The sequence below is a fragment of the Leptopilina boulardi genome, unplaced genomic scaffold, assembly GCF_019393585.1.
Source record: "Leptopilina boulardi isolate dan_hultmark-lab unplaced genomic scaffold, ZJU_Lbou_2.1 LbouV2_273, whole genome shotgun sequence".
NCBI lineage: Eukaryota > Metazoa > Arthropoda > Insecta > Hymenoptera > Figitidae > Leptopilina > Leptopilina boulardi.
The window spans coordinates 4,044,244-4,553,424 of NW_026137833.1; the positions used below are offsets into that span (position 1 = coordinate 4,044,244).

At 25.0% G+C, this 509,181-nt stretch overlaps 36 protein-coding genes, 1 long non-coding RNA gene and 1 other non-coding gene across 63 annotated transcripts; 23 read left to right on the plus strand and 15 right to left on the minus strand.

Annotated features, from left to right (window-relative positions):
* Positions 1–2,738: 2,738 nt before the first annotated feature.
* LOC127281663 (uncharacterized) lies at positions 2,739–4,838 on the plus strand. Its single transcript, XM_051305501.1, has 3 exons — positions 2,739–2,863; positions 2,975–3,593; positions 4,477–4,838. Exons 2-3 carry the CDS (start codon positions 3,011–3,013, stop codon positions 4,479–4,481), a joined length of 588 nt encoding a protein of 195 aa, XP_051161458.1. The 5' UTR covers positions 2,739–2,863; positions 2,975–3,010; the 3' UTR covers positions 4,482–4,838.
* Positions 4,839–4,967: 129 nt separating this feature from the next.
* On the minus strand, positions 4,968–5,086 carry LOC127281698 (5S ribosomal RNA). Its single transcript, XR_007843074.1, has one exon. It is a non-coding gene; the product is annotated as a 5S ribosomal RNA (ribosomal RNA).
* Positions 5,087–6,218: 1,132 nt separating this feature from the next.
* On the minus strand, positions 6,219–12,719 carry LOC127281664 (eukaryotic translation initiation factor 1A, X-chromosomal). The gene is made up of 5 exons (XM_051305502.1): positions 12,558–12,719; positions 12,220–12,303; positions 10,377–10,613; positions 10,148–10,248; positions 6,219–8,173 (listed from the first exon to the last, which is right to left on the minus strand). Exons 1-5 carry the CDS (start codon positions 12,571–12,573, stop codon positions 8,168–8,170), a joined length of 444 nt encoding a protein of 147 aa, XP_051161459.1. The 5' UTR covers positions 12,574–12,719; the 3' UTR covers positions 6,219–8,167.
* A 516-nt stretch (positions 12,720–13,235) lies between these two features.
* On the plus strand, positions 13,236–27,245 carry LOC127281666 (cytosolic carboxypeptidase-like protein 5). Of its 3 annotated transcripts, none has more exons than XM_051305505.1 (11): positions 13,236–13,545; positions 13,673–13,788; positions 16,712–17,004; positions 17,189–17,527; positions 17,725–17,996; positions 19,266–19,326; positions 19,517–19,601; positions 19,697–19,991; positions 20,109–20,316; positions 21,338–21,499; positions 26,189–27,245. In XM_051305505.1, exons 1-11 carry the CDS (start codon positions 13,520–13,522, stop codon positions 27,041–27,043), a joined length of 2,712 nt encoding a protein of 903 aa, XP_051161462.1. In that variant the 5' UTR covers positions 13,236–13,519; the 3' UTR covers positions 27,044–27,245. The 3 variants fall into 3 exon arrangements, with proteins under 3 accessions (XP_051161462.1, XP_051161461.1, XP_051161460.1); XM_051305504.1 differs by having other exon boundaries at positions 13,237–13,545; positions 13,642–13,788; positions 19,266–19,419; positions 26,189–27,243; XM_051305503.1 differs by having other exon boundaries at positions 13,237–13,545; positions 19,266–19,419; positions 26,189–27,243.
* Positions 27,246–29,087: 1,842 nt separating this feature from the next.
* LOC127281681 (uncharacterized) lies at positions 29,088–36,553 on the minus strand. The gene is made up of 3 exons (XR_007843071.1): positions 36,359–36,553; positions 32,731–32,910; positions 29,088–29,506 (listed from the first exon to the last, which is right to left on the minus strand). It is a non-coding gene; the product is annotated as an uncharacterized LOC127281681 (long non-coding RNA).
* LOC127281680 (uncharacterized) lies at positions 30,054–39,425 on the plus strand. The gene is made up of 4 exons (XM_051305531.1): positions 30,054–30,285; positions 35,204–35,359; positions 35,985–36,131; positions 36,560–39,425. Exons 1-4 carry the CDS (start codon positions 30,228–30,230, stop codon positions 36,769–36,771), a joined length of 573 nt encoding a protein of 190 aa, XP_051161488.1. The 5' UTR covers positions 30,054–30,227; the 3' UTR covers positions 36,772–39,425.
* Positions 38,096–68,108, minus strand: LOC127281679 (coronin-2B-like). 4 transcript variants are annotated; one of them, XM_051305529.1, is made up of 10 exons: positions 67,634–67,781; positions 53,512–53,704; positions 48,289–48,486; positions 45,906–46,022; positions 45,131–45,445; positions 43,765–43,989; positions 42,744–42,953; positions 42,519–42,636; positions 41,930–42,150; positions 38,096–40,784 (listed from the first exon to the last, which is right to left on the minus strand). In XM_051305529.1, exons 2-10 carry the CDS (start codon positions 53,527–53,529, stop codon positions 40,593–40,595), a joined length of 1,614 nt encoding a protein of 537 aa, XP_051161486.1. In that variant the 5' UTR covers positions 53,530–53,704; positions 67,634–67,781; the 3' UTR covers positions 38,096–40,592. The 4 variants fall into 4 exon arrangements, with proteins under 4 accessions (XP_051161486.1, XP_051161484.1, XP_051161487.1 ...); XM_051305527.1 differs by lacking the exon at positions 67,634–67,781 and adding an exon at positions 55,922–56,230; XM_051305530.1 differs by lacking the exon at positions 53,512–53,704 and having other exon boundaries at positions 38,096–39,404; positions 67,634–68,108.
* A 212-nt stretch (positions 68,109–68,320) lies between these two features.
* Positions 68,321–71,178, plus strand: LOC127281682 (speckle-type POZ protein-like). Its single transcript, XM_051305532.1, has 2 exons — positions 68,321–68,486; positions 69,730–71,178. Exon 2 carries the CDS (start codon positions 69,734–69,736, stop codon positions 70,730–70,732), a length of 999 nt encoding a protein of 332 aa, XP_051161489.1. The 5' UTR covers positions 68,321–68,486; positions 69,730–69,733; the 3' UTR covers positions 70,733–71,178.
* A 2,122-nt stretch (positions 71,179–73,300) lies between these two features.
* LOC127281684 (speckle-type POZ protein-like) lies at positions 73,301–88,712 on the minus strand. Of its 3 annotated transcripts, XM_051305537.1 has the most exons (3): positions 88,583–88,694; positions 77,331–77,406; positions 73,304–74,592 (listed from the first exon to the last, which is right to left on the minus strand). In XM_051305537.1, the coding sequence occupies exon 3, from the start codon at positions 74,587–74,589 to the stop codon at positions 73,621–73,623; it is 969 nt and encodes a 322-aa protein (XP_051161494.1). In that variant the 5' UTR covers positions 74,590–74,592; positions 77,331–77,406; positions 88,583–88,694; the 3' UTR covers positions 73,304–73,620. The 3 variants fall into 3 exon arrangements, with proteins under 3 accessions (XP_051161495.1, XP_051161494.1, XP_051161492.1); XM_051305538.1 differs by lacking the exon at positions 77,331–77,406 and having other exon boundaries at positions 73,301–74,592; XM_051305535.1 differs by lacking the exons at positions 73,304–74,592; positions 77,331–77,406 and adding an exon at positions 86,685–88,113 and having other exon boundaries at positions 88,583–88,712.
* Positions 76,825–80,236, plus strand: LOC127281683 (speckle-type POZ protein B-like). 2 transcript variants are annotated; one of them, XM_051305534.1, is made up of 2 exons: positions 76,825–76,930; positions 79,208–80,236. In XM_051305534.1, the coding sequence occupies exon 2, from the start codon at positions 79,211–79,213 to the stop codon at positions 80,213–80,215; it is 1,005 nt and encodes a 334-aa protein (XP_051161491.1). In that variant the 5' UTR covers positions 76,825–76,930; positions 79,208–79,210; the 3' UTR covers positions 80,216–80,236. The 2 variants fall into 2 exon arrangements, with proteins under 2 accessions (XP_051161491.1, XP_051161490.1); XM_051305533.1 differs by lacking the exon at positions 76,825–76,930 and adding an exon at positions 78,268–78,684.
* Positions 81,178–84,791, plus strand: LOC127281685 (speckle-type POZ protein-like). The gene is made up of 2 exons (XM_051305539.1): positions 81,178–81,347; positions 83,279–84,791. The coding sequence occupies exon 2, from the start codon at positions 83,282–83,284 to the stop codon at positions 84,230–84,232; it is 951 nt and encodes a 316-aa protein (XP_051161496.1). The 5' UTR covers positions 81,178–81,347; positions 83,279–83,281; the 3' UTR covers positions 84,233–84,791.
* Positions 88,713–91,372: 2,660 nt separating the features above from the next.
* On the plus strand, positions 91,373–92,299 carry LOC127281508 (cytochrome c oxidase subunit NDUFA4-like). The gene is made up of 3 exons (XM_051305227.1): positions 91,373–91,556; positions 91,644–91,790; positions 91,921–92,299. The coding sequence occupies exons 1-3, from the start codon at positions 91,506–91,508 to the stop codon at positions 91,981–91,983; spliced, it is 261 nt and encodes an 86-aa protein (XP_051161184.1). The 5' UTR covers positions 91,373–91,505; the 3' UTR covers positions 91,984–92,299.
* Positions 92,300–92,433: 134 nt separating this feature from the next.
* LOC127281507 (phosphopantothenate--cysteine ligase) lies at positions 92,434–97,606 on the plus strand. The gene is made up of 6 exons (XM_051305226.1): positions 92,434–92,984; positions 94,172–94,302; positions 94,673–94,770; positions 95,710–95,924; positions 96,342–96,524; positions 96,593–97,606. The coding sequence occupies exons 1-6, from the start codon at positions 92,862–92,864 to the stop codon at positions 96,776–96,778; spliced, it is 936 nt and encodes a 311-aa protein (XP_051161183.1). The 5' UTR covers positions 92,434–92,861; the 3' UTR covers positions 96,779–97,606.
* A 52-nt stretch (positions 97,607–97,658) lies between these two features.
* Positions 97,659–105,446, minus strand: LOC127281506 (vacuolar protein sorting-associated protein 16 homolog). The gene is made up of 16 exons (XM_051305225.1): positions 105,260–105,446; positions 104,747–104,933; positions 103,546–103,674; positions 103,303–103,444; positions 102,879–103,000; positions 102,374–102,549; positions 101,734–102,106; positions 101,398–101,525; positions 101,033–101,177; positions 100,794–100,928; positions 100,404–100,565; positions 99,506–99,655; positions 98,933–99,180; positions 98,560–98,656; positions 98,167–98,270; positions 97,659–97,816 (listed from the first exon to the last, which is right to left on the minus strand). Exons 1-16 carry the CDS (start codon positions 105,313–105,315, stop codon positions 97,672–97,674), a joined length of 2,499 nt encoding a protein of 832 aa, XP_051161182.1. The 5' UTR covers positions 105,316–105,446; the 3' UTR covers positions 97,659–97,671.
* Positions 105,447–105,596: 150 nt separating this feature from the next.
* LOC127281509 (uncharacterized) lies at positions 105,597–111,175 on the plus strand. Of its 2 annotated transcripts, XM_051305229.1 has the most exons (6): positions 105,597–105,839; positions 108,340–108,553; positions 108,784–109,006; positions 109,514–110,180; positions 110,437–110,712; positions 110,819–111,175. In XM_051305229.1, the coding sequence occupies exons 2-6, from the start codon at positions 108,484–108,486 to the stop codon at positions 111,029–111,031; spliced, it is 1,449 nt and encodes a 482-aa protein (XP_051161186.1). In that variant the 5' UTR covers positions 105,597–105,839; positions 108,340–108,483; the 3' UTR covers positions 111,032–111,175. The 2 variants fall into 2 exon arrangements, with proteins under 2 accessions (XP_051161186.1, XP_051161187.1); XM_051305230.1 differs by lacking the exon at positions 108,340–108,553 and having other exon boundaries at positions 105,598–105,839; positions 110,819–111,064.
* LOC127281510 (uncharacterized) lies at positions 111,043–115,235 on the plus strand. Its single transcript, XM_051305231.1, has 5 exons — positions 111,043–111,157; positions 111,269–111,596; positions 113,355–113,712; positions 113,833–114,111; positions 114,384–115,235. Exons 2-4 carry the CDS (start codon positions 111,587–111,589, stop codon positions 113,852–113,854), a joined length of 390 nt encoding a protein of 129 aa, XP_051161188.1. The 5' UTR covers positions 111,043–111,157; positions 111,269–111,586; the 3' UTR covers positions 113,855–114,111; positions 114,384–115,235.
* An 899-nt stretch (positions 115,236–116,134) lies between these two features.
* On the minus strand, positions 116,135–124,491 carry LOC127281534 (leucine-rich repeat-containing protein 40-like). 2 transcript variants are annotated; one of them, XR_007843049.1, is made up of 11 exons: positions 124,189–124,491; positions 122,163–122,356; positions 121,836–122,039; positions 121,534–121,657; positions 120,608–120,777; positions 120,322–120,464; positions 119,921–120,121; positions 119,345–119,674; positions 119,019–119,204; positions 117,417–117,808; positions 116,135–116,926 (listed from the first exon to the last, which is right to left on the minus strand). XR_007843049.1 is itself a non-coding variant. In XM_051305257.1 (10 exons), exons 1-10 carry the CDS (start codon positions 124,337–124,339, stop codon positions 116,818–116,820), a joined length of 1,812 nt encoding a protein of 603 aa, XP_051161214.1. In that variant the 5' UTR covers positions 124,340–124,491; the 3' UTR covers positions 116,619–116,817. The 2 variants fall into 2 exon arrangements, 1 of the variants encoding a protein (XP_051161214.1); XM_051305257.1 differs by lacking the exon at positions 117,417–117,808 and having other exon boundaries at positions 116,619–116,926.
* Positions 124,492–124,565: 74 nt separating this feature from the next.
* On the plus strand, positions 124,566–128,847 carry LOC127281535 (cell cycle checkpoint protein RAD17). The gene is made up of 9 exons (XM_051305258.1): positions 124,566–124,732; positions 125,464–125,875; positions 126,251–126,407; positions 126,697–126,819; positions 127,062–127,240; positions 127,329–127,418; positions 127,715–127,905; positions 128,194–128,312; positions 128,625–128,847. Exons 1-9 carry the CDS (start codon positions 124,718–124,720, stop codon positions 128,755–128,757), a joined length of 1,419 nt encoding a protein of 472 aa, XP_051161215.1. The 5' UTR covers positions 124,566–124,717; the 3' UTR covers positions 128,758–128,847.
* A 296-nt stretch (positions 128,848–129,143) lies between these two features.
* LOC127281529 (glutathione synthetase-like) lies at positions 129,144–134,157 on the plus strand. Its single transcript, XM_051305252.1, has 11 exons — positions 129,144–129,684; positions 129,957–130,140; positions 130,415–130,490; positions 130,827–130,960; positions 131,163–131,205; positions 131,398–131,471; positions 131,644–131,808; positions 132,798–132,951; positions 133,128–133,235; positions 133,463–133,737; positions 133,958–134,157. The coding sequence occupies exons 1-11, from the start codon at positions 129,585–129,587 to the stop codon at positions 134,082–134,084; spliced, it is 1,440 nt and encodes a 479-aa protein (XP_051161209.1). The 5' UTR covers positions 129,144–129,584; the 3' UTR covers positions 134,085–134,157.
* A 139-nt stretch (positions 134,158–134,296) lies between these two features.
* LOC127281646 (uncharacterized) lies at positions 134,297–143,560 on the minus strand. The gene is made up of 24 exons (XM_051305462.1): positions 143,287–143,560; positions 143,007–143,116; positions 142,788–142,878; positions 142,486–142,671; positions 142,157–142,229; positions 141,901–142,027; positions 141,769–141,817; positions 141,445–141,560; positions 141,300–141,368; positions 141,046–141,223; positions 140,620–140,799; positions 140,183–140,349; positions 138,072–138,243; positions 137,520–137,626; positions 137,225–137,315; positions 136,899–137,084; positions 136,569–136,638; positions 136,340–136,466; positions 136,077–136,128; positions 135,882–135,997; positions 135,722–135,790; positions 135,428–135,605; positions 134,901–135,080; positions 134,297–134,804 (listed from the first exon to the last, which is right to left on the minus strand). The coding sequence occupies exons 1-24, from the start codon at positions 143,444–143,446 to the stop codon at positions 134,605–134,607; spliced, it is 3,054 nt and encodes a 1,017-aa protein (XP_051161419.1). The 5' UTR covers positions 143,447–143,560; the 3' UTR covers positions 134,297–134,604.
* A 383-nt stretch (positions 143,561–143,943) lies between these two features.
* Positions 143,944–150,773, minus strand: LOC127281647 (asparagine--tRNA ligase, cytoplasmic). The gene is made up of 9 exons (XM_051305463.1): positions 150,607–150,773; positions 149,298–149,725; positions 146,586–146,743; positions 146,322–146,465; positions 146,017–146,165; positions 145,701–145,829; positions 145,343–145,592; positions 144,821–145,084; positions 143,944–144,220 (listed from the first exon to the last, which is right to left on the minus strand). Exons 2-9 carry the CDS (start codon positions 149,713–149,715, stop codon positions 144,089–144,091), a joined length of 1,644 nt encoding a protein of 547 aa, XP_051161420.1. The 5' UTR covers positions 149,716–149,725; positions 150,607–150,773; the 3' UTR covers positions 143,944–144,088.
* A 455-nt stretch (positions 150,774–151,228) lies between these two features.
* Positions 151,229–158,872, plus strand: LOC127281652 (mitochondrial outer membrane protein SLC25A46-like). Its single transcript, XM_051305475.1, has 5 exons — positions 151,229–151,894; positions 155,681–155,963; positions 156,085–156,141; positions 156,524–156,800; positions 157,133–158,872. The coding sequence occupies exons 1-5, from the start codon at positions 151,717–151,719 to the stop codon at positions 157,538–157,540; spliced, it is 1,203 nt and encodes a 400-aa protein (XP_051161432.1). The 5' UTR covers positions 151,229–151,716; the 3' UTR covers positions 157,541–158,872.
* On the minus strand, positions 157,398–174,419 carry LOC127281649 (ATP-dependent Clp protease ATP-binding subunit clpX-like, mitochondrial). 8 transcript variants are annotated; one of them, XM_051305465.1, is made up of 9 exons: positions 174,269–174,415; positions 169,425–169,578; positions 167,792–167,975; positions 167,143–167,367; positions 166,912–167,060; positions 166,463–166,652; positions 163,545–164,461; positions 161,088–161,330; positions 158,844–160,429 (listed from the first exon to the last, which is right to left on the minus strand). In XM_051305465.1, exons 3-9 carry the CDS (start codon positions 167,859–167,861, stop codon positions 160,334–160,336), a joined length of 1,890 nt encoding a protein of 629 aa, XP_051161422.1. In that variant the 5' UTR covers positions 167,862–167,975; positions 169,425–169,578; positions 174,269–174,415; the 3' UTR covers positions 158,844–160,333. The 8 variants fall into 8 exon arrangements, with proteins under 8 accessions (XP_051161430.1, XP_051161422.1, XP_051161426.1 ...); XM_051305473.1 differs by lacking the exons at positions 158,844–160,429; positions 174,269–174,415 and adding an exon at positions 157,398–157,524 and having other exon boundaries at positions 169,425–169,868; XM_051305469.1 differs by lacking the exon at positions 169,425–169,578 and having other exon boundaries at positions 174,269–174,419.
* Positions 170,011–173,357, plus strand: LOC127281651 (DNA ligase 1-like). Its single transcript, XM_051305474.1, has 2 exons — positions 170,011–170,181; positions 171,665–173,357. Exons 1-2 carry the CDS (start codon positions 170,155–170,157, stop codon positions 173,315–173,317), a joined length of 1,680 nt encoding a protein of 559 aa, XP_051161431.1. The 5' UTR covers positions 170,011–170,154; the 3' UTR covers positions 173,318–173,357.
* A 2,364-nt stretch (positions 174,420–176,783) lies between the features above and the next one.
* LOC127281648 (elongation factor-like GTPase 1) lies at positions 176,784–392,359 on the minus strand. The gene is made up of 5 exons (XM_051305464.1): positions 389,457–392,359; positions 389,074–389,196; positions 388,082–388,230; positions 189,510–189,697; positions 176,784–177,211 (listed from the first exon to the last, which is right to left on the minus strand). Exons 1-5 carry the CDS (start codon positions 391,958–391,960, stop codon positions 177,023–177,025), a joined length of 3,153 nt encoding a protein of 1,050 aa, XP_051161421.1. The 5' UTR covers positions 391,961–392,359; the 3' UTR covers positions 176,784–177,022.
* On the plus strand, positions 200,168–230,127 carry LOC127281654 (protein giant-lens). 3 transcript variants are annotated; one of them, XM_051305482.1, is made up of 4 exons: positions 200,168–200,271; positions 227,757–227,977; positions 228,091–228,277; positions 228,607–230,127. In XM_051305482.1, exons 1-4 carry the CDS (start codon positions 200,179–200,181, stop codon positions 228,829–228,831), a joined length of 726 nt encoding a protein of 241 aa, XP_051161439.1. In that variant the 5' UTR covers positions 200,168–200,178; the 3' UTR covers positions 228,832–230,127. The 3 variants fall into 3 exon arrangements, with proteins under 3 accessions (XP_051161439.1, XP_051161435.1, XP_051161436.1); XM_051305478.1 differs by lacking the exon at positions 200,168–200,271 and adding an exon at positions 210,517–210,790; XM_051305479.1 differs by lacking the exon at positions 200,168–200,271 and adding an exon at positions 210,517–210,790 and having other exon boundaries at positions 228,091–228,262.
* LOC127281653 (uncharacterized) lies at positions 272,271–385,800 on the plus strand. 2 transcript variants are annotated; one of them, XM_051305476.1, is made up of 6 exons: positions 272,271–272,711; positions 291,685–292,099; positions 350,957–351,211; positions 375,053–375,203; positions 380,830–380,952; positions 384,688–385,799. In XM_051305476.1, the coding sequence occupies exons 2-6, from the start codon at positions 291,743–291,745 to the stop codon at positions 384,786–384,788; spliced, it is 987 nt and encodes a 328-aa protein (XP_051161433.1). In that variant the 5' UTR covers positions 272,271–272,711; positions 291,685–291,742; the 3' UTR covers positions 384,789–385,799. The 2 variants fall into 2 exon arrangements, with proteins under 2 accessions (XP_051161433.1, XP_051161434.1); XM_051305477.1 differs by lacking the exon at positions 272,271–272,711 and adding an exon at positions 272,752–272,881 and having other exon boundaries at positions 384,688–385,800.
* Positions 392,360–395,165: 2,806 nt separating the features above from the next.
* On the plus strand, positions 395,166–396,531 carry LOC127281496 (uncharacterized). Its single transcript, XM_051305215.1, has 3 exons — positions 395,166–395,309; positions 395,663–395,791; positions 396,232–396,531. The coding sequence occupies exons 1-3, from the start codon at positions 395,268–395,270 to the stop codon at positions 396,394–396,396; spliced, it is 336 nt and encodes a 111-aa protein (XP_051161172.1). The 5' UTR covers positions 395,166–395,267; the 3' UTR covers positions 396,397–396,531.
* Positions 396,532–403,789: 7,258 nt separating this feature from the next.
* Positions 403,790–438,945, plus strand: LOC127281526 (adipokinetic hormone/corazonin-related peptide receptor variant I-like). Its single transcript, XM_051305248.1, has 10 exons — positions 403,790–404,584; positions 410,323–410,545; positions 411,128–411,249; positions 411,337–411,442; positions 411,526–411,733; positions 413,936–414,122; positions 414,341–414,543; positions 415,561–415,653; positions 415,764–415,858; positions 438,580–438,945. Exons 1-10 carry the CDS (start codon positions 404,571–404,573, stop codon positions 438,658–438,660), a joined length of 1,332 nt encoding a protein of 443 aa, XP_051161205.1. The 5' UTR covers positions 403,790–404,570; the 3' UTR covers positions 438,661–438,945.
* On the minus strand, positions 420,027–430,501 carry LOC127281527 (very-long-chain 3-oxoacyl-CoA reductase). Of its 2 annotated transcripts, XM_051305250.1 has the most exons (4): positions 430,268–430,501; positions 426,926–427,310; positions 422,588–422,931; positions 420,027–420,485 (listed from the first exon to the last, which is right to left on the minus strand). In XM_051305250.1, the coding sequence occupies exons 2-4, from the start codon at positions 427,298–427,300 to the stop codon at positions 420,221–420,223; spliced, it is 984 nt and encodes a 327-aa protein (XP_051161207.1). In that variant the 5' UTR covers positions 427,301–427,310; positions 430,268–430,501; the 3' UTR covers positions 420,027–420,220. The 2 variants fall into 2 exon arrangements, with proteins under 2 accessions (XP_051161207.1, XP_051161206.1); XM_051305249.1 differs by lacking the exon at positions 430,268–430,501 and having other exon boundaries at positions 426,926–427,505.
* Positions 438,946–439,799: 854 nt separating the features above from the next.
* Positions 439,800–445,105, minus strand: LOC127281525 (glutamic acid-rich protein-like). Its single transcript, XM_051305247.1, has 4 exons — positions 444,847–445,105; positions 444,182–444,378; positions 443,826–444,023; positions 439,800–442,300 (listed from the first exon to the last, which is right to left on the minus strand). The coding sequence occupies exons 1-4, from the start codon at positions 445,027–445,029 to the stop codon at positions 440,653–440,655; spliced, it is 2,226 nt and encodes a 741-aa protein (XP_051161204.1). The 5' UTR covers positions 445,030–445,105; the 3' UTR covers positions 439,800–440,652.
* A 794-nt stretch (positions 445,106–445,899) lies between these two features.
* LOC127281676 (uncharacterized) lies at positions 445,900–462,970 on the plus strand. Of its 2 annotated transcripts, XM_051305518.1 has the most exons (6): positions 445,903–446,364; positions 447,527–447,675; positions 447,757–448,003; positions 452,234–453,255; positions 456,102–456,403; positions 458,746–462,970. In XM_051305518.1, the coding sequence occupies exons 1-6, from the start codon at positions 446,301–446,303 to the stop codon at positions 458,816–458,818; spliced, it is 1,857 nt and encodes a 618-aa protein (XP_051161475.1). In that variant the 5' UTR covers positions 445,903–446,300; the 3' UTR covers positions 458,819–462,970. The 2 variants fall into 2 exon arrangements, with proteins under 2 accessions (XP_051161477.1, XP_051161475.1); XM_051305520.1 differs by lacking the exon at positions 458,746–462,970 and having other exon boundaries at positions 445,900–446,364; positions 452,234–453,244; positions 456,102–456,254.
* Positions 462,971–465,858: 2,888 nt separating this feature from the next.
* Positions 465,859–474,902, plus strand: LOC127281677 (E3 ubiquitin-protein ligase Iruka). 4 transcript variants are annotated; one of them, XM_051305524.1, is made up of 8 exons: positions 465,859–466,036; positions 468,851–468,979; positions 469,922–470,088; positions 471,689–471,811; positions 472,565–472,725; positions 473,001–473,116; positions 473,551–473,648; positions 474,188–474,902. In XM_051305524.1, exons 1-8 carry the CDS (start codon positions 465,953–465,955, stop codon positions 474,273–474,275), a joined length of 966 nt encoding a protein of 321 aa, XP_051161481.1. In that variant the 5' UTR covers positions 465,859–465,952; the 3' UTR covers positions 474,276–474,902. The 4 variants fall into 4 exon arrangements, with proteins under 4 accessions (XP_051161481.1, XP_051161479.1, XP_051161480.1 ...); XM_051305522.1 differs by having other exon boundaries at positions 465,860–466,036; positions 469,922–470,112; XM_051305523.1 differs by having other exon boundaries at positions 465,860–466,036; positions 472,553–472,725.
* Positions 474,903–478,414: 3,512 nt separating this feature from the next.
* Positions 478,415–488,371, plus strand: LOC127281678 (probable WRKY transcription factor protein 1). Its single transcript, XM_051305525.1, has 4 exons — positions 478,415–478,601; positions 481,221–482,345; positions 482,505–484,463; positions 487,899–488,371. The coding sequence occupies exons 2-4, from the start codon at positions 481,350–481,352 to the stop codon at positions 487,983–487,985; spliced, it is 3,042 nt and encodes a 1,013-aa protein (XP_051161482.1). The 5' UTR covers positions 478,415–478,601; positions 481,221–481,349; the 3' UTR covers positions 487,986–488,371.
* Positions 488,372–491,750: 3,379 nt separating this feature from the next.
* Positions 491,751–497,994, plus strand: LOC127281545 (probable RNA 3'-terminal phosphate cyclase-like protein). Its single transcript, XM_051305270.1, has 7 exons — positions 491,751–491,970; positions 492,374–492,613; positions 495,522–495,688; positions 496,523–496,697; positions 497,029–497,179; positions 497,302–497,406; positions 497,748–497,994. Exons 1-7 carry the CDS (start codon positions 491,829–491,831, stop codon positions 497,902–497,904), a joined length of 1,137 nt encoding a protein of 378 aa, XP_051161227.1. The 5' UTR covers positions 491,751–491,828; the 3' UTR covers positions 497,905–497,994.
* A 404-nt stretch (positions 497,995–498,398) lies between these two features.
* LOC127281604 (tRNA-specific adenosine deaminase 1) lies at positions 498,399–500,004 on the minus strand. The gene is made up of 3 exons (XM_051305384.1): positions 499,319–500,004; positions 498,821–499,072; positions 498,399–498,709 (listed from the first exon to the last, which is right to left on the minus strand). Exons 1-3 carry the CDS (start codon positions 500,002–500,004, stop codon positions 498,427–498,429), a joined length of 1,221 nt encoding a protein of 406 aa, XP_051161341.1. The 3' UTR covers positions 498,399–498,426.
* Positions 500,005–500,015: 11 nt separating this feature from the next.
* On the minus strand, positions 500,016–504,248 carry LOC127281605 (uncharacterized). Its single transcript, XM_051305385.1, has 6 exons — positions 504,089–504,248; positions 503,664–503,741; positions 502,991–503,098; positions 501,500–501,786; positions 500,423–500,624; positions 500,016–500,253 (listed from the first exon to the last, which is right to left on the minus strand). The coding sequence occupies exons 1-6, from the start codon at positions 504,135–504,137 to the stop codon at positions 500,114–500,116; spliced, it is 864 nt and encodes a 287-aa protein (XP_051161342.1). The 5' UTR covers positions 504,138–504,248; the 3' UTR covers positions 500,016–500,113.
* Positions 504,249–504,396: 148 nt separating this feature from the next.
* Positions 504,397–507,347, plus strand: LOC127281606 (uncharacterized). Its single transcript, XM_051305387.1, has 2 exons — positions 504,397–504,769; positions 505,489–507,347. The coding sequence occupies exon 2, from the start codon at positions 505,514–505,516 to the stop codon at positions 507,005–507,007; it is 1,494 nt and encodes a 497-aa protein (XP_051161344.1). The 5' UTR covers positions 504,397–504,769; positions 505,489–505,513; the 3' UTR covers positions 507,008–507,347.
* The last annotated feature ends 1,834 nt before the right edge of the window (positions 507,348–509,181 follow it).

Consider the following 509,181-nt stretch of genomic DNA (forward strand, 5'->3'; position numbering starts at 1 on the left):
CTCGGTACCATCAAAGATATTACAAAAAATATTGTTATGTTACCCACTACAATCAAAATATGGTACTCCGTACAATCTGGATTATAACTGATAAAATTTAGATCGCTGTCCGTATATATATGTAAGATCAAATATGGTACCTGATACTATCTAGAAAGTACCCCATACCATCTATTTCCCTCCGTGTAGTTAATTAAATTATTTGTAACAGTAAGACCATTAATTATTTAATAACCTAATTAATTAAGATAATTTGTTGATTTGTTGATTTAAACAACAATTTTTATAAGACTTTATTAAATAATAATTATTAAAATCAATTTAAAAATGTATTTAATCATATTCATATTATGACTGAATTTATTTCAATTCAGGCATGCTGAATTTTTTCGGTGTTGAAAATTTATTTCATTTACAAAATTTTGTTTTTTAATTTTTTTTGTAAATTTTAACGATTTTAATTTTTCAATTCGGAAAAGTCATTTATCTTAAAATTAAGAAAAAAATCTTTTTAGTATCACATTTTTTAGACTAATTGGAATATTTAATTCTTTCTTTTTAGGTCTGAAAGAGCTTTCACTCTTCTTCAAAAATCCGATAAGAAAATTAAAAAATATTGATTAATAACAAAATGGCGGCCATTTTACTAAAAAAAAACTTTAAATTGAAATTACTCAAAAACCCACCATCTTTTTGGCTCAATTTTTTATGGTAAATTTTCTTCCATAAGAATATATCTTATGCCCGATGCTGGTTAAAGAGAAAAAAAAAATTTTATCGTTATAACTTTACAAAAAAATCTTTTTTAGCTAAATAAAAAAATACGTGTCGTCTAAAAATTATTAGAAAACAAAATTTCGTAAATGAAATAAATTTTCAGCACCGAAAAAATTCAGCCTGTCTGATTAGAAATGAATTCACCCGTGGAGAAGTTTCCCTAAGTTTCCTTATCGAAAACTAAAATTTGGTAAGTTTCTGATAGGGAAAAATGCAGAATTCTGGTTAGGTCCTGACGTTTTTGGTGACGCTTGTTTTTCTCAAAAATTAGTTTTAATGGTTAATAGTGAGAAGAATAACAAGAACCCTACGATTGCCCTTTGAGAACTTTCAATTTAACTTTTATTTAACTTTCAATTTTTGATTAATTATAATTTCAGGTTATATTACTATATTATTCTTTATAAAAAATATAATTAAACTGTAAAAAGAAAATTTGTAGTTTATATAATTCATTAGAAAATATAATGAATTTAAATTATTAAGAATGTGAAAATAATTTTAAATATGTATAGCAATCAATTCGAAGATATTAAAAAATAAAAATGTCTTATTTAATGGTAAAATCTCCTTGAACTTTGAGAAATTATTTTGTATGATGTTTTTGTAATACAAAAATTATTTTATTAAACGTTAATATATTACCATATATTAACTATTTAAAATATTTTAATCCCAAAAATACAATTTTTAAAAAAAATTATTAATATACTCTGGCACATGATAACAAAACCTTTTACTATTTTTGAGTTGTCAAAATCTGCGCAGAATATATTTATATGTGAAATTACAAAAACAAACCGAAGATGTTTTCCCGACAAAAATTGATTTTAATTAATCATATTATTCTATTTGCTGCTCTTTTTTTAAGGCCTACCCTTATAATATTATTTTTGTTCCTTAATAAATATATATGACAGTCATAATTTTATAAATAAAAAAGAGTATATATCAAAAAAACATTAAGGTGAGATTTTAAATATTTTCTTGACAAAAACAATAAAATATTTTGTTTATAATTTTCTCTTTTACAAATTATTGATCGAAAAATTAAGTAAAATAGTTTTTATGCAAAAATATGTAAACATTTAAATAGAAAAATATTTGTTCTTCTAAATCGTTGATTAGAAACGTTGTGAACCTCACTAAAGTAATTTATTAATTATTAGACTAACTATTTGATTTCAGCACATGCACAAAATAACAATATTCCTGGTAGTACAATATAAAAATCTTAATTGTAAGTTTCGTGTTAAAATGATACTGGTCCAAATTTTCTACTATTTATAATAAATAATATAACCTTAAATTATCATTCAATAAAAATGATAGTAAGTTGAAAGTAATCGAAAGACGGTCGTAGGGTTCTTGTAGGGTTCTTGCTATTGGGTACTATGAATCATTTTTATAAAAAATCAAGCGTCACAAGAAACCTCTGGGCCTAATCAGAAATCCGCATTTTTCCACATCAGAATCATACAAGTAATAGGGAAATATTACAAGGCCCTTACGATTTCCCTATTTAAGTTTCTCCTCGGGTCAGTCTTATGAGTTATTTTTATAACCCATTGTATTTCAAAAAATAGAACAACAATTTTAAGAAATTTTCAAGAAATTGTTGTTATTCTTTACAAAGAAAAGAAAAAAGCAAATTAAATATTTTAATTGCTTTATTCTATTTCAAAATATTGTTATTAAAATAATATTAACTTAGTCTTTTATTTAAATTAAGGTCATTATATAGTAATAATCTAAACAATTATTGTTTAGATTATATTAACATTCATTATAAATAATGTATAATTTAAAAAAAAAAATAATTTTTTTATGAAGAAATTATTAAATGAATGACGAATATGCATATTTTATATATATAAAAAAACAATTAACACAATGTCTGTTTACTGAGAATATAATGTCAAATGAAAAAATGCTTTCGACAAATCATTAAAATCTCATTTAAAAAATCTTTAACACCTTAGGTGTAAAGCAATATATGGTATATATAAACGGGCGATAAATTCAAAAAAAGTATACTTTGAACAAGTACCTTCAAAAGTATCTAATACATCAACTTAGAATCTTTGTAAGTATTACATTTTTATTTTATATAAATATATATCATTTTTCATAAACCGAAAATATTATTCTTTATAGACAAAAATTTCAACTAATATGTAATACAATTATTTAACAGGAAATCAAATTTCAAGAAAAATCTCTAAAATCAAAAATGAATCAACAAACTGTTGTTATTCCCTGCCCACCACCAAAGAAGCAAGTCAGCTGTCCTAAACCAGCTCCTTGCCCAGAACCACAAAAGCAAGTAAGCTGCCCAAAACCAGAACCACCAAAGCAAGTAATCTGCCCAAAACCAGAACCACAACAGCAAGTATCTTGCCCTAAACCAGAACCACCAAAGCAAGTAATCTGCCCAAAACCAGAACCACAACAGCAAGTATCTTGCCCTAAACCAGAACCACCAAAGCAAGTAATCTGCCCAAAACCAGAACCACAACAGCAAGTATCTTGCCCTAAACCAGAACCACCAAAGCAAGTAATCTGCCCAAAACCAGAACCACAACAGCAAGTATGTTGCCCTAAACCAGAACCACCAAAGCAAGTAATCTGCCCAAAACCAGAACCACAACAGCAAGTATCTTGCCCTAAACCAGAACCACCAAAGCAAGTAATCTGCCCAAAACCAGAACCACAACAGCAAGTATGTTGCCCTAAACCAGAACCACCAAAGCAACAAATCTGCTGCCCAGAACCACCGAAACAACAAGTCTGCTCTCCCAAACAAGCTTCTAAAGGTACATAATTTATACTTTTTTAAAGTGCTTTCATTATATACTTTATAACGTATCTACACTGAGAAAAATATGCTATTGAATCAATAGCATTTCTGCCAAAGGTATGAAAATTATTGATTCAAAAAAGCATATGCTATAGAATCTATAAAATATTTTACAAATTTTATAGCATATGCTTTTGAATCAATAATTTTTATACCATTGGCAGAAATGCTGTTAATTCAATAGCATATTTTTCTCAGTATAGTGGGTCAAAAACCATGTTCGATTTAAAAATATTTCAAGAACGTTTTATGTCCGCCAAATAATGTTCTGAAACATTTTAAGAACATGGATGTTCAAATATAGTATTCTAGAACATTTTTTGGCTGACATAAAACGTTTTAAATCGTTTTAAGAACGTTTTTGGAATGAAAATGGTTTTTTGCCCACTAGGTACTTTACTAGCAATATTAACCCATTAACGTCTTAAGTCGAAACGCATGTTTGAATTTTTATTTGACATAATTTTAGTACCTAGAATTTATTTTTAGCCGAATTTTTTATTTCTTCAAATTATTACGTTTGAGAAATTTCATTTCATCGAATTTCTATATTACAGAATTGTTGCTTGAACAAATTTTTTATTTTATTTTTTTTATTTCATCGAATTCGAATTTGACAGAATTATTATTTCTTATTTCTGTAACAAGGAAATTCGGTTAAATGGAATTTTTATTGAATAATAATTTGAAGAAATGAAAATTCGGCTAAAAGTAGTTTCTAGGTAATTAAATTCTGTCAAATGAAAATTCTTAAAAAAAAATTAATTTTAGAGCTTATTTATGGTTCTGAAAAGGTGTATTTTAAAATTTTCTAAAACATTTAAATTTTTTGTTTTCAGAATAAAAGAAGAAATAGTAGGCGCACGCGCACTGTACAAATAAAATTTCTCAAAATAAGAAACATTTAAAACTGTTTAAAAATTGCTGAAAACTTTCAATATAATTCGGACACAACTTTTTAAAAGATGTCGATTATTTATACAGCGCGAAAAAGAAACTTGTAACCATTCAAAAACAAAAAAAAAATGCGTGACAAATGAGACAATTTTCATTTATACAACAAACCAGAAATTCTTTTTGAATACAGAATAATTTAAAAGTGTTGAAATTTGAATATAAAATATATTGTACTACTTCTGTTTATACTTCAAAAATACTGTGTAATAATATTCAATAAAATAATTCTTGTCTTTTACGCTAATTTTAATGGAATTTATTATTTTATTTTCCTGACAAAATCGTATTTTTTAATGAGTCAATCCTAATCCTACGAACTAAATTTTGTAATATTTTAAATTATAAAAATTAAAAAAAAAAAAAAAAAAAAGGAAGCCAACACTACGCGGTATTCCCAAGCGGTCACCCATCCAAGTACTAACCGCGCTCAATTGTGCTTAACTTTGGTGATCGGACGAGAACCAGTGAATTCACAGTGAAATGAGCGTTGGCTGAGAATATAGGTTTTATAAATTGTCCAAATAGTTAGTCTCAGGCAAATTTATTTTAACATAACCTAAAAATGGCTTCCGCATTCCAATGTTATGTGGGGTTGGTAAAAAAAAAAGAAAAACAAAATAAACTCACGAACTATTACTAACCCCTACCCACTAAAACCCGTCAACCCTTCTTGGGAGCCCTTTATCCACCCTCGAAACTACCGGAAGACTTTTGCCTTCGAGGGTGGCGCTCTAACTCTGTCGCAAATGCGACTTCGTCCATTCCTGCAGATATCCTGCGTTATCAATTTTTAAACTATAAAACTATTGTCAAAGTCAAAGTAGAATTAACAGCACACCAGAAAAAGGATTTAAAAGAAGTTAACACATAAAAAACAAAATATAAAATAAATAATGTCAAAAAATAAAATTGTTAAAAAGACAGATGGACAAAATAATAACAATACTTAAAAAATATAAATAAGACAATAAATGGACAAAATAAATAATAAAAAATTAATAAATAATTCAATAATAATAATTCTCATCATAACAGAAATGATAAAGGTCTCGATGTGCCGCCAGTTTTCCTGGGACTGGATCATTAGCGATACCATGCTCTCCGGTGTATAGTCTATTTAATTTCTATTTGTTTATAATAATTGTTGCTATTTTAAATAAATTAAGGACCATAACAATCAAATATTTTTTGCTTACAAGCTTAATTATCGTGTATTACTCAAATGAAATTTTAGCAAAATCCATCAAATAGAACAGTAAAAAAAAATAATTTTCTAATTTCTTGCTTAAAAATGTTTTAAACAATAACTCTTGAAAAAATTAAAATTTTGCAAAACAATTTTTAGGACATATTTTTATTTGCAAAAACTACAAAATTATTAATATGACTCAAAGATTTTGTTATGAAAAAAAATTAGTCGCCCAGAATTCAGAAAGGTTACGAACTTGAAAGGGAATATTTTCCATTACATCACAATTTTGAAATAGTTAAAAAAAACTATCTCTATCTCAAAGTGCTAAAAACCAGAATATTTTAAAAACACAATGATCACTTTTTTTTCAAAATTGTAACAGAACAAAAAATTTTCGACTTTCATTAAATTATTTAACATACAACATAAGAATCGAATTTTCAATATAATTTTTATTTTCATTTTTAGTAAACTTGAATGTTTCAAAAAGATTTATTACAATGATTACAATTATAATTATTTTAATTATTATGCAACCCAAAAAAAAAAACTGCCGACTTTTTCCCGATTTCCTGTCGACAAAATTCGACCCCGAAAATATTGTGCAATTTCAACAATACTCACTAAATCTGAATTAGAAAAAATTTTCAGTTAAAAAAAATTTTTAATTTAAATTAGTGACAATGTTTTGGTATTTAAATTTTTTTTTTTTTTTGAATCAGTTAAAGTTTACTAATGAATTATTTATTTCACTAAATCATTAGTAAAATTTAACTAGTATAACAAAAAATCAATCACTAATTTAAATTAGTAATTCAAATTTAGAGAGTAGTTACAAAATAAAAAAATATCAAAATTAATATCAATTAAAGAGGATATTCATATTAAAAAAACAAAATTTCAATTTATTACATTGAAACTTTGATAAAAATATAACACACATATATGCAAATATTATAACATTCACATTGGATTGAAATTAAAAAGTGTATAACTTTTTTTTGCAGAAGAGCAACAAAAATAAATAACCTTTTTTCTCAACGAGATAATTAAATAATAATAAAAAAAAAATGTTTCATATCAATACGACAGTTAAACATTTCTTCAATGAAAGAGAATAAATAATTTATTAATCTCTTATACAGAATTTAATAACAAAAAAAGAAAAACACAAAAAACCATTTGATCGTTACTACTACATGTGAAAATAATTAATTAAAAAAAAAAAAAAAATGTGTTGTTAAAAAATTTTATTTCGTCTTTCGAAAACAAATACTGTCGTGAATATTATATTGTCAGCGATATTACATATTTCCGAGTTTTTAATAAGTTTTCATTCTTTTCAATTAATTTAAATTTAAAATATTTTTCTCTCGGAATTTTTAAAAGTGAAGCGCAAAATTAATTATTTCTTTTTTTTCCCCCTCATTTTATACTCTATATTATCATTCTGTATTGCCAAGAGTTTACAATTATCAACACAATTATTTACCTAAAATTGAGCTACTAAAAATTTCTTTCCAAAAACAGAAATAGAGAAACAAATCTACTTTTGGTTAATAACAAAAATTCTACACCTAATTTTACAAAAGTGTCACAATTGACTCAAATTCATAGTAGCCAATTTGAATTACTAAATCTATGGACACGCATTTAACGTGGCATTGAAAAAAAAAAAAATTATAAAATAAAAAAAACGGATTTATAGACATTTGTATACCTACAATATTTACTATACTATCAGCACAATAATGATTTCAGTTTAAATGCAATTTAAAAAAATAAAATAAAATAAAATTCCAATTGGGTGAAAATCGATGTTCATATTACAGAATTTATTTATTCATCTAAAGATTTATATGACACAAAATTCAAAATTTAATTTAGATGGAAAATTGAAAGGGGAGAAAGTTATGACAATAATGGAATGACAAGTAATTACAATTAGAATATTTAAATATATGAATTTATAAGACGAGATTAAAGAATTAGAAATTAATGAAGAAAAGGATCGAAATGAATCTTGTAAAAGTTCAACAAGTGTAGACTCTTTAAATGAGTCTTTAAATACGTTTAACTCTTAGAGACAATGGTGGCGTAGATTTTTCTATATATATTTTTTTTTTAACAATAATTTTATACAATTATAAATAAACTGAAATCAAATGCTACTTGTATGTGTGTGTGTGTGTGTTTTTTTTTTCTTTTAACGGAGAACACAATATGGACCGAGAAAAACGTGACGATTTATTTATAGATACAAGAAGATAAATAAGCGTTGAATGTAAAGGAATATACTTCAATCCCTCATTTGCACCAGCAAACGACAATAGTACTTTATCGACTTTTTAAATCCTATCAACTGTTGTGACTGTGGGTCATCAGATCTATAAAAAGAAAAATATTCTTAACAATTTCACATTAAATATAAAAAAAAACGCATGAATAAGTTCTAAAAATGAATTTTCTTACAGAAATTTATTCAGATAAATGAAAATTTTGTAAAATAAAAATTCGGAGTTTTAATTATTCCGTAAAATGTAAATTCGAACGAATAAAAAATTCGGCTAGAAAATTAATTATTTCTAATATTCTTTCTGTTAAATAAAAATTCTTTTAAATCACAATTTTGTTTCTAATGAAAATTCAAACAAATGATTCTGTAAACTTCAAACTCGATGATATAATATTTATGTAAAATAAAAATTCGTTTCAAGTTATTATTTTCTTTCAAAGATGTTACTATTTTTGAAAAATTATCGATTTTCTTTAAATTTACAAAAATTATTTTTTTTTTATTTATATATTTATTAACTGTAATTAAAAATAGCAAAATTTCCAGCAATGAGTTTTATTCAAGTTTAAATTTCAACTTTTAAAATATATAATTTTTTTTTTAAGTTCAAAATTTTTATCTAAATATGTTATGTCCTAGTATTAAATTAATAATAAATATGCAATGAACTATGAATATAGCGATCATCTTGTGTCAAGGGAAACAAGAGAAAAAAAAGACAATTTTTTTTTGCGTTTAAACAGCACAGCTGTTATTCCCGGAAACAAAAAAATAAGTGTTTCTTTTCACTTGTTTTTCTTGCCTCCAAGTGATATTTATAATTAATTCGTACAGACAACAGAGTGATAAATAAAAATTATTATCACATGAAAATTTTTAATATTGAATCGAATTTTACACAATAGAATTTTGATAAAACAAAATATATAAATATTTAACGAAATTCTTGTTAAATCATATTTTGTATTCATTTAAATTTTAATTTAACGGAATTTCGATTTATTATTTAAATTTCATTTAACCGAATTTTTATTTACCTCAAATTTAATTTTTACTAAAATTACATTATTTTAAACAAAAATTCCCAAAATTTTAATATTATTAATTCTTTATAAATGTTATTATCACATAATATTGATTATTTATTAATTATATTTATTAATATTAAATATTCATTATTAACTGTAATTATTAAATATTTATTATTAACTATTACTTTATTAAATTAATTACCAAATTAATTATTTATTGTATTACATAAATTATTTATTTACTTTCATTTATTAACGAAAAGAATTCTCAAGCAAATTTTCAAATTTGAATTTAGTAAAGCAGATTTCAAAAAATTGTACAGTTCCTTCTTTCTCAAAAATTTTTTTCAAGTCTAATTTATGGAAATTAATCTAATAAGATAAAAGCAAAACAATATTAAATTTAAATTTAAATTAAAGAATTTTCTATGATCAATTCGTTAAATATTGTTGAATCAAATATTGAAAAGAAATTTTGAGTTGTAGAATAAATTTCAAGTTTTTAATTTATATTTTTTAAAAATATGAAACTCATAAAGTAAATTTTCAAAAATTATTCAAAACTAAATTCTTCTCTTTTATATTTGAGTGTCAAAAAACTTCAAGAAGACATAAATAAATAAAATTTTAGAAATTCCAAAAATGGAGAATTTAAAGAAAAATTCAAAAAGAATTGAAAAAAAAACCATAGAATTTTAGAAAGTGAAAAGAAAATGGAAAATTTAAGAAAAGAAAAACATTGAATGAAAAATCGATGATTTTTAAAAAATCATAAAATAAAATGAAAATTTGTAAGAAAAATTTAGAATTTTGGCGCAGTTTTTCAAAAAACAGGTAATAAATTCCTGAAATAAAATGAGAATTTGCAAAAAAAAGAAAAAATAATTGAGAATTTTGGCCAAGTTTGTAAAATTATATAAATTTTAAAATTTTTCAAAAATGTCGATTAGTTAATATAAAAAAACCGATTTTTAAAAGAAATTAATAGTTAATAGTTAATAGAAAAAATAAAAAAAAAAAAAAAAAAAACTTACATTATCGGGATTCTCTTCATCATCGTCGCTAATTTCATCACCAAACTCAATATCTTCATCAAAGCCATCCTCCACGAAGGTGACTGTGTCGTTGATACGTACTGCAAAAAAAAAAAATTATTATATTCAATCCAAAGCAATTTATCAATTTTAATAATACAATCAATAAAAAAAAAAAATTGGGTTGAAGAAAGTGGAACAATTTCCAAAAAAAAAAAAGGAAACTTACCGGTTTCAGGGAATTCACCATATGTTTTAAGATTACGAGCTTCGTCTGCTGTATATTTTAGAATAACATCTGCTTTTGCATTTTGATAATCACGCAAACCAATCAAAATAATATCACCTTGATTGATCCACACCTTTTTTCGAAGTTTCCCCCGAATATGGCAGAGACGTTTTGTCCCGTCAAAGCACATTGCTTCAAGCCGACCATTACCTAACATTTTGGTTACTTGAGCATATTCTGAAATATTTTATATTTTAATTAGATGTGTTTTATTTTTTGTTTTTTTTTTAAACACACTCTCATTTAGACTATTATGACTCTTCTTTTTATTCAATATATTCGAACATTCAGAATAATTTTCCAACTCTTCACTTTCTCTCTTGAACGTACATACAAATTTTCAAAGAAATCAAAATGAAAATTGAAAAAAAAAAAATTTTCTAAATTTAAAAAACTTAGAAAAAATTCTTGAAACCGTTTTGTATCGAAAACAAAAAAACAAATAGACAAAATTAGCAATTAACAATTTTCTCCGATTTAAAATAAAAATTAATTTTCCATCTTATTTTATAAAATTAAAAAAAAATCCGCGAAAATAAGAATAAAATTAAAAAAAGATTTCAGATTAATTTTCTAACTTTTCTCACTTTCTCTTGAACGTACACACAAAATTTGGAGAAATCAAAACGAAAATTGAAAAACTTAGAAAAAATTCTTAAAACCGTTTTGTATCGAAAAAAATAAAATATACAAAATTGCCATCAACAATTTTCTCCGATTTAAAATAAAAATTAAATTTCCATATGGTTTAATGAAATAAAAAAATTTTCGCGAAAATAAGAATAAAATTAAGAAAAAATTTCACTAATAATAATAATTAAAAAAACCGTAAAATTCAGAATAATTTTCCAAATTTTTTCTTTCTCCTAAATGTACACACAAATTTTTGACAAATCAAAACGATAATTGAAAAAAAAACATTTCTAAATTGAAAATAAATTTAGAAAAAATTATTAAAACCATTTTGTATCGAAAAAAGAAAATCAACAATTTTCACCGAATTGAAATAAAAATTAATTTTCCATCTTATTTTATAAAATTAAAAAAAATCCGCGAAAATAAGAATAAAATTAAAAAAATAAGTTTAGAATACATAATTTTCCAACTTTTCTCTCTCTTTTGAATGTACACACAAATTTTTGAGAAATCAAAACGGAAATTGAAAAAAAAAAATTTCCAAATTTAAAAACTTAGAAAAAATTCTTAAAATCGTTTTTTATTGAAAAAAAAATAAAATAAACAAAATTGTAATTAACAATTTTCTTCGATTTAAAATAAAAATTAAATTTCCATCTTATTCTATGAAATAAAAAAACATCCGCAAAAATAAGAATAAGAAGGAAAAAAGTTCAATAATAATTAAAAAATCGTAAAGTCAATGATAAATCATTAAAACGAAAAAAATGACTCTTATTCGATTTTATCTGAATTTTCAGTCGTAAACGGATTAAACTTGAAAACATTTTAAATATATTTGTACCATTTTCATAATACTATAAATTTGTAAACAATGATAATACCGAAATAAATAAAAAAAAAAAAACCGAAACTCATTTTTCCATAATAATAAATTCATTAAATTTCATGAAATTAACCTCAATTTGCATTATTGACAAATACACAATTCTTTGGCATTGAAAAATAATTACCCATCAAATAATTTAAAAATATAAAAATATAAATTCACATTTTCACTTTTCAATATTCAAATCTCATTTCAAGAAAAAAAAAATTGCTTCGTCAATAAAATAAAATACAACAAAAATGAAAAAAAAACACTCACCTTGTCCGTCCTCCTTAAAGACCAATTCTCTCTTCTCAGTTTCATTCTCATTTTTACCTCTTCTCCTATTCTTACCTCCCTTTCCTAAAAGACAAAAAAAAAACACAAAAATCACAAGAATTTTTTTATAATAAATTTCCCCCCTATTATCACCGAGAAGGAAAAAAATAACACAAGAAACATCGCGTCATGAATTGAAAGTTTTTGACATTGACAGGTTAGTTTTTGGACTAACCACATTTTTCATAAATTTCAACTATTCACAAACAATTACAATTGATTTTTACTTTAGATATCATTTACAGCACACTAATAACACTCAAAATAGAAACACTTACCTTTATTCTTCGGCATAATGTGCAATAAACGATAAAACTCTCTCCTTAATGATGGAAATTCTTTCCACGAGATAAAACGAAAGAACTATACCAGCCTGAAAATGTTCGACCCGTTCCCCGAAACACACGAATGAGAAATACACCAAGACCTAAATAAACTATTTTTTAAAACACCAATAAAAATTAATTCTCTTTCAATCGAATATAATGGAAAAATCGAGAAAATATTTTTACTATAATTTTTAACTAAAAAAATTCTTAATAAAATGAAAATATTATCAAATGAATGGATATAATTAGTCATGAACTTGACTTTCGTTGTTTGTATTGATCGTCATGCGCAACGCACCGCGGGAAAATTCAAATTTTGCTTATTACGATTTTTTTGTTTTAAAAAAAGTAAATAATTTAATTTTAAATAAATTATTATTTATTTAAATTAATTATTATTTATTTAATAAATCAAAAATTAAAAAAAAAAATGTTAATAAATTTACAGGTAGATTGATAGTATTTTTAATGAAAAAAAAAAAATATATTTACACTAAAAAAAAAAAATAAATAAAATTTATTTGCCTTATTTAAATATTAGTCAATTATTAATTTTACAAAAAAAAATTTTAATTTAATAAAAAAATATTTGTGAACATAAATTTTTATTGACATTTTCAATGAGGTCAAGTAGCAGACGAAATGTCAGTGTTAGGACATGTTACAAAATGGACTCGTCCAAAATTAGACGTTTTATTGACAATGGAGTGAATTAAATTCTAAAAACAAAAAAAAAAAAATAGAAAAACATATAAAACCATAAGTTTTATTCCAATAATGTTAATTTGCAATTCACTGGATTTGCAAATATTGAGAAAAATTGAACAAAATTTTTCTTGTTCTGAAGGTTAAAAATTTCTTATATTCTATAGGTCATTAGCTTCCGTAAAAAGAATGTAAATAGAAATCATATGATCTGCCAAGGACTCTATTCAAGGTATCTAATTTTACGTTCGTGCTGATACAACTTGCTAGTTGTTAAAATTTACATTAATACACAATTATCTTTGTTCTTTAAAAAATATGTCATAAGAGGTCAACTTAATTATATTATATTGACCCAGAATGTCGGACATAACAGAAGGATTTATTAGTGGAGGTTTTGTGTTTTATAATAATTTTGACTCTGCAAATTTAGCGAGAGTCATACAAGTTGATATCAACGCAATAAATGACAATGGTAATTAATTTTTAACATTCATTTTTTTATCTTCTTTCTGTAGAAGTTTGAATTTTATTTGTTTCTATTACTATATATATTCATTTTATATATCTACAATAATTTTTTTTACAATAATAAATTAAAATACTATACGCGTATTTTTAATTTAAAAATTACTGTAAAAACTAAATATATATATAGGCCTCGGATTATAGGAATTTTTCGATTTTTTTTCCTTGAAAATACACGACTTTTTTTCGACTTATTATAATAAGATGCGATTTTTTTTTGACTTCTTTTTAACATTTCTTACAAAATTTTTTTAAAAAAATATGTATTTTTTTTAATATATACAATGAAGATCTTTATCAAATTTTTCTTTATTTTAATTATTTAACAAATTTTTCAATAAAATTCTTCTCTAAATTATTTTCAATAATTTAAATGAATTTCTTCATAAAATTCAATCATCTGAAACTATTTTTCAATTAAAAATTTTTAAAATGTCAATAATTATTAAATTTTTTTTTTTTTTAAAAAACAGCAAATATAATTTAAAAAAATTTCAATTCAAAAATTATACATGAAATTCAATAATTTTCAAAAATCTGAATTCTAAATCTTTGAAAATTCAATTGTTTTTTTAAAAAAAGTTAACTAAAATTATTTTCAATTATGTAAAATTTAATTATTGACTGAAAATTAACAAAATCTTTTGAAATTTAATTATTTCTAAAAATTTCAAAATCTTTCAAAATTCAATTATTTTTAATAATTTTTAATATTTCTTTAAAAATTAATTTATTTAAAATTGAATTGTTCTCAGAAAAAAAATAAAAAAAAAAAATACAGCAATTTAAATTTGTAGAAAATGTATTTCAAATTGAAAATCTTTTGCAAAAAATTAAAAAGAAACGGAAATTTTTTTTTTAATAGATTATTCATAGTCCACAATTAATTTGAAAAATTATTTTTGAATCAGATTTTTTAAATTTATTAATTCAAATCTTGAGTATTATTATTCGAAGTGAAAAATTCCTTTAAATATTTTTGATTTCACAATATTTCATGAATTGATCTTGGAATATTTTTTTCTAAATCTATTTTGAAATTGAAATTATATTATTTTTATCTATGGAAAATTTAAATTCAAAGATTTCTGAAATTTTTTTTTTAATAATAACAGGCCTTGGATTATACTACTGTTTCGACTTTTTCTGACTTTTTTTCAAAAATACGACTTTTTTCGACTTATTTTAATAAAATGAGATTTTTTTGACTTTTTGTCAATTTTTTTTTCACAAAATTTTTAAACGTAATACGTTTTTTTTAGTATAAAATGCAAATCTTCTTCGGATCTTCTTTATTTCAATTTTTTAGCAAATTTTTACCTAAAATTCTTCACTAAATTAATTATTTTTAATAATTTTAATGAAAATCTTCAGAAATTCAATAATCTGAAACTGTTTTTTAATTAAAATTTTTATGAAATTTAATAATTGTTTTAAATTTTAAAAATATTAGCAAATAAAATTTTTAATTCAAAATCACTTGAAATTTTTTATTATTTTCAAAAATTTTAATTATTTTTAATGATTTTTATAATATTCTTCGAAAATTCAATTATCTGAAAGTATTTTTCAATTAAAAAACTTTTGGAATTCAATTTTTTTTTATGTGATTTCTAATAAATTCTTCGTCAATAAAAATCACTAAAAATTTCTTGTATTATAATTATTATCTGAAATTTAACACAATCTTTTGAAATTCAATTATTTTCAAAAAATTTCAATTTAAAAGCTTCTAAATTTAATTAATTCTAAAATTTTCCATCTAAAAATTTTTTGATATATAATAATTTTAATTATAACTTTTCTGAAATTACATAATTGTTAATAATTTTTATAATATTCTTCGAATCAGTTGAAGTTCAATTAATTTCAAAAATCTAAATAATTGTAAATCTTTGAAAATTCAATTACTTTTAAAAAATTTTACCTAAAATTATTTAATAAATTATTTTTAGTTTTGTAAAATTTAATTTTTGTCTGAAAATTAACAAAATCTTTTCAAATTCAATTATTTCTAAAAATTTTAACTTTAACTCTTCCACCCTGAAATTGGCTTCGACGCTCAGCGCCGAAAATTGTTTTTTGCAGAATCAAAAATTTGAAATTACTTTTTTTTTTAATTAATCAATGCAAATAATACTTTGAAAAATACTTCTCAAAGCATTATGTGGATCCAAAACCTTTTTAAAAAATGTTTTGATATTTTTGGTCCCATGAAAAATAATTTCAGACGCTGAGCGTCGACGCCAACTTCATGAAGATCCAAAATTATTATTTAAAAAAAAATTTTTATTTAAAAATCTGTAAAACTTGATGAAGTATTGCCTGAAATTTTTTTGACCATCAAAACTAAAAACTATGACAAAATTTTTAATTCGAATAAATTGCTTAAATCAGACTTGAAAAAATTATAAAAATGGAAGTTTAATAATTTTGTTTAGAAATTTGTCCTACTTAAATAAAATTTTGAAAATTTATCTTACAATTAGTTCGATTCTGAAATATTCGAAATAAATTTTCTTGATAATATTTTTATAGAATTATTTTCATTACAGAATTAATAAAATGAATTTAATATCTAATAACATTATTAATTAGGTATTTAAAGTAAAATATTTATTAACTAATTAATTTTTTTTGTTAAAATAAAAAAATCGACTTTTTTTGTACCTTAAAGTCAATTCGAGGCCTGTAATAATCAATGGATACAAAAATAAACATTTTTTTGTTTAAATTTTGAAGAAAAATTTATTTGTAAATTTATTTGTACCTATATTTTATTTATTTATTTGTTTATATGAAATCGATATTTGTTTTTTCAAAAATTAGTAGTCGGGAGAATATTCTGAATTTAATTTGTCACATTGCAGAAGAAAATGAAAATGACACTAAATCCTGTAAAAATGATTTAGTCGAAGAAAATCTCGACTATGAATTTAATTTATGGACAAAACACGATTGTCATGGAACAGAATATGAAAATAGTAATAGAACATGGTTTTATTTTGGAGTTAAGGCTGCAAAACCGGGAGCATTTGTTCGACTTAATGTCATTAATCTCAATAAGCAGGTAAAAATGTTTAGCCAAGGCATGTGTCCCGTTTATAAAATTTTGCCAGGACATCCTCAATGGGAACGAATTCGAGATAAACCCATCTACGCGGTAAATATATACATTTATTTTTACTTTTTATTCTCTTTTTTTTAAAAAAAAAGGATTCTTTTCGTTTTCACAAAATTCCAATCTAAAAATAGATTGCATAATAAATAATTAGTAATAAATTATTATTAATTATATTAATACATTATTATTAAAAATAAAAATAAATAATAATTAATTATTGCAGTTGGACGAAAAAAGTAACGAATTTACTTTGTCATTTAATTATCGAACTCCAGATAATCCCAAAGCCATAACATATTTTGCGTTTACGTATCCATTCACGTATAATGATTTACAAACGCAATTGAAAAAAATTCAATCAAGATTGTCACGAAGGACTATTGTTTCTGTGGATGATATTTATTATCATAGAGAATGTGTCATTAAATCATTAGAGGGTCGAAGACTCGAATTATTAACTATAAGTTCGTATCAAAACATATCAATGGAGAGAGAGGACAGGCTGATGAATTTATTCCCAGAAAAGAATGAATTAAGACCATTCAAATTCAAAAATAAAAAGGTAAGTTTTACCTTAACTTTTTTTTCAGTGAATTTTGAATTCTTTTTTTAAGATTTAAGATAGCTTGTAAAATTATTAATTAAATTACAAAACAATGTAAAAATACCAAATTTATTGTTGAAATCGATTTTAGAAGATGAATAAATTGGAAAATTTGGAAATTTAATTAATTAATTTTTAAATTGAAATATATTTAGGTAATTTTTGTAAGTGCACGAGTTCATCCCGGTGAAACGCCTTCCAGTTTTGTTTTAAACGGTCTTTTAAATCTCCTATTAAATCGAGAAGATCCAATAGCAATAACTTTACGCCGACTTTACGTGTTCAAATTAATTCCAATGTTAAATCCCGATGGAGTGGCAAAAGGTCACTATCGAATGGACACAAAGGGTGTTAATTTAAACAGGGTATATTTAAATCCATCAGAAAACGATCATCCAACAATATTCGCTGCGAGAACGTTAATTAGGTTTGCAATTTTTTATTTTTTAAATATATCAATAAAATTTCAAAACAAATAAATAGAAAATAAAAATAAAATAGAAAATTACAAAATATAATTAAGTAAAAATTTCAGGGCTGAAATGATTTAAATCAAAGAGATAATTTTACATTTAAATCATAATTTTAAATCAAAGAGTCGTTTACATCAAAATTATTTAAATTAAAAAAAAAAAAAAATTCCTTTTTCATAAATTTTTTACATTCAATTTTATATATATTTCCAAGGTTCTTTTGTCTTCTACTTTGGCGAATATTCTATTGACATTATTTATTATTTAAAAATAAAAAAAAAATTTAAATATGATTTTTTGAAATATTTTTTTAAAATTTTTTTATACAAAAATAATTAAATTTCAAAAGATTTTGTTAAATTTTAAACAATAATTAAATTTTACAGAATTGAAAATAATTTTAATTATTTAATAATTGTTATTAATTATTAATAATTAGATTTTTTTTTAATTAATTATTAATCATTTTTAATTTAATAAAAATAATTTTCAAATAATTTTAAACAACTTTTATTAAAAAAGAATTGAATTTTCGAAGATTTACAATTCTGATTTTTTGAAAATAATTGAATTTCAAGTGATTTTTGATTTAAATTTTCAGTAATTTCTATTGCTGAAGAATTTATTAGAAATTACGGACAAAAATTAAATTCCAAAAGTTTTTTTATTGAAAAATGCGTTCAGATAATTGAATTTTCGAAGAATATTATAAAAATCATTAAAAATAATTGAATTTCAGAAGAGTTATAGTTAAAATTATTAAATTTTAGAAAGTTTTAGATGGAAAATTTTAGAAATAATTAAATTTTAATTTTTGATAATTGAATTTCAAGTGATTTCGAATTTGTGAATTTTTGCAAGTTTATTTTTATTTGTTAATTTTTAAAAAATTTTAATTCAAAAATAGTTTAATATATTTGAATTTGTGAAGAATTTTATTTAAATTATTGAAAATAAAATTAATTTAGAGAAGAATTTTAGTTAAAAATTGGTAAAATAATTGAAATCTGATTTAAATAAAAAAAAACCGATTGAAAAATTATTTCAGATAATTGAAAATTCGATTTAAATCAAATAGGTAAAGTAAATTTAAATTAAATAAAATCATATTTAAATAAAAAAACGGATTTTGTTTTTTTAAATCATTATTTTTATCAGCCCTGTAAAAATATATTATAAACTAGAAAAAATCAACCTCAATTTATCAAAATTTGAAAATTCAGATACTACCACAATTTCTACAAGCTGCCAGAAGAGACTGAAATCGAAATCGAAAATTCTCACGTAAGTTTGGAAGTGAATCGCGAAAGCAACATAATTATTCCAGAAAGTGTAACTAACGTAGTTAGAGATACAACTAATCATCTTCTTGAACAAGTAATTAATTCACTTAAATTTTGAATTTTTTTTTTTTTTAAATTTGATTTATTTTTTTCTTTACTCTAAATCATTAACAAACAAAAAATATTTACAGGTCACTTTAATGTCACTGGATGAAAAAAGTAAAAGTGATTTAACTTATGACAAATGCCATAAAGCTAAAGAAAACATTTTACGAGGTAAAATTATCAGAAAATTTACAAATTTTTCCATTATCATTATTTGCATTTTAATTTTATTATTAAAAAATTATTTTGAATATGAATTTTTGTAGAAAAATCTAAAGATCATTTAGAAGAAAGACGAAGACCAGAAACTGCAGACAATAAAAGATCATACAGATTAAGTGGAATAGTAAAACCGTCTAATGATTCCGAAGATTCTGGACTATTTCTTTATATTGATTTACATGGTCATGCATCGAAAAAAGGAATATTTATGTATGGAAATTATTTCGATGATTCTGATGAGTCAACAACATGTTTATTGCTACCAAAATTAATGTCACTAAATAATCCAAATTTTCATTTTACTTCATGTAATTTTGCCGAGAGAAATATGTATCTAATGTAAGTTTGAAATCACTTTGTGTAATAATTATTGGGCTTAAATATGTATATTTTAATTTGTCATTGATTAACAATAATGAAAATCAAATAATATACTGATTGTATGGAATTTTGCAGAGACAAAAGGGATGGTATGTCAAGAGAAGGATCGGGTCGAGTGGCGGTTTATAAATTAACAGGTTTGATTCGCAGTTACACACTTGAGTGTAATTACAATTCGGGTCGATTAATTAATGCTTTACCACCACGAGTGCGCGATACCATCAATAAAATTCAAACGCCAATTTATGTTCCTCCAAAATATACGCCAGCTGTTTATGAAGAAGTAAGAATTATTTAAATAATTTAGAAAAATTTTAGTGTTCAATTCTTTTTGTGAAATTAATTTTCAAAATTAAATTGATCAATTTTTTATAAGTTAGAGAATTTTTATAATTTTCTGCAAATTTTTGGTCAATTAAAATAATTATTTTGAAAATTTCTAAAATTTATTTTCTTTTTTAAATTTATCAAAAATTCACAATTTTTTTGTCGCAAATTCTCATTTTATTTTAGTCGAATTTCTTAAATTTTCGTGTTTTCTTTCAATTTCTACTTTTTAAGACTTTCTAGTTTTTTACATTTTTTATTTTCTTTTCATTTTTTTTTTTTTTTGAAAAAGAATTTTTTCCTATAAATGCTTATTTTTTTAGAATGCGTAAAATTTATTAAATACATTACTTTTAAAAACTTCGCAAAAATTTCCAATTTTTCGTATAAAAAATAAAAATTTTCTTTTTATTTTTAAAATTTTCTCTCAATTTTAGAATTTTCTTTCGATTTGTCTTTTCTTCAACATTGTATTTTCTCCAATTTTATCTTCACTTTCTAAAATTCTAGTGTTTTTTAAAAAAAATTCTTTTTCAATTTTTCCCAATTCTCTTTTTTGGAATGTTTATTTTTTTTTAAATTTCTAAAATTCTTTACCCATTTACTTTTAAAAATTACCGAAAAATTCTAAAATTTTTCCTACAAATTCTCATTTTATTTTGTAATTTTCTAAAATTCTCGATTTTTCTTTTCAAAAATTTTTTTTTCGTTTCTTTTATTTTCTTAAATTTTATCTTCACTTTCTAAAATTCTAGTAATTTTTTCAATTCTTTTTCAATTATTTCCATTAAATTCTCTATTTTTTGAAATTCCGAAAATTTTATTTATTTACTAATATAATAATAAATCATTCCTACATAAAAAGTATCAAAAAAAAAATTGTTCCACAAATAAATCGCAAACGACTTTAAATGAAATTAATATAATAAATTGATCCTTTAATAATAATTTTTTTTTTTTCTTAAATAATTTTTCAGGTGGGTGCAGCATTAGGACCCTCAATTTTAGATTTAACAGGCAGCAATCCAAATAGTCGTCTATCAAATAGCCAATATCATTCGCTGAGGGGTTTAAAGTCCTATTTAAAATTAACACACGCCAACAATTGTACCGCTCCATTGCACAAGCCACTTCATAAGGTAAATTTCAATAAAAATAATGAACATGACGTCATGAACGCGGACATTACACAGTGCGCTCTTTGTTGACTATGAAAACGCTTAAAATACTGCCTAATAAAAAAAAAAAAAAAAAAAAAATGCAATACGCTTTTTGCTTATATACACGAGTGAGAAACGCAAATGTGAAAACAAAAACAAAAAAGAAAAACATTTTTGTCATTTGCGTCTCATTCATAAATCTCTAAACATAATTAGAGATTACAACTAGTTAGATACTGGCAACTAGTTACGTAAATTTTAGTTACTTTTTACTATATTATAGTTAATTGAAAATTAACTAGTTCACTAAACGTACAAATCACAAATACGTTGATAGAAACAAAAAAAAAATGTGAGAGAGAGATTTCGTCTGACAATAATAAATAAAAAAAAAAAAAAAAAAAAATGCCTTCTCAACATGAATTGACGAAAATGGCAAAATTAATTCTGAATTCTGGTTATGTCCAGATTAGCATGATACTCAATTTTTTGCCTTACAAATTATTATAAAAGAATAATATAAATATTAATAATAATTTGTATAGATATTAAGGAAACTCATCGACAGTATTTCCAAGTGCAGTTTTCACTTTCATGTGCAATGTGCTTTTTTGCAAATTTTAAATTCGTTTTTTAATATATATATATATGTATAAAATTTGTATATACAGCTTTTTTTATTAACTCGCATTGACGAGCTGTTAATTGAATAATTAACTTTACAGTTAATAAGCTCTCAATCAATTAAAATGGATCTTTGAAAAAAAAATTTAATTATCAATCACACATTTATTCGTTTCATATGCATTGCTCACATGATAGGCTTCCAAATATTTTTGAAAATGACAGAAAAAAAAGAACTTTATAACGAAGTATTTTTTCTTTTTGTTATTCAAAAATAATTGTGTAAATAATTTTCCTTTTTTTTTTTTTTAAATGAAAGCTTCCAGAATAAGGGTACATTTTTTGTTTTTTATTCAAGACAACGTGAATTTATTTTTTAGAGTCAAATAGAATCGATGACAGTGAATCAAAATTTACAACAACAAAAAATTGTAAAATTTTTAACAAAATTTTATTAATCAATATTTTTTATAGAAAAGCAGAATTTTTATTTTGCAGGATTTTTAATAGAGAATGAATTTTTAAGTAACAAGATTTCGATAAAAATTAATTTCCACTTACTGTTAGTTAAATTGTTATTTATCAGAATTTTTATTTAGATAAATTTCCATAATAATTGATTTTTCATTTAGTTGAATTTTAATTTTTTTTTTAAATTTTCTTTAGCTGAATTTCTATTTGATTGAAGTTTTATTAAACATAATTTTTAATTAATAGAATTTTCATTTTACAGAATTTCCATAATAAAATCTTCCTTTATTTAATTTTTTATTTAGTTGATATTTTATTTAACTGTATTTTAAATGAAACAGAATTTGAATAAAAAAAATTCACTTAGTTGAAAATTTATTTAGCAGAATTTTCATGAAAATTAATTTTCTATTAGTTGTATTTTATTTTTTATTTTATTTAGCTGAATTTCAATAAAAATCACTTTTTTTAAATGAATTTGATTTTTTTGTTGAAATTTATTAATAAGAATTTTCATTTCTCTGAATTTCAATAAAAAAAAAGAATTTCCACTTAATTGAATTCCTAATTAATAAAATTTTCATTTTACAGAATTTCGTTTACAAAATTGCACTTAATTAAATTTTTATTTAGCAGAAATTTTAGTTAACTGGATTTTAAATTAACAGAATTTTCATGAAAAAATTTGACTTATAGTTGATACTATATTTAGCAGAATTTCAATAAAAATGAATTTTCTATTAGTTGAATTTTATTTTTTTTTTAATTTTATTTAACTGATTTTCCATAAAAAATGGATTTTTTTTATATGTATTTGATTTATTTTAATAATTTTATTTAGCAAAATTTTCATTTCTCTGAATTTCCATAAAAAAAATTTTCCACATAGTTGAATTTTTAATTAATAAAATTTTCATATAAAAATTTCAATTAGTTGAAGCTTTATTAAGTAAAATTTTCATAAAAATGAATTTTCTGTTAGTTAAATTTTATTTTGAAGAATTTCTATAAAACAAAAAATTTTTCTTTGTAGAATTTCAAATTTATAAAATTTCCTTAAATACAGTTTTCTTAGTTGAATTTTCATTAAGCCGAATTTCTATTTAATTTGATTTTAAATTAACAAAATTTTCATTTGGAAATTCATTTTTCTCCCAAAATTTCATTGAATTAAATTTTTATATTTGACAACATTTTTCTTTATCAGAATTTATTTCTCAAAATTTTCAATTTAATAGAATTACTTTTCATCAAATTTTTAAATTCAAATTTATTCCTTTAAAGATTTTGTTAAATAGAAATTTGCAGCTAAATTAAAATTCATTATTTATTTATTTATTTTATTTAAAAATTCGAATAAGTACAAAAATTCTGTTAATTAAAAATTCGATTAAAATCGAAACTTTCTGAAATAGAAATTCGGTTAAATTAAAAAATATTGATCAATTAATTTTTATAGCAATTACCCAATAAAATAATTCTGGGCGAATTTTGTCTTTTAAGAAAAAAAAAAAAATTTACTGGAAACTGACACTTTTATAATTCCAAAAAATTTCTAATGTATTTTTAATAAATGAAACTTTAAAAACTTTTTTATTTAAAGATAAGTCTGCCTTTTTCAAAAAGTCGTGATTTATATATATTTTTTTAATTTACCGATTATTAAGCTTAATATTAAACGTATTGTAGTTTAAAAATTCACCTAAGAAATGAAATTTTGTACACATTTATCAATTTCATCTTCACTCACGCATTTATTATTGTATGAATGTTTTAAAAAAATACTCTACAAGTTGAAAATTGATTTTTCTTTCTAGAAAAATAAATATAAATTATTTTAATTAGTTTTCTTTTTCTTTTTTTTCTTACAATTTCAAAGTTTTACCATATTTTTCAATTTAATTTTTATTTTTTTTTAATTTCACAAAACAATAATTTTTTGCTCTATAAAATAATAGAATAAAATTGAAAATTTCTTTATATTTTAATATTTATCGTATTCAATTTCCATTTATTTTGATTATTATTGAAAAAATTGACAATAAAAAGAAAAAATTTCAACAATTTTCAACGGTAGTTTATTTATTTTTTTTAATGTAAAATAAAAATATAATCAATTAGTTCATTTTATTTATAATTATAAATATAGAGTTAAATGGAACGTGTAAATAATGCCTTAAATCAATGTTGTTTAAATTATTCAAAAGTTCTGGAATTTTATTTTTCTTTTCTTTTTAAACTGAAAATCCTTAAAATATTTAAATGGTCCAGACTTTTAATTTAGACAGCATCAATTATTATAAATGAAAAATAAGAATCATCAACTCTATTTTAATTTGCAAAAAAAAAATGTACTAAATTAATCATGGTTGTGAAGAAAAATAATTGAAATTTGATAATGTGTCTAATAATGTCTTTCTCTAGCGAAAGGTACTTGGTAATTTAAGTGATCGATCAGTGAAATCATTGGATGAAGGTGATGCGATCAACTATAGGAATTGTCGTCGTGAAAATTGAAGTTTTATATAAATATATTTAAAAAAAAAGAAACAAAACTTTTAATATGGTTAGTAATGAAAAGAAATTTCTAAATAAATCCATTAATTTTCAACATTATTGTATAAAAAAAAAAATCATTGAATTTGGAAAGTTTAATTTTTTTCTGACAATACTATTTTATATGTATATAGGTTTATGTAAATTTTTTAATCAAATTATTATTAATTTATATAAGATATTAATCAATATATATATATATATATATATATTTATAATAATTGATAATAAATTTTGTGTCTGATAAAATTTGAAAAATTTATAACAAAAATTCCAATTTTACAACACAATGTACACATTCGGTTTATATCGTGTTAAATTGTTAATAAATCTCAATCCTTTTTCATATATAAATATATATTTATTTGCTTTGCTTTTATTTTCTTCCCGCTTGTCCCGTTTAACATTTCCTCGTAAACTTTTTCAATCTACAAAATATGATCCTTTCAAAATTCAATAAATTTTTTTTCTTTAATAAAATGAAAAATTTTTATTCTAACAAATCAAATATAAATATTTTTCAGATTTCTATTTTATTCAAAGTAAGTAGTTTTAATAATTTCTTTCTTAAATTTTTTTTTAATAATACACTTTAATCTCTCTCTCTCATGCAGAATTTTTCAGCTTTCTTTATTTTTTTTTTTTTTAAATAAAAATCTAGTGATCAATTTTTAAGGTACACGTTAATTAAATATTATCAAATGAGAAAATTACCAGCGACAGTCTCGGACAAAAGTTAACATTTGTAATAAAAAAACAATTTAATTTGTTTATTTAAATATTCATATTTTAATTTAAAAAAAACAAATTCAAAAATTTGTAAATAAGAAAATTAATTATTTATCTCATAGACGAAAATTGAAAAAAGAGAAACAAATACAAATTTATTTCTTTTTTTTGACCTTAAAATTTTTCAACGTTAACTTTTTTATCAGAGACTGTCACACATGGGGATTGAAACTATAAATATACCTTTAAAAAAAAAAGTTTACAAAAACTTATTAATTTGATCCACAGGAGAACAGTGGAATAAGTGGAGCAAGTGTCAGTACACAAGAAAATAATTCACAAGAGAAAATTGAAATGACAGTAGTAAAAAATTCAACTTCAATTGAAAATTCAACAAAAATTGAAATAAATCTAATAAAGAAACCATGTATCGTACGAAGAACCACATCACTATACACAGCGATAAAGAAAATAAAAACCAACAAAAAACCCCGACAAATTATAAATCGTAAATTAGTAAAACCACAAAATTCATCAAATCAAAAATCATCAATTCAAAATACATCATTAATAACAAAAATTCAAACTAAAAATCAATTGAGAATAAAAAAGAAATTTCAAAAAATTCCCGACTATCGTCAAACAACAATTGAATCAACAACGGCACAAAATTCATTTGATGATAAATGTACTCTCATTGTACAAACAAAAAAACGTCGGTCAATTATTAAAAATCATAATAATAAAATTATCAATAATCAAAAACAAAATAATATGAATATGGAAATAACAACAATTGTTAAACAAGGTTCAAAAAGATTAAAAGTCATTGGAGGACAAAAAATAATAAAAACACGTCCTGAAATTGGCGAATCACCAACGACGACAACAACATTAAATGAAAATAATTTTTCAGATGAAAAAAATAAAATTAAAGCCACATCGTCGCGTTCTATTTGTTTAAATAATAAACAAAAATCAAATGCAGTGGCTTATGTGAAAAATAAGAAACACGTTTTAAAAGTTGAACAAACAAATAAATTTAAAAAGTCTTCCAATAAAATGAAGATGAAAAATCGTAAGAAAAATGAATTGTGCGATTCAACTACTGTTAATCAAATTTCTAGTGATACTAGTAATTAATTTTTTTTTTTTTTTCTGGAAAATTTTCATTTTATGCAGTTCATCTGCGACAAAAAAAAAACTATATAAATGACAATTTTTTTCAGACAAATTTCTATTTGTTTTAGGAAAACTATTTAAAGGAATATTAAAAAAAAAATCAAAGAATAATTCATGTGACATTTTAATTAAAAGATTATTTTTGGCTTAAATATAATTTTTTTTTTCGAATTTCTATTTGAAAATTTAGGAAATATTAATAATTTATTAATTAGAAATAGGTATTAACATTTTGATACAAAAAATTATGAATATTCGAATTTTTACAGAAGTTGTAAAAAAAAATTTTTTCAAAAAAGAAGTAATTCTAAAATGCATTTTTCACTTTTTTCATGAGCAAATCAAAAACACAATTTCTACAAGTCAAATTTTTCTCGAATTTGTTTTTTTAATAAAAGAAGAAGAAACAATGAAAGTATCTAAAAAATATAAATTCACTGTAAAAAGTAATTATTCACTTTATATTATTGATTTTCGAAAAAATTTAAATAAAAAAGACAAAACAAAATGTTAACAAATTATTAAAAAAAATTTTTTAAATATTCAAAAAAACAAAAAATAAAAATAAATAAATAAACAAAAACCAAATAATTTTTAAAAGAAAATGTCACATGAAATGCCACAAAAATAAACGAAAATTTATTTTCCCCACAATTTTTTTTTTTTTTGTTTCCTTTTCGCAACCATGAGAATCAAAACCATTTTTAAATTTTGAAAAGATTTCAACACAATTCAAACAATTAAATAAACTGTTAATTTTTTTTTTGTTTCAATGTATTTTAGAAAAATTTATTATAGCAAAAAGCTTATAATATAAAATATCTGCGAATATAAATATTGCAGAGAAATGTTTAAAAATTATTTATTATTATGTTTCAAAGATATTTATTAATAAAAAAGAAATAAATGCGAATTATATGTTATTCATATTATTATTATTAATATATTTATATTAACGAAAGTGTCTTTCATTTTGAATTATATAATTATCGACATTGTTGAATAATATAAAAGTGATATTTGTAATAATTTACTATTATTTTGATAAAAATTTATAGTATATAATATATTTATTTATTGTGTTCATTATCAAAAATATTCTATTCTATGACTTGGTCATAATTATTATTAATATTATTATTATTATTATTATTAATTACTTTTATTATTAACATTAATATTATTATTATTCTTTCAAGAACTGATTTAAAATGTATTAACTTTTTTCTCCAATTATCTCCGTACAATGTATTAATTTTAGAATTTCTACAAAATTGTTTGTTAATTTTTAATCAATAAAAAGCTTTATTATTAATAATTTTAAAAACCCCTGCATTTTTAATTTCTTTTTATTTAAATCGAAAAAAAAATCAATTTTTTGTTGATTATTATTTTTTACTAAAACAATTTACTCAATCCAAAAATGTATTTATTTCCAGTTCTCAAGATTTTGATTTGATCTCTCGCGCGTATATTAAATTCACTTTGGATTGAGTAAATTTCATCATTGAAAAAGTAACGAAGAAAAAACATTTTCTGAGAATACGAAAAATTTAAATTTCATTTCACTATTTCTGTTTTTTTTTTTTTTTTTTTTTATATTTATCAAAATAATGTAATAAATCTAACATTTCTCGAGTCTAAATATTTTTTTTTAAATGTTTATTTATCTTCGAGACAAATATATTTTAAATAAATTATTAATTTAAAAATAAATAAAATACATTTTAAATTAATAATTTAAAATCAAAATCTTCTTTTAATTTGATTTGAATAAAAAATTTCTGTGTTTAGTATTTATTTTGTACTTAAACACACTAAAAAAAAAAAAAATTATTTTATTGAAATACCTACTTGATTACTTGACTATTATCAAATAAATATTTACTTGAAGAAAATAATTTTTATTTGAATTAAATAAATTGTATATGAACCAATAATTTTTGTGGTGGATACTATCAGCAGTCAGCGCTGTACTAACATGTTAAATCTTTAACCGGTCGGTAATATAGAAAGATATAAAAAAATTTTATTTCCAAATTTGACAAAAATAAATGTGGCATCGAGATTAAATCTAAAGTAATTGAATAACACAAAAATCTTGAAATAATGACTTATAGTTTTCGAATTGTCACGTCAAAAAATACAACTAAATTTTTTGTAATAAAATTTTTTCCCATAAATTAAAATATTTTACCTTGATAACAAATTTTCAGCTTCTGGGAGATTCTTTCAAACTAAATAGCACTCGGAGATCCCTACTTTCAAGTTAAATTTCCATTTAGAAAATGTGAAAAATAACCGTAAAAATAGACCGAGTTTTAAAAAGTTTGAATATGAAGAATTCGGTGTCCTTCAAGATATCCTTTTTTACTTTTGCCCTTAGCTTTGAAGTGACACCAAAAGCCATCGAGGATAGAATATCTGCAAAAAGCAAAAATTAAAATGTTAAAATTATAAATAATTAAAAATTAATGTTATTCTATTAATTTTATAATAATATTTATAATATTTTATAATATAAATTAAAATTAAATTATTTATTTACGTGCAAATGAGCTTTCAAAAAAGAAAATTTGCCCTTTGGTACCAAATAATTTAATATTAAATAATTAATTAAAATTAATCTAATTTCATTTAGATTAATAAAATTCTCAATAGTTCAGTATCTCGACACATTAAAACTATATTTTATATTGGTTCCAAAAAAAGATCCAAAAAGATGGAAATTTTTGCCCAAAAAAAAGCCATTTTGGTACCATCAAGAAAAATTAATAGAGATTTCAAAAATAAAAGTAAATCATAAAATAACGTTCTAAAAATACAAAAATCTAGTTAAAGGGAATAAGGATAAGTTTTACGACTTCATTTAAAAACAAAAATGATATTTCATTCTAATAATTGAATGAAATGCCACATAATATATCCCCCTCTACCAAAGAACCGCTATGAAATCACTTGGCATCGCCATCAGAGCCCGGTATATTCTCCAGTCGTTCTAAAACCACCGACTTGCACGTTTCCCTTTATATATATTGTACACATTGAAACCAGGTGAACAGGTGTTTGGTTTCAAAACTATTCAGGTGGCTTTTATTCCAATTAAAACGACGAGCGTTCTATAAAAATTTTATTCAAAAAAAAAATGAGCGCCGTCAAGAATTTTGCGCTTCTCGCGATATTGGGAATATTTTTTCAAACAGGTGAGTTTTTGTTTAAAAAAAAAAAAAAAATACTCGATAATTTTTATACTCGCGCTGACCATCATTCATGTTAGACTTGCAGTCAGAAAGTCATGACGAAGCGTCACCAGGGCGGGGCTATTAAATTGTATTTTCTTTTCGGTCAAATTCTTTTCAAAATAATTATATTAATTACTTTTTTTTTAAATGCATTTTTGAAAAATTGTATTTTGAAAATGATTTAATAGTTGAAAGTATTAAAAAGTTATTTTACCTATATCTTGAGAAATAGGTTTAAAAAAATTTTTCGGCATTTTTTTTCTTAATTCTAATAAAATAAATTACAAGGTTTATGTAAAGTAATAACAAAAAATTTGAAATAAAATTTTATTAATAATTTATTTCTTAATTTGTTTGTAATACGAGAATTATTATATAAGTTTAAAAGAATTTTAAATTCGTCAAATTAATTTTCTAAAATTTCCTTCTATTATTTAAATTATATATATAAAAAAAATAATATTATAAAATCAATTTTTTTTTAATAAAATTTTTTCCAATTAAATTATTTCATATGTGGTTTTTGTTTATGTTTTAAGAGACAAGAAAAACAGTCGGTAAATTCATTTTCGATCGTGTCTTTACGTGCGTCGAAGTCTAGTTGAAGGTTCGCTTTATTTGTTTTTATAAAAAAAGAAAATTTATAAAAATCAACAATTATATTCATTAATTAATTTTTTGGATTCTAATTTAAAATAATTAAATTTCTAATTTGGATTAAAAATTTTTTCACTATTCGAAAAATTGAAATTTTACTTTTTTTAATATTTAAATATATTGTTTACAAGTCACATTATTCTATAGATGGATTTTTATCTACCTTTATTTTCGTTTATATAAAAAATTTGCAACTCCCGGAAAAAATAAGTATAAAATTTAGAAAAATAAGTAAAAAAAAATAAAGACAACAGAAAATTATTTTTTAATAATTATTATTAATTTTTAAGATTTAATTTAAATAATTCTACTTTCCAATTTTGTTAATAAAAATTAATTTCATATTAAAAACATTAATACCGCTACGTGAAAAAATAATTAAATTTACTTTTGAAAAATTTATTTACGGGATTTTTGAAAAAATAGTTACATTTAAAAGTGATGCGAAAAAATATTACAGGAACTTACTTTTTTGTGAATTAAAATTATTCTGTCGATAATAAACAAATTTATAAATTTTTAATTTTTAATTTTACAGTAAAAAAATACAAATTTTAAATAACTTTATCATAAAAAAAAAAAATTAAGAACTAATGGTAAATCAAAATTAAGGCTTAAAAAAACTTTATTTTTGAAAAAAAAAATTCCTAACAAACGGATTGTTTTTTTTTTTTTTTTGTTTATAGAAAATATTGATCAGAAAAGCATTTTTCTTTCAAAGTCATCGGCAATCGTTTCAAACTGTAAAAATGTATAAAATAAATACAAATTGATTTTTTTTTGCTAGTGCCTCCGTTTTTTAAAAATAAAAATCGCAACGGGAAGAATAAAAATAACCTAAATAAAAATAAGGCAAAAAATTTCTTTTAATTATATCTCAGTATTATTATATTTGCTTGAAAGAAAGAAATTAATTAAATTACTTTTTTTTTATTTATGTATTATGTAATTTGCATTCATCCAATTTTTTAGAATAAAATTAAACATTTACATCTATTGACCATAAACTTTTAATAATCTATTAATTAAAATGTATTTCTAATATTGACCTCGACTCGAGGCGGAAATTAATAAAACGTCCCCCAATTACGAATTTAATTAGTGTCGGAAATTCTTGGATAATCTATATATATATATTTCGTTGATTCCAATTAAAGTTAAAGTTTAGTTAAAATAAAATACCATTAAAATTTGAGATAGAAATGTTTAAGATCAGAAAACAAAGAAAAACTTCTCATTTCCTTTCAGTGATCCTTTTCTCAATCTCAATTGAAATTTAATACTTTTCAAAGAAATCGTGTCTTTCTCGTTTTATGCGATGATTTTTTCCCTTTTTTTTGTAATTAAATTCTCTACCAATACAAAGAGATGAATTGAACATCAGTAATAGATGAAAAAAGAGAGATTACCAATTGATTTGTCATTAATAATCCCGATTGAGATTGAGAAAAAAAAGAGAACGAAGCCGAGATAAGATATTTCTTTGGAGAAAATTTATAATTAAGACATCTTTTTTTCAAATTTAATAAAAGTAATAATGATGAATTTCAAATTCTCTTTTTTTTGAATTCTTTATATATTCGGATTTAAATAAAATCAGGGCAAAATTAATTAAATCGATTAATAATTATTTCGATTCAATTATTTTTTAATATTAATTGATATAATTTTTTTATATCTAAAAATGTTTCCATTTTAAAACCATATTTTCTTACTCAACTAATTATAAAAATAATAAAAAGGACTTACCCCAATTTCCAAGTCAAAGTAATGGCATCTTTTTTTAATGACCAATTTATTTTATTCCTTTGGTAAAAAAAAAAAAAATTCTCGCATTATTTTAATTTTCTCCATCGTTAAAAATTTCTTTTCGTTACTTTTTTTTTCCTTTCTACATCATTACCTTTGAATTGAATATTTTATATCTACCTATTTATAAAAAAGAAAAGTATATTAATAAAAATCAAGAATTTTTATAAATGAAAAATACAAAATTTTATATCAAATTCCAATTTTCGAACAGAGAACAAAAATTCTAAAAATATAAAAATAAAACTTAAAATTGTTAGAATTAAAAAAATTTTTAAACAAATTTTAAAAATAGAGAATTTAAATTCTGCCTTCAAGAAAAATTTCATATTTCAAAAAATATAATTATTTACCGAAATTTTTTATTTTTGTAATTTAATACTAAAATTTAAAAATCAATTCATAATATTTTATTTTTCAAAACATAGACATTTTTGCCGAGAAAAAATTGACTTCAACAATTTTTTTTTTTAAATAAAATTTATTTTGGCTTCGGGTCTACTTTAAGGCATAAAAAAAGTCGTTTTATATTCCAAAAGAAGTTAAATAACTAATGTTATTAGATATTAAATTCATTTTATTAATTTTGTAATGAGAATAATTCTATAAAAATATTATCAAGAAAATTTATTTCCAATATTTCAGAATCGAACTAATTGTAAGACAAATTTTTAAAATTTTATAGGACAAATTTCTAAAAAAAAATTCTTAAAATTCCTATTTTATAATTTTTTTAACTTTAATTTAAGGAATTTATTAGAATTAAAAATTTTGTCATAGTTTTTTTTTTAGTTTTGATGGACAAAAAAAATTTCATGCAATAATTAATCAAGTTTTACTGATTTTTAAATAAAAATTTTTTTTTAAATAATAATTTTGGAAGAGTTAAAGTTGAAATTTTTAGAAATAATTGAATTTCAAAAGATTTTGTTAATTTTCAGATAAAAATTAAATTTTACACAACTAATAATAATTTATTAAATAATTTTAGATATAACATTTTTTAAAAATAATTGAATTTTCAAACATTTACAATTTTGATTTTTGAAATTAATTTTACTTTAAGTGATTTTTAATTTAAAATTTTTGATGATTTCACTAAAAAATTTATTAGAAATTGTAGACGAAAATACAATAATTTGAAAATTTTTTAATTGAAAAATTATTTCAGATAGTTGAATTTTCAAAGAATATTATAAAAATTATTGAATTTTTGGAGAGTTATAATTGAAATGATTAAATAAATAAATAAAATGATTTTATCACTCGGTTGATATTAAATAAAAAAACATGAAGATAACGACTCGGAGTGATCGTTATCTTCATGTTTTTTTATGAAATGATTAAATTTCAAAAAATTTTAGATGGAAAATTTTAGAAATAATTAAATTTCACAAGCTTTTAAAAATTGAAATTTTTGAAAATAATTGAATTTCAAAAGATTTGTGTTAAATTTCGGACAATAATTATAATAAAAGAAATTTTTAGTGATTTATATTTTAATAATTTATAGATTGAAAAAAATATTTCGTTCATTTGAACGTTCAGAACTTTTGGCTCATGAATTTTCGAAGAATATTAAAAAAATCATTAAAAATTATTGAAATTTTTTGTGAATAATTAAATTTCAAGTGATTTTGAATTAAAATTTTTTGGTAATTTTATTTTGCTAATTTTTTAAAAATTATAAACAATTCTTGAATTTTATAAAAATTTTAATTGAAAAATAGTTTAAGATATTTTTGAATTTGTAAAGAATTTCATTAAAATTATTAAAAATAAACGAAGCCTAAATTATATTTCTTGTATATTAATATAATATTATAATTTATTTATATATTTTATTAAAACTCAGACATTCTTCAAACTTGCAAATATATTTCAAACTTGAAGATTTGCATAATAAAATTAAATCTAAAGTTTTCGTTCGCGAAAATTTATACATATATATACAATATATAAATATAGTATTTGGGCCAACATTTTAATCAAATTATGAGGGATATATTTGTGAACATATATGTTGACATGGATGAGCAAAATTCATGAATAGACTCTCGATTATATTGAATTATCGTTTATCTGTTCATTCACAGCGAATTGCGCTTCATAAACCTATGCTTTCACTCAATCATCGAAATTCTGTTCAAGACTTAGAAATCTTGTCATTCAAAGTCGAAGACAAAAAAAAAGAAATTATTTCCTGATATTTGTGCAAACCAAATTTTTTCATAATAATAAAATATTAGGTTTTTTTATTGTCTCAACAAAAATTAATTAAAAAAAAAGATAAATAAAAATATCAATATCTATTGACTAAATAAAAATAGTTACAATAATTAAACTTTTAAAATAATTATAAGAAAAAAAATTTTCTTTTACAAAAAAAAAAAAAATGTCTTCCTTTTTATAGCATTCAGCATCAAATGTTTTAGGTGCGAAAGCACAAATAGTTCAAATCCATTTCAATGCAACGAATATTTACGAGATGACTTCGATTTGATACCAGAATCGTGTGATGATGTTTATGGTGCTCAATTTTGTGTTAAACGCGTTGGCCGTTTTGATGGTAAAAGAAAAAAAAAGAATTTTCTTTTTTTTAAGAGAAAAAAGATAAATGCTTCGCTCATTACAAAAAATTTCGTAATCATTTACTAACTTTCATTAACCTGGCTTTTGAATATATTTTAATTAATCCTCTAATTAAAAATTATTATAAAGTTGCATTCGCTTATAATTTTCACTGGTACTACATTTTAACAAAATTTGAAAATAACCATATATTTTTGCTTATTCGAGGAAAAGGAGGAGAAGGAAATTTAACAGAATTTTAGGTGAAGACGGACAGAAGGATTATTATTATTTTTTTTTTTTTTAATAAATCGCTTTTTGTAAAAGGAAAAAGGGAATTTACAAAAGGTAAATATTAAGTACTAAAAACAACACTTGCACTGATATTAAAATTTTCGAATATTAATCTAATTATTAATATTTGAATTTATTAATAATTCGTTTAATTATGGTATTTGGCAACGGAAAATTTACTAACACTCAATAAAAAAAAAGTTTGGTTAGAAACATTTTTTTATTCTACAAAACTTTCGATTTAATTTTCTCATTTTTACTAAAAAAAAAAAAAAAATACTAAAAACTGCATGTAGCATTAACTAACAAAATTTGAACTCTTTATGGAGGACTGGGAATCAATTGCTATCAATGTGCATCGGCAACTGAATGGGAATGTGGAGATGGACAATTGGTGATGGAAACATTTCAACCAAAAAGTTGCGATCACATCTTCGAGGCACAATATTGCATTAAATCCATTGGAACATATGGAGGTCTATATTCATAATCATTTATCACAAAAAAAAAGAAAAATCGGAACATGTCAATTTTTCTCGCAACCATGTGCGATTGCAAGTGTATTAGCCGCCATTTTGAAACCGGCAATATCAACAAAGGGGGAAAATCGAAAAAATATATATTTTCATACTATAATATTTGATACGATCCGATTTTTCGCAATGCATGAATTTTGAATGTAAAAAAAAAAAGTTTCACTTACCCGCATATCATCAGGCTTCGTATATTTTCACATGGCGACAAAATGCAGAACATAACCGCATTCTTGCTTTTTCAATTTTAAAACTCAAATTATCTACTTTAATTGTATGCACGCTTGTTTTATTGACAAAATCACAACTTAATAAAATAAAATATTTGAAATAAATATTGATATACTATAAATTCTTGTAACACATTGCAGGAGGTATCGGTACAAAGCGCGAATGCTCTTCACACAATCTTGGCAACTATTGTGACTACGTTCAACAACCTGGCGACAAATTAGAGTATCGAACATGTATTTACACATGTACAGGAGATGGTTGTAATCCGGCAACAAAATCATTACCAAATCAATTAATTATCGTTTCTTTAAGTATTTTTCTTATTTTCCCAACACTATTTCGAAGATAAAGGTGCCTGATAATTGTTAGTTAAAAAATGGGCATAATTGTTGGCCGACTAACGTAGTCAGGCGGGGGGAAGCGCGCGAAACAATTTGAATTCAAAATTCAAAGTGTAGAAAAAAAGTTTCTCCAACGAAATATTCTCACTTTTTTCTCTTCTTAAAATTGACAAATATTTCAAAAATTGATAATTAAATATAAAAACTAATTAAATAATAATGTAAATAATATATTATCTATCGTTTTTTTAAAAATATTTTTAAAATATTTTTATATTTATTTTTTTATTTTAATTAAAAAAATTAAAATTTTTATTTTCATTTTTGTTCACAAAAAAAAGTTGTTTAAATATTAATTTTGAAAATAAAAATTTATTTGTTTCTAAATTTTATTATAATTGAAATAAATTTTTATAAAATTTAAAATTAAAAAATTTTAATTAAAAATTTTTTACAAATAATTTAATTATTTAAATTGCATATTATCATAATTTTACGAGAATTATTTAAAAAAAAAATGAAAGTAATTTTTTAATGAGTGAAACTTTGTGCTAACCGAATTTTGAATTTTGCAATTCATTGAACAAAAAATTACTGTAAGAAGATATTTAGGGTAAATTTACATTTTAGAAAATGTAAATCTTAGAATTATAATATTTACAGAGAATGCAAAACAAAAGCATTGAAAAAAAAAAATAATTGTAATTGCATTAGAAAAAAATTTTTGAAACACAGTCAATGTAAATATAGAATATTTACATCAATGTTACCGCAATATAAAAATAATTTTTTTTTTTATTTAATATATAATGTAATAATTTAATACTCTAGCATTTGAAACAAATTGAAAGTTTCCAACAAATATTGAATCTCATAGAAAATAATTTTTTTTTTTTTAATTAATTTTTAAATAAATATTGAATATATTTTCAATATTCTTGGATAAGTTTATTGGTTTTAATATTTTTAATTATATTTTAAATATTTCCAATAATTTTCATTATTTTTAAATATTTATAAATTTGTCCAATTATTTTAATTATTTTTAAATATATTTATAAATTTATTCAATTATTTTGAATCTTTATAAATATATTATTAATATTTTCCAATAATAATTTAAAGTATTTGAAATATTTTTAAAAATATCAAAACAATTTTCATCGTTAAAAAATTGTTTAAAACGATTTAAACAATTTTTTTTTTAAATTTACATTATAGTTTTTTATATTTTTTTAATAACTAATTTTCCGTCCATTTGATAAATAAACATTCTGTTATCTTTATAATATTGTACAATATTTTTTGTATATTAAAAAGAAGATGAACTGATTTATTTTTTATATATCGTTTTATTATTTTCTAAATAAGTGTTAGCTTATAATTAATCACATACTTCATCAATACACACAAATATCGACCGCTTACAACATACATATAATAATAATAATAATAATTAATAATAATGTATATATAAATGTATAATGTTTAGAGATTAAAATTGTGTTTCATCATTGACAAACACATATCGCAAATAATATTGATAATTCGAAAAATACATTTTGTGCATAAATTCTGCGACACAAGTTTTCTTTGGCATTGTGTACATAAGGCATTAAAAAAAAAATCAACGCCTTCGAAAAATTCGTTTGCCAAACTTTTGTTTTTTTTATTCCTCGATTTTTTTTTTAAATCTAAAAGCCATCAGACAAAAAGCAGAAAAAAATTATATAAATAAATAAAAAGCAAAGAAAAATTACCAAAAAAAAAAGGAAATAAAAAAATTTAATGTACAAAAGAAAATAAATTAATGTAAAACATTTACAAATAATTGTGCGGCGATTTAATTAGAGCGTGCATTTTAATTTCGCAAATTTTAAATTTAAATAATTTTTCTAATACAATTCTAATATCTATATTATAGAATAAATCTACGCTGAATAAATACGTTTTTTTTTATGCTCATATTTCGAACTTCCTTGAGTATATTATATTTGCTTATTATTTTGTTTTAAAAAAATACTCTCGAAAAATGTTGAAGTGAACACAAAAATAAAATTATCTTTTGTAGAACAATTCACTGTTATTATTATTATTATTCATCTTCCTAGTTTCCTTATTTCGATTGAAATTGCGAACACAGATCATTTTTCGAATATTTATTTACTTCCAGTAAGAGAAAAATACGGGCAGTTTTACGAATTTTACCCCCAAAGGCACACGCTATTCATTTTACTAAATAAAGTGCAAATATTTTTTCTAAATGTGCCAAGCTATTTTAATTTTTTTTTTTTTTTTTTTTATATAAATTTCAAAACTGTATATAATTTCTTTTTTTTTTTTTTTCTTCAACAATTCAGGTATTTATCAGAGCTATAATCGATTTACGATTGTGTATGAAAAATATTCTTGTAAATACTGTGTAAAAAATTTGTTTATTTTTTTATTCGATTTAATCGTTACCTATATAGGCGAAAGTATAATATTATAATCCCTTTGTAAGATCAACAAATATTCATTGGTCCTAAAAATTCATTTACGTCTATTATCACTGTGCGATATGGGGATTAACGCTAATTATTTACGCGCGTCTCACAGCTTTTTGCACACTACACATTGATTGCACAATATCGATTGGTAACTGTCAAAAAAAAAAAATAAATAAATAAAAAACAGATTCAGCAACAAAAAAAATCGATAATAATTTCAATTCGGTAATTAAAAAAAAAAATTCAAAATATTTCACTCATAAATGAATTTTTTCTCAAAAAAAAAAAAAAAAAATTAAATATAACAAAAATATCAACGAATATTTAAAACTCTTATTAAATATTAATTTTTAAATTATTATTAATTATTTACTATATTAATATATAATTTTATATTTTTAAATCAATAAACTTAACTGTCGCAAAAATAAATTATTTATAAAGAATAAAACTCAAAATTCGGAAAAATAAATGAAATATTTTGAATTCTATTTTTTTTTTTTTTACCGGAATATTGTATATGTCAATAACAAATTGAACAACTACGGAAATAAACTACAAAAAAAAGCCTGTATAGCTTTGAAAAGAAAACAAAAGCCAAACACTAAAATTGTTAATGAACAATATTTTTATAAATATATATATATATATAATAATCGACTTGAAATCTCTCATTCAACATTTTGTCGTGAATTCCTAATTAAAGGGAATGAATAATAATATATAAATATTCGTATAACACAAGGAATGAATCACAGAAATCGTAGATTATAAAAAAAAAAAAAAAATAAAATCTCTTTTTATCTTCACAAAGTATGAAAGAAATTCTTTTTTTTCTAATCCACGATTTTTTAATTTTCAAAATTTCATTACACTGAAATTTTTAATCACTTTTATTTTTTTTTTTTTTTCAAATTATTCTCAATAATTTTTTTTTTTCCCCTAGAAAAAATTTCACTTTTTTCTTTCTTTTATTCATTAATAATTAATTTTTCCCGAAATATATAGCCATGAAAAAATTTATCAAAAAATCACCTTTTTTTTCCTTACGAATAGAAAAAGTGAATTTTATTCGAAAATTTCAAATTCCATTGAATCAGTACTATAGAAAATATAGTAATTTAAAAAAAAGGAATTTTTTAAATTGTTTTTTTCTCTCCCGTAAGCACCACAGTTCAATAGCGATGATTATTATAAATTTATGAGTGTGTGAAATTTCGATATTTCACACAAAAAGTTGACGAATACGCAGACACACACATACATACATACATACACGCGCGGTTTATATTTTTTGAGAAAAAAAAAACACAAAATGCTTTTATAAAATTTACTGGCTCTCAGTGAATTTGTAATTTTCGAATTTGATCTTCGAGTTCCTTAACGCGTAATTGACTGTTTGCTAGTTGACGACGAACAATTCTTAATTCGTCAGTTTGTCGAGCGAATGCTAATCGTAACTCGGCTTCGTTGTTTGGATCGTCGACAGCTTCCAATTTATTGTCATTCATTGCCGAGGTTTCAATATTGTTCTAATTATAAAAGAAATAAAAATTTATTAAATTAATAATCACTAATTATTAATATTATTAAATTAATTGTGGAGCAATTTTTCAAAAATATGATTTATTTTTAAATTACTACAGCGGGGAAAATTAAAAAAAGTACAACATTTCATAAATTATGAATTCATTTTTAAATACTAAAAGCAATATTTTATTGTTTTTTTTATTATTTTATTTTTTGTTCATTTTGAACATCCAGAACTTTAGACATAGAAATTATGTTTGCAAACAATTTTTTAAAATGTATTTATCAAATTTTGAAAAAATACTCCTCAATTAATAATCATTAACTAATTTCAAAAAAAAAAATTGTGTATATTAAATAGTAAACTTTAACGTTCGAGTAAATAAATTAATAATATGAAAATTATTATAAAAACAATTTTGTCGAATTTAAATTATAATCTTAAACAAAAATAGAGATTTTATAGAATTAAAAATTTATTTCTTAAAAATTCAATTTCGTTATTATTAACTTATTAGAAAGTTTCTACAAATTTTTTATTTGCAAAGCTATGAAAAATTTGATGAATAAATATTAAATTCCATGAAAATTTCACATATTGTATAAAACCATGGGCTTATTTTATTTTTATTAGAGAAATAAAATTTGTTTTCTATTTTAAATAAAACTCAAACGTTACACAAGTCAACTACAAAGAAATGAAAAATAGAAAAGAAAATAAATTTTATTTAATTTATTTTCTTCTTTTTTTTTTTAATAAAAAGATCGTGCAATTCCTACCTTACGAAGAAAATGTACAAATCCCCAATTTGAAATCGAGATGAAATGAAACATCTTGTTGACTTGGAGTTAATCGTGCAAATAGCGTTAGTGCAAAAATTTTCTAGATATTTATAATCTTGAAAAAATGAAGCTCAAATTTTTGAGGAAAAAAAAATTGTTAATAAAGTATATTAAAAAATCTTTTTTTTTTTTTTTGTGAAAAAAACCAATTGTCAAACATTTACGACAATTAAATATCATCGTGAAATTTGAATTCCAAGTGAGAAATAAAAAGTCAAGTGTTGATATTTTATTGAAATAGACAGGCATGCAACATAAAGCAGAAAACAATTAGTATAAGGGAAATTAATGATAATAATTTTACCTGAATATTGCCAAACTTCTGTTGTAACTGATGAAATTTTGTACTCTGATTGCTGGATGTTTTTTGACTTTTTTCAGACATATCAAGTAATTCAACGGATCTATAATCAGGCACAGTTTCAGTTGATAAAAAGGCAAATTTCTTCTTATTATTTAAATCAGTCGCAGGTGTCAATTGTGGTGGTTTATAAATACGTGGCTTGTGTGTTGTGATACTGCCACCTAAATAAATAAAAAGTAAACAATTAAAATTTTTCAAAATACTTCTTTTTATAGAATTAAATTTTCAAATTAATTTCTAAAACTTTTTTTTAGAGTCAATTCTAAAAAAAAATTATATTTCGAATAAGAAAATTGTCGATAAAAACAGAGATAAAATTTAAAAAATTTGTTTCTTATAAAAGATACAAATATTTTGATAAAAAAAAAAAATGTGTAATTTAAAATCAAAGTAAAAAATTTCGTTTTTGTAGAATTATATAAATACTATTTTCTTAGGTAAAAAAAAATGTATTTTCTTTAAGAATAATTTAGTTAAAATTAATTAATTATCAGAATTTAATATAAATAATAATTTTTATGATAATTACCAGTTTTCAAGGATATTAAAATTGGTGGATTGTTCATGCCACTGATCCAATCCTTGGCAGAAAGAGCCGGAGTTGTTCCAATTGTGTCTGGATACAAATCCTCTTGAAACTGATCACTCTGAAAATTATACACAAAATAAATATTAATATTTATTCTTTTTGGTTTTGAAAGAACTAAGAGATTTAAAAAAAAAAAAAAAATAACAATGAAGAGTTAATATTTACTTTTCTCGGCACAATCATAGAAATTGGTTCGCACATTCCGCGTGTCGCGTGAAGTTTAAAGAACCTAAAGACCTCACAGCTTGCAGTGCTGACGCCTCTTTTGGGCATAATTCCCAAACCCCTCTGAGGATTTCCAGAAATAAATTGACTCAAAAAATGTAACCAAGGAGCTTCGTTTACTACTTCGTAATATCGAATATTGCCATCTCCCTGAAAAAATATTTAAAAAATATAGAAAATTCTAATATAATGACGATAATTTAAAAATAATGCCTCTATTTTCATTAAATCAACAATGATGAATTAAATTATTAATATTTTCTAAATTTTATAAAAAATAAATATAGATACCTACAAAAATTCTCCATTAAATCAATTTTTATTAATTTAATTTTAAAAAAAAGTATAAAAATTTAAAATTGATTAAACTTTTGCTAAATTGAAATTTCATTAATATTAAGTTTCAATCGATTGAATTTGTATTTGATTAAAATTTTAATTTATAAATTTTATTTTGATCAATAAAAACTAGAATTGATTGAAAGTTTGATTACTTGAAATTTAAATTAAAAATACAATTTTTTGATTGATTAAACTGACGATTGATTAGAATTAAAATGAATTCAAATTTAGATCGATTTCAATTTTAATCAATTCGAGTAATTTAAATTTATTGAAATTTGACCTAAATAATTTTTTAATCGATGAATTTTGATAAATTCAAGCTTGGAACAATTGAATCATTTAGAGAAAATAAAAAAAAATTTGTGTTCTCTAATAATTAATATTAGTTCAGAAATGTTAGAAAATATTTTTGTTAAACTAGTAAATTATTATTTTTTTTTTAAATATTCCTTAGCTTAAATCAATACTTTTACATTGTAAATTTAATTATTTAACCTATGATACCTTCTAGAGTAAAAAATTGTTAAAGTAGATAATTTAAAAAAATGTTGAAAATTAATAATTAATAGAATTCTAAAAAAAAAATGGAAAATGTTTATAAAATTTGTTTACTCACTTTTCCAGCAAGGTAGACCATATTGGTGTCATTGTCATAAAAAGGAAATACAATTCCACTGGAGGAATCTATCGTTTCGCAAGTCAATGGATTTGATAAATCATGTTGGCTCCATACGGCATATTGTCTATCAGAATGTCTACTAAATCCTGTGGTTAATAATCGTCCAGAGCCGCCGAGAAATACCACTTTACTCGCTTTTGTACCAGCATGACAAATTCCTTCCTGTTAACATTTTTTTTTTTTTTAAAAACCTACATAAATATTCATCAAAATTCCATATTAAAAATGAATTTCCAGTGTATAAAATTTTTATAAAGACAAAATTTTAACTAAATTTCATGAAGTAAAATTTTCCAATTCGTCGATCTTTCTATTCACTCGAATTTAATTTAAATTTAATTTATTAGAATTAGAATTTTTAGTTCATAAAAAATTTTTCACAATTATTATTGCAATGAAATATTTCTTTAATCTAGAATTTATAATTCATCGAATTAAAAATTTTCGACTATTTTTTATTTAACACAATTTTTAATTAATATTATATTTTATTAACACAAATTTTAATTGAACATAATTCTGTATTTTAATTTAATATGAATTTTTATTTTAACTGACCTTTTAATCATTTGAATTTTTTGTATAGCTCAATTTTTTATTTAGAAAAATTGAATTTCCATAATAATTGTTCATAAATTTTTATTTATCATTCTTCAATAAATTTTATAAGAGAAAATTTATTAAATAAAAAGTCTATTTAATAAATATTCTTATATAAAAATTATGTCATATAAAAATAATACATTTAGTGTCAAATTTTGTTCATTAAAAATTTTATATAAAAATTACAAAAGAGATGGAAAATTTGGTACAATGAAAATTTTACCTATTATTCAAATTTTACTCTTATAAAAAATCAATTTACTCGCTCACATATAAAATTTCATTTAAATTGATTTAAATTAATTGAAGAAATAGAATAAAATGATTTAAATTAAATTTATTCTATCTTAGAATTATTTCAATTATCCTTAAATATTTCACTTTCACTTTTCGTCTTTTATTTAACTAAACTACTTATCATTTGGAAGCAATATGAAACACACGATTAAATATTAATACTTATTAATTGCAAATTATAGAAAAAAAAATGAAAAGTAAATAACAAAAATTAAGTTAAAAATGAAATTTAAAAAATTAAGCAAAATATTTTCAATTCTATAAAATAAAATAAATTTTTTTCTTACTTTTTCATATAAAAATAATAATAAAAATATAATAAATTTGAGAGGTGGAGGTGAAATGCCTTATGTGTAAATAAATAAATAATAATTTAATATAAATAAAATAAAATTGAACATACCGAGACAACAATTCCTGATCTTGGTTCAAAAACTCGAAGTTTTTTATCCTTACAAGTGGTGGCAAGTAAACTTCCATCTCTATTAAGTGACATACTGTAAATAACATCAGGATGTCTGTCGATTACACTGATAGCCTCTCCTCTGTTTATATCCCAAACAATGACAAGATGATCGAATCCCGCACTGAAGAGGACATTTTCTGCGACAGGGTGCCATTCTATATAAGCCACTCGTCTCTTATGACCCTGTAATTCAACTATCCAATCTGTCAAATTTCTCGACAGTCCACCGTCTGGAATATGCCATAATTTCACCTATAAAAAAAAAAAGAAAATTGCAATTCTCACATTCAGATCAATATAGATAAATTTTACAACAAAAAATATTATTATTTATAATTCAATTAGCAAAATAATAATAATAAAAAAAAAGAAAATCTCAGCAACTGAATAATAATTTTAAAAAAAGAACATATTATAAATTAATTCGAATAAATAAAATTACAAGTTAAATAAAATTTTATGCTATTATGTCACTATTAAATAGTCTAAAAAAAATATTTGCTAAATTTATTTAGAATTATTTTTAAATATATTTATCGGTACAAAAAAAGAACACTTGCTTTAAAACGAGAAATGCAAATCAAAACTACAAGTGTTGGAAATTAAGTGAAAAAAAAAATTCTAAGATTCTGTAACACGATCTTAAATCTTATGCGACTTGACATGTCTCATATGATTTACAAAGTATATTTATCAGATTAAAGTGTCTTACCGTGCAATCGTCGGAGCAAGAAGCAATAACGTTGTCGTTAAATGGATTCCACTTGATGTCGAGTACAGGGCCAGTATGTCCGGTTACTCTACTGACATTAAAATCCAAGCGACCAGTCTAGGAAAAAAAAAAAATTTTTTTTTCAAACATACACATTTATTTGTTGGTAAAAAACGTAAAATAAATTTACAATTTTTCAAATCAAGGAACTTATAAACTTGTTAATATGATCAATATTATAATTTAAAAAAAGAAAATTATTTCAATTAAAAAGGAAATACACTTATATAATAAATGGAAATTAATAAATATGATAAAAAATTAAAATAGCAAATGTAATAGTGAATATAATAATAATAATAATAAAATAATAAATAAAATAATAAATATAATAGTAAATGAAATAATGAACGATTCTAATATAATGACGACAATTTAAAAATAATGCCTTTATTGTAAATTATCTAATTATTATTATTAACGATTAATAAATTGAAATTCTCTAAACTGTATCGGTGAACGTAAAACAATATAAATATTTAATTCACTAAACATTAACTGACTTGATATAAAAAGCAGTGCCTCTTGGACCAGCAACATTTCTTTTATCGAAACAATTTCCGTTTTTACAAAGAAATAATTAAATTAATCTTTTATAGAAAGTTAACAAGAGAATATTATTTCTTCTAACTCTTAATCATCATTTAAAAAAATTATTCTCATATAAATTTCATTACAACAATAATCACACGAAATATTAATTTTTAACAATAAAAAAACAAATAAAATTTTTTTTTTCGAAAATAAATAGAAAAAAAGATATATTCAAAAAATGTTAATTTCTTTTTTTTTACTAATATAAAGAATCAAATTTCAAAAACAATAAATTTTTATACATTTAGTAAATTATACAGAATTCAAATTAAAATTATAGAAAAAAAGAATTTTTTATTTAAAAGAAACATAAAAAAAAAAAAATTTCTTCACACATTATATTAAATTATTCAAATTGGCACTTAAAAAAAAATTTAATTCACACTTAAAAGTGAATACTTGAAAATAAAATAATATTGAGAAACTTCTTTTTGTATATTATTTTAAGTGAGAAATTTTTTTTCCTAACATTAAAAATTTAGTAAGTGTTATTACGACAAAAAAAATAAAGATATCTAAGTTATAATAATATTTCTAAAAATAACATTGAAATAAAATAAGAATTGTTAATTTTCTCGAGGGCGTAAGACATAATCGCATTATAGTCACGGGATAGTGGCAATGAAAGTTGAATAAAAATGTAAATCCAAAGAGAGAGACTCAACCATATAGATCATGGAAAAGCTATAACAAGACTGAGATATTAACAACTCGAGCAATTAGCATCGAGAAATAGCAGTGAAAGTAGGATTTTATTTCTAATTCTAAAACAAGTTACGGCTCTCTTAAAGTCCTTTGGTAATTAATTGAATCGGTCAAATTATTATTATTATTTTCATAATCGATTCAAAAGATAAATATTACACGATTTTTTTTTCACCTCTCATTTTATTTAATAAAAACAACGAGATTTTTATTTTTAATTGATAGAAAAAGCAAATAAAAATCTCAAAGTGTAAAAGACGACTTTATTTTTTTTCTATATTCTATATTTATTTAATATTAATTTTATTGTTAATTTTATTTATATTTATTATTTATAATTAATTAAATATTATTTATTTTTTCTAGAAATTTAAAAATATTTCAAAAAAATTTTCAAATTTCGAAATTTTTTTACTTTTAAATTTAAACTAATAATTTTTAGGAAATATTCACACACGAGGAAAGAAAATGTTCATTTCCGCTATAAAATTTATTACATAGTTTCGAATTTCCTGCGTGGCTCTAATTTTATAAGGCTTTCTCATTTTATAAGTAGTTAGATAAAAAATATTTCCGATTTTTAAAAATACTGAAACAAATTTTTTTTAGAGCCCCTTTTACAAAAAAAATACAATTTTTTCTTTAAATTTTTTTTTTTCGATTTAATATGCATATTGATAAATAAACAAAATTAGATTTGAATTAAAACAAATAGATTTAACTATATATAAAGTAAATATTTCAGTAAAAATTATACTAAGTATTCCCGATTTTTTCATTTTGGAAAAAAATTAATTTTTTACAAAATAATTTGAAAATTGGCATTTTTTAATCATTTTTTCACTGTAGAAAATATTTTACTTTGAGAAATAAAACTGTTGAATGTAATATGAAGTATATAATTATTTTAATAAAAAAATTTTGCAAAATTAATCGCAATTTTTCGTTTATGGAAAAATTGAAATTTTTCATTTTCTATAAATTTTTAAATTATTATTATTATTATTTTTTTTTTTTCACTCACATTATCGAGGGGTAAAACAAGAAAAGCTCCACCTCCAGCAACTTCAGTGACGATTGCCAAAAATTTTGGATTAACGGCGCAAAATTGTGAGTCGTGAGCATTCTTGGTGATTTTAATGTTGTCATAACATTTTTCTCTTTTAGCTGGTGCGCCATAAACGTGGCGGAATTTACTGCTTCGTACACCACGGAACCATGACTGTAGACAAGCAAAACATTAATTAGTACAATGATGAGCAAAAATATTTCTCTCTAAACATTCAGTCAATGAACTATTATTATATTAACATCCTAATGGCAACGAAATGAAAATTCTTCATCTTTAGCAAGAAAACATTTTTTCAAATGATCAAACAAATTTCAAAAAAAAAAACCTTTTTCAACAATAAAATACAAAAAATCAATTTTTCTTTTCTCTGTCAAGAAAATTATTTTAATTTTTAAATTAGTTTTCAATAAATTTGATAAAATAATATTTTTTAAATAAATTAAAATTAAAATTATTAAAATAAAATTTTTAATAAAATATTTAATAATGAATAAACATAAATAATAATTACGATGGGAATTTATCTAAATAATTTGATAGTTGATAAAATAAAATTATATAAAGATATTCAAAGAAATGAAAAACTTGAGAAAATTTTAACAAATATTTAAAAAAGATTCAAATTAGTAACAGCTTTAAAAGTTGAACATTTTAATCAATGTCTACAAAAAAAAAATATATATATATATATATATATATTCCGAAAGCCTTATAAGTTGCCTATAAAGACTCGCTTGTATTTAAATATCTTTTTAGTAGAAAATGATGATCATACATATAGACAGGAAAAAAATCACTTTAATATATTGCGCCTTGTAAAAATGATAAATGAATAAAATATAAAGAAAGATATTCACAATAAATATTTTTAACTATACATATAAGAAAATACAAAATTATTGAAAATACATTAAATTATGCGGGTTATAGTTAAGAATTATGTCACGTTTTGATGACGTAGCTTCTTCAAAATTACGTCAGCGTTTAGCTGATTATTAAATTTTTAATTTAGAAATTTGTCATCAAAATTTGATCGTCGGGAATAGAAATTTTTTTTTTTTACAAATATTTATTTACGATTTTAAATATGGACTGAATAAAACGAAAAATAAAATTAAAATATGAAAAAATATAAATATTTAACTTTAATATAAATATTGAATTAATATTGTGAATTTTAAATTAGAAATTTAATTTTTATGTATAGGAAATTTCTTATTTATGTGATTCGCATGAAAATTTTAATCGTGAGAACAATTTGCGTTTTAAGATAAAATAAAACTCGTCAACATTCTACAATAAGAAAACTTGTTGGAATGAGTCATTTTATTTTTCTTTTTTTTTTATGTAATTACCACGTATAATTGATGATTCTAAGGAATTTTGTAATTAGATAAAAATGTTCAAGTAAATCTGATTTTTGTTTGTCAAAATAAAAATTGACTTTTTTTCAAAAATGACAATTTTGAAAAATTTAGAACTAGAGAAAGAAATAAAATTAATTTTTCTTTCAAGCTTTCTTTTAAATTTTTATTTATATATTAATTTATATTTAAAATTATATTTGAAAATTACAAAATTAATATTCAAGAAAAAAAATATGAATTTTTTTGAAAAAACAGAATGGTAAAAGTAATAAAAGTAATTTTTTATTCAAGCAAATTTCTTTTATTGAAAAATGTCAATCTCATAAATGAACAAATTTTAAAAAAATTAATTTTTTATTAATTTATGAAAATATTTAATTTATCATAGAGAAAAATATATAGATAAATTCAAAAAAAAAATTCTATTTTAATAAAATTGTAAATAAAATTGTAATAAATTGAAAATTAAATTAAATTTTGAAAATTATTAAGAATATTAAAAAACAAAATAAATATATATATATTAATTTAGTGTTAAAAGAATACATAAAGAACCAATTTACAGTACACAAAGTCCTTCAAGTAATAGAAAAATTTAAAAATCTTATATTTGTAAATATATTTTTAAAATAATTATATGTATATGTAAAAAATTTATGGCAACATTATTATTTTTGGAGCAAAGTAATTTTGCTTCAATGCATAAGAAGCATACTGTCAAGAATATATATATACATAAATGAGGAACATAAAATCAACATTTAGTGCTATATTTTACTGGGAACGAAAATAAACATTTCATTTCCTTTAAAGAATATGCTTTTAGTCTATATTGAAAAGTGAATTGTACTTATTGTTAGTTTATTTAATCAATCAAAAAAAATGGTTTTGTTCGTAAAAGTCTCATTTCAAAATATTTAAAAAATTTAAACTTTCTATTATATAAATTTAATGGTTATTATTACATTTGTCAAAACAAAATAATTTTATTTAATTAAAAATTGAAAATCGATTTTAAACTTTTTAAATTAAAATTACCCGTGTGGAAAAAGCCACGATCTTGCCCTCAAGAGTTCGGGGCCCCCGGCGGGGGCCCATGAGGGCTGATCCATATGGCGAATCCATGAGGGGCACCGTAGGGGCCCCGCATGGATCGCCCTCATGATCGATTAGCAAAATTTTCTAAGTCCAAAAATCAAATATTTTTTTATCACCAAAAAATTAATGTTTATAATGATTCACAACAATGAAAAACGCGTTTTTAATTAAAATATATTTTCACTTTTTTTGAAAATAACACTCACACTTATGGCGAATCCATGAGGGGCACCGTAGGGGCCCCGCATGGATCGCCCTCATGATCGATTAGCAAAATTTTCTAAGTCCAAAATTCAAATATTTTTTTATCACCAAAAAATTAATGTTTATAATGATTCAGAACCACGAAAAACGCGTTTTTAATAAAAATATATTTACACTTTTTTGAAAATAACACTCACACTTATGGCAAAATAGATGAGGGCCACCGTAGGGGCCCGCATGGATCGCCCTCATGATCGATTAGCAAAATTTTCTAAGTCCAAAAATCAAATATTTTTTTATCAACAAAAAATGAATGTTTCCAATGATTTAAAACAACGAAAAACGCGTTTTTAATAAAAATATATTTACACTTTTTTGAAAATTCGCCTGAGATGATTCATGATAATAATCATAAAGCATATAATTAATTATATTTTATAAATTGCATTTGATTGGAAAATATAATTTAATATCTTAACTTTAACTAAATGATGTTAAGCACTTTTCTTTGTTAGGTATTTTTCAAGTTTAAATAGCATCAAGAAGTTAGCATTCGTTTTGAAGTAGCGTGCGTAGCGTAGTTGGTAAAGCGTTAGACTCATAGTCCGTAGGTCGTAGGTTCGATTCCCCCCATGCGTTAGATTTATTTATTTCTCAGGTTTGCGTTTAATCATTAATTCTATGTATGAATTAATTGAAAAATGAAAATATCCGTTAATAGTATGCATAAATTACATATTTTTTAATTTTTTAATTAATTAATTTATTATTACTTTTAATTATATCCGACAGTTAATTAATTAGAACGTTAATTAATAAATTCAATTTGAGTAAGAATTTAATTTAAAATTGAATAATTATTAAATAAATATGTTATTTATTCATAACTTAAGCTTATTTATTATCAATTAACTTTTATTATTAATATTATTGATTAAAAAACATTATGGCAAACTTGAGGGCAAGATGAGGGCAAACGTGAGGGCCCATAAGGGCGCCCGTAGGGGCACCCTCATGGATCGCCCATGCGGGCGCCCTCATCGATGAGCATGTCGTTTCCATGAGGGGCCCCTATGGATCATCCATATGCGCCCCTCATGGCATGAGGGCGATCCATAAGGGCCCCCGCTGGGGGCCCACATCACTTTTCCACACGGGTTGAAAAAAAAATTATTTAATTCAAATAATTCAGTTACTTAACTACAATTAAATAAATTTTTAAATTTTAATCAAATAAATTGTATTCAAACCAATAATTTCCGTATTTACTATAAATATAATTTAAAATTAAATTTAAATTGTAATTGATTTCACCCAAATTCAAAAGATCCAGCTGTATAATTTTTAACAAAAAAATTATTTTAAATTAAAATTTGTTGTATAATAATATAATTTAAAATTAAATTTAAATTGTAATTTTTTTAATCACCATTTGGTAATTATAAAAAATAAATAAAAATATTTAATTGATTAAAATAATAATTATTTAATAATTTTTATATAAATAAATATTTTGGATTTTATTATTCATTATAATTATAAATATTTATTTGAAAATATTCAAGTCTAACCAATTAGTTTAAAAAACTGGATTTACATTAAAAAAAAATTTTTTTTTTGGTCCAAATTAATTTCTTTTGTAAAATGATAATAAAGTAAATTTCAAAATTAAAAAATCAGTTTCGATTTTTAATTACTTAAAATTTCAAAGAAAAAATGTTTTTAAAAAAGTATTTAAATTTTGCAAATTTTGTTTTTTTTTTAATTTAATAAAAAAATTTCATAATTTACTCTTTAATAAAGAGAAAAAGTTTTTCTTGGGACACAATTAGTGATATAGAAGTAGTTTTTAATTGCAAGTGAAATGACAAAGCATTTATATAAAGAAAATATAGACATAAGTGTATAGCTCTATTTATAAAACCATTTTATTCTTAGTAAATGCTTTATTTTTCACTATAATTAGGATCAGCAAATAGAGATTTGTATAAAAAAAAAAAATAATAATAAATCCATTATTCTAGGATAAAAAAATTTTATAAACAATTATTATTTTACAAAATAAAAAAGGTAAATAAAAATATCGTTAATAGTGAAATAAAAAAAAGTTTATATCAATTATTAAATTGATTCTAGTTTTTATATTTGCATAAATTACACGAATGACTTTTATTTTATTGTTGAAAATTAAATTATCCTCTCAAATATTTTAATTACTTTTAATTATTAAATTAATTTTAATTAATAATAAATAATTTCAAATATCTGAAATAGTTATAATTAGTTAAATTTTCTATTTTCTTTTTCTAAATATAGAAAAATTTAAAAATTCATTTTTTTAGAAACAAAAAATGAAAAAAATATTTATAGAAAAATGAAAAAAAAAATATATAATTCAATGTGATGTAAACATTTTTTTTTGCGATTCCAAACAAAGAAAGGATTTGACAAATTATTTATATAAATATAATATGCGTGTGAATTTAGGAAAATAAAAATGACTCACCTGTTTGTCGTTGGTCATGACTGACAATTGCCAGGATCAAAACACATACGTAGAATTCATGTGTAGAAGACAATGATTGAAGTAGAATATACTGACAAGCCAGTCCATGCAAAGAACAAAATTCAACTACTGAGAAATCTCTGTAGATAAACGGCTACAAAATCTTTTTTTTATTTTTTTTTTTCTCACTTTACTGCAAAAAAGAAACAGAAAACAACAATTCTAACTAAAAAGAAAACACATAAAATCATAGGGGAAAAAAACTATATAATAATTATATATAAAATCTAAATAGCATAAAAGCAAAATTATTATATTGTAAAATCGAAAATTTAACAAAACTTTTACAAAAAAAAAATAAATTTTAAAAAATTTATAAAAACAAAAAAATTTTGTTTATAAAAAAAAGTAGTTTGGTTTTTTTTCGATGTGGAGCTGATGAAAGTGAAGATTAAATTAATTGCTCGATGCAAAGTTATGATAATGTGAATTTTAAAAATTGCTACTCAATTAAGATTAAGAGAGCGAATGATAGATTAAGTGTATATATTTATATATAAGTACAAACATAGATGACTGATAATAAAATGAGAATTTTAGCAAGGTACTAATTAGAATTAACAAATTGTTATCAATTCTAATCCAGTTATTCATTCGAGTTGCTATTCCTATAACTGCATTCTGGAATGCATTAACTATTCAACATTATGCATGCGTATCTCAATTACCATATTTGCGTGATAGGAATAAACTTCAGTGTTGGCCGAAAAAAAAATAAATAAAATTTTAAAGATTTATTATTTATTATTTTTAATTTTATAATTACTATTTCTATTTTTTATTTATTTCTTCTCTCTATCTCTCTCTTTCTCTCAATTTTATTAATTTCAATTATTCAAAAAAGAAATAAATAAAAATTTTTTAAATAAAAAATTATTTCAAATTTTTTTCAGTAATAGAAAAAAAAATGATAGTAAATTTTTTTTCTTAACAAATTAACGGGACATTTGAATAAATTAATGAAATTGTTGACTAATTTAAATCAGAATTTTCAAGGGTTAAAAATTTACTATTTTATTTTTGGTGTTTTTTTTTATTTTTACTAAAAATTTTAGTGAAAAAAACGAAGTAAAAATTAGTAAATAGTTTCTTGTTTTGGTAAAATTTTACAAATTTAGTAATTTTTATATTAATGCTGTTTTAATGAGAAAAATTTAATAAAAATTTTTATTAATTATTTTTTTTTTGAGTAAAATTTTACTAATTCAGTAATTTTTATATTAATGCCGTTTTAATGAGAAAAAATTACAAAAAAGTAGTTAATATTTTCACTACATTGACAACATTCCAAATTTAGAGAGAAAAATAATTAAATTATTTTTGTTTTATATTCAAAAAAAATTTTTTTTTTCTATTCATTTTAAAAATTATACACACACACACGTTAAAATCACTGAAACACATCGTTTTAAAAAAAGTGAAAACGATTCGTAAGAGTGAAAACGAAAAGACTATCGTTTGTAAAAGAGATATATATTAATGGTCTTAAATTCAGTGATAAGGCTAAATTTAAACTTCCTTTATGAAAGAAAAATTGCGCTTCTTCTGTGCACAAGAGAGTAAAATAAAAAAAAAATTGAATAAAATTTTTTTTACTTTTTAATTAACAAAAAACAAATTAATAAAACTTTTTTTACTTAACAAAAAAAAAATTAATAAACAATTTTCCCCAATAACAATTATTCACCTAAAATATTACTGTACAAAATTTGATTATGAAAGAAAAAAAAAATTGCAAATTCCAAAATCATAATTTTCAGTTTCGGAGCAAGCAAATTCAATTTATTTCACTTTTCAGAATCCGTTTAATTTACAATTTAAAAAAATAATTTTATTCTACATTTACAAATAGAAAAAAATAATACTCTCATTAAAAAATAAAAAATTGAATTTTCAAGAAAAAATAAACATTTACTGGGAAAAATTAAAAAAGGCAAACAAACAATTTTGCAAAAAAAAAATTATAACTCAATTTTTACTAAATAAAAAATAAATAGTATAAAAATTAACTAAAATAAAATAATAAAAATAAAAATCTAGATAAGAGAAAATTCTATTTTATTGTCAAAGAATAAAATTGAAAAAAAAATAATAAAAATTATTATTATACACGCAAATAATTAAAAAAAAATAATAAACTAAAATTTTACCAAGTGATAAATTTCCATATATTTATTAGAAAATTAAAACTGATAACTTTATATGATAAAAAAAAACAGCAAAAATTGAAAAATAAAATAATGATCACAGAAGAAATTTTATAATAAAATACGAGAAAATTATCGATCAGAAAATCGAATCGATCCCCAATTATTATTACTATTATTATTTTTATTATTATTATTATTACCGTAAATATCACGAAATCATTTAGCGTGTCAAGGATCGTTGTTGGGGCAAAGTTTATGAGCACACATATATCACAGGGGCAACAGAACTTAAATTGATTTATTTTGACGAAATTGAATGGCACAGTGAACGAATTTTTAGGCGCACAATTTTTAATGTACTCTTTAATACACCGAATAAAGAAAAAGAGAAAAAATAAAAGATTAAAGAGTGAATTTTTTTTTTTTTTTTTTTCGTTGAAAAATTTGCAATGAAAAAGCGAGAATTTAAAATGTTAATGCACGACACGAGCTACTAGCACCGACTGAAAGCTGATTCTAAAGCCCCAAGGTGTATACATACGAACACGTGACTATAGTACATTGCAGCGTGGTACATTCTATATGTATTATATATATATATATATATTTGTATATCAATAGTTTATACTCTGGTCTCGACAAAAAATTATACAAAAGAAAAAAAATTATAGAGAAAAAAATTCAAAAATTTCCGTAATATTTTTTTTTGTAATTCTCATTTGAACGAATTTTCATTATACAAAATTGGTTTTTTGTTAATTTTCATTTAGTTCAAAATTTGACAGAATTATTGTTTTAAAAAATAAAAATTTTAATATTTTGAATTAAAATTAAAAAAATAAAAATTTCCATAATAAATCCGTATAAGTTTTGAAATAAATAAATAAATAAACAAAAAAAACGAATTATCGAAATTTAAATAACCGAATTTATGTGAAATTACTAGTTCCGAAATTTTATTTAACCGAATTTATAATTTTCTGGCAATTTTTTTTACTCCATTTCATTTGTTTTGAATTTTTTTTTTATGGGCAAATTTTTTATTATTCGAAATTTTATTTTAACCGAAATTTAATTAGTATACGAATTTTCATTTTGGGAACAATTTTTCCTATGCATTTTAGTTTATCCAAATTTGTATTTGTATTCGGAATTTAATTTTTTTCGAATTTTCACTTGTACAAAATTTCATTAATCTGAATTTTTAATTGACAAAATTTTGATGTATAGTCGAAATTTAATTTGTCTAAATTTTCAACCTCCTATAATTTTAATTGAAAATTTTTTATACCCAGAAATTTTATTTCTTCACAATTTTTGAAAATTAGAAAATTTTGAAAAAAATTTCTTTATGAAAGTTTAATTTTTTTTTGAATTTTCCATTTTATGTTGGAAATTTTTCTCAATTCAAAATTATTAATTAATTTATCCAAAATTTTATTTGGTTACAAAAATTTTATTTATACCCAACAAATTTCATTTGTGTTGGAAAAAATTTCTAACTTCACATTAATTTGTAATAGTTTTTATTTTTTGGAAATTGATATCAAAAATTTTATATATTTACAATTTTATTTATCAAAACAAAAATTTTATTTTTCCCAAAATTCGGTACAAAACGAATTTGGACAATTTTATTTTATTTTCCCAAAATTTCTTCATTTGTTTTAAAAATTTTATTAGTTCGAAATTTTATTTACCGAAAATTTCATTTGAAATTTTATTTCAAAATCTCAAACAACAGGAAGATAATTTAAATCAACTCTCAAAAAATTTCTCATGGAATATTAATTTCTCCATACATACACAAAGACTGAAAATTACATTGAAAAAATTTATAAGGAAAATCTACATTCCTATACACATCGTTCTAATGGTAAATAGTGACATTGCACCTGTGCTAATGTTAATGTCACAGTTAATGTGGAAATACGTGTGTCTTCCTCATCAGAATGATGAGTGTTTCGATAAAAAAGAAAAAAAAAACACAAAAAAAAAGAAAAAAAAAAGTTGAAAGTATATGAAGAAGAGAAAATACTAACGATTTTATAAGTACAACATCTATAAACAGAAGTAATTTAGAGCAGTGAAATGTCGAATCTGTCAACCGAGAGAAATTTGCTTCATTAATACTAAATGTCCAAAAGGTCAATAAAACTAGTTTCTTGCAAAAAAAAAAAAAAAAATCCAACTAGATAAAAAAAAATTGAAAAGCGGAATTTTCAACTTTCCATTTAGCGAAAATTTCGTTTTCCGTATTTTAATATAAAAAAAAATTTGTTGACCATATTTTGATTTTGTTAAATGGAAATATTGAGAAAAAATTTTTTTTTTCTAATTATTAATTTTGTTAAAAGAATTTTCAAAAAAATACTAAATGGAAATTCAACTAAATAAATAATTGACTAAATTGAAAATTTTGCTAAAAAAAAAAATTAAAAAAGAATTCGGTTAAAAAAAAATTTCTGTAAATTAGAAAACTAAATAATAAATATTCGATTAAATAAAAATTCTACTATCAGAAATTTCGCTAAATAAAAATTCCATTAAACGAAAATTAAGTAAAATTCAAAAAAAAGGATAACTTTCTATATATAAAAATGATATTCTAAACAATCATAAATTCTCCGTTAATGGAAATTCTATAAAAATTCTACAAACAAATTCAGTGACTGAAAAAAAATTCTTTTGAATACAATTCAATAAATTGAATTATCTAAATTCAAATTTCCTAATTGAAAATTTCACTAAATTACAAAAAAAAAATTCGGTAAAAAAAAATTTCCGTAAAATAGAAAATTTACTAAATAAATAAAATGAAAATTCTATAATCAAACATTTGGATAAATAAAAATTCTATTAAACGAAAATTAAAATAAAATATAAAAATTCTACTACAAATTCGGTTCGACAGAGAAAAAAAATTCTTTTGAATATAATTCAATTTACAGAAAAAAATGCATTAAAAATTCACTTAAAAAAAAAAAAAAAAAATTCGAGAAATTATAAAAAAAAAATTAATTTTGAAGCACAAAATAATAATAATAAAATGTTTTACGATAAAATAATTATATATCGTGGTCCAGGGGGATTAAAAAAAAAATGATTATACCCGTATGTATTTCTTTTCTATCGACGGAAGTCAAAACGGTAAAACTATAGTTTATAATCGTGTCATTAATGGGACATGCATGTTCTTAATCAGGCGTATGTATAATATATTGTATGAGATGGATGCAGCTCAGCACATATGCTATATACATGTACACAAAAGTGGACCTAATTACACGGTTTAATGATCGTATGTTGTCCCTCAGCGTACAGCAAGTGCAATATCGATTTGAATCTTCAAAGTGGGCACCCCCAACCTTTCCTTATACAATATATATATATATATATATATATATTGCTTAACTAAAAGAAAGAGGCGTGGGTGGTATTTTTAGAAATCCGCCCATCCGATCGAAGGACCTAGTTACTTCCATTATCGTTGATTGCACATATCGTACAGACCTTATCTCATATATTCAGTCACCGCTATCGATTCAAAAACCGTTAATAAAAATATAGAAAAAATTTGCTGGTTTGAATTTTACAAACGAATTAAATTCTACGATACAAATCAAATCGATCAAATATTATTCTATTTCAAGAGAAAAAAATAAAGGAATAAAAAAAATAACAAAAAATATTATAATAAACTAAATAAAATAATAATAAAATATTATTATTTTTAATATATAATTACAATTTTTATTTTATTATTTAACTATTTTTTTTATAATTTCAGGCCTCGGATCGACTTTAAGGGTAGGTCAAAGTCGATGCAATTTTTACATAGAGCTTCAGTGGGAAAATCGCATCGACTTTGACCTGTCCTTAAGGCACAAAAAATTTTACAACAAAATTTTAGTTTAAATAACTAACGTTATTAGATATTAAATTCATTTTATTAATTCTGTAATATGAGAATAATTCTACCTACCCGTGTGGAAAAGTGATGTGGGCCCCCAGCGGGGGCCCTTATGGATCGCCCTCATGCCATGAGGGCCGCATATGGATGATCCATAGGGGCCCCTCATGGAAACGACATGCTCATCGATGAGGGCGCCCGCATGGGCGATCCATGAGGGTGCCCCTACGGGCGCCCTTATGGGCCCTCACGTTTGCCCTCATCTTGCCCTCAAGTTTGCCATAATGTTTTTTAATCAATAATATTAATAATAAAAGTTAATTAATAATAAATAAGCTTAAGTTATGAATAAATAACGTATTTATTTAATAATTATTCAATTTTAAATTAAATTCTTACTCAAATTGAATTTATTAATTAACGTTCTAATTAATTAACTGTCGGATATAATTAAAAGTAATAATAAATTAATTAATTAAAAAATTAAAAAATATGTAATTTATGCATACTATTAACGGATATTTTCATTTTTCAATTAATTCATACATAGAATTAATGATTAAACGCAAACCTGAGAAATAAATAAATCTAACGCATGGGGGGAATCGAACCTACGACCTACGGACTATGAGTCTAACGCTTTACCAACTACGCTACGCACGCTACTTCAAAACGAATGCTAACTTCTTGATGCTATTTAAACTTCAAAAATACCTAACAAAGAAAAGTGCTTAACATCATTTAGTTAAAGTTAAGATATTAAATTATATTTTCCAATCAAATGCAATTTATAAAATATAATTAATTATATGCTTTATGATTATTATCATGAATCATCTCAGGTGAATTTTCAAAAAAAGTGTAAATATATTTTTATTAAAAACGCGTTTTTCGTTGTTCTGAATCATTGGAAACATTCATTTTTTGTTGACGAAAAAATATTTGATTTTTGGACTTAGAAAATTTTGCTAATCGATCATGAGGGCGATCCATGCGGGGCCCCTATGGTGCCCCTCATGGATTCGCCATAAGTGTGAGTGTTATTTTCAAAAAAAGTGAAAATATATTTTAATTAAAAACGCGTTTTTCATTGTTGTGAATCATTATAAACATTAATTTTTTGTTGACGAAAAAATATTTGAATTTTGGACTTAGAAAATTTTGCTAATCGATCATGAGGGCGATCCATGCGGGGCCCCTACGTTGCCCCTCATGGATTCGCCATAAGTGTGAGTGTTATTTTCAAAAAAGTGTAAATATATTTTTATTAAAAACGCGTTTTTCGTTGTTCTGAATCATTATAAACATTAATTTTTTGGTGATAAAAAAATATTTGATTTTTGGACTTAGAAAATTTTGCTAATCGATCATGAGGGCGATCCATGCGGGCCCCTACTGTGGCCCTCATCTATTTTGCCATAAGTGTGAGTGTTATTTTCAAAAAAGTGTAAATATATTTTTATTAAAAATGCGTTTTTCGTTGTTCTGAATCATTATAAACATTCATTTTTTGGTGATAAAAAAATATTTGATTTTTGGACTTAGAAAATTTTGCTAATCGATCATGAGGGCGATCCATGCGGGCCCCTACTGTGGCCCTCATCTATTTTGCCATAAGTGTGAGTGTTATTTTCAAAAAAGTGTAAATATATTTTTATTAAAAATGCGTTTTTCGTTGTTCTGAATCATTATAAACATTCATTTTTTGGTGATAAAAAAATATTTGATTTTTGGACTTAGAAAATTTTGCTAATCGATCATGAGGGCGATCCATGCGGGCCCCTACGGTGCCCCTCATGGATTCGCCATATGGATCAGCCCTCATGGGCCCCCGCCGGGGGCCCCGAACTCTTGAGGGCAAGATCGTGGCTTTTTCCACACGGGTATATATAAAAATATTATCAAGAAAATTTATTTCGAATATTTTAAATTCGAAGAATTGCAAAAGTTTTTGATTTGAAAAATGCTTTCAGATAATTGGAATTTTCGAAAAATATATTATGAAAATCATTAAAATTAATTGAAATTTTTGCAAATAATTTTAAATTTCAATTGATTTTGAATAAAAAATTTTTGGTATAATTTTATTTGCTAATTTTTTTTTTAAATTATAAACAATTATTAAATTTCATAAAAATTTTAATTGAAAAATAGTTTATGAGATAATTGAATTTGTGAAAAATTACATTAAAATTGTTAAAAATAATTAATTGAGTGAAAAATTTGTTAAATAATTGAAATAATGAAAATCTAAAAAAGATCTGCATTGTATACTAAAAAAAACGTATTTTGTTTAAACAATTTTTTTTTGTAATTGGAACAAAAAAAAATCGAAAAAGTTGCATTTTATTAAAATAAGACGAAAAAAGTCGCATTTTGGAAAAAAAGTCGAAAAAATCGTATAATCCGAGACCTGTAATTTAATTCTTCATTATACACTTTTTAAGTTTTACATTATTATTATTATTATTATTCCCCATCAATTTCAGCTTATTTTTATTATTTAATTTATTTATAAAATTTTTTTTATAATTATTTATATTTAAAAAAAATGTATAAAAAAATATTAAGAAAGACATGAATATTTTTTTCTGAAACTCACTAGTTTGAAAATTAAAAATGAATAAAATTTTTCAAAATAGAATATTTATTCAATCGAATTTTTTTTTTATAAAATAAAATCAAAATAATATAGAACCGAATCGAACACTGTTCGAATTTTCAGGAGAGAATTTTTGGTTGAAAAGAATTATTAAAAAAATTATAACATATATTATAATATAATTAAATTATATTGAATTTTTTATTAACACGAATTTCTACTCAATAAATTTGTTATTAACAAGAACTGTTTATTGTAAAAAAAAAAGAAAAAAAATTATTCAACTCGGAATAATAAGTTCAGATTTATGCTCATGTTTAAAAAAAAAACAGAATTCGGAATTTTAATTTTCGAAACGTGATTACCTAATTATTTTTTTATTATTTATAATATTATTTTATTTATTTAAATTATTCAAATTATTAATAATAGAATTTTCATTTTATATCTTTAAATAGATAATATTTATTTTACCGTACTTAAAAATGAACATTTTTTATTAACAAAAAGCAGTTATTTTTTGTTACAAAATAAAAAAAAATTTAATTCCTCTAATATTTTTAAGTAATATTATTTTTGTTATTAAATATTTTTAACGCTTTTATCATGTCTCAATTTATCCTTAATTTTTTTCTTAAAAATTCTTTTATTTTAAATAGATATTTAAATTAAATTTCTTTTTTTCAAAAAAAAAAAAAAAAAATTAAGCTGAACGAAAATAAAAAATAGTATCATTACTAAATTAATTTCATTTAATATATTTTAATCCATTATAAAATTTTAATAATTACACGTTTTATTGAAATTATTTAATTTATTTTAATGATAAATAATAAATTTTTGCTCACTTTTACCAAAAAATTGATATTTATTGGAATATCTTTGTAACTATTAAATTTTTGTCCCTCTGATTATAATTTGTTAATTTCAATGAATTTTTACATGGTTTGTGTCAATTTACTTCAATAAAACTTATCTAGTGAAAATTAATATTTTTTAAAAAAATGGAAAAAAAAAATTTGTTTTACTAATTTATAAAAAAAATATTTATTTATAATATATTCATTATTATAAAATAATATTCATGTATATAAAATTCATATTATAAAAGTATTATAATTTTACTTTTATAATAAAAAATTGTTTTTTTATTTTTTATTTCAGAGGTTATCAAATTAATTATTTATTTAAAAAATATAAATTATCATTTAAATTTACTACTTTATAATTTAAGACAAAAAAAATTAATATTCTGTTCTGTGAATTATTTTAAAAATAATTTTCCCAAACGGAAGAAAAAACAAATTAGGTTGCTAAAAGTAGCTCGAAAGGTCTTTCGATGCTTCCCATGAGTTTCTACTTTTTTTTTTTTTTTTTTTTTATCTATCTATTTATTATTTTTGTTTGTTTGCAAAACATAATTGAAGATGGAGGAGAACGAAACTCTGCAATTTAGAAAAAAAAGGAATGAAGGAAGTAGAAGGTGGATTATTACAGAGTTTATGATCCATGCGTATGCTTGAGTGAATGGAGTAATTTGAAATTCTATTTTCTTGAAATGTATAGTTTGCTCTGAGTGTTTCCTACATTGATTCTTTAATTCACAATATTATTATTCCTCTATATTACAACTTTTCTGTTGTAAACTAAATTTTTTTTTTTTTAGTTTAGTTTTACGACTGATAAATACACGAGAAACAGAAATTATATTGCATATATAATTGAAACTTTTTGAAGCGAACGAGAAAATGGAAAAAATTGATTATTTTTTTTTAAATTAAGTGATTTTAGAATTTGATTTTAGAATAAAAAATATGAATTTTTCCAAGAAGTTGAATAAAAAAAATTTGATAAACTGAAGATTAATCGGTGGGAATATCGAATTTCAAATCGGCAAACAAACAAGGAGTTGCATTCCACGAATTTTCGATTTGGATGCACCATTGACCTAGGATCAATGGCCGCATTGTCAAATAAACTTAGGTTGAATGTCGGCCAATTAATGTCGTAATTGTTTTTTTTACGTTCCTTTAATCACACAATAGAAAAATTCTTCGTGTAAATTAAAGTAATTATCCCAAAAAAAATTTCATTCACAAAAAGTTGTATTTTGAATAAATTTTTTAACCAGATAAAATTTAAATAATTAATTTTATTCAAAATTTATATTGTTTTTTTTTTTTTTTTTTTTTTTTGAAAATGAAGATTTAAATCTGGGATTTAAATTTTTTACATTTCAATGTATAAATAAATGAGATTGTAATTAATATAGGGAAATAAATATTTTTTTTATTTCCTCCCCACAAATGATATGGAGTAGGTGAAAATTTGATTAAAAGATTAATTAAAGATTGAGTTTAAAAGGCGCCAAAGTAAGAAATTACAATGGCATACTTATTCTTTTAACCGGGTTCTTCGCACTTTCGCGAATTCTGAGTTGTCATGCAATATTCGTTTTTCACAGGCTCGTAAGCACGTGATCAATTCTGTTTTACGAGAACTTTGTATAGTAACGAAATTAAATTTGAAACATAATGAGCATTATTTGTAAAAGAAAGATTTAATTTACGCTCTTTTTTAAAAAAAAAAGGATAAATTTTGAATTTAAATTAAAAAAATATTTGCAGGACTCGAATCGACTTTAAGGCACGAAAAAAGTCGTTTTAATCGATTTATATTCAAAAAAAAAAGTTGATTTTTTTTTATTTTAACAAAATTTAATTGGTTAATGAATAATTTACTTTATAAATAACTAATGTTAGATATTTCATTTTATTAATTTTGTAATGAAAATAATTCTATAAAAATATTATCAAGAAAATTTTATTTCAAATATTTTCAGAATCGAACTAATTGTAAGACAAAATTTTCAAAATTTTATTTAAGTAGGACAAATTTCTAAAAAAAAAATTCTTAAAATTCCATTTTTATAATCAGCCAAAAGTTCTGAACGTCCATATGAACAAAATATTTTTTTCACATTTATAAATTATATTTATTTATTTAATGATTATGTATTAAAAATTATAATGTCAATGTTAAATAAAACAGTAAATTAAACAAATATTAAATTAATAATTTCTTTTTAGATCTTTAAAACAAAATTTTTTTGTAATAAAATTCGTACTTAAAGAAGTTGCAAAAAAAATTTCGTTCATTAGAACATTCAAAATTTTTGGCTCATTTTTTATTTTTTCAAGACTAATTTAAGCAAATTAATTCGAAATTAAAAATTTTGTCCTAGTATTTAGTTTTGATGATAAAAAAAATTTCAAGCAATACTTAATCAAGTTTTACAGATTTTTAAATAAAAATTTGTTTTAAATAATAATTTTGGAACAATTAAAGTTGAAATTTTTAAAAATAATTGAATTTCAAAAGAATTTTGTTAATTTTCAGACAATATAATTAAATTTTACAGAACTAAAAATAATTTATCAAATAATTTTAGATAACATTTTTGTAAAAGTAATTGAATTTTCAATGCGATTTATAATTTTGATTTTTGAAATTAATTTTACTTCAAGTTATTTTTAATTACAAATTTTTTTGATGATATTACTAAAAAAATTTATTAGAAATTTGCAGACAAAAATACAATAATTTGAAAACTTTTTAAGCGAAAAAACGTATGAGCCAAAAGTTTTGAACGTTCAAGTGAACGAAATTTTTTTTTTTTTGCAATTTCTTTACGTACGAATTTTATTACAAAATATTGTTTTAAATATCTAAAAAAAATTTATTAATTTAATAATTTAATTTACTGTTTTATTTTACATTTGCCATCTTAATTTTTAATAATTTATAGGATATTGAAAAAAAAAAAATATTTCGTTCCATTTGAACGTTCAGAATTTTTTGCTAATAAAAATGGTTTCAGATAGTTGAATTTTCGAAGAATATTATAAAAATCATTAAAAATAATTTAATTTCAAGAGAATTATATAATTGAAATTATTAAATTTCAAAAAATTTTAGAAATAATTAAATTTAAGAAGTTTTTAAATTAAAATTTTTGGAAAAAATTGAATTTCAAAAGATTGTGTTTAAATTTCAGACAATAATTATTATAATAAGAGAAAGTTTTAGTGATTTTTGTTGATGAAGAATTTATTAGAAGTAACATAAAAAAATTGAATTCCAAAAGTTTTTAATTGAGAAATGCTTTCATAAAATTAAATTTTCGAAGAATATTATAAAAATCATGAAAAATAATTTAAATTTTTGCAAGTAATTAAAAATTTCAAGTGATTTTGAATGAATAATTTTTGGTAATTTTATTTGCTAATTTTTTTTTTTTAATTATAAACAATTTCATAAAAATTTTAATTGAAAAATAGTTTAAGATAATTGAATTTGTGAAGAATTTCATTAAAATTATTTATTTATTTATTTATTATTTTAATTTAATTGTAATTAATTTTAATTTTAATTTAATTTATTATTTATTTATTTATTTTAGTTAAAAATTTGTTAAATAATTGAAATAAACAAGGTCTAAAGAAGATCTGTATTGTATACTAAAAAAATGTATTTTGTTTAAAAATTTTCTTAAAAAATGTAAAAAAAAAAGTTTTAAAAAGTCGTATATTTTATTGAAATATGTCAAAAAAAAATTAATATTTTTGAAAAAAAGTCGGAAAAAGTCGAAAAAAAATAAAATAAAAAGGAAATTCACTGAAAAAAATGCAATAAATATTTTTCACTTTTTATTTTTAAATTAATTTAAAATTAAGTATTTTATAAATGTTTTTTAAATTATTTTGAAATAATTTTAAAATGTTTTTTCAAATGTTTTTTGAAAACAATTTTTTTAAATTCAAATTTCTTTTAAATTTCACTGTCATTCAAAATAAAATTCTAACCAACATATATTTATACTTCCAAAGGGCGTCTCTAAATAATTTTTATTATTAAGTACCCGCATTTGTTGGAACTTTTGTTACTAAAAGAAAAAAAAAAAGACTTTTCTTATACTATCAAGCTGATATTTTTAAAACACATTTAAATAAATTTTGAAATTTCATGGCAAATAAATGTTTCATGATAATTTCAAAGTGGAAAAAATACAATACACTCATTCTATTTTAAAAATACTAATAATAATTATTATAATTCCTATAAATTTTTTATAATAATAATTATGAATAAAAACGAAAACACAAATTACAAATTCTATTCTAGCTCTGGAAACTAATACATATTAATAATAGGAAAAAATATATATAAAAGCACGTGTGTAAATTCATACAATGTGAGAATTTACAAAAATTGGCTAAAATTTTTTAAAAAGCCTTTAAGCGATTAAAGAAAAGTGACATTTAAAAAAGTAGCTATATAAAAAAAACTAATTCTTTTTTTTTGCATTCTAATGTAAGAAATTCTTTTTTCACTTACTTTCTCGCTGGGCTTGTAACAAGCTCGGACATCAACCATGTTGCTCAACAAGTTGTGAGAATCATCTTTACCCTCGAGAGTAAATTTTTCACGAAACTCCCCCTTAATTTGAAGCATTTCCCAATCTCGAAGTGTGTGGCCCATAAATATTTTTTTAATATTTCAACTAATCCAGAGAATAAATTATTATTATTATCTTTTTCTTTCTCACACCTACAAATGTATAGAATTTTGGAGGCTTCTTCCAAAAAAAAAGAAAAGAAAAACAACGCCCGAAATTTTAGTTATATTGTAAAAAAAATTTAGGTTAGATAGATTACAAGTATTTGTTATTTCTTGATAATATTCTTTTACACTAGGATTATATTATTTATATATTATATTAAAAAAGCGCCAAAATACAACGAACCGGCACTTTCTTTGTTTGTAGTGTTAAAGAGATTTATCGATTTGTCAACACAATTTTGTTAAAATCACGGAAGTCATAAGCGTCATAGGTAATATACGGTAATGATCTTTGTAACAAGTATGGTTGGTAAGTTGGGGCTACGAGCAACAAGGGTTGGGTTGTGAATACAAATCTGCTTTTTAGGGCGTTTCTACAATATTTTTTATTATAAAACAGAGGTCATACCCCATTCGATCGTTACGCTACAAGTGGCAAATATTGTAAACAGCATTTTACACAAAACGTGAGCGATTAATCTTATTTTCCATTCCCATCTATTACAGATTTAAAAAGAAAACACACGTTGAATTCTTGATTTGATGGCCGCACTAATTTTCTCATTTCGCTTGTTATAAACAATATAATTTCAGAAGAAAATAATATAAGTATTTACAGTTAAAATAGGTAAGATATAATTTAATCCTATGTGTATTAAATAGATTAATTATAATTAACTAACATAATGTGCAAGTTGATCGCAGAATAACCATATATATTATTTATCTGCTTTTTTATATTATATTATAAATATATTATATAAATGGGGGATTATTACAAATTATAATTTTTTTTGCTGTAGAATATATGGGCAAATTCACGAAACTTTTAACTTTCAAGAAAAAAAATTTTCTTTTTTTTTAATTTGCCGGCATACATTGATGTCACTTTGTATACATGTTTAAGTACATTTTAACACTACAAATTCATATGCGTGATTCATTTTTAGCTCACGCCGTCAATGTTTAACTCTTTAAACTCTTTAATGTTAATAAATAACATATAAAATTGAAAAATTCAACTTTTTTTATTTTTGATATCGGAGTGGTTTTCAAAGTATTTTCGTCCTCTGAACATGATTCTGGCACTTAAATTTGCTTAGCACGTCAGAATTTTGAGAAAAGAGGGGGTAAAGACTCCAAAAAAAGTGTTTTCAACATATTCTTAACTTAATAAAATTTATTTCACTCTCAAAAATGTATAAGTTTAAATGAAATCACGATTTTTATTATCATCTTCAAATTGTTGCCACAGGAATACAATTAGAGGCACATTATTAAAGAAGGTCTTAAAATTTTTGTTTTTTCATCACCTTTTAAGAAATGCATTGAACTTTTATTTTTATCCAACGCCGTAATAGATATTTTCATAAGAAGACGTTCAATTGAATTTTTTTAAAAAGTGCTATCACTCAATCAAACCTTCGTATTTTTAGTTTTAGTGGTGGCACACTAATGGGATAGTGAAAATTTTTTTGACAAAATATGTCTGTTAGATATTTTCATAGTAGCTGAAGTGATATTTTATACACGCAGCAAAAATAAAAACGTTAAGAATATAAACTTTTTCAAGAAATTCAAATGAAATTTAAGCATTTTTTTTTCACTTTTTAACTTATAAAACTAATTGTCAAATAAATATTTTGTTCTAATACTGTACATAAATGTTCTTTTGTATATAATTTTTAATTTTATAATTTATTTTGTATATAATTTAATTTAATAAAAATGATACCCAAAGTTTTAATTAAAAATAATTCAGATTTTTAAGTGTTCGATTCGAGAATCATAAAAGTTAAAAGTTTCGTGAATTTGCCCATATATGTTTTTTAAATTTATTAATTATTTGATGTACATATTTTAATTTTTAGAAAAATGGATCCAAATGTACAAGATTTATTAAATTCTACAGACCTGTTAAACTTTAATTGGATAATTGAAAAATTCAATGAACATGAAGTATATTCGTCAAAATCATTTAATATAGCAGGCATTCCCAATGTAAAATGGTTTATTGAAATTTCACCACAATACGAACATCCAAATGAGAGGCATGAACCATTGCTACAATATAATGAAATTCGAATTTACAATAGGATTTCACATAATTATTTTCTTAAGAATCCAGTAAAAATAAAATTGGAATTAGGAAAATTTCCAAATACAAAAATAATTCTCATAACAACAAAAAATATTTCAGATTTTAAAAAAATAGTTCCATGTGATAATTTACAAAAATTAACGTACAAACACTTTTCTTCAGATCTATATATAAATCTCAGAGTGACACCACTACGTAGTGAACAAAAGATAAACAATATAGTTCCACCTTCGACTAATTACAATAATTTTAAGCCATTTTTAATGAGCGATCACTTAAGTGATGTTACATTTAAAATTGATAACAAAGAATTTCCTGCTCATAAAATAATGCTCGCTTCTGCGAGTCCAGTTTTCGAAAAAATGTTTTCTCATCAGATGAAGGAGAATATTACAAACACTGTTGAATTAAACGACACTGATCCAGACGCTTTCAAAGAAATGTTGAACTTCATTTACACTGGAAATGTTGATAATTTAGACAATGTGGCTTTTGGTCTTTATATATTGGCCAATAAATATGATATATCTAAATTGAAAATAATTTGTGAACAATATCTTGAAAAGTGTTTAGCCGTGTACAACGTAATTTCTATTTTCGAACTTTCCGATCGCTATAATTCATTACATTTAAAACAAAAATGCATTGAATATATCGATAAAAATTTCACAAAAGTCAAAGAAACTAAAGAGTTTAATGATCTGAATAAAGAATTATCAATGGAATTATTATGTGCCATAATCACAAAAGCTAAACTAACAGAAGTTTCGTAATTTTATTGATTTGTCATTCAACAGATTTTTTTATCGCCCTTTTGTTTGATTGAAAAAAAGTTTACTTTAAAATACACAAGAACAACATTTTAAATATATAGCCTTAGTTTTTAAAATAACGTAATTGATGAGTGTTTGATAAAAAAAAGAAATTTGAAATATTTTATAATATAGAAATATTGCTGTTAATTTTAAATAAACAAGAAGAACATCGAACTCAAATAATTATGTTAATTTGAAAACATGTTTAACAAAATTTGAATGTTTAATTTAACAATTTATGATTGAACTGCATTTATCATTAGTTGTATGTGTTTTTGTTCTTGTTTGCAAAAAAATGAAAAAGATTTATGTATTCATATTTTTCTTTTACAATTTCAAATTGTTAATAATAGAAAAATTATATATAAACGAATAAGCTGTGTAAATGTATTTTTAAAATATATTTTTCTACCATTGTATAATACTATTGTTTTTTTTAATTAGAATAAGAAATAACCAAAGTAAAACTCATTAAATTCAAATTTAATCATTTTCTATATTTTGTTTTAATAATACGAGGAGGAAAATCTCGATAAATCTATTTTCAAAAAAAATTGTTAAATTCAGATAAAACATATTAAAACCTTACTAAACCAACTGTCATTGTTGAATTTAACAAAAAAATGTTATTAACAAAGAAATTTTTAATTTAAAAAACATCGGAATTTAGCCGAGATTATTTATAAATTAAATTACATTTTTTGCTAGAAAAAATGACCAAAATTTAAAAATTCTCCAATTATATGATAGACTTTAATATTAAAAACTAAACGTTTTAAATCAAAAAAAAATTTATATAAATAATTTATTACAATTTTTCTTCTTTAAAATTAATTTAATTAACAAAATATGGAATTATCAATTTTTAAAAACTTACCCCTCATATTATTATTATCTTATAATTGTATTCTTCAAATATTATTATTAATTTTAATTGTTTATTTGTAAAAAAATAATTTAATTATTAAATCGTTCAATTCTGCTTTTAGTTATTAACAATTTATTTGTAAAAAGGTGGTGAAAAGTTATTTTTTTTATTAAAAATGATAAAAAATTAATAATAATAAATAACTCGAATATATATGTGTGAATAATATAAAAATAATTAAATAATATTATTAATAATATTATAATAATAATAATAATAATAATGCTATTTACACTGTTTTTTTGGCGCAGAATTAGATAATCTAAATAAAAAAAGAATTAACGATTTATCTTCATTTCTTCAAATATTATTAATTATTTAAATAATTTTTATTATTAATTATTAATTCAACACCCGTTTATCCAAAATAGTTCATATAGAGGGCTCGTTGGATGTTGATTTCGATAAGCATTAGAATGACATTTTTAAAATTATTCTAATTTTAGTTGTTCGTAAAATATTTCATTTTTTATTAACTTTTGTTAGTTAATTAATTAATATCTCGAAAACAAAAAATAATGCTATCTCAAAAATTTAACCATCGATTTATTATGACTTAAACAATATTCAGGATTTTTTTCGCGCTTCAAAATGAGGGAGAACATGTTTAAAAGTTATAAACAAATTTTATTTTTTTAACAAATTGTTTAAAAATTAATATTAAAAAAAAAAAAAAAATTTTTAGAACTTTTCAATGTCTACTTTTGGCGTAGAAATTATGAAAATATTATTTATTTACAATAAAGTAATTTAGTTTTTCTCAAAAAATGTAAGATGAATAAATAAAAATAAAAGCATAAACAATTTTATAATTTCTACATAAAGCATGTTTCGGAGAAAAAGGAATTTTAAATCAAATAATTGGATTGTTTAAATAGAACGAATTTTTTGTTTTCTCAACAATTTTATTGTTCAAGAGTGTCAAACAATTTCACGAGAAAAAAATACCTGACTTACTACCTGACTTGAAGAAAAAAATTAAAATTATTAAAAAATGAAAACCGTAATTTTCTATTACGGCGCGTTTGAATTAGTTTGTGTGCGTCAATTACGGTGACCAAAATTACATGAATTTTGAAGATACTTTGCTCGACGTAATTGAAGGCAATTGAAATCTTAATCTCTATTAATAATTTTATCAAAAAAAAAAAAAAAATTTTCAAAATAAAAGGAGAATTTGAAGGAAAAATTTAAAACACGAACAGTTTGAAGAAAATATTGAGGAAGAATAAAAAAAAACTTCAAAAAAGGAAAATAGAAAATTTTAAGGAAAAATCGCTTTAAAAATGAGAGTTTTTAATAATAAATAGATTTAAGGAGATATAAAAATTATTAAAAAAGAAGAAATTGACAAAAATCGAAAAAATTTTCATGTTCTGAAAAAATTATAATTTATTATAAAAAATCGAGATTTTTGTTGAGTTTGTGAGAATAAATAAATTTTGATAGTGAATTATCAAAAGATTTCAAAGTTCAATTAAAACACTGTAACATTCTCACTGAAGAAAAACACAATATTATATAAATGATAGAAAAATATATTTTACGTTCAAATTAAAAATACAATCGTTTATTGATAGCTTTCTTTTAACATTTCAAAAATATAAAAGAAAAAGATTACGGGCAATATAAATCTTTTTCATTTTTTACAAACAAGATAAAATTTGTTACAACTTTTGAACTCATTACAAACACAGTTCAATTTTCTTTCATATATATGTATATATTTAACATGTTTATAGCTAAATATAATTAAATATTTTAATTAAAAAACATTTTCAGTATTTACTTAACATCAGCATTCATTTCACAAAGAAATATTAAACATTTTTTTTATCATCATCAATATATTGAGTTTGATTTTCTCAAATTTTCAAATTCAGCAGTAATAATTTGAAATAAAAAAAAATTATGTTATTTAACCTTTTATGATACAGAATAATTCCATTAATAATTCTTTACTCAAATCTTTAAAATCTTGAGTTTCTTTCACATATTTAAAATTTTTGTCGATATAATCAATGCATTTTTTTTTTAAATTTAAAGAATTATAAAGATGGGCAAGTTCGAAAATTGAAATTACGTTGACAACGGCTAAACATTTTTCAAGATATTGTCCACAAATTATTTTCATAGTAGATATATCATATTTATTCGCCACTATGTAAAGACCAATGGCAATAATTTTTGAATTATTAACTTTTCCAATGTAAATGAAGTTTAACATTTCTTTGAAAACATCTGGATCAGTGTCGTTTACTTCAACAGTGTTTGTAATATTCTCCTTCATCTGATGAGAAAACATTTTTTCGAAAACTGGACTTGCAGAAATGAGCATTATTTTATGAGCAGGAAATTCCTTGTTACCAATTTTAAATATAACATCACTTAGTTGATCGCTCATTAAAAATGGCTCAAAATTATTATAATTGGTCGGAGAAACTGTGTCGATTGTCTTTTTTTTATTGTTGAGTGGCGTCACTCTGAGATTCACATACAAAGATCGCAAAATATCATCTAATAATTGAACTAATTCACAGGTTTGAATAATATTTTTAAACGTACAAATTAGACCATCTTCAATGATGCTAAATATTCTTCTTCTCCTAACGGTACCAAGAAAAATTTCTATCTTTACTGGTTTATTCTCACAATAATAATTTGAATTCTTCTTATTGCAAAGTTGAAAATAACTATATGTTTTTTCATCATCTCTTTTATTATTATGTTTTTGTGGAAGGAATTCAATAAACCATTCTGCATTGGGAATTCCATTTATAGAGAATAAATCGGAAGTATGATGTTCGTAAATTGAAAAATTGAAAATACTCCATTGAAAATTTGTAATACCTTCTAATTCTGAAATGTCTTTCATATTTTCATCCATTTTCTGAAAATTATAAATTTTTAATATATAAAATAGAAATGCTTAATATTTTTTATTTATTATATACTTAAATTAAAAATCTTTCTTTCCATTCTCTCAAAGTTTATAACATAAAGAAACGTGATATACTTTTAGTATGTTTATTAAATTAATAATTTAATTTAATTAATTTCTTAATTTATTTAATTAATCTGATTTAAAAAAAACGAGATTAAAAGTTAGATCGTTCCACAACGTTAAAATTATTGATAGGATATGAAAAGGAAGATTTAATTAAAATATTATAAGATTGGATTTTTTTGTTTTTCTGGAAAGAAGTTCAAAATCAGCGAAAATTCTCAAGAACCTCAACATTTTATGTCTATTTATATTCCAAAAAAAGTCGATTATTTTTATTTTAACAAAAATATTTTACAGATTATAAAAAAAAAATTTTTTTTTAAATAATAATACTTTTGGAAGGGTTAAAGTTGAAATTTTTAGAAATAATTGAAATTCAAAACATTTTGTTAATTTTCAGATAATAATTAAATTTTACTGAACTAAAAATAATTTATCAAATAATTTTAGATAACATTTTTTAAATGTAATTGAATTTTCAAAGATTTACAATTGAGATTTTTGAAATTAATTCAACTTCAAGTGATTTTTAATTAAATTTTTTTTGATGATTTCACTAAAAAAAATAATTAGAAATTGCGGACAAAAATAAAATAATTTAAAAACCATTTTTATTTGAAAAATGTTTTCAGATAGGGGAGAGTGGTTTTTTATCGAAAGTAAATCACTTATAAAACTTTTTGTGTTGATATATTCGTTTCGGCAAGTATTTTACATCTTTTTCAGCATTTATTTACGAGTAATTTTCATTAAAAGTAATTGTTAAATTATTAACAATAAGCTGAGAATTTTACATTTTGTAAAAAAATGCAGTACGGGGCAAAACCGGGTACCAAACGGTGGGGCAAAATTGGATATATTTAAATGTATTACACTATACATATTTAAATTTTATCTTAAAATAATCGACATGTATGTTTCGAAATCGATGTTTAACTTTCGATATATCATTTATTTACCATATCGATAAATAAACGATAAAAAATTAATAAAAATATGAAAAAATTCGTTTTAAAAGATTTTTAATTGCTGTTATTCATTTTTAATATAATATATTTAGATTAAATTTATTGAATATTAATTATTTTCTATAATGTGAGTGATATATAATAATAATTGAACAAAAAGTTAAAGAATATTCAATGATTTATATATTTTCTTGATAGTACCCGGTTTTGCCACACCATCGGGGCAAAACGGGGTACTTTGCATTTTTTTTTTTGAAAAAGCTGGTTTAAATTGATCAATAAAAATGTTTTTCATGCAATCGACCTTATTTTCTTATTCTCTAATGTTCAAGGAAGAACTTTCAACGACATTTGAACTAATTTATTTGATAGATTCTTTGTAAACCGAGAATTCCAAAAAGGTACCCCGTTTTGCCCCACTCTTCACTAGTTGAATTTTCAAAGAATATTATAAAAATAGTTAAAAATAATTGAATTTTCTTAGAGTTATAATTGAAATTATTAAATTTCAAAAAATTTTCGATGGAAAATTTTAGAAGCTTTTAAATTCAAATTTTTGAAAATAATTTAATTTAAATTGAAATTTTTGAGAATAATTGAATTTTAATTGATTTTTGACTGAAAATTTTGATAATAATAATTAATTTTGAATTGAAATTTTGGATAATTATTTAATTTTTTTTTTATTGATTTTGAATTGCAATTTTTGATAATAATTGAATTTTATTTGATTTTGAATTGATTTGTGATTTTGAATTAAAAAGTTTTGGTAATTTTATTTGATATTTTTTTTAAATTATAAACAATTGTTAAATTTCATAAAAATTTTAATTGAAAAATAATTTGCAATAATTGAATTTGTGATGAATTTCATAAAAATTATTTAAAAAATAATTAATTTAGTGAAGAATTTTAGTTAAAATTTTTTTAAATAATTGAAATAAAGAAAATATGAAGAATAACTGCATTTAATACTAAAAAAAAAAATGTATTTTATTAAAAAATTTGTTGAAAAAAATATTTAAAAAAGTCGCATTTTATTAAAATAAGTCGAAAAAATTTGTTTTTTTGAAAAAAAAATCGGAAATAGTCGAAAAAATCATATAATCCGAGGCCTGTTAAATGAATAAAATTTTGATATTTCACAGGTAATAATTTCTGTGCTTTTTTATCAATAAATTTTTACAACTGCCAAATTAATCTTTTTTCCATGAATTTAAATCATCTTTAAAATTAAAATTTCAACTTCCAAGGTATTTATATATATATATATATTTTTTTTTAATAATTGTTGACAATAAATTGGATATAACATTAAAAATGATTATTACGAATTATAAAAGATACTTTTCTAAAAATAGGCCGCAACAACTTTAGGTGAAATATATATAATATATATATATATATATATATATATATATATTTCACCTAAAGTTGTTGCTTTAATATAATAATATTAAATAATATAATAATATTAAATAATATAATAATATTAATTGCATGCTCCTTTAAAATGTATTAAGTAGGAATATAAAATATTCATTGTAGTTATTTATAATATTTTCGCTTACTATATAAATTAAATTATTATACGTTTAGACACGCGTCGCTTTATTAATGTAAATTAAATTACTACTTAAAATTATATCTTACCTATTTTGACTGCTGATGCTTTCTATTTTCTTTGGAATACCTTGTTGCAGGTAAATATGTATAATTCCTCTTCTTTCTTCAGTTGCAAGAAAATATCTTATATATTATTAATAAGACAAGATTATAAATTTCCTTAATTAATATTTGGTAAATTTATATCTTTGTAACAATAGCAGGGTTGGTAATAATTATAGGAGATACAACCTCAAGCGCAGGGTTGGGGTCTTTTAGGCTGCGTCTACAATAGATTAAAAAATGTGTAACCAGTGATGGGTACGTATAATACATGACGTATAATACGTGGTTTTCTACGTGTATAAAGGTGCTTTTCTACATCAAATTTCGATCAGATGAACATTATTTCTGAACTGTGAAAATGCGTGAAAAGTCATTTTCACGGCGGGTATTTTTGAATTGTTTTAAACAAAAAATGTTTTTTTAAGAAATATAATATTAAATAATTGTTTTAATATGTAAGAACACTTTAAAATAGTGATAGAAAGATGATTTGATTGAAAAATTTAGCAAATTTTGCTTTAAAACGTTTCCTGCTATAAGAAAGTATAAAATGACAACGTTTGTGAAATGGTTTGTACAGTGCTTCTTCCTTGTGAGTGTCTCTCAGAGTTTTGTTTATGTTATGTCGGTTCTTTTTAACTTGTAATAAATAATGAGTACTGAAAATAAATCGGTAAGTTGAAATGTTTATTAAGTAATTTTAAATTCAACTACTTGATTCGAAAATTAATTATAATTACTTATGAAAATCATAACACGCGTCACAACCCATCACTGTGTGTAACGATCGTGTAGTGTAATGGGATCAGAAATCACGCGAAACTGACCCACCCCTGAGCCTTCTTGTGAAGGCCTAAGCAGAATAGCTTCGCGAAAGACGTTCGCGAACGTGTAACATGAGTTAGAAAAGGACAGAGATATATTCGTATCCTTTTCTATCTCATGTATCTCGTTCGCGAACGACTTTCGCGAAACTATTGTGCGTTGGCCTTAACAACCATCTTAGTTTTTTATCTCTTTCTTTTGTATATGTCAGAGAAACACGGAATGAAAACATGGCCACCACAACAAGGCTCTCACCAGATGGCGTATCGCAGTATTTCAGATCCCAATACAAGATACACGACTTTACACTACACTACACGATCGTTACACATTTTTTAATCTATTGTAGACGCAGCCTAAGGTGCTTCAACAATATTTCTATAATATAGAGGTTATACCCTATTCGATCGTTACGCTTCAAGTAGCAAATATTACTAATTTCCTCATTTTTTTTTTGTTATAAACAAAAATTCCAAAAGAAAATAGTAAAGCATATTTGCAATTAAAATTGGTAAGATATAATTTAATCCTATCTATGTATATTAAATTGATTAAATTATTTATAATTATCTAACAAAAAGTGCAAGTTGATCGCGTAATAGGCAGTCTTCTTTAATTATTTATAATTATTATGATTATATCATATGTATATATCAAAAATACTTATTAAAAATCTACTTTTACAAATTTTCTATATAAATTTAATTGAATATAAATATAAATCAGATTATTTTTAACAATTATATCAGTGAAGAAATTTGTTACATTAATCTATATTATTTTAGTGCTTTTTTGTATTAAATTTTACAGCTATACAATTAATCCTTTCGTGCAACTCATCTTTTAAATTTAAATTTCATATAGTAAATGTAAATATATATAAAATCTATCAAATTTAATTAAATAATTGTCAAAAATGAATTGTAAGGATCATATAAATGATAATGACGAATTATAAATTTTGTTTTCGCTTTAGAATATATAGGTTTCTTTAATTTATTAATTATTTCATATAAATATATTTTAATTTTTAGAAAATGGATCCAAATGAACAAGATTTATTAAATTCTACAGACCTGTTAAACTTTAATTGGATAATTGAAAAATTCAATGAACATGAAGTATATTCGTCAAAATCATTTAATATAGCAGGCATTCCCAATGTAAAATGGTTTATTAAAATTTCACCACAATGCGGAGATCTAAATCACATTTATATACCAAATCACTATTCTGACCTAATAGAAAAAAGTGAAATTCGTGTTTTCAATAATATTTCACAAAATTATTTGTTTAAGAATCCAGTAGATATAAAACTTAAACTAGGAATTGATTCAAACACAAATATATTTATCAGGACCACAAAAGAGATTAAAGAATTAAAATTTGTTATTGGTTATAGTGAATTAATAGAATTATGCTCAAAAACCAACAATGGATTATTATTATTGCATGTAAATCTTAATATTCAAGAAGCAAAAATTAAAACTAAATCTACTACCTTGACTTCTTCAAGTTGTTGCAAAAATTTCAAACCTTTTTTCTTGAGCAATGTACTAAGCGATTTTGTATTTCAAATTGATGACAAAAAATTTCCTGTACATAAAGTAGTACTCGCTTCCGTAAGTCCAGTATTTGAAAAAATGTTTTCAGTTCAGATGAAGGAGAATATTACGAATATTTGTGAAATAAAAGATATTGATGCTGATATTTTCATTGAAATGTTAAACTACATTTATATGGATAAAATTACGAATTTAAAAACACTGGCCTTAGGTCTTTATGAATTATCGAATAAATATTACATATCTGAATTACGAATAATTTGTGAACAATATCTACAAGAGAATTTATCTGTGGAAAATGTAATTACTATTTTGGAACATGCTGAACTTTATGAATCCACAAATTTAAAGAAAGAATGCATTAAATATATTGATGAAAATTTTGAAAAAGTCAAAGAAACTGAAAATTTGCAAAAACTCGGAACAAAATTATTAGTCGAATTATGCAGTGCAATGAAATCTGCTAAAATTACATAAACTTTGAAATTTTGCTTGATTACTCAAAAAAGAAAATCTTTTTCTTTTATTATATTGTGTTTTTATTAGCAAAAAATTTCTATTCTTAAAAAATAAGAACAATTTTTTTTTTAATATTGTAAACGTTACGCAAAAATACGTTTTCCTATTATTATGTATATGTTTTTTTCAAAAAAAATGAAAAAATCTATTCCTTTGTAATGATATTGTATTTTTTATTCAAAAAATAAAATATGTAATAATTTCTTTAAGTTTTCTAATTTTTAGAGTAAAAATTTATTTTTTTATAATTTTAATTAATTTAGACTTAATTCTCTCAATTTCGTTGTGAATGAATAATAAATTTTATTTTCAACACAAATAACAGTATTATAAAACTGAAAAATAAATTTCTAAATTATTTTTATTGCCCGATTTAAAAAAAAAAAAAACAATAAGAAAAAAATCAGCATTTTTATATCGTGAAGCGCAAAATTAGTTATAAAAATTTTACTTATAACTAAAAAGTATTAAGAAACTTTTTTTTGGTAAATAAATCTTTCCTATATGGAAATTAAAAAGAAAAGTAGAAAATTAAAATTAAAATTTTGAGAGATAAATAAAATAATCGGAAAAAAATTGTAGATATTCAAAATAGAGAGAGAATAAAAATTTTATGATTATGGGTATAAAACAATTCAAAATAAATTAATAATGCAATATAATTTTCATAAGGGCTAGGTATACTAAATTTCACTATACATAAATGGCGCATTAATATTTTGTCTTCATCTGATATTTATTGAACATTTTTAAAAATATAATATCGATTTTTTTTATTATATAATACGATAATTCAATTAATTTTTTTAAAAAACTGTATATGTATTTTATTTTACCCAATATGCTATGAAAATTAATTTTTTTATAAAAAAAAAATAAATGTACGCATGCGCGTCTAAATTTGATATTTTCAGGTTATGTGTTATGTCTCAGGAAAAACTCAAAACCAAACCGCATAATAAATCAATAAATTGAACAAAGAAGTTGATTATATCGATTAATTTTCTTGTAGTAAATTATTTTTCTTAAAATCGCAAATACATATTATTATTAAATACAAAGAAAAATAACATATCAGCAATTAAAGACGGTAAGATATACATAAAAATGATCAAAAGTAATTAGTATTTTGTTTGAATTTTTTTTTTTTTTTGTTTTAAACAAGAAAAAAGACATTTTTTTGTGATCCCATATATTTCCATCTAAAAGAATCTTAAAGATCAAAACAATTTTCAAAATATTTATTATACTATTTCAAAAAAATTTTGACGTTTATACTTGGAAATTCTATCAAATTTTTTTTTTTTAATTTTGTTAATATTATAGTTTTTAGAAATTAATAAATGAAAAATGTTTCACTTCTTCCGATAGGGTAAGTCTACCAATTACGGTGCGTTCATAAAAAATAACTATTATTACTATTATATTTAATATAACTTTTAAAAAAAAAATTATTTTAATCTTTTTTTGATACAATTACTAATAAAGATGCAAATTTAAACAATTATTAATTTAATTATTTGAGATCAAATTTTTTCCCTCGCCGTAATTGAAACATTTTAAAGATTTCCATTGGCTTCAATTACGGCGGGCAAAGTATCTTCAAAATATACGTAATTTTGGTAATTTTTAGTTTCTCATATCTGTTTAAATAATCGATTTTTATAAAATTTAAATTTTTTTAAATATCTAAATAACATAACCTTTTAGTATAATAAGTCTTCAATTGACTTTATACAATAATAAAAATGTCGATTTTTTTATTTCAAAGGTACTTTGACTCGAATCGCGCCATAATTAGTACATTTACCCTATATACTTAACATTTTTTTATGTTTTAATTTTTAATTAATACGAAACTAAAGTACGCAACGTTTATGATAAACGATTTTTAAAGAAATAATTTTTTAAAATGAAAAATTCTATAATTTTTCGCCTAAAAAATATTTCTTGTAGTTTTCATTAATCAATAAAATATAAAAAAATATTTTTTTAGACAAAAAATTATAAAACTTTGTTAATTAATGCAATTTAATTGGTTTTTGTATCTATATAAAAATTATTATTTGAATTCTTTTTAATTCAAATATGATCAGTTGGGGTAAATGGGGACAAAATCGCTATTTTTCACAAATTACGTAAGTTTCTTCCTTTAAAAGGTAATATTTGCGGGTTTATTTTTTTTTAAGTTGTTATTTACGTTCCCAGGATTAATTTTATGCAGCAGAAAAAAGTTTAGATAAGCTTTAAACGCATGAAATTGACTGTCCCCATTTACCCAAAAATTTAGAAAATTTCATAAACTTCGGGGTAAATGGGGACAGCATAGTTTCTAAGAAAGTTTTAAGAAAAAAGTTTTCTTATGTATATTACTGTATTAAGGGATGAAAAAACTTGAAAAAAATTTGTAGTAGATGTATAATAGTTGAACCAATTGAAATTTTTTTATAAATTTATTTTTTATTTCAGTATTTTGTTTCGCATTTGAAAAAAAAAACAGTCTTAAAAATCATACCAAATTTTTTTCTTATTCCTTTTGACTCCCATAACAGAAATTCACTTGAATTTCTGTTATAGGAGTCATAGGGAATAAGAAAAAAATTTGGTATGATTTTTAAGTCTTTTTTCTTTGAAATGCTCGACAAAATACTGAAACTGTTTGACTTTGATTTTCAAGTTTTTATGCATTAAGCGATAACTTTTTTTTATCTTGCTGCCAATTGTCAAGATAAAAGCTTGGCAATACTCAAAACCTCATGTAGGTGATCTGAGGTTAAAATATTGACGTTGAACTTCATTTTAAAACTGTAAATTAAGCTCCTTATCCCCATTTACCCCAACTGACCCTATAACGTTTTGAAAAATATTTTTATATGGGTTAAGACAAAAAAATTTTTAATTCTGACTGAAAATCATTGAAAAAGAAAAGAAATTTTTTTTATATGATTAAATAAAATTTTAATAATTAATAAAATTAGTAATAATAAATTAATAATTGAAATTATTTATTAATTTTTACAGAAAATGGCAGAAAATGTTCAATACATACCAAAGAAAGAATTAATAAACATTAAATGGATAATTCAGCATTTCTCTTCTTTTAATAAACATGAATCGAGATCATTTAACATTGAAAGTATATCAAATATAAAATGGATTATGCAATTCTCTCTGTATCAAGCACAAAAGTTATGTTTGTTTAAACTTATCAATGATAAAAATGTGGGATATCGTTATAAATATCCATTAGAAATAAATCTTATGATTGGATTAGATAATAATTGTTTAACATTAAATAATGTAACAACAAAATATAGTTTAGGTGATTTTACAAAATCTTTTCAAATTTCCGAAATAATAGAATTAAGAGATTTAAATGATGATTTGCATGTACATTTAAGTGTTAATCTATTAACAAATCAAGAAAAATCCAACGACATGAATTCATCATATTCAACGAATATTAGTATAAATAATTTTAAACCATTCTTAATGAGCGATTATCTAAGTGATGTTGTATTTAAAATTAATAATAAAGAATTTCCTGCTCATAAAATAATGCTCGCTTCTGTGAGTTCTGTTTTTGAAAAAATGTTTTCTCACCAAATGAAAGAGAATATTACTAATGTTGTGGAAATAAATGACGTTGATCCAATTGTTTTTAACGAATTGTTAAGATACATTTATACTGGCAAAATAGAAAATATAAATAATATGGCATTTGGTCTTTATGAATTGGCTAATTATTATGATATTAATAAATTGCAATTAATTTGTGAACAATATTTACGAAATGGTTTATTTGTGGAAAATGTAATTTATATTTTGGAACTTGCCGATCGTTATAATTCTGTTGATTTAAAGAATAAATGCATTAAATATATTGATGGAAATTTTGAAAAAGTAAAAAAAACGGAACCATTTAGAAATTTAAAAAGAGAATTACTAATGGATTTTATTTGTTGTACAAGATAAAATGTTTTTTTTTGTATTTTTCATTGTCACTTAGAAAATCGTTTATATGACTTAATTATTTTTTTTATATTGAAAAAATATTTGCGTTAAACTATAAAAAAATTCTATTTCAATTATATTTTTATTAATATTGAAAATTTATGAATGTTGTATTAAAAAAAGGAAATTAATATTTTTTATATCTTGATACTATATGTAATTTTCAAAAATACAAAACAAGATTTTAAATTGAATGCATGTTTGTTTGAAACAAAAAAAAAAATACTGAAATTCTCTGTTTCAAAATATATATCGCATATTGTAAACGTTAAAAGTGTGAAAAAAAATTGAAACTTCATGTATGTTGTGTTAAAAATGTTTAAAAAGGAGAGAGTGAAAAATAAAAAGATAGATCTTTTTCTTTTTAAATTTGAATTGTAAAAAAGAAAATGATTTATAAATGTGATTTAAATATATATACAAAATATTTGTCTTTCATATTTTAAAAATGTTTATAATAGAAAAATTATATGATAAATAAGTTGTGTAAAAGTATATTTCTAAATTTGTAAAATATATTTTCTACATAATACTTTTGTTTTTTTTTAATCAAAATAACAAGAAATTGTAGTAAAATTCCTTTATTTCAGTATCTATTGTTGTTTTCCTTTTATATTATATTATCATCAATAATTTTAATTATTTACCTTTATTAAAAAATATAATAAAGAAAATTATTATTAAATTTTTTAATTATATACCCTGTTCTTGAAATTTTCTGTATCTGAAACATTTTAAAAATTTTAATTGGCTTCAATTACGGCAAGTACCTATCTTCAAAATACACGTAATTTTGGTCACCGTAATTGACGCACAAAAACTGATTCAAACGCGCCGTAATAGAAAATTACGGTATTAATTTTTTAATAATTTAAATTTTTTTCTTCGTGTAAGTCAGATATTTTTTTCTCGTGAAATTGTTTGACACTCTTTAATAATAAAATTGTTGAGAAAACAAAAAATTTGTTAGTTCTATTTAAATAATCCAATTATTAGATTTAACAAATTCCTTTTTCTCCGAAACATGCTTTATGTAGAAATTATAAAATTGTTTATGCTTTTATTTTTATTTATTCATCTTATATTTTTTGAGAAAAACTAAATTACTTTATTGTAAATAAATAATATTTTCATAATTTCTACGCCAAAAGTAGACATTGAAAAGTTCTAAAAAAATTTTTTTTTTTTTAAATATTAATTTTTAAACAATTTGTTAAAAAAATAAAATTTGTTTATAACTTTTAAACATGTTCTCCCTCATTTTGAAGCGCGAAAAAAATCCTGAATATTGTTTAAGTCATAATAAATCGATGGTTAAATTTTTGAGATAGCATTATTTTTTGTTTTCGAGATATTAATTAATTAACTAACAAAAGTTAATAAAAAATGAAATATTTTACGAACAACTAAAATTAGAATAATTTTAAAAATGCCATTCTAATGCTTATCGAAATCAACATCCAACGAGCCCTCTATATGAACTATTTTGGATAAACGGGTGTTGAATTAATAATTAATAATAAAAATTATTTAAATAATTAATAATATTTGAAGAAATGAAGATAAATCGTCAATTCTTTTTTTATTTAGAAGATTATCTAATTCCGCGCCAAAAAAAACAGTGTAAATAGCATTATTATTATTATTATTATTATATTATTAATAATATTATTTAATTATTTTTATATTATTCACACATATATATTCGAGTTATTTATTATTATTAATTTTTTATCATTTTTAATAAAAAAAATAATTTTTCACCACCTTTTTACAAATAAATTGTTAATAACTAAAAGCAGAATACATAATTGAACGATTTAATAATAAATTTATTTTTTTACAAATAAACAATTAAAATTAATAATAATGTTTGAAGAATATAATTATAAGATAATAATAATATGAGGGGTAAGTTTTTAAAAATTGATAATTCCATATTTTGTTAATTAAATTAATTTTAAAGAAGAAAAATTGTAATAAATTATTCATATAAAATTTTTTTTTTGAATTTAAAACGTTTAGTTTTTAATATTAAAGTCTATCATATAATTGGAGAATTTTTAAATTTTGGTCATTTTTTCTAGCAAAAAATGTAATTTAATTTATAAATAATCTCGGCTAAATTCCGATGTTTTTTAAATTAAAAATTTCTTTGTTAATAACATTTTTTTGTTAAATTCAACAATGACAGTTGGTTTAGTAAGGTTTTAATATGTTGCATCTGAATTTAACAATTTTTTTTTGAAAATAGATTTATCGAGATTTTCCTCCTCGTATTATTAAAACAAAATATAGAAAATGATTAAATTTGAATTTAATGAGTTTTACTTTGGTTATTTCTTATTCTAATTAAAAAAAAAAACAATAGTATTATACAATGGTAGAAAAATATATTTTAAAAATACATTTACACAGCTTATTCGTTTATATATAATTTTTCTATTATTAACAATTTGAAATTGTAAAAGAAAAATATGAATACATAAATCTTCTTCATTTTTTTGCAAACAAGAACAAAAACACATACAACTAATGATAAATGCAGTTCAATCATAAATTGTTAAATTAAACATTCAAATTTTGTTAAACATGTTTTCAAATTAACATAATTATTTGAGTTCGATGCTCTTCTTGTTTATTTAAAATTAACAGCAATATTTCTATATTATAAAATATTTCAAATTTCTTTTTTTTATCAAACACTCATCAATTACGTTATTTTAAAAACTAAGGCTTATATATTTAAAATGTTGTTCTTGTGTATTTTAAAGTAAACTTTTTTTTAATCAAACAAAAGGGCGATAAAAAAATCTGTTGAATGACAAATCAATAAAATTACGAAGCTTCTGTTAGTTTAGCTTTTGTGATTATGGCATCTAACAATTCCATTGTTAAATCTTTATTCAAATCTTTAAAATCTTTAGTTTCTTTAATCGTTGTGTAATTTTTGTCGACATATTCAATGCATTTTTTTTTTAAATGTAATGAATTATAGCGATCGGCAAGTTCGAAAATAGAAATTACGTTGTAAACAGCTAAACCATTTTCAAGATGTTGTTCACAAATTATTTTCAATTTAGATATATCATATATATTAGCTGATTCAAAAAGACCAAAAGCCACAGAATCTAAATTATCAACATTTCCAGTGTAAATGAAATTCAACATTTCTTTGAAAACATCTGGATCAGTGTCGTTTACTTCAACAGTGTTTGTAATATTCTCCTTCATTTGATAAAAAAACATTTTTTCAAAAACTGGACTCGCAGAAGCGAGCATTATTTTATGAGCAGGAAATTCCTTGTTATCAATTTTAAATTTAACATCACTTAGGTGATCGCTCATTAAGAATAATTTAAAATTATTATAATTGGTCGAAGAAGAAATTATGTTTTTTATCTTATTCAGAGGTGTCACTGTTAGATTTATATGAAGACAATTAACGTCAAGTAATTGAACTAATTCACAGGATTGAATGTTATTTTGAAAATTAGAAATCGGACCATATACAATAATGCTAAATATTCTTCTTTCCTTCCCAACGGTTCCAAGAGAAATTTCTATATTTACTGGTAGATTGTTATAATGAAAAAATGAATTCTTCTCATTGCGAAGTTCAAAAAGAACAAAATCATTTCCATCATCCCTAAATCTCTCAGTAGTGTATTGCGATTGGAATTCAATAAACCATTTTACATTGGGAATACCATTTATAGAGAATAAATCGGAAACATAATTTCCTTCAGGATCGTAATTTTTAATAATCCATTCAAAATTTGTAATGCCTTCTAATTTTGAAATGTCTTTCTTATTTTCATCCATTTTTTTCAAAAATTATCCTATATAAAATAAAATTATTGAATATGAACTAAAAATATAATACACAAAAAATAAGAAAATCATAATCTACGTGTAATTTGATATTATTAATAAAATAATCTTAAAAAAAAAACACCAAAATATAATAAAAGGATCTCTAAATAAAATTCTCTAATTAAAATATTATAATAGAGAAAAAAATGAGACAAAAGTTTTCAACGTTCAAATGGAATGAAATATTTTATTAATATTTATTAAGATAGCAAATGAAAAAATAAAACAGTAAATTAAATTATTAAATTAAATATAACTTCTTATTAGACATTAAAAACAATATTTTGTAATGCAATTTGTACTTAAAGAAGTTGCAAAAAAAATCGAACGTTAAAAACTTTTGGCTCATAGAAAAAAAGTTGTTCCCGGGAAAAAGTTATTATTGTTCTAAATTAGCGAAAATTCTCAAAACTTGAATTTGAAATAATATCTTACCTATTTTAACTATTGGATTCTTTCTATTTTGTTTATAATAATAGCTGAGAGAATTAATATAAACTACGCATACACACAAAATATTCTACTTTTGTTACTGAACATAACCTAAAAATCGAATCTATCTGCGCACGCGCACTTTTGGTTCAACAAATTAGGGTACATTTACAGCTCTGTCTATACGTTCCACTATTGATAACTATACAACCCTGCGGTAAAGCGCAATTTTTCCTCTCTGTAACTAGAGTTCTTAAATTCTCGAGAATTTATGTGGAGCATATGCTCTCGAGAATATGCTGAGCATTTAAACAATAACGGAGCATTCATTGAGAATTTTTGAGAACTTTGAGAATTTAAAGTTTAGTAACTACATTAACTATTTTTGTTAAATGTTTATTTTAAATTAATAACTATGTTAGTATAAAATTAATTTACAACCCCTTGTTTTAAAGTTTTACGTGTATTATGCTTTTAGGACATATTTATATGCTTCTGAAAGAAACAAAAAGATTTTTAATCTTTATCAGTTTTAAGATTAAAAAAATAATATTTTTAAATACTCAGTCTTTTTGGTTCTGGTTACAATTAATACTGTCCTTATTGTACGAAATATTTTTTTTTGTTATATATATTCTTTAATAACATTTATAAACTTAAAATAAACTTAAAAATATGCATATTTACTTCTTCATTTTAACTTTTTTAATTTAAATGATTACGGTATACCGCCGCAGAAAGAATGTACTGAAACGTTTTTTAATCCTGTTCAGTATCTACTGCGGGTTATCTTCCACTGAGATATTCGCATCTTCCAACTGTTTTACAAAAAACAGGCAGAATTTATCACTTATTTTGATTATATTACTGACAATATGTATAAATAAAAACGTATAGAGCGCAAAGTAGTATTTAAACTAAAGACATATAATATTATATGTAATAAGTGCTTGGAAACCCACCGTAATAGATTATTTTTACCATATTTACGTTACGGTATATTTTTTTGTTCTCATAAATTCTCAAGAAATGGACTGAGCACATTGAAGTCGAGAATATTCTCGTGCTCGGGAGAATTTCTCCGAGCACTTAAACCATTTAGAACCCTACCTACACTGCTCCATCTACAAAATCATATTCCTGATCATTCAGTTTTTTGTCAGCGAGATTGTAGACGGACTATTATATAGTTTCAGATTCCTGCCGGCAGTGATGGGTTGTGACGCGTCACACAAAGTTTTGTACGTATAATACGTTTTCGACGTAATATACGTATAAAATGTAGAAAACCACTGACATTTTGACGTCCATATATGATCCTCTGATTTTTGCCATAACCAATTTTTCTTATCATTCTACCCCTTGACAGTCCAGGGCCCATATGTGGCCAGAAGAAGCAAGTGGCCATATATGGCCACCGCAAAAAAATAATACTAAATTTAATTTGATTCGCCTGAAATTTGTTACTCGGTGGTTTTCGGGGTCGCTAAATTTGAATATGAGGTCGGTTTTTCAAAATTCAAAATGGCGGATCCAATATGGCGGACAAATTTTTAAAAAATCAATCTGATTTGCCTGAAATTTGTTACTTGAAGGTTTTTGGGGTCGCTGAATTCGAATTTGTGGTCAGTTTTTCAAAATTCAAAATGGCGGATCCAATATGGCGGACAAATATGGCAGACAATTTGAAAATTGATGTGTTTCCACCGAAAATCGTTTTTTAGAGATTTTTGGAGTCGCTGAATTTGAATTTGATGTTAGTTTTTCAAAATTCAGTAAGGAAAATCCAAAATGGCGACTAAAATTTTAGAAATAAATAAAAATCTGACGCTAGACTCCAAAAATGCAAGTAACAAATTTCAGGCAAATCGGATCAATTTTTTTAAAATTTGTCCGCCATATTGGATCCGCCATTTTGAATTTTAAAAAAACGACCCCAAAAACCCCCAAGTAACAAATTTCAGGCAAATCGGTTTGATTTTTTAAAAATTTGTCCGCCATATTGGATCCGCCATTTTGAATTTTGAAAAACTGACCTCAAATTCGAATTCAGCGACCACAAAAACCTTAAAGGCCTAAGCAGAATAGCTTCGCGAAAGACGTTCGCGAACGTGAAACATGAGTTAGAAAAGGACAGAGATATATTCGTATCCTTTTCTATCTCATGCATCTCGTTCGCGAACGACTTTTGCGAATCTATTGTGCGTTGGCCTTTAATATGATGAAGTCATATTTTTTTGGAAACTTTTTTTTCGGACCGTTTTAGGCTCACCAGCGATTTTTAACTGGACTGCGAAGGGGTTAAATTAAAGTCTTAAAATAAAATAGAAAAAAAGTTTTTATTTAAAAATTGTTTATTTTGGGAGATACCAAACGACTAGACTGACAATATAATACTTAGAATATAGGTTATGTTATTATGCACGTGGCCCGGTGTTCACTCTTATTTGTGAAACCAACTTAGAAATAAAACCGATATAAAAACATTTCAATAATTAAAAATTTTGTTTTACAATTGTTAAAATAATTAATAATTACCTAAATTTTGTTTATATTTTTAATTTCTCTTTCAATAGTGTAAAGTAATGAATGATGTATTTTAATGAAGAATTTAAAATTGCCGCTCTTAAATCACGTGATCAAATGTAATAAACATCGTGTAGAAAACTTAGCACGTAATATACGTAGTATTATACACGTAGAAAACCACCACGTATTATACGTCATGTATTATACGTACCCATCACTGAATTATCCTGCGTGTTACATCTCCTCGCACTATGAACACACCTTAATATTACATTCTATATCGTCTGCTAAATTGTTTTCTGCTAGAAAATTGAGAAGGGTTCATCACATTTTTCCTAGATATTTTCGTCAGTTCAATTTGTCATTTAGTAATAGAACAAAGAGAATTAGTGTCAAGATGACTTTAATGCAAGGATTGGATCTTAAATCAATAAAGAAACATCCATCGGTGAGAAATAACAAAAATTGTTCGTCATTCTTATCTTGTAGTATAAAAATAACGATTTCTTTCTTTTTTTTTTTTTTTGTTAATCAGCTGATACCACTTTATGCGGTCTTACTTGCTGGATGTGCAACTTCAGTCCTTTATTTAGCAAGATTGGGTCTCAAAAATCCTGATGTCTCATGGAATCTTAAATCAAAACCAGAACCTTGGAATGATTATAAAGATCGCCGTTATAAGGTATATGTAATTTCAAAATATAGACTTAAGAAAATGACATTTTTTTCTAATAAAAATTTTTATTCTTTTGCAAAAAATTTTTTCCCAAAAAAATACATAAATTTGCAATAAAATTTGAATTTTCTTACAGCTTTTAAATCCAATTGGAGATAAAGAGACACCCCCAAGAATGAAATCAATATTTGATTTTTAAATTGTATGAAAAACTAGACACAATTGAATTTAGTCAGGTACAAAGAGTGTAATTTATTTTATTTTATAATGCACAATCACAGAATTCTCTTTTTTGAAAAAAATAAATCTGAAATCAAATTTAAATTGAATTCGGATTTTTTTTTTTTTGAAAAATAAAAGATGAATCTCAATTTACAGTGTGCTATTAAAATTATTAAATATAGGTTTAAAGAAAAAAAAACAATAGTTACCTGAGTCTTAAGTGATTCTCGATCAGTATTGGCCATGCTAGTTAAAGTGTACATTATAATAAAATAAATTTTGAGAATCCTAAATTTTAGTCATTTTCTTTTATACTTTTACCATAATTCCTATTTAAAAAAAATAAATAAATTTTCTTTTATCAAAATCAAAATTTACAGTTATTGAATATTTAATTAACGTTTCGAAAGTTTAAGGTTAAGTTTGAATTTTATACATATAGTGCACGCAGTTACATAAGATCGTTTCATCATTTCACACGTTCAAGATTGGATTTTTTTTATTATTTCTAATTACGCTATAGATAACATGTTTTTTTTAATATAGAACACAATATGTGTTAGAGAATTTGTATTATCGTCAAAATACAATTAATCTATGTATTTAAATTTTTTTTTTTAAATCGTTTTCGGTCTTTAAATTAACCTAAAAACCAATAATACAATATATTTTCTAATAAATATTTTCGATGTTTTAGAAATATAGTAATTTTTTTTCAAAACAAATTTAGAAAATAATTTTTATTTCACATACAAAATAATTGATTATTTTTTTCGAATTTCGTTATCATATCTTGATTAAAAATTTTCGAATTTCTTTTTCCTGATAATAATTTTTGTGAATTAATTTCGAAATATGGCATCAAATTGGGAAGAATTTTATGCAAAAAATTCGCCACCTTTGGATTTAGTAAAAAGTGAAGAAGAAATGAAAAATTTTATTCAACAACACAAGGATCAAAAAGTTGCTCTAGTGACGGTAATGTTAATTTTAATTTTTTAATATTTAAAAGTAATTTCAGGTAATTTTTTTTTTTTTTTTTTTTTTAATATGTATCTAATTATATTCAATTTTTTTTTCAAATTTAATTAATTTGAACAATTTTATTTGTAAATAGTTTGGATAAAAATAATGTGTATTTTTGAAAAGTACTTTCTAAATTTATATTTAAAAAACAAGTTGTAAATTCAGATGTTCATTACATGAACATTTTGCTTCCTGTTTACGATCAGCAAAAAAATTTGCTTCCTCGTGGAAAAAGCATAAACATTGAAATAAACATACAAAAATAATATAATAATATAAACATTTGAATATACATTTGAGTTAAATTTAAAGAATTAATGTAAGTTAAAAAATCAAAAATTCATATTTTAGCCGAAATTTCTGAATATTAATGAAAAATAATATATAATTTATCATTATTTACAATTATATCGATTCGTTTCAATGCAAGGAACACAATTATTTTATATTTAAACTTGAATTTAAATAAATATAAAATTTTTCAGTTAAAATGTGAATTTTCTATTTTTTAACTTTCATTAATTTATTAAATTTACCTCAAATGTGAATTTTATATATACCAATCAATTCGTTTTCATGTAAGGAATACAATTAGTTCATCTATAAACTTAAATTTAAATAATCACAAAATTTTATAGCCAAAATGTGAATTTTTGATTTTTTAACTTTCATTAATTCTTTAAATTAAAATTAAAACTATACTTTATATATACCGATCGATTTGTCTCGACGTAAGGAATACGATTTTATTATATATAACCTTAAATTTTTATATTTAAAAATTTTTTTGATTAAAAAAAATTTTTTGGAAAAATCACGATAAAATTTGTTTTTTTGAGTATTTTTTAAAATCCTTTGGTCAGATTTGAGATATTAATATGATAAATGAGCCTACCAAATTTTATCTAAATCCATTAAAACCTGTTAAAGTTATCTTCTAAACAAAAAGGGATCCACAAACACACATACATACATCCGGACAATTGATCAGGATATCATATAACATGTTTCTATATAGAGAAAAATTTGTTTCCGCCACTTTGAAAATTTTTATAAACGAAAGGACTACAAAGCTTCCTCCATGAGGTAGCAAAAAGAAATAAGGAAAATTGTTGTTTTATTTATATTTTAATTAACAGAGTGGAGGAACGACAGCTCCCTTGGAGCACAATACAGTGCGTTTTGTTGATAATTTTAGCGCCGGAACAAGAGGATCAATTTCTGCGGAATATTTTTTAGAACATGGATATTCTGTTATTTTTTTGTACAGGTAATTTTTTCGTAAAAAAAATACCTTTTGGAATTATTGTGTGTATTTGTTTTTCTTTTTTTTTTATTTTATAATTATTTTTATTTCACATTATATTTTCAAGTACATTTAAATATCGTTACAAATATATTGGGGAAAAATATTAATTTTGATATTTAATGGAAAGAAAGATTTCAAATTATAAAAATGATAATAAATTAATTTAATATTAATATTGGAAAAAGGAATTTTAATTATAAAAATTAAAATTAATTAATTTTCTTTGATATGAAATTAGAAAAAAAACTTTAATTATAAAAATGAAAATTAATTAATTTTGATATTAATTGAAAAAAAAACTTATAACTATAAACAATACAATATGTTACAGACTTAAATCTCTGGAGCCTTATTCACGTCATTTTTCAAATCAATCATTTCTGGATATGCTTGATTTAGATATAGAGAATGATAAGCCAATAGTTAAAGGTGAAACATTTTTTATTTTAATTGGAATTCAATTTTTAAATAATACTTTCCTGATCTATTTTTAGAAAATTTTTTATAATTTATGAAAATCTTATTTTAAAAATTACATATATAAATAATTAAAAAGAAAATATTAAATTTCAATATTGATTAAATATCTTATTCAGATGTAATATTTTTATAATTTCATTATAATATTAAAATAATAATAATAATAATAATAATAATAATAATAATAAAAGGAAGACAAAATATTGTCTTTTGTAATTATTCATAATACATTGTCAACTTTACTGACATTAATTGATAACTTTTAATTATAATTTTCTGCAAAGTTTATAAATTTAAAAAAAAAATTTGTCTTTCCATATTTTTTTAATTCGAAATGCTGAAAATTATGTTTTCGATTTTTTTAACAATGGAAAATGAAAATAAACAATATTCTGTTTAATAAAGAAAATACAATTTAGTAAAAAAAACATCTTTTTCTCAATTTACTCAATGAGTATAATATTTAATTTAAAAATATTTTTAAAAAAAAGTTACCAATGAATTTGAATAAAAGTTTAATTTAATGCATCCTAATATTAATAGTATTAATTTTAATAATACATTTTTTATTTTAATGCATAAATTGAAAAAAAAATTAATTTATTTCAAATAATCTTGACTATTATCAAATAAATATTTATTTGTATCAAATAATATTATTCTTTGAGTTAATTAAATTATATTTTCTCCAAATACAGAAATTATTGGTTTAAATACAGTTTATTTAATTCAAATAAAATTCATGTTGTTCAAGTAAATATTTTTTTAATAATAGTCAAGTAACCAATTAGTTGAATCAAATTAATTTTTTTTTTCAGTGTATATGAAAAAGAAGTTTTTTGCTAAAAAAATATATATTAATTATTATTTTTTTTTTTTTTAATACAGTTTCTTCAGAATATACGGAAAAAGTATCAACAGTTTTATGTAAATACAAGGAAGTATTGAAACAAAAAAAATTACTTCAAATAAATTTCACAACTTTAGTCGATTATCTTTGGTTATTGCGATCTGCATGTCAGGCACTTGCACCATTAAAAGAAAAAGCAATTCTCTATTTAGCCGCCGCTGCCTCAGATTTTTACATTCCACCAAGTGAAATGGTAAATTATTACAAGTATTTCTTTCATTTTTTTTGAAAAGTGGAAAATTTTTTCACTTTTCTATATTCAAAATAGCAAATAAAAAATAAAAACTACAAGTTACACAGTTTTGCCAAATTTGAAGATTTATACAAATTATTGTTATAAAAATTTTTGTGTGCGATTTTACAAATTTTTCTATTAATCTACAAAATTAATTTTTCTATTCCTTGGCTTTATTATTTTAAATTAACATCGCTTTCGATAAATATATCTCTCTTTTTGAAATTATGTAATTTTTTATAAATATAAATATAATTTATTTAAACAAATAGAAATTAATCTAATTTCCCCCTCGATTTTTCAAAAATTTTAAAATTCCTAAATATTTAATTATATAATAAATTTAATATTTAAATTGTTAATAAATATTTACAGGCTGTGCACAAAATTCCGTCCAGTGGTCCACCAAAAATTGCATTGCAATTGGTACCAAAAATTTTGAAACCATTAGTTAATCTTTGGGTGCCTGATGCTTTTGTGATATCGTTTAAACTTGAAACTGATGAGAATCTACTCATTTCTAAAGCGAGAGATGCTCTTAATAATTATCAACATAAAGTAAGTATTAAATTCAAAAAACAAAAAGAAAAAAAAAAAATTGTCAATTTTTCCTCTTTTTTTTCCAGTACGTTGTGGCAAATATGCTTCAAACACGAAAAGAACGTGTTATAATTGTCAGCAAAGAGGACGATTATGAGATAATAATGAAAAAATCAGAAATTTCCCAAGGCATGGAAATTGAGGAGAAAATTATTGCTGATCTTGTTGAGAAACACGATAAATTTATTTTTAACGCTGAAAAATCTAGATAAAGATTTTTTTTAAAAACCATTATTATAATTAAATTATACAACAAATTATATTTTTTTAAAAAAAAATTTTTACTACTTCAGTATATTATACAAGAATTATCAAAAGAAACACTTTTAAGGCCATAAAATATTTTCGATGAAAATGTATACAATTTTTGTATTTTATCGAAAAGAAAAGTGTTTTTTTTTTTAGTTAGAAATAAATATATTAGGAAAATATTTTATATTTTGGTGGAGGGAAGTTATTATTTTGTTTTGCGGAACTGGTTTCTGTTAGAATATTTAAATTTTTATAAATAAATTAAAAAAATTTTTTATTATTAATGTATTTTAGTAGATTTTTATAAATATTATATACAAGCGAATCTCATATTAGGTTATGGTATTTATATATTTTGTTGAAATAAATATAAATTTATATTGTTTCAATTATTTCAATAAATCAAATTTAATGTTGTAAAATTTTCATTCTCATTTAAATCTATGATAATAAAACAAATATTTTTACATCAATTTTTAAATATTTTTTTTTTCTTGGTAAAAATACAATTAAAAAAAGTCCAAGAAGACATTACATATTACAGTAAAAATTACATATGTAATAAATTATAAAGTAAAAGTACTTAAAAAAAATTTTTACTTGTAAAAAAAAATAAAATTTTAAAAGTAGTAAATTTAATTGCACTTTGGTTTTCTTTTACTTATATAAAAGTGCTTGAAAACCGTTAGAAGATTTTTTTTTGTCATTTCATTTTTTTTTTTTTTTTCTATAAATGTATATATATAATATAATTGTGTACGTTAAATTAATTATGAGAATATTACATACGTACATTAATAAATTGAAGAAAATTGAAATTATGGAAAAAAAAACAGTTCTAAAATTTTTTTCTTCATTTATTTGCCGTTAAAGTGGCAATCATGCCATTTATTTTCTCGGCGATTCTTCGATCGGATGTTCCACAATAAGCCAAGACATAGGACAAAGCAGCGGTATCTTTTTGCTCAAAGGCAATTTGTGCTGCCTCCGATAACATACTGTAATATTATTTTTAAGTTTTAATTATATTCTAAAATTCCATTTTTTAATTCATTATTTAAAATCGATCATTTTTAATTCATTATTTTAAGGGAAGGTACCAGTGAAATTTTCCTTGTTTTAGAGTGTCAAAAAAAAAAAAAATTATTAATTTTTAGAAAAATATATTTTTGAGAATAAAAGATTTTTTTTTAGAAATTATTATTTCCTAAATTAAAAGATTTGAAAAAAATATACATAAATTTTAGAAATTAAAAGTTTTTAGGAAATTATATTTTAGAAATCAAGTATTTAGAAAATTTGGCTTGGAAAATATTTAATAATAATAATATTTATAATTAATACTCACTTTACTTTTGTTAAATATTTCACTTTCAAGTCATCTTTAACTCGAGGTAAATATTTTTTTGCCTCTATTTCGTTCTGGTATTTTAAGCATTCATCTATAAAAGGCTGAAAATAAAAAGAAAATTCTTATTCACCTTCTCAAAAGTAAGAAATATTTTTTTAATTTAATTTAATTGATACCAATATAAATAATTTCAAATTATTTTGTTAAAAATTTAACTTACATTTTGACTCTTTTTTTAAAACTATTATGTAGATACCTTATTTGTATTTAATTTTTTATATTATTTTTTAGAAAAAATTTTTATAAAATAAAAAAAAATTTACAAGAACTATTAATTATATTTGTTATTAAAAAAAAAGTTGACATAAATACATTAGTAGAAAAAATTACCTCATAACCAATTGGTGATTTTTTACTTTTTGAAAATTTCTCCAACTCAATCCAAATTCCTTTTTTGGCTAAACTCTGAATTCTTAACCACCAATATCTATAAAATAAAATATTTATTATAAACAATTTTTTTGTTTTCCATTTTTCTAATTAGATAAAATACGTTACTTTAATAATTTATTAGTTTAAAAATTATTTATTCATGCAAAGAGGTAGTGCATTTAAAGATTTAGTTATGATTTAATTAATATATTTAATAATTAATAAATTAATAATTGAACTCGAATTAAATTTATAATTTTTTAAATTGCTAAGAAATTTTTAATTAAATTAATATTAAACAAATTTATTGATGAATTTAACATTTAAATACCTTCGATCTGGAATTTTATACTCGGATCTTAATTTATCAGCGAGTTTAATTTCATTTTGAAGAAGTAAAATTTCAACAGTCTCATGAAGGGGTTTTCCAACAATTGATTCGTGTAAAGTTTCCTCTAATGAACGTTGATAACGTAAAAGTTTAATTTGTTCTTCCGTTAGCGTTGCATTTGTTTCATTGCGAGCTAATTTAAAATTCTCTTGAGCAGATTGTAACATTGCATCTCTCGAAGCAGTGTTCTGAATAAAAAAAAATACAATTATTATTACAATTTTTTCTTCAATTTTTCCTCAGTGAATTTTAATTACATCCATCTATTTCAATAAAACTTATTCGTTTCCCTTTTCCAAGCGGAAGCTTTTTAAAATCACTTTCTCTAAATCTTAAAAATTAATTAAATTTTTTATCTAATTAGTTTTATTTAGTTTTTCTCTTTGAAAATTTTTAGTAGAACTTACGCATAATTATGATTGTGAAAGAAATAAAAAATTCGTATTTTTTTTTTTTTGAAATCATTATTGAAAAGTAAAATATATTTTATATATATTTATAAAAAAAATGTACCTTTGGTCTATAACTCTCTTTAACGAACCAGAGAGCGTGTGAATGATAATCATCATACTGATTATAAATATCTCTTAAGGTTTCTCGATTGTGACTCTGACAATATTTTATATACAAAGCCATAGCAAGAGGACAATGCATAATAGACATCTGAAAATGTGAAATTTATAAATATTGATTTCGATAATAATTTAAAATACTTAAATTATTATATTATTATATTATAAAAACTAAAGTTTTAATTATTTATTAATTTATGTATAAATATTAAACTTACAGTAAATTTAAATATTCAAAACTATTTTTTAAAGATGGTTATTATTATTATTATCATTATTATTATTATTATTTTATTATTTATTTATAGTCCATACCTTTCAGTTTCGGACGAACTTCCGATTTACACATTTTCGTATTACATAACTAAACTAAATTTCACACAATTAAAATTAAAATTAAACCAAATTAGATTAAATTGAATTAAATTAAAGATGTTTATTTATATATATTGTATTAATTTAGGATATAAATATTAACATAAAATAATTATTAATAATATTTACACATAGTATTTTTAAATTAATCCATTATATCAATAGTATTATATTTTAATTCAATATAATATAATTGTAACAATAATACGAATTAAAGTATCATAAAATTATAAATCCTAAATAGAATTTAATTTTTGTTATATTTAAATTTTAATCAATTTAATTAATTAATATTATTAAATGTACACAAAAAAAGGAAACTAAAAAAAAATCGAAAATTATGAACTAGAAATAAATATGAAAAATAATATAAATCCTCAATAAGTAAATTATTAAAATAAAAAATTTTTCTTAATTAACGTTAAAATATTAAAATATTAAATTATTAAATTTTTTTAAAATACCTGAAAATCCCTCAAAGGCATGTGTTCTCTGAGATGAAGAATAACCGTATAAACTAAATCAGTATTTCCACTTTCCACGGCTTTATTAAGAGCAGCTTTTTCCTCGCCAAGTCGAAGTAATAATGGAACTTGAAGTTGAGCTCTTGGCTCATAATCTATTAACTGAGAAAAAAAATTTATTTATTACATTCAAAATTTTTGTGTTTTTTTTTCTTTCTTTCTTTTCTTTTTTTTTTTTTTTTGAAGAAATAAAATTGAAAATTTATACTATTTTTATTTTTAAGCTTGCTGAAAAGAAAATTGTAAAACTTTGTAAAAATACATATAATAGAGAAATAAAAAATAATCAAAAAAACAAATTAATTAACTGAAAATTTGTTGTCAACTTACTTTGATAGCTAATTGTTTTCTTCCACAGTCAGCTGCTCTTAATGCAATTTCACTATAGGAAACTCCTGGTGCATAACCTAATTTATCGGCTATTTCTTCTGCAATTTGTTCTTTATCTAGTTGAGTTTGTCTCACCTGATTTCAAAATAAAAAAAAAACAGATAATTAATAATTTAAATATTTTTTAAAGAGAGTAACATTTTTTTTTAATTATTTAATTAATATTGTGAAATTATTACCTTGTAACAAGCCCATTGAGCCAAAATTCGACTTTCTCCATCTACCTCCGACAAACGAAGATGTCGAGCAATTTGAATACTTAAATAATAATGTCTTCTTGCAACAAGTCTGTCCAATAATACCTGACTCGTCAATGCATTTAATCTGTGCTTGTTAAGACGAAATTTTTATTAAAAATTTCATATTTTGATTAAAACAAATTTTTTTAAAAATATATTTAAAGTATTTGAAAGAATTTTGAATATAAACAATAATAAAATAATAAATATTAGTATATGTAAATAATTATGTACAATTACATTAATTAAAAATGTAAAAAAAATAATTAAAGGCTATTAAAATGTTCAATAATTAAAAAGGATACTGTGTATACGTCAAGGGAATTCCAATATTAGGATGACGAACAGCATTTAAAATTCTCAAAACTCGACACATGTTCACATAATGCTCTGGATTTATAGTCTTACTAAATCCTTTTCCATATTTTGCAGCCTAATTGAAAGAAATTTTTTTAACTTATGTTCAATGATAAATAAAATTTAAAAAAAAAAACACTAAAATTATATTTCCTTTACACATTAAAAGAAAAATATTTCAAAATTATAAAATTTTTCTAACTATATTAAATATAATGAAATAAATAAATATATATGTTAAAAATGATAATAAAGAATAAATAAAAAAATAAAATTTAACTCACTCGCATAAGAAGTTTTTGTGTATCAAAATTAAATTCATGACTCGCTGCATCAACACAATCAATCACTGCTGCGTCAAGTTTCTCTTTAACTAAATCCATATAACTATCGGCTTTATGACTTTTTTTTTGAAATTGTTTTGATGCCTCTAATAAATATGATGCAGCGTCCGTTGAATTAATGCGAAATATTTTTTGCACAACATTGGGAACTTTTTGTATCATTTCATGTGAAAAACTTGAAATAATTCGTACGCCATCGATTTCCGTTACAAGATGAACGGGACCATCGTAATTAAAAATCATTGTTTCGCCTGATTTTCCAATAACCATTACAGTTGAATCCCAATTACAAACAACGGCTTCCGTTCCACACCTGGTGTAATTTTTTTGAAGAAGGAGAAAAATAAATTAATTTCTTTCTTCAATTTAAAAAAAAATTTATTATAAGAAAAATGATTATTTAAAAAATATATATATTTTTTTAGTGAACTTTTCCTTATCTTTTTTGAATAAATTATGAACAAAAATTTTGATTCAAAAGCAAAATTGAAAGATTTTTCTATCTCAGTGAATTTTGAAATTATATTTTGCTTTTTCGTGAAAGAAAAAAAAAATGATATAATAAATATAATAAACAAACCAAGCAATATCTGTTAATTGTTCCTTCATATTTGTTGCACACTCGCAATATTTGTCTTTGAAGTCAGATGAACCGAGATATAAATATCCCGTGTCGGAATATAATGCAATATGTCTATTATTACCGGAAGCAACAATTGCCACTATACTTGATATCTTATTGTTAAATAGTTTACTCTGAAAAATTAGAAAAGAAAATTTTCTTTAAATGCAAATTTTACAGACATTTATATAACTATATATTATTTTTTAATAATTTATATAATTATAATTTTCGTTTCATTTCATTTATTTATTAACGGGACATAAATAAATTAATAGAAGATTATTAAAAAAAAATTAAAACTAATATTTAATTAAGTAAATTAATAAAAAAAGTTAGATATAATAGTAATTACTATAAATAATTAGAAAATATTTGAAGAAAATTGAAATAAAAAAAAAATGCAATTAAAATTATAATATTATTATTAAATTTATAATCATAATTATATTATTATACATACAAAAGCTGTTGTAACGAAAGTTTGATTTTGATGAATCTCCTGAATTCCTTCTTGATTTGAAATAATAACTTGACTATCTCTATCCTTACGAATAATGCACCATTCGATTGGTCCTCCGAGTTCTTAAAAAATAAAAATAATTAAACAAAATTTAAGTGTTAAAAATAGAAGTTAAAATTGTAATTAATTTGTTTCCACATTTTTTATTTACTTTGTGAATCGTTAAATTATTCATTTCTTTATCAAAAATTTAAAAGCATAATTCATCAATTAATTATATTATTAATATTATATATTAATTTCATTTTAAATAATTAAATTAATAAATATTATTAATAATTATTAAATTAATTAATAAACAATATAGATAATTTAGAAAAAAATATATATATATATATATATATAATATTGACCATTAACTTACTGGGAATTTCTAACTGTCGAACTTTTGGTTCACTAACATTGTTCACCAAAAAAATACGACTTGTAGACGTTAAAATAGCAAGTCCAGTGCCATTGACGCTAACAAAAAATTTTGCATCAATAACTTTTGTCTGCTTCGCTTCCTGAGAATAAAAAAAAATATTATTTTCACAAATAAAATCGAGATATTAGGAATTATTATTATTATTATCATATAATTTTGTTATTAATTTTGAAAACTTACATTTCCCATGCTAAATGCATGTTGATAATTGCCAAACATATCGTAAATAAGAACCATTCCATCTTCCTGAATGCAAAGTAATTCTTCTTGATGTGACCAGCCTAAAGTTACTAATTGTCCACTCGTCCACTGGTTAAAAAAAAGTGCCATTAAAATATTCTTTAATTATTAGTACTCTGAATTTTTTTTAAACCTCTGTACAATTATGTCGTCCCTCTGATTGTATTTTGTTAATTTTAATAAATAAATTTCAAAAATTATAATTGAGGTATGATATTCACATAATATCGAAGTATTTTCGTAAATGTTTTATTTAGAAAAAATTATATTTCACAGTAAACTAAATTTTAGAAAATATTTAATAAAAAATTTTTTTTTTATTTTAATTTTCGAAGAATTTTGTTAAACTTGTTAAAAATAAATAAATTGGCGATTAATTTTAATAAAAATTTTTTTAAATTATTACATTTTAGAAAATTAGCAGTTAATTTTTTTTCACAGCAATAAAATTTCAAACGATTTTCCCTTGAAAATTTTAATAATAAAATAAATGAAAAACTTTATACAAATTTCTAAAAAAAAAAAAAAAAAAAATTTAATTTAGACTTTTGAAAATTATTTGATATTTCAAAAAGATGTAATTAAAGTTTTTAATATATATTAGGTAATTTTATTTTAATTTATTTGTAACAAACAGAAAAAGAAATTAAATAAGCCCTTTTGTACGCACAGTACTAATATAATAAATCATTAAAACTAAAAAATTCAGAAAAGAACAAAAACAATTTTAAAAAATAGAATAATACTTTCATTTTTTTTTATAAACATAAAAAAATTCTCTTGAAATTAAAATTATATAAAAATTTGTAACTAAAAATTATTCAAAAAGAAATGTTTTGATTTTTGAAACGTCAATAATTTCATTATAATTCAAAGTAAAATTTCTCAAATTAATCAATTGATACGTTTTTAAAAATTTTATTTATAATTTTAATTTCACAATAAAAAAAAATGTTTTTAATATTAAATTCTTTAAAACCTTTTTTTTTTTGCATTTTTTTGTTCAAATTAATAAAATTAAATTCTACTCAACCATTTTTTGAATAGAATATAAATATACATATTTCTTAATAAAAAAAAAATGAATCGTAAAATTGAAAAAAAACTTATGTTTAAAAAAGAAAGAAAAAATAAAAATTACTTGTAATTTTGCCATAATCCTTCCAGAGGATGAATAAAATAATATTATCGGTTTTCCGGTTCCTTGAACTTTAACAAATTTTTTCGGATTTCTTGTTATTGCTATGGACCCTCCATAAGGTGCTGCTACTACTAAATGATTGGCATTTGCCTCATTATAAAAAGACAATGGATAAAGTTCGAATTTCCTGTAAATTATGAGAAAAATTAAACGAAATTTTAAAAAAAAATTATTTATAAACAATATTTAAAATTTGATTAAATAAACTAGAAAAATTCCGTATAAAAATATCAAAAGAAATGTAAAAACTATTTTTTTTCCAATAGAATAAAAAGTACATTAAAAAATAATAATTATTTACCAAAATAATAAAATATTATATTATAATATAAAATAATATTTATATTAACAATAATTAGTAGTATTGAAATAAATTTATTATATATTAAAAAAAAAACATAATGATTGAAACGTCAAAGTGATTTTTCTCAATTTTCATTAAATATAAAATACCTGAAATATATATCACATCCCAGTGAGAACCAATCGGCTGTTAACATAACCGACATGATTAATAATTATATTAAATAAACTAATTTTACTTTATAAACATTTATTTTTACTTATTTGACATTTTCTATAAAGAACTGTCATTTTTTAGGTTATGTGTACAATTTTGACATTTTTGTTTTTCTTTCGTTTTGACGTTTGTCAACACTGCGTTTGGTAGCACTGCGCTAGAACCGCCAATATTTAAATAATTTTAATTTACACCACACTTTGGACTTCCCCTGTTTTTCTCTATGTTTGACCTTGACGAAAGATAGGCATGATCTAAACCTAAAGAAAGAGAGTCAGTCGCTACTAGTTTATTTTTGGACGTGGGCCAAGGAAAACGTGGGCATTGTTTTATTGTTGTGTTTTTAAATTGCTTTTCATTTATATATTTTTCTCTTTATCTTTTGAAAGTAATAATATAGTGATTACTGTTAAAATACATAAGTTATAAATTATTCCAACGTATCAACTTTGTTTTATTAGAAGAAAAATTAAAAAAAAATATATATATCCGATATGGCTGAAGGAAATCGAGGTTAACTTTTTAGATAATTTTACTAAATTATTTAAAGCTTATATTCGTAATTTTTAAGATTTTTAGGTTTTAAAAATTAAATAGATTATATATACAGGGTGTTCCAAAAGTATGGAAACTTGCAAATATTTGGAAAAGTACGCATTTTCGTGATACTTCTTTTTTCACTGTTGGGTCCCGGGACCAATTTTTTGGGTTCAAAAATGTAGATCTTATTTTTGTGAATTTTTTTGAATATTTTTCACGAAAATGCGTACATTTCAAGATATTTGCAAGTTTCCATTCTTTTGGAACACCCTGTACACTGTAAAAAAGGTTTTAATTTTACTATTAAAATAGTAGAATCACAAGATTCTGTAACAAATTTTGTTATACAGAATTATGTGATTTTACTGCACTCAGTTTGACAATATTAATGATTTTGAGGTTAGAAATACAAGATTTTAAATGTCGATTGTAAAATTCCAGTTCCAATGTAAATTTGCCCTACTGTATCATGGTTTTTTTCCTCGCATACACTGTATGTAATTTTATGGACGAGTGTAAAGTTACATTTTTTTGTTAATTTACATTTTGAAAATGTGAATATCATGAATTTTGTAAAATTTCTAAATAAAAAGTAAAAAAGCAATTTTTTCATTGTAAAATCACATATATTGATAGAAAAATACATCGACAATATTAAATTTTCTTTAAATTTAAAAATTTGTTTACTTTTGCATTTTTTTGCCTAATTTCGTTTACTAAACAACTATTTTAATAATCTGTTATAATTTTAAATTAATTTCGTTTCGTGTATGTCGTCTTGTTACGAAATTTTTCGACTTATTTCAGTAAAATGCGACTTTTTCGACTTGTTTTTATAAAATTTTTAAATTATTTAAATACTTTTAGTATACAGTATTCAAATCTATTTTATTTCAATTATATCTAACAAATTTTCAAATAAAATTAATTCATCATTTTCAATAATTTTAATAAAATTCTTCACAAATTCAATTATCTTAAATTGTTTTTCAATTAAAATTTTTATAAAATTTAATAATTGTTTAATAATTTTCAAAAAAGTAGCAAATGAAATTATCAAAAAAAAAATTTAATTTTAAATCACTTAAAATTTAATTATTTTGCAAAAATTTCAATTTTTCTTAATTATTTTTATAATATTCTTCAAAAATTCAATTATCCGAATGCATTTTTCAATTAAAAACTTTTGAAATTATGTATTGTATTTTTGTCTGCAATTTCTAATAAATTTCTCAGTGAAATCATCAAAAAAATTTTTAATTAAAATTCAGTTTTAGTTCAATTAATTTCAAAAATAAAAATTAAAAATTTTAAATCAATAAAAATTCAATTATATACTTACTTTTAAAAAATGTTATCTAAAATTATTTGATAAATTATTTTTAGTTCTGTAAAATTTAATTATTGTCTGAAAATTAACAAAATCCTCGACAAAATCTTTTGAAATTCAAAAATTATTAAAAATTTAAACTTTAAATCTTCCAAAAATTTGGTATGATTTTTAAGTCTGTTTTTTTTTAAATGCGAGACAAAATACTAAAATAAAAAATAAATAAAATAAAAAAATTTCAATTGGTTCAACTATTATACATCTAATACAAATTTTTTTCAAGTTTTTTCATCCCTTAATACAGTAATATACATAAGGAAACTGTTTTCTTAAAACTTTCTTAGAAACTATGCTGTCCCCATTTACACCAAATTTTATGAAATTTTCTAAATCTTGGGGTAAATGGGGACAGTCAATTTCATGCATTTAAAGCTTATCTAAATTTTTTTCTGTTGCATAAAATTAATCCTGGGAACGTAAATAACAACTTTAAAAAAAAATAAACCCGCAAATATTACCTTTTAAAGGAAGAAAATTACGTAATTTGTGAAAAATAGCGATTTTGTCCACATCTACTCCAACTGACCCTATTTAAAAAAAAAAAAAAAATTTTTATTTAAAAATGTGTAAAACTTGATTAAGTATTTTTTGAAATTTTTTTTGGACAATGAAAACTAAAAAGTATGACAAAATTTTTAATTCAAATAAATTGCTTAAATCAGATTTGAAAAAATTATAAAAATGGAAATTTAAGAATTTTTTTGAGAAATTTGTCATACTTAAATAAAAATTTTGAAAATTTGTCTTACAATTAGTTCAATTCTGAAATATTCGAAATAAATTTTCTTGATAATATTTTTATAGAATTATTCTCATTGGAAAAGTAATAAAATGAATTTAATATCAAATAACATTAAAAAATAATATTAAAGTCAAAATTGATCAGGAAATCCAACAATGATGGTGTAAAATTGATAAATCCTCTTATTGTAAGGATTATGGGAAATGGAAAACTAAAATAGGGAGGGAAGATTACTGGGAAATGAAAGAATTGAGTTATAAGGACAAAGAACAATGGGCTCGTATTAGATGTGATAATGTAGGGAGGGCAGGGAATAAGGATTTCAAAGACGTAAGTTGCAGACTCTGTGCGGGTATGTAACAGAAAACGTTGAACATATTTGAACGTGCAAAAAAGCTAAAGAAATAATTGATAAAAAATGGGTGAAAGAAGTGGATAAGTGGACCAATTCCGGAGGAAATCTCTTGCAGAAAATATGGACAACAATGTGTGATAGGCCGAACCTCGCTCTCTGCAGATACACAAGGGCTTTCGAGGAATTAACTCGAATTAAAAGTTAAAATTTTGTAAATTTAGTTTTAAATATTTATTAACCACAATTAAATTTTTTTTTTAAATTGAATTTTTCAAAAGATATGAAAAAAAAATGATTTGCTCCATTGTCACTCTACATTAAAAATAGAACTGCCATTTTATACAAAAAAAAAAATAACATTTATTATTTTCATTTATTTATTTTTGCCATTAAAATTAAAATAGAAATAAGTAATATATTTTTTTTTTAGAAACAAGGCTCCGTAAACTGCAATGTCCTTTTACGTGGAAAAATATAAGTGAAAATGATTTAAATTCAGTTAAACAAGATTTGCATCATGATGAAGCATTTGTACCACTAATGTCCTTAACTCGATATTTAATAATCAGTTATGCACAGTTTTTAAAACAGGATTATAAATTAGCTGACGAAAAAATTGAAGAAGCAAATAAACTGATTTCTCAGTTTAGCAAGTAACTATTATTCAAAAATTATTATTTTTAACAATATACAAAAAAAAAATTCTAATGAATTAATTCTTCATTAAAAAGATTCGTACATATGGTTTTCCATGTGAGATTTTCAATAAAAAAAATTTTTTTTAACTTGAACATTTTTTTACAAAATTTTTATGAAAAATAAGTAAATAGGGTATTTTTCATTTTTTTTTTTGATTTGATAAAAATTATGGAAGTTATAATTTTGAAAATTAAATTTCGTTAGAAGCATTAATTTTGAATTAATAATCATAAGAAATTTATATAATATATATAATTTCTTACTTTTTTTCTCTACGTGTAACACTTTGGAAAAATTGTAATTTTTATAGAAAATAAATTACGTCACTGATGAAAAAAAAAAAATAGAATTAATTACTATTTTTAATTTAACTTTTTGAAGAGAAAATTTAATTTAATTTATTTAATTGATTAAGATTTGATTAAGCAATTTTTCAAATTTAAAATTGTTTTTATTTTTAGTTCGGAAAAAGAAGTCGTTGAGCATATTTTAGAAGCAACAAAAGCTCATTATTTAATGATAAAAGAAAATACCGATGAAGTTGATGAGATATTAAAAAAAATCAACAATATTGATGATGAAAAATATTTAAGTACATTAAATGTATTTAAAGCAGCATTATGGACACATTGCAATGATTTTATAAATACAACAGAAATTGCCATTGAATTTGCTAAACTTTCATTGAAATACAATCCCGAATATGCAATATCACATTATTTTCTTGCTAAAAATTTGAGAACATTAAGAAGATTAAAATCATGTCACACTTCTCCTGACGATGAAGAGATGTTACATTTTGAAACAGCTTATAAACTTGATAAAAATCCTCAATATGGTCTTTTTCTTGGTCAAGCTTACAAAGAAAAAAGGATAGAATACCAAAAGAAAATGATGAAAGACGAAGAGATAATGATGAAAAAAAAAGCAAAAAATATTTTAACTGAAATTCACAAAATGAATATTAAATGTCCCTCTATTAATTTGCGCTTAGCTTTATATTTTGAGCAAAATTTTTTATTAAATGAGGCAAAAGAATGTTTAGATTATGTTGAATCAGTAACACCAGATGATTCAATGTTTCTTCATTATAAAGGACTTTATTTTATGAAAATGAAAAATTATGAGGTAAAATTTATATTTTATTTAATTTTCCATTAATTTTTAATTTAAACAGAGTTTGCATCTAAAAAATTATTGTCTTACATTTTTATATAATTGTAGGCCCTTGGATTGACTTTTGAAAGAAAGAAAAAAAAATTCATTTTTAGTCGATTTAAAATTACAAGAAAAGTACATTTTTTTATTTGCAATAAATAAATTGGTTTGAAATATTTTTTAAAAACTTTAGACAATAATTGATAATTAATTTCTTTAATAATAGGAGGCAGCTGAATATTTAAAAAAAACATATGATTTGAATAATTATGGTGCTGATATTGGATATGCACAATGTATGCGAATACTAAGGAAACGTTTTGATTTTGTTGAATATTTTTTAAAGATGATAGAGAAATATGAAAATATTGAAAAATGTAAACAAAAAGAAATGCATTTACATGTGGCTTTTACATATTTTAATATTAAAAGAGACATTCGTGAAGCAATTAAATATTTTTTACAAGCATTTGAAATTGAAACTTTTGAATTTAATATGGAAGTATGTAAAATTTTCAAGAAATATTTATTAAAATTATTTATTATCTTAAATGATATTATAAATAAAATAAATTAATTATTTTAATTTCTTGTTTTTTTTTTTGCAGAAATACTTTTATCCTTTGGAGGATGTTAAAGCGAATAATAAACATACATTTGGTATAAATGTCTATAAATTTCTTGAGGACAATATATTTCCAAAAATTACTGACTACATGAAAAATAATACAATAAAAATTCCTGAGGATGTCATTGCAGCAAATGAAAAATTGAAAAAAATATGTGAAGAATATCATCAACATAATAGACATAATTTATAATTTGAATATTTTTTTTTTTTTTTTTTGAAGAGAGTTTGTAACTTTTTTAACATTTTATAAATATATAATTAATTCTATTTTTTAATTGTACTTCACGTGCAAGACTTGAATTTTACAATAAAAAAAGTATGTACTAAAATTTAATCGCAATTCTATATAATTTTTTCTGAACGTATAATCGAAAAAAAATCAGAAAGGTCGTCTTCGTACTAAAAAAAAAGGTTTCCTTTGTTATAGAAGATTAAAAAGTTGCTGGAAATAAAAATAGAAATATGAGTAATACGTGAGCTGATAAAAGAACATAAAAATCTTTCGACAATTTAAAAATTGAAGACGAAGTTTTTTAAATTACTCAATAAAAGAGAAGTAAAGTATTTATTTAAAAAAAAAAATTATAGTTTCATGATAAATTTGAGAAGATAAGATATAATAAAATAAAAGATCATTAATTGTGAGCGAAAATATTGCTATTAGTAATTTAGAGAATCTCTCGACAATTTAAAAAGTGAAGACCTCTCGGTGAAGACGCAGTTCTCCAAAATATACATAATCAATATGAGCGGAAGTAAGTTTTTCATTTAAAACTAAAATCAAATTTATAGATATAAGAGTGATTTCACGTGAAATTATTTTTTCTTTTTTTTTTTTTTTTTAAGTGCCAAAACTTTTGAGTTATGAATTTTTAAAAATAATAATTGTAAATTTAATTTTGTTTGGTAAAAAAACTTATTTCTTGCATTAAAACTAATCGATTAATCTATTATAACGTTCATATTTTACTGAAATCTATAGATTAAATCATTTTTTTTTGAATTTTTGAAAAAAATCGTTTTTTGTATTTTAACTTTGGGCACGATTTTCATTATTATTTTTACACACCTTGAAATACTAAAAATATTTTGAAAAAACTTTTAGATTGGTCATCATGAATATGAGTCTTTTTGTTTAAATAATTTGTTCAAAAAAATTTTTTTCTCATTTTTCAAAATAAAATGCATTTTAGTTTATTTTCTATGAGAAAAATAAAAAAGATCCTAGTGGACAAAAAATTTTTTATTTCGAAAGCCCAAAGTTAAAAATAATTAATTTGTTTATAAAAAATCGTAATTCTTTTTTATCGTTAACATATTTTGACAAAATATGTCTACTAGTCCTGGAAGTCCTGGAAATGTCCTGGAATTTGAAAAAATGTCCTTGAAAGTCCTGGAATTTGAATTTTTGTCCTTGAATTTTTTATATTTTGCTTTTAAATTTTGCGAAAAATTTCTAATTTTGTCAATCAAGTTAAAAAAAAATTCATTAAATAAAGTAAAATGAAAATTTACTTAAGTAATTAATTAATTTTTTAATAATTTCTGAAAACAATAGTTCAACTAAAAATTTTTTTATTCCTTAAATTCATCCAATTTAATGTCCTGGAAAAATAAGAAATGAATGAAAAACTGAAACTTTTCTTCTCTTGTCAAAAATTAACTCTAGTTTCAAAAAACTTTTTTGAAAATCACTTTTTTCTGCAAAAAGAACCAAAAAAGAATATTTTATATATTTAAAGAATTTTCCTATCATTCAGATCATTATTATCGTCAAAAAGATGTTGATCGTCTTCAATGTCCCTTTAATTGGGATTTATCTGAATATGATATTAATAAAGTTACATGGAATTTAAAACAAAATGAAGAATTCCTTCCAGAAGTGAATTTTACTAGACTCCTAATGTCGGCTTATGTTGAAATATTAAAAAAAGAATATAGGTAATGAAGCAGATAAAAAACTCGAGGAAGCAGAAGCCGTAATAAAAGAAATAAAGAGGTTATTAATTATTATATATTTTTACTAAAATTATTATTGGCCATAAAAATTTATTTAGATCTTAAAAAAAATCAAATACTTTCTTTTTTTTAAATACAAAATACGCTATAAATTCATTTCACAAAAATATTTCCCTTTATATTAGTCAACAAAATTGTTAATTCTTTATAAACGAAAGATTTTCTATTGCATCAAAAATTTTAATTAAAATATAATTATCAATTTTTTTTTTTTTTTTTTTTAGTGATCGAAAACAAAAAGTGGCTCAACATATATTTTTGGGAACAAAAATTCATTTTTTGATAAGAAAAGAAAATTTCACAAAAATTGATGAGATTTTTAAAATCATCAATTGGATTGACGATGAAATTTACAAGAGCTCATTGAATGAATTTATTGCTTGTTTATGGACACAAACAAATTATTGTAAAAAAAACAGCAAATATTGCAATTAAATATGCTGAAATTGCCATAAAACATAATAAAAAAGCTGCAATTGCACATTACCTTTTAGGAAAAAATTTGCGTACTATTAGAAAATTAAATCCAAGATTTATTAAGCCGAGAAATGATGAATTAATGCATTTTAAAGAAGCTTATAAAATTGATGAAAATCCAAAATTTGCCGTTAATCTCGCTCAATGTTTGAAGGAAAGTAAAAATAATTCAGAAGCTATGATAATATTTGAGGAATTATATAAAAAAAATTGGAAAAGTGTCACAATACAATTAAGATTAGCTTTAGTTTTTATTAAAACTAATAAATTAGATAATGCAGAAAAATGTTTAGATTACGTTGAATCTGTAGCACCGGAAAAATCTATGTTTTTACACTATAAAGGATTGTATTTGATGAAAAAAAACAATATGAGGTATTTTTTTAAAAAAATAATTCAAAAACTTAATAATTAGTGAAAAAAAGTTAATAATAATGATTTATACATTAAATTTTTACAAAATAATTATTTAAACAAATTTTTATTTATATATAGGAAGCTTCGAAATACTTATTAAAAGCTACATCAGGAGAATTTAATTTTCCAGCGGAAATGAGTTACATAAAATGTATGAAAATATTTGACACAAAATTTGATTTTACATCACATTTACTTGAAATCAAAAAAAAATTTTCAGAAGCTGAAAATGAAAGAAAAACAGATATTTTACTTTATATTGGTTTTAGTTATTTTTACAATAATAAAAATTATCTGGAAGCTATGAAATATTTTTTATCAGCATTTAAAATCGAGGAAAATAAATTGTCACTAAAGGTAATGAGATATTTTATTGTATATTTTTGAAATTTTTTTGAAAATTAAATAATTTTGTTTTTTGTAATTTCTTAAATATTATATATTTGTTTACAAAAATTTGAATTTTTTGCTTCGAATTGAACCAAATTTTTTTCAATTTATTAAAATAATAATAATAATAATAATAATAATAATAATAATAATAATAATAATAATAATAATAATAATAATAATAGCTATAAAATGTAAATTTGATATTTAATGACTTTGCTTTCCTTTTATCGTTTTAGAATTTCTATTGTTTACTTGCTAAGACACCAACAACAGATGTGTATGATTTTGTAATAAAAGAATTATTACCAAAAATTAAAGTCAACTCGACGACAGGTACAAATAATCTTCCAACGAAAGAAATAATTGAAATGAAAGAAATGCTGAAAGAAATTTGTGAAGAATATCTCTAAATGTTTAAAAAAAACAACAATTAAGGAGCAATTTTTAAAAATAAATAATTAATTGCTGATTCGATTTAATAATATTCATAAATATTTTTTTTTTATAAATCTTCTATGGAAGATTGAAAAATAAAAATATATTATACAAATATTATTCAACAATTTTATTTTTTTTTTTTTATATATATTTTAGATGGATAAATGCATCAATTACGGTGCGTTTATAAAAAAACAACTATTATCACTATTATATTTAATATAAATGTTGCAAAATGATTTTAAAAAAATATTTTAATCTTTTTTTGATACAATCACTAATAAAGATGCACATTTAAAGAATTATTAATTTAATTATTTTTAGATAAAAATTTTTCCCTCGTCGTAATTGAAATATTTTTAAAATTTCCAATGGCTTCAATTCAAACGTAATTTTGGTCACCGTAATTGATACACCGAAACTGATACAAACGCGCCGTAATAGAAAATTACGTTATTAGTTTTAATTTCTCATATTTTTTTAAATAATCAATTTTTATAAAGTTAAAAATAATTTAATATCTAATTTAATTTAACATCTAAATAACATGTAATCTTATTTAGTTTAATAAGTCTTAAATTGACTTTATACAATAGAAATGTCGAATTTTCTATTTCAAAGATGTTTTAATCCTATATTCAAAGTTTCAAATAAAACATGATTTAATTTTAAAAAAAGCATTTATTATTTAATACTAATTAAAAAAGCATCATTTTAATAAATACTATTTATTCTCAATATTTTATTTTTCATACATATATATTATGCAAATCAAAGCGGATTCAAGTAAATTGTTTAAAAAATAACTCAAATAGAGCAATAAGTTCCAGAACATTCTTTATTAAAATGTTTTTAAATCGAAATAAAACTTTTTTCATTTTGCGATTAATTAAACTTAAAATTAATTTTTTCGATATATTTTTGAATTGGTTTTTTTTTAAATATTACAATAAGATCCTTTTATTATTGTCTAATTTTCATATTAATTAATCTACATGCATATTTTTTTTTTTTAATAATTTGAAAACTAATATTTCAAATTTATAATCACAAGTTTATGTATACACGCACAATAAAAATTATCAATTTACATTACAAAAAAAATGTACATAATGAACACAAATGTGCAACAATGTTAACACTTTTTTCTGACGTAGTGTAAACAATTAAATTTCAACAAAAATTTCAATATTTCAAATTTTCATATTTAAATATTTAAAAATGACAAACGACATTTAAAGCAAGTGAAAAAGAAAGCTGTAAATTATCGTTTCTGCAAAATTAGAAAAAATAATATATTTCTGGAGAATTTGTTAGATAATTAAATAAAATAAATAATAATATAAATAGTAACAACAACAAATAATAATAATAATAATTTTGATGTAAAACATTAATACATGTAGCATTAAGGAAATAAATTATCTATCTATCTATCTATCTATCTAATAATAATAATAATAAATAATAATAATAAGCAATAATTAAATAATCATAAATTCTACTTCTTAGATAAAATAAATAAAAACTAATAATAACAAAATAACAGAAAAATTTAATAATCTAAATTAATATTTGATATTGAAATATAATATAATTGAAAATAAAAATATAATACTATGTAATCATAAAATTAAAATTTCCAATTTTTTCTTTAATCAAAACAAAATATTTCTTTTTAAATTTCATTTGAGCATATGGTGGGAGTTTTTTTTTATAAAAATACTGTTTCACAATTTCTTTTGAAAAGAAATTCAAAAGAATTTGTTTTGAAAATCGATAGTAAATTTAGAATTAAGTAATTTAATTTTTATGTCCCATCAAAAAAAAAAAAAAAAGTTTTAAATGATCCACTTCTTGTAAATTGTATTTTAGAAACAATTTTTAAAGTTATAGAGAATTCCCTAACATTTTTAATTTTAACACTATATCAATTTTAATAGCATAAATATTTGATAGATATAAAATGAAAAATTGTAAAATATCAATACGAACAATAGTATTTTTCATTTTATATTTATTATTTACCAATAAGTGATAAATTATTACCTATATTAATATAATTAATACTTTTGGTAATTTACATAATACTTATTTATATTTTATTTTCTATTGATATTAAATTTTATATTCTTTTATATTTAAATATTATTTATAATATTTTTTATAAAGTAATTTATATTTTTGATGGGACGAAAAAAATTGAATTATTTATTTAAAAAATCACATTAATTACGTTCGTGGAATTTTGTCACGAAGATAAGAAAGTATATCTTCTGTTCCCTTAAGTAAAGTTGCTTGTCTCGGTTGTTTAAAACAATTTCCAGTAAGCGATAATGTTCTGAAATTTAAATATATATTTATTATTATTATTAGAAATTATTTTTCAATTATATTTTGACAAAAAAAAAAAAAATTTTCTGCCCCTGGAATAGTGAATTGAAAATTTCAACAAATTAAATTTAGAGCTTATTCACGAGTCTCTAAAATTTACAGTATTTTATTTAAATATAATAAATTATATTTCTGTATACAGGGATTTAAAAATAATATTTAAAAATTAAATTGAAAAGAACTATTTCAGAGGCAAAATTAATTTCGGAGAGTGCTATCAAATACAAAAATTAATTTTTTCACAATTAACTAAAAATTTTTATAACTTCAAAAAAAAGTATAGCGAAAGCAAAATTTAATTAAAATGACGAAAAATAAAAAATTATATTTAGGAAATAATTTGAAAAATAATTTTTAATTAAATTAATACCCTCTCATATATGATAATTAAAAAAAAAAAATTGAAATGTAGTGCAACAATTAAATTTCATTCTTACCTTATTTTTTTGTGTAATTATTGAATTATAAGATGATGATTATGATGATAATACGAAAATAAAATGGGAAATGTCGATGAAAAACGGCATCATAAATGTTCCAGTATAAATATTGAATTCTGAATATATTTTATGGGATATATCATGCGCACAAAATGCAATATACTTGGTAAAGCAAGTGGAAAAGTGAGCAATTTTATAATATGCAGTGTTTAATATATATGCACATTAAATACGTAACTCACTTATGTACATATACAAAAATGTATATATCTATTATACGAATATAAAAATATCTGCACGAAAAAAATTTCACTGATTCATGCAAATTTATACAGCTTTTCGTTTTGTTTTTTTTTTTTTTTCATATTATGAAATGAATAATACTATAGCTACAAAAAAAACAAAAATTTGTACAAAAAATTACGAAATAAATACATAAATTATTATACTTAAATAACATAAATTAAATTAATTAATTATTATAATTATAATTATTATAATAATAAATTAAAAATAAATTAAATTAAATAAAAAAAAAACATAAATCAATTCTAAAATTAATTAAAATTTAAATATAACAACAATTTATACAGGACATGATACAAATTTATTATTATTAAACAAATATGTATTTTAATAAAAAAAATTTAAATATTTTTAACATAAATTTAAATTCAATTTAGTATTTAAAAAATTCTATTATTTACAAATTTAATTAACTTCTTTTTGAATTAAATTAAAAAGAATTTTTTTTATAATAAATTAAATTAGAGATTTTTTTCATAAAAGTCTTATAACAATTAAAAAGCAATAATAATAATTATTTAATTAAAAATAATTCAATTTTAAATATTTGTATAACATTTTTTATTTTAGGCATTTTTATTTTTTTTTAAATGTTGTTTTATTTGTTAAATAAACAAATAACATTTAAATTTAAAAAAAAAAAAACTAAATTGGCAACATCAATTTTTTAACCAAATTTTTAATATTTTAGAAAAAATGATATAATTTTTTAAAAAATATTGTGTCTTTAATGTAAAAAAGAAATATTGATGATGTAAAATTTATAATATTTTTTAATTTATGGTAAAACTAAAATTTTATTAAATTACTTATTTGTTCAAAAGAAATAATTCCTGTCTCGATAATAATAATAATAATAATAATAATAATAATAATAATAATAATAATAAAAATTGAGGATGATTTTTTCAATTTTCATTTCTTGATTTTAACATTTTAATGAAATTATAATAAATAATTTCATTTAAATTATAAATTTTTGTTATTATTAATTAATTAATTATTAAATTTTATTTTCTTATTAAAAAGTAGTTAAAGAGTAATAAATACAAATAAAAGCAGAAGAAAATAATAGAAAAGAGAGAAAAAAGGACTCGTTTTGTATGAGAATATAAAATTTTTTTTGAAGGGAAAAAAGTTTTTTCTATAAAGAAAGAACCCACTTATTGTTTACTATTATTATTATTATTATTATTATTATTATTAATATTAAAATTATTAAACTAAAAGAACATTTAAAAATATAATATTGTAAGCAATAAAAAAAAAAATGTTTCTAATTTTCCAAAATACCTGAGATGTATTAAATTTCCCAATTCCGGTGGAACATGTCCAATATTATTATTAGAAAAATCAAGAATTGCGAGTCTTCGTAATTTACTTAATCCAATTACATCAATATTTTTAATTTGATTATCGTTTGCTGCAAGTATTTCCAAATGAGAAATTTCATAAATGCATTCGGGTATTTCTGTGAATCTTCGACAAAAATTAATTGTATTAATTTTACAATTCAACTAATTAATTTAATTAATTAAATTAATTATCTAATTCGACATTTTCTTTAAAAAAATTGTATTTAAATTTATTTAATAATATTTATATAGGTATATATTTACTTGTTAAATGATATATTTAATTCTCGTAAACGTTCAAGTTGTCCAATATTCATCGGCAAATTACACAAACGATTTCTATTTAAATCCAAAAATTGTAAATATTCAAGTACACCAATCCAATTTGGTATTTCAATTAATTGATTACATGATAATTTTAAATCGGTAACAGTTATTATTTGCGATAATGCATCTGATAATTCATGTAATCTATTTCGACTTAAATCGACACACGTTACTTCAGCTTCTTTTGCATCATTAAAAACAATATCGGGAATATTTGACAAATTCTTACCAATGAGACTCAGTAGTCTTGCATTTTTCATTGCATATCTAAAAGTTACATTAAAAAAAAAAAATATTAAGAAATCTAAACATTTTTCAAATCTCTGAAGAAATTATTATTTTTCATTAATTGAATAATATGTTTCGAAATATTCAAAATATTCTGTGTAATAATTATAAATTAAGAAAACAATATTAATTTTTTTGCAAAATCTTTTTTTTTTTAGAGAATTAATTTGGATTTATTTAAAATTTATATTTTAATTTAATAAAGGGGAAAAAAAATTGACATACTTGTCGGGAAAATTTTCATCCTCATAAAGTGGCGACGAACAATCTCGAATTTCAATATTACTTGCGTTTGTGCTTTGTCGTAAATGACGTAATATTCGAGGTGTGCCTAATTGGACAATGTCACGTCTAATATTTTCCAATTTATTTCCTTCCACAATGAAATTATGTAAATTTGGCATTATGCCGATACAATTTGGAATTCTAAAAATATTTACAGATTCTTTTATAAAATGAATTATTATTTAAAGGAATCTTTAATTAACTTTCATTTATACTTGAATTTATTTTATAAAAAAAAATACAACAAATTTAAATAAATAGTAAACATAAATAAATTTTGATAAATTATTATTATAAAAACAAAATAAGAAATAGTAAAAAATTAAAAAAAAATTACTCACGAAGATATATTATTGTGTGAAAGATCAAGTTGTTCCAAATTTATAAGCTGAATCATTTCTTCTGGAATTATTTCAATTTTATTGCCTCCGAGTAAAAGTGATTTTAATTGACCCATTCCTTCCAAACTCAAAATATCAATTTCCTGAACAAAAAATAGTTTTTTTTACTACATTTAAGAGATTATTAAATAAAATTTTAGCAAATATTAAAAATAAATAAAATATTTTACAAAATAGTTTCTTTTTCCCCTCTGAGGAAATTGATATTAAAAAAATAAAAACTCACCGGTATATTATTATTTGTGAGATGAAGTTCTCGTAATGAAGAACAACCATTAACATCAGGAAATATTTTTAAATTATTCGAACCAAATAATAGAGCCTCAACTTTTCTCAATTCACCAAGAGGCGGTAATGTTTCCAAATGATTGAAACTTGCATCCAATTTTTTTAACGCTGAATTAGAGTTCAAAAAAAAAAAATTACAATTTACATAAAAATTTTTACAGTGGAAATTCTTCAAAAAAAATTTTAAATAGCATACAAACATTTAAATAAAGAGCAAATAATTTGCAAAAAATAAAAAAAAATTTTAATTTAAAATATAGAAATACAGAAACTAATGTTTAAAAAATATGTTTTGTTGCGATAAATTAGAAAGAAATTTTTATCCACTTCAAGGCTGAAAAAGTTGAATCAATAAATATCAAGTCAATCGATAAATAATAATATAGAAAGAAATTTCTTTCTACAGGTTAATCCATTATATTTCACCTATAAAGACATTGGCCTACTTTTAGAAAAAAATTTATAATTCATAATAATTAATTTTCATATCCGTACAATTCATTTTTGACAATTAATAAAATTCTATATAACAAATTTTCAATTTACAGATTTTTTATTTCATCGAATTAAAATTTAACAGAATAATATTATTTGCTCGATTTTAAATTAAACCAAATAGTCATTTAAATGAATTTTTATTCTAAAAAAAAGAATATTAGAAAGAATTTTTTTCTAGTTGAATTTAAATTTAGCATTAAAATATTTATCGATGTTTTGTCCCAATAAATAAATATAATTATTTTAATAAATTTTGGCAAAATATAATGGATTGACCTCTACATTCTAAATAGAAAATTAATAGTGTGTGTGTGTTTATTTTTATTATAATACAAAGAAAAAGAGTTCCTGTTTTAAAAGACACACCTCGCATGTTCGTTATATCAGGTGGCAATTCAGTGAGCATATTGTGACTCAAGTCAAGAGAAACTAATCGCACCAAATAACCAGTTCCAATAGGTAATTCAGTTAGGTTGTTACTCGAAAGATTCTGAATAAATATGCAAATATTTTACCAAAAAAAAAATCATTTTACTCTTCAACTTTACTTAACTTTTTGTATAATTATTTATATCTATTTATCAATTATTAAATATATAATAATAAATTTCATTTAAAGACAAACTTATGGAAAAATTTAAATGAAACCAAAAAAAAAAAATACATACCAAACTCTCGAGCATAATTAAATCACCAATCGCAGAATTTAATTCCACGAGAATATTATTCTTTAAATCTAATTTTCGTAATTCAATGAGTTTGTAAAATTCTAATGGAAGAATTTTTATTTTATTAAAAGAAAGATTTAATCTCTTTAAATTGTTCAAATTTTCTATTTCAGACGGTAAAGTTTCTAATAAATTATCATGAAGCTGCAAAAAAAAGGAGAAAATTGAATAAAAAATTTTCTTTGAAAACTAAAATTGTTTTGAAAAAACTATATAATTATATATAATTTATTATTTAATGGTAAAAAAAATTAATTGCACACTTACGTCAAGAAGTGTGAGATCCAATAAATTTTTTATACGCGAATCAATTGAACAAAGACTATTGGAACTTAAATCTAAAATTCTAAATGGTTCCTGTTCCCACCAACAATCTTTTCTCTGTTCAAAATCAATTTCCGTGCGAAGATTATCTAATTCCTCTTTTGTTAGTTCATTAATAGTCCATAATTTTTCAGGTACTGAAAAAAAAAAAAAATTGGTAAAAATTGATAATATTCATGCAAAATATTATCATTCTTACAGGTCTCGGATTGACTTTAAGGCACAAAAAAAGACGTTTTATTCGATTTATATTAAAAAAAAGACGATTGTTTTTATTTTCGAATAATCGAATTAATTGTAATTGTAAGACAAATTTTCAAAATTTTATTTAAATAGGACAAATTTCTCAAAAAAAATTCTTAAAGTTCCATTTATATAATTTTTTCAAATCTGATTTAATGAATTTATTCGAATTAAAAATTTTGTCATTATAATTTTTAGTTTTGATGGACAAAAAAAATTTTAGGCAATACTTAATCAAGTTTTACAGATTTTTAAATAAAATTTTTTTTTTAAATAATAATAACTTTGGAAGAATTAAAGTTAAAATTTTTAATAATTGAATTTCAAAATTTTTTATTAATTTTTAAACAAAAATTTTAATTTTACAGAACTAAAAATAATTTATCAAATAATTTTAGATAAATTATTTTTTAAAAGTATAATATTGAATTTTCAAAGAGTTGATATTTTGATTTTTGAAATTAATTCAACTTCAAGTGATTTTTAATTTAAAATTTTTGATAATTTCTATTACTAAAAAATTTATTAGAAATTGCAAACAAAAATACAATAATTTGAAAACTTTTTAAGTGAAAAATGGTTTTTCAGATACATAGTTGAATTATTTTCGAAGAATATTATAAAAATCATTTAAAATAATTAAATTTCAGGAGAGTTATAATTGAAATTATTAAATTTCAAAAATTTTTAGAAATAATTAAATTTTAGAAGCCTTTAAATTGAACTTTTTGAAAATAATTGAATTTCAAAAAATTGTGTTAAATTTCAGACAATAATTATAAGAGAAATTTTTAGTAATTTCTGATGATGAAGAATTTATTAGAAATCACATAATAAAATTGAATTCCAAAAGTTTTTAATTGAAAAATGCTTTCAGATAATTGAATTTCAAGTGATTTTGAATTAAAAATTTTTGATAATTTTATTTGCTAATTTTTTTTTTAAATTATAAACAATTATTAAATTTCATAAAAAATTTTAATTGAAAAATAGTTTAAGATAATTGAATTTGTGAAGAATTTTATTAAAATTATTAATAATTTTAGTTAATTAATAATTAATTAAGTGAAGAATTTTAGTTAAAAATTTGTTAATTAATTGAAATAAAGAAGATCTGAAAAAGATTTGCATCCTATACCAAAAAAAAAAACATATTTTGTTTTAAATTTTTGTAAAAAAAATGTTAAAAAAAAGTAGAAAAAATCGCATTTTATTAAAATAAGTCGAAAAAAATTGGAAAAAAATCGAAAAAGTTGTATAATCCGAGTCCTGTTGTTATATTTTTATTTTTTCCGTCATTTTTTTATTGTTATCCTGTACAGTGTTAAAATAAATAAAATTTATTTTGTTCACAATCGTCAAATATTTATTGTTTAATTCAAGATACTTTATTTATTAAATATTGTAAAATATTGTAAAATATATCTTCAGTTGAAATAAAGATAATTTTTTATATTATATCTAAAAATAAATAGTAGATAAATATATATATATATATATATAAATAAAATTTAATATTGTAAAAAACATCGATACAAAAAAATAATATTTATAATAAAATATATTATTCTTTTGCAAAATAGAATGTTTTGTTTATAAACAGCGAATTTATAGGTTATGTTTCAGTTTTGTTTACATGTAATTCTTATATTTACACATATACAATAAATGAGAAGAAGAATGTAAATAATAATTTATAGGTTATGTAATTAAAAATTTTAATTACCTGTAGCTAGACCACGACCTGACATATCTAATTGACCAGATTTTCTTGTTGAAATTATTAATTCAAACGAGAGTTCATCATTGTCATCTGTTTTTGTACGCTGTTTAAAAACAGCATTATGATTTATTATTTTCTTTCTCGCTGATTTCATATTGAATAAAAATTACTCCTTTATTATTATTCACACGTCTCCTGTGCGTTTTTTCTATATATAAATTTGTTCAAATTAATTAACTATTACGTATTCCATTGACAAGGACAATGTTTTGATTATTGTTTCCGGATTTCCCCCCGTTCAATATTTACATTTCAGTAATCGTTTTTACCTGTAATATCGGTAATATATCGACATAAATCAAGTTTATAATTTTCACGATAGGTGACTACAGAGTAAAATTCTTATAGAAAAGTTGTCAAAATATCAGATACAAATAAACATTTTTCTTTTTTTCTTTAAAAATGAGTAGTTTATTTATCTTTTTTTTCTGTTAATTTATTTTATTTTTGAAACAAACGTTCTGTAAAAATAATGTCTCAACACAAGGTAAAGTTTAAAAACAAAATTCGAAAAATCTATAAATATATGTAAATGGAAAATTTTAATTTTCAAAGTATTTTTATTTTGCATGTTTTATCTATAAAAATAAATTGTTTTATCATGTAATTATTAAAATTTACATTTAGTACAAGTTATTTTTTTTAATACTGTCATTATTAAATTTATTATTGCTTTTGAATGTAAATATTTTTTTATAATCCGGCTTGCGAATTTGTAGGTTAGAATTGTCAAAATTCGTATAGTTAGTTAGAAATTTGAATAAAAAAAAATTAATTATATAAACAGCATTTTTTTTGCAAACAAAATATTTCTTAACTCTTAAAATATTTAAAAAAAATTATTTTTTAAAAAAATTTAAGAATATAAAAAATTAATAATAGTAAAAAAAGCCACTAAAAATTTTTATTTTATAGTTGTTTTTTGATATACTCAAATTCATAAAAATTTATTATTAATTGAAAGATAAATTCAAAATATTTATAAAGAAATTTTAATTTTTATCTTTCGTTTTTTTTTTTTTCTATAATTAAAATAAAAATTGAATTTAAAATTTAAATTAATTTAATGATAAATAAATTCTCGAACTTATTTATTATTTATTTTTCGATCTAGAAATGTTAAAAATGTATATATTTATATATCTTTTATTCTAATCACAAAAATTTATCATTTATTATAGAATTTTATTTTGTAAAAATGAATTATTTGATTTCTAGAAAAATACATGGGTATTGCCATCATTTGATTGTCCACCATCAAAAACACCAATTAAATTTAAACGTAATGCCTCAATGCCAATTAAATCACCCGATAGTCCACCAAAGAGAAGTTTTACAAGAAAATATTCCGATGAATTTTCAATTAAAAAAGAAAATATCAGTAGTCTTTCATTATTGATGACTGCGTGTTATCCAAAAATTGTTGCCGATTTAGCAATAAGTCGACAAAAACAACAAGAAATCTCAGCATGGATTGAAAGTAAAACATGCCGAGGAAAACCTTGTATATTAATTATTTCCGGTCCATCTGGTTGTGGAAAAACTGCAGCCATTCGTGTTATTGCCGAAGAATATGATTTTGAAATTACCGAATGGATTACTCCTTTAGATCAACTTATGGATGAAAATAGTAAGAATAATAATAATAATAATAAAAATATTTAAAAAATAATAATAATATTAAATTAAAGATAAAATAAAAAGAAATATTATTAAAAAATTAAAAAAAGTGGTCGAAATTGAAAAAAAAACTTCAAGAAAATTTGTTTTCTATTTTTTCTATTATAATTACAAAATTTTATTTTTATTTTCTCACTTTCTAAAAATCCGTAATGTTTAGAAAAAATTTAATTTTTGATTCATTAAAATCTGTTAAAAATTGATTGAAATATAAAGAAAAGAAAAAAAAAAAATTTTAGTATAAAAATTGAAAAGTATAATGTAATTTATTAATAAATTGTTGTTGCTTGTGTGATTTATGATTAAATTTGAATTGTTTCAACAGATAGAATAATGAGACAAGGTGACAAATTTGAAGAATTTTTAATACGAGCAACTAGATACAATTCAGTATTAAGTAATAATTCGAGACGTATGTTATTAGTCAAAGAATTGCCAAATGTATTCATCGATGATAAACAAGGATTCCATGCTGTTTTAGAGTAATTTTATTTAATTATTCATTTTTTATTTATTAAATTTACAATTTTTTATTTACTCTAATTAATTGAATTTGAAATATTTATTAATTTATTTATTTTTATTAATTAAATAATTTCCCCTTATTTTTAACAATTAAATTGTTTATATATTATAAAGTCCAAACAAATATATATTTTTTTTTATTTTTTAAACTGGAAACAAGAAACAAAATAATTAGAAATTAATGAAATTTATTTAATTCGATTAAAAATTTTTGAATTTCATTAGGAAATATTTTTTTCTCTTCAGAAATTACATCAGTTATGGAAGAGAACCGCTTGTTTTTATAAATACAGAAACTGGAAATTCGAGAATGATGCAAACTGTATTCGCAGCAAATGTTAGAGAACAATTTGGTATTGATGTAATTAAGTAAGTGTAAAAAAAAAAATTGAAAAAAATATTTTTAAAAAAACATAAAATAGCTTTAAGAGAAAATAATAATAAATTTAAATTTTTAAAGAAATAAAAATTATCGTAATAATTATAATTATAAAAATAATAATTTATTTAATATTTTTTTTTAAATTATAGAAATTAATCGTAATTTCTATTCGATAATTTCGATAAATTAATAAAAATTTGTTTTACTAAATTGAGAATTACTTTTTCAGTATAAATGCAACAACACAAGTGGCAATGAAAAAAACACTAGAACGAATATCGAAAATATTAAATAGTAAAGCGAGTCATTTTCTAAATGTTACACAAGATAAAATAAGTGAAACACTCGCTAATCAAATTGGTGATGTAAGAAGTGCAGTATTGAATCTTATTTTTGCCTCATTGAAAGGTAGGAAATTTTATAATGAAAAAAAAATAAAATAAAATAACTGAAAATCTAAGATTTAGACAAAAATTATTTGGCACAATTTTTTCAGTACCTGACAGTGTCAAGAAAAGTACATGCGAAGGACGAGAGGAAACTTTAACTCTTCTTCATGGTGTTGGAAGAGTTATAAATCCAAAAAGTAAGAATTTGCAAAATATATTTTTTAAAAAATTGTTTTTTTAATTCCAAAAAAGTGGTTGAAAACCTTTTTTTAAAATTATTTTTAAATCTAATAAAAAAAGTAATAGGAATAGTTATTAACTTTAATTTATAATTTTTTTTAAATATAAGCTAAGGTAAAATTAATTTTTAGAGATAGAAATTTAAAATATATTTAAATAAATAGAAATTGAGTTTTTATTCAATTTCAATAATTAGGTGAATAATAATTACTTTTTTTTGGACTTTGAATATTTTTTTTTTCTTTTTCTTAAGGAATTAATGAGGGAAAATCGTCAAAATTTGTCCATGATCCTGACGATACTGCGTCATTTTTTCAATCGCAAGCCGCAAATTTCGTTCATTTTCTTCATGAAAATTATTTAAATACATTGCGAGATATCGAACGAGCCGAATTAAGTTCCGATATTTTGAGTGCAGCCGATGTTCTAACATCTGAATGGCGGGTAAGCAAATTTAATTATTAGAAAAATAAAAAACTTAAATAATTAAAAAACAAAAAGAAAATAAGCGAGAAACTTTGTTAATTATTTAGTTAATTAATAATTTATGTAAATTTTACTTCATTTAAAAATACAGTTTTTAAAAAATTTAGTCTAAAATTAAAATTCTATTTTTATTATTTTCCTATCAGTTATTTTGTTTTTATTTTTAAAAATTAATTAACAAATTCGCGGCTATTTTCAACTTTATACATCGAAAAATAATAAATATTTTAAAAAAATTTTTTATAGGATTCAAATTTAAACAAAGTCTCATTATCATTTTGCGTGAGGGGATTAATGGTTGCCAATAATAATCCAGTGAGCGGTTGGAATCCAGTTAAAAAACCTCAAAGCGGTTTTTTGAAAACGTAAAATTATATTTAAAAATTATCTTTTAAAGAATATTTTCAGAAATCTTTTTGGAAAATCAGTAAAATTATTTTTTTCAATTAATTAAAAAAAAAGTGATTAAATTAATTGGACAATTTTTTAAAAAAATTAATTCAAAAAATCAGTTCGGAAATTAATTTAAAAAAAAAATAAAACATTTCTTTTATTAAAATTGTCTAATTAATATCGATCTAAATCGAAACAAAATTTTAAATTTATTAAAAAATCAGATTGGAAATTAATTGAACATTTTTTCTTTTATTTATTAATAATTAATAATTAATTTTCAGAGATAGAAATTTAGCTTCAGCTGAAATTTCCTGGTATAAAACAATAATTAAACCAAATTCAAAAAAGTCCAACGAAGGAGAAATTGATAATGCAGTTGTTGATGCAGAATCAATAATTGAAGATGTTGATTAGTCGTTTAGATTCTTTTTTTTTGTATTATATTATAATATTATATTTTTTTATATTTTCTGTAAAATAATAAATAAAGAAATCTAAAAAGTGTTTTTTTTTTAAAGAAAATAATTAAGAAATAATTATTATAAGTTGCGATTGAAAAAAAATATAAGAAAAATTTGACAATTAAATTATTTAAAAATGAATTAAAATTATTTAAAATTATTTGAAAATTATTTAAAATTATTTGAAAATTAATATCAAAAAATTGTTTCCGTCTTTATTTGGGTACAATTAATTTAGAATAATTTAATTTTAAATAAATTATTTTATAATAAATTATAAAATTAAATTTTTTGTATTTTACCGCCAATAACGTGTTTATATTAACAGTAGCTAACTTCACTTCAGTATGATAATGTTGACAAAGTTGTCAATATTTTTGTTTAAGTATTGTTTGGTTCTTTCTGGTAAAAAAAATTAATTTTATAAAATTTTTATCGTAATTTTAGTGTTTTTCTTTTTGTTTAGTCAATGATTAAACAAGTTTACGAAATACAATTTCTACCTTTTTTGAGGTTAGAAAAATTACCTGCCACATAAAGTCACGTGCGTGTAGAAGAGAATTGCAAGTTGGAGAATAATTTTTATTTTTTCTTATTTTAATTGTTCATCTTGTGACAGGAATAAATTAGTAGTAAAAATTGCTATTAAATCAGTTTTACATTACGAGGAAATAACGACAAGACTAATAATTCGTTAACAGTTATTATTATTCTGCAAAAATTTGTTTATTGATTGCGATATACAGTTTGTTATTTATTTTTTTTTAAATCTATATAATTATGTATAAAGCAAAATTAGAACCATGTTTAGAATTAAATCTATCGAGTCAAGAATTAGAAACTGTTACACAGAAGGCAAAAGATTGGGCAATTATGAATGGTAAGTTATTTTAATAATAAAAACAAAATATTATTTTATTATTAAAAAAATAGTTAAATTATTATTTAAAAAAAAAATAATTAAATTTTTTTTTTTTTTTTTTATTTATTTTACGGGTTTACAAAATAATCATTAAACTTAAATTTCTACATTAAATTAAGTTATAGAAAAAAGAAGTTTATATATTTATTTATGCAAATATAACGATATTTTGTTTGTTAATAAATTATTAAACATTATTGTCGAAACGAAAATCTTATTTCAATTTTCAGGTATTAGTATGAGATCGAAAGAATTTTTTAATTTAGATCAAGTGCAAATTGCACCATTTTTACTATTACCATCGACATTTCCAAAAAAAGAATTCGAAAAAGCAGCGGAAATTCAAATTATTATAAATGAATTAATGCACAATGTTGCACATGATCATCAATTTTTAATTGAGGTTTTGAAAAGGTAAAAAATTATTCAAATTTTACTTTCAAAATTATATATTTTTTTTTTGAAATATTCATCATAAATTTTCTAGTTTTTACTGGTATATCCTTGAAATTTTTTTAAACAATTTTTTTTCTGTACTTCTCGTTTTTTTCGTATAATAATTAACAATTAAGCGAAAGGAAATTATATAATTCACTTTGAATTTTTATGTTATTTTCCAAATGTTTGCTTAAAATAAATAATTATAATAATTGAAAAATTGTTTTTTTTTTTCATCTCGTTTTTTTAGTACAATCGAAGTCGATGATTTTACAAGGAAATTGTTTGAAATTTATGAAATAGTTCATGCTGAAGGTTTTAAGCAGGTGATCATTATTATTTATTATGATAAATATATAATTATTTATTTAAATATTTGTTTTTTGAAATTTTGAATTCTAATTTTTGCTTCGGAAAATTATCTTAATTTTTTTTTATAATTAAAAACCTCAAAATATTTTTTCATTACGGTCAGGGAAAAAATTTAAATTCTTTCTAAAAATAGAGAGAAAAACAAAATAAAATTTTTCTGGAAAATAAATTTATTTTATTTTTTATTGCTTTATGTATTAGATTAATTTTTCTTTTTTTTTTTTTGTTTTTTTAACAAAAAATTGGAATTTTAATGAGAGTAATTATCGAGTTATTTTAATATTTTACAGACAATTAGTCTCGGTTTGTTTAGATCAGATTACATGCTTCATAGCGATGGTGATAATAAAATTCAACAAGTAGAAATAAATACTGTAGCTTCAAGTTTCGCTGGTATGGCAAATGCAATCACTGAATTTCATAGGTAAATTCAACGATTTATTAAATTTCTTCTTTTTAGAAAAATTCTGGAAAAACATATTTAATTTTACATTTTTCTAAATAATTATTATTTTTAGTCTATGAAAAAAAATTGTCAACTCAGTATAAAATAATTACAAGAATTTTTTTTTCCCACCAAATGAAAATAAGTAAAAAAAAATTAATTTAAAATAATCATTTTACAGATATATTTTAAAAGATTTGGGACATTCCGATAAATTAAAAAATGTAAGTTCAGTTTTATTGAATGAAAAAATGTAATTGTTATTTATTCATTTAATTACATATTTTAATCCATGTTTAATCACATAAAATTTTATAACACCTAAATTTGTTTTTTTTGTAATTAAAAATTTAATTTAGTTTTTATTTTTAAATAAAAAATTTTGATTCTAAATAAATGTGCGTTATCAATTTTAGATTCCTGACAATAATTCGGTAACAGGATTTTGTACAGGTTTAGTGTGCGCTTGGTCCTTGTATGGAAATGAGGAGTAAGTTATTTTCTAAAATATATTTCGATAAAAAAATAATTATAATACTTTATTTCCTGACATCTAAATGCGAAGAGTTAAATAATAATAATAATAATAATAATATTATTAATAATTAATATTAATATTAAAAATAATAATAATAATAATAATAATGTGAAATTAATTTCAGAGCTAAAATATTGTTTGTCGTTGAAGACGTTACTTACAATATAAGTGATCAAAGATTTATTGAGTTTGGAGTGCAGCGTTTAAATCCAAAAATCAAAATTATCAGAAGAAATTTAACTGAATTAGTTAAACAAGCTAAATTGGGACCACAAAATGAATTAATTGTGTAAGTAAAAATAATTAATTAACATTAATTTGTCGGGAAATATACAAAATATTAAAATTCACTTCAATTTTACAAGAAATTTTTCGTCAAATTGAGAATTTTATTTATTAAATATAAGTTTTTATTTATTTTCTATTCATTCGAATTTTCATTTAGCAGAATTATTCTTCAATAGAATTTCTATTAAGCTAAATTTTTAAATAGAATAATTTTTAATTCACCGAATTTTCATTTGACTGAACCTTTATTTTAATAATAATCATTCAACCGAATTTTCTTCTAACCAACTTTTTATTTAGCTAAATTTTTATTTAACAGTTATTCTTATGTCAACAGTTAACAGTTATTCAACGATTTAAAAGAAAAGTATTTTTCTACGAAAATTGCTATAACTTTTTTTGTCTTGAAAATTTTTTCGAATACTAGGACTCGATTAACAATTTTTAAATGAAAAATTTGCAGGCAAAATTTTTTTTTATTATTTATCATTTTATTTTGATTTATTATTTTTTGGATGAAAAATATTTTTTTTTCTAATCGTCGATCACACAAACGTTGTGAACTTCAATTGATGTTAAATTTTACTAATTAAAAATTAGAATAAAAATAGTAATTAAATATTAAATTAAGTAAAATTAAAATTTGGCTAATTAGACTTTTTTACATTTAATAATTATGCTAAATGAAAATTCTGCTTAATGATAATTCGTTTAAATAAAAACGCAATTAAAAGAAAAGTTTTATTAAGTGGAAATTTGATTAACCAATGATTGTGTTAATAGAGAGTTTATTTTGGTATTAATTTTGATAAAAATGTAAAATGATAATAATTAGTAAATACTAATTATTAAATTAATATGGCTGAATAAAATTTTTCATGTAAAATTTAGCTTTTTAAAAAGATAATTTAGTTTCATTTGTCACACATTTTTCTGTAAATTTGAATTGAAAATATATTTAATGAGAAAATAAATTTTTAATTTTATCAGAGAGGACGCGATAATTTCTGTGGTATATTTTCGTTCAGGATATGGACTTGAGGCTTATCCTACGGAAAAAGAATGGGACGTGAGATTATTAATGGAACGTTCTCTTGCTATAAAATGTCCCTCGATACAATATCATTTAGTAGGCACTAAAAAAGTATGTTTTTTTTAACTAGTAAATATTTATATACTTTTTTTTATAAAATTTAGATAATTATAAAAATTTATAAAATAAAAATTATTAAATAATAAATCGTTTTTTTTTGTTGCAATTTCTCGTTTTCAGAGAGCCAAAAAAAAATTTTTATAAAAATTTCTTTTCAAAATAAATAGGTTCAACAGGTTCTATCGTTACCTGGAGTTGTAGAACGTTTTCTCACGGATTCTACTTCAGTCACTAAAGTTACTGATACTTTTACTGGTCTTTATTCTTTGGACTTTGTAAGTAAATTTATATTGTGTCTTTATGAATTTTTCTTATTTTCTTTATTTTTTCTTTTGGGATATTTTTTCAAAAAATTTTCAATTAAATTTGAAGATTAATTTAATTGTCCAGAAAAAAATTAATGTATTTGAAGAACGTAAATTTTGAAGAATTTCACTTCTTATAAATAATAAAAAATAGAGAATTTTATTTGGTAACAATAGAAATGTTTTTTTTTCTGAAGGACGAAAATGGTGAAAAGGCAGTAGCTAAGGGAATCAGTGAGCCTAGAAAATATGTATTAAAACCACAACGCGAGGGAGGTGGTAATAATTTTTACGATGATAATGTTAGAGAACAATTGGAAAAATTTAAAGATTCAAAAGAACGATCTGGATGGATTTTAATGGATCGAATTTTTCCACCACTTTTGAAAAATTATATAATTCGAGCTGGTAATGAAGAAAATAAACCACAAGATGTAATATGTGAACTGGGAATTTATGGCGTAATAATTGGGTATGTTTTTAAAAAAATGATTTTTAAATTTGATTTTATTCTTTAGCAATTAAAAATTTTGAATATATTTTTATAATATTACTTTCTTTTATCAAATTTGTTTATAGAAAATGATATTTAATTAATCAAATTTCATTCTTTTTAAATGTTAATTTAAAATTCTTTTTTTTCAAAATTACTTTTTTTTCTTATTAAGAAGGAAATATTTTAAATGTTTCAGAAATAAAAATGAAATAAAAATAAATGAACAAGTTGGACATCTTTTACGCACGAAATTATCATCTTCAAATGAAGGAGGAATTGTTGCTGGAGCTGGTGCAATTGACAGTCCCTATCTTGTAATTTAAGGTGAATTTGTTTTTTTTCCATTTTTTTTCATATATAATATATACTACAGTAATAAAAAAATTTATAGAACTATTTTTATAGAAATTAATATTTATAGTTTATAATCGTTAAATGATTTATTTTAAAATTTTTATTTTCTAAAACAAATATTTTTTTTTTTGAATTTAGAATTATTTTTGGTTTTAAAAAATATGAAACACTGTTAGAGGCAATAAAAATAAGGAAAGATTAAAAAATAATTTTATTTTTTCGGTCAATTTCTATAGCAATTTTATCTTTTTCTTTCTCTTCAAATTTTCTTTAAATTACAATATATAAATATATTTAAATTATTTTATACATATTGAACAATTTGTCTTCAAAAATATATGATTTGTTTAAAAAATAATTTCCAATCAGTTTTCAGTTAATTTTACAATTAATGTCATACTATTAATTTTACGATTAATTTTCAGTTAATTTTATAATTAATTTGACAATTACTTTTTTAATTAACATGTAATATTTTGAAAAATAATTTTAAATATAAATATTTGATGAAATACAATTTTTCAGTGTTCTATTTTCAATTCTTAGAGTAATTGTTTCAACAGGTTTCAACATGACATCGACTTTTAATTTAATATCGCCAATTGGTGTTACATTGTCCTTTATTAAAATATATTTTCGAAGAATTGTAGCTAAAAGCACTTTCATTGACATCATTGCATATTTGAAACCTGAAAAATAAATGAACCGATTATTTTAATCGTAATCGTAATTTAATTATCGCTTTATCAAATAAAAAAATAAAAAATTTTCTATATTTTTTTTACCTATGCAATTTCTTGGACCAGCACTGAATGGAATGTATGAGTATGAATGACGTTTTGCAACTTCTTCGGGTAGAAATCTGTCAGGATCAAATTTCAAAGGATTTGGCCAGTGTTCTTCATTGCGATGTACTTTTATTATTACAAGAACCACGGAACTTTCTTTTGGTAAAACGTAATCTCCTGTTAGAAAATTATTTCAATTTTATATATATATATATATATATATATATATTTTAAATTCTATTTAATATAAATTGGCTTATATTTTTTAAATTTTATAATTTTAGCATGAAAGTAAAATGATAATTAAATTTTGAATATACAATAATTTAAAAATAAAATTCAATTATGTGAGAAATTAAATTAAAATCATTTAAATTGAAATAATATAATTAAACAAAATTTAAATTAAAATAATTTATATTCAAAATAAAACTCAGAATTCTTTTTATAGTTTTTAAAGTTCTCGTAATTTTTAAAATTCTTGTAATTTTAATAAGTATTTGAAAAATATTTTCAACTCGAACCCATGTCAAGATCATCGGACAATTTTCGTAAAATAATTGGACCAACAGGAAACAAACGCATTGTTTCCTTAATAACACGTTCCAAATAATCCATTCTTTGTAAATGTTCATGTATAACTGGACAGTCTTCAGGATCGGAATCTCCATAGATTTCATAAAGTTCTTGATAGACTTTTTCCTAATTTATCAGATATTTTTTTTGTACAGTACAATTAGAATTTTTTTTGGGAAAAATATTGAGAAAAAAAAATTGAATTGCCTTATTTCAAAAATTATAAACAATAAATTTTTTACTTGTATTTCGGGATATGATGCCAACATTAGCATAACAAAAGAATTGACACTGGCTGTTGTGTCATTTCCCTAAAAAAAAAAAAAAAAATTAATATTTATTCTTATCATTAATTTGAAAATTCTTAAAAAATTTTTTTCCGTAAAATTAAAAAAAATTTACCGCAATCATCATAGTATCGACTTCTTCGCGTAATTCTTCGTCAGTGAATTTTTTTCCATTGTCAGATAATTCCATTAATAGATCCAAAAATGGTTTCCAGTGTGTTTTATTTAAATCTAACAATATATTTAGAATTAAAAATAAATTTTTTAATTTTTTTAATTTTTAAATAATTTTTTTTTAAATACTTCTCACCCTCTTTTGCAGCAAGAACATTTGCTTTTAATTCTTTTTTCTTGCGAATTACCTTTAAAATTACAAAAAAAAAAAATAAATAAATTACACGGACATTTTTTTATAGACAATCTTTTTGGATTTTCTTTCAGAATTTCTAAAAGTAGAAAAAAAAATCAAGTGTCATATATAAGTGACTTTTTGTTGTCGATTCTCCTTTTTCTCAGAAATTCTAAAAAAGAAAATTTCAAAAAGTGAAAAAAAAAATAGAAAATCACATTTACATCATTTGTGACACTGTGCAAATATTGAATAGATTCATTCATCTCTCGTGATAATTTTGTAAGTTTGAAAATAAATTCTGGATGAAGCCAAATTTTTGCCATTCGATGAAAAACCACTTGAAATACCCTAAATATTTTTAATAATCATTAAAAAAATATATAAATTGAGAATTAATTTTTAAGAATATTTAAAAAAAATGCATATATCTAAAAAAAAATTTAATAACACCTTTCAGCTGCTTTAACATATTTATTGTGTTTATCAGTTTCGGAAGTTGTGGAAATACCCATAGCACTTTCTAAAAACAAAAAAATGTTAAAAATTAATTTTTTTTTTAACATTTCGAAAAATTTGTTAATAAATTCAAGATTAATAAAAATTTTCTAATATAAATTTAAAATTAATAAAAAAAATTTGTTAATAAATTTAATATTAATTGTCAATAAATTCAATATTTAGTAAAAATTATAAAACTGAAACTTAATATATAAATAATAAACTATTCCAATGTGGAATTTGTATAAATTTTGAAAAAAAAAAATGATTGCATTTCCTTACCACAAATTGTATTCAATGTACAAACGGATATTGATTTGAATACATCAAATTCTTTGCCATTAACATGAGATTCTAAATTTTTCACTAATATTCTTGAATGTTTATCGAAAATTTCAACGAATGATTGTAAAATTTTTGGATTAAATGCTGGCATAATTAATCTTCGATGAATTCGCCATTTCGCGGCTAAAATTGTCAAATAATTATTTTTAGCGTTTTATTATTATTAAATTATATATCTAACTATTATTTCTCATTTTTAGCATTTATTATTAATTAAAAATTTTTTATAAATTATAAATTATATGAATAATAATGAAACATACCCGGTGATGTAAATAATCCAGTTCCTAACCATGGACGCATAAATCTATAAAGATCGTCTTTTTCAATAGCTTTTGGACTTAAAAAAACAGCCTTTTAAAAAATATATGAAAATATTAATTATTGATTTTTTTTATGTTTTATAATTTTTTTTTTAAACTCAAATAAATATTGCCGCAATTTTTTAATTTTTTTTTTGCAACAATATTTGATTTTTTTTCTCTAATTAATATTTTACTTATTTATTTATTTATTTTTTGTATATTTAAAAAGTTAAATTTTTTTTTTAACTCTCACTTTTAATTGTTCTGGTTCATAGACAGCAATATATAAACGATTTCCCAACCACACACGCAATGGAGATGGATATGCTTCATAAATATCTTTCAATTTATTGAGAATATCTAGAAATTTGCAAATTTAATTTAATTTTTAATTTTCACATGAGTGGAAAAGACATTTTTTTTTCCTCACAGTAAAAAATTTAAAAATATTTCATTAAAAAAATTTTTTAATTCTATGAAAAAAAAAACAAAAACCTCATTTTTAGAAAAAAATTTCCCTTCAGTAAAATATAAAAATAAAATAATGTCCACATATATATTTTTTCAAAAAATAATTTTGGAATATATTTTTTTTGTCAAATAATTTTTGAAATATTTTTTTTATTTATTAAAAAAATTGTTTTTTATATTTTTTCTTAAATTTATAATCGGTTGAATAAATTATGTATTAAACAATTTTCTAAACTTCAATAAAAAAAAATAATTTTGTTTATAAAATATTAAATTTGTTTTCCAAATAATAATAAAAATAAATTAATTAAAATTTTCAAATTAATAAACTAACCTTCGGCATTTCCAATAAATAAATGAGCACTTCCAATAATTGGTAGGGGTTTGGGACCGGAAAATAATGCTGCTTGTTTGTATAGTTTTCTATTTTTCACATATTGAATCACAAAACTTAATAAAATAAATACAATTGCAATTATTAGTATAAAACCCATTTTTTTATTAAGTTAATAAGTTATTAAATATTATTTTGCAAAAAAAAAAAAAAAAAAAAAAAAAATTAGTATTATCTACGATACTAATAAATAAAATATTTTTTTCATTTACAATATAAAAGAAAAATCTTTTTTCTAGGTGAAAATTTTAGTTTTAATTTAAATTTATTTTTTATGTTTTTAACTAATTAATTAAAATTAAAATTAATTATTGTTCTGTTTTGAATATAATTTTTATTTGTTATCTAATCGGAAGCAAAAAATCAACTGTTGAGTATGTGTGACACTATACGAATAAGAGTTGCACCTTTTGTTCCCCCTTAAAATGCAATCGTCATAGTGACATATTTTTTTTTTCTATATATGCAATGAACGATTTGTTAGAATCATTATAGGTAAATTTTTGTCAAAGAAGAAGAATATTTAAATTTATATTTAAAAAAAATTTATTTTTCTTTGAGACAATTTTTTCCAATTTCGTATTTAAAAAATAATGAAAGCACTTAAATGATTAGGGTACAAAAATGTGCGAAAACAAAAATTGCCAAGAAAAATATCCCAAACATAAAAGTTCCAAAGTATATTTTTTTCCAAAATACAAAATTTCCATTGGAAAAATAATAATTTTGAAAATTTGTCATTGGCACATTTATTTTGCTACTTTTGACTCCCTAAAAAATAAAATAAAGTTATTTATTTATTTTTCTTATATTTAATAATAAAAATTGGAGAATTCATCAATTTTTATTTAAAAAAAAACACCAATTAAAAAAAATTTTCGTAATTATTTTTAACAATTAATAATTATTGAATAAAATAAATTTTATGAAACTAAAAATTATTTATTATTATTATTTATAATTTTAATAAATTATTTATTATGAAATAAATAAATAAAATATAATAATAGTAATAATCACTTAGCAATAAAAATGAATCAGTGGTGCAATTCGTACCAAAAATGTTTGACAGTTAAATAAATTTATTTTATGTGAGGTCATACACTGTCGAGTGAATTGAATATAAATTAAGCAATGAATAAAACAATAAAATTTGCTTCCATCAATATACATATATGTGTATGGGTTTAAAGGATTTAATACAATCAAAAGGATTACAGAAAAATATCATAACTATAAAAAATATTTAGAAAAAAAAAGAAAATAAAAAAAAAACATTCTAATTCATATTTGTTAAGAAATAAAGCGCAAGGGATGATTGTTAAATTAATTTCTCCTCTTTTTCATTTTTGTGAAATTTCAAATGAATCTTCTTCATTTAATTAAATAAGAATAATATTATTGAAATTTATAAAAGAGTAAAAGAAATAAATAAAAAATAGTTTTAATAAGTGTTGGTCAGAAAAAAAATATATTTTTGTTTTCCCTATGCGCGCCCGTGAAATAAAAAAAGTTGTGCACGTATTTTTTTTTGTTGACGCAATTTATTTATATTTATGTGATAGGGAAAGTTTTGCATTTCTCGTTATTCGAAACAGTAACTAAATTGAATACAGATTACCGGAATAATCTTTTATTGCTTTTGCATTATATTTATTTGCATTGACCAATCACCACAATATAGAAGAGTTAAAATTTACATTTTAACTAAATTTAAAAAATTTTTTAATCATTAGATGATTTAATTATTATTAGGAAAATAATAATAATAAATAATTTAAGTTTAATTTTTCAGAATTTTTTTAATTATTTAATTATTCAAAACTAAAATGGCCATCAATTTTTCCCTTCAATAATTTATTTCCTTATTTTTAATTTTATGCAGTCATTAGAATTTAATACAATAGTATTTAACAATAGTTTCAATTTTTCTACGTTTTTGACAATATTTGCATTCATAAAAAAATATATTTATTTAGAAGTGATGAAACTTTTCCCGCCTTTCTCTCTTTTTTTTTTTTTTTTTTGCATTTTAATGAAATACTTCAATTTGAAATTCGTTTTTCAATTCTAACAGTAATTGGCTCAACAGCACGAAGTAAAGTGTCCAATTTTAATCGAATATCCTTAATTGGTTTTACATTATCTTTTTTCACAATATACTTGCGAAGAATTGTACTAATTGTAGATTTCATCGACATCATTGAAAATGATTGCCCTTAAAAATTTACAAAACTTAACTAAAATTTTTTTATAAAAAAAAAAATTAAAATTTTGAATTACATAAAAAATAATTTTTTCCGAAAATGATATATAAAAACACATGAAAAAGTGAATTAAAAGAGTATAGAAAATGATAATAAAAGAAAATATAGTAAAAAAAATTTTTAAATCATTAATTAAATTATTAAAAAAATTTAATAATTCCAAATAATAATAATAATAATAATAATAATAATAAGTAATAATTATAAAAGTAATTTCATACCAATACAATTTCTTGGTCCTCCACTGAATGGAAGATAAGAGTATGGATGTCGTTTAGCAATTTCTTCAGATGAAAATCTTTCTGGATTAAATTTACAAGGATCAGGCCAAAATTTCTCATCACGATGAATATTCAATATTGGAACTGCAATAGTTGAACCTTTTGGAGCTGTATATTTTCCTGAAATTTTTTAAATAGAAAAAATTTTTTATTCACATAAAATAATATGAAGAAAAAATTTCAAAAAACGTGAAAATCCCCAGGAAATTAAAAAAATTTTTAATTCTTCTAATTTCTGTAAAAAATTCACTAAAGGGAATTTTTTATTCTCTTTTCTTGTAAGCACGTACATTGTGATTAAATAAATAAAATAATAATAATAATAATAATAATAATAATAATAATAATAATAATAAAAAACGTTACCTAATTCCAAATTTTCACTGACTTTTCGCAGTAAAAATGGTGCCACTGGAAAGAGTCGCATTGTCTCTTTAATAACTTTTTCTAAATATGGAAAATATTGAAAATGTTCAGATGTAAATGGAACTTCTTCAGGAGTTTTAGTACCAAAAACATTGTAAATTTCTTTGTATACTTTGTCCTGTGAAAAAAAAGAAATAGTAATCAATTTCATTGGATTTGAAATTTTATGCAATTTTATGTAAAAAATTAGAAACCTGAATGTCTGGATGAGAAGCTAACATAAGTATAGTAAATGAAATGGTTGTTGCAGTCGTATCGTGACCCTAAAAAAAAACAAAAATTCTCAAAGATTTGAATTTAAATTCAATTAGAAAAAAAAGAAATTCAAAATCTATTTACTGCGAAAAGAAAAGAGTCGACTTCATTTCGCAGTTCCAAATCTGTTAACACTTTCTCTTTATCCGACAATTCCATTAACAAATCAAGAAATGGTTTCATTTCCTTTGAATTATCATCTATAATGTTTATTTTAAATTTAATTTAATTTTGTATATTCCATTTTTAGTTACATTTTATTTATAACAGCACATTTTTTTTTTTTTTAATTGAATAAAAAATTTAATTTTTTTTTACTCTTTCTTTCGGTTTATCTGTATGATTTTATTTTAAAAATTTATATTTAATTTGTTACATTAATTTTTGATAATTATAATTATTAATTACTTTTGTGAATTCCATTAATGTTCATTTTTGTTCTTTTCGTTCGAATTATCTGTAAGAAATTTTAATCAACTTTTTACAATTTTTAAAGAATTGTAATTTTTTTTATTAATTATTAAAAAAAAAGGAACTCACATTGTCTGTAAAATTGTGTAGATAATTAAGACTTTGCTGAAATTCTTTCGATAATTTTGTCAATTTAAATATAATATCAACTTGAAGCCAAAATTTAAAAATTCGTGTATTAATTGTTTCAAGTGTACTGTAAATTAAAAAAAAAATTAGTTTTTTAATAATATTAATTAAAATAAATATTTATTTTTTAAAATTAAAATAAAAGAAAAATTATTATTTTAAAACTGATAAATTAATAATTTTATTGTTTACTAACTGTCCAAGAGCTTTTATATATTTTTTATTGGCATTCTCATCTTCATATTCATCAATTATTCCCATTGCGCTTTCTAATAGAAAATAATAAAAATTTCTTTAAAAAAATGACTGAAATTATCATTTAAAAAGAAGATTTAATATTAAGCAATTTCTCAGAATTAAATTATTTAAATTTATTATTTTTTTTTTTTTTAATGATAAAACATAAATATATATTATTGTTTGCATGAAACATTGATCATAATAATTATAAACAAAAAAAAAATTTAATAACCAGTTGCTTGGAAAAAATACAATTAAAAAAAAAAGCATAATAATCTCACTTACCGCGAATTATAGCAAGTGAATTAATTGAAATATATTGATTTATATTAAATTCATTGCCATCAATTTCTTTTTCCAATTTTTTCGTCAATATTAAAGATTGTTTTTGAAATGTATCGACAAATGTCAATAAAATTCGTTGTTTAAATGTTGGTTGAATAAATTTTCTGTGAATTTTCCATACATCTCCTATAAAGAGAGAAAAAACAATTTCACAAAATTTATTTATAAAATAGATATATTGATTAAAAAAATATATAATTTATATTTCGTTTTTTTTTTAAATTACATGTAAATAATTTTACCATCTGCTGTAATTAAACCAGAACCAAGCCATGGTTTTATTAATGAATATAAATCATCTTTTTCTAAAGTTATTGGATTTTGAAGAATATTCTGCAAAATAAATATTAATTATAATTGTTTTGGTATTATTAATTTTATATTAGGGCATTCTTAGCTCGTGTATTTAAAAAAAAAATAAATAAATAAAATAATTTTTAAATTTTAATATATCTTCTTACTTTAATATCTTCAGGATTGTAGAAAAAGATAACTAATCGAGGACCTAAATAAATGCGTATTGCTTCCGTTTTAAATTTTTCATTAACATTAAATAATACATTGCATATTTCTAAAAAATAAAAATTATTAAAAAGATTTTTTAAAAAAATCTCTTTATCTGTGTATATGTTAAAAACAAATCAGTTAATTTTTTTTTTAAATTTCAATTTAAAAAATAGAATTTTAATTTTCTTTTTAAATATGGAAAATAGAAAAAAAAAAAGTAAAGTAAAAACTTACTTTCAGAATTACCGAGGAAAAGATAACTGTTACCTAAAATAGGAAATGAAAATGGTCCTGGAAATTTTGATGCAAGTCGATAGTATTCTCGATTCTTGTAATAATTAACAATAAATGCGAGAAATGTAATAATTAAACATAAAATTGTCCACGATAACATTATTTTTTGTTAATTATTAACAATCTTATTTGAAATTATTAAATGATATATATATTTTTTTTTTTTTTTGTAAATCATCAACTATCTTTTACAATAAACAATATGCAACTGAATAGTTTTTAATTCACACAATGATTATGAGGACTTTATAAATATTTATTCATAGTTATTTATATGTATATAACAGACGTTTGTTCTTAACTCTTTTATAAAAACGATAATTTGAATAATTCAAAGTACAAAAATTACAATAATCTTTGAACTTGAATAATAATTACTCTCAGCAAGTTATTGAATCAATAGTTAAATTTATATCTTTAAATAAAACAGTTTTTTTTTTTAAATCTGTTATTTAAATTTAAATGAAATTTTCATTTAAAACTTAAAGAAGGCAAATGTTAATAAAGGGGAAATTTTTTTTTAAATATTTTATAATTTTACTGTGATTTTTCAATTGGAAAGAATTGGGGTTTTATTTCTAAATAAAAAAGCATTAATTGAATTTGAAATTCTTTATTTAAATATTTTGCAAATTTATGACAAGCTACATTGACGTGTATTTCTTAGAAGAAAAAATTATTTAAATTTCCAAATTACATGCGCTATTTACCTATAATGTTGATGGAAAAAAAAAGTTCATCTTTATGGACGACAACGTTCGAGAAAACGTGGATATAGACAAACTTCTCTTATATGATATCTGTTTAGTAACCAACAGAGAAATCTTTCCAAACCCAATCCATAGCCACCATGGGGACAAGTGCCGTATTTACGCTAAAATTAAGATTTAAATTTTTTCAAACTGTTAGAACTATTAAATATTTAAATATTAAATTTTTGTTCTACTTTATTATTTTTATTAAATTAATGAACATTAATTATTAACTCAAACAAATTATCCACTATTTTTTGTGAAACAAATTTTATTTCCACAATTATTTTATGATTTCTCTTTTTATTTTAAATTACAATGTTTCACTTTAATAGTTAAAAGAAAAGAAATTTAATAAAAAAAAAAATTATTTTAAAACTTTTTGAAATAAAATTGAAATTACAAAATTTTCTGTATTTTTCCATTTTTTTTAAGGCTTTTTGAAACTACAATACAATAATTAATTACTAAAGAGCAAATTAAAAATGTTTGATTAATGATGTAATTGATAAACAAAAATACAGTATAAAAACATTTCTTAAACATAAAAAAAAAAAAAAAATGTTGAAAAATCAATTCTTTTTTGCGGTAGATTCTCAAATTCACTGAATTTTTATTTAATTCAAATCTTTATTTTTACTGAATTTGGCCCTTTTTTAAAAACTATTTTATTATATTTGTTAAATATCTAGTTTTTTTTTTGGTAAATTTAAATTTTATACCTGATCAGTGTACCAATAATATGGTGTTGGATCGATATTTTCACGCTCGTAGCCCTTCATAAGTTCTTCATAGTCCCAAATACGCATAGAACCACCAACAATTTCACCTACATTTGGTAAAAGTACGTCGACGGATTCCGTGAGTCTTGGATCTTCCGCACAACGTTGCATATAAAATGATTTAATCTCCGCAGGAAAACGGCAAAGCATTATCGGTTCATTTATTTCATCAGTCATTTTTCTCTCTGGCATTTCAGGAATGTCCTGAGGAAAAAAAATTTTCCCTTTTTTTTTTTTTTAAAGAAAACAACTAAAAATATCAAATTATCGCCATCTTTCAATGATTTTTTTCCCATTTTAATTTTCCATTGACAATTAATTGTGAAATTATTAATTATTAAATTATTAAATTATAATAATGCAATATGATTATGGAAATTTTGATTTTTTTAAAAATAAAATTATCAATTTTTCTCCTTTATTATTAATTTTATTATAAATTTTGAATGGCAAAATTCTTACTTCACCAAATTCGTAGAAACTTCCATCCTCCTTGGTGATATTATGCTCCTTCAAGTATTGAATAGCGTCACTGTAATTCATTCTTCGGAAAGGTTTTTTCGGTACTTTAAAATCGGGATTCAATTCCTTGACTATATGTCCTAGTGGGGATTTTAAAACACGATCAACGACATCGCAAACTAAATCTTCCAATCGATCGAGAAGATCGTCAAAAGTAATAAACGGACATTCTGCTTCAACGTGAGAATATCTGTAAAAATTACGATACAATTATAATATTTAAATATTTTTTCAATTTTTAGAATTCGTAGTTTTTCAAAAAAAAAAAAAAAAAAAAATTATAAAGAAAAGAAATTACTCAGCAAGATGACGCCTTGTTCGGGATTGTTCAGCTCTGTAAGATTGTGCGATACAATAAACATCTCCCATCGATGGTATACAAGTTTCAAGATAAAGCTGAGAACTTTGAGTTAGAAATGCCTCTTCTCTGAAAAAATAAATTATTTTAACATTTTTAATTTCAAATTTACTGCAATTATTTCATTGCAAATCAGACAAAATAAATAATAAGTTAAATATTAATAAATAACACGAAACTAAATGTATATTATTCTTTAATAAAAATAATACTGTTTAAAATTTTTTTTTAAAGAATAATAAAATAATAATAATACCCGAAATAGTCGAGTTTAAAAAGAGTAGAGCCTCCTTCAACTTGAGTTTGGACCATAGTCGGAGGTGTTATTTCAAAATATCCACGATCTTTATAATGATCTCTGAATGCTTGTGTCAATACAGATCTCATGACAAGAACTCGTGAAGTCTGAAAATAAATAATATAACATTTTTCAAAGTAATGTTTCCTTTTTTTTAAAATACATTTCCTAAATTTTCCTCATTTTTTTTTTTTAATCTTTTTTCTTTACAAGAAATGTTAAATGAATTATTAAAAATAAATAAATAAAGTTAAAATTTTTACATTTTCTCCACGAATCATGATATGTCTATTGTCAAGTTGAACATCAACTTGAGCCTCTTCGTTTAGAATTGAATCCGCACCACCTGGAGGTGAAGCTCCAATCAATTTCCAATAGTCGACAATCAATTCATGACCACCTGGTGCCTATTAATAAATTAACAAAATGTTAAATATTAATATAGTAATATATTTTTTCAATAATTTGTAATATATGTATTTGTACAATTAATATTATAATTATTAAATTTATTAATTAAAACTTACTGTTTTTCCTTCGGGAACTATTTTTAATGTGCCGAACAATTCGATGGAAGCTTCAGTATTCAGAGTGAGTGCATCGTATGTTTGACAAAGTTTGTCATTCAAAACGCATTGCAAAAATCCAGTACCATCTCTCAATGTTATAAACATTAGAGATTTACCTGAAAATAATATAAAATTATTTTCGATTTACATTCTAAAAAAAATTAGATTTTTTTTTTTAATCAAATTTAATTGTTTAATAAATATTTTACTTTAAATAACTAATGTTATTTGATATTAAATTCATTTTATTAATTTCTTAATAAGAAATAATTCTACAAGAATATTATCAAGGAAATTTATTTCTAATTTAATAAATAATTATAAATATTAAAATCATTAATAATAATTGGACTCTTTTGGAAGAGTTACAGTTAAAATTTTTAGAAATAATTGAATTTCAAAAGATTTTGTTAATTTTCAATAATTAAATTTTACAGAAGTAAAAATAATTTATCAAATAATTTTAGATAACATTTTTTAAAAGTAATTGAATTTTCGAAGATTTACAATTTTTATTTTTAAAATTAATTTAACTTCAAGTTGATTTTTAATTAAAATTTTATGATGATTTCACTAAAAAATTTATTAGAAATTGCAGACAAAAATACAATAATTTGAAAACTTTTTAAGTGAAAAATGAAAATTTTCAGACAGTTGAATTATTTTCGAAGAATATTATAAAAAACATTTAAAATAATTAAATTTCAAAAAAATTTTTGATGGAAAATTTTAGAAATAATTAAATTTGAAAAGCTTTTAAATTGAAATATTTGAAAATAATTGAATTTCAAAAGATTGTGTTAAATTTCAGACAATAATTATAATAAGAGAAATTATTAGTGATTTCTGTTGATGAAGAATTTTTTAGAAATCACACAAAAAAAATTGAATTCCAAAAGTTTTTAATTGAAAAATATTTTCAGATAATTGAATTTTCGAAGAATAATATAAAAATCATTAAAAAATAATTGAAATTTTTGCAAATAATTAAATTTCAAGTGATTTTGAATTAAAATTTTTTTGGTAATTTTATTTGCTAATTTTTTTAATTATAAACAATTATTAAATTTCATAAAAATTTTAATTGAAAAATAGTTTTAAAAAATTGAATTTGTAAAGAATTTCATTAAAATTATTAAAAATAATTAATTTAGTGGAGAATTTTTGTTAAAATTTGTTAAATAATTGAAATAAAGAAGATTTGAAGAACTGCATTTTGTTGAAAAATGTTGTAAAAAAATGTAAAAGAAGTCAAAAAAAGTCGCAGTTTATTAAAATAAGTCGAAAAAGTCATATTTTTGGAAAAAGTTGAAAAAGTTGAAGAATCCGAGGCCTGCAATTCAGATTTTTGAAAATAATTAAACTTTACGCAATATTTGAATGAAATTTTTGAAAATTTATTAGAAAATTACAAAAAAAAAAAAAAAAATGAAATTTAAAAAAATTTTAATTGAAAAATACTTTTAGATAATTTAATTTTCTGAAGAATATAAAAATCATTAAAAATAATTGAATTTCGAAATTTATAGTTGAAATTATTAAATTTCAAAAAGTTTAAAAAAAAAATATTAGTATTAAAATATAAATTTTTGAAAATAATTGAATTTCCAGTGATTTTAAATTAAAATTTTTTGTAACTAAAAATAATTTATCAAATAATAATTTTAGATAAAATTTTTTGAAAGTAATTGAATTTTCAAAGATTTACATTTTAGGTTTTTTCAAATTAATTGAAATTCAAGTGATTTTTAATTTAAAATTTTTAATATCTATTATTAAAAATTTTTTTAGAAATTGCAGTCAAAAATACAATTATTTGAAAACTTTTTTAGTGAAAAATTGTTACAGATAGTTTAATTATTTTCAAAGAATATTATAAATATCATTAAAAGTAACTGAAATTTTTGCAAATAATTAAATTTCAAGTGGTTTTGAATTAAAATTTTTTTTGTAATTTTATTTGCTAATTTTTTTAAAACTATAAACAATTATTAAATTTCTAAAATTTTAATTGAAAGATAATTGAATTTGTGAAGAATTTCATTAAAATTATTAAAAATAATTAATTTAGTGAAGAATTTTTGTTAAAAATTTGTTAAATAATTAAAATAAAGAAGATCTGCATTGTATACTAAAAAAACGTGTTTTGTTTAAAAATTTTGTAAAAAAAAAATGTAAAAAAAAAATCGAAAAAGTCGCATTTTATTAAAATAAGTCGAAAAAAGTTGTATTTTTGAAAAAAAATCGGAAAATGTTGAAAAAGTCATATAATCCGAAGCCTGCAATTTATATTTTTAAAATAATTAAACTTCAAGCGATTTTTGAATGAAATTTATGATAATTTATGCTGCTGAATAATTTATTAGAAAATTACAGAAAAAAAATTGAAATTTCGAAAGTTTTTAATTGAAAAATGCTTTCAGATAATTTAATTTTTTCAAGAATATAAAAATCATTAAAAAAAATTGAATTTCTAAAGTTATTATTGAAATTATTAAATTTCAGAAAGTTTTAAATGGAACATTTTTAGAAAATTTTATAGAAATTTTTGAAAATACTTGAATTTCCAGTAATTAAAATTTGTTTGGTAATTTTATTTGCAGTTATTTTTTTAAAAAAAATTTTAAACCAAGGATATAAATGTAGATCTATATTTTAATGAATTTTTACCTTGCCTCCGAAGTCTATGAACCCAACCATAAATTTTTATTCTCTTATCACGATATTCATGACATTGATTAATTTTAACACGAGACGGTGTTGGTAATGTTTTGTCTTCCTCTATTGTAATTGCTTTAGCGTCTTCTAAATTTTTTAAACGCTTCTCTTCATCCTCCTGAAGTTTTTTTAATTTATCATCATTCTTTTGTTGTTCACGTGCCCAAATTTTTTGCACTTTCTTAAGTTGTGATTTTGCCGCTGGCTCATATTTGGCACCATCTTCTTTTGCGTCTTGATAAATTATTGGAAATGGCTCTTTACCAGCGTGTCGCATTGCTTGTAAAATTGTTTTAAACGGTTTTACTTCCGTTCCGTCACCATTTTCATCGCTACCCGATTTGTCGGATGTGTAAATGCCTTCGGACATTGTTGATTTTCTATAATATTAAAATTCTATGTTTATTGTTTTATTACATTTTTTTTATATACAAAATCATGGTTGACACAAAAATTTTATTTTATTTTTTCCTAATTTACAGATAAAATTTAAATTTTTTCCCCCGACCCTAATGAAAACTATTTCAAGAGGTTTTCAATTATAAAAAATTTAGATAATAATTTTTGCAAGTAAAAGTTTGAATTAAAAATTTCAAAAATTATAATTTTAGTAGCATTTTTGGAAATTTGATATTTTCTTCTGGAAATGTAATTTTTTTTTACAATTTGCAAAATATTTTATACAATAAATTAATGGTGAAAAATTTTTTATTTGCTTTTTTAATTTTATCTTTATTGTTATAATAAAGAATTTATTATCGTTACATTATTTTGTTTTAGATAATTAAAAATTTTTACCGTAAAATTTAAATAACAATTACCATTCCAATATTTAATTATTTAAAAAAAATCAATTTTCAAAAAATTTAAGATAATAAAAAATTACGAAAAAATGATTGTTACTATTTTTCGATCAATATTGCATCAGTGTAAACACAATTGATAAATTTTTATGTTTAATATCTGATGCAATTTGTATATAAATTTTTCGGTTACGCGTTGCTTTTGATTCTTGAAATATAACCTCCAAATTTTACTTTTTCCGATTCTTTTTTTTAATATATATATATATATATATAATAAAGTATCAATAAGTAATGAATACGTTCGAAATTTTTTGTTAAACAATGTTTAATTAATTAAAAAAAAAAATGATTCATTTTCTAAGAATAAAAATAAGAAACAGATGTTAACCGCAATAGTTAAATTATGTAAAAAAAAATAATAAAATAAAATACAGAGAATAAAGAACTATTCATACCTTTTCAACGATCTTTTGTTCAATTAGAATTTTTTTTTTTTGTTAATTATTTTACAATATAAATGCAAATAAAAAAAAATTGCAGTACTTTTTCACACCCACAAATAACAATGATCAATGCACATGGCCACATGCAGTGATGAAATTGATGATGTGTTTTTTAAAGTGAAGTTAGTGCAGCAACCATAAAAATCAAAATGTTTGTTTTTATCATAAATCAATCGGGACATTAGAGTTTAGTGATTATTAAACTTCTTTAAATTAAACAATTTTAAGTTTAAAATAGAATTTTAAAAAATAACTTTATAAACAAATAATTTGACAAATTTTGCATTTATGGTTGCTATGCTAACTTCATGTCAATGGAAATATTTCCAAACTTCATTGGGAAATTTCGATAGTGGTCATAAATTTTTATTTCTGTTATACTTTCTAGTGTAAAATACTAATTTATTAATATAGAAACAAATTTATTTAATTATTATCAAAACTCTTTAAAGTTAATTAAAAAAATAAAACTATATACATAAATTAATTTATTAATTAACTTAACTAAAAATTCAAAATATCCCGCCAAGAGGTAATATTTCCAGCTGTCATGTGTAATTTTTCCCCCACTCAAAATTCTATTTTGATTTTGATTTTTTATTTTTCTTGTTGATTTTCCATAAAATCAAGTATTTAATTTCTATGAAGTTTTAAAAAAATACTTTTTAAAAGGAGGTATAAAAAATAATTCAAAATATTTTACTCTTAACTGTATCATAATATCGATTACAAACATAACCTAACTTTCTTGTGTTGTTTTGCTAACATGCGAAGTGATAGAAATGGTTCCGAGTTTTAAAAAGATATTTGCATTTATTAAACACGTGTTTCAAATGTATAAAACACTGTAATCTGCGGAAAAAAAGAATCTCTTTTTAAGGTGTGAGAAAAATTGTCATAATATACATATATATAGCAAATCGTTTGTATATACTATATATAATTGCTGCGAAAAAAAAATTGCAAATTTCCATTTAATGATTAGCTATGAGAAGAAAATTGTATTATCTTTCACAGCAATAATTGGTAGTGAATTATTTTTCTTTATAATTGTCAAAAGTAATGGCAGGACTTGAAAATTATGAAAGGGTTTATCGTGGACGACAAGTAGACGTACCTTGGGAAGCATCTTCAGCAGGTGTTGGACTTCCAACAAAATATCATGGACGAGAAGTTATTCGTCCTTTAGATATTCCTGTAATGCATCCTTTAGTTGCTCAGGATTCACCGCCCGCAGATGGTAATTATAATAATCTCAGCCAATTTTATATTGTTAACCTTTAAATATCTAAAACTTATTTAAATATACATATAGGTATATAAGTTTAATGCATTAACGAATTATTTTTCGCTTGATGTCAATGTCGAGGTGTCTCGAATAATGTTACTTGTTATTCATGTCTATATATATTCTCATTCTAAAATTAGTTTTGTTTATTTTGACAAAATATAGTTGATTATCGAATTTCAAGGAAAATTTTATTTTTACAAAAAAAACGAAGCAATGTAATAAATATTAATTAATTAATTATAATAATTGTTTTAAAAAAAACTTAATAAATAAATAGTAATAATTAATTAACAATAGTAATAATATAATTGATAATTTTTATAAGTCTCTTTATTACTGTCAATAAATAAATAATTAAATTTAATATAATTACAATCCTCCGATTATACGACTTTTTTTCAAAAATACGACTTTTTTCGACTTATTTTAATAAAATAAGACTTCTTCGATTTTTTTTACATTTTTTTTTACAAAATTTTTAAACAAAACACGTTTTTTTAGTATACAATGCAGATCTTCTTTATTTTAATTATTTAACAAATTTTTAACAAAAATTCTTTAGTAAATTAATTATCTTTAATAATTTTAATGAAATTCTTCACAAATTCAATTATCTTTCAATTAAAATTTTAGAAATTTAATAATTGTTTATAGTTTTAAAAAAATTAGCAAATAAAATTACAAAAAAAATTTTAATTCAAAACCACTTGAAATTTAATTATTTGCAAAAATTTCAGTTACTTTTAATGATATTTATAATATTCTTTGAAAATAATTAAACTATCTGTAACAATTTTTCACTAAAAAAGTTTTCAAATAATTGTATTTTTGACTGCAATTTCTAAAAAAATTTTTAATAATAGATATTAAAAATTTTAAATTAAAAATCACTTGAATTTCAATTAATTTGAAAAAACCTAAAATGTAAATCTTTGAAAATTCAATTACTTTCAAAAAATTTTATCTAAAATTATTATTTGATAAATTATTTTTAGTTACAAAAAATTTTAATTTAAAATCACTGGAAATTCAATTATTTTCAAAAATTTATATTTTAATACTAATATTTTTTTTTTAAACTTTTTGAAATTTAATAATTTCAACTATAAATTTCGAAATTCAATTATTTTTAATGATTTTTATATTCTTCAGAAAATTAAATTATCTAAAAGTATTTTTCAATTAAAATTTTTTTAAATTTCATTTTTTTTTTTTTTTTTGTAATTTTCTAATAAATTTTCAAAAATTTCATTCAAATATTGCGTAAAGTTTAATTATTTTCAAAAATCTGAATTGCAGGCCTCGGATTCTTCAACTTTTTCAACTTTTTCCAAAAATATGACTTTTTCGACTTATTTTAATAAACTGCGACTTTTTTTGACTTCTTTTACATTTTTTTACAACATTTTTCAACAAAATGCAGTTCTTCAAATCTTCTTTATTTCAATTATTTAACAAATTTTAACAAAAATTCTCCACTAAATTAATTATTTTTAATAATTTTAATGAAATTCTTTACAAATTCAATTTTTTAAAACTATTTTTCAATTAAAATTTTTATGAAATTTAATAATTGTTTATAATTAAAAAAATTAGCAAATAAAATTACCAAAAAAATTTTAATTCAAAATCACTTGAAATTTAATTATTTGCAAAAATTTCAATTATTTTTTAATGATTTTTATAATATTCTTCGAAAATTCAATTATCTGAAAGTATTTTTCAATTTAAAACTTTTGGAATTCAATTTTTTTTATGTGATTTCTAATAAATTCTTCATTAACAGAAATCACTAAAAATTTCTCTTATTATAATTATTATTGTCTGAAATTTAACACAATCTTTTGAAATTCAATTATTTTCAAAAATTTCAATTTAAAAGCTTTTCAAATTTAATTATTTCTAAAATTTTTCATCTAAAATTTTTTGAAATTTAATAATTTCAATTATAAATCTCTTGAAATTTAATTATTTTAAATGATTTTTATAAATACTCTTCGAAAATAATTCAACTGTGTGAATAATTTCATTTTTCACTTAACTTTTTGAGGACCTAATTATTTCTTAAAAAATCGCGATTTTTGATCTTTAAATATGTTTTTCAGCGAAACTAATTAAGGTTTTTTGTCTCAAAACCAGAGTTTAGAATTGGAAATTTATTAGACTAAATGAAAAAAATTGGTCTAATATTTAGTTTTAAAAATCAAGGAACTTATGCTTAAAATAACAAAAAAATGTTTATGTTGCCTGAAAGCAACAATTGTCCTCAAAGGGTTAAAAAGTTTTTAAATTATTGTACTTTTTGTCTGCAATTTCTAATAAATTTTGTAGTAACAGAAATCATCAAAAATCAGGGTGTCTAACGATCAGGGAAAAGTCAGGGAATTTCTTTAATTTACTGAAATTTTTTATAAATAAATTAAAATAACTATTAGTCTCAAAAATTTTTTTTTATTTTTTTCCCAAAGTAAATGCAAATTAAAAAGTTAGCCATCACACTCAATTATTAAGCATGTGATATATTTTATATTCATTAAGTAAATAATTATTTACTACTATTTATTGAATTTAATAAATGATTTTTTAAACTTGGATAACAAATTAATTAATTTTTTTCAGTGAAATATTTGGTTTTTTAATAAAAATAAAAAATTATTTGATACAATTTTATTTTATCAGTTCAATTTCAAATAAAGTAAATTATTCATTAATACGAATAATTTATCATTTAATGCTAATATCCACATTTAACTTAAAAAAATGTTTACGGCGTTGAATATTAAATTATCGAATTTCTATTTAGCAAAATTGTATAAAGTGAATTTTATATTATACAAAATTTTCAATTTACATTTAACTAAAATTCGATTTAAAAGAATTTCTATTTAGCAGAACTCTTATAAAGCATTTTTTCTAATATTTTTTAAAAATTTTAAATTAATATAATTTCAATTTAACGAACTTTATGTCTATAAAAATTGACAAAAAAAGATTTAAGTTGAACTTTTCTTAAATGAGAATTCTGTTAAATAAGAATTAATTCGAATTAAAATTTTCTTTAATAAAAATTTTGTTAATTAAAAATTTTGTTAAATAGAAATTCTTTTAATTGCAGATTTATTCAATGACAATTCTGTTAAGTAAATATTTTGATAAATTGAAATTTACTAAAATAACAATTCAGTTAAAAAAAATTGTTCTTTATGGAATTTTTCTTGACATAAATACCGATAAATTCAAATTGTATATTAATTTGAAATTCGATGTACTAGAAAATCTGCTTTATATATAATTTTATTAAATAAAAATTTGATAATTTAAGATTTGACGACGTAAAAATTTTTTTAAATTAAATATTGAAAATATTTATACATCCCCAATTAGTTTATTTATTTCACTTAAATATTTTATTTTTTACGAAACATTTATTTATTTAGTGAATGATTTATTTGTATCAAAATAAATATTTTTTAATGTAATTTAGGTCTGGGAAAAGTCAGTGAAAAAATTAGGGGAATTTTTTTCCTAGCAATTGTTAGACACCCTGTTAAATGAAAAAATCGACTTTCTTTGGAATATAAATCGACTAAAATGACTTTTTTTTACTCCTTAAAATCAAATCCGAGGCCTGTAATTAATAATATATAATTATAATTTAATTTAATATATATAGTTTCTGCATTTCTTTTCAAAAGAGCGAAAATTCGAAATAAAAATAAATATATTTACATATAGATGTTGCTGTAAAAAAATATGTTGGTTTGGGCTGTGGATTGGCGAGTTTAATTACTGAAAATTTATTAATCCATCCATTTATCGTAATACGAAGACAATGTCAAGTAAATCCTGTCGCTACAAAATATCATTTGGTACCAATAACATTGATACCGGTAATTATTCGTTTACATCAAACTCAAGGTCTCAATACTTTATGGAAAGGAATTGGATCGGTTTTACTTGTTCGAGGATTGAGTTTAGCTATTGAGGATTTAGTTTCTAAAATCACACCATGGCCCAAGTAATTTTTAAAAAAAATTTATATCCCATTATTTATTATTTTCTTTATTGTCAAAGGCATATTTGAAACTTTTAACCTTTCATTAAAAAAAAAAAAAATTATTATTATATTTTATTTCTAGGGAAATAACGTGTAACAGTTCAATGAAAGCTTTTGGACAACATATTCTCTTAAAATGGTAAATTATTTTTTAAAAAATAGTCTATTATTGATTTAATATATTAAATTAGTTAGTAAAATTATTGTACCTGTAATAAAAAATTTAGTTAAAAAAAATTGAAGGAAGAAAAAGTTGCTTATTAAAATTTATTTATCAATTACATTTTCGTGACATTTTTTACTATTTTTTTTTTTTACCATTCTTGGGCAAATATTAAATTCTGTTATTAGAGTGAAAAAAAAGAGTGTAAAGAATTTGAAGTGAAGCAGTAAAATTGTATTTTAAGTAAAATATTTTTTTAAAAATTAATTGAAATTAATTTACTATTTTAGTTAATTTAATTTTGAATGACATTTTAGAATGTGTGGAAATTGAAAAATAAAAATAATTTTGTTTTCAGTGTCTCAATTGGATTGGTAACGCCATTTTATTCAGCGTCACTCGTTGAAACTGTACAATCGGAAATTGCTTCGGAGAAACCAGGAATTTTGGATGTATTTCGTGATGGTGCAATTCGTTTGCTTGAAGTTGGCACAAAAGGACGACTTATTCCAATTTACGCTTTGATACCACCTACAATTGCTTATGGTGTTGTTAAATATCTATTTACTCTCATTGTAAGAGGAGTCAGCAGTCGTATGATGCATCTTCGACGAAAACACATTCAGGAGTTAAAGGTAAGTTACAATTCATTTTCTAAAAAGCAAAAAAAAAAAAACAATTTTTCTTAATTTGGAAAAATTAATTTTTTAATTTAATAAAAAAAGAAAATGGTTCAAAAAATAAATAATTTTTTTTAGAAATAGGACATTCTACCATTTTTTTTTCGTTTTGTTTTAAATAAATAATAAATTTTATTTTTTAACATAAATTATAAATATTTATATAAAATTGTTTTTAAATTCAATTTGTAATTTAAGTTACGTTGAGTTTTTTGTGAAAATTATATTTTTGAATTAATTAAAAAAAAAAAAAGAAAAAAATGTTACTTTTTTTCTCTCTCTTTCAGGGTGCATACAGTCGAGATATTCTTTCGGATAGTGCGATGCAAGATATTGAATTGCAATCAATTTTGGTGTCAATGTGCGCTGCCGATGTTGTTTTCTATCCCCTTGAGACTGTCATTCACAGGTTACATTTACAGGGAACGCGTACGATAATTGATAATTTGGATACTGGACGTAGTGTGAGACCATTATTGACTGGTTACAGTGGCGCTGTCGATTGTTATCGAACAATTATTGCCACTGAAGGAGCAATTGGTTTGTACAAAGGTTTTGGTTCACTTGTCCTTCAATTTGCTGTTCATTTTATGGTATTGCGTGCCACCAAATGGATTCTCACTGAACTCACCTCCATTTTGAGACCGAAACCCGTTCAAAAAGTACCACCACAGTCTTACTATAATGAAATATAGAAAATTTTAAACCAAAAAGAAAAAAAAAGAAAACAAACAAACGAAAGAAAATGAAAGAAAAGAACAACTTTTTTCGATTATGGTAATAATAATTAACTTTTTTTCGAACGCTAACTTTGATTCAATTTTCAAATAATTATCTATGAAAAAATTTTGCTGTGATTCAAAAAATATTGATTTTCAATTAATAATCTCGAGTGATAATTGAAATGATTAATTTACAGAGGGATTAAATTATGTTCTCAATATTTGATTCGTTAATTTCATTTTTGATTAATTTTTTACTGAAACGTTCTTGAATTGAATTTTGTTAATTTTTTTCTTTCTGATTGTGTATGAAATATTTTTCGCTCTTTTGATTTTGTTTATTATAAATTTTTATTTTAACAAAAAATTTTTTGTAAATATAAAATTAACAAAATTAACCAAACGAATTTATAATAAATAAAAATAATTACTTTTTTTTGTAATTTTTACGAATACATTTAATAAAGTACAAGAAAAGTAGAGTTTAAAAAATAATTAAAAAAAGAAAAATGTTTGGAAAAATTTATTAAAAATAAAAAAAAAATTAACCAAAAAAATTCATAATAAATAAATAAATAATTTTTTTTTGTACTTTTAATTTATAGGTATTCAATAAAGTCCAAAAAAGTAAAGTTTAAATTAATAAAAAAAAGTAAACGAAAAATTAATTAAAAATAAAAGAAATTAACAAAAAGAATTCGTAATAATTTTTTTTTGTACTTTTTATTTATATTCAATTAAGTACAAAAAAAGTAAATATTGAAATAATAAAAAGTAAAAAAAAGAAAAATTGTCTGAAAAATTATTGCGCGAGGAAAATTTATTACAAATATTTATTTTATATTAAATTAAATGATTACTTTTAATAGGATCTGATTTTTTTCAATAAATTTTAATTGATTTTGTGATTCATTGAAAATAGATTATAAAAATATAATATTATATTATAATAATAATAATAAATAATCGAAATTGTGTTTAAAAAAAAAATGAAAAATAATTTCAAAATATATAAAAATAGATATAAAAAAACATTTTTTTTTAAATTGAATCAAAGTTAGCAATTATTAATCGAATTTACATAATTTTTACCTTGAAAAATAAATTATTGCTATTAAGACTATTTAGCAAAAAAAAAAAGTAGTTGACTTTAACAATAAACAAAAATAATAGAAATAACACAAAAAACATAAAAAATACAATTCCTTATAAGAGGAAAAATTGCAATTTCACTGTAAAATTTCCAAGATTTTTTTTATTCAATTTTCCTTTTTCCTTTTTTTTTTTTTTTTTTTTTTTAATAAACAGAAGTAATTTTTGTTTAGATTTTAAAATTTTTTTCCAAAAATCAGAATTTTTCTTCTTTTATTTTCGTTGTTAACAAAATTGTTAAAAAAAGAAAACACGCGTTAAATTACAGTCGAAAAATAAGTGAGAAAGATAATTAAAAAATTATCACCTTGTAAATATTTGTAGTTATTAATTTAAATATTTAATATAGAATTTTTGTTTGCCGATTGAAGAGGATATGTGCTTGAAGAAAGTGAAAAAAAATGACTGTTATTGATGTTTAATTAATATTATAATAAAGAAATCAGAAAAAAAATTACAATGTTTTTTTAAAATGGATATTAAAAAGGATAAAAAAAAAGTTTTAAACTTATTTATTATAAATATAAGTTCATACAGTGTAAATTAGCTATAATTATAAACCAGTGATCTCAATTTCTTAAATAAAAGTCACATGGTTCTATCCACTTTATTTATTTTTTTTGTACAATTGTACAAATTCGGAACAAAAAAAAGAAAAATTAGATCACACTTTATAATTTAATTTCTTCTCATGAAACTGAAATTGACGTTAAAATTTTCTAAAAAAAAACTCGAATTAAAATTTTTTTTTTCTAAATAAATAAAATATAGACAATTTAAGAAATTTAATTATTCGTACAATTAATTAAATTGTAATTTCTTAACATATTTTTTTCCCTTAATTGATAAAAATTAAGAATTAAATTAAAAATTTAGATTTTAAATAGATGAATAATTTTGTTCGAGAGAGATTATCAATTTCAATTTCATGAATATTGCTTACAGAAATTTTCGTTAATATATATATATATATAATTGTCAAATCTGACAATAAAAAACTCTTGTTTTTTGTTTTCTCAAATTTCTTGCGTAAATTATTATAATTATAATAATAATTGTAAAAACCTAATAATCACAAGCAAAAAAAGTATAAGAAAAGTTTGAAGATATTAAACGAAAAGCGCTTTTAATGAAAATGATGTTCTCTCAATGATTTTTTTTTTTTATTTTCTTGCTTACGTTTAAATTTCTTACTCTGGAAAATTAGACTATTATCATTAACACCGCACGTTAATAAAGGAATGAATTTGTTTTGAATAATATATAATTCGATTGTGTAAAATTAAATTTTTTTTTAAGACACATTTTTTTTCTGTCTTAAAAAAAAAATTATCGAGGTAATATTTTTTTTTAAAAAGCAAAAATGAATAATAGTAATTAACTTTTTCGACAAAGTTATGTATATATATATATATATCTTTTTTTTTTAATTATTCTCTTCTATTTTTCGCAATGACTCTACTTATATTTCTTGCTATTTACAATATATTACAAAAAATGTTAACTATCTAGATAAATTTGCGTAAAAATAATTTTTTTATTTTTACTTTTATTTTTTATTTATTTATTTATTTGAAAATCACGACGTGGATATCTCACTTTTTAATTCAGGTGCTATGAATTTCGATCTCGTAGCCTCTCCATCTCCCATAATCTCGCAGTATCGTTCAATAGTTTATAACGATGCAATGAAAGAATGTCTATTAAGTACTGGAAAATTCCCAAAAACAGAAAGATATACAATATTTATTACAAAAAATAATCTAAGGAAATTAATTTCAAATTGAATTTTGCAAAATTTTTTTTTTAAATTAAATTTGGCAAAATTTATTTTAAAATTCATTTCAAAATTTATTTCAAAAAAATTTATTACAAAAATTAAAAAAAAAAAAAAAACATTTAAATGCAAAACTAGTTTTACAAATTCAACTACAAAAATTATTTTATTTTTTCTATTTAATTTTAAATTGAAAATAAAAAAAAATTAGTTTTTTTTTTAAACGAATGTCGAGTGTGAAAAAAATTTGGAAGAAACCTTGTTCGAAATTCAAGCACCTGTTGAAGATAATATATTTTTTTTTTTTTCGATGGAAACTAAGTGACATTAAAATGATTAAAAACTTGGTATTTTTCATTAGATTCATCTCAATCCGTTCTTTTTTTTGGAACACTTAGAATAGATGGCATTTTATTGGGCGAGGGGGAGAGAGAAAGATAGAAGAAGGAGGAGGAAGGGACTGAGAATATTCCAGATGTGTAAAATACGATTTTTTTTTTTGCTTATTCCCTTTTTTTCTGTATATATATATATAGTTCAAAATAATTTTGCAGGAGCAGTTCCTAAATTGAATATTTGCTAATTATTTACCCGCTGCGCTTGCTGTAATTCATCGTCTGAAGATTCGGTTCTTCTAATGTACTGGGGCTTATCAATGCCCCTAACACAGCCCTCGGTTACGTGAACAGTCAATACATCGCTTCCTGGCACCTCAAACATTGGTTCCAATAGAAGTGATTCCATAATGGCTCGAAGACCTCGTGCACCGGTTTTTCGATCCATTGCCAATGACGCTATTGCATCAAGTGCCTCTGGCGTGAATGTCAATTCCACCTAAAAATGGAATTTCAATTATTATCCATTTTTTTTTTTTTTTTTTTTTTTTACTTATAAACATAAATTATTGTATATACTCTTTCTTTTTTCAAAATTGTTAATAACACAAAATTTCTTTTATTCAACGAAACTGAAGTACGCAACGTTTATGATAAACGATTTTTAAAGAAATAATTTTTTAAAATGGAAAATTATATAATTTTTTGCCTAAAAAGTATTTCTTGTAGTTTTCATTAATCAGCAAATTAAAAAAAAATATTTTTTAGGCAAAAGATTATAAAATTTTTCATTTTAAAAAATTATTTCTTTAAAAATCGTTTATCATAAACGTTGCGTACTTCAGTTTCGTTTTATTCAGGCCTCGGATCGACTTTAAGGCACAAAAAAGTCGATTTTTTATTTTAACAAAATTTCATTGGTTAATAAATATTTTACTTTAAATAACTAATTATTATTAGATATTAAATTCATTTTATTAATTTTGTAATGAGAATAATTTTATATTGAATATTATCAAGAAATTTTATTTCGAATATTTGAGAATCGAACTAATTGTGAGACAAATTTTCAAAATTTCATTTAAGTAGGACAAATTTCTCAAAAAAAAAAAAATTCTTAATGTACCATTTTTATAATTTTTTCAAATCTGATTTAAGCAATTTATTCGAATTAAAAATTTTGTCTTTTTGTTTTTTAGTTTTGATAATCAAAAAAATTTCAGGCAATACTCAATCAAGTTTTACAGATTTTTATATAAAAAAAATTTTTTTAAATAATAATTTTTGAAGAGTTAAAGTTGAAATTTTTAGATATAATTGAATTTCAAAAGATTTTATTAATTTTCAGACAATAATTAATTAAAGATTTACAATTTTGATTATTGTAATTAATTGAACTTCAAGTGATTTTTAATTTAAATTTTTTTTAAGATTTCACTAAAAAATTTATTAGAAATTGCAGACAAAAATAAAAGAATATTATAAAAATAGTTAAAAATAATTGAATTTTCGATGGAAAATTTTAGAAATAATTAAATTTTAGAAGCTTTTAAATTCAAATTTTTGAAAATAATTGAATTTCAATTGAATTTTGGATAATAATTTAATCTTAGTTGATTTTAAATTGAAATTTTTGAGAATAAATGAATTTTAGTTGATTTTGAATTGAAAATTTTGAAAATAATTAAATTTCAATTAAAATTTTGGAAAATAATTGAATTTCAAATAATTGAAGAATTTATCAGAAATTATAGACAAAAATTGAACTTAAAAATCTTTTTAATTGAAAAATGCTTTAAGATAATTGAATTTTCAAAAAATATTATGAAAATAGTTAAAAAAAATTTGAAAATAATTGAATTTTAGTTGATTTTAGATTGAAATTTTTGATAATAATTTAATTTTAGTTGATTTTTGATTGAAAATTTTGATAATAATTAAGTTTGAATTGAAGTTTTTGAGAATAATTGAATTTTAGTTGATTCTTAAATTAATTAAAATTTGGATAATTTAAAACTTCAATCAATCAAAATTCGGATAATTTGAATTGAATTTTAGTTGATTTTGAATTTGAAAATTTGGAAAATAATATTGAATTTTAGTTGATTTTGAATTAAAAATTTTTGGTAATTTTATTTGATATATTTTTTTAAAATTATAAACAATTATTAAATTTCATAAAAATTTTAATTGAAAAATAATTTGAAATAATTGAATTTATGATGAATTTCATTAAAATTATTAAAAATAATTAATTTAGTGATGAATTTTAGTTAAAAATTTGTTAAATATTTGAAATAAAGAAGATCTGAAGATCTGCATTTTATACTAAAAAAAATCGTATTTTATTTAAAAGGTATTTTTTAAAAAATGTAAAAAAAGGCGAAAAAATCGCATTTTATTAAAATAAGTCGAAAAAAGTCGTATAATCCGAGGCCTGACTGTTTAAAACTTTGTTAATAAATTTTAAGTAATTCTAATTTACTAAAATTTTAGAAATCAAAAAAATTCGCTAAAATTTAAAATTCTTGAATTCTATCATTTAAAAAAATTTTTTTTTTTTGAAAAAAGTAGCATTTAGTGGCTTTTGGACAAAATTAGTAGTAAAAAAAAGTAGCCTTGTCGAAAAAAAAGTATCAAAAAAAGTAAAAAAGTGTGTCACTTCGAAGCCTGATTTTTATATGGCTTTGAAAAATAATGTTATATAATTTACCTTATCCATTGAGAACAACATTTGATATTGTGGAACCATGGCATTTTTAGGCTCAGTTAAAATCCTAACGAGCATCTCCTTGTTTAACGTATGAAATGGAACAAGTACGGGAAACCTGCCGACAAATTCCGGTATCATACCAAAATCAATGAGATCACGCGCCTCAACTTGTCGCAATAATATATCCTTCTCTCGATTATCATCCTCCGTCGATGGTGACATATTTGCAACATCAGCAAGATTCGCTGCTCTTCTACCAGGACTCTCTGACGCTGGTGTTGCACCAAAACCAAGATATTTTTCATTTTTACGCCTTGACACAAGCCTATCTAAACCATTATAGGCACCCGATGCAACAAACAATATATTCGTTGTATCAACTTGTAATGTATCGCCACGTAATTTACGCGAACTATTTCTCTCTGGTACATTGACAATTGTACCCTCTAACATTTTCAACATTCCCTGTTGCACACCCTCGCCACCAACATCTCTCAATTGATGTATCCCTGGTACGGCACCAATTTTATCCACCTCATCGAGAAAAACAATTCCCATTTGTGCACGATCAACAACATAATTTGCGTCTTGTAACAATTTTGCAATAACACTCTCAATATCCTCGCCAACATAGCCGGCTTGCGTTAATGTTGTACAATCGCATATTGCAAATGGAACATCTAAACATTGTGCTATTGTTTGGGCGAGAAGTGTTTTACCTGAGCCAGTTGGTCCCAATAGAAGTATATTACTTTTTTCCAATTTTAATTGATGTTGTTTACTATCGAGAATATCGGAGCCAAGTGTCGATTGTGAACTTGATTTCGATTGTTGTTCTGTATTATTGTTATTATTTTGTGAGACTTGTTGAAAACCAACGCCCAATGGATTTCCAATGTTTGATATATGCAGTAAATCTGTGAATGGAGAAAAGAAAAAATTTTTATTTTCTTTTTTGGAATTTTTTTTTAATTACTTTTAAATTCTAATGGAAAGAAAAAAAAAATTTTTTTCTACTTCTTTTTGCAGAAAAAAATATATATAACAAGAGTTGCCACAAGAATAATTGAAAATTATTATTATTATTATTATTATTATTTAACGAAAATAGGTGATAAAAATGCTGATAGTTAAAATGAATTTAGAAAAAAAAAACTAAAAAGAACAATTAATTTGTGTTTATAAAAAATTTTAATTACATCGAAATTTTTTTTATCAATTATTTAAGCATTAATAATTTTAAAAGGTTTAAAATTTAATTTTGAACAAATTAAAACTTAAATCAATCAAAATTTGGATAAATTGAAATGTAGATAATTCTAAACTTAAATCAATTTAAATTTAGATAAACGAAAATTCTTGTAATTTAAACTAAAATCTCTAAAAAATTTGAATGATTCTAAATTTAAATAAATTTGAATAATTTAAAACTTCAATCAATCAAAATTCAAATAATTTGAAACTTAAATTAATTAAAAAATTAAAAACAAATTGAAATTTTGATTATTTGATGCTTAAATCACTTAAAATTTGGATAATTTGAAACATAAATCAATTAAAATTTTTAAAAAATTATTTTTTCGATAATTAGAAACTTAAATAAAATTAATCTTCAGCCTGTTTGAAATTTCATTAATTTGCATGTGATTAAAATTTCAATTAATAAGTTTGTTTTGTACATTAAAAATAGAATTGATTGAAAAATTGATCTTTTGGAATTTAAATTTAAATTAAAAATTTAAAACAATTAAAATTTTTGGATAAATTGAAATTTCTAAAATTTGAAACTTAAATCTGTTAAAATTTAGATAATTCTACATTTAAATTAATTAAAATTTGGACAAATTAAGTTTACGATAATTTGAAACAAATCAATTAATCTTTAGCCAATTTAAAATTTCGATTGATTAAAATTTGATATAATATATTTGTTTTCACCAATAAAAATTAGAATTGATTGAAAGATGGAACATTGTAAATTTAAATTTATATTAAATTGAAATTTTCATCAATGATTGAAGCATTAATAATTTAAAATTTGTTTAAATTTAATTTTAGACAAATTAAAATTTACATCTAAAAAAATTTTTTTTTGGTACAATTGAAATTCGCATAATTTGAAATTTAAATCTGTTAAAATTTGGATAATTTTAAATGTAAATCAATTAAAATTTGGAGAATTTGAAACTTATATAAATTAATCCTTTACTAGTTTGAATTTTCATTAATTCTAAGTTTTGTTCGATTGAATTTGCATTTGATTAAAATTTGAATTGATTGAAAGATGGATATTTTGAAATTTAAATTGCAATTTGTATCAATTAAAACTTGAATCGTAGAAAATTTTATTTAAATTGAAATTATGATTAATTAAAATTAAATAGATTCAAATTTGAATAAATTGAATTTTGCATTGATTGAATTGAGGATCGATTAGAATTAGAATGAATTTAAATTTACATCGATTACAATTTTAATCAATAAATGTCTCTGCCAATTAAATTTAGATTTATTGAAATTTACTTAAAATAATTATTATTAAATTTAATTATTTTTTCAATATTTCATCAGCAAATTAATCAAATCATAAAGAAGATGAAAAAGATAAGAAATTATCAAAATAGATAAAAATTGATAACAAAATTTTAAATAGGTAAAAAAAAAGGTAAATAGGGCATAATCCTTCCCTTCTAGAGGCAAATATTGTGGCTACACTGTATACGTAAAATATTATTAATCGATTAATTAAAAAATAATAATCTAAACATGAAATAGTAAAATTTTTAAAAAAGAAAAAATTCAATATTTTCAATAACAAAAAATTGAAATATAAAATATAAATATAAAAAGTCAAATTTTTTGTATTAATTAAATATTATAATTTAATCGCGAAGCTAAGCGAATAAGTGTTTATTTACGTGTTTTAAGACCTCTATGAGTGAACGGATGATTAAGATCTTGATTGCCAACTGGATTGGCATTTGATTGTCCTGAATTTTGAACAGGAAGATTATTGTGAATTCGTTTGTAATGATTATAAACGGCAACGCTTAAAACTTTTTTTGCGTACTCCTGACCCACTACGTGTTTATTTAAATACTCGTAAATCTGTAAAAAAAGAAAAAATTTTTAATTCCTTTTTTTTTATATTTATAATTAAATCAACAAATTTCAATTGAAAATATCTGTAATTTGAATTAATTTTTGCTTTAAAAAACATTTAATTATTTATTTTTTCCATATATAGAAAGCAAATATTTTTTGTAATAAAATTTGAAATTAAAAATGTATTAAATAAATTTTTTGTCCATTTGAATGTTTAGACACATTTTTACTAATAAAAAAAAAATTTTGAATTTAGAAATACCTTCTTAGGTGGCGGTGGTGGCTTTCTATAAAATCCTTGTTTCGATTCCTCTGGTCTTAAAGCTTCCTTTAAGCTTCGTTTCGAATCAATTTCCGACAATACGACAAAAAAGTGATGACACTTTTCGCACTTTACAAACCTCGTTGAAGCTGCAAAAAAAAAAAAAAAATGAAAAAAATTACAAAATTATTCACATATAGAAAAATAGGAAAAAAAATTAAAAATACTTACAGACGAATGTTTCAACATGTGTACAAGGATCCCCACATTTCGGACAAGTCAATGTATTTTTTTTACCACCGCCACCACCACCACCACTTCCATCTCTTCCAGTTGTTCCCCCTGATGCTGTTGCTCCAGCGTCCTTATTTGGCGTTGTCGGCTCTGTTGGAATTTTATTTACAATTCCAGTCGTACAAATTGGACGAGAAGCCACAACCCTAACTATTTTATGTACTGTGAATACAAAAGAAAACACAATTTTATTTTTTACAAATTTAAAATTAACTAATTTAAATTTTAAATTAATTATTAAATTACTTTTAATTCAAATAATTAATTTTTGTTAATTATTATTATTATTATTATTTGAACGAACTTTCGGTTTTTGATTCTGTAAATTTCCCTTAATTATTAATCATTAAAGAATTTAAATCTAATATTAAAAAAAAAAAACAATTTTTATTCGAATTTCAAACGAAACATTTCAATTTTTTTTTTAAAACTTAAATCAATCAAAATTCGTATAATTTGAAAATTAAATCAATTAAAATTTAAATAAATTAAAATTTGGATAATTTAAAATTTAAAACAATTAAAATTTAGATAAATTGAACATTTTTAAGTTTAAAGAACAATTATTGAAAAAAAAAATTCTCACCGTGATTTGCGACATGATTCGATGAAGCTAATCGGCTGACACCAACTAAACAACAGCGGGCACAACTCATTGTATTGCCGATTCAGTGAAAAATCACTGCAGTTTTTTGTTTTTGTTTTTCTTTTTTTTTTTGTTGTTAAAAAAGAAATTAAATTTTGGAGTATGATGTTAATGAATGCTACGTCTGGAATAAATTTTTAATCACAATTAATTAGTAAAAAATTTGTTAAATTTACTAAATACTAAACTAATTAACTACTACTATATTATTTAAAATACATAAAAATTAATATAAATAAGTCATTTTTTACTACAGAAAGTAAAAAAAAAAAAATTGTAAAGAAAATTTTTCGAAAAAATAGAAGAAAAAAAAACTCGTCACTGTAACACAGCAAATTTTCATCTTGATAATAATATACATGTATTGAGTATTTATAATTTTGTCGTATTGCCCATTTGCAATCTATATAATCTGCAATTTATATTTAGAAAAATAAACTTCAAGTTCACGCGATCATAACTTTGTTTTCTCTTCAATTTTTTTTTTTTATTATATTTTAAAGCATTACTTAAAATAAAAATAAAAAAAAAAAATTAAATCGATAAAAAATTATTTCATACACGTGTCAATGTTTTGCAAATAAAAATTCTATATGCATTATTGGATAAACTCCAAAAAGATTTCGTAAAAAAAAAAAAAAATTAGTTAATTGGAACAACTAAAAAAAATTGTAGTAAATACAAATTGTAAGTATAAATTGTAGAAAATAAAACAGTAAGTACAATAAACAAAAAATATAACGAAACAAGTAGCCAAAAAAAAAGAAAAATATAACAAAACAATTCAGAAACTTGCAACAATTATCATTAGATAAGAAACTTGAAAAAAAACAAGTCGCATGCAACAAAGAAATCGATAAATGGATATTTTTTTTTTTTCGAAAAAAAATGTCAAAATATAGGTTATTTTGTTTCACACGAAAATTCGTATATGGAAGGGAGAATCAGCTGATTGCTATTTCTTACACGTCAAATCGCCACTTTTTATTATTACAACATATCTATATGTACGTTTATTAAATAGAACAATATTCAATGATATCCTATTAATTCGCTCAAGTGAAACGTCACAATCACAATCATTTCAATGTTTAAACAAACTTACAATTGATTTAAGCGCACTAACCTTGCAATCTGCAATTTTATTTCTCAAGAAACAAGAAAATAAAGAAAAAAAAGAAACTATTTCTCTACACGAATATTCAAATTTTTTAAATAAAAATATTATGTTTTTCTTTCTCCCCTTTTTTTTTTTAAATACCACGCAGCTGTCAAAAGTACGTTGGTCTTGAATTTAAATGTACAAGGATAAAGGGTATTAATTTTATCAGACGACAAATTTTGACATATCGCGCGATCAAAAGAAAACAATCACATCACGACACATGCAAGTGTTGTAAATAAAATAAAAAAAAATTACATCGAAGGTCAAAGATGAAGCACTACATACTTGGATTTTCTTCCTCGCAGTATTATAATACGATAACAAATTGAATATTTTATTTGAGAAAAAAATTAATAATATTTACTAACCATATATATCACATATCACAAATTGTTGTGTGAAATTTACCTTTTGTGACGTATATTTAAAAAAAAAAAACGTAAACTGTTTTGTGTTGGAGCAATCCAAAATGATTGCCAAGAAGGGTCCCTAAAACAGTTCCCCAGCCGCGCGTTCCCCAACCCAATTTCACGACTGCTGGAATTTTCGATAACAGCGACACCTGTTTTAAAAATGACGTATATAGCACATATATATATATTACACGACGAACACACAAAATAAAGTCAACCTCGAAAACTTTGCCAAATATCAAGCTATTTCATAATTTTTTCATTGTAAAAAAACAAAATATATAACATCTATTTGTTATTGTATTTATTTTTTAAAAAATAATCTCATGGTATTTATAATCACTTTAATTTAACTCTTTAGAACATATAAGACGTGACAATTAACACGTCCTTGAACATTTGTTTACAACAACAGTTTAAAAGTTATTAAAAAAAAAATTAAATTTTACTTTGGGAATTTAAATTTATTTTTTAAAAAATTATTTCTACACTGATGGATGAAATTCAAGGATTAAAAGAAAACATATTTTTTTATGGAAAAAAATGTACAAATATTTAAGGTTATGTGAAATTGATAATAATTGTATTTACATTACCGATAATCGGTAATTATCGACAAACAAGTCACTTTCACAAAACGTGTTTTATTTTTCTTGTAAACAAAAATACTGTTCTGTGTATTTATTTATTGTATTTAGAAAATAAATAGTTAAATTAATTTCAAAATGGGTAAAAAGGAAGTTAATAATGAGGTGAGTGCATTAATATTTTTTTCAGATTATCGTTTTTAGTTTTTTCTTTTAATTTTTCAGATACAAATTTTTAGGTTATGTTTTCGGCTATTTTGCAAATATTATTTTAAAATTGCAAATATTTTTAATTCTACTTTTATTTGCGTAAAAAAAAATTAAAATTATTAAAAATTAAATTATTATTTAGGCTATTGAGAATAATTGAGATTTAATTAGTTTATTGGAAAATTTAATTTTTTATTCTAACGAAACCAATTATACATTATGTTTGATAATAAAATGACAATTGCCTGTCTATAGGGATAATATTTTCATAAAATTACAAATTTATTGAATTTATTAAATTATTATTTATAATATGAATTTTATTGAATTATCATAAGAGACCGTTGTGTTTTATTGTAATTTCAATAGATGTCGTTTATTTTAAGCGCGTAAATTTCAAATATTTGGAGGGAAAAAATTATTTTAAAAACTTTTTATTTGTATTTAATTATTATTAAATTAAAAATACAAATTTGTGAATGTAAATTATTTTTCCAACTATTAAAAAAACTTTTTTTTATATCAATATTCCAAATGGGGAAATAAATATTCCGATTTTTAGTATTTTTCAGTGTGGGATTTTCTGATTCGAAATAAAATTACATTGAAAATTTTGAAAATAATTTCAATTATTTAATTAAATATTTAAAGATAATTTTAATTTTTTGATTAAATATTTGAAGATAATTATAACTATTATAATGTATTATTATTATTATTATTATTATTATTATTATTATTATTATTATTATTATTATTATTTGATTATTTAAAGGTAATTTTAATTATTTGATTTAATATTTAAAGATAATTTCAATTATTTGATTAACTAATTTAGATTTTTGAAAATTTTTTTCTTGAATTAGAATTGTAATAACTTTTACGAGTTAAAATATTGGAAATTATTACATTTCAAAAATTCTTTTAAAATATTTATCTCAAAAATATTCCATAAATTGTGAATCTGTTTAAAATTTGGAAATTTTCTTGATTTTATTTCAAAAATTTTGCCCGAAAATTTGAATTAAATTAATTTCTATAAATCAGAGTTGATTTTTTTTTTAAATATCATTTTTGTAAATGTTGGATTTTTTTTTATTTCTTAATATAATTAAAAATAATATTTTGATAATAATATTTTTTATCTATATTATTATTTTTATTCTATTAATTATTTTTTAAATTAGATATTTAAATAAATAAAAATAAATAAATTTTGACTAAATGTTGAAAAATCAATATCGATTCTTAAAATTATTTTTTAAATACTGTTTTTAATAAATATTAATATTTAATATTATTTTTAATTTCCATTTTCAAAATAAATGAAATTAAAAATATTTTTATATTAAATTATTACTAATTTTTTTATTTTTTTTTTTATATAATATTGAAATTTTTTTTTTTTTAAATATAAATTTTTTGTTTTATTTTCTAGATCGTTAAATTACGACATTTAGTACGAAAATCTCGAGTTCGAATAATACACAATTTAACAAGAGAAATAAAAATATTACGTGAAAAAAATCATGGCGATGAAAAGAAATTAGCAAAATTTCAAAGACGCGCCGAAAGACTTCACGACGAAGTGATGGCGTCAAAAAAAATTCACGACGATGAAATAACAAAATTTGCCATTAACAATGACAAAACATTGTATTCAATTTTAAATGAAACATCATCAGACGCAACACTTCGTGTAACAGCAAAAATTGCCGATTTTCCACAATTAAAAGAACAAATTGTGTTATTGAAAAAAAATTTTCCCGATTACGAACAATTTTTGGGACCCGGAAGAAAAAAATTAATGAAACAAGAAATGAAAGCAGCAAAGAAGGAATTAAAGAATAAAGAGAAGGAAAAATTGAATGAAGAAACGACGAATGAGGAAATTGTGAAAAATGAGAAGAAAAAGAAGAAGAAAATAGTAACGAAAGAAGATTCTGATGATGATAATGATAATGATAATGATGATGAGGATGAATGTTTGGATGATGAAATGGAAGTTGATGAGGATCAAAAATCAGAAGTCGAAGAAGATGAAGAAACCGCGGAAAAAAATGAAGAACAAGAAGAAGAAGAAGAAAATCAAGAAGTTTCAGGAAATAATGAAACTGAAAGCGAAAATGAAGAAGAGGAAGAAGAAGAAAATCAAGAAGTTTCAGAGAAAAGTGAAAGTGAAGAAATAGATGAAGATGAGGAGGAAATTGAAAATACTGACAAAATCGAAGAAGACGAGGATGACGAAACTTTTGAAGATTCAAAAACGAAAAATAAAAATTTTAAAATCAATTCAAAATCAAAAAATAAAAATTTGAATTTAAAGAATTTACAAAATAACAAAAAATCGACAGAAATTGTAAAAAATTCCAAATTAAATTCAAAAATTACGGAAAAAGTCACAAAAAAATCATCTCAAATTGTAAAAAATGTAGAAAAGGAAAAATCGAAAAACAAAAAGAAAGAATCAATAAAACCAAGGGAAATACATCCAGTAAGCAAAGAGGCGACTGTTAAAAGATTTTCTGAACTTCTTAAAGAAAATGAAGACGATGAAATAGAAGAAATTGAAAAAATAAGAAAATCATCAAAAAAAATAAAAATGGACACAAAATTTCAAGAACTCGGTTTAAAAAAAGAGGAGGATAGTTTTTTCACAACAGTTGACGGTGATCAAAATTACATGAGTGTTGTCATTCCAAAAAAACAAATACAAAATTTAAATGACGATAATCGCGAAACAACACAGATTGGAAAAAAATTTTCACGAAGTAAAAATGAAAGTTTCTTTTCAAAAGTTAAAAATTCTGAAAGTGGTGAACGTTTTGATAAATTTAAAAATAAATCATTAGATCGACAAAATTTTGATCGTAAATTTGAGTCAAATAGAAAAAGTCGTCGAAATGCCGAATTTCGTGAGAATAAAAATGATGATAGAAGAAATTCGGGAAAATTTGATAATAAAAGAATGGAGAAAAAATCTGCAGCTACAGATGAACATTTACATCCCTCTTGGGCGGCTAAAAAGAAACAACAGGATGTCTTGAAAATTGGATTTCAAGGAAAAAAAATTGTCTTCGGCGATGATTAAATTTTTTATGTAAATATATATATATATATATATATATATATATATATAGAAAGAAAAAAATTTCTACTGTGTTTTGTGTGTAAAAAAAAAAGATTTTATAAATAAATTTTTTGTTAATTTTCATTGAAAAAAAAGAAATGTTTTATTTACGTAATTATAAAAATAATCATAAATAATTATTAAGTGGTATTTTTAATTTTTTTTTTCAATAATAATAAAAATAATCATATTTTTATAAATAAAAAAATTAATTCACGATTTGTTTTTTTTTTTTTTTAAATAAATTCAACCATTTACCTGTTATTTAGTTTTATTAAAATTGGTAAAATTAGATCCATGATTACTAAAAATGAAAAAATTTGTGAGTAGAGATTTTTATTTTTATTTGAATTAAAATTAATTTCTTGGTTTTAACAGTTTTTGTATATGATTTGATGGAAAAAATGTGAATTTGGTGAAAATTATTTTTTTAGGTTGACATAATTTTTGAATAAATAAATAAAAGAATCTCAATTTTTTGAAGTTTGTAATTTTTTCGACAACTGATAAATTGTTCTTGTTTTTAAAAAAAAAAATAATTGTGAACTTTTTTTTTTTATTGAAAAAATATAGATTTAATATTATTTAAATTTTCTTTTTGTTGAAATTGTTTTTTTAAAAATTAATTTTCTAATGAAAATTATATGAAATTAGTTATTATTAATTATTAATTAAAATTGTAAAATTATGTTAAACCAAAATAATTGTACAAGAGATTTTCATTATAAAACTATTTATATTAATATTAAAATTTTCTAAAAGTTAATTTAACCTAATCAAAAAATTTTTAATAATTTTATTTAATTTTTACAATTAAAATTTACCTTTTCACCATTAAACAATTAACATAAATCAAGAATAAAGTTTTACAATTAATAATATTACAAAAATAATTTTTAAAAGATTATTTACTTATTGTGTACATTTGAAGGTTAAGTTTGACAACACTTTCAGTCAAGTTATTTTTGTTTCCATTTTCCCAGCACTCTTTGACTAGAATTAATTTCTCGATAACTAAAAAGAATTTTCATTGTTCTAGATTCACTGTTAATCACTCTCGATTATTAATTTTTCCATTAAAAATAAATACTAAAAAAATAAACGAAATTACATTTTCGAACCGATGACAGTTTGTTTGTTGCCCGCCAACACAAAGCAGGGTTCAGAATAAGAAAGTAATATTTAATGGTACTTCTACAACTTTTTTTTAAGCGTAACTTACGTATATTTATATATTTCCAAGTCTCAACCCTGGTGTCCAACAAAAATTGTGTCACACTTCGAACGTTGTTTCTAAACGTTTTACATTTCAGATCTTCTACTTTATTATTATGTTCATCTTCGCTATCTTCCGAACGCTGTTGTACTTAGCGCGAAACGATATTATAACAGTTTGTGAAAAGAATTAATTTTTTTTTTATTTTTAAAATTTTAATTAAAAAATTAATTATCGAAAGTGATTATAGTAGTGAAACAAGATAATTGAATATGTCATCTCAGTTACATAAAGAAATTGTTTCGACGTGCAAACAAAATACCTGAGAAAAAGGTAAGAAAATTTCTTTACTAAAAATATTTGTCAAACTTAACCTTCAATTTCTACAGGAGTTTCTGATTTTCTTTAAACTAAATACTATATTTTTGTGTTTATAAATTATTAAGTAAATTATTATTATTATTATTATTTTGTGTCGTTTATTATTATTATTATTATTATTATTATTATTATTATATTATATAAAATTTATCGATTTTATAAGAAGTAGAAAACAGTAGTTTTGATGATTTTAAAAAACTTTTATTTTTACATTGTGTACAAAACAGAGATCAATATCCTATATAAAACCATTTTTTTCATCAGTAGTTAAAATTAAATATCGTTTTGTTTAAATTAAAGAAATACATTAAAAATTTAATAGCACACACATTTTTTTCAGAAACGAATAAAATATAATAATGACTATTAAAAAAAAAACATTATAAAATACAGAATAAGTTATATCCTTCGTTGAATAAAATAACTTTTTGCGTTTTTCTTTTCAATTATCAATTATGATTTCTGTTACACAGGAAAAATTTAACTATTACATACTATTTTGGTAAATTGGAACTGTACAGAATTATGTTTTTTGTTTTAATCACGCAATTATTTTTCTTTTCTAATAAAATTCTAATAAATTCTAATAAAAAAATTATTTTAAGTGAAATTGTGAATATTTTTTTTTTGATACTTTGCATTATAAAAAATTTCTATTGAATAAAAATTAAAAATTTCTGATATTAGGAAAAAATATTACAGTAACATAAACTACAAATTTTATTGTTTTTTTATCTCAGAAATTTTTAATTTTTTTTCAATTCTAATTTTTAATAGTCCAAAATGGCGAAAATAAAATTGTTTACACTTTTACTAGAATAGTTTTTAATTATGATTTGATTTTCGACTTGAAAAAAAGAAAATACAGAGTTGGACTAAGTTTTGTTTGTCCCATTTCTTTTTTTTAAGAAATTTAAGCCATTAATTAATTACATATTTTTAACAATATGAATATTTAACATAAAATGAAATATACACTGAAAAAAAAATTTATTTGATTCAAATACTCGATTACTTGCGACTATTATCAAATAAATATTTATTTGAACCAAATAATTTTTATTTGAATTAAATAAATTGTATTTGAATCAAATAATTTTATTTTCAGTGTAATATAGTTTCACGTAGAAATTAATGACGAATATTAATTATATATTTTTAATTAATTTAATTATTCTTTTCATTAATTTCTATTTTCGCAATAAAATCTTTTAATTATTCAGAAAGAATAGGACAAACAGTCAAAACAAAAGTTAGTTCAACTACATATTTTCGTATTTTCAAATAAAAATAAAATAAATAATGCTTAATTCAACAGGTTTTCATAGTAAAAATAAGAGACATTTTTTTAAATCAAATTTTAGGTTGTTACCGAAATTGTTTCCTATTGTCAAAAAAAAAAATTGTAATTTTGATTAAAATTGAAGTTGAACTAATTTTATCTCCGATTAATTATCTGATTCTTTCTTACAATAGGTATTAAAACAAAAAAATTTAATTTATTAATGTGCCTGATGTTCTGAACGTTCAGATGAATGAAATCATTTTTTTTTTGGTTTAAAAATTATTTTAAAAATTACTAAAGAAATGAAAAATAAAAATAATAATTTATTTTTGTATACAAAATGAAATATTTTATATAATAAAATTTTTAAAAAAGCAGTAAACAAATTTTTCGTTCATTTTAAACGTTTAGAACTTTAGGCACATATTTATTATACTATTATAATGGCAAATTTAAGAAAAATTTCCAGAAAAATCTGTATTAAATTCAATAAACTTTATATTAAATTTAATTTATACATTAAAATTACATAAAATTTAATATAAAACTAAATGTAAAATGTAATATTAAATTTTAATACTGGATTATGTGCATAGCTTAAAAAAATATTAAATTTAATACAGATTTTTCTACAAAAAATTTTATTTCTTTTTATTTTTCTAATGTACAATATATAACCAATTTATCTGTAATTTTTTTTCATCAAGTTTTCTGCAAGCTTATTATACACGTGATAGAGAACAAATTCATTAGATTTATACCTCTGTTAATTATTTATGCCATTTCATTTATTTTTCTTAAGAGTGCGTTGTTTCTCAGCGTGCATGACGAGTTGAGAATCAACTGGAAGTCCCTTTCGACGACGAACTGCGTCAATGTATTTTTTTGCTCGATTTCCACAATCAGATTTTTCGCCGAAATGCTTGTATTCCTCCTCTGTCGATGGAACCCAGAATGGATCTTGTTCAATAATCTGGAACCAAAAAGCAATGAAATCCAATTTAAAAAAAAATCGAAAATAAAATTTTTTAGTTTAATTAACTAATTTAATTTCTAAAAAGTACTTTTAAACTTATATATGGGTCAAATTTTCTAATGTGATCCAATAGGTTGGTTTCCATTGTCCCTGCTTGCCAAAATCCCTACTCGCCATTAATTTGTCGTAATTCTAGTCAACTACTGCACCCTGCTCTAGTAAAAATTTAGTAACTTTATAGTAACTTTTTATTTTAACAATAAAGTTACTAAATTTTTAGTATAGAGCAGGGTGCAGTAGTTGACTAGAATTACGACAAATTGTACAATATTGTACGCATGGTAAACTATTAAATATTACAGTAATTAAATTTAAAAAAAAAGAAAACTTATTGATTAGTAATTAAAGTTAATAATTAATTTTTTCCAGATTATCCTGACATGGTGCATTTCAATTTTGAAAGGAGATAAATTAAGTTATCGCAGTGAAGAAAGAAAAAAGGTTGTTTAATATTAATGATGAATAACAATGAGCTTAACTGCTTAATAATAATCTACATTCGGCTACTACTTTTCTAGTAACAAAACAAAATTATTATTTGTCATAATTCTCGTCAACTACCGCACCCTGCTCTTGTGAAAATTTAGTAACTTTATAGTAACTTTTCCCCCTTAATCTCTCGGAAGATTAAATTTATCCACATGGTGAAAACGGCCTCATAGGATGAGGACAATTTTGACCTATATGTTTCTAAAAGGTTTTTTTCCTGCTCTTTCGAAAAGTGCCAACCTTTTTTTTTTTTTAAATTTAAAATTACCCCCTTTTTAATCATTACTTTGAAACTAGTGGAGGTAATTTAGCATTTATTTTGTTTAAATAAAGTGTTAAGTTTATATTTTACTTGTTGTTGTAACTCTAGGGAGTAAAATGTCTCTTTTTAATTCTACAGCGAGTAAAAATAGCGCTTTGTAAAAAGAAAAAGAAAGAAAAGAATAATATTGTTTAGCTTTTAAAGTATGGAGATTTTTGGACGACGTCAAAGAAGAATATAATTGCAGGTCGCTCTTTTATTTTCATGGAAGGAATGCGAAGGAGGTTCTCATTAAACGGCAACTCTTTAAAACGCAAATGTACGACCACGCGCAGTCGTTCCAAAAGTGTTTTCACTCACGCTACTTGAGAATAAAAGAGACCGGCTCCTTGGTGGACAAAACTTGTTCAACCTGACGTCTTGCGTAAGCCGGTAGCACTCCGAATTAGGCCCCTTCTCCGATCTTCAAGACTCTCTTTTCGTCTTTCCCCCCCTTCTTTCTTCATCGCAGCCCTGTCACCGTGCCTCTTTGGGTCCTTTTTATCTTTTTGTATAAGGTGGTACCTGGCCTCTCTCTTTCTCTCAATTTCTATCTCTGTCCCTCGCTTCTCTCTCTTTCTCTCTCTGTACCCTTCTCTCCTCGTTACCACTCTCTCGTCTCCCTTCTCTCCTGGCCTTCTTCCTGCAGGTTTTTTACCTTCACCCCTCTCTCCCTAACCCCCTCGCCGTCCTCACGTATTGAAATTTATAAGATGCGGACACCTGGCTCTGGGGAATCCAACTGTAAAGAAATAGGCACCCGAGTAGCGATGCTGTGATCCTCAATGTTTGGACCAAATTTTTTAAACGTCGTCCCACGGCGCGAGCAGATGGTAGCCAAGAGTTTTTGTTTCAGTCAGATTTGTTTTCGTAGTGCTTAGGGGCCGAGGCACTCTTATGGTATATAAATGTTGTTGGGATATGTATATATATATATACATATATACGAAAACCACGATGAACCAAGCACACATCAAGTGATGCGTAGCGTTGCGGAGAGATCACCAGAGAGCAACCTGTTATGTTTGCCTTCTCAATGCGCTCCAGTTATTCAAAAAAAAGTAGGAGGGCCTCCACGTCCTTTAATTTTACTCTGACGATTTTCAGGATTGCTGTCGCTCTTCGTCTCCTTCTTCTTCTCCTTTCCTTTTTTTCATCTTCCTCCATCAAATTCAGCTTCCTGCTCTTCCAAGAGCTCACTTTTTCTCTATATATTTATAATCATTATTAGCCACAAGATCATTCTACCGTACCATTTTCAGAAACTCATCGCACTATCCACTTATTATGTCAAAAGGAAAAGGCAAAAAAAAAAGAAAAGAAAAAAAAAAATTACTTTTAATCACTTCTCAGGATTTGAGTAATCAATCTTAGAATGAAAAGACCCCAGTATAGGAGAATGTGTGACTAATTTATTTTTTTGTATTATTGGTTTATCAAATTAATTTTTCATTAATATCGTTTTTTTAATTTATATTTTCATTTTTAAATAAATAAATTTTATTTTTTACAAAACTCTTTTGCGAAAAGTACGTATTTTTTTTGGAAATATTTCGGGGTTCTGGTGGTATCCATTCACAGAAAATTAAAAGGCATTAAAATAAGCTGCAACGCTTATTATTTTAATCCAATTTTGCTTATTTTAATCCATTTTGGTATTAAAATAAGCAAAAATGGATTAAAATAATAAGCGTTGCAGCTTATTTTAATGCCTTTTAATTTTCTGTGTTGTCCCCACTCTCCATTTGTCATAATTCACGTCAACTAACGCACCCTGCTCTAGTGAAAATTTAGTAACTTTTACTTTTAACAATAAACTCACTAAATTTTCTCAAGACCAGGGTGCGGTAGTTGACAAGAATTATGACTAATGGCGAGTGGGGATAATGGTAACAACCAACCTTTGTACGACGAAGTAAGAATAAGGTGACTTCACATTAAAGCTAAAATTGTCCCCATTTGCTATAACAGCATTCTGGAAAATTCGAATAAGCAGAGGTGGGATAGGAATATTTTGACACCATTTCTATTTTATTCTACAAGTCAAAAGGTCATTAAAGGCAAGATTTGATTCAGCTCCTCCAGTTCCACAAATCCAAAACAGCCCCTCTCATTCACTGTGCTAAATGAAAAGAATTTATTAATCAAACGGTTCTCAAGTGCTGCTGATGGAATAACGTTTGCCTATTAGTTATCTTATAAAAAGGTTAATTTAAAAAAAATTATTAAAAACCCAAAAAATTTTTTTAAATGTTTTAAAAAAAAGGAAAAACGAAAAATTACTTTTTAAAGTAAAAAAAAAACTAAAGTAATGTGGGCTTTATATGTTAAATGTGATGACAGTGTCAACCCTGTAAAACACATATACATATACATCTTATTTCAAGTTTGAAATTAATCTAATAATTTTTTTACAAAATCATTCGCAATTTTGAATTTTTGAAAACTAACACCGGATTCGTAATCAGCGACGCCAAAAATCCCTAACAAATTTGCGAAGAATCTGAGTAAATTTTGAAAATTCGTCTGCCATATTGGATCTGCCATTTTGAATTTTTGAAAACTCATCGGATTGGTAATCCACGACCCCAAAAACTCCTGAGTAGCAATTTTCAAGTGAATTTAATTAATTTTATAAAAGTTAGTCGCCATATTGGATCCGCCATTTTGAATTTTCAAAAACGCCACTCGGCATCAAAAAGAATTTGTTTTTATTGAAGTAATAAGCCTATGCCCGATTTTTTATATTCAAACTATTTTTTTTATAATAGTATTTTACAAGTTGAGAAAAATATATTACTATAATATTCAAATTTTTATAAAAGAAATTCTAAACTGTAGAAAAACTTGCATAAATTTAATACGGATTTAATAAAGTTTAGTAATGAATCAAATAACGTTCACCAAATTTTAATATAAACTTATTTTTTAAATTTTACGACTTTTTTTAAAATATTAATATTTATTATATAAAAAATTATTTTTCAACATATTTTTCATGACTTCTGAAATAATTTTTTTTTTATTTTTAATTTTCTTGCCATGTATATATATCATACATATATATATAATTTAATGTAAAAAAATATGGCGTAACAATTTTTAGTTATATTAAAGTCAAACTCTTGGATTATAATATTTTCTTTGGAATTTGAGGTTAACGAAGATAATTAAGTCGGATTAGTTCGTAGAAAGGCAAATTTGCTGAGCTAATTGAATTTAACTCAAAGTTATAAAGCGGTTCACTTTCGGAAATCCGGAGTCATGCATAGCACACGCGTTTAAAGGGGGACGATGAATAAATTATTATTATTATTATTATTATTATCATTATAATTATTATAAATATTATTATTATTAATTTTTATTTTGAAATAAATTCTTTAAGATAAAAATGCTCCCACAAGTCATAATCGAAATTATTATTATTTTTTTTTTTTTATATCGACGATGATTAAATATTGAGAATATTCAAATGATATTAGACTTCCAGGAAATATAAATAATATACTGGCGAAATTAAATTACGGTAGCAGCAAAAAAAAGGATCTAATGAATAAAATCAACGGAAATACCAAAAAATTTAGTACTATTAAAGAAAACCAAACAACCTTTTTATTTAAATTTAATAGCTCTTTCCCAGAATTTCTATTTCCTCTGTATCTATTTAATTTCCATTTCTGAGTATAAATGATTCAAATAAAAATACTAATCACTTCCTCTTCAATTTCTATATGTACCTTTGAAAAGCAGCTCATATTTTTTCTTTCCAAATATGATTCAATATTTATTCATAAACATTTGTTTATATCGGTTTTTCTATTGTATAGTATATATCAATATTCTTTTCTTTAATTTTCATTTCTTATTTATATATTAGTTATGTATTTTATTATTTATTATCTATTATCTAGAAATAATTTCATTATTAGTCTATTCCATTAGTTTTGTTATAACATTTGCATAAAATTAGACTCAATAAAAGTGAAATCTAATTCTAAAATTTCCCAATAATTCTTTAAAATTCATATATTGAAATTCCGGAGATATTATACTATATATATATAGAGAGAGATTCATTCCTTTAGAGATAAAAACTTCCGTTGTTTTGTTTGTTTCCACTGGCGAAAGAAGTTGAATCGGTGTCCTGTACCGTTTGTACGAGGTATAAAATCTCAAGTTTTTCTCGCGAGAGTATATACGTGATAATCTTTCGACGAAGCAGTTGTGGCTTCACGTATTTCGCTGTAAGCTTAACTATACGCATCTCACGACCATTAGAAACGAGTGAGAAGAAAGACCGTTACTCTATTTCAAATCAACCCAATATATTGTGTGTATAACATAAAAATAAATATTGTTGCCAACTTAATATAAGTTTAGTTTAATTAGCTTAGTTTATGGACGATTCTTCAAAAAGATGAAATTTTCAATGTCTTTTGTGTTATATCGCATCTATGAATTATTTGTAGTAGACAAAAATGTCATTAAAAAATTTCTCTACTATGATACATCTTATAAAAATCTAATTTAGTTAAAAAAGGCATTTCGTTATATCCTAATGTTTTTGCTGCCACGAAAATCGAATCTGGTGTTCATTTTACCCCATCACGTCAGGATTTTGATATAACCTCAAAATATCTTCACCAGGACCAGAAAAAATGAAAACTTATTTGACCCTGGGATACATAATACGTTTTTTATAGGTTTTTTGGGGGTCACTGAAACCAAATCCGGTGTCTATATAATTCCATCAAGTTAGGATTTTGACATAACCTCAAAAAACCTTAAAAAGGTACAGAGAAAATGGAAAATAATTCAATCCTGGCATTCAGACCAAGTTTATTATACATACGTTTTTGGGATCGCTGAAATTTTACATCGCTCTAAATTTTACTCAATATCAGCATATTGACATAACATCAGAAAATCTTAAAAAAAACGTTCTTCTTTATAGCTTTTGTGTTCCTGTGAAGGTTTTTGAGGTTATGTCAAAATCCTGACTTGATGCAACGGATTCAGTTTCAGCGACCCCAAAAAAGTTTAATAAACATATATTTTGAATTCCACGGTTGAATTATTTTTCTATTTTTTGTGTTCCTTTTAAGGTTTTTTGAGGTTATGTCTGGGGTTATACCCCAGGATTGAATTATTTTTTATTTTTGGTGTTCCCCTTTTAAGTTTTTTTTAGGGTTATGTCAAAATATTCCTTTCCCACCTCTATATACTTATTCGAATTTTCCATAATGCTGTTATAGCGAATGGAAACAATTTTGGCTTTATAATGTGAAGTCACCTTATTCTTACTTCGTAGTACAAAGGTTGGTTTCCATTGTCCCCACTTGCCATTAATTCTCGTCAACTACCGCACCCTGATCTAGTGTAACTTTAGTGACTCTATTGTTAAAATTAAAAGTACCTATAAAGTCAAAATTGTTAAAATTATTAAAATTATAAATCTTCGAAACCTTATATATAATGAATCTTGAACTTTACGTCTGACTTAACTTCAAACTTTAATTAAAAATTTGCTGATTCAGAGTCAGTCAGAGGTAAACTTTTATGCCCAATCTAACCTCAAATTATTCGTCATGATGAAAAAAACGATTTTTTTCAAAATTTACATCCTCAAATTATAAACATATCCAAAAACTTAAGAGAGCAATAACACCTGGCTGGTAAACGATTGATACGGAAAAGTAAAGAAAACAAAAAAAAAAAAAAAAACTTGAATCAAGATCGACTTCAAGTTTGTATAGTTGAAAGTGTGGAAACGTCCGGTTAAAGATGGAAACGCCACTTGTTTTGTGTCATTGAAGATGTTACGGAGCTCAGCTCTAGGTTGTATCGTGACTGATACTGCTGGATAAGGCAAGATATCCAAGAGAGCGAGAAAAAGGGGAAGAAGAAGGGGGTAAGGGGTGGGGCAAAGAGATGCAAGAAACACACAAGGATAAGAGAGGTAAGGGACGATCTTTGGAGGCACCTCGGGCGCTGGAAGCAGCGACACGGGTTAATTTGATGATAAAAAAAAAGAAAACAGTTGGTGGAGATCTGGTGGAAGATCTCCAGGAAGAGCGCACGCTTCAGCAAAACCCACGCTTAACTGTGCGGGGCCCGTTGATGGCCCGTGCAACGCGACCAGTGAATGACCAGTTCTCTCTCTCTCTCTCTTTTATAAGAAGGCTTTTTTTCCCCTATTGGATCGTCGCGTCTTCTCGCTCGGCTTCTTCATTCATTAACTCATTCTTGTTTACAGGAAGTTCCTCCTCGTCTCTACTCCACTGTCAGTGCCACTTCATCGAGGTCCTTTTCTTTTTACATCTTTTTCCTACCCCCACTTCGCGCTTTCCTCTCTTTCTCTATATATCGACTTTTTTCCTCCTTCTCTCTCTCTCTCTCTCTCTCTCTCTCTCTCTCTCTCTCTCTCTCTCTCTCTCTCTCTCTCTCTCTCTCTCTCTCTCTCTCTCTCTCTCTCTCTCTCTCTCTCTCTCTCTCTCTCTCTCTCTCTCTCTCTCTCTCTCTCTCTCTCTCTCTCTCTCTCTCTCTCTCTCTCTCTCTCTCTCTCTCTCTCTCTCTCTCTCTCTCTCTCTCTCTCTCTCTCCTCTCTCTCTCTCTCTCTCTCTCTCTCTCTCTCTCTCTCTCTCTCTCTCTCTCTCTCTCTCTCTCTCTCTCTCTCTCTCTCTCTCTCTCTCTCTCTCTCTCTCTCTCTCTCTCTCTCTCTCTCTCTCTCTCTCTCTCTCTCTCTCTCTCTCTCTCTCTCTCTCTCTCTCCATATACCGCGATCTGTCTTCTTTCGTCCTACTTTTATTCCCTTATTCTCCTTTCCAATGATGACGCTATAAAAACAAAAACAAAAAAAAACGACAGATAAGATTGAATGAAGACTCTCCATCAGTACTAGCTCCTGTTATCTTGATCAATTTGACGCGCAGTTTCATCCGCTCCACGAGACATTTAAGAAAATTTTTTTTTCTTAATTTCTCGTGTTATTTGTTTTTTATTTTTATTAATCAATTATTATATACAATAATTATCTTGATGTTAATACTTTGGAATTGAAAATAACCTACAAAATTTATTGGTTAAATCAAATACGTATAGCTAAGAAAAATATGTGACGTGCTCTGCAGAAAGGGACTTAAGGAGGAAAAAATTATAGGTTATGTTAATGATAGTTCGGAGTGAAAATGACATAACCTATAATTTTTTTTGGTCTTTTTCTTTAGAATGTGTTACATATAGTACTGTCAAATCTGTATGACGAAAGGTTGCCATTGTCCTCACTCACTATTTGTCATAATTATCTTTATCTACCGCACCCTGCTCTAGTAAAAATTTAGGTTGGTTTCAATTGTCCCCACTCGCCATTTGTCATAATTCTCGTCAACTACCACACCCTGCTCTAGTAAAATTTTAGTGACTTTCTTGTTAAAATTAAAAGTTACTATAAAGTTACTAAATTTTTGCTGCTAGAGCAGGGTGCGGTAGTTGATGAGAATTATGACAAATGGCGAGTGGGAACTTTAGGGAGTGGGGACAATAGAAACCAACTTTTATATTTCACTATAGAGATTGTGTCACATTTTGCAGGTTCCTCTGTAAAAAAAATTCCAAAATTAATTAACGTAAGTAATTTACGTAAAAAACTCGGAAGTATTTTACAAGCAGTAAACTACATATTTTATATTCCTGAACATGGCTCGTGCATTCAGACGATAGGAATTGTGAATGTACCTTAAACCATGTAAAAATATTAAATTTACATTCCGAACCCTGTTGAACTTGACGCGCGGCAAATATAATTGTTTGAAAATACAAAAATTACGCCTTTAAATATTTCTTTTATTATATTTAAATAAAAAATTAATTTTCGAGTCATTACGAGTAAAAAAATATTTGCTAAACTTATATTTTTTTTGCAAATTAATAATTCTAGATTTTAAACTTAAACTAGTTTCCTTTACACAAAAGTCCAAAAATACATTTAAAAAAACATAATATTTCAAATGAATAATAATTTTGAAATTGTTATTCGACTCGTCTATTTTTATTATTATAATATAGTACGTCTATATTGAAATTTGAAATAGATTATAAGTAGACACAAACTTGAGAAATGAATACCTGTAACGAAAAGTTGGAAGAATGGCAGTCAGTTCTCGTGAAATTAATGAATGACTACGGGGCTTAAGAGGGCGGGCAGAAAAGCAACCGTACAATTTTGAGGGTGAAAACAAGAATTAAATAGTGAACTTCGAGACTACCTGCTGCGCAGTATACCTGACTTCACTCGAAACATCTATAGTTTCAAATAACCTGTTGTATTTTTAATTAACGCATCCTTCAACATATATATATATATATATACAGAAAAAAATTTTGTAAAAAAAATTTACCACTTTAAAGGTATATATATAATAATAGGAAGTGCATTCCTTAAAATTTGCGACAATTTTGTTTTCATTAAGATATTTCTTATAATCTAAACAACAAAATATCTTAATTATTAAGTGACAAGATAAAATTATTTTATTCATTTAATTATTTGCTAATTTTATGCAAATAGTAAATTTTAATTGTAAATTATGGTATTATAGTATTATTATACACTGAGAAAAAAGGTTTGAGCTGACAACCAAATATTTCATTCAATATATGTGCAACTAAAATTTTTTGGTTGACACAACTAAACTTTAGTTGACAACAACCAAAGTTTGTTTCAGACGACTAAATAAGAAAATGAAAAAGAATTTGGTAGTCTCAACCAAACTTTGGTTGATGTCAACTAAAGTTTAGTTGTGTCAACCAAAAAATTTTAGTTGCACATATATTAAATGAAATATTTTGTTGTCAGCTCAAACCTTTTTTTCTCAGTGTATATATGTGATGTGCTTTGAAGTAATTCTAATAGAAGCAAAATATTTATAGGTTATGTTTATGATAGTTTGGAGTAAAAGTACATTAAAATACATTATTAAGTTGGTTTACATTGTCACCACCCTGTTCTAGTGAAAATTTTGTAACTTGATAGTAATTTTTAATTTAAAAAATAAAAACACTAAATTTTCACTAGAGCAGGGCGTGGTAGTTGACGCGAGAATTATGACAAATGTCGAGTGGGTACAATGGAAACCAGAAAGTAGATTAATCTTTTATTGCATATAAATTGCATGTAAATTGCATAACCTCAAAACTTAGACTAGTTCAGTAAACAAAAATGTTGATTTTCTGACTTTTGAACTAGTCTAAAGGCCTGAGCAGAATAGAAACGTAACCGCAATCGTAAACGGAAGAATGAGTTAAAGAAGGATAGTCATATATTGTTGTTCTTCTCTTACTAATTCTTCCGTTTCTTCTATTGTGCTTAGGCCTTAAGTCTTAAGGTTAAGTTCACGACAATAAATCAATTAACCACTGTTTTTTCTTCAAAAATAAAAATAAATTTAATTCTTACAATTTACATGAAATTTAAAAGATATTTACTTTTTATATATCTTTTAGAAAATGAATTTTAAATAATAAATGCCAAAAACTTAGAAATCTTAATTCTGACACCAAGAAGGAATAACAGAGTATAACAAAAATGGGTTTAAATATTACAATGTGAGTTATATTTGTCATTATTTATATGTTAGAAATCAGTATACCAATTTAGCTATATATAGTTTATAGACACTATAACCTTTGCCTGAGTAGATAACGCAGAAGTTTCTGTGAATTTTTCAAACAATTTTTTCCGCGTATTTAAATAAAAATGATAAAATTTCATTTTATTAAAATATCGTGTATAACCTCAAAACTTAGGCTTGTGCTAAGAAACATTTTTGTTTATTGAACGAGTCTAGTCTCTAGTAATCGCGCGCTACCAACAAAATTTTTTATATATTATACTAAGCCCTCCAAAAAAAAATAAATAAAAGAAATATTCATTCGAAAAAATTCAAGATGTCAAATTACAAGTCAAGAAAAGAGCACAAAAGATCAATCACAAAAATGTGTTCCCCCACTCTTCTCTACACTTTCGGAGGATGATGAATTGCCAATCCAATTGTATTTCGAAGGCATGTGCTTACTGAGTCAGCTTTTTGCCAAATTAAATCTGCCACGGGCTCTTGAGATTTGAAAAGATGTTGGTCGAAAAACTATTCCAGGAATGCGGAGGGAGTCCGGTCACGGGGTAATTGTGAGATGTTGGAAAACAGTATTGAACGAGTGCTGTGAAGTAAGGTGTTGCGTGAAGGATCTCTACCATCTATTGATGGTTCACGAGAGAGAGAGAGAGAGAGAGTGTATGTGTGTGCGTGTAGTAGGAGAAAGAATCTTATTGACGATTCCGTGAAGAGTATCATTCTGTAGCGTCAATATAAGATCCGAGGGTGCGGGTTGTTAAGATGAATGGTACAGGTCCATCTTTGGCGTTTTTGGGCATCTCAAGAGGCTCCAGAGGCTGCAACAGACCAGGAGCATTGTGTCCCTGTCACCGGTTGATTGTATGTATTGTCCACGAGGACAATGGCACTGCAGGAGCTTGAAACTTACACCCAACTGATGTAGTCTGAATCGTTACCCTCGACAGCTCTCTCTCTCTATATATATACATACATATATATATATATATACTCTCGAGTCGAAGAATACGACCCCGGCAGGGGTTCATTGCGTCGACTATGTTATCTCGCGCGCCACTCGAAAAACCAAAAAAAAAAAAAAATATTGAAGGCGGACCCCTATGGAGCTTCCAGAAAGTTGCCAACTCTTGATGGACTCTCTTTTTTCGGAACAGTTTCTCGTACCGCGAATTCACATAAAACAATGGGGAAAATATTCTATGTATTTGTGTGCGAAATTCTTTGTATGTGGATGATTCTCCAAGAAAGAGGGTTTATTTTTGTTTCTTTAGTTTATAAAACATTGGTAAAAAATTTTGGAGAATTTTCTTCAGTTCAATGAAATTTATTTAATTCCCTTAGCATATTTAGAAGCTAAAGAATTCTCAAAAAATCTTCACGTGAAGACGAAAAATAGAAAAATTATTCAACCCTGGGATTCAGACCATATTTACTAGAAATCTAGTATACTAGAAATCGTATCCTCGTATGTTTTTAGAGTATAAGCAATATTATTATGTTGCGATAAGTTGGAAATTAAAGATATAGAAAACAGACGAACAGTAAAAAAAGCTTTTTATAGGTTGAAAAGTGGAAGAACAACAATTTGATATTTCTCTTTTTCTCTCTCTCTCTCTCTCTCTCTCTGTATCTATCTCTATCTCTCTTTTTTTCTAAGCCTCGAAGATAATGCGCATTATCGCGCGTCAGTCATTTCCGGTGATTATTATATAGAGGTATGTATCTTCGTCGGATCTTCTTTTGAGTAATGGTTCCTATTGTACGTAATCTTTTAGAATTGTTAGAATTAGAAAGCTTAAAAGTTTGCTCTCACCTCCCAATGACTGAAGACAAGTTGAGGGCTCGCCAATCCGGAAGTCTGGGTCCTTAATTCCGTGGCAAGATCAAAGCTTTCCGGTACAGGTAACGTTGCAAGAACACGAAATTGGCCGCCAAATCCCAAAGCATTTTCAGCTGCTATCACTCGTCCTTGTCTTCTGCCAAAAACTGCATACAATTTACCTATACAAACAAGAAACATTTTTTATTTCATTTATTTATTGTTATTATTATTTATTTTTATTCTTTAAGTTGTATCATTATTGTAATTATTAATAAACAATTTTATTTTTTTTACAGATTGGATGGAGATTGAAAAATTGAATCAATCATCAATTTTTAAAGAAAGTGTAATATAATTGATCACGTATTATCAATTTATTTCTTAAGAAATCATTATTAAAGTAATTTGGTGTCGATAATTCTCACCACTAAACACTAAAAAAGAATTTGTTTGAAATAGACAAATTTTAGTTATATATATATAACATAACGTTTATCTAATTGAATTTTCATTTAAAAATAATTCTATAATTTAATCAAATTTTAATAAAGCAGAATTATTATATAACAAAATTTCGATTCAGCCGAATTTTTAAGTTCTATAATTCATCGAATGTTCATTTATCCTAATTTTTATTTGCACGAATTGTCAATTTATTAAATTTTTTTAAAATGTCCAATTTTTATTTGACAGAAAGATTTCGGTACGAATTTCAAAAATTAATCGTTTTGACAAATGCGAATCTAATGAGAGTGAAATAAAAATTTTGTAATTCTATCAAATTTATGTACGTTTCTGGTATTTAAGAAAAGTCAATTCGTAAAATTCTGCTAAATAAAAATACGATGAAATTTAAATTATTTAAAATAAAAATTCATTTAATTAGAAATTCTTTCAATAAAAAATTCAAAGAAATAGAAATTCGATCTATACTATTTTTATACAAATTATTAGATTTTTTATATGAAACTTGGTAACTAGTTAGGCGAAAAGAATAATAATAATACAAATTATGCAAAATTTAGCAAAGCACTTTAAATTGCAGTGGTATCAAAAATTTGATTACGAAAATCAAGAATAAGTAAATAAATTATAATATTGCTTTGTATTAAATTGAAAAATATTTTAACATGTTTTTTTTTCCTCCTTTGGAAAAAATCAAAATTTTACAATACGTTTCATTCAAGAATTTTTTTTAAACTAGTTAAAAAATTTTAATACAAATTAATTTTTATAATTAAAAGTTTTTACGGTTAAACATTAATTTTTCCCAAAAATGCATACAAAAATTAACATTTTATTTTTTGCACCATTTTGGATTTTGGTCACTTACGGCTTTTTCTCCATATAAATGTATACTTAGTGATTTTCTTGCTTTCTTTTTAATATTTTATTTGTATTTACGTGTAAATCTGTTGAAGAAAAAAACTAATCAACGGAAGTCATTTATATATCACGATCGGCAGATCCTAAAGCAGTTAGTAGGCTTCGTTTGATAGTTTATTCTGTTTGGAATTAATCGCCACGGGCTCATCCTCACTCGAGAGTTTGATCTTGATGTTAATGGCTATCTATATAGCTACATCGAAAAGATCCCTTCCCTGTGTCAGTAAATATATAATGGACACACGAGTGCGGTTCATAAATTTATATAGAGCGATCAAATTTTTGCAACCAGACAAAAAATTATTTTATTTTTTTTATTTTTCCAATGAATTTTATTTAGATGAAAAAAAAATTTTATTTCAAATAAATATCCAGAGAAAAATTTTTTTTTTACTTAATTCAAATATATGTAATTTCAAATTTACACGTTAAAATTATTAAAATACTCGAGAATAAATCATATATAAATTATGAACACATATCAAATTACTCACGAGTAAGTGTATTCTCGTTAAAACAAAGAAATAAGACTATTAATTTAAAATAGCAGTGTAACAAGATTCTAGATTTTCAATTTATTCACATGATTCAATCAGCATTATATATTGTCGAGCCGAAGATTAAAAAAAAAAAAATAATTCTTAGATCGAAATTCTCGGAAAAATAATTAATAACTGACTCAGTAAAATGAATAAAATTGCTTATTCTAATAAAATGACAGGAAGACATCGATGCAGTATTGCGCGGATATAAATTTAAAAATAATATATATATATATATATATATATATATATATATATATATATATATATATATATATATATATATATATGGGGCAAAATTTCTGGAGTGATCCAATAGTAAAAATATAAACATATTGGATTTTTTTGAAGAATCATAACTATTGTATAGTAAGGGTGTAAAAAATTATGACCTTCATGTTTTCGAAAGGTTTTTTCTGCTTTTTTGAAATTAAAATTTACCGTTTTTTTTGAAAACCAAAAATATTTTTGATTTTTTTTTTAAATTTGCACCATTCTAGAAGAAAAAAACATTTTGAAAACTCATAGTTTTTTACACCCTTTTATACAATAGTTTTGATTTTTCAAAAAAATTCACTGTTCACACTTGACAAAAATTTTAATCCTCTTCCCCCTCTACAATTAACTATAATAATTTCCGTATTCATTCATTCATTCCGTCTGTCCACACTTGAAGTTAGTCGTATTTTGTTCCTTTTGATTTTCTAAAATTTTGACAATTCTTGATTTCGTAATATTTTATGGTTAACACGACGGATATTTTTATTCATCGTCATTAATTAAGTCATATACTAAGTGACAGTTTAAAGTAAAAAAAATATTGTTCATTGTGTGCAGCACCAGTATATTTCCTACTTGGTATTTATAGAAAAAAAAGTTTCAATTATAATATAATTTTTATTATTATTTATAAATTTATTATATTATATATACATTTTTTTAAATATAATGATTATTACAGATAATTAGAATATTTTAACTTATAATTATTATTTATCTTTCATTATTTTTTCATCATTCATTATTATTTATTATATATTATTATTCATAAATTTATTATTATTAATTATTAAATTATTATATTTTTTTATCTATAAACAATATAAAAATAGTTTGCTTTTTTAAAAAATTTTCAATTTGATTTTAATTTTTAATTTAAGTTTAAAGTTTAAAATATTACAAATTTTTTTTAGGTTTTATTTTTTCAAAATTTTTAAATATTTTTTAATTGCTTAATACTTTTTAAAATATAATTAATAGTTTTCAGTTAATTTAAACTTCTTTTTGATTACATAATTTTTTAATATTTATTAATTATCAGTTAATTAAATTTTTTGAAAAAAAACATAAATTTAAAATTATCATTTGCAACGAAATATTTATAGAAAATACAAAAAAATATTTAGCATAATTAATTTTTTGTAATTTAAAAGATTATAAAAAATTCATCGAACATTGACTTTATCAAAAATATTTATTTCTAAAATTTTAATATTTATATTTTAAAATTTTTACTTAAATTTATTTATTTATATAACATCAAACTCATTTTTTTCTGTGTATAAATAAATGATAACGTGAAAATTAGAAATATACCTATTATTAATTTAATACTCCACTGATGCAGAATTATTATTATTATTATTATTATTAATATTATTATTATTTTAAAATAACCATTGCAATTCAAGTTGGACGCGCGCTTGCGCGCGTGTAATTTTGCTAGTTTTTGATAAAAATTAATAATAATTTACGAGTAAAGTACTCACTCGTAGTATTAAATTTTATGCAAATTATACCTCGATCTGAGAAATTTTTTTTTCGAATTGGATCACTTCAGAAATTTTGCCTCATATATATATATGTATATAGGTATACTAATCTGATATTTTTGACTTCGTTGCTAGAGTTTCACAAACAGTTCCGGGGACTCCGGAACTTAATGAAATTTAATACAATTACTACACAAATTGACGTATACGCAGGTATCCAGTGTCAATGGGATTCTCAAATAAGCATTCTTCATTTAAAGCCTGCACACTTCCGTTACACACACACACACATATGTATGTAAAAAAAACTTTTCTCACGTTGATATATTTGTTTCCTCTCTTTTTTTTCAACAAAACTTTACACTCAAGTGGATAAAAGTGTCCCTGCTTTTTCAAAAAAAAAAAAAAAAAATTCATGGTTCTATAGAAACTGGAACTCTATACCTTTTATATAGGTTAGGTAACATTCGGAATATTTTAATTTAAATTTCTATTATTTAAAACGATACTAGTAATTATTTAGGTTAAAGAAAAATATTTCTTTAATTTAAAGATAAGCGATCTTTGATTTTAAAATAATTTAATTATTAGTTTTCTCCAACGGAAAAATATACGCACGTATTTGCATGTTACATAGTTTTTCTTTTGCTGGACAATTTTATAGGTCAATTGGATTAATTTTTCTAAACGTTAGATTAAGGTTATAGGCTTAAAGTTTGAGGTTAGGTTAGTTTAATATACGTTATGCTTAATGTTCGCTTGGGTTAGGTACGACTATACTCAGGGTTTGAGGTTATGTTAGGCATACGGTTTGACGCTAGATTAGTAATGATATTAAATCACAAGTTTGGAAAATAGAATTTGAGGTTAGGTTACGTAAAAGGCTTGCTTTAATAAAACGTTTGAAAACGCTATTAAAAATTGTCTTTCATTTCATTGCTATAAGAAAATATTAACAGTATCAAATTAAAAGTTTTAAATACTTTAATAAAATAATTAAATAATTTTTAATGCTATAAAATGATGCAAGGAAAAACTAAATAAATTGTTTGGTGAAAAGATCGTTTGTAGCCATCTCTATAGTAAAGATTGAGTATATATATATATATGTATATAGAACAGAGATGAAATCGAGATCTCTATAGGGATCTCTCTGGGACCGATGCCTGTTGCTAGAAAGATCTTTTCTCGGGTAACGCGTTCGTTTGGCTCTGGTCGCAGCTTCAGGCTTCCGGTCGCGCCCTACGGCACCTGCGCGCACCTGCCCCCTTCTACTCCCCCCTCCCACCCTCCGCCCATCATCAAGAGGGCCCCACACTACCCCTTTGGGCCTCTGCCAGTCTCTCCCCTTTCCTCCTTACCACCTCACCTCATCACCAAAGCACAGACTCCTCTCTTCACCCTCTCTTCAACATTACGCCAACTTTAACAATCTTTTTTTTTCTCTCTTTCTCTCTTTCTCTCTCTTTTTCTCCCGATGATGGTGCGATGCGATGCCTCGAAAGCTGAACAGAGGCTCTCAGGATGTAATCTCAACCACAAAAATGCTAAGAGCCAACAAACTTTCTCGTTATCTTCAAGTTTTATTACTCGAGATTATTTATGTAAATATGACGCGATTTTTTTTCCCTCTTTTTTTTCGTATATACCTCTTTTGGTATATACTTAACATGGAAAAAAGGAGAAAAAATAAAATACGGGAAGAGTATTTTTTTTTTACTTTAGGTTAATTTTATTTTAAATTAATATTTTATGATATTGTAGTATTATTATTACCATATTATATTATTATTATCATATTATATTATTATTATTATTATTAATTGCGAAATAATGGAAAAAATTAACATTTATTTTATGATATTTTAAAATATTTCCTCTATAAAAAATTAAAAAAAAGAACAGTTTTTTTTAATCTCAAAGTAAAAGAGTTGTAATTAATTTTGCCTCGTTAGTAAATTGATTAATATTATTCTAGTATATTTGTCATAAAATACATATATAGAATAACAAGAAAAAATGATTCATTTTTCGATTAAAAGTCAGAAAAGAAAAAACAATTTTTCTTGTGTCATTTAAAAAAAAGTATACTTCCGATACATGCAGAACTAAATAATTTTTAAACAATTAATTTGTATTTCAATGAAATTTAAATTACCCATTTATGTAATTAATTATTTTTATTGAATTTAAAATTTTAAATAATTTAAATAACAAAAGTAAAAATATCAAAATGTAAAAGAATGTTTATGTATTGTTTAATCTCAATTTTTTTTTATTTCTGTAGTTTAGATACCGTTTCGAATTTTGGAAATAGAATTTAAAATTTTAAAAAAAGCATTCATTATAGATGATTTTTTCATCTTGTGGCAGATTTTTTTTTTTTTTTTGAGAATAGATCTCGAATTACTGAAAGTTTACATTTTTTTTTAATTATATACATTAGTTCTTCTCAAAAAAAAAAAAAATTATTTGTGAAAGATATGTGAAAAAAATATATAGTTATTTTTAAAAATCAGTTAATAAAAACACATATGTTATATGTACCAAAAAACATCTGGAAGTTTCCTGTGGCGAGATTATTATGAAGAAAAATGTATATTTGGAAATTCCGTTTCAACTTTGAATTCCCATATTATAACCTTTTTTGTGCGGGCTGTATTAAAAAAAAAGAAAAAAAAAATAGCCGCGACGAGAAAAGAAAAATAATGTCGGATCAGTGGAAATATATATATATATATATATATATATATACTATACCTACAAATTATATCATTTTTCTGGAACTTCCTTCTTTTGCCCTTTTTTCTTTTAATGTTTTCCGATACAATAGTTTTTTACTATATTTTTATATATGGGAAATGAAAAAAAAGATAATAAATCAGATAATAAATTTAAAAATATAAAAAAAAAATTAAAAAATTTTTAAAAAGATTTACAAAAATAATTAATAAAATGTTAATTATATCTTAAAAATAAATAATAATAATAATAAATAAAATAAATAAAAAAAACAAAAATAAAAATAAAAATACTAGTAATAAAATATACTATAATTTAATAAATAATTTGAATTAGTTGAATAAATTTATTTATATTTATTATATTAATTTATTTATTTATATTTATTTATTCATAAATATTACAAAAAATTATCTTATTTTATAAGTTATATAATATAATATAATATATAATTTTATTACATATAGCTTTTGTTTTCGATTTTTTGTTACATATTAGGAGTTATTACAAAAAAAAAAATAATTTCAATTTGTTAAAATTAAAAAAAAAATGAAATGACGAAATGAGATAAAAAGTTGAAAGGCTAATGAACATAAAACTGAATTAATTAGAACTTTCTGTTAACTCAAGGGTCCCGTAATAAATGACTCAGTTTTTCATTGAATCAGACACTTTTATCATCAAGTAGCAGTCCTAGTGATTTATTTCTCAAAAATTTATATTTCAAATGGAAAAATTTCATTTTACCATATTATATAAAAGATAATTTTCAATAATAATGGTTAATTAATTTTTTTTAGACATTATAGTGACAATTTTTTTTATAACTTCACACGTGGGGCTTAGGGGGGAGGGGAGGGGGGTGAGAGAAATTTTAATAAAATTGAGTGCATAAATGTTTATATTATAGTTGTTGTGGAATTATGTAGGTAAACAGGCATTCTACAAATAGGAGAGGAGAGTGCAACCTAGCAGCGAGAGAGAGAGAGAGAGGGGGGGGGGGGTATGGGAGAGTGGTTGAGTATGGAGGAGGGGAGAGTGAATGGACCGCTGCCTCCATCAATGAAGCAGCGGTTCTCAGCCATTGGATGTCACATGTTTGGTATGCCAATGACTATTCAAGACCTTTGAGCAACTCTTTTTTTGTGGTTCTTGTTGTTGATGATTTCAAATCCTCAACCAAAAATGGAATCACCTGACGATTTTAAATTGTTAACAATTTTTTTTCTCCGTTGCAATTCAATATTAATCGTGATTTTGAAAAGATTATATTTATCAACATTTGCGTTTTATATACATACTTTTATCCCAGGTGCATTCACTGATACTCTAGATGTACACATATATGTAGTACATATTCCACGTGTTCAACTGACCTTCTATTTACTTCTTATTAACTTTTTTTATTATTTTTTTTCAACTCAAAAAAACTCTTTTTATACTTATCAAAATTTTATTTCTAAATGTGGGAAAAAGACTACAGTTCTGTTTATAGTGGCAAGCCAGTCTAGAGCCTAAATTGAAAAATTGATAAATCTACCCATGGCCTGTTTAAAAACTTGTCTAGGCACTATAGCCAGACTTAAAGTGAAACGATTTGATAATTTAAAACCATTAAGAAACCACGATAAAGGCTCGCCTAGTTTGCCCCAGCTTTGAGCCGACTTTGAATTATTATTGAATTGTAGCAAAAATATTTTAGTGTAAAATTTGTTAAAATTGTCTAAGATTTTCAATAAAAGAAGCTTTTTTATCTTGAGCCAAGATTAAGCCAGGAATGGATTAAAACTAGGTGGTCTAATTTCGTCAATTTGCTGTCTGATCCAATTTGGTTCAAAATTCAAGTGAATCGTCTTATTGATTTATAGATGCTAAAACTTTGATTCGACTGAAACTGGGGTCGAAATAGACAGCCAAGATCATGCCTAGTTTGGCTCCACTTTAGTCCAAGTCTGAAAATCAAGACTAAAAAAATGTATCAAAATTGGCAATCATTGTTAAAATTCCAAAAAAATGCCCTTTGCGTTTGGAGCCAAAATTATGCTAAACCTGACAAGGCTAGGAAGAATATTGCCAGGATTAGTCCACGTTACTACATGGTCTAATCTTGGCAAAATATTTTTTTAGAGTGGCACTTATAAAATAAATAACTTAACTTCTGCATTTTAAAATCTCACCTTGATTAGCAGCTCTTATTTATAGTATATCGACTCAATCTAGGGCCAAACTAGACTGCCAGTATCGTGCTCTTATCTGATCCAAAAATGTAAACTTCAAATCGCCGCTGTTCAAAAATGTCAAAATTTTACCTTTTATTTTCAACAGAAATTTATTCTACGTTTCTATCCTGGCTCGAACCAGGGTCAAACTAGACTGCCAGGATTGTGCCACTATCTGAGTCAAATTTCTGTAGCTTCGAATTAATTGAAGTTTGTAAGTATCCTGTTTTTAAACATTATCTTGAAATAATTTCCAAACAAGTTTGCCTAATTTAACCCCAGTTTGGGCGAAGTACGAATCCAAAAATTAAAACTACAAATCGCTGCTGTTTAGGAATGTCAAATTTTTGCTTTAGACACTAATATTTTTAATTCTAACCCAAATTTATTCAGTGTCTATCTTGGCTGAAACCAGGGTTAAACTAGGCAGCCAGGATCGAGCTCTTATCTGAGTGAAATATTTGTAGCTTCGAGTTAATTACAGTTGGTTACGCATCCTGCTTTAAAATTACCCAGTATTCTGACATAGTTTTCAAACAAGTTTGCCTAGTTTGACCCCAGTTTGAGCAAACTATGAATCCAAAAATCAGAGCTTCAATTCGCTGCTATTTAAGAATGTTAAATTTTTGCCTTGAACTCTAATATAATTAATTACAACTCAAATTTATTTTACGTTTCAGTCCTGGCCCAAACTAGGCTTAAACTAGTTGTATCATAATTTTGGCACAATCTTAACAAAATTTGATTTTTAAAATACTATAATCCCTTTCTATCTATACTTCTAATGATTTTGTATAACTCAAATTAAATTTACATATACCTAAAATTACATTGTGTGTATTGAAAAAAATGACAAATGAAAAAGAATGAAAAAAAAATAGAAAACAAAATTATGACTAAGGAATGCAAAGAATTTTATTTTTGATTTTTATCTTTTTCGTCTGTGTACTCTTGAGAATGAACTTTTAAATTTTCGGCGTCTAATTCATTTTTCCAAGCACGGCGGGCTCATAATTTAAAAGTTGTTTCTCATGTTAAAAGGCGGGATATTTCATCTTGACTTTTAAGGATATATTTTCAAACCATGAAATGGCATAAAAGAAAAACTAGGAATTCGCCCATTTCAAAATATCTATATATATATATATATATTGTTACTTAATCCATGAAAGAAAATTCTTTGAAACTGAATGATATAGGGAGACTTTAAAGACACCCGACAATACTCCTTGTCTTGTAAACTAGCATCAATTAACGCTTCAGGGATCCACTTGACTCGCCCGCGCCAAAAGTCTTGAACTCAAAACGAGGTAAAGCAAATTTTACAGCCTCTACACGCTTTTGAGGGCTCAATGACTTCTATATTGTAGTATATTTACGAGAAAATATAATGAAAAAATATTTCACTTTCTCCTGACAACTAAACTATGTAAAGTTATTGATTTGAAATAATTTTTTTATAATTTATAATTATAATAATAATTAATTTAAATATTATTATAATTTCTATTATAATTCTAATTACTGTAATAATAATTACAATTACAAAAATAATAATAATTATTATTATTATAATTACTTACAATAATATAATGGATCACAAAATAGAAATATTGTTTCACTTTTGTCACGCATGTAAATGTATAGAAAAAAAAGAGTTAAGAGTTTTAAATATATCAAAACTACGTATGAATAATTAAATGGCCCAATATTATGTTGACTGAATCGTGATTGTTAATAAATGAATAGAGATTTTTTAAAATTTTTTGTTTATTGTTTAGTTTGTTTTCACAAAAAATCAAATTCATCTGAATCAAGTGGAGTGTGATATTGCTCAATGATTACATTATTAATCTAAAAAAAAATCCATAAACTGGTTTTTTTTTGTTAAATTAATTAATTCTAATTTTGATACAATATTTGTTTTTTCAAATTGTATAAATACAGGTGATGAGTGTGTTTCATTTATTATACAAGTTCCAATACCATATGTAGTAAAATGGCTAAATTTCTCAATTTTCTTTTTATCACGCTCATTTGTTTTATAAAATTAATCAACGGACAGAATTTATCAACGAACGTTATTGAATTAGTAAGTAAGATTGAATAATTTTTTTTTTTTAATTCAGATTTATTATTCTAGAAAATTCTGGAAAATTCTGGAAAATTCTATTTTATGTATTTTATTTTTAAAACTTAATATCGAATTAATATATATATATATATTGCATAATGTAAACGAATTTAATTTACTCACTTAGTTTGTCATTTAATTATCTTAAATATATTCTTTGATATTTTTTCGTTAAAATTACATTTGTGTACAAAAGTTCAGCTCACTAGGTCAAATATTGTTATTATATAGTTAAAAAGAGGGTCTGACATTATTTTTCTAATATTTTGCATTTTTCAAATAAAAATTTAAATTAACTTCAATTATTATAGGTAGGACATACATTTTCTGTAATTTACTTGTAAAAATACCCGAAATCTATACAGATATAAGTATTAAAACGAACATAACCTCAAAATTCAATGCCCTAGGTCTCCAGGATTCAAAATCATAGATCAAACATAACCTCGAAATTCAAGAGCATAGGTTTCGAGGATTCTGGGTCTTAGTTCAAACATAACCTAAAAATTCAAGGTCATATGTCGAAATAACCTCAAAAATCAAGGACATGGGTCAAGGGACCGTTGCGCGTTTGAGGCTATGTCCGATAAACATAACTTGAAATTCCCCTAATCATGAAACGAACATAACCTCAAAATTTAGATAAAATTTTAATAATTTATATATATATATATACTTAATAATGAAAGTAGATGAGTCCGCGAATGTATATATATATATATAATCAATCGACTAGATCGAAAGTGACTCTCAACTGGTAGAAATCTGCCCGGTCCACCTACACAAGCTTGTCGAAGCGCAAAACGGGTTCACGGGATTCAGGCACAACGACGCCCACGCATTGATTCTTAAACGTGGGTACAATTATGTGTGCCATTGCGCGCTCTCGCTCCCTCTTCAAAACACGTCGCGACGCCAGGCACCTACGGAGAAAGAATGGTGCAAGTTTCATTTACGCAATGGTCCTCCAGGTCCTCTCTTTACTTTTTTTTTAACTCCAGAGTGGGGGATTCCCTAATTATTATTATTATTATTATTAATTAATTAATAATATTCCCTAATTCTCATTCTAAAATACCGCCTTCCTAAATTTATTTTTTTCCCTTAGAGATTTGTAATCAGTGACCTTGAAAACCCCTGAGTAACGAGTTTCAAGCAAAGTCGATAAATTTAAAAAATAGTCCGCCATATTGGATCAGACATTTTCAATTTTGAAAATCTAACCTCAGATTCGTAATCAGCGAACCCGAAAACCCCCGAGTAACAAGTTTTAACCGAATTCGATCTATTATGAAAACTTTCTTCCTTCATATTGGATCCGCCATTTTGAATTTGGAAAATCTGATCTCGTATTCGTAATCAGCGACCTCGAAAACTCCTGAGTATGACGAGTTTCAAACGAATTCGAACAATTTAAAAAAAAAATTTCCGCCATATTGAATCCGCCACTTTGAATTTGGAGAATCTGACATTAGAATAAAAAAGCAGACACCCAAGAAACTTTTAAATATTCAAAGCCAATAGAAATCATTTAATAATCGTCAAAATATTGATTTTATAAAGAAATAAATTTTTATTATAATTCTTTTTTTTCTAATTGCCAATAAAGTAAAAATCGATTTTTTGAACGATAGATCAATTTTCTATAGATCTTTTTGTAGAATGAGACACATATGTCTGCAATAATTTATATGTAAATATATGCGAAATTTAATATTTTGTTTAAACTTTATGGATTCATTTAATAAAAATTTTTGACAATTATAATTGTCAAAATAAATTATGACATTATATCCATGAATATTATATATGTATATGTTTTACGATTATATATTTGAATGAATCGCGAACACATATATATATACAAAGTTGTGTTACGAAATGAGTATACTATTATATATATTCACACAGGAGAATGTAAATATTGAATAATATACGGTTCCTTTACATATTGAAATTAAAATATATAGAATTTGCATTAATATAAATATTCCATCAACCCGGGGCTATTATGTTATAAAAATCGCAAAATTTTATTCTATGCTTAACTAAAATTCTAATCTTCATAGAAAAATGTTTTAAACTATTTAATTTTATTGTAGACTTCCTTCTGAAGATTTTCTCCAAGTTTTATTAGAAAATTTTTTGTTTTTTATTTGAATTATGTACACCCAGAAAAATAATTTCTTTTATTCAAAGAAATCAATTTTTTTGACAAATTTTTCTTTGATACAAAGAAAATTTCTTTGTATATCAAAGTAATTTTTTTCGAAACTAAGAAGCTTTTTTTGTTTTAAAGAAAATTTTATAGGAATTCCATTACAATTTTTGTTTTAGGTTAGGAATGATTGTTTTCTAAAGCTTTCAAATTGACACATTTTAGACTAATTAAATAGCTTAATATGGCCCATAAATGATTTTTTACGATATTTTAAATGAAAAAGTTTTTAAATTAACTTAAAAAACATGTAAAATTATTACTTTTTAAGGTTAGGTTGTACCCTTCGAAAAATTTTAATCCACTTATTCTAAATTTTCTGACACAAAAATAAGTCATTTTATATGTATATATAAAATGGAAGCACAAGAGTTTCTATACTTAAAGAAAAACTTATCGGGGCCTTGTCAGGGTCTTGTCAGTTTTCTTTTTAATTTTTCCCAATTTAAGAAATTGTTTCTATTTTAAATAAATGACTGTTTTTACAATTTTCATTTATAATTAATATTCTACGTAAAATTATTGAATGTAAAGTATATAAAATATGTACTTTAAAAAATCCCGCACGCATAGGGAATCGAACCCAGGACCCTTTGCACGCGAGCTACTCGTACTTCGACCACACAGCCAGGTTGAATTACCTATAGTTAAATAAATTAAAATTCTTATATCGAATAATAATTTATATTATAATCCTTTTAAATATTTAAAAAAAAAAATTATTTTTTTATTTAATGACAGTTACAAATTATATATAAGGGGCATTCCATGTAAAATGTTCATTCAAAAAAATTTTTTTTTACTTCTATTTTTTTCTCTGAAATCTTTATGAAAATACGTGTACTTTTTTATTTCTTGATTTGATAAAAATTATGAAAGTTATTTTGTGTGTTTTTTTTTTTAAATTTAATGTATTGTCGTAAAGCAAGAGTATATACTTTAAAAACGCCTTTTTTTCTGTCCTAACAGATAAATCTGTCTATAGCAGATAAAAAATAATATATATTTCAAAATTTGTTGTGTTTTTCTTTAATATTTCAATATATTTATAGTAAAAAGAAAATGAAAGCATCTAAAAAATTCAAAATTAATCCTAAAAAGTGTAGGTGGATTATTTTATATATATATATAAAATAAATAAATAAAATGTATTCATTAACCATGTTCTATGATGTGTAAAATCAGGGCGTTTCCTTAATTTGTGATTTCCCTTTCTGAAATGTGAAAGCCAAACGCTTTCTTGTATTCGATTTTCCATTTCATGTTAATGAAAACTAGCAATTATTATATATATATATATATATATATATATATATATATAAATGTAGTTGATATAGTGTCAGAATTTCTTAAACTAATTCTCGCTCAGTGAATTCGCAATACTTAATTATTATAACCACATTATATTCCCCATTATACCAGGAAAAGAGTACCAGAAATAAAATTTCAACTAATATCACTATATTAGTAGTGATAAAAATTTTAAATCAATGATATTAAGAAACTGGAAATTTATCTTCACTGAGGCGAATTACACATTTTAATTTAAAAGTATAGGTATCAAATTGATACAAATTTTTATATCAATTTGATATTTTTGCAATTTTTGACACGCTCTAAAGAAAGGGGCTTTATAGAAGAAGAAAAAATTATAGGTTATGTTTTGAAATTTTTAAGTAAAAATACATAAAGTAGATCAACTTACACTAATTTAAAAGTATTAAATTTATCCAAAATATCAAATTGATATAAAAATTTGTAACAATTTGATATTTTTGGTATCAATTTGATATTTTTGAATTAGTATGTGCTCTCTATATAGAAATTATTGATATTTAAGTATTACATCCAAAATATTTAATAAAAACTGATTTAAATTTTACAAAAAATAAAATGAAACTTTCAAACAAAGAAAAACTGTAGTGAACATAACCTATAATTTGTTTGCTTCTGAGGACCCTTTCTTCAGAGCTCGTCACATTTGATATTTTTAAATTAGTGTATATAGAAAATTCCAATTTTTGATGCACATTCGTGTATCTATTCTGATTTCTAAGAGAAGAAAAAAAAAGTGAACTTGAAAAAAAATGATTCTTATGCAGAAAATATTTGCATGTAGACACTATGCTTCCTCTCATGTATTTGCTTTTAAATATAACATAGAAATGAATATAAATGCATTAATATATATATATATATATATATATATATATATATATATATATATATATATATATATATATATATACCACTTTCATGAAGAATGTTGAGTCCATGTCTAAAGTAACGGATAAAAGTTCCCGTTCACCAAGACGATCTCAATTTCTCGAAATATATATATATACACTTTATACACGGCATTCGCCAAATTACAAATATATATATAGAACCAGTCAATGTGATACCAAATTAAAACTTAAATATTAAAAAAAAGGAAATTTATTTTTCGTAATACATGTGATGCTCCACGAGAAAAGGGACCTTAGAGGCAAAAAATTTAAGGTTATGTTTGTGATTTTTGGACTGAAAATATACAAAGAGGATCAACTTTTAATACACGGAAAAAAATGTTTATTTGAAACAGCGATATGTTTCTCTAGAAACATAACTAAACATAACCTAAAATTTGTTGCCTTTAGGGTCCCTTTCCTCGTAGAGTGTCACATATATACGCGCATAATACAAAACGTAATCGAATCTAACTAGAAACTGTTTTTCTAAATTGGAGGTATAATAAATATTTTCAAACTTAATCAAATCTCACACGTGAATCAATATATAACCTTAATGTATATCTTATTTTTATAATTTGACCGAACATAACCTCAAAACTTTTGTCTAATTTAAACTCTGATTTTACTCTAAATCCAAGATTTCGGGGTGCATGTATTTTTCCTTAATAAATAACTGAAATTTTACTTAACATATGTGACACTTGACGAGAAAAGGGACCATATGGTAAAGAAATTTTAGGTTATGTTTAGTGATAGTATTACCTTGATAAAAATAGTTTCTAATTAATTAGGTAAAATCAAAAATAATTTTTATTGAATTTTTCGAATGTAATGAAAACTTGAACAAAAATTTTTTGTATATGTAGATTTAATTCTTTTTGTGTATTTTTGCTTCAAAAACCGCAAACATAACCTAAAAAATTTTTTTCCATAAGGTCCAAACAAACATAACCAAAAAAAAAAAAAAAAGAATTTGGCGCGAATTTTACAATTAACTAATCACATTTTTCTTAATAATTTCTGATTATAGTTTCTTTTTAAAATTCGCGCCAAAATTTTTCTGTCGATTGTCTTTGTGTTGGCTATTTTTTGAAATTTCGGACAAATTCGTCGTTTTAAAAATTCTATCAAAGAAAAATTCGGACAAATGAAGATTCGATGAATTAAAAAATACTGTCATTTAAAAATTCGAATTAAAATTTTGTTGAATGAAAATTATTCTAAATTAATATTCGGTTAAATTATAATTGTTTTAAATAAAAAGTTCGGGAATGAGAAATTCTGTAAAATTCTGTTAAACAAAAATTCGGTACGAAATCTCTTAATTAAAAAATTCGTTTAAAAGGCGAAATTCTGGCAGAATGTTAATTTGAAAAAAGATAATTCGAGTAAAAAAATAATATATAAAATAATAGTATATTTGAAATCCTTGAATGGAATGTATTTATATATATTTATATATGTATGTATGTGTGTGTGTATGAAGAAGGAACGTGGCTGGAAGAGGCCAAAAGGACACGTAGACAATGCCAATAAGAAGGAGGGCGGGGAAATTGGATATCGTAGGACGATCACGATCAAAGGGAGTCTCGTACCACATTGATTTACGAGTACCAAACATGGCGTACGTGCAACAGGTTGAAAACACGTGCTTGTGCCAAGAAAAAGATAATAAAATATATGCGAGCAAAAAAAAAAAAACATCTGACAGAATGGATCAAAATAATGCGAAAAGTACTCTATATTTTTTTCGATTCATGTCAAAAATTTTGTTCGAACCATTTTTTTTATATTAACCAAATTTTTAAACCAAATATACCAATTTTTTTTTGTTTTAACTTCAAAAATTTCCCAACTCCAGGTGCCATTAACTTACCAAAATTATATTATTTTGAAATCAAATTTTTTTTCTGTAAGATATAAAGTTGAAGTTTATAGAAAAATAAAAGAGAAAAATCGAGAGATTATGTCTAAAGAAGAAATAAGGCAAAATATAGGGAAAAGAACAAGAGAAAAATAAAGAAAATAACAAAAAAAAAAAACGAAAAGCAAGAAAGAAAAAAGGAAAAGAGAAAAAGAAAGTAAAGAACGTGCGAGGCGTATAAAATAAACTAAAGGGACTAAAGAAGGAAGAGAGATTCTCGATTCCGTGCACCTGATCGAGAAGAGTAGCGAGGGAGCGGGTGCGTGTTCGCGTATGTGGGCGTACATGCACTGCACTTAATGACGTAAATGATCGTATATACGTTTCACGCGTATGAATATATATATACATATATGTATATATACGTTTGCCATTATTGAGCCAATACTACTGGTCAGTTGTATAAATAATTTCTGACTGCAAGTTGTAAACAAGTATTAAACCATCTGTGGTTGCCAGTTTTGAGCCAGTATTATTTATACCTGATTTTAAAACAATTCTGGCAGCCAGTTCTGGATCAGTGTTGAATCATCCGTGGTTGCCAATTTTAAGCCAGTATTATTTACCTGATTTTAAAGCAATTTTAGCAGCCAGTTCTGAATCAGTATTACACCATCCGTGGTTTCCAGTTTTGAGCCAGTATTATTCACTTGATATTCAACCAGCCCTGGTAGCCATTTGTTGCCAGTTTTGAAGCAAGTATTATTTTCCTGATTTTAAAACAGACCTGGCAGCCAGTTCTGAACCAGTATTAAACAATTTGTGATTGCCAGTTCTTAATTGGTATTACTGGCGAATATTAAGCCCGTCCTCGTTGCTAGTTTGTGAATTAGTCCTACACTGGATAACATAAAAATGACTGCCAATTCTGAGCCAGTACTTTATCAATATTAAGATAACCCCAGCCAATATTAAACCAGTTGGTTTAATAATAATGATATACTATACTTATTTAGAATTGACAGCAAGGAATAGTATTTTTTTGGTCATTAGTACTAGTTCAAAACTGGCAGCCAGGACAGGTTTAATATTAGCCGGGACAGGTAATTAGCAGCCAGAATTAGTTAGTAGCAGATTAAGATTAAGAAGTAGTAGTAGATTAAAAATTGGAAACCAGAATTGCAAGTCTCGGCTAAAAACAGGCAGCCAGTTCTGAACCAGTGTTCATCTAATATTAAACCAGCCTTTGTTGTCAGTTCTTAACTGGTACTTTTGGCGTATATTAAGCCAGTCCTGATTGCCAGTTTGTTAATCAGTACTACTGGCCAATATAAAACTGTCCTTGATTGCCAATTTTGAGCCAGCACTATACCGGTTAATATTAAGCCATTGGCATAGCCACAACTGGCTTAATAATCGTCGTTATAGTGCTGGTTCAAAATTAACAGCCAGGACTAGTTTTATATTAACCAGCATTAAATGAGTAAGAACTGTTAACTAGAACTGCGTTAATATACTACTGGCTAAAAACTGGCAATCAGGATTAGTTTAATTTACACCAGTATAGTATCGATTAAAAGTGGACAGACATATTTGGTTTAACATTGGCATTAATAACACACACAATTGACAATTAGGAATAATTTTACACTGCCCAATAGTACTGGTTTAAAACTGGCAGCCAGGACTGGCTTTATATTAGAAGCCGCAATGATTGGCATCGGTGTCTACGTTTCAAGGCTTAGCCAATGTTTTGCCAAGACTCATATTGGCAAACGTAAGTACTGGGTTATTGGCTGAATATTGGACCAATATTGGCACCCAATATTGGTTTACTTTTGGCAATTTTTTACTGCAAAACTAGCCATATTATAGTAGGGCTACTGGCTCAGCCTTGACAATGTTTTACTACGTACATTCAAAATTAAAATCCTTATTATGATTAACCTAACATAGTAACTAGTAAACCCTTGTCAACCCCAAGCCAATATTGCCCCAGTATATTTAAATATTAAGACAATATTGGCTCAGCCTTATTGGTGAGAGTTTACTGGATACCAGAGTAGGTTAAATTATAATAATTTTAATGTTGATTGTATACAAACAGTATTTACCTATACTGGGTCAATACTGGTCCAGTGTTGACAAGTGTTTTTTAGGTACTAGGTTATGTTAATCATAATAATTATGGTGTAGAATGTACACAAAGAGTATTTAACTATACTGTGGGGCAATACTTGCTCAGTATTGTCAAGAGTTTACTGGGTATCAGAGTAGGTTAATACGAACAGTATTTAATTATCCTGGGACAATTATGGCTTAGTATTGGCAAGAGTTTACTGGTTACTAAAGTAGTTTAATTATAATAATTAAAATGTTGAAACTATAGGAACAGTATTTAACTATACTGGGGCAAATACTAGCCCAGTATTGGCAAGCGTTTTCTAAGTTTTGGGTTATGTATACGAACAGTACTTAACTAAACTGGGACAATACTGGCTCAGTATTGGCAAGAGTTTACTAGGTACTACAGTAGTTTAATTATAATAATTAAAATATTGAAACTATATACGAACAGTATTTAACTAAACTGGGGCAATACTGGCTCAGTCTTGGCAGAAGTTTACTACATACTAGGTTACCTTAATCATAATAATTATCATGTTAAATGTATATGGACAGTATTTAACTATACTGGCGCAATATCGGCTCAGTATTGGCAACAGTTTACTACAGTTAGAAACTGATTTTCCGGTAATTAATTTATTTCTTATTCCTCTAAACTATTTTTATAAAAACAATTGAATGTATACAAAAAAAAAAAAAAAAATACTCAATCAATGTCATCAGTTCAAAGTTTAAATAAGGGGGACGAATTGTTGCCAAATAGGAAAAAAAAAAAAAAAAGAAACTCAAACAAGAAGAAAAATGCCTCAGGGCATATGGAAGCAGACGAAAGATATCTCAAACACGGCGGTGAATTTCACGTACATAGCTCGTGAAGTTACATACATGCACTGTGAGGTGCAACGCGCCATTAAGGGGGGAAAATAAGAAAAAGAGTCCGAGAAATGGTATATAGAAGACAGCGAAACAGCGGATAAAGAAGAAACATGAGGAAGAGAAAAACTTGAAGATCCGAATATATATATATATATATATATATATATATATATATATATATATATATATATAAGAGAAGAAGAAGAAGGCAAAGTGTATATATATGTACGCGGGATTGGATGGTGAAGTTTCCGAGGGATGAGAGAAACTGGAGGGAGTGTGGAGGGAAAAGAGAGAGAGAGAGAAAAAAAAGAGGAAGGAGGACAGAAGATTGAAGGAAGAGAGGTGGGGGCACCCATTCATGGCCTAAGAGTCCAGTTCACAGAGCGGCATACCTTCGTGTACCCCGTGGGCGCCATTCTACAGCCGGCAGGCACTCACAACTACGAGTCATCCAAGTCATTCGAGTATTGGAGTCATTTGAGTCGGGCGAGCCGAGTGAGCAAGACGAACTATCGACACTACATATATACACTCAGTGAAAGACACGGCGAGAACGTGGACACTGGAGAATATTGTGACACTCTTCGCGACCTCTAAGAGAAGTGTCTTCAAAGTTTTCCTCTACCGTTTTTACCATTCTCAATTTTCGTGAAAATTTCAAAAATTTCGCCAGTGAAATTGTGACGTGATTTTTTTTTTTTTTTTTTTTTAAGTGACTAGGTTGTAATTTTTCGATTTGGGGAGTTCTTTTTTTCGATTTAGTCTTGAAGAGAGAGAGAGAGAGAGAGAGAGAGAGAGACTGAAGGTCGTTGAGCAAAAAAAAAAAAAAGGGGGTCAAGGTTGAAGGATCAAGGACATTTGAGACGAGTTTTATAAGCACAAGTATTTACCATGAAAGGATTCGTGGTTTTCTTTATGTTTGCTGTCTTGAGCATTGCAAGGAATGAGTGCAAAACATTGGGCCTACAAAAGAGTGATTATGAATCCTCGCAAATGAATAGGTATTACACGTTGAATGAGAAAAAAAATTTAGCGGAAGTGGAGAAATTTCAAGATGTTGACATTGAGATCGATTTACTTGATAGTAAACATCCAAAACGACAGGAGCACGAGACAAATGAGGAACAGGAGCCATTAGTCATTTATCAGATTGGGGTAAGTTGATTGATTTCTTTGAATTAAGCAAATTTATTTCGCATATATTCATTGGTGCGTTAATTTCATGAAATTTAGAATAGTTTAATTTAATTATTATTAGTGTTTTTGAACCTTTCACTTGGCGGCAAAAAAAAAAAAATTGTGATTTAATCTTTTAAAAGTTTACGTTCTCGAAGGATCAAGGCAAAATGATTCATGTGCGATAGTGCATGCATAAGTTAGCCACTTATATTTATATATATTAGTAAAGTGGCCTTGGCCAAATAAACTCACTATCTGTATACAGTGTTTCAAGTCTTATTGGTTTTCTATATATCTTACTCTTGAACTCGGAAATAATTAACATCGTTGTCAAAAATCTTTCGTATTTTATATGTTAAATAATTCTTTTTGTAGTTTTTAAAAAGAGCCTAAATCTTATATACTTTGCAGATTGAGCCTGTAAAAATTATTTTCTAAAATTAGTAAATATTCCTTTTACTTTCTCATCATCGTTATTATAATACAAAATCCATAATGTATATATATATATATATATATATATATATATATATATATACGCATAGTCAGCGCGCGCTATCCTCATTGCGCGCACATACATACCGAATGCATGTGGTAATAAGAAAGCATTTAATGTTTTCGCAATTATAGAGTTACGATCCGTAGATTAGTTGTTAATCACTGAATAATAATGCAGGCATGTCACACTTGATGTAATTCCATTGAGAGGTATGGGATAAATAATAATCGGGGCCGTGTGCAGATGACATGAAATTTGATTTTTTAACTAGTAATTCTCCTTTTTTACAAATAATATAAATAATAATAAATATCCAAACCCTCTTGTGCTTTTATAGTTTACTAATTCTTTCTCTTCTTCATCCAAAAAAAAAAAAAAAAAACCAATGATTGGTTTGATTATTAAAATAGCAATGATGGCATGTTACCAACGTTGTTATTTTGTTCAGTATAACGGATACATATATATATACGATACAATGGATAGGATTTTTTTTTGGAAAAAGATCTAGAGGAAAGTTGAAGAAGAAGAAGAAGAAGAAGACGGTAGATAGCCGGTTAAACTTATGCACTTACGGACTATATAGCGCGCAAGAGAGTAAAAACATAGCTTGAGGGCAAAAGTGGCGCCCACTTGACGTTCGAATAACCTGTTGCTTATATATATATATATATATATATATATATATATATATACACAATATGTTGTATAAGTGCGTCAAGTTGGAGTCTCCATTCATAACGAGTCGTCGATCGAGTTCCAGATTCTTTTCTTTTTTATTTATTTATTTATTTATTTTTACACGTCTTTCGAAGAATGTCAAAGGCTTATACGCATCGCACCGGAAAACTGTTTTTACGCCAATTTGACATCCTGCCGTTCGAGGCGGCAATTCACATAGCTATATATAGGTATATATAATCGTCGCACGCGTACAGCGCAAATATAATAAAAATTTATTTATAATGCAATTGAGACGATAAGAGTTTAATTGCTGATGAGAGAATTCAATATATCAGAACTTATTCTTTTGGCATCTGACTTCTTTTTTGTTTTATTGCTGTCTAACTAGTTTTTTTTTTCAAAATGCTATGGTATGACTGAAGTATATAATATCATTGGTATCTTAAGTTTTGGTACTTTAAGTATTATAGAACTTTGAGTATTGGTACTTTAAGTATTGATACCTTAAGTATTTGTGCCTTAAGTATTGCTATTTTGAGTATTGCTATATACTTATTAAGTATTATAGAACTTTGAGTATTGGTACTTTAAGTATTATACTACTTTGAGTATTGGTACCTTAAGTATTTGTGCCTTTAGTATTAGTATTCTAAGTATTGGTACCCTAAGTATTGGTACCCTAAGTACTAATACCCTAACTATTGGTACTTAAAGAATATTGGTACACTATAAGTATCAGTACACCAAATGTAAGTGCCCTAAATATTGATACCTTCATTAGTAATGGGACCCTAAGTATTGGTACTTGAATTATCGGTACCTTAAGTATTGGTACTTTAAGTATTACTACTTTAAATATTGGTACTCAAAGAATTAATAATGCCCAAAGTATCAGTACGCTAAATATCAGTAGCTTCATTAGTTTGGTACCCTAAGCATTATAGTACCTAAAGTATAAGAATCCTTAAGAATTAACTAGTAATAATACTTACAAGTAGTAATTACTACTTGTAAAATACTTAGTATATAGGGTTCTTATGCTTTAGGTACTAATACTTAGGATGTGCAAAAATACTTAGTTTACCAATTGTTAGAGTACTGATTAATAGCGTATCAATACTAAAATGAGGGTATTTATAATTAAAGTATACTGATATTTAGGGCATACTTATATATACTTAGGGTAGTAATACTTTAGGTTTTTACATTTTAAGGTACTTATTCTTAGTACTTTGGATACTAATACTTAAGGTATTAATACTTAGCACTTTGGGTATACTTATTCTTAGTACTTTGGGTTCTAGTACTTAGGGTATTAATACTTTATACCTATGGTAATAATATTTAGTAATTTAGGTACTATAATACTTAATACTTTGGATATGAATACTTAGTACTTTGGATACTAGTACTTATAGGGTATTAATTCTTAGTACTTAAGTGTATTAATATACTTTGTACTTTGTGTAATAGTACTTATGGTATTAATACTTAGTACTTTGTGTACTAGTACTTAGGGTATTAATACTTAGTACTTTGTGTACTAGTACTTAAGGTACTACTTAAGTACTTAGTACTTTTGGTACTAGTACTTATGGTATTAATACTTAGTACTTTGTGTACTAGTACTTAGGATATTAATACTTAGTACTTTATGTACTTGTACTTAGGGTATTAATACTTAGTACTTTTGGTACTAGTACTTATGGTATTAATACTTAGTACTTTGTGTACTAGTACTTAGGATATTAATACTTAGTACTTTATGTACTTGTACTTAGGGTATTAATACTTAGGATACTAATATTTATCCTACTCAAAATGTGATACCCATATATTGAAAGACTTAATCCATTAGCTTCAGTTATGGATATATACATACATATATAGGATACAAGCTGACAAGAAGCAGATATTGAAGAATTTTTCCTGACAGCTTTATAATAGAAGATCACGATATAGCCGCGTCTATAAGATTTAGGTTTCAGTATATATATCCTATATACATGTGTGTGTAGCTTCTGGTGTGCGCGCCACCGGTTCATATGTATATAGTAGACAATATTGGGGGCGTGAGAAGATTGAGGGAAAAAGGAAGGTGTCGAGGGGGTGGTTTTAAGTTGAGAACGTTAGATGTAAGCAATCTCCTCAACTCTCGGTCATCTGCAGGGTGCATACGCCGAGTGCCAGGTGTCATGTTCGTTGCGGTCGTGGGAGAAGCGAGAGACGCGTGAGAACTTCCGGATGGTTTCGTTGGGTCCTTCCGGTACCCTATTATTCCATTTTAGGTTTTTACTGCCACCGTTTCCATTCCATCACACAGAAGCAGCATCCTCCCTTTTACTCATCCAAGTAACAAGTTTCTTAATAATTTCCCCCCTACACCCTCCTCAATCCCTCACTCTCGTTCTCTATTTTCATTATATGCACCTTATCTTCTTCCTCTTATTTCTTTCCTTCTTGTTCTTCTTTTTCTTATTATTTTTCTAATTCTTCTCCTATTTCTTATTTCTTTTTTTATTCTTCTTCTTATTATTTTTCTTCTTTTTCTCTTTTTCTATTTCCTCAAGGCACACTTTTATTTAATACTTTCGTCTATTTTTATTTTTGATTGTATAATTTATATCTATTTTATATTAACTACTATAATGGAAGTTATAATTTAAATTATTTATACCTTAAGAGATGATATACCTTAAGTATTGGTACTCGAACTATCAATATACGCTAAATATAAATTCTCTAAATAATATTAGTGTCTTTATTAGTATTGGGACCCAAGAGGTATTGGTGCTTTAATTTTCGGTACCCTCAGTATTGATACTTAGTATTGGTACCGTAAGTATTTGTGCCTTAAGTATTGGTACCTTGAGTATTGGTACTTTGCGTAATGGTACTTTAAGTATTATAGTACTTTGAGTATTGGTATCTAAAGTATTTCTACTTTAAGTATTGGTACTTTAAGTATTATAGTACTTTGAGTATTGGTATCTAAAGTATTTGTACTTTAAGTATTATAGTACTTTGAGTATTGGTATATCTAAAGTATTTGTACTTTAAGTATTGGTACTTTAAATATTATAGTACTTTGAGTATTGGTAAAGTATTTGTACTTTGAGTATTGGTACTTAGCGTAATGGTACTTTGAGTATTTGTATTTGAAGTATATTTTTGCCTTAAGTATTGGTACTATGAGTTTTGATACTTTGAGTATTGGTACTCGAAGAATTGGTACCCTAAGTATCAGTACATAAAATATAAGAGCCCTAAACATTAGTATACCCTTTATTAGTATTTGAACCTAAAATATTGATACTCCAACTATTGGTATACATGAAAAATTGGTACTCAATAATTAAGTCCAATTTATTAATAATTGTAATAATAATAGAAAATAATTCTTCTTAATTGCAAATGCACTTTTTGCTTATAGATGTTTTTCCTTCAGATTAGAATTGAATTTTTTTTTTTCTTCTTAACACACTCCTTTCAGAGTTGACTTTTCTCTCTCTTGCTCTCTATGCCTCCTTACCCCTCTCGTCAAATGTTCCTCTCCTATTCCTCTTGACGGGACGCACAATTCATTCTTGGCTCATTCATTCGTTCCTTCATTCATTCATACTTGATATATACATTCATACTTTCGTCCTCACGATGCCACATATGTCCGTCCGTTTGTTAGTTCCTTCGTTTCTCCATTCACTCAAGTCATTCATTCACACTCGCATTCGTAAAAGTCATTCACGTAGTGAATCTAGGTCAGCGCGTGGCGCGTAACACGGAGGAAATAAATTAAGGATGCCAATACTACTTTATATATATATATACAATTTTTTTTTTGAAGACATGTTTATTTGATATAGCTTCATCACTTTTCTTTCTTGTCACACAAGTAATAAAGAAAAATGCATTTATATTTTTACTAATAATTTAAAACACCCAGAGAAATATTTTATTTGTGTTTATTTGAGGGAAATAAAATTTTTACTTGGTTCAGGTAAATATTTACATATTTGAATCAAATAAATTTTTCTTTTTTTCGTGTAAAGGATGTACTGTTATTGCACATATACGTTCTGAAAATAAACACAAAAATAATATATTTATTTAAAAAAAAGAAATCTTAACAACTATTTATTATATATATATATATATATATATATATATTTGTTGTGAAAAAACATAAAATATATTTTATAGTTGAAAATTATGTGTAACAGAATTGCAAAATTTGCCGCGCCCATTGATCGTGTTGCGTTTACGAACATAATTATTACCTATCCATTTATATAAGTATGTAAAATAGTATATGCGGTTGAGTTTTTGAATTAAAAATAAATGCAATATACATATTCGGTAAAAGTATATATATATATATATATAAAAAGGAAAAAAATTACAAAAATAAGTAAATAATAATTTTTCTCTCATCGAGATAATAATAATTATTTTAAAATTATTTTTTTTCACAATTTTTTTTTTTTTTTGTAAAACATTTTAACTTGCGTGCAATTATTTTTTTTCACCAAACGCTTTTTGATCCATTTGTTATTTTCCATATATTTGAAAAAACCGTTAGTAAATACTTAAAATCGGGAAGTCATTTATATATATATATATATTTCTTTTTTTCATTCGTTAACTTGATGAAATATTCTGATCTGTCGAGACCCGTCTTCCAAATTACTTTCAAGCTTCTTGTTTTTAAGGAAGATGGAGGATTGCTACTGGTTTTGAAACGACCTTTCTAAAAAAAAAGAAGAAAGAAAAAAAAGAAACATAAAAAGTTTGAGAGTAGTAGAGATATATAGGTATATAGAAGGAGACGGGAAATAAGCGATCGGAAAGGAACCGATTAGTCTCGTTAAAATGACTGTGCTCTCTCTTTCGAGAATCGAGAGAAATAACGAAGAAACAAAAAGCCCCCCAATGAAGGGAGAAGGAGAGACGAACGTCGCAAAAAAAAAGAAAGAAAAAAAAAAGTTGAATGCTCAGTGGTAGAACGGCGGAAGACCATTTCCTCAAGCGGTTCTTCATCGTTCACGTCGCGTCTCCCCGCTATACATAGAGGAACAACTTGCGAGTTACCTTCTTTTTATATATATGTATATGTATATATTCGTGTAAATACCAACTACGTGACTACGGATAGAAGGAAAGAGAGATAAAAAAAAAAATTAATAAGCAACTGGGACAACTAAACACGTTGAACATATGTTTTAAAATTCAATTTTGAAAAAAATTGAATCCGTTACGGATTTTAATTTTAAATTTTATTAGGATGTATATATTAGATCCAATATCACTGAAAACCTTTCACCACAAGGCGATTAGATGTTGATAATTTTGCATTTGTAGCAATTACAGTAGCAGTATGCTAAAGATTAGGTAGCATCAGTAATTTTAATTGTTTTCTATAAATATCCATAGTTGCTAGAATATTATTTTAAATTTATCGTAGTTGTTATATTTGGTAATAGTAGCACTACAAACTAATGATTTATGATACTGTAGCAGATTTGAATATGATTTGGTTCTAATATATTATATTTAGAACCAAAACCGAATATAATTTATGGAATTCTAAAATCCTATACACCTCGATGTTTTGGAAAGTGTAAGAATATTTGTTGTATTTGGTAATCATAATCTGCTAATAATTTTTTACGCAATTAGAAATAAAATCAAAATCATTAGAAATGAATTTAAATTGTTTTGGTATATTTAAAATTTGTGTCCGAAGGTAATAATAATTGTAGTATAGGCTTCTTTTAGTAGCAGCATATGCTAATTCATTTCTGTGCTACTGCATTAAAAAAATAGTAGTTATTTTTTTCACTGTAAAAAGAAGGTACTAAAATAGTACCGATTTTAGGTATTTAAATAGAACCAAAAGGCAATTTAGTACCTAAAGTTGGTATTAAATTAATACCTCTTTTTTTACAGTGTTGAGGATACAATTGTATTTGTAGTATATCATCTGCTAATAATTTTTATAACGATGCTATATTACTAGAAAGTGACAGTAATATTATTTTTAACAAAGAAATGCTTTGGAAGGTACAACAATACTTTTCGGATTGTATTTGTACTGCTAATAATTTTTTATAACACAGGCATCAAGAATACAAAATTCTTTTAAAATCTGAAAATTTTGTTTTTGATGGTACGGATATTTGTTTGTATTTTTAATAAACTGCCAATAATTTTTTATTCACTGCATTACTAGAAACCGAAACTATAATCTTTCTTAACATATTTGGAAGGTACAAAAATATTTTTGAATTGTATATTTGTAGTGCTAATGATTTCTTCTGATTATTCTACTGCATTAACAATACAAAAATCTGAAAATCCAATTGCTTCTGAAATTTTTTATTGTATTTAAAGCATATCTACTAATAAAATTTTTAAATAATTTTGAAACTAACATTTTACTTTTGTACCATCAAAAGCTAATAATAATTTCTAATAATTCTATCGGCAATAAAAAACAATTGTATAAAGAATTCTATAAAAATCTATTTGCTTTTGGAAAAATAATATTTTTTTCTTTTCTTTATTGAATGCGTATTTGTGCAAATTAAAAAGCAACCAGGATATGTGGTGAAGGGTTTCAGTGAGTTTCGACTTAACAGTAAAGGCACACACAGGACGTACGTGATTGCTTCATTAGTTGGATTGACAACCTCTGAATGGAGCTGTTACGAGACAGTCTGTCTTTTGCGTGGAGGGTCTTCATGCGAATCCGCCTGGATTACAAGACTTGCAAAACACATCTTCGCCCATTCACTAATCAATTTATTATACAAATTCTTCCTTTTTTTACAATTCCCATTTTTTTTTTTTTTTTTTTTTTTTGCAATCAACCTTCACTGCTTTTAGCATCAAAAATGAATAAAGTAAACAATTTTAAACGATTGTATAGAAAAGGAAACGCAAATACCATTTGTTTCAATATTTATAGCACTTTTTTAAACAGATTTTGAAATTTTTAAGTTTTAAAATCTGTTTAAAAAATGCTATAAGTATTGAAACAAATGGTATTCAATAGTATTGAGGCAAACAATATTGAAACAAATAATTTTGTTTGAAAAAAAAGTTTATACTAAAAGAATTGTATGATAAATTATCATTAGTGTTAATTTATTATTATTATTATTATTAAGCTGTACTCAATATATTTAAATGAGTATAATTCGAATATTATATCAAAAGTGATTTTATAAAATATTGATTTCGCTCGAGAATGAGAATTTCAAGAAAAGATAACATCAAAAAAATAATCACGATGAAATTCTCAGAAGGTTTACGACGCGCGTTTACGTTTGAACGTGTCAGCCACGTGCTTCCATTCATGAAAATTCTGAATACTCGCTGTACGAGGAGGGAATGGTCGCAGCACATTGAGATGACTACTATATACCTATATATATATATATATATATATATGTGTGTCTCGTTTTCTCTTTTTCCTTTGCTCCTCGTCTTTACTCTCTTGGTATGAACAGCATGACACCATCATCCCTTGAACGATAATAATAATAATAATAATAATGTACAAGAGGGACAGATTAGAGAGCTTTGCATTTCCTTTTACAACTGCTCCATTGCATCAATCATCAACGATTACCCTTTAAAGTATAAGCATCAGCCAACTAGATGGGCAAAAAGATTTAACTAATTGTTCTCATCTCTTGGGAGAGAGACAGAGAGAGAGAGAGAGAGAGAGAGAGAGAGAGAGAGAGCTATTATTATATTTAAACTCAAGATTCATCTTCCTCTGACACTGTTGTTAATAACACTATAACATCTCACTTAATTTCCTTATATTATTCACGAGCACCCTCGGAAGCTTCTTCATTGAACTTTAAATAAACACTAAATATACTTGTAGCAATTTTTCTTCATTGAACGATAATAGTTGCACAATATATATAGTTACAATTTATCATTTAATTACATTTTAATTTGTTTACAATTTAATTTGGTTGCAATTTTTTTTTTTTTTTTTTTTTTGAAAAAATGAAAACTTTTAAGGAGAAAACGCTTTTGAGTTTAGGATATACCAATAAACTTCCGTTATTTTTCAATGGAGAAGAAAAATTTGTTTTTGAGGTTATGGATATGTCAATAAACTTCCGTTAATTCTGATTAAGGGGAAAAAATTCATTTTTTGAGGTTAGGATATAATGTCCTACAAAAGAACAACATACGTAAGTGACACGTATTTAAATATAATTACGTATGTTTTTTCGTTGTAAGATATAGAAATACACTTCCGTTGTTTTTGTTCTTGATCAGGGGTAAATAATTTGTTTCTGAGGTTAGGTTAACAATAAATTTCCGTTATTCTACTTTATCATAGACTGATTATAGAAAAAAATTTGGACTCATATATATTGTGTTGAAATTTGGTGTCGAATTAAGTAAGCGACAAACATCAAGTTACTAATAATTTCCGATTTTAAGATTATTTTGACATAATTTGCAAATTGATGATGAATTACAATTATTTTTTCTCATATTTCAAAAAATATTTTCATTATCATTACGAATATTTAATTTTTAAGTAAAAAATATGAATAATTATTTATTTAAATAATTAAAAGTAAATAATAATATTTAAATAATAATAATTAATAGGAAATAATATTTAAATAATAATTAATTTTCTAAATTTTCAAATTTGGCGCTATTATTTAAGTTGTCAGTACCGTTACTGCTGTTAAAACACATATGTTTTTGTTTTTCTAACCTAAAAACACATTTTACTTTATTTAGAGATTACAAATAGTTTTCAATGTTATTTACGTCTGGTAATTATTATATTTTATGCATTTGTGCAAAATTATTTGGTATTTCACAATATTTCCTTTTTTTTAATTCTTAAAATTGCTTTCAAAATAGCTAAAACAGTTTGTCTATAGCAGACGATTTTTTAAAAAAAAAAATCGATAAAAAATTTATTTCACGCGTTTCACTATTCCTACGATTTCAGCTTGTTAATATTGTTGAAATGTAACTTGGGAAGAATATAAAATGTTAATTTTCTTTAACAAAACAAATTTTTTTTTTTGTAATTTCTATAATATTTACAAGCTAAAATTGAAGGAATAGGCGGAACAAACCTAAACAAACAAACAAGCCTAAAATTAATCTTATATGGTTGGTTGCCATTTGTCCCCACTCGCCATTTGTCATAATTTTCGTCAACTACCGCACCCTGCTCTAGTGAAAATTTTGTGATTTTATTTGTAAAATTAAAAGTTACTAAATTTTCACTAGAGCAGGGTGCGGTAGTTAATGTGAATTATAACATATGGCGAGTGGGAACAATGTCAACCAATCACATAACCTCTAAATAAAATGCAATGCCTAAATTAAAATTATAAAATAAAAATAATATAAAAATATCTAAAATAATTAAAATCCATTACTAATCTGAAACAAAAATTTTTTTCTTCATTTAAAGTTTATTTGTTAAAAATTATCAAAATTTGTTAAATTCTAAAGAAAATAATTTCAATATATAAAATATATACGTTATATATCTTTGAAAAATGCACACTTTTTTTTCTGCCTGAATTGCAACAATGAAATATTATCTATTGACAGAGTAACCGGAAGTTTATTTTTTGAACAGGTAAATATATTCTCCCATATCCTCAGGATCCGAAGTTTATTTATCATTTTGTTGAATCTCGCTCTATGCAATAATATAGCAGCATGACAAGTACACTTCCGCAAGTAAAGCTGGGTTACAGGTAAAAATATATATATATGGGCATTTGGAAAGATCAACGTGTTGTGTTAAAAAGGATGTTTTGATTCGTAGAGGCTAGAAACCACGTGGTTATGGTATAGTGGTAGTGGTATATATATATATAGTATATATAGTACCATTGTCAAACAGACGAAGTGGGGACTTCCGGCTCATTCTCCGGACGACTTCCGCTATTTCTTAAAGAAGCCTATTCAGCCATTATTTCACTACCGTCCGGGACTAATTCGCTTCTATATGGGGTCTTTACTTGACATCCGGGGAAAATCCCTTACTCAATGGAAAATTCTCCATTTTTCAAAAACTCGACCCATACTCTATGGATCATTTAAGTTATATAGCGAGAACGAAACGAAAGGGGGTATTGGAGGGGGGGAGGGCTTAACGACTGTATAATTTCTAAAACCGTATTATTTACTTCCGGCATCTTCCGGTTCCGGTACGTTTTTCTTTTCATTTCACAATTTTACTATATACTATTTACTATATATATATATATATATTTACTATGGAAACGCACGCTTTTTGTTGTACATTCATGGAAAATATTTCGCAAAATTTTTTTTTTCTCAATGACACAATAGCATTTATTGTTATTTTCATTGCTATTATAATTTATTGTTTATTTATTATTATAGGAGGAGCGAGGGGTTAATGTATATTATATTTTAAATAGCCTTTATGATATCTGTTCGTCCGTCTGTCTGTCTGTCTGTCTATAGTTTAAGCAAATATAAAAAGTGATGCAAAAAAAAACCTGAACTTAAAATGATACCCTTTCGTTTAAGTCATTGACGACGCTTCAGGTGAAAAGGGAAAAATGCAAAAAAAATTTAGGTTATGTTTAGTGATAGTTTTAGCATTGATTAAACGTCCTTTTTTAATGATATACAATATAAAATCAAAATCAGTTTCTATTGAATATTTTCGATCCAAATGAAGACAATGAAAAATCAGTGGTTTTTTTTTATTAAGAATTGATCCGCACTTTATATATATTTTCAATCCAAAAATCACAAACATAACTTAACATTTTTTGCCTTTAAAGTCCCTTTTCTCGTGGAGCGTACGAAGCTGAAGTACGCAACGTTTATGATAAACGATTTTTAAAGAAATAATTTTTTAAAATCAAAAATTCTATAATTTTTGCCTAAAAACTATTTCTTGTAGTTTTCATTAATTAACAAATTATAAAAAAATATTTTTTAGGCAAAAAATTATAGAATTTTTTATTTTAAAAAATTATATCTTTAAAAATCGTTTATCATAATCGTTGCGTACTTCAGCTTCGTTGGAGCGTTACATTATTCAATTTGATTACCGAAGAAAAAACATTCTAAAATTTTGAATTTACGTACATGGTATTTTTATTTTAGAATATTTTATACTTAAATTTAGTATGTAATATTCTTAAAATTAGAATATATACTAAGTAATAAGAATATATTCTAATTTTAAGAATATTACATACTGAATTTAAGTATATAACATTCTAAAATAGGTCTCAAAAGTATATAATGTGACGCACTCTGAAGAAAGGGATGACCTTAGAAGCAAACGAATTATAGGTTATGTTTACTGTAGTTTTTACCATAATTAAAATTTTTTTTTACATTTATAATCTTAAAATCTTTTGTTAAATATTTTGTATGTAATGAAGACTTAAATATCAATAATTTATATTGAGAGTTGATTCTCTTTGTGTATTTTCACTTCAAAATTTTTATAACATAACCTATAATTTTTTGCTTCTAAGGTCCCTTTCTTCAGAGCGTGTCTGTATTCTAAATTTTAGAAATATAGTACTGTTAGCGAAAAAGACAAGGAGTATATTATTATTATTATTATTAATAGATTTGAAAGGTGTCGATATATGGCAATCTATTATCATGATGATAAAAATTGGTCGATAGTGACTATAAAAATTGTTTTTATTGACCCGTGAGGTTTTACGTATCCCACGTGCTGCTATAAACCAACGTAGTACTTACTCGCGTCGGTCATTTATCCTTGGACACGGAATCCATTCACCTGCTGCAAGATGGGTGATTGCACGCGACGCCTCCATATTGAACTTTATATTTATTTCATGTTTGAGAACCACTGAACAACAGAGTTTCTCAAGTTGAAACAAACAATATATATATATATATATATACACTTAGATATGTATTTTAATTAAATTTTCATTTTATTTGCTTATCTTCATTCATAACTTGTCATTTGCATGCAAATGAAATACGATTTCATTATAAAGAAACGAATTTAAAATTGAAATGCAGTTAAGAAACAGGCTTTTATAATACAATATTAAATTTCCAAGATTTTCATTGAAAAATAAAAATTTTTCTTCTCTTATTACATTATTTAATGTACTACAGAGGAGGGAGGATTTTTTTTTTCTCTCTCTCTCTCTCTCTCTCTCTCTCTCTCTCTTTCTTAGATAAAATCTTGTGCAGTTTGAGTTTTTCATGGAACGATGAAAAGAATAAAAATCTCTTTTTATCGAGAATTGAATCTTCTGCGACTGGTCCCAACTTCCTGTAAACTTTCCGTGGAATATATTTACATTTATTTCTTATATATATATATATATATATATATATATATAGCGATAGATCGATCAACACACACGACCTGTTTTTTCCTTTTCTTTTTTTTTTGAGTTGTAAAGATGACTTTTGAAAAGCATTTCAATTGCTGTGAGTTGCTTTCCATTGAGAAGACGTTAAAGGTCAATAGACACAGAATGTTATGTACCTACAATCTTAGTGTCCAAAGGCACTCAAGGACAAAGATTTATGCGCACATGTTCATCCCAAGTTCAAGTTATATATATATGTATATGTGTGTGTGTATATGCATTCAGCGCTGAATATATTTTATAGAGGGGGAGACAATAATATGAAAAATCTTTTCATGTTTAAAATTTACCATATCATTCCTTATAGCATACTTGAGAATTTCAATTGAAAACTGTATTTTCTAAAATAATTTATAGAAATATCTACTATTTAATGATTTAAATTCACATGAGTTAATAAATGTGTCTAGTAAATTTAAAATTGACTTAATAAACTTTTTTTTGGATGAGTAGCAATTGATTATTTGAAGTGAAAAAAACAGGGGGGGGGGAGAAGGGCTTTTGGAAAAATGTGTGAAAAGCAGGCACCTGGTGCTAATGGAAATGATTAAGGAAGTGTATACATATATATATAAGAACGTAGGCGTAACATGATTTTTGAAAAAAAAGAAGAAGAAAAAGTTCATGTCTACCTGAGATTGGGAGTACACAATACCTGGGACGTCACTTTTCGTAAGCCCAGTAGCCGAATAGAATTTCGTTTGTTTGTACACGTGTGTTGTATTTAAAATGATGCTATACAACTCTGTGGCACAGTTATGCATACGTAACACACTCTTAAAAACATGGTATACGTATCTATATATATCAGGTTATGAAAGAACTCTTCAGATTTTTTTTGTCTTGGAACAAAATTTTTAATTAATACCGCAAGTAGGTTCAGATTTTCATTACTGTTAAATTTTTACTAATGCAGTAATTAGTAATAGTAATTTTTAATGACCTTTAGTATTTGCATAGAAAATTAAAATCGTTTTAGTATTTACAGAGAATTAGTAAAGATTAATAAGGCTTAGCCAGTACTGAACCAATATTAAACCAATACTCAGTTTGTATGAACCTATTAACCCAGCACTATAAAACCAATCAGTACAAAGCCAATACTAAGCCAATATACTCACAAACAGTCAATACTGTGCCAGTACTATGCCATTATTAAGCCAGTACTAAGCCAAGACTAAACTAATATGCTAAGCCATTGATATGACAGTATTAAGACAGTATTATGTTAATGCTAAGGCAATATTATGGTTTAAATTACTAAACTAGTACAAAGCCAGTAATAAACCAATACTAAGCCAATATACTAAATCGATACTATGCCAATACTAACCCAATATACAAAGCCAATATTATTAGAATATTAAGCCAATACTAAGTCTCTGTACTATTAAGCCAGCACTAAAGTAGTACAACGCCATTACTAAGCCAATATTAAGCCCATAGGAAACCAATACTATTGTAATAATTAGCCTATATTATGCCAGTATTAAACCAGTACAATGCCAGTACTAAACCAAACTAGTACTAAGCCAATATATTAAGCCTATATTAAGCCAGTATTAAGGTAGAACTAAATTAATACAAAGCTAATATTAAGCCAAGATAAACAAATACTATTCTAATATTAAGCCAATACTATATCGATATTAAGCCAATACTAAACCAATATTAAGCCAATACTAAACCAATATTAAGCCAGAGATAAGCCTGTATTTATCCTGTACCGAGCTGATAATAAGCCAATATTACGCCCGCATTGAGCTAGTACTAAGCCAAATTACTGGCTGAAACTTCAAGTTAAAGTTGCCAGGATTGTCCCAATATTATTTTTTGGTACTTAATCAGTACGTGATAATTTTTCTTTGAACAAAAATAAATCGAAAAATTAATAATTTTTAAAAAAATTTTAATAAAAAGTAATTAAATTAAAATACATATTTTGACACTCTTAAAAATGAAGTAAGGCTTATATTATGTTTGTAATGTAGTACGAAGCAAAATACGACATTCACTCTAACATTTGAGTATGAATAAAGCCGGTTTTAAGGCGCAATGAAAAAGAGATTGCATAATCGAATCTGATTTAAAATCATCGTGAAATGTAATTATATATATAATAAACATACATATATGTATACTGTAAGAAAAATGTAAGAAATTTTCTTCTGATTATTGTTTTGAGGAGAAAAAAAATAATAAATAATTTTAAATATATAAATAAATTTTACATTCAGTTTTTGACTTAAATTACAACTTAATATGTCATTTTGTAAAACGAATTTAATTTTAAATAATAATTATGTTCTATACTTGAACACCTGCGTTGTATTTTCACTTCAATGTACTAGGGGCCCTTCTTTGCAAAGTCATAAACGTCCCGCCAATGTTGGCATTAAAATGTCCTTACAGCATATAACTTTTCAAATATAATTTATATCCTCGATTTACATTCGCATAATATATATATATATATATATATTGCATGGTTACGTTTACACCGTAACGATAAATATAATATAATTTTTCAGGAACTATTTAACTGTTTTATTATATATTACATACAGAAAACTACATGAGAATTTTAAAATTTCATCAGATTTATATTTAAAAGTTGTCTTTTGAAATATTAGTTTTTTTTCATCATTTAGTATACTTTTCTTCGAAACTACCAAACTGATTTAAATATTTTTTTTAAAGTTTAAGTAAAGTTGGGGTAATGTAAAGAGAGGTTAGGAATGATTAGGTTTCGATAGCAGTATCGACAAATAAGATTAGGTTAGGTATAATCAGATTTAGTTAAGTTGGTTGCCATTGTCCCCCCACTTGCTAGTTGTCATAATTCTCGTCAACTACCGCACCCTGCTCTAGTGAAAATTTAGTGAATTTATTGGAACTTTTAATTTTTTACTATAAAGTCACTAAATTTTCACTAGAGCAGGGTGCGGTAGTTGACGAGAATTATGACAAATGACGACAATAGCAACCAACCAGTTAGTGTCAAAAGATTACGAAAAGTAAGAAAAATTATAGGTTAGGGTAAGTTTTAGGTTAGATTTAGGTAAAATCAGATTTAGTTAGTGTTTAAAAGTTAGGTAAAGTAGGGAAAATTAGGTTAGGTTGATCGATTAGGGTAAGTTTTAGGTTAGATAATTGATAAATAAGTGAGGTTAAGTCTAGGATAAGTTAATATACAAGGGAATAATTATATTTCTTACACAAGGTTAGGTTCCAAGTTTAAAGTTAAGCCTATTTTACAAACACAGTACTAAATAAGTAATAATCAAAAATATATAATCAAAAATGTCTAATCTAATAATTTTTTTTTTAGGTTGGCGAAGACGATCTTCCAGAGTGCTCGTCGAAAAACGAGATTTGCAGTAAAGTGGATTTGTACGGTGCCCCTTGGGTAGAGAGACAGTGTCGTTGTCCAGGTGGACGATCATGCCCCAGTACTGCAAATGCCAATGATGGCCACACACTTGCTGACAGAACGAGACAGTACAAACTTTGTGAAGCAGTCAAAAGAATTCCATTTTGCCGCTATTTCAAGTAATTATATTATTATTATTATTATTCGCCGTTTAATATTACTCTATTTAAATTTTGCCTAATTAATTAATTTTTATAAAGAGAATATGTAAAAAATGAATTTTTTTCTACAGGGATGTCACGTGGTCGTTACAACCATTTGGAGGTCCAATGAATTCGACAGTACAACGAGTTCACTGTAGATGTCGTCCAGGTGGAGTTCCTTATTTACTAAAACGAGAAGCACACTTGACACCCAAAGGAGTATACGTTCCTGTCTATTACTTTGGGTGTTCGCCGCAAAGTGTAAGCATCGCTAGTGTAAGATCACTATTTTTACAATATTAACAAAAAAAAAATTCGTTTATCAAGGGCATTCAACTAATGATACTAAAAAAAAACCATCAATTAACTAGTACAAGAAAAATTTTCATTTTAAATATTTCCGCGCAAAATTCACTCTGTTTTATCGACACAACATAGATAGGAAATTCAACAGTATAAATTTTCCATCAAATAAACAATCGGATTAACATTTTTTTTTGTATAATATCATCTAATCATTAATTGAAGCTTTTGAGAAACTAAACAATCATCTATATATTGACAAAAGTAATATATATATATATATTTTTTTTTCTATTTTACAGAAAATGAAGTGCGCAAAAAAGGAGCCATGCAAACTTTTTACTGTTCGCAAAAGAAATAAAAATGAAGTTGCAGTTGAAGATGTTTCTGTATCGCCATTGTGCCAATGTCACAAAGGTTTTAGGTGTCCGAAAAAACACACGGATCCAGGATCGATATCAGCGAGATCATACGCTGGAATGGATATTAAAACCTATAGTGCGTACTGTGTACCAACGCATCACTAAAAAAAAAAAAAAAAAAAGAAAAGAGAAAAATTGAAAACACTCTTTTGAAGACATTTAAAAATCGTGACAAACAAAAGATAAAAGAAAATTTCTTTTATGAGAATAAAATTCTCAAAAAAAAAAAGTTTTATCCTATTTCCTCGAGATATCAAAAAAGGGAAATGAGAAATTTTTTTTTAAGTACAACACCGATTCACGTCTTCTGGGACTTTGCTCAAAGCAAGTGAGATTTCAAAGTGATTGGTAATTTTTTTTTTTGTATTGTTGATGAGTGAACGTTTGTGTGTGAAATGAGTAAATGTAACGCAAGGATGAGGTTGAAAAAACCGTTATTTTTGCTTTTTCGATTATTGACTTTTCAAAAATAAAAAAAAAATATTTATGTATTTCAAACCCCCTGTAAAAGTTGTAAAAAAAGAAAAGAAAAAAGGGACAAAAATCGACAATTAAGTGTAGTTACCAAGTCAGGGCATTGTTCGTCTGTATCGACAGTCGGTAAGAAAGAGAAAACCGATTTAAACATTTCAAACAAAAAATTCAATGTTGAAATGTTGTCTATGTGAAAATTAATTGTCGATTAAAATAGACTTTCAGAAAGGTTGTTTTATAATCGAAAATGCAAAGGAACAATTTTTTTTTATCTAATAAATTAGTTAAAATATATATTTAATGAAAAAAAAAGAAGAAAAAACAAAACATAATACAAATTTGTTAGAGATTTTAATTTTTGATATCTCCTCCTTGTTAATAGTATTTTAAGCATTATATTTGCTGTGTTACTTGTAAATTGTAGCAGTGTGACACAAAAGCTTTAAATTTGACAGGGAAGGGGGATGAAGAGAAAAAAAAAGAGAGAGAAATAAGGAATTAATGTTGAATGATTCGTCGCATTGTTATTATGTTTTCACTGTATTTAAAATATATTGTAAAATTAGTATACATTTTGAATCTCATAGATTTGTATTTTAATGAGTTTGTTATTACATTACTTTACAAATTTTTAATTTAATTTTTAAACTTGATTAGAAAAATTCATTTTTTTATTATTTTTTTTTACTTGATTAAAATATTGTCTTTAACAAGACAAAAAGGATATATTGAATTTTAAATATTTGTATATTAGACTTAAAATTAATTTCCTTTCGATTGTATACTAAATTTACAATATTATTATTTTTCAATAATGTAGATACAAAATTGTCGTTATAAATTGTATATGCAGTGTATAGATGATTTCTTTTAGCGACTATTGTTTATCAAGCAGTTACAATAAATAATATTATTTTATTTTATTAATTAATTTTAATGATTAGAAATGAAGTGTTACAACAGCATCGTAAATATAACTTGTTATCAGTTACTTGTATTACTATTTCGGTTATTTGAATATATCCAAATATAGTCTTCAAATATATATTTATATATGATCCTAAAGTTCTTAACGTCCAAGTAAACGAAACATTTCTATCGATTTGAATATTTTTAAACAAATTTTTTTTTATTTTATTTATTACATGGCTAAACATTTAAAAATAGCATATTTTAATATTATAAATAATAATTACTTTACTGACAATTATTTTAATTACTTTCTTTAAAGGATTTAATAAAGGAAATTAAATCAATGGAATAAATTAAATGAATTTTAAATGAATAAAAATGATTATTTATAATAAAATTATTTTTTAATTTTCATTTAATTTTTTTTTTTATTAAATTTAAATAAATGTAAATATTAAGTTTGATATATGAATTATGTTATTGTATTTGTAAAATTTTTTGAATTTAAATGAATAGATTTCGTTGATTCGAACATTTAGAACTTAAGGAATATTAATTTTTTTTATATATATTATGCTACTTTTATTGTTAGATGCAAGAATTTTTTTTTATTAATTAATGGATCAAATTATTATTAGAAACTGTAACTCTTCATGCCATTATAATTGACTGTACATACTAAAAATGCATTTTAGATTAGGTAATATTTTTTTTTATTATTTTTATTAATAACAAACAGCATTAAAAAAAAGTATTTGATTTTAAATCGACTTCTCTCTGTATTTTGTATAATTTTCACATATTTTTTTCGCATTTTATAATAAAGTGTATATGTCGATGCTGTCTAAATGATTGTTTTTTTTCTGTCTACTTTCAAAATTAAAAAAAAATAAGGAAAATTAAAATGAACTAAAAAATAAGATTAAAATAAACTAAATTTATGATTTTCCGAGTAATTCAATTTTACTTTGTCGGTAACAAACGAAGAGGTTTCATCGTTGAATCAACAGAGGGCACAATGATGGTCTTGCTGGTAGTTTAAAAATACAGATACCAATCTGTCTACTGACAATTCATATTGCATTTTAAAATTTTAAATAATTAAAATTTTTTCAATTAAAACTTAATTTTTATTTTACAATAATTTTCTTTATATGATTTTTTATTTAAAAGAATTTTAATTTTAAGCGAATTTTAATTAAAAAGAATTCTCATTCAATCGAATCTAATCTGATTCGAATTTTTTAAATGATAGAGAAATTCCAATTCACCAAAATTTCAAATTTGTCTTAATTATCATTAGTACAAATTTTTAATTTATAAAATCTTTAAGACGTCGAATTATCGTTTTTCCGAAATTACAAATGTCCCAACAAAAATTCGACACAATTTTCTTGACAATTTCTAATTGGTCAATTTTTAAAAATTGTGCCAAAATCATTCTGTCGATTTTTTGTTCGGACATTTTTAATTTCGGACGAATGAAAATTCGGTGTCTTAAAAATTATATTAATTAAAAATTCGGACAAATTAAAATTTGATAAATTGTAATTTTTGTAATTAAAATATTCGAATCAAATAAAATTTGATTGAATGAGAATTAGGTTAAATTCAAATTCTTTTAGATAAAAAGTCATGTAAAGAAAAATGTCTGCAAAATAAAAATTTTGCAAAACAAAAATTCGGTAGGTCAAAATTTTGTTTTGTAAAAATTCATATAAAAAAGAAAATCTGTCAAAGTTTAATTTGAAATTTGAATAATTAGGTATTTCTACTAAAATTCTTTGAAATGAAAATCCTAATTAATGATTTTTTATGGGAAATTCATAAAACTCTATATGTTTAGAAAAAGAAAATTTCTCAAATATATCTAAACACTTTTATGTATTTATGTGATGCTCCATAAGAAAAGGGACCTTAAAGAAAAAGAATTTTAGGTTATGTTTAGTAATAGTTTTAGCTTGATTAAACGTTCATTTTTTATTATATAAAATCAAAATCAGTTTCTATGGAATATTTTCGATCTAAATGAAGAAAAATAAAAATCAGTGGTTGGTATTAAGAGTCGATTTATTTTATATATTTTCAATTTTAAAATCACAAACATAACCTAAAATTTGTTTTGCCTCTAAGGTCCCTTTTTCTCCTGGAGCATATAAGACATATAATATTAAATAAATTTTTTTGGACTGTGTTCATATAATGCATCTTTATCGTCTAAATAAATATACGAAGAGCAATATATATATATATATATTCACGTGAAGGGAAACGATATCGGTATATTATAAATAGAGAACTGCGTGCACACGGGAAAATAAATGTGAGCCTGTCGTCGCTCGCGCTCCAAAGTGCGAGACTTCCTACTTTTCATAAATCACATGGGTGACCGTTACATGTACATACAGATGGATCGATCGATCGACAGATCGTATTCTATGCGTAAGAAATTGAGAATCGATCGATCGATCTCTCGATCGATTGCAAATATTCCAACGCTTTCAGCTACTGTTTATATATATATATATATATATATATATGTGTGTGTTTCGTGCGCACGCTGGTTTGTTATACATGCAGGATGACCCAACTTTCTCCATGAAACAACAATTACTTTCAACTTGTATTTTTTTTTTATACATTCGAATATAATTTGTCATGCAAATTCTGTATACACAGTACCGCTGACAGTGAATGAAGATTATTGTATATACAATCGGGAGCTATTGTAGGCAATTTTTTTTTTCTTAATTCTTTATAGTGAAGTGTTTTTTAATGTAATTTTTAAAATGTAGATGGCGTTGTGTTTGTTTTTTTCAAACTTTTAGACGCCACAATACAATGGTGCCATTGTTTACAAAATTTAGATATATTTACATACATTATAAAATCTAAAATTTTAGAAAAGCTATTTAAAAATATATATATATATATAAAATAAATATAAATAATAATCCATTATATTTCGATCAAAGCCGTTGAGGCTTATTTTTTAATAATATTTTTGTCGACATTAACTTAAATGTTCTAATATACTACAAAGACAATGAAAAATTTAATTAAAAAACCGAATCTAAAGTCAGTTTAACCCCATCGCGTCAGATATTTGACATAACCTTAAAAAATCACAAAATTCGTCCTTAAAATTTTAAAATCAAGAAAAATTCGAATCTATAAGTATTACCATGTCTACTTTATGTATTATTATGATAGGAAATTAGAATAATTAGCATACGACAATATCTGTAAAAAAAGGGTAAAAGAAGAGCAGATAAATTTAATATTGCACATAAATTAACAGAATTCAAGGTCGGTGAAAAAGTTCTTATAAAATTATTAAATTGATCGGATAAAGAAAATAAAATCATAGCAAAATTCCTACAAATATATTATGGTCCTTACGAAATTTAAAAAAGTAGTAAAGCCAGGAACATATATATTTTATGGAACCCCAAAACTAAAATAGAGAAAGGAATGTACTATAGTCAAGACATAAAAAATACATAGAAAGACAAGTGTAAAAAAAAGCAATTAAAATTTTTTTTTTTTAAAGTGTTAAGTGCAGTGAACAATAATATAAAAACATATTTAAATAAATAAACTATAATAATAATAATAAAAATAATAGTTATAAACATATAAAAAATATTAAAAAAAAGAAAAATTAACAATAATTTTATCCTTTCTTAAAAAAGATAGTGCCTTCAAAGCACATAAAAATGTATCGAAATATCCTGATGGTCGAAAAAATCGAATGTAAAGAAAAAATGAATTTTCCTTTCCAAAGCATCTAAATCAATATTCATTTTATTAAAATCACCTTTAAGGAGGAGGGCCCCTAAGGCCTATATTTCGACCCCTTGGGATTTTAATTTAAATGGTTGAAAACTTATTCTTATAGTAGAAAAAGTAATTTTTCATTGATTTAAGGTGAAACGGGGGTGTTTTGGTCAAATTAACCCTTAGATTTTAGGGTTTTTTTTCAAAAAAAGTGTCAAAAAAACATGCAAAAAACATTTTCCAAATGTTGAGCAATTGGCTTGAAAATCGTTGCCCGGGGGTTTTCGGGGTCGCTGATTACGAATTAGAGGTCAGTTTTTCAAAATTCAAAATGGCGGATCCAATATGGCGGACAACTTTTAAAAAAATCGTTCGGATTTGCTTGAAACTCTCTACCCGGGAGTTTTTGGGGTCTCTGAAAATGAATCGGGAGTCAGTTTTTCAAAATTCAAAATGGCGGATGCAACATGGCGGACAAATATTTAAAATCACTGAAAACCACTTACTTCAGACGAATATATTAAGTTTTTTCAAAAGTTGTCCGCCATATTGGATCCGCCATTTTGAATTTTGAAAAACTGTTCTCTGATTCGTAATCAGCGACCCCGTAAACCCCCGAGTAATTATTTTCAGACAAATATATTAAGTTTTTTCAAAAGTCATCCGCCATATTGGATCCGCCATTTTGAATTTTGAAAAACTGACCTCTAATTCGTAATCAGCGACCACGAAAACCCCCGAGTAACGATTTTCAATTACGCGCGCTTTTTTAAAATAATTAAATTTATTAAATTTTAATAAAATAATTGTAATAAATTATGAAACATAAATTGAAAATTAAATTGAATGAACAAAGAATAGAAGCAACAGAGACGGTCAAAGGCCATCGGAGGCACTAGTATTTTTAAATTTTAGAACAATTAAGCGCAAAAAAGTAATATATAATATAATTGTTTAATCGTGTAAATATATTGGAAACCAATTATTATATTTACATATTAAAATAAAATTAAATAAAAATAGAAATATTAAGATAAAATAAGAAAATATGAATTTTGAAAATAGTTGTGTATACACTGTCATGTATTCATTGGATTCTATTAAAATTTATTTAAATTTGAAAATTGTTTTGGATAACAAAATTTTGAGGTATGCTACAGTGCTAAAATAAATTATAGAATAGGCATTATAATAAGAAGCATAGTAAGGAATAAAATGAAAATTAGAATAATTTAGTAACACATTTTTTTTATATTTTTTTTTTTATATTTTTTTTTAAAAAAGAAATTTTTTTTATAGATGGCTTTAATAATTAAAGTCAGCACAGCAACAATGACAGAGTCCTTGGGGAGATTTGGAAGAGGCGGGCTCTCTATCAATCTTCGCGATTTTTTATTAGAGCTTTTCTCACTACCTATCCAACGGTGTATATTGAAGTTAGCCTAATTATTTATTAACAAAAAAAGTCATACACGAAAAACAAAATGTGTTCCACTCATGACAACATTCCCTTACTATTTAAAATCAAAAATAGATCGTTTCGTTTACTACCCGCAGCTTTTATATAACCAATTATCTTGAAATGAGATTTCGTATTACATATATGTATAGAGATGATGATGAATTAGAACAGAGATGGATGTAATGTTTCTGTATTTTTTTTTTTTTTTTTTTTTTGTTCCTAATGACATGTTTAAATAAGAGCTTTTAATGAAATCGATGACTATTTCATAGATAAATTTTTGCCATAAATGGTTATATGAAAGTTGTATTTCAAGAACAAGAATCACTTCATTGAATTTCTAATCTTGCATGACGCCCCCGCTGACAATTAAAAAATTCCCTTCCATATAGCGAAAGTCGTTAGAAAATAACATCAGAGAGATAGAAAGAGATAGAAACGAACGACTATCATGCACTTGGCACAATTTCTTTTGGCGTGTCGTTCATCACTATTATACTATATATATATATATATACTCATCAAAATTTTATTCCTGTTTACATACTGCAACATGTCAGCATCAACATCACATTCTGTAACTTGTAATTGACTTTCAAACATTTCTATAATAGCTTTTAATCATGTAATTATATATATGAGGCAAAATTTCTTAAGTGATCCAATAGAAAAAATTATACATAAAAAAAAAAAATTTTGTGTTTGCAATAAAATCGTTTGGTTAGGCAATTTTGATTCTTGCAATCAAATATTAGTTGGCTGAAACAAAGTTGTAGGCCAACAAATTTATTTGGTTCAACATTTTTAAATTCCAATCAAAATTTGGTTACGACAACAAAATAATTCGGTTAATGCAACAAAATAATTCGGTTAATGCAACAAAATAATTTGGTCTAAAAAACTAAATGATCGTTTGTTGTACCAATCAAAATTTAGTTACAACCAAATAAGAAGCAAAAAAATTGTAAGAAACAATAATAAAATTTTGAAAATTTTATTTAGAGCAAATGAAATTTTTATTTGGAACTAAATTTGATATACGTGTAAATAAATATATTTATTTAGCTCTGAGACAAATATATTTTTTTTTCTCTATAGATGCGCACATTGGAGAGACAACTTTATTTACAAATAAAAAGAAAAATAAACAACTTACTTGGTAAAACTACTTTTTCTACATGTATAGAAAGTAAATGCTGCAACTTGACAAGACATCTTTATATTTGTTTAAACGTAAATTTTGTCTGACGAAACTTTTGTTTTTCTACTTAAAAATCATAATACCGTTTGAATAAAGCAAATTTTTATTTTTACCTAAAAATTTAATTAGCCTAAAAAATATTTATTTAAATTTAGTTTTGTTAATATTCTCTACATCAATTGAACTATGATCTATATTTATTTAATCAATTATTATTAAACGAACTTTATATCTATGAATCGAAAGCAAATGATCTATAGATCAATAGACATAGAATTATGATCTATAGATCAAAAGACATAGAATTATGATCTATAGATAAATAATCATTGAATTATGATCTATGAGTCAATAATAAGTAAATTAATGATCCATCCATATTTGACTTATTATCATTTAATGATCAATATCTATATAAATTAATAGTAAAATTTTTTGTGATCTATAGATATATGAATCAATGATCCAAGAATAAATGATTTATGAATATAGATCAATAAATAGATATTATAGATCAAATAAATTATCGAATTATGATCTATAAAATTGTGAAAGAATTGTCAATAAGTTGTAAATTTATTATCTATAAATGTAAAAATTAATGATTTATGGATCTATAAATCAATGATCTATGCATTTTTAATCATTTTATATATTCATAGATCTATAGATTATTGACTCATACATCATAATCCATTGATTATTGATCCATTAATTATAATCAATGGTATTGTTTTCCATATATCTGTGAATCAAAAATAAATGATCTATGGATCAATAAAATCATATAATCATGATCTTTGATTATATGAATCTATAATCTACTTATCTATGGATGTGTATAAATCAATGATTTATGGATCTATGAAGTAATGTTCCATAGATCTATGAATCAATGATCTACAAATCTATAAATTGTTCCATAGATCTATGGATTAATGATCTATAAATCAATAATTGAAACATCTATTTCGTAGATTTGTACATGAGTAATCTATGGATGCATATGAATGAATGATTTATGGATCTATGAAGTAATGTTCTATAGATCTATGAATCAATGATCTATAGATGCATGAGCATGCATAAATCTATGGATCAATTATCTATAGATCAATGAATCAATTATCTATAGATCAATGAATCAATAATCTATTCAATAGATTTGTGCATGAGTGATCTATGAATGAATATGCAAGAATAATTTAGAGATCTATAAAGTATTGTTCTAAAGATCTATAAATCAATTATCTACAGATCTATAAAGTAATGTTTTAAAGATCTATAAATCAATAATTTACAGATCTATGAATTAATGTTCTATAGATCTATGGATCAATGATCTATATATTTATGAATCAATGATCTATGCAAATTTAATTCATGGTTTAATGATCTATATATCCATAAATCAAAGACAAATGGTCCATAGATAAAAAGCAATAGAATTATGATCTATGTATAAATGAATCAATGATCTATGAATAATCTATAAAACTAAGAATAAATTATCTATATATCATTGATCCATAATTTGTGGATCGATAATATATTAGTCTATTTTATGAATATATAATCACTGGATCTATAAATTAATGATCTATATTAACAAATATAGTTATAGAAAAAAATAAATTTTTTTTACATTATCATTTTATATTTATTCATTCATATATACATTTATATACACATGATATATATACATATATATACATATATATACATATGTGGGGTTTCCGAAAAAGTAAAAAAAAAAGGAATTTCTCTTTAAAAGCCTACTTAAATCGTTTTCACGAGTGTTTATAGTTACACCAGTGTGATTATTTGTTTGCTCTGAAGCCATATTGCAATGTAGAATTGTAGGGAATGAGAAAAGATACGTGAGAGATATCTCATTACATATACACTCACGCAAATTGTGTTTGGTGTAATATGATGTCTCTCATGTTTTCCCAATTACAAGCATGCAAGTACCTTTTCTCAGGATTTGCAAAGTAGTAAACTAAACGGAAAAATTACGCATCTAACTCTTCTTTCAACTCTCAAAAGTAGGTTTCATAAATAAAATTATATTAAAGTTCAATTCATTTACAATTTAATCATTGAGAATTTCATGCATCTATATATATATAGAGAGAAAAAATAATCACCACACTATTCGCACAAGACAAAGAAGAAATAATTAATTTTATAAATTATAATATTTTTTAATGCTACTCAATCTGACTGTCTGATAAAATAAAATATCTAAAGAGTCCTAAAATATGAATTTAGAGAAGAAAAAATTTTAAAAAATTTTCTCTGCTTTTAAAAATAATTTTCATTATATATTAATATTTATAAAAGTATTTCCTTCTACTTTAAGATAATAAAATTGAAATTTTTTATTTAAAAAAAAAAACACTTTTTTCTTAAAATTAAAAAAAAAATAATAAATTTTCTCCACTTGAAAGATTTAAGAAAATTTTTCTTTTGGTCTCAAAAAAACAGACATTTTTATGTACTTTATAGTACCTATATAGTTTTAAATATAGAATATACATTTTAAAGTTTCAAATTTTTCAATCAACTTCATTCAATTATTATTGCTGACAGTTGTTTCACTTTTTATTTTCCTCCAGTTGAAAATTACATATTGCATATACTCTATATATAGGGTGAAAGGTATATCATATAATGCAGATTAATTTAAAATTGATAGATGCATTTATAATTAACGCATCCTAATAAAACAACTTGTCAGCAGAAAGAAAATAATTTTATAAAATGTCCTCAATTTTGAAAATGTCATAAAATCAATAAAATGCACACACATTTCCTGTATATTTCTTTTTTTAATAAATAACATTTTTTATATTTTACACTCAACAAAAAAAAAAATTTTGTTTTTGATATTTAATCAATTAGCCATATACCGTACTTATTTTTTAATTTTGCTTCTTGTGCTACAAACATATTATATATTTTTTTCATTTTTTTTGCAGTATATTACGATATCTGTGATCAGTATCTTTTTCACCGGAAGATCATTTTCTCTTATACAAAGTGTATTATCGACTTAGAAACAGTTTGTCATTAATTTATATATATATGAGAACATATATCCGTGTTGATATGATCAAGTCAAAATTTATACGGTTTAAAAGTAAATTAATATTAAACAATTTTTTACAGTCAATATTGATAAATTAAAAAAAATCTATCGATCAATGATCTATGATCCATCGATCTATGAATTATCTATTATCCATCGATTAATGATCTATGATCTATTTATTATCAATCTATCTATGATCTGTATTTCAATGATCTATAGATTAATGATCTATGATCTATATTTCAATGATCTATCGATTAATGATCTATGATCTATATTTCAATGATCTATCGATTAATGATCTATGATCTATATTTCAATGATCTATCGATTAATGATCTATGATCTATTTATTATCAATCTATCTATGATCTATATTTCAATGATCTATCGATTAATGATCTATGATCTATATTTCAATTATCTATCGATTAATGATCTATGATCTATTTATTATCAATCTATCTATGATCTATATTTCAATGATCTATCGATTAATGATCTATGATCTATTTATTATTAATCTATCTATGATCTATATTTCAATGATCTATCGATTAATGATCTATGATCTATATTTCAATGATCTATCGATTAATGATCTATGATCTATTTATTATAAATCTATCTATGATCTATATTTCAATGATCTATCGATTAAGGATCTATGATCTATTTATTATTAATCTATCTATGATCTATATTTCAATGATCTATCGATTAATGATCTATGATCTATTTATTATTAATCTATCTATGATCTATATTTCAATGATCTATCGATTAATGATCTATGATCTATATTTCAATGATCTATCGATTAATGATCTATGATCTATATTTCAATTATCTATCGATTAATGATCTATGATCTATTTATTATCAATCTATCTATGATCTATATTTCAATGATCTATCGATTAATGATCTATGATCTATTATTTAGAGATATATATTCTATTAGCAATATGATCTACCTATTATCAATATATTTATGATCAAGCGATTAATGATCTATGATCTATATTTCTATGATCTATTATCAATATATCTATGATCTATAGATCAATAATTTGTAAAATTATTATCACTGGATATATGATATATTGATAAATAATTTATGGATATATGAATTAATAATCTAGTCATTTATATTGGTCAATGATCTACAATCTAAAGATTGATGATCTATCGATCAAATAATTATGAATAATGTATATGCAGCGATATTACAAAAAAATATCACAGTCGCTGTTACAAGAATTGACCTTCCTTTATTTTATTTTTTTCACTCCTACATCCTTTTGACTTTTCAATTTTGACGTTTCAGTAAACATAACCTTAAAATTAGGTTACAATCTCGGTCAAGAGACGAACATAACCTAAAAATTCAAGATCATAGGGCAAACATAATTATTATGTTGCCCTTTGCCTATCAAAGTCAAGTGAAAAGTATGAAAAAAACAAGAACATAACCTTCAAATTTAAAATCATGGATCTGGAGGCGAACATAACCTCCAACTTTAGGATAAAATGTTATAATCACAGACCAAGAGGGAATATAACCTTAAAATTCATATATAGATCTTATATATAAGATTAAGGGGTAAATAAAAAATAAAAATTTAGTAAACGAAAGTCAATGGACAAAAATAACCTTCAACTTTTAATCAAACTTTACTCCTGATATGATTTGGCCTAAAATTTAGGTTACATTTCAAAATTTGTGTTAAAAATTGGAATGACAAGTAGAAAAACAACAGCTACTAGTAACGAAATTTATTTCGATCTTCGTAACACTGCTCTCAAAGATTGATTCAATAATTTTGCAAATCGTATTCATCTTGCGCATTGGGCAAAAGATTGCTCGTTAATGGTAATATTGCATGCGGTTCTGGCAAATGGTTATGTATAAATATATATACATATACGTCTTAATCGCGACCGCGTTGCTTTCTAACGTTGGCGGCTAAAGGTCTAGGTTATGCTTGGCAAAAAATAAAAAAGAATAAATAAAAAAAAAAAAATAAATGAAAATAAAAAAATTCTGGAGAAATTGCATGTGAAACCGAGAGACTTCATTCTACACGACGATGTGCGCCTAACGAACATTATGGGCACGTGTGTATTTCCCTTCTAAAAGCTTCTATATATCCCTGATGAGAGACTAACTACTATTATGATTTGCGCTCGAATCCTCGATCCACTGTACATGAGACGGATGAAAGAAAAGATTAAAAATCATATTCGTCTCGAGGTTATATAGAATTACAATGCGCTCATTGATCTTTCTCTCTCTCTCTCTCTCGGAAGATGAGACTCTCATCATCATCAAGAAAGTTTCCTTTCTTAATTTCTTTGCCATAACTTTCCTATTAGGTATATATATGTTATCTAAATCTTCCTATTTGAGCATATGTATGCAAAAGAAACTGATGTTTTCCCCCTTAAGGCCCTGTGGGAAAAGAACGTTTGTTTGTAGTCTCAAACTTTTTCGAAAATAAAAAATTATTTCGCGTTAAAATTTTGAAAAAATGATTTTCTTTGGTACAAGGAATTTTGCAATACACATTTTCCCATACTAGGTCACGTGATTATTTCCCACACATAATAAAGTAATTTTAATTTATAAAAATTTGAAAATGGTGAAAACTTTGAAAAAACTCAACTACAAGAAATAATATATGAAACTTATATTTTTATATTTCCAAGAATATAAAAAAACTAACAAAAGTGAATCGATTTCTTTCAATGTAATTTCAAAAATTATTTTTTTCATAATTAAAACGATACCATCTATATGTAAAATGTTGAAAATAATTACACTTGACCTAAAAAATTTATTGTAAAGTTAATTTCCATTTTCAAACCAACATGACAGCTGCAAAGACATACGCTACTCATCCTTAGACGACGAAAAGTTGCAAATTATCAAATATGAGTTAATTTATGATGAAATTTGCAGAATACAGTTTGTGTTTGATAATTTTCGGAGTAGGCATTTTGGTAGATGCAACCAAAAATGGTAACCTAGAAGGATTAGTAAACTACCTGAAGGATCATTCGAAATTGTATCAGGTAATACAAAATTTACAAAAAATTATTTTTTTACATTAGTGAAAAATTTATAGGTAATAATAAAAATGTATTATTAAATTAGCGTGGTTATTAATACCTCTAATACCATCAGGTTGTGTTTATCTTCAATGATGATTTGATTCCATCAAGTTCAAGAGTAAATTCTCTTGTTCAACAAGTATCGGAGAACTTTCCAACGTTGAGTATTACTTTATCTCAATTTCAATTTGAAATTAAGGAAACTCACTATCCGTTATCGCTACAACGACCCTGGAGAACATCATTATTTATTCTTTTTCTCAATGGCGATCAGACTAAAGTTTGGACACAAATAAACATTGTTCTATATCAAATCAATCGTCTCTCCTTTGGAGAACTAAGACCAAAATGTTTGATAAACATTTTTACATACAAAGAGTCATTATCAATTAAAGAAAAGCTACATACTTTGTGGAACTATGACTTTTACGACGTTGTCATAATGACACAATCTATCGAAGATCAAAGGTCATTAGCAAGAGACAAGTTCAATTCACTCATACTACATGAGATAAATCCTTTTGCTGAAAGTTATTCCGCTCTAGAAATAACAGCCGACAGAAAATGGTTTCCGAATAAACTGCAAAACCTACATGGACGACAATTAAGATTTTTAGGTTCACGGAATACAAAAAAAAATCTTAGAAAAACACAGATTGAAATGATTTTAAATCTGGTCGATCTTTTTTCAAAAGGTTTGAATTGTAAGGCTAAAATATTTTATGTCCATGGCCGGAGTACTGACGTAGTTCTAAATCAAAACAAAATGGAAATTTCGGTAGAACTCAGGATGATAATATTTCATAACACTGAAAATATAGTTTCTCCAAGAATGAGAGTTATGGAATTCCGTTCTGCAAAAGCTGTGATTCCAAAAAATTTGAGATTAACTAAAATTATCATAGTCTCACAGGAATTGATTACAATGATCTGCGTTACTGCCGCTGCAATTGCTCTCATTCGAATTACTGCTTGGTTGTTAAAATTCAACAGAAACACATGGCAAACGTTTAAGATCAGTCAAATTATAATAGGAATGTCGATTGTAAACGAACCAGAAAAATTTGCAGAAAGAATCGCCTTTGGTGTTTTAATGTTAAGTTGCATCGCCTACACAAGCTACTTTTATTCAGTGATTCTCGACCTTAGTCTACAATCTGAACCTGAAATTGCAACCATCAAAGAACTGGTGAACTCATCCCTGACACCTATGGTAATTCCATTTTTTAGGAAATTCTTGTTGACTTCACCTGTACGTGAAATTAAGGAATTAGGCAGAAAAGCTATTGAAATTCCTGGTAAAGGAGACGAATTGGCGTGCCTAGATTATTTGACTGATTATAAAAATGTAACATGCATTTTATTTATGGCTGAAGAAACTATAAAATACTTTGAAGCTGTATCACAAAAATTGAACACGAAAATAATTCCGGAAGCTATGTTTTATTATATAGAGACCTGGTCTTCAAGATTGAATACACCGTACCTTGGTCGGTTTAATGAAATAATACTGCGAGCTTCAGAATCCGGTATACTGACAAAATTAATAAAAATTAACAAAGCGAAGCAACATAGTCTTCCGCCTGCAGCAGAAGAAATCTCTAGGGAAAAACTATTCCTGATTGTAACTTACGTTTTGTCAATCGGATACACTGTCTCGTTGATCGTTTTCATTGCGGAGGTTTTGAGCATCAGAATTTTGCCGAAAGTACGCTTCTTTTGCGTAAGATGTTTTAATATGTTAAAAAAAATATTTGGATAAAAAATCAAGTTTAAAGCAATTCAATCTATTTTTTACTTTCTCTCTTTGTACTCGAATAAGTTTAATATAAATTGTAATTTTTGAAACAAAGGCATTATTTCAATTAGTAGAAAACTACCACTAATTAGTATTTTTCAGACTTACCGAGTAACAATGTTTTAAAAATATCTCTAAAATTTGTATTCAATGTTAATCCAATGTTTTATATATTTACAAAAAGAAATTGAAAATATGGTTTTTAAAATGAAGGCTATGTTTACAATTAACATTTAGGTGTATAAAAAATGTTGAAAATTTTTATACCCTTGATCTATAGAAATTGATTCTTTTGTAAAATTTCTCATTAAAATGTACTTGTTAATTTCTGATGAATTTTGAAAAATAAAAAATAATTAAAAAAAACTCTTTGTTCTTCATCAAAGAGCTCAGCGATTTTTTGAGTCTTTCATTACGAATTTGTTGTCAGTTTTGAAAAATTGAAAATAAAGAATCCAATAAGGTGGACGAATTTTAAAATATTTATCAGATTTTAAAAAAATGTCAGCCATATTAGATCAGGTATTTTAAATTTTATAAAACTGTTATCAAATCCGTAATCAGGGAGTCCAAAAACCTTAAAGTAACAAAGTTTCAAGAAAATCTTTTTAATTTTTTGTCTCCGCCATAAAGGATCCACTATTTTGAATTTTTTAAATTTCAAATGATTTCGATATTCTTTGATTAGGAACAAAGTGTTGTTTATATTTTTTAAAGATAAATAAAGTGCACTGAAAATTTTTAAATTAAAATATTACTGTATTGAAAAAATTTACTATTGCTTACTCTTTCCTATACTATGTAAAAAGAAATACAAATCATTTATAAATATTTTATCAACACATAAAAATTTCCTAAAATACCATGAAATAAATATTTATTATCTTGCACTACACCTGCGTATCAATTTAATAGTTCTTAAATAAATACTTTTCATTATTATTAGTATTATTAAAATTGACTTTAATCAAGTAATGGAAAATGTAAATTATTAAAATTACTTTTAAATAAAGTTGACATGACATTTATAGAGACGAGTAAACGTGTTTTATTCGCAATTAAACGGCTTTCACGAATTTCTAATTCATATATATTTTATAAATGTGTGTGTGTTCTATGACGCTATATAGTCATAATTAGTCTGCTTTGCATGACAAAATGAAAGTAAGAGGGTGTATTTGTGCCCTCAATGAAGGACATGACTTAATGAAAGGCTTGTTCAAGAAATCATGATCCGTTGATGCTGTTCTGGAAACTAGGCAAAAGACCGATTGTAAATAACAGTATAAACCATCTTTTGCTTATACTCTCTACGCGGGAACATCTTTAAATTATGTCACAAGAAAATAACAATGACAGATTGTTCTTTTGGGATAACAACTGTTTTGTTATAACTTTCAATGTTAAATGAAACTATAAAATTTTTAATTATATATATATATATAGAGAAAATAAATAGAAATTTATTCCATTACAATGTCATAATAAATAATTTATAATCTCTTTATTCTAATTTAATAAGTAAATTTTTACTAATTTTTAGTCTAACTAAATACTTTATACTTTAAGATTGTATCGAAATAAATTTATTTAAGTCAACCAATATTTAATGACTATGTCAAAAATTGCAATTTCAAAAATACAATTTCTTTGTCCAGAATTAAAATTTTTTTTTCTCACACTATATAATTTATATTCATTTTTAAATAAGAATAAAACATAAAAACGTATACGTATTAAAAAAAAAAACCTATTCATTAATTCAGAAAAATGTCACTTAATTAAAAATAATTTTCCAAACGGTAGGAAATAAATTTACATCTCGATTAACCTACTAATGTTAAGAGTATAAAATTAACAAAAGTGATTTTTTTTCTTTTTTTCCAAAGATAATTAAAAGAAAAAAATATTATTCATATTATAATCTCAACTGTTTCTTTAGAAAAATGTTTTTCGTTTTGATGGAAAAATTTTTCAAGCAATCCTTATCTAACAAAATTTTTATGAAAACTGTCTCTCTTCGTGTATTATATCTATATAGTAACGGTATAGAAATGTCAAAATCAAGCATTTAAAATCTACAATTATGTTTGTACCGGGTAACATACGCACAGATGCACATGAATAAACATGTTTCTCGCTTAATTAACTCGAAATGGTCATTTTACTTTTACCTTTGATTCTTATCAGTTAAAGAATTCAGTCATTAAAAACAAACGTGTATGAATATATATATATATATATATATATATATATATATATATATATATATATGTGTATGTGAAATAGGAACAACGGACAAGTCTCAACAGGACTGAATCAAAAAATCAAAAAAAACATTCAATATAGTGTTTGATTATATTATTTTTGATTAAAAGAAAAGTCCAGTTACATTAAAAACAGACGCATTGCAAATTATTATTATATGCTTATTATTGAAAATTAGCATTTAACTTTAATTTTCATGATTATATAGTGAAATGATGTAATTCATTTTATAATTTTATGACTGGAACGACAAGTTTTAAGGAAGTTAATAAATTGAATATAAAGAGATTGTGACAGGAATAATAAAAACAAACATAAAATGACATTCTGAATATAGAAAAAAATTATTATCATTTCTAATAAAGAAACACTTGGAAAAACTTTAATATATTTTGCTGATTTTTTGTATTTATTAAATTAAGTAAAATTTTTAGGTTAGAAACTGTGAACTAATCTGCGTATGAGTGGCTAACGGCTCTAACAAGGATAATGGCGCAAAATTCAAAAGATATGAAAATAAAAAATTATTTTACGAAATAGGTTAAAAATATCTTATAAAAATAAAAAAAAACCACAAGTTCACTTTTGGGCCGAAATGCTGAAGCTTAATAATAAATAATAAAAAAACAAACAAAACAAAATTTATTCCACAATTGACAGGATGATTTTGGCCCAATTTTTTAAAATTGACCAATCACGATTTTCTGAATAATTTCTAATTGGTTAATTTTAAAAATTGCGTTAAAATCTTTCTGTTGATTGTTTTTATGGCTATTTGTAATTTCGGACAAATTATAATTCGGTAAATTGAAATTTAGGAACGTATGATTATGTTGTAAAAATCATTAGTTAAAATTTTCATTTTATTGAATTTCACTTGTCATAATTATTTTTGAGCCGAATTTTTATTTTGTCGAATTAGTATTTTGCTGAATTTTCATCAAAACGATTTTCTATATTACACAATTTTCATATCACCGAAAATTCATTTCACATAATTTTTATTTGTTGGAATTTTTCTTTGCTCGAATTTTCATTTAACACAATAGACATTTTGAAGAATTTTTATTGGGTAGAATTTCATTGCATAGAATATTTTATCAGATCAATTTTCATTTGATCGAATTCGATATAATATAATTTGATATAATTTCCATAAAACCGATTTTACATACTACAGAATTTTTACTTAATCGAAAAATCATTTAACAGAATTTCTAATTAATAGAATTTTCATTTGTCCGAAATTGCAAATGGCCAAATAAACAATCGATTTCGGCGCAATTTTTAAAATAAATCAATCACAATTTTATGGATAATTTTTGATTGGTTGATTTTAAAAATCGCGCCGAAATGTTTCTGTCGATTATTTGTTCGACTAATTGCAATTTCGGACAAATGAAAATTCTATCAATTAGAAATTCTGTTAAATAATTTTTCGGTTAAGTAAAAGTCCAAGCTACTGTGTGCTTTTATATACCACAGTACTGAACCGTCGAAATATTTCAATGTCGGTAAATGTCGATAACAGGAATCTGTATTCATAAACAAATCAAAACTATTGTCTACTTTTTATAGTACAGGACAGAAAAACCAAAAATTTTCAATGTCGGTAAATGTCGATAACAGGAATCTGTATGGTAGAATAACTCCTAAAAATAATTATTTTAATTCTATGCAATGAAATTTTACTCAATAAAAATTCTTTTAAATGGCTATTATGTTAAATGAAAATTCGAGCAAATAAAAATGTTGACAAATAAAAATTCGAACAAATAAATATTCTGTGAAGTGAATTTTCGATTATATAAAAATTCTGTTAATATAGAAAATCGTTTTGATGAAAATCCTGCAAAATACTAATTCGAACAAATAAAAATTCGGCTCAAAAATATTTTTTATTTATTTAGAACATAATCATGCGTCCCGAAATTTCTTTTATTTAAAAATTCGAATCAGATAAAAATTCAATTGAAGGAGAATTCTGTTAAATTAAAATTCTTGTAAATAAAAGTCATGTAAATTAAATGACTATAAAATTAAAATTCAGCCAAACAAAAATAAGACAAGTAAAAATTTGTATAAAATGAAATTCTGTCAAATGCCAATTCAAAAAAAAAAAAAAAAATTGAAATTCGTCTAAAAAATAATTATTTTTAATATAATATTCTTAAAAATGAAAATTCTAATTAACGATTCTTATGGGATTAATCAAGGACCTCATTTTGAAATCTAGAAATATATAAAGACAAAAAAAAAAGTAAAATTAATCTCTACATGTAAAATGGAACAAAAATATCAGAATTTTAATGTCATACATTTTGCACTCGAAAGTTTCTTATTATATAGATACGATACTTTTGTACCTACTTATGAGACAAAGTTTCCTGTCTTATTTATTGCTGCATATAAAAAATAATCGATAGAGGTTAATCAATCATCGCAAAGTGGGTGAACCGACAATTTCTGATCGATCGTGAATACTACATTGAGAGATAAAATAAGTTTACCGATTGAAAAGTATAGTAGTAGTAGAAGAAGAAGAAGTTTCTGATTGCAGAAATTAATCCAATTGATACTCGTCGACAAAGTAGTAATATAATCGTTTCACACGAAACACTTCTCAAGACTATACATATATGTATATAATATATATATATCAATATATATCGATACATGTATATGAGGTTATTGCACGCCAAATCAGACACAATTTTGCAATTTTAAAACTACCGATTTTTTTCATATGGGGCATTCCACGTGAGATTTTCATTAAAAAAATTTTTTTTCAAAATTTTTATAAAAAATAAGTAAATACGTATTTTTTGATTTGTTACAAATTCTGGAAGTTATGATTTTTTTTAAATATAACGTAACTTAGGAGCCGAATACTTTTGAAATGCGTTTTTCTCTATCCTACTAACAGACAAAAAAATAATATTATATATGAAAATTGTTCGACTTTTCTTCAATATTTTAAATATGAAATGAAAATTAACGTAACTATTATGAAAGTATCTAAAAAATTGAAATTAAATCTAAAAAGTGACATTTCTCAAAACCGAAGTCACTTTTTAGATTTAATTTCAATTTTTTAGATACTTTCGTAATAGTTACGTTAATTTTTATTTCATATTTAAAATATTGAAGAAAAATCGAACAATTTTCATATATAATATAATTTTTTTTTCATCTATTAGTAGAACAGAGAAAAACGCATTTCAAAAATATTCGGCTCCCAACATATGTTACATTGAAAAAAAATCATAACTTCCAGAATTTTTATTAAATAAAAAATTAAAAAAATACGTAAAAATTTTTTTTTTGTGAAAATCTCACATGGAAAGCCCCATATGTAAGGTATAGAATTAAACATATAAAAAAAAAAATTTTCAAATATTATTTCCTGTCGTCATCCAATCCCATGTTGATTTTCTGCCTTACATCTGGGCCAGTTATAAGATTAGACTAATTAGCCAAGGTGAATAACAACTATGATACCTCTCGATATAAAGCAGTGTGAGAAATATATATATATATATATATACATGGTGTATATACTGTATAAGGTGTTTCTATGTCGAAGAAAGTATATCGTTAATACCGATGACGGTATATTATACGTTATACTATTAAAATGCGAGGGTATATAATATTAAAACTTTTTTCACTTCAAACCTGCAACTATGTTTTATACAATTTAAGTGCGCAAGATGCGAAATCAAGAAATGCGCGCACAGTGTCTCTATCTCTCTCTATTTCTGCAATGTTGTACGTGCTATATCTTCACAAAGCGGAGTTTCAATCCTAAGAGGTAAATCGATTATCCCAAAGGAAACTGACAATTATTAGAGGAGAGAGAAGCGAGATGATATAATGAGAAGCCAGAGATAACGATCGGACTTGAGAAAAAAGAGCCGATTTTAAGTTTAGCCGAGAAAAATTGGAGGGGACAAAGAAATGCATTAGAGGTTCAGTGATTTTTAAAATATTCTTTTCTTTTCTTATTTATATATATATATATATATATATTTTTTTTTGTCCTTCGTTTAGGTCTTAGGAAAATGAGAAAGATTCAAAGAAGTGAGCAATTTGCTATAGTTTCCCACTCATTTTTATATAAATAAACTCACGGAATTTACTCGTAAGAATTTTTTTTATATATATAGGAATTTGATAATAAATAAAAATTTATTTGAAAAGAAGTATTTATTTACGTCTGAGATAAATAGTATTTTTTTACGGATGTACCTAACAGTAAAATTGTATTACTGTTGAAAATTTTCGTTTTTAGAAAAATGTCGGTAAATGTGGATTACAGGAATCTGTATTGATAAACAAATAAAAATTATAGCCTGCTTTTTATAGTACAGAACAAAAACATCAAAACTTTTAATGTCGGTAAGTGTCGATAACAGGAATCTGCATTCATAAACAAATCAAAACTATTGTTTTGTTTTATATATCACAGAACAGAATAACCTATCAGTAATTTCTTTTTTTAGAATAGTAATATGGGGAAAAATGACTGTTTTTACTTCTATATCCACTATCGGTATGTTAAGAAACCGATTTTTTTGGAGTTCTGTATCTAAGTATGAAAAGTTTTGTTTTTAGAAAAATATTTAATATGTCGGTGAATGTCGATAACAGGAATTTACATTTAGAAACGAATCAAAACTACTGTCTACTTCTATGTATATAGCACAGAACTGAATCGTCGAAAGTTTTCAATGTCGGTAAATGTCGATAACAAGAATCTGTATTCAAAAACAAATCGAAAATATTGCCTACTTTTTATAGTACACGACAGAAAAACCGAAACTTTTCAATATCGGTAAATATCGGTAAATGTCGATTACAGGAATCTGTATTCATAAACAACTAAAAACTATTGTCTGCTTTTTCTAGCACAGATCAGAACCATTCAAATTTTTTACTGTCGGTAAATGTCGATAACAGGAATCTGTATGGTAGAAGTACTCTTAAAAATATTGATTCTAATTCTGTGATATATTTAAAAATAATTAAATACTCAAATATAAAGCTACTATTATTGAAAATTTCATCACCTGAAAAAATATTAACGTATCGATTGTTAACGTTTTAGTAGAACATATACTATACATAGGTCCAATTATGTATAAAATGAATAATTGAACTTGATGTTCATGTTTCTACAACTGTTTTAATGACAGAATAGTGTAAACCCGCATTTTAAAAATAAAGATATTATTTCCATTAAACAACAAATATAACAAGTAAATATTTATCATTACAGGGGAAGGCCCCTATTTTTTTTCATTATTATAATGATTTTTTGATCGACAAAAGCCATTTGAAAGAAGGTAACGCTAATTTTATATACGTACAATGGAAACATAAAATGTATTTTTATTTTAAGAATACATAATTTTTTTTTAAATCTAAAATTACTCCAAAGTCACATAACCTTAAAGTAAAAATTTCAATTTAAATTACCGATTAACTTTTTCCTATATAAATTAGTCAATTTGAAAAAAAAATGGAAAAATTTTTATAGGAAAAAGCCAGTTGCTAATTCAAATAGGTTCTAAAATAATGAAAATTAATTAAAAATAAACTCACCCGATGATAAATAATAAGAGTTGAAGACATTGAACTCACCTGAAACAAAAAAAAAATAATTTTTTAAATATAAATTCCATTAAGTCAATGAGATAAAATTAAAATAAATATTATTAAAAATTAAAAAATTCTGTAATGAACATATATATTTGTTGAATATATCAAATTAAAAGCTACAATTTTTCACAGTTCAAACTAAAGATAAAATTATATCGAAGGAAATGAAAATATACATTCTCATTAAATATTTATATTCTTTTTTTTTATCAATAATCAATATGATTGAAAATTAAAATAGTGTATATATGGAAAATTGAGATATTTTTTTTAAGATTTTATTTTTATAGAATTGAATAATTTATATTATATATACAGCGAATGTGATAATGCCACCATAATTTATTTTTTATGTTCAAAATAGACTCATCAATTTAACATTTTATAATCTTAACATTAATCACAGATAAAAGAATTATTACAATTTTTGAGCTTATAGCTGGCAAACATAACCTCAAAATTTAATCATTAAATTACAATGTAAGTTAATGAAGTGAATATAACCTCAAAATTTAAGGTCATATTTTAAAATCCGATGTCAAGAGGCAAACATAACCTCAAAATTTCAGCTGTAAAATTTAAAGTCTAGAGAAGAATATAACCTCAATTTTAGACAAGAGTATTTTAATTTGACGTCATTTTCCTTACCATGTGGTAATTTTGCGAAGATATTTATTTTACCGATACGTATATATATTTAAAAATCAGTGTTATTGTTATATTTAAATCTAAATTTTGAATTTGTGAGGTTATGTTTACTGATGTCAATTTCTTGATAAAAGAACTTGAAATCCTTGATTTTTGACGTTATGTTTGCTCTTTTGAGGTAGAAATTGACCTAATTTTGAGGTTATGTTTAATCCTCAGATCTAGCGGTCGCTTGATTTATGACCTCTTCAAGGTCAAAATAACAACAAACCTGAAAACATAACCCTAAAATAAGGTGATAAGTAAGGGGAAAGAGGCAAACATAACCTCATAATTCAAGGGATATAGAAGAAGGTTAAGAGGACTGGGTTTGAGGTTAAAAATCGGCTAACATAATCTCAAAATTAGGTCAATTTCTAGATGATGGTAATAATAATAATAATAATAATAAATAAAAAAGATGTTTGAAAAAATTAAAACATTTACATAAAAAAAATTTTCTTAAAAAATTTTATAAATACAAAAGATCGTGAGGAACGCAAGAAGCTATATAATACATACACAAGATCTACCAAGGGAAAATAACTAGGTATACTTGATAAAAAGCCCATATTTGAAAAAATTATTTATATCCATAATATAATGAATATTATATCCACACGGAGGACACGAAGAACAGCAAGAAATTGTACTCCGGGGTAAAAGATTTGAGGCCAGACGTCAATTTGGTCGATGCGTCCTACAATTAGACATAATTGAAAATCTCAAGTAGCATAGACACTATAAGGTCAAATGAAAAATGGATAAAAAAAAGATAAAATAAAATTATTCTCTCTTGCTTCTCAGTCGAAAGAGAGATGAGAGAAAGAAATAAAGAAGAGGTTAATGCAATTCCGGTTCGTGCGATTTTATTATCCGTTACAGAAGGGGCGGGTGGGGACGCGTTTGAGGATATCCTAATTAAGTATCTAATAATAGTTTTGCGACCTATAATAATTCTTTACCGCCTAACTTTAGTTATTGTGTTTTGCAAGTGTTGTTGGCCAAAGAACTGAGTACAAACTATAAGGCTCATTAATATTTTCAATCCATTAATTTTTTTTATCGCGTATATACTTGATATTTTATACTATGGAAGTGGGCAATTTTATACAAAATCTCCATATGCAACACTCTCATCTGCATACATTTTATAATACCTTTGTGAGATAATTGATGGTGTGGTTTTATAAATAAACTTGCAAAACAAAAAATTGAATTTTTTTAAAAAAAAAAATATTATCAGATGCGCGCGCGTCATTTAAAAAAAGAAATCAAACTGAATTAATGCGTTATACTGAATTAAGTGTAAAATATTTAATAATAGTCTTTATACGATAAAATATAGGGTATATATAATATATATTGAAACCTACAGCTGATCAGGATCTAAATCTGGATCACTGTTGATTTTTGCTGTCAATTAATTTTATTGCACATAAAATCTGTACTAAATGTTTAATGCTTCTAATAACAGGGTATATTCTATTAAACGCTATCAAGTCATTATAATTTCTTATAATTTTCTTTGAATATACGTGAGATAACTATAGTTTTCAAAAAAAAAAAATTTCCACTTCAACAATATTTAGATATAAATTATTTACTTCATGAAAAATATAGTAATGATAATTTTACGAAAATAGGAAAAATTAAAAATAAAAAAGTCAATAAGGTTGGAATTGAATAGAATTAAATATATTAATTTCATTCAATTCGGGAAATTCCCTCCTTTTTTTAATTTCACAGAAATAGAATCAGAAAAAATTATATTTATCTCAGAGTCAAATAAATTATTTATTTTATTTAAATATAAAAATATATTAGCGCTAAATAAAATTTCATTTGTGCTGAATATATTTTTATATGTAAAAAAATAAATAAAAAGTTATTAGACTTTGAGAAAAATACATTTTTATTTGATTTGAATTAAATTTTATTTGTCTCCAAATAAACGCAAAATAACTGAACAGAATAATCCATATTTGTCAATGTCGGTAAATGTCGATAAAAAGGAATCTATATTCATAACTAAATCAAAACTATTGTTTGCCTTTTATGGTACAGAACAGAATCATCAGAAAACTTTTAATGTCGGTAAATATCGATAACAGGAATCTGCATTTAGAAACATATCAAAACTATTGTTTGCCTTTTATAGTACAGAACAGAAACATCCGAAATTTCAATGTCTGTAAATGTTGATAACAGGAATCTGCATTTAGAAACAAACCAAGATTGTTGTCTGCTTTTATATAGCACAGAAAAGAAACTATCGAAACTTTTCAATATCGGTAACTGTCGATAACAGAAATCTGTGAAGGTATCCAAACAGCCAAGTAAACTTAAAAGTATATTTACGAAAAAAAAATCTTAAAATCAAACTGAAAATTATTAAATGTGATTGAAAAAAATCGAATAAAATGAATTAAATTTTCCAAATTTCTATCCATTTTTAATTCTTTTTAATTCAAAGTTTGTTTTATTAGGCACATATATGTAAACAGTAGAAAATCGGACACCTAACCTAAAAAGAAATTTTAGTAATATAAATTGAATTAGTAACAAGGAGTCAATTAAGATAAATATAGAGGTTATGTCAATCGTTAATACAAGATGAATGAAAATTAAGAGCAATTGCCGTTCTAGTAACTTGATTTACGATCAAATAAAACTTGCGTGTGTCAAACATGATTTTTGGCGCATATTCATGAGGTCTCATCTAAAACGAATGATAGATACTAACCAGAGACATTTTAATTTAAAGTTTCTATATATATATATGTATATATATATATATTCAACTTTCTTTCTGTTTGATCTAATTCTTCATAATCAGTAGCGCTAGCCAGAAAAATGAAAAATTTATTACCTTGAACCTGCTCCAGTATTAATGTAATCTCATATTTTATTAGAAACACGAATACAAAAAAAAAAAAGAATAAAAAGAAAAAAGAAAAAAACTTTCATGCGCGTATAATATTCGCTAACCCACTTAACGCGATTATCATTCGCTGATTAAGTCTAGATAAAAGGCATGTCAAGCTAAATAACGAACATCGTGTGATTGAACCAAAAACCAGTTTTCACTTTTTAATCACTTCTTCTTTCAGAATAAGGCATAAAATTCAACTACTTTTGTCCTTGACGTTATAAAAATTAGTTTTCAAGTGTGCAATTACTTCATCGTCTTTCTCTCTTTCTCTCTCTTTCTATATATATATATATACTGTTAATTAAAATGGAAATCGATTGCAGTTATAAAGGGCTGGAAAAGCCATAAATTCAATGTACCTAAAGAGAGAAAAATGTCTTTTTCTATTAAACATTATTCAATCCGGAGCATATATATACATAAAGTTTCTGTCGAGTCATTTTAAAACAAATGCATATTAAGTATTAGCTAAAATTACAAATCTGATAACGGATTTTCAATATTCAAAATGGCTGATAAAATATGGAGGATTTTTTTTAAATTCATTAGAATTGCTAACAAAAATGTTATCCAGAAGATTTTTAGAGATTACACTCAGAGAAATGGTATATTTGTCTCCGAGCCTACTAACTCATTTATTTGTTGCAAATATATTTCATTTCATTGAAATAAAAAATTTATTTGAGCCAAAGAAAAATTTATTTCTGACAAATAAAATTTTTATTTACGCCAAATAAATAAGTTAGTAGGCTCTGAGACAAATATACGTTTATTTAACTCAAATATATTTTATTTGGTTCAAATAAATCATTTCTCTGGGTGTACTGCTTACGAATCTGGTATGAAATTAAAATTTTCTGATCCTAAAAACACTATAGAGTAATGAGTTTTAAGAAAAGAAGAATTTTTAGAAAATCTTCCGCCACATAGGAATATTACATAATTTAAAAATTTAACAGATTGAATAAAAATATTAAAATTTTTACATTAGTAAACTAAATCTTTGGAGAATTTAATCGTTTAAATAATTATTTAAATTTATTTACACTAAGAAAAATATACTATTGAATCAATAGCACATTCTGATACATTTTTATTTGTTCGAATTTTTATTTTCTCAAATTTTCATTTAATATAATAGTAATTTTAACGAATTTTTATTAGGTAGAATTTCATTGCATAGAATTTTATTTCAAATGAATGTTCATTTGTTCAAATTATTATTTGATATAATTTCCATATAAGTATAGAACAGAAACATTGAAACTTTTAATTTCGGTAAATGTCGATAACAGGAATCTGTATTGATAAGCATATAAAAATTATAGTCTGCTTTTTATAGTACAGGACAGAAAAACTAAAACTTTTCAATGTCGGTAAATGTCGATAATAGGAATCTGTATTGATAAGCATATAAAAATTATAGTCTGCTTTTTGTAGTACAGAACAGAAAAACTAAAACTTTTCAATGTCGGTAAATGTCGATAATAGGAATCTGTATTGATAAACAAATAAAAATTATAGTCTGCTTTTTATAGTACAGAACAGAAAAACCAAAACTTTTCAATGTCGGTAAATGTCGATAACAGGAATCTGTATGGTAGAATTACTCCTAAAAATATTTATTTTAATTCTATGCAATGAAATTCTACCCAATAAAAATTCTTTAAAATGTCTATTATGTTAAATGAAAATTCGAGAAAATAAAAATTCTGACAAATAAAAATTCGAACAAATAAAAATTCTCTTAAGTAAATTTTCGGTTATATAAAAATTCTGTAATATAGAAAATCGTTTTGATGAAAATTCTGCAAAATACTAATTCGAACAAATAAAAATTTGGCTCAAAAATAATTATGACAAATGAAATTCTATAAAATAAAAATTCTAACTAATGATTTTTACAACATAATCATGCGTCCCTTTTTATTTCACTCCATAACTGAAATTCATTAAACTTAAAAGATCATTTTAAACAATATGTGAAGTTTGATGAAAAAAAATGTTTAATTTTCTATTTTATATACGATAACAATTTTTTTAAAGGTTCTATAAACGGTTTTACAAGAGTATAATATTTAAATAAACATGTTTCATTCCCTTTTGTATTCGGATTTATTTATACAATTGAGCATTTTAAGAAAGCACTTTAAAAGATTTGTCAGAAATAATATAAAAGAACGTTAACAGAAAGATATCGAAAAAATTATAGTACTGGAAAATAAATTGTAAGATTATATAGAGGATATGAAAAGTTGTCCCTTCCCCTTAAGGGATAATATATTTTTCTTAAGTCTGTAATATCTGAATTGAAATTTACATATATTTACCATTTTTAATATTACTTCCAATGTGAATCTTTTTTTTTATTATTATCTTCTTTTGCATTCATTTTGCTCATTGTTGAATATTTTTAATTTTATTAAAATCAAAAATCACAGTTTAATTTTTTTTTCCAAATTATTTCCGCGAAATTCAAATTATCTGAAAGCTCTCATTACCCCACCTTTCCCTATATAAGAAAACTGAACACTAAGTTTGAAATTCGATTCAATAATAAAAAAAAAAAATTAACACGATTTCGATTCCAATTTCAAATCCATGTAAAATACAAATTTTTTTCCAACCTCTAATGAGAATCTATTTATATATGTATAGAAAAAAAGTTAATGTAAAAAAAAAAAAAATGTTGAAAAAAAATTAAATCTGCAATTGATGCGGAAAATGAAAGAGAGAAAATATTGCCGAGAGTGCAAGTATTATATATATATATATCCATGACGGTGTATCATATTAGTAAAGGATTCTTGTTAAAACACCTTGGGTCTATTATCGAAATTGGATTTGTCGAGATTAAGATGGAGAGAAATAATTCTTCGAAGAGTACCACTTGGCTGCTCGATGAAGCACGAAAAAATGAACATTGAGCATGAAATTGCTCCAGTTCCCATCGTTGCTATCGGCGACTATAACCGACCACTATCTAGACTAGATCTCGTCGAGGACGTATATACCTGAACTATCTGACTACTCGATTCCAATGCAGCAAAGATCTAAACACTCCATTAGCAAATGGTACAAAGCAGCAGCAGCAGCTTCATACCTACATCTGCCTACTTTGTTGGCGCATGCCCATTCTACTTTCAATTACTTCCGATCGTTTCGGTCACGGACGTGTCACATGTGGAACGCGCGCCTCGCTCTCAACTCTTTGAATCCCTGTGATCTTCTTGAGTATATCGGTTGGCATTCGACAATCTTGAGATGGGGGCTGTAAGACACATTTAAGCCAACCTCTCAAAGTAAATCTTTATACTTATAAGAGATAATATATATATATATATATACTCAATGTAGTGTGTATATAAGCCCCATATGTCTCTCGTCACTCTATGCGAGCAGTTTGTGTAAACTTTGCATACGTATATTCCAGATACTTGCTGTTAATTAGCACCCTTCTTAATCATTTTGTATTAAATACTTCTATATTGGCTTATTGATTCGAAGATGTAATTAGCAAAATCACTCGACAGATGTTTGCGATTATAACGGTTTTGACAGTGTTCATTTATTCGGGGGTTTTTTGGGGTCGTTGATTACGAATCTGAAGTTAGTTTTACAAAATTCAAAATCACTGTAAATAGAAAGTACTAAAATAGTACCGAAAAGTACTAAAACAGTACCGCTTTGACGTATCAAAATAGAACCAAATGACAATTTAGTACCTGAAGTCGATATTAAATTAAAACCTTTCTTTTTACAGTGAACGGATCGAATGTGGCGGATGATTTTTAAAAATTCTATATATTTAATTGAAACTCGTTACTCGCGTGGTTTTGGGGTCGCGTTAAGTCTAAATCTTTTGTTAAAAATAAAAAATTCAATATGACGACTTTTAAATTATATTAAGGAGTTTTAAACATATCTGATGAATTTTTTGAAAAACTTTTTGGCGATTTAAAATTTTTAGAAACTAACTTCTGAGTCGTAATCAGATACCCCGAAATAGTAGTTAAATAATTGTAGTTATATAATTGTAGTTATATAATTGTAGTTAAATAATTGTAGTCAAAAAATTATAGTTCAATAATTATACTTAAATAATCATCAAAAATACTACCATAATCATAAAATAACGGAAAATCGGTACATATACCATTGAAACCTAAAAGATATCTAAATACCATTTCAAATATATCAATTATCCCAATTATTTTCAGTACAGTAATTTGAACTAGTTACCTTAAAATATTTCCCAAAAAAAAAAAAAAAAAGATCAACTTACTCTAATAAGATACGATACCCTCAAATTATCAACACAAAATTTGGATAATTTAATCTCAACACTTTCATAATCGCGGCAACTTTAGAAAATTAATTTCAAAAATTTTAAACCCAAATGTACACATCATCAAAAAAAAGGCTATTATTAATTTTTTTCTTTATTATAATGGCTATAATTTCCAAATTATTACTTTTTTCATAAAAAATTAGCTTCATGAAATACATTTGAGACGCGATTTAAAAAAATAAATTCATCAATATGATTGTAATATCAGATAATTTAATTATCAGAAACATTTAATTAATATTTAATTATCAGGATTATTTAATTATCATTAGTTGATATATAAATATATATAGTTAAAATTCTTTAACTACTATACTGTATAGTAACTGTATAAACCTATCTAGTTTCCTGTTTGATTAAATTTCATCCTTTTGGAATTCCTTGGTTAAATTCTCATAATCTTCAAGAGCCCGCAGTTTATTTAAGTTCAATTAAAATTAAATGGAGTAGACTCTTTTCTTGGTTTCCTGATACCGCCTGGAAGAAATATATAGAAGATCACGAGAAACTATGTCTACAAACACAGCAAGAAATGCTATATTTATATATATATATATACCTTGAATGATTGCCGGATCGAGAAATTATGAAACGATTGTTTGCCGCACAAGGCATATGTACTGTATGAAATCTGACAAAGGATTCAGTGCTGCTATTATTGTCATATGTAGACATAACCGAGTGCCACTTCTGATATTCGTTTTGTTTGTATATATAGTAGATAGTGATTTTTATATTCCGAATCCTCTAAAAATTTATTTGTTAATTTTACTTTTTGTTTAAAAAACGATAAAAATGAGATTAAAAATTTTTTTTAGTAGATCCGGAACATAAAAATCATATTAAATCGTGATGATAAAACGATGATTTTTTTGCTTCAAGTAAAAAACAGATAAAAGATTAGCTTTAGCTGTTAAATAGACGAAGACCTAATACTCTCTCTACAATCTTGATCCCTTAAACAAATCCTAAAAAAATCCCAAAAATAGTATATCATCTAAAAATTTTAATTTATGTTCTAAATCTGATTCTGAAACTAATTCCGTTTATCAAGTACGAAAACTAGTTCCTATAAGTTTATCATAATCCTTAATCTGATGCTAAAACAAGTTTTGCAATTCGATTCTTACAGACAAATTAAATAAGACTGACATTTCACCCAGCCTACAGTCTCTTCTTTTAAATTACCTTAATAATAGACGGCACTGTGTTGTGGTTGGAGAACACTACTCAAATAAATTTATTCCGGTACGAGGTGTTCCATAGGGGTCTACTTTTGGATCCCCTCTTTTTAGTGTCTATATGAATGACTTAATTTCAAATATTAAATCTAATGTCTTATTGTTTGCTGATGACGTGAAAATTTTTCGTGAAATCAGAAATATTTTTGACTCTGATAACTTACAATTAGATCTTAATAATTTTACATCTTAGTGTGACACTAACAAACTTACTATTAACTTAGAAAAATGTCAAATTTTAACTGTTAACAGATCCAACTTTCCAATACTTTTCAATTACAAATTGAATAGTATCGAGGTTAAGAAAGTGTCTTCAACCCGCGACCTCGGTGTTGTGTTTGATTCGCGCCTTAATTTTCGCGAGCAATATAGAAGAATGATTGCCGGAGCATCGAGAGCTTTGGGTTTCCTGATTCGATGCACTAAAGATTTTAGGAACCCCAATACCTAAACTCTTTTATTCAATTCACAAGTCCGTAGTAAAGTTGAGTACGCTAATATTATTTGGAATCCTTTTTTTAACTGTCACTCAGACGACATAAACTATATTCAAAAACGTTTTTTAAAGTATTTAGTTTTTAAAACTGATGGTATTTACCCTCAACGTGGTTCGAATTATTTGCAATTATGTTATAGATTTGATGTTTTTACTTTGGCAGAGCGACGCATTGTTTCAGTTTTATTATTTCTTTTTAAAATTTTAAACTCCCAGATCCCAGAGTACCGCGCTTACCTTCGAGATCCCATGAACCTCTTTATGTGCCTATATTGTACAATTCTAGAATGATCATGGATCCTATTCACCTACCTTGTTATCATTTAAATCAAATTTATAAAAGTATCAACCCTAATTTCGATCTTTTTTTCTGTAACATTTCCTCTTTCCTTAAAATGGTTGATTAATATGTTTTGAGTTTGAGGTGAGAAAGAATGTGTGCATTTTTAGAAACTGTTTGTTGTTTAATTTTTCGATGATATTTTATATTAAGTGTAACCCACTAATGGCTCTTGTAGACCGCGGGTTCACCATTGTATTAAATAAATAGATAAATAAACAAAGCATAGAATTTTCCGTACTCCGACTATAGTTTAATTAATTTGTAGTTTTAAAATAAGTTTTTAGGACTTAGGGTACAATATTACAAGTAGAATTTGTTGCAGAATAATTTTAGAGCAAAATTAATATGATTAGTCTAGGACTAAATCTTAACCTTCAAAAAATACAACAAATTCTCAAGATTGCACAGTGAACCACCAGAATCTACAAAAAGTGATAAAAATTATGAAGCAATTTTAAATAGCAACAGAACTCGGTACACCAAAAAAAAAATTTATTTGATTCAAAGAAATCAATTTCTTTGACAAATCTTCGTTTCAAAAAATTTTTTTATTTAATTCAAATAATTGTTTCTTTGACCCTATATCAATGTCAGAATTTCTTTGCTTTAATACAGAAATTACTTTGAAAGTAAAAAACTTTTTTTTGTTTCAAAGAAATTTTAATTTTGAATGAAAGAAATCAAGTCAAAGAAATTTGTTTCTTTAAATAAAAAAAAACCTTTTCTTTTTGAGTACTGTACTGTTTTCGCACCCAGGAAAAAGATTCTTTGTTTTAAAGAAATTTTCTTCAAATTAAAGAAATTTGTGCACTGATAGGTATATAGGGTCAAAGAAAAATTTCTTTGATTTAAAAAAATACTTCTTTTTTTTGACTCAACGAAATATTTCTTTGATTTAAAAAAAATTTTATTTGAATCAAAGAAATAAATTTTTATTTTAATGCACAAATTTCTTTAAATGAAAAATACATTTATTTCATTTTAAGATTGTGTATACGTTCGTATTTTGAATAAAATGTAATTTAATCCTTTTTTTATAAACCATTTCTTTGTTTCAAAGAAATCAATTTTTTTATTACGAATTTGAGATCAGTTTTTCAAAATTCAAAATGGCGGATCCAATATGGCGGACGAAAAATTAAAAATTGACCAGATTTGCTTGAAAATTTTTACTCGGGATTTTTGGGGTCGCTGATTACGAATTTAAAGTTCTTTTTAAAAAATTCAAAATGGCGGATCCAATATGGCGGATGAAAAGAAATTAAAAACTGCCTATATTTGCTTGAAACTTGTTACTCGGGGGTTTTCGGGGTCGCTAATTTCGAATTTAACATCAGATTTTAGAAACTCAAACGAAGGAGAATTTTAGGTTCTACTTTAGCACTAGTTTCCAGATCAGCTTAGAATAGAAGAAAAGAGAGAATTTTTTTTTTCTTAGAATTTGTTTTTGTATTGGTTTTAGATTAAGGTTTAGAACTTAAGGTAAAATAAAACATTAAAATAAAACAAAAATTTACTAATTAAAATTTAACATTAAACCACTAGTCTAGTAACCAATTATTTCGAACCAAACAAATTTTTTTCAATTTACAACAAATTCTAAAAAATTTTACAATATTGTACTCGAATTAAATTTTAAAACTAAACTGAAAATAAGTGCCATAATTAGACCTTGTATTATTTTTTATCCTGCTCATAAAGTAAACTCAGTGTGGATACTAAAATTTGCAAAAAACACTTCACAGTTTTGCAGACGTAAACAATAGTTTTTTGTTTTTTTTTTGTTAATGTTCAATAACTTTTCGCTGTAACTATAAAAAAAATTACATATTAATTTATTGTTCCTATTGGTAGTTTTGTATGTTTTTATCTATTTTTCCAGATATATTTATAGAGCATTTTACATTTCAAAATGTACAACTAACAAAATAAAAAGTATCATTTGTATAGAGCATTTTTAAAACACAATACATTTTATCAATACTCTAAATATAAAGTATGCAATTAATGCTCTTTTTTTTACAGACAATTTCATGAGCTTTAAAATGTTACTAACTTTCATGTAAAAGAAAATTAATATTTATACATTTTTTTAGTGTAAGAACAACTGCATGTAATTATTATTTTAAAAAAACATATTTCTAACCTTAGGCTGCAACGACTTTTCGGGCATTTCGGGAGATAAAAAATCTTCAGGGAAGCACACTTAAAATAAATGAACACTCTCGACACCTTTTTTAAATTAATAAACAAAATACGTTTTTAATAATTTAAACGATCGCGATTTAAAGAATTTCGAACACTCCCGGAAGAAAAAAATTCAGTAAAATCAAAAAAACAGTTCTAAAATTTATTTATCCGCGAATTAAAAAATTCAAACACTCCCGAAGCTATTCACTTTGTAAAAATATCAAACAAAAAATAAAAGAAATATTATTTATAAATGTTAATTAATTAATAATTAAATGTTTTCAAATTAATTAATTTAATTCAACTATTATTAATTATTTAATTAATAAATAAATTAAATATTTCTAAATTTAAAAAATAGAAAAAAAATAACAATAAAAATATATTTTTATCACAACTTTAAATTTAAAATTACAAAAACTAACACTCACATTGACTACGTCTAAACAGGTCAATACACGATTTGCAACTGATTAAATTATCGTTGGGATTTTATGACCTTCAGACTAGGGTACCCTTTAAACTTCAATGTAAACATACAGCTCGGGATGCAGGTATATAATGATAATTTCAAAATCGTTTCATTTTACATTTCAAATACTTCGAAATTATAATTTTTAAATTCTACTTCTTACTTCACATAATATATTTACAGTTAATTTAAAAGTATCAAATTGATATAAAAGAAAATTTAGATCAATTTGATTCTTTTAGTATTAATTTGATAAATTCTCTTAAATAAATAAAATAAATAATAAATAAAATACATTTTTTTCTAATATATTTTCTCTTTTAAGTTTAATGAAATTTTTTTAAGGTCATGTGATTGTTATGGTTTCGTATGTTAATATTCTACGCAGATTTTCTTCTTAAATTATTAATAGGTTATTATTACATATTATTATTATTAAAAATAATACTAATTTATTTTAAATATAATTTTATTCTAAATTTTAATATTATAAATTGCTATTATTTATTTTCCTACATTAAAATTTACAATTTTTTGTTGCATGTCAAATTTTTGTAAAGTATTTTTCATTTATAAAAAAAAATTAATTAAATTAAAAATTTTCAGAATTTTAAAATTTTTTGATTCTCATTTTAATTATTTTAAAAACTTTCTGACTCCTTAATTTCTCCTTTATTTATAAACCATTTTCTTGCCATATTTATTGTGTTAGAATAAAAAATTAAATTTTTCGTGTTTCTTTATTCTTTTTTAATAACTGACAAAAATTACTATCTGTATGACAATTTTTTATTTATTTTTTATTTAAATTAAAATTTTTTAATTAGGATAAGTGCATCAATTACGGCGCGTTCATAAAAAAAACTATTATTACTATTATATTTAATATAACTGTTGCAAAATGATTTTAAAAAAATATTATAATATTTTTTTGATACACTTACTAATAAAGATGCACATTTTTAAACAATTATTATTATAATTATTTAAAATCATAACTTTTCCCTCGCCGTAATTGAAACATTTTTAAGATTTCCATTGGCTCCAATTACGGTGGGGGCAAAGTATCTTCAAAATACACGTAATTTTGGTCACCGTAATTGAAACACCGAAATTAATACAATCGCGCCATAATAGAAAATTACGGTATTAGTTTTAATTTCTTATAATTTATTTAAATAATCGATTTTTATAAAGTTAATTTTTTTTTAATATCTAAATAACATAAGCTTTTTGTTTAATAAGTCTTAAATTGACTTTATACAATATAGAAATGTCGAATTTTCTATTTTAAAGGTGTTTTGACTCGAATCGCGCCGTAATTAGTTCATTTACCCTACTGTATTAAAAATATTTTCATTTTATGATTGAGGAAATCTTTTAAATTGAACTAAATTTATATTTAAAACTAAATTGTTTAAATTTGTTTGCATTAGTTATTACTATTATTATTATTATTATTATTATTACTTTTTTAACACGACAATTTAAATATGTAATAATAACAGAGCGGATGTTACGTAAGCTATATATTTTAAATATATATATATATATAATACAAGAGAATAAAAGAAAAGAAAAATCATGGAACAAAAGAATTGAAGGTAAATTAAAAGATATTTTTGAACTTTTTATTGAATTAGAATTTAAAAAGCATGGTTTGAAAATAATTTCATTGACAAAAACTACAATATAGATGCGTGCTTGAGGAAGCTATAACGTTATAAATCAAAAATTCCCGTTTCAAAACGATTTATTAATCATCACGGGAGTATCACATTTTATAATAAAAGGATTCACACATAGCAGTACATAAAAGTGTTTCAACAATAGAAGATTATTTATTAAAAGGAGCTAATTTAATGACGCGCGTTATAATAACTTCACTTTCGAAATCGTATCATTAGTGACCTTGCCCGCTAAATAGATGTGAAAAAGTGCAATTAGGACGCTCACAGCATTTTATAGTATATAGTACATATATAGTGAGATTAGATACCTTTAATGAATTTAATGAATAAAAATCTAAAGCGTTTATTTATATATATATATATATATATATATATATATATATATATATATATATATATTATAAAATAGAATTTTTATCTTTTTAGTAAATAAAACGAGAATATTATTATTCGTTTTTTCTCTTGTATAGGGAGAGAATGAAATATTTTCTAAAAGAAAAAAAAGAGAATAATTATTATTGCAAATCCCATACTCAGGATATGTTTCCGTATAATAAATTATATTGAGCGACTTTCTACACTTTGTGAAGAAGTCTTCTGTACATTGAATAGAGTAATAAGTACCTTTATAAAAAAAGTACAATGTCTTTTAATTAAGAAATTTGTTCTATGAGAAATTAAGCGTAAGAAAGAAAACGAAGAAAAAGAAGAAGAAAACATTTTTACATTTAAGAAAGTGTTAGGCCAATTACTTCCACTTACTTAAATATATGCAATGAGAATTACTGAAAAAAATTTAAATATAAATATTTCAACAGAATTTATATATATATATATATAGGTATTATTAATTAATATTTGTCAGAATTTATTTTTTAAAGAATTTTTAATTAATATAATAGAATTTAAAAATCCGCCAATCACGATTTTTATATATATATATATATATATATAACTTTTCATTGGTGAATTTTAAATATTTCGGACAAATAAAAATTCACCTCCATGAAGTTGGCGTGGACGCTTAGCGTCGAAAATTATTTTTCATGGGACCAATAATATCAAAACATTTTTTAAAAAGGTTTTGGATCCACAAAATGCTTTGAGAAGTATTTTTCAAAGTATTATTTGCATAGAAAAATTAAAAAAAAAAGTAATTTCAAATTGTTGATTCTGCAAAAAACAATATTCGACGCTGGGCGTCGAAGCCAACTTCAGGGAGGTAAAAATTCGGCGTTTTAAAAATTCTGTACAATAAAAATTCGATACATAAGAATTATGTTAAGTAAAAATTTGTTTAAAAAAAAATTCTAATTAATTCGAATAATAAAAATTTGTCTAAAAAAAAAATAATTATAACTAATAAAATTGTTTAAAATAAAAATTTTCACTAATAATTTTTATCGGATCATTTATCATCATTCGAACTTTTAGAAAATTCAGTTAACTGATAATTCGAACTGTTAATACATTCAAATTTCTTAAAATTCGGTAAATTTGTAATTCGAACTTTTAGGAATTCGATATTTTGAAATTTAGACCAAATTAAGGCGACTCTATTGTAGAAAACAAAGAAATAACAAGAAAATATGTAAATAAAATTTGTTTAATATAATATTTAAAAAAAAATGAAACAAAAATAAAAAAAAAATAATAAAAAAAAATAAAAAAAAAATAATAATAATTTTAATAATTAATAATTAATAATTAATAATAATAATAATATTAATAATAAAATTAATAATTTTAATAATTTTTTTTTCAAAAATAATTTCTTTTATTTTACTGACTACTTGACTTGGATGGATTGTTAAATTTTTTTCCTTACTAAAAATTAATAATAATTGATTTAAAAATTAATTTTTTTTTGAACTTCATATAATAATTCAATAAAAATTAATAATCCAATATATTGTAATTAGAAATCAAAGGTAATAGAAGTGGTATAAATATAATTTTCAAGAAATAATCCATTGTTGCCCGCACTTTCTCCTATAAAATTTTTTCTCCCTGCGCTACTGTATTGTATGTATTCGCTGTGGTAGTATTGAAATATAAAAAATTTTACAACATTATTTTATTTTTTTTCTAATAAAAAAATTTATTATCATTATTGTTTTTCGGAAAATTGTGTCTTATTTATTTATTGATGCTCCTCGTGTTTTCTTTCTCACGTATATATATATATGAAATGGTGTAAACACAAGCGATTTTCTCGCCGATCACGTGGCCTCGAGGGAATTCTCGCGAGATTGTTGCTCCCCCGCAAAAAAAGGTTCAAGGGCTATACAAAAACCGTTGCGAGTGAGTAGACGCACGACCTACCGTAAATCGCGATTGAGTGCGCGACGCGACGCGCCACCGCCGCACTCTGATATACCACACGATTACCATTCAACGGTCTCTTATTCTCACTTCCGCTTTACATAAATTCTTGTATATTTGTCTGACCAAGGGGGCACACGGCATATGTGGCCCGCGGCACTTCTAAACTTATTATTATTATTATTATTATTGTATTTTTTCCATATGGAGAAAAATTACTAAAGTGATAATCCAATAAAAAAAATGTGACAATTGCATTTTTTGAAAAATCATAACAATGTATAAGAAGGATAAAATTTTTTTTTTACCTATATGACTTCGAAATGTTTTTTTACTTTCATTCGAATGACGTTAAATTATTTTTTTAATTCAAAATTTTCTTCTTTTTTGAAAATCAAAAATATTTTTGATTATTTTTTTTAATAAAGGACCATTTTTTTGTTTGTTTTTTTACCCCTTAAAATGAAGCTTAAAATGTATGCTTTTAATTAACTTTTAACGAACAAATTTAACGAACTTTTAACTTTTAACAAATTAAAAACAAAATGTTTTGTTTTTGTTTTCGAGATATTAATAATTGTTAATAAATTTTTTTTTCTTAATTGAAAGTTAACGTAATTCCGCGTTCAACGAGCCCTATATGAAGTATTTCACTTTCATTTTGATTTTGATTTTCACGTTTACTGAAATTTAATTTTTAATTGAGTTTTTAATTTTTCATTGAATTTCAGTAAAAGTGAAAATCAAGGTAAAAATTAAAGTGAAAGTCAATGTCGATGTGTAAGTCAAAATGAAATTACATAATTGCACCCTTGTTAATCTTTTGTTAATTTTTTTTCTGTTTCTGAATTAAGAAAGTTGTCATTTCAAAAGAGAAAACTAATGTTTTCGGACAAAAGTAATGTATAGAGTCTAATATCCATTTTGAAGTTCAAATACCTATTAAATGATGCATAGCTCAGATTTTTTATTAAAAAACCTTTTTTTATTTTCACTAAAATTCACTGTTCTTCCAACTTGTGTTGATTTTTTTTGAGTTGTAATTTCTTGCACTGAAAGAGAAATTTTTATTAAATTTTAGAAAAAGTTTTCGTAAGTAGAAAAAAATTAATTTCTTTATAATTATAAAAAAACATTATAAAATAAATTATAATTTATAATTTGTATTTTAAGGAATTCAATTCGATATAATAATTTTTTAGATGTATTTACATTTAAAATATTTTTTTTTTTTTAAACAAATTTTTACATTACAGAATATTTAGATACCGAATTTTTATTTAACAGAATTCGTATTTTATAGAATTTTTATTTTACAAAATTTATTTTTACACAAGACTATATTTAAAAAAATTCTAATTAAACAGAATTTTAATTCTTAGAATAATTCTCATTCAACAGAATTTAAAATGATTTGGATTTTTAAGTTTAAGTATTTACAATTCATCAAATCTTTATTTGTCCAAATTTGATATTAATATAATATTTGATTAATATAGTATTTGCTATCGGATCTATCAAAATTAGTAACCACAGCTAAATTTTTTGCTATGACAACGAAAAAGTTTACTGTGATAAACAATATCAGTCTTAATTTTTAAAAATTTTCTGTCACAGCAAACTTTTTTGACCCTACAGAAAATTTTTTTCCCCATTCCTTTATTACACGCATAAAAAAATTTGCTGTGGCAGCTATTTATTTGCTGTCACATCAAATTACGTCAGTTAATATAGGGACAGCGAACAAATTTGCTGTAGGGTCAAAAAAGTTTGCTGTGACAGAAAATTTTTGAAAATTAAGACTGAAATTTTTTTATCGTAGCAAAATTTTTCGTTAACATAGCAAAAAATTTAGCTGTGGTTACTAATTTTGATAGATCTAATAGCAAACATCAGTTAGCATCTGTAAGCAATTTTTTTTACATGTAGTTAATATGATTTGATGTGACAGCAAACAGTTCGCTGCCACAGCAAACTTTTTCTATGCGTATATTTCGAATTAATATTTCGATTAAATGAAAATTCTTTTAAATACAAAATTCTAACAAATTAATTTTAGAGATAATTTTTAAAAATAATTTCAAAAATAAATTAAATAATACCCGAATAGATAAAGTTTGCTGTGGCAGCGAACGTAATTTGCTGTCACAGAAAATTACGTTAGCTAATATAGGGACAGCGAACAAATATGCTATGGGAACAAAAAATTTTGCTGTGATAGTATAAATTATTAAAAATTAAGACTGATATTGTTTATCACAGCAAACTTTTTCGCTGTCATAGTAAAAAATTTAGCTGTTGTTACTAATTTTGATAGATTCAATAGCAAACATCAGTTATCATTTGTCAGCAATTTCATTTTTTCCTTGTAATAATAAATAATTAAAAATAATAATTTCATAAAGAAAAAAATATACCAATACTAATTAATTCATTAGTATTAAAATAAGAATTCATAAAAAAAGAATTTAAATTACAATTAAGATTCAAAATATTTAATTTCAAAAAATTGATATAAAAATAGACCGTTTACACCTGCCTTAAAAATTCATTTACCAGTATCCGGAACTTTTAATAGTACCGTGGGTTTTCGACTTGAATTAAAACAAGAAAATCATCATCCTCCCTCAAAAATAGGTAAAATGGAAAATTTTCAAACCGTTACACATCGAATCTCAAAGAAAGAAGAAGAAGAAAAAGTGCATCATCAGTCTTTTTTTTCTATCCCTCCTTTCTCATTCATTGCTGTTAAATATCCAAAAAAGGTCCTTATGCCTATTATCAAAGTGAGTAGTAATAATAATAATACAGTTTCTCAAGGTTGTGTGGCGCGCGCGAGTACAGCACAATCATCAACGTACCGGAAAGTGCCGCCGCAACGCGACGAGGAGCACTTTCTGGTCCCAGAGAGGATTGGCGGAGATGCTGACTAGGATTCCACCGGTAGTCGCGGTTTCTGGTTGGTTGGTAAGTGGGACTAGCGGGGACTCATAGGCAGGACCCCTCCTACGAGAAGCCGCAGTCGGACTCGAACTCCGAACCCATCGCGTTTACAATACGTTCATAATATTTTATATATATATATATATGTGTATAACAAAAACAGTTTTTTTTTTATCAACATAGTGCTTTAATGTACAATTAAAAATAAATTTTAATATTTATTAAAATAATTAATAATATTATTAATATTATAAATATTAAAATAAAATTTAAAAATATATATATTTAACCCCTTACAGCAAATTGACATTTTATAAAATATTTCTTTATAAAAATTGCTGTTTCTGTTTTTTATTGTTAATTTTTTTCAAAAAAAAATTTTTTTGTTTTGATTGCGCGCGGTTTCTTTTTTTCGCCAACCCTCGTGTTTCTCCGAGAAAAGTGAATTCAATTCGGTAAACTTTTATCAATATTCTTCGGCAAAATATTATATTGACAATTGTGACAAGTGCAACAGCGGATTGCCAGTGACAAACAGGTACAACATATATTTATTGCTCGTACCTTGTTATAATTGGATAATATTATTATTATTTTTTTTTGGGGGGTTTTTTTGCCCTGACTTGAAAGAGGTCACAAGTGAGAAAAAAAATTGTGTCAGTGGTTCTGCATTATTCAGTGATTTATTCTTTTTATATATACCACGTGGTGCGTATTTATTATCCTTCTCTGTGTCAAAATAGGTTTTAAATTTTTTTTTTTGCTATTATTTACACTAAAAAAAGGATTTTTTTATACAAATAATTGGTGACTTGATTATTATTAAATAAATATTTATTTGAACCAGATAAATTTTTACTTGAATCAAATAAATGTTTACATGAAGCAAATAAATTTTTATATGAAACAAATAAATTGTTACTTGAAACAAATAAATTTTTATTTGAACAAAATAAATTTTTACTAAAACCAAATAAATATTAACTTGAACTAAATAATTTTTATTTCAATTAAATAAGTTGTATTTGAACAAATAATTTCTATATTTGGAACAAATACTGACTCAAATAATAATTATTTGGTTCGAGTAAATATTTTTTTGATAATAGCCAATTAACCGATTATTTGAATCAGAGAAATTTTTTTTATTTACAGTAAATTTGAAATTATTAAATTGGTACTAAAAGTATCAAATTGAACTAATTTTTTATATGAATTCGATACTTTTGGTATCAATTTTATACTTTTAAATTAACTGTATTTTATTATTATTTTACAATTATATATAGAGGGTGATTTAACTAATTTTACTAAATATTTATTTAACTTCAGTAAATATCTAACAGACATTAGTATACTAAATTGATTGCAAAAAAAATTTAAGTGATTTCAGTAATTATATTATTTAACTTATTGAACTAAATATTTATTAGTAAAAATTTATTATTTTTAATTATTTTAGTAATTTATTAATAATTTATTAGTAAATATATTTACTAAAGTTAAATATATTTTACAGATTTTAATACTAAATTGATTGTAAAGAAAAATTAAATTGATTTTAGTAAATATTTACATGAATTTAGTATAATAAATACATATAGGTAATTGATACAGTTTTTTTGGACCAAGACAATATATTTCCAAAAAATAGTTATATGTACCTACATTTAAATTAATTTCCTTTTAAAATTAATTATTTTCGAAATCCATAAATAAATTTTTTTTTTCATATTAAATATTTTTTTTATCTAAAAGTCAATTTAAGAAAAAAACTTTCATTTTCTTATCTTAATGAAATTCATAAATAAAAGTTTTTATTATTTTCATTTACAAGTTGGATTTAATGGAAAAAAAAACTTTCATTTTTTTAAATTAATTTTTTCAATCATTTAAATTTTTTTTTTTAATCATTTTTTTAAATCAATACAAATACAGTCATTTGACACAAATAAAATATGTATCAGATAAAAAGGGAGGAAACGCTATATATATATATTGAACGCTGCAGTATAAATCTATGGACTGTTGTTCTTGATAAATAGGTATTCAATGGGGGAAATAATTTATGCGCTTTAAATAAGACGTTATTCTCTCTGTGGCCGTGCGAGTTTATATATTAAAAACTCCGTAGACAATGGTTTTGTTTCTTCAATATATAAAACCGGTGAAATAGTGTTTATAATTAACTTGCAAATTATTATAGCGATCTTTTTTGAATAATTGTAAATTTATATATTCTATATTTAAGTGGAACTAAATTTTACTCCTACATTTATTAGGTCAGAATATAATTTCTATATCTATATGCGTAAATAAATATTCTTCGTTGTAATAAATTTATATTTCGCTTTATATTTTATATTATTAATTGTTTTCATTAAACTGATTTTATTATACCGTTATTATTTCTCTTTGTTATCAATATATAATTTCATTTCGAATACATATATTATGTAGAGAAAAACGGTTTCCTCCCAGAGACGAAAAATTATATCCAACACTAATCTATTTATTTATAATAAATTTTATTATTATTATTATTATTATTATTATTATTACGTTATTTATTTATTTACACGGAAAAAAATAAATTAGTTACAGATGCTAACGAATGTTTGCTGAAAAAATTGCTACAGCAACTATAAAATGTTTTCTAAAGCTGCTAATAATTTAGTTGTAAAACTATTATTAAACATAACCTAAAATTTCTTTACCATAAGGTCCTTCTCCTCGTGAAGCATCAAATGTATTTAATTACGAAAAAAATTTTATAGAAATAATTTTAATTTTTTTCTAATTTAATTAATTTATCAATTACATTATATCAAAATTTGAAAATTTGATTTATTACTTAATTGGAATATTATAATTTTTAATGGAGCAAAAAAAAATGAATTTTTTGTACTATAATAATCTTCTGCACTTGAACTGCTTGTCAATATAAAACCTTAAGAAAGTTTAACCGGTAAACTATCTTCTTGTATAGGTACTTGAAAACTTCCGCTTTCACGGTTAGTGAATACTGAACTAATCCCTTTTAATTACTGATAAAAGTTTTATAGCAAAGAAGTTTAAATCCAGTTTATGTATGTATGTGTATAATGGTATATATATATGTATGTATATATTATATTGGCATCGAAATGCCGTTCGGGCGTAACGAAAGTGCAGTACTACATAAGGATTGCAATTGAAATGTCATTTCAAGAAATATAGTGTGAATCAGTGCGAACGTGCAATGTGCATATAACTTATATAACGGCGTGCGTGTTATTCCCTTTGAGTAAAAAAAAAGAAATATATACATATATGTATACCTAATAGTCAAGCAATTTCAATAAGTGGGTAATCTTCACTTTTTCCAATGAAAGCGATCTACAATAATCTTTAAATTATTTTTTAGTTAAATTAACAAGAATTTATGCTTAACAGAATTTTTATATATCTAATCAAATTTTTAAAATGGAACGCATGATTATGTTTTAAAAATGATTAGTTAAAATTTTCATTTTATGGAATTTCATTTGTTATAATTATTTTTTTATGCATAAAATTGTGATTTGTTGATTTTAAAAATCGCGCCAAAATCGATTGTTTGTTTGGCCATTTGCAATTTCGGACAAATGAAAATTTTATCAATTAGAAATTCTGTTAAATGATTTTTCGCTTAAGTAAAAATTCTGTAGTATTAAAAATCGGTTATAGGGAAATTATATCAAATAATAATTCGAACAAATGAAAATTCATCTGAATGAAATTTCTATGCAATGAAATTCTACCCAATAAAAATAAATTCTTTAAAATGCCTATTATGTTAAATGAAAATTCAAGCAAATAAAAAATATCACAAATAAAAATTCTGTGAAGTGAATTGTAAAAATTCTGTAATATAGAAAATCGTTTTGATAAAAATTCTGCAAAATACTAAATCGAACGAACAAAAATTCGGTTTAAAAATAATTATGACAAATGAAATTCCATAAAATAAAAATTCTAACTAATAATTTTTAGAACATAATCATGAAAACCATTTTAAAAATGACCTATCAGAAGCTGTCAAGAAAATTGTAATTGGTCAATTTTAAAATTGACGCCGAAATATTTCTGCCGTTTATAATAGATATCTTTTTTTATTTTCTCGAATTTTAATTGTAAGTTAAGTTTGAGGTGAGAAGGAGTGTGTATATCTTTATATCTTTATAGTCAATTGATTACGTTCATTTATATATCAATCAATAATTGTAAAATGTAATTCTGGTAATCAAGTGCAACCCACTAATTTTCGGACTTAAGTAATGTAGAGTCTAATATCCATTTTGAAGTTCAAATTCCTATTAAATTATGCATAGCTCAGATTTTTTATTAAAAAACCTTTTTTTATTTTCACTAAAATTCACTGTTCTTCCAACTTGTGTTGATTTTTTCTGAGTTGTAATTTCTTGCACTGAAAGAGAAATTTTTATTAAATTTTAGAAAAAAATTTTCCTAACTACAAAAAAATTAATTTCTTTGTAATTATAAAGAAAAAATTATAAAATAATTTATATTTTAAGTGCAACCCTCTAATGGCTCAAGGAGACCGCGAATTCACCATTGTACTAAATAAATAAATAATAAAGAAAAATTCAATAAAAATAAAAATTAGAAAAAAGCATCAGAAATTCATATAATATTAAAATCTGTCTTTATAAATTTTTATCTTGTTAAATTAAAATTTTCTTTCAAGCATTTAAATGAATAGAATTTATAGAAAGAAAAAAAAAATTTTTCCCGAGTTGGAAAATTGTCTCAAACTTTACAATATATATATATAACGTGCTTTTAATATTAAAAAACTTTATTAGTATACATATACATATCTAATATCAACAACTTTTATATAAAATTTTTTTTATTATTAAAAAAAACGATGATATATTTTAATGAAAAGAAATTATAAAGGTTTCTTATTCGTTGAATTTAAAAAGTCGGACAAAATATTTTAATATCACAACTCAGATTCACTTTTCTCAGAAAATCTCTTTTATATACCGATATTATATTTTATGTATATAAATATAGTTTTTCATATTTCAATGTATTAAATTAGATATGTATTTTTTACAACTCAAAATAAGAAAAAAGAAATCATTAAATTATTTCCACTCAATATAGACTATTTTTCCAAGAAATAATTCCTTGAATTTCTACTCTCTCCTCCTTTTTTTATTTATTATATATATATATATATATATATAGATAGATAAAAAAAGAGGTCTTAATCTTTTTGCGAAACCAATAATCTCTTGGCGAAAATTGTTACGATCTTTTGCCGTTTTGTCTGTAAGAGGAGATCTCTCGCCGGAGCCTTTGTTGTTGTATATTATATAAAGGGCAATAGGAATAGGAACAAAGACATTGGAATCTCAGATTATCGATATCCCTAATACGCGGAGATAAATGAAAAGCGGCACTTGTTGTCCAAGGCCTCTTATTATCTAATGAGTAGAGGAGAACTGCATTGCTTTTATATATATATATATATATTTATACCTTGGGGAGGTAAATTTACCTCTATACTCTCTACAATGCAATAGTGCAAAGTCAATGGCGCGTCGCGGCACGGTCAGCGTCGAACAGTATTTCGTCCCAGCTTATACCGCAATAAAATAAAACTGCAATCTTCAGTCACGCTAAATGCCACGCTTCTTATACATATATATATACGACAATTTCCTTTTTACAAAACTTTTCTTCTTTCTTTATATATAGTCAAGTAGATCGACAATATTATAATTGCTGTCAATCGAGATATCGATGAAAAAAATGTTTAGTCAGAGCAATCAAAATTAGGTTGGGCCAACAAAAAAATTTTTTGTTAATTTTTAAGAAACCAAACTATTTGTTTGGGTCAAGCAAAAAATTTGGTTGACTGTTTTTTGTTGTCATAACCAAATTTTTTTTGTGGGGCTTATTATTATCATTATTGGTCAAAATAATTATTTAAAAATTAAATTAAACGGAAATTTAGTGTAATAGAAAGATTAAATTACAACAAAATAGAAAAATTCTTTATAAATGCGTTAAAAGAATAAAATAACAAAATAAATTATTCTTCGAATAAGAGGATTTTCAAAATAGAGAGAAAAATAATATAAATGCCTAGATGAATTCGTGGTACGTATAGTCAATAATATAATAAGTATAGAGGTATATATCCAATAACTATTTTTGCCCGAGACTTTTCAAATAATTCATGTGAATTCGATTGCTACTTCATAAATTTTTGATTAGTTTAAAGTGAGCATGATAAATTTAAATGCGAGACGAATTTTCAGAGGAATAATATATATATATATATATATATATATATATATATATTAGTGTGCGCTTAATACATACATATATATGGTAAATAATTTATTCACGTTCTCACAACATTACTATCATGTTGGTGGTGCAGTGAACCCTTTTATTGCTCTAACTGTAATTCAAGTACATAGCTTAATATCGTTTTCGCGTAGCAATCGCGTAAACGCGAAACGAATGATGGATCAATGTAACGGGCCTTATTTCCAAATTGGAGCATTCCTTTCTGCATTTTACCTTCATACAGAATATTCTCATCTTTTAGAGAAAAAAAAAAAAGAAACGTTGAACTCTCAAACTTTTAGACATAAAAGTTAATGATTCAATTATTTCGGCAAATTTTTATATGATATCAAAAAAATTTTCTTTCAATTTGAGAATATATTGGTTTTTTTAAATGGAAAATAATTAAAGTGTAATATTCTTATTTTAAGAGGATAACGTGGGATCAATTAAGAAAACTCTTAAAATAAAAAGAAAAGGTTAAATTATTTCTTTTTCTATTAATCATTTTGAAATTAGTGCAAAATAATACTCTTAATTAAAGAGGAAGCTCTAAAGTATCTTCTTTGACATTCTTACTTTTAACATATTAAAGTATAATTTTATTAATATCATTAATCTATGAAAAGGAATACTTTTATTTTAAGAGAATAATGTGAAAAGTATAATAAAAACTCTTACACCAATAGGAAAAAACTAAACAACTGGTTTTGCTATACTATTTTTTAAATATTAGTATCACAGAAAAAAAGGTCGGTAAAAAGTTGTAAAGATAGAGGATAAAAGTCGTAAGGATACAGGGTAAACGATAAATTTGTGATGGATAAAACTGTTACTAAAATATTACTAGAAAAATGGATGTCATATTTGAGAAAACTGTCTAATTTTAATAAAAATATTAGTAATTTTACACTTAACTTATTAAATCCACAAATTTTTTTATAAATAAGTAATTGCATGTGGAAATATTTTGCCTATAATTATTGTCTATTAATAAAAATATCTTTGACTAATACAACTTACAGCTGACGAGAGTGCGTAAATAATCAGAACTGGGAAATTACAACTCAACGTCTGTATTGTTGCACGAAAGCAGAGTTGGGTAGTAACTGAATTTTTTGTGCATATTAGGCTGTGTCAGTTCATCGAGATATTTCGAGTTCAAGATATGACGTCAGAGGCCTGGAGGGACAACAAACAGATGACACAATGTTATTCTTACGGGGAAGAAAATTTGTTTCCACTTTCATCAATTTTATTCATACTTTAAACACAGAAAACGCTTGTTTACATATAATAAAATTAAAATGCGTGTTGATATAATTAATTTTGTTATATATTTGATTCAATAGCATTTATAGATTCTCTGAATTCGTGATAAAAAATAAATTTTGAGGTTAGGGGTGTTTGTTTACTAACTTGAAATCTTTTACTGCTGCGGTAATTCCCACTTAAAATATATATTTTATATCATTTTTAATAGCATGCATACTGGATATTGTTTAATAATGTTAAAATGTAAAATGTGATTAGTAAACAAACTTTCCTAACCTCAATACTTATATTTTATCACGAATTCAGAGAATCTATCAATGCAATTGAATCAAATATATAACAAAATTAATTATTAACAAACATTTTAATTTTATTATTTGTCCCCTGGCGGATCGCATGAACTGGAATCTGACTGAACTCGGTCCGATTTCAGTCACGTTTCGGTTCGATGTGGAAAAACCCATGAAAAAGGTGGAAAATGGTGAAAAAAAACTATTGGAATGAATAAATAACTAATCCAAAGTTTTATTCATGTAATAATTTGTTTGAATTCAGCTTTTCTTAACTTATTATTAATGTTGAAAGTCAAAAGGTGCCCACCTGTCACTTTAATGTTCGCTTTTAGGTTTATTACGTCCTGCAGCCGTTAGGTGGCAGAAGCATGCAGGGAGCACAATGTCGCAGCTGTCATTATATTACTTTCATACTTTTCGTTTTACAATCGCATTTTTGTATAGATTTGCACAATCTTTCGGATTTAAGAAATTTATAAGATAAGGATCCTTGGTATTTTTTCCGATTTTGAAAAAAGTGTCCGCGTTTTGAGAAAAAAGTATTTTAAACTCAATGTTTATCATTTTCACGTTCAGTGCCGTTTTTATAGGGCGATTATTAAATGCCAAAAAATTTCAGAGACCGTTCGACACTCTTAACCTTTTTTAATAATGTAATAAATAATTGAAATTAAATAATAAAATGCACTATTTAGTGAAAATGAATATTTTACAAACAAAGTTGAAAATGACAAAAACAATTTTAATGTAAATATTCACTATTATATCAAAATTACTAACATATTAATTAAACCTTTATTAATTATTTACATCTATTAAAATTTTCAAATAAAATTGTGTACGTTAATAAAACAAGAATGATAAAACATTTGAAGAGGAAAGAACCAGTTCTGACATCTAGCGTGTTTCGTGCGCGGCAATCTCATTATCTGCTAAGTGACATTCTATCGAAACATATAAACAGGACATTTATTACAAAATGTACTATTTTTTTATTAATATGCACTATTCAAAACAAAAAATATATAATTTAGACACATTAAATATTCATTAATATATACACATTTGGTTTTATCACAATTTTCACTTTTTCACTTTAAATATTTACGAAATAAAGCGAACATTAAAGTGACAGGTGGGCACCTTTTGACTTTCAACATTAATAATAAGTTAATAAAAGCTGAATTCAAACAAATTATTACATGAATAAAACCTTGGATTAGTTATTTATTCATTCCAATAGTTTTTTTCACCATTTTCCACCTTTTTCATGGGTTTTTCCACATCGAACCGAAACGTGACTGAAATCGGACCGAGTTCAGTCAGATTCCAGTTCATGCGATCCGCCAGAGTCAACAAGCGTTTTCCGTGTTTAAAGTATGAATAAAATTGATGAAAGTGGAAACAAATTTTCTTCCCCGTAAGAATAACATTGTATCGTCTGTTTGTTGTCCCTCCAGGCCTCTGACGTCATATCTTGAACTCGAAATATCTCGATGAACTGACACAGCCTAATATGCACAAAAAATTCAGTTACTACCCAACTCTGCTTTCGTGCAACAATACAGACGTTGAGTTATAATTTCCCAGTTCTGATTATTTACGCACTGTCGTCAGCTGTCAGTTGTATTAGTCAAAGATATCTTTATTAATAGACAATAATTATAGGCAAAATATTTCCACATGCAATTACTTATTTATATAAAATTTGTAGATTTAATAAGTAGAGTGTAAAATTACTAATATTTTTATTAAAATTAGATAGTTTACTCAAATATGACATCCATCTTTCTAGTAATATTTTAGTAACATTTTTATCCCCTCACAAATTTATCCTTTACCCTGTATCCTAACGACTTTTATCCTCTATCTTTACAACTTTTTACCCACCTTTTTTTCTGTGATATTAATTTTCTAATTTTGAAGGGAATATTCTTATTTCAAGAGGAAAATAGTAAGACCTTTAAAAAAATATGAAATTTTAATAGAAAATCACATATTGTTTGAGGGTACCAAAAAAAAACGCTTGTAAAATCTATATTACAAGAGAAATGGACCAAGTAGATGCGCATTAATTCCTTTTTCGCGAGTGAATCATTTTGTATTGAATTTATCCCGCTCATCGAATAAAGTGCCACTGATTATAAAAGCGAGTGGTATATCTCTCTCCATCTCTGCATTGGTGATCGCAAGGACTTAATATACGAGAATTTAACGATGCAAAAGAATAAAAGAGTAAAAAAAAAACTAAATAACTTCAATTTAGAGTGCTACTGTATATAGGTATATATATATCGGCAAAGGAAAACCGATTACGCTCTATAATGTAAATTAGTTGCCATAATTTCTTCTTCGCTTGAGTGATTGTAGTAATAGAAATTATTTAACATCTTTATCCTATGTCTGAGATTCCTTATTTATGAAAATTTAGAAAAATATTATTGAATTGAATTATTTTCCACCGATATGTAAATTATAACGTATGTTTTGTGATTTTTTAAAAATTTAAATTATTTTATTATTATACTAGAGGGGGTGGGGGAATTGCGACTATATTCAGAGCTTTGAAACTAACAAAACGTTTCCCGACAAAATAATATAACCTTAAAATTTGGGTAATTTTTGGCAGAAAATCCACCTCCCCATTTATGAAAGAGAGGGGGGAAGGGAGGCATGCGGCTATATTCAGAGTCTTGAAACGAACATAACCTCAAAATTTATAATTTCATAATTATAATTAGGAAAAACTAAAACCAGCTGAGGAATTACATTGTTACTTTACAGCAACCACAATCGAGCGTCGGTAACGCAGATTCCTGAACTATCTGATATTGAATTGATACATGTGACAAGTCCAGAGAAAAATGGCTGCCATTAGTACTTTGATAGATCGTCAACAAAATAGCATTATTTAAAATAATTTTAAAAAAATCATTACAAAATGATTTAGTAAAAAGTTTTATCCAATTAATTGAATAAATATAATAATTGAAGAAAATAACTGTATTGCTATATAAGTATAGTGACATCATATATCTAGTCTAACCATAACCTCAATTTTCATAGATTTAAAAAAAAATGAAAACAGGAAAAATTCTATAAATTGATAATTAAAAAAAAAAATAAAATTGATATTTTCGGTTGATTAGAGCGTGGTATTTAATTTAAAAAGCACGCAAAGCATACCGCAGAATAAAGGTTATACCACCATTGGATGCGGTTACCCGCCACAGTAGATCACAAGCTCAACGGTAAAATTGTGCCACCTCGTACTTTATTAATTTATGCAACACTATATTACAGTATTTATATTTCGTATCTCACTGCAAGGCACTTCCAATTGCTCTCTAAATCTTGAATAATTGCCTCATGTAATCTTATAAAATATTTCACAACTTCTAAAATATGTGCGTTTATATATATATGTAGTAGCATTATATATATTATACACTGATATTCTCCATTTTTGTTTAATGGAAATTTTTTTTTTACTTTTATAAATATTTACTATTTTATTCTATTAGGAATTCATTTTTTATTTCTAACTAATGTAAATACTAATATAAATTTTATTTATAACTAAATAAGATACAGTTATAAATAAAACACAAGAATAATTTTTGAAAAAACCTCCAACGCATGGGGAATCGAACTCTAGACCCTTGGGACGCGAGGCATGTACTTTGACCACACAGCCACGTTGACTTACTGATATTTTACCAAATTCTTGAATATTACTACCTTTTATTTGTGATAACAAAATGACTAAATTGCCTTTAAATTTTCATCTAATATAAGTTTATAATACTTTTAAATAATTTATTTAAAAAAATCATAGAATACATTTTTCTAAATTGTTAAAAAATTAATTAAATAATTACAAAGTCAGTAGCAGAGAAAAATTCATAAATCTCACAAAAAATTAAATTAAAAAGTGAGGTAACTAATTAAATAATAATTATTCCAATAAACTAATTAGTTAAACCAACTAATTAAAAAAGTTACGCCAACCAATAAATATAGTAACAACCGAGGGGGAATTTACTAGTTAAAAACGTGTACACTTGACTACCGGTATTACACCTCATATTACCCTTATTACTAAGTATTACACGTTATTACAGAGTTTTACACATTATTACAGAGATATTACAGAGTTTTTTTGCGTTATTTCAGCACTGTAATAACGCATTATTACACGGTATTACACGTTATTACATAAGTATTACAGGAAGAGTGTACACTTGACTACCTGAGTAAATTTCCCCTCGGTAACAACTAATAAATTAACAGCAGTATAGTTTACTAACTAAAAGTGATCATCTCAAAAATGGTAACTTCAACCAATTTTTTCTCTCAGTGCAGTAAAAACTATAATAAGGACTCATGTTTCAGAGGAGCATTGAAAAAATTAATTGAATCTAGTCACGCAATATTTGCATATTCCTTTATAATAAAACTTGTAACTTAAATTTCACAATTTAAATAAAACTCCTGTTATAAAGAAGTGTTAAATAACAAAGTAAAACAAGAATTTCCATAAATTGGAAATAGTATTGTAAATAGTGCAAAATCTATATTGCGTGCCTTTAAACCATATTTTAGTATTTAATTGACTATACAAAGATTTCGTTGAATCAACTACATGTTTGCTTTATATCGAACCAGTTTTATACTTGAATATAAATAACAACTCTTATAATACTCAACATCTTGAAAATTATTATTCTCTATATCATATGAGTAAAGAGTTTAATTAAATTTCCAAATCAAATAATTTTGATTCATTACGCATTGGATAATTATATATCAGTGACATTCATAAACCTTCTTATGCATTAATCCATTTATTTTATATTGGGCAATAATCTCTTTTGTTGTTTTCTGTAGAAATAGTATTAAAATTCCGAAAAATACAAAAAAAAATTACATTATTAATTATCTAATTAATATTAAAACATAAATTCTACTAATTTAAAATTCAAAATTTAAATATGGAACTACTAATCAAATTAGTTTTAAAAATTCAACTAATTCAGATTTAGAGATTAAATAATAAATTAAATTTTTTAGAACTCGAAACTTGTTATCCAAATATTTTTCTGGTTAGATTGAAACATCTTACGCAAAATAAGTGTATTTTCGGCGAAATTCTCCTGCTCAGAACTTCCGCAATAAAAACGATCAATGAGAGAGTGTATCCAATGGCCAGAATGTACGTAACAATCAGGAACAATTTTTCCTTGGAGATTTGTTCTGGTGCTGGCGGAAGATTGTACAACTTACTATTATCATTGTTTAAAAATTTGGGCATTATGCCAGATTCTGAGGCTCGCAGAATTATTTCATTAAAACGACGAATGTATGGTGAATTCCACCTAGATAACCAAGTGACAATATAATAAGACAAAGGTTCCTGAATTATCTTTATCTTCAATTGTCGTGTTTTAGGACTTAAGTTTCTTATCATTACTCTAGCATTCATTGAAATACAGGTTACATTTTCATAATCAGTCAAATAATTAAGGCATTCCAATTCTGTACTTTCACCAGGAATTCCAATAGTTTTTCTGCCAAATTCCTGAATTTCAGATACAGGACTAGTCAACAGGATGTTTTTTTTAAAAGGATTTACCATAGGTGTCAGAGATGAGTTCACCAGTTCTTTAAGTGTTGCAATTTCCGGTTCAGATTGTAGACTAAGGTCTAGAATCACTGAGTAAAAATAGCTTGTATAGGCGATGCAACTCAACATTAGAACACCAAAGACGATTTTTTCTGCCAATTTTTCTGGTTCGTTGACGATCGACATTCCCATTATAATTTGACTGATTTTAAACGTTTGCCATGTGTTTCTGCTGAATTTAAACAACAAGGCTGTAATTCGAATGAGAGCAATTGCAACGGCAGTAACGCAAATCATGGTAATCAATTCCTGTGAGACTACGATAATTTTTGTTATTTTTAAATTTTTTGGAATCACAGCTCTTACAGAACGTATTTCCATGACCCGCATACTTGGAATTAATATCTCTTCTTTAATGTCCATATTCCAAAATAGATTTGCCAAATACATTTCCGTTTTAATTTCATTGAGAATATTTGGAATCATAAACGTGGGTGCATCTCGAACATAAATTATTTTACTCTTACAATTCATACCTTTTGATAAAATATCAGCAAATTTTAAAATCATTTCAACTATCTGTTTAGCATCTGATTTTAATTGAATTATGTGCAAAAATCTTAATTGTTTACCATGAAGGTTTCGCAGTTTATTAGGAAACCATTCTCTATCGACTTCTATTTTTTGAGCCGAATAGGTTCCAGCAAAAGGATTTATCTCATGTAAAATGTATTGATTGAATTTGTCCCTTGCTAATGATCTTTGATCTTCATTTGATTCTGTCATTATAACAATGTCGAGAAAATCATTGACCCATAAATAATCAAGCATTTTTTTAATTGATAAAAACTCGTTATATGGAAAAATGTTAATCAAACATTTTGGTCTTGGTTCTCGAAGGGAGAGACCATTAATTTGATTACCCACAGTTTGTATTTGTGTCCAAATCATAGTCTGATCGCCATTGAGAAAAATTATAAATAATGTTGTTCTCCAAGGTCGTTGTAGTGATGACGAATAATTGACTTTGATAAATTCAAATTGAAATTTAGATAAACTAATGCTCAACGTTGGAAAGTGCTCCGATACTTTTTGAATAAGAGGATTTATTCTTAAACTTGAATTCATTAAGTGATCATCGATGATAAACATTACCTAATATAATTATAATAATTAATAACCACAATAAAGGGGTTTTATATTTATTAATATATCGTCGGTTCACATGTCACTTCAGAGTAGTTTTGAAAATATATTTACAGTATTTACAGTATTGTAAACCTAAAAAAAGAACATCAATTCTAAATTAGAATGTTTTTTCAAATCTCAACTGCAATGACAGGGTTTTTGAATAATTTTTGAAACGACTGGATTTTTAAGCCTACTCTGAAGTGACATGCTTCTGCATCCAACCGACGATATTATTAATACATAAATTCTAAAATTGAATAAGTGAAATTACTTATTTTAAATTTAGAGGGTATGGATGGTACATTCTTTATAAATTCTAAATTACCTGATATAATTTGGAATCTTTTTTCAAGTAGTTTATTAGTCCTCCTAAGTTACCATTGTTGGATGCGACTCCCAAAATTTCTGTTCCAATAATTATTAAACAAAAACTGTATTTTTCCAACTTCATCAGAGATCTTAAAGTGAAATTTTGATGTTCCACTTCATCAGTTCACTTGAAGAGTGTAACTTCGACAAAGGACAAGTTATTTACATCTTGACTGTTGTCAAGAACTGTTTAAAGTGTAAATTCCACAAAACAATCTATTCCTGTAAGCTTGTTCATAAATTTTCAAATTTTACAAAAAGATACTATCTTTTAAAAGGTGAAAATGAGTCTCAAACACCATACAAAGTAGCAGAGGGTATCAATTACAGAATATTTTGCCTTATTACCTGTAGTTCGTTAAACAATTTTATTAACATTCAGAAATCGATCCATTTTTGTAAGTTATCTATGTCCTTGGATGTTTTTTTAAAATTTAGTTTATTCAATTTAAGTCAGTTTTTTAAGATTTAAAATTTGCAAGACTTAAAAATTGTAAATCTTAACTAGATTTGTTAATCTAGTGTCACTTTTCAAGTATGAGAAACTATTTTTTAATGAAAAAAAATTAATGTACTAAAAATAGACTAAATTTTAATAATTAAAGAAAATGAGTCTCCTTACACTTTTTTAGAAAATATTTATCTATATAGCGTTGTTCAATTCTCGGTAAGAAAGAAAAAGTTTCCGACAAGTTAATATCACGGCTAATTAACAATTTGCCACGATAGCGCATAGCCATCTGTCGTCTTTTATTTTACACGGTAGTATATAGCTTCCTTTATTGAGTCAAATCATACAAGAGCAATTTTTCAAATTACTCTTAATTACCACGAATATATTAACAACTAATTTTTAATATATTATTATAAATGAACTTTGGTTCAATATATAATTATGAAAATGCAACATCATATTTCCTATAATTATCTATTCTTTTTTTTTTAATTTTTATTAACATATTTCTCTTAATTTATATTAAGCCAAACACAATTTAGTTAAATTTTTTTTTTCAAAACACAATAATGAAGAATCATCATAAAAATTATTAAACTATACAATAAAAAATTTTATTTGTGTTTATTTTTTTAATGACGGTTCGAGTATAAAAAAAATGAGTATTCGAATAAAGGTGTTAAACCTTGACCATATTAATGAGCTTTCATGTATAGCGCAACGTTACAAAAATATAAAGGAGGCGCACACAACATAAGCGAGCCATTAACGTGATACTAGGAAATCAAAGTAACAGCGTAATTTTTATCGATTTTTCATATTGTGAAAGTTTGACTATATATCTATTAGAGAATACGATGAGGTGGAAGTAATAAGAAAGGAACAAATTTCACGGTTATTGGAAAACCATTCGAATTTTCCGCCAAACTGAAATGGGCCCCGCAATGTATAGAGAATGAGAAGAAGTCCGGTCTTCACTTAAGAGAAAGAAAGAGAGAGAGAAAAAAAATAACGTTACCGTTAAGGAAGCCAAGGAGCTCTGTTACTCTTCTCGTTTCCATTGAAGCTGCAATGAGATACGAAAGAGCTCAAGCGAGTTAGAAACTACGTGGGAAGAGAAGTGAACCAGAGATTTTAGAATTGATATAAGTTTACCCAATGGAAACCAAAACGTCAAGACAATATTTAAAAAAAGGATATATTTTTTCCATCTCCCATATATATATATATATATATATATATATAAAAAGATTCATAATCACACTAGATCTCGATAATACACTTTTTATCATACTCTTTTTTAGGAAAATTATTATCATGATCAAAAATCATTTTTATTACATGTTTCTTTCTTTTTTGACCGGAAGTGTTGAAAATTATAAATTTTTACATGAATATCAAGATTATAAATTTTTTTCCACAGTATTTTAATGAAAAAAGTGACGGAATTAAATTGTTTGATTTTACAAAAAAAAATTTTAATTTATGGTAGAAACTTACAATTTTTGTACAAAGAGATAAAACAAAAGGTTTTAGGAGAAAAGAAGAGTTCATTAGAAGATATTCGCTAAGGTTTTTTTTTTTTTGTTATAATCTGTCAGGATATGTTATTACGGTGAGAAGAGTAATTTTTCCGTTCAAGCATTGGCATTGAGCATCGCGTACACTAAATTATATCCTATATATAACGTACACAGTAAAAGTGGTCTTCCACACAATTCTTTTTTATCATTCGTTCCTTATTCACTTTCCGTGCTGCTGCTTTTACACGCAACGTGCGAGCTCTTGTCAGACAAGTTTTTTTTTCTTGTTTCGTTTACTGCATGTGTATATATATATATACACTCTTTCGAACACTGACTTTGACTTTGTTATTATTGACTTAAAAGAACCCCTCTGCGTGCGTATTGCCAATCATTTCGTTATAGCCTCTTATCTTCCAAATAAACAATAAGTCGTTAACTGAGAAAAGTAGCCCGGAAAGAGAGTGCAAATGTTTAATTAACGAGTTCCGGATAACGGATGCTGCTTAGAAAAAAGGATTGATGCGCATTCAACTATATAATATGTATATATAAATTAACTCGAATTTTTAATTAAAGATATTTTTTTTAAAAATAATTATTAATTTTTATTACTATTTTCATTAGTTATTGATTTTTTATTGCAAAATCTCTTGAACTAAAAGCAAATTCCATTGGACATTTTTAAGTTCTATTTCAAGGTCAAATAATTTTTCAATTCTGTATAGCTCAGATTTTTTATTAAAAAACCTTTTTTTCACCAAAATTCACTTTTTCTGTTGATGAATTTTTATTTCATTCATTTTCTAAAGGATCATAAGGCAAATCATAAATTATTATCGTAATTATATTATTATTAATAGTATCATATAATTACATTTTTATTAATGTTCGATACCAATAAAATAAAATGACCTACTCTTCAGAAAGTTGTTCGATCATAGCAAAACGGACCGAAAATAATATTGCAATCTAATAATCAAAATGATACGAATCGGCATCGTTTGGTAGTTCTTGATCTGGAAACTTTGAAACGAATCGATAAATTTAACGGTGCTTTGAGATTGGTGCTCTAATAATATGCGTTTTTGCCATGCATCGCGCGTGCCTACAGTCATGACATACCGTCAAAAAGAGCAAGAGAGACAGGCGTAAAAGGAGAGAGAGAGAGAGAAGCAAAGTAGAGCATCTACTCCAAAGTATATAAAAGTGGTATAGGCGCGAATAAAAATCATCAAATAAGGTCACGTGGTATAAAATTATCATGCATACGATGATGCAATACAACGGTTTAATACAAGTGCATCGAACCATCAGATTATGCACTGTTAGAAATGTCTACTTGAATTTTTCAACATATCAATTGGGTCAAATTTTGTATATATATATATTATTATTCTAACAAAAAAACCGTAAAATTTTCCCCGATTATGACCTGATTTTGCAATTTTAAAAAATTATATTCAAAACTTCTTTGACTTCATAAATTAATAAAAAAAACATTGTTCTACTTTTTTTAATATTTATAAATTATCAAAACCGAGAAAATTGTTTTCCAGTGTGTTAAACGGTAACTAAGGTTTACTCATCAATAATTGAAACTCTATTATATTTTAAAGGTGTGTACAAATGTATTTTTAAGTCATCAAATAATTACTTTATATTTAAAGACATATTAAGAAATGGCGCATCTTCCTGGATTCTTTCAAACTAAAACTAAGAGGAGTACTCCATCATTTTGCAAACAATAAATAAGAATAGCGCGGGAACACCTGCCACGTTAATCTCGAAATGATATTTATGTATCCTAAACAATGATTGTCGTGATTTATGAGTAAAGAAAAAGAAAGTCAGATATAACTTTTCTCAATTGAGTGCGCGTTAATGAAGGAAGTATGGAATATAGACAAGGAATTTCCATCATTAGCGAAAAATTATTGATGTACCTGATGATTCTGACTTTCCTAACGTTCATTAGTTATAAGACCACACAGTTTATTTTACAAGGGATTTTATGTAATTATACCTTTAGAAGTAACGTTCCTTCGCTTTTTTGAGACAAATTCACTCACTCAAGGGTATCTATTATATGATGATGTTCCTATGTATCCTTTTGCTCTGAAACAAACCGGACATGAGCCGGTTGAAAAACTATATATATATATATACACGTAAAGAGAGTTTTTTTGTCATTTTCTTTCAAGTTGCAATCATCCAAGGACATACCAAGAGGGAACATTAATTTTAAAACGACTTATAATGCTCTTGCGGTTTAGAAAGCCCTCCGAATTATCATTCCTTTCCAAAAAAAAAAACAGTAACAAAAACATCTCTGAAATTGAAAAAAAAATGTCAAAGAGAAACGAAAAATGATATAACAAACTTTCGTTATACGTTATGTAAATTGAATTTCTTTTTTGTTACAGAAAATCGATGGTGAGAAACTAGAAAAGTAACGAGAACGAGAAAAATAATTTACAAATCATGATGAAACTTAATCGACTGATAGGATTATTATTATTATTAACGATATGTGGATGTTATGCATTGCCACCGTCACAATCGACGAGTCGAGTTCCAGTGAGGGCGAAACAAACAACGCCAATATCAACTAATACGGGAACGTCAACCACAACAGCCATTATGAGCAATGTTTCAACTGAAGCAAGAGTAAAAAGTTCGGCATCAACGATGAGTGCAACTATGGCCACGAAAAAACCAATCATCTCCGTTAAGGAAGCAACCGTCACGCCACCTACTTCCGCGAAAGAAACCCGTGAATCACCCGGAAAAATTCGACCGCAAATCAAACTGACCACCAATTACACCAGCGCTAGCGAGGTAAGTACACTTCCAAGAAAGTTTACTACTTATACAACAATTTTTTTTTATTTTTTTTGAGTTACTTGGGTTTTATATACACGATGCCTTTCAGCTACATCTCCCTTGAAATAAGGTTGTCACGATCCTCTTACATACAAGTCGATCTTAAGCACCGATCACCTTCTTTTGTGAAATTCTCCCGATTATAAAAAGAAACTGACATTACAGGGATAATTTTACATGGGTGAAGAAAAATGATTTTCAGAATTACAACACTTTTATCGTTTTAAATAAAATTATTGGAAAAACATGCATTTACATACTCTATATATAGTAAAGTGGAAATTTAAGAAAATAAATTTGAGGAACCATTTGAACCATTGACGAGATTTGAATAAAAATTATACGGATAAAAACGAAAGTTAATATTTGGACATAAATAATTTGAACTTCAAGATCTATTTTGAAGTAGTCGAAATTAATTTAAATTATGTATAGCTCAGATTTTTTATTAAATAACCTTTTTTCATTTTCACTTTTCTTCTATATATAATAAAATTGAAAGAAGAGAAAATAAATTTGAGGACCCATTTTACTAAAATTAACGTGGTTTGAATTAAAAGTTGCAATTAAGTTTTTCGGATCAAAAGCGAAAATTAATATTTGGACATAAATAATTTGAACTTCAAGATCCATTTTGAAGTAGTCCAAATACTTTGTAAATTCTGTATAGCTCAGATTTTTTATTAAAAAACCTTTTTTTTACTTTCACTTTTCTTCTTCTTCTTTCCCTCTTGATTCCTTTTCTGTAAACATAAATAATGTCAAAACTATAAAATTAAATTCCATATATTTAGCAAGTGTATAAAATAAAAAAAAACACTTCAATCATTAAAAAAAATTATTTTTACAAATGAATTTCCGTGCAAAATGGACCGTTTACTTATTAACTTGATAAATGATTTTCACGCTCTTGAGATTAGTTAAGGCGGGATGTTCCGCCTTCTGACTTGGAACCCAATGTGTATTGTACAGTTCAGCTTCTTCGTTGGAAAGAAATTAATTGAACCTTCTTGATAATGCAGTTTTATCCTTACAATTCGTTTCCATTAAATACAGATATTAATAAAATGATAATCAGAGTTATAATTTTAGGGCGGACTGAGATTGTTTTTTTTCTCTCATAAATTGCGAGACAAGATTTATTATAAGTCAATTTGTCATAATAATAATTTCATTCGGAGATTATTGTCAAGATTAGAGGCGGGGGAAATATTTATTATTACTTTAAGGAGAATCTTTTCAATAGCCGCTTTTTCTACAAGATGAGATTTTTTATAAAAGTTATTGAAGTTTCTGATAAACAGTATTTTAACAAAAATTTTACTTATTATTGTTGTGTTTATTGAGTTTATGACCTTTAGGAGTAATTTATTCTCGAAGAATGATTCCATGAAGTATATATATAAAGAACCAAAAAGTTTAATGCATTTTGAATAAACGTTAAACCTGATATAACAAATCACTTCACGTGGCGAAAGTGAGCTCGTTTCAGGTAAAATTAATGTTCTCGTTCTCTGGCAAATCTACTTCGAAAAGTAACAATAAATCGTAAGCACGTTTTTCACCATCTGATTTGAATGCCATGACCACGAACTTCAAACTCGGTCACGACGTGCCAAGAGAGCTTCCTGTTCTCCCTTCTCTTATATATGTGTATATATTTTCAAGTGCAAGGACGTCGACTGAGGACAATTTCATCGTCTTGCGAATAAAGGAATACATAAAAAAAGTATCTAAAATCCAAAAAGAGCAAACAAACAAAGAGTAAAAGAAAATAAGCTAGAACATCGTATTCATTTTGTATACATAGATCGATGAACTCATTGCATAACTATGAATATAAGGCGTAAGAAAAGTGAGGCGGAAGAGATGACCCGAGTCGAAATTTAAAGTCGCCTTAGAGCCTGCTAAAACGTACGTTATAGAAGGTCTTATTTACATTGCGTTAGGATCGACTTAAGACCTCATAGATGCTACTTATGTCACTTTTAGGCAGTTATTATTTTCTAAGGAGGTCTTAATTAAGACCTTTTCAGAGCCTGCTAACTACTGCTCAATACAATATGCGCTTGCGCATAGAACTAGTCGGAGGTGGTTAGTAGGTTCTATGGAGGTCTTAATTTAAACTTCTTTAGGACCTGCTAGGACCTACTCAAATAAGTGACAAAAAAGTCGTTGGTTCCGCGAAAAAACATATCACTTTATAATAGCCTTGAAAAAAATATTCTGTTTCAAAATTCCGTTGAAAATCAAAACATTTTAGATAAGATTTGGAAGGCATATACAATTCAGAATTATATTTGGCTTTTTTATTTTACGTTGCCAGTATTAAAAAGAATTACCTTATAAATTTTACAAAAAAAATTTATCAAATATTAATGTAATTATTAAAATAGTCTTGTTTCTTTAAAGAAAAATAATAGTAAGAAAAAATACAATTTTAATTAACATTTACAAGCTCAATAAACTATTTTTGTAAAAATTTGTAAGGTAAGTTTTTTAATACTGGCAACCTAAAATAAAAAAAGACAAATAACAATTCTAAAATGTAAAATGTTTTCCAAATCTCACCTGACACATTCTAGTTGATTTTCAATGAATTTTTGAAACAGTTTTTTTCGAGGCTATTATGCAGTGATATGTTTTTTCACCAAGCCGACGATTTTTTGTCACTTTTTTGCTGTCTTAATAATTAGAATTTGTATGAAACAAAAAATTCTTTCTTTCATATAGCAATACAGTTACAACTGTAGTAAGAACAAAATAGTTTTGTTGATTCTACAGAAACAATGTTTTTCGTTGTACAATTATTTTTTAAAATTTATAAATAATAAAACTTGCTTAAACTTAATGATTTATATAAATTTATTGATGCATATCATGTCATTTTTTATAATTTTCTACTCGTTATACACGTCCTCTTTCAAACACAAAAGTTTTAAAACTAAGTATTAAAAATGGACACGTGTGGAACCAAGACATTATGGAGGGAATGCGCACGCATTCTCCAAAATAAAAAATTTCCAGTTTCTTTGGTCAGAGTATCAAAAAGTACTTAATTCGATCTAAAAAGAACTTAATAGGCTCTGTCAGTCATACGTTTTTATGTAAGGGTACCAAAGAGGACTTAAATCTATGTTAACAGGACATAGTAGGCTCTAAATCAGTTATACAATTTCAAGTCAGGAAACTTAAGAGTACCTAAGTCAATCTAAATAGGTCCTAGTAGGTCTTAAGTCGATGAAACAGGTCTAAAAAGTATCAAAATCGAACTTAATACTTCGTAGTAGGACTTAAATCAACTCTAAATTTCGACTCGGGGATGCACCATAGTAGAAAGGGACCTAGATTCACTGCAGGGGAGGGCTGTATAGTGAAGCGGCCACAGCAAATTATAGGAAAAATTATTATATTCTATATAGGTCGCGCTGGAAAGTAGCGAGCGCCACGTGCTCTTGTAAACTTACGCATCATCACGTGCAAAATAGGTATTAGTCGACAATGAAACGAGAAATGTAGAAATGGGAAATTGCGCATGGGAATTGTGATCGTAATAATTGCACAGGGTACAAAATTTATGTGTCTGTATATATTCACATACAATGGAGGAGCTCGTTACACGAATTTCTTTTTCACATTTAATATTTATTCAGTAAATAATCAATTACACTGACAGAATGTATATATCTAAAATTAATTTAAACATTTCAAAATAAGTTATAAAAATAATTTCTTTTATTTAATTTAAAAATACTGTTTATCTATTTAGACATCAAAATTGTTATTTACATATTTAAATCAACTTATTATCATTTGTAATTAGCATTAATGTTTATGATCTCTAGCACAGTTGAGTACATTCAATACTATTTTTTGCAACCGTTATAACAGTCACATATAAATTCTGGGACAATCTTTATCATTTTTTACGATTATTTTTACCTACTTTTTAAAACTTAGAAATACAGAACTTCTTTCTTCCAATACAAATTACAATTTAGTTCTGTGAGACCTTTTGCACTTTTCAACACCACATCTAAACTAATCATCGAGTCTACCTAATTTTTTTTATATTCAAATATAAAAAATACTTTTAAAGTTAAAATTTTCTACAAATAGAAGTACATATAATATTACTATTGGACATAGAGAAGTTGCTTTCTAACTATGAACCTAAAATCAATTACGCTCTCAATATCAATTAACATTGAAGAAAAAAACAGATTTTAAAATTCGATAATTAACCTTTAACGGTTACACAAGTGATGTTCATTTGTATAAATTAAATATATTTCTTCGTGTACAAAACACGATCATTTCAACTAATTAAAACAAAAGCTCACAACAGTTAAATACATCTAAATGCCATTCTATATCAAAACTGCTTTATTAACAGAATCAATTTCTATGCAAATAATGCGGTTCAGTTAATAAAGCAATAGCATTTTAAAATAGATAATTGGTTGTAGTAATCATTTAACAAGTTGAAATGATCATTATAATAGTGACTGTTATCGAAGCACAAATGTCACGCGTATGTATATAAATTCGAGATTGCTTCTACTTTTAGTATCGCTTTTTTTATCACAAAACTTGTCCCATCTTTTTATATATACTTAAGGAACTTAAACAAGTAGAGTGGAAGAAAATCCATATAATTGAAAAATCTTGACGCACGTGTTTATATTGAACATATAAGATTCAAGAAGCCTAGAGCGACAATGTGACGCCTACGTTCCACTTTGAAAGCTGGTAATTTGCAATAGACTCGATTATATGTTTTATTTCATGTTCTCGTTTTTTATTTTAATATTATTATTCTCGTTTGTGGATTTTATCATTAATGTAAATTCGATATGTGCGGCCGAAGAACGTGTTCAATGTACCAGTAAATATTACATTGGAACGTGAAATTATCTAATTCACTGACTATTTCATTCACTCGTTTATCCAACTGGTATCGTCTAAACCCTCTATATAAACCCTTATAGTGGATTATACATAGATACTAAGCGCATAGTCCATTGGGAAAGTTGCTCTCTTGCCTCTCGTAAATGTCTGCCGTAGAGGAATCTAGTCGATACAGAATGAGACCACCTACTAGGATAGGTGAATCATCTTGCTAAATGAAACCACGATTCTGCTAATGATCACGATTGGAGTGAAATATCGCTCAATAGGCTTTTTCCACTAAAAATATTTATAGAAAACGTTATTCAGTGGACGTTTATCAGACAATAATAATCGTTTACACTGAATAGGCAATGATTTGATTTTTGTAATTTATTATTCTTTTTATTAGACAAAATTATCTGAATGAATTTTTTGAATTTAGAAACTATTAAGAGGTGGTCTTAAATTATGTATAGCTCAGATTTTTTATTAAAAAACCTTTTTTTCACTAAAATTCACTTTTTTTACTTGTGTGGATATTTTCTGCATAGAGTTAAAATTTCTTGTACTAAAAGCAAAATAATTATTATTTTATTTTAGAAAAAATTATTCCTAAGTGCAAAAAATTAATTTCTTTGTGATTTAAATCTTTTTTTCATCGATACCACTATATTTTCAAAAATAGAATTTTAAATGAAAGTCTCAAGGAACTGAATAAATGACCAGTGGCAATTTCATATTATTGTTGGATTCAAAATCAATTCCACAACTTTTATATATTGATTGCCGGCATAAAAGAGAAGTTGCGGTCTGTCAAGCAATAAGCAATATAAGAGTTAAAACTAATAATCGAGAAAATAATTTTAATGGTAAATTGCACGTTATGAAATGTGTAGGGTATATATATATATGCTTGGGAATTGTAATGGCAAATTGAAGTCGGTATCCTTGGTTGAGGTATGATGTGTGTTTGTTTGTGTCTGTATGTGCGCAGATTCAGACATGCATCTTCACAAACTGGTAAATAATACATGTTGGAGGGCTTCAACTTGCGTCGAATAAACGAACCCGTTCAGAATGCCGATTCTCAAGTAAACGACCACTTTTCCTATTTGTAATCCTGTTGACACGGTTTGAGATTGAAGGTCGATCCACACCAAAGAGGCGCATTGAACAGTAGCCGCTCGTAAACCAACTATAAATGACCACGAGGAGGATTTTAACAACCGTCTTAAGTAAAAGAGAAGAGCAAGAAACCCATTTTCTTCAACATTTATGCCACCAAAAAGAACAGTAACATGGCTTACCTTACCAACACTCATAGATGTGGAGAGATAAATAGATCAGTCGGAGGCTTCTGTCGAGTTAAATATTGTAATTTAGTTAAAACTATACGAAGCACGGCCTGTTCCTTGAAACAGACAATAGCTCCAAAAAAAAAAATATATATATATTCAAGATACGAAAATAACAGACAGCAGAGAAAAAGAGAAGAACAGGAAATGTGAATTGTAACAAGAAAAAAGAACAATAAATGCGAAAAGATATTTTTACAATTTTTTAAAAAGTTTGTTGGAAATTGGAAAATGAAAGGCTTGAAAGTAAAATCTTTATTCTCAAAACTTGTCAATACTTTACAGTTTCAAATAATCTTATTTAATAAAATAACTACCTAAATGATCTAAAATTTTCCTAAGTTAAGAGAATGGAAAGGTATTGACTTTTCGAGAAATAAATTTTCTGCTAAGCTAGAGAGAAGATAGATGGTTAGATCGAGGAAAGGAAGTTAAAAAATAGTGGAGCAAAGAGAGAAACTGAGGAAGACATAAAACCAAGGAATGCGCCCCACAGAATAATTATTTGAAATAATAAATATGCAAGCAAGCGAAGAAGATTGAAGGGTAGGGGAAGGGGGAGGAAATAGAGGTGAAAAACGAAAAAGTGTGTTGGAATAAGTGAAGCGAGATTGATTGGCAGAGATAAATAGAGGGAAGTGGAGGTGTGCACTTTGGTGTGAAAACCGCTGTACGTCGAATGAAAGTACACGTTGTGTGTATATATAGGAGTTTATATGGAAGCCCATTATACGAAACCTTGGCTCGTTTTACCTTGATCTTGCTGTGGCTCACGCGTTCAAATATAAGGAGAGATGCAACAAAAGTACTTTCCTGCAAGTCATTAGGCTTCAGATCTTAATGACCCGGTGTCCTCTGCTTCTTCTTCTTCTTCATCTTCTTTGTCAACTCTTTTCCCTCGAATGTATGTATGTTACTAGGCACGCGCTCTCGTCCTATCATATTACCCATTCCGAATAAGCACTTTTGCGTTGTAAGTTCTTAAAGTGGCCCTCGAATGGGCACAAACAAGCCAAGAGAAATTGCTCGAAGTGAAAATCTAACGATTAAAGACTATCGGATTTTTTTCTTTAATGGTTTATTGATGGGACAACATTGACCGATTTAGGAATACGGCAAATCACTTGGCGTAAGCCTTTTTTTTCTTCCTTTTACTTTCCCGCGCTTTTACTTTTTGTCAGTTAATAAATATCCAATTGGAATTCTTGACATTTAGAAAGATATTTCATTAGACTCAATAAATTTTTCAAATAAATAAATTTCAGAAAAAAGTAATTCTAAACCACGCATTTATTAAAATTTAATTCATCTGTTAATTTAAATTTTTTTTGGAATTAAAAGCAAACGTTAATATATTTAGAAATAAGTACTTCGAATTTGAAGATCCATTACAAAGTTCAAATAAATCTTAAATTCTATATAGCTCAGATTTTTTATTAAAAAACCTTTTTTTATTTTCACTAAAATTCACTTTTGTTCTTCTATAATTCTAAACCACGCACTTATTAAAATTTACTTCTTCTGTTAATTTTTTTTTGATGATAAACTAAATTTTTCGAATTAAAAGCAAACGTTAAGGTACTTGGAAATAAGTACTTTAAAGTTGAAGATCCATTACAAAGTTTAAATACAGCTTAAATTCTATATAGCTCAGATTTTTTATTAAACAACTTTTTTTTTCACTAAAATTCACTTTTCTTCTTCTTCTGTTCAGAATAGAAATAACTTTTTCACATGTATGAAATGGAAATTAATGAAAATGGTGCTAAAAAAGTAGTCCTATGAAAATAATTAAATGTTTAAAAGTGAGCTGAGGATTAAATTCTCGCACCAAATTATACAGAAAGTAACAATTAATACAACATCTGGGATTAATTAGAGAATATAACCACATAAAACCGTTGTTTCACACTAACGTGTACTGAAACTTGGCATCAGTTGCGGTTTGCCTAGAGACCTCTATAGTGGTTAACATCAATAGAAAAGACATCACGGTAGTCGAAAGGAAAAAAAAATAATGTCCACAAAATTGCACTGTCACCACATACACACACATCCGGAACTTCATTATAAATAAATCATTCTCAAGAATAGCCACAAATAACAATTACATTATCCATATTTTTAAAATTTAACAAAATGACAATTTCTAAAGAATTTTTTTTAATTAGCCTCAAAACAAAATTGCAACTTAATATACGGAAATCGAAATCTAATTTTAGGTCATTTATGCAATGGAGGGTGGGAAATAGTGTCTGTATGTAATAACATTTTGATAGTATATTGGCCTTTGATCCTTCTCTCTTTTTCTTTCTCCTCATCCCATTGGAAAGGAAACATTTTCTAACCAACTATCGAGATAGAGAAGAAGCCGCTTTAATGCCCAATTATATAGATGCTTCTTGTTTATAATGTTTCTTCACACTCCTGTGATTCGTTGGCATGGAAGCCTCATGGTGTAAATGACTAGTGAAGGGTTTCTGGCTGGTAATCAAGCTTTTTCTCTCGCCAACTCGTTCAATGTATATATTTTTACTCGAAAGGGAATAGCCGTCCTATCAGGTCAAGATAATGGGATTCATATGAAAAAGGTGTCACGTACAGTGGTAGTAATGGTGGTAGTAATAGTAGTAGCAGTAGTAGTATTATTATCATCTTCAGAGAGATAATAATTCCACTAACTATATCCTTTTCCCGGTAATTTCATTTTTGGCTAAGTACATCATAAAGGAAATATTTTGCCATGTATATAAAATATTCGTCAAGTTGTAAACAAATTTCCTCTACCTACACTTAATTTCATCACACTTTCGTGATATTCAATTGTAAAATTGTGATTATTTTCCTTAATAGATTTTGGTATAACAAATAACAAAGAAAAATGATTTCAAATAATTGTTCAATTATTTTATTATCGTATTCTATAATAGTTTAATCTGCATTAATTATTTCCAGGGGAGTAAAGTGCTTCCATTATCCACTTAATAAAAAAATTGGCATAAACTTTTTTGCGTTATTAAAGATTTCATGTTTTGAGAGAATAAAAAGAATTGCAAGATTATAGCGATCATCGTCTAATCTTTGTGGAGCTATAAATCAATTTATATATACCATCGAGAAACAAGGAAGACTATAGTTGTAAATCTTGGCAAAAATTTCTAATACTATTTAAATTTTATTGAACATCAGAAAAGGATTATTCGCAACAATTTTTTTTTTGAGTTCTTAAATAATTAAGATCTATTTTTTTGGGGTCTTCTCTCGTGAAAACCAGTCTTTCGTTTCATGTTTAAGAAGCGAGTTCGTGAGAATTCAGAATGGCGAAACCAATGTCAAATGTCGAGCAAAGACCCCGTAAGAAAGCATAACCAAAGACAAGTTAAATACATCCTCACAGCGGTATTCTGAAGAATGGGTTTATTTCCAACATTCCTTTGAATATAAGAGAAGAGATGTCTTTCTTCCAACTTTAAATTTATGGTCTTTCTTTTATCAGAATTTGTATCACGATGACACGCTTGAATCAAGTATATACTGCAAATAATAACAGTACATCTATACTAAAAGAAAAAATAAATAAGAAATTTTCATAAAGTAGAAATTAAGTAAAACTAAAATTTATACTAATTGAATTTTCTAAATCGAATTTCCCGTATATGAAAAATGATTTTCTATCTAAATTCCTAACCTGTTGATATGACAAAAAAAATCCAAGTATTTAAGAGATGCAACGGAATTCTTCAGATTTACAAATCCGCAAAGTAACACACTTTGGTGCGCAAAAAGAAAATACATTGAGAATAACATTCCTTCTTTGAAATTGACATTCGAATTAATTATGAAAGTAAAAATTTGTAATTAGAATTACAATATAAAAAAATAGAAAATATTTACAATAGAAGAGATTATAGTGGAGAATTTTAGTAAAATATATTTATGCGCGTAAAAAAATTTTCAGATACTATTATTCAATGATTTTTTTTTCCATATACATATATTCAAATGTAAACATATATATAAAGAAAGTTTTTCTTTTCTATATACGAGTGCGTGATTTGTAAAACGTAAATCAAAAGGTAATGAATTCACAATTCATTCATAAGTCAACACCTTCATAATCTCATGAATATTCCCCGATTATTATTATTAGTTAAAGTCTTTTATTTTGTTCTCTCTTTCTTATATCTAATATAAAATAACTATATGTAGAAATCTGACGTCCGTTCTAGAAGCAAGGTGCATATATATATATATTTAAGCAAATTAGGTCGGCTCTCTGTTTACGCATTAAAATGAAAACATTAATGCTCCGGTTAAATTATACTTCCGGTGTTATTAGTATCGTTACAAAGATTACACGCCATCCACGAAGCCTGTGGTCTCACCCTTTCTCTCTCTCTCTCCTCCACTTGCGGAGATCTATCTGATCGCGTGTCAAACTAATAAAACCATTTCCATGGCATATTTTTCATTGAATATAAGTCGAGACTCATCCTTTTTCCCAAAGATTATATTTCTCGAGAGCAATTTTTTTTATTTAAAAATATTAACTACATATATATATGAAAAAAGTTAATAAATTCTGCTCTGAAAAACATTCATTAAATTATTATTATTATTATTATTAAAAAATTGTCAAGTCAAATAATTTTTATTGGTTTAATTAACTTGGAAAATTTATAACTCGGAAATAATTGAATTAACAGGATGTGATTGTTAAATCCGCGATGTTAATTTTGTCGTGAACAATAAATAATTAAAATAAAATAATGAAAATTATATAAAATTAAAAAAAAAATATTAATACACTTCTTGAACTATTGATTGTCATTTTAATTTGTTATACTAAATTACGACTCGCTCTGTGCGCATAGAAGAAATTTTCTGATGCAACGAATTTTTTTGCAAACTTTTGCTCGTCAATATAGGGACAGCGAATAAGTTTCCTGTAGAGATTAAATTCTTAATTAGAATTTTAACCAAAATTCACTGTTCTACTTCTGTTAATTTTTTTTTTCGTATTGAAACAAAACTTATATTTGGAAATAAGTAATTAAGAGTTCAAGATTATTTATAAAGTTTAAATACTTTTTAAATTCTGTATAGCTCAGATTTTTTATTAAAAAACCTTTTTTTTACCAAAATTCACTTTTTTTCTTCATCATTCGTTGACTTTTTCTGTAAATTAATTTAGATATTTATCAAACAAAAGAAAATATCAATCTACTTAAACGTAAGGAATCTAAAGTTTAAATTTAATATTCCATATTAATTTAATAATTAATTATTATTATATAATTAATTATCTTAATAATCGCAGCTAATTTATTTTTTTCCGAGTATTATTTATCATTACTTTTTAGATGAATCATGAGTAGTTTAAAGCATTTGGTTCAAAATTTGTCGAAAATTTTAAAATAATTTAAGATCATGAATTTATAAATATATATATATATGAACTATATGCATAACATTTTAAAAACAAATATAATTTCGAAACGCATAATAAAAGTTCAGAATTCTATAAAATAAAAAACAAATTTTATTTAATTTTTTTTCTACTTACGCTAATAGAGAAGAAACAAGAAGAAGAAGAAAATGATAGAGACAAAATATGATGACTCACCTGAAACAAAAAAAAGGTAACTGTTAGGACAATTTTTTTTTATTAAAAATTTACACAAAAATTATATTTAATTATGGACTTTTGAAAATGAAAAAAAGCGAAAACTAACTATAGATAAAATTAAAAAAAAACATAAAAATAATAATCAAAAATAAATAATAGTAATAATAATAAAAATAATTAATAATAAAAATTAATAAAAGTAATAATCGTAATAATAATAATATAATGAATGGACGGCCTGACACTATCAGGAAAAAAATTTTAAAGCAAGATAATTGAAGGTGCTGTCGATGTGAAATGAAAATGTGTATACATCAGCAACGACTATACAAATACGTATTACATACGAATACAAGTGTAGGCGGCATTAATATAGGTAATGGTCAATCAAGAGCCAATATACGTTTGTTCTTGTCGGACTAATAAAGGATGTTTACCACCACTAAGCTTCGCCTTCAATGACTCTATTACAGCCGATTCCCTCCTTTGTAGATTGATCGGCGTTTGTTAAACACAATACTCTGCGCTAATATTACACACTATACATAACTTCCTCTTTTCCAAATCACTCATTTGTTTTTCGATAAAATTTATAGCCTAACAAAATTTAAGGAAATGTCTAAAAGAAAGAAATATAGAAAACAATAATCTAAAAAATAATATAAAAAAAAGTAATATTATAAGAAAAAAATATATTTTTATTTCAACAAAACACTAAAACTTAATAATCGATAATGAATTAATTAAAATGCAAATAAGCATAAAATTTTCTTTGATTTACATAAATAGTAAAAAAATTTTCCGCACTAAATTAATATGTACATTTCTAGGACTTTTAATTTTTTTTAATATGCTAAAAGTAACATAAAATAAGTTGCGAGTTAAAAAGAAGTAATTTTTTTTATAATAACTTCTGTGAATTACTTCAACAGTAAAATATATAAGATTCAGGTTGCAACTGAGAAGTGTGTCAGTAGTTGAATACTCGACGTTCTAAGAAATTTTTTTTATTTTTTAAAACTCCAAAGAAATCAACAAACATTTCAATATTTTTATTTTTCTTTTTGGTCTTTAAATAAGCATAGTAGTTATTTAATATCGAATTTTTAGATATTGAGATTTATCTCATAAAATAATATATATATTAAGCTTTCAAATAATTTGATTGGTCTCATAAAACATTTGATTTATTCGATAAAATATTTCCCGTTTTCATTTAACTGACTTGAATCATTCAACGAAGTATCTTTTAAATTTTTCTTTATGGTTGTAAATTTATTTCTTTAAATATTTGATGAATTGGTTACAAATCCTCGCAAATCTGATAATTTTCATTAAAACAAAAAAAAAAATGAGAAAAATTAAATTGACACCATTTTATTGCGTGTGAGTAATTAAAATATCGGTAAAATTTTTGTCATTTTTGTTAGATATTTATATAAACAAAAAAAATTAGCTTTTAATTTTCTGATGAAAATTATAATAAACCAAATTATTGTAATATCCATTAATTAATAGATGAAGGGACTTCTCCTGATAATTTTTTTCTGTTTATGAATTAATTTTTTTATGTATCAAAAGCAAAAGTTAATCTATTTGAAAAATAAATAATTTAAAATTTAAGATCCGTTACAACGTTTTTAATACTTATTGTATTCTGTATAGCTCAGATTTTATATTAAACAACCTTTTTTCATATTTACAAAAATTCACTTTTCTTCTTTGGTTAAATTTTTTTAAATTTAACAAAAACAAAACTTATTGTATTTGGAAATAAATAATTAAAATTTGAAGATCAGTTACAAAGTTAAAATATTTTTTAATTTCTGTATAGCTCAGATTTTTTATTAAAAAACCTTTTTTCATTTTTACCAAAATTCACTTTTCTTCTTCTGTTAAATTTTGTTTTCGTATCGAAACAAAACTTATTATATTTGGAAATAAATAATTAAAATTTGAAGATCAGTTACAAAGTTAAAATATTTTTTAATTTCTGTATAGCTCAGATTTTTTATTAAAAAACCTTTTTTTCACTAAAATTAATTTTTTTTTACTTTTTCTGTAAAATAATTAAGATATTTTATAAACAGAAGCAAATTTCAATCTACTTAAACCTAAGGAATTTAAAGTTCAAATTTAATGTTTCCCAGGTGACAAAAACCTAAATCAATAAAAAATTATAGAAAATAATAATTCATTAAAAAAAAGTATAAATCACTTAGTAAAATATTATTCAATCATTAAGTAGTAATATTTGATTCATTAAAATAACAAAACAAACAAAAACAAAAAAAATTGTTAACTTATTTACACAAGTTTATAGCGAGCAACAAGTTGATAATCAGATAGTAATGGTCCGCTTGGCATTCTTCATCTAGATTTGAATCTTCGCGAGACCTGTCTTGCGTTCCGTTATTCCGTGGGTTTTATTTCGAGAGATGTATAAGTCTTTCTTTTACCTTCTGGCGCAAAGCATTGTCATTTTAAAATCGGGCGCAGTCTCTTTTATTTCTCCTCTCTTTCTTTTCTTTCCTTCTACTTCTTCGTTCTTTCTCTTCTTTTTCTCTTTCTTATTCACTTCCTCTCTCTCCCCCGCCATCCATTTTTTTCGCACTCAAGTGTCGTCTTTTCCTTTTCACTTGTCCCGCTTCTTTTAACCGTGATTCCAATCTCTCGTATATATCGTGAGCGTCAAAGAGCTTTTAAATTTGCCTCCAGGAGGAAGTGTGTTTCTATATATATGATACTCTCATATCGTCAAATGTCATATACATTAAAGAGAAATCTCAGTTAATCTTGAAAAAAAATCAAGATTTTTTCCATTTGATAATATGTATCATAATACTGATTCTCATTTCATATACATAAGGAGTTGGGTGCGCTAATATTTTGTGATTTATGAAATACATTTTTTCTTCCAACATTATGGTGAGGAATTATTGCCTCGTAAAAAATAATTTTCACCATTGCCAATAATATAATGCTCAGTGGTTATAAAATTTGTTTAAATACACAATAACAATTTTTTTTTAGAATACATTAAAAATTTAAAAACAAAATTGTACTGTAATTAAAAATAATACCAAAACTTAAAAATTAATTTACCACAATTGAAATTAGTAAAAATAAATTTAAATTATTGATTTTTAAGATAAAGACTTTTCTTTATTCGACAAGAACTATTTATTTATTGAAATATGGTTACAAATTTATGAGTGAAGTTCTAAAAATTATATTACAATCGTAAACTTTATAGACAAGTGTTATACAGCAATAAAAACGATCTCATTTTCATGTCACACGCGATGTTAGATTGTTATAGCTGCACATTACATTATTTACTCTTTTCCTTTTATAACAAAACACCTTTTAGAATAGCTGTAAAAATCTTTTTTTTTTTTACTTTTCTTTTACATTTAAAAGCAAGTGTTTTAATAAAATAAATAATATACCTAAATAATATTTTAAAAACGGAATTTTGAAAAATAAAGTATAGAAATTATTTCTCGAAGATAAAATCTAATCCATTGACTATATTTGCATCTAATAAATTTGTAATTCGTATATAATCATTTAATGATATTCTAAGTGAGTGTAGAGAAATTTTCTTATGACATTAAAAACCCTTGTCGTCTAACGCCCCGAGATGATGCTGTTCCATGTATTAAAACAAGATTTGCTACAAACAGGATCTTGGTTTTTTTTAAGTTAAAGAGAGAAAACAAAATACATAGCATGAAAAGCAGCTTCATTAGTACGAAAATTTTCATGATACTACTACTAGTACTGCTATAAAAGAAAATGCCAGTGTCTGTCAATATGCTTAAAATTACATATATTAGACATAAAGAGAGAGAAGAGGCAGCAGGAAGAGGAAATTTGCGATTACACCTCTCTCTTGTCCCGTTTCCCGTCGGTTAATTTCACTTTTGCAATCTTGAGGTGAATTAGAGAGAAAAAGAGGGAGAGATGATATATACCTAACTTGATGCTACCGGTTGGTTCCTCAACAAGCATTATCGATAAAGTGTCCATTTTATCCGGGATAATCAGATCGAGTCAGCTCATCCGCAGCTTCCTGCATAATCATCCAAGAATAGCATCAGCATTGGCATTTGGATTACATTGCGGCTATACAAGTATAAGTCTAGCGCTAGTGCTTCATCGTTAGGAGACAAAGTCATTGGCGAAGACAGATAATAGAATAGAGATATAGTCTATATGATTAAATGCAAGACTACAAGTTCGGATCGTGTATTCAGATAATATGTAAATTGGATTTACAATTGTTATACATATATCATCACATTTTAGTTGAAATATCACTTCAGCGACATATTATACATATAAAAACAAATTTCTCTATTATACTTTTTCATATGCTCTCTTACAATGGGGATTAATTATTTTGTATATTTATTTTTATTTATACCAGAAATATATTCCTCGCTCACTAAAGTTCGATAATTAATTCAAAAAAAGAAATTGTCCAAAATTAGTTATTAATTTAGAAATATAATTACTTCTTAATTATTTACTTCGATATAATTAAACACCTGCTAATTATATCAAATTGTTAATAATTAAAAGAAATCTTTATACTAGTATTTTAATAATTGTTATTTTAGGGATTCAAACAGAATTTTTGGACGAATGACCATTCACTAGATTCAAAAGAGAATTCTTAGAACCAAACCAGTTTTTCTAGTTTTAAAAAAAGTAAATAAACTAAATATTTTAAAATTACAATTATAAGGAATCTTTTTTTTTGTAAAAAAAAAATGTTATTAACAATTAAGAAGGATCATTTTATACAAGTGTTTTAATATTTCTTTATAATAGATGTTTGATCTGAATTATTACTGACAGTATTCTTTGTATAATTTCGTAAAATTTATATTCTATAAAAGTTTCTCTTCTAAGTTTAATGAATTATTATTTGTATTTAATTAATTTATTAACAATTTGAACAAATTTATTTTATGATTTTTTAAATGAATTATTTAAAAGGTTAATAAATTATTATTAGATATTAAAATTTAAAGGCAATGTAGTTATTTTGTTATAATATAAACAAAAGGTAAGAAATAATCAAAAAGAAGTAGGCAAAAGATTGGAAAATCAATGTTTGATATCATAAGCGAGCTAGATTTTTAAAAATTATTTTAAAATGTTTTATATACAGTTTATGTAATAATCTTAAATAGAATATAAATTTGAAAAAAAAATGTTTAAAACTGTGATTTATTAAAAATAAAAATAATCTCACAAAATAGGTCAATTGGTTACAAAACAGAAAAGGGGCTGATAAATTTTTTTAATAAGTAGATTACACAGGCCTACAAAATTTTGGATTTTGTCAGACCCAGAAACCGGAATAGTCATTTTCGATGTAATTTGTTACGCTGAATCCAAAAATGACAAGGAAATTACTCTATCACGTCAGCATTTTGAGATATTTTAACCTAAAAGCGTGAAAAATGAAGTTTTTGGTAATATTTGACACTCTATAACATCGACAAAAATTTTTTTTAATCATTGGTCCAAATTTCAAAAGAAAGTATTATATTTCCCCCTTCAAAATTTTCTAGGTTCGATCTGATCCAATTTTTTTTCTCTGAGATACAACCATTTAAGTTTTACATTACATGAACTAAAATCCCTTTCAAAACGAAAAATAAATTGCAAAGTACTCATATCACTGAAACTTATTTCTCGGGGATTTTTGAGGTCGCTACTTACGAATCTGACGTCAGATTTTTGAATTTCAAAATGTCGGATCCCATATGGCGGACAATTTTTAAAAAATTTACCGAATTCGCTTGTCATTCATTACTTGGGGGTTTTTAGGGTCGCTGATTACGAATTAAATGTCAGATTTTTGAATCTGATATCACATTCGTAATTAGCGATTTTAAAACCCCCTGAGTAACAATTTTTAGTGCCATGAGTACTTCGCAATTTATTTTTCTTTTTTAAAGGGATTTTAGTTCATGCAATGTAAAACGCAAATGGCTGTATCTCAGAGAAAAAAAATTGGATCAGATCAAGCCAAGAAAATTTTGAAAGGGGAAATATAATACTTTCTTTTGAAATTTGGACCAATGATTAAAAAAAATTTTTGTCGATGTTATAGAGTGTCAAATATTACCAAAAACTTCATTTTTCACGCTTTTAGGTTAAAATATCTCAAAATGCTGACGTGATAGAGTAATTTCCTTGTCATTTTTGGATTTAGCGTGACAAATTACATCGAAAATGACTATTCCGATTTCTGGGTCTAAAATTTGTAGGCCTGTGTTATTGTTAGAGAACAGTGTATAATAGCCTTATAGGGTACTAGTGAATTTCTCTAGAAAGGGCATTATCAGAGATAGGGAAATCTGGTTAGTACCCCTACAGGCCCACCCTTGAATTTTTTGCCCAAGAATTTATTGCAGTTTAAGGACATTTTTTAGATGATTTTAAATATATATATTAGCTCAGATTTTCACCTATGAAATTTTTTTCACTATCACCACAAGTCACCTTTCTTATTCTTCTTCTCCTTACATTTAAAAAATTTTTTTTTATGATTTTAAATATATTAGCTCAGATTTTCACCAATAAAAATTTTTTCACTTTCACCACAATTCCCCTTTCTTTTTCTCCTTCTGTAGATTTTTTTTCCTGCAGAATTATATTTTTATTTTCTGCAGCTATTTCCGAAATTGTCCGATAATGTAAAAGTAGATTCTTTATTTTTTTTTCTTTTTTTTTTGATTTAGTTTCTTTTTCTCTCGATTTGTCGTGTTGGAACCAAATCTTTGACCTTATATTTTGTTGTTAGGAAAAAATTCACGAAGATGCCGCTATTAAACGTGCGGGTAGAGAGACAGTAGTCCTTTTGCATGTTCCTCTAATCTCTTAGGAATAATAATCATGATGTCGCAACGAGGACTCCTTGCGCTTCTTCCTATTTCAAATTAATGCTTCTTTCTGCAGCTACTTCCTACACGTGCGCGCTGCTTATCTCTCCTTGCAGTGATGATCGTGAAACCTACACGGATACTTCTGCGAATAGTTGTTGCACCTACAAGTCCCTTATATAACAAATGTTCATATAGAAATATGCGGAAATAAATTAATAAAAACAAAAATAATTTACAATGCATCTCAGATTCTATTTCGTCAAATTATTTCCCATAAAGACTTGTCTTAAATTTATTAATGCTAATGTGATTTTAAAATAAATTAATTATATTTGTAACTCTCTTAATAATTTTAAATTTTACTAAAAGTTAAATAATCGAAGACAATATTTTAATAAAATAATTACTCACGACAATATAGGAAGGACAAATAAATGATGACTCACCTGAAACAAAAATAAAACAACAGTTTAGTGACTTCTCATAAAAAAATTAAAACTCTGATTAAAACACATATAATAATATTTATTAATCGGAAAATTCTATTTTAAATTCCAATTTGAAACTTAAAATTGTAATATTTAAATGAAAATCGATACCTTTTATGTGAATTACTCTACGAAAAGAAATTATATAATTATTATAATTATCTCCATCTACAGTTAGAGACAAACAAACGGACATTATTAAAAACTGTGACAAACTGTAATTTTTCTTTTTGGAGCGTCTAAGAAGTTGAGAGTTGAGAAAATAAAAAAAAATTTTTGAGCCTACTTTGCATTTATTTTGTATGGTTCTTTTTTTTCAAATTTAACGACTACAAACGAAATTTGCATATTAGACTGCAAAAATTGTTGAACCAAGACGATTAACGTCGAAATGTGATGAGATGAATAACGAGAGTGCTTTTTCTCGAAAGTGCACTATCACGATAAACTTTATGGAACAATACCGTTCAAAGAAACAACCGACAGTTTCACGCCGCTTACATTTTATTGACCGTTAACGCTAATTTATGCATGAATTGAATTTTTTTAGTACCAAAAAGAAATGAATTAATATTATAAATCATAATTATGTACTTTAAATAACAAACATCATCGTCTATTGTTTTTCAAAAAAAAAAGAATATATAAAATATTTATCAGTATAAGCATTAAGAAAAATCCCAACATGATGAGAAGTAATTTTCTTTAGGTACATATTAAATTGTCGGTGTAATGTTACAAAAAAACTACAAAAAAATAGGTCAGTAGCTCACATACTAAAGTCACTAAAAAATTTACCTAAATTTTATTCTATTCTTCATGTCACGCTGAGTTAATTTAAAACAACATAATTTTACTTGTCATGTAAAGTTTTACGAGAATGTCATTCTTTAATGTTAAAACAAGAAAACAATTGTTCGAAAAATTGAAAATTATTTTATTCATTCTATGTTTTAAAATTTATTTTTTTTAAATTAAAAAAAAAAAAAAATTTTTTAAATACAAAAAATTTAATAAAAATCTTTTCATCATCGACAGCTATATTTATTTTATCGCGAATAATTAGAACGAGATATTATCAAAAGACATAGTTAGAGAAGAAAGTCGGTGAATAGTAACGGTTAATGATGTCGATCGAATAGTTTTTAACGAGAAAAAAAAATATATATATATAAGAGAACCGGATAGATAAGTTTTTTTTTCATTGTTTCTAATTATCACCTTTTTTATTTTATGACAAATAATTTTTTTTACAGTTAATAATAATGATGATGATGATGATATTTAAAAGCGCTGCGTTTTAAAACCGCAGAAATAATTGGAAAAATAACAAACTTCATCTGATGATGACGGAAATATATAAGCGCGTTCGTTTTGCTCTTAACTGTGCTCGTAAACTCTCAAGAGCGACAAAAATATTTTCATCGATGCGCCTCTTCACACTAATTTTCACGCAATAAATTATTGTTGAGAATATAGTATCAGTGAGATTAAAAGAGCGCGCGCCGCATTATTATGTTAAGATTGAATTTTAAATCACTGGTATGCAGTTCGAAACATTGTTTTTATGACTCGTGTTTATAAAATCGATATATAATTAAAGGTACAAAAAAAACCACAATATCCGGAAAAATAAATTGCCGCGCCAGCCCTTAAATTTATTTAATAAACCTTTTTTTTTAATTTTAATTTAATTAAGTATTTTTTTTTAATTTTTCTAAATTTTCACGTTATTTTTGGTCCCCTTATCTTGCCTAAATTTTGAGTTTATGCTCGCTTTCTAACTATGACTTTGAAATTTGAGGTTATGTTCGCCCTCTGAACTTGAAATTTACGGTTAAATTCGCCAATTGACCAAGAATTTTCAGGTTATGTTCGCCCTCTGACTTTTGAACTCGACGGTTATATTCGCCTCTTGATTTTGAATTTCGAGGTTATGTTCGCTTCTTAACATTGAATTTTTAGGTTATGTTCACCTCATAACCGGAAATAACCTCAAATTCTTTAAACAAATTATAAACGTTTTAATTTCTAATATAAATCATTAAATTATACTGCATTTTATAATAACAATAATAATAATAATTAATGTTCTGAGAATTTAGAAATAAGAAGAAAATAAATTGAGATTATTGCTTAATTTCAGTTGACTTCGAATTCAAATAGAAACATAAAATTATACGGGAATAAAATTTATATTACAGTAATTTTTTTTAAGGCTTCATTTAACAATATTGCTTTTATTATACAACTTTTCCAAGAAGAATCTTGATTATTGTTCCGTATAATTTGTAGCATCTCAATAATCGACTTTTATTCATCGCAAGTTTTCAATAAACCTATTAATATTAATAAACCGCTCTGAAGATAAGATACAACTTAATCCTCTTATTGTTATGGTATATATATATATTTTTTTTTCTTCGAGTGGAATGAATTGGTAAATGCGAATTTTCATGGTACCATGACTGGTAAATGTAAGTTGTATTGAATTGAAAATGAATTTTTTAAAGAGTGAATCTGATAAATTGGGGCAAAATATATTTTAATATACAAAATTTTAATTTGTTTCTAAATTATTATGTTATAAAAGTGAAATAAGTTAAATTACAATAATGTCTCTATTTTTAGGTTAGGTTATGTTTAAGGTTAGATCATGTTATTTTGAGCACAAAAGTTAAAGGTTAAGTAGGATTAATCTAAAACAAACGTTTGTTGAAAAAAAAAGATTAAAAAATCTTTTAACCTGAAGAGCCACTTTGCCCCAGTCTTGTCGGGGTGAAATGGTTTTTTTTAAAAATATTTTTCCTGTTTATATTTTATTATTATTATTATTATTATTATTATTATTATTATTATTGTAACTGGTACATAACAATTATAAAAATAAATTTGAAATGCTTAGAAATTAAGAAAATATTCGAAAAAAAGAAATATTTTAGATTCCTGTTTTATCAGATATAAATGGTTTTCTACTGTGGTATTTTCTATAATAATTAAAGCAAATAAATATTGTGCTAATCCTGTTTTACTCCAAAAGGAAAATTACGAAATAAAGTAATAAATCAAATTATTAATGAGGCACTAATTAGAAATACAAATAGGTACAGAAATGAATGGATAATGCAATCAAGTGGCACAGCACCTTTGCTGATAATTCGAGGACATAAGTTTACATATACATTTATGGTATATAATATTAATGTTGGTATGTTGTTTGATTTATTTCTGTTTTTTTTTTTTGCAAACAGTATAAGAAATTAGTGACACGAGAAAATATTAATATACAGTTTCATTTCATTTTATTGTATTTGTAATTTCAGTCTTCTAGAGCAGTATAGATTTAAAAAAAAATGCCCAGAAAAAAATTTATATTAATGTATAAATAAATGTAATTGTAAATTACAATTTTTTATTTGACTAAACACTTCAAGAGGTATATTATTTATATTAATAAATATTGAAATGAATTTTTATTTAGCTTAGTTCTCTTAGAAAAGAAATAAAAATTTGTCACTATATATTTGAATTTCGCGCCTAAAAATGGGATTAAAATAAAAAAAAAACTTTTAAAAACGAAAATGCAAAAAACAAATCCAATTGGAATTTTGGGTTTCCTACAATACTGCAAATGGTATTAACTTAAATCAAATAAAAATAATAAAAAAAATTCTATACAGTAATATCTAAAATCGTATAGGTCTATTCTAATCTGTAAATTGAATACAAAAATAGATTTAGATAGGAGGAAGAAACAAACTAAGAAAAATGATTGTAATAGGAGTTGAATTGCATTTGGATAAAATTGCACTTTGCCCGAGAGTATATAAACTAATCTTGGTTCGATAATCGTGCGACTGGACACGACATTGACAGTCCGCAAGTATATATATATATATATATATATATATATATATACACAATCAGAATTGGATATTTTTTATTAGAAAATTAGGACAGCTTTCTATTCCTAAATAAATATCATGTTTGTATCGTTCGATCATCGCTTGAAGAGAATTGATGATGAACACTGAGGATCTAGTTCGCGTAATCGTATCACGATATCCCCAATTGATTCAGTGTTGTTGTTGTTGTTCTTGTTGCAGGTATATATATATAGTGAAATAATGGGACAATTCACGAGAAATATTTAACAATGTCACGGTTTATTTGCGATACATTCGTTGAGATCACGTTCCGTTCTCACGCCCCATTAGAGGAAGTTGAAATCAATAGGCGCTCTCGCGCAATTGCAATACTACAACTACTATTGACAATAAACATTCGCAAACGGGACACAATTAGAGGAGAACAATTTTGCATTCTAATCGCGGCATTACATGTATTACAATAATGTCATTATTTGTAAATTACACATACAGAGAGAGAGAAAGAGCAAAAGTCACAAGCAATGAAGTTTATTTAAAAATATTTTTTACAAACAAAAATTGTACCTTGGACTCGAAAAAAAATTTTAACAACAATTTTAAAAATCTTCTGTTTAAGGCAATTTTTTCATTATTTTAAATAAGTATATTAGCTCAGATTTTTATCTATGAATTATTTTTTTAATTTCACCACAATTCACCTTTTATTCTTCTTCTCCTTCTTCTGTATAAGGCAATTTTTTTTGATGATTTGAAATATATTAGCTCAGATTTTCCCCCATGAACATTTTTTTCACTTTCACCACAAGTTACCTTTCTTATTCTTCTTCTCCTTCTTCTGTTTAAGGCAATTTTTTTTAATGATTTTAAATATCTTAGCTCAGATTTTCACCTATGAATATTCATAAATATTCCCCAAATTAGAACTCAGGGAATTTTTTTTTGTTGGTGTCGAATTTAACTGTAGCAGATTGAAGCATATATTAACTCTCACACCGAGGATATTTACTATTACATTTGAAAATTCATAATGTATTAGAAAATCTGCTTGAGTTAAATTAAGTTATTAAGTTCAATTAAATAGAAATTCTATTAAATTTTCAATAATTTCGATAATTTTTTAATTCGACACCAAAAAAAAATTCCGTTATGTCTGATTTGGTGAATATTCATGCCTTCCGAAACTGTGTTTAAATTTTTATCAAACTTATCAGAGTTCAACTTTTTTTTTAATAATTACGAGAAGAAACAATATCTGAAATTAAGGAAAATTATGAGCATATATAATAACTGAAGGGGAAAGGCAATATGTTCCTTTAGAGTGTAACAGGCGTGAAGGTCTGAAAGTGAAAATTTTTGTCTTAACAGAAAATAACATAATTTTACAGTTGTTTATCACTTTTTAAATGTTGGACAATTTTTATAAATAATAATAAATTGTCACGTCATCAAAAAATTAATTCAATAATATTTTTTTAATTTGATTCTAATTAATTTATTCTAGATTACAATTTCTTGTTCTGGTATTTTAGTTTGTATATAATTTCAAGTAAAAATTATGCCATCTATAAAAAGAGTGATTGACCTACGTTCAAAGTAAAACCTAAATTACATAATAATGGTAATAAGAATATTTCGTAAAATTGTATATTATACAGTCGATGTATATATATATAATTATAGGAAGTCATTTCTAAATTGAAAGAAACACATATATATATATATACCAAAATTAAATCCCAGAGCTTTGTATATTTTCTTGTCTATATGGTGTATTAGTGTATTTTAGCTCATTTATAATCTCAGGCCACTTTACGTGAAGTAATAATAATATAAGAAGAAAATACCGCAAAAGCAGACAAAATGACCATCGATCTTTCATGGTTTACCTAACAATTTATACGCTTGTGCATAAACATGGCTCACTAGGATCAACCAGAGTGTGACTACTTGAACATTCCTCGCGGGTCTTTGTCAGTGACTTCCGCTTTATATATAAATACAATAGAATCCAGCAAAACATCCCTTGCAAAAAAAAAAAAATTAAAGAAAAAAAATAAATAAAAACTACAGAATATCTCAAACTCACTTCCATTAATGACATCATTTACTTTGACAATAGAGGGCAAAAAAAAATGTAAAAAGTAATACTCTCGTGTCACTAGCATAAAAATATGCTAGAATTAGAAACGGTTAAGGACAAACAGAGAGACAGACAGACGACAAAATCGCACGAAATTCTAAACTAAAAAATATTTTCTCCAAATAAAGAAAGATGAAAATTGGCAAATTGTAAATTTTTTTTATTAAATTATTATTATCTATTATTAAATTATAATTAACAATTATTATTATCTATTATTGAATTATAATTAACAATTATTATTATCTATTATTAAATTATTTAATTATTATTAATCAAATTAATAATTAATTTCATAAGTTTAACAAATTTAGTGCTATTATTTTAGTTGGCAGTACCGTTCCTCCGGTCGAAATAACATTTGGTTAGTTTCCATTGTCTCCACTCGCCATTTGTTATAATTCTCGTCAACTACCCCACCCTGCTCTAGTAAAAATTTAGGGACATCATTAATAAAAGTAAAAGTTACTATAAAGTTACTAAATTTTTTCTAGAGCAGGGTGCGGTAGTTGACGAGAATAATGACAAATGGCAGGTGGGGACATTGTAAACCAACCATTTTTCTAACCTAAAAATCACAAAGTGATAAATAATCATTTAAAACTTTTTTTTCAAGTTACGTTAAAATATATAGAAATGAAACAGGTAAGATTTTTATTGAAAATAAAAAAAGGGAAAATATTGTGAAAGAGCAAAATATAATAATATATATTATTAAATATTGTAAAATATAATAATATATATTATTAAATATTGTAAAATATAATAATATATATTATAACGTTGAATTTGATTTTAAATTTATTATTATTATTTCAAGACAATCAAAGTTATCTACTTTTTAATTATTAATCTTGCCAAGACGCAAAGTTATTTTATGGAGAATAACTAAACCCAAAAAAATAGTTAAATAACCCGACAAGTAAATTTTATAATTCTAATTAGGAAAATCTAAAACCAGCTCAGAAATTCCATTGTTACTTTACGTCAACAATAGACCGCGGAGAGGGAGGGATGAGGATAAGCACCATCAATTAGACAAAATTTATAACAATAACACTATTCATTAATATTCACTTCAAATTTTTGAAAAAGTTTAATAATGGCAGAAGGCCGAAAGACAAGATGTATATTTTATTTATTCAATTATACTTTAATAATAATGAGATCGATTCTGAAGGAAACGTCTCCTAATTAATTTAATGGGACTCACCGTCCATTTAACGACGACGATGATGACTCGTCTCATTTTTATAATTTTAAATTTTAATTATTTTACAAGAAAAAGAATAGAACACAACTTGACTCTACAAACACCAGAATGAGAGTAAAATGTCTGACGAGTCAAACTCGAAAGTGTCGTTAAACAGCGTCCTTTCTTCTCGGTGTCATTGAGATCAATTAATATTCAATAATATAATACCCGCGACGGATAATCGATACGCAGTCGTCGGTAACGCAGATCCCTACACTATCCGATGTTAAATTGATTGATGTGAGAAGTCCATAAGAAATTGACTGTCAGTATTGATTTGACAGATCGTCAACAAAAACAGCAAATTCGTCTTCCTATGGTGTTCTTGAATATTCGGGACTCTCATCCAAATATATACAATCAGGAAGTTCTTCCCTTAATGACTTCTAATTTCAATGATAGATAGTGATGTCCTCAACATATTTGTGACCCGGTGAGAATCCTCAATGCCTCGCAAGAGTTTTGATAACAGAACGAAAGGACAAATCATAATCGAATTTATTTATTAAAAGTTGACTATTAACCTAACGACTTTGGCAAGTTGCTTTGTTAATACGTGAATTTATTATTTAGACAAAATAAAGTGAGTATCATAAGAAAACAATTTTTATAATTTATAACATTTTACAGCAATTATGGCTGGATTCCCACCCTCGTGTCGTTTATTTACAAAATTTATTTAAATTTATTATTTTTAAGTCATATAAAAAATTTATTTCAAAATTTAATTGTGTGCGCAATTAAAGACCTTACATTGGCTTTAATAATTTTTTCTCAAATAAACTCTCTTCCCCCCCCCTTGTATAAGATATATTTATAGCAGTAAAGTGTACACTTTCTAATGTATTTTCCCTCAAGTAATAAAGAAAGCAACTATTAGTTCCTTTGATGATACTGTTAATTAGTTCAGTAATTAATTTCAAGTGGACTTGAAATTCTCGAGTTGACTATATATATATATTATTTTTATAACAAGTATAGAGTATATATATAGTGATGATACTGAGAAGTCTCAATTATCAGGATAAATACCCTATGAAGGGTTAAAGAGAACTGGAAAAGATCAGAATCTAGGAAGATGAAGAAGAAACATGTGTGTTATTTCAAAATTCATGGACCCTAAGAAGGAAAACTATATACTGTAGCTGAGAACAAGTACATTGCATGGCGGAAAATAATTAACCATAAATTTGCTACACGATGAAATAGTACTGCATTATCTTTATCATATATCTTGTTAAAGCTGCTGCACTTCAACCATGCATATATATATACATATACATACATATATATATATATACATATACATACATATATATTTCAAAGAACATTTCTTTGAATCAAAGAAATATGTGCATTGTTATGGGGTCAAAAAAAAGATTCTTTGATTTAAAGAAATTATTTCTTTGCCTATTTTTTGTTGGCTCAAAGAAATCTTTCTTTGGATTTAATAAATCTTTTATTTAAATCAAAAAAATATTTCTTTGAATTTAATAAATCTTTTTTATTTAAATCAAAGAAATATTTCTTTCCATTTAAAAAATTTTTTAAGTTAAAGAAATAAATTGCTTCCTCATGGAGGAAGTATTTTTGTTTTAATGTGGAAATTTCTTTGAATCGAAGTTATATTTTTTGTTTTAATAAATATATTATTTAAATTAAGGTAAAATAGCTTTAAATATATACAGAAATAATTCTTTTTTCTAAAAATTATTTTTTTTAATTAAAAAAAATTATTTTGATTTAATAAAATTATTTTTTTGTTTTACCAAACTGTTTAATCCATGTATAATCACACCACTTATTACACGATGAACACGCTGTTGCCACGAGTCGGTTCAGTCTACGCGTAGTCGCGGTAACCCCGGCGGTGACGACGTATGAGTGGAAGAAATATTTCTTTAATTTAAAGAAATACTTTTTTGATTCAAAAAAAATACATCCAACAAATAATTTCTTTAAATGCACTTGGCTTCTTATTTGTTTCAAAGAAATTTTTTTTTAGATCAAAAATATCAGTTAAAGAAAAAATTTCTTTGATTCAAAACACTTCGAAATTTTTTTTTCGTAAAAGTAAAGAAAACTTTTTTGAACTCAAAAAAATTTTATCTTTGATTCAAAAAGTGATTTTAAAAAAACGATTTCTTTGATTCAAAGAAATCTTTTCTCTGGGTGCAGAAAAAGTAAATCACCCAGAAAAAAGATTTCTTTGACAAATTTTTGTTTGAGACAAAAAAAAAATTCTTTTTTTCAAAACAAATTATCTTTGATTAAAAAAAAATTATTGCACAAATTTCTTTTATTCAAAGAAAATTTATTTGAATCAAAGAAATTTTCTTTGAAACTAAGAAGCATTTTGCAAGCAACATTTTGTTTGCCCGAATTTTTCTATTTTACCCCAATTTTTATTTATCCAAAATTTTGTTTGCTTAAATGTTCGATTTTCCTTATTTTTTTGAACCTCAAAGGTCTAACAGTTGTTAATTAATATATTAAATTAATAATAATAATATAATAATATAATAATAATATAATAATAGTAATAACAATATGATAATAATAATAATTAACAATTAAATAACGTACAATTAAAAAAAAAATTGCATTTACAGTAAGTTTTATAAGTAGTGCAAACAAATATCATAATTATTTATGCTAAGAATATAAAAAATAATAATGATAATAAGTAAAATTGTCCTCACGACTAAGGAGAAGGAAATTTTTTTTTTTTTTGTTTCTTCGTGGGAAAAAAAATTGCAAACAATTCTTTTCTCACTGTTGAGAGGGATAAAAAAATAAGGGGGGGAGGGGGGTTAGGATAACATTCCTGTCTACGTTCTTAATTGGATTATCTTGATTCTGTTCACACTTGTAACGTCGTTAATTGGACGTAAAATTACATAATTTTATTCAATGAATCATAATATTAAGACTGGTTATAATTTGAAAATTGTTTTAAACGTTGTTATTTTTTTTTTTTTTAAATATTCCTTCATTTCATATTGTATAAAATTTTTTCATTTAATATCCTCATGTAATAAATTTATATAATTAAACTTGTAAACATTAAATTACAATATTAATTAATTATTACATAAATAATTATGTAATTCATTTTTACGTGAATATTTTAAAAATTGTCACTTATTGAATTCAAATATTTACATAAAAAAATTTTTCTTCAACTTTTAATTAAATTTTGCTTAAAATTCTTTTTTTTCTATTCAAAGAAATACACTCGTTTATTATCTAAATGGTGTATAGATGTCATAAAAATAAAAACAAAGCATTTAGAGTCAGGGAAAAGTTAGCCTTAGGTTAATTTAATTAGTATTCAAATGCCCATTATGTAAATGATTATAACGTGCAAATATAATTATTGAAATTTTCTCACAATTTTCAAACGCATTAAAACAACTTTTTTTTTTTTTTTGTTTGCAAATATATTTCTGATTGTCGAAAAAAAGAGAAACTGAAACTATGAATCTTGGGGGCAATATTATTTAAGAATCTTGACTAAATGACTGAGAGTGCAAAAAACATTTGTTATAAAAAATTAAAGTAAATAAAAACGAAAAATCAATTCGCCTTGAGCATAGCATGTTCGGAGGTTTATAAAATTGCGTGAAGATTCTAGAAACTCATGATCATCGACAAAGTAGTTCCTAGTGTGCGCTTTTTTTTATTCTCTCTCACTCTCTCTTATTCTCTCACCATAGTGGTAGATGCCTTGCAATTTGTATGAAACGAGTAATTTATTTTGAATATAATATCCGGTGTATCTAAAAGCAGGAAGCAAATATGAATACATATATTTTTTGTTTTTACACCCTAGATCTAGTGTAAGATGGGAAAATTTGCATAAATCTAATGTAAATTTCAATAATATTTGCACGCTTCATTATTATCATATCGTTTAGGAGAAGATGATGGAGGGCTTGATTTGTGAGTTTTAATAGATAAAATTTCTTGAAGGGTTTTGAAAGAATACATGAAACTTTTCGATGTACATTTTAAATTTATATGTAGCATCTATTTTGAACCTGTATTGTACCTTCTTTAGCCTATAATAAACCTACTTTAAATCTTCTTGAACCTTTACTGAACCTTTATTAATACTATTTTGAACCTCTGCTGAGCCTAAATTTGACATACATTGAACCTATTTTAACCTACATTGGACATAATTTGGAACTTGTTTGACTTTTATTGAACCTTCATTTGACCTATAACATAAAACCTACTTTGAACCTACGTTGAACCTACATTGTACTTACGTTAACCAATATTGAACCTTCATTGAACCTTTTTTAAACTTATTGAACCTACTTTAAACCTATTTTAACCTACATTGGTCCTACTTTAGATCTTTTTTAAACTTTATACTGAACCTGTGTATAACCTACTGTTACCTACATTGACCTACTTTAAACCAACGTTAAATCTAATTTGTACCTACATAAAGCCTATTTTGAACCTACGTTGAACCTACATTGTGCTTACGTCAACTTAAATTGAACCTACATTGAATCTTTATAAAACCTATATTGGACCTACTTTAACCTTTATTTAACCTACATTGAACGTATAATGGACCTCTTTAACCGTTACTAAACCTACTATTACCTACATTGAACCTATTTTGAACCTACGTTGAACCTTCATTGGACTTATAAAGCAATATTAAACCTTCATTGAACCTATATTGAACCTACATTAAACCTTAATTAGAATTACATTAAACCTATTTTCACCTATATTGGACCTACTTTGGTTTTTTTTTTAACCATTATGGAACTTATATTGAACCTACTATGACCTAAATTGAGTCTTCATTTGAACCTTCTTCGAACTTTAATTCACTTATTTTAAACATATTTTAAACTACATTGGACCTACACTAAACCTATTTTTACCTACTTTTAAGTCTATATCAGATTTACGTTAACCTAACCTAACTTCAATAAATAAAACTTGTTTTTTCCATTTTCTATTGAGAATCCAAACAGTGAGAGGTTTTTAAATAATTTTTAAAAATCATTACACTATAATAATAAATTATTTCATTAATTTAGAAAAAGATAGACAATTCCAGAGGTAGAAGAGAAAAAAACGAATTACGAATGTTAAATGGGAAAAATAAAAACAAAACAAAAAAAAACACTTTGTCTTTCGAGGGAGCATGGGCAATTAGGCGAGTATTAATTATTCGTGATGAACAAGAGTTTAATGTTAGCTATATGGTGGTAGTGATTAGGTTTGCACACAGGTACCGCGCGACTCGACCCTCAGCTACGGCGTTGTAGATACGACTTTCGATCGAAGTTGTTTACTCCTGTGAGAAGAAGCCGCGATTATCTATTCGTTTGCCTCGTGTGTTTGCTGTTTGCAAGTTTTTTTTTGTTTAGGTTTTTTTTTTTGCCATTTTCTACCACGAACTTAAGAATAATGAGGTGAACCAGGGGTCCAGATGTATATATATATATATAGAAAACAACTCGACAAATCTACCAATGTAATTTTATCGTCATTAACCTTTTTGCAATGATATCATCAAAAATTTAACTTGTAACCTTATTCATTTTGTATTTTATGTAAATATATACATCTTTCTTTATCGTAAAAAGATTTCGTCATCGCCGGTTCCAGTGGTTGTACTAACCACGTGAAAAACATCGATTAAAACCGCAACATAACCTCAAAAATCAAGGACAAATGTCAAAAATATAGATTAAAACAAACATAACCTCAAAAATGAAGGACAAATTTCAAAAACGTAGGATAAAATTGAACATAACCATAAAATTCAAGGTCATAAGTCAAAAATAAAGGTTAAAAACTAAAATAACCTCAAAATTAACGGAAAAATGTAAAAATATAGTTTAAAACGAAAATAACTTCGCTTTCAATAAATTGCGTTTATATTTTAGGTAATGATGTATGAAAATGGCATAGCCCGATTACTTTTTCAAATAAATAAATAAATAACCTCAAAAATTGAGGACAAATATTAAAAACAGTTTAAAATGAACATAACCTCAAAAATCAAAGTTCGATGTTAAAAACAGGTTGAAATGAACATAACGTCAAAAATAATTTAAAAAATCAAAATAAAGAAAATAGTAATAAATAATAATAAAACTAAATAAATAAATAATAATAAAAAAATAAAACCACAAAAACGTTACAAAATTACTTTAAAAAATAATCCCTAATTTATATATATATATATATATATATATATATATATATAAACCGATGAGCTCTAGGTGCTGTGTAATGTATACGAATCGGAAATAATTTCAAGAAATTTTTTTTTCCTCCTTTCCACAAGTGATCGAGAAATTCTCACCGCGCACGGCCGCGGGACTGATGATGATAATATAACACGCCGCGCCGCCGGTCCCATTTGATTAACGACTCGCATAATCCAAACCGTGTGCGCTAGAGGTAATCAAAGATTTTTCTTATTAATAAATTCAAGGCCTTCACGCTCGTTAGATGTCATTTATTTAATAAAATCGTTACTCCATAAAGGAAATATAATCTGATATGAAAAAAAAAAGAAATTATCATTCCAATTTCATTTTATTATTTAATTGATTTCGAAAAAAAAGAAAAAAAAATTTTTTTTTATTCTTATTTAGAAATTAAATTTAATAATTAAAAAAAAAAAAATTCTTCATTCCATCTGTTCAATATAATTTTACGTTCTATATTTTTTAATCTCATATTAATCATCATTCTTTTATAACGGAAATATTAAAAATGACACGAGACATTTATGAACTATTGAAATTTTTGATTTAATTTTTTATTTACTGTAGTCAGTAATTTTTTTTTAATTAATTCAATCGAAAAAACATTTCGTTCAGTTTAATGATTAAGAAAAACTTTTGGTATATATAAACAGTAAACCGAAAAAAATTTATTTGATTCAAAAAAAGAGGTTACTTGATTATTATCAAATAAATATTTACTTGAACCAAATAATTTTAATTTCAATTAAATAAACTGTAAGTATTTGATCCAAATATTTGTATAGTTGATGCAAATATTTGGGTATTTGAAACAAATAGCATTTAATTAACTTAAATAATAATTATTTAAAAATATTTATTTGATAATAGTCAAGTAACCGATTATTTGAATCAAAAAAAAATTTTTTTTCATTGTGTGAAAAATATTTATTTTAAAGATGAGGCATATTATTTTTATATTTACAACATAATAAGAACCAAAAAATGTATTCCTTGCTAAAGTTATATATTTTGAGGTTAGGTTAATAATTTTTTTATAAGCATGTTAATCATTAGTAACAGCATATTCATCAGAGTAGAAATTTTTCAGTCTATTTACATGTAAAGTTTTAATATTCTTCTAATTACATATAAAAGTATATAAAAATTCACCAATATTATACAGTTTTAATGTTAGATTGATTACTAAACCAAACATTTTTGTTGTGCAAAAAAAAACACTCAACCAAATAATACAAAATTGTTTTGTTGGCCCAAGCAAATTTTGGTTTGCTGAGAAAAAAATATTTTTCTCACTGTACAAATGACAAAATTAAATTTTATTTTTATTACACACGAGGATTGAATTTGACGATAAAATAATAATTAAGCTCGTGAGCTGATGTAAACTTCTTTTAGTCTTCTCTCATAATTAACTGAGTAATGCACGAAGTTAGAAGTACCAGTGAGCTTAGGTTCGAGTATCGTGTAATTGATTATCATCAGAGGTAAACCGCGCGGAAAGAGTCCACTATAGGTTCTAGTTGATTGTTAAGTGGAAACAAGAGAGAGAGAGAGAGAGAGAGAGAGAGAGAGAGAATCATGAAAAGACAATTCCGGTTTTACCGGTGCGCGCACGTTGTTGAGTGCTTCAAATGCCATCCAATTATCACTCATATCTTTCGCTTTCAACGACAGAAAGACATTTTAAGCGAAATTGACAGTCCGAACAATGGAGATGCTCGCAATTAAATACCGCACGAGACAACTCGATAGAATACCATGAAAATAACTGCATGTAAAAAAATTTCACGATAAATTCAACTTTGATTTCAAGTGAATAAAAAAATTCAATTAATATTAAATTCCAGACGTATATCTTGATATAAACGTGGAAAGAGTTCGGACACATGTCAATTTCAATCAAATAATATAATATAATAATAACAATATAATAATGAGTTACTTTCACATTGCAGTTAGAGGATTCAAATGAAAATTGTAAGATTATGAAATTTTTAAATTTAACTAATTAATTCTTAATTTAATTTCAAATTTATATTATATAGATATATAATAATCACTTGTTTTTTTAAAGAGAATTAAGTTTACAAAAATTTGAAAATAATAAAAACCTTGAAAAAACTAAACTCTAAGAAATAATATTATATTTTTAAATTTCCAAAGACATAGAAAACTAACAGAAATAAATCGATTTCTTTGAATGTAGTACAAAACTTATTTTCACAATTAAAACGATACCATCAATATGTAAAATGTTGAAAATAATTACACTTGACCTATATCAATTGTTTCTTCGGTGAATTTCCATTTTCAAACCAACTTAAGAACAGTAAAGACGTACAAGATTCGACTTTAGACGAAAAGAAGTTACAAATTTTCAAATGTAAATAAATTTCCTAATGAAGTTGACAAAATACAGCTTGTGTTTAATAATTCTTCGATTAGGCAGTCTGGGAAACGCTTCCAACAATGGTAACCTAGGAGGATTAATAAACTACCTGATAAAAGATTCCAAATTGTATCAGGTAATTCAAAATTTATAAGAAATTTGTCCGTTAAAGTAGTATGAAACATGTTATAATATTAATTTATATTAGTTATTAATAAGTACAATTGTAACAGGTATTGTTTATCTTTGATGATCACTTGATGAATTCAAGTTCAAGAGTAACTCCTCTTGTCCAAAAAGTATCGGAGCACTTTCCAACATTGAGCATTAGTTTATCTAAATTTCAATTTGAATTTATCGAAGCTTATTATTCGTCATCACTACAACGACCATGGAAAAAAACATTATTCGTACTTTTTATCAATGGCAATCGAAATGAGACTTTGACACAAATAAAAGCAGTCGAGGATCTACTGATTCGTCTATCTAAAGGAAATCCAAAACCAAAATGTTTGATTAACATTTTTTCGCATGATAAATCTTTATCAATTGAAAAATTGCTTGAAACTTTATGGCACAATGGATTTGTCGACACTGTTGTAATGACACAACCAAAGGAATATCTAACGTCATTAGCAGAAAACAATTACAATCAATTCATTTTACATGAGATAAATCTTTTTGCTGGAACCTATGCGGTTCAAGAAATAACAACCGATAGAGAATGGTTCCCAAATAAACTGCGAAATCTTCATGGACAACAATTAAGATTTTTGAACGCAGTAACTTCAAATAAAAATATTAGCAAAATGCTAATTGAAAAGAATAAAAAATTTTCCGATCTGTTTTTGAAAGGTATGAATTGTAAAATCAAATTATTTTATTTACAAGTTTTAATAAATATGAATTCATTACACGTTATTGAAAAATTCAAAATGGAAATGCTTGTTAGCCCTACATTTATTACATACCACAACAATAAAGAGGTATATATTCCAAGAATGCGCGTCATGCAGATCAGTGCTATGAAAGCTGTGATTCCAAAAAATACGAGATTAACTACGACTATCGTAGTTTCGCAGGAATTGATTACCATGCTCTCCGTAACAACTGGTGCAATTGCTCTCATTCGAATTACAGCCTGGTTGTTAAAATTCAACAGAAACACATGGCAAACGTTTAAAATCAGTCAAATTATAATGGGAATGTCGATCGTCAATGAACCAGAAAAATTGGCAGAAAGAATTGTCTTTGGTGTCCTAATGTTGAGTTGCATCGCCTATACAAGCTACCTTTACTCTGTGATTCTAGACCTTAGTCTACAATCTGAACCTGAAATTACAACACTCAAAGAACTGGTGAAATCATCTCTGACACCTCTGGTAGAACCTAATAAAAAAAACATCATGTTGACTAGTCCTGTATCTGAAATTCAGGAATTAGGCAGAAAAGCTATTTTAATTCGTGGTAAAGGAAATGAACAAGTTTTTGACTACGAATTTACCTGCCTGGTCTACATGGCTACTCATAAAAATGTAACTTGTATTCTGTCTAAAGCTCCAGAACTGATACAATACTTTAAAAGTAAAGTATCAGGATTCACCACGAAAATCCTTCAGGAACCTTTAATCTATTACATTGAGATTTGGCATGCAAGATTGAACTCACCGTACATTGATCGTTTCAACGAAATATTTCTGCAAGCCTCTGAATCTGGCATATTGACAAAATTGTTCAAATTTGATAAATCAAAGGTATACAATCCTCCGCCTGCACCAGAAGAAATTTCGAAAGAAAAATTATTTCTGATACTAACATACGTCATGGCTATCGGATACACTCTTTCGTTGATTGTCTTTATTGCTGAAATTCTCAGCATCGTCAGTTGGCACAAAATTCGCATGTTTTGCGTTAATTCTTTCAACACAATCAGAGAAAAATTACGATAAGAAGAAAACGAATTTAAAGCGGTTGGAGTTTTTTTTATAAATCACAGTTTTTATGAAAAATTGTATTTAATCCAATCTTCGACAAATTGTTTAACCGAAATCAAATATACGCATAAATGAAAAAGATTTTGAAATTGAAATAAGTTACATTTCCAATTTAAAATTTACTCAAGTTGTGAGATTTTTTTCGGAACTCTCGAAAGATTTTTCTATAATGCTTAAATTTGGTTTTAAAAAAATCTGTTTTGAAGTTAAATATTCTTAATAACCATTTCTTGTATTTTTACTTGTAGTTTAAATTTTTGTAACTCTTTCAAACTATTTATGAGTTAATTCATTTTATTTTGCTGAAAAGTATTTCTCTATTCATAATATTTCAAAACCATGAGAAATTAACTCGATATATTTTCTTCAAAGTACGAAAACCACTTGCAAACATTCGGAATGACTGTCTTTAATTTTTATCCATTAACAACATGAAATTGTATTTCTATTTTTTTTTATTTACTAAGTATAAAAAATATTAATCTGATTGTAAATTTTTCCGATTTTCGAAAATAAAAAATTTAAACAAAACTTTAAATATTAATTCTTAAAACTTTAACAGACATATTTATGCATTTTTATTTTTAAAAAAAGTTAACTATATTTTCTATAAAATTTACTTACGAGAATATCGTTGTGTATCAAATTTTAGACCTCTAGGTCAAAATGGTGGTAGGAGATTATCAAAACTGGACGTCTGAGAAAAAATAAAAATTCATACGAAAAAAAATTGGCAAAAAAATTATCGTTTTAGTTATAAATCAAATTCTTTATAATTATGATAAGGTTAAGTCATGCCTTGGGAAACAAATTTTAGATCATATTTACAAGAATTAAGACAACTATTCGTTCCAAAAGAAATTTAAAAGTAAAACAAAATTTAAGGTCTCTCAATACTTAAAGTCAAAAGTATAAGTATCATCCACTCGACAGTCGATGCAAAAAAAAAATATATGCTGATTTATCCAGAGACTCATTTCCACAAATTCCATGTTCGATTTGACCCAGACACTATGACCGTTGACTTTTAGCGGGCCGCGATTCACGGAGTCGTGCTTGGTATCGATACGCGATACACGAGCATCCAACACTGGGAAAAGAAAACTAATCGTTTACATCGCCAGATGTAGGTAACATGCGACTACTTTGCCTACCTTATATCCTATCTCACGCCTTGTACTTTTCGTACTTCTATTCTCGCACCACATCTCCCGAGATTCCACGACAGGAGAATTTACGTTTCCGTTTGTCTCAGTAACACGTTATGTCACGAAGTGATTCATTGCACTTTGCGAAAACGTGTCGATTTTGCATGCGGCAAACACTGTTCCTACGTCGTACCTACATCACGAGAGACTTCCTCTTTTAAGATTTATGAAACATCGTTCTCGTCGTTGTCCTAAACTAATACTTATATACTTATTTTTGCCAATATGAGAGTATATTATCCTTAAGGCGAATTTAGATATCAGTTTATTCAAACACATTTTGTTGATTCGATAAATGATGCAAGATATCTTTGACTGTGTAAGGTTTTCATTCGGGAACCATTTTCTGTCGGTAGTTATTTCTTCAGCGGAATATGATTCAGAAAAAAGATTAATCTCTTTTAAAATTTATTGAATTTGTCCCCTGCTAATGATGTTTAATATTCGTTTGAATGTGTCATTATAACAAAGACGAGAAAATCATTGTACCATAATGCTTTAAACTGTGTTTAATTGATATAGATTCGTTGAGTGGAAAAAAGTTGATCAAACATTTTGGACTTGGTTCTTTAAGGAAGAGACGATTGTTTTAATAAACGATAGTTATGCATAAATAGTTTCGTTGATGATAGATTGAAATTGTAGGCTGAGATCTAAAATCACTGAGTAAAGGTAGCTTGTATAGGCGATGCAACTCAATATTAGGACACCAAAGACAATTCTTTCTGCCAATTTTTCTGGTTCGTTGACGATCGACATTCCCATTATAATTTGACTGATTTTAAACGTTTTCCATGTGTTTCTGTTGAATTTTAACAACCAGGCTGTAATTCGAATGAGAGCAATTGCACCAGTTGTTACGGAGAGCATGGTAATCAATTCCTGCGAAACTACGATAGTCGTAGTTAATCTCGTATTTTTTGAAATCACAGCTTTCATAGCACTGATCTGCATGACGCGCATTCTTGGAATATATACCTTTTTATTGTTGTGGTATGTAATATATGTAGGTCTAACAAGCATTTCCATTTTGTATTTTTCAATAACGTGTGATGAATTCCTATTTATTAAACCTTGTAAATAAAATAATTTGATTTTATAATTCATACCTTTCAAAAACAGATCGGAAAATTTTTTATTCTGTTCAACTAGCATTTTGCTAATATTTGTATTTGAAGTTAATGCGTCCAAAAATCTTAATTGTTGTCCATGAAGATTTCGCAGTTTATTTGGGAACCATTCTCTATCGGTTGTTATTTCTTGAACCGCATAGGTTCCAGCAAAAAGATTTATCTCATGTAAAATGAATTGATTGTAATTGTTTTCTGCTAATGACTGCTAGATATTCCTTTGGTTGTGTCATTACAACAGTGTCGACAAATCCATTGTGCCATAAAGTTTCAAGCAATTTTTCGATTGATAAAGATTTATCATGCGAAAAAATGTTAATCAAACATTTTGGTTTTGGATTTCCTTTAGATAGACGAATCAGTAGATCCTCGACTGCTTTTATTTGTGTCAAAGTCTCATTTCGATTGCCATTGATAAAAAGTACGAATAATGTTTTTTTCCATGGTCGTTGTAGTGATGACGAATAATAAGCTTCGATAAATTCAAATTGAAATTTAGATAGACTAATGCTCAATGTTGGAAAGTGCTCCGATACTTTTTGGACAAGAGGAGTTACTCTTGAACTTGAATTCATCAAGTGATCATTGAAGACAAACATTACCTCTTTCAATTATACTTATTAATAACTAAAATAAATTAATATTATTATAAATTATAACAAGTGTTATCGTGAGTGTTATACTACTTTAACGGTCAAATTTCTTATAAATTTTGAATTATCTGATAGAATTTGGAATCTTTCTTCTGGTAGTTTATTAATCCTCCTAAGTTACCACTGTTGGTACCGTCTCTCCCCGACTGCCTAATTTATTTACTTATTTATTGAAAAAAATAAATCCAACAGTCTGAAGACCAATTACAGGATTATAAACAATTTGATACATAATATAAACATAAGCAATATAACATCTGGAGAGAATTAATCAATAATCAATTGTGTGTTAGTAATTAATTCTCAAGGTCGACTGACGAAATCATTCACTAATTTCGAAAAGGCCTTTAAAGATTTAGTAAACACATCAAAACCGCTTTCGTTACAAATGTTGTTAATGACCTCACACATATTGTGAAAATAAGGTTTTAACTGCATGCTCAGAAATCGATTTATTTATGTTAGGTTTCTATGTCCTTGGAATTTTAAAAACAAGTTATATTTTAAACTTCGTTTTTTCATGTTTCTAATTTTAAGTCCATATCCATTTTATCCATTTTCAATTAATTAATTGCTAAAAACGTATATTGACACCTAATATAAACCAAAAATTAAAAAAAAAATTTAAGTTCATTATACAAGGTTTTTATTTTGCTCTTGTAAATATATTTAAAGAATAAAAATTTCATTTAAGAAATTGCGATAATCTAATAGAATGATTGTATTCCTAAATACAGAATTTTAAGATAAAATATTTATTTCTATTTTCAAATATGCTTGAAAGTATGCAAGGGGTGTACTAATAATAATTACAAAAAAAAGAGCACCAAGTTCATCTTATCCATTTTCTTATAAGCATATCTTGCAAACTACATACTTTCATTAACCATATGGTCAAGTCTTGTAATTAACACACTTTGTCCCAAGAGTACCTAAACGATAACTCACCGCAAAGGTATTCTGTAATTAATCCTACACTGTTAACTAATGCTCCATTGTTTTCTTGTTTGTTAATCTCCGTACTTTTTACACCTTTTACTATCGATCGGTGCATTACTTTTACTATTTATATATATAATATGTCCCCCCATGGATTAAAGACGAGATAAATTAAATGGGAATTTCATTTTAAGTTCAGAACAAATAAAACTTACTATTTTTACTATCCATTGTTTAAAAGGATAATTAGTATCAATAAGTATATTCAATTAGATATATCTAAACCATCAATTTTACAATTTACTAATTATTCTTTAACTATATTATATATATATATATAATTATTTTCCTGTGGAAATACCTCTAAACAAAACTTGTCTCATTTATAACACTATAAATGTCCTTGTAAATGATTTTCTCATGTGGGTGTTGTCTACATTCATCTCTCGCAATTTATCATACTAATGTCGCATTCAAGTGACATATACTAGACTGAAAATTAATGCACGCGCATTGCCGGAAGTTTTCATTTTACAATTGTACAAAACATGTTGAAATTTTAGTAAATTAAATCCAAAAGATATTAAATTTTGTTAATTTCAAAAATTAAGAGAAAATTTTTTTCAAAACTTTAATTTGAAATTTAAATATGACTTATACGAATCAGCAATACAGTCCAAAAGTCATTGAAAGAACGATTAGAAAAAAAAATCATTCAAAGAAGATAACAAGTATATATAGGAAAATCTTATCAAAATCTGATGAAACTATTGGAACTTTGTAGAACGTTTTTTCTGAGGCAAAGGTCTTGTGGCAGGAAGAGAAGATTCCCTTGTCGATTTAATTGCCTTTATAAGGGTATTCGAAAGACCGAATAGCGGGTTGTCGATTAACGTTCTCTCAGTGAGCAATGTTCAAAGAGGACAAACGACCATCCAGCTGGATCTTACGGATCTTAATGATCTTCAAGATCATAAATATCAGACTTTGACTCGCGCGCTAGATCGCTTTGTAGGATATCCACGTGTGTATCGCGGATATGCCACAGAACATTACCGTTGCAATTTATGAAATGACAAATTACATAACTAATCGCACTTTATTTATAAACCAAACACTTTTTAGTTTTTCTATCGAGCACCTTTCTGAACAAAGAACACGAATCAATGCAAAAATTATACCGATCGTATATTTAATAAAAAAAAAAAAAAATGAAAGTATATTTAAACTTGAACTTGTGAGATTTCTTATCGATTTTATAGCAACTAGCATGGATTTAATGCCTTAAGCCCTTGTACATCAATCATTTCATATATACAGATATTTTATGTATACTCTGATATTGTAATTAAGATAAGTATCTTGCATGCAACATTTTATATAAAATTTTTCCATAATTATTCCATAATTATAAATTTGAACTCAGGGTATTAAGCGCAATACAGAGACGATATCATAATATATACACAATATAAAAATGTTTTCTTTTTAAATTTTAATCAGGAATTGTGTGCAAAATCATTAAACACATTTATGAAATTAAAATGTTTGTGAGAAAATAAGATAAAAAAAAGGCGTGTATTCAAAATTTTAGAAGATTAGGAAATGAATTCGACTCATATGGAACATTTTGGAATTTTATAAATATAAACAAAATAATAAAGCTTTTACATATTAGTTGCGGGTAAGAATTCTATTTTGTATATATATAGTCGAGATGATATTGTTGGCATGTTTACGGCAGATCGTAAAGATAAAATGGCTATTGGTATATACGTGAGAAATTCCGACATCGGTACAAGTTAGCGAGCAGCTCATCTCTTACGCGATGTAGTGCGATACGATTGCACGATTTTCTCACGCGTCAATGGTTTAACCTAGTATAATAATTTTTTTCCTCCAACGGTAGTCGTTGTTCGAGTGTAAATGATGGAGAATAATAGAGTCTTGAATTGCGCGCATATTTAATTCATATACATATTTTTTTTTTATCGAACACTATACATTTGAATCTATAATTTAATAAACCCTTTGAGCGAGGTTAAAGAACACGTGTAATGCATAACAATTTTACCATAGTCAAATTAACTGAATACATATAGCCATCAATGTAACGGAGAAAAGCCGTTAAAGCATTACCCATCTTATTTTCTAAGACTGCTTTTCTAACTGGTAAGCGCTATTTAAAAAAAAAAGATCTACTGTATGGGTGATAAAGGGACAAACTACCAATTGGAGGCTGTAACTTTCCATTTCTAAATACATAACATAATAGTTTTTACTGTTAATAAATAAGGTAAACACCTACAGAGGACAGTCAAAGTTCGAGTTATCGAAACTCATCAAAGCATTAGGCTCATTGTCCACAACTCAGAAATCTTTCAAATTGGTTTGTTCTAAGAAAGGGGTAAATTTAAATGGATTTAAAAGATTATAATGCACTAAAATACACCAAAATTTTTTCGGAAGGTATATAAAAAAAATATAATGAGCAAATTTTTAAATGAATGAAGGAACTAAAATGCGCAAATTAATCGCACTACGTCCTTCGGAACTAGAAGTTTGCCAAATGGAAGAAAAGAAAGAACATTTATAAATAATAAAATTACTTACTTTTTACAATTTTATTTATGATGATTGTGGAAAAAAACTCGTTTAATATAATGAACCTTAGACACTTGGTATATAATAATATTTTGAACTGGAACTATGAAGATAAAACTGACTAATCACTGGAGAAATAATTATGAAATTGAATCATTCAAAAGAATGAACTTGGAACTTTAAGGAATTAAAAATAGAAGAACTGAGAGAATTAAAGTGAACTGACCTTTTCCATTAAAGTCTTTAGTTTTTAAATTACTATCCCTCCTTAATTTTTAAAACGGGTGCAAATTTAAGGATGAATATTTTTTTAGAGTTGGAAGTTGAAAAGATCAATGATTGGATTTATTGTGAAACAAAATAGGAAAACTTATCTAAAGAAAGATGTCATTGGGTCCTTCAGACCCAACCCTTGCAAGTATGACTTTGCGTAGGCGTATCTTAAGACAAGGGTGTCTTGAAAAAGTGGGGACGGGGTTAAAAGTTCCAACTATCTCTAAACAATGAAGCCAAGATTCACTTTTTATACGAAATTTCAAAAATTCTTAAAATTATTTAGAAAGTACATAATTTTATAATTATATACCTATATAATATTGAAAAATTACGCACACAATTAAACACACATATTTATATAAATGCATATAAAAGAAAATTAATTAAAATTACTTTCTTTTACGGAAACTTAAACAATTTTTATTGCTAACAAAAGATTCGACGACAGGAACTGTTGGACCTGTCGTGGCAAATCGGAAAGAAAATGATCCCAGCGATCGACATCTGGAGGATGCACTTGTATAGTTTTGTATAGATTTTACGGTTGTATTTTATAATTTTTATTGCGAGCAAATGTTGGATTTTCTAAATTTCCAAGTGCATCTGACAAGTGTCGTCCATTTAAAGTTTTTGGTTTCATTATCGGTTCTAAAAGGAAGAAATAAGTATAATTTGTCAAAAGAAAACAGATTTGAAAAATATAAATGTACAAATTTTTTCCAAACCACTCTTTAAGATGATAAAATTTGTAATTAAATAATTCTATATCTCAATTTTTTTTGATGAGCAGTAATGATGTAATAATGACACACTTGTAATTTTCGTTTTTAGTAAATTTTCATTGTTTAAGTTTGATGGACTGTAATTTCAAGAGAAGTAATTAAGTTTAACTTCAATTTCTAGAACATCAAGGGACAAAGGCTACTTTTAATTATCGAAAGTTGACTGTATCTATGTGAAAGTTAATATACGCATCGTTACCTTAGATGCCTGTGCGATAATAAGTTGATTGCATCATTTTTGTAACTACAACGCAATTTTTGCATCATCTCACTAATTCACTTATTGAACCCTATTTTAATATCGATATTTCAGAAAGAAATATCAATATGATACAAATATTGAATATATATATATATGATATATATCTTTCTGATATATTTTATCGATATTTATTTTCTTTTATAATATCGATGGGTTTAAAATTAAATCACTGAACAGGCATAAAAAACCTTTTTTGTGCGAATTTTTTTTTTATTTTTAGATTATAATCCCTAAATTCAAGTCCTCTTTGATAAAAAAAAGGTTTTTATCTTCAAACAAAATTTAACAAAACAAAATCTCTATTTTATTTTAATCCTTTCAAGGATCAAATTTTTTAAATTTTCTATAATAATTACTTTTAACATTGTTGATTCACAAATAAATTTGACCTCATTTTATACACATTATTGTATTGTGGCAAGGAAAATAGATGATTCGCTGATAAAAGAAGAACCTGTTCTACATTCACCTATTGTTATATTGGCATTAACGGTACGAACTTGTTTCAAGTAAAATAGAAAAATTTTTCCTTTAAAACAAAAGAAGCGTGATGCTTCTCTTTCAGTGGACAAGAAAGTATTTTCATCTATACTCTGTTCTTGTGCGAGTTTAACGAATCAATATATATACATATAGTATTGCGGGGGTCGCTGGCGCCAAAGAGCAACCAATGTAGACCAATGCACCAATATATATACACTCACACACGAAGGAGAGTTGAGCCTCTCTTCGGGTCGTGCCCTCTCGAAAACAAAGAATCGCCAAGCAACGGTATTAATGGAGTATAACGAAGAAGAAGAAGAAGAAGGCCGGACAAACGTTCGGCACGGGTCGTATAGGAGAGAACACGTGCGATATTACGTTTGATCGTAAGGCCATTTTCATTTCGTGCCGGGTATCAGAAACGTGCGGAAGTTACCAACAAGACAACAGCAAAATAGAAAAGAAAGAAGAAGAGAGAAAGAGATGGATATAAAGGGGTATAAAGAGAGGAAGAGAAATAGAGGGCCATCGCATTTTGCAGTATGGAATCTCATTGGCGGCGTATTTGTGATGGATGCTCGACTATCATCGGGGTCAAGAAGAACTAAAAGAAGCCCCTAGGAAGTATCAAGGAAGAACGAGTCCAAGTGAAGGTATACCATTTGCTCCTGAGAGCAACAAGTGTGTATAAACATATATATAGGGGTTCCGGTGGCATAGCTTCACGTTCCAGGAAGTCACTTCATCTCTTTTCTCTTCTTGTGAATTTTGCGCTTTTTCATTCGAGTTTTCTTACATTTCTCTCTACTTAGATTTCTCACTTCTTTTACGCTCTAACAACTTTCTTTTTTTTACCTCTATGCGTGCATATATTTATTTTCTTCACAAATTCATCTTCATATTCTTTCATTTCGTTTTTTAGTTGAAGAAATTTTGCATAGCAATAAATCACTAACAACATAGCGAATAAGGAAATAATATTGTATTATTAGTAGAAGAAAGGGAAAACATAAACAACTGCATATTGCAGAAACACAATCATAATAATTATTTAGAAAAAATAATTTCTTTAGGATAAGTTAATCATGACATTTATTTTGTTAACAATAAAATTTTATTTATTTCTTTGATATAGTAAATATTCTACATATCCTTTTGATGACATTAAAACAAAGTAGACAATGTTTGTAAAATTCTTTAGAATCTAACGGATTGAACATTTTTTTCAAATCTTTAAAATCTCAAAAATAATATAGATTTTTATATTTAAAAAATATTTATATTAACTAAAATAAGTATATGTATACAACCAATGGAGCGATGTATTCATAGATAGTAATCAATAAAATTATAAAAAAAAACTGAATACCCTTACACCAATCAAACTACAAGTGAGAATACAAGACACGATATTTACAACTACTATATATCTTCAAAATACATTTCTTTTACCTCAAAACAAATAAACGCATTACTAAAAAATATTTCCAAAATACCTAAGTTCCAAAAAAAATTTTTAAATTCCAGTAAATCTTAATGTGAATATGAGAGATTCTTTTTTAATCGCCCCAGCCCAAAAAGTCAATGTTCTGGGATTGGCTTCATACTTTGGTAAATTGTTGTCCTATATGATAGTAATAAATCCCTAAAATATAAACTCATTAAAAAAATATTTGTAGAAAGTAGAGGGGGTTGAAGTTTTGACGTTAAGGGTAACATTGTCATTTTCAAATCCGTATAACTATGACAAAGTTAATGGATTTTAATTTATCTATAATGACAATGTTACCCTTAACGTCAAAAACTTCAACCCCCTCTACTTTCTACAAATATGTTTTTAATGAGTTTATATTTTAGGGATTTATTACTATCATATAGGACAACAATTTACCAAAGTATGAAGCCAATCCCAGAACATTGACTTTTTGGGCTGGGGCGATTGAAAAAGAATCTCTCATATGTAACTTAGGAAATTTCAAAAATCCTTTTCTTTGTCATACTTATATATACGATTTGGCGTAAACCATTTGTCAAACATTGGATTAAATACAATTTATCGTAATTTTTCTCTGATTGTGTTGAAAGAATTAACGCAAAACATGCGAATTTTCTGCCAACTGACGATACTGAGAATTTCAGCAATAAAGACAATCAACGAAAGAGTGTATCCGATAGCCATGACGTATGTTAGTATCAGAAATAATTTTTCTTTTGAAATTTCTTCTGGTGCAGGCGGAGGATTGTATACCTTTGATTTATCAAATTTGAACAATTTTGTCAATATGCCAGATTCAGAGGCTTGCAGAAATATTTCGTTGAAACGATCAATGTACGGTGAGTTCATTCTTGCATGCCAAGTCTCAATGTAATAAATTAAAGGTTCCTGAAGGATTTTCGTGGTGAATCCTGATACTTTACTTTCAATGTATTGTATCAGTTCAGGAGCGTTAGACAGAATACAAGTTACATTTTTATGAGTAGTCATGTAGAACAGGCAGACAGATTCGGTGTCAACAATTTGTTTATTTCCTTTACCAAGAATTATAATAGCTTTTCTGCCTAATTCCTGAATTTCAGATACAGGACTAGTCAACAGGATGTTTCTTTTTAAAGGATCTACCACAGGTGTCAAAGATGAGTTCACCAGTTCTTTGAGTGTTGCAATTTCAGGTTCAGATTGTAGACTAAGGTCCAGAATCACAGAGTAAAGGTAGCTTGTATAGGCGATGCAACTCAACATTAGGACACCAAAGACAATTCTTTCTGCCAATTTTTCTGGTTCGTTGACGATCGACATTCCCATTATAATTTGACTGATTTTAAACGATTGCCATGTGTTTCTGTTGAATTTTAACAACCCGGCTGTAATTCGAATGAGAGCAATTGCACCAGTTGTTACGGAGAGCATGGTAATCAATTCCTGCGAAACTACGATAGTCGTAGTTAATCTCGTATTTTTTGGAATCACAGCTTTCATAGCACTGATCTGCATGACGCGCATTCTTGGAACATGTACCTCTTTATCGTTATTGTATGTAACATGTTTAGGGTGAACTAACATTTCCATTTTGCCTCTTTCCATAACGCTGAACAAAAATTTATTCCTTAAACGTGAGAAATAAAATAATTTTATTTTGCAATTCATACCTTTCGAAATCAGATCGGTAAATTTTTTATTGTGTTCAATTACCATTTTGCTAATACTTTTATTTGAATTCACTACGTCCACAAATCTTAATTGTTGTCCATGAAGATTTCGCAGTTTATTTGGGAACCATTCTCTATCGGTTGTTATTTCTTGAGCCGAATAGGTTCCAGCAAAAAGATTTATCTCATGTAAAATGAATTGATTGTAATTGTTCCCTGCTAATGACGTTAGATATTCCTTTGGTTGTGTCATTACAACAGTGTCGACAAATCCATTCTGCCATAAAGTTTCAAGCACTTTTTCGATTGATAAAGATTTATCATGCGAAAAAATGGTAATCAAACATTTTGGTTTTGGATTTCCTTCAGATAGACGAATCAGTAGATCCCCTACTGCTTTTATTTGTGTCCAAGTCTCATTTCGATTGCCATTGATAAAAAGTACGAATAATGTTTTTTTCCATGGTCGTTGTAGTGATGACGAATAATTAGCTTCGATAAATTCAAATTGAAATTTAGATAAACTAATGCTCAATGTTGGAAAGTGCTCCGATACTTTTTGGATAAGTGGAGTTACTCTTGAACTTGAATTCATCAAGTGATCATCAAAGATAAACAATACCTGTTACAATTGTACTTATTAATAACTAATATAAATTAATATTATTATAACATGTTTCATACTACTTTAACGGACAAATTTCTTATAAATTTTGAATTACCTGATACAATTTGGAATCTTTTATCAGGTAGTTTATTAATCCTCCTAGGTTACCATTGTTGGAAGCGTTTCCCAGACTGCCTAATCGAAGAATTATTAAACACAAGCTGTATTTTGCCAACTTCATCATGTATTTTAGAATAGAATTTTGACATTCCACGTCATTACTTTATTTAAAGTTAAATCTTACTCTGTCAGAGGAAAAATTATTTACGTCTTTGCTGTTGTGAAGAACTTTTAAAAGTAAAAATTTACGGAACTGTCTATTCCTATCTTATTTTTCCATAATTTTACAAAAGATACAATCATTTAAAAGGTGAAAATGAGTCTTAAATACCATGCAAAGTTGCACAGGCTATCAATTACTGAACATTTTTGCATAAACCTTTTTCGTTAAACGGCTTTTGTTGACATTCAGAAAATCGATCAACTTTCAGAAAATTTTCCATGTTCTTGGATTTTTAAAAATTTAATGCACTTGTTATATCTTAGATTCTTTTTGAAATTTTTCTTTCAATTAAAAACAATTTTTTCCCCAAAATGCAAAGGGATTATTAATAAGAAAAATTTTCATAGTAAATTTTATATTAAAATTTATACCAATCTTTAAATCCACCAATTTGCTCGGCATAAGTAGAGAATACAAAAAAAAATGTACAAGTTGCGGCAAAGACATAAAACATCATTGTGGTCCACCGTGAATAAATACATAATATAAGAGAACACGCGCGCGACTTTGATCACGTGAATTCGATGATGTGAGTGGTTTAAAGTGCATTCAATCAGCGAGGGAGTCAGGTAGATCGCGTGTGTGTTTTTGTGTATATGTGACTTGTTGTAGAATTGTAAATGTCTATAGGCGGTTCACCAATAGGGTAGAATGAACCTTTGTGGTTGTAACCAGTAGCCGTCTGAGTATATACACACAAGGTCGTGAGAAACGTTCAACTTTCGATGTCATCGTCCTGGCCTTGCCGGTCAAAGTCAACCAACTCACTTTCGTAAATTCACCTTGTATGCTCACTATATAGCGCACCAATGTAATCAGCTGTGAGACAGAAACTTCCGGGATCCGGTTTCTTCGAACCTTTCAAGTTCAAGTTCAAATACTCGCACTCGAGCGTGAAATTTCGAAACTGTATACATATATACATATAGATATATAAACCTAAACAATTTTCAGAATGACGATGCACATATTTGCAATAGAATTATATACACAGAACAAAATCGACGATATATTCTCTTGTATTTCCGGTTTTAATGCCCATCTATTATAAATAGGTCTATGTGAACTCAGTGAACTTCATTGCTCTCATGCGAAGTCAAGATTTCAAATAAACCATTTTAAACGATGAAGAAGACTATGTGCTTGTTATGCTTCACTCTCGATACTGGTATTATCATTGATTTATTGCTGTATTCTGATACTCTATTCGCGATTGAACCGTTTTCTTATTGCCGAGCACGATAAAAAAAAAATAGTTCAAACTTCAATTCAGATAATCATTTATTTTTCAACAGGTTAATTATTTTAAATAATGGCCACTTTTTAAGATACAACGGTTCAAAGATAAAAAATAATAATACATTTTAAAAATTCTATTTTAGGTAAATTAACTTTATTTCTATAATTTTAAATATTCGACCAAGTCATTTAAAATCTGTTACTTAAGGGTTTTTGGGGTTGCTGATTACGAATCTGAAGTCACATTTAAAAAATTCAAAATGGTGGATCCAATATGGCGGAAGAATTTTTAAAAAATCATTCAAATTCACACGAAACCTGTTACTCGGGGGTTTTTTGGGGTCGCTGATTACGATTCCGAAGTCAGATTTTAAAAATTCAAAATGGCCGATCCAATACGGTGGAATTTAATTTATTTTCATTCTATTTTTTTCGGAAAATCAAAACAAAAGTAAAAAATGGTTTTTTCTTATAATTATTCTCCCATTATTTTTCTTTTTTTTAGAAATTATATAACCTGTAAATTTATTAAAAATAAATTGAAAATGGTTTTAAAACAGAATAGTAAATAATTGACGACTCAAACTTTACTTCCTATACATATAATTGTCATGTTACTTTAAGGGAAAGATTAATCTGAAACTATTCGCGCGCATCGACTAACAACATTTTCACTTTTTTTTTATCCCTTCCAAAAAGACGTGTTTAATTTTTCAGTGATCGTTTTCTTGTACATATATATCTGACATTGAATATGATCAAGAAGGTGCGCGTATTGCTCTTTAATTAAGGTGTAACTTGCTGTAATAATTTCTTCTCTCTTTACATAAAGTATTACTAATCTCGAGATTGTAAATTAAATTAATCTTTTTTTTCATCTCTTTTTTTTTATTTAAAGATACGTACACGGTTTTGCTCACTTGAGTTTGAAGCTTCCTAGAATGCATAAAATATTAAATCACCCGCTGAGTTTTTGAAGTATTACTGCTCATGTCTTGGCTTCCAAGATATATATATATATATATATATAAAGAGAATTTAATGCTCTTCTCGGAAGATTCGTTAAAATCAGCGTAAAACTGGAAGTCAATTTACTCATATATTTATGTGAGAGAACGATAATTAATATTTTAAAAACTCTGTCTAACATTTGACAAATTGCAAATTACTCCTTCAAATAATTCTTTAAGAAATTAATTAATTAATTAATTATTTTTCAATTGAAACTTAATAGAATTAAGAAAAAAAAAATTTTAATTAAAATCTTAATAATTTATTTTAATTTAAATGGTTTTTAACTTATTTTAATATTTATATAAATACATTTTTTTTAAAGAAATTATAAACATTTAAATAATTTTTAATTTACTTCACTAATAATAATTATTTAATCACAAATAAATATTTATTTTATAATATTCAAGTAACTGATTATTTGAATAAAATAAATTTTTTTTTTTCAGTGTAAGCTGACATCTTGGCTTATATAGTAAAAAATGAATATTGAACTAAATTAATGTAACGGTAAACAGTAGAAAAAAAAACACTTTCTAAGCCTGATTTACAGAAAACTAAAATATTTATTTGCATATATGAAAATTTCCATTAATTATTGGACTTTACTATTACTGCACTTTATATTACCTTTTAAGTATTTTTTATACCTTAACACTATAACACTCGGTGACTATCAAAAAATTAAATTAATTTATTACGTAATATAATTAAACTCAAAGAGAACGATAATGAATCTATCGATACAAAAATATCGCTTCCTATAATTTAGTTTTACTAATAAATTTAAAAAAAAAATTGTTAATATAATTAATGTACGTAATAGTTGTCGTCTACAACACTTTTAATATATTTTATTAAAAATAATTAGAATATTAGAAATTTTTTCCGCCATTTTGGATCCACCATCTTGAATTTTTTAATTTTGATGTCAGATTTGAATTCATCGACCTCAAAAAAACCCTTATATAGTTATATACTAATAGTTTTCGGTTATATAAAAATTCTATAATATAAAAAATCCGTTAAAAAATAATTCGAACAATTAAAAATTTGACTAAAAAAAAATTCCTTCTAATGATAAATTATACTAAAATAAAAATTTTAATAAATTAATTTTAGATATTATTCATGCGTTTCAATATAAATCGAATAATTTTCGGAAAAAATTCATCTACTATATTGAATCTGCTTAAGTTTCCATATAAAGGAGGTTACGGTTTTTCTATAGTTTCTAGGAATAATAAAAAACAGATATTTATGCAATGTACGATGAATGAAATTTTTTTTAATTTGAAAATTTTAATTAAACAATTACATAGAATAGGGGATGATTTTCAAAAATATTGTCGAGTTAAAAAAAAAATGTTGTTATTTATACAACTTATATATTCAAATAGTGAAACTGGTTCGATATTAAACGAACATGTTGTTGATTCAACAAATCTCTATATATATATACACAGTCAATTAAATAGTAAAATATTGTTTGAAAGCACGCAATAGATTTTGCATCGAGTTTACACTGCGTATAGGTACAATTTCCAATTTATTTAACTACTGATTTACTTTATTTTCCACTTTATTTAACAATATATAGTTTTATTCTAATTTTAAAATATAAAATTTTAAGATTCATTTAAAGGAATATATATGCAAATATTGCGTGACTAAATCGAGTTCAATGCGTTTTTACAAGATGCAAAAATAAACTTTAAGATTAATTTTTTTTTTTTTAAATTTCGTTATCTAGAATTGACTTTTATTTTCATTTTTTTCAATTTACATTTGATAGAATTCGAAAAAAAAATTTATTTTACAGAATTTTGATTTATTCGAACAAATGAAAGTTCTGTAAAATAAAATTTTAGTTTTTCTAGAATTCTATCAAATGTAAATTCGAACGGAATATTTCATTCACATTCCGGCAATATTCCATTGGAATATTCGAAATATTCTTTGGAATATTCCATCCATATTTCAGGAATATTAAAATGTCCGACCTTCGGAATATGAGGGAATATTCCTTTAGAATATTGAGGGAATATTCGATTGGAATATTGATGGAATATTCCATCAGAATATTGAGGGGATATTTAATTGAAAAATTGTACGAATATTTTTTCGGAATACGCATTTGAAATTTATTAAAAGTTAATCAATTGTTTGTAAATTTTAATTTAAAAACCATTTTTGTATTGTATCAAAATTTATTTTTCAGAATTAATTTATATAAATACAAAACTGAATGTATTTTATTCCAATGAAGACAAAATTAAAAAATTTGTTATGTAGAAGATAAAAACATTATAAAATCAGTATTAATAGTTTAATTTTTCATTATTAAAAAATATTCATACAATGTTTCCATTAAATATTCCTTCAAAATTTCAACCGAATATTCCTTCAAAATTCCAACGGAATATTCTCCAAATATTCCAATAGAAAATTCCATCAATATTTCGATAGAATATTCCCTCAATATTCGAGTGTAATATTCCGAAGGTCAGACATTTTAATATTCCTGGAATGTTGATGGAATATTCCAAGGGGTCGTTCATAAACTACGTCACGCTATTTTATTTCATTTTTGTATCCCCCCTCCCCCACGTCACACACTGTTACATACTTTAGCGACATTTTTTCTACGGGTCGTCACAAATTGCTTAACCCCTCCTCTGTCCTTGAAGTGTGACGTAGTTTGTGAACAATCTTCAATGGAATATTTCCGGAATGTGAATAAAATATTCCGTGTTATTGGAATTAACAGAATTTCTAATTAATAGAACTTTCATTTGTCCGAAATTGCAAATGACCATTTGCAATTTCGGACAATTGAAAATTCTACCAATTAAAAATTCTGTTAAATGATTTTTCGATTAAGTAAAAAATCAAAGCTACTGTCTGCTTCTATATATAGCATAGAACTGAACCGTCGAAACTTTTCAATGTCGATAAATGTCGATAACAGAAATCTGTATTTATAAACAAATCAAAACTATTGTCTGCTTTTTATAGTACAGAACAGAAAAACCAAAACTTTTCAATGTCGGTAAATGTCGGTAACAGGAATCTGTATGGTAGAATTACTCCTAAAAATATCACAGGCACACAAAAAATAAAAAGCTGTTTGGCCGAGACACTACATTAGTCTATTTCCATGTATTTTTTCACGCTGAATCCGAATCCAAAGTCAGAATTGACAGATTGGTTCAAATTTTGAAGATAATTCCAAAAAACTTAATTTGAGTTTTTTGTTACTTGCGTTTTTTTGAAATTATCTCAAAAATTTGAGCGAATCTAACAATTCTGACTTTGGATTCGGATTCAGCGACAAAAAATACATGGAATTACACTATCGCAGTGACATTCAAAATTTTTTTAACTTTTTGATTTTATTTTTCTTTCTGAGCAGTTTTTTGAGTTTATCTCAAAAATAAAAGCCAATATTTTCGGTTATATTAAAATTCTGTAATAGGGTCAGTCGGGGTAAATCCGAACGCTAATTATTTCAGCTTAATTAAAATTTTTAAAAATAAGTTCGATATGAGAATTTTTACCTCAGATCCTCTTGAAGAGATTCTAAGTATTATCCCATTTTTTGTTTGTTAATTAGCAACAGCATAAACAAAGATAACAAGTATTGCAAAAAAGATTGAAAATCAAAGATGACACTCTTTCAGTATTTTGTCTCGTATTTGAAGAAAAAGAAGCTAAAAATTCATTTTATTATTTATAATTGTTTATTATGAATACTAGAACAGAAACTATATTTGATTTTTGCCTTCTGTAAAATTTTATTAATAATATCAGACCGTTCGTATTTACCCAAGAAAATTGGAAAACTGGGGTAAATCCGAACGGTATTTTTAATAATTTTTTTTACATCAAAGCCACACAAAATTGTTTTTATTTGAATACACTATTATTTTAACATTATAAAAGTACATAGAAAAAAGTTTTTCTTTCTATACGTATCCTCGTTAGTAATTAATAAGCAGAAACTTAATCTCTGTTCTCTCGAAAGAGTGTTTCAATTTTTTTGCCAAATGGTTTGTTGAAAAAAGTTTTTCAGGATCTTAATAAAATTTGGTATTCTACGGTTTTTGGGGTCGTTAATTACCAATTTGAAGTCAGTTTTTCAAAATTCAAAATGGCGGACGAGAATTAAAAAATTCATTGGATTCGCTCGAAAATTGTTACTCGGGGGGTTTCAGGGTTAGCAAATTTGATCATTTTTAAAAATAAGTTTTAGGAAAGTCCGCCATTTTGAATTTAAAAAATTTGACTTTTATTTTTGTATTTACATTCAATCACTCCCAAATACTTTCTGTAGCAAGTTTTGCAAAAATCCGTTATGATTTGATAAAGTTATTGAAGGTTTTAATTGTGTAATGCATTTTAATTTTTAACCTGTTTGATTTTTGTATTTATATATGATGCATTATTACATAATAGGTTTATTATCGTATTTTTTTGAGTTTTTATATAAGTTTAACAATTGCAATACTTTAAATTTATTTTCCCTAAGATTTTTCTGAAATACAGTGGCGTTCGTATTTACCCCCATATTTTAGGAAAGTTGCAAAGTATCGAGGTAAATACGAACGCTAAGTTTCCTGCGATTGTAATTTATCAAAAATTTTTTCTACCCCATAAAATTGTTCTATGGAAGTAAAGTAACAACTTCATGCACCAGAATACCGGAAGTATTTTTTTTTTAAAGAAAAAACTTATGTTATTGTTGAAACTTACTAAAAGCGTTCGGATTTACCCCAGTTGACCCTATATAGAAAATAGTTTCGATGAAAATTTTGCAAAATTCTAATTTAAACAAATAAAAATTCCATTCAAAAATAATTATGACAAATGAAAATCCATAAAATGAAATTTCTGATTAATTATTTTTAGAACATATATTCATGCGTCCCAAAAGATATAAACGAATAAGAGATTTAGAGAAAATACGTAGAATATATCTGCAAAATGATTCACTGCGTTAAGGATGCAATTAAGAGTAATAAACGAGGTATAATAAAAAGATAAACCTATTTTAAGGTTGATAATAATTTGTATAACAGCGGGATAACCAGAAGCTATATATGATCGCACACTGGTTAAGCGGCAATCGATATAAACTCGCAATTCTGATATTATATGAAAATTTCTTTTTTCTAAAAAAAAAGATAAAATCGTGCGCGTACACGATTCACTTTTGTAAATCGATACAAATAAGTAGTAAAAACAAAAAATGAAGCTATTGACAGAAATGGCTTCTTCTTCTTTTTTTCTTCTTCTTCATTCGTTGGGGCATGTTTGAGAAATCTCTTGGTATATTATAAGTAGGTATTTATGCCTTCCTGAGTTATGTGCATCTTCCTCTGAAATTATAGAAAACCCGCGACTGACAGACAATTTCCTGCGCTAGAATGAAAGCAGTCTATACTGAATATAAGTCTGCAAAGTTAATAAACTTTCAAGATCTTTGCTTTGCGGAATTCAATGACTTTTCGCTTCTCTTCCTTCGAAGCGCTAAAAAGATCAAACCGACATTTTAGGGACGTAATTAAAAAAATAAACAGAAAATAGTTATTTCATCCTTCTTGAGTGCAAAATTGCATTTAGCGAAAATTGAAAAGTGTTTTATATTACATAGTAATGTAATTTATATGGTTTATTTTTAACTTTATTTTCCGACTGTGTTTCTGTGGTTGCAGAAGTGTCGTAAATACGAAATAAAAAAAAAAACACGAAAGTAGAATTTTCAATCGTAAATTATGATTGAATTTAAAAGTAGAAACAGAATTTTTACACCAGAAAAAAGTTGGTGTTATTTTTGTCCAATTGCAACGAAAAATTTCTGCCAATTTATGGTAAAATGGAATTTCCGTTAAAATAATAATTCTGAAAAAACAAAAATTTTTAAAATAAATTCCAGACAAATTCTAACAAATTAATTTTAGTCATATGCGTCTCTTTTTAATGAATATTTCTGATGCACAATAAATACTTAATCAATAGGTTTTTTTTTTTTTTTTGAGAACAGATCTTCCCTCTTTGTGTACATTTTTTCACACTTCAAACTCGATAAAAACATATAATCTATAATTCTATCATTTCTCTAGATCCTTTCTTTAGAGCGTGTCTAAAAATGAATAAAAAATTCATGTTGAATCTATATCAAAAGAATCAAAACTTATATCTATATCCTATTCATCGATAAGAAATAAAAAAAAAGTGCAACTAAATTTTCAAACAGAGATATATATATACAGATGACCCTTTGTCGATAATTTGACACATTGGATTATTAAACATTATGGATTAGAATCATTAAAATGATTCATGATTCGTTATTGTTGTGAAAGGTGTATAGGGCACAGACAACATTCATTTAAACGGGACGCGATGGCATTATCACTTTTGAAAGTCAAGGCAATACTGTATATTAGCAGTCGGGATGTTTATCGCTGTGAAAGCATACGCCCCCTGTCGGAAATTCAGTTGGTATATATTCGAATAGAAAAGAGGCCTGCTCTCTTCTTTCCGCTATAAGAGTCTCGAAACATTTAACCCAAGATCTCAACTACAAGCAAAACTATAAATTTTATCTTCTCTTTATGTCTTCCTGCTCTCTCAACCTTGATCAGATACGTCAAAGAAGATGCTACCTATATTACAAAAAAAAATGTCCGCTATTCGGAAATATTTTTCAAACTCTTTTACCCTCATATAGAAAAATTAAATTTAATAAACGCAAATTTTTTTCTATCCACTAATAAATTGATATTACATTTTTTTGCTACGATAAATATTTCTTGTATTTCAAATGAAATTTTTCTTTCTCTCATCCTCTATTTATATATATATTATACAAAGAAAGTTAATGTAATTTTGTTTCTCTTTTCTGAATTACAGACGGGAGTTCGATTGCCGGAAGGTGCAAGTGCAGCATTAGCAAAACCAACCAAGTACCATTATTATCCTCATAATCAACACATTTATCTACTGCCAGAATGTGCTGTTCAACAGGTTTGCAATGCTGTTTATGTGAGGTTGAATTTTACACAACCATTGTGCGCTTGTCCTGGACGTTACCGTGATCCATGCAGTGCATCACTTGACATTGACGATTTACACACGACAGAATTGGTCACTGATCCACGAACAAAGGTAAAATTTTTTTTTTAATTTTTCAGATCACGGAATGCTCATTAAAATCTGATAAATAAAATTTTGTTGAAATTTTCAAACAATTTTATAAAATTGAACAATTTTTGAGGTCAAATGAATTTTATCCAAATTTTAAATAACCAAAATACTTAATTGATCTATACATTCAATTATCACAACTGTAATATATACAAATTTTTATTTAAACTAATCTATATTTGCACAAATTTTTAATGTGAACTAATCTCAATTTGATATAATTCTTACTTGGCCTAATATTTATTTGCCCAAATTATTATATGACCTAACGCATTCATTAATTATTATTTATCATAAACTTTATGTGGCCTAATTTTTTTTGTGCACTAATTTTAATTTTGCCCTAATTTTTCGCCAAATTATATTTAAAACAAAAATTATTTCTGCCAACTAAGCATCTGACAAATATAATAATGATTAGGACAAAAAAAGAATTAGTTAAAATAAAAATTAGGGCAAATTAAAATTAGTCAAAATGAAATTTAGCCTGGAATAAAATTAGGTCATACAGAAAAAAAGGTGGGTAAAAAGTTGTAAAGATAGAGGATAAAAGTCGTTAGGATACAGGGTAAAGGATAAATTTGTGATGGATAAAAATGTTACTAAAATATTACTAGAAAAATGGATGTCATATTTGAGTAAACTGTCTAATTTTAATAAAAATATTAGTAATTTTACACGTAACTTATTAAATCCACAAATTTTATACACTGAGAAAAAAGGTTTGAGCTGACAACCAAATATTTCATTTAATATATGTGCAACTAAAATTTTTTGGTTGACACAACTAAACTTTAGTTGACATCAACCAAAGTTTGGTTGAGACTACCAAATTCCTTTTCATTTTCTTATTTAGTCGTCTGAAACAAACTTTGGTTGTTGTCAACTAAAGTTTAGTTGTGTCAACCAAAAAATTTTAGTTGCACATATATTGAATGAAATATTTGGTTGTCAGCTCAAACCTTTTTTCTCAGTGTATAAATAACTAATTGCACGTGGAAATATTTTGCCTATAATTATTGTCTATTAATAAAAATATCTTTGACTGATATAACTGACAGCTGACGACAGTGCGTAAATAATCAGAACTGGGCAATTACAACTCAACGTCTGTATTGTTGCACGAAAGCAGAGTTGGGTAGTAACTGAATTTTTCGTGCATATTAGGCTGTGTCAGTGCATCGAGATATTTCGAGTTCAAGATATGACGTCAGAGGCCTGGAGGGACAACAAACAGACGACACAATGTTATTCTTACGGGGAAGAAAATTTGTTTCCACTTTCATCAATTTTATTCATACTTTAAACACGGAAAACGCTTGTTGACATATAATAAAATTAAAATGTGTGTTGATAATTAATTTTGTTATATATTTGATTCATTTGCATTGATAGATTCTCTGAATTCGTGATAAAATATAAATTTTGAGGTTAGGGGTGTTTGTTTACTAACTTGAAATCTTTTACTGCTGCGGTAATTCCCACTTAAAATATATATTTTATATCTTTTTTAATAACATGCATACTGGATATTGTTGAATAATGTTAATATGTAAAATGTGATTAGTAAACAAACTTTTCTAACCTCAATATTTATATTTTATCACGAATTCAGAGAATCTATCAATGCAAATGAATCAAATATATAACAAAATTAATTATCAACACACATTTTAATTTTATTATATGTCAACAAGCGTTTTCTGTGTTTAAAGTATGAATAAAATTGATGAAAGTGGAAACAAATTTTCTTCCCCGTAAGAATAACATTGTGTCGTCTGTTTGTTGTCCCTCCAGGCCTCTGACGTCATATCTTGAACTCGAAATATCTCGATGAACTGACACAGCCTAATATCCACAAAAAATTCAGTTACTACCCAACTCTGCTTTCGTGCAACAATACAGATGTTGAGTTGTAATTTCCCATAGTTCTGATTATTTACGCACTGTCGTCAGCTGTCAGTTGTATTAGTCAAAGATATTTTTATTAATAGACAATAATTATAGGCAAAATATTTCCACGTGCAATTAGTTATTTATATAAAATTTGTAGATTTAATAAGTTACGTGTAAAATTACTAATATTTTTTATTAAAATTAGACAGTTTACTCAAATATGACATCCATTTTTCTAGTAATATTTTAGTAACATTTTTATCCATCACAAATTTATCCTTTACCCTGTATCCTAACGACTTTTATCCTCTATCTTTACAACTTTTTACCCACCTTTTTTTCTGTGCAGATTAAAATTTATGATAACAAATGAAGTTAAAAATCGAACAAGTGCGAGTTACAATCGCATTAAAACCGAGGGTTCCGTACCCTTAAACTTAAAATTTAAGGGTGTTCAAGTGTGAAGGCCGATGGAAAAATTCCAATTTTGCTTAATTTTTCCTGTAATGTGAGCATAAAAATACATAGACTGAAAATTATCAGTTTTTCCTTGAAAACGCTATGATAATCAACTCCAATCGTGCTAACTATATATTTTTTTTGTAATCTACACGTAAAAATACATAAAAATGTATAAATTTGAATTCCTTAGGATAAAATTGTCTTCTTTTTTTATTCGAAAAATCCATGATTTTTTTCTAAAAATATGAGTTCTCTCCTTAAAAAACAATATGATCATCAAATCCAATCGTGCTCGATATATTTTTCCTGTAATCTACACGCCAAAATACATATATGTGTACCAAATTTCAGCCCTCTTGATAAATTCGTGTGGCCGCTACGGAAGGGGGGGTACATGCCTTGCATCACTTGTCTCATTAATAGGGTTCCCCCTTTGGGTACGTAACCCTAATAAATTTTACATCACATAATAATTTGGAAAGATAAATATTAGGCCAAATAAGAATTATGTTAAAATTAGTTTCAAAAAAAATTATATACTAAATAAGAATTATGCCATACAATAATAATTAGTTCAAGTACGAATTAGGTCAAATTTCGATTATGCCAAATAAGAATTAGGTCAAATGGTAATGAGGCCATATAAAAATGAGTACAAATATAGTTGAGGACAAAAAAGAATTAGGTTACATAAAAATTAGATTTATTAAAGGTAAGACCAAATAAAAATTCACAGAAAATTAAAAGGCATTAAAATAAGCTGCAACGCTTATTATTTTAATCCAATTTTGCTTATTTTTATATCAAAATGAATTAAAATAAGCAAAATTGGATTAAAATAATAAGCGTTGCAGCTTATTTTAATGCCTTTTAATTTTCTGTGTTAACTCAATTTAACGATTCAAATAAGAATTTGGATATATTACAATTGTGATAATTTAAGTTTAAATTAATTATTTTTAAAGCAAAAATTTTCTAATTCGACGAAACTTTATTTCAAAGAATTTTCAATTGACGAATTATTATTTAACAAAATTCTTAAAACGCGTAGAAATTTCATTTGACCGAAATTGAAAATGACCGAACAAACAATAGACGAAAAGATTTCACGCGAGTTTTAAAATTAATGAATCACAATTTATTGTCTTGTAATATTTTCTGACTAGTCAATTTTAAATTTCACGCAAAATATTTCCGTCTGTTGTTCGTTCGGACAGTTTCAAATTCGGTCAAATAAAAGTTTTGCGTGTTTTAAAAATTCTATAAAATAATAAATTCTTCAATAAAAAATTCTTTGAAATAAAAATTAGTCAAATTAAAAATTCTTCTAAATAAAAATTTGATTAATTTTTAAATTCTTTTAAAAATAAATTCTATCTAATAAAATTCTTTGAAATGAAAATTCTACTATCGTAAAAAAATGATTTTCTGACACTTGGTCAATTATTTTGAAATTCTATAATGGTTTTTTTTTTTTAAATAATGGTGTATTTTCGAAGTAGGGGTACCAACGATATCACAAAAAAAAAAAAAAAATTGGTATCCTAACGCATTTTGATGCGCTGATTATGAAAATGATAGTGCAAAATTGGCGCAAATTTGATTATCATGGCAAAAACCATAAAAACATTGTTTTTTGCGATTAACTCGTAAAAAACACAAAATTTCGAAAAATGTTTTAGACAAAAGTTGTAGGTCTCATAAAAACACAAATTTTATGTTCTATACATTTTTTTTACCAAAAATGATTATTTTTTGAGAAAAATAAACAAAAAAATTACTCACATAAATAACGGAAGATTAAATATGAAGACTCACCTGAAAAAAAAAGAAAAAATATAATACATTAAATATTTTTAATTTTTAAAAATTCTTTTAAACTGTAAAAATATTAGACAAGTAAAATTACTAGACAAATAAAATTATTTCACAAATATAAATATTAGACAAGTAAAAATACATTTCTGTTATAACATTTGTGCAAAACTAAAATTATATTTAACTGAAAAATTTTGAAAAACGTTTTAAAAAAAAAAAAAAAAAGAAGTGTTAGTATTACTGTTACAGTTACAGTTCTACAATAGTATCATTGTATATATAATATTTTCTCTCTAATCCCTCCAACATCTAAATAATTCATTTTACTAAACATATACATTATATATACATTCACGTGTTTCAAAAATGACCCTTTTTTATACAATATATATATACATAACTTTAATGTATAATAAGAGCAAGTTGTTTCATCTACTGATAAGCTCTATCTACTATAGATAATTTACTTGTATTATACGGGTCAACCTAATAAATAACACCTCTACAAGAAGGGAGTAACCTGGCTTAAATATAATAATCAAAAGGATGAGAATAAGAGTAAAAACCAGGAAGTAAAATATAAATAGGATGAATCAGTAGTAACAGTCCATTTCTCGACTGTTGCACACTTATAAAGATACGGGCATTCACGAGAGGCACATCTTTACCCACTATATATATATATACATATATATATTATAAAGTAGTGTAGCAAATGTCCAGCAGTGAAACTTTAGTAGACAAAAACCGTTTGAGGAAACGAATGACAACGTTCAAACTGTACTTCAATGAGTAAAGTGATTTCTTGTGTAATACTAGAGAGGAAAAACACTTAAGTGCCCTATGTTTTATTCACCTTTCAATGTGCTACCAACATTCCACTTCATGCTCTCTAAATCTGAATTAGTTATATGTTTACTATTTAAATTACTATACTTCTTCATAATATATTATTAACAGTCTTTTAAATTATAATTCATTGTTAGTGCATTTTAACAAAAAAAAAATATAGAAAATACATTTCACAATTTTTTTTTCCAAATTATCATTTGGAAGAATAAATTTAATATTAGGGGAATGTAGTCTTGAGTGGACCACGTTTTTTTGTGTACAATTTTTTTTTTCGGAGTAAATAATTAGCTAACTTCAATACACCATTGGATAGATAGTAAGAAAGCTATACAAGTTACATTTTAGAATTTTTTTTTACTGTCATAGAAAAATGTTCTGAACGATTTTAAAAAGTGTTTTTTTCCGCCTATTTTTTTTTTTTGTAGTCTACATTTCCCTATTAAAATTAATAATAATAAAAATATTTCCTTGGAGAGAGAAAAAGGTCTGCAGAAAAAAAAAGAATGATAAAATGATCAGAAACCATGTCATTCTCAGTAGAGGATTTCACTTTTTAATCGAAACCAACGGCATAGAGTATATGTATAACTATATAGCTGATTGTATGAGTATAGAGGAACAAAGGACATGATTGTCAGAAGGAAGATTAATAATTAACTCTCAAGCATCATAAAAAGAACAAATCTTTCCCTCCTAACAGTATATCAAAGATTCACTATTAGACTATAAACCAAGAGATAAAAAACACAATTTTACTTGAATTACAGCTACATGAAATTTATCGCTAAATGTTTTTTTTTTTAAAAAAAAACAATCTCATCATAATCCTTCATATCAACATTAACACAGTTTATTATCAAAATTATTATCATCATCAAAGTTATTATTATCATCAACATCATTATCATCAAAATTATTATTATCATCAGCATCATCATTATTATTATTATCATCATCATAATCAAAATCAGAAAAAAAGTATCATGTATCTAAAAGTTAATTAGCCAATGATTAGATTCACGATGCTTATTCTCATCATTAATAGACGCATCTTGTTTCATAATCTAAATACTGTCATAAACTGTGCAACGTCCGACTAATCGGTTTCAAATGCATTCAATTGCAAATTATACGAATGCCTTAGGTATAAATGCCTCAAACTGATTTTATTAAACGATATACATATTTCCCTTAGACGGAAGAAGGTGCATTGCTCAGTTAGTGATCGTTGATGGTAAAGTATAAAAGTTATATATATATATATATGTGAAGGTACAAACTGTCTGGTCTCGAGAGAGAGAGAGAGAAGTCGTTGAAAATTATTCGTAGGAGTAACTCTCAGGGAGACCGCAAGACACATCGCTTATATACGCAAACGCATGCTCTACATACCTACATCGTGGCACAAAACCGGTGGCCTGGGATATGCTCATAGATATGCTAAAAGTAGGCGAACGGTTTATTTTCAAGTCAGACAGGATCTTCCGAGTCGATCGAACGGTAATATTTGCAAGATGCACTCATATAATATGTATTATATATTTATATTGCATATTCATCCATGTTTGACAGAATTAAGTATAAAATAATTTGCAGAAAAAAAATGAAATGTTAGTATTCTAATAGTATTCTAGTAGCAGTATAGTAGTATTCTAGAGAGATTCGTACAATACTGCTCGATGTACAATTATGGTAACGGTTTACCATATATATATTATACCGATTGTCATAAAAGGATTTCCAGTAATTATATAGTGACTGCGATTGTCAGATGATAGTGGTCAACATTTCAGGTGACAAACTATGATGTGCGTACTGTTGCTACAAATTTTTAAATAATATAATCAATAGGTGAATTTATTATACACGTTCAATTGACAATACAGAAATAATATCTAATTGTTGCTAAATTTAAACTTTTTTGTACAAATGTAAAGGCTACATCAAAATTTAAGGTTCTTATGTCTAACTCAACCTAACGGAAGCTAAAACCTTTTCACAGAAAATTAAAAGGCATTAAAATAAGCTGCAACGCTTATTATTTTAATCCAATTTTGCTTATTTTAATACCAAAATGGATTAAAATAAGCAAAATTGGATTAAAATAATAAGCGTTGCAGCTTATTTTAATGCCTTTTAATTTTCTGTGTTGCTTTGACAAACAAACAAAAATTAGATCAGATTACTAAGATTTAAAAGCCTCAACCTAAGCTAGAACTTATGCTTAGCCAAATCTTCAAAATTTATATGCTTAATTCCGCATCATAATAATTTAAGATCATCATGCGGAATTTACCCTAACCAAAGCCTAACCTAACCCATGCGTAACCAAATTTTCATTTATACTTAAACCCAAGCAGAAACTTTTTTAACAACAACAATCATTCCTACTGTAAAAATTACAATCCGTTTATTTAAGGAACAAAAATTCGATTGGATGGTAAGCCTAATGAATTAAGAGCCTTATGTCTAACTCAACCGAAACGAAAACCCAGCTTAGCCAAATCCCCAAAATTTATTTGCCTATAACCCATAAAAATCTCTACTAATTATGCCTCAAACAATTTTAATTTTAAAATCAAATTAAATTAGCTGCAACATATTTCATTTAGTAAACGCCACAAGTTGCTAAATCCTTATTCTAAAAGGAAACCGTACATTCAATCATCCTTTACGCTATAATTAACCAAATTTCACACACCGATGAATTCTATCAATAGAACAATATTCACGTGTCATATATTCTTAAACATACAATCATAACGCCAAAAAATGATTCCATTCTTAAAATAACAAACGTTTATAGTATACATATTAAATGAACGCTTGTAAAATTACAAAGAAGCACACCTTTGAGTTTTGCTATTTGTTAAAAAGCCTTTTGAGAAGTGAGGATAAAAAATCCTTCCACGAATATTAAATACCAAGATTAAAAATGCCTCTTGCTCTGAAAGAAAATGGTTTCACTTCTGTAATAATAGGTTTAAAAGGAAGCGTTGATAATTCGAGACAGTGTATATCTATATCTATATCTATATATATATATATATATATATATATATATATATATATGTGTATGTAGAATTACAAAGAAGGGTTTTGAGTGAGCCGGCAAAACCGTTGTGCGAAGGAATACCGATCTCTCGTCGATGCAAGACGCGCGGCCAAAGAATATAAACCTCCAACGATACTCTTTTGCTCGTAAATTCGAGACCGGCAACTAACTAACGACTCGCGCTTACTCTCTTCCCGTACTCGTAAATACCGCGGGAGAGAAGCAAAACGCATCATGCGACGCCTGAACAGAAATCTGCTTCGGGTATATAACAGTCGAGAGAGAATCGGGGTGAAAAAATATTAGATAAAAGGGTATGTATATATACCGAGAAGAAGTTCGATATATATAATATGTAATACAATTTAATACACTTGGTTTAATACTCAGATGCTTTTCTATATATATGTAACGGTCCGATCGATTGCCGCTAGACACAATGTCCTTCGCTAAATTGATATTAATAAAAATAAGATTTCGATAATTATAAATTAATTTATCAATTCATCAATGAACTACAAAATCATGAAGAAGTATCAAAAAAAAATTATAGAGAGAGATAAATGATTTTAATTCCTGTGTACCGTCCGTATGGTCATAAGAACATAACGGATGTGTAAAAATTTATAGGAAAGTTTAAGCATCCAGTAAAAGTGTTTGATTGGTGCAACAATAGAGAGAAGAAGTACCGTTATTGGTATTTTTATACCTTTCGAGTTATTACATGATGAAACAAATTTTGCAAACATTAACATATATAATTTTCAGGAAGGCCATTATACCTTAATGTTGCTAACCTAATCGTATATATATATATCTATTACTGGTTTCCATTTTATCTCCTTCGGATGTATTTTCGTTTAATTGAATCCGTTTTAATGTATATAATAATAATAATAAAAAGAAGAAGAGGAATAAGAAGAAAAAGAAGAAAGTTAATAAAAAGGGTAAGCAAAAGAAAGCAAATCTAAATACCGCGTAACGCTATTGCGAACAAAAAAAAGTAAAATTAAGAACCTATTGTCAAGTTTTGCCAATGGTATTGCATTGTTCCACGAGAAACATGGATCGACTTTCTCAAGTAGTAACCCAAAACATTCTTTAGGCAATTTTTAAACTAACTAAACCAAATAATTAACAAAATCAAAACTACAATCATCAAAAGAAGTTCAGCTTAAATTTAGCTGTAGCTTTAAGTATAGCTTTGGGTTAATATTCGGATTAAGTTTTAGCTTTGGATTAACATTATTGAATGAACGATTAACTTCGAAGTAACCTACAGCTTTGGATTTATAGTCAGCATCAGAAAATCGTAAATCCAATACTGCAAACCATAAAACCAAACTTTGAAGAATAAACCATTTTAATTTCCATAAATTCCTAACATTATTATATATAAATCTAAAAGATGACTATCAACGACAGAATAAAGTGCAACATCTGCGTAATATTATATATCTTGAAACAAAAAAAAAAAAAAAAAAAAAACTAGAAAATTCAATCAGGTATTTCTATCAGTGCGCGCTTGAAAAATGTCAACCTACGACGTCGTCGGCAACTCGTAAAAAAAATTGCACTTGACCATCGCTGAATCATGAAGGCGAATAGAAACATCCGGAAGTAAATACCAACTGAGATTATAGAAGCACGCGACGCTATCGGGAAAGAAGGGAAAAATGAGGTCGGGAAGGTTAAAAAAAAAACAGACTCACTTGGACATGAATTAGACGGCACCGGTAATGAACGAGTAGGCGAACCTGTATATGCCCGATACCGAGTAACGCGCGCTGAGATATATGCCTTGAGGATGTGCAATAGAATATGTGGAGCGAACGGACGTTCCTATAAGCAACATAGTAGTGTACTTGCGTTTTGCCATTTTTTTATTCCTTGTACTTCTTATATATATATATATATATATAACCGAGTGTCGAGGAATCCACATTAAATCGATATCTGGTGCATATCGAGGTCCAGGAGGTTGACCCAACAACTATATACAAAGAGGATCGCATTTATGCGGCCAATATCTTACACGCTCACTATTAATGTTCCTTTTTTGCAAATCTTTAACTATATAGAACTAAATAGCAAAAAAAAAAATTATCTTCAGAGGATAATGATTTATATAATAGAGGCATTTTGACCAGTTTTATCTCATGGAACTAATATTCAAGGTGCGCAGCAGCATTTCCAAAGTGATTAGCTCTATACCGATTGCATCAAAATTGATTTAATGATGAACATTTATGTGAAGACACTTTAACATTACTTTAGTATTGAGACATTAAAAATTATACTATCATCAGATAATTTATAACTATAAACAAAATGAGATGTATTTACTATTAATTAGATGTTTAAAATCACCAAAAGAAATTATTGTTGAAGTGATTTTTGATTCTTTATTTTCGTGATTTGTGTCATCTTTCAGGGTATCTTTTCTAGCCTAAAATTACTTTGTGTGTGGAATTTGGCAATAAATCATCAGAAACCACAAAGTTGTGGAGAAGATAGAAAACTTTTAGGATTAATAAGATTAGAAAATTTTTACCAACCTAGCAGCAATTTTTGACCCACAAAATCTTAGTGGAAAATCTATAATTGTGGCGATAGAATTATGAAAACTGTACACACATGAAATTGGTATTTCACTGTTGAAATAATTGGAATTTAACAACTGAACCAATTTTTATTAAGATTTTCACTGAAAATTAGTAGAATTCTTTACTGATTGAAACAGTCAAATCTGTTTTACCGATTAATTATCAGATTTCACTGTTAAAATCAGTAAAGAATTCTACTAATTTTCAGTGAAATGTGACGAAATTTCAGTAAAAAAAAAAAAAAAAAAAGGTTACAGTGAAATAATTCAGTTACTAAATTCCAGTTATTTCATCAGTAAAATCTCACTAATTCTTTGAAAAGTAATGTGTATTTTCTGCGAATAAGGATTATTTGCGATAAGAAAATGATTGGACAAATGAGTAAGTCTGTTCATCATTCTCGCGCGTATGTTTTTCTCGAGACAAAAGTTGCCTCGATATGTGAGGAGCACAGCCGCGACGAAACAAGATGAACCGCGGCAACTCGTTGCAAGAAACTTCTCATTCACTTTCAACCGGTGTGACAAGCTCTTGCAGCGACATCAACACTAATACAATCTCATATATATATATATACAGAAATATATGTATATATGAATATAAACGTATCACACACTGATTGTGAGTCAGTGCAATGCAATATATACTTGGCTCGTGACATTCGTTCCATGCAGCTGCACTTCCGCTTTTAGATATATACGGAACATCTTTTTTTTCCATATATTCCACAAAGAGGAAAAAAAAACAAAGTATGGAGAAAGTTTATCTCACTATAATTATTATATTTGCATGAAAAGTTATTTTTCACTTCTAAAAGAAATATTTGTAAAAACTAACTCCACGGGTGTTCTGAACATGTTTTAAAATAATGGTAAAAAGTACTTTTGGTTTTTTTTATCTTTGTTTCTATGGCACTTTTAAATATTTGATAAATTAAAACGGCTTTTTTGATCATAGTTGATTTCACAATTTGTCTACGTTTCGAACTTTTTTTTTTGCCAATTTTCATAGCCAGCTCTTACTATTACCAATTTTATTTTAATAAGTTTTAAAGTTTTAAATTAATAAAAACTCCACGTAAAATTATAATTAATAACAAAAATCACCTTTTCGATTAGAATAAGAAAATTAATATTTAAGCCCAAAAGGAAACTAACACAATACATCATTCTATTGTTATATTTTATAAAACGTGTGCAATCATCCCGTTTTTCCATTGCGCAGATAATAATGAATTCCAATGGAAAAGAGGTATAGTAAATCTGATTTCATGACTTTGTATATATACTATACAGTACATAGCGTGTATATATATATATATATAATATGAGAGGTCGTTTGAAACGAAATGCGCCTAAAACGAAAAACAAGAGAAAAAAAAACATTCGATCGCAATCGCTAAAAAAAATTTCATCCTGAACAATGAGGACTGTCCCCCCCGATCTAATTACTTCCCGATAAGAAATATACATCGGTATTTAATATTTTATCAGTCTTCTATATCGATATCAGTATGTGTGTTCTTTTTTTGCTTCCGTACGAGCACGAGAGAAAACCGAAACTATTGTTCATCTAGATATAAGAAAATTTTTCTTCAGCTTTTTATTTTGTATATAAAGTTTCATACACAACAGCATCAGTTATAAATAACTGTAACTGATGAACTATAGACAAAAAATAGCGCTCGGACATTTAAATAATGCTGAACATTTTTGTCCTTAAATTCTTTTCTAAATGATAATCCAAAAAAAAAAATAATTTTGAGTATGGAAAATTTATTATAAGGAATAAAAATTCCACTTTTGAAGATGAAAGGGATGTTTAAAGACAAAAAAAAAAATTAAAGAGCGAAAAGAGAAGGGAAGAGAAGAATAGTCCTTGGTACAGGTATGAGTGCATAGAGGAATCCACCCTGAGATATTTATAAACTGAACCTCGGACATTGTAGAGAGATACGAGTCTAAGGCTAACTGTAACCAAAGCATCTCCTTTCCACTCGATCCGTTGCTTCTCTCTTTCACTTATATAAGTGCACTCTCTTCTGGCGATCTTCATTCTTATTATATATCCTTCGAGTTCGCACAGAGAGACACTTACAGATGAGAATCAGCATAGGAAGGTAAAAGAAGGTAGAAAAAAAAAGATAAACGAGAGGGTAAAAATCTTAAGATTCTTCCATACAAATTAACTTCCAATAAAGTATTTGTCCAGGGGGGTTAAAATTTTCTAAGTATGCAAAAAAAAACTTCTTCACTTTTAAATCATTAAATTCGAATCTACTGCGGGATTATTATATCCACATCATCATTAGGATAAAATATATAAAGAATCAATTTCCTCAAAGAAGCTATACAATATGCTTGCATGATCAAGAATCATTAATTTCTTTCAAGCCGGAAATGCTTTGTGATGTTATGTTGAAACAAATCAATTTTTTTAGATGTCAAAAGAAAAAAAAAAGACTTTAGAATCTCTAATTGGTACAAATTTAATGAATTATCATAGAGAAAAAGGAATCGTTAATCTAATACAGTTTTACTGTTATACCACAATTTGGAATTGTGAGACGAACAAAATATTTGTTGCAACTTAAGATTAAAATCTTCTCGAGATTTGTTCAAATACATACTTTTATTATTATCCATTACAAATAGTTTCCAAAAACTTTTATTTTCAACTTTAGGCAGAATGGGTGACAACCTTACATTCGGTTGAGACAAATAGAAGAAAGAAATTATGAAAAATATAAGAATCGAAATTGTAAATAGTGTAATCATCAAAATCGTTTTCTTTCCTTTGGGATAAATATGCCGTTCCTGACGAAGCTGAAGTACGCAACGTTTATATAAACGATTTTTAAAGAATTGATATATTAACTTCAAACTTGGTATCTGGGGGTTTTTTGTGTCGCTGATTACGAATCTGAAGTTATATTTTCAAAATCCAATATGGCGGACGAATTTTGAAAAAATTTTAAGATTTACTTGAAACTTGGTATCTAGGGGTTTTTTGGGTCGCTGATTACGAATCTGATGCCAGTTTTCAAAAATTCAAAATGGCGTATCTAATATGGCCGACAGAAATCCATGTTGGATACGCCATTTTGAATTTTTGAAAACTGGCATCAGATTCGTAATCAACGACCCAAAAACCCCGAGATACACTATTGAACATTAATTTTTAAAAAATTTCGTAAAATAATGTCCCCCCCCAAAAAAAATCAAGGGGTAGTTTCCCGCCTTAAATCAACTTTTGGGGAAAAACAAAAAAATACGTGTCAAATTGTTTTAAAAAAACTACAAAACTGCCAAGTTTCAGAAAAAACGGCGTACGGCACTTCCCTAGTGTTACTTGTCAGCAACTTAGAAAACCTGTAGATACCAAATTTCATAAAAATCTGACAATTTTTTAAAAATAATTCCTTAATATTTAATCAGACATATCAAATTTTGGAAATCTGACATCAGATTCGTAATCATCGACCCAAAAAACCCCTAGATACCAAGTTTGAAGTAAATCATAAAATTTTTTCAAAATTCGTCCGCCATATTGGATCCGCCATTTTGGATTTTGAAAATCTAACTTCAGATTCGTAATCAGCGACACAAAAAACCCCCAAAATACCAAGTTTGAAGTTAATACATCAATTTTTAAAAAAATCGCCTACTTCTCAAAATCCAACATGTTTTTTGAGGTTAGAAAAAAATCCTGACGTGATGGAGCAAAACGGACTTCGGATTCGTGTTCAGCGCGTCAAAATACATTGGGTTAGGGTATTCTGGTCAAAAGTACATGACACTTTTTTTTTGTGGGGCTATTAATCGCGCCGTGCACTAACCTAATAGCTATACCGCAATCATTGTTCGTTGATCGAATTAGGTACTAAATTGTCATTTGGTTCTATTTTTGTTACCTAAAATCGGTATTATTTTAGTACACTCTCTTGACATGGATTCATAACCAAGGAATATTATTTCACCAGTGATACAGCGATCTGCGAATCGTTAAGTTCGATCAATCCTTATGCTCTTCCTACCTAATGGCTCGTCTCAATATTATTATTATTCGCAACTGCTCAATTAATTTCGCCGGCTGATCGAATCAATCTCTAATTATATGGATTTCTGATGATTTCGTTCAAATAACAATGTATCGATTGTCGTCATCTGAACCCTTGTCCTCTAAATTAATTACTAAAATAATTAAAGTCTCGCGAAGTTTGCCACAACAGTTATTGAGAAGAGAAATAGAGAGTTTTGGAATGCACTTAGCCTCATGGTAAGGTGAACTTCCTCGGACATTTATATATATATATTTTGAAAGAGTAATGACCTATTTCTCCTGCATGGTTAAAGACAGTGGCCACCGTTAAATGATGCTTAATGTCGCAATCAACTACTTAGGAAGCTGCTTAAGGCGTTTACACTCCACTTAAGCAATAAGTAAAAGCGGTGCAATTCGCCCTTAATATTTTTGAAGTTAAACATTTACAGAATTCTAGAATTTTAATAATATGTAAACTGTGCGGTATATGTTAGGAAAAACTTCACGTTAGTCACATTGCAAATAATGAAAAACTTTTCCTTGTGAAAATTCCGAGTAATTTGAAAATATGTCTGACTGATAACTATACACAGAAAAAAAAGCTGGGTAAATTTTGTTGCGGGTAATTTTCACCAATGCTAATTCACATAGACGGTAGCGCCCTCAACTAGGATAAAATTTGTTGCAGATAATTTTTATAACGATTTTGGGGTAAAAATTCGACTTTTTTTTTCGTGTGGCTATTGTCAAAGAAAAACAAGAAAAGTTTACCATAGTTATGAAAAATTCTATTCGTTATCTTTTCTATTTTTTTTTTACGTTTCTCAGTGTTATAAAAAACGAAAATTATAAAAATGGTATCACTGTTTATGTAAAATTATTTTTTCGATTTTTTACACAAGGTTTAAACCACAAATTGGTTTAGGGAAAATTAATTAGTTTAGCTCAACGAGAAATTATGTATTAATTTACATACTCAAGAAACCTCAACTTATGCGATGAGTTAAATAAGTCCAGTGAAGGATTTATTGTTGGAAAACATCTGGTTAATATATAGTAGGAAGCAAAATAAAAAATGGTATATTAAGTTTGTGGAAAATTTTTTTAAAATGAAAAGGTTCATTTTTATCTAGATGTTAATTTCGCTCAACATGTGTTTGAATTTTTGCAAGTTCAAATGAACGAAAAATTTCTTTACTTTTTGAACTTCATATTATAAAATATTGCTTTCTTTATCCAAAAATAAATATTAAATGTTCTTTTTTGTTTTTACTGCTGTTGTTACGTTTTAAAATTAGAGAAATAACAAAAACCAATAAATTTTTTTTATTTTGTACTATTCGCTGATTCAGTGTTACTTCCTGTTTCATTTACTGATCAGAAGCCTCAGAACTAAGGGTACAGGTAATAAAAAAAAGAAATAGGATTTCAAATAATTATATTTATTGAATATACGCTGTTAAAAAAATCTGCATTACATTTAATACAGATTTTTCTAACAATGATACATTTAATTGTAATTTACTATTGAGCTCCTAGATTCTTTTTAAAATTGAATTTAATTAAAAGTTAGATTTGATTTGTTAAATTCTAAATAAGAAACAGAATTCTCTAGTGTTTGCTGTAGTAATTAAAAAAAAATTATGGACTAAAAAAATAATTTCCTTCAATTGAACGTTTAGAATTTCAGACACATCAACAAATAGGGCGATTTGGAAACAAAATTGTTGAGAATTTTGCATAAAACATAGTAGCTGATATATATATAATTCGCTTAGCTCTCTTTTTCGAGAAGGATATATGCAACATCATCTCTAAACGCTAAATATTTAATAAACCCCTGCTGAATACTTTTGAGAATATAAACCGCAGCAGCCAGAGAGGATTCACCTTTTTTTAAAAGCTATGTATACTGAAAAGAGAAAAGTAGTTCTTGGAAAATATGCGAAAAATTTATCAAGAGATAAGAATAGCAGAAACAAGTTAGCTTAGAGGTGTATACATTTATTAGACCCCTCTTTCTCTCTCTCTTTTTTTTCTTTAATGATGGTATTTTATTTAATGAGAAGCATCCCTTTTTACACGCGGTAAAATTAATAGCACTGATTAATTAATTTTTCTACATTAGTTTTCTAAGATAAAAAAAATCATCGATTATTTTGCTACACATATATTCAACAGTTCAAGTCAATAGAGAAGCATGCTTCCCGCTGCTCTCTCTTTTTTACAATGTTTTTAATAATTTTTATGTATTTTAACACACTAAAAAAAGCTTTTTAAGGAAATACAACTTTGGCGAAACATGCGTGTTTTTTTGGTTTTACAACGAAATACAACAACAAATGTCTAAAACAACCAATAGTTTTTACCCTCAAATTGAGGTTATGTTTTTGTAAAAATACCACATGTCATACATTTTTTTTCAAAATTTAAACTATAAATTCCAATAGTAATGTGGTAAGTTCTGTGTCTATTGTTTTTTCTGTTATTGAAAATGTTGTTATCGTTCTATTTATTATAATGAAACACATGTTTTTTCTGTAGTCCTGATGAGCAATGTTATATGGCGAAAATGCATTAGACATTGGAGAATAATAAACACATCTATAATACGAAATAAATTATTTTATTTTTTGAACCAAAGGCCACAAAATCAAAAAACGCTGTTATTCTAAACAAATTAAGGTCCTTTTAAAATCCAATTAAAAAAAAAAATAAGTTAAATCTAAAACAGGGTGTCTACTAAAAATTTGAATTAAAATTCCAGGACAAATTTCTTATTTTTCCAGGACATTAAATTGGATGACCTTAAGGAATAAAGTAATTTTTATTTAAACTATTGTTGTCAGAAATTGAATTAAAAAAACAATTTTACTAAATATTACAGAAACATTAATAAACATTACATTACGTAAATTTTCATTTTACTTATTTAATTAATTTTTTTAACTTGATGACTTTATTATTAAAAAGTTCTGCTTCTTCTTTGGCAGTTTGTAAAAGTCGTCGCGCTATTTGAACAAAATTATAAATTTTTGAAAATTTAAAAGCAAAATATAAAAAATTCAAGGACAAAAATTAAAATTCGAGGACTTTCAAGGATATTCCCAGAACTAGTAGACACCCTGTAAAAGCTATAAAGGAAAATTCTACAGAAAATTGTTTTGTTTGCTCGAAGCAAGACAAATAAATTTAATGAAATACGTCATTGTAATGAGGCTCAAGAATAATGAAAATAAATTCTAATTTGGATTCTTTACGGAGAACACATGTCAAAAGAATTTTACGAGAGGAAGCAAAGGAAAAAACATTAAAAAGCTTTTTAGGTGTGTGTTAAAAAATATATTTCTAACCTTAGCAAGCAACCGAAGTATCACATAATTTTGACTATGAGACATTCCAAAAACACATGCGATTTTAATATTTCTAACACTCCTGAAAGCACGTTCATATAATATTAAGAAACAAAATGCTTTCAATAAAGATTTAAGAGATCGCGATTTTAAAAATTTCGAACACTCCCGGAACAAAAAAATTTACTAAAATCAAAAAAAAAAAAAAATGTTTTTAATAACATAAATTTTTTTCGTTCGCGAATTAAACGAATGCTTTTAAATTTAGTATTTAAAAAGCTGAAACTCACGTCTAAACAGGTCAATACACGAATTGCAACTGCTGATTGAATTATCTTTGGGATTTTCAATCACCCATTGTTATGATTATTGGCATAAGGTTCCTTGGAATTCAATGTAAATAAACAGCTTGCAATGCAGGTATAAAGATAATTAAACTATAAAATCGCTTCATAACATTGGAAATTTATTAAAATTATAAAAAATCAAAAAATATGAAGTTCTTCAATCATAATTTACAAATGTAAATATAATTTGAGGGAAAATTTTTAAGTCATCTTGACAAAAGTAGTGCGTGATAGTATTTAAATATAAATGGAATTTCTTGTTAATCACCCCCAAGGGTTGTTTTTACATTAAATATATTCTCTGCGCAAACTTCGAAATTAAAGTTAAATCTTGATATAGGAAATAAGCTGACAGGAGCTTAGAGCTAAAATTTGATTGATTCACCTTGAGCACATATATGTAAATACTAAATGCAATTTAATGGAATACTGTCATAGTGATACGTATGATAAGATACTTGAAGGCTCAACATTGTTTTATATTAATGATATAAATCCGATTGATTTACAAGAGATAGTGAAATCTGACATTGTTTAGAAATACATCATTAATTAAAATTACCACTACTTTATGAATTAATATACCAATATGATATATTATTCCTATATTTAGTTATCAATATTCACAAAAAAAACGTATAAAAAGTACGTTACAGATTTAATAACACAAAATTCGATTTTTTTTTATTTTTTATATCGGAGTGGTTTTCAACGCATTTTTGTTCGCCAAACACGATTCCGGATTCCAAAATTGTTTAGCACGTCTAAATTTTGAAAAAAGTGGGGCTAAGACCCTAAAAAATGTGTTTTTAAAGGTTTTCAAAATTTGTTTTCTCTTTACTCTCAATTTACTCAAAATCCTGACATTCTATGCTATTTTGGAAACCAGGATCATGTTCAGCGCACACGAAAACATTGGAAACGATTCCGATATCAAAAATTACCCAAAAAAAAAAAATTTTTGGGTCCTCTACCCCCACTTTTTTCAAAAATATCGAAAATCCCCAGAAACAAGTTTTTTGGAATTTTCAATATTTTTTTCTCTTTAACATAACATGCTGGAGACTTTCGTGTGGTTTTCAATTAAAGCTTGAATCGTACATTTTAAAACCCACATGCGCAAGACAAAAAATTAGAGAATTTTGAAAAAAGTGGGGGTAGAGACCAAAAAAAAAAAAATTTTTTATTATTTTTGATATTGGAGTGGTTTCCAATGTATTTTTGTTCGCTAAATACGATCCTGGGTCCCAAAATTGTCTAAAACGTAAATATTTTGAGAAAAGTGGGGGTAAGAAAAAAAATTTTCTGAAAACCCCCAAAAATTTTTATTATTTTTGATATTGGAGTGGTTTCCAATGTATTTTTGTTCGCTAAATACGATCCTGGGTCCCAAAATTGTCTAAAACGTAAATATTTTGAGAAAAGTGGGGGTAAGAAATTTTTTTTTTAAAAACCCCCAAAAATTTTTATTATTTTTGATATTGGAGTGGTTTCCAATGTATTTTTGTTCGCTAAACACGATTCTGGGTTTGAAAATTGCCCAGAACGTCATGTTTTTGAGAAAAGTGGGGGTAAGGAAAAAGTTTTTTCGAAAACCCCTAAAAATTTTTGTTATTTTTGATATCGGAGTGATTTTCAATGTATTTTTGTTCGCTGAACACAATTCTGGGTTCAAAAATTGCCCAGAACGTCATGATTTTGAGAAAACTTTAGAAAGGAGACAAAAAATCTTGAAAACCATCAAAAGCAAGTATTTTCAGGTCTTTTCCCTCACTTTTCTCAAAATCCTGTCTTATTAGATCATTTTCGGACCCGGGTTCGTGTTCAGCGGACAAAAATACATTTGGAAACCATTCCAATATCGAAAATAAAAAAACCATGCAGGCCTGTGTTATCAAAAGAATTCCACTGCAATATTTACGGAATATTTAAATGCATGCAAAGAGTGTTTAAATGTATATAAAGGAAATTTTTTTTTTTTTTTCTAAAAAGTCTGAGAGTTACTTTTCAAAACCTGTCGTGACAGAAGTACTTATAAATATATACCTAAACGATTTAATGTAATTCTTTAGGTCAAGTTTAGAGAAAGTGAGAAAATAAGTCAAGGCTTTTAGTGCGAACATGTTATTTTCCGCTGCGATTAAGATTTCGAATTTGCCACTTGATGCATATAAAGAAGAAAAAGAAGATGAAAAAAAAAGAAAATTTCTCATTACAGAATAACATATGCTATTTCACTTCATTATAAGCAGAAAGAAAGCTCGCAGAATTTATGATGAGATGACTATAATATATAATTAAGAAAATCGAGAGAGAGATATAATATATACCGCACAACGAAATCAATTAAGAAAATCACTTTTTTATCTACAATCTTTTCAAGGGGTAATTTTGCAGTGTATATATAGGTACGTTTTTATATAAACTAGCCCAATCAGATTAAAGGACCATAAATATTGCAATCGGAAATCATCATAGTTAAAATTAATATATTTTGCCCCTTTTATATAGAATGTATCGAATTATATTTTGATTGATTTTATTATTTTTCTGTCATTAATGATATAATTATATGAATATACAAATAACTGATGTATAATGGTCATTAGGAAACATGTCATAATGTAGTATTTAATGTGTAATTAACGGTAGATGGAAATACTTAGATGAATATTTACTAACATTTAATGAACACTTATAGCATTACAATAAATTATTTTATGTACTTCTGTATAGAAATAAGTGTATTTGGAACAATCTAACCTCAAAATGTATAAATTCATTATATTTTATTATTGAAAAAACACTTCTAAAAGTTTTTCAAAATCACCATCATAACATTTTAATAAAATTTTCTCTTTTAGATTGCAATCCTTCAAAACGAGCTTCAAAAAGATTGGCAAAAATTTTAGTGCAGCAGTTGTTCCAATCGAAAAATTTCTATATATTTATCAGTTATCATATAAAAACTCATGGTAAATATTAAATATGAAGTTAATCTGAATATAGAAATTTTTTTGTGGCAACTGCTGCACCACAATTTTTTCAGTGCAATTTTATATTATTTTAATTATATTTCAAAAAAATAATTTCATTTTAGTAAAAATTAATTTTTCACTATTTATATACTGAAATACAATTTCAAACTTTTCTTCTTATAATTGATCACTAAAGTATTTCTGTTTTAATTGAGATATGATTTACCTTTTATTATAAAATTGAAGAGGAATATTTTTAAATAAAGTGAATTTCATCTTGTGTCAATCTTGTGTCAAATTTATAAAAGTCATTCTTTTTTACTCATTTAAAATTAAATTATATTGATTAAGATTGAATTTACCATTTATTATTACTCGCATTAAATTTTTTTTAATTTGTTCGAATTAGTATTTTGTAGAATTTTCATCAAAACGATTTTCTATATTACAGAATTTTTATATAACCGAAAATTCACTTCACATAATTTTTATTTATTCGAATTTTCATTTGTCATAATTTTTATTTGATGGAGTTTTCATTTACCATTATAGCCATTTTAATTAATTTTTATTAGATAGAATTTCATTGCATAGAATTTTTATTTTTTTTTATGAATTGTTATAAATAAAATAACTTATTATTTATGTTAAATAAATTCATTTATTAGATTCAGTTAATTATTTAATTGAACGGGAAATACAATTTATTTGGTTTAAATAAGTATGTAATTTAAATAATTTTAAATTAATTGAATCAAATACGAATTTTTTGGATTTAAATAAAAAAAAAAATTTGAAAAAAGTAAGAGGCCGCTTCCACCGTAGGGATAAAAAGCTTCCGAGAGGTTAAAGGCAATAGATATATTTTGCGTCTGCGCAGAATGTTTGTAAGTTTCTGCGCAGACGCAGAATATGTCTACTGCCTTTAACCTCTCGAAAGATTTTGGAACATATGATTATGTTCTAAAAATAATTAGTTAGAATTTTCATTTTATGAAATTTCATTTGTCATAATTATTTTTGAGCCGCATTTTTTATTTGTTCGAATTAGTATTTTGCAGAATTTTCATCAAAATGATTTTCTATATTACAGAATTTTTATATAACCGAAAATTCACTTCACAGAATTTTTATTTGTCAGAATTTTTATTTGCTAGAAATTTTCATTTAACATAATAGGCATTTTAAAGAATTTTTATTGGGTAGAATTTCATTGCATAGAATTTTCATTTGTTCGAATTATTTGATATAATTTCCATAAAATCGATTTTTCTGCAGAATTTTTACTTAACCGAAAAATCATTTAACAGAATTTCTAATTGATAGAATTTTCATTTGTCCGAAATTGCAAATGGCCGAACAAACAATCGATTTCGGCGCGATTTTTAAAATCAACCAATCACAATTTTATAAAAAAATTTTGATTAGATGATTTTAAAAATCGCGCCGAAATTGTTTGTTTGTTCAGACATTTGCAATTTCGGACAAATGAAAATTCTATCAATTAGAAATTCTGTTAAATGATTTTTCGCTTAAGTAAAAATTCTGCAGAAAAATCGATTTTATGGAAATTATATCAAATAATAATTCGAACAAATGAAAATTTATCTGAAAGAAAATTCTATGCAATGAAATTCTACCCAATAAAAATTCTTTAAAATGCCTATTATGTTAAATGAAAATTTCTAGCAAATAAAAATTCTGACAAATAAAAATTCTGTGAAGTGAATTTTCGGTTATATAAAAATTCTGTAATACAGAAAATCGTTTTGATGAAAATTTTGCAAAATACTAATTCGAACAAATGAAATTTCATAAAATGAAAATTCTGCAAAATACTAATTCGAACAAATGAAATTTCATAAAATGAACTAATTATTTTTAGAACATAATCATGCGTCCCTAGATTTTTATCCACACAGTGAAAACGTCATCTAAATATTTTTTCCAATTAATTTCACTTAATTGAATCAAATAATTTTTTTTCAATACAGAAATTGAAAAGTAGGATATAGGGGTAAGAATTAGCAAGTGGGAAATAAGAAATAGAAAGTTTGAAAAAAGAAGGAGAAAGTGGAAAATAAATATAGGAAACTGGAAAAATAAGATACCTAAATGGTCCCATCACTATTAAATACCTACTCTGTCAATCAACACACGGCATTATAAATAGAACCAAGATGTTATTTTCCAATAAATATATTAAATATATGTAAATCAGTACACGGCAAATACTAAAACCAGTACTACTCAAAAGTAGTCGGAATTCTCGATTCTAAGAGTGAAAATAACATCATGCAGATAATGGATTTCACCTGATATATATAATAACAAAATAATAATAATAATAATAAGATAAAGAGGAAATCTGACAATTTAATTGGTTTTCAGGCGTTGACTTTGGTGAAGACGTGCGAGCCCGTTGCTGAAATGCGAGAATGCAGAGCCCCGAGGGATTGGTCGTTACTTGCATTACAAAATGTCAGGACCGGAAAGTCGCATTACCTCGTGATCTGTCGATGTCCCGACACGAACATACTCGGTAAGTATTGTATATATATATATATATATATACAAAAAGCAACTAACAAAAACAACGACCCTGTGACGATATATATATATATATATATACCCTTGCAGAAAAGTATTGCAAATTTTATTCCGTTTATATGTAGGCAGAGCTCATCGTAGGAATATAAAACTATATGGTCAAGCGATATATCGGGACTGATAGAGACGCTAGTAAATAGCATTACTCTACCAGTAAATGTAGAGAAAATAATTGACCCAAGAAAAACGATGATTGAAATAACGTAAAAGGAAAATGCGTAAATAATAGCTTTCGATCGTGAGGGTTTTTTTTTCTTATTTATCCCCGCAGTTATAGTAGTAGGATCGTAAACGCGTTCTCAAATGATCTTCTTCATCTCATCTCTCTTTATATGAATATACATTGGTATATCTTTGGTATTCAGAATAAATTGAAAATAGTACAGAATATCTATATGTACATGATTCGTTTGGAACATTAGTTATTACGTCAAATATATAAGGCAATCTATAATGTATTTGATTATGAGTTATGGGATATCTCTGTCCCTTTCAACTATAAAATATACACATATATAGAAACCTGATATGAATCATATATATATATATATATATATATATATATATATGTTACAGTCAAAGACCGAAATTGGTCATTCTCCGAGAATGACCGGTCAATGTCGACATTGCCAAAAATCGTTGGTCATTGTCGACATTGTCCTGAAAATTGCGAACAAAGTTCAAAATTATGCATATTATGTGTTCTTCTTGGTCAATGTCAACAATGACCGATACAAGTTGGACAAAGTTGTTAAAATGTATTATTAATTAAAATTTTTATTATTAAAATTGTTTAATTTTTAATTAATCATTTAAAATATGATTAATTCCGTAATTATTCGGAAATAATTTTTGAAAACAGTAGACACAGAATACGCTGTTAATGATATAAACAAAGTTAATAGAATTTCATTTGTGATCGAGCCATCAATAATGTATTGATTACAGTCATATCAAAATAAACGAAGTTCATAGTGATTAGTTTGACGTTAATTGTCGGTACAGAAACACTCGATTTCTGCGCGCAAAAATGGATTCCAACAATTTTAAAGATCGTTTCGACGAGGCTTAAAACAGGACAAAAGATGCAATTCTAAATGCCACGGTAGCTTGTCATGCTGCAATAAATAAATTAATTACAAAATCCTTTTAAATAAATTTTAATTTTAATAAATTCCTTTTATTCCTTTCTGTTTATTACGATTAACAACTTTGCCCAAACGTGACTAGGCAATGTCGACAATGACCGGTCATTGTCAACAATGCTTGGGCATTGTCAAATATTTATAAGCATTGGTAAAATTTTCAGGACAATGTCGACAATGACCAACGATTTTTGGCAATGTCGACATTGACCGGTCATTCTCGGAGAATGACCAATTTCGGTCTTTGACCGTAACATATATATATATATATATATATATATATATACTACCGTCGGAAATTGTCGGTACGATTAACGTGCAAGGAGTGAAAATTCGGTGTGGATTTTAAAGCAAGATATTTTTAAGTTAGAAAAAAGTTAGAGGTTTCTAACTTAGATGATTGGAAAGCTGATAAAATTCTGCTTCTGAATGTATATCAAAGAAAATTTTTTTCTTTTTATTTTTGTTATTATAACACCGAAAAGATTTCAAGAAAAAATTATGCAATTTTCGTACTTTCTTACTATTGTTTTTGACTTCCGGCATAATCTAGAATAATGTATGAAAAAATTTGACAATTTTACAATATAATCTTTAAGATCTCAGCTTTAATTTGCATTTTTGAAACTTAAAAAATGTTTTGTGGTTCCTGAAATATGTTAAAAAATGTTCGAGCATGTTTTTCTACAAGCCAGCAGCGAGGCGGCAAAAAGACGTGATGATCGACGGCTGAGTTGTAGAAAAACATGCTCAGACCTTTTTTAACATATTTCAGGAACCACAAAACATTTTTTAAGTTTCAAAAATGAAAATTAAAGCTGAGATCTTAAAGATTATGTTGTAAAATTGTCGAATTTTTCCATACATTATTCTACATTGACGCCAACTTCATGGAGATATTAAATGAAACATTTTTTTAATAATATTTATTAATATAAAGGTCCAAAATAATCACTTTTTAAGTAAAAACAATTGTTTATTTAAAAAATACAACAATTAATAATGAAAAAAATTCACTTTTTTTCTGCAACACCAAATAAATTGGTTTAAAGATCAAAATTTTCCTTACTAGTGCCTCCGACGGCCTTTGGCCGTCTCTGTTGCTTCTATTCTTTGTCCATTCAATTTAATTTTCAATTTATGTTTCATAATTTATTACAATTATTTTATTAAATATTTAATAATATTGTTAACAAAATGCAAAAAGGCATGTAATTATAGAGAAAGTTTCAAACAGAAAAATAATAATAATCTATTATATTTGTAAAATTTGTCTAAAAATAATAATAATTGTTGAATAATTTTTTTTTAAACTAAAAACACTTTTTTATTCAAGGTAATATTATTTTCATAATAATTTAATAAATTTCATTATTTTAAAAAAGCGCGCGCTATTTTGTCTTGGGCCAATGAAGTGATTTAAACTAAATGTAGGTTATGTTCGTGTCTGATTCATGACAGCTGCAAATATTTACAACAAATAAATACTTTGCAAGTGTATATTTATTGCAAATAAGTAAGTTATGCAAAATATATATGTGGAACAATAATTTAAGGTGATTTTTATAAAATGAATATTGATTTAGATGCTCTGGAAAGCAAAGTTCATTTTTTCTTACATTCGATTTTTTCGACCATCGAGAGTTTTCGATACATTTTCATGTGCTTTGCATGCACTGTCTTTTTTAAGAAAGGATTTTTCAAGCTTTAATACTACACAAGAAAAAATAAGTGATTCGAAATAGTTAACTCACAATTTATTAAAAAATGTTTGTTTTCTTTTTTGTATTTTATTTATTGTGAAACGTACGTCTGCTATAGTTGCGCGCGACGTTCGGAAGTTGTCGCTCTCGTTATTGAGCAGAAGCTCATTACACTAGCGTAGTAAAAAACATGTTGAGTGAAAAGTGAGGTTTTTCATCCTTCAAAAATGTTTTTTTTATGATTTTTTTGCTGCAAAGTAGATAATTAAAAACCATACAATGTGATAACCAGAAATGTTTACGTTTCGTTTAATGATAACATAACCTCACTTTTCGCACAACATGCTTTCTACTACGCTAGTGTAATGAGCTTCTGCTCAATAACGAGAGCGACAACTTCCGAACGTCGCGCGCAACTATAGCAGACGTTTCACAATAAATAAAATACAAAAAAGAAAACAAACATTGTTTAATAAATTGTGAGTTAACTATTTCGAATCACCTCATTTTTCTTGTGCGGTATTAAAGCTTGAAAAATAAGGAAAATTTTGATCATTAAACCAATTTATTTGGTGTTGCAGAAAAAAAGTGAAATTCATTTTCTATTTTAAGCTGAAGCGTATGAATAACTTAATCCAAAAAACAACAATTTCAACAGTGCCAAATTTAATAACCTCGAATTTCTATATTATATTTTCAACAAAAAAAATATTTTGAGTCATCATTTTTTGCCAAAGATCAAATTCATTTCAAATTAGACAAACTGAAACGTCGTTAATTTAAAATTTAGGGGAAAAAAACTTTAAAGTGTTATAACATTTAAAATAATTTAGATGTCTCATTTTTTATTTTTGCATATGAAAGAGCTTTCATTTTTCTTTTAAAATCCGTTGGAAAAATTAAAAAATGTTCAAAAATAACAAAATGGCGGACATTTTAATAAAAAAATAAATTGTTTAATTAAATTACTCAAAAATACCACTTTTTTTTGCTCAAAATTTTTTTATGGATTTTTTATATATAGTTTTATTTGTTGTTAAAAACAACTTTTTAGTTTGAGGTTATGTTAATAAGAACCCTTAAAAATGTTTATTTTAACTAAATTCATATTTAAAAGAATTTTTATGTAACAGATTCACATGTAACATAATTTTTATTTGACAAAACTTTTATTTAAACGAATTTTCAATAAAGAGATTTTTTTCATATAAAAAAATTATTATTTAGCAGAATTTTCTTTTAATAGAATTTTTACTTAGTCGAATTTTTAAATAGCAGAATTTCCATTTTATCGAAACTTCATTTGTCGGAAGTTTCATTATTTGTATACGAATTGTCATTTGAGAGAATTATCAAATTATCGAATTTTCATTTAACCGAAATTATAAATGTCCGAAAAAATATCCAACAGAAAAGTTTTGGCGCGAATTTTAAAATTAATCAATCAGAAATAAAGAAAATTGTGATTGGTTAATTTTAAAATTCCCGCAAAAACTTTTCAGTTGGACATTATTGTTCGGTCATTTGCAATTTCGGTCAAATGAAAATTCGGCGTTTTCAAAATTTCTATCAAATGGCAATTCGTAGAAATAAAAATTCTGGCAAATAAAGTTTTTGTGAAATAAAAATTCTAGTATTTAAAAATTCGACTCAGGCAAAATTCTGTTAAATGGAAATTTGGTGAAATTGGAATTGTATTATAAATGAAAATTCAGTTAAATAAAAATTCATTTAAATGTTAAATTAGATTGGATAAAAATTCGGCCAACTAGAAAATCTGTTTTTATAAAAGGTTGACTAAATAAAAAGTCTGTAAATTGAAAATTCGTTTAAATAACAATTCTGCGTAAAAACATTTTTTAAAATTATTTTTAAATAAAAATTATAAAAATTATAAATTTTCATAAGTTTTAAAATACTTAAAAAATTGTAATTGCAAGAAGAAATTAAGAAAAAAAAATTTAATCCAAATTGGTACTGAATGAAATTAATATTTTCTTATAATAAATTTTTAATCTACCTTCCAAGATAAGAAACAAATAAAAGAAGAAGCAAATAATTATCAAAAGTGATAATTATCTATAAGGTATAACGATAAAAATAGAATTAAAATTACACCCTCGAGTATTAAAAATTGTTATGAATATTCAAAAGCAATTAAATCCATTAATTTTAATTTTCAAAAAAAAAAGAAAGAAAACAATTATTAATTTTCAAAGTGCAATTCTTTCTCAATATCCACCAATATCTTTTATATAAATAAAAGAAAAAAAAAATTTTTTTCCTTTTTATTACTTTCTCGTATTTCACTGAACCAGATGAGTAACAAACTTGAACAGTAAATTTCAATTTAATTTTCAATTTTTTTTTTTTTTTTCATTTCAACACCTGATAATATCAGCTTATTTCTCTTTTAAATATACATAAAATAATAATATATTATATTCTACGTGATTTAAATTGAATGAACAGAATTATATATTGCAAATGCACAAAGTATATATCGTTGATAATATATATTTAATAGGTGTTTTATTTTTCCGCTTTTTTCTCATAATACGATGAAGATATATAATTAAATTTCACTTCTAAAATCACCTCATTTACTGTTTTTATCACGTTTAACCCAATTAGCAATAGTGTTACAAATATATGCGAAACTATAATTTTTAAACTTTTATATTTCAATATTTTTTATTTTTTTATGTAGAAGGACCTATGAGCCACGATCAACCAACTTATGCTAGTGTACCGGGAATTCGAGTCTATGGAATGATGTGTGTGCAAGGAATCAGAAGAGGACGTCCATTGCGACACATACGCAGTCTTTTAGGTATGAAAAAAAATTTTTAATTTCTAAAAGTTTCAATTTTCAAAAGTTATAATTGCTAGAAGTTAAAATTTCTAAAAATTTGATTTATTTAAAATTTGAAATTTCTAGAGTTTGAGTTTCAAAAAGTTATAATTACTAAAAGTTAAAATTTCTAAGATGTAAAATTTTTAAAAGTTACAATTTCTAAGATTTAAAATTTTTAAAAGTTACAATTTCTAAAGATTAAGTTTTCAAAAATTTCAAATTTTCAAATATTAATTTTGCAAACAAAATAAAATGGTAAAAGTTTAAATTTCCAAAAATTAGATTTGTGAAAAGTTTGAAATTTCGAAAATTTTTATATCCAAAAGTTATAATAGTTAATTTCCAAGAGTTCTAATTTTCAAATTTTAGAATTTCAAAAAAGTTTGAGTTATCAAAAGTTATAATTGACAAAAGTTTAAATATCCAAATTTTAAAATCTCAAATTGTTCAATTTTCCAAAAGTTTTAATTTTCAAAATTTAGAATTTCTAAAAGTTCGAATTTCCAAGAATCAAGTTCCAAAAAATATAATTCTTAAAAATTCAAATTTCCAAACGTTCAAATTTTTAAAGTTTCAGTTTCCAAAATAATTGTTTTAAGTTCAAATTTCAGAAAGTTCGAATTTTATAGTTTCAGTTTTAAAAGTCACCATAGTTCTAATTACCAAAAGTTTTAATTTTCAAAATTTAAAATTTCAAAAAGTTTTAATTTCCAAAGTTTAATGTTCCAATTTCCAAAAACTAGATTTGATAAAAGTTTGAAATTTCTTAATTTTGAGTTTACAAAAGTTATACCTAATTGCTAAAAGTTTAAATTTTCAAAATTTTAAATCTCAAAAAGTTCGAATTTACATAGTTCGAGTTTCCAAAAAATATAATTGTTTAAAGTTCAAATTTACAAAAAATTTAAATATCCAAATTTTAGAATCTCTAAAAATTCTAATTACGAAAGTTTCGAGTCTTCAAAAATTATAATTTCTAAAAATCCAAATTTCCAAATACCGAATTTCTAAAAAATATAATTCTTAAAAGTTAAAATTTTAAGTTTTGAGTTTCCAAAAACTTATAATAGTTAAAAGATCAAATTTGCAAAAGTTTTAATTTTAAAATTCAAAAACTTCGAATTTCTAAATGTTTCAATTTCCAAAAATTAGATTTGATAAAAGTTTGAGATTACAAAATTTATAATTACTAAAATTTTAAATTTACAAAATTTAGAATCTCAAAAAGTTCGAATTTCCAAAAATTCAAATTTCAATGTTTGAGTTTTCAAAAGTTATAATTAATAAAAGTTCTTTTTAAAAATTCAAATTTCAAAGTTTCAGTTTTCAAATGTTATTTAATAGTGAAAACTTCAAATTTCAAAAATTTCTAGGTATCAAATTTTAGATTTCAAAAAGTTCGAATTCCTTAAATTTGAGTTATCAAAAATTATAAATGCTAAAAGTTTAAATATCCAAAATTTAGTATATCAAAAAGTACTAATTTACAAAGTTTGACTCTCCAAAAGTTATAATTTTCAAAAATCGAGTTTCCAATGATAAAATTCTTAAAAGTTCAAATTCCAAAGAATTCAAATTTCAAAAATTGAGTATCCAAAATATAATAATTGTTTTAAGTTTCAATTTTCAAAAAGCTTTCCAATTTCAAAAAGTTCAACTTACCAAATTTTTATTTTCCAAAGGTTATAATTTCTAATAGTTCTAATTTCCAAAAAATAGATTTGTTAAAAATTTGAAATTTCTAAAATTTAAGTTTGCAAATGTTATAATTTCTAAGAGTTTAAATTTTCAAAATTATCAACATTTAGAATCTTAAAAAGTTTCGAATTTAAAAAAAAATATAATTATTAAAAATTCAAATTTCCAAAAAATATAATTATTAAAAGTTTAAATTTCCAAAAATTCGAATAAATATTAATTAATAACAATTTTAATTAAAATAATGTTATTTTCCTGAATATTTGATTATAATAAAAATTTGCAGTAAATACAATTATTATACGATATATAATAAGAAGAAAAGTTTCATCAAAGTTTCATAAAATTTGTTCTCGGTAAACTTTTATACATAAACTGTTCGCTTGCTTCAATTAATTATTATTATTATTATTATTATTATTATTATTATTACCATTATGCAAACTCTTTAACTCAGAAATGAATAAATTTACGTAAAACTCTCAAACCCCGATTTTATATATACATATATATATATATGAAATTCATCAAGTTTCTTGTTTCTCTTAATGAAAAATAAATTATTACTACTGAATGAAAAAAAATCGAGTAAAGAGCTATATTAAGTTTGTTTATTAAAACTTCAATAATTACAGAGCGTGGTTTAATTTGAAACTTGACTTTTCAAAAGAGATTTTCATGTTTATTATAAAGAAGCTTTGAAACTTGTTAAAGAAATTTTATATAAATTAAATGTTTGTTTATATTCTTTTATTGGCTTGCCCACAAGTTCCCACGACAATTTTATAACACACCGATTTTTTACTTTTCAATTTTTAATATATAGTTTAATTGCACTTCCTGCTTATACTCTTGACGACATAGAAACGTCAACCATATCGATCGTTCTAATAAAAATTAATTAATGAAACTTAATACACGTATAATTTTAATACATGTATGTCTATACATAAAACCAGGAAAATTCAAGTATTAATGTTGAATAATTATCGGTTTAAAACTTTTATTGAATTTGACAGAATTAGTATTAATAAATTTTATTTATTTATTTATGTATTTATTTAGATTTATAAAGATTTAAATCTTTAATAAGAAACTTTTTGAAAATATTAAATTTATTGAAACTTTATTGAAAATTCAAAAATTTTATTACAAACATTAAAAAGTTTCAACAAATTTTAATTTGATATTTGAAAAACTTGAAATTTATTAGAAATATTTTTAAAAAAATTTCAATTTATTAAAAACTTATTTAAAAAAAATTCATAAATTCTTATTTAAATCAATACAAATTAATAAAATAAATTTTACATTTCTAACAAAATTTTATAAACTTTTTAAAAAATTTTTAATTTATTAAAAACTTTATTGTATATTCAAAATTTTATTACAAACTGCAAAGTTTTAACGAATTTGAAAATAGATATTTAAAAAACTTGAATTTTATTATCAGCTTTTTAAAAAATTTTAAATTCAAAACTTTTTTAAAAAATTCAAAATTTCAAAAATGTAAAAAAATTTTTCTCAACAATTAAATTTTTAAAAAATAATTCTTTATTAAACAATTGGAATATTGTCAAATTTGATTTTTTCAAATTTACTAACTAAAGAAAAAATGTAATTAAATGAAATATTTTTAATTTTTCCTTTTTTAAACATCGATAATTTTTTTTTGAATATTAATTATATATTATCTGTTAAAAAATAATAAACCGGAAATTTTTCGATATAACCAAATTCATTGTCAAAATTTTTAAATTAAAAACATTACAAAAAAAATACGAATAAAAAAATACAAAAATGGTTTTTTATTAAATCATCTTCATTTTATTTTTTTTTGTAATAAAATGATAGAATACTCATAAAAGAACCAAGATTTAAAATGAAAAAAATCAAAATGAAGAAAAATTGACCAAATATTTATCGCTATCAATAAAAATTAATGAATCGAATCAAATAAATATAAGAGTATAAAAGTGATTCCAAGTCTAATATTCACGCATTATTTTCCAGGTTTATTAGACAAACAGGAATTAATCGAAGAAAAGGAAGCAAGAGCAACGTTCCCTTGGCATATGGTTCCACATCTAATGGAAACAGCAAACTGGGACTAATTTTCGATAAAATATAATTAAATGCCGCCGGTAAAATGGCACTAAACTATTTATTAAAAAAAAAAAATATGAAGAAGAAGAAGAAAAAAAAAGCCTAGCTCGTCGTTCTATTCATTTCGAACATTCTTTTTTTTTTTATTTATATGATATTTATTTTAATCGTAGCCAGAGACTCGGCAATCAATTATGCGTCGATATTAGAACTATAAAATGTATTTTTTTTCTCTCGTTTATATAACGCAAAAAAAAAATTGCTTTACGAATTAGAATTTCGCAAAAGCTCGTAATTATTATTTTTTTAATGTGAAAAATCACTAACATGGCAAAACGACGCTTAATAATGAATTAGCTTTAATTTTACAGACTGCAATGCAATAAATTTACTTTTAATATGGGAAATAATAATAATAATGAAATTATCTTTAGATTCGATATTTGTTTTCCTGTTTTTGTCTTTTGTTGAACTGCAGTCTCTATCTCTCTTTCGCTCTCTTTTTTTTTCAAAACTACAAAATATCCATGATCATAATTCAACTATTCTGCATTTATCGAATTTTTTTACACGTTGAATTATATCATGTACTCTATGTCTCTCGATTTTCTTGCATTAAATATTATTTCTATTTTAGATGACCGTCGCTATTCGGAATCTGTATAATTTATTATTGCTTCTATACTCGAATGAGATAAATTTCATCATTTATATATCTCGTGAGAATATATTGTAACTATGACTCGCGTCTCATAATGATAATAGTGATAGAAAATTTTCAAATGCAATTATTCATTAATTATTAATAATAATAATTATTTAATCCAGTGATTATAAGGAAAAAGAATTTTAATTTTCCGTTACAAAAAAAAAATGTTATTAAAACAAAACTATGTTAGAAAAAAACATTTAATATTAAAAAAATCATAATTTAGCAAAATTTTGCTTTATTTCAAAAGAAAAAAATTTAATTTTCATTTTATGAAAATTGACGGCACAATTCGTACTTCTTAAAAATTAAATGCAAATAAAATATAAATATCAAAATTTTTCTTGATTTTAATTGTGCTTTTTTAATGTGAAAAATTAGAATTTTCTTAATTAAAAATCTTAAGAAAAATTATGAAAAATACTATAAAATACTAAAATACTAAAATTCTTTAAACATTTTTTGTGAGAAAAATTCGATAAATTAAATTTTTTTTTTATATTTTTCCTCATGAACAGGAAATTAAATCCAATTTTTTATGATCACTCTATTATGCATAAATCCGATAAACTGCAAAAAAAAAAAAAAAATCTATGCTACTATTTTTGCAGAAAAAAAATCGAAAAATAAAAATCTATTTTTTTCTTTAGGCTTAAGTGTGTATTTCAATGCGATATGGAAACTTAAAAATGTTCAATCGATAGTCACAAAAAATTAATTAAATTTAAAACATTGTAATTTTTTTTTCAAAATTTTCCAAAAGAATAATAAATTCTTTAATATTCTTGTTTTCAAATCAAATGAATAATAAATCATCAGATTTCAGTTAATCAGAAAATTTTTAATAATTAATATTAAAAAATATAATTTTTCTATTACTTTTATATCTGATTTTCAATTGAGAAACGAAGATTGAAGTTATAACTTTATAAAAATATTTGTAATATATATTAATAATTATAAAAAAAAATTATATTTATTAATTTTATCCAATTATTAACGTTTTAAAAAATCAAAAATTTTGGAAAAACGTAATTTTTTTTGATATTTTTTATTTTTCAACAAAATTTTCATCTCTGTGAGAAAGCAAATTTTTTTCATAAAATTCAGAGAAAAAAATATTTATTTTAACTCCGAGCTAAATAAATATTTATTTACATATGAAATAAATTTTATTTCACGTAAATAAATAGTTATTTAACTTTGATACAAATACTAAAACTTAACAGCGGTTTTTATTATTGTTATTAATTAATATTAATAACTATTATTAATAATTTTAGAGTAATCCTATTTTTAATAATAGTAAATATTAATAATAATTAAGAAAAATTAATTAATTATATTGCAAAAAAAAAATTTATAAAAATAAAATGTAAAAAAATATGAATTACAAAATTAAACATCAAAATTATAAACGACATTTAGATTTTCTAAATTACAAACTATCCGTATAATAATTTTTAAAAAATATTAAATGAAAAATCAGTTTTAATAAATTTTTTTAATTTTCTATTATTTTAAATAATAATTTTAAAAGATAAGTAAAATTTATCAAATTTTCTCGCCACAAAAATGTATATGTAACAACAAAATATAGTAAATTAACAAATTTCAAAAAATTTGATTTTCTGATTTTCTATAGAGAAAAAAAAATCAATTGAACATTTTTCTGTTAAAGTGTGTTAACGATGAGTTATAATTTTGTTTTTCTCAAAAATTTCAATCTCGTACGTTAACAATAAGGGAGTCGGTGCAATTTTTGATATTATAATTTTTATTCCAAGAAATTTATTATTTTATATATATATATTTGAAATATATATGAAAATATATATTATCATAAATTAAATATTATATATAAATCACCAATCATTCTTTGAAGGAATGAGAAAAAAAAAAAGTTATGTGATGTGATTGAAACGGAATGAAAGTGTTTTCCATGCAAAGCCATTAAAAAATATATCTTTTTTTCTTTTTACTACATATTATTATATATTATTTTTAACTTTATATTATAAACTGTCCAAACAAATAAAAATGTAAGTTAAAATATTTTTTAAACGCTACATAGCAATTTTGTTTCGCCTCGAAAATTATTATTATTATTATTATTATTATTATTATTATTTTTAGCACCTTATTAATATAACAAGCGTGATTATTTTGTAGTGGTATGACCAGTAATTCTATTTTGTAAATAATAATTGTGGCGTAAGATTGATAATAAAGGACTTGTATGAAAGAATCATTTCATTTTCTTATTTCTCTTTATAAATATTTTTCCGAAATTCATATTTTTGAATTTTTTATTACTTCGAAATGTTAAATTTTCGAAAGAAATTTTTTCAGTAGAATTTTCTCGTTTATGATAAATTTAATTTCTAAAGAATCAGGAAAATTTTTTTACTAATTCTTAGTATTAATGAATCAATAACAATTTCTATGATTTAAAGATTTTTAAATATTATTTCTAATTTAAAATCAAGTGAATATTACAAAATTTCATCACAGAAAAATCGTTCAACAATTATAGAAATTAGAAAAATTAGAAAATTGTAAAAATATTTTTTAAAAATTCAATTAACTTACCTAATACATCCGAATTGACGAGTACACTGCAAAAATACATTGGTGTCACAAGTCGAGGTCTCCTCATGCTGAATGCTTTTCTGCAAGCTTCTTTGCAAGCTGACATTAAATGTCCTCCAAGATGTCCTTGACTTTGACTTCCACTTTCGCTATGAAAATATTTGAAAAATTATTAAATTTTTCCCTCGTTTAATATTGAAAACTAGAAGAAAAAAGTTCTTAACAAAAAAGTAGCGAAATAAATTTAAAACAAGTATAAAAATAAAATTTTAAATTCTTTTTAATTCTTAATAAAATTAATTATTCTATTATTAATTATAAAATATTCTTTAAACTATTACCTACTACTAAAAATTATTAAATAAATGAATTAATTTCATTAATTTGATAAGAATAATTTTTCGACAAAAATTTCAAGAATTCGATAAAACAGATATTACTACTAAAAATTTTAATTTTTTTATTAAATTAAATTTTTCAAGTCTAATTTATGAAAATTATTCTAATTCAGATTTGTGTTCTTTATATATTTTTTTTTTAGATAGAAACGGAAAATTTCCAAATTTTTGAACAAAATAAACAATTTTCTAAAATCAATTCATCAAATATTGATTAAAGTTGAATTATTTTCTCAATTTTTTGGAAAGATAGAAATTGGAAATAAAAATATTTATCTCCAAATAATTAATAAAATAAATGAAATTATCTTTAAATAATTAATAAAAAATTAAATTAAAATTATTTCTAAATTTTCTAATCAAATTATTATAATTATTCATAATATTGTTTATTGAATCAAATAATTGAAAATATCTTCAAATATTTAATTAAATAATTGAAATTAGCTTTGTAACCTTCCCCCCCCCCAAAAAAAAAAAGCGTTACGTATTTTTTGAACGTTCCCTAAATAAATAATCAATAAAATAATTGAAATAATCTTCAAATATTGAAATAAACAATTAATAATTAATAAAATAAATAAATAAATGAACCTCTGAGAATCTTCATAAATCTCCCATTTTTTGACCACAAAACAAACACCCATCATTGGCTCCTCGCAAAGTGGTCCAGCAAATGTTGCCAATTGAAAACCATTGATCATGCTGTTCTCGTATCTGTTTATAGAAGAAAATAAACATTAATTTAAGTTTCTTTACACTAATAAATAAATTATTTAAATTTTTTCAATTTAATTATTAAATAAAAAGAATTATTATTCTTATTGAAGTGAGTGTTTTTTATTCTTTTTTTTTTTTGGTAAATTGTTGAGAAAATTTCTGTAATTTTGAAAATAAGAATATTTTTCACAATAATTCAAAAAAAATTTAATTCTAATTATAAATTGTAAAATTAAAAAAAAATACAAGAAACTCACACAGCTCTATTATCAGACGATTTACTATCCAAATCATTAAAGAAATAACTCTTAAAATTCGTCTCATTAAGTAAAATATTTGGTCCACATTTTCTTGGGCCAAATGACCATATTTTCTCCACAATCTCATCATCTTGCCATCCAGCTTCTTTGAATGCATTATTTAATTCATTTTTAAATGTTTCAATGGCCTTATTTTTTTTATTAACAATTAATAATGACGAATCTAATGTTAAATTTTTTATATCAAGAATATTTTCATCCTCAATTTCACAATCTTTATTAATTAAATTACCATCACAATTTTGATTCAATAATTTAATAAGATCACAATTTTTCTCCAATAATTTTGTCACATTCTCAGGCAATGGTTTAACATCAATTTCAAAATAACATTGTCTATTAGCTGTCCATATTTCAAGACTTGATTCATTTTGTTTTTGACTTATTAATTCATTCATAACATCAAGTTTTGGTGGTGGAATGACTGTTTCACGAAATGAAACAATTGGCTCTGAAACATTTACCTCAACATTTGCGTATCTCAATTTTAAATCCTCTAAACATCTCTCAAGATGTACTTCACCAGCTGTATTTAGAACAATTTCCCCTGTTTCTTGTATATGAACAACAGCACAAGCATCAGCTTGATTCAATAATTTTAAGCCATTAATTAATTTTTGTAAATCATTTGGATGTTTTGGTTCAAGAGCAACGCGAAGAATTGGAACAGCAAGTGATGTAAGTTCTGAGAATGATGGACACGCCAATGATGTTGAGAGTGTTGCAGTTTTTAAAACATGATCCTCAAGACCACCAATACCAATTAAATTACCAGCTGGTGCTTCTTTTAATGATTCTAATTCTCGTCCCATTAGGAGGTATAATTTTTTAATTACAACTTTTGTCACATGTCGTCCAGATTTTAAATCTTTTAACAAATTTATTGGATCAACAATTTCACCAGCCGCCTCTCTTTCCAAAGCAATTCTTGGATCGTGCTTTGGACCAAGAACATAAACTTCACTTCCCTCTTTCAATATTCCCGAATAGACACGAGCAAATGCTATTAAACAATTCTCACATTCCTCCTCAAAATTCATCTTTTTTTCCCCCTCAACAAATTGTACAAATTCATCAGTTTTTTCCAAACGTTCAGCAAGTCGTTGTTTTGCAATTTCTCTTCTTTGTGCCATTTCCTCGGGACTCAATGGTTTTGGTTTATTTTCAGGCAATGATTTTCTATCAACAGAAAACATTTTTGAAATAAAAACAATAATCGGTGCCTCATGCGACGAGTCACATGATAAAAAATATTTTCTCAATTCCCTCGTTTCTTGTGACAATGATGTAAAATCCAAATTTCCACTCATTAGACGTTCAATTTTCTCCGTGGTAAGATTATTAGGCGCTGGTATTTTATCACAAACCACATTTAAACATGATCTTGCCAATGGTAACCATTGTGTAAAAATTGCCTGCAATTGTGTCTTTGAATCAGAATGTCTTAAATCACGTGTTGTTAATTTAATATTTAATTTCTCCACCATTGTACAAATTTTATCACGATCCTTTCTTATCATCACTGTATCGTACATTAACCAAATATTCTCCAATATTAATTGAACAAATAATGGTTTCTTTGCCTTCTCCTGTGCACCTTTAAAAATTCTCTTTAATTTTCCATTTAAATAATAATCACCCCACAATGTTTTCATTAATGTTCTCTCGCTAAATCCCAATTTTTCCATATAAATTTTTGCAAATTCCCTTATACCAAAACCCCAACCATCAACGGCGCTGGTAAATAAAACATTACCATTTTCAGGTGAAAAATATAATTGTGAATCATCAGCATCCTCGAGTGCCGATTGCCAATCGGCTAAATCACATTCTCCACTTGGATTTTCATTTTTAATTTTCATTTCTTCTTTTTCCTCACGTTCTAAAATATCGCTGGTAAATAATTCGGCGGTGACTGCATTTACTTGTTCAAGTACTTGACTCATATGAACATATGCATCGAGAGGTGAAAGTTTCATTTCAGTGATGAGACGATCAATTTTATTGAGTATCAATAATGGTTTTAGACCCTCTAAATATGCAATTGCAAGTGCTGAACGTGTTTGTGGGCATACACCCTCGACAACGTCGACAACAACCAATGCACCGTCACATAAACGTACGGCTGTTGATACTTCGGAGGCAAAATCAACGTGACCCGGTGAATCAATGAGATTAACGAGATATTCCTTGGAATTAAATATATGATAGAGGCTTATTAAACTTGATTTCATTGTAATACCGCGTAGTTGTTCATCGGGACGACTATCTAGATAGCGTAATTTACCAGCTAATTTATTTGATATTATTCCATTGCTCGCTACCAATGAATCGGAGAGTGTTGTTTTTCCATGATCAACGTGTGCGAGTATGCAAATATTGCGAATTTGTCGCGAATCACGCTGCAATTCTTGCAACTTTTCAGAATTTATTATTCTCATTTTTTTTGTTTATGGCGAATATTTTTAATAATATTTTTAACCGAATATTCGAAAATTTACTTTAAAAAAAGAGCTTTATTTTTCAACGATAATTGTCCTTTTTGGAAAAAGAGATTTTTTTTTTGCTAAAAACTACCGAATATTCGAAATTTATTTTTAAAAACGATAATTGTCCTTTTTTAGAAAGAGATTTTTTTTAGCCAAAAACGTTTACAGAATATTCGAAATTTACTTAAAAAAACGATTTTTATTTTTGCGAAACGACGATAATTGTTCTTTTTCAAAAAATAAATTTTTTTTTCGACAAAAATTACCGAATATTCGAAATTTACTAAATTAAAAAAAAACGATTTTTATTTTTGCAAATCGACGATAATTGTCCTTTTTAGAAAATGACGATTTTTTTTTTGCAAAAAACGTGCACTGAATATTCGAAATTCACTTACAAAAAAAAAAAATTATTTTTATTTTTGCAAAAAGACAATTGTCCTTTTTAGAAGAAGAGATTTTTTTTAGCCAAAAACGTTTACCGAATATTCGAAATTTACTGAATAAAAAAACGATTTTTATTTTTGTAAAACGATGATAATTGTCCTTTTTTAAAAAAGTGATTTTTTTAGCAAAAAAAAAAGCTACCGAATTTTCGAAAAAACAATTTTTATTTTTGCAAATCGACGATAATTGTCCTTTTTGGAAAAAAATATTTTTTATCATCAAAAAACTATCGAATATTTGAAATTTATTAAATAAAAAAACGATTTTTATTTTCTACGAAACGACGATAATTATTGTCCTTTTTGGAAATAAATAATTGTCCGTTGTTTTTTTTTTTTAAAGACGATTTTTTTCGCGAAGAAAAATTTTCTAAATTCAAAACAAATTTTTTTCGCAATTTTCTAAACGAAAAGGTTAAATTTCTTTTTTCAAAAAAAAAAAATCGAATTTACAACACTTATGGGGAAAAAAAACGAATTTCCGACACTAAATAAGAGAAAAATTGAGAAAAAGCAAACAAAAAAATTTGACACTAAATATAAAAATAGAAGAAAACGACACACATTTAATTTTTTTTTTTAACACGAAAGGAGAAAAAAAATCGAAAAATATTTCACCCAAAACAAAATCAAATACTTAATTTCGAAAAAAAAACAATTTTCAATCAAAAAAAACCAACTTTTTAATTGCGTAAGTTGATGAAACTTTTGACAAAAAAATAATATTTTAAATATTTTCTCTACAGATCACGAAAAAAAAAACAATCACGAAAACAAAAATTCGAAATTTGGAAAAAAAAATTATATATTTGTCCTATAGAATTTAAAATTAAACACTATTTCACTTTATTTTGTTTCCAAAGTGCAAAACGTTCACTAAACACCAAAACAACTTGTTGATTGACAAACATTGATTTCAAATTGCACAACATGCCCGTGACTTTTTGTCGATTATCCAAAAATAAAAAAGTATTAAACGAGGACACACTCGTGTAATTATTTTTATTCAATGACACAAAATTGTGTTTTGATAATTTTTTTTTTTCCGATTGACGGAAAAAGAATTTTGCTATGGGGAAAATTGGAGACACACGACAAAAACGTGTTTGTCAGCTGATTGTCGATTCTTTTCGCCTTTTTTTTGTTTTGAGGTTAGATTGACATGGAAACTTGTGTTTTATAATACACTTTTGTTTGTTTTGTCGCGCGTAAACTTGTGAATAATTCAATTATTATGATAATAGCACGCACTTTTATTGTTGATTATTTAATTATTATTAATGCATTTCTTTGAATTTTAGGAGAAAAACAAAGGAGACTTCAAAGCCGACTGATTTTTCTTTCTGACATCAAATCAGGGTGAAGTTAGTTGCGAATCGATTTCTCCAAGAACGACGTCGAGAGAAGGCGATTCGATAAAAGTCGAATGTGCAAATTTAAAAAAAAGAGAATAATTTTTTTTATAATTATAATAAATAATAAAAAATAATAAAGTAAATCATAATTTTTGGATATTGAAATATTGTATGAAAATATGGGGTGAAAATAGGTGGGATTATTTTGTATCAATGGAAATCTAATTTAACCTCAAATTTAAAAATTGCAAATTTACAAACCTGTTTTACATTCAGATACGTCATAATTAGTTATGAATTTTACTAAAGCAAAAAATGGTCAAGAACTTGATTTATAAAAACTTGTTTATTTTTTTCTTATTAAGTATTAAAACAACGACAAATCATTTGAACTCGTTTAATTTGTTTCTTGATGTGAAACGGCGGGTAAAACGAATGATTTACAGAATGATACTTAAATACACTCTACACTGTGGTACAAATTTTGCCACTATACAGGGGCATGTGTAACATTTGACAAAAGCTTTTGATTCTCTTTTAATTATTACTTTTGTTAATTATTAATCAACAATTTTTAAATTTGAGTTCAACAATATTATTATAAATAATAATATAATAAAAATAATAATAATAATAATAATAATAATAAAATAATAATATTTTACAATTTATTACAAAAGTACATGTCCGGTTTATCAATTAAATAAATAAACAAATAAAAATAAATTTTAATCCTTCAAAAAAAAACATTAAGTTATTTATATTATTATAAAAACTAATAGAATAATAAATAATATTTTAAATAATAATAACAAATAATTTTAATAAAAATTAATATTAATTAATTTAAAAATAAAAAATTATTTTAGATAGGTACCTAAATACAAATATATTTTTATATTATTTAAAAAATGAATAAATAAAATAAATAAATTCGTTTATGTTCATATAAATAAATAAAGAAAAATACTAAAAAAAATATTAAATAAAAAAATATTAATAAAAATAAAAAAAATATTAGATAAAAAAAATGTTTTAAAAGTAAAAAAAGTTTTTTTTTAAATAATAAAAGAAAATTAAGTAAATAGGTAAAACAGGTCAAATGATAGAGAATTTTTATAATTATTGATTAAATAGTAGGGAAAATAAAAAAAAAAATTATTTCTATCACAAAAAAAATACAATTCAAGGAAGTTGATAATTAAAATCAAAAAGTTATTAAAACGTGTTCCATCAGTTTTGTTAGTTTTTAAAATACAGGATGTTATTTTTTCACCAAGAATTATGTAAAAAAAAAATGTCAAAGGCGCAAATATGAATTAAATTTTGTGATTCTTTTGATAATCAACATATTATTACTGACACTCGAAAAATAAAAGAAAATTACATTTCAATTCAATATAAAATGTATAAAAGTTGAATTATCGCACGCATTTATGGAAAAAAAATCCATTAAAAATGTTCAAAGCAATTCTTTTTGCCTGTCTCTGTATCGCTGTGGTAATATATACCTATATATAATAAATTCAATTCATAAATTTGTAATGAAAATTTTTATATTATTTTATATTTATTTATTTATTGGTAATTTAGAATTTAATATTCACAAAATAAAAAAAAATTAAGAGAGAGAGAAAATTCCGTTTATTTTAATTCAAAAAATTTTATTGAAATTTAAAAAAAAAATTCTCTTATAAAAAAGAAATTTTTTAGTTTATTTTTATGAATTAGGAAAAATTAGAGAAAATATTTTTTTTTTTTAATAAGTGAAAAAAATTCTTTTAAAATAATCAAATAATTATTAACAATATTTTTTTGTTAAACATTAATTTGTTAATTAAATATTATTTTAGCTTTCTGTCAATGGGCACAGACAACAAATGTCCAGACAACCTCAAGGACATCAGAGACGTGGAAATAGTTTAAATCGACCACAGGACAATGCTAATCGTCAAAATGGTCCAAATCAATCTCACAACAGAGTATGATTAATTTTTCATTAATTACAAAATTTTTATAACAATTATTTTATTTTTAATTATTTTATTTTCTATTATTTATAGGTACCTATTTATTATTTTATTTTTATTTATTTTATTAATTCTATTTGATTTATTTTATTACTATTAACAAAAAAAAATAGTTAATTTTAAAATTAATTTTAAATTTAAATAATAATTAAATTCTTTTTTTTTAATTTAAAAAAATTACTATTAAGAAATAAAATTTTTAAATTGCAATAAATTAAATAGAATTAAATGTGTGATTAAACAGTGTTATTATAATTACCAAATACACCGTAATTACCAATTTTTAACATAAAATCTTTTTTTTTTTTAAATGATTTTAATTTATTTTTAATTATTTTCTTTTTATTTTTCATTAATTAAAATTTATTTTTAAAACTATTTTTTATTTACAGATGATTCGTCAACTTCCATCAATGCCTGGAATGAATCCAGCTGAAATACCACAATTAATGGCCGATGGAGTTCAAAAGGGAATCGGTGTTATGACTAACATGATGAATCCTGGTAAATGGATGCAAGCAGCATCTCAAATGATACCAAAATCTGATTCTAATTAAATGGAAATTATATATATATATATTCATAGATATTTTCTATACGAAAATATATATATATTAATTCAGTAAATTTAGATGTTAATATAAAAAAATAATAAAAAATAAATTTACATGTTAATTTAAAAAAACAATAAATCATCAATTTCAAAAAAAATTTTGTAAACTTTTTTTTATCACTTTTTATATTAATCTATCAATTAATTTATAATTGGATTTCAACAATTTGAGGAACACATTTTTTCATGCCGTGCCAGAATGAAAAAAACGTTCTCCAATTATTATAAATTTTATATAAAAAATAAAGAAAATTATAATTTGTAGAAAATTTTAAATTAAAAAAAATTTTTTTTTACTCTAAAACTAATAAATATTTCATGTATAAGGGTTATATTACCACCCAGATAGCTTGCAGCAACCTTGCAGCAAGCTTCAAATGTCCCACCTGACCCAAACTTGCATGGTGAGCTTACCGAAACATTAAAAAAAAATTTTTTAGGTTTAAAGCAAGGTTATTTGGCCAACCTTGCTACAAGCTTACCGTGCAATATTACTGAGCAATCTTGCGATAATCTTATTGTGCAATCTTACAGTAACCTTACACGGCAATCTTTCGGTAAGCATACCATGCAAGCTTGAGTCAGGTTGGACATTTGAAGCTTGCGTCAAGTTTGCCGTGCAAGGTTGGTAATATTGCGCGGCAAGCTTGCTGCAAGGTTCCTGCAGGCTTACGTGCTATCTGGGTATATACTAATACAAGTTGTTAACAATTTACTATATTTAATAATTATTAATTTCATTTTTATAGATTTTATAAATTTTTAAAAGTAGAAAATTATACCAAATAGACACATTATGTCAATAACTTCATAATAGGGTAAGTGTACCAATTGTCGATGATTTTAGACAACATGTGACTTTGATATTTTTTTTCTCCGGAGTAAATTTACTTAAAAATTTGAATTTTGTGCAGTTGGACGAAGAATTTAATAATGTTTAATATTCCTATTTATTTTTCTAAAATAAATTATAGTATTAGATAAAAATTGTTTTTAAATATAAATTGAGCAAAATCACCATTTGTCGATGGTCGTGTACCAATTTCTCGATGTTCGGTTCCAATTTTCGATGGTATTGAATTTTTTTAATATATAACCTGACAATTAATGAATTAACCTTTACCAGTATTTACAAAATCGAATAAATATTTTTTTTTTAAATAAAAATATTATAAAACATTGGCATGAAACAATTTTACTTATTTACCTGTAAGTTTATAGTTTATACAAAAAATAACTAACCTATAAAAGTTTTGCATCACTGACGTTTTATAAACAATAACTTAACCAACTTTATTTATGGAGCTGAGATAAAATATGGAACCAGATACCGATGATTTGTTTTTAAAAAATATAAAAAATTTATTTTAACAAATATATTTATATAAAAACTTAATACAGTTCTTCTACAATGCTATAGTAATAATTTAATACGAAAAAAGTAATTAAAAATACATTTAATTTGTATTTTTAAAATTCAACTCCCATCAACTTGAAGTATTAAGAAAATGTCGAATCGAGTAAATTTGACAGCAGTGAATTATAATTATAAAAGAATAATTATTATTGTGCCATCGATATGAAATTTAATGGGGAAAATATGTAATTGGAAATATAAGGTTAATTTACAAATTATTTTGGTTTTTAAATTTTCTACAATATACTATTTATCGGAAAAAGAAAATTACGACCATCGACAATTGGTGCACCATCGGTAACTGCTACACTTACCCATATGTAGAGACAATTAGGAAACGCAAATTAATATCAAAATTAGTTTTAATAATAAAATTAACTTTGTAATAACATTTCTCAAGTTCCTCCTTAATAAATAAATAATAAAAAAATGATACCAAAAACATGAATAATAAATTATTATATTTTTTCTTCTCCCTTTCCTATTTTATTAATTTCAAAATAATTATGTAAATATATTTTTTAAACAAAAAATTATATATTTATAATTATAACTTATAATACAGGCGTCCTATTATATTTTACACAGAGAGAGAAAAATTTATTTAAAACAACCAAATTTTGGTTGAATAAATGAAATAAATGTCAAATTCATAATTAACAAAGTGTCCAACCCTAAGTAGGAGTAACATTTTCGAATTGTGCTAACCATGACCAGACATGTTTCGCGATTCGATTTTACACTTCATTTTTTCTTCTATCATGAACCCTACCATACATGCAATAAACATACCTTACCGATTCCCTTTTTTCTTTATTCATTTTTTTATGTTTAATCACATCGCTTACAAAACTTTTTTCGTTCATACAAATGCACCGACGTCGCAGCAGACGCTACTTTTGATCCTCCAAAAATGTAATGGCACAAAAAGTTAGGTTTCACTACTAGAAGCTTTGCCACGTCCGTGCATAGATGGCGCTAGTGTTCTAATTTTGAGAAAAGCAAAGTGTCCAACCCTGAGTATATTCCCCTACAAAAAAGAAAAAAGAGAAGAGAGCGAATGTGAAAAAATAATGGTAACCTAAAAAAGTTAAATTATTATAAAGAGTGTAATTTGTTTTAATATATTTAATTTAATAAAACTATATTACATTACATATTTACATTACTATATTTTTAATATAATTAATAATAAATTTTTATTACATATTACATTTATTACAAATAAAAATTACATAATCAATTTTTTGTTGATTCTCATAGAATGAAATTATAATAATCAAAGCACTGATTATAAATCTGATGTCAGATTTGAGAAATTCAAAATGTCGGATCCAATATGGTGGGAAATTTTTTTTAAAATTCATTGGATTTGCTTCAAATTTGTTACTCGGGGGTTTTCGAGGTCGCTGATTACGAATCCGATGTCAGTTTTCAAAAATTCAAAATGGCAGATTCAATATGGCTAAATCTTTGGACATATTAGATCCTCCATTTTGAATTTTGGAAATCTGATATCGAATTCGTAATCAACTTGTAAGAATGTATTTACTTTTATAGTATATATATATTTGAATGGAATAATACTTTTAAAAAGTACTGCCGTTCATGATATCAAAAGTATAACTTTTTTAATCAAAAAAGTTTTTAACTTTAAAAAGTTTCTCCGAAGAAATGAACAAGTTCTCTGGCCGTAAATATATCAATCAATGATATTATGAATATTTTTCTTATTAAAAGAAAAAAAATTTTTTTTTTAAATCCACTTTTTAGGCTTATTACGTGACTTCTCCATATACTGAATATATAAAGAATATTGTATCGCACTTACATAAGAAACAGAGGGCAAATAAAAGATCTAAAAATTGCATAATATGACTATTATTTTTATTATCATATTATCAAATCGAAAAATGAGTTATATATATTATGTCAGCGTGAAATATATAATATTCATATGTAAGCTTTCAATCAAAAGCAAAATTTAGAATTTTGTCATTATATCGTTTTTTTGTGAATGGAATTGAATAAAATTTTAATAATACAAACACAAATATTTTTTGAAAAGAATGATTATGAATTTGCAAATTGATTATATGATATAATAAATAATTGTTTTCATTGTTGTTTATGAGTAAGATTAATTATACTCACAAATTAAATGCTACACTATTTATATTTTTATAATTATTCGTCATATTAAAAAAAAAATCGTAATAACGTATAGTTTGAATATATATATCTTTAGAATAATTTTGTTACACAATTGTAAGGATAAAAATCTTAGATCTACTAATTTCTGAGAAATATTACATGTATGTGCTTTATTTTCCATGTATTTTTGTCACGAAATTTTTTTTTCCCCTTTTTTTCTTTAAACAATGGCAACGGATTTATATATAAATCTGAAATTTTTATATGAATGAATCAGAGTTGAATTAAAACGAAAGCAAGATGCAAAAAACAATTTTTCTCATCGTTCTCTTTGCCATTGTTGCAGTCTCTGTAAGTGTCGTTGCATTTCCTTTTTAAATATTAAATAATTTTTTTTCAAAAAATTTCAATAATAAATAAAATAAATAAAATAAATTTTTATTTTTGTTTAAAATTTTTAAAAATTAATTTTAATTTTGATTCTTTGTATTAATTCTTTTTTAATATCATGTTATTTATTAATGTTTTAAATTTGAAAAAATTTTGTTTTTTATATCATTTATTTTTTAATACCATATATGTCAAATGTATAAAATTTAAAATAAATAAAATTCTAGGCAAAATAACGAAAGCATTTAAATTAACTTATTGTTAATAAATATAATTTTTAATAAAAATATTTTTTTTTTACATATACTTACTACTATTTTTACTATTTTGTTTATACTATTTTGTTAAAGTTTGCTCATCATGGACACAGGCCTGATGGTCCAATGCCAAATCCTCCTCCAACGCCACCAACTCAGGAAGTGAGATTTGAATTAAAATATAATAAATTGACAATTTATTTAATTCTAATTCTACTTTCTTTTTTCAAAGATTATTATAATTATAATTAAAATAAAAAAAAATAGTTAATAAAAATTAATATTAATTAAATTTATTTCTATTTCTTTAAATTACAATTTCTAATATTCTTAAACGTTTCAGATCGAGGATGGAGAATTAACAGCCAATCATAGAGTATGTAAATTCGATTTTTTTTCCATTACAAATTTTAAATTTAACTCTTTTTAAGGATGAGTTAAAATTTTTTACATTAAATATGCATTTTTTTTTATTCTTTTCATCAAAAAGGTTGTGCGTGAAATGCCAGACAAAATGCCAAGCATGGAAGAATTTAAGCATTTTGCTGAAGAACAAATAAGCAAATTACCTCAACCAATGCAGGATACTATTCATCAGGCACAAGAAATGATAGCCAAAAATATGAAACAATAACTGGTATAAAATCGCACAAGGTATTAATTCTTTTTAAAATAATCGACATTCCTTTTTTAAGCAAACAAAAAAGAAAAATAATAATAATATTCATTCTCTTTCATATATATTATATAAACTAATAGTTATAAATTTTTAATTGCAGATGCAAGTCAAATTAATGTATACCACATTCAAATATTATCTATAAAATATGTAAGACGAAGAACACTATAAATAATACCTCTTTAATTTCATATATATATATTGGAAAATCTTAACACTTGTCCTTTATACACATGTAACTCTGTAAAATACGCAATAAAGCATATTTTTTTGCACGTTCCTCTAAATATGTATAATTTTTTATTTTGTTTTACAAATATTATATTTAAAATTCATGTGTTTATTGAAAATTTAATTTAATTCAATATCTATTTAAATTAAGGAAGTTCTCCCCCTCCAACGTCAGTCAAATCAATGCCCATTTAAGTTTTCATTTGTATCACGTAGTACTAGCTCAACGCTTGGCAACGTTGGATTATATTTCCCCCGTTACGTTTCGTGTCGTCTGCTATTGTTTGATTTATTTTCGTTAAATAATAATAATAATAATTTATTATTTTAAAAATCTTAATTTTATAAGCAAATTCAAATTATTATTCATTATTATAAATCTTTGAAGAATATACTATTATATGTATATACTACTTATATTACTTTCAAATTTCGCGCTTTTTCTATACCTAACCTACAAGACGCAACGTTGCCAAGCGTTGTGCTAAGTAATTTCTGATTGTCAAAATACGGTGTTTTTTTAGACAAAATAATTAATTGTGGGTCTCCTAATCCAGGTCTGATCAATTTTATTAAAAGTAAGTGAACATTGGCTATTAAACTTTATGTATATAAAGTTCCAATAATATCTTTTCGTCAGATTTTTCACAATTTGAGATTTCAGACCAAAAAATTCAATTTCCCATAAGAACCCGTGTTAAATGTGAAAAGAGAAAATTATTTATATCTTTTGTCAAAATCCACCTAGACCTCTAAAAATTTAACTACATCTTCTTTAAACCATTATCTATCAGTTTATCAAGTTTGATAATTAACTCTTCGTCATTTCTGTTTGCGAGAGAACTTCCTTAACAACACTGTTTTTAAAATGATGCAGTAATCTTGTATTTTTACAAGATTACCTGTCCGAAATTTCTAATCAAAATTCTGCCTGTGAAAAATTCCGAACAAATTATTATTTATTTATTAACAAATTCTATTACAAATTATGTAAGAAACACAATGAATATTAACAAAAAGAACTGAGTGATTTGCAATTGTGTCATATTAAAGTCCAAAAAAAATAGATTAAAAGTAAGATCTATTTTTATACATATACAAAATCAGTCTTTTCAGGTTATAAATGAATTGCAGAATGGGCCTCTTACACGCTTCGTTGTCTTTGACAAAGATATTTTTGACTAAGTAACCAAAACGAAAAATAAAGTGTAAGCGCTTGAATAACACTAATTTATTGTTATTAATTTCTAATCGATTGAACTATAATTGAAATAAACATAAACTATTTTCATGTTAATACTGATGCGCCATGTTGATTCTCTGATACCAGCTGATCAACATAGTCATGCCAGGGCTGAGCTATCTTGGTGCGTAAGCTTTGAAATAGTTATTCTTTACCAAATGTAGATGGCATAATATGCTAATGTTCTCTTTGCTGAATTATAAGGAGAAATGAGATTATAAAAAGAAGAAAAATACAAATTGCATTGCGATTAATCGAGAACCAAAATTCTGTATAGAAAAATGCATATAAATCCGGCCCTGCACTTACATATACTATACCCAGGTGCAAATAGATCTACACTAGGGATTACGTCCCGGGACGCATCCATTACCTGAACTTGAACGCTTAAAAAACCAATCATAATGTAATATAATGTTTGGATAAATATATAATAATAATTTAAAAATAATTTGAATAGTAAAAGATTTAAGAATGAAAATAATTTTAATTTTTCAATTTCCAAAAAGAATTACATAATGCATAATACAAAACATAATTTAGAAATTATGTTTGATAAATAAAAATAATTTTATAAATAAGTGTAAAGAAGTATATATAAAATCTTTAAAATTTAGTAAATTTTTAGAAAAATTAAATTAAAAAATAGGAGGAGGGTAAATTAAATTATGTTCACATGAAATCAAAAATTTTCAAACTTTAAGTGCAGGAATTATAATTTCGTACATTTAAAATTTTGGTAACTATTTTTGGTAACATTTGGTATAATGACATTTTTTTGAAGTAAAAATTAATAAAAATTTAAACAAATTAATTATAAAAACCTATATATAATGATTATTTTTTGTTAAGTAAATAATAGATGAATTTGTTAAAGGGGGATGAAATCCAAATATATATATATATATATATATATGGAGCTTGCGTACTCCTTTCAAAAGTTTCAGTTGCAAGTTGTGCTTGAAGCATTCAACTTTTGTTAGTCACGCGCACAAAATCAGAAAGGATCTGCTCTCGCAGGAGCAAGGACCACATTCATCGCGTATTTTATTGCTCTAAACAAAATGAATTTAAAAACACGAGAATATGATATGTTCAAGTATATGTTTATAAAAATGGACAAATTATTAAAAAATTTTAATACTTTTTTTTATCAATTCTATACAACTTTTTTGTAATTTGTTTGTTTTTTTTTGTCTTTTAAATTCAAAAAAAAAAATTTTAATTTATTTATAAAACTTTAAAAAAATAAATAAATTTTTTTTTATTGAAATGTGAAAGTAAATAAGTGTTGTGAAAGATATTTAAGTGACAAATGAATAAATTTTATAGAAAATTTAATGACAATAGTATATAAACATTAATAGCACTTAAAAAATTGTTTCTAAAGTGCCTGAAAAACGTAAATAATACGAGTGAATTTTTAAAAATTTTTGAATACAACTTTTAATTTATATTAAAAAATAATTTTAACGTACCCAAATTTTAGTGACAATTGTTGCAATTATTTAAATTTATCAAAAATGTTTGTGAAGTTGAGTGTTTATTTCAAATTTTCCGATATAGTGATAAACCCGAAACATAAATTTTATTGAGAGAAATACTTTGAGTGTCTTTTAGAATGCATTGTATATAAACAAATTATAATTTACCTGGAAAATTGCTGTTGTATCGTTAAAATTGGAAATTAAATTTTATTTGATGAAAAACAAACTTTAAAGTGTTAAATATAGAAAATTTCGTAACAATGGAAACCAATAGGTAAGTAATATGTTAAATTTTTAAAAAATATTTTTTTTCCTAAAATTACAATTACTACCTACTACCGATATTTCATAAAATGTTATTACATACCATATTTAAATTTTTTTAATTCATTATTATTATTATAGATAATTATAATTTGTATTATGTTTATCAAAATATTTTTATATAATTTTTAATCAAAATTATTTTCTTTTCATTTTGTGTGGCTGAAAAGTTTTTCTTGTACACAAGTGACGTGAATAAGAATAAAAATCGTCAATATTTTGAACATCAATTCTTCTTGAAAAACAACATTTTTTATTATATTTGGAGTTCTGAGGATATAAAGATATAGAAGTTCGCTTGAGGAATATAAATCATTTTCTTGATATATATCTTCGTACGATATAATATATTGATATATTTATTCCTCCTCCCACTACAATTATTTTTTTCTCTTTCTGTTAATTTATTTTATTGCTTACAAATGTTAATAATTTTTTCTTTCTGATAAAATAATAATTACTAAAAAGAGATTATAATAAATTTTTTAGTTTCATTTAAGCATAATTCCCTCATAACAAAAGGATATCCATAGGATTTCCATATCAATGGTCGATATCCTAGAATGGTCCCCAGGATATCTTGGGATATCCATAGGATATCCCTAGGATATCCAAACCGCCGGTCTGTGGGACATCAACAGGACATCCATAGGATATCCACAAAATATCTATTGGATATTATATCGCAGGATATCCATGGGATATCCTCAAGATGTCCGTGGGATATTCTTAGGATATTCACGGGATATTTAATATCTCAACATATATTTTTAAAGGTTAAAATTGTTAAGCTAATATAATGAATAATAATAATATAATAAAAACAAAAATCTTATGAGCTTCTAATTTATTTTAAATGAAGATTTGAAACGCATTTTTCAAAGTTTTTAAATAAACTCATGCACTTAATGTATAATTAATATTAATAGTTATTCGTTATTTGCGGGGAAGAATTTATATTATTTAAAGCCAATTTATTTTCTGACAATATTAAGCATATGAATAAAGGAATGAATCACGAATGAGAAAAAAATTAGTTAATTATTTTTCAAATTAAACAACTTTCTCGAAAAACAAGTTGCATTTTATTTTATTTATATAAAATTTAATTCACAGAATATTCTCACTCGTAGTCTCATAATGACTTTAAAAACAGTATCCTGAGAATATCTTCTTGACATCCAGAAGATATACTGAGAATATCCTGAAAATATCTGTAGGATATCCTGACGATATCTATGGGATATCTGGAGGACATTTATGAAAGTCTATAGAGATATCCAGAAGATATCCTGTGGATATCCTCAGATATCCATGGGATATCCAAAGGATATCCAAACCGCCGATTTTTTGGATATCCTTAAGAGATCCTTTTGATATCCATAGGACATCCCTAGGATATCTGCGGGATATTATCAATATATCACAAGATATCTTGTGTTATTAGGGTTTGGATAACAAAAAATCTTGTATAATAAATTATTATAAATTTAAATACCTGAAACATTGGTAACTTTTGGTAAAAGAAACATTAGAATATAGTGAAAATTACTCATTACTTTGAAACGATATTAGAATAATTTTCCAAAAAAATATGGACTCCCATTTTGTTAAATTAAAATTTTTTTCAATTTAATTTATGGGATTTGAAAGAACTTTTAAGCCATAATCAGAGACAAAAAGAATTATTACATTATAGGAATTGATTAAAAATTGCAATACGCCATTTGGTGTTTACTTACTTCTAACAACCATTTTCCTTTTTCGTCTTTCTTTAATTAACACGATAGAAAGAGAAATAAAAACCAAAATGTCTGACAAAGTAGGTAAAAGACACTAGATCGCCAAATCCAATAGACCTCGGGTATCTACGAAAGGAAAATTGGTTCACCTAAGGAACTTCCGTCAGACTTTATACTTCATTGGTATTTCCTCTATGATTGGGATCTAGGGACATTAAAATTCCCAGCTTTTCGAAAACTTTCTTCAACACTTTTTACTGGGTAAGAGAATCAAAGACACTGATAAGATTTTTTGTCATTCGACGTACTACACCCAGATAGCAAAAAAGCTTACAGCAAGCTATCACAGTAAGGTTGTCGTAAATTAGCAAAATGTTTCACCTGTTCAAGGTTTCTATGAAAGATTGCTGCAAGGTGTCAGTGAAAGACTGTTGTAAGTTTTGAATGAAAAGTTGCTGCAAGCTTTCAATGCAAGCCTACAGTAACCTTTCATTAAAAGCTGTCAACAATCTTTCATTGCAAGACTGCAGAAACTAATCATTGAAAGCTAACAACAATCTTTCACTGCAACCTAGCAGTAACCTTCCGTGGTAACCTTGTAGAAGTGGGACGTTTTGCTACTTGCGACAACATTACCGTGCAAGCTTAACAACCTTTCACGGTAATTCTGCTGCAAGCTTTTGTGCTATTTGAGAAAGAACGGATAGAAGAACCTTCAAGTCATTATTGAGAAGGTAAAGGAATTTTATCAAAAAATGACTAACGTCTTCAAAGTTACACAAAGTCGGCTAGGCTGACTAGAATAAACCCGATGTTAAAGAAATATCTACTTTTCAGCAAAAACATTACACGACATAGAGAAACGGCGGTTATTTGGCAAGCCTCATCATTACTGAAGCTCCGGAGGAGAGCGGAATGGAAAAGATATAGCTGTAAGACCTTAGGACCTAAGTGACGTTCAAAAACCAAGCTCCCTTCCGGGAGGAGAAAGTTAGCATTGTCGCCCTTTGCCCAGACAAGGTTCGAAAATTTTGACAGGAAAAAGGGCAGCAAAGAACCCACCGGAAAACTCGTGAAAGTTCCGCTCACTGATGCTGCGATCAATAAACGATTTCATCGTTTGCCTTCTACGGAAGGCGCCGAGACCCAATGAGATACCTGGGTCCATGAGGGACTATAATCTCGATGTTCATGGCCTATCCTTTCCGATACTTTGACTGCAAGGTACTGCGGAAATGGAAAAACGCCTTTTACGACATAGAATTCCTTGTGATGCCTTCTATTTTCCCCAAAAGTTACAGCCATTTTAGCCCCGATAATACCACAACTAAATTGGGCGTAAGTTAGCGAGGACAAGAATCGTGTACTTCCAGCGGGGACAACACGGAGGTTCTGCTTCCAGACTGCAATCTTCAGACAGCAGTCTCATCCTGTCTCCAGAAGAGGAGGCGTAGTGTGTTCAAAGTTTCCACTTTAGTTGCCTCTTACGACACGCGATGGGTTACGGGAAGAAAAATTCTTGACCGTTCTTCCATGGTCACCTTGCACTCGATCCCATTTTATAGGTGACATTTTGGCAGGCGTACTGCGTTCACGCATCATCGGTTTCTTCCAACTGTGCGTCTCTCTCAAAACGGTACTTAGCCAGAAGGGTACGACCCTCCGCGCCCTTTTTAGACGTCTTTTACGACATGCAGTGAGCTACAGGCGGCCTATTCTGTAGCCGGGACAGCCAGGATAACGATAAACGTCTTCAATAAACTGTCAAGTTTTACGTGCGAGATCTTTTTGTACAGGTATATTCACTGACTTGCCGGTTTGGTCATCCCCGGATTCCTAAAAGGTAATGAACTTGTAGAACCTTGGTGGGGTCCTTTCCAATCCTTAACGGCTTTACAACCCGCTGTCCGTTTTCATACTGAAACTCACACACAGAAATCTAGAGGATGGAACAACTCTGATGACCCTAAAGCATGATGACCAACCATGGTAAAGACTTTGCACGTTCAGAAGAACTATAGGACCTGTTTGAGAACATATTGAGGTAAGAAATTAGAAAGACGGAGTTACTAAAACCAAAAGAAAACTGACGTTCTGAATAAACTTTGCAAGAATATTAACTACACGACAGTAGGCGGAACAAAGACCAGCAGCAAGGTCCCATTTTACAGGTGTCATTGTGGCAGGCGTAGTGCGTTCACGCAACATCGGTTTCATCCAACTGCGCGTATCTATCAAAACGATACTTAGCAAGAAGGGTACGATCCTCCGCGCCCTTTTTAGACGCCTTTTACGACATGCAGTGGACTACAGGCGGCCTATTCTAAAGCCGGAACAGCCACTACAACGATAAACGTCTTTAATAAACTGTCAAGTTTTACGTGCGAGATCTTCTTGTACAGGTATATTCACTGACTTGCCGGTCTGGTCATCCCCGGATTCCTGAAAAGTAATGTCGTTGTAGAACCTCGGTGGGGACCAGGTCCTTTCCAATCTTTAACGGCTGTGCAAGCCGCTGTCTGTTTTCAGACTGAAACTCACACGCAGAGATCTAGAGGGTGGAACAACTCCGATTACGCTAAAGCATGATAACGAACCATTAAGAAGACTTTGCTTTTCCAAAAGAATGTGAACCGAACGAAAAAGGATGGGTTACAGAACTTTTAACGAGTTATTAAAGACCAAATATAATACAGACTAGCGTCTTCAGTAAACTGTTGGTTAACTTTTAGCCTGCCAGCGTTTAGCAAAATCCAGTAAAAAAGCCTAAATTTAGACATTCCGTCAGTCTACAGGTTAATATATCGGATCGTGCTACAGTACCCAAAAAGTTGTCCATTCTGATCAGACGCTTGGTTTAAGGTTTAAGCTATGTATGCTTTTAACCACTGCCACCATAAGTCCAACCCAAAAGTCTGGAAGAAGACAAGTCTTCATATGGACCTAGATCTCCATTGTATCGTTTATACTCTGGTATGTAGTATAATCTTTCCATATCACTCTAAATCATCCTAGAACTCTTAGACAAGGAGTCTTTCATCTCCGAGGAGGTCACCAAAGTAGTAGGAAGCATAGGTAGTTCGAAAAGTTACACTTGTAATTTGTGAGTTGTTCTTGCTTACCCAGGAAAAAAAGAAGTCCAGCCTGGAACTTTTTTCGATTTGCTGGATTCCTTTTCAAATAGCAGGTTACAAGATGCTGACGGTTCTGGACCCAACAGAAAAAGAATAGAACATTTTTAGTATCCGACCAAGAAAAGACTGAAGAAATTAGGGTGAAATAAAAATAGACTTCGTGTCTTGTCCAATTAGGAAGGAATTAAAGATCGTAAAGCCTTATCAGTATCTCGGATATGACCGAATTGGAATAGATTAAAAGACGGTAAATATATTGACTGCATGCTTCAAGTGCGGAGAATTTTATGCCAATCTGTCGGATTGCAAAAAGACTCAAGCCTACTTTTTATAATAAGGGAAATTTCAGAGGAAAGAAGAACTATAACCAAGAGAGAAACAGCAGAGGATACGATGTCTTCACATTAATTCTTTAAAAAGCGAAGAAGATTCTCTAAAGGAATACGTAAGAAATAGGCCAAGAACAAAACAGAAGAATCGAATATACAACGAAAAAGGTCTGTTACAGAAAAAACCTGACGGTACTACCTTAGGTGAGCTAAAAGTCTAATTGTAAGATAACTCCGGGGCAAAAATTCTTAAATGCGGTAAAGATTGATACAAAGTCAGACCGTTTAGTCCTAAAGTGCACAAGTTAGATCACCACAAATATTAATTAGTATTTTATTTATATAATTAAATATTAATTATAATTTCATTAAAACAAATACATTCTGGTTTTTAGCAAAAAAAATTTGATAACTTTTTCTAATCTTTTTTTGTAGTAAGAGAATGTGGGAAGAAATTAAAATTAATTTTCCTTTTCTTTTCAGTGTACTCAATAATTCGACATTACCGGCGAATATGACGTTTACAAATCGTTCGCTGACCGTTATAATAGTATATTGTATATTTTTCATAATTGCCGCAATTGGAAATCTCACTGTCTTCATTACATTGTCAAGAGGTCGTTATAAAAAGTCACGGATCGCATTGATGATATGTCATTTATCAGCTGCAGATCTCTTCGTCACATTCTTTATGATTCCTCTCGAGGTATTTATTTTTTAAAAATTCAAATATTTGCAAACATATTTATTATTTTCGTAAAAAGTAATGATTGTTCTTGAACGTGTTCAAAAATAAATTTATGCGTTTTATCGCTAGACAGACAGGGATACCATTTGCTAGCATTTGGGTATTATTAAGAAACAGATTTTTATTTTCTGATTAACTTTTTTTGTTTAAAATATTATTATAAACTGTCCGCAACAATTTTATCTTTGCTTAATTTTGCAGTTCCTTTTAGACTAACCAGAAATCCGTTTCAATTCAGCCAGTCATATCAAAGAACTAATTATTGGAGAAAACTATGTTATGGTTAGATTAACAAGAGAAGCCAATGAGTACCACAATGACATTGATTTCTATGGCGTTACTCTAAGTACTTTTATAAGTAAATTACGTAATGAACTCGTTGGAGTTATCTAAGTTCAAATGTGTCATTGTTTCGCTAAGTCATTATCTCTTTTGTTATTCTTGTAATTAATTTGCATAAAAGACCACTACTGCCCGTATAAATGAATAACTAAATATAAATAATCTCTTTATATAAAATTAATAAAAATTTATTTTTAGGTCGGATGGAGAGTCACAGTAAAATGGTTGGCTGGAAATTTAGCCTGTAAAATTTGTTTATTTCTAAGAGCTTTCGGTCTTTATTTATCTAGTAATGTACTCATATGCGTTTCCTTGGATAGGTTTGTATAAAAACATAATTTCTTTATTGATAAATATATATTATTAATACTATTTTCATATAGTTTATAAACAATTGGTGATTGCAGGTATTTTGCAGTTTTACATCCTCTAAAGTTAAACGATGCTAAGCGACGAGGAAAAATGATGTTAACAGTCGCTTGGATTACCAGCGTCATTTACGCTATTCCACAAGTAGATTTATTAATTAATATTGCAACTTCATATTATTTGTTATTATCGGTACTTCAAAAAAAAATTCTTTACGTTATTTGCAGAGTTTTATATTTCATGTAGCAACACATCCTGATTTTCCAAATTTCACCCAGTGTGTAACTTTCGGCTTTTTCAAATCGGAATTACAGGAAAATATTTACAACATTTTTTGCCTCTTGGCCATGTATTTTGCGCCACTTATTGTTATTTGCTGGGTTTATATGAAAATTCTTTGTGAAATCAACAGCAAGTCTCGTGAAAACAGACAAGGTTTGTAAATATTTTTTAAAATTATTTAATTTCTATTATCATTTTCGGTTACACAGAGGAAAGTGCAGAAATTATTTATGAAGATCCAATCTGGGTACTATAGGACTGTAAAACTCTGCTTGCTATTTGGCAGCCAATCTTACTGCACTGGAAACCCTTATTGTTTCCTGATTTTACTTTTAGTTTACCCTATAGAACTAGCGTCAGGTGTTCTTTACAGGTGACTATTTGAGTCACCTTCTGAATTTTACACACACTTTGGACCAACTTGGTAATCTTTATGGTGAAAGCATTCTTAATGGTGTCTTCTACGATTTCATTCGTTAGGTTTCTCTTCCTACTAGTCTTTGTTCCGCCTACTGTCGTGTAGTTAACATTCTTGCGAAGTTTATTCAGAACGTCAGTTTTCTTTTGGTTTTAGTACCTCCGTCTTTCTAATTTCTTACCTCAATATTTTCTCAAACAGCTCCTATAGTTCTTCTGAACGTGCAAAGTCATGGTTGGTCATCATGCTTTAGGGTCATCAGAGTTGTTCCATCCTCTAGATTTCTGCGTGTGAGTTTCAGTATGAAAACGGACAGCGGGTTGTAAAGCCGTTAAGGATTGGAAAGGACCCCACCAAGGTTCTCCAAGTTCATTACCTTTTAGGAATCCGGGGATGACTAAACCGGCAAGTCAGTGAATATACCTGTACAAGAAGATCTCGCACGTAAAACTTGACAGTTTATTGAAGACGTTTATCGTTATCCTGGCTGTCCCGGCTACAGAATAGGCCGCCTGTCGTAAAACTGTCACTGCATGTCGTAAAAGGCGTCTAAAAAGGGCGCGGAGGATCGTACCCTTCTGGCTAAGTACCGTTTTGATAGAGAAGCGCAGTTGGAAGAAACCGATGATGCGTGAACGCACTACGCCTGCCACAATGTCACCTATAAAATGGGATCGTGTGCAAGGTGGCTATGGAAGAACGGTCAAGAATTTTTCTTCCCGTAACCCATCGCGTGTCGTAAAAGGCGACTAAAGAGGGAACTTTGAACGCACTACGCCTCCTCTTCTAGAGACAGGATGAGACTGCGGTCTGAAGATTGCAGTCTGGAAGCAGAACCTCCGTGTTGTCCCCGCTGGAAGTACACGATTCTTGTCCTCGCTAACTTACGCCCAATTTTTTTGTGGTATTATCGGGGCTAAGATGGCTGTAACTTTTTGGGAAAATAGAAGGCATCACAAGGAATTCTATGTCGTAAGAGGCGTTTTTCCATTTCCGCAGTACCTTGCAGTCAAAGTAGCGGGAAGGATAGGCCATGAATATCTAGATTATAGACCCCAGGTATCTTATTGGGCCTCGGCCCCTTTTAACCGATAAACGGTTAAAACGTTTATCGATCGCAGCATCAGTGAGCGGAACTTAGCTAGGAGACGGAACTTCCACGAGTTTCCCGGTGGGTTCTTTCCTGCCCTTGTCCCAGACAAAATTTTCGAACCTTGCCTGGGCAAAGACCGACAATGCTAACCTTCTCCTCCTGGAAGAGTGCTTGGTTTTTAAAGTTACTTAGATACTAAGGTCTTACAGCTACAATTTTTCCATTCCGCTCTCATCCTGAGCATCAGTAATGAAGAGGCTTGCCAAATAACCGCCGTATCTCTATGTCGTGTAGTGTTTTCGATAAAAAGTAGATATTGCTTTAACATTGGGAGTATTGTCCTTCATCGACCTGGGTATCCAATAATGCTTCGGCCCTTTTCTTTCAAACATGGCGCAAAGTTGAAGACTGTAGTTGGAATCTGTTTTTTGATGTTATGCCTTTACCTTCTCAATAATGACTTGATGTTTCTTGATATTCTTTATCATTCTGTTTATGTTTATCTGAACGTGCATCAAAGACTTCTTCATCTTCTGAAATGTATTCTTTAATTCAGCCTAGTATTCCCATCCCATTATGTTTAATTCCGTACCTGTAGAATGACCGCACAATATGATAAAGGTTAACCGGAATTGTTATTATTTTTATTTTAATCAATGTTAATGAATGTTCTTCCGGTTTGACGGCATTTTGTAAAGTCGTAACATTTCTATATAATAATTTTATTAATTCTTGGCGTAACGTATAAACAACACCACGAACTGATAAAATTATTATATAAGTTTTCAAAATGCCGTCGAAACGGAAGGACAGTATTTATGAAATTGTGTGTAATTATCTCTAGTGTTGACCAGAACACGTAGTAACGGAAGTTCAGGAAGTTTAAACAGTGGAAGTGACAATCGCATGAGATTGAGGTGTTCAGACATGAGTCGAATTAAAAGAGCTCGAACTCGAACACTACGGATGACCATAACCATTGTCGCTGTATTTATCTTATGTTGGACGCCGTATGTGACAATGGTGCTATGGTTAGTATTTCATTAATTTTTCTACACAATTATAAATAAATATTAAATATAAAATCTTTTCTCTATAAATAAATATAGTAAATAAGAAAATTTGTGATAAAATTGTGAATTATAAATAAATTTTAACAATTTAATAATAATCAATTCAATATAAACTAATAATAATTAAATTTTCTTAATTAATCAAAATTAATTTTTGACATATGTTAATTTGTCAGGTACATAATTGATCGACAAAGTGCATTGAATGTCAAGCAAGAAATTCAAGAGGCACTTTTTATAATGGCTGTTGGCAACTCTTGTGCTAATCCACTAGTTTATGGAAGTTATGCTGTTGACTTGAAGAAGGAATGTTGCAGGTGCTTTCTTCCGTTTCCGAAAAAAACTAACATCCAAACGTATTACGTACAACGTGACACAAGTAAAATTACCTTCCTATGTAATATAATATAATGATTTTTTTCAATTATTTTAATTGTCTGTCTTTCTAAGTATGAGTATTTTCTCTTTCCTTAACATTTAGACTTGTATCCCTCACAACACCGGATATTTAAGGATATTCCTGGGACATTCTCAGAATATCCATCTGCTTGCGGAAGTTTGGATATCCTAGGACATCATTAGGATATCCTAGGGATATCCAAACTGTCGCAAGCAGATGGATATTCTGAGAATGTCCCAGGAATATCCTTAAATATCCGGTGCTGTGAGGGATGTTCAAAAACGTTATAGTTTATAATTAAAAATAATTTCCCAACATTCGTGCTTAAAATAGCATCGAAGAAAGGTTATTCTTCTTTATTTAAATGAAACATTTAAGAGTTTAAATTTAGAAATTTATTCTTGTTTTTAAATATTAAAATAAAAAAAATATCATTGTGAATAATATATTTAAAAAAAAATTTCATGTTTCTTGAAGTAATACGTGATTAAAATATGAATCATGTAAGCAAACTCGAGTTAGAACGTAGTATTATAAAATCTATACATCTGCATATAATGTTATTTAGAGTAGAAATTATCACACCGAAAATAGATGTTCTGAATTTCCGCATGCATTTTATTTTTATATTGTATACAGTTAAAATATAATAATAGTAATGTTAATGATGTTCTTAAACTATGAATACTATTCTTAATTTAAAAATAATTTTTTAAATTCCAAAATAATATTTCATCCAGTTCAAAGAACACATTAAAATGGTAAATATCAAAATTCAGCATTAAGAGCAGTTTCTTTTTTAATAATATTATATTCTAACTGTCAGAATAGAATCCATGGATTTTTATTATTAAATTTAGAATATCTCTTTTCTTTTTGGTAAATTTTTGAAACATTTTTGCATGATTATACATTTTTAGGGTCAAATTTACAAAACTCAGCTATTATATTTTGTTTTATATAATTTGGTAAAAATTAATCTCCTTTATTTTACAGGACCAAAGTCATTGATCTTAGAAAAACAAACTCCAGGTGACAGCATCATTTTTATAAAATCAGTTCGACGAATATTGCATGATTGCTTTAAAGGTATGTATAAATAAATTTAATTGTTTTGTTTATAATGGTTATATTAAAAAAAAATATATTTTATAATAATTTTCAGACTTTTGAAAATTTGTTTAATTTTTCTTTTTCAGTTGGAAGGAGACAAACGGACATAACATGCAATGCAACCGTGAGCACTGAATGCGCCCTGATAAAAAATGTACAAAACTCCCCTCTTCAAAATGTGGTTCGTATTTAATATTTTCTATTTTAAAAAATTGTCACTTTTATCATTTTCTTAACTTCTTTTCAACATCAACTACATACTCAGAGTCGGATTTATATGCATACAAAATAAGCAGCTGCTTAAGCGGCTTGCCAGGAGCCTCAAATGTTTGTAAGGCTAATTTTTTTTTAAACTTTTTAATTGCATTTATGTCACGCACTCACTTCAATCATTTATTTCAAAATAAGTAAACAGAAAACATCAATTTTTCAATATAATTTCCCCTCATAATTCAGCGAAGAGAACATTAGCATATAATGCCATCTACATTGGTAAAGAATAACTATTTCAAAGCTTACGCACCAAGATAACTGAGCCCTGCCATACCCCCACAGCAGCCAATCTTTACTAAAAGTTTCGTAAAGATTTCCTTGAAATCTTGGTGATATTTAATTGCAAAGTTTAATGAAAATTGCATAAAGATTTAAATGTCCCACCAAAATAAATATTTGGCGTAAAAATTGACTAAAAATTTAAATGAAATTTTCAGGAAATGTTCGTCACAAAAATTGACTGAATATTTAAATTACATTTTCACTCAACTTTCGCTATAAATTTTTAATGAATATTTAATTTAAATGTTCAGTCAATTTTCGCGACGAACATTTCCTGAAAATTTCATTTAAATTTTTACTCAATTTTCGCGACGAACATTTCCTGAAAATTTCATTAAAACTTTTACTCAATTTTTGCGACGAACATTTCCTGAAAATTTCATTAAAACTTTTACTCAATTTTTGCGACGAACATTTCCTAAAAATTTCATTAAAATTTTTACTTAATTTTCACGACGAACATTTCCTGAAAATTTCATTTAAATTTTTAGTCATTTTTTACGCCAAATCTTTATGCAATTTTCATTAAACTTTGCAATTAAATATCCCCAAGATTTCAAGGAAATCTTTACGAAATTTTTAGTAAAGATTGGCTGCTGTGGGGGAATATTTAATTTACTCTTAAATTCAGTATAAACTATTTAAAATTTTTTTCAAATATTATTTTAAAAGCAGTATATACTTAATATAAAAAAAATTATAATAAAATATTCCAAAATAGATGCCAAAAGTATTTATTTTTAATTTGAAAATTTTTATTTTTGCGATGTTACGTCAAAAAAAAAAGTTTTTTGGTTAATTTTTATATTAAATTTCAGTAATATATATATAGTCAAATAATAAATATAAAAGTGATATATAAAAATTTACGCATACTTAATTTTTTATAGATTTCGATTTTACTTGTAGAAAAAAAATTATCATATCCGTTAAGGATTGTAATATGAACTCATCAATATATAAATTAAACATTGAAAAGTAAAAATGAATAAATGCATATTCATAAAGGCTTCAGGTCAATTATATGCGTGCGTAATATTTCCAAAGCTATATTTATAATAACAATTGTACACTCGTGATAAATGAAAGTCAATAATGTAAATTTAAACAAAATTTAATGATTCTTAAATGTTTGAAAAATTATTCTATTCTATAAAAGATAACAAAGTATAGGTATGCATATATTTTTTTAAAATTTATATTTAAAAATTTTTTAATTGTTTATCTGATATATAATAAGGCACAAATATAAAATTTGATAGCTTCTTTAGAAAAAAAAAAAAAATAGAAAACGAATTCTTCTTTGATATTCCATCTTTTTTATCACATATAATTAATTTGCTTATTATTTAATACACGTCTTCATTTTTTTATACTTATCAATACATTTACAAAATTCACATAATTCACGTGTATAAATTTTAATCCTATTAGAAGGCATTTCGTATATTATAAACATAATTTTCTATCAAACATAGAGTGAAAAAAAAATATTCTAAAATTTAGAATAAATATACTTGGCACCTATTTTAGAATATTTTTAATGTAATTTATTTTTAATTTCATATTATAAAAATTACTCTCAAAATAAGAATATTTAAGGGTCATTCCATTATATTTCACCTAAAGTCGTTGCGGCCTAATTTTTAAAGAAGTTGATACTTTCAGAAATGATTTTTTATGATATTTAGGAAACGAAATAAAAAGAATTAAGTTAAAATTTTTATTATTTATCTCAAAATATGTATTTAAAGTGGACAAGGTGCGGAAAAATGTCACCTTTTTAGCATTTAGAAACTTTTTTTAAAAACATAGAAAAATTGTTAAAAGTGTAAAAAAAATTATTTTTTCTTGTTTAGAATCGATTAATTATCTATTTTTTAATGATTAAAGTAGTAAATAAATTAAAATAATATATAAAATAAGTTTTCAAAGTTGGTCTGTCAAATAACCTAATTTTGGGATTTTTATTAATTAATTACTAAAAAGTGGAGTTATTAAATAAAATAAAAACTTACCGAATGTAAAGTATTTGTGGTGAACTTTCAAATTTTCTTAGCACTTTTTACTTTTTCCATTTATAAATGTAAAAAATCTTGAGTCGAAAATTGTCACTTTGTTGATTTTTCCGATTTTTAATCGCTTGTAACTCTTTTGGTGCAAAATAAAAACTTTTGAAACCTTGTGGAATATTTAAGTTAAATCTAAATAAAAACTCACTTAAATTTTTGTGATGGATTTTGATCGAGATAAGGAGAAAATTTAATTCCAAAATTGTACGTATATTTCCAGGTTAATGTATGTAATTTTTTTAAACTTGAAGTTGGGCCACTACTTCAAAGACGAAAAATTACATACATTAACCTGGAAATATACGTACAATTTTGGAATTAAATTTTCTTCTAATCTTGATCAAAATCCATCACGAAAATTACAGTGAGTTTTTATTTAGATTTAACTTAAATATTCCGCCAGGTTTCAAAAGTTTTTATTTTGCACCAAAAGAGTTACAAGCGATTAAAAATCGGAAAAATCAACAAAGTGACAATTTTCGACTCAAGATTTTTTACATTTATAAATGGAAAAAGTAAAAAGTGCTAAGAAAATTTGAAAGTTCACCACAAATACTTTACATTCGGTAAGTTTTTATTTTATTTAATAACTCCACTTTTTAGTAATTAATTAATAAAAATCCCAAAATTAGGTTATTTGACAGACCAACTTTGAAAACTTTTTTTATATATTATTTTAATTTATTTACTACTTTAATCATTAAAAAATAGATAATTAATCGATTCTAAACAAGAAAAAATAATTTTTTTTACACTTTTAACAATTTTTCTATGTTTTTAAAAAAAGTTTCTAAATGCTAAAAAGGTGACATTTTTCCGCACCTTGTCCACTTTAAATACATATTTTGAGATAAATAATAAAAATTTTAACTTAATTCTTTTTATTTCGTTTCCTAAATATCATAAAAAATCATTTCTGAAAGTACCAAGTTTTTTAAAAATTAGGCCGCAACGACTTTAGGTGAAATATAATGGAATGACCCTTAAAAATATTTTTTCGCATTTGGAATATATTTTTAAATTGAGAATAAATTTTCAAAATTTATAATATACCTATATTTTTAAATTTAGAATATTTATTTTTAAATTAAGAATATTATATTTTTAAAAATACGATATACTTTTTTTTATAAAATATTTTTATATAAAGATTAGAATAATCTGAATTTTACAATAAATTGCATTTAAATAATTTTTTATTTGCAAATTATTTATTCTTAATTTTAGTATATTTTTTCTATTCTTTTTATATACAATTTTGCTCAATATCTATTTGCACTCAAAAAAAAAAAAATCTCCATTTCATCGGTTTCCTCTAATCTTAATTGGATTTTATCTTCTTTTAATTGGTACCAAAAAAAAATCCTCTTCATTTAAGAAGCACGAAGCTGTGTTTAAAAATATTAAATCTTTCGTCTACTAAAATCCTCTCAAAACTATATATATGCCAAAAACTCTTAATAGAAGAGGAAATCGCTAAATTGCTCATTTTAACCCTTAAAAAAACAAATCTTCCACTTTCCATTAGAAGATGATTTTTCCTCTCAATATGAGATTAATTTTTTCCGAATGTGCAATTTTTCCTCTCAATATGAGATTAATTTTCTTTTTGTGTATGTTAAATTGTAAATAGGTTCGAAATATATTCCAAATATTATATTTTACATTTTTCAAAATAATTTAAACAATTTGTTGAAAGGTTCTTTTTTTTATAACATGTGATTTAAAAAAGAAATATTTATTTCTATATTATTAGTTTTGAAGAAAAATATACATATATATATAACGTAAGTAGCAGTCTTTCTAGGAAAATAATAAGTATATATATATATATTTATATATTATTGTTATATACTAAAAATATGGCAATTTTGAATATATATATATAATTTTTTTTTTCACTATTTGTATAATAATCATGATGCACTAGCTCGTTCAGGTACATCACTCACTTCCTCTTCTTGATCCTTGATCTTCTTTCTAATGGCTCTACCACGTACATTGAGCATTGTTCTTACGACCAACCACACTGCGCCCTTTTCGCAAATACATTGCAGTGCACTCATAAATCCCACAATTAAACAATGTGGTGGATAACCCGTTGTTCTTGATTCAATGCCAATTGTCTTTAATTGTGCTTCGACAAATTTCTCAGGTGTTGGCGCCATCCACGTTGCTCTCCTATGAAAAAAAAAATTAGAATTTATTTTCCAATTTCATTTTATTTTATCACATTATTGGGATTTTTATATATTTTACAAAAAAAATTCAGTATCAGAAAAAATAAAATTTCTTGCCATGTTTACACAGATAATATACGTAAGCTTGCAGCAACCTTGCGGCAAGCTTGTCGCGCAATATTGCCAACCTTGCACGACAAACTTGTCGCAAACTTACTGCAAGCTTCAAATCTCCCACCGGACCCTAACTTACATGGTAAAAGCTTACCGAAACATTGCAGTGTAAGGTTACTGCAAGATTGCACAATAAGAATATCGCTAGATTGCTCAAAAAGCTTGGACGGTAAGCATGTAGCAAGGTTGGTGCAAGATTACCAAATAACTTTGCTTTGAACCTAAAAAATTTTTTTTTAATGTTTCGTCTAATTTATATAAAAAAATTAAATAAATTAGACAAAACATTAAGAAAAAAATTTTTCAGGTTCAAAGCAAGGTTATTTGGCAATCTTGCACCAACCTTGCTACAAGCTTACCGTGCATGCTTTCTGAGCAATCTTGCGATATTCTTATTGTGCAATCTTGCAGTAACCTTACACTGCAATCTTTCGGTAAGCTTACCATGCAAGCTTGGGTCAGGTGGGACGTTTAAAGCTTGCTGTAAGCTTGCCGCAAGGTTGCTGCCAGCTTACGTACTATCTGGGAATATATTTTAAAAAAAAAAGTCAGTATTAAAAGAAAAAATTTTGTTTTCGAAATTTATTTCTAAAAAAATATCCATACTTGAAAAATAGTAAACTTTTTTAAAAAAAATTCAACACGGTAAATTTGTAGAGAACCTTTTTCTCAATAAAATAAGCAATTATTTATTAAAATTGAAACAATTTTTTTTTAAAACTCACGAGCGAGCATTTTTGATAAAGTAATAAAAGTTAAATATTGAAGTTATTTTTTTTTACTCTACAAATCGTTATAATGATGAGAATTTTGTTTAAAACTCTTAATTCTCTTGACCTTTAAAAAGCATATATAAATATTGTTTATATACTATATACTTTTAAAAGTTATAAATTTTTAATTATAACATCGACTATTTTTTTAAATACGTTTATAATCAAGTATGGAAAAGAAGCAACTATGTATAAAAAAATATTTAAATTTAACATATATTACACGAACCAGATCATTAAAAAGATAATACGATAAAACCGGTATATTATATTATTTAAATATCAAGGAGCAATCGGAACAAAAAATGAAAAGTGTTACAAGATCCTATAGAGTCTATATATATATATATATTAAATTATTGATAGAGAAATACACCTTTTTTGAAAAATGCAATATAAAACAAAATTGAAAAAAAATATTTTTGAACCTAATTTGTATTTACGTAAATGACTCATAATTAGGTTAGAAAATGTTCTTTTTTCCTCATTAGATATTTTTTCCCCATTATATGCATTCGTATACATAATATTTGATACATAAACAGTATTATGTACAAGTTGTAATATCTTATCTCAATTTTGTAAAGACATTTAGTTTATCTTCGCAGCTACTAATATTACCTCAAAAATATAAAAAAAAAAGTAATTAACTACCTTAAAAATTTTTATTATTTTGAAAAAAAATGTTTCAATAATTTTCTATTTAAAATTCTTTGTTTAGATTATTTTATAATTCCAAAATTACAACGTATACAAAAAAATAAAAAATTTAGTAAAATGACATTCAAAATCAAAGTAGTTATAATTTTTTTCAAGGAAGAAAATATGTGTGATACTCCAAGCGGTGAAAGGGACCTTAGCTGCAAACAAATTTTTGGTTATGTTTGTGTTTTTTTAGAGTTAGCGTAAGCGTCACCATGGAAACCGTTACCATAGCAACTGTTACTATGGCAACCCTTACTATGGTGTACAACGGCAAACGGAGGCCAAAGTGAAACTATATATGGGTTTTGGTCCTGGACCATGAAACCCTAAAAGTAAACGTTTAATCAAGGTAAAACTAAAACATAACCTAAAATTTTTTTTTTGTAGCTAAGGTCCCTTTCACCTTAAAACGTCACATATACTAAATTAGTTGTTATTTAGTAATTCTTACTTAATTTTGGCCATTTTGGTAGCCACTGGTCCAGGCAAAACACATTGAACTGTCACTCCCCTGGGAGCAGCTTCCGCAGCAAGATCTGCACTCAATTTAGCAACATAAGCTTTACTGGCTGCATAAACTGATAAATAGGGACTTGGAATTGCAGCAACAGTTGAACTAATATTAATGACAATTCCACTTCTTCTTTCCATCATTCCCGGAAGAACAGCTCTTGCGACTCCCGTTACACCAGCAACATTTAATTGCAATATTTTAGCCAACGTCTCCTCGGGAACCTGAGTAAACAACTCGGGATGATCGTAACTTCTTCCTGCATTATTCACCAATACTCCCACCTGTTCAATGCAAGAAAAAAATCAAATGTCATATAAAAAAAACAACCTTGCAGCAAGCATTTCACGCACTATTGCCAACCTTAAACGGCAAACTTGCCGCAAACTTCAAATGTCACACCTTGCACCAACCTTGCTACAAGCTTACCGTGCAAGCTTTCCGAGCAATCTTGCAATAATTTTATTGTGCAATCTTGCAGTAACCTTACACTGCAATCTTTTGGTAAGCTTACCATGCAAGCTTGGGTCAGGTGGGACATTTGAAGCTTCCAGTAAGCTTGCGACAAGTTTGCCGTGCAAGATTGGCAATATTGCGCGGCACGCTAGCCGCAAGGTTGCTGCAAGATTACGTGTTATCTGGGAAGGGATTTACTAGGTTTTCACCTTAAAACAACAGAAGTGCAAATATTTTCTCCCAAAAAATTTTTTTTCAATGAAAAATATTTCGAAAACTACACTAAAATCAGTGGGTAATAGAAAAAATGAAAATGTACGCTCTATAGCGAACAGGAAATTGTAAATATTAGCAATTGTAAATATTAGCAATTGCAAATTCAAAAAAGAAAAAAAATTAATGATTATAAAATTTAATAAATGTGCAGAAAGTCATTATAAAATGGAAAAAAAATATGATTATGAAGAAAGTCGAAGTATAACCCAAAAGTGGCATTAAAAGACATGAAAAAAAGTCAGTGGTCAGTTATCCTGCGCTGATGAGAGATGAAGTATATAGTCAATTAGAGAAACTTGCTATAAAACCCAAGTCTCGATTATCCCCACTGATCGCTTTCATGAAGTGATATAACACTTTCTATTCGTTCAAGATGCGAATACATTTTTGTATACCTATACCTTCATTATATGTATATATATAACCGTCTGCTCCAAAGACTTACAAAAGTGAAAATATCCGTAAAGGATATATATATATATCGAGAGTTAAAAATCAACCGATTTTAAGAAGGGATAATTAAAGGTCAATAACCTTTTAGGTAATAGTCTATATAGACGAAAATCATAATTTGCTCGTATTTTTTTTCTCCCTTTCTATATAAGTGACGCTTTTATATAAAATGCGATTTCGCATTTTAAAAAATTGTTACGTTTTGAAATTTATGTTGTATAATATAAATAAATGAGTTATAGATTATGTAAAAGTAATAATCATATTTCAATCATCAATTAATAAAAAAAGTGAAAAATTATTATGAATTATTGAATTAATTAATTTTTCATAAAATAGGGTCAAAGAAACAATTACTTGAATTAAATAAACAATTTCTTTTGAAACGAAGATAATTTTTTTTTTTTTTTGAATCAAAGATAACACACAGGAACACACGGTTTTGGATCCGAGCAACGAAGATCTGTTCCTAAAAGTAAATTTTAACGCTGAATTCGAATCTACAGTCCGTTTTTTTTTACTACACGTCAGGTTTTTGAGATAATTGCAATTTAAAATTTTTGATGCTTTTAACAAAATTGTTATTGTTAATTAAACTATATATATCTACCTATATTACAAAAAGATATCGCCGCCAACGCCGCCGCCGCTGTTCCAAGACTCTGAATATAGCCGCAAGTCAAGAGAAGGGGGGGAGAAGAGAAGGGAGAGGGGGGGGGACTTGCGGCTATATTCAGAGTCTTGAAACGATCTTAACCATTAAATTTAGGGTGGGGGAGGGGAAAAGGAGGGGAAGAGAGGAGGGGGGATGGGGGTTGGCGCGCGAAGCCGCTGTTCCAAGACTCTGAATATAGCCGCAAGTCAAGAGAAGGGGGGTAGAAGAGAAGGGAGAGGGGGGACTTGCGGCTATATTCAGAGTCTTGAAACGAACATAACCTTTAAATTTAGGGTGGTGGTGGGGAAAAGGAGGGGAAGAGAGGAGGGGGGGTGGGGGTTGGCGCGCGAAGCGCGCAGGGGGCATAGCCCCCTAGTATATATATATATATATATTACATATTAAAAAAAATCATAACTTTGTTCAAGGTTTTTGGGGTCGCTGATTACAAGTATGAAGTCAGATTTTTAAAATTCAAAATGGCGGATTTAATATGGCGGACGACTTTTCTGAAAATCGCTTCAATTCAACTAAAACTCGTTACTCGGGGGTTTTGGGGTCGCTGATGACAAATCTGGCATTAGATTTTTAAAATTTTAAATTGAAGATCAACGAGTTTCAAGCAAATATGATCAATTTTTAAATTTTGTCCGCCGTATTGGATCCGCCATTTTGAATTTTAAAAATCTGATGCCATATTCGTAATCAGCGACTGTTAAAACCCCCGAGTAACAAGTTTCAAGCAAATCCAAATGATTTTTTATTTTTTTTTCCGCCATTTTGGATCCGCCATTTTGAATTTTGACGTTATACGGAAATTTAATAATGGATTCGAATTCAGCATAAAAAAATACGTTAAGAAACGCTCTTGTCTTTCTGGATCCAAAAGTTGATCCGAATTTGTAAACATGTGTTATTTTTGTTTGAAACAAATAAATTTTATTTGTATCAAAAAAAAATTTGGCAAAGAAATTGATTTCTTTGAATCAAAGAAATATCTTTTTTCTGAGATGCATAAAATTTTAGGTTATATGTTATAAAATTTTAGGTCGTTCAGTAAAAACTGATTTTGATTTTACATAAAATTATAAAAAATAAACGTTTAATCAAGGTAAAACTGTCAGTGAACATAACCTAAAAATTTTTTGCAGCTAAGGTCCTTTTCACCATAAAGCGTCACATATAATAAATAAATATTGCATATTTTCTCAAAATAATATTCTAGGTTTAATAAATATAAATTATTTTTTTTTACTATACAAATCGTTTATATGATAAGAATTTATTTAAAAATTATTTTTTTCTTTTGTGTGTTATTTTCGAACTAAATTATCACAATGTAAATAAAAACGTGTTTTTTCATACTCCTACACTGCAAAAAGTATAGTGTCTTAAGAGCATTTGAACCTTCGTGACGTCACAAATCATGGCGCATGACACGCAAACTTCTCAGGTATGTGAAAAGCACAATTTTGAATATTTTTTAAAAAAACCTTTTGGAAAATGTTCAGAATAACATAGACTCTGTCTGTTATGTGCGGAAAATTCAAAATTTTGCGTTTAAAACGTTTTTTAAACAATGTTAAGGTCACAAATCATGGCGCATGACACGCAAACTTCTCAGGTATGTGAAAAACACAATTTTGAATATTTTTTAAAAAAACCTTTTGGAAAATGTTCAGAGAAACATAGACTATGTCTGTTATGTGCGGAAAATTCAAAATTTTGCGTTTAAAACGTTTTTTAAACAATGTTTAAGTTGGTTGTCACAAGTAAGGAAAAATACACGAATTGCTTATTTGTAGGCATTGTTTAAAAAACGTTTTAAACGCAAAATTTTGAATTTTTCGCACATAACAGACAGAGTCTATGTTATTCTGAATATTTTCCAAAAGGTTTTTTTAAAAAATATTTAAAATTGTGTTTTTCACATACCTGAGAAGTTTGCGTGTCATGCGCCATGATTTGTGACCTTAACATTGTTTAAAAAACGTTTTAAACGCAAAATTTTGAATTTTCCGCTCATAACAGACAGAGTCTATGTTATTCTGAACATTTTCCAAAAGGTTTTTTTAAAAAATATTCAAAATTGTGCTTTTCACATACCTGAGAAGTTTGCGTGTCATGCGCCATAATTTGTGACGTCACGAAGGTTCAAATGCTCTTAATATAAGATTTTTCGTGATACTTCTTTTTTCACTGTTGGGTCCCGGGACCAATTTTTTGGGTTCAAAAATGTAGATCTTTTTTCTTTGGAACAACTTTTGTTTTTGATATTTTTTACAAAAATGCGTACTTTTCGAGATATTTGCAAATTTCCATACTTTTGGAACACCCTGTATAATTTATTTTAAAAAATGAAGATCAGTACTCTTAAAAAAAAAAATTATTTAAATCAAATAAATAACTTTATTTCAATATATTAAAAAAAAAAATACCTCGAGATCCTCAATGGCTTTGCCAATTTTATTGTAGACTGCCTGACCCTCAGTTAAATCGGCTTCAATGACCCGCGTTTCGACCCCATAGGCTTGTTTAATTTCCGATGCAGCTTCCTTTAAACGGTCCATGGATCTCGACACGAGAATAATGTCGAGTCCCTTATTGGCTAGAGCCTTTGCATAAGCTTTCCCAAGACCGTCAGTTGCCCCAGTAATTAATGCCCATTTACCCTGTGATGCCACATCAATACCTAATCCAAGACCGGGTGCAATTAATTTTTTCCATGCTAAAACACTGGCCCTTATTAATATTCGTAGTCCCACCGCTGCCACTACAACAATTGTAATTTTCTCCCAACAAGTCAACGGCATTTTGTATTCGCTGAAAAACATAATTTTTCACTTTTTTTATTCACTCAAAAAATAAAAATAAAAAATTAATATAACTTTTTTTTAAAAAAAAGGAAAAGAAAAAAAATTTTGACTTTTTAGGGATAATTCTTTTATTTAAATTCTTGTTAAACTCGATTATATTTTCGAGGTTTCAACCACACGAGGTGTACAATGAAGACTGATATATTCTTATCAGTAGACAATTATTCTTGACCTGTGAGTGTATATTCTAAAGCTTGTCAGCATTTTTTTTTTTTTTTTTTTTCACAAACGTGCGTTACTCTATTAATTCCGTTAAGGTGAGGTTTTTCATAAACTCATATTTACGCGTTAAATGCATAAATATACAATAATATAAATCAATACCAGGAAACGAATAATTTTCCTTCTTCAGTTTAAGAAATAAAGTAAAGAATTTTTTTTTTTTTTATGAAATTAAATTATAGTTTTATATTAATTTATTTTAATTTATTATTACTTTTTTTTAACTATTCTAGTTTTTTTTTTTATTTAATAATGGGAAAAATTATAAATTTAATAATTTTAATTAATAATAATTACAAATTAAATATTAGATTGCAATTAAATTAAAATTTGTTAATAATAGAATTTTAAAGACATAAGAATCCGAATAATATAATTAATTCATTAAATTCAATGTGATGAAATATATGATAATGTAATTTTAAAATGTATATTTAAAGAAAAAAAAGAAAACGTTGCATTATTTAAATTAAATTAAATTCTCAGAATTTTCGTTTTTATATATATATATATATATATATAGACGTGAACATATTGAAAAATTTAAAACTCATTAAAAGAAATAAATGTAAAAAAATAATTATGTATTGAAAAAATTATTATTTTTTAGTTTATTCTTTCATTTTACAACAACAACAAAAAATGCATGTCTCACAAATGACAATTTTAAAAAGTAAAAAAATAAAAAATCAATATTTTTTTGTCAATAAATTATAATTTATTTATGAAAATAATATTTTGTTACATATAATATAAAAAAAAAAATATTTATAATATAAAAATTAAATTAAAATTAAAAATTCTTTGTTTATAAAAAAATGTTATCAATTAAATTATTAGTTTGCAAAAAAAAAATAATAATTTTCAACTGTAAATTTTCAAATTTCATTTATTTACGAAAAACACATATTATTTGCAAAATGTACTATAATAATGTTTGAATTAATTTAGAAATTAAATTTGATTTCATGAAACTTATGTAAAACTAAATAATCTAATTTTGAAAGTATCATTATATCCGCAACGAAATTGAAAAAAAATAAGATTAAATTTTAATTGCAAAAATTTAATGAAGCGAAATTTTGAAAAGAACCGGTTTCTCTTAGAACTAAATAAAAAAAAACTGTAAATTATATTAATTACTTAAATTAAATAATTATAATTGATTATATATATACCTATATATATATATTATTTAATAAATATTTTTGCAACTAAAAACAATATTTAATTTACTAAATTTATGACATTTTTTTTTTATTATTAACAATTAGGGTAACTGCACCAGTGGTGGATCAATTAAGCCTACTAAATTTATTATTTTGACTTTAAAGGTGTACAGATTTCTTCAGATGAAAAATATAGGGTAATCTTTACAATAGTATGAATTAACAAGTCTCCAAGGACACTATCGTGTAGTTTTCGACCTGCTTGTAACGTTTACACCCCCTCACACTCCCATTCAACAATAAAATGACATTGCTCCAGTCGTGGATCATTTACCCCTTTACACTACACAAAAATAACTTAATGATGTAAATTTTTTTCCAAAAGTATTCTATATGGAAAGAATTGATTACTTTCTACTCTAAAAATTAAAAAAATTTAGACTAAACAATTATTTTTTAAGATTTCATGTGAAAAAGCATAAAATCAACAATTGTTGTATTGCTCTGTTTTCCTAAATATTTTCAAATGATTTTATTTCATAAAACTTATCTATACACCTCCCCTAAACTATTGAAACATTTAGTTCAATTAGAAATAGCTTATTTTAACCTTTTTAACGCTGTTGATCCACCATTGGTGCCTGATCCACCACTGGTGCATTTACCCTATTTTTAATTATTGTTACTAATAATAATTTTATTAATTTCTTTTAATAATAATAATTAGTAATAATAATAATAATAATAATAACAATAATAATAATAATAATAATAATAATAATAATAGCATTAACAATTATAATAATATTATTAACAATTATTCATGGAAAATTTTTTTATTAAAAAATTAGATAATTACAATTTTTCCAACTAAAATAACATGATTCATATATGTTTTTTATTATAATAAAAGAACTTTGAAAATTGCAAAAGAAAAAAATTTTTTTTAATTTTAATATTATAAACAATTTTAAAATGCGTTTGATGACAAAAATAATATAAAATAAAAATTTTTAATTAAAATGATTTGAAGTGCAAAAAAAATATTATTTTCCTAAAAAAAAGAGAAGGGGTAATATTTATTGAACTTAAAATAATTATAATTATTAAATTAGGTACTATAATTTTAATTATCAAATTACAATAATTATTATTATTTAATTTCAATTAAATATTTGTGTGAAAGAAAATTAATTCAAAAAAATTTTTAATGAAAAAAAATCTCTTTTAAAAAATAAGAGAATTTGAAAGATGAAAAAAATTCGAAATGGTAACAGTTTCTTACCAAAAAAAAGAGGGGGTAGTAGGGGCAAAAAAACGTATACGAAAATGGTTTTTTCTCTCAATAATTAAAAATTGCATTATTTTCTTTCAAAAATGTAAAAAATAATTTTTTTTTTTTTTAAATGCACCACATTGGTTGAAACTGAAACTACACTATATCGATGGTTTTGCATTGTTTTATAATAAACAAAAACAAATATTGAAAAAAAAAACTTTCTCACTTTCTCACCTCTCACTAACATTCGTTGCACACAAACAATCCTTTAAGATTTATTTTTTTTTTTGAAGAGAAAAAAATTTTTTTTTTCCCCCTCTAAACACTATTTAATTAAATTAAAACAGAAAAAAAAAACAAAAAAAAAAAAAATGAAAAATGACTGTTATCGAATCGTGAACACGACGGACGTCGCGACGTCCTGATATCACGAGTCGGTCAAAAGCCCGCGCGGTCGATGCTTGGGAATCTCACCTTGCACTGCGCGCGCGCACACTCACACACACAGACAATGTCAGGGCTGGGGATCCCCTTCTTCCTTGATCTCAAACGCACGGCTCTTTCTTTGGCACACTTAAATCCAATCGTTCGAGAGTCTGGATTGTAACTGAAAACTAGGCTATTACTGATTTTATGTGTTTTTTTTTTCTCTTATTAAAATCAGTTTTCATTTTTTTTTTCTTTTTTCTATTTTCAAAGTAAAAATATAATTCTGCATTTTTTTTTTTTACAATCTTTCATTCGCAAAATTATTTTGAAAATTATATTTTTACTCATATATTTGTTATTAGTTTTCAAATTTTTTTTATAAATTTTTCAAATATCTAACTTTTGTGTAAAAAAAATTTTAACAACAAAAATGTTTTTTTATAAAATGATTCAATTTAATAAAAAATCTGCAAATAATATAGTAAAATTTTGTTTTACAAAAATTACACTATTCTTATTAATCGAAATATAAATTATTGTATTTATTATACAAATTTTTTTTTTTTCATTGAATTATTAAAAAAATCATTAAATTAAAATAAGTTATTAATATAATAATTTTTTTAATATTATTAATTCTTATAAACTAATTGGAATGAAAGAAAATACAAATTTTCCATAATTTTTGTTTTGTAAATTTGTTTTTATTACGTTTTTTTTACTACATTCGAATATTAAAAGAAGTGCATTTATTTTATTGTACGAAAAAAAATAGACGAAGATTAACACTTTTGAATAATATAAAAATGTATGTTTACATATTTGTGTGTGTGTGTGTGTGTCAGTATGTGCTTCACGAAACGGCACTTGTCAAAAAGTGAGAGGATTCCTAAAGATCAAACAAGATGTTCCTTGAGATATTGACCTACTGATGATCATACCTAAGTCGGTTAACTTATGCAGGAATCCCTCCCATTCGGTTCAACGGTACTTGTATATACAATAATCATTTCACGATTATATATCATCAAAAGAAATTTATATTTATATCGAGTAATCATTTACTTATTAATTATTAACACGACATTCACAATATAATATAACCAATATCAAATGTTCATACTTAAGAAATTACACAAATATAATATATAGATGAATTCAACATTTTTTTTAATGTATATATATATTAATATATAATTATAATATAACATCATATAATATAATTATATATATACAAAAATAGATTCTTTTTTACCCAAGTAAAAATGTATCATCCGAAATTGAGCAATATTTTTTGAAAAAATTTCCCCATACTGGGTCAACAATTTCACTATTTTAAAATTGCCATTAGATTCGTTATCAGCGACCCTGAAAACCCCCGAGTAACGATTTTCAAGCGAATTCAGTGAATTAAAAAAAAATTCGCCATCTTGGATCCGCCATTTTGAATTTTTAAAAACTGATATCAGATTCATAGTGAGCGACCCTAAAAACCCCCGAGTAACGATTTTCAAGCGAATTTGGTGAATTTCAAAAAAAACAGCCACCATATTGAATCGGCCATTTTGAATCTTTAAAAATTGACATTAGATTTGTAATCAGCGACCCCAAAAACCCCCGAGTAACTATTTTCAAGCGAATGCGGTGAATTTTTAAAAAAATTTCCGCCATATTGTATCCGCCATTTTGAATTTTTAAAAACTGATACCAGATTCGTAGTCAGTGACCCCAAAAACCTCCGAGTACCGATTTTCAAGCGAATTTGGTGAATTTAAAAAAAAACAGCCACCATATTGAATCGGCCATTTTGAATCTTTAAAAATTGACATTAGATTCGTAATCAGCGACCCCAAAAACCCCCGCGTAACTATTTTCAAGCGAATGCGGTGAATTTTTAAAAAAAATTTCGCCATATTGTATCCGCCATTTTCAATTTTTAAAAACTGATACCAAATTCGAAGTCAGTGACCCCAAAAACCTCCGAGTAACAATTTTCAAACGAATTTGGTGAATTTCTAAAAAAAAAATGTCCGCCATATTGAATTTTTAAAAGCAGACATTAGATTCGTTATCAGCGACCCCAAAAACCCCCGAGTAAATATCTTCAAACGAATGCAGTAAATTAAAAAAAAATTCTACCATATTGGAACCGCCATTTTGAATTTTTGAAAACTGATACCAGATTCGTAATGAGAGACCCCGAAAACCCCTAAATACTGATTTTCAAATAAATTCAGTAAATTAAAAAAAAAAAATCCACCATATTGAATCCGCCATTTTGAATTTTTGAAAACTGATACCAGATTCGTAATCAGCAACCCCAAAAATCCGCGATTAACGATTTTCAAGCGAATGCAGACAATTTTAAGAAATTTTTCTTCCATATTAGATTCGCCATTTTGAATTTTTGAAAACTGTCATTATATTTGTTATCATCGACCCCGAAAATCACCGAGTAACGATTTTCACACAAATTTTGTGAAGCTTTAAAAATATTTCCACCATTTTGAAATCCACCATTTTAAATGTTTAAAAACAAAAATCAGATTCGTAATTAAGGACCCAAAAAACTATTAAACCATATTGAAATATAAAATTTTCTATATGGAGTAAATTGAATCTTTTTGGTAACGATTTCGGCAAATTAATTAATCCGTAGAAGTGCTAATAGTGCTCTTGTTTAAAATTTCGGACCAATTCTAGATTAAATCCAAACAGATGAGTTCGAAAATTGTACGAAAATGATCCGCATTAGTCAGCAATCAATTCAGACGATAAGACAAATACGATATCAGTTCGGAATTAACACGAAATCAAATCCGGAACAATCTAAATTTATTTCGATCAAAAAGCTTAATTTGAAAAGAGTTTAGAATAATCCTTATATTAACTATCCGCAAATAGTACGCAACAATTTTGATTCAGTACTGTCAGAAAACTAAATCCAAAATGAGACCGGAATAATCTAAAATCTTTATATGGAAAAATCCGCTTATAGTCCGTATTAATCCGTATTTAATCTCGCGAAAAAAATTCTAATCCAAAATGAGTTAGAAAATATCTGCAATTAATATGTACAAAATCAGTTGTCAGTGTGCACAAAAATCTTAATCAATAATAGTGTATGAAATATTTAAAAATCTGTTGGATTTAGTCAAGTCAATGAATCCGGACTCGTGTTGGATTAAGATATTAAACTATATCAATTAAAATTAATTACTAATTTCAAATTTTCACATACAATTTCCTGATTATTCCAGACACACTTTAGATTAAGTTTTATGATCAACTTAAAATCGAATTGTTACAAATGATTTCATAGATTCAATGCACTTAAAAATCTAAATCCGAAATGAGTCTGAAATAATCAAAGCCCGCAACAATCCAATTTTAATCTGGTTTTTCTGCTTTCATTACAGTTTCTACTTCTGTCGGAAGAAGCAGTTCTCACAAAGTTAGCCTCCTTTGATCTTTTGACCTATGGTTACTAAACATTGATTTAAATTCTGAAATCAGGAATTAGTTCGTTATTAAGTCCGAAATTAATATCTGTGTGACTAGTGCCTCTTGTACAAAGCATCCAATAGTTGTACGCCTTAAGCAATTTAATAGATTGCATTCTAGTCCAAGTAATACTGCAAATATTAGATTCAACAGATTAGAATTTGACATCTGCTTCTTATTTCAATTTTTCCCTGATCGTATTGAAACAATTCATGAAGAACAAGCGAATTTTCTGCCAATTAATGATGCTCAACATTTCTTCAATAAAAGCAATCAACGAGAAAGTGTATCCAATAGCCATAACGTAAGTAACTATCAAAAATAATTTTTCCTTTGTGACTTCTTCTGGTGCAAGCGGTTGATACTGTGGCTTTATTGTATTACTGTCAAATAATTTTCCCAGTATACCAGATTCTGAGGCTCGCAAGATTATTTCATTGAAGCGACCAACGTATGGTGAATTCCATCTTGATATCCAGCTTTGCAAGGAATAAAACAAAGGTTCCTGAAGAACTTTCATATTCAATTTTTGTTTTTTAGCACCGAATTTCATGATTGAATCTTCCGCATTAATTAAAATACAAGTTACATTTTCATAATTAGTCAAGTAATGAAGGCAGGTCCATTCAGTTCCTCTGCCAGGAATTCCAATAGCTTTTTTGCCTAATTCATGAATTTCAAATACAGGACTAGACAACAGACTTTTAGTAACATATTGACTTACCATAGGTATCAGAGATGACTTAACCAGTTCTTTGAGAGTTGTTATTTCCGGTTCAGATTGCAGACCAAGGTCCAGAATCACTGAGTAAAAGTAGCTTGTATAGGCGATGCAACTCAGTATTATTGTACCAAAAACAATTCTTTCTACTAATTTTTCTGGTTCGTTGGAGATCGACATTCCCATTATAATTTGACTGATTTTAAACGTTTGCCATGTGTTTTTGCTGAATTTTAACAAACAGGCTGTAATTCGAATGAGAACAATTGCACCGGCGGTTACGCAAAGCATGGTAATCAATTCCTGTGAGACAACGATAATCTTATTAGTTGATTTTGTACTTTTTGGAATGATGGCTTTCACAGAACTTAACTCCGTAATGCGGATTATTGGAAGAGATATACGTCCACTAGCATAAAACATATTTCCTCGCCTTAACATCATTTCCATGTTTTGTTGGTAGAGAACTATTGGCACCATGTCAGTGGTTGGGCCATCGAGGTAAAATATTTCTTGTTCGCAATTCATACCTTTTGAAATGAGATCGGCAAATTTTTCATTACTTTCAGCTGATATTTTAGAAATACCAATTTGTGTTTCCGCAAAATACAAAAATTTTAATACATATCCATGAAGATTTTGCAGTTTATTTGAAAACCATTTTGTGTTGGCCGTTATTTCTTTAGTGGAATAGGTTTTAGTAAAAGGATTCAACTCATGTAAAACGGAGTGATTGAATTTATCTCCTGATGATAATCCTCGGTTTTCACTTTGTTGCGTCATTACAATAAGATCGAGAAAATCATTTTTCCAACAGTTAATAAGCAATGATTTGATTGATAATAATTTTCCCGGTGGAAGAATGTTAACCAAACATTTTGGAATTGGTTCTCCTCTGGAGAGGTGTTTAAGTTGTTCACCTACAATTTGCATTTGTGCCATTGTTTTAACTGGATTGTCATTGAGAATAAAAGCAAATAATGTTGTTTTCCATGGTCGTTGTAGTGATGACGGATAATTTGTTTCGATAAATTTAAATTTAAATTTCGAAAGACTAATGCTCAATATTGGAAAGTTCTCCGATACTTTTTGGATAAGAGGATTTACTCTTAAACTTGAATTCATAAAGTGATCATCGATGACAAACATTACCTGATACAATTATGGTATAATTAATAATCAAAATAAAATTAATTACTATAACATATTATTTTGTTTATATATATATACAATTCCTTTAGTTGTTAGAACAACATAGAATTTTATGTTGACCCATTAAGAATGCTTGCATTAAAAAGTATTGCAAAATAATTATCTAATTCTATGAAAGTATTCTAACTAGGAACCCAGGTGCGAATAAGATATAAGGCCATAGTTGACGTAAAATTTAGCCAACCAAGATTTTATTAAAATTTTTTAAACATTGTTTCCCGATGTTTTTATAACAGTTTGCCAAACTCTGTCCAGTAGATCTAAATTCTCATCTGGGAATATAGAACACAAATTTTTTCTAAATTCTAAATTACCTGGTACAATTTTGATTCTTTCATCAGGTAGTTTATTAATCCGTCTAGGTCACCATTGTTGGATGGGTGTCCCAGGGCGCCTGATCCAATGATTATTAAACATAAACTGTATTTTACAAATTTCATCAGACATTTTAGGGTAGAATTTTTGATATTCCACGTCATTTACTAAAAGTAAAGTATAACTTTGTCCGAGGACAAGTTATTTATGTTGTCGTTTTTGTCAAGAACTTTTTAAAATGAAAATTCACTAAATTATTGATGTACCCTTGTCATAATTTTCTACATTTTACAAAAGATACAATCTTTTTAAAAAGGTGAAAATGACTCTTAAACACCATACAGAATGCCTTAGGGTATCAATTACTGATCGTTTTGGTTTATTTTAAATTTGTTCTCATAGATAAATTGCTTTTTGTTAACATTCAAAAATCGATCCATTTCTGTAGGTTTCCTATGTCCTTGAATTTTTTAAAAATACAATTTACACATTATTCATTGTAAGCTAAGCTTTTCTTAATATTTACAATTTTTGGTAAATTCAAATAGATAATAATTTCTAAAATTTTCGGATAAATCAGTGAAAAATAAAGCTACTGAAATTTAAAAAACAAATTTGGAGTTGGAATATTTTATTTAAAAAAAACTTTGTTTTCTGGTTTCTTTTTCATTTCATAATTATAACTTAATTTTCTATGTGTAAATGTTGATCAAAGAATACACCACACATAAATAAGGAAATGAAATTTTGCAATATCATTATATTTGAAAAATGAATTATGTATATAGATGTTTTTTTTGCTTTACATATTGGTTTTTTCCTTCGATGTATAATTTCTATTTCTTTGCGCTAAACTATCGTATATATATATAGTATTCATGTTTAACTTGAAGTCATAATTAAATTCTTGATACTAAGTGTTTGAACTGAATTTTAAATACCCAGTCTCTATTATACACTATGAATTTGTAATATTGTGTGTATATTGGCAGCATATAGAAAAGTTTAAACGCAATAATATGTTTTTTTTGAATTTTTAACAATTCGTATAAAATAACAACACCGAAAAAAAATATTCTGAAATTTAGAATATATACTTGGCATTTTCTAATTTTAAGAATATTACATACTACATTTAAGTATAGAATATTCTAAAATAGGTCCCAAGTATATATTCTAAATTTTAGAATATTTTTTTTCGGTGAATAAAATGACAATAAAATAACAATAAAATAAAAAAAATTAATAACAATTTAATTATACACCCAGAAAAAAGATTTCTTTGATTCAAAGAAACCAATTTCTTTCACAAATTTTTTTTTATTGATACAAAGAAATTTCTTTGAAACAAGTCAAAGAAATTGATTTCTTTAAATCAAAGAAATCTCTTCCCTCTATGTGTATATTAATAAATTGTCTTAATTCAAAATTTAAAGGCATGTGTATATCGTATATATTCAAATTGAAACCGCAAAGAAAGTAGTTTTGTTGACTTAACATAAACTGTTTGATTACTTAAGGAAATATATCCTATATGTATACATTACATTCACAAAAGTACTAAAAAGTATTTAAATATATGTATTTAAATCGACATTTAAATAAATTCTCATAGTTGACATTTAACCGCACATGGTTATAATATTGACACATAGTGTATAGATAAATAAAAGAAACTTAATTTTTACCATAAAATATCTTTTTTTTAATTAAAAAACGGAAAGGTTTTATATTCAATTTAAATAAAATTTAATTGAAATTTAATTTAACAAATTATACAACCATACTCTCTAAAAATTTGTATCAGTGAGATTTCACTAATAAAATATAGTTGGAATTTAGTAATTGAATCAGTTCAGAAAAATTTTCACTTAAATTCAGTTACATTTAACTACTGAAAATCAGTCGAATTATTACTGATATAAAACGGTCGATTCTGCATTATCATTAATCGGTAAAACAAATTTGACTGCTTCAAATGATAATGTAGTCAACTCTGCATTATCTTTAAACGGTAAAACAGATTTGACTGTTTTAAATAATTGTAATTCAGTCAAATCTACATTATCATTAATCGGTAAAACAAATTTGACTGTTTCAAATGTTAATGCAGTCAAATATACTTTATCATTAATCAGTAAAACAGAATTGACTATTTTAAATTGTAATACAGTAAAATCTGCATTATCATTAATCGGTAAAACAGATTTGACTGTTTCAATCTGTAAAGTAGAATTCTAAAAAGTTTTAATGAAATATAACTAAATTTCAGTGGAAAATTTCACTGAAGTTATTCAGATAATAGGTCCGAACTCCAAAAAAAAAATATTTTTATAAAACTCAATTGTGGATTTCTTTGTTACAGAATCCTAACATACAGGAAGATGTCATAAAGTCATCGTCTTCTTTAACTGCAAAAGTCACTGAAGATAAAACATTTGTATAGTTAATTTCATCAGAAATGTATACAATATATTTAAAAATATAACATATAAACGAATTTTTAAATTTCCAAAGATTTATCAGTTTAAAAATAATATTGAAAATATTTTATTAAAAAATATAATTACCATATTCGATTAATTAAATAATTTCAAAAATTGCACAAAACATTTAAGAATTAATCTCATAATTATGTGTGTGATACTAAAATTATAACAATAAGAGAAAATATTTATGAAATGTTATTCTAACATATAAGTGCATGAAAAAGTAAATTTAAAAAAAAATTTAATATATTTAATGTTATAATAATCAGCTGTGATAAAATATATCTATTTATTATTAATTTAAAAAATAAAACATTTTTTTCTCCAAATATTAAATTTATATTTTAAAAATGCATAATTTCAACAAAAAAAAAATTTTTTCATGAATATCTCATAATTTTGTTAAATTGGCTATTTACAATTGTAAATTTTCAAAATATACATATGTATTAACAATGAAATATGTGAGCACGCAATGCTCGATTTGAATCTCAGGTTTCGTGTTTTTTGCATTTTTGTTTTTTAATTTTAATAATAATAATAATAATAATAAGAATAATAATAATAATAATAATATATATAATTCTATAGACACTACTCCTATAAATATAAACAATAATAAAATATTTTTCCTTTTACATCCCTGACCACTTTCTCTCTATTCCGTTACTCGATACTTTATATGCATTCACAGCATCTTGGAAAAGTATATTCGACTCGATAGAAAGTAGTTCCATCAGACTCTCACGTTTGCTTTTATATTTATTCACATATCCAAAAATGAACATACATTTAAAAAAAAATTCTTATTACATTCTTTCTTTTATTATTTAATGAAATTATTAATAATTAATTAATTTGTAAAATTAATAAAATGTTATAAAATTTTATATACGTATCTATATTTATTATGTAATTATTAATTGGTATTCATTAATTAAATTAATTGAACAAAGAAATAAAATAATTTAAATAAATCACAGTTTTTATAAAAAAAATAATAACCCATTAACGAAACCATTTTTTATAATTTAGAAAAATTTATAACATTTTTTTTAAACATATTATATATGAATGAAATAAAAAATACTTCAGCAAGATTTGATTTATTGTATTTTAACTGAATGTGATATAATTATACATTGAACGTCGTAAATATTACAAAATGTATTCATAATCTGTATAATATAATAAATTTTTAAATAAATAAAAAATAATTATCCTTTTTTTTATGTATTATATTAGGTGATTAATAAATCTTTTAGAAATACATTTCAAAAGAAATAAAAAGTTATTTAATTATTCCGATCAAAATGTATTTTTTAACTTGAGAATATTACGAGTGCCGAAATGAAGGAGTGGGGAGGATCGTATTCTCCCCACCACTATTTACTAGCCGCGCGCACGCGCACTTGAAGACTGAATGCAAAGCAACGCTAATTCAGATTACTATTAACTATTAGTATATTTGTAAAAAATTTCAACACAAATTTGATTTAAAGAAATTTGTAATTCATAAAAATAGACTAATTCCAACTTTGGCGGATTGGAAAACCGGATTCGAACCCAATGAGTTTCGAATTTAGTTAGCTTTGGTTAAAATTTCACTGTTAATCCATTAAATATGATAAAAAAAATACTATCAGTTTGATTAATTCAAGAATTAAGATAAATTAAGCTCCACTTTATTAATTATTAATTGGAGCTTTAATTTAACTCAATTCTTGTACAATTTAACTAAGCTAATAATTCATCAGTATCAATTAATTTTTTCATATTTCATAGCACCAAAATCCTTTAATCAAAATTAACCGCAAATTCGAACCACATTCAGTTCATAAACCCAGTTCTCCAAATTCACCCTAAAATCAAAGTAAAAAAAAAAAAAATTGGAAGACAAATGAAAATGAATTCACAAAGGAAGAATTCTATTTTTCCACCTGTTGCCCTCATAAATCAACAGTTCTTATTTCCTTTTCTAATTCGGGATAATGTTTCTCGCCACTTTTCACAATTTCACGACCCCCCATCATCATTACATTATGATGTGCTTGATGCATGGCATCTAAATAAAATCGTCGCCAAAGTGCTGCGTCTGTATCAACTTGTTTTGTCCAATCTGACCATTCACCACGACTCACTTGTCCGTCTTGCATTTTTTGAATTTCCTTAATAAGTGACTGTAGCCAAACACTCCAATTTTTTGCCGTTTTTGACGTATGATTCAACCATTTTGACCAATCACGAACTTCAAATGATTCAACTTGCGCTGGATATTTATTCATTAGATTTACTTGTGATTCAGTTAAAATTTTACTTAACCAAATGGCAATTTTTCCTGTCATCACATCAATGAGATCCTTTGCATTATTTGTCATTAATTCAGAATCATCGAGCATCACTGCATTGTAACATTTTTCATAAATAGCCCGATGTATACGATTTACTATTGGATCTTGTCCCATATTTTCCTCATCGGCTTCCATTGTTTTGTAAATGGTACTGAATATCTGCATAAAATTAATGAAGGGCAAATCGGTTTGAAAAAGTTTTAGTGAATCGTATTTTCCATCGGTTTCTGGTTTTTCGTCTTCTTTATCTGTTTCTGTATCTTCCTTATCTGCTTTGGGTTTTGCTTCATCTTCTTCTTCTTCTTCTGCATTTTGTTCTTCAGTTTCTTTACCTTTGTCATCTTCTGCTTTTGCAGCCTCATCTGCTTCTATCGTTTTATCCTCATCTGCTTCTTTAGCATCTTCATCATCCAATTCTTTAGTATCCTCTGTGGGTTCATCAATAATCTCATTAACTGCCTTCGTTTCATCTTCCTCTGCCAATTGTGCATCAACTTCCGTTTCTTTTTCCGCTACTTCAGGTTGTATTTGAGACTCAGTTTCCTCTACTTCCGGTACTTTTTGAACACCTTTGTCTTCTAATTCCATTTGTGCATCTTCATACACTGTGCTTTCGGATTTCTGCCGATCACTTTTCTTATCTTCTCCATCATCTTCGTCCTTAACCTTCTCTTCCTCATCCTCCTTTCCTTTACCTTTTTCACCTTTATCACCCTTATCATCACCATCATCATTATCATCATCGTCGTCGTCACTGTCATCATCTTTATAGAGTCCATCGTCTCGAATATTATCCTCGTCATCAGTTTCCTCCTCATCTTCCTCACGTTGTCTTCTCGCTCGTTCTTCTTCACTTTCCCGATGTGCCTCGGCAACTTCACTATTGACACCCAAAATCCAAGAGGAAATAATATCGGCGAGAAAATGCATTTGTTGAGAACGACGATCACCATTACCATTTGTCGGTGTGTAATCTAATATTCGACTCAAACGTCGAAGAATAATTTCTCCAATATCCTGATACTCTTCTTTTGCCATTGGACTTTGCCAATCAAGTATGCTTTTTACAAATTTTTCCGCCATTTGATATTGACAGCACACTGCCACAGGATCATATTGTGGTTGATTGTTATTGTTTATCATTTGTTTTTCAATTTCATTTTTTTTACATTTTGCATGTCGTCTCGATTTTTTCCTTTTTCTCTTTGGACGACATTTTTTGTCACGTAACAATTTACTCGTCTGCCTGTAAAAAAAAAAATGATTTTACATTCATAATTAAAGAAAAAAAATAGTATTAGAAGAAGATTATGGCAAATTATCGACAAACGTAATGGCGGATTTCTATATTACCGACGATCGATAATGCAGTTAGCCACAATCGGTAATGTAGATATCTTCCTTATCGATTGTAGGTAATGTAAATATCTTCCTTATCGATTATCGGCAATGTAGATACATAGTTGTTTTACGGATTATACATTTATTTTCTAATCACAGTGTAAAATGACTGAGCTATCGATAATAATTATCCAAGATCAAAATTACTAAAGACTAAATTAATTAAAATTGAATAATTAAAATTGGTAGACATAATTTTGCAATTTTTTTTTCTATTTTTGACATTTGATTTTCATTATAAATACTAGAATTCAGTAGTAGAATTTTTTCCTCCTACAAAAATATATTCATAAAGAATTTATTTTCCCGATTTTGAAAAATAGGTAAAAGTAAAACACTTTTATTTACAAAACATAAATTAAATAAAAATATTTTACTTTTACATATTTTTCAAAATCGAAAAGCAATTTTCTATATAGAAATTATAATTCCTGTAAAATATTATAAATATTCTTCGAAAATGAGAATAAAAACAAATATGTCGGCAGTTATCTATATTACCGACCATCGATAATGTAGTTATCTTCATTAGCCGCAGCCGGCAATATGGATATCTTCTTTATCGATTGTCGGTAATATAGATATATAATTATTTTACGCATTGTACGTTTATTTTTTAGTTATAGTGTGCACTAATTAAGATATCGATAATCATCAGAGATCAAAATTTCACCTAAAACTAAATTAACTTAATTACTAAGTACAAAATTAATTATAATTAAAAAATTAAAAATAGCGAATATAATTTTGATATTTCAAGTTTTTTTTTCATTTAATTTGAATTCTACTTTACCGACAGCATAAAGATTAGAAACTCATGTAGAAAAAATGTCACATGAATATTCTTTCAATTTCATTCCATTTGAAAAATGAAATTATAATTCAGTAGTAGAATTTATTTGCTTATATAAAAGTATATTTATATATAAAATTATTTTTTTCTATTTTGGAAAATAGGTAAAAGTAAAACACTTTTATTTATAACAAATAAATTAAATATGATAAAATAATAATATAAAATATGATTCGGGGAATGATAATAGAAGCACATATAACGGCAATTACCTACATTACCGACCATCGATAATATAGTTATTTTTATTAGTGGCAATCGATAATATGAGTATTTTTCTTATCGATTCAGTAGTAGAATTTTTTTTTACCTATCTTCCAAAGTCGAAAGAATAATTTTCCATAGAAATAATAATAATAAATATCAATTAATATTAATAATAATAATTATTGTCATAATTATTATAATTATTTTATTATTATAATTATTAATATTATTATGTTGTATTAAAAATAAATTTAACTAATATATAAAATTATTGGTAAGAAAAAAAGAAAATAAATTAATTTTTTATTACTCTGGAGATAGTGATGATTCAGTTTCAAGCATTGTTATCAAATTATGTAATAATAATGGTGGCAATGTATTAGAACAATCTTGAATTGTTCTTAAAATATGATGTCTTGTTGGTTTTGCAAGTTGAAGAATTCGAGGTGAAACTGGCGCTAATTTTCGAACCACTGTTTTTTGTAAACAAGGCGGTGGACATATTTGTCTATAATAAAAAATAGAAATAAAATATATAAACATTTATTTATATCGATGATATCGTTCTATAAATTCATACGTATATATTTTTAAAAAAATTCGATATATAGTATATAGATTTTTTTATATTTATTTTATATATATTTATAATGCGTGGCTTATCACTTGGGAGTTGCAAGGATATCGAGATGTTCTTTTTTTGTTATACAATGCCGTGGAACAGGATTTGATTTTGGTGGTTTACATTCCTTTTCAAAAATATTCATAGTTCTCCATTTTTTTTCTTTCTCTAATTTCATTCTCTTTTTAGTCGTACAACAATCTTCATCATTATCATCATCGTTGTCCACATTCTTCTTCTTCTGTTGTTTCATTTTTTTTTTGGTTATAAAAACATAATTAATTAAAATTTTTTTTGCTTTTCTAATTTTTGTAAGAGCATTTACATTGTTTAATAAAATAAAGAATACAATTTTTGTATTATAGAAAAAAATATATAGGTATATTCATAAATTTACACTGAAAAAATAATTTATATTTGATTCAAATAATCGGTAACTTGACTATTATTAAATAAATATTTACTTGAACCAAATAAATATTTCCTTGAGTCAAGTAAATGGTATTTGTTTTAAATATGTAGAGAAATTATTGGTTCAAATACAGTTTATTTAATTCAAATAAAAATTATTTCGTTCAAGTAAATATATTTTTTTGATAACAGTCAAGTAATCGATTATTTGAATCAAATATTTTTTTTTTTTAATAATAATAATAATAATAATAATAATAATAATAATAGTGTTATTAAATAAAATTTATATAATCACTTTTGTGATATTTCTATTTTTCAATTTGGAATTTTTTTCCTCAATTTCATCTGCCTGATTTTTTATTCCATCACCTTCCTCTGAATTAATAAAATCTTCATTAGATTCCTGATTTTTTTCCACCTCATCCTCTTTGGGAGTGTCAAATCCCTCATTTGTAGGTTCATTTTCATTTTCTTCCATTTTTTTTTTATTTATTGATTGAAAAATTTATTTTTTGATGAAAAATGAATTATTACTTTTTTGCTTTAAAGTTTCATATTTTTATTTTTATATTTATGTATAATATTTATATTAATTGGTGTCATTTTCATATAGTGAAAGTATAACATAATAATGAAATTTTTGATAAATTTTTAATTGAATGAATTACAATGGTAATTTAGAATTTAAATTTTTTTTTGTATTAATTTTTTACCAAAAAATGTTTTACATTTTGAATAATTTTGAGGAAAAAAAAAATGAAATTTATAAAAATAGCCAAAATAATAATGACATGTTGAATGTTGTTTTTATTTTCTTTTTCGTTTTAAGAGTGAAGTTTGATGATTGTTCTCAATTTTGTTTTTAGAGAAAGAAAATTATTTTTATTTAATAATTATTTTTTATAATTTACTTTTTTTATTTAAAATTTTTGTCTATTTTTCTTATTTATTTATAATTTAAAATTAAATAACATTGTAAAAAGAAAAAAAAATTTTTTATTAACAATTAATATTTTTAATAGAACTGAAAATAATAATAAAAGAACACAAAATGATAAATAATAATTGAAAATAATACTAATCATAGAACAGATATATTATGTTATAATAATAAACCCACTAAAATAAATATTTTAGATTTGAAAAAAATTTTAATTTGAAAAATAAATACAATAAATTTTTCAAATTTAAATTTTTCAATAATGTAGATTTCATATTTACCGTCTGTACGTATAATAAAAATACCTCCTTACGTTAGAGACTTTCTGAAATACATTTCGCATTATAGTTTCCCAAAAAAATCCATTAGATGTCACTAGTCGTTATATCCTCGACACGGATACCTTAATCGATCACACTGGTTGGTCGTCGTCGGCTGTTCCCGTTTCCATTGACAGAAAGGACGTCACTACTCAGAAGAAGTGGAACTATCCTAAAACCTATATATATATACATATATATATTGCTAACCAGGAATAATGTGGTACAGTGGTGGAAGTGTTAGTTTCATTTGTCAGGGTGATCCGTGACATAATTTTCAATGTCAGATGACAATTGTCATCGAGAATGACAAAATAAGAACGATAATGCGTTGTTAAATGTGAAAAGAAAAGAATAACATACACGCACACATTCGTTATAGGGCAAAAAAAAAAAAAGAAGACGTGAACATATTCTGTTTGTTGCGCTTATCAAAAAAAAAAGAAGGAAAAAAAAACGACAGGATTATGATGAGATAACAATTGCAGAATGAGGTACAGAAGCAGAGACCTTTTCGGTTATGCAGTCTTTACCCTGATTCTGCAACTTAAAGGTAAGTTTTTTTTTTAATAGAGAAAATAAAACTTTATATATATATATATTTCTTATCAGAATTATCATTGACCAATTCAACAGTCCCAGGAAAAGTAGGCCAGAGCCATGTGTGTGTGATGAAAGAAAATATTATGTCCCTTCGAAAGGTCATAAACACACACTATAGAATAATATTTCCAAATATATTCACTAAAAAACTCGTCTTTTTTTTTTATTATTCATAATTCGTGTATAAAATTATTTTTCAGTATTTTGTTTACATTTATTCTTTTTTTTGTGGTAATTTATAAAATTCTTAATTTTTCTTTTAAATTTTCTAAAATTCTCATGTTTTTATTAATTCTTTTTCAAATTTTTTCTAAAATTCTCTTGATTTTTTTTTGTCCTAAAATGTTCGATTTTTTTAAACAGTGAAAAAAAAATTCAAATTTAAATTCTCAAAAATCCCAAATTTTCCTTTTATTTTAGAAAAAATCTCAAAATTTATTTATCAGTTAATTATTTAATTCTTAAATTTTTTCAAAATTATTTTTTTTTATTACTACGGGAACGTTATAGTTATTTATTTTTTTTATTAATAACAATTTTAGTAAAATTGGGGAAATTTTAAGTCAGGGAATTTTTTTCCCTAAAGTTGTTTTTCTACTTAAATAACAATAAAAAATTATTATTAATTATTATTATTTATTTATTATTAATTATTATTATTATTAAATTATTATTAAAATTAATTATTTTTTTACAATAAAAATACAAATGAAATTAATAGGTATTTAATTATTATTAAACCCAAAAAAAATTATTTCTTTGTTTCAAACAAATTATCTTTGATTCAAAAAAAAAAATTATCTTCGTTTTAAAGAAATTTTTTCTTTAATTCAAATAAATTTTTCTTTGACCCCATTTCAATGATAGAATTTCTTTCATTTAATACACAAATTTTTTTCAAAGAAAATTTCTTTTAATCAAAAGAAATTATTTAATTATTATTATTAAGTTTTTATGTTTTATATTTAAAAAATTAATCATTGTTTCAAGTATTAATAATTGAAATTATATATTGCATAACTGAAAAAATTGTTTTCGTCATTATAAAGGATTAATTGCATATATATATATATATAGTTACTAATTATTTTATGTAACATTCTATTTTGCAGGCTGTGTCGAATGCAGTGCTTCATGTAAGGATTCGCAGGGACGTTCTTATGAAACTGGTTTTCATTATGTCCCTGGTCCTGATCCTTGTACACTCTGTATTTGCGACAATGGCAATCCAAATAGGTGTAAAGCTATTATTTGTACACAGGTAATAATAATAATAATAATAATAATAATAATAAATTCTTTCATTTCGTTCAAGAAACAAGTTTTATTTCTTTTTTTTCAGGAGACACTTCCTAAACAAGACTGCAGATCATTTAAATTTGGTAACACATGTTGCGAATTCATCTGTATGGATGATACATTGTCTTCCGGATCGAATGAAAAAACTGAAGGCGATGGTACTGCAATTTCAGAGGGCAATGGAAATTATGACACTGGTTTACGTTTAGTTGCCAGTTGCATTACAGCCGTTCTATCATTGAGTCTTCTATTTTTTTTAATTCACCGTCTACGACAACGAAAAATAAGAGGTACATCTCATATATGTTAATTAAAATCTTACTTTAATGTATAAGCTAACAATGATAAACGTAACTAGTTTAAGCTGCACTGTTATTATCAAATAATAGTTTGCGAAGAGTATTAAAAAATTTCGACAATGAATTATCAAAAAAAAAGTCAAGGTCCTTGGAAAAATTAAGAGATAATTTACATATGTGACGCTCCACGAGAGAAGGGACCTATCCCCGAAATAACATTAGGCTCAGGTTTCCGTGCATCGTACATGAAAACTAAGCCTAATATTATTACGGAGATAGGTCCCTTTTCTCGTGGAGCGTCACATATTCTATTGTAGATATTTCATGATAGTATACGTTCGAGAATAAGTCAAAGTAAACGATGAGACATATCGTAATAGTCGCGTAGGAGCTGAAAATTAACTAATGCTAGAACTTGAGAGCAATCAAATTTACCACTAAAAAATTTTGAATAAGAAAAGTAAAAGAAATCGCGATGAGATTGTAGGAATATTAAAAGTTGATCTTATTACTGTAATCATGGCAAAATCTATCAAAAAAAAGTACCAATTTGTCTCGCAGCAAATCTCAAAACTTTTTTTCGTCGTATTAGGTCCACCATTTTAAATTATTATTAAAATCTAACATTATATTCATAATCAGCGTTCTCAAAAACTCCTGAGTAATGTAATGAGATTCAAAATACTCTGGTGAATTTTTTCAATTTCACCGCCATTTTGAATTTGCAAAAACATCGCCTAAATGTTTAACGTGCAAGACCTTCATATACATGTATACAAACACGGTCCCCATGGGACATGGGGTCAAGAGTTAATGCCTGACCTGCACCGATGACGCAGAATTTCTTCCAGTCACCTGCCAATTGACAATGCGACCGACCTAAGTCACGATTGCCACTCTTGGTGAGAGCCGGAACCTTTCCAATCCCTGGAAACTCTGCAAGTTTCCACCCGAGTTGAGTTAATGCAACTCACACACCAAATGCGAAAGACGTGTGCACAACGTGCTAACGCACGCTAACCCCAAGCGATGTGGGCTGTAACGACTGCCACCACAAATCCATACCCAATACCTGGTGGAGACCCAGGAAGGTTTCCTGGGCTTCAGACACGTCACGTGGTACCAATCTACTCAGGTATGAGTACCACTTTCCAGTATCCGGGGAACTGGAGGCCATACTGGCGTCGGTTACGGTGTAAATACAAGAACATGCACCACATATATGCCAAGACCAACCGGAAGGTAGTGATTTCCGAAAGACTCTGAACTAGTTCAGGTCAAGGCAAGCGGCAACACGTGCTGAAGCCACCATCCTTTACCATTAGCCTGTTGGAACATCACGATTGAACCATTCGGTATTTTGGGATGCTTATTAACCAATGTTACACAGGTTTGTTAATTGTTGGCAGCAACGAGATTGATGCCAGAAAAACTCTAAAGCAAACCTCCTCAGACAATAACAGTTGCAAGTATAACATAGACCACCGTCCTTTACCATTACCATTACGGGAGTTCACTATCATCACCGTAGCTTTTGGGACGCATTCTTAATTATCCGACTCGCACGGATCGCATTGAGGACGGACGAACAAATATTTGACTTGCATGAACGCCTCTGCACTGCCAGCCCCTAGCTGGGACTCCGCTTTCGTTCCAGCAGGGAGTACCCTTTAGTCGCCTCTTACGACACGCGGTAACCTACGGGGGCCCTATTCTGATGCCGGGGCCACCACGGCGGGAATTTGCAAAAACAGACATGATATTCGTAATCAGCGACCCCGAAAACCCCTTTGGATACTGTTTTAAACGAATCCGATGAATTTTTAAATTTTTGTGCCGCCATATTAAATCCGCCATTTTGGATTTTTAAAAACTGACATCGTAATCAGCATTCCAAAATCTTTAAAAATGATATATGATGAGGAATTATTATTACGATAGTTAATTTGTACCTTAATGGGTTAAATAAATTTTACAATTCTAACATAAAAATTTTATTCAAGATGTTAGTTGTTTTTGGTAAAAATCCTCATTCAAAATCAAAACCCAAAATATTTTCTGTTAGTGGGTGAGTATGGCTCGTGATTGAACGAAGGGTTTTTGAAAAGAATTAAATTTGAATTTTTGGCAGCGTTTTATATCAAAATGTACAACTTTTAGCACCATTTACACCGTGAAAAATCTGTTCTAATCAACAGAAAACAAAACCTTTCTTTCAATCACGAGCCATACTCACCCACTAACAGAAAATATTTTGGTTTTTGATTTTGAATGAAGCAGTCCAAAAATATCGTGACCACCGCAAAATCAATTTTTTCGGATGGGGCCTCAAAGGAACTGTTGCAACGGCCCTGTTTTTGAATATTTTTTTTCAAAAATTTTATGAATTATTTATATTATAGTGTATTTTAAGAAACCAAAGTGTTCAAAGAAAAAAATAATTTATTATATGAAAAAAAATTTTTTTTTCAAAACATACATTTTCTGCCAGTTTTGACCCATGTAACCCCTTAAATACAATATGGATTTCCACTCTCATTTAATAATTTTAAATAAAAAAATAATAAAAATTGTAATTGTATTCTATTGTATTTAAATCTGATGAGGCCCGACGTTGACGGGCGAAAGCTCATTTAATAAGAATTTTTAAAAATAAAATGTAGATTTTTACCAAAAATAACTAATATCTTGACTAAATTATGTAAATCCAAAAAAATTATCATCTATACTAATAAAAATTTTATTTTTTATTTCTTTACTTAGTTAATCATATGTTAATATAAAACTTAAAATGAAAATTTTTAGATCAACGTTCAATAAAATTCTAGAAAACAATAGACCCTTTTTAATGACGGTCGACACCCAAAAACTCAGGTATTGCGAAACAATCATAAGAGGAGAAGCCGAAGTCTCTCTCTCTCTCTCTCTCTCTCTCTCTCTCTTATTCAGGTAGCGATAAATTGGATTGCCTACCTCACTTTATTTCAAGAAAAACAACATAAGATTCTCTCTGTCATTTAACGCAAAAATTTAACGCTTTTCTTTCTTTATCTATCACAAAGAAATAACATAAGAATGTAGTCTTTGTTTGAAATCTTTTTTCCTCTTCTGTCTAATGAAAATAGCATAAGAATGTCTTGCTCTTGCCTAATTTGCATATCTACTTGTTTCATATAGTAAGGATTCGAGAAAGGATAATTAGTTAAATTAATAAATAAAGCAGGTTGAGTATACACAGTCTGAAAATAACTCCCAAACAGTTTTGCTATGCCCTTATTTGTACTACTTTAAGTAATATCATCCAGGTAGTCTATTAGTTTTTTTCGAATTATTTACATAAGACCAGGATCTGAAGTGATAGATTTTTCAGTTTCGCATAGGTATTTGTTATAGGCAACTACGTGATAAAGCATTACACTAGGATCGCAGGTTTAAAAAAAATTTTATAATCTGAAACGTAATTTAGTTTTTTTTTTATAATTCAACTAAGAAATCTTTTTACACTGAAACTCCCTAAGGTGAGTTCTCTAAAGGTGAGAACGTGACGGGGGGTTAAGTGGATGGGCGGGATGGACAGCAGTAATCTCAAAACAGAGGCGTTCGATTTTAATGCTCCAGAATCCCCCATTTCAATAATCACGAAAATAAGTGAGAAAAAGTGTAATAATTTCTTAAACATAGAAGTGAAGGCAGAAATTTTAAAAGAAATAAAAAAAGGAGGTTGAATGACAGATTTTAAATACGCAGCATTAGTTGCAGTAGTTATTTTAGAGTAATGTCATCGCCTTTAATGTTTAAAGTGCAGAATCTCCCTATTAGAGTAATGTCAAAAGGAAAAACAATTTTAAACTAAATTGAGAAACCAGAAATATTAATTATAATCAGAACAGAAAATTTATCAATCTCTATATACCGCCAAACGGCTTCAAGGTCGAATTCTGAAGGTGAGAACCAAGTCTTTTTCATTCTCACCTTCGGTAGTTCCAGTGTAAGTTGAATCAAATTCTTAAGGTCATTTGAAAACCATATTGGAAAGTTAGATTCTGGATATATTATGCTTTGTAGGTAGAAAAAATCATTAAGTGCTTCAAACCAATTTATGTTGAATAATAAGTTACTTATGCCCACGACATTTGCGTTTATAGTAATATTTTATATGGTGTTGACTGATAAAATAGAAATTTTAGTTGAAACTAAAATCAGCATATTTTTTTTCGGTAGTTTGCGTAGCAGGACGACAAAATCGACAAGTGTCAGAGGATCAAAGAAGTTTGGGTAGTATGGGCTATTTAGAAAGAGGTGGTTTACAGCATGGTGTTCCAATGGAGGATATGCCATGTGGTGGTACATATCCATTATGGAAACCACCGGGAAATTATTTCCCCCGCGGTGAAGCACCACCACCATATGAGGAAGCCGTTGCAGCAGCGCGTGCTGAACAAGTTTTACTTTCCACAAGTCCTCACGCTTTATCGCCATCAAATTTCCCAAGTACTTATCTAACAAGTCACAGCAGTAATTCAAGTATGGCACTTGTTAGCAATAGTCAAAATGGATTACCCGCAAGTTCGCCGACACTTTCGTGCAACAATAATAATGGTGCCAGTACATCACCTTTGATACCTACCTCAAATAGACCCCTAAGTAGTCCGGGTGCCCATTCAAATTGCTATCAACTAAGTCAAAGTGAATCAGCATCAACGGGCCTTTACGCTGGCACATCAACAACAAGTTTCACCATGGGTACAAATACCTATGAAAATTTACCAGCCAACAATATCACACCGCAGAATTCAGCTGTTTCGAGTAATATGCTACTTTTACCAAATTCACATTCATCAGTTCCAAAGACTTATCAACAACAACATAATCATCATCATCATCATCATCAACATCATCATACGACTCTTCCGCGACAAGGTGGAGCATTTACGATATCGGCAACATTACCAAATTCAGGTGCATCGACACATCGTACAATTCCAAGATCATTGGCAACAACTGGCAGTCTCAGGCTTAGACGTGAATTTATGATGCATCAGCCAATTGCACCACTTTTCGATGCACCACCAAAGTGCACTTCACCGGAACGTTCGCCACGATCAGCACCACCATCACTGCCAATTACCGATAATGCCATTCGATCGGACACACTTTATGAGGATGTCCTTGCGTCGAAGGCAACTGGCTCTCAAGCTGAGGGGAAACCACCTGAGATCACACCTTTAATGTGTAATTATAAGGTTGGTCATTATTTTTTTTATTTTATTTGGAAAAATTTATAATAAAACTGATAGTTTATATCGATATTTATAATATACATTAGGGTGGTCCTAAAAAATTTTTTTTTCTAATTTTAACCATTCCCGCCCCACATTTTGTTATAAATGGAAAAAAAGAGATACTTATTTTTTTGTTTCGATTTTAATCAAAATTTAATGGTACCTCAGAGCACTTGAAGTTTTACGTGCATTTTACATGGGGAAAAAACACTTTTTCGTGAATTTACTGTCAAAAATCAATATTTTTTGACCGGACTACTCTACTTTTCTTCAGAAATTTTCGAAGAATAACACACAACAAATGATTTATAAAATTTTTAATGTTAACTATTTTTTAAACGACCTCAACACAGTGGTTCTCGAGCATCGACAGGTTCGACTAAAATGAATCCAAAAATTGACTGAACAAGCTTTTAGAAGCATATTCATTCTTAATATTAATATTTTAATTTATTCTTTAGAATAATTGGCCATTTTATCTATAATATTTATTATAATACCACCTTCAGCTGACCCCAGGAACAACGACGTGGACGTAGTGGTATAATAGTCACATTTTTTTTAATTTAATTTTTTTTTAAAAGTTTTTTTTGTTTTTGTCTTTTTTTATAAATGAACCTTCTGAATCTTAATTTAAATAAGATTTGATGAAAACTCGACAACTGCCAATGCTTTTCTCTATTTTAAAATAAGTTCTCATGAGGAGAACCGGAAGAAAATATGTGCACCTTGCGGTCAAAAAATTGCTTTTGAAAAAGTTAAACCAAAAAAGTTTCTTATAAACGAAAAGTTAACTAATCTAATTAAAAAATTTATCAACAGTAGTTTTAATTTCAATGATAAAAAATTTCCATTGAGCTTACAAATTTCAGAGAAGTTAAAAATTCATGTACTCTTGGCACATTTAAAAGACTCACTGTAGTTTTTAAATATTATTTGGCTATGCACATGGTCAGAGCAAGCAGGTGAATTAATCCACCGCGAGTTTTTAAAATTCTGGGAGCGGTACAAGATTAATATTATTACTGACTCTTCCTATTCATTGAGGCTGAAGAAGACAGTTGTCGAGTTTTCATCAAAACATATTTAAATTAAGATTCAGAAGGTTCATTTATAAAAAAAGACAAAAACAAAAAAAACTTTTAAAAAAAAATTTAATTAAAAAAAAATGTGACTATTATATCACTACGTCCACGTCGTTCTTCCTGGGGTCAGCTGAAGGTGGTATTATAATTATATTATAGATAAAGTGGCCAATTATTCTAAAGAATAAATTAAAATATTAATATTAAGAATCATAAAACGTAATTTTGAGTTTTTTCGAAAAAACGATCAGCTAGGATTTTATAAAAAACAGTTTTTACATCTAGGAACAGTCCTCTAAAAGCTTGTTCAGTAAATTTTTGGATCCATTTTAATAAGACCTGCGGCGATGCTTGAGGACTACTGTGTCAAAGTGCCCTAAAAAGGCAAAAAAATGTAATATATAAAAAAATTGCTTATTACTTTCTATCTGTTTATCTCTTTAGCAAAATTTGTTATTCTTTAAATAAAACTAGTATTTCTATTTGTATTTGCAATAAAATTAAACTTATTTAAATTAAATCATCATTTTTTTCTTTAACTATTCTCAAATTCAACCAGAAAAATAGTATTTTTTCCTAATTTTTTTTTTAACTTTCATTGCTTTTTTTTATTAAAAAATACAACAATTTTTAAACAAAACAATATTTAAATAAATTAATTTTCTTACTTGATTAATTAATTCTTTGTTCATAAGAAATTTGAGCAAGATTTTTTGAAAAATTTAAAAAAAAATGTAAAAATCAATGTATATTTTAAGAAAAGTTATCAAGTAGCAAAAATAATTTATTTAAACAATTGGTAATTTTTTGTTGACTAATTGTTGTATCTTTCAATTAAAAAGCAATAAATGTTGATAAGTTAGGAGAAAAAAGTATTTCTAGAAATTAATTTGAGAATAGTTAAATAGCAAAAATTAAAAATTGTTTAAATAATTTTAAAAATTTATACACTGACAAACAAAAATACTAGTTTTAATTAAGGAATAACTAAATCTGCTAAATAAATAAACAGGAAGAAAATAATAAGCAATTTTTTAATATATTACATATTGTTTCACTTTTTAGGGCACTTTGAGGTCGTTTAAAAAATAGTTAACATTAAAAATTTTATAAATCATTTGTTGTGTGTTATTCTTCGAACATTTCTGAAGAAAAGTAGAGAAGTTCTGTCAAAAAATATTGGTTTTTGACATTTTGACAGTCAATTTACGAAAAAGTGTTTTTTTCCCCCATGTAAAATGCTCGTAAAATTTCAAGTGCTCTGAGGCACCATTAAATTTTTATTAAAATCGAAACAAAAAAATTCTTATCTCTTTTTTTTCATTTATAACAAAATATGGGGCGAGAATGGTCAAAATACGAAAAAAAAATTTTTTACGACCACCCTAATATACATGTTTGATATTTTCTTTTATAACATGGGGATGTATTACTAATCCCCATACTGAATTTTTTGAAATTTCTACGGTTTTGAAATTAAGCTCGAATTTCTGTTACCGAATTTTATAAAGTAGAATTTAAATAATTGAATTTATATATTTAAGAATTTTTATTTAACTAAACTTTTTATACAACAGATTATTTTGTTCATTGAATTTTTATTAAATATAATTTCTATTTAGTAGAATTTTTTTTTTAAACAAAATTTCTACTTATAGTCGAATTTTTAAATAGCAGAATCCGACAGAAAAAGTTAAAAATAAATATATAATTAATTTTTAGCCACCATTGGCAGCGAGTAATGACATTAATCAAGATGGAAGTTTCGATTCGGTGACGTGCACTTGCAGCATGCAAGTTTTACCACCGTTACACGATGAAGCCGATGATTATCGTAGCGAGTGTGAAAATTGCAAGAGTGCTACTGGTTCTCGATATTATTTAGACAACGAGGATGAATTGGTGACATCACCTCATGAAACAATGACGCTACAAAGAAGACCTGAAGAAACTGCCTCGAGTGCAACACCTCAATATTATCGGACATCACTCACACTTCCGACAAGTACTCGTCAACGATCAAGGTAATTAATTTAATTGTATACATATTTTTATGAAACTGAATTGATATTTTATCCGAATTAACACTAAATTAAACTTCCATTTAACGAAATTATTTTATCAGATTTTCATTTAACAGGCCTCGGATTATACGACTTTTTCCGATTTTTTTTTTTTTTTTTTTGAAAATATAATTTTTTTTTATTAATTTCAAGTATAATTCCTCTGAAATTCAAATATTTATGATTTTTATAATATCCTTCGAAAATTTAATTATCCGAAAACATTATTTAATTAAAAACTTTTAAAGTTCAATTTTTTCTTTGTAATTTCTAAAAAAAAATTCTTCAACCACAGAAATCAGAGGAAATTTCAATCAAAAATCACTTGAATTTCAACAGTGCAACAGTATTATAGAATAGGCATTATAATAAGTAGCATAGTAAGGAATAAAATAAAAATTAGAATAATTTAGTAACAAATATTTTTTTAATATTTTTTTTTTTTAAAGAAATTTTTTTTTATAGATGGCTTTTATAATTAAAGTCAGCAAAGCAACAATGACTAAATAAAATAAAAGGAAAACCAATGATAAGAAAAATTGAAAAAGTAAAATTAAATGTGGAAAGATATTTATTTCATAATAAAAAAAAATATAGTAGAGGAAGAGGAACCGTTTCCTCTATTCGTAAAAATCAACGGAATAATATATATATTTAATTAAATAAGAATAAGAAATGATATAATATTAGTGAAATCCTCGGACTGAGAGCTTATAAATGCTTCATCAATTCTATAAATTTTAATTATTGTTTTCAACTCTATAAAATTTAATTATTTTCTTAAATTTAACAAAATCTTGTGAAAATCAATGATTTCTGAAAATTTTAAATGTAACTCTTCAAAAAATTCAAACATTATTAATAATTTTTATGATATTCTTCAAATATTCAATTATTTGAAAGAATTTTTTAATTAAAAACTTTTGAAATTCAATTTTTGTTTGCAATTTCTAATAAATTCTTCAGCAACAAAACTTACCGATAATTTAAATTCAAAATTATTTAAAATTCAATTATTTCCAAAAATTTCAAATTAAAACCTTCTGAAATTTAATAATTTCTAAAACTTTTCCATCTAAAATTTTATGAAATTTAATCATTTTAACTATAACTTCTCCGAAATTTAATTATTTTTAATGATTTTTATAATATTCTTCAAAAATTCAATATTCTGAAAGCATTTTTCAATTCAAAAATTTAAAGTTCAATTTTTATCTGTAATTTGTAAAAAAAAAAAAAAATTTCAACTGAAATTACAAAAAATTTCAATAAAAAATCACTTGAATTTCAATTATTTTCAAAAATCTGAATTGTAAATCTTTAAAAATTCCATTATTTGATAAATTATTTTCAATTTCGTATAATTAAATTATTTTTCTAAATTTAACAAACCCTTTTAAAACTCAATTATTTCTAATAATTTTAAATATAACTCTTCCAAAATTCAATTATTTTTAATAATTTTAATATTTCTTTAAAAATTCAATTATTTAAAAAAGTTTCAAATAAAAACTCTAAAATTGAATTGTTGTCTGAAATTTAAAAAAAAAACTGCAACAGTTTAAATTTCCAGACAAATTAATTTCTTTAAAATTTTTTGCAATTCAGTTTTAAAAAAAAAATTAATTTAAAAATCTGTAAAACTTAATTATTGTTATTTTATTGAATTATTAATATTTTTTTTTATTTATACCAAAATTATTGAATTTGAATTTTTAAAATTTGTACTACTTAAAATTACAATTATGAAAATTTGTCTTAGTTCGATTTTGAAATTATCGAAATAAATTTTTTTAATAATATTTAAAAATAATAAATAAGGAATTAATAAAATGAATTTAATATCTATAATAACATTAGTAATTTAAAGTAAAATATTTAATATTTAGTAACATTAGTTATTTAAATTAAAATATTTATTAACTAATTAAATTTAATTAAAATTAAAAAAATCGTCTTTTTCGACCTCTTTTGTAATGTAAATCGACTTTTTTTGCGTCTTAAAGACGATCCGGGGCCTGATTTAACAGAATTAGCACTTATAAGAAATAAAGACTCAGCGAAGTAGAAATTAAACAATGACGATTAAGTTAAATATAAACTCAATTTAATAATAAATTTAAAATTCAGTAAAATCTTTTTTAAATATAACTTTTTCTATCACATAAATGCTTGTAGAATAGAATTTTTTTTTTCAAATTTTATTTTAATAAAAATTTTTTTTATTATTTTCCAGTCACATTCAATGATAATATTATTTTTATATTTCGACAATATAGAAAGAAAGAAATTTTTATTTTCAGGAGCGCTGGTACTCGAGGAAATTGGTTTAGTTCAATGCCAGAAAGCTCCACAGAATCTTCAGATGGTGAATAAAAAAAAAACAAAAATGAATACCATCAGTGAGAGGATTAATTCCAAAAATGAAGATTCACAAAACCTACCTGTATGATATATGTGAGTGCCAAAAAAAAAGAACTAAAAGTTACCAAAATTAGTACCCGGCATCGTTCTTAAACAGTCATTTTTAGAAGCAAGAGGCAAACTTAAGCTTTCCAGTTTTCTAGCAGTATTGCGATTCAGGGTACTATATTGTATCGATTAAAAAAAAAAATTGAGATAGATGTGCAGAAAGCAGGAACTCCACAAACATCTTACTAATCGAATTTATCTTCTTAAAGTCCTCTAAATTAAAAATTTTATTCTTCCTTACAATTTAACAAGTAAGCAAACTAATAAATTATTATAATAATTATTTATTATAATTATTACATTCTAATTATTATAATATATAATTTTTTACACAATAATATAATTATATATTATAATTATTATATTCAAATAATAATAATTATTATTATATTATTAATCATAATATTATTTACAAAAAGAATGATAATTGAAAAAAAATTAATTATTTTTTCTATAGAAATTTTTATTTTTTTATAATGTGTACATATATATAAAAGAAAACAAAGTCTCTTTCATATTAAATAATTTCTTTAAATCACAAATAATTTTTACACGACGAAAGATGTTTGTGAAATGCCTAGTCATTATATAATATTGGTCTTTTCGATATAGAGAGAAAATACTAATATACAATTTATTTAAAAAAAAAAAAAAAAAAAAAAAAAAAGCGGAAAAAAATAAATTTCAATCAACGATTGGAAAGTAGATAACGTTAAAAAGTTACCGAATCGAATAAAAATGTATCAATACCAAAAAAAAAAAAAATATATTATTGAAAGAAAAAAAGAGAAAGAAAAAAAAAAGAAGAACCGAGCGTCTTTATTGACGCGTGTACGTGAAATCAGATTTTATCATTTTCGAATTAAAATAAAAGTAGTTGTTATAGGTATATATATATATATTAGTATTTAATAGTGAGTGTTAGGATATCGAGAAAGTACAATTTTTCAAAACGCGAAAATCATTTGCGATTATATGGTGTTCATCAAGACGTTATCGTTATTGAAAACTGATTTTATTAGAAAAATATTCTTTTTCTTTCGAAAAAGTAAAAGGAAAAAAAAATTAAGAAGTTTAAAAGTGTATAATACTTATAGAAATCTTTTCAAAATTCAGACTTGAATTCTATTTCAGTGAATTTTTTTCACTTTTTTTATTTTAATATACAAAGGTCAATCTATTATATTTCCACCAAAATTGAGGCCTTTTCTAAAAAAAAATTCTATTTTTAATATTTTTGTAGAAATAATCGTAAATATTCTAATAATTCATATTTAACAATGATTTTCTAAAATTTTACATTAGAACATTTAATATTATTTCTACAAAAATATTAAAATTTTAAAAAAAGGCCTCAACGGCTTTGATCGAAATATAATAGACTGACCCAGAAAGGCACTGGAAAAAAAAATTATTTCTTATTTATAATATTGCTCGACTATTATTTAGAAAATATTTTTTCGTTGCTAGTAAATATTTTTTAATTAAGATAAATTTTTAATAAAATTTTTATTTTATTTAATGTAATTAAAACGATCGTTCATTTATTTCAAAAAATATTTTTAAATTATTTAGTTTTTCCCATTTGATTACATTTTATTTTATAAAAAAATTAGTTAAACAAAAAACATATTTACTAAATAATAGTTGCGATTATTATAATTTATATTTTTATAATTATAATTTATATTTTTTATTTTTATAATTTATAATTTTTTTCATTTATTGGAAAAAAATTTTTATTACTTTTCATTTTTAACAATAAATTTCTGAGTTTTCTTTAAAAAAAAAAAAAGGAGTGAAATTTTTCAAATTAATTTTGTGAAATTGAGAAACTTTTTGAAAAATAAAAAAACTTCCTTGGAAATTTGACTAGAGTGAAATAATAAAATCTTGATACTTGTTTATCATCCTCTATAATTATTATAAAGCTATTAAAAAAAGTGTAGCGTCTACATCATCTCTTTCCAATCTAGAAATCTTCTCTTGTGCACCTTAAATAAAAAAAATAAAAATAAAAATAAAAAAATAAGCTATTAAATCGATATACTCTCACAACTATCTATAGTGGACTGTGAAAATAAATGGATAAATCATTATTCCGCAAATGAGAATTCATCAGATTTGCTTACGATAATTTATTAAAAACATTTAAGACTAAAATAATATTTTTTAACTTTTATATTTTTTTATTAAATATTTAGAATTTCATTTTAATGAAAAAAAAAAAAATTTTTAAATTAATCTATTCTTATTTTTTACTATTCATTTTACTTAATTATATCTTTTAATTCTTTTTTTAAAAATAAAATTTCAATTTTGCATTTAATATTTTTTAATTTTAATTCACTTAATTAAAATAATCACAATATATTGTAAATATTAATTAATTATTTTCTTCTGAAATTGAAAAAAAGTTCATTAATTTTGTATAAAAAGAAACTTATTTTTGTTAATTGTAATTTTTTTAATTTTATTAAAATCTAATTAACTTAAAGAAATTTAAAAAAAAAATTGTACTTACTTATTTCTAGTTTAAAATTAGCATTTGTCTTTTCAGTGTCATTCAATATTTATATATATAAATGTGTTCGCGAGTTGAATAAAGAGAAATCGATAAAACAAATTTGATGAAAGTCTCAAACGCAATCCAGTGAAACGGGAACAAATAATGTAAACAATATTTATTACTGTTTGCAAATAATTATCAGTATTATTTATTATTTCATTATTATTATTATTTTTTTTTTTTTTTTTTTTTTGAATGAAATCCTTAGCTTGATATTATGAAAACACAAAAAAAATGAGAATAATAATTTAAAAATGTTTTTTTAAGGTCCAATTTAAAAAAAAAAAAAATTATCGACTCTGAGTTGTAATTAAAGTAAGATGATGACATTTTACATGAAAGAAAGGCTGTTGTATTATCTTGTTGATGCGATAAAATAGGGAAAAAATTTTTTTTTTTATTGTGGAAAATAGATCTGGTTTTTTTTGTAATTGCCATAAAAAGAAAAACATTGGTTTTTGTCGTGTCAACTTGATATATTGCTCAGTGGTTTATATTTTGTGAGACAGGCATCGATAATAATTAAATGGAGAAAACAAAAGAAAGAATATAATGAGATGCATGATTATTTTATTTTTTTCCTATTATAGTATGTGAATTTATTTTTGCAATTTATCTATATAAGGTACATATTTTTTTAAAAAATTATTTTATTCTTTTATTTTTAATATTTTTATTATTTCATTTTTAATATTTAAAAAATACTTTTTTACTTTTATTATTTTATTTTTAATATTTTAAAAATATTTTCTTACTTTTGATATTTTATTAATATTTTAAAACCTTTTGTATTAATATTTTCAAAATTAAAAATAAATTTACTTTTTAAGTTTTCTTTTAGAAGTTTGCAGCTTCAAAAAAAAAAAAAGAAAAAAAAACAATAAAATAATCCAACAAATTATTTTCACACTGCTAATTATATATTAATTTGGAGAAAAAAAATTATAAAATTAAATAAACATGCATCTCAAAAATACATGAATTCTATAAAAAAAAAAAAATATCATTGTACAAAGTTTTTTCTGATTGCATTATAATATTCTAAAGCTGAACTATTGTTATCAACTCTATCACGTAATGTTATTATATAACTACGTATTTAAGACAAGTGCTATTTTCTTTCGATTTTTATAAACATATATACATATATATATATTTATATTGTAAACGTTAAACGTCTATTATTAATATTATTATTATTATATATATATATATATACATTTCTCTATATGTTTAAAAAACAAAAACAATCCAAGCTTTAAATTATCATTTTATATTTCTATTTGATTGTATTTCGTCTAAGAAAAAATGTCAGCACAGTTAAACTAATGACACAAAAATTAATATTGATTATTATTAACATTTAGGATATTAAAAAAAAAAAATTAGTTACTTATTCTTACTCGCTCTTAGCAAAAAAAAAAAATAAAATAAAAAATTTCGATAATTTTTATTAAAAAAAAAAAAATAAAACAAAATAAAAAAAATACGCATAACTTTCCACACAAAATAGAATTATTGCATGTATACGTGTAAAGCATGTATGATTGTTATAAAAGAAAGAAGAAAAAAAATGAAACTCTATGTGATGTTCAGCTACCTGCGTTCTGTTACGATTTATTTGTATGTTGTGATAATATTATACATATTAAATAAATATATATTATATATAGAATCGTAAATCAGAAAATCGATAGTTGTATCGATAAAAGAAGTCTTAAAAAAATATAATTTTATATTTACTCACTAGTTACGAAGAAAAAAAAAATTAGAATATATTTCCCTCCCTCCCATTAATTTTTTTGACTCGAAGAAAAAGAATTGAATTTAAATTTTTTTAATTATAAAATAAATTGATTTTTTACCTATATATTTAGCTGTGAAAATTTGAATTAAAAAAATTTTTACATTGAAAAGAAAAAGAATTTTAAATATTTTTTCAAAATAATTTTTTTATTTTTGTTTTTGAAGAAAATTGAAAAAAAAATGTATAAAAGAAAAAAAAGACGAAAATAAAAAAAATAGAAAATTGAAAAGAAAAAAATGTGCTCGCTTTTTGAAAGTAACTAAATTTCATTGTCTCTTTTTCTCTGGTCAAATCAGACAAAATCTCTATTTAGATAAAATTTCAAATTAGATATGTAGAAAAAAATAATTATTTTCAAAAACAAAATTTATTATTATGTGTAGTACAATTTTTGCTCCAACAATCTTTAAATCTATGAAACATCGCACAAGTATCTATATATAAACAAATTATTATTATTATTATTTTTTTTTTTTTTGAAGAGACAATTTTTAGAATTTATTGAAACAACTATTGTATTTTTCAATGTACGACTATATATTATTACAAAAACTGCAGTGTGTTCTGCGAAAATGCTACAAGTTTAAAAGAAAAAAAAAAAAAAAAAATGTGTTCAGTATGTATATTGTATAACTCACTCCCCATTTGTGCCAAAATTTATTTCCTACAATAAAAAATGCTATCAATTTTTTTTTTTTTTTTTTTTTTTTTTTTTTTATTTTTTAGTCTATCAACTATGTACTATATCTGATGTTTCTTCTAAAAATATTTTTAAAAAAATTGTCTTCATGATTAAAGAGAAAGGAAATTGATTTTCAAAATTGAAATAATACCCAATAATATAAATTTCATATTTTTTCGTTAATTATAATGAAAAAAATATTATATATATGTAAGATAATCATTTTAATTATATATATAATAAAATTATTCATTTTGAATAATCAAATTCCTCACCTTATTTTTCTGCAGACGATTATGATAATTATCATATATGACAATTATTATGCATTTAATTTTAAAAAAAAATATATACACATTTGACTTGACACTTTTAGAAAATAGAAACAAAAAAAAATCTCTATTGAACTTACTTGTGTAGGTAAAAGAAAATATTACTCTATACAAATAAAAAGTCGAATATTCGAAAAATATATTAGTATTTTTATTATTATTATTAAAACGTCTGTCATATTGGATCCGCCATTTTGAATTTTTAAAATTCGATGCCAAATTCGTAATCTACGACCCCAAAAACAACCCCGAGTAGTAAGTTTCCGGTAAATTTGATAACTTTTTTTTAAGAACTTTTACTTTTTAAAAAATTCGCCGCCATATTAGATCAGCCATTTTGAATTTCAATAATCCGAAGTCAAATTCGTAATCAGCGACCCCCAAAAACCCTCTAGTAACTACTTTCAGGTCAATTAAATGAATTTTTAAAATTTTTTTGCCATATTGGATCAGCCATTTTGAATTTCGAAAATTCGATGCCAAATTCGTATTCTGCGACCCCGAAAACCCCCGAGTAGAAGATTTTCGGTAAATTTGGTAATTTTTTTTAAGAACGTCTATCCTATTTGATCCGCCATTTTGAATTTTGAAAATCCGATGCCAAATTCATAATCTGTGACCCCAAAAATCTCTCAAGTAGTAAGTTTCCGGTAAATTTAATAACTTTTTTTTAAGAACGTCTCTCATTTTGAATCCGCCATTTTGAATTTCAAAAATCTGAAGTCAATTTCGTAATCAGCGACCCCGAAAACCCTCCAGTAACTACTTTCAGGCCAATTGAATGAATTTTTAAAAATTTGCCGCCATATTGGATCAGCCATTTTGAATTTCGAAAATTCGATGCCAATTTCGTATTCTGCGACCCCGAAAACCCCCGAGTAGAAGATTTCCGGTAAATTTGGTAATTTTTTTTAAGAACGTCTGTCCTATTTGATCCGCCATTTTGAATTTTGAAAATTCGATGCCAAATTCGTATTCTGCGACCCCGAAAACCCCCGAGTAGAAGATTTCCGGTAATTTTTTTTAAGAACGTCTGTCCTATTTGATCCGCCATTTTGAATTTTTGGAAATCCGATGCCAAATTCGTAATCTGCAACCTCAAAAATCCCCCCGAGTAATTAGTTCAGGTCCAATTCAATGACTTTTTCTACCATATTGTATCAGCCATTTTGAATTTAGAAAAACCAATGTCAAATTCGTAATCTGCGAACCCGAAAACCCCCTAGTAATTAGTCTAAGACTAATTGAATGCCTTTTTATAAAAATTAGTCACCATATTGGATCAGCCATTTTGAATTTTGATAATCCGATATTAAAATCGTATTTAAAAATTCTATGAAACTTCCAAAACAATAAGTTTCAAACAAAACGATATTTTATTTGCTATATATATATATATCTAGGTAGACTAGCAATTGTCATAAAATATAATTTTGAATTTTACCGCCAATTTCTGACATTCAACCGCAATGCCATCTACTGTCAAAATTTCATAACAATGAAATAAATTACACTACACTACTTTAGGACTTTCTATACAGAAATCGCCTAGTTTATGATCGACCGTGAATGTGATCGTCGTGTGGAGTGCGCGTGAAAAGAGTGACACCACCAGGAAAAGAGAGAAGGATACAGGACACCGTAAAACATGGCTGAAGCCGTTGTTGAGAATCCTCTGCTAACACGATTTTTTTGTCATGAGTGTAATTCCGAAGTGGATAATTTACTACCCGTGAGTAATTAATAAATTTTATTCTCTCTAACCTAATTGTTATCAATTTCCAATTAATTGCGCTGTTCATTCGTCTATATTTTATAAATTGACATTTGAAACCCACGTATGATTCAGACACTACAACCATTTTTTTCCCCCTCTCGTTAGAGAATTCTCCAGCTTCAATTGATGATGGTATATGATGACCATTTTCAGTGAAATGTTATATTATTAGAAAAAAAAAAAAAATACAAAATCATTAACCTTTGTTTTGAAGACATTTACCATTTTTATCGTCATATTGAAAATCAATGATGGCAGCTCATTCACCAAAACGTATTTCCGTATTTCCCACCATCAATATATATATATATATATATAAAGTGTCATAACATTAACGATTTTTTTTCGGCTTTTATTACTTTTAACAATAAACTATTATATTATTTACAAAGAAAGAAATTTATCATTTTATTCTACAATTGAAAATTCATTACTTTTTTCACCTAGTTTTTGATAGTATTTTAGAATTCATTATGACACACAGGTCATTGTATTTATGTGTGCATTATTTCCTTATATATATATATAGAACAAGTATTTTTATACATTTGATAAGAAACTTTTATTTGGAATTATGAAATCTTCTAGAATAGTCAAACTTTTGTTTTATTAATAAGAATATTTCCATCAGTTTAAGTGATTATATTTTTTTTTTATTTTACTATTTAATGGAAAATTCAAATTGAATTTTTATGTAAAAATAATTTAAAAAAAAAAATTTATAAATATCAATATATTTATAAATTAAATGTTTGCAGGATAAAAAATAAACAACAAAGTATCAATAAAATTTTCTTAACATTTCCTTTAAATAATTAAGATGACGATATATAATGATTAAATGATTAATTGAAAATATTATTTCCTTGAAAATTAAATTTATTAATAAATTCAATTGCAAAATTCAGAAAATGGTTTAATATTAAAATTTTGCAAAATTTTGCTAGGAAAAAAATTTGAACTCTTTAAGAAAAAATTGTTCTGTATAATATTCAGGTAATATTATCGTGTAATATTGAATTAATATTGCGTAAGTTTTCAATATTACAATCTATTTTCATTTAAATTTTAAATTCAATATTTTCTCTGCGAATATTTTTAAGAAACTGAAGTTAACCAACGTTGATTCAAGGAAAAAATAAAATTTTGAGGATTCTAATTGCCATCAATAAAATTTGATTATTTTCAACCCTCTGAAACATGAAATGAAAAAAAAAACAATATTTATCATTGTTTTGTCACGGATTTTCCGAAAATTTCGAAATTTCAAGTAATTTTGTTATTTCCTCGACTCGGAAGCAAATTTTCTCGTTTGATAATTATTATTTATTTTAAATGCTAGAAGCCTTTTAAAAAACAGAAAAATTGCTTCCAAGTCAGGGAAAGCAGTGATTTTGATTTTTTTTTGTCACGGATTTTCCGAAAATCTCAAAAATTTCAAGTAAATTATTATTTCCCAGCCTCGGAAGCAATTTTTCTTGTTTGATACTTATTTGTTTCAATGCTAGAAGCATATTAAAAAACAAGAAAATTCCTTCCAAGTCGGGGAAAGCAGTGATTTTGATTTTTTTTTGTCACGGATTTTCCGAAAATCTCAAAATTTCAAGTAAATTGCTATTTCCTCGCCTCGGAAGCAATTCTTTGCGTTTGGTAAACGAAGCTGAAGTACGCAACGTTTATGATAAACGATTTTTAAAGAAATAATTTTTTAAAATGAAAAATTTTATAATTTTTTGCCTAAAAAATATTTTTTGTAGTTTTCATTAATCAACAATTATAAAAAAAAATTTTTTAGGCAAAAAATTATAGAATTTTTCATTTGAAAAAATTATTTCTTTAAAAATCGTTTATCATAAACGTTACGTACTTCAGCTTCGTTTTGGTAATTATTTATTTCAATGCTAGAAGCATTTTTAAAAACAGAAAAATTGCTTCCAAGTCGGGGAAAACAGTGATTTTGACTTTTTTCTCACAGATTTTCCTAAAATCCCGAAATTTCAAAAAAATTTCTATTTCCCCGACTTGGAAGCAAAATTTTTTTTTTTCTTTTAAAGGCTTCTAGCATTGAAATAAATAATTATCAAACAAGAAAAATAGCTTCCGAGGCGAGGAAATAGCAATTTAGTTGAAATTTTTGGAAAATCCGTGACAAAAAATTCAAAATCACTGCTTTCCCCGACTTGGAAGCAATTTTTCTGTTTTTTAAAAGGCTTCTAGCATTGAAATAAATAATTATCAAACAAGAAAAATTGCTTCCGAGGCGGGGAAATAATAATTTTCTTGAAATTTCGGGATTTTTGAAAAATCCGTGACAAAACAATGATAAATATTGTTTTCCCCGCTTCAGAAGCAATTTTTCTGTTTTTTAAAATGCTTTTAGCATTGAAACAAATAATTATAAAACGAGAAAAATTGCTTCCTAGTCGAGGAAATATCAAAATTACTTGAAATTTCGAAATTTACGGAAAATCCTGAACAAAACAATGATAAATATTTTTTTTTTTATTTTAAGTTTCAGAGGGTTGAAAATAATCAAATTTTATTGATGGAAATTAGAATCCTTAAATTTTATTTTTTCGTTGAATCAACGTTGGTAACTTCAGTTTCATTTATTTTAATACTGTATTTTTAATAATTTTTATTTTCTTTTAACTACATCTTCCTCGAGTTATATGTACAAGTGACCTACATTTACATAGTTACATTAATTTTAATGTATATTCATTTAATTTGTGTCAATAAAAAAAAACCCATTTTTTTTATCAACAGAATTATACGTGTCCTATGTGCACTGGTGGATTTATCGAGGAATTAGAAAATGGAGGGAACAACAACAGTTCAAGTATGGACCTCGGTAGTGAGGATGCCGATATTGATGTCGATATAAGAGGAATGACTGTAATTAAAAAATTTTATTTAAATAATTTGTAGAAAGAATTTTTTTTTTTTGCAATTTTTTCATATTTCACATCGGAAAAAAAAGATTCTGCAAAACCTAATTTTTCCACATTTCAGGCTACGAAATTTATAAATTAAAATCTTTCAATCAAAAAAAAAAAATTTACTGAAATTCTGAATAACATGCAATAAATTTCCACAAATCAGATTCAAAAACAGGATTGCCATGGTCAGGGAAAACTTGGAATTGTTTGTACCTTAAAATTTACATAATCCGATGGAGAAAATTTCATTCTAATAAATTAACAATTTTCTTTGAGAAAAAATTTTTTTTTTTAAATGGCTATTTTTTTAGCCTCCTGGTATTAAACTACCAAGTTTTATTTAAATTCGTTAGCTTACTCCAAATTGCGATTTTAAAAAACTTCTGAATTGACTACAATAAAAGAATAATATAATAATATAATACAATAAAAGAAATATATAAAATTAAAAAACAATTATTTTCATAAAATATTGTTAATTTTCGTAGATATTTGTAGATTTATTCATACAAGAAAAAATAAACCTTGAAAAATTAGGAAATAACCGGGAAATGACCGGGAATTTTGTTGAACGAAATTAGTAGACACTCTGAATAAAAAAGTAATAATAATTTATAAAGTTATTTTAAAAAAAAAGTTGTCTAAAAGAAACAATTTATAGAAAATTTGTTGAATAAAATAATAATTAAAAGAAAAGAAAATTTTTGAATCAGAAAAATTCTCAAAATTTGAATTCATAAAAATTGAAAAAAAAGTCTTACTCAAAAATAAGTTTCCAAAAATTATTAATTTTTTTTTTTTTCTACGTAAAGTACGTAGTAATTTTTTGAATGTCGAAAACACTTCGTGACCTGAAATATTGAGATTTGTCAATGAAAAGATATGAATTTTTAAATAGCTTCCGGGATTTCTTGACGATCAAGATCAAGATGAATTGCAATCAGCGGGTCTTTCACTTATTACCAATCAGGGGCCAATCAGTACAGGAAGTAGGGCCATTAGGCGGAGACCCTATCAAACACGATTGTCTGGCGAATTACGTTCTTCTGGAGTTCACGGTAGCAGGTATCATCGTAGTAATCTATCTCGGTAATCATTATTTTTTATTATTTTCATGTAAATTTAGAGCGGCGTTTAAAAAAAGAAAAAAAAACGAAAAATATTTTTCACTGATCCAGGCCTTGGATTATATACGACTTTTTTCGACTTATTTTAATAGAATGCGACTTTTTAGACTTTTTTTTTTACATTTATTATGAAATTTTTAAACAAAAATATGTTTTTTTTTTTAGTATACAATGCAGATCTTCTTTATTTCAATTATTTAAACAATTTTTAACTAAAATTCTTCACTAAATTAATTATTTTTAATAATTTTAATGAAATTCTTCAAAAATTCAATTATCTTAAACTATATTTCAATTAAAATTTTTATGAAATTTAATAATTGTTTATAATTTCAAAAAAAAAATTAGCAAATAAAATTACCAAAAATTATTAATTCAAAATCACTTGAAATTTAATTATTTACAAAAATTTCAATTATTTTTAATGATTTTTATAATATTCTTCGAAAATTCAACTATCTGCAACCATTTTTCACTTAAATAGTTTTCAAATTATTATATTTTTGTCTACAATTTCTAATAAATCTTTTAGTAACAGAAATCATCAAAAATTTTAAATTAAAAATCACTCGAGTTTCAATTAATTTCAAAAATCTAAATTTTAAATCTTTGAAAATTCAATTACTTTTAAAAAATGTTATCTAAAATTTTTGATAAATTCAATTCAACTTTAACTCAACTTCCAAAATTATTATTATTTAAAAAAAAAAAAATTTTATTTAAAAATCTGTAAAACTTGATTAAGTATTGCCTTGAAATTTAAACAAATTGCTCAAATCAAACTTCAAATAATTTTAAAAATTGAACATTTGGAATTTTTTTTTTTTTGTTAATTTTTATCAATTTTAATTTTAATCAAAAATCAACTCAAGTTCATTTACTTTAAAAAAATATTATCTAAAATTATAGGTATATTTAATCAATTATTTTCAATTCTGTAAAATTTAATTATTGTTTGAAATTCAATTATTTCTGAAAATTTCAACTGTAAACTCCTCCAAAATTTAATTATTTTTAATAATTTTTATTAATATATTCTTCAAAAATTCAATTATTTAAAAAAATTTCAAAATTTCAAAATTGAATTGTTGTCAGAAATTTTTTTTTACCACTAAAACTAAAAAAAGTATGTAAAAATGTTAAATACGAATAAATTGCTTAAATCAGACTTCAAAAAAATTTTAAACTGAAACTTTAAGATTTTTTTTGAGAAATTTGTTCTCCTTTAAAATTTTGATAATTTGTCTTATTTCGATTCTGAAATATTCGAAATAAATTTTCTTGATAATATTTAAAAATAATAAATTAGGAATTAATAAAATGAATTTAATATCTAATATCATTAGTTATTTAAAGTAAAATATTTATTAACTAATTAAATTTAATAAAAAAAAAAAAATCGACTTATTCGACTTTTTTGGAATGTAAATCGACTAAAACTACTTTTTTGCGCTCTAAAGTCGTTCCCGAGGCCTGTTGATCAGAATAAATAAAATTCTAATTTTTGAAAATTTTTTTCTTTTCTTTTCGTTTAACAGTAATCGAGGTCGACATCAAGATACACCAATGACAATTGATAATTTACTTCACGATTTCATCTTTAACTTATCTGGCGTTGGATTTGGTGCACCGTCTCAACAAGGTGCAGCAATTCCTCCCATGTATGTATCTCTTTTTTTTCAACATGAAAGTTTGTTTGTTTGTTTTTTTTAAGGACTCAGGGTTGCTACGCTTTTTCAAAAAATTTTAAATTCAAAAATTGAAGGAGTGTGAAAAAAATTAAAAAGTAGAGAAAATTTTTTATTTTAAGAAATGAAAACGAAATGATAAGTAATGAAAATTGCAAAAGCAAAAAGAATTCCTAAAATTATCAAATTTTACTTCCAATTTCTTCTTTTCTAAAATGAATTTCGATTATTCTAAAATTTTCCATTTTCTTTTCATTTTAAAAATTTTCATATCTTAAATCCATTTTTCGCCTCAATTTCTCCTTTATTTGGAATTCCGAAAATTTCTATTTAAAAATTTTTCTAAAAAAAGGAATTTGGAAAGAAAATGATGAATATTTTAAAAACATTGTTTTTAATTTGCAAGATTATTATAAACATAACTTATGTTTGATTTAAAATTCTGGAATTTATTGAAAAAAAAAATTGAATTATATATTTTTTGAAAAAAACAAAAAAATGATTTGTAAAATTGAAATTTTGAAACCGATCAACCTTTTTCTTGAATAACCAGGTTTTAATCTATGTAATGACATGTTTGGGTATATTTATTACGGTTTTTTTTTTTTTTTTTTATATATGAATACTAAAAATTTTGATTTCGTGTACAATGATAAATTTTTAATTTAAAAATTTCTCGTTCAGTTTAAAACATTTATTTTTAAAATAATATAGATTCAATCTTAGACTGCTGATAGGCAATCCGGGTGATTATGTATGGGGTCGTGAAGGTTTAGATGCAATTGTAACACAATTATTGAATCAAATGGATTGCACTGGACCACCACCATTATCTAAAAAACAAATCGATGAAATCCCAACGACAGAAGTATCTCAAAGTCAAGTTGGTAAGTTTTTCAAGTTAATTTTCTCTTTTCTTTACTTGTTTTTATTTAATTTATCTTATTTAAATTAAATAATATAGGCATTTATTTATTAAATATCAATTTATTATTATATTTATTATATAAATATTTGTTAATGTTAATATTTTAAGATAAATATTTTTTAATTGAATATTAATATCTATTTATAATAAATTAAATATTAATAAACTAGGTATTTATTTCAAAAATTAAAATATTTTTTCTAACAAAAAAAAAAATATTTTTCTTCATTTTAGATAGCAAATTACAGTGTTCCGTTTGCTGGGAAGATTTTAAGCTTTCTGAACCAGTGAGGCAACTACCTTGTCAACACGTTTATCATGAACCATGCATTGTTCCCTGGTTGGAATTGGTAAATATTAACAATTAATATTTGCAAAAATATTTTATGCATTGTTTTTTTTTTTTTTTTTTATTTTTTAATTATAATTGAACAGCATTTTCATAAAATCAAAGTATGAATTTTATTTACAAGATACAGACGGGCATAAAAAAGTCTCTTTAATGATAAATAATGAAAATTAATAGAAAATTATTTCTTTTATAAATTTTAAAAATTGTTATAAATATATTTTTTTTAAATTTATATTATAAAAATTTTTTAATTAAATTAAATTTAAAATTTAAAGTCACAATTAGTAAAACCAATAAGAGCTATAAAACAAGATAAATGATGAAAACGATGATATGTGGATTAATTTTAATTTAAATTCGATTTATTTATTAAATTTATTTTTTTAAACAAATTTGAAATTTTTATTGCAAATGAAATGAATTTTTTTTCAGCATGGAACATGTCCAATCTGTAGACAAAGTTTGGGAGAACAAAATACTGCTGAAGCTAATCAAGATACAGTTGGACCAAGTTTAGCAGCTTTGTTCAGGTAATTTTTTTTTTTTTAAATGTATTCATGTTTTGGTTTTTTATTTTATAATCACATCTGTTTTTTCAGTATATTTTACAAATATTTAAGAAAAATTTTTACAACATTTTTTTTAAATTGTCTTCATTTGTCATAATTATTTTAGAGCCGAATTTTTATTTATTCGAATTAGTATTTTGCAGAATTTTCATTAAAACGATTTTCTACATTATAGAATTTTTATATAACCGAAAATTCACTTCATACAATTTTTATTTGTGAGAATTTTCATTTAACATAATAGGCATTTTAAAGAATTTTTATTGGCTAGAATTTCATTGCATAGAACTATTTTAAGTAAACTATTTATTAACTAGTTAAATGTAGTTAAAATAAAAAAAAATCAATTTTTTTTTTTGGGAATAAAAAAAAAATTTATTTTAGATCCTAAATAATCAAAGACAAAAAAAAATAAACACTTGTAAATTGTTAAAATCAAAAAAAAAAATAATCCTTTTTTAAAAAAATATTAAACACTTGCAAAAAATATATTATTTCAGAGCCGCTAATGAATCCAATACCAGCAGGTCACCCTCTACGTCGTCAACGGACAGCAACGTAAGGAACGATTCTTCTAATGAAATTTGAAAACAATTAGCTCACTCATAAATCAACATCTCCTTTCAACCCTCCCCCAAACATGTAGTTGTAACATATTCATCCTTTTTTTCACATTGCCCCCCTTTCCTCTCCCCCCATACAAAGGCTTTGCAACTCTTTATACAATAATTCCAACATTACGTATCCCTTTTTAATGTAAAGTCTCAAATTTTTCAGAAAAAGAACAAAAAAAAAAAAATGGAAATATAAAACTTGAAAAATTCTCTACTTCAGCGATGAAGTATATAATTTTTTTTTCTTTTAAAGAAAGATACGTGACTGAAATTTCAATAATTGAAAAAAAAGTTTCATTATAAAAAAAAATTTATGTTTCTTTTTAGTAAGTTTTATTTATTTTTTTTTTTTCTTTACGTTTTCTATTTTTTGTTTTTTTTTTTTTTTTACATAATCTGTAAAATTGATCGTGAAACATATTTTTGTTTACGATGAATTATATTTATTTGGTCCCCCTCTACCCTCCTTAAGAATGATTAAATATATTTAAGAAAATAGCAATTTTTCAACTAAAATATAAAAATGAAGTAGTTTATTGAAAAATTAAAGACATTTTCTGTAAATTAAATTTTTTAAATATATTTCTTTTTCTTTTAACAATTTTTTTGTTGTTTTTTTTTTTTTTTAATTCAATTTTTATTTTTTATTTTTAAATAAATGGGAAAATTTTTGTTTTTGATTGATAAAAGTTTTTTTTTTCACTGTCATATTTAAATGTTTTAACATTTAAATAAATCGATAATGAAAACAAAAGGATGAGACCAATATTCCATTATTAGTCAATCTGTTTATTCACATGTTTGAAGGTTATTTTTTGCAGCACCTGTACCAATAAATAAATAAATAAATAAAAATATTTATTTATTTATTTATTTTATCAACATAGACCATCACTCGCTTTGCCAACAGTTAGAATCATCAAACAGATTACTTTTTTCATATGGAAAAAAAAATATAAGGAAACGAATGATAAAATAATAACTTTGATAATGAAATAAAAATTCGAAAAAAATATGAGTAACGGATAGTGTTTTTAAAAAAAAAAACATGAAAAGATTATTATTATTATTATTTTTATTGTCTTTTTACAATTGTTTTTTCTTCAATTTGTACAATATCACACAGCTGTGTAAATTTTAGAATTTTTTAGCAACACTTATTTTGTAATTGTATAATTTTTTATACATATTACAAACAAATGAGAAATTTAATACAAATTATTGTTGTAATGTAATTTAGAAAATCATCATTAGAAAATAATTTATCGTTTCTGTAAATGAATTTTTGCTATAATAATTTCAATGTGATCCTTTAAAGGAAAACAAAAAGTGTATAAAACTCCAGTCAGTATAAAGTTAATGAAAGTTTTTGCAACGATTAAATAAATATATAGATATATATAGATATTGTCATAGAAAGAAATTTCTCTCTAGTTGAAGAAAAAAAAAATGTGGAGAAATTTTTTAAAATTCAGAGAATATTTTATTCAATGATTATTATTATTATTAATAATATTAATAATAACTGATGGCAAATGTTAAGGACAGGTTTGACAAGTAGCGATTTAATTTTATTTATATATATATAAATATATTATATTCTCGTACACATTTGTACAGTGCTATTAATTATATAATTAAGTTTTACATGCAACATTGAATTTTTTTTTTTTTTTTTTTAAATAAAATCAATATTGGAAAGACAAAGCATAAAATAATAAATTGAAAAGCGAGTTTGTAAATGCTATGGGAATTTAATTAAATGTAGATAAAGAAAATGAATAAATTATTTCAATTCATCGGAAATTGTTTATCGATGAATTGAGAAAGTTAGATTAATTATTATTAATTTAATTAAATTGTTTCTGTATCACCAGTGATGGACGAATTGTAATTAAATTTTTTAATGATAATTCTCTTTTTTTTCATATTCAAATTTTTTTTTGTATTACAAACGTTTTATAAAAAATAATTTATTTATTTTTATTTTAAAAAACTATTTATAGTGCATGACAAAATTACTTTTTTTACTATAAAATTATTTTTTCTACAAAAATTACTTTTTCATCATATAAAAATACTTTCTGTCACAAAATTAATTTTTTAACTACAAAATTACATTTTTTTTTATTCAATAATACTTTTAAACAATTTTTGGTACAAAATTACTTTTTCATTTCAAAAATATTTTCAATATTACAAAAATTTTTAGTACAAAAGTACTTTTTGTTACAAAAAAATTATATTTTACATTCAATACTAGTTTTTTTTTTGGTAAAAAAAAATAATTTTTTAGTGGAAAAATACTATTTGCTATTACAAAATTACTTTTTAGAAGAAAAATACCTTTTCTTAGTAAAAAAAATTAGTTTTTTACTACAAAATTTAATTTTTTATTCAAACTTTTACTACAAAAACACTTTTTGTTATACAAAATGAGTATTTATAGTTCAAAAATACTTTTTGTTATTATAAAATTATATTTTTTATCCAAGAATATTTTTTTGTTGCCACAAATTCATTTTTTTATTAGAAAATACTTTTTGTTACATTTTTAATTCAATAATATATTTTTTTTTACCACAAAAATACTTTTTGATACTGTAAAATTACTTTTTTTTAAGTACAAAATTACTTTTTTACTACCAAATTATATTTTTTATTTGATATCTTTTTTTACTACAAAATTACTTTTTTATACAAAAATACTTTTTGTTACTATAAAATTACCTTTTTTAAGTACAAAATTACTATTTTACTACAAAATTACATTTTTTATTCAATAATATTTTTTTGTTACTACAAAATTAATTATACAAAATTACTTTTTTATACAAAAATACTTTTTGTTACTATAAAATTACTTTTTTAAGTACAAAATTACTATTTTACTTCAAAATTACTTCAAAATGTTTTATTCAATAATATTTTTTTCTTACAAAATTACTTTTTATTATAAAAATAATTTTGTTACTATAAAATTACTTTTTTAAGTACAAAATTACTTTTTTACTACAAAATTACTTTTTAGTTCAAAAATACGTTTTGTAATACAAAAATTACTTTTTAGTTCAAAAATACGTTTTGTAATACAAAATTACTATAATGACTTTTTGTTGTAAAAAAAATTGATCTATTTTGCAAATTTAATCGTGTTTATTAATATTTAAGGCACATATATTTGTTAATTAAAATTGATATAATCTATTTTTTTATTATGAATTTTGATGATAAGTCCATCGCTGCATTCTAATTAAATATTATTGTTATCCCAATTTATTGTAAATTATATGTGTACACGAAAAATTTGTTGTTCAAATTGGATGAAAAAATAAGTCACTCGTATTCTTAAGTAATATTTTTTTTTTTTTGTTATCCATTGCATTGTTTGAAGAAATAGTTATTTTTTTTTTATTGATAATATTTATAGTTTAATTTTAAACAACGAAATTGCATATATGCTTCGTTATAAAAAGCAGAGATTCTTCTATGTCTATATTTTTAAATTCAATTGGTAAAAATCACGTGATATTAATGAATTCAGTTTTCTTATTATTATTATTATTATGTAATTATTTATTTTTATTGTGGGAATTTAAAACGCACACTTTATATTATTCTATAGATATAATTATTTTATTTCTTAATCACGTGTTTTAATTGAGAGAGAGAAAAAAAAATACAATAATATTTATATTATTGATATTTTTCACTTTAATTGGACATGAAGCTTTTCAGTCAAATTTATGTATAAATTAGATTATTGATATACATTTAAAAAATAATAAATATATTTATTCCCAATTTTTTGAAATTTCATTATTATTTTTCATGAGTTATTTATAATTATTAAATATTTACAAATTACGTATTGTCTGCGTAGACTACTAAAAAATTAAATAAAAAAAAAATATTTACTAAACAACAAAAAAAAATTATAGTTATTAATCAACAATGTTAATTACTATTTATTTATGAAAACTAGTTTAAATTTGTTTTAAATTTTCCCGCCCTTTGACGTTGGATTTATACGCCACCTGTACACACGCTTTGGAACTAAAGTCTGACAAGACGAAACGTGTCTTTTTAAAGTGAAATTAGTTGAATAGAAATTGAAAGAAGAGTCGTTAAAGAGCTTTTTTTTTGTGTATTAGAGAAAAATAATTCGTCACATTTATAATTGTGTATTAATTGCATTATATCGTGTAAATATAGTGAATTTAATTGTTTTTGATATTGTTGGACTTTATATTTTTCATCAGAAACTGATTGCTGTTGCAGGCTAACAGATAAAATAGTGGTAAGTAAATATAGTTTTCATCATATGTTTAAAAACTCACAAAGGGACTGTTGTGCGTCCCTTTTAAATTTCAATCCTCGCCCTCGTGCCTGTTGCGCATGAAATTTTTTTTTTTTTCATTTCAAAATTTTAACAGTTAATTAAATTTTAATATCTGTTTATGTTACAATTTGCAAAAATAATTTTTATTTTATTCACAAAATTCACAATATATATATCGATTTTTGGTTAAATTTGTTAAATTTCAAAATATTATTTTTAGGTTAAAATTAGTCATTTGTTTAAGATTTTTAATTTTTGTTTTAATTTAAAATGAAAATAAACATATATTGGAAAATTAAATTATTCTCGGATATAATTTGATTGCCCTTGAATTATTTATTTTTACCACTTTTAATTTTCGTTTTATTATTATTTTTTTTTTTGTATTATGAACAAATTTTCCAATTTACTAATTTCTTTCACTTTATTTAATTGATTTTAATTGATTTTTAATTAATTTAATTTCTTTTTAATTATAAAAAAATTAATTATTTTTATTTCTTTTTAATATGCGCCTGAAGTTCCCGACGTTTAAGTGAACGGGATTTTTTGTTTTTGGTCCATAAATTTATTAAAAATTATTACAGGGATAAAAAATGTTTAAACAAAATAGGTTTTTTTTAGTATAAAATGCAAATCTTCTTTATTTCAATTTTTCAAAAAAATTTTAACTAAAATTCATCACTAAATTAATTATTTTTAATAATTTTAATGAAATTCTTTACAAATTCAATTATCTTAAATTATATTTTAATTAAAATTTTTATGAAATTTAATAATTGTTTATAATTTTTTAAAAAATTAAAGAATAAAATTAGCAAAAAATTTTAATTCAAAATCATTTGAAATTTCAATTATTTTTTAAGATTTTTATAATATTTTTCGAAAATTCAATTAACTGAAAGTAATTTTCAATTAAAAACTTTTGGAATTCAATTTTTTTTATAAGAATTTAAAAAAAAAAATTCATCAACGGAAATCAATAAAAAATTTCTCTTATTATAATTATTGTCTGAAATTTAACATAATCTTTTGAAATTCAATTATTTTTAAATTTTCCATTAAAAATCAACTAAAATTCAATTATTTTCAAAAACTTCAATTGAAACTCAATTATTTTCAAAATCAACTAAATTCAATTATTTTCCCAAATTTCAACTAAAATTCAATTATTTTCAAAATTTTGAATTCAAAATCAACTAAAATTCAATTATTATCTAAAATTTCAATTAAAAATTATTATCAAAATTTTTAATCCAAAATTTCAACTAAAATACAATTATTTTTCAAAATTTTAATTCAAAATCAACTAAAATTCAATTATTATCCAAAATTTCAATTAAAAATTAATTATTATCAAAATTTAGGAGCGAAAGTTTTGAACGTTCAGATGAACGAAATTTTTTTTGCAACTTCTTTACGTACGAATTTTATTACAAAATATAGTTTTAAATATTTAAAAAAATTATTAATTTAATAATAGTTTAATTTACTGTTATATTTTACATTGCTATCATAATTTTTAATAATTTATAAATTGAAAGAAATATTTCGTTCATTTGAACGTTCAAAACTTTTCGCTAATCAAAATTTTCAATTCAAAATCAAATTAAATTTAATTATTTTCCAAAATTTCAATTTAAAACCAATTAAAATTCAATTATTTTTCCAAAATTTTACTTAAAAATTAACTAAAATTCAATTATATTACAAAATTTCAATTGAAATTCAATTATTTCAAATTTTTCAATTCAAAATCAACTAAAATTTAATTATTTCTAAAATTTTCCATCTAAAATTTTTTGAAATTTAATAATTTCAATTATAAACATTTATTAACTAATTAAATTTTGTTTGAATAAAAAAAAAATCGACTTTTTTTGGAATATAAATCGATTAAAACAACTTTTTTTGTGCCTTAAAGTCGATCCGAGGGCTGTAAAGAAAGAAATATTTTATTATAAAATGCACATATTTTTAGTCGAATTCTCTTTAACGACCATTTTTTCTTTAGATTTTATTAACGTTTATGATAAACGATTTTTAAAGAAATAATTTTTTAAAATGAAAAATTCTGTAATTTTTTGCCTAAAAAATATTTTTTTTTATAATTTGTTAATTAATGAAAACTATAAGATATATTTTTTAAACGAAAAGATTATAGAATTTTTCATTTTAAAAAAATATTTCTTTAAAAATCGTTTATCATAAACGTTTGCGTACTTCAGCTTCGTTTTTATGACCGATTTTTTTAAAATGATAATTTGAAGAAATTTGATGTGCCAAAAATTTTGAACGTTCAAATTAAGAAAATTTTTTTCGTCAACTTCTTTCAAGTACGAATTTTATTACAAAATATTGTTTTAAATATCTAAAAAGAAGTTATTAATTATATTTGTTTAATTTACTGTTTTATTTTACATTGACATATTATAATTTTTAATAATTTATAAATTGAAAAAAAGTATTTTTGTTTATTAAAAACGTTCAGAACTTTTGGCTGCTGAAATTTGTCCCACTTTTTAATGAAAAATACAGAAATTGTAAATAATTGTTCTCTTTTTTTAAATTTTACAGATACCCGTGAATTATGGTAGAAAAAACAATTATCAGTCATTAGTGTATAAATTTTATTTTGTACATAATAAACAAAAAAAAAAATAAATAAAAGTCATTGATAAGATAAAAATCAAAAGGACAATAATAATGTACAATAATCAAAGTCTCGATGAGAGAATTCAGGGGAGTGTCTGTAGTAATGACAATTACGATTACAACACTAATGAAATAAGTGGAAATCGTTATTTCATGAAATGGAGTCCACAGGAAGATATGAAATTCTATTCAAAAAGTCGTTATGGTTCACCGAGAATGCTTAGTAAATCGGTGCCAAGAAAAAATAAAAATCTCGCACGATGTCGAATAAATCGTTCATTAAATTTTGACGCTGGATTAATGAAAAGTGATTTAAAATTTAAATCATCACCAAATACAAGTTTAGATAGTATTTGTTGTGACGATGAAAAACAATTATCGCGATCGGCAAAAATTATGAAGGCCTTAAATTTTGGTAGCTTTGGTAGTGGTGGTGGTGGTGGTATTGATGGTAGTCCAATTAGTACTATTGGCAAGAAAAAAGTTAATAAAACATTAAATTTTAACTTTAGTCCAAGTCCAAAACGATTGTCATATTATAATAATCGTAGTCCATGTAATATTGTACATTTAAATTTGAGTACATCGTCACCAAAAATTGGTAAATCATTGAATTTTGAAGCGAGTCCAGCCGAATCAAATATCAGTAGTATTTTAGGTACATCAATTGATTCTATTGATGAAAATCAAAATCAAACACCATCAGAACGACGTAGAAGTGTTAAAAAATCATTAAAATATCATAATCATCATACACCACAGAGAAAAACAAATAATCATCCATTTGACTTTATTGATAAATCACCATTATTACGCTCTGAATTGAGGGAAAAAATTGACAATATTATTAAAATATCGACGCCCAATAAGCAAACATTAAAGAAAACACATAAAAAATCACCGTTTATTAAGGAAATTTTTGTCAGTACACCGCGAAATTTATATAATGATTTTGATGATGTTGCATCATCGGGACCAAGAACGCCAAAAAATAGAATTCAATTGATTCCTCAAAGTATGAGTGCGATTAAGAAAAGTCACAAAAAGGTAATGTATTTTTTTTTTTTTTTTCTTATTAATTTTTCTCTAAATTCTATCAATAAAATATTTCAATTAAAAATTTTATGAAAGTCAATAATTTAAAAATTAAAACAAAAAAAAATAAAGCGACATTTTTCTAAATTTTTAAATTATTTTATTTTTCAGGAACGATTTCCTCGTCTAGCCGAGGCTGATGAGCAGCTCGCTGAAAAATTAGACATTTCAAACGAACAACGACCATTAACGCCGCCAATTGAAGAAACAACAAAAACTTCAATATTTGACGTCAATTCAATAAAACGATCTCACAAAAAAGATAAAAGTCAAAAATCACCTTTCAATCGTCAAGAGGATGAATCATTAGACGGATCAATTTTTTCTTATTCAGAAATTGATAATTTCTGCAATGATGATGATGATAATAATAAACAAAATTTCATTGACAAAAAACAAGAAAATTTGAAAATTTCCAAAAATACAATTCTCACACCAACAAAATTAAACTACGACAATGATTCAAATTCACAAGAAATTTCTAAAAAAAATGATGAAATTTCAATTTCACCCAAAAATGAAACACGACCTTCAACACCGATAAATCGTATTGATTTACTAGAACGTGTTATTGGAAGTTCAATAAAAAAATCACACAAAAAATTGAAAGACGAAAATAAAAAAAGAATTCTCGCAAAAAATCATGAGAATAGTGAATCAAAAATTGAAGCATCAACATCAAATACAGAACAACGATCGACAACACCGGAAAATATAAATTCAAGTCGTCTTCTTCTTCCAATGTTTAGTTCAGTGAAAAAATCACATAAAAAAGACAAGAGAAGTAAAATTTTATCAAATTTTGCGAGACGACAAAAAATATTTAGTTATGATCGTGAAAAAATTTCATCCACTTTTTCCACATCGACAAATTCAATTGTCGATGATGATAATGATGATGATGATGATGATGATGATGATGTTGATTTATTGAAAAATAATTCATACGACAATTTTGATAATCAATTATTATTATTAAAATCATCACCATCGCCACAAAAAAGAAAATTATCCAATTCCTCAAATCTTGAAGATGAATTTCATCCACTTTCAATGAATGATTCAAATTCTATTGATTATAAATCATCGAATGAGGAATTTCAAATTTTCACACCAATTAAGAAAAAAAAATCTGCACCCAATCGAAAATTCACTGACAATGAATTAAATAGTCAATTAAATCTTCCATTGAATCGTTGTGAAACGCCAATTATCGATCAAAGTGAAATAATTGATGATCAATTTATTATTATTACACCGGAGAAAAATGAATCATCGAAAAATAAAAAAGAAAAAATGAAAAAAAGAAAAATAAATCAACAAAAATTAACACCAAAAAGAAATGAAAAATCAGAGAAAAAAGTAACACCAAAAAATAATAAATCAGCATTGGAATTAATGGGAAATATTAATTCTGTCAAGAAATCACATAAAAAAGAAAAAAAAGGTAATCGTTATTCATTTAAAAATGAAACAATTGAAAATTTTCAAATAGAAACACCATTAAAGGAAATTAGTACCGATTTATTGAATGTATCAAATTTTTTAACACCAGAATCAAGTCTTCACAGTATAAATATAAATAATAGTAATAATAATAATAATAATAATAATAATAGTACCAGTGAAACAAGTTTTAAAAATATATCACAAATGGCAACGAAATTTTTACAAACCTATGAAGAATATGATGGTTCAAAACCATCAACAAGTTATGAAATTAATAATGATAAGGAAATTGTTGTGAAAAAAAAATCTAAGCCATTAATTACAACAACGCCACCGAATTTATTGAAAACAAAAAAATATCTTAAAAGTCAACAAAGTGAATCAATTAAAAAATCACATAAAAAGAAACGTGAGGAATTTAAAAACAGTTTAATTATTCAAGATCATGAATTGTCTGATGATGGTTCTATTTTTACTAAGGAAGATAGAATGGATGATGATGACTTTTCAACAGATCGTGCAATAAATAAAAAGAAAAATACAGGAACAATACCGAAGAAACTTAATCGCACTTCAATTGTTATTAATATGAATGAAAGTCATCTTTTCAATGAAAAAAAGGTATGTGGTTTTTTTTTTTAATTAATTAAACAAATTCTCTATTTTAAAATGTTAATTGAGATTTGAAAAATTGGTATAAATGTTTAGAAAAAAAAGTTTTCTATATTCCATAAAAATGTGATTGGTTGATTTTAAAAATCACGCCGAAATCGATTGTTTCGGACATTTGCAATTTCGGACAAATGAAAATTCTTATCAATTAGAAATTCTGTTAAATGATTTTTCGGTTAAGTAAAAATTCTATAGTATGAAAAATCGGTTATATGGAAATTATATCAAATAATAATTCGAACAAATGAAAATTCATCTGAAAGAATAAAATTCTATGCAATGAAATTTTACCCAATAAAAATTCTTTAAAATGCCTATTATGTTAAATGAAAATTCGAGCAAATAAAAATTCTGACAAATAAAAATTGGAACAAATAAAAATTCTGTGAAGTAAATTTTCGGTTATATAAAAATTCTGTAATATAGAAAATTGTTTGGATGAAAATTCTCCTAAATACTAATTCGAACAAATAAAAATTCGGCTCAAAAATAATTATGACAAAATTGAAATTTCATAAAATGAAAATTCTAACTAAATAATTTTTAGAACATATTCATGCGTACCTCTTTTTTTTTTACATTTTTTACAAAATTTTTAAATAAAATGCGTCTTTTTGAATATGCAATGCAAATCTTCTTCAAATCTTTTTTTATTTCAATTATTTAACAAATTTTTTAAATAAAATTCTTCTCTAAATTATTTTTAATAATTTTAATGAATTTCTTTACAAAATTCAATTATCTTAAACTAGTTTTCTATTTAAAATTTTATGAAATTCAATAATTGTTTAAAAATTAAAACAAACAATTAGCAAATAAAATTACCAAAAAATTTTCATTCAAAATCACTTGAAATTTAATTATTTTCAAAAATTTCAATTTAAAACCTAATTTAATTATCTTTAAAATTTTTTATCTAAAACATTCTGAAATTTAATTATTTTAAATTATCTGATGGCATTTTTCAAATTAAATTCTTTTGAAATTTTATTTTTGTCTGTAATTTACAATTATTTGATAAATTATTTTCGATTTTGTAAAATTTAATTATTATCTGAAATTTAAGAAAATTTTTTAAAATTCAATTATTTTTGAAAATTTCAACTATTTATTTTCAAATTCCAACTTCCAAACTTTAATTATTTTTTGAATAATTTTTATAATATTTTTCGATAATTCAATTATCTGAAACAGAGTTGCCACAAATATTTAATTTATTTTTTTCTCTGATTTTCAGAAAAAATTTTGTCTTTCTCTGACTTTGATAAAATATTTTTTTTTGTTTAAATTATGGAAAATTTTATTAAATTTCTTTATTTTTGCCAAAAGTTTCAATTTTGTTTAACAAATTTTAATCCTTTGATATTTTTCAAGTGTTTTTAATGAAAATCTATAACTTTTTCCTGATTTTCCTAAACAATTTTCTTCTAAGTTTTCTCTGAATTTCATGATTTTCTTTATCCGTGGCAATAATGTGAAAGCTTTTTTCAATTAAAAAGTTGTAAAATTCAATTTTTGTTGGTAATTTCTAATAAATTCTTCATCAACAGAAATAAACAAAAATTTCAATTAATAATCATTTGAAATTATTATTTTTGATGTATAGATAAGATTTATTTCATTGATATTACATTTATTGTGTTTTACATTTTTGTAATTAAAATCCGACAATATTCAAATACGCCTCTCACCCATTTGATTTAAGTTCTTCTATAATAATTCTAATTCTCCAAAAATCCTCGATGCTTTTTTTTGTTCTCCAAATTTGTCACCATTCTCTTGTCACTTTGCTCCCTTTTTTTTCCTCAACTACCCTACAATTGATCACGTGTTTTAATATTTACGCAAACTCTGTAGTTATTATTTTTAAAACCTTTTTTACCTTCTCTTTCTGCATTGCCATATTTTCATATTGCCCACGATTTCTTTAAACAAATCTTTAAATTCTTCCTTCTTCAAAAAATCTTCAATTCCCACTTGCGTTGTAATGATTTTATAATAATTACTCTAATTTCACTTTGAATTTACTTCTATATTTTTAATAACAAAACTTCACTGTAATTTATGTCCAAAGAAATTTAACTCCAAAAAACTTTAACCCCTGGTAGAAAATAAATTTTAAATTTTTGATTATTAAACTAAATTAAATTTCGTTTTTAAAAACAATTATGTATTCTCAATTTTTAATTTTAAATCAGTTACTGCCTTTAACTGATCTAATTTATACTTGTAATATAATTGGCAAGCAGCTAACAAACTACTAGTTATTAAAAATGTCACAATAATGTAAGCCATTTTTTTGTTCACTTTTTTTTTTCTCGAAATTTTTTTAACTGAAGTTATTGAGAAATAAGCAGCTTTTATATATACATATATGTTCTATTAATTAATTGCTTTCTATTGTCATTATTATAGGCAAATGACATTTAAATTGCAGTCTATTTAATATAGCAAACAAAAGATATTCTTAACTTACAATTGTTTCTTTAAATTCCTTTCAAAATTGATTACAATGAATTTTTATTTTATTTTGTAGTTAGAGTAAAATTGTAAGAGAATAACAACTACAATTAAATTAATTATGAATAATATACTATTATTCTTTTAATATTTCTATTTATATTAATAATAAATTGATAATAATTATTTATTATTGTCATTTTATTAATAGTAACGCATGAATAAGTTCTAAAAATCAAAAATATTAGAATTTTTATTTCATCGAATTTCATTAGATAGGATAATTACCATTGAGCTGAATTTTATTTGTTCGAATTATTATTTTGCAGAATTTTCATTAAAACGATTTTCTATATTACAGAATTTTTATATAACAGAAAATTCACTTCACAGAATTTTTATTTTACAAAATTTCTCTTTACCCAACTGTTTTTTTATTTTTTTAAATAATTCTAATTTAACCGAAATTCAGACAATAATTGAATTTAAAAGTATTTTGAATTGAAATTTTAGTAAATTAGAATAGTTGAAAATTATTAACAAAGTTTCAAACAGTAATTTAATTTTACAGAATTTTTAATTTAAAAAAATCTTTTATTTAATTGAATTTTTAAATAATTGGATAAAATTAATTGAAATTAATTAATTTAGCAAAGAATTTTAGATACAAATTTTAGAAATAATTGAATTTTGGAAGAGTACGAGTTAAGATTTTTATAAATAATTTGAATTTTTTGAGATTTTTAATTACAATTTTTGTTTTAAAATACTAAATATTTTATATAAATTTACGATTCCAAGTTCAAGGATTTAAAAATGGAAATTCTGTCATAATTTTTTTTATTCTGTTATTTTTAAAGTGCTAAAAAATTTTATTTAAAAAATGTTTAAATATTATATTATATAAATATATTTCTCGTTTAGGTACGATCAACTCGTCGTTCAAGTCGTCTCATTAGAAATATGTCAAATGATGGCTCGCTTTTTGGTTCCGATGAAGAAGGGCACTAAAATTCATCACTTTTAATGGAGAAAAAAAAATAATCAAGTCTGATTACAACTCAGTAAGAGAGTATAAAACTAAGACTTTTTTTTGGTAAATTAAAGATATCATCAATTTAAATGATTTCAAGGTAATCTTTTTTTAATCTTTTTCTTTTTTTTATTTTTACTTAAAAGAAAAAGAACTTATAATTTTTCATTATGTCTTTGAATAATAGTAATAAAAAAAAAAAGAATGATTTTAAATCGTTTCTGACATTTAAATCTCTAAAAGTAAAAATGAAAAAATTAATCTTAATTTAAAATAATATAATTTTAAACGAAAATTTCAATTAATAATAAAAAAGTATTTTGAAACACATTTTTTTAAAAATTATTATCTAACAAGAAAAAGTAAAATTTAAAAAAAATACCGTAAATAGAAGAATTCGTTCAAAAATAATAGTGCAAAAAAACAATTTAGTATTAAATTTTGTCTTTTATTTTTAATAGTATATTTTACTTTTAATTGTCATTGTTCAAATATTTGTAAAATTTTGTCCAAAAAAAAAAAAAATTAATTATAGAAGAAGACAACGCTTCTTTTTTTTATAAAATATTTGTTATTATTGAAAAATCATTACAGAATATTTATTTTGCGAATAAATATTGCAAAAATTCCTGCTAGCAGTGAAAGAAATTAAAGATAAAATTTATTAGACGATAGATTTTTTTTCTTTTTTTGCACAACTATTATGTGGACTTATATTATTAATTTGTAATATTTAAAAATTATTAAATATTACAATTTATTATATTTCTCTATAATTTATTATAATATAATTAATATTATAATTACAAGATAATTTAAAGAAATGTGTTTCAAAATTATTGATGATATAGAATTATTTTTAATCATTTATTTCACGTAACAATTTTATTCTCTTAATATTTAGATGATATGTTGACTTTTGAATTATATGATCACGATTGAAGTGTTTTATTAATATTTTTTTTTCTTTTTGAATTTGTTAATTATGTTAAATCAGTTTTGTTAAAATAATACTGAATTTCAAATAGTTATAATTATCATTAGTAGAATTATTATAAATCATCGGCGAAATTTCTTCATTATTAGGTATTATTATTATTATTATTATTATTATTATGTATCTTCAAAAATTAAAATAACCAATCTGTAATTAAGTAATTAATCTAAATTCGCTTCTGGAATTTTTTTTAAAAATATATAATTAAATTAAATTTACATAAAAATAATTATTTTAATGTTTTTTTTCTATTTTTTTTTTAATAAATAAGTATTTACTATTAAAATAGTTTTTAAGGTTGGTGGAATTAGATCAAATAATTTTGTGATACTTGAATTCTAACAAACTGCTTTTTATAACTTGTTTGTAAGATATATATTTGTTAAGATACTGTTAGCAGTAATTTTAGAAGCACTAAAGCTGTATAATGAAATAATAAATATTTTATTACCTCTCTTAATATGTAATTTTGATAAAGAATATAAGTTTTTTTTTTAACTTTTATAATGAAAAAATTGTAATTAAAATTTTTTCCCTTCGAAAGGAACAAAAAAAATAAAATTTTTATGGTAAATATTAGGTACTGGTACTATTATTTTTTTATTACTTAATTTTTTTTGTCAAAATTTCAACAAAGAAAAAAAAAGGTTAATAATAAAAAATATTTTATGAAAATTTAAAAAATTATTCTTATTTATTAATCGAGAAAATGATATTTGTACTGTGAATTCAATTCTACAAAGAATAAAAATATTTTACCAAAAATTGAGTATTTTTAGATTACAAGAAATTAGGGAACATTTTATTAATTATTATTTTTTAAAATAAACTATCCGTTGTTTCCTGAAATTAAATAAATTACAATTAATTGATTAATGTTAACTTCTATTAATAAATTATAGTTGCAGTTATTCAAATTTTAGGAGAATTAATATATTTTTTGTTCAAAAAATAAAATATAATAATTTCTTTAAATTATCTAATTTTTTAGAATAGAAATTTTTATTTTTCTGACTTTAATCAAAAAGTTAGATCATTCTCTTAATTTCGTTGTGAGAGAATAATAAACAAATTTTATTTTCAACATAAATAACAGAATTATAAATTAAACCGGAAATTTTTTATTATTTTTTCAAATTTAAAACAAATATTTTTTTCAAATGTTTATTGTTTTGCTTGTTTATATTAAATAAATAAAAATTTTATTAATTTTTGTCCAAATTTCTAAATTTAATTATTTTTAATTTTCAATTGTTTTTAAATTCAATTATTATCAATTGCAGGCTTCGGATTATACGACTTTTTCGACTATTTCCGACTTTTTTCGGCTTATTTTAATAAAATGCGACTATTACGACTTTCCTTTACATTTTTTAAAAAAATTTAAACTAAAATTCTTCACTAAATTAATTATTTTTAATAATTTTAATGAAATTCATCACAAATTCAATTATTTCAAATTATTTTTCAATTAAAATTTTTATGAAATTTGTCAATTGTTTATAATTTTAAAAAAATAAATAAAATTACAAAAAAAATTTTAATTCAAAATCATAAATCAAATAAAATTCAATTATTTTCAAAAATTTCAATTCAAAATCAACTAAAATTCAATTATTACCCAAAATTTTAATTAAAAATTAACTAAAATTCAATTATTTTCCAAAATTTCAATTCAAAATCAACTAAAATTCATTTATTTTCAAAATTTACAATTCAAAATCTTTTAAAATTCAATTATTTTCCAAATTTTCAATTTAAAATCAAATAAAATTCAATTATTTTCCAAATTTTCCATTCAAAATCAACTAAAATTAAATTATTCTGAAAAATTTCAATTCACAATTAATTATTATCAAAATTTTCAATCAAAAATCAACTAAAATTAAATTATTATCCAAAATTTCAATTAAAATTCAATTATTTTAAAAAATTTGAATTTAAAAGCTTCTAAAATTTTCAATCGAAAATTTTTTGAAATTTAATAATTTAAATTATAATTCTAAGGAAATTCAATTATTTTTTAACTATTTTTATAATATTCTTTAAAAATTCAACTATCTGAAACCATGTTTCAATTAAAAATGATTTTCAAATTATTGTATTTTTGTCCGCAATTTCTAATCAATTTTTTTTGTGAAATCATCAAATATGTTAAATTAAAAATCACTTGAAGTTCAATTAATTTCAAAAATCTTATTTGTAAATCTTTAAAAATTCAATTACATTTAAAAAATGTTATCTAAAATAATTTGATAAATTATTTTTAGTTCTGTAAAATTTAATTATTGTCTGAAAATTAACAAAATCTTTTGAAATTCAATTATTTCTAAAAAATTTCAACTCTAACCCTTCCAAAAGTATTATTATTTAAAAAAAAAAATTTTAATTTAAAAATCTGTAAAATATATTTTTGTTAAAATAAAAATAATCGACTTTTTCGATTTTTTTTTTGGAATATATAAATCGACTAAAACGACTTTTTTTGTGCCTTTAAGTCGATCCAAGACCTGCAATTGTAAAAGAATTGAACTTTTTTAAACAATTAAAATTTTAATATTTTAAAATTTTAATATAATTGAATTTACAATAATTAAATTAAATAAATTTTAATTACTAAATGATTGAATAATTCAATGAATTTACTTTTTTAATTTTTGGCGCCAGTCAATGATAGCGATTTTTACATATTATTACAATTCTTAAGTTACGTATTACGGTGGAACGTCCGAAATGTGATGCTTACCTATCATCGTGAACTTGTCATCTGCTTTCGCAATAAACACGTGCTTTTGTTATTAATTTATATTTACAGTAAAAAAAAATGCCTGCCAAAGTAAAAAATAATATTCTTATTTACGAGGGATGTAATTATCTAAAAAATAGATTAATTCTTTCAACATTATCCGGTAAATCGGTTAAAATAGAAGACATAAGAAGTCAAAATGACGATCCTGGTATTCGAGGTTAGTTTTTTCTTGTCACATTTTTCTTTAGTCAATATTATTTAAATTAATTTAGTTAATTAAAAAAATTATCATCAAATTATTATTATCATTATATTAATAATATATTACGAATTATTTTAATTGTATTATTTATTATATTATAATGTATTTATTTTTTTATAACAATAAGAACAAGTTTATTAAAAACATTTTCTTAATATTATTATTTATTTAAATATAAAAATTGGGGGTATTTATTCACAATTATTTTATTTTTTAAGCTTACGGGAAAGAAAAATTGTAAAACTTTGAAAAAGTACACAATGGAGAAAATAAATCTAATCTAATCTTAGATATAAAAAAAAACTGGGGGAAAAAATTTTCAAAATCAAAAAAAATATAAATAAATATTTACTTTCAGAATTTGAATTGAATTTATTGACATTTCTTCGAAAAATCTCAAATGGAATGAGAGCAGAAGTAAATGAAACAGGAACATCATTATATTATGTACCTGGAAATTTGGAAGGTGGAGAATTTGAACATGAATGTAGTTTACAACGTAGTATTTCATATTATTTAGAAGTTGCAATGGCATTGGCTCCATTTTGTAAACAATCGTTAAATGTCAAATTCAAAGGCATCACAAATAATACAATAGGTAATATATATTTTTTTTTCAATGATTAGGGTCAGTTGTGGGTAAGTCCACGTCAGAAATATCAGAATCCGCTAAAAACTTCAGCTATAATTTCAGGTTGCATTGTTAAGGTTTCATTACAATTTATTTGAAATTATAAATATTACAAAAAATAAAAACTTTGCTTCAAATCTATTAATAAAATATTGATTTGCTTGAATTTTCACTTGTTTTAGTCAAGTAATTTAAAAATAAAAACATTATTACGCGAATGTTTCTAGTTTGTAACAATAATATTATAAAACAAATGAAAGTAGAAACAGAAATCTGGATCCTAGTTTTCTTGAGATGTGGATATTTAAAGAACGATATCACGAGATCTAAAAAAATCTCCAGGATGAATTTTTTTTTAAATTAAAGATAAAATAAAAAGGAATATTATTAAAAAATTAAAAATTAAAAAAAAGAGGTCGAAATTGAAAAAAAATCTAAAAGAAATTTTGTTTTTTACTTTTTTCTATTTAAATAACAAAATTTTATTTTTATTTTAAAATTTTCTGAAAAAAATCGTTTTTGATTCATCAAAATCGGTTGAAAATTGACCGAGATATAAAGGAAAGAAAAAAATGCAGTATCAAAATTAAAAGTGATATAACTCCTACAATTTTAGATATTTTAAAAATTCCTTTTACTTACACATTGCTCTTATATAAAGCTATAATTTTACCAAGTATCATTAAAATCGAAGAACCACTTGCAGATTCTGATATTTCTGACGTGGACTTACCCTTGTGGTAAATGGGGATAAAATCGCTATTTTTCACAAATAACGTAAGTTTCTTCTTTTAAAAGGTAATATTTGCTGGTTTATTTATTTTTTTTTTAAGTTGTTATTTACATTTTCAGGATTAAATTTATGCAGCAGAAAAAAATTTAGATAAGCTTTAAACGCAAGAAACTGACTGTCCCCATTTACCCCAAAATTTAGAAAATTTCATAAAATTCAGAGGTAAATGGGGACAGCATAGTTTCTAAGAAAGTTTTAAGAAAAAAGTTTCCTTAAGTACATTACTGTATTAAGGGATGAAAAAACTTGAAAAAAAATTTCTAGTAGATATGGTCAAATCCACGAAACTTTTAACTTTTGTGATTCTCGAATCGAACACTTAAAAATCTGAATTATTTTAAATTAAAACTTTGAGTATCATTTTTTTTGCTAAATTATATACAAAGGAACATTTATGTACAGTATTAGAACAAAATATTTATTTGACAATTAGTTTTATAAGTTAAAAAGTGAAAAAATGCTTAAATTTCATTTGAATTTCTTGAAAAAGTTTATATTATTCTTAACGTTTTTATTTTTGCTGCGTGTAAAAAATATCACTTCAGCTACTATGGAAATATCTAACAGACATATTTTGTCAAAAAAATTTTCACTATTCCATTAGTGTGCCACCACTAAAACTAAAAATACAAAGGTTTGATTGAGTGATAGCACTTTTTAAAAAAATTCAATTGAACGTCTTCTTATGAAAATATCTATTACGATGTTGGATAAAAATAAAAGTTCAATACATTTCTTAAAAGGTGATGAAAAAACAAAAATTTTAAGACCTTTTTCAATGATGTGCCTCTAATTGTATTCCTGTGGCAATAATTTAAAGATGATAATAAAAATCGTGATTTCATTTAAATTTATACATTTTTGAAAGGCACAACTGCATTTTTGCTTTAAACAGGTCAATCTATGGTGTGATCGAAACATTTTTATACATATATTTGAACACAAAAACGACGCTTAAGGATTTTGAGTGAAATAAATTTTATTAAGTTAAGAATATGCTGAAAACACTTTTTTGGAGTCTTTACCCCCTCTTTTCTCAAAATTCTGACGTGCTAAGCAAATTTGGGTGCAAGAATCGTGTTCAGAGGACGAAAATACTTTGGAAACCACTCCGATATCAAAAATAAAAAAAGTTGAATTTTTCAATTTTATATGTAATTTATTAACATTAAAGAGTTTAAAGAGTTAAACATTGACGGCGTGAGCTAAAAATGAATCACGCATATGAATTTGAAGTGCTAAAATGTACTTAAACGTTTATACAAAGTGACATCAATGTGCCTGCAAATTAAAAAAATAAATTTTTTTTTCTTGAAAGTTAAAAGTTTTGTGGATTTGCCCATATATAATAGTTGAACCAATTGAAATTTTTTTATTTTTTCTATTTTTTTTTTATTTCAGTATTTTGTCTCGCATTTGAAAAAAACAGACTTAAAAATCATACAAAATTTTGTTCTTATTCCTTATGACTCCCATAACAGAAATTCACTTAAATTTTTGATTTTTGTTAATTTGGTTAATAATGACAAGCTGTCCCGATTTACCCCAAAAATTTGAAAACTCAGGGTAAATGGGGACAGCTTGTCATTATTAACCAAATTGACAAAAATCAAAAATTCAAGTGAATTTCTGTTATAGGAATCATAAGAAATAAGGAAAAAAATGTGTATGATTTTGAAATGCGAAAAAAAATACTGAAACAGTTTGACTTTGATTTTCAAATTTTTATGCATTGAGCGATAACTTTAATTATCTTGCTGCCAATTGTCAAGATAAAAGCTTGTCAATACTCAAAACCTATTGCAGGTGATCTGAGGTTAAAATATTGACGTTGAACTTCATTTTAAAACTGTAAATTAAGCTCCAAAACCTCTTGTCCCCATTTACCCCAACTGACCCTATATATATAATTTTTTTTATTATTAAATTTCCTCGTAGCATTATTTTTTTGTTAAAAAATTACGTTTTATTTTCTAAATAAAAATATTTTAGTAATAACTTTATTTTGTCAATTTTTTTTGTTTCTGTTTTTGAAAATGTGAAAAATTTCTGTTAATAATATTGAAATTATTAACTTTTTAGATCCAACTATAGATAGAATGAAGTCTTCGGGAATTCCAGTTGTTAAACGATTTCTTGGTCCTGCTTATGAAATTGAATTAACAATTAAAAAAAGAGGCGTCGCACCTTTAGGAGGTGGAGAAGTTCATTTTAAATGTCCAGTGATTCGTAGTCTCAGGACATTACAGGTTTTTTTTGTTTTTTTTTTGCTTTCTTTACAATTATTTTAAAAAAATTTTTAATTATTTCTAAAATTTTCCATCTAAAACTTTCTGCAAAATTTCATAATTTCAACTATAACTCATCTGAAATTCAAATATTTACAATGTATTTTTATAATATTCTTCGAAAATTCAATTATCTGAAAACATTTTTCAATTAAAAACTTTTAAAGTTCAATTTTTTTCTGTAATTTCTTCTTCTAAGTTTATCGGCAACAGAAATCACCGAAAATTTTAATCAAAAATCACTTGAATTTCAATTACTTTTAAAAAAATATATTCAAAATTATATTTGATAAATTTGTTTTCAATTACGTAAAATTTAATTATTGTTTGAAATTTAACAAAATATTTTGAAATTCAATTATTTCTGAAAATTTCAACTGTTAACTCTTCCAAAATTCAATTATTTTTAATAATTTTTATTAATATTCTTCAAAAATTCAATTATTTAAAAAAGTTTCAAAATTCCAAAATTGAATTGTTAGAAATTTTTTTGACCACTAAAACTAAAAAAAGTATGTAAAATTTTTGAATACGAATAAATTGCTTAAATCAGACTTCAAAATAATTTAAAACTGGAACTTTAAGATTTTTTTTTTCGAAATTTGTTCTCCTTTAAAATTTTGAAAATTTGTCTTAGTTCGATTATAAAATTTTCAAAATAAATTTTCTTGATAATATTCTTATTTGAATAATAATGCTGTTTTGTAAAAACATTGAAATTAAATTTTTGGAATGAAGAAGAAAAAAATACGTGTATTATAGTAAAAATTTTAAATGAAAGAAAATTTTGTTCAGTTTCTAGACAGTGGTTTAGTGAAACGAATCAGAGGTGTTTCTTGTAGTTTAAGAGTCTCTCCAGCCATTTCAAATCGACTCGTTGAATCTGCTAAAGGAGTGTGTTTAAATTTTATCCCAGACGTTTATATTCACACTGACGCGAGTCGAGGTGCAGTCAGCGGTAAATCTCCAGGTAATTTCTCATTTATTTTCTTCGTTTAAAATAATTCTAATAATTAATAATAATAATAATAATAATATAATATATCAAACAAATTATTTATGTATGTATCACTAAATTAAAAAATAAATATAATTTAATAAAAATCATGTCAATGATTTCGTGAGAAATAAGGGGAAATAATTTTTAAATTATTCAAATATTTTAATGAATTAAGATGAGAAAAAAGACAAGAAACTTATTGATTCATAAAAGGCTTAAGAAAATAATAATTATAATAAAAAATTTTAAATACTTTTTTTTTTGAAAGAAAAAAGAAATAAGTTTTCGTTTTTTTTGCAAGGATTTGGAATTTGTCTAACTGCCGAAACAACAACGGGAGTTTTTTATTGTGGTGAAGCTGTTTCACCGGTTGTTCCTCCAGGTGGTTTGCCCTGCATTCCTGAAGATTTAGGAAAAGAAGCAGCTTTAAAATTATTAGACGAAATACACAGGTAGATATTTGTTTCGTTTTTTTTCTCTATATATAACGAAATTTTTTTTTTTTTATAAAGGAATTTTTCTTAAAAATATAATAGAAAAATACATTAATATAGAAAAAATATTATTTTTCCAGAAATGGATGTGTCGATTCTCCTTTTCAAATGATAACTGCACTTTTTATGGCACTTGGAAAACAAGATATCTCGAAAATTATCACGGGACCCTTAACTCCCGTTATGTAAGTCGAAAAAGTATTGTAAATTTGTCTCATAAAATTGTATTTTTTTTTTTATTTCTATCATCAACATTTTATCATTTTAATGTCATTTATTTTAATTTTTTGAATGTTTTGTGTATATTTTTCTAATATTTTTCTACATTTTTTTTTATGTATAATTAATTTATTTTCATTCATAATTTTTTATATGAGAAAAAATTTTGTTTAGTTTTTAGTTTAAAATTAATTTATTTTCATTTACATCAAATTAATTTAATTTAAAGTTTAATTTTTTTTATTTATACCAAAAAATGCAGCTGAATTTGAATTTTTTTCCAAAAAAAAAAAAAATTTTTTTGCAGGATTCAATTTTTACGTGATTTGAAAGATTTTTTCGGTGTTAAATTCCAATTGGAATTTGTGAAAGAAGACGAGGACGATACAGTAACATTAGAGAATCAAGTGACATTAACTTGCATTGGAATTGGATTTTCCAATTATAATAAACCAGTTCGATAAGAAGCTTTTTATGGAGGTAAAAATTTAAATGTAAATAAATCCTTTTTATTCTTATTTTCTCCATATAAATAAAACAATTTTTTATAATAATCCTTTTGTGATTTAGTATAGTTTGGAAAAACTATTTAAAAAAAAGGAATAATAATAATTACAAAACTTCTATAAAAGAAAATGTTTAATTTATACATTTAATAAAGAAAAATAATTTAATCGAAAACAAATTATAAAATATTTTATATAATCAAAGTATTCTTTTTTAATTCAAATTAATTACCAGAGAAAAAAAAATTGTCGCTGACGAAAAATTCTATAATTAATGAATAGAAAAATTGTTTATCAATTAAAGAAATGAAAGTAAATAAATAATGGAATATTTGAAAAGAAGTATTTTTAAATATGAAATGAAAATTGTAGCATTTTTGAAAGAAACTAAGCCAATTTTTCTTCACTTTTTTTTTTTTTTTTTTTATTAGATTTTAAAAATTACAATAGAAATCTATATAGAAAATTTAACAATAATTTTTACAATATAAAATTCTGTAATGTCAATGGCTTTGAAGGCCATTTGGAAAAAATATTAATTTTTGCCTGATGCCACAAATTTCGATAGATTCGTGACCATTCTTTACAATGTAGATAAGTAATTTTTTTTGGATGCTGTGGTAAATGAAGAATATCCTTTGAATATTTGTCGTAAATTTCCAAAAAACATTTTAACATTCCACGTCGACTGACAAGTAGATAAATTCCTGATTTTTTCTTTGTTACACCTTGTTTTCTACCGTTGACAGCGATCTCGAGATTTCTTCAATGAGAGATAAATAATTAAAAATACAATTAAAATGCAATTAAAACAAAAAAACTAAATTAAGTATTATATCGAAAAATTCAATTAAAACAAATCTTTTTTCTATACCTTTCTAAAACTGAACACCATACAATACTGGAGGGACATGGATTTTTTCTTGTCTCTCCTTTTTTTTCGTCAAATGCAAATGAGGATTGAATTATTTTTGGTCCAATTAATTTATCATTAAATCGTTTAAATAAACCACGTTCCATTGCTTCAAGAGAAAATGGACAATTGCCACCAATTATTATTGACTTAAACTTTATTTCGGGAATTAATATAGATAAAAGTGATCCTTGTATTCCAACAACGTTCCATCTAAAAATTAATTTTATTGAGAAAATGAATTTCTCTTTTTTTTTTTTTTATTCATTATAAAGAAAAGAAACGTTGAATTATTACTTGTAAACAATTCAGAAATAACTATTTTTATTTATAAAAATTGGGTCAAATGTGAAAATTTCAATTCAATTTAAAAAAAAAAAATTATACTATTTATAATTTTATGGAAAATTCTTGAAATATTAGAAAATATTTATTTATATTTAAATTAAATTTTCTCACTTTGCCATTTTGTCCGAACAAGAAAGACTCAATGTTCGATCACCTCTGCCTGGTTTTGTACGCAATGGTCCAACTACATGATAATTTTCACCCGATAAATGTAAATCCTGTCTTTCATCATTGCCAATACATTTTGCACCAGTTCGATGAATATCATTTTCAAATTTAATTTTATCATCATCCAAATTCCCATCACATTCTTTATTATTGATTAATTTCATTTTTTTAAACGGTCGATTACTATCGACATCATTAGATGTGTTGATTTTCGAAATAATTGAACAATCTCCACATGGTGTTTGACTTGAGAAAAAATGAAATGAAATGTCATTTTTCAAATTAATTCTCCTCTCATTTGTCAAAATGAAAATATCACTCTCTTGTTTATTTAAAAGAAAATTAATTTCATTATATAAATATCGTTGAAATGCTCGTCGCGCTAAAATTTCAGCATGTGAATCACTTAATCTAATGCCAATTTCATTATATTTTGTATTCATTAATTCTTTGCCACTTAAACATTTTGTTCCTGTGCATAGTGAAATAACTGATAATTCATTAAGACTATTTTCTAAAACAATACCAGACAAAACGGTCCATTCGTTTGCTGTTGGTTTACCAGTTTTTTTCAATGACTTGTATTTGTCAAGGCACAATTTTGTAATTTTATTTGCAAATTCTAACATTTTTTTTTAAATTTCTTTTATTAAACTATTTAATATTAATTGATTTTATAATTAAAAATAATTTTCTTTCTATATTATTAAATTAGATTTTTATTATGTGAATTGATTTTTAATTCACATTACTTGGATCCCATGCATATTTTTTTTCCTGTAAATTTAATAGTAATTTCATTGATTCTTCATCAATTGTGAAATCTAATTTTAAATTATCTTTTATGTGTTCAGCACTTTTTGCCTTTGGAATGATACCTGCAAAAAAAAAAAGAAAATAATAATTTTCTTTGTGTTTTTTTCTAAATTACGAATTATTTCAAAATATTTTTTATCCTCTTGCAATAAAAAATGTCAATCACGGACAAAGGTTTAAAAAAATACAATGATGGGCTATTATTTTGTAAATAAAAAAAAATTTATTTACCGATTCCTCGCTGTAGGGCCCATTTTAAAAGTAATCTCGCCGGGGATACATTGAGATTTGAGGAAATTTTCACAACTGTAGAATCATTTAATAGAGCTCCATTATCACTTCCACCTAAAGAGGAATATGCTTGAAGGTGAATTCCCTCTTTGGTACAGAATTTCAATAATTCATCCTGACGATAGTGGGGATGACATTCAACCTGTGAAAGAAATTATTTACTTATTTTTTATTATTATTATTAATTTAATAATTATTAATTATTAAATTAAAAAATTTACAAATTGAATTAAAAAGGGGCGCATGAATTTCCCAATAAAAATTATTAATTAGAATATAATTATTTTTAAAAATATTTTATATTAAAAATAATTATTTTTTAGACAAATTTTCATTTTTCAAATTAGCATTTGACAGAATTTCTTTTTATAAGAATTTTTACTTGAAGAAAATTTTTAACTACCGAATTTTTGACATAATTTTTATTTTACAGTCATTTAATTTACCTACATGACTTTTTTAATTTAAAGAATATTAATTTAAGCGAATTTTAATTTAACAGAATTCTCAATCAATTGTATTTTATTTGATTTGAATTTTTAAATTACAGAAATTTCAATTCACTGAATTTTTATTTATTCGAATATTTATTTGTCCGAATTTTTAATGAATAAAAATTTTTAAGACGCCGAATTTGCATTTGTCAAAAATTAAAAATGGCCGAACATTGTCTGTTAGGCCATTTGTAATTTCGGAGAAATAAAAATTCGGCATCTTAAAAAATTCTATCAATTAAAAATTCGTATAAACAAAAATTCGGACAAATTAAAATTCGGTGAATTGGAATTTCTGTAATTTAAAAATTCGATTGAATAAGAAATGAAGAATTCTTTTAAATTCAAATTCTTTTAAATAAAAAGTCATGTAGGTAAATTAAATGACTGTAAAATAAAAATTCTGTCAATAATTCGTTAGCTAAAAATTTTTGTAAGTGAAAATTCTTATTAAAAAAAAAAAAAAAATGTTTGAAATCTAATTATTTTCGGGGGGTTTTTTTTTTTAATGAGGAAAACTTACTTGATTTACAGAGGGTTTAACGCCTTCACACTTTTGAAATAACTGTTGAAGATGATTAATATTGTAATTAGAAACGCCAATTGATTTTAGACAACCCTCTTGGTGCAATTGCACCAGTGTTTTCCAAGTTAAACTACGTAATTCGGGATTAAGAGATGAATTCTCGTGAATTCTACCTGCACCCGGCCAATGAATTAAATACAAATCAATGTAATCAGTTTGCAGAGCTATTAATGAATTACGAACAGCTCGTCGAACTCCTGCAGGATTGCCATTATCAGCTGGACCTTTTATTTTTAAGATAAAAAATTTATTATATAATAACTAGCTTTTGTAGTGTAATAATTTTTTTTTTTTGTTAATACATGCCTCGAATTGTACGAGTTTTTCACAAATTTTTTCGATTTATTTAATTTATAAAATTATAAAATTTTAAAAATCAACTTTCTCTCTACTTATTTTTTACAAAATAAAATTCGAAAATTAATTAATTTATTGAATTAAAAATAAAATAATCTGTGACGTTTTTTCTTAGCATAAACTGTAGTATTTGCAAAATTCAATTATTTTGAAAATTTTTATCCAAAAATTCTTTTGCAAAATTAATTATTTTTAATTTTAATGAAAAATTTGTCGAAAATTAAATTATTGCCTAAAATAATTGTAAAAAAATCAAGTTCATCAAATCAAAATTTTCAATTCAAAATCATTGGAAATTTGTTTAATTGTAAAAATTTGGACTGTAGCTCTTTTGAAATTCAATTATTTTACTAAATTTTCATTTAAAATTCTTCGTCAAGAAGAATCTTCTTATTTTTAATAATTTTTAACCAAGTTCTTCTAAAATTCAATTATTTAAAATATTTTTTTAAACAATTAAATTCTTTTTTTTAATAACTATTGTCTGTACCTAATTTGTATAAAGAATTTTCAGCAAATTTAATTTTACAAAAATTAAATAATTCGTTCAAATTGTACTAAATAATTTTTTGGACTATAAATTTTTAAAAAATTACTATTGCAATCAAAAAAGTACATTAAACATTTAATAAATTATTAATTTATTTATAGACACCTTTACGTCTCTATTGTTTATCTTCGATTATCAAAAAAAAAGGTCAAAAATCCTATTTTCTTCTAATTATTTCTTATTGTAAGAATTTTATTCTTCGTTAGTGTCTATTGATCAATACGTTTATTCATTTACCAATTTTCAAATGACTTTTAAATGCTTTGTTAATAATTTATATTTTATTTTTAATGGTAAATTCTAAATTTATATTTAATTATTTCTTTAATTCCTTTGTGAAAAAAAAAATTGGAACTTTATAAAATAAATATTTTTAATTATATTTACTATTTATTTTTTAAAGAGGACGACTTTTGAAAAACGAAAAGTGATTTTTATTTTATTCAATCTGAGACGAATATTGTCAATTATATTATTAATTTTTTTTTTTTGTTCTGTTATTTTCCATTAATATCACTTACCAAGTTTAGTAGTAATAAAAATGTCTTCCCTCTTAAGATTATATTTTGGAAGCAATATCTTTAAAGCAGATCCAATTGCATCTTCGTTTCTATAAACAGCAGCAGTGTCTATAAAAATTTATTTCTTTACATAACGAAAGAGTTTTGACCGTAAATTTTTAAATAAATAAATAATTATATGATATAACAGGTTACAGGGCTGATAGAAATCATGATTTTTTAAAATTTAAATCTAATTTTTTTAAAATCAAATTCATTGCTTCATACGTAACATTTTTCAAAAGTTCATTATTAAAGAGTTACGAAGATTTACTTTAACAACTAATAATTTATTATTTAGGTAATTTATTTTTTTTTTTTTTATCATTTTGTAAATATAAGTTTTAAATAGTATTTTAATTGGTGTAATCTTTTTTTAAAGATCCTGATGAGGATGACTAACTATGAGTCATCGAAAAATCACTGTCAAACATTGAAAATAAGAATAAAAAAAATACATAAATTTCTTTATATTATTTTTCTTTCCATGGTTCAAATTTTGATTATTAAATTATCAATTTGGAAAAGGAAATTTTCTACAATTTTAAAATTAACAATAATAATAATAATAATAATAATAATAATAATAATAATAATAACAATAATAAATTGAAAAAAAATTTTCATTACTTACCAATTGAACGATATCCTGCATTTAAAGCTTCATCGAGAACTTTAAAAATATCTTCACTGTTCACTCGAAAAGTTCCAACTAAAATATTACTAATAACTTATTTACATTCCTTATTTTTTTATAGACTTTAAAAAATAATAATTTTTTTTTTAATGATTATTGTATTTATCTAATCCTAGTTTAAAATTATTTCTTTAAATGTATTATTTTAACATAAATTAATTAATTATTTTAAATTATCTAATTTTACCGTTTATTATTAAATAAATAAATATTTCTTTATACAATTTTATGTTTCAACAAAACATATTTATATTTTCAAATCAATAGTATATTAATTTTATATTTTAAATTTCGTTTTTATTATATTATAAGGTTATGTTTCTGAATCTTTATAATCTGCGTTTTAAAATTATTATACTTACATCCAACGAGCGGCATTAAATTTCCACTTAAAAGTTGAACATGATTCATATTTTAGAATTAATATTTTTATTAAAAACTGGTCACAGAAAACACGTTTTAAGAAAAATTAGTGAAAATTGACAATCAAAACTAAACAAAAAATACATTTATATAGACAGATTGCAGAGTTGGACAGATAAAGTTTGTTAAATGTAATTATATAATACGTGATTTACACAAGTTTACCGACAATTTACAGAAAATAATCCGTCACATTTCAGAAGTTCCTCTGTATAAAAGTGCGTAAATTACGCAAATAAAAAAGGTAAATTTCATCAAATTTCATATTTGTTTGAAACTGATTTAAACCTGGTATTAAGCCAGGAGTGAAATAATTGCAAGAATTTGTATTGAGAATTATAATATTAATTGTGGTTAGATACTACTATCTTCTTGGTCACATGTCTAACAGCAATATATGAATCCGAGTGCATCTTAAATATAAATAACCACACCTTATGATAAATGGATTTTATATAAATTATTACTGATTTCTTTCTGAATGGAAAAATGATTTTTAAAGCGTGCAGAAGGAATAGCGGAAAAATCAATTAAGGAAGCGTGATGGTCTCATAACCTAAAATCAATGGTTGATAATTTGAGGAAAATTTGCCACATTCTTTAATACCATCGGAATACAGGTATTAATTTCGAAAATAAATATTCGGCCTTGCTGATTTATATTTTGGAGTTTGCTGCTTTTTGGATTTGTGCTAATTTAGTTTATGCTTTCCTTCAATTTATTCTCTCCTAATAAATTCTTCATTTGCTTGGCTTTATCCCTGCTTAAAAATTAATGGTTTAAACCATAATCCTCAACTTGCCTGAGTGAGTACATTATTATTTTTTTTTTAATTTTTCTTGCTGATTTTGTTTAAAAAAGAAAAAGGAATAAGGAGAGGAAAAGGAGGTTAAAGAGGGAAAGAAGAAAAAGAAAAAAAGAAAAAAAAAAGATAAGAGTTGATTTTGTTAATAAATAAGCGTGTTAAGTTTGGAAATGCTTTTCCTCCTTTTTTTTCCTTATGCTGGGTAAATAGGGGATTTGAGCAGTCAGTCTCCTGTAATTATTAATCACTGAGACATTGTGCGTTTTTAAATCTTGGGGATTATTAGCAAATTAAGATTTGCTTAAAAAAAAAAAAATAAAAAAAAAAAAAGAAAAAAAAAAAAAAAAAAAAAAAAAAAGAAAGGGAAAGGGGAAAAAGAAAAAAAAAAAAAAAAAAAAAAAAAAATTCTCTCTTTCTTTGCTTAATTAGTTAGATTACTGATTGATTATAGATGTCTTGGTACTGGATGTGAAAATAGGGCTAAATTGTTTCTCTCTATTGTGGTTGCTTTACTTACTTGAATTTTTTTTCAGCTTGATCCGGTTTAATACGAATGAGATGGAGTCCTTGAGGGAAGAGTCTGCTGAGGAGGGTGTGCCGTCTGGAGGTTTGGAACGACCTGGTCACAGTGTAAATGAAATCCCTAATCCTGCGGTCATGAGTTGCGTTATGGATGCGGATATAGATCTTTTGACGGGGAATAATATTCAATCAGCGGAGAATGACACTAATTCTTTCCTTCCTTCCCCAATTAGACCCTCAATTAATCCTAAGAAAAGGAACATATCCGTTAGGAATAACAATGAATCAGTGGCAACGGGCTCTTCAGATGGTTCATTTGGTCATATTACAAAAAAACTCCTAATTCCTGAAAAAAATTCTTATCGAGAAATACGGGCCGATCGACAACCACATTCCGCGGATATTGGTCCCGAAAATGCAAGCAATCAATCTCAGTTTGAGGATGTAATTTGGGATCAACACGATCTTGAATGGAATAATAGTATTCTTCCTCCACTCTATTCCGCTTCTAGCCCTCCCCCATTTATTGTTTTAATGGAGAGCACCATTAGAGGCAAAAATATTGGAAAACTGGACCCGATATGTGTAATTGATCTAATATCGCCTATTATTGAGGGGGGAAAACAAATAACACGTAATGGGAAAAATCAAATAAAAATTGATTGCGCAAAATGGCAAGATGCTAACACCTTAGTTGGTGCCAAAGAACTAATATTGGCGGGATATGTTCTCTTCATCCCAGATTCCTTTTTGAGAAAAAAGGGATTCACAAGATGGTTCCCCACTAACAGATCAGTCAGGGATATAGTCAGGGTATGTCGTGAAGGAGACTTGGATAATATAGCTAGTATTCGTCGTATTATTGATGATAGGAACACAATTCTAGAAAAGATAGAATTTACTTTCAATTCACCTATCGTTCCACGTAACATTGTACTAGGTGATTTTGTTATCCCAATAACTCCTTCCTTACAGAGACCTCGGAGATGCTTCCGTTGTCAGCGTTACTGCCATGTGGCTAATCAATGTCGTTCGACTTACCCGACGTGTGAATTTTGTTCTGGAAGGCATTTGACAGACCTTTGTCCGAATGGTCACTTGCAACCAAAATGTAAAAATTGCAAGGGTTCCCATGTGGCCTCTTCATCGGAGTGCCCTGTATTTAAATTTGAATTTGGCATTTTAAAATATCGTTATATCCATAATTGTAATAGAGAGGAGGCTAAACTTCTGTTTTATGCGGAAAATCCTGATTTATTAAATAACATTGAAACTAGGGGTGAAACACCTCTGCCTTTGCCGGTGATTCGTCAGGGTATGACATCAACCCAACCAACTAGGTCTTCCACACCTATTGACCTTCAAGATAAGGTAAATAATCCCATTCCTGATCCGGTTTTGGAAATTTCGAATGCGCTGAATCAGCATCAACTGTCTGAAAAAATATCGGCTGTAAACACACTTATAAATATCAATCAGTCTCGCTCAAACTTGATTAACTCAATAAATGAGAATCTCTCTACAAAATGAACACTTAGAAGAGTTCAATTTTTTTATTTACTAAGAGATTTAATAGTTCTATTTTTGTTAGTTTTAAGTCGTTATAGTTATTGGTATTGATTGGGCTTAGAGGTTGGCTAAGGGAAAAGAAAGAAAGAAGAAAAAAGGGAAGGGAAGGGGGGAAAAAAAAAAAAAAAAAAAAGAGAAAAGGAATAATGAGGGGTAAGGGATGGCCCTGTTTTAATATTTCTATATTTTAATTCTCACTGTGTTTCATAATTTGAGTCTGACTGCTCAAATATAAAATCGATTAAAATAATTGGAGTGTTATTGTTTTGTGTACTATAAATGGTTACGGGTTGTAAAACACCTCCTACTAAATTTGATAGATGTTTAGGAGGATTTGGCAAAATTAATCGTATTATCTTCCTTGAAGGATTATTAAACTACTATATATTCAATTGGTTATACTAAGGATAATTAATTTTGTTGGTAATTAATCCACATTAAATAATCCTCAAAAAGGGGAGATAAGGAATAGTTTTCTACAAATTGTTTGAGGTTTTTTTTGTTTTGTTTTGATTTTATATACTACTTGTTTTTTGCTATGGCTATTTAGGTATTTGGATACTCGGGAGTTATTTGAGGAGTTTTGTTGGTTAAACTTTGAGGAGGTAATTGATATTTGGATTGGATAGAAGTGAGAAAATAGTTTGCCCGTTGTTCTACTGGTAATATAACTTATAACAGTAATCTGTAATTGGATTGTTGTTCGTAATGATGTCTTCAACCAATCAAACTATTAAATATGGAATTTGGAACGCTCACAGTGTGCTAAATAAACGTGCTGAAATAGAGTCGATGTTACATATTTATGGGCTGGATGTCTTGGCCATTGCGGAAACTTGGCTCACTGCTGGAACTAAAGTTTGGCAAATCCCTGGCTATTCCACCTATCGCTGCGATCGGCTTGATCAGCGACATGGGGGTGGGGTGTTGATCTTGGTCCGTAGCAGGTTTATGGTTGCGCCTATTAAAGTCAAACACTCAATATTAGAATACATTGATTGTGTAGGGGTAACCATTGCTTCTGACATAGGGAAAATCCAGTTTTTCTCGGTCTACGCCCCTCCTAACGTTAAGATTCCCTCTCGAATTTGGAAACAGCTGACTAGCTGTGGTACTAAAGAAAATCCCTATATTCTATGCGGTGACTTTAATGCCCACGCATGGATGTGGGGGGCAATTAATTGCAATTTGAGGGGAATCCAACTGAGCGAGGCTGTGGAAGAGGCAAACCTGGTCCCGCTGAACGATTGCGATCCTACATATGTTAGTGGTAGGGGTAAGGTTGGGGGGAACATTGACCTAATATTTGTCTCTGCTGACCTGTGTAGACTTACGTCGGCTGATGTTACCTCTGACACCTTTAGTTCGGATCACTTCCTGGTTGTGGCTTGTACGGATGTCTCCGCTAAATATCAAAAGGCCTCAGTCAATAGACTGAACACTAATAAAGTTGATTGGGCGAGATTTTCCTCTGGAATTAATTCCTGTGTTAAGATTCTGTCACAACGTCTTGAGGTTGAGGATTCCCCGGAGGTGATCTACGATCAGTTGTTGACTGACATAAAAGATCAGTTGGTTATTGCGGGAGCCTATTACCCCTCAGGACTTCCTGGTCTAAGAAAAGCCAAACCACTCTGGTGGGACCAATCTTGTGAGGAGGCTCTTGAAAGGCGTAGAGAGGCCAGAAAGAACTTCCTAAAGTCTCAGTCCCAGGAAATGCGAGTTATATTTGATCAAGTTGATAGCGAGGTTAAGTGGTTTTTGAGAAACAAGAAAAAGACTTCTTTCGTTGATTTCTGTAACTCGGTTAGTCCGGCGATGGGTTCTAAAGAGATTTGGAAGAAGGTTAGGGCTTTCTCGTCTTCAACGCAACCCTTACGTACAGGGATTTGCAATGACCCCGACTCTGAAATTTTTAGCAAACTACAAAGGGATTTGGTGAAAGAAGATGTTCTTCCTGTAGATCTTCCCCTGATTCATGGAGTTAATAATGACTCCCTACTTAATGGTCCATTCTCGAGAGCGGAATTTAAATCAGCAATGTGTTGTGGTAAGAGGGATTCTGCTCCAGGTCTAGATGTTATTTCCAATTTAATCTTGCGTCAACTACCAATGGATGCCCACAACTTGCTTTT

Excerpts from the sequence above, each read along its gene's own strand:
- LOC127281663 (XM_051305501.1), top strand. The coding sequence starts at position 3,011 with ATGAATCAACAAACTGTTGTTATTCCCTGCCCACCACCAAAGAAGCAA.
- LOC127281664 (XM_051305502.1), bottom strand. Across the intron at positions 10,614-12,219 it reads CTTTAAGGAGGACGGACAAG|AATATGCTCAAGTAACCAAA; the intron begins GTGAGTGTTTTT and ends AAAATATTTCAG. Across the intron at positions 10,249-10,376 it reads TGGTGAATTCCCTGAAACCG|TACGTATCAACGACACAGTC; the intron begins GTAAGTTTCCTT and ends TTTTTTTTGCAG.
- LOC127281666 (XM_051305503.1), top strand. The coding sequence starts at position 13,520 with ATGATCTGCCAAGGACTCTATTCAAG. Across the intron at positions 19,420-19,516 it reads CTAATCATCTTCTTGAACAA|GTCACTTTAATGTCACTGGA; the intron begins GTAATTAATTCA and ends AAATATTTACAG. Across the intron at positions 19,992-20,108 it reads GAGAGAAATATGTATCTAAT|AGACAAAAGGGATGGTATGT; the intron begins GTAAGTTTGAAA and ends GGAATTTTGCAG.
- LOC127281680 (XM_051305531.1), top strand. The coding sequence starts at position 30,228 with ATGAGCGCCGTCAAGAATTTTGCGCTTCTCGCGATATTGGGAATATTT. Across the intron at positions 30,286-35,203 it reads GGGAATATTTTTTCAAACAG|CATTCAGCATCAAATGTTTT; the intron begins GTGAGTTTTTGT and ends TCCTTTTTATAG. Across the intron at positions 35,360-35,984 it reads ACGCGTTGGCCGTTTTGATG|GACTGGGAATCAATTGCTAT; the intron begins GTAAAAGAAAAA and ends CTCTTTATGGAG.
- LOC127281679 (XM_051305526.1), bottom strand. The coding sequence starts at position 67,777 with ATGGGCCACACACTTCGAGATTGGGAAATGCTTCAAATTAAGGGGGAG. Across the intron at positions 48,487-67,633 it reads GTTACAAGCCCAGCGAGAAA|TCATGGTTCCGTGGTGTACG; the intron begins GTAAGTGAAAAA and ends GCTTGTCTACAG. Across the intron at positions 46,023-48,288 it reads TTGTTTTACCCCTCGATAAT|ACTGGTCGCTTGGATTTTAA; the intron begins GTGAGTGAAAAA and ends TTTTTTTCCTAG.
- LOC127281682 (XM_051305532.1), top strand. The coding sequence starts at position 69,734 with ATGGATCCAAATGTACAAGATTTATTAAATTCTACAGACCTGTTAAAC.
- LOC127281683 (XM_051305534.1), top strand. The coding sequence starts at position 79,211 with ATGGATCCAAATGAACAAGATTTATTAAATTCTACAGACCTGTTAAAC.
- LOC127281685 (XM_051305539.1), top strand. The coding sequence starts at position 83,282 with ATGGCAGAAAATGTTCAATACATACCAAAGAAAGAATTAATAAACATT.
- LOC127281684 (XM_051305535.1), bottom strand. The coding sequence starts at position 88,096 with ATGGATGAAAATAAGAAAGACATTTCAAAATTAGAAGGCATTACAAAT.
- LOC127281508 (XM_051305227.1), top strand. The coding sequence starts at position 91,506 with ATGACTTTAATGCAAGGATTGGATCTTAAATCAATAAAGAAACATCCA. Across the intron at positions 91,557-91,643 it reads CAATAAAGAAACATCCATCG|CTGATACCACTTTATGCGGT; the intron begins GTGAGAAATAAC and ends TTTGTTAATCAG. Across the intron at positions 91,791-91,920 it reads ATAAAGATCGCCGTTATAAG|CTTTTAAATCCAATTGGAGA; the intron begins GTATATGTAATT and ends ATTTTCTTACAG.
- LOC127281507 (XM_051305226.1), top strand. The coding sequence starts at position 92,862 with ATGGCATCAAATTGGGAAGAATTTTATGCAAAAAATTCGCCACCTTTG. Across the intron at positions 94,303-94,672 it reads TCTGTTATTTTTTTGTACAG|ACTTAAATCTCTGGAGCCTT; the intron begins GTAATTTTTTCG and ends AATATGTTACAG. Across the intron at positions 96,525-96,592 it reads TTAATAATTATCAACATAAA|TACGTTGTGGCAAATATGCT; the intron begins GTAAGTATTAAA and ends TTTTTTTTCCAG.
- LOC127281506 (XM_051305225.1), bottom strand. The coding sequence starts at position 105,315 with ATGTCGGTTATGTTAACAGCCGATTGGTTCTCACTGGGATGTGATATA. Across the intron at positions 103,445-103,545 it reads ATGCATTTAGCATGGGAAAT|GAAGCGAAGCAGACAAAAGT; the intron begins GTAAGTTTTCAA and ends TTTTATTCTCAG. Across the intron at positions 99,181-99,505 it reads AAGAGAGTTATAGACCAAAG|AACACTGCTTCGAGAGATGC; the intron begins GTACATTTTTTT and ends TTTTTTATTCAG.
- LOC127281509 (XM_051305229.1), top strand. The coding sequence starts at position 108,484 with ATGTGTGATAGGCCGAACCTCGCTCTCTGCAGATACACAAGGGCTTTC. Across the intron at positions 108,554-108,783 it reads GGAATTAACTCGAATTAAAA|AAACAAGGCTCCGTAAACTG; the intron begins GTTAAAATTTTG and ends TTTTTTTTTTAG. Across the intron at positions 110,181-110,436 it reads TGAAAATGAAAAATTATGAG|GAGGCAGCTGAATATTTAAA; the intron begins GTAAAATTTATA and ends CTTTAATAATAG.
- LOC127281510 (XM_051305231.1), top strand. Across the intron at positions 113,713-113,832 it reads ATGAAAAAAAACAATATGAG|GAAGCTTCGAAATACTTATT; the intron begins GTATTTTTTTAA and ends ATTTATATATAG.
- LOC127281534 (XM_051305257.1), bottom strand. The coding sequence starts at position 124,339 with ATGAAATCAGCGAGAAAGAAAATAATAAATCATAATGCTGTTTTTAAA. Across the intron at positions 122,040-122,162 it reads TGGATCTCACACTTCTTGAC|CTTCATGATAATTTATTAGA; the intron begins GTAAGTGTGCAA and ends TTTTTTTTGCAG. Across the intron at positions 120,122-120,321 it reads TCACACAATAATATATCTTC|AATTCCAAATTGTATCGGCA; the intron begins GTGAGTAATTTT and ends AAATATTTTTAG.
- LOC127281535 (XM_051305258.1), top strand. Across the intron at positions 126,408-126,696 it reads GGATTCCATGCTGTTTTAGA|AAATTACATCAGTTATGGAA; the intron begins GTAATTTTATTT and ends TTTTCTCTTCAG. Across the intron at positions 127,419-127,714 it reads AAGAGTTATAAATCCAAAAA|GAATTAATGAGGGAAAATCG; the intron begins GTAAGAATTTGC and ends CTTTTTCTTAAG.
- LOC127281529 (XM_051305252.1), top strand. The coding sequence starts at position 129,585 with ATGTATAAAGCAAAATTAGAACCATGTTTAGAATTAAATCTATCGAGT. Across the intron at positions 130,141-130,414 it reads TTAATTGAGGTTTTGAAAAG|TACAATCGAAGTCGATGATT; the intron begins GTAAAAAATTAT and ends TCGTTTTTTTAG. Across the intron at positions 130,491-130,826 it reads ATGCTGAAGGTTTTAAGCAG|ACAATTAGTCTCGGTTTGTT; the intron begins GTGATCATTATT and ends AATATTTTACAG.
- LOC127281646 (XM_051305462.1), bottom strand. The coding sequence starts at position 143,446 with ATGTTATCGTGGACAATTTTATGTTTAATTATTACATTTCTCGCATTT. Across the intron at positions 142,879-143,006 it reads ACAATCCTGAAGATATTAAA|AATATTCTTCAAAATCCAAT; the intron begins GTAAGAAGATAT and ends TTTATTTTGCAG. Across the intron at positions 135,998-136,076 it reads TGTTCTTGCTGCAAAAGAGG|ATTTAAATAAAACACACTGG; the intron begins GTGAGAAGTATT and ends ATATATTGTTAG.
- LOC127281647 (XM_051305463.1), bottom strand. The coding sequence starts at position 149,715 with ATGTCCGAAGGCATTTACACATCCGACAAATCGGGTAGCGATGAAAAT. Across the intron at positions 145,593-145,700 it reads ACAAGGCGTCATCTTGCTGA|ATATTCTCACGTTGAAGCAG; the intron begins GTAATTTCTTTT and ends TAATTTTTACAG. Across the intron at positions 144,221-144,820 it reads ATTATTGGTACACTGATCAG|CGTAAATACGGCACTTGTCC; the intron begins GTATAAAATTTA and ends TCTTAATTTTAG.
- LOC127281652 (XM_051305475.1), top strand. The coding sequence starts at position 151,717 with ATGGCAGGACTTGAAAATTATGAAAGGGTTTATCGTGGACGACAAGTA. Across the intron at positions 156,142-156,523 it reads CAACATATTCTCTTAAAATG|TGTCTCAATTGGATTGGTAA; the intron begins GTAAATTATTTT and ends TTTTGTTTTCAG. Across the intron at positions 156,801-157,132 it reads AACACATTCAGGAGTTAAAG|GGTGCATACAGTCGAGATAT; the intron begins GTAAGTTACAAT and ends TCTCTCTTTCAG.
- LOC127281649 (XM_051305469.1), bottom strand. The coding sequence starts at position 167,861 with ATGAGTTGTGCCCGCTGTTGTTTAGTTGGTGTCAGCCGATTAGCTTCA. Across the intron at positions 166,653-166,911 it reads CACCACCGCCACCTAAGAAG|ATTTACGAGTATTTAAATAA; the intron begins GTATTTCTAAAT and ends CTTTTTTTACAG. Across the intron at positions 161,331-163,544 it reads TGTTGTTCTCAATGGATAAG|GTGGAATTGACATTCACGCC; the intron begins GTAAATTATATA and ends TTCCATTTTTAG.
- LOC127281651 (XM_051305474.1), top strand. The coding sequence starts at position 170,155 with ATGGGTAAAAAGGAAGTTAATAATGAG. Across the intron at positions 170,182-171,664 it reads AAAAGGAAGTTAATAATGAG|ATCGTTAAATTACGACATTT; the intron begins GTGAGTGCATTA and ends TTTATTTTCTAG.
- LOC127281654 (XM_051305478.1), top strand. The coding sequence starts at position 210,527 with ATGAAAGGATTCGTGGTTTTCTTTATGTTTGCTGTCTTGAGCATTGCA. Across the intron at positions 227,978-228,090 it reads CCATTTTGCCGCTATTTCAA|GGATGTCACGTGGTCGTTAC; the intron begins GTAATTATATTA and ends TTTTTTCTACAG. Across the intron at positions 228,278-228,606 it reads AAAGTGTAAGCATCGCTAGT|AAAATGAAGTGCGCAAAAAA; the intron begins GTAAGATCACTA and ends TCTATTTTACAG.
- LOC127281653 (XM_051305476.1), top strand. The coding sequence starts at position 291,743 with ATGATGAAACTTAATCGACTGATAGGATTATTATTATTATTAACGATA. Across the intron at positions 351,212-375,052 it reads TCACTGATCCACGAACAAAG|GCGTTGACTTTGGTGAAGAC; the intron begins GTAAAATTTTTT and ends ATTGGTTTTCAG. Across the intron at positions 375,204-380,829 it reads TCCCGACACGAACATACTCG|AAGGACCTATGAGCCACGAT; the intron begins GTAAGTATTGTA and ends TTTTTTATGTAG.
- LOC127281648 (XM_051305464.1), bottom strand. The coding sequence starts at position 391,960 with ATGAGAATAATAAATTCTGAAAAGTTGCAAGAATTGCAGCGTGATTCG. Across the intron at positions 389,197-389,456 it reads TCGTCTGATAATAGAGCTGT|ATACGAGAACAGCATGATCA; the intron begins GTGAGTTTCTTG and ends TTCTATAAACAG. Across the intron at positions 177,212-189,509 it reads TTGTCTTCAGTCATTGGGAG|ATTATTGAACAAGATCCATT; the intron begins GTGAGAGCAAAC and ends TTTTGGTTCCAG.
- LOC127281496 (XM_051305215.1), top strand. The coding sequence starts at position 395,268 with ATGTTCAAAGCAATTCTTTTTGCCTGTCTCTGTATCGCTGTG. Across the intron at positions 395,310-395,662 it reads CCTGTCTCTGTATCGCTGTG|CTTTCTGTCAATGGGCACAG; the intron begins GTAATATATACC and ends ATATTATTTTAG. Across the intron at positions 395,792-396,231 it reads CAAATCAATCTCACAACAGA|ATGATTCGTCAACTTCCATC; the intron begins GTATGATTAATT and ends TTTTATTTACAG.
- LOC127281526 (XM_051305248.1), top strand. Across the intron at positions 414,123-414,340 it reads TATGTGACAATGGTGCTATG|GTACATAATTGATCGACAAA; the intron begins GTTAGTATTTCA and ends TTAATTTGTCAG. Across the intron at positions 415,654-415,763 it reads ATTGCATGATTGCTTTAAAG|TTGGAAGGAGACAAACGGAC; the intron begins GTATGTATAAAT and ends TTTCTTTTTCAG.
- LOC127281527 (XM_051305249.1), bottom strand. The coding sequence starts at position 427,321 with ATGTTTTTCAGCGAATACAAAATGCCGTTGACTTGTTGGGAGAAAATT. Across the intron at positions 422,932-426,925 it reads AAGCCATTGAGGATCTCGAG|GTGGGAGTATTGGTGAATAA; the intron begins GTATTTTTTTTT and ends TGCATTGAACAG. Across the intron at positions 420,486-422,587 it reads ACCAAAATGGCCAAAATTAA|GAGAGCAACGTGGATGGCGC; the intron begins GTAAGAATTACT and ends TTTTTTTCATAG.
- LOC127281525 (XM_051305247.1), bottom strand. The coding sequence starts at position 445,029 with ATGGAAGAAAATGAAAATGAACCTACAAATGAGGGATTTGACACTCCC. Across the intron at positions 444,024-444,181 it reads GATATCCTTGCAACTCCCAA|ACAAATATGTCCACCGCCTT; the intron begins GTGATAAGCCAC and ends TTTTTATTATAG. Across the intron at positions 442,301-443,825 it reads GAATCATCACTATCTCCAGA|GCAGACGAGTAAATTGTTAC; the intron begins GTAATAAAAAAT and ends TTTTTTTTACAG.
- LOC127281676 (XM_051305518.1), top strand. The coding sequence starts at position 446,301 with ATGAGGTACAGAAGCAGAGACCTTTTCGGTTATGCAGTCTTTACCCTG. Across the intron at positions 447,676-447,756 it reads AAGCTATTATTTGTACACAG|GAGACACTTCCTAAACAAGA; the intron begins GTAATAATAATA and ends CTTTTTTTTCAG. Across the intron at positions 453,256-456,101 it reads CTTTAATGTGTAATTATAAG|CCACCATTGGCAGCGAGTAA; the intron begins GTTGGTCATTAT and ends ATTAATTTTTAG.
- LOC127281677 (XM_051305521.1), top strand. The coding sequence starts at position 465,953 with ATGGCTGAAGCCGTTGTTGAGAATCCTCTGCTAACACGATTTTTTTGT. Across the intron at positions 471,812-472,552 it reads GGTGCAGCAATTCCTCCCAT|ATTCAATCTTAGACTGCTGA; the intron begins GTATGTATCTCT and ends AAAATAATATAG. Across the intron at positions 473,117-473,550 it reads TTGTTCCCTGGTTGGAATTG|CATGGAACATGTCCAATCTG; the intron begins GTAAATATTAAC and ends ATTTTTTTTCAG.
- LOC127281678 (XM_051305525.1), top strand. The coding sequence starts at position 481,350 with ATGTACAATAATCAAAGTCTCGATGAGAGAATTCAGGGGAGTGTCTGT. Across the intron at positions 482,346-482,504 it reads TTAAGAAAAGTCACAAAAAG|GAACGATTTCCTCGTCTAGC; the intron begins GTAATGTATTTT and ends TTTATTTTTCAG. Across the intron at positions 484,464-487,898 it reads ATCTTTTCAATGAAAAAAAG|GTACGATCAACTCGTCGTTC; the intron begins GTATGTGGTTTT and ends TTTCTCGTTTAG.
- LOC127281545 (XM_051305270.1), top strand. The coding sequence starts at position 491,829 with ATGCCTGCCAAAGTAAAAAATAATATTCTTATTTACGAGGGATGTAAT. Across the intron at positions 491,971-492,373 it reads TGACGATCCTGGTATTCGAG|AATTTGAATTGAATTTATTG; the intron begins GTTAGTTTTTTC and ends ATTTACTTTCAG. Across the intron at positions 496,698-497,028 it reads AGTCAGCGGTAAATCTCCAG|GATTTGGAATTTGTCTAACT; the intron begins GTAATTTCTCAT and ends TTTTTTTGCAAG.
- LOC127281604 (XM_051305384.1), bottom strand. The coding sequence starts at position 500,004 with ATGTTAGAATTTGCAAATAAAATTACAAAATTGTGCCTTGACAAATAC. Across the intron at positions 499,073-499,318 it reads TGTTCGGACAAAATGGCAAA|ATGGAACGTTGTTGGAATAC; the intron begins GTGAGAAAATTT and ends ATTAATTTTTAG. Across the intron at positions 498,710-498,820 it reads TGGTGTTCAGTTTTAGAAAG|AAATCTCGAGATCGCTGTCA; the intron begins GTATAGAAAAAA and ends CTCTCATTGAAG.
- LOC127281605 (XM_051305385.1), bottom strand. The coding sequence starts at position 504,137 with ATGAATCATGTTCAACTTTTAAGTGGAAATTTAATGCCGCTCGTTGGA. Across the intron at positions 500,625-501,499 it reads TTAAACCCTCTGTAAATCAA|GTTGAATGTCATCCCCACTA; the intron begins GTAAGTTTTCCT and ends TTTCTTTCACAG. Across the intron at positions 500,254-500,422 it reads GGCCCTACAGCGAGGAATCG|GTATCATTCCAAAGGCAAAA; the intron begins GTAAATAAATTT and ends TTTTTTTTGCAG.
- LOC127281606 (XM_051305387.1), top strand. The coding sequence starts at position 505,514 with ATGGAGTCCTTGAGGGAAGAGTCTGCTGAGGAGGGTGTGCCGTCTGGA.